Source organism: Triturus cristatus, chromosome 10 (assembly GCF_964204655.1).
Source record: "Triturus cristatus chromosome 10, aTriCri1.1, whole genome shotgun sequence".
NCBI classification, from domain to species: domain Eukaryota; kingdom Metazoa; phylum Chordata; class Amphibia; order Caudata; family Salamandridae; genus Triturus; species Triturus cristatus.
In genome coordinates, this window is record NC_140593.1 from 799313545 (window position 1) to 799890260 (window position 576716).

The 576716-nt window shown below is 44.6% G+C and overlaps 3 protein-coding genes across 5 annotated transcripts in view; 1 reads left to right on the forward strand and 2 right to left on the reverse strand.

Annotated features, from left to right (window-relative positions):
- Positions 1-36042: 36042 nt before the first annotated feature.
- Positions 36043-142281, reverse strand: JMJD8 (jumonji domain containing 8). Of its 2 annotated transcripts, XR_014969516.1 has the most exons (12): positions 142039-142177; positions 140881-141040; positions 122088-122180; positions 106839-106887; positions 95520-95616; positions 80898-80966; positions 79939-80058; positions 75555-75622; positions 48867-49001; positions 48593-48684; positions 37075-37209; positions 36043-36892 (listed from the first exon to the last, which is right to left on the reverse strand). XR_014969516.1 is itself a non-coding variant. In XM_085628342.1 (10 exons), the coding sequence occupies exons 2-10, from the start codon at positions 140988-140990 to the stop codon at positions 48604-48606; spliced, it is 822 nt and encodes a 273-aa protein (XP_085484468.1). In that variant the 5' UTR covers positions 140991-141040; positions 142039-142281; the 3' UTR covers positions 47839-48603. The 2 variants fall into 2 exon arrangements, 1 of the variants encoding a protein (XP_085484468.1); XM_085628342.1 differs by lacking the exons at positions 36043-36892; positions 37075-37209 and having other exon boundaries at positions 47839-48684; positions 142039-142281.
- Positions 142282-142490: 209 nt separating this feature from the next.
- On the forward strand, positions 142491-318151 carry WDR24 (WD repeat domain 24). Of its 2 annotated transcripts, none has more exons than XM_085628341.1 (10): positions 142491-142616; positions 197505-198279; positions 218806-218983; positions 222562-223231; positions 224390-224505; positions 266540-266661; positions 266821-266925; positions 293749-294086; positions 313982-314166; positions 317534-318151. In XM_085628341.1, the coding sequence occupies exons 2-10, from the start codon at positions 197799-197801 to the stop codon at positions 317700-317702; spliced, it is 2364 nt and encodes a 787-aa protein (XP_085484467.1). In that variant the 5' UTR covers positions 142491-142616; positions 197505-197798; the 3' UTR covers positions 317703-318151. The 2 variants fall into 2 exon arrangements, with proteins under 2 accessions (XP_085484467.1, XP_085484466.1); XM_085628340.1 differs by lacking the exon at positions 142491-142616 and adding an exon at positions 142699-142820.
- Positions 318152-325353: 7202 nt separating this feature from the next.
- Positions 325354-576716, reverse strand: part of FBXL16 (F-box and leucine rich repeat protein 16) — a 254560-nt gene continuing 3197 nt past the window's right edge. The window contains exons 2-6 of the mRNA XM_085628344.1: positions 402647-403360; positions 385102-385610; positions 353985-354069; positions 352043-352106; positions 325354-331104 (exon numbers count right to left, since the gene is read on the reverse strand). Coding sequence (XP_085484470.1) covers positions 330956-331104; positions 352043-352106; positions 353985-354069; positions 385102-385610; positions 402647-403348 — 1509 coding nt within the window. The 5' untranslated portion in view covers positions 403349-403360 and the 3' untranslated portion in view covers positions 325354-330955. The remainder of the gene's footprint in view (positions 331105-352042; positions 352107-353984; positions 354070-385101; positions 385611-402646; positions 403361-576716) is intronic.

Consider the following 576716-nt stretch of genomic DNA (forward strand, 5'->3'; position numbering starts at 1 on the left):
AAAGGGTTGAAAGTCAGTACTCCCTCACTTAAACCGGAAGAGTGGCCTGAGTTTCCATGGCAAAAAGTTGCATTTGACATATCTGGGCAATTTAATTTTCTTCCCAGGGGTACTTAGTTTGCGCTGATCCTGATTGACTACCACTCCAAGTGGCCAGAAATGAAGTTGGTGTCGCAAACTTCAACCAACACTGTCAGGTTGTCCATCTGTTCTAGTGACAGACAGTGTTGTGTAATTGAGATCTACTGAGATGACACTTTTCCTCAAACACTGTAAGATCAAGCATGTGACTACTGCTCTTTATGAACCTCATGAGAACGGCCAAGTTGAGAGATTTAACCATGTTTTTAAGGGTTATGGGGCAGAAGCACACAAAAGTGGTGGAGATTGGAGGAATTCCTGGAGAGAGAAGTTGTGGATGTACTGCATAACTACACATACCAACAGGGAGGTCACTCCTTTTGAGTTGTTTAAAAGCTGGGATCCGATTTTGGGCCTATGCCCATGGTGGTTCAAAATAAATTGTGGAAGGGAAGTGTGATGTAGGTGTGATTGTGGAAAGAGTGGAAAGGAAACAGAATAATGTTAAAGAATGGTATGATGCCGTTAAAGTGGGAGATTGGGTTAGGATTCTTAAACCAGGGTTAGTGTAAAAGCTCTCTCAGGGTTGGGCAAGGCAATGAAGGTAGTGAAAGTATTCGCTAATTGTGTGGTCACACAAGATGGTAAGGTGTGGGATACGAAGAGGGTGGACAAACATTCAGGGGCATTTGCTGCAAGTAGTGACATGGATGGTGAGGATGCTGATGGGGAGGCAGATGTATTTTTGTATGTAACAACAAACAGCACCATTCAGAGCTACATATGCATTATCAGAATAGGGAGAAAAACACATCTCAGTGACATCAAGGCTACAGAACAAAATCACTAAAAACATATCCACGTGTGCCTGAAGAGAGGACCACACCATCTCAATCATCGAGTACCCCGACCCATTTGCCCCACATACTGTGAAATTTCTCAGGACACCCCCTGGCTACATATAGAGGCCGCTCCTGCGCAGCGCACCAATCCACCCCCCGGCGCCAGCGCCATAGAGTGGGAGGAGCAGTGTGCAAGCAATGCGCAGCAATGTCCCTCTTGGCGACCACCAGTGCTGTATTAAGGAAGAGCTTCTCAGCCCTAGAGCCGTCCAATCCATCAGTGACTCCCAGCAGAACATGTATGGGATCGAGAGGCACCTCCCACCCCAGGACCCCCGTCATGTCTTGTGTTAACAATTCCCAATATCTCTGGTTCGCAGAGCACGACCAAACCATATGGTAGAAATCGGCGTGGGGGTGGGCACAACGGGGGCAGTGGGCGTCCGGGCCGAAGCCCAGCGCGGTGGAGATGCAGGGGTGTAAGGTAGGCGGCATGTAGAAAATAGACTTAGACCAGGCGAAGCCTTGCCGATACCGCGATCGTCCTGGGGCCATCAGGGCGTCCCTCCAGTCCTCATCCTCCAGAACCCCAAGCCAGCCCGCCCACTTCCCACGGAGTAGGGAAAGGGAATTAGAAGTGTTGTTGGTGAGTGAGTGGTAGATCCGAGAGACTCCACCCTTCCCCAAGTTCCCGGTCAGTACCTGTGCCTCGGGCGGGCTATATTCAGGCAGGGACGTGCCGTCTGGAATGTGGGAGTGAAGGGCATGGCGCAGCTGCAAGTACCGAAAGAATTGAGAGGGATGGAGGGAGTGCCTGGCCTGTAAGTCCTAAAATTAGCGGATGCGGGTACCGCTCCAGACGTCACCCAGCAAGGTTACCCCAATGAGATCCCACTGCCGGAACCCCGGCAGAGAAGCAACTTCACGAAGTCTCGTTCCACACCACAAGGGAGTGTAGCGGGTCAGCCTGCCTGTCCATTGAGTATGATGAAGTGAGGCATGCCAAGCCAGGAATACGCCACGCGTGACCTCAGGAAGAGCTCGGGGGATTGCGGTCCCATAAAGCATCCCCTGGATAGGGGAGAAGCCCAAGAGATGAAGTTCCAAGCGATACGCCGGGTCGGACCAGCCGCCATTGAACCAATCGTGAATCATGAGGAGACGAGTCGCTAGGTAGTAGAGGTAGAGGTTCGTCATTCCGAGACCTCCGTCAAATGCTGGGATTCGGCAATGGGCCAGGGCCAGCCTGGACCTCCGTCCTTTCCAAAGGAATTTGGTAGCCATGCCGTCCATATCCCGGAACCAAGATCTGGGGGATTTTTGGTAAAATTTAATAAAAGAATTCACCTTGGCACTCAGGGCAGGGTGAGTGATGAGAGCAATATGCTGCAAGACAACTTGGGAGGCCAAAAGTATGGTGAAAGGTCTGATGGATCCAACTTGGTGGATGAAATAAGGAGGGATTTTGTAGCCTCAAGAGTAAGAGGGGCGAGCAGGATCAGAAGGTTTTCTGCTAAATTGTCTGAATAGGGATTTCTTATTCTTCTGAGAATTTTTACATTCATATTGTTTCTTATGATAATTTTGTGTTCCTTCGTGTATATGGGGTGTTTCACGTTTTCTGCGTCCTACTTATATTATTCCTATGAGCACGTATATATCTAATAGGCTGAAAATAAAAAAATAGAGTTGTATGCAGAGGACATATATTATCAATTGATCTTAATACATGTCGATGGTAAACATTGTATCGTATTGTCAAATTTTTATAATAATATCCCTACAGATAAAGTAAGAGACATGATAATGAAACTGAGTAATAACCTGCAGTCACTATGTAGTATTACCCATAGAGTTACGATGTTAATCATGGGAGGAGATTTTAATTGTGTCCTGTGTCATAATGACGGGGGTAAAACCTGTGGTATTACAGATGAAGAAGGCATTAGTAATACCCACTTCCGACATGTACTACTTGGGGAAATGTATAATGAATTGGTTTTTCGTTTGGACTTGGGCTTCGCAAATGAGTTATGTACTAAAACTGTCTCAATGCCCCATACTTTTAATGGAAGGGGCTGTTACTCTACTATAGACTACATTTTAATATCAAACAGTCATGCTTATAGATTAGATTCTTTCTATGTAAACGATAACTCATTGAGTGACCATTTTCCTCTGTGCCTGTCAGTTTCAATACCCTCTAGTAAGTTGCGCAAATAAGACAAAATGGGCCATGTACTAACAGACATGTCTATCAATAAGACAAATGGCTACAGTGTGCGCTGGTCGATGGTGGATGCTGTAGAGGTCACCGAACAAGTTGTAGCTAAGTGCAGATCGGCTTTTGATACTTGTCTGAGCGAGGTAGCCACTTCATAAAACGTTCTTTTCTCTTTTCAGTTAATTTCAAAGGCTATCAAGGAGTCACTATTTGTACCGTCGCAGAAAAAAAGAAAATCTTGTGGATGGTTTGATACAAAGTGTATGCGGGCCTACTCTAATCTAAAAAGGGAACTACACAAAACTCCCAAAAATGTAGCAGAGATAAGAAAGGCAAGAGGGCATTACAGATTAGTACAAAGAGAAATAAAAAGGGCAATAAGAAACGAAGCCTGGGAATCTCTGAGTGAGGTCTCTAAACGGGGAGACAGTGCGGCCCTCTGGAAGGTGGTAAAAGCACCTTTTCTGAATTCTGGGGAAAGCCCGTCCATAGAAATCGCTATATCTGAGAAACAGTGGATTGACTATTTCGCTGGGGTATATAATACAGAGGGAAATTTTGATTTTGATACCCATGTAACAAACTCTAATTGGGTAGCTTCCATCAACCCTGAGGCTTATTTTTCTGACCTCCAGTTTACTCTGGAGGAAGTGAATCGTGCCCTTTCTGTAAGTATGGGTGGTAAAGCCCCGGGTCCTGATGGGGTCCCTGTTGATCTCTTTAAATCAAATATGGAGCTAAGGGGGCCAATTATTACCCACGTACTAAAGGCTAGTTGTTCTGCCCCCTTTTTTGACTACCTGGGTTGAATCGACAATCGTTCCAATTTTTAAAAAGGGTGACCGTCAAGAACCTAGGTGCTATAGGCCCATCTCATTATTAGACTCTTTGACTAAATTGGTCGGACGCATAGTTCTGGAACGATTACAAGAGTGGGCAGAGGAAAAGAAAGTCCTGTCTGACATCCAATATGGCTTTTGAGAGGGACTAGGGACAGTTGAGCAAGGTCTAAATCTAGCTATTTTAGTTGGGAAGTACACGCGGGTGAAGAAAGGCAGACTGTTTATAGCATTTGTGGACCTTACCGCCGCTTTCGACTCTGTGAGACACACCGAGTTATGGGCGATTCTAGAGTTGATAGGGGTGGACATGCAAATTATCCACTTTTTGAGACGTTTATACAGCGATGCTAAGGCCCGAGTTCGATTTGGTTTGAGTGGAGAATGTACAGCCTCATTCCCAATTGGGAGGGGAGTCAGGCAAGGCTGTGTCCTGGCTCCTTTTCTATTTTATTCTTTATATAAATGACTTAAGCAAGGCGCTGCTCAAGGATAACAAAGATTTCCCACAAATAGCTGATCGCTCAATACCTGCTCTCCTTTATGCGGATGACGCGGTTTTAATGTCCCGTACCCAATTAGGCCTACAAAGGGTATTAGATAGTTTTACTAATTTCATGGGCCATTTGGATCTTAAGGTGAACATCTCAAAAACATATATAATGAGGTGTGGCCGTGGGAGCGATAAGTGCAGGGGTATGTTTATCGAAGGACAGAAAATAGGGCACACAAAAAGATTTGCATACCTTGGAATACTTTTTGATCGAAGTGATTCATGGACACAAGCAAAAATGGCAAAACAACTGGCATTTTTAAGATCAGCAATGGCTCTTGCCAATTTTCTAGAAAACTAGGCAGAAGACCGCCAGTGGAGTTCAAAAAGATCTACAAAGCAAAATGGATCTCAACTGCGATGTATGGGTCAGGGGTGTGGGCCTTTGCTGACACGCACCCACTGCAAATCATGGAAAATACGTTTCTGGGATATATTTTAGCTGTCCAGAGTAGTCTATCTTTTTATGTGTGCCCTATGGAGCTGGGTTTACCATATATTTCCGATTTATTGAAGACGGAGCCTATTCTCCTTTGGCACAGGATTTGGACAAAACCCGAAACAAAGCTAAACCAGGATATCTTAGTAGACAGTCTGAAACATGAAGGAGCATTAAAGATTCCTTGATTGAGGTTTATTAGAAATTTCATGTCCGATTTGGGTCATTTAGAATATTTTAATGACCCAAAAACCATGCAGTCCATTACCAGAAAAGATCTAAAAAAAAGTATGTCTTTCGTTTTTGGACTCCATAAGATTGCCAACAGAGATTTTAAAGCCTACAGTACAGTATAATCAATTGATTTTAACGTCTTTTAGTATACAATACTATTTAACAGTTGTACCTGGTGACTATGAAAGGTTTTTATTAACCAGATTTAGGTGTGGTATTCTCCACCGGCTAGTGAGCTTTCACAGAATGAATGACTAGTCTCGAATACTGGGTCTGTGTCCGTGTGACAATTTGTCTGAACAATCCACTATCCATGTTCTACTCTTTTGTAAATTCTATAGGAATTTAAGAAAAGCTTGGATTGTACCAATTATAAAGGAGTTGAGACTAAGACAATGCCGTCCGGCACTTCTTTTATTACAGCTCCTGGGTGATGTACGCAGAATCTGGAAGATAGGAACATTTTATTATAAAGTACTTAGTCACAGGAAATCAATTGTGATATAAGTTTGGAGACTACTACGATTGCTTTAGTGCACAAGTTTTTTATTTTTAATCCTGTATTTTATAGAGTATTGTACATAATATTAATTGCATTTTTAACTATGTGTAATGAATGTATTGTTTTTATGCACTTTTATGACTGTCTGATAAAGCAGTCGAATAAAGTCTTTTGAATTGATATTCCTATGATGATTTTGTGGTGCTTTGTACAAAGGTTTTTGCAGTTTTCTTCGTTCTTTTTATTTTTGTTTATTGCTTTTAAAGGAGGAAGATGTGTTGCTCTGTCCTGTCATTTGTTGCACATGCCAGTGTTATGGTTTGTTAGGAATTCTGTGGAATTTGGCATTCATGGAATGCAGAGTAAAGGCCAGTTATTCTCTGACTGCCTTCCTTTGAAGGTGGACTTGCTGTGCTGCCAGAATAAATCTTTTAAACCATAAATTGGATCTTTTTGCTTTCAAGAAAGGCCTTACAGGCCACAAAAGTTCATGTATGATATATGTATGTCCAAAAACCAAATACAATTTGTTATATATCAAAATAAAAGACAAACAAGTGTGGAAACATGTCCAAATCCTCCACTGCATTCATATTAGATTGTGGTTAGCCCTACCTGCCTTACCCACGTCCCAGATCCTGGAGTACTTATTACGATAGGGTCAACTCAGAGGGGTGGTGTTCCAAATATTCAGACACATTCTCTACACCTACACTTGAGTTTCTGCATCTGAAATGGCAGAATTTCTTATATCATTATTATACAGATGAAAAATGGGCTTGAGCTGCTCAAATGTACTATCTCCAGTTTGAGGGAAGTTCGACTTAAATCCACCTGTTTTAAAGTACTTTAAAATACTTTGAAATACATTAAAGCTTTCTCAGATCCTTACTCTGCTGGAGATGCACACGGCCAGACTGCAATTTCATCCAACTACTATGATCCAGCCCTGCCATCAGCATACAGTTGGAATCAATCTTGGGTTCAATGACTCCTAATGTTGAATACCCTCTCATACTCTCAACTAGATTGGTCATGATGCACAATTTCTCAGATATCTCAGGCTTGTCTGATCACAAGAGGAGATGGATCTCTAAAGCGTTAACCATGGTCAAAATTAGTATTCTCGGGCACTAGAGATTTCTTTTAATAACAACCCATAATGAACAGCTGAGAGAGATGAACAGAAGAGCCTTTTGCCAGAAAGTGACCTATAAAGGACAAGATCAGCTCAATGTCTTACTTTAAACTTTGCTGCTTCATCATAGATGAAGACCTTGCACCGCTAACATAACTGGCATGAGTTCTGCCAGAATGACCCATTGCCTATCAGAGGGGCACCACATTGTATACTTACGGCCTCATGCACGACTGAGTATAACAGGAATAAATATTCACAACTTAAGGAATAGACATTTTCTCTGTCTCATCTCCCCTCCCTCTGGTGCAAGGAACAGCTATCTCATATTTTGCAAACTTCCTTGCCCCCATAGCAACACAGCTTTGTTTTTAAACATTAACAGCCTCATGCATCAACCCAAAATCCAGTCGGTAAAATACCGAATCGCTAATAGCTCCCGGTATTAAGTTAAAAATACCCAATCCCAATGCATCAACCCAAAAGCAGAAATCGCTATTTAAGGATTCCTTAAATACCGATTCCTTAAATAGGGATTCCTGAAATACCGATTCCTTAAATAGGGATTCCTTAAATAGCGATTGCATTTAAGGAATCCCAAAGTGAGATTCCTTAAATGCAATGCATCAAAGTTAAAAAATTAGCGATTTCGCTAATAGGGGGAGCAAATTACCATGAAGATGAACTGCATGGTAATTTGCAAAAACTTTGAAAAATGCACTTTTGTGCATTTTTCAAAGTTCATGTTGCGCACACACATGCCCTTAGAGCATGTGTGTGTGCAACATATGTGCACATATCATTTTCAGGGGTGCTATAGGGTGTCATTTTGACACCCTTGCACCCTTGAAATTGCATGAGCAATTAGCGAGAACCTACTGGTACTCGCTATTTGCTCATGCAATCTCCGAATCATTCCTATGTGCCTGGAGGCCCATAGGAATGATTGGGACGGCATTCCTTAATTGCTACTCGCTATTTGCTAGTAGCAATTAAGGAAAGTTAAGGAATCGCTATTTGAATAGCGATTCCTACATGCATAGCCTTTTGCTATTCCTTATTAGCGAATCCTTATTTTTCGCTAATAAGGAATCGCAAATGCTAATGTTGATGCATATGCCCCTTAATCGCTACAATTATTTGCTTACTGACCTTTCAAGGTTGTTGCGAGGTGTACATTTCATCAATGAATAAAGTCAATAAAGAATGAGAAAAAACTATGACAGAGAATCCGTCAATTATATGCTACCCTGTATTGATCTTATTAGCGCTTGCATGACAGCTAATGCTTCCTAACACTTAAAAGGAATGTAATATGAGTGTATGAAATTGCAAGATTGTAGACAGTTTGATGCTGTAAGAGAAACAGCTGCCTAAACACGTGCAATGCTAATGGCCTTGGTGGAACAGTCATAAGGATAAGGATAAATAAATTGGACACAGACATTACAGGTTTGTTTGCAGTGCTGACAGAGGGATTCAGATACTAAATAGTTCTGGTAGATTATTTCATAAAGCCAAAAATCAGAAATGCTGGAACAGTGTTCATAGAATTCTTAGTGCATGTTCAATTCAAATAACTTTATTTCGGCCACCAGGGCCATAAGAAGGCAAATATATATTTAAAAGAAACATGTAAATAAATAAAAAAATACCTAAAACAGATGCATGTCTCAGTAAAAGATGCACTCATTCCCCATAATTTAACAGCTAAAAATTCAGGATTAAAACAGTACTACAGCGTGCAACTCCATGCAAAATATAAAAGCAGTACAAAGGAAAGGACAAAAATGCACAGAATGGAACATAGAATAGGGGACCAGGGTATTATAAAACAAACATCTTGTCTAGTAAGAAAGGCGAACCTCCTCCCAAGTATCCACATGGTGCCCAAAAACTTGGCAACTGACATGGCATACAATAGATGGCAATCTGTTCTGAGGATGAGAAGGGCAATAGAGTGTCTATGGTCGCCTAGCTGCCTACAAATAGGTGCTAACTAGGTGCTGTGAGGGTGGGCATAAGCAGAACAAGCAGAGAAGACAGGAAAAAAAGTTTACTCAGAACAATTGCAAACAGGTCAATCAGCAACACCCCCAGCGACCATTTAGAAGTAAACACTCTCAGCCGTAAGGCACCCATATCCTAAATGGAAGTATAACTTCCGGTCCATATGCACAGTCTCCTGGTCCCAAAACAGCCCATAGCCACAAGAAGACTTAAAGTCAAGGAATTCACCTGACAGCTTGGAATAAGCAGCCTTTCAAGAATCCTCGGCCAATGTATTTTCCCAATACTGCTGTTTCAGTGAATCCTTCGACGGGAAACAAGTGACAGCTGGCTGGGAAGAAGTGATACATGGCTGGGAAGAAGTGACAGCTGACCACTCCCATAATTCGGACAAACCAAGGAATATCAACATCTCCTAAATATTCAAAAGCCAAGAACCTTGCCAAAGTGGTCAGCTTTCATTACATCCTGGAGAGCAGCAACCTAATGGGAAAGTTCTGGAGTAGTCCAGAGGCGCAGCCAGTACTAGAGTGGATGCATCCTAGCTTCACCCGCTAACCCTCTTATTCCCATGTCCAAAAAAGTGGATACCGAGGGGTACTAGAAGGGAGAAGAGCAAGATTTCTCAGGAATTTGTTTCTGCTCTAATCAATTCCTCAACATTGGAAAAGCTACACAGTTCCGCCCCATAAAGGTCGCAAGCGATACCGTGGCATCATAGATTCGGAGGGCGGGTGCGATGGGTTTGGTAAAAGAAGCACAGTGCTCTTTAAGAATTGCACCCAAGATCTGTTTGCGCTTTATTGCCGCTTTACTAACATGTGGTTTCAAGGTCATGCCTGCAGACAGCGTCACACCCAGGTAGGTAAAAGAGTCCACCTTCTGGAGGGGAGCCTTTTTATGCGATTCATAATAATGTGAGCAAAAACAGGCAGTCCCTTAGCGCATGTGTTTCCAAGACGAATTGCCAGCAAAACTCATCCCGGACAACAGTGCCCAATTCTGTTTTGCTGAAATATTTAGTTTTTTTTACCAAAAAAAGAATAAAACAGAAAGGTTTCTCTATTTTACCCAGACATGAATGGCAAAGTGGGAAGAAAGGACAGAATGACCAAGAAGTCCATACAGTTTACTGTTACTACTGGATTATCATTAAAAGAAACTGTTAACTTTAATGGTCTCCAGGATCACAACACACAGTTTCTGGCATTATATTTGTTTTATTTTATTGACTTAGTAACTGTAACATCTTTAACAGAAACCACAGTGGAACATAGAATAATGTGGTTGTTGGTCACATGGAATCAAAGTGAACAGTTATACTATGGATTTATTTGCAGCCTTGTATCATTGTTGAAGACAGACGCATCGAAGTAAATCTCTATATACATACAGTGGATGAGATTGAATGGGACAGTATTCACTCTTGTTCTTCTAGTAGCAAGTAATGGCTTTTTAATGATTATTTAAACTCTTGGAGATATGGGCTTGAACAAATATCTAGTGGGAGTTCCATTGTAAAGGACCTAGGCAGTTGAAGTCTGGGAACCTGGAAGGGGCACAGTATGGCTAGGATATAACTTTGTGATTATGACTAGCACATTGTAAGTTCATGGATGAAGTGTAACAGATTAGGGAGTCTGGTATGTGGGGACAATAACACAGGTTGTTTTCTATAATTGCATCAATGGCTTGTATGTGGCACCTTTTATGGTGGACAGAAAAGACAGGTTAGCTGCAGTAATACAGAATTATAACATACGACTAGGAATGGGCTACAAAATATGGGGGAGACCCACTGCTAGACTGCTGCAGTGGTCCACTCCGCTAAGTGATACAGTTGATGGTTGTGCTAGCTGAACTAAACAGGATATGTGGGTGAATGTGCATATGTTCAATATGTGGTGTTAGGTTGCAGCAACTGTAATAATCCATTTTCACTAGATGGCTGAACAGAACTACAAAGTTTCTGCCACTCAAACTGTTAACAGTATGGTGGCCATCTTCTCAGCTGCATTCAGCCGTAGCTGTTGGAGAGGTTGTATAAAAGATCTGAATAGACAGATTGGAAATCAGAAAGTTTTCCTTAAGAAATGCAAGGTGGACGTGGTAAGTAAGACAGATTTAGTTTCTTGTATAATTTAAATCAACAGTGGTAGGGGAATATAAATGTATTACAAAGCTGCATGTTGAGGGTAGGGGAACCCCAAGAAAAGTTCTTAAAACCACACAAGATGATAGTAGTGAAACAATGTGGAGTGAAGTTGAAAGTATGTTATGGTATGCGGCGTGGCGTAGGTTTAATGGTAAGGACTTTTTGGTAAGGCGGAATTTAGTGGGTGTTTTGTTTCGGTAGAAACTATGCCTGACAAATGGGGCATTGAGTTGGATTGTAGAACAGGTGGTGGTTAAGATTCTGTATTGAGCTGTGTGATCAGCAGTTTGGAAGCCAATGTAAATGCTATGGAGATGAGACAGTTGATAAACGAAGATGGAAATGAATTGCCGATTGTAAGGAGGTTGGCACCTTTGATTTAAGGATTTTGATAGAACGGTAGTAGGTGACCATGTCTGTTGGAGTGTTAATAGGATGTTTTGTTATTTTTGGGTTTATCTTTATCCTTTGTTTTAGTTATTATTGGAGTAAAGATGTACGGTATTCTGCTGTACTGCCAGATTCTGTGTGAGAGTAATGCTAGGCTATGGTGTTACTGTTGGAATAGAAAGTTTCTGATTATTTATGCAACTTTTAGATGATCTATTTTGCTGAAGTTATCGGATGAACTGGCTTTGTTAGTGTTTTTTCTGATACACATCATATGTCTTCTACCCGGGGCCCTGTGTTTATTTAATTACAAATGTTGCATTTACATGAATTAAGACCCCCAGGCTTTGGTCTGAGGCTGAGGGGGCGCCAACGTGCTTCCCAATTTGAGAGAGTGGCTGCAACCCACTCTACCCAGGCTTTGTGGGACCAGTGATGGTTGCAGAGCAATTTCTACTGAAATGACAGGCTTTTACATGCCTCCATCAGGAAGAATGCCTGCTGACCCCTATCAGTTTAAGTTCTAGCTGTCTCCCTCAACCAGTGTCTTTCACCCCACCAGTTCGCATTGAGTGAAAGTTGTATAAGCAAGGTGTTTTTTTTAAGGGATTGGTGTTCATTTCGTAAATGCTGCACTGGTCAAAGGTATTTTATTATTTTTTGTTCATAACCTTTTCCAGGTGATGTCACCTGTAGGATAAATAACGTTCTGACACTTAACAGTTTCTCCACTGTTTTAGGGACTGATTTTGAGTTTGGCGGATAGCGTACTCCCTCGCAAACACATACCCTAACGCCAAACCCTTTGTCTACCTGCCTCATTTAGGAACGGACAGACCTTAATTATTCAGTTGATGAAGCCCCTATTGGCTCTGTCGACTGAATACTTCTTCCAATGGCCCAAGGAAGTAGGGGCTGTTGGAGGAAGGATGTTACACTGCCTACCCCATAGAGGGTGGTTAAGGGCTTTCTTTACCTGTCTGTGAGTAAGAGGAAAAACCAGGTGGTGATGGACAGGAAAAAAACGTTATGACCCCCACACCCTAGGAAAAACTCCAAGCGTATGTGGAGGCTTTAATTTGTTGTTTTTCAAAAACAACCTTCCACTTTGGGAGTTTGTATTCTAAAAACAAAAAAAAAAACATTTGGTGAATGGCCATCAAAACCAACAGCAGCCATCCACAAAATGTTTAGATATGGAAAGGAACCACTGTGAAGGCGGTCCCTTCAATGTACAAAGACGACAGCTTGGTGAACAGTCATCTCTAAATTTGGCGGGTGGAAGTCTGTCAGCGTGGCGGAGGTAATGTCCTCCGCCACGCTGAGGGATTTTACTCTGATGCAAAACTCTAAATCAGGTCTGTCAGGCTACTTGTGTGGGTGACACAACCCCACTAGGCCTGACAAGGCCCACTAGTAGCACTTAGATTACAGACCCTGGGTATATGGTACATCACTGTACAAGGGATTTATAACTAAACTAAATATGCCTATAAGGTATATACCAATGTCACCATGATTTATGGAAGAAGCAAATGCACTTTAGCACTGGTCAGCAGTGGTAAAGTGCTCACAGTCCTAAGGCCAGCAAAAAGATCATCAGAAAAAGAGGAGGAAAGCAAAAAAGTTTGGGGTAACCCTGCAAAAAGGGCCATTTCCAACAGGTAGGTTGCAATTTGCGATCCATTAGGAATAACAGGCATCACAGTGATGGTGGCCAGCTGGGGTCAGGAGACCACCATGTCTATGATTGCTTTTAAATAAAGCATTTTGTTTGGTAATGCAACTCGTTTTGCTTAAAGGAAAACTGTATATGGTAAAAAAATTACCCATTTAACTTTAATTTTTAAGAGTAGGCAGTGTCAAAAACCTTTTAAGAATCTTAGGGTGAATTGATTACATTGCTTTGCACAGAATGTTTTAAGTTTGCTGTGCTATATCTTTTTATTATGTTGTGTTTTATAAATGATGTGATGATCTTTTTATGGCAATTGCCAAATAAAGGTTTTTGACTGACTGACTGAGCAGGCAGTGGTTCATGAGACCACAGCCTACTCTTAAATAAAAAAAATTCATTATCAATGAGGAAGGGGTCCCTTAAGGAATCCTTCCGGTTTGCGAATGGCTTACAATTTCCTTTGAGGAGGTGGTAAAGTATTATTGTTTTGCTACTGGAATTTTGTCGTAAAACATTAACACATACCATAAGGGACTGGCTAAACACGCCCCTTCCAAATTTTGATTACTTATGATATCCTAAATACATTTAGCAATTTGGTAGCATTTACTGAGTCACTAAATGCCTTCAGTACATTTGTACCGGCCATTTAGTGGTCGCAAATCCTGCGATTTAGTGAATCACAGACTTTACAACCTCTAAATAGCTTAGTACATCTGGCCCTTATTTATCTATTTATTTACTGGCAGCATTTAACATTTTGGTTGGAAATGTTGTACAATGGAAAAAATCAAAAGACTGCACAGAGTTCAGTAAGCAGAGTGGGTGATTTACATAAACAAGCACTGTTGAATGGTGCAGAAGTGCAAGGAATGTGGTTGCAGTTACAAGCTGGTTAAGCTGCTGGTTGCACAAGCATGTCTGGTATGGTTCACATTGTGATCATGGCAGTTGTTAGTTATAGATAGTTAATTATCAATTTCACAGGAACTTTTGCTGTTCTTTCTGGTAGTGTTTATTATGCAATTGTATCTGTTCACTAGTCCTTGAAATGGCTAGAGGGAAGGATGGTAGATAAAGTCACGATGGATGAAGTGAGTGAATTTTGTAGGGTGTTTTTAGTGGTGAGGGCTTACCAGTATAATTTGGGACACACAATGTGGAGCGCTTCACGCCAAAGAAGATGGCTATTTTCTTGAGTTAGGTTGAAACAAATCATATGAGGGTGGATTTTTGCCACCCAGAAGCTAAAAGACTGGTGAAAAAGGAGTCACAAATGTGCCAATTCAGTTCACTCTCAAAGCACATTTTAGTTCTAAGAAAGCTTTACATTGCATACTTTTGACATACAACTTCACCTCAAGATGAAAATGATGGGACACCTCTACTGAAGATTATATCTGACATGATTGTAAGAAAGACACAAATAAAAACGGAGGGGTAGAGTGATATGTGCAAAGACAGAACTAGCAGGAGGGAATGAAGTGATATATGAGCTAGAAAAGAGGAATCCAGAAAGGTAGGACTACAGGTGGAAGTATTATTTTTGATGTGTGTGTACGGGTGAAGAAACCACAATGTATTGGTAAAAGTCCACCAAGGGGTACTGGCCTGCAAAAAACTGTGGAGGTTTTGTGTAACGTCTAACAACTCTGGGATGGGCATGTGTAGGATTTGGGTCATTTATTGAAAAGTGGAGATAGACTAGGGGTCATTTATTGAAAAGTGGATAGAGACTAGATGCTTTGATGGAAATGATGCAGGTAATGTGGTGTTTGTTTTGAAGGGTTAGAGCTTCCAAGATTGCACATACCAGAGTATAAGGCATTTCAGATGGTGTGGCTGTCATTTGGACTGACTGGAAGCGGAAAGGAAAATAACTGTATTGGTAAACAAAGGTTTCAGAAGGGAAAGATTCCTTCTCATTGGGGTGATTATGTAACCAAATGAATCTGTTTTTCTAGGTTATTATTTATGATGCATGTTGACTTATCTTCTGGTTGAACGGTGTCAACATGCGCAAGTGAGTTTTGGTGGAATGTTTATGTATGTGGAATGTGTCTGCCTGTGGCAGTGTGATTATAAGCAGTCCGTTTTGTAAATGGTAAGGTGTGTTGATAGTTCTTAAATGGAATGTTTGTGTGTTTGGAGAGATTAGTACTCAAGAGTTCTAGAGTTCCAACCCAGGTGGAGGATTGTAGCTTGATGGAATATTTGAAACGCCACTGTTTCTGTTTTGAGTTGCTCTTAAGTTTATCAACATTATCTTGGACTGTTTTATTGGTGTCCTTTGTCCATACATCCAAACCCAACACTAACATATTTGGACTATGGGATAACAAGCACAAGTGATAAGATTGTCTGCCCCCCACAGAACACCTCAATTTCCAGATCCAGACCAGCCACAGAACGACCCTATGCTGCAGCTTCGCCTACAGACCTCCTGGACCTCGAACCATGTTCACTGCTACCATCACCGACCTCATCGCTCCCCACGCCATCGCCTCCATAGACTACCTACTGCTCGGGGACCTCAACTTCCACCTTGACAACCTCAGCGACCCCAACTCCATCACCTTCCTGGACAACCTCAATGTGATAGGGCGGACCCGCTACCCGAGTCCACTAGCGAATGGTGGTTGGCCATACCTCCATCTCTCCCTCTTGTTTCTTCTCAGCAGGGTGACTGGCGAACTTCCGACCCTTTATTACCTCCCGCAGAAACTGAAGAGGAACACGGCTCCTTTAACTGGGGATTCCACTGGGAGGACGGTCCGCCCCCATCCGACGTCACAGAGGTCCCACCACCAATAAGAACGGAGGAATTCTGGAACAGCATGTGTGTCACCACCAGAGAGGAGGGAGTCGAGTTAGGAGCCGGAGCGTTGGTGATCTACACGGAGAAGCCCGGAGAAGACGGAGGGAAGCGAGAGAGCAGTTCCACTGTAGCCGAGGAGAAGCCAGGAGGCCAACGTCCCCACGTGCCGCTGAGCCACGCTCCCGGAGGAGCGTGGCTGACACAGGTATGGGACAGGTTCTCAGGGTAGGTTGGAAGGAGAGGTTGCCCTACCGCCGAAACCTGATTCCTACTCCTCCTATTGGTTTTTAATAACAATCCTCACGTCACCTTCCCCTTCGCACTGAGCACCGCAACATCGTATTGTATATTTCACCAGAGTGCCTCACAACACAAGTGAGTGGTGCCTTCTTCACCCCCGGCCCGAAGTGAGTGTGGCTTAAAGACCGAGCGTCCTCCTGATACACTTTTGTTTTAGTTTTTTTGTTAGCCGCATCTCCCCATCTCCTTTGACTGGAATCGGAAGGACAACGGAGAGTGGACCCCAGAAGAGAAAGAGTAAAGCTGGAACCTACCGGGTTGAATCAAATCCCTCTAACCACGACGGATACCGTCCAAACTGTCTCAGGAAGAGCAACAACTCGACGCAAAAGTGTCTTAATAAAAATAAAACCTTATTCTAGCAGATCTGTTTCCCGAGTTGTTAATCCTACCCCGCCACACTCACCAACATCGGACTGAAACAGCTCATCGCCACCCCCACCCACAAGGCAGGACGGACACAACCTTGGTCCCATCGTCGCAGGAGGTAACAACATCCACTTCAACCAAACCACGCAACCCCCTGGACAGACCACCACTGCATACACTTCTCTTTTGACAAAGCCACAGCTCACAAACCTACTCCACGCCCTCCGCGAAGGAACTGGAGCAAGATCACCGAGGAGCACCTCAACTCCACCCTCAGCTACGATCCCCCTCCCACCTCGACCGACGCCAAAGAACTTCACAGATGGATCACCAACTGCGCAGACAAGTTTGCCTCCCTCCGCAACTCCGACAGACAGCGTCCCATGAAGACCACGTGGTTCACCACTGACCTCCAAGAATCCAGACGCACCTGCAGACGTCTCGAGAAGTTATGGAGAAACAGCAAAACCACCGAAGATCGAACCTCCTACAAAACGCCATAACAGAATACCACCAACTCAACAAATCCACCAGAAGGACCTTCATCCAGGACAAAATCCTTGTTAACTCCAGGAACTGGAAGGAACTCTTCAGTGTCATTCAGGAATTCACCAAGCCCCCCAGCGAAGCCACAGATATCACACCCTCCCAGGACCTCTGCAACAAACTCGCCTCCTACTTCCATCTGAAAATGAAGACCCTCTACGACAACTTCAACGAAAAGACCCCAGCCACCGAACCCACTTCTTCCCTCAGCAACGACAGCCAACCCACCATCTCCGCCTGGGGGAAACATCATTAACCCTGCATGCGTTTAGAATGCATGCCATTACAATGCAGTCATTACAACGACCGCGTTGTTACATCGCAAGCCGTTACAACGACTTGCTGTAGGGGGCAGAAGGTGTTGGATTTTAATCCAACACCTTCCCTACTGTTGCACAGACTGGAGTTGGAATAGTAAATTATACTATTCCAACATCCAGCGCCCCCCTACAGCAAGTCGTTATAATGAATTGTGTTGTAATGGTAAGCAATGTAACAACAAGGTCGTTGTAATGGCATGAGTTCTAAACGCATGCGTTATAACGTGGCCTATCACCGCATGGACCCCTGTCACCTCCGAAGACACCGCCACAACCATGAAAAGCATTCACTCATGAGCCCCCACGGACCCCTGCCCTCCGCACATCTTCCACAGAGCCACCGCCGCCATAGCACCCGAGCTACGACGCACCATCAGCGCCTCCTTTGAAGCCAGCACTTTTCCCGATGACTGGAAATGCGCAGAAGTCAAGCCCCTCCTCAAGAAGCCCTCTGCAGACCCGACGGACCTCTAAAACTACCGACCCATTTCTCTCCTCCCTTACGCGGCAAAAGTCACCGAGAAGATTGTCAACGTCCAGCCAACGAACTTCATTGAAGAGAACTCCATCCTCGACCCTCACCAATCCGGATTACGCAGCAACCACAGCACAGAGTCTGCCCTCCTCGCCGCCACAGACAACATTCGCACTCTCCGCGACCAAAGCCACACCACAGCCCTCATCCTACTGGATCTCTCTGCAGCCTTCAACACCATCTCCCACCGCACTCTCACCGCCAGACTCCACGACGCAAGCATACAGGGGAGAGGAGTTGGGCTAACGGCTAGGGCAGTCAAACTTGAATCTGGGGAACTGGGTTTGAGTCTTGGCAATGACGCTGAACATCCTGTGATTCTGGGCAAATCACTTAATCTTCCTGTGCCTAACAAAAATGAATGTGTCCACATGTAATGCAACTGGTGCTATGTAAAGCGCTCTGATACCCGATTCGCGTCAAGTTCGCGCTATATAAAACTCTGTAAAATAAAAAAAATACAGGGAACCGCCCTTGACTGGCTTCACTCCTTCCTCACTTGCAGACCCCAAAGAATCAGACTCCCGCCCTTCCTCTCTGAACCCACAGAAATCAACTGCAGAGTACCCCAAGGGTCATCACTCAGCCCCATGCTCTTCAAAATCTGCACGGCCCCCCCTCGCCGCCATCGTCAGACAGCATGGACTCAGCTTAGTATCCAATGCTGATGACACCCAACTCATATTCTTCCTCAGTAAGGACCCCCACACTACCAGACTCAGCTTCTAGGAAGGAATGAAAGATGTTGCATCCTGGATGAGCAGCAGCTGCCTGAGGCTTAACTCAGAGAAGATCGAAGTCCTCATCCTCGGACTCTCCCCCTCAGCGTAGGACAACACCTGATGGCCCACTCCCACGGACCACGCCCGAAACTTCGGCATCATACTTGACTCCTCCCTCACCATGACCCGACAGATAAACGCCGTCGCCTCCACCTGCTTTAACACCCTACGCATCCTTTGCAAGACCTTCAAATGGATCCCCTCCGAATCCAGAAAGATCATCACCCACGCACTCTTTACAAGCAGACTGGATTACGGAAAACCCTCTATGCCAGAATCAACAAATCCCTGCTCGGAAAGCTCCAGGCCTTACAGAACACCACTGGCAGACTCGCCCTCGGCATCCCACGACAGGAACACATCACCCATCACCTGCGAGACCTCCACTGGCACCATGTCGAGAAGAGAGTAACCTTCAAACTACTCAGCCATGCCTACAAATCCCTCCACAACACTGGACCCCAATACCTCAAAGAAAGAGTCTCCTTCCACGTACCCAAGAGAAACCTCCGAACTGCCGACCTTGCCCTGTCAAATTAGCCAATACACTCTTACCTTTAAGATGCTGCACTCTTACCTATAAGGTGCTTGGCTGGGTTTCGCAGAGACGCTATGAGCCAACCTCTCAGAACCCCTTTATAATAACCAGTGATTATGTGATACACTATGGTTACTTAATAGAAATTAGGGAGGAGGGCTGGATTCGGACGCTGACAAATTCCTGTTGTCGACCTGTGAGGCAACAAGAAGAATTGTAAGGGCGTGGTCCTATGAATTGCACTATTGACTCTACTATCCCCACTTTAAGACTGGGAACTTGAGTGATGTAAAATGTCCTACCTGCGATCTACAGGAATGAGTGTGGCGTCCTGGACGTCGTTGTATGATGGGGTGTTGTCCTCTAAGGGCGAAGTCGCAGTAGAGGTGTCTGTAGTGATGATGCTGATGCTGCCGTGTTTCTTCTCTGATAGTGAGAAAACAAAATATGAGCTTCTTCTATTCTATTACCCAAAAGGTGACCTGTTGGAACTGGGTTTGCCAATTCACAAGGGTAGCCTGGCGCGAGGCAGGAAGGCACCCAAAGGCATACTGTGTAAAGCAGCTGTGCAGCACACGCATCCACCTTGGCAGAGCAACGCACGCAATGATCTGACACCACACCACTTGTGCTTAAAAACAAGACTCTTTATGTAGCTTTTTGCAGGAGAAAGAGGGTTATTTCAGCATATAATAATTTCTCAGTTTAACATGAAACAACAAAGTCACTGTAACTCTCCTTTTTCATTTTAAAGTCACTCAACAGCACCCCGTAGGTACTAAATCCACCTCAGATCAGCTTTAGCATAAATTCATCGAGGCATCAGCATAACATTAGAAATAAATTAGCATAAATTCATCAATGTATCAGCATAACATTAGAAATAAATTAGCATAAATTCATCAATGTATCAGCATAACATTAGAAATAAATTAGCATGAATTCATCAATGTATCAGCATAACATTAGAAATAAATTAGCATGAATTCATCAATGTATCACCAGTACTTCAACCCACTTGGCAGTGTCACAGCATCTGGGGACTGTATCCCATTGTAAGGGGAGCAATCTGGTGTATGGCTTCCATGTACTACCACCAAGGGGGATTCCTTATGGGGCTATAGCACTTGCCTTATTGTTCTCCCCAGCCTCACAAGCTCGGTCCCAGTTATTGCAGAAATGACCCGAGTCGGGCCTCCCGGTGTCTCCCCAGGCACTCGAGGCCCAGTCCCAGTCTCTCCCGGGGAGGGGCGGATGCGGGGCTGCCTTCCGTGGGATGAACACTCCTTGGCAACCCCCCCGCGCGCTCCTCGAGTCTCCGCCTCCCTCCCCGGGGATGTTACCTGCGTTCTTCGGCCCTCCGGGGCCCTTGCGCCGGTCTCCTCAGGCCGATGCTTCCGGAGGGGGGGAGTCTGAAGAAGACACGGTCCCGCTACACTCCCGCTAGAAGCAACAGGTCGCGGGGAGTGATGACGAGGGGCGGTGGAGGCCGGACGTGGGCGGGGGCGAGGCCTATGACACGGCCGGCGCCCCCGTCACATGACGGTGGAGGGTCTCCTCAGGTCGAACGCGGCCGCCAGTGCCTCCGCGGGGATGTTCTGCTCAACAGGTGTGGGGGTCACGACAGGGACGGCCGGCCCCCCTTTTCAGTTGTGGCTACTCCGGGCAGCGGCGGTGAGTTGGGGATGACTGGCGCTTCACAGCTACAGCGCTGACAGGAACTCGGGCAGCGGCGGTGAATTGGGGGTTAATTAGCGCTTCACAGCTACAGCGCTGACAGGAACTCGGGCAGCGGCGGTGAATTGGGGTTAATTAGCGCTTCACAGCTACAGCGCTGACAGGAACTCGGGCAGCGGCGGTGAATTGGGGTTAATTAGCGCTTCACAGCTACAGCGCTGACAGGAACTCGGGCAGCGGCGGTGAATTGGGGGTTAATTAGCGCTTCACAGCTACAGCGCTGACAGGAACTCGGGCAGCGGCGGTGAATTGGGGTTAATTAGCGCTTCACAGCTACAGCGCTTCGGGGCTCAGCGCCTCAGGGGAATGACAGTGCTCCTCAAGTATAGTGCTTTTAGCGTGTAGCAAGGGATTCTGAAGGGATAACAGCGCTGGCAGAGTCAATGAGGGGGCCCTGGGGAGGATACTTGGTTGATTCCCCAGCAGTCCTTCGTTCAGGTGGTGGTTTCTTGTGGCACTGATGGTTCTTGGCCCTTTTTCCCAGTTGAGGGGTAGGTTAAGGCAGTAAGGGGGGGGGGTTTGAGTTGGAGGCTGCTGTCAGTCAGGCCTCTCTGGATGGTCCCCTGGGGATTCCCTCACACTGGGCCAGGTCAGTGGGTTTGGTCAGGATTCCTCACACAGCTTAGACCCAGTCACCCCTAGTGGTATAGGTGCCCCCTCCCCCTTCCGCCTAAAACTACAGTGCAGGGTCCCCCAGGTCAGCGATGCCCCAACTGACTAGAACGTTTCCCTCCCTTTCTTTATATACTCCCAGGTCAGGTGACCACTCTCTATTCCGGAAGGTTCCAGGAGCTTCCTCATTCTAGCTATGGTCAGGGAAGGCAGGCTAGTGATGTAACAATAATTAGAGGTTCCAGCCAGCTCCTGACAACTAGGGCGCTACTAGTAAGGAGCAGGGGTCTGTGGCAGCCATGTTAGTAGTAGAGAGCACCTGCACCTTAGCATTGATTAGCAATGGTAAGGTGCCCGGAGACCTAGGGCCAACCAAAAAGAGGGTGGAAAAAACGAGGCAGGGGCGAAAAAAACGGGAAAGACCACCCTAGGGCGGACAGGTCTAACAGGCGTCCCCCCCAGCCGAAAGCGGGGAGACCTACCCAACCTCTAGGGAGCTCTCATCGCTAAGGCGGAAAAACCGGGAGAGACCGTCCGCGTTGGCGTGGTCAACTCCGGGCCGATGTTCCACCCGAAAGTCCATCCCCTGTAGGGAAATGGACCACCTTAGCAACTTTGGGTTCTCGCCTCTCATTTGCATGAGCCAGCGAAGGGGGCGGTGGTCGGTCTGAATGAGGAAGTGAGAACCAAAAAGATATGGTCTCAACTTCTTCAGTGCCCAGACCACCGCAAAGGCTTCACGTTCGATGGTGCTCCACCGTTGTTCCCTGGGAAGGAGCCTTCTGGATATAAAGGCCACCGGTTGGTCTTGGCCATCCTGGTTCAGTTGCGAGAGTACAGCGCCTATGCCGTGCTCAGAGGCGTCTGTCTGCACGATGAATTCCTTGGTATAGTCAGGAGTCCTAAGCACCGGAGCGGTGCACATCGCATGCTTCAGGGTGTCAAATGCCTCCTGGCAAGCAGCTGTCCAGTTGACTCTCCTTGGTTGCTTTTTAGATGTCAATTCAGTCAGGGGGGCAACGATGGTTCCATACCCCCTGACAAACCGGCGGTAATATCCAGTGAGGCCGAGAAAAGCTCGGACCTCAGTCTGGGTCTTGGGGGGCTCCCAGGCCAATATGGCCTCAATCTTGGCCTGGAGGGGTTGCACCTTACCCCCGCCCACCAGGTGTCCCAGGTAAACGACAGATCCCTATCCAATCTGGCACTTGCTGGCCTTGATGGTTAGCCCAGCTCGTTGCAGAGCCCGCAGCACCTCCTGGAGATGCTGCAGATGGTCCTCCCAGCCGCTACTGAAGACAGCTATGTCATCCAGGTAGGCAGCAGAGAAGGACTCCAGGCCAGATAGCACCTGGTTCACCAACCGCTGGAACGTGGCCGGAGCATTTTTAAGCCCAAAGGGCATCACTTTAAATTGAAAGTGGCCCTCGGGGGTGGAGAATGCTGTTTTCGCCCGTGCTCCGTCCGCCATGGCAATCTGCCAGTACCCTGACGTCAAGTCAATGGTACTAAGGTACCGGGCTGCTCCCAGCCGGTCAATCAGCTCATCCGCCCGTGGGATCGGATGAGCGTCTGTCTTGGTGACGGAATTCAAACCCCGATAGTCCACACAGAACCGAAGTTCTGGTGTGGTGCCCCGTGGGGCCGCTTTTGGCACCAACACTACCGGACTTGCCCAAGGGCTGCTGGAGGGCTCAATGACTCCTAGCTCCAGCATCTTGGTCACCTCACCCTGGATACTACTCCTCACTTTGTCGCACAGCCGATAAGACTTGGCTTTAACCGGTGGACTGTCCCCTGTGTCCACATCATGGGTACACAGATGCGTGATTCCAGGCGTGAGGGAGAACAACGAGGCGTACTGCTCCAGCACCTGGCGGCAGTCCCTCCGTTGTTCCGGGGTCAAGGATGGGGAGAGGACCACTCCCTCTACCGAACCATCCTTCTCTTGGGCCGCCAGAAGGTCAGGAAGAGGCTCGCTCTCTTCCTCCTCGCTCCCATCCGTCACCATGAGGAGGGTCATCTCCGATCTCTCATGGTGCGGCTTCAGGCGGTTGGCGTGGAACACCCGATGGGGCTGCCGGGGGGTCTTCAAATCTACTACGTAGGTGGTCTGGCCTCGTCGCTCCACAATCTCGAACGGACCAGTCCACCGGTCCTGGAGGGCGCTAAGCTCCCCAGACTCCATAACCCACACCTTCTGTCCAGCATCCAACTCCACCGTCCGAGCGTTGCGGTCATACCACTCCTTCATGACGGCTTGACTGGCCTCCAGATTGGCTGAGGCCTCCTTCCACAGCTTGGCCATCTGGCTGCGGATTGCCAGCATATAGCTGACAACATCACGGGGAAGCTTCATCGAAGTCTTCTACCACCCTTCCTTGACAAGGCTGAGGGGCCCCCTAACGGGATGGCCATAGAGCAGCTCAAAGGGGCTGAACCCGACTCCCTTCTGCGGCACCTCGCGGTACGAAAATAGCAAGCAAGGGAGGAGGATGTCCCATTTCCGCCTCAAGTCCTCTGGCAGGCTCCGGATCATCCCCTTTAAGGTCTTGTTGAAGCACTCTACGAGCCCGTTAGTCTGGGGGTGGTAAGGAGTGGAGAACCGATAGGTCACCCCGCACTCCTTCCACATGGCCTGCATATAGGCTGACATAAAATTAGTGCCCCTATCTGACACCACGACCTTGGGGAATCCCACTCGGGTAAAAATCCCCATTAGGGCCCGCGCCACCACGGGTGCAGTGATGGTCCTCAGAGGAATGGCCTCGGGGTACCGGGTGGCGTGGTCCACTAACACCAAGATGAACCGGTGTCCCGAAGAGGTCGGTGGGTCCAATGGCCCAACAATGTCAATCCCGACCCGCTCAAAAGGGGTCCCGACCACCGGAAGCGGTTCCAAAGGGACCTTCACCTTAGTGCCTGTCTTGCCACTTGCCTGGCAAGTCTTGCAGGTCTTACAATAGGTGTCAGAGGCTACTCTCATCCTGGGCCAATAAAAATGCGGGACCAACCGCGCAAAAGTCTTGTCCTGGCCCAGGTGTCCAGCTAGAGGTATCTCATGTGCTAACTCCAGCAAAAAGGTCCGGTAGCATTGGGGGACTACTAAGGCCCTTGAAGATCCATGCACCGGAACCTTAATTTCACTGTAAAGGAGGCCATCCTCCCAGTACACGTGGTAACTGCCGGTCTCCTTATTGGTCGCTTGGGCTGTGGCCTGTCACCGCATGCCTTCAAGCATGGGGCACTCCTTCTGGCCCCGGCGAAATTCCTCCCGGGTAGGCCCTCCTTCCACGCACCACTCGGCCGGGATAGGCAGGTCCCCCATAGGAACAACATCCACCTCCGCGGACTCTGGGGCCGCTACCGCCGGCTCCCCATCCATCACACGGGGGGTGTCCACCTCCTCTTGACCAACCTTGGGCTGGGCCGTTGTTTCCGGCTCCAACCCGGTGTAAGTTCTTTGCCGGGCAGCCATGGACCTTGTGACCACACAGGCCCACCCTGGTAACCCCAGCATTTCTGTGTGGGCTCGCAGCTCCACTTCCTTCCAGATGTTGGTTTCCAAGTCGTTTCCGAGCAGACAGTCCACTGGCAAGGCGGGGCTCACGGCAACTTTCAAGGGGCCTTTGACTCCTTCCCACTCAAATGGAACTTGAGCCACCGGGTAGTGACTCAGGCTGCCGTCAGCCAACACGGCCGGATGGAACACGTCAGGGATCAACTGCTCAGGGGACACCAGCCGCCTTACTACGGTGGTCATGCTGGCACCTGTGTCCCTCAGAGCCTCCACCTCCTGCCCATTCTTACAAACAACCGCAATGGAGCGCACACCGCTAGCTCCTCCTCCGGGTCGCCACATGGGAAGCTGGTACATGAAGTTCTTAAGTGGTTCACCCCAGTGGGTGCTAGTAAGTACTTGTTAAACTGATGATCTCTAGACCCGATACATGTCCCGGGTTTTAAAATATCGCCCGAGACAAGGCTCGGGTTTCGGGATAACTTCCCTCCTCAGTAGAGAAAATAGTTAGGGGTGGAAGAGAGGGCCGCCATGCAACCGTCAGGGGCCTCAGTGCCCGCACAGGCACGCAGGTGCGTCGTCCAGGAGCTCGTCAGCTCAAAAGCCCAAGGGAGCCATTTTTATAAACAACCGCAATGGAGCGCACACCGCTAGCTCCTCCTCCGGGTCGCCCCATGGGAAGCTGGTACATGAAGTTCTTAAGTGGTTCACCCCAGTGGGTGCAAGTAAGTACTTGTTAAACTGATGATCTCTAGACCCGATACATGTCCCGGGTTTTAAAATATCGCCGAGACATGGCTCGGGTTTCGGGATAACTTCCCTCCTCAGTAGAGAAAATAGTTAGGGGTGGAAGAGAGGGCCGCCAAGCAACCGTCAGGGGCCTCAGTGCCCGCACAGGCACGCAGGTGCGTCGTCCAGGAGCTCGTCAGCTCAAAAGCCCAAGGGAGCCATTTTTATAAACAACCGCAATGGAGCGCACACCGCTAGCTCCTCCTCCGGGTCGCCCCATGGGAAGCTGGTACATGAAGTTCTTAAGTGGTTCACCCCAGTGGGTGCAAGTAAGTACTTGTTAAACTGATGATCTCTAGACCCGATACATGTCCCGGGTTTTAAAATATCGCCCGAGACATGGCTCGGGTTTCGGGATAACTTCCCTCCTCAGTAGAGAAAATAGTTAGGGGTGGAAGAGAGGGCCGCCAAGCAACCGTCAGGGGCCTCAGTGCCCGCACAGGCACGCAGGTGCGTCGTCCAGGAGCTCGTCAGCTCAAAAGCCCAAGGGAGCCATTTTTATAAACAACCACAATGGAGCGCACACCGCTAGCTCCTCCTCCGGGTCGCCCCATGGGAAGCTGGTACATGAAGTTCTTAAGTGGTTCACCCCAGTGGGTGCAAGTAAGTACTTGTTAAACTGATGATCTCTAGACCCGATACATTTCCCGGGTTTTAAAATATCGCCCGAGACATGGCTCGGGTTTCGGGATAACTTCCCTCCTCAGTAGAGAAAATAGTTAGGGGTGGAAGAGAGGGCCGCCAAGCAACCGTCAGGGGCCTCAGTGCCCGCACAGGCACGCAGGTGCGTCGTCCAGGAGCTCGTCAGCTCAAAAGCCCAAGGGAGCCATTTTTATAAACAACCGCAATGGAGCGCACACTGCTAGCTCCTCCTCTGGGTCGCACCATGGGAAGCTGGTACATGAAGTTCTTAAGTGGTTCACCTCAGTGGGTGCAAGTAAGTACTTGTTAAACTGATGATCTCTAGACCCGATACATGTCCCGGGTTTTAAAATATCGCCCGAGACATGGCTCGGGTTTCGGGATAACTTCCCTCCTCAGTAGAGAAAATAGTTAGGGGTGGAAGAGAGGGCCGCCAAGCAACCGTCAGGGGCCTCAGTGCCCGCACAGGCACGCAGGTGCGTCGTCCAGGAGCTCGTCAGCTCAAAAGCCCAAGGGAGCCATTTTTATAAACAACCGCAATGGAGCGCACACCGCTAGCTCCTCCTCCGGGTCGCCCCATGAGAAGCTGGTACATGAAGTTCTTAAGTGGTTCACCCCAGTGGGTGCAAGTAAGTACTTGTTAAACTGATGATCTCTAGACCCGTTACATGTCCCGGGTTTTAAAATATCGCCCGAGACATGGCTCGGGTTTCGGGATAACTTCCCTCCTCAGTAGAGAAAATAGTTAGGGGTGGAAGAGAGGGCCGCCAAGCAACCGTCAGGGGCCTCAGTGCCCGCACAGGCACGCAGGTGCGTCGTCCAGGAGCTCGTCAGCTCAAAAGCCCAAAGGAGCCATTTTTATAAACAACCGCAATGGAGCGCACACCGCTAGCTCCTCCTCCGGGTCACCCCATGGGAAGCTGGTACATGAAGTTCTTAAGTGGTTCACCCCACCCTCTGCCGGTACTTGGCAGTATTCGATGGTAAGGATATCACTGGGACCTCCTCTCTATCCCCCAGTGAAACCAGGGTCAGGCCTGTCCACTCCCCTTCCTTATCTAGGGGCAACTCCATCCCAAGCGCAACACTAGCCACCCCGGGGGTCTTACCTCCTGTGGGGGCGGGGGTTCTCTTGCGACACTGGGCATCCCCCTTATAGTGTCCCACCTCCCCACATTCATAACACCTGACTGTTCTTGGCTGTTGACCCTTGTCAGGGTGAGTGGGCTTTGGGAAACTGGACTGAGAGGGGGGTTCCTACTCCTTTCCCAAACTGTCTGTTTTGTGGGCCTCGGGAGAGCTCCTTCTTTTTATCTCCCCCCTCTTTCTTCTGGGGGGCGCTCTGTCCACCCTTCGGGCCATCTCCCCCGGGTCCCTTGAAGGTCACTCAGGTGCTAACCCAAGTGTCCGCCTCCTCCGCAAGTGCACGGGGGTCGGTCAACTTGCGGTCCACCAGATGTTGGCGCAGCTCCGGAAAACAATTATCCAAGAGGTGCTCTCTCAAAAATAGGTCGTACAGGCCCTTAAAATCATGCACCTCGCTGCCACGCACCCATCCATCTAAAGCCTTCCGGGCATAATCATAAAAATCCACCCAGTTCTGTGTGTTTAACTTGTGACTGCTACGGAATCTCTGACGGTATCTCTCAGGGGTGAGGCCAAACTTTTTAAGCAGGGCCTCCTTCATCACAGGATAGTTGGTTTGGTCTACCTTCTCTAAATACAGGAGGGTGTCAATCACTACGGGAGGTATATATCGGTACAGGCCACCCCCCAGTAGCTTGTGGGCACTCCATGGACCTTCAGGGATACTTCATACGCCTCCAACCACCTGTTGATGTCATCCCCTACACCGTAACTAGCGATCACATCCTTTGGGAGATAGAATTTAGGCTCACGTGGAACCTCTGGTACGCTGCCACCATTTACATTCCCTTGTGCACTGATCTGTAATGCCCTCAACTCCAATTCTTTTAGCTGGAGCTCATGCACAAGCTTCCTCTCCTCCATTGCTAGCCTCTTATCTTTCTTCTTTTTCTCCAACTTTGCAAGCTCCCATCTTAGTAGCCTCTCCTCCCTCCTGTCCTCATACTCCTCCGGCGATGCACTCCTTCTAGATACACTACTGCCTGCCCCAGAACGTCTCCCTGGCGACAGGTTTTCACTAACATCAATGTGCAGTAGGTCTAGCTCTCCTGACGTGCCCGCCTCCCCTAGTGCCCCCTGCCCCTCCTGTTCCTCGTCCCCTTTTCCCTCTGGGTGGGCTAATACACATGCTTGTAGGGCTTTACGGAGCTCCTCTCCTTTGGCTCTCTTCCCAACAGCCACCCCCATCCCCTGACAGAAATTCCTCAGCTGGACCACCGAGTACTCCTCTATTTTGGCCAGCTGGAACTCCATTTCGACAGGTGGGGACCCAGACAATGTAAGTGAAAAAAAAAATATTAGGACGTAGGCAACAGCTTAGGGCAATCCTCTGAGCACACAGTTAGACAGTGGGGGTCACTTGGCTATGCTTGCCGAACAATAGGTGTCCAATTGCGGCGTACTCTGACTCACTGGAGGGTGCTGCACAACCACAGGTTCCGATCCCACCGCTGAGCACCAAATAATGTTGGAACTGGGTTTGACAATTCACAAGGGTAGCCTGGCGCGAGGCAGGAAGGCACCCAAAGGCATCCTGTGTAAAGCAGCTGTGCAGCACACACATCCACCTTGGCAGAGCAACGCACGCAATGATCTGACACCACACCAATTGTGCTTAAAAACAAGACTCTTTATGTAGCTTTTTGCAGGAGAAAGAGGGTTATTTCAGCATATAATAATTTCTCAGTTTAACAAGAAACAACAAAGTCACTGTAAGTCTCCTTTTTCATTTTAAAGTCACTCAACAGCACCCCGTAGGTACTAAATCCACCTCAGATCAGCTTTAGCATAAATTCATCGAGGCATCAGCATAACATTAGAAATAAATTAGCATAAATTCATCAATGTATCAGCATAACATTAGAAATAAATTAGCATGAATTCATCAATGTATCACCAGTACTTCAACCCACTTGGCAGTGTCACGGCATCTGGGGACTGTATCCCATTGTAAGGGGAGCAATCTGGTGTATGGCTTCCATGTACTACCACCAAGGGGGATTCCTTATGGGGCTATAGCACTTGCCTTATTGTTCTCCCCAGCCTCAGAAGCTCGGTCCCAGTTATTGCAGAAATGACCCGAGTCGGGCCTCCCGGTGTCTCCCCAGGCACTCGAGGCCCAGTCCCAGTCTCTCCCGGGGAGGGGCGGATGCGGGGCTGCCTTCCGTGGGATGAACACTCCTTGGCAACGCCTCCGCGCGCTCCTCGAGTCTCCGCCTCCCTCCCCGGGGATGTTACCTGCGTTCTTCGGCCCTCCGGGGCCCTTGTGCCGGTCTCCTCAGGCCGATGCTTCCGGAGGGGGGATTCTGAAGAAGACGCGGTCCCGCTACACTCCCGCTAGAAGCAGCGCAGCTAGCGGGGAGTGATGACGAGGGGCGGTGGAGGCCGGACGTGGGCGGGGGCGAGGCCTATGATACGGCCAGCGCCCCCGTCACATAACGGTGGAGGGTCTCCTCATGTCGAACGCGGCCTCCAGTGCCTTCGCGGGGATGTTCTCCTCAACAGGTGTGGGGGTCACGACAGGGACGGTCGGCCCCCCTTTACAGTTGTGGCTACTCCGGGCAGCGGCGGTGAGTTGGGGATGACTGGCGCTTCACAGTTACAGCGCTGACAGGAACTCGGGCAGCGGCGGTGAATTGGGGTTAATTAGCGCTTCACAGCTATAGCGCTGACAGGAACTCGGGCAGCGGCGGTGAATTGGGGTTAAATAGCCCTTCACAGCTACAGCGCTGACAGGATCTCGGGCAGCGGCGGTGAATTGGGGTTAATTAGCGCTTCACAGCTACAGCGCTGACAGGAACTCGGGCAGCGGCGGTGAATTGGGGGTTAATTAGCGCTTCACAGCTACAGCGCTGACAGGAACTCGGGCAGCGGTGGTGAATTGGGGTTAATTAGCGCTTCACAGCTACAGCGCTTCGGGGCTCAGCGCCTCAGGGGAATGACAGCGCTCCTCAAGTATAGTGCTTTTAGCGTGTAGCAGGGGAGTCTGAAGGGATAACAGCGCTGGCAGAGTCAATGAGGGGGCTCTGGGGAGGATACTTGGTCGATTCCCCAGCAGTCCTTCGTTCAGGTGGTGGTTTCTTGTGGCACTGATGGTTCTTGGCCCTTTTCCCCAGTTGAGGGGTAGGTTAAGGCAGTAAGGGGGGGGGGTTGAGTTGGAGGCTGCTGTCAGTCAGGCCTCTCTGGATGGTCCCCTGGGTATTCCCTCACACTGGGCCAGGTCAGTGGGTTTGGTCAGGATTCCTCACACAGCTTAGAGGGCAAGGCCTAGACCCAGTCACCCCTAGTGGTATAGGTGCCCCCTCCCCCTTCCGCCTAAAACTCCAGTGCAGGGTCCCCCAGGTCAGCGATGCCCCAACTGACTAGAAAGTTTCCCTCCCTTTCTTTATATACTCCCAGGTCAGGTGACCACTCTCTATTCCGGAAGGTTCCAGGAGCTTCCTCATTCTAGCTATGGTCAGGGAAGGCAGGCTAGTGATGTAACAATAATTAGAGGTTCCAGCCAGCTCCTGACAACTAGGGCGCTACTAGCAAGACCGCTCCGCAGGAGCAGGGGTCTGTGGCAGCCATGTTAGTAGTAGAGAGCACCTGCACCTTAGCATTGATTAGCAATGGTAAGGTGTCTGGAGACCTAGGGCCAACCAAAAAGAGGGTGGAAAAAACGAGGCAAGGGCGAAGAAAAACGGGAAAGACCACCCTAGGGCGGACAGGTCTAACATGACCTTTGCATACGTTGATTTGGTTCTCTTATTATTATTCACTTACTTATGTATCATCTTTTGTATATGGTCCATCACAAGATTCTATGCTTCAAAATAAGGAATAAAATGGTACAACAAACATAATAGACATACTATTGCACCATTATAATTGTTCAGATTCTTTTTGATGAAAGTCTTTCATAACAACTGTTCGTTTTGTTCTATAGCTTTTCTTCACGTCAGAAAAGAGGTTCCAAAAATTGTTCTTAGTCTCTTTACTAAATGCGCGCTGTTTTGTGTTGCTGTCTTGCGATGGGCGCCTTTTGCATATAAGAATAAAAAGGATTAACTTAGCTTTCTTCTTCTTCCTTCAGGAGTCGTTGCTGCTGATGCTGCCGAAGAACCCAGAAGTTTTCAAGGAAACCGGAGATGCTCATCAGGTAAGTTGAAGAAGATGTTGATGCTGCAACGGTCGGAAGGCTGAGCGCCTTCTGGAACTTGGGTGTGGCATTTTATAGCCATGCCATACCGAAACCGCACCCTAGACGGCCGCTACGTTGTACGCGTTAAGATGCGCTGCAACGTGCAGCCGATCGGAGTCTAATTGTCAATGCGGGCCATGCGCGCGTCAAGCGCGAAGCTTTTAATGGTTTCCTTTTGAACACGGAGTCTTTCAAAGCGTTTTCTGTCAAAACATGAACTTCATGCATATCATGAGCATGACAACTTATAAGCAGTGGCCAAGTTGCTAAGTTACAAAATACCCACTAAACAAGCATTCATACATATCAAAGTAAACAAGCATTCATACATAACACCATGTGCATAATACATTTCTATAGCAAGCATATTATTGAGTGCTGGAAGCACGGGATAGGGGTGGGTTTTACTTGGGAAAAGCTACTCTTTATAGAGTGGTAAGGTATGGGATCATGACAGTACCCCCCCCCCCCCCTGCAGGATCCCCCCTAAGACTACTGGTATTGGTTTTGGTTTATCAGGGTACCGGGTGAGGAAAGCCCTTATCAGTCTTGGAGCATTTTGTAGATTAGCAAGTGGTTCCCATGAGCGTTCCTCAGGTCCGTATCCCTTCCAATCTATCATATAGTACAATTTGCCTCTAACTCTCTTTGAATCAAGTACTGATTTTACCTCAAATTCTGGGACTCCATCAATATCAATGGGAGGAGGAGGCTTGGTAATACGTGTCATTGGATTGAAGGGTTTTAGTAATAAGACATGGAATACTGATTAAAAACGGTATCTAGGTGGAAGTGTTAATCGTGGACAATTTTTTTTTTTTACTGTTCTTGATATGTAAATGTTTGGTGGATAACCACACCTTGTCTCCTATAGAATACAAAGGTTGCACAGTGCGATGTCTGTCCGCGGACCGTTTCTGAGTTACTTTTGCTTGTGCCTAATGATACTGGGCTTGTTGTTGAATAGAGACCAATTTATGTACATATTCATCTACAGATGGACTTGTCAAACGGGACTTGTCTTGTCCCAAGATAGCCTTAGAATGAAACCCATGAGTACAAAAGAGACATTCCTATAGAGGAGTGGTCCATATTGTTGTAAGTAAATTCCAGGATATTTCTCTTGCCATTCTTGTTTTTGTTTTGTCTTTATTTCTGCTTTGATGTCCATTATTACATCGGTATCAACAACATCCACCTGAAAACATTGTGGTGGCAGTTTCAGTTGTGGTGTTTCTCGTTGTACACACATATCATCACTTATCCCAATGCGTGATAGAGCATCTGCTTTGTTATTACCTTTTCCTGGTCTATAAGTGATGATAAAATTATAATCATTGAAAAACAGGGTTCATTGTAATTGAAGGGCAGAAAGTGCTTTGACAGATCGTAGCATTTGTAAATTACGGTGAGCCATATAGATGGTAATAGGGTGTCGAGCACCCAACAAGTAATGTCGCCACTCTTCAAAGACAGCTTTTATGGCCAATAATACCCTATCAGCTATTGCATAATTTTGTTCGACAGGGGACAATTTTCTAGAGTAATATGCTATGGGATGCATCTGACCCCTGTTTTTGTGCCTTTGAGACAAAATGCCTCCTATGGCAAATTGCGAGGCATCTGCTTCAATTATAAAGGGCTGAGAGGGGTCCGGATGCATCAGGATGGGGGCTGATGTGAATTGTGTCTTTAAATCTTGAAAGGCCTGCACAGCAACAACTTTGTAATGGGAGTGATAAGCTGTGTGAAATTGTGGGTAAAGCGTCTATAAAAGTTGGCAAATCCCAAGAAACTTTGGATTTGTTTCACAGACAAGGGACTTGGCCAGGTACATATAGCTTGGATTTTCTTTGGGTCCATTTCAATTCCGGACGGACTAATAATGTAACCTAAAAGGCGACTTTGTTGACATGAAACATACTTTTCTCTAATTTGACATATAATGAATTTTTTAAAAGCTGTTGAAGAATGTCTCTTACTTGTTTCACATGTACTTCCGTAGATTTTGAATATATTAGTTTATCATTAATATACACCACACAACATACGTCCAGAAAATCCCTTAACACCTCATTTATAAAAAACTGGAACGCTGCTGGAGCGTTGCAGAGTCCGAAGGGCATCACTTGGTATTCGTAAAGGCCGAATTTGGTACGGAAGGCTGTCTTCCATTCACCGCTCTCACGGACTCGTACAAGATGATAAGCTCCGCGCAAATGCAGTTTGGTATAAATGGTTGCATCCTTTATTTGATCTAATAATGTTGGTATGAACGGTAAGGGATACCGATTCTTTATGATTACGTTATTAATTGCACGGTAATCGATACACAAGCGTAATTCACCCACTTTTTTCCTATGAAAACGAGGGGAGATGAAACCGGGGACTTGGAATGTCTAATGAAACCGTTAGCAAGGTGTTCATCTAAATAGTTGCGTAAAAGATCATTCTCAGTCTCAGTCAGAGCGTAAATACGGCTACATGGTAGAGTTGCGCCAGGTGTCAAGTCAATACGACAGTCGTAGACCCTATGTGGTGGTAGGGTGTTTGCTTTCTTTTTGTCAAAAACGTCTATAAGATCGTCATATTCTTTAGGCACTCCCTCCAGTAATAATATATTTTTGGACTCCTGAGGAAAATCATACCCTTGAACTAGATGTTCTAGTATCTGATGGGGTAAACATTCAGAATGACAATAGTCTGATTTAAACAAAACAGTTTTTTGCCACCAGTCAATATGAGGGTTATGTAAAACCAACCTAGGGATTCCTAATATCAAGCAAAATTGAGGTGTGTCTATTATGTCACAGAATATGTCTTCAGTATGTTTTGTAGAGCACGTCATGGTAAGAATCTCCGTATGATATCTTATGGGCCCTGAAGTTAACTCCTTCCCATCTAAAGCTCTTACTATTTCTGGAGTCTTTTTTTAGTAAACTTTTTAATCCTAACTCATGCATTAATTGTGCATCTATGAAATTTCCTGTGGCTCCTGAATCTATTAGAGCGTCCACGGACCATAATCTGGTTTTATCTTCTTGGGACTGTAATAATACTCGAATGCTAAGATGATACAGTGAAGTCATAGGAGTGGTGGAGGCCAAACTAGACTGTTTACTTGAGAAACTGACCTCATTGTTTATCGAGCTTTTCATGGTTTCCTTTTGAACGCGGAGTATTTTAAAGCGTTTTCTGTCAAAACATGAACTTCATGCATATCATGATCATGACAACTTATAAGCAGTGGCCAAGTTGCTATGTTACAACATACCCACTAAACAAGCATTGATACATATCACAGTAAACAAGCATTGATACATAACACCATGCATATTATTGGAGTGCTGGAAGCACAGGATAGGGGTGGGTTTTACTTGGGAAAAGCTACTCTATATAGAGTGGTAAAGTACTGGATCATGACAGCCCTCGCTGAAACCCCACGCATCCGCAGAGCCAGAGCAGGTGGAAGATCCTTCTCCCACATCGCAGCAAAGACCTGGAACGAGCACCCGATCAACATCAGACGCACCCCCTCTCTGCACTTCTTCAGGAACAGCCTAAAGACCTGGCTCTTTGGCTGACTCAGAGCTGCACCCCACCCCCCAGCACCTTGAGACCCTCACAGGTGAGTAGCGAGCTTCATAATTCCCTGGTTTATTGATTGATAACATAATCAATGTGACTCCTTCAACCCACCCAGCGCTCTGTCTTTTTCATATTGTTTCTCTTAAGGGAGTCTTTCATTGTACACAAAGGAGCACAGGTCCCATACACCTGAATACTATCCTCAAGATATACACTAGTTCTAGTTTCCATGACAAATGCAGACTCGTCCAGCCAATTCACAAGTGTAAAAATGGAAGCTTGATGAATTTTTGGAGTTGTTGTCCATTTTAGGGTTGTTTGGGTTAGAACTGGATTTTCACTTTTAGCACTGCCAACAAATATCCCTGAGAATAACAAGTAACCAGTTACTTACTAAAATACATATACAACCTCTATTGTTCAATGTAGCTTCCTTTAAACAAATGTGAATAGTTACCAGGTCCTTAGCAGTTAACAATACTACTGGCTCACTCACTGTGCAAGTCAGTAATTGAAAGCTTGGAGGTAAGAGGATATTTTAACCACCTGTTTGTTTAATATCTCATCACAAAAGTATATTACATCACATAAGCATGGAATGCTGAGTTGAAAGGAAAGAATGCTTAATAGATGTTCATCATAAAAATTGTCACAGAATTTAAGTTTAATGAATAGTCTTGCTCAGATGTATCATCACAAAACTAGGAACCTGGATATTGTGGGAGGTATTCAGGGTTCATGAATAGCAGAGAAGAACTCATGATGGACACAGAAGAGTTACTCAAAGTGGAAACAGTTGACTAGATGCCAATGAACATGTGCAGTAGACTAGTAGGTTTTAAAATCTGATTTTAAAACCTTTAATATATATGGTGAGGATGCTGGAACCCAATCTAACTCCCTTACTGTCAACTCTACAACCATTTCATTTTTAAATGGACTCCCTGTAAAGTTTGGATTAAATAAAAACATCTCAAAATAAATAATGAACTAAGATTCCCAGCCGAAAAGAAATTTCAGGTAACAAAATAAAAGAGACCTTAAACTGGGGGAAAGTGCAGATTTGTGGGGAAAAAGTCCCAATGCCTCTCTGAACATCCCAATGTAATGTTAGACCATGAGCACAGGGAACTATTGTATTCGTATTGTCTCTGATATGAGATGTCAGTTAGAGTGCTATAGTCATTTGCTGCAGTTTAGGGCTTTCCCATCCTGCATGAAACTGCAGTAGGCACTAGTGGTGACAATGAAGATTTCTGGTGCTGGGACTAATGTAACAAAGAGCCTCACAGCCAACAAGGTCATCCAAGGAATGTGGAGATGAACACGCTTGTGTCCAGGTTTAATGTTGCATGCCACCAGCGATCAGGAAAGTACAAGACCTGTCAAATCAACAAAAAAAACAGGAGCATTAATGATGCAGATTTCTGAGAAGGTAATGATGCCCAGAAGGCAACAGCTATACAATTTGTCATCTCTACCTAATCTACAACAATGTTTTGAAATCCAAGAAGGGCATCTCTAACATTCTCCCATAATTCAGTACAATTCTCTACATCCTTACCTCTCCAGGGTGGATGGTGCACTCTACCGGACGTTCATATTCTGGAAGGAAAGGATACTTTTCTGTCAACCATGACAGTGTAGTCTTGTTAGGATTAAATTCAGGTGTCTTGTCTGGAGGATAAAGAAACCAGCGCTAGAAAGAAAGACAATTGTTTAGGGTACGAGTCTGGAATGAACCCTAAAACCAGTGATCCACTCTCTTCATCCCTAAAATACGCACACTTTCATTAACTGTAAACAATGTCCTCTGAAGGACATCACATTTAGTTGAAGATAAAACGGTAATGACAAATTAGCTATTTACTATAGGTAACATTTCTTTTTTGATAAAGAATGCTCTCAGATTCCTCATGTTCAACCACTGCAAAGCAGCACCACATTAGAAGGCCCAGCTTAAGAAATTCAATCCAGTATTAGAAACCTTACAAGGATGAGATGTCCAAACCAGCACTTGTTCTTCACTTCTGTGTCATAACAAAAATCGTTAGTAATGTCTGAATGGTAGACCAAGTAGATGTTTGGCTAATGCTTAATACAAGAGCACGTCTAGTGGGCCCAGAAGTAGATGTTTTCAACCCTGAGCCCAATACAAACGTAAACCATCTACGATTTGGTTTGCTTATAAAATTACACTGTATATGCACATAGACTCATGTTGAAATAGTTTTTCCTTTTTTGAGTTAACGAAGCAAATAGATAACTGGTCATCTATTTTAATTGTGTTTTTTTGGTAACTGCTCCTCTGCACTAAAGGAAAGTGGTAGAAGACAGAAAGCTAGGAGCGAAGTTTTGTAAAAAAAAAAAAGAAGGTTCCATCTAACGTGCGGAAAAGGCACAGTGGAAGATAAACAAACAAGTCAGAGACATTGTAGAATCTGGGCCACTTTGCTAGGCACTGATGGGGGTGGGGGATGTCCTCCAGAATAAGATTTGGTATCTGAGTGATGACACTGCTCTCATCACATTGCAATCCATCAAAACCTTGGTAGAGTGAAATATGTTAAAACCTAGATAACAGAAAGTGGTTGGCTCCCGTTTGATACAGTGATTATCTAAGACAATAACTTGTATGAGACAGTCAGCTTAGAGGCAAATTTTGGACCAGTTGACTCCGAGCACAGAGGCAATTTTAAATAAGCTGTTGTTGTGTCACGTTGTTACAGATGTCTCTGATATAAACCAAAACATTATCAGTGTAGAGGGACACAATATGTGTCTCTCTATCAAGTATAATGCTTTAGTCCTCTCCCAACTGATGTAGTCATAGTGCTAAAGGTGGCAAACACAAGGAGATGATGGACAGAGCACTGAAACTTTTCAGACACTCACCCCCAGTCACAGATCTGGGTTGAATCCATCATCGTTCTTTTGCTCACTTTGCCCCCTCAGTTCAGACCCAGCCATATGCAAATCAGTCTTGACCCTGTGCCTCATGGGAACAGTCCAGCCCGAACTGCCAAGCAAGGTCTTCCCTGAACCGAAAACAAGCATCCTGGGACCGGTTTGGGGCTAACAGCCCTCATCAGCCAGGCTAGCTTGAATCCAGTGGCAAAGTGAGCAAGGAACCCACGTCTGGGCATACCCTGCCAACTTAGGGCGAACAAAGCAAACACAAGAAGATGATGGACGGAGCGCTGAAACTTTTCAGACACTCGCCCTCAGTCACAGATATGGGTTGAATCCATCATCGTTCTTTAGCTCACTTTGCCACCTCAGTTCAGACCCAGCCATATGCAAATCAGTCTTGACCTTGTGCCTCATGGGAACAGTCCAGCCACAACTGCCAAGCAAGGTCTTCCCTGAACCGGAAACAAGCATCCTGGGACTGTTTTTGGGCTAACAGTCCTCATCAGCCAGGCTAGCTTGAATCCAGTGGCAAAGTGAGCAACCGGTCCCAGGATGCTTGTTTCCGGTTCAGGGAAGACATGGCTTGGCATTTCGGGCTGGACTGTTCCCATGAGGCACAAGGTCAAGACATATTTGTATATAGCTGTGTATCAACTGGGGTGACAAAGTGAGCTAAAGAATGATGGTGGATTCAACCCAGATCTGTGACCGGGGGTGAGCGTCTGAAAAGTTTCAGCGCTTCGTCCATCATCTCTTTGTGTTTGCTTTGTTCGCCCTAAGTTAACAGGGAATGCCCAGACGTGGGTCCCTTGCTCACTTTGCCACTGGATTCAAGCTAGCCTGGCTGATGAGGGCTGTTAGCCGGAAACCGGTCTCAGGAAGACATGGCTTGGCAGTTCAGGCTGGACTGTTCCCATGAGGCACAGGGTCAAGACTGATTTGCATATAGCTGTGTCTGAACTGGGGTGGCAAAGTGAGCTAAAAAATTATGGTGGATTCAACCCAGAATGCCTTTTCCAAGTCCAGGACCAAGCATGCAGCATAAGGGAAGTATGTTGGGGCTGCATCTAGCAAAGCGGGAGTGATCTATGCAATAGCACTGACATCTCCACCGCTTCTGTAGCTTAATCCTTTCTTGTTGTGTCAAGCGCATTTCTTGTAAGAAGGCGATATGGGTGTTTCTACGCTTAAGAAAGAAGCATTCCGTGTGAGGCATCCTAGATGAGCCATTTTCAAGTGCAGGGCAATGATTTGTAACTCTGGGAAAGCGCTTCTCAAACATTGGTATGAACAGATCAGCTCTGCAACCATAGACCCTCCAACACAGTTCAATAAGATAAGAGATAACCATATCTGATTGTAAACTATTCCCGACTCTCCGCCCCAGGGCTGCAGAGCAAGTTCTAGCCACCTAGACAAAAGTTGTAAACTGAACCATTGTGCTTGACTGCAAGATCTATAGGAACTATCAAGCCCTGTAGGAGAAAGCAGTAATTGTTGCGGTGCTCGCACCTGTCCCGATCAACCCGGGAGCAACAGCAGTTTTGAGGCGGCACCGGCAGATCAGCACTTTCCCCGTGCAGACTTACCTCACATCTGGTCTGTCAGTGTGCACCTTGTGGGAGACATTCTGGGCCATGGAGTTCCAGACAGCTTCTGTGGGGCTATTCTACCAGCAAAAGTCATTATCCCATAATCCCTCCGGAAGGCTTCTGGAGAAATATATATCTGTCCAATACAAGATGGCCGACACCATGTCTTTTCCTATCTGATTCCAAACAGTTATGGATACTTTTCTGTGATTCATTTTCCTCTTTCTGTTCAGGGCCAATTTAACGAGAGGGTTTTCTGGTTGTCAGTGCGTCACAATGCTTGGAGCTTCCACGGTGTGTTCTAACGCTTATCTTCCCGTCTATTGTCCTTCAGGTTCCTGTGTCTGTCTTCACTGTCTCTTCTGGTACTCTGTTCCTTGACTACAACACCTGGGAGCTCCATTATCTCATGGAAGTTTTTACCTATTGTTTTTTTCTACTTCTTGGGGCTCTTTCTGGAGGGCACTTCTCAGCTGGGAGCTCACAAGTGTCGGAGGCAACGTGCTACTGGAAGGTGTCGCCCTTACCTCTGGCACACTAAGACTTGCATGATCAGACATCGAAACCACGTGGGGATCCTACTAGACTTAATTAGTAGGTAAAGCATTTGATTGTGCAATAGCGCATCACCTTCTGATCCTAGGCGTAAGTCAATGAATGAGTTGCACTCCCCACATCCTGGGAAGTGTCCCCTAGGTGCACTACTCTTATCCCTAGGTTGGGATGTACTCCAGTTGTTCAAAAGGTATCTTTAAACAATTTAAACTTGTAAATCAAGTGCAAGTTCTTCATATTTTAATTAAATTGACTGACAACTGATTTAGTTCAGAGTATTTCAACAATATTCCAACAATAAATGCCTAATTCTCAGGCTTCAAAAATCCCAATGCATTTCGGGCTGGGCCCTTCTTCATGGGATATGTAACCCTGTAGGGTGACGAAAATAAGAATCAAAGCTTTAGGCACAGGTTACAGGTCAATCTAAAAATCCATAGGTGGGTGTACTGCATGCTTAGAGTCCCTCATGGTAACCCCAATGGTAAATGCCATTAAATGCTGGGTTTCAATACGTTGCAGTACGTACCCAGAACGTGATTAAGGTGAAAACGTGAAATCAATGAACGCTCGTTATTTAAACAGAAAACAACTGAAGGAAAAGTTGCCGCACAAAGAAATCGTGTGTACATTTGGGACGTGATGGCAAAGTGCTTGATGATAAAAAAACCAGTGTGCATGCGGCAATGGTTATCATTATCTTTCCAATGAGTTTACACTCCTCATTGGTAAATGGAATGCGGATGAATGAAAATACGGTTTGGTCTCATATGACTTTGATTACGGAAGTAAACAAGCGCGCGTTAAAAAATAGTACCAAATAAAAATGTGGTGCGGTCTCGTATACATTTGATTGAAGAAGTAAACATGCACGTGTGTCAAAAGTGGGTGATGGTTACAGACATTTTTTTTTTTAAATCATGCATGGTGTTCTTATTAATCGCTCACCATGTAAAAAGTTTTAAGACCATTTCGAACACTTCTCCGTCAGGCGTCAATGTCGGACGCCATATTGATGGTGTTAAATACGCATGAGTTAGTATAGTAAACATAAAAAGAAAGGACAAGGTTGGGCACCAAACTCGGCGTCATTGTTGAAAGGTTTAGGAAGAATGTGCAGTATATTCCATCAAGAAAGGAAATTTTGTCACATACTTATTGTGTGCATCACATCTGAAGTAACGGATCAGCATAATCAACATCATCTACATAGTTAATGACGAATATAACATGTTCCTCATGTAGACCGTGCTTATTGAGAGTGTGAACATAAAGAAGGGACAAGGTTGGGCCTGAAAATTTGGCTCCATTATTAAAAGGTTAAAGAAGAATACACAGTGTAAATCATCAAGAAATCAAATTCAGTCCCAAAAAACAAAGTGTGCATCACATCCAGAGTAACAGATCAACATAGTAAACATAAACTATACCAAATATAACATGTTCCTCATGCAAATTGTAGTTCCAAACAACGGCGGACACAGTGACCGCACTTCCCTGTGATGTTCCCTTGTTGTGTATGAAAAAAGTAGCCAATCTGGTTGAGTGTGCACAAAAACTACTCCAACACTCGCCGTCGTCGAGTGCCAACTGCTATGCAGATAAATGAGAAAGTCAGATTTGTGGAGTGGTGCACCGCTCGTTATTGAGACAAGTGGTAGTCAATTAGTCAATGAGTCTTGTGATGTTAAAAGTCTTGATTAATTCTTTATTTTCAAAAAATTGCCAGCCAACGCGTTTCGTTCATGAGAATGAACTTGTTTAGGGCATGCGTATACATGCCTGGTTGAGGAAAGCGTTAGTGTAGGGTGGTAGTCCGAGCTGCACGGGCCGCCTTGGTAAGGGCCGGTGTGCGCTAAAGCTGAGAGTAGGGCTGGGTGTTGAGCTGTCTGCTTCTGTGATAAGAGGGGTCCACTCTTATCACAGAAGCGGACAGCTCAACAGCTCAGATTTAGCGCACACCGGCCCTTACCAAGGCTGCCCGTGCAGCCCGGACTACCACCCTACACTATCGCTTTCCTCAACCAGGAACGTATACGCATGCCCTGAAGAAGTTCATTCTCATGAACGAAACGCGTTCGCTGGCAATTTTTTGAAAATAAAGAATTATTCAAGACTCTTAGCATCACAAGACTCATTGACTAATTTAACTACAACTTGTCTCAATAATGAGCGGTGCACCACTCCACGAATCGGACTATATCATGTTCCTCATGTAGTCTATCACAAGTAGACATGCACAGCGTCCTGCAACATTTGAAAGTCCCATCAATGATAGGATGGGTCCAACGCAGGTTCATGAATAAGTGAGCATGTAGATGTAAGATCAGGGTAAGATAAAGGATAAATAGACTTATGAATGATGTTGATTCGTATGTGGGTGGGTATATTGATATTAGATGAAAGAAATAAACATGAAATTTTTCGGTATGTAAATGTGCCGATGAAGTAAGGGGATGCGCACCTTAGGTGGTGTCAACAGGAATGTGTGTGTCGGCTTGGAGTGTGTTGGTGTGGGGTGCCTCACATGTATTCTATGTTAATGTCTATTATGCGATTATTTTGTGTGGAAAGTTGAGGCTAATTGAAGTGAGTGTCTACCAACGGAGTCCTAAGTACTCTGATGAACGTAAGTTGAATAACCTATAAATAACAGTGCACTTTACAGTAAGCAACTAAATTCCATGAGAACGTTGAGTCCCTTGGGGATTAAGGTGTCAAGTCAATTAATCCAGTGTATCTGTCAGGGACTGGATCAGTGACCCGAATGATATCACAGCCACTAACCTTTGTCGCGGGACTCAGCAGGAACGATTGTAGTTGCGTGAACCCCACCTCCCGTAAGCGCCCTCTCCCACAGAGAGAAAACACCCTACTGCGTGAGGAGGCCCCAGGGGAAACGGGGAAAAGGGACAAAACAACAAGGGTAGTTGCGGCAGGTGAGGTGTTCCCCCTGGTCTGTTCGAGAGGACTAGGACTTCTTGCGATTGGGCTGCTCAGGTTTCCCCTGCACCCAGGACGTTAATTCCTCAATACTCTAGTAGAGTGCCTGGGAGGAGGGTCTGATGTCACCTGCACAAGTCACGGTAATGAACAAAGGATTCCTGCAGTGACGCTGGGCGAATGACTAGATAAAGGGTCTGTTGTCGCCTGCAGAATGTCTCGTAATTAAACAAAAAAGGAAAGCTTCCTGAAAATGGGTAATGTTCCTTTAAGTATCTTAGCGTTAGGATTGACAACGCTCCGGTAATTACGAAGCGGTTTCACTCACCGCTTCTTCTTCCCCTGGAAAGCGGCCACGTAGCAGCAATGTCTACTGTAAGCCTTATCTCGGCAGAAAGCGGAACCGGCAATCAGCGCGTCGGAAGAACAGGTACTCCTTGACAAGAGCAGGGCTTGGCGATTGCACGCTGTGCGTTACTTTCGATTTCACGGTTTCTACCGTGACCCCTGGGATGCTCGAGAAGGCGGTCACGGTTCCTCCCGTAACCCCTGGGCTATATGGGAATGCGGATCACCCCCTTGGCGAAAGGAGACAGAGAAGGCGGCGCGCTTGCCCTTCCTACGAATACCTGCTTTTTCCGCTCCGTTCTTCTCTCGGAGGGTTGCTCCGCTGTTCACCCGACTCGGCTTGGCTTCGACGACTGGAGAGACGCTGCAAATGCTTCCCGCTGGTATCCGGCGGGGAGCACCATCCGCCATATCCTCTCGGTCTTTGATTGTCAAGCACTTTCCTCTTGAGGAGGTGGTGCTTATATACAAGGGTGGTCCTAGCCTAATTTTGAGGCGGCCCACGGCATGCTGGGACATGTAGTATTCCGGGCCTTTCTTCCACCAGCTTCCTGAATTAGGGGTCTGTTTGTGTCTACATAGTTCCTGCCTAGCGGTTGCCCCTCGGGTGATCGCTACAGTATCTCACTTTGGAGGAAATATTTTCTGTTGCCAATCCCCTCTCGTAAAGGTACAACTTCCAACACAGTAAACCTCAATTGGCTACTGTCATGACAATGCGTAAGGAAATGTGTGGCCACAGTCGATTTTTCATTTAATTTGCATTCGGTTTTGCCAAAGTAAGTAAGACCACAAGGCCATTTAAGTAGGTAAAGGACATTTTTGGAATCACAACTGGCTGGGATGTACAAATTGATATTTGCGTGTTTTGATGGACGGGTAATGATAGCCTTAGAATGAAACCCATGAGTACAAAAGAGACATTCCTATAGAGGAGTGGTCCATATTGTTGTAAGTAAATTCCAGGATATTTCTCTTGCCATTCTTGTTTTTGTTTTGTCTTTATTTCTGCTTTGATGTCCATTATTACATCGGTATCAACAACATCCACCTGAAAACATTGTGGTGGCAGTTTCAGTTGTGGTGTTTCTCGTTGTACACACATATCATCACTTATCCCAATGCGTGATAGAGCATCTGCTTTGTTATTACCTTTTCCTGGTCTATAAGTGATGATAAAATTATAATCATTGAAAAACAGGGTTCATTGTAATTGAAGGGCAGAAAGTGCTTTGACAGATCGTAGCATTTGTAAATTACGGTGAGCCATATAGATGGTAATAGGGTGTCAAGCACCCAACAAGTAATGTCGCCACTCTTCAAAGACAGCTTTTATGGCCAATAATACCCTATCAGCTATTGCATAATTTTGTTCGACAGGGGACAATTTTCTAGAGTAATATGCTATGGGATGCATCTGACCCCTGTTTTTGTGCCTTTGAGACAAAATGCCTCCTATGGCAAATTGCGAGGCATCTGCTTCAATTATAAAGGGCTGAGAGGGGTCCGGATGCATCAGGATGGGGGCTGATGTGAATTGTGTCTTTAAATCTTGAAAGACCTGCACAGCAACAACTTTGTAATGGGAGTGATAAGCTGTGTGAAATTGTGGGTAAAGCGTCTATAAAAGTTGGCAAATCCCAAGAAACTTTGGATTTGTTTCACAGACAAGGGACTTGGCCAGGTACATATAGCTTGGATTTTCTTTGGGTCCATTTCAATTCCGGACGGACTAATAATGTAACCTAAAAGGCGACTTTGTTGACATGAAACATACTTTTCTCTAATTTGACATATAATGAATTTTTTAAAAGCTGTTGAAGAATGTCTCTTACTTGTTTCACATGTACTTCCGTAGATTTTGAATATATTAGTTTATCATTAATATACACCACACAACATACGTCCAGAAAATCCCTTAACACCTCATTTATAAAAAACTGGAACGCTGCTGGAGCGTTGCAGAGTCCGAAGGGCATCACTTGGTATTCGTAAAGGCCGAATTTGGTACGGAAGGCTGTCTTCCATTCACCGCTCTCACGGACTCGTACAAGATGATAAGCTCCGCGCAAATGCAGTTTGGTATAAATGGTTGCATCCTTTATTTGATCTAATAATGTTGGTATGAACGGTAAGGGATACCGATTCTTTATGATTACGTTATTAATTGCACGGTAATCGATACACAAGCGTAATTCACCCACTTTTTTCCTATGAAAACGAGGGGAGATGAAACCGGGGACTTGGAATGTCTAATGAAACCGTTAGCAAGGTGTTCATCTAAATAGTTGCGTAAAAGATCATTCTCAGTCTCAGTCAGAGCGTAAATACGGCTACATGGTAGAGTTGCGCCAGGTGTCAAGTCAATACGACAGTCGTAGACCCTATGTGGTGGTAGGGTGTTTGCTTTCTTTTTGTCAAAAACGTCTATAAGATCGTCATATTCTTTAGGCACTCCCTCCAGTAATAATATATTTTTGGACTCCTGAGGAAAATCATACCCTTGAACTAGATGTTCTAGTATCTGATGGGGTAAACATTCAGAATGACAATAGTCTGATTTAAACAAAACAGTTTTTTGCCACCAGTCAATATGAGGGTTATGTAAAACCAACCTAGGGATTCCTAATATCAAGCAAAATTGAGGTGTGTCTATTATGTCACAGAATATGTCTTCAGTATGTTTTGTAGAGCACGTCATGGTAAGAATCTCCGTATGATATCTTATGGGCCCTGAAGTTAACTCCTTCCCATCTAAAGCTCTTACTATTTCTGGAGTCTTTTTTTAGTAAACTTTTTAATCCTAACTCATGCATTAATTGTGCATCTATGAAATTTCCTGTGGCTCCTGAATCTATTAGAGCGTCCACGGACCATAATCTGGTTTTATCTTCTTGGGACTGTAATAATACTCGAATGCTAAGATGATACAGTGAAGTCATAGGAGTGGTGGAGGCCAAACTAGACTGTTTACTTGAGAAACTGACCTCATTGTTTATCGAGCTTTTCATGGTTTCCTTTTGAACGCGGAGTATTTTAAAGCGTTTTCTGTCAAAACATGAACTTCATGCATATCATGATCATGACAACTTATAAGCAGTGGCCAAGTTGCTATGTTACAACATACCCACTAAACAAGCATTGATACATATCACAGTAAACAAGCATTGATACATAACACCATGCATATTATTGGAGTGCTGGAAGCACAGGATAGGGGTGGGTTTTACTTGGGAAAAGCTACTCTATATAGAGTGGTAAAGTACTGGATCATGACAGCCCTCGCTGAAACCCCACGCATCCGCAGAGCCAGAGCAGGTGGAAGATCCTTCTCCCACATCGCAGCAAAGACCTGGAACGAGCACCCGATCAACATCAGACGCACCCCCTCTCTGCACTTCTTCAGGAACAGCCTAAAGACCTGGCTCTTTGGCTGACTCAGAGCTGCACCCCACCCCCCAGCGCCTTGAGACCCTCACAGGTGAGTAGCGAGCTTCATAATTCCCTGGTTTATTGATTGATAACATAATCAATGTGACTCCTTCAACCCACCCAGCGCTCTGTCTTTTTCATATTGTTTCTCTTAAGGGAGTCTTTCATTGTACACAAAGGAGCACAGGTCCCATACACCTGAATACTATCCTCAAGATATACACTAGTTCTAGTTTCCATGACAAATGCAGACTCGTCCAGCCAATTCACAAGTGTAAAAATGGAAGCTTGATGAATTTTTGGAGTTGTTGTCCATTTTAGGGTTGTTTGGGTTAGAACTGGATTTTCACTTTTAGCACTGCCAACAAATATCCCTGAGAATAACAAGTAACCAGTTACTTACTAAAATACATATACAACCTCTATTGTTCAATGTAGCTTCCTTTAAACAAATGTGAATAGTTACCAGGTCCTTAGCAGTTAACAATACTACTGGCTCACTCACTGTGCAAGTCAGTAATTGAAAGCTTGGAGGTAAGAGGATATTTTAACCACCTGTTTGTTTAATATCTCATCACAAAAGTATATTACATCACATAAGCATGGAATGCTGAGTTGAAAGGAAAGAATGCTTAATAGATGTTCATCATAAAAATTGTCACAGAATTTAAGTTTAATGAATAGTCTTGCTCAGATGTATCATCACAAAACTAGGAACCTGGATATTGTGGGAGGTATTCAGGGTTCATGAATAGCAGAGAAGAACTCATGATGGACACAGAAGAGTTACTCAAAGTGGAAACAGTTGACTAGATGCCAATGAACATGTGCAGTAGACTAGTAGGTTTTAAAATCTGATTTTAAAACCTTTAATATATATGGTGAGGATGCTGGAACCCAATCTAACTCCCTTACTGTCAACTCTACAACCATTTCATTTTTAAATGGACTCCCTGTAAAGTTTGGATTAAATAAAAACATCTCAAAATAAATAATGAACTAAGATTCCCAGCCGAAAAGAAATTTCAGGTAACAAAATAAAAGAGACCTTAAACTGGGGGAAAGTGCAGATTTGTGGGGAAAAAGTCCCAATGCCTCTCTGAACATCCCAATGTAATGTTAGACCATGAGCACAGGGAACTATTGTATTCGTATTGTCTCTGATATGAGATGTCAGTTAGAGTGCTATAGTCATTTGCTGCAGTTTAGGGCTTTCCCATCCTGCATGAAACTGCAGTAGGCACTAGTGGTGACAATGAAGATTTCTGGTGCTGGGACTAATGTAACAAAGAGCCTCACAGCCAACAAGGTCATCCAAGGAATGTGGAGATGAACACGCTTGTGTCCAGGTTTAATGTTGCATGCCACCAGCGATCAGGAAAGTACAAGACCTGTCAAATCAACAAAAAAAACAGGAGCATTAATGATGCAGATTTCTGAGAAGGTAATGATGCCCAGAAGGCAACAGCTATACAATTTGTCATCTCTACCTAATCTACAACAATGTTTTGAAATCCAAGAAGGGCATCTCTAACATTCTCCCATAATTCAGTACAATTCTCTACATCCTTACCTCTCCAGGGTGGATGGTGCACTCTACCGGACGTTCATATTCTGGAAGGAAAGGATACTTTTCTGTCAACCATGACAGTGTAGTCTTGTTAGGATTAAATTCAGGTGTCTTGTCTGGAGGATAAAGAAACCAGCGCTAGAAAGAAAGACAATTGTTTAGGGTACGAGTCTGGAATGAACCCTCAAACCAGTGATCCACTCTCTTCATCCCTAAAATACGCACACTTTCATTAACTGTAAACAATGTCCTCTGAAGGACATCACATTTAGTTGAAGATAAAACGGTAATGACAAATTAGCTATTTACTATAGGTAACATTTCTTTTTTGATAAAGAATGCTCTCAGATTCCTCATGTTCAACCACTGCAAAGCAGCACCACATTAGAAAGCCCAGCTTAAGAAATTCAATCCAGTATTAGAAACCTTACAAGGATGAGATGTCCAAACCAGCACTTGTTCTTCACTTCTGTGTCATAACAAAAATCGTTAGTAATGTCTGAATGGTAGACCAAGTAGATGTTTGGCTAATGCTTAATACAAGAGCACGTCTAGTGGGCCCAGAAGTAGATGTTTTCAACCCTGAGCCCAATACAAACGTAAACCATCTACGATTTGGTTTGCTTATAAAATTACACTGTATATGCACATAGACTCATGTTGAAATAGTTTTTCCTTTTTTGAGTTAACGAAGCAAATAGATAACTGGTCATCTATTTTAATTGTGTTTTTTTGGTAACTGCTCCTCTGCACTAAAGGAAAGTGGTAGAAGACAGAAAGCTAGGAGCGAAGTTTTGTAAAAAAAAAAAAGAAGGTTCCATCTAACGTGCGGAAAAGGCACAGTGGAAGATAAACAAACAAGTCAGAGACATTGTAGAATCTGGGCCACTTTGCTAGGCACTGATGGGGGTGGGGGATGTCCTCCAGAATAAGATTTGGTATCTGAGTGATGACACTGCTCTCATCACATTGCAATCCATCAAAACCTTGGTAGAGTGAAATATGTTAAAACCTAGATAACAGAAAGTGGTTGGCTCCCGTTTGATACAGTGATTATCTAAGACAATAACTTGTATGAGACAGTCAGCTTAGAGGCAAATTTTGGACCAGTTGACTCCGAGCACAGAGGCAATTTTAAATAAGCTGTTGTTGTGTCACGTTGTTACAGATGTCTCTGATATAAACCAAAACATTATCAGTGTAGAGGGACACAATATGTGTCTCTCTATCAAGTATAATGCTTTAGTCCTCTCCCAACTGATGTAGTCATAGTGCTAAAGGTGGCAAACACAAGGAGATGATGGACAGAGCACTGAAACTTTTCAGACACTCACCCCCAGTCACAGATCTGGGTTGAATCCATCATCGTTCTTTTGCTCACTTTGCCCCCTCAGTTCAGACCCAGCCATATGCAAATCAGTCTTGACCCTGTGCCTCATGGGAACAGTCCAGCCCGAACTGCCAAGCAAGGTCTTCCCTGAACCGAAAACAAGCATCCTGGGACCGGTTTGGGGCTAACAGCCCTCATCAGCCAGGCTAGCTTGAATCCAGTGGCAAAGTGAGCAAGGAACCCACGTCTGGGCATACCCTGCCAACTTAGGGCGAACAAAGCAAACACAAGAAGATGATGGACGGAGCGCTGAAACTTTTCAGACACTCGCCCTCAGTCACAGATATGGGTTGAATCCATCATCGTTCTTTAGCTCACTTTGCCACCTCAGTTCAGACCCAGCCATATGCAAATCAGTCTTGACCTTGTGCCTCATGGGAACAGTCCAGCCACAACTGCCAAGCAAGGTCTTCCCTGAACCGGAAACAAGCATCCTGGGACTGTTTTTGGGCTAACAGTCCTCATCAGCCAGGCTAGCTTGAATCCAGTGGCAAAGTGAGCAACCGGTCCCAGGATGCTTGTTTCCGGTTCAGGGAAGACATGGCTTGGCATTTCGGGCTGGACTGTTCCCATGAGGCACAAGGTCAAGACATATTTGTATATAGCTGTGTATCAACTGGGGTGACAAAGTGAGCTAAAGAATGATGGTGGATTCAACCCAGATCTGTGACCGGGGGTGAGCGTCTGAAAAGTTTCAGCGCTTCGTCCATCATCTCTTTGTGTTTGCTTTGTTCGCCCTAAGTTAACAGGGAATGCCCAGACGTGGGTCCCTTGCTCACTTTGCCACTGGATTCAAGCTAGCCTGGCTGATGAGGGCTGTTAGCCGGAAACCGGTCTCAGGAAGACATGGCTTGGCAGTTCAGGCTGGACTGTTCCCATGAGGCACAGGGTCAAGACTGATTTGCATATAGCTGTGTCTGAACTGGGGTGGCAAAGTGAGCTAAAAAATTATGGTGGATTCAACCCAGAATGCCTTTTCCAAGTCCAGGACCAAGCATGCAGCATAAGGGAAGTATGTTGGGGCTGCATCTAGCAAAGCGGGAGTGATCTATGCAATAGCACTGACATCTCCACCGCTTCTGTAGCTTAATCCTTTCTTGTTGTGTCAAGCGCATTTCTTGTAAGAAGGCGATATGGGTGTTTCTACGCTTAAGAAAGAAGCATTCCGTGTGAGGCATCCTAGATGAGCCATTTTCAAGTGCAGGGCAATGATTTGTAACTCTGGGAAAGCGCTTCTCAAACATTGGTATGAACAGATCAGCTCTGCAACCATAGACCCTCCAACACAGTTCAATAAGATAAGAGATAACCATATCTGATTGTAAACTATTCCCGACTCTCCGCCCCAGGGCTGCAGAGCAAGTTCTAGCCACCTAGACAAAAGTTGTAAACTGAACCATTGTGCTTGACTGCAAGATCTATAGGAACTATCAAGCCCTGTAGGAGAAAGCAGTAATTGTTGCGGTGCTCGCACCTGTCCCGATCAACCCGGGAGCAACAGCAGTTTTGAGGCGGCACCGGCAGATCAGCACTTTCCCCGTGCAGACTTACCTCACATCTGGTCTGTCAGTGTGCACCTTGTGGGAGACATTCTGGGCCATGGAGTTCCAGACAGCTTCTGTGGGGCTATTCTACCAGCAAAAGTCATTATCCCATAATCCCTCCGGAAGGCTTCTGGAGAAATATATATCTGTCCAATACAAGATGGCCGACACCATGTCTTTTCCTATCTGATTCCAAACAGTTATGGATACTTTTCTGTGATTCATTTTCCTCTTTCTGTTCAGGGCCAATTTAACGAGAGGGTTTTCTGGTTGTCAGTGCGTCACAATGCTTGGAGCTTCCACGGTGTGTTCTAACGCTTATCTTCCCGTCTATTGTCCTTCAGGTTCCTGTGTCTGTCTTCACTGTCTCTTCTGGTACTCTGTTCCTTGACTACAACACCTGGGAGCTCCATTATCTCATGGAAGTTTTTACCTATTGTTTTTTTCTACTTCTTGGGGCTCTTTCTGGAGGGCACTTCTCAGCTGGGAGCTCACAAGTGTCGGAGGCAACGTGCTACTGGAAGGTGTCGCCCTTACCTCTGGCACACTAAGACTTGCATGATCAGACATCGAAACCACGTGGGGATCCTACTAGACTTAATTAGTAGGTAAAGCATTTGATTGTGCAATAGCGCATCACCTTCTGATCCTAGGCGTAAGTCAATGAATGAGTTGCACTCCCCACATCCTGGGAAGTGTCCCCTAGGTGCACTACTCTTATCCCTAGGTTGGGATGTACTCCAGTTGTTCAAAAGGTATCTTTAAACAATTTAAACTTGTAAATCAAGTGCAAGTTCTTCATATTTTAATTAAATTGACTGACAACTGATTTAGTTCAGAGTATTTCAACAATATTCCAACAATAAATGCCTAATTCTCAGGCTTCAAAAATCCCAATGCATTTCGGGCTGGGCCCTTCTTCATGGGATATGTAACCCTGTAGGGTGACGAAAATAAGAATCAAAGCTTTAGGCACAGGTTACAGGTCAATCTAAAAATCCATAGGTGGGTGTACTGCATGCTTAGAGTCCCTCATGGTAACCCCAATGGTAAATGCCATTAAATGCTGGGTTTCAATACGTTGCAGTACGTACCCAGAACGTGATTAAGGTGAAAACGTGAAATCAATGAACGCTCGTTATTTAAACAGAAAACAACTGAAGGAAAAGTTGCCGCACAAAGAAATCGTGTGTACATTTGGGACGTGATGGCAAAGTGCTTGATGATAAAAAAACCAGTGTGCATGCGGCAATGGTTATCATTATCTTTCCAATGAGTTTACACTCCTCATTGGTAAATGGAATGCGGATGAATGAAAATACGGTTTGGTCTCATATGACTTTGATTACGGAAGTAAACAAGCGCGCGTTAAAAAATAGTACCAAATAAAAATGTGGTGCGGTCTCGTATACATTTGATTGAAGAAGTAAACATGCACGTGTGTCAAAAGTGGGTGATGGTTACAGACATTTTTTTTTTTAAATCATGCATGGTGTTCTTATTAATCGCTCACCATGTAAAAAGTTTTAAGACCATTTCGAACACTTCTCCGTCAGGCGTCAATGTCGGACGCCATATTGATGGTGTTAAATACGCATGAGTTAGTATAGTAAACATAAAAAGAAAGGACAAGGTTGGGCACCAAACTCGGCGTCATTGTTGAAAGGTTTAGGAAGAATGTGCAGTATATTCCATCAAGAAAGGAAATTTTGTCACATACTTATTGTGTGCATCACATCTGAAGTAACGGATCAGCATAATCAACATCATCTACATAGTTAATGACGAATATAACATGTTCCTCATGTAGACCGTGCTTATTGAGAGTGTGAACATAAAGAAGGGACAAGGTTGGGCCTGAAAATTTGGCTCCATTATTAAAAGGTTAAAGAAGAATACACAGTGTAAATCATCAAGAAATCAAATTCAGTCCCAAAAAACAAAGTGTGCATCACATCCAGAGTAACAGATCAACATAGTAAACATAAACTATACCAAATATAACATGTTCCTCATGCAAATTGTAGTTCCAAACAACGGCGGACACAGTGACCGCACTTCCCTGTGATGTTCCCTTGTTGTGTATGAAAAAAGTAGCCAATCTGGTTGAGTGTGCACAAAAACTACTCCAACACTCGCCGTCGTCGAGTGCCAACTGCTATGCAGATAAATGAGAAAGTCAGATTTGTGGAGTGGTGCACCGCTCGTTATTGAGACAAGTGGTAGTCAATTAGTCAATGAGTCTTGTGATGTTAAAAGTCTTGATTAATTCTTTATTTTCAAAAAATTGCCAGCCAACGCGTTTCGTTCATGAGAATGAACTTGTTTAGGGCATGCGTATACATGCCTGGTTGAGGAAAGCGTTAGTGTAGGGTGGTAGTCCGAGCTGCACGGGCCGCCTTGGTAAGGGCCGGTGTGCGCTAAAGCTGAGAGTAGGGCTGGGTGTTGAGCTGTCTGCTTCTGTGATAAGAGGGGTCCACTCTTATCACAGAAGCGGACAGCTCAACAGCTCAGATTTAGCGCACACCGGCCCTTACCAAGGCTGCCCGTGCAGCCCGGACTACCACCCTACACTATCGCTTTCCTCAACCAGGAACGTATACGCATGCCCTGAAGAAGTTCATTCTCATGAACGAAACGCGTTCGCTGGCAATTTTTTGAAAATAAAGAATTATTCAAGACTCTTAGCATCACAAGACTCATTGACTAATTTAACTACAACTTGTCTCAATAATGAGCGGTGCACCACTCCACGAATCGGACTATATCATGTTCCTCATGTAGTCTATCACAAGTAGACATGCACAGCGTCCTGCAACATTTGAAAGTCCCATCAATGATAGGATGGGTCCAACGCAGGTTCATGAATAAGTGAGCATGTAGATGTAAGATCAGGGTAAGATAAAGGATAAATAGACTTATGAATAATGTTGATTCGTATGTGGGTGGGTATATTGATATTAGATGAAAGAAATAAACATGAAATTTTTCGGTATGTAAATGTGCCGATGAAGTAAGGGGATGCGCACCTTAGGTGGTGTCAACAGGAATGTGTGTGTCGGCTTGGAGTGTGTTGGTGTGGGGTGCCTCACATGTATTCTATGTTAATGTCTATTATGCGATTATTTTGTGTGGAAAGTTGAGGCTAATTGAAGTGAGTGTCTACCAACGGAGTCCTAAGTACTCTGATGAACGTAAGTTGAATAACCTATAAATAACAGTGCACTTTACAGTAAGCAACTAAATTCCATGAGAACGTTGAGTCCCTTGGGGATTAAGGTGTCAAGTCAATTAATCCAGTGTATCTGTCAGGGACTGGATCAGTGACCCGAATGATATCACAGCCACTAACCTTTGTCGCGGGACTCAGCAGGAACGATGGTAGTTGCGTGAACCCCACCTCCCGTAAGCGCCCTCTCCCACAGAGAGAAAACACCCTACTGCGTGAGGAGGCCCCAGGGGAAACGGGGAAAAGGGACAAAACAACAAGGGTAGTTGCGGCAGGTGAGGTGTTCCCCCTGGTCTGTTCGAGAGGACTAGGACTTCTTGCGATTGGGCTGCTCAGGTTTCCCCTGCACCCAGGACGTTAATTCCTCAATACTCTAGTAGAGTGCCTGGGAGGAGGGTCTGATGTCACCTGCACAAGTCACGGTAATGAACAAAGGATTCCTGCAGTGACGCTGGGCGAATGACTAGATAAAGGGTCTGTTGTCGCCTGCAGAATGTCTCGTAATTAAACAAAAAAGGAAAGCTTCCTGAAAATGGGTAATGTTCCTTTAAGTATCTTAGCGTTAGGATTGACAACGCTCCGGTAATTACGAAGCGGTTTCACTCACCGCTTCTTCTTCCCCTGGAAAGCGGCCACGTAGCAGCAATGTCTACTGTAAGCCTTATCTCGGCAGAAAGCGGAACCGGCAATCAGCGCGTCGGAAGAACAGGTACTCCTTGACAAGAGCAGGGCTTGGCGATTGCACGCTGTGCGTTACTTTCGATTTCACGGTTTCTACCGTGACCCCTGGGATGCTCGAGAAGGCGGTCACGGTTCCTCCCGTAACCCCTGGGCTATATGGGAATGCGGATCACCCCCTTGGCGAAAGGAGACAGAGAAGGCGGCGCGCTTGCCCTTCCTACGAATACCTGCTTTTTCCGCTCCGTTCTTCTCTCGGAGGGTTGCTCCGCTGTTCACCCGACTCGGCTTGGCTTCGACGACTGGAGAGACGCTGCAAATGCTTCCCGCTGGTATCCGGCGGGGAGCACCATCCGCCATATCCTCTCGGTCTTTGATTGTCAAGCACTTTCCTCTTGAGGAGGTGGTGCTTATATACAAGGGTGGTCCTAGCCTAATTTTGAGGCGGCCCACGGCATGCTGGGACATGTAGTATTCCGGGCCTTTCTTCCACCAGCTTCCTGAATTAGGGGTCTGTTTGTGTCTACATAGTTCCTGCCTAGCGGTTGCCCCTCGGGTGATCGCTACAGTATCTCACTTTGGAGGAAATATTTTCTGTTGCCAATCCCCTCTCGTAAAGGTACAACTTCCAACACAGTAAACCTCAATTGGCTACTGTCATGACAATGCGTAAGGAAATGTGTGGCCACAGTCGATTTTTCATTTAATTTGCATTCGGTTTTGCCAAAGTAAGTAAGACCACAAGGCCATTTAAGTAGGTAAAGGACATTTTTGGAATCACAACTGGCTGGGATGTACAAATTGATATTTGCGTGTTTTGATGGACGGGTAATGGTTTTTCCTTTCATTATGTTGTTTCGATTGCCACAGTTCAAACAAAGGGACTGGTCTTTTGTATTTAATCTTTCCTTTGGAGTCCTTCTTGGATTCTAGCAGTTACTTGAGATTCTTAGATCTTTCATATGCAAAGAGCGGAGGTTGACTAAAGAGCCTACTAGAGTCATTCTCCGTTTGAAGCATAGGCCTGTGTTTTAAGATAGCTTCTTGATTTTGGTACTCCTGGTAGAAAATTTTGAGACTTTTAACATCCTCTTAGTGTTTTTCTGGGTCTATCAAGAAGCCAAGAGTTGTGACCTTGTTTTTGTGTTGACTCTTGCGATAGTTTTACTGAAAATAGTGTCAGGGTAACCCTATTTGAATAAATCTGTTTACCATGTTGCTCTTGCTCATATTCAACTTGTTTGGGTTAGACATTATTTTTTGGACTCTCAATAATTGAGAGTATGGTTAATGAGTTTTTAACAAGTTCTGATTAAAGCTATTGAAATGTAAGAAGTTGTTGCGATCAGTGGTTTTCCTGTAGATGTTGATCTAAAGTGTGATGTAAATCATGGTGATTTGGACATCTAAAACGTGATGTTTTCCTTGCTTATATTGTAGGTAAACCAAATTCAATCATTGATGATGTTGAGTTTATCAAAGGCCATAGTTAGTTCTGCTGTGGTTCCTTTCCATATGATGAAAATATTATCAACGTACCTCAGAAACGTCAAAAGGTTGTGATGCCGTGTTTGATCTGTGAGGAAGTTGTTTACTTCGAAAATGTGCATGGAAAGATTAGTGTAGCATGGGGAGATGCAATTTCCCATGGAAATACCAGTTCTTTGTGAAAAGTATTCATTGTTCCAGGTAAAATAGCTATGATATCAAGTGAAATGTAGTAATTCAAGTAGATATACTTTTAGATCTTCATCCATGTTGGTGCCCAACAAATAATGTTCCACTGCTTCAGTTTAAAATCATGAGGGATCGAGGAATAGAGCAAACTCACATCAATGGTACACAAAATGGGAAGGCCATGGTCTTCAAATTCAATTCCTATGATTTTAAGAAATCAGTAGTGCCTTTAACATAGGTTGTCCTTTTTTGAAAATCAGTTGTAAATGACGATCAAGGTATGTGCTCACAGGCTCGTGTATTGATTTCCTTGTTGAGACTATTGGTCTGAACGGAGGGGATCTCAAGTTTTTATGTATTTTCAGTAGCATATGAATGCTGGGAGTTTTGGGATTGTCTTGTGTTAAATACATTTTGTTTTCATCCGTGATGCTCCTCAAAGTTACTGCTGAGTTAAAATTCTGGATTTTAGTAAATTCACTTGTGGGAATGTGATCCAATTTAATGTAGGTGATGGTGTCTAAAACATGATCATTTATGTTTTGCATGTAAAAAGAGGGGTACATAATTACTGGGGCACCCCCTTTGTCTGCTTTACTGCATGTAACCTCTGGGTTATTTGCAATTCGGTCAATGATTCCCTAGTTTTTTGTGCTCATGTTTGAGTGTTTGGGTCTTTCGATACTAAGGTTGTTTGTAATTTCGTTTTTTTTTTTTTTTTTTTGAAACCGTTTATTGCAATCTCAAGAATATACAAGTATGGGCCTACAACCTTCCGGCCGGCCGCTAGAATGACAGGAGCATATGACATTCATACAGGAACACTGGGTGGCGCAGAGAAGCAAAATCAGGAGGTATCGGCGTCGTGGGCCACATCACTCTGACCCCACAATACGGTTTCATTTTATACACACAACACAAAAACCACACCCGCAAGGCAACCCGCAATCGAAAGTAACAGCACGTGCTCCCCGAATGGGGGACCCCAGCCATCAACAGGAGTCTAAAGAGGGGAAAGGGAACAGATCGAGGACTGGGGGAACTCCGTGCTCGGGGCTATGGAAAGGAGTCAACTAAGGGGACGGGGCTGGTGAGGCCGCAGGCAGCAATGGTGGCGCGCAGATACCCCCGCGGTAGGCGTTCCAGGGGCCCCATACTTTCACCCATGCCCCAGGCTTACCCCTCGCCACATACACCACCTTTTCTCGGAACATGCACCAATCCATGTGTTCTTTCCAGGCCGACACCGCCGGGGGCCTCTGGGATCCCCACAGTTGAGCAATGTCACGCTTAGCTATCATATATCCCAGAGTCACCCATCGCGTCTGCGGAACCGAGTAGTCAGTTGGTTCCCACACATTCAGCAGGCATCTCCTCGCTTCAGGCAGCAGCGCGACATGCGTAACCACTCGCAGGACCTCATGCACACCACGCCAGAATCGCTCCACCTTCGGGCATTCCCACAAAATATGCAAAAAAGTCGCCAAAGCACCACACCCACGCTTACACAACCCATCCTCAGCATAGCCCATACGCAGAAGCCTTGGCCCCGTCATGTAAACCCGATGGAGTATCTTAAGCTGGACAAAGCGAAGGCGAGTCGGTATGGCCACCTCCTTCGGAGAGGCCACCGCGGAAATCCAGTCTTCGTCGTCCAACTCCAGCCCGTCGGCAACCCAAGCCTCGCGGAGGCCAGTCAGCAATCCCGAGCGATCATTAATCAATTTTTTGTAAATGAGGGAGATCGTGCTGTCCGGAACATGGCCATCCAGCACTCTATCCTCCAGGGGGGAAGACTCCGGGATGGAGGCGACGTCTGGGAAGACTGAGCCCAGCGCGTGACGGACCTGCAAGTACCGAAAGTATTCACTGCCCTGCAGCTGAAACTCCGTCTGCAGCGTCTCGAATGTTTTAAATCCCCCCCTCGTCCAGAGGTCCCCCACTTTACTGATGCCGATCGTGTCCCACTTCTCGAAGCCCTTCGAGGTCCACAGGGAGCCCAATCTCTCAGACGCGTACAACGGTGATGCCTGGGTCAAACGGTCCTTCCACCCCATAGCTGCGTTAGCCGCGTGCCATACCCGTACCATGACACGCGTAGGTCCCGTCAGGCGGGGTCCGGGCGCGCCAGAGTAGAGCGCTCGATTATAGTCGCCACCAGGCAGGAGCATCTTGTCCATTTCAAATGCCGGGTTTAAGGCGGGCCCGTAAAGGCCATGATTAATTGCAGCTAGCTGGGAGGCCCAGTAATACCGTTTAATATCCGGGAGGGCAATCCCCCCGTCGTACCATGGGAGCGTCAACTTCGCCAGGGCAATACGCGGCCTCCCGTCCCAGAACAGGAGGCGCTGTAGACTCTCCACCTCACGGAAGTAGCGCGCCGGGACTAAATCCATAGTATTCTGGAGAGCGTACAGGAAGCGTGGCAACGACATCATCTTAAACAATGCCGCCCGGCCGAGCGGCGAAAGCAGCAGGCGCCGCCAGCGCGCGACGTCCTCCTTCAAGCGCTGGAGGGGGGGAAGCAAATTCCGCTCGTAGCGGGCCTCCGGGTCCAGAGTAATGTAAACCCCTAGGTACCGAAACCCCTGCGAGGCAATCTGGATCGGACAGCCCCGCGGGAGGACGGGAGCCTCCCCGGAAAGCACATACACACATGATTTAGCCCAGTTGATGACAAGGCCTGAGTTGCGGCCGAATGAGCGCAAAACATCAACCAGGACAATCAGTGATTTACGCGGGGAGGCTAAGTACAATAGGATATCGTCAGCGTATAGGGACACGCGGTCCTCATACTCGGGGGTCCAACGGAGACCACGGATGGAAGGGTGCCACCGCAGCCACTCCGCCAGGGGTTCCAAGGCCAGCGCGAACAGGAGCGGCGACAAGGGACAGCCCTGTCGCGTGCCCCGTCCCAGCTCGAATGGGACCGATACTCTTCCATTCACCACCACCTGTGCCAATGGGCCCGAATACAACAATTTGACCCAGCTGATGAACCCCGGGCCAAATCCAAACTTCGCCAGCATAGCCCAGATGTATGGCCACTCGAGCGTGTCAAACGCCATGGTGGCGTCTAAGGACGCCAATATGGCCGGCTCCCGCACAAACGGGACACGCGCAAGCACCCCGTGCAAGCGCCGCAGATTAAGGGCCGTGTTGCGATGGGGAATAAAGCCGGACTGGTCTTGGTGGACCAAATCGCCCACCACGCCGACCAGCCGGTTGGCTAGCACCTTGGCGAGGATTTTGGGCTCCGCATTCAAGAGCGAGATAGGCCGGTAGGATGTAACCCGGTCTCGAGGTCTCCCTTCCTTGTGGATCACCACGATTGTAGCCAGACGTTGGTCCGGCGGGAGGGAGCCCAGCGAGTGGGCCGCCAGGAACATCGCACGGAGGTGGGGTGCCAGTACATCCGGTCGCAGCTTATACAACTCAATAGGGATGCCGTTCGGGCCCATGGCCTTGCCGGATGCGACCGAGCGTATGGCGAGGGCAATTTCGTCGGAGGTAGGAGCGGCATCTAACGACACCCTGTCCTCCACCGAAAGGGAAGGCAGCGCGATATCCCTAAGCAGGGCATGGGAGTCCTCATCCGAGCAGGGAGAAACCGGGGAATACACCTCGCGGAAATAATCCGCGAAACAAGAGACAATGTCTTCTGGCTCGGTGACACGCACACCATCCATCCTCTCAATCAGCGGGACCACACGACTCGCTCTCTCCTTTTTATCCAACCATGCAAGCAGTTTACCAGCCTTATCACCCACATCATACAGTCGCCCCTGTTGCTCTCTATAGAGGCCCCTGGCCGCCTCCGTGACGAGGGCCCTGTAGGCCGCCTGCTTAAGTTGTAGGACATGTAGTGCAGCGTCCGTCACCCCACCCTCTAGATCACCCTCCAATTCAGCGATTTCGGCCTCCACCCGGGTCACCTCCTCCTGCTCGCGCCTCCGGGCATGGGAAATAAAGGAGAGGGCCTCCCCTCTAAGAACTGTTTTGAAGGCTTCCCACAGGGAGATAGCCGAAGGGACAGACCCCACATTCTCATCGAAATACCGCTGCAAGGATTTAATCAAATCAGCGCGAATAGTGGGGTCGCGCAGATACCAGGCATTGATTGGAGCTACCCTGCCCTCCCCCCTCGGGAAGACATCAACGTGCAACAGGAGCGGGGAGTGATCTGAAATACCCCGCGCCAAATGGCGCACCTCTCCTATCCTCCCAACATAGGCCGCAGGGACAAGGACATAATCAAGCCGTGAGAGGCTACCATGGGCACCCGAGTGGAAAGTGTACTGCAGCTGCGTGGGATGTTTTAAGCGCCAGCAGTCCACCAATCCCAGTGTATCTAAGAAGCCGGACAGCCACGCCTGCGCCCGGGGGAGGTCCCTAGGGGGGTGACGATCCACGGTCCCAGAAACCACCGCATTGAAGTCCCCCCCAACCACCAGAAGCCCCCCCGGAAGGTCAAGGAGGAGGCGCCCTAAGTCTGCAAAAGTCGTAGACTGTAGCCCCGGTGGGACATACACTGATACAAAGACAACTACTTTACCCTCCATTCTCCCCACTAAGACAGTGTAGCGTCCCCTCTCATCATGGCGCACCTCGTCTATTTCCAACGGGAGCGAGTTCTTCACCATGATGCCCACCCCCCGTGAGCCCGACGTGAAGCCCGAGTGGGCCACCAAGCGATAGCCACGTCGATTCATGGCACAAAAGGAATTACCAATAAGGTGTGTCTCCTGCAGAAAGACCACATCTGGTGAAAGTCGTTTCAAATACTGCAGGACCACACCTCGCTTAATCCTATCCCCCAGTCCGTTAACGTTCCAGGACAATAAAGTCAGGTCCCTACCCCCCATCCCATACAGAAGCCATCATTCGTCCCCCGGAGAGCACCTTAAAAACACCAATACAATAAAGGGTTTGCCTTGCGGTAAAAACGAACAACACCCCACCCCAACCCACCCATCCCAACAGAACTCCCCCCTCCCTGCACCCCTGCATGAGCCCAAACAGCCCCCCCAAAGTGCAGTGTGCCTGTCGCCCCATGAATGATTAAACTAACTAGTCCCCCAGAGGAGGAGGGAGAGCCCCCAAGAGACCCCGTACCACCTCCACAGGAGGGAGACTTAACGAACAGACAAAAATGACGACAATGTTGTCCAGAGCGAGGCCTACTATTAATCCCTCAGTCCTGATCCGGCGAGCCCTCCCCTCCAACCGCGCCCCCCCCACCCCCCCGGCCCCGATCCCCGGGCAAGGAGTCCAACCAGTCCCCGGCCGCCTCGGGACGATCAAAAAAATGCGTGCGGCCATCCACCTCCACCCGCAACTTAGCTGGAAAAAGCATCGCATACTTGAGGTTCAAGTCCCGTAGACGACGTTTGACTCCGAGAAAGCTCAGTCTCTGCTTCTGGACCGCTGGGGTGAAATCAGGATAGAAGTTTACGTCCATATTGTCAAGTCTGACCGGTCCTTGTTGCCTAGAAGTCTGAAGGATAGCGTCTCTGTCCCGAAAGTTGAAAATCCGGGCAATGATAGGCCTCGGAGGGGCTCCGGCCTTAGGTCTTCCTCCGGGAACCCTGTGGGCACGTTCCACCGCAAAGAATTTACTCAGCCCCCGGGGCTGGAGATGGGTGAGAATCAGGTCCTCCACAAACAGGTCCGCCGCCGCCTCCTCCCGTCCCTCCGGCACCCCGACAATGCGGACATTGTTCCTCCGGGCCCGACCCTCGGAATCCTCCAGTCGACGATCCATCAGGGCGCTCGCCTGGCCAAGCCGGCGCACCTCCTTTTGGAGGGCCGCCACGTCCGCTGTAAGGCCCGAGGTGGTGTGGGCCAAAGAATCGACCCGGTCATTGGTCTTGGATAAATCAGCCCTCACCAGGCCAACATCCACGTGGACCGAGTCAATCTTTTGCGCCAGTGTGTCAAAGCGCTGGTCCACCGAGGCCTTCATCTCGCAGGGTCAGATCCGCGGGCAGCGCAGGAGCATCAGTCGGGTTCTCAGGAGACCTACGCGGCACCTCGGGAGATCCCTTCTGGAGGGTATAACGGTCCATGCTGTTGGACTGATGGGCTGCGCCACGGCGGGTCGATTTCACCTTTGCCCGGTCGCCATCTTGTTTTGAGGACATGGTTTCAGTCCCCAAATCGTGCCAATCACCTCGGAAAGGGCCGACAAACCAGTTCACGGGCTCCGGGGGGCGGCAGCCACAGGTCCGCAGGACGGATCACAGCCGGCGGGCCAGCAGGGCACCCCAACGAGGCCACACCACCACACACCGCCCCGCAACCCAACCTCGCCTACACAGCAAGGAGGGTGCAAAAGCGAAAGTGAAAGTGTGGGGTACGCGAGCCGCCCAGCCCTGCCCGCCGCTGTTGATCACTTTGTCTCCGGATCGCCCCGTAACTCCAATCCGGGGGGCCGGCGTGGAGAAGGCCGCAAACCTCAATCGGTGCTCCCGCCGGTGTCCGAGGTCCAATTTGGAAGCGGAAAACGGATGACACCTCAGCTCGGGCTCACCAACACAGTCCCCTCATCTAGGACAGGATATTTTCAGGATTTATGTAGGAGGTCACGGAGGTCCTCGGGAGCCTCGCACCTACGCGGCCATCTTGGTTGCGCGCTAGGCTCCTCCCCTGTAATTTCGTTTTTGATAATTACTTCAAAGGAATCAAGTATCTTAAGACTTACTGGCCGAAAGAATAAACTTTTGGATTTCAATCTTATTAATGTACCTTCTTTTTTGATGGGCTGTTCACCTACGAAGTTCTCAAAAAAGTTCCAGAGTCTAACTCATTCGATTGGTAAGTAGGGACTAATTATGTCCCTTTCTGTAAAGTCTCTGTGTGTATCCTTGTCATTTGGCATTTAGTTATGTTGATAACCAAGCTCTTGTCCTCCAGATTTTCTGACTCCTGGTCACCCTCTTCGAATCTGCTGCTGTCAACTCTGTTTCTATTGGTGCCACATCCCCTCTGGGTTCTTCGTTGGCTGCTGGGCTGATGTCTAAAAAACAAAAACACCAGGTGTTGCTGGTATACGTCTGTATTGTGTTGATGTACTTGGGTGGCTTGGAGGACAACTCAGTTCCTCAGTGTCAGTAGTGCATTGTTCTGACTCACTTTCAGATAAAGAAGTTTCAGTTTCAGATGGTTTGGTGGTTGATCTGTTTTGTCGGCTTTTAGAGTAGATTTCCGCCCAGTTGTATACTTCTCCCAATTTATAGTCTATAGTATCTTTCTTGAATTTACGTATTTAGCATTCATTAATCTCTGTTGTGTACTGTTGTAATTGAATGTTAATATCCATTATGGTTGTATTCCAATCTTCACTGTCCATTTTGTTGGATATTTCTTGTTTCAATTGGTTAATCTCGATGTTTAATTCTTCCAATAGTTTGGATAATTCTTCCACAATGAGTAAGATTAAGTCTAGAGAACATTTGTTCAAGATGGCATACCATCTCTCAGTGAATTTGGAATTGTTTTTGCACAATGTGGGTCTCAATAGGATTCTTAATCCCCTTGTAATCCGTTGAATCCTATGGTATTTAATGATTTACTTGCATGTAGCCTCTGGTTGATCTCCCTATTGGTCAGGTATAGTAGTTGCTTTATGTTGCTTTGGATGGATTCCATGCTTGAAGCGATGGTATCTACTTCGCCTATTAAAGAGTCAATTTGTTGCGCTTCATCAGGTGAGAATGCAAAAATGTTAACTCAATTGTCAGTCAAGGTCGAAATCCCTTCATAGGACATGGTTGTGAGTGGAAGCTATAGCCAAAGTATCGCCTATATTCTACAACGCAGATCTGGTTTCCACGATGATCTGTAGAATTAGATCCAGCTTCTCAGTTGGAGGAATAATATTGTTGTCTGAGGATACCTTAGGTTAGTTCTGTGAAAATGTTGCGAGCATTCTGCCCTTGGTTGCGAGTTATGGTGGAGGTCGTGGGTACAGGGAAAGGGGTAACCAAGCGGAGTTTTCCCATCAGGTGGAAGGTAAGGTGCTTGCAAGAACTAAACCCTATACTAAATTGCATCAGAGGCAATTTAATGGGGACCACAGGCTGGAGACTGGGAGGAACTGCTCCCTAATTAGGCCACACCAGACTGTGATCGGGATAGTTCTGCACAAGAACAGTGCCGCTGCAGGTGAGCACCTGTAAATCTCAGAGTCCATTCAGCAGACAGTGTTTCTAGGAGGGACCCACCTCACTTGCTGAACCCACTGGCAATGAGGGGCAGGGAGGGTGCGAGCAGTCCCCAGGACCAGTGTAGTTATCCCAAAAGCCAAGAAGCATCCAGCAAGCAAGTAAATTCAATACCATGCAGTCGGATCACTGAGAGACCAACAGCTGTTTACCCCCTTGGCAGCAGGGTCAGTAGTGAGGGGCCAACATCATGAAATGGGTAGGCGATGATTGGTTCTAGAACAGTGAGGCCGTGCTCCTCAAGAATCCGGGGATCTTCAATCAGTGCCATCAGTTGCCACTCACTGTTTTTCTCCACTGCCTCTAAGTGAGGTCCCCAAAGGCCGTGAGTGCAGCCGGATAGTGCTGTCTCCAGGCCTGTGCTACAAGTGGAGCTTGGAGAGGTCACCCCCCAAAGAGTAGCACGGCTCATGGTCGGTTGGGTGAGTGGGGGTAGCTCCAGCAATGACAACTTAGCAGCGCAAGGAAGCCAGGTGCCTCCATTGTAATTTAAAATCCTTTTCAATGGTGAAGTAGGGTAGCAAGTCATTACTTCTAGACAGTTGTCATTTTCTGTTCCTAACTATTTGGTGCCTGCAGGCTGTATTCAGGGGAACATGACTAGGTGTAGTGTAGGTGCAGATGGCCTTTGTGTATTCCCCCCCAGAGAGCGTAACAATGGGGGAATGGGTGTTGGCAGGATGGGCCACTCACAAGGAACTTCATGCTAGCATTTTGAGGACTAGACATTGTGGGGCCAGGGCAGGAGAAGGAAAGACATCCCAGAACCAGATGTGGGGGGAAAACAAGTTGTTTCTCCACTTCAAAGCTGGCACCAGGTAAAAGGTTTGAAGGACTGCCCTGCTGCCTGAGGACTGTCCTGCTGCCTGAAGCCTGCCTTGCTACTGGAATCCAGGATTACCAGAGTGTCTCCAAGAGTCAATGCTACTGTTCTGATCCATTACAGGATAATGAACGGCGGCTTCCTCAGAACCACACAGCGGAACGCATCTCAATGAAAGTTCTGGAAAACCAAGCTCCAGATGGTGGCTTCATTGGAACTGATGCAGTGCGATGCATCCTAGTACAAGTTCTTACATCACCAGCTCCAAACTAGTGGCGTCTTTCGAACCAAACCAGTGCACCGAGACCTTGATGCGAGACCTCACAAAGCAGCTCATGATTGACGGCTTTATCAGCAGCGAACCAGTGAGATGCATCTAAATCCAAGTCTCCCAAAGCTTCCCCACACCTGTGGCTTCACCAACCTGATGCAGTGCGATGCATCACGATGTCAGCATTGCAACTCCTGATCATCATCTTCGACATCAGAGACCCAGAGCGACACATCTTGATGCAGGATCACGCACTGGAGCTCCTGCTAGAAGGCTTGTCGAAACAGCACGGTGCAGGCCAACACAGACTTTGCATCTTGAATCCAAGGACACAACATTCTATCTCAGCGGGACAAACTTGGTTGTGTATCCGGCTTGCGAATCATCGTGATTGGCCTGAACTTGTCACTTTGACCTGGTCCAGGGTGACAAGATAACCATAATTGGCACAATTTGCTTCTAAGCACAATTTTCCCTAAAATCTTTGAGACTGCGTAACTCCGGTTCTACTGAGTGGATTTTTGTTGTTTTTTTTTATTTTTTATTTAGCAGAGCAAAAGGGTACATACATATTTTTCGAGAGCAACATTTGGAACACCACAATTAGACCAACCATTGATGTTGTTTTGTTGATAGACTACTTACTAAGCAAAGTGCGGCATGCAATGCATTTTCAAATTTTATAGGCAGTCACATATAATTTCATTGTCTGTTGACAAGTTGAAAGAAAGAAAGAAAAAAAAAAAAAGAAAAAAGTGCAAATGCAAGATATAACGACAAGTTGACTTATAACTCAGCTAAGACACAAGATTCATCTTAAATCACTCAAGACAAAAATTAAAATCCCGATTAAAGTGCCCAGTGCAATAGCAGCCAAAGTTAAAGTTAACCTTCTAAGAGTACTGTATTTGCCAAGGTTAACTTTGATTTTTGTTGTTTTGATGTCATTTTATTTTTCTGTTGCTTTAGTGTCATTTTATTTATTAAAGCTTACTCCTCTCTTTTTCTAGATTGGTGTGTGATTTTTCTTGCGTTGTGCTTTCACTTTATTAGTGTTTGAGTGTTGCATAAAATACTTTACACATTGCCTCTACGTTAAGCCTGACTGCTTGTGTGCTAAGCTATCAGAGGGTTAAGCACAGGTTAATATAGTGACTTTTTGATGTTCACCATGACAAGGATTATGGTTGTTGCTTGAGTTTGGTTTGACCCCTTCCCATAACCAATAAACCAATTTCTCACATTTACTAGAAATCTGACTACCATTTCACCACTATTTTAAAAACAGTTATTAATTATTTTTCTAGCTAGTCAGTCCCATTCGTCCCAGTATTAGGATTTTAAAATTTCAATTTATACTCTGTTTTTTCGACATAGGACAGCTAGGCCTGCTGCAGTGAAAAACACGTTTTGAGTGTTAGTCACTGTAAGAATGTTAATATTCATTTTCCACAAGTCCTACTTTTAAATACCATGCACCCTGGCTTGTGTCCTACGTGGTCTACATAGTGGTGACTTACTAATGTTTAAAAGAGAGTCTTTGCCTTGTCAGCAGGGTTTATTTTTTACAGGTCGAATTGCAATGTTTAAACTTCCTCAGTCCAGCTACAATGGCATGCCTGAAGCCATGGTTTACACTGTCATGTAGTGGATGGCACAATAGGTGATGAAATCCACTAATGAAATTCAACTTGCTAGCCCTGGATACATTTTGTACCATATACTAGAGACTTATCGGCAAATTAAAGATAGCAGTTAGGAATATGCCACTTTTAACAGGGAAGCATAAGACTTTACCACTGGTTGGTATGGTTTAAGTGCACATAGGTCTTACCTCAGCAAAAATATAGGGTCAAGCAAAAGGTGAAAATTATGGAGTGACCACGCACAAATGGGCAGACTTCCTACAGAAGGTTAGCAGAAATATGGTCCTAATGGTCCATACGCAAAGAAAAATGTCCATCTGTTAGTGTATGTGGCTTTAGCTGAAGGTCTTTTAGATTTCAATACCACTTTCATAACATCCTAATGTAAGGAGTACCTAAGTGCTGGGATTACAGGTTGTCGCCTATCTTTAGAGACTGAGCTCTAGAGGGTCTCCTCGCTTAAACTAGCCAATAGGGATAACAATGAATACCTCTTTTTCTTTTAAATCACCCTAAGAGTGGGGGGAAATTGTGGAAAACCATAATGTAGATGAAACATTCAGTATATCAAGAAAACAACCCTTTGTTCGGTAACCAAGGTGACTCAAACAACAACAAAAAAGATCATACTTCCTGTTGAGACTTGTGTCAAACAGGCCCCTGTTGCAAACCCCACTCAGCTGCAAAGACCTCAGGAATGTGATGCAGAGATTGCCACTCAGTTGTCTTTGTGTACTGAGGCATAAACAGCCTGCTTAATGGTTCAGAACACATACTGTTTGAGCTCATCATAGCCCAAATTAGTCTGTCTCTCGCCAAATGCCACAGATTCGGAGCCTTATCACAGAAACCTCTTAAATTGACACTGCCTGTTTATTTACATAGTGCATAGCAATTGGATTGGTAGTAAGAAATTCAATCTGAGGTGACTTCATCAGCAGAAAAAGTCTTTCAAAACTAGTTGCATGGCTTTGTGCTCCAAACAACTAATATGAAGTAGAAGCTCCTGCAAATTCAGAAAAGCAAAATGGTTCTCTAGTGAGAAGCATCTCCAAAGCGGACCACCATGGTAGTTAAAGTTGACAGTCACAATATCCTGTCCAAGAGGCGGCCATATAATTGATTTCAGTTGTCTCGTAGGATCCATTGCCATGAACTCTAAAGCAGACATGCATGTGGGACAACTAAGATGCGAGAAATCCCTAGTCCAACTGGAATGAACTGGAAGAAAAGTGGAAAGTGGACAATATTGTTCCCACTATCATAAATTCTCTTCAGGAGAGGAACGGCATGATGAAGTGAGATGTGTTACACTGCTCCAGTGAACTTCATCATGGATGCTGCAACAAGTGTCAATTTGTACAAATTTACTGCAAGCCTCAAGTCGTGCAAGAGGTCCATAGGGATCTCCAAGTGCTTTATGGTCGGATCATTAGAGATGGATTTAATCAGACATTAATCCCCTCTAACTGGAGGTGGCCCACCACCATCACCTTGGTAAAAACTCATATAGCTGTTGAAAGACCAAAGGAGGAATGGCAAGCATGAAATGATTGTCTACCATATTTTCTATGGCATTCTTGAATGAGAGTGTGAGAATACAAGTCTGAAGATTCAAAGAGACCATCCAATCCTGAATCTGAAGAATTTGATGAGTGATCATCACGCAAATCTTTGTATTTTTGTCAATTTGTTCATGAATTGAAGTTGGAAAACTGTCCTGAGAACTCAGCCTTTCTTGGGGACAATGAAATGGCATCCTTTTCCCTCTCTGCAGGAGCAACTCTCTCCACTGCTCCTCTTTTAAAAAGTTTGAAAATATCCATCATTAAGATGGCATGCAGGTATGAGGGGGTTTGGTGGAGGTGTTCTTCAGAATGAAAAGGAATACTCGAAGTTAGAAATATGAAGGAACCACTGGTCAGTGGGCACCTCTTAAAGTACAGAAAGTCCTTCTCTTGTCCCCCTACTGAGGCTTCATAGCACTTCTGAAAACATATGCCAGAGTGGCTGGGTTTGAAGAGAAGGAATAGATCACCCAACTGCTCTGCCCTGCTTGAGCCCATAACAACTGAGGAAGATGCAATAAAGAACTGTCCATCAAAGGGTGTGACTTGCCTGAATGTGCCCTGGAAAAGTGGTCAGCACATTAATCATGCCACCACCCGATCCCATTGATCTTGCTACTTCATTCACAGTATCCAATCATGTGATCATAGCATGCTTCAAAGTTTCAGTTCCGTCATTAGAACGTTGTGTATATGGCACCTAAAGACATTCTGGCAGGGATGAGGAGGCTAAATAGGTCATCCCAAGAGGGTAGTTCTTAAAGGAGCGACACATAGACCTTATTTGTTGTATAATCAATAATCCGGCCATACGGATCGTGTGGAATTGGCGCTGTCAGATCATAGTTGCCTCACACACCTGGTAGGGTATCATGCTTCATCCTTGGACGCTTGTCGTCATGCCGGCGCTGCAATGCTTCACAGGTCTATGGGCTCTAATATCTCTACTAAAGAGCCCACAGGCCCATCAAGCATTGCAGTGCCGGCCTAACGAGGAGCGTCTAATGATGAAGCATGACACCCTACCAGGTGTGTGAGGGCACTATGATCAGACCGCGCGGATCCCACACGATTCATATGACCGGATTATTGATTCCACTAAAAATAGGGTCTATTTGTCACTCCTTTGAGGAACTACCCCCTCGGTGTGTTTGATACATTGATTCTGGAGGAGTGTGGTGTAAATATCTCTACTCGTCCCTCTCTTGATTAATTCAATTTGTCATCCTCCATAAAGAATGAGAATAACATGCCATCCGGTAAGACGTATTACAACCCTCCATGGCGCAGCCGTCAAGTGCAAACAATTTATGTGCTAGGGTATCTAATCTTTGAATCACGATATGTGGGCACTTTGTGTGTTAAGTTTGGTAGAGGACCCCTAACAAGAAGTCTCTCTGCAGTGTAATGGAAATTTAAAAAAGATAGCTCATTCAGATCTCATTTTAATTTCTTGGCCTCAAGTCTGCTAAAAGAAGTAGCATATTGTGACTGGTCCCAAGTAGCTTATAATGTCTCAAGGAATGCCTAATTAAATGGCAATAAAGATTCTGATTCTTGCGGATGGGTCACCAGAATCTGTGTGAAAAAAGTCTGATCTGGCCTGAGCAGACTGCAGTGGTAACTGCAAAATGACAGTTTCTCTGTAGCTAGTTATGAGAGAAGAGGAGTGCTCTTCTGAAGACCTTCTGGACAGGAATCAAAACCACTTGCGTTTTGGAGGTCCACCAAGTGCCAAAACTCTGAATACTCCATTTGCACTCAATAGTCTGCTCTGGGTGAGAGGTGTTGGGGAGGGGATCTCGATCTAGATTACAGGAGGACACATTGTGCATCTAAGCCAGGTGCAACAGGAAGATGGTCTGTTCTAGGCACTTGTTTTCTGCAGTTGGACAAGTCTTAAAACATGGGGGGTATTGCAGGTTACATTGTCTTCAACACCATCTGCCACTGCACACTACGCGCACGCCTCCACGCCGTAGGGATCCGAGACAAAGCCCTGGAATGGACCACCTTCTTCCTCTCCGGCAGAACCCAGAGCGTCCACCTCCCCCCATTCCGATCCGAAGCCTCATAGATCATCTGCAGCGTACCCCAGGGATCCTCCCTCAGCCCGACACTGTTCAACATTTACATGGCCCCGCTCTAACACATCGCCCGACAGCACGACTTCAACATAATTTCCTACGCCGACGACACTCAACTGATCCTCTCCCTCACCAAGGACCCCATTACCGCCAAAGCCAACCTCCACAAAGGAATGAAGGCGGTCGCTGACTGGATGAAGATCAGCCGACTGAAGCTGAACACGGACAAAACAGAGGTCCTCATCCTCGGCTCCAACCCTTCAGCCTGGGACAACTCCTGGTGGCCGACGGCAGTGGGGGCAGCCCCGACACCCACCGACCACGCATGCAACCTGGGAATCATCCTCGACTCAACGCTCTCCATGACCAAGCAAGTCAACACCATCTCCTCCTCCTGCTTCAACACCCTCTGCATGCTCCGCAAGATCCACAGGTGGATCCCGACAGATACAAGAAGAACAGTCACCCAGGCCCTCGTCAGCAGCAGACTCGACTACGGAAATGCCCTCTACGCGGGAGCCCCGACAAAGCTCATCAAACGACTGCAACGCATCCAAAACGCCTCGGCACGACTGATCCTTGACCTATCACGCCACGGCCACATCACCCCCACCTGAGAAACCTGCACTGGCTGCCCGTCAACAAGAGGATATCCTTCAAGCTCCTCATCCACGCACACAAGGCACTCCACAAGACCGGCCGAGCCTACCTCAACAGACGACTTTCCTTCTACATCCCCAACCGCCAGCTCCGCTCTGCCGACCTCGCACTCACCACCGTCCCGCGCATCCGAAGAACAACCACCGGCGAGAGATCCTTCTCCCACCTCGACGCCAAGACCTGGAACACCCTCCCACTGAGCCTACGACAGACCCAAGACCTGCTGACCTTCAGGAGGCTACTCAAGACCTGGCTGTTCGATCAGTAGCGTCCCCCCACCCTCCCAGCGCCTTGAGACCCTCACGGGTATGTAGTACGCTCTACAAATGCTTGATTGATTGTCTGAAAAAAAGGAAACAATATTCAGCAAGGAACTCAGCAACCTCTGGATCCAAACACATGCAAGATAAGGAAAACAAAGATATGACATCATTGGCAGGGATTGCAACCTGTATGGATCCACTTCATTATTTTTGGAAAAAGCTTCATGTCGATCTGCAAATGGCTCCCGACACCACACCTGATGCTGGTGATGCAGAATTGCTAAAAACCAATCTTCGGGATACAACCACAAGGACTGTAAAAGATTACAGATGAGCCATCTGCAGAAAAGAGCATTTATTTGAAGCAGAATTTTTCATCTTCTGCTGTAAGTCAGGAGTGTGACAGTCATTTCACACTCAAGCCTAAATCTGCTAGAATAACACTGGTATACAAAGGTTTGGAAATTTTAGAACTTCTCACAAATGAAGTGTATATCACCTCAAATATGAAAAGTATTAGAATATTATTGGGCAACAGGGACCCTCACCTCTGGGACTGAAAAACATTGGAAAACAAAGGGCCTGATTTAGATCTTGGCGGACGGGTTACTATGTCATAAAGGTGACAGATATCCTGTCTGCCGCCAAAATAAAAATCCCATTATATCCTATGGGACTTCTATTTCGGTGGATGGAATATGTGTCATGATGGAGTAAACCGTCCACCAATATCTAAATCAGGCCCAAAGTCTTTCACTAGTGAATGGATCAAGTACTATATCGCATGTATTGTATTTTTTGCATTTTCTCTCCAAACGACTATTATGTTATGTGTGTTTGTAAAGCGCCAGGGCCAGTTGGGAGGAGTGGAGATGTCTGGTGGGAGTGTAGAATGAGAGGCAGTGGTTGAGGTATGCAGGTCCGGCGTTGTGGAGAGCTTTGTAGGCCAGCGTGAGAAGCTTGAAGGTGATTCTCTTGTTGATAGGTAGCCAGTAGAGGTCTCGCAGGTGGCCGGTGATGTGGTTGCAGTGTGGGATGTTCAGAATAAGTCTGGTGGAGGCAGATGCTTTAGGAGCGATGTAAGATACAGCCTGTCTTCCTCATCTGGTCTGTGTATGCGTCGCGTGTGCGTGAGTGGGAGTCCTGTGGGGTGGAGGTGTCTGGATGGTTCATGGGCGAAGATGAAACTGTTCAGGTAGGTGGGGGCTGAAATGTATAGTGCCATGAATGTGGGTGTGAGGAGTTTGAAATGAGCATGCTTATGTATGAGGAGCCAGTGTAAGTTCCCTGAGGTGTGGAATGATGCGAGTTCTGTATGGGAGGTTGATGACAAGACTAAGTGCCAAGTTGCGAAGGGTTTGTAGTCCTCTAGTGAGTTACTTGGTGATCCTGGCGTAAAGGGTGTTCCAAAAGTCCAACTTGCTAGGTACTAGGGCAAGCTTGCAGTTTTTCTAGTGTTTCTTTGGAGTCATTTGAAGGTCTTTGTCAGCATCTTAAGGGTGTGAAACGAGGATGCAGTGACGCCGTTGACTTGTGTGGTTATGTCCAGTGTGCTTGAGGGTCCTGGCGTGGGTCTGAGTTTTGCCGGCCACCAGTTGGAGTTCTATTCTGAGGTGTAGTTGCTGAAGATCACTACTTCTGTCTTGTCGGTGTTCACCTTTAGACAGTTGGCTTTTATCCAGTTAGGGACTTTGGTCATACAAGCAGTGAATTTGTTTCTTCTGTTGGTGGTCTTGCCCGAGAGGGAGAATATGAGTTGTGTGTTTTCTGCGTAGGATACGATGCCGATGTCCTGTACACGGATGACGTTGGCCAGAGAGATAATGTAATCAATAACATGCATTGCATCAATTGCCTTTTGTAATTTTGTTTCTTTTATTCAATTTGTTGGTTATAAACTTTCTGTACTCCGCTTTTTTTTATCTTATTTCGTTTCATTGTATTCTCTAGATATTGCCATGAATTTTCTTCGTGGTTTGGCTTTATTTTCCTTTATCCATATCCTTTTTTAAATTCTTTGTTTTCCTCCTGTTTTCCACCCTCTTTCTAATGTTCCCTTTTTCTGTTCTGCTCATTTTAAAATTATTTTTTCCTCCTGCTTGTTATCTGCTTTGGACAATTCCCTTTTTCTGTCCTGCCCCATCTAGTCCTTGGTCCTCCTTCTCCCCCGTTTCACCTTCCTGCTGCAACAGTCCTTTATTGTTGCTGATTTGTTTACCTATTTTTGTCACAAGTATTTCTAGTGTCTGTTTGGGTATGTTGCAGTCTGGAATATGTCCTTCCTAGCAAGTTGTCACATCCCTTTTCTTTTCTCAGTTGCTCAGTAGCCACTTGCACTTTTCTCCTCCATACTCTTTGCAGTTGCCAACCCCCTCATTCTGTCCCCTTTGAATTCATATCATGGGATTTAGTTTAGTATTCTCAAATAAACAGGAAGTTTTTTTCCTAATTGTTACTCGCAAATAGATTCTATTTGTGGTATTATCTGAGGAAGTAGTGAGGTAGTACCAACATATTTTCATCATTTCACCATACATGAATTATGCTTACATAATGTTAGAAATTCTTTGATATAAACATCAACCTTCTTACATAGAACTATTTCTCATAGCCAATTACATCGTCCTCACCTTCCTGCCAAAGATCACCTCAGAGAAACCAGGTCCGTGCCAATGAAATGGAACTCCAGTGCCAGAGCCTGTGGGTACAGAGAGCAAAATCATCAGCAAGACTAAGAACAAAAGTGAACATTAGCATTCATACTCTAATCCCAGGCATCTTTGCTTTACAGGTTTCCAGCATCTTGTGTGTGAGATATGAAATTGTGACAAGCCAGCAGTGGCAGTCCCTTCCTCCTATCCTGACCTGGCAAACTCCAATTACACCTCAACTCTAGCCAGCTAGCACCTTCAAAACATACACCCAGCGTTGTACTACCCAAAAGGAATTGGTTGTAATAATATCTATCTAAGTATAGGGTTTTTTTGTGGATCTCTCAAAACTAGCAGGGGTAGTCAATATATGAGTTATTTACCTTCAATCATAATTCACCAATGTGAGGCTCTTCATAGAAGCAAAACACATACAGATATTTTAATAACAGAACAAAGAGGGCATTTTTAATGTGGATACACACTGCAGCCTATCTAAGACAAAGATTGCTATATTACAATTCAATTTCTTTCACTGACACCCAATTAAAGATAAAGCACACTCTAACTAGCACTGATGTTTGAAAGTAAAGGAAGAACATGAAGAAAACTATGGAACTGGAGTCAGACTGACAGCAGTTGTGTGAAGCGGAGATTGAAAATTGCCCTTTTTAGGGCACCAGCAACTTTCATGGTCTATCCTGCCTTGCACTGATAGCTGCTTCAATGCTTTTTCATGGGGAGTAATAAAGCCCCACTTTGTACCTTTTGTCATCCCAAAGCCGTGACAGGGAGAATCGGGGGTTCTTTATGACTTCAATTAGGATTTCCACCATCAAGTACTGAAATTATAGCAAAGTAACTTTTTCTTATATACTACTGCACATTTCATAGACTCACAACATTCCTCAATCAACAATAGCCTCAAAATCAGTCCCAGTGGATAAAGGGAATGAGGAATGATACTCAAAGAACTGGAAGAGGCCTCAGACTGACCAAAAAATGTCCCACTCACAATCCTTCCTGGGTTGAATGTCCAGTCAATATTATTTGAGAGGTTGTGACATGCACTCCACATCGCTTCCTTCCAAGTGTTTAGAAGTGAAACTCATGTGAACTGTGCTATTTTTGCTGCACAGTTTCAATTAATAATCTGCCATTGTACAGAACATTAATGTTAACCATTTCCTCACTTGTGGCAGTTTGTGGGACAAGATGAAACCCATGTTGCTATGCCTCACTTGGCTAAAAGCTGACCTTTACTTGAGTGGCCAAATGCAATAAGTGGTTGGTATTGTTTTCTAAGCAAAACAATCTGGTCTTGTCCACTACAGCTTGATACATCACTTGATGTCTAAAAGTGTAGCCACAGAAGTTGATCTATTAAAATAAAAGTTAGTAGGACAACTAAATCATTTAAGGGGAATTCGTCAGGACCTTTTAAATGAACTCTACAAATGTGTAGTGACCCAGGTTGATAGAAAAGTCTCTAATATCTCCCACACCTTGCGAATTTGATGGCAAGGAAGGTGGTCATCTTCCGTAACAGGAATTTAATGTGTGCCTTGTGGACTAGCTCATACATTTGGAAGTCCAGGGTAAAGAAAATCACCTGCATGAACTCTTTCATCAGCTGTTGTACAAACATTGTAGGTACACCAACCATTCCTCTCTCTCTCAAAAGTAACTTTTATTGAAGAGTATCCAAGTTCGCTTGTAAAAGCAGTTAAAGTAGCTTCTAGTTGAGCTAGAGGTGAAAGGTGACAGTTCCCAGCCCTGGCACAAATGGAACAGTTGCCTTGACTTAAAAGAGGATGTCTTCATTAGTTGATGATCTCTTGCTGCTTTGAGTTTGTGCTTGCAGTCTTCATTAACGTTAACAGTACAGCTGTTAGGAACTAGACCGTCAAATGAAGAGACACTATTGTGTGATGCAACTCCAAGGCTTTACCTTTTATTAGGAGGGCCACTGACTGATTTACTGACTGGTGAAATTCTGAAAGTGAGGGTCATTACCACATAATTTTACACCACATGAAGCACATTTAAAACATTATATTCAGATGTTTCAGCCAAACTTTGTGAACTTGAAATGTTCCCCTAGTCCAGAAGGACAGCAGCAATCGGAAGGCAGGGTACACCCGCTGCAGCTGGGTATGCCGAACCCCCATGTGGAAAATGTTACATTCCAATAGGTGTGAATTAGACCATGGATGGTAACAATCAAGCACACTAGGTCAACAGAAGCATTGAAGCAGTACAAGCAGCCATATTTAGAGATCTCACCTCCCTGTTGGGGATCTCTGTGCTGTCACTACATTTGCAGATGCGGAGCATGTACTGATCAAGGCCTAGCAGCCCCTATTTTGTTTGGCCCACAGAGACTAAACTATTTGATATTCCCTGAAACAAACTCTCAAAGCAGGAGTTGGTTTCAGAAAGACAAAGAATACAATGGCAGTGCCACAGTTTTCTACCTTTTTACTTGCTTGCTTGGTTTTATATGCTTCTGACGGGCAGAGAACATTAGTGACAGTAGCCCCTACCTAAGCTTAAAACAGACCCCATGGAGTAGCAGGCTGAATGTGTAGTAGAATTTCCCTTGTCCGATGTAGGAGGGATGATATGAAAAGAGGAGTGCGCTGTTTGGTGATTCCAACGCACCCAATGTGCAGAAGAAAATCTGAAATATGTTGAGACTGAGCAGAAGTGGAGTTCACATCATTTCATCTCAGTAGCTGCCATGAATACCCAAACCTATGAAGTGGGTGGGCTACTAACTACGCCTTTTTAAGTAGCACGTGTAGAAGCTTTTATTCATTTTACTACTGCAGGTTTGCACTTTTACTGCTGATTCCCAGCCTGACAACAGGTGAATGATATATCTATGAAAGGCTGAATGCTATACAAGATAAGGTTACTACAACTAAACTTTCACTAGTGTTCACTAAAACATAATAACATAATGGTCCTTTCACTATATATATATATATATATACATTTTATTGTTGGATAGTTAAAAACCTTACAATTTAAAAAGTCTTGCAGCATGACATAAAATTAAGAGAAAACACTATATAAAATTGCAGATGAAAACAAAATTAACATTTTACTTAAAACTCTGCGGGGCGTCATGGCAAACCGTGTTTAGTTCGGAGAAGGGTTTAAAAGTCTGCAAATTATTGTTAGTCAATAGCAGTTGCTAAACCCGATGGTGGGGTTTCACGCTGCCATAGTGAAAGTTAGTTGGGGGCACCAGTGGTTAGCAACAGTTTATGTGCCTTTGTGACTAGTTTAATTAGGCCGATGTTCAAATTTGTGTTGGCTGGATTTAAGGCAGTTATTATGGCTTGGCGGCAGGATCGGATTCCGAGCCTGATCCATTCTTTGCGCAGTAGAATTTGTCTGGAGGTGAGCAGTTCGGGACATATGCAGACTATGTGTTCCATGTCTTCGGTATGGTAGCCACACAGCCTACATTGAGTTTGGCAGTTGGGGTGGTGCCATTGTGGTAGATTCTTTAAAAAAGGCTATTCAACCAACCTTAAAACCAGGAACTTTCTTTTCCAATAAAGTGCAGACGTGCTTAACAAGTAGGGTGATGCGACTCCTGGCTTGAAGTTTGTAATCACTGCCCAGGCGTGCTTCCTTTTTGACAATGTTGCCCTGTTCGAGTGAAAGGACCACAGCCTGACGCTCTTCTTGATGACTGTTTTTAGTGCCGACTGCGAGGGATTTGATGCCCAGAATTCCTTGATACCTAACAGTTGTAAACTGTGGTTCAGGTGGTGCCGATATTTGTTGGTGGCATGACTTTTCTGGATTTCTTGCCAGAGAATGGCCTCCAAGGAACCCTCCCGAGTTTGACGCAGCCTGTAGCAGAACTTAATAAATGCGCCTGCTTCTACGACGTGGTGGTCGAGTAGACCTAGTTCAAGGCGGACTTGTTCTGGTGATGCTGACTTTGGTAGGTAAAATGCACGTTTAAAATTTTTTATTGATAGTTTGTTTAAAAGAGTATTTGTGGTGTCCATCATGATCTCATGGCCGTATGTCAGTGCGTTCGTTATCTTTGCCTTCATCACTTTTAGCATTGGCAAAAAACTATCGCCTAGTAGCTTCTTGGACAATTTCGCAGCAGCGACCTCTATGGCCAGGGTTTTGGTCCTCAGTGCTTCTTTCTGTTTAACGAAAGAGCATCTGGAGTTGAGAGTTATCCCCAGATATTTGTATTGAGATGTTGAGTCAATTTTTAGTTTGTTGAAAAACCACCCTCCACGCATCTTCTTTTGTTTCCCAAAGGAAATTGTTTTTGTTTTTGGTCCTTTCACTATTAAATAGGCGTTTGCAATTTTCTACATACCTGCAATTCCAAAGCTGTATGCCCCCGTGGTCCCTGGTATTCGGAATGGAGGAGGAGCGTACTTTTGGAACAGGGATCCCCACTCCGTAAAGTTATTATCACCAAAGAAATATAGGGTATCTGTCAAACAAAAAAAGAAACATAGTCACACTTCTATATAGAAATCCTACCTCGAATAGAGCAATGGAAAAGCATGAGTGCAAGAGTCAGGAGTAGACAGTCCTGCAGAAAGAAAAGAATCAGAGAGTATAATGAAGGGAGTCCAGTGGGTATTAACAAGAGAAGGGCAGTAGGTGGATAATGCTAAGTACTGGGGGCTGCAACAGTGGCATACATCACGTGTAGTGAATGATAGCTAGAGCACTGATACCACAGAGAACTGAGAGGGAAAGGAAAAACCCCAGTGAGAGTGCCAATAATGACAAAACGCAGGGCAGGATCCCTCCGCAAGTGCACCAGAAAGGGTTCAGAAGAGAAGGCAGGCAGACAGAGCATGGAATTGATGATTGCTCCAAACACCTAAGAGAAGGACAGTAACAAGGGACAGTTTGCATGCACTGCAAATTTGTGTATGAGAAAGAAGGGATTGTAGGAGAATGTGACCATCAGTATGTATCCCAAAGATGGTCCGTGAAATGGGAGAGTTTAAAGGCATCAGAAGGCACATCATTTTAAAAAGGGCTGGTGACATACTCTGAATACAGTAGAGAGACACACTGATAGAGAAGTGATTCACAACATATGGGATGGAAGTCCTCTCCAAATACTGCAGTGACATTTGAAGTGAAGAACTCAGAATAAACTCTATACAGGCAGAGGAACAAATCAGAGAGAGAATGACCCACGAAAGACTGACTATGCCATTAACTGTGGTCCTCTGTATAGTATTTGGGAAGAGCCAAGTACTGACAGAAAAGTAGAGTGAGGGAAGCCAGCAAGAGATCTTACTCTGTACTCACCACAACCTAAAGAATCTTTGTCCTGTGGTTTCAGCAGGTACTCCACATATTCCCGGAACCGAACATCCACTGCATGAGAAATGAGAGAGGTTTCCAAAGGATACAATGCAAGTCATGATGAAGAAAGAGACATTGACACTCCAGGTACCCGGATAGAATTCCCATGATTTGTCATCTCTTTTTCAATGCCTGTCCTGGTATTAAGATATAAAAGAACACATCTATTTCGCACTCCTCTTCCAACCTGGCATGTAGATAACCTTTCTGGACAGCTTCATACGGAAGAAGGAAACTGCAGTATTGTGACAGTGGAAGAAGGGAAGGTGTCTAGGAAAAACACTAGGGCTGCACATGCGGGGTCTCGGGGAGCGTTGTATGTGCTTGAGCTGTTACTACAGAGTTTTGCCCTGTCAAATTGACATATATGGTGCAATTGGCCTTTGCTCATGACGCTGATTTGCGAAGCGAAGCTCTAGTTCAAACACGCTCAGACTTACCAGCACTGCCATGGAATATCTTTCTCAAAAAGATACATGAGTTCTGTCCTGGTTCTGCGAGAGAGTTGGAATGGTAAACTAACACAGAATAGAGCGTAAGGGGCTTCATAAAAACAATAATAACAGCAGGTAATGTGGATCCATTTAAACCAAGTACCTTCCTGCTGTAGCGGCATTAAAGAAATGTATATGACCCTCATGTTCTGCAAAAAAATCTTACGTTCTATGGCCTTCAAATTTCTGAAATTGTTGCAACATGTAGAGAGTCACTCAGTGCATCTATCCTTGTTAATGTTATTGGCTTCTGGATTTAGATTTATAAAATGGAACTACGTGTTCCAGAATGCATAGAAAAAGGTGGAATTCGCTATTTATATCTGACATCTCTTGTCCAGTCTGCATCGTTCCTCCTGCTACGCAATGACAAGAGGTCTGTTTAAAGCAGACATTCCTTACAGCTTCTGCCAGAGTACCAGTGTCCTGCTTGTCATGGTGAGGTCCCAAAAAACATATCATACCATTGCCCTCTGGGATTTGCTGAGATCTCTAGTGGAGCATCAGGTATGGGTAGCTTATACAGCCTTGTATGTTTCTGCACTTATCTTTGTGAGACAAAGAATGCATGGATGGTAAAATATATAATAATGTCTGGGTGGCCTAGTCATAGCAGACTTCTGTCAGGGAGTTCAGTGTTTCCAAAATGCAAGAGAAACACCAGAACTGTGTGTCTTTAAAGTATGTTTACCTTTTATTCTCTTATCGAATTGTCACATGTGAAGAGGATGCCAACAGGCATCAGTGGGCATGCTGGTACTTGCCATGCCACTCTCATTATGGAAAATTACATTAAATTGTAAATATCAGCGTGATTGTAGCAATCCATTGACAATCCTGGTCTTGCTTTTACCAATTGTAGAGTTTTTTTTATTGTAAAATACAATTGTATTACAACCTTGTGATACATCCCACAGTGTACATTGTGGTTATTCCTTTGTTTACACTCACTCTAGTCAATATAAAGGAATATCCATGTATCAGTAGTTGGGAGGGAAAGGTATCATTGCTGGCTCATGAACAAGAAATCTCCTAATAATGAATCCATAGGAATCATTGTTTTACTTACACATAAGGTTCAAATTATGCTACAGTTCTCTTCTATTTTAGTTTTCGATGAGCTGTCGTGTGGATTTCTCCTATAGCAGGAAGAGACCTATTCTAAAACATTCAACAGACTTTACAATATGTCACTGAAAAATGATTCAGAGTATATTTGGGAATCAAGGAGACTGGTCATCTTCTAACATGCTTTAATTGTCTACACTGTGTAATGTTGAACAAATCCATTCACCTTACTGTGCCTCGATTTCCTTGCTTGTCAATGTTGGGAATATGTCAAGCTCTCTATTAACTGAGATTTAACATTTTACAAGTAGCTGGCCCTACTAAGTCTTGTCAGTCAAAATATTCGAGACTTGAGTCTTTCAAATATTGGCAAGCATCAAAGTCATATTATATTCAATGTTTCGTTTAGAATATAAAATTGAAAATAAGCTGTCATTAAAAATGCACAACAGTTTACCAAAACTGTCAGCAAACATTGCTAGTAATTTTGAAGGTAGCAATATTTTTGATACATTTTATTTCAAAAGCACGCCTTCTGAAATCTTTCATACATGCAAACTAATCCTTGAGCTTTTCAGGGAACAAGGCTGGGTCTTGAGGAATCCAGCTATCAGCTTAGATAGGCCAAACCTTATTAGCATTAATCTTATGTATATTCAAAGCAACAAGTCACTTTTAGAACACAGTGCTCATTAAACATTATTCAGGTGGCATACCTCAGTTCTTGCGTTTCTATTGATGACAAAGGCAGCACTGGCGACCTTACTAGACAGAGGCAAACGTACTTTACTTTAGGACTTGAATTAAGTGGCAGGTGATTGCATGTGTTTGTACATAATGAAGGCGTGTTCAGGCAGCAATCACCACAAATTGGATCCTTCTACACATATGTTGGACATTTTTACTCTGGAACCACTGTGTGAGTAATGCAAGTTGGACCTGGAGCTCACTTTTATTTCCTTAACACACTAACCTTAACAATAAAGCCTTTGCAATAATGAATCACATATATGATTTCAACAGTTTCTGTAATTGGATAGAATATGCCTTGCCTCTGCAGCAGAGGGCTCCTCTGTGGCTTCACTAAACAGTGACACTTTAGACTGGTAGAAAAGGGTTTGTGGTACAAGAAGGTAAGGGAGAAAAATATCAAAGCCGCTACTGTTTTGTGCAGTAGGCAAAAGAGGCAAGAGGACTTGTAGAACTTTACCATAAATAAAGTGTATGGTGCTATGAGAGGACCAGAGTTTGCCTCTAATATCTGGCATACTCCAACTTCAGTTTAAAAAAAAAAAATTGCCTTTATATTGACTATTTTTTGGAAGGCTAAATAAAATGTTTTAAATGAGAAACACTACTGTCCTCAGGAGCTCAGCACTGAAATATCTAAGCTAATGGGAGATCCCCGTGGACCCACACAATCCACTGCTCAACCCTTTTCTAAGAAAGTTGTTTTCATAGTGATGGTAACTTCTACAAGAGCATTTAATGAGATTCAATTGATAAGTTCTTTTGAGCTTTACCAGGTTGCGGAGTTGTAAGAACCCACCACTGACGCATACATTCTTTTATCTAAACAAGATGGAGCAACAATTGCCGGGGCCATCACAAATAAAACATTGATTGTTGGTGGTCCTTTTTAATGTCCACCACCAAAATAACTATTCGGAAGCTGCAGACCTTGAAGAGTTCAGAATTACCAGCGGCAAATAATATTCCTATGAGGATGCTCATAATGCCTGCTAAGACTGCACTGGCCTCCAATGAATAGCAGGATACTGCCATCCGGCCACCAGGTAGTACTTACAAGAACACAGCAGGTTCTTACTTTCTGTCTTGTTAATACAGATCCCTCTGTGATGCATACAGTCCTTCCTCAACTTTTCACTGCAGTTCTGGATTTCACGCTCCATGCAGATACATTTTAGCCCATGTAGTCCTATCCTTGCAGAAACCTTGCCAACATCACATCCCTGAGGTTCATAACTGCTTTCTCATTCCTACAGATTCACTGAAGCATATACAGACACGTGTGCCTTTTCTCTGTCCCTACTCCAATCTTCACTTCTTTCATGGTTTCCTCTTTACCTTCTAAGACCTTATGTAGCGTTTCCCTTACCTAATACAGCCTTCATGTGGAGCTAGGATTCCCACTACCAGGCAAACTGCTCAGACCTGTCTCTGCTGTGCCTATGCCACCCCTGTGAGCTGTGCCTTCTATAATCACTGGGAACGCCTTGTTCTAGCCACTGTCTTTCCACCTCAACCCTGCCTTGGTTTCTGCTTAGCTTTAAGGCAGATTCCTTGTTCCTCTGTGTTTTGCATCTTTCTGACTCTTTGTTCCTATTCTATTGCTATGGCTCTTTTGAATCCTACTCTGGTGCTAGAGCGATGTAGGTTTCTGAAACCTGTTCTGATGGAATTTGTGCTTCTGTCTCAAACTCCTATTTTAGGGCTATTGCCAATTCTGCCATTAAAATTCTGTAAGATTCCTAGTTCACTACCCATTGCCCCAGTACTTGTAAGCAGATGCCTTTTTTTCTGGAATCCAGAAGTCTTAGATCTTTCTTTTTTTTTTTTTTTTTTTTGAAACCGTTTATTACAATCTCAAATATATACAGGTATGGGCCTACAACCTTCCGGCCGGCCGCTAAAGTGACAGCAATAAATGACATATATACAATAAGGCACTTGGCGTTACAGAGACGCTAAAGCAGGAGGTATCAACAACGTGGGCCACATGACTCTGAGCCCACAATACGGTTTCGTTTTATACAACACAACAACATAAAACCACACCCGCAAGGCAACCCGAGAGCGAGAGTGACAACATATGCTCCTCAAATGGGGGGACCCCAACCATACACTAAAATCGAAGGAGGGGAAGGGAAATAGGTCCGGGACTGGGAAAACACTGTGCCCGGGATTGAGGGAGGGGGTCATCTAGGGGGACGGAGTTGGTGAAGCGGGAGGCAACAATGGCGGCTCGCAAATACCCCCGCGGTAGGCGTTCCAGGGGCCCCACACCTTCAGCCACGCCCCAGGCTTACCCCTCGCCACATACACCACCTTCTCTCGGAACATGCACCAATCCATGTGTTCTTTCCAGGCCGACACTGCCGGGGGCCTCTGGGATCCCCACAGTTGAGCGATGTCACGTTTAGCAATCATATAACCCAGCGTCACCCATCGCGTCTGCGGAACCGAGTAGTCGGTTGGTTCCCACACATTCAGCAGGCATCTCCTTGCTTCAGGCACCAGCACGACATGCGTAACCGCTCGCAGGACCTCATGCACACCACGCCAGAATCGCTCCACCCTCGGACATTCCCACAGAATATGTAAAAAAGTCGCCAATGCACCGCACCCACGCCTACACAGTCCATCCTCGGCATAGCCCATACGCAGAAGCCCTGGCCCCGTCATGTACACCCGGTGAAGTATCTTAAGCTGAACGAAGCGAAGGCGAGCCGGGATGGCCACCTCCTTCGGGGAGGCCACCGCGGAAATCCAGTCCTCGTCGTCCAGCTCCAACCCATCGGCAACCCAAGCCTCGCGGAGCCCAGTCAGTAAGCCCGAGCGGTCATTAATCAACTTCTTGTAGATGAGGGAGATCGTGCTGTCCGGAACGTGGCCATCTAGCACTCTATCCTCCAATGGGGAGGACTCCGGGATGGCGGCCACGTCTGGGAAGACTGAACCCAGAGCGTGACGGACCTGCAGGTATCGAAAGTATTCACTGCCCTGCAGCTGAAACTCCGCCTGCAGTGTCTCGAATGTTTTGAATCCTCCCCTCGTCCAGAGGTCCCCCACTGTACTAATGCCGATCGTGTCCCACCTATCGAAGCCCTTCGAGGTCCATAGGGAGCCCAACCTCTCAGACGCATACAACGGTGAAGCCCGGGTCAAGCAGTCCTTCCATCCCATAGCCGCATTGGCCGCGTGCCATACTCGCACCATGACACGCGTGGGTCCCGTCAGGCGGGAATCGGGCACGCTAGTGTAGAGCGCTCGATTATAATCGCCACCGGGCAGGAGCATCTTGTCCATTTCAAATGCCGGGTTTAAGGCGGGCCCGTAAAGGCCGTGATTAATTGCAGCTAATTGGGAGGCCCAGTAATACCGCTTAATATCCGGGAGGGCAATCCCTCCGTCATACCACGGGAGCGTCAACTTTGCCAGGGCTATACGCGGCCTCCCGTCCCAGAACAGGCGGCGCTGCAAACTCTCCACCTCACGGAAGTAACGCGCCGGGACCAGGTCCATCGAGTTCTGGAGAGCGTACAAAAAGCGTGGCAATGACATCATCTTGAACAATGCCGCCCGGCCGAGCGGCGAAAGCGGCAAGCGCCGCCAGCGCGCGACGTCCTCCTTCAAGCGCTGGAGGGGGGGAAGCAAATTCCGCTCGTAGCGGGCCACAGGGTCCAGCGTAATATAGACGCCCAGGTAACGAAACCCCTGCGAGGCAATCTGGATCGAGCAGCCCCGCGGGAGAACAGGAGCCTCCCCGGAAAGCACATAGATACAGGATTTGGCCCAGTTGATGACAAGACCTGAGTTACGGCCGAAGGAGCGCAGGACATCGACCAGGACAATCAGTGATTTAAGCGGGGAGGCTAAGTACAACAGGATGTCGTCGGCGTAGAGGGACACGCGGTCCTCATACTCAGGGGTCCAACGGAGACCACGAATAGAAGGGTGCCACCGCAGCCACTCCGCTAGGGGTTCCAAGGCCAGTGCAAACAGGAGCGGCGACAGGGGGCAACCCTGTCGCGTGCCCCGTCCCAGCACAAATGGGGCCGAGATTCGACCATTCACAACCACCTGCGCCAATGGGTCAGAGTACAACAATTTGACCCAGCTGATGAATCCCGGGCCAAATCCAAATTTCGCCAACATCGCCCAGATGTACGGCCACTCGAGCGTGTCAAACGCCATGGTGGCGTCCAAGGACGCCAAGATGGCCGGCTCCCGCACGAACGGAACACGCGCGAGCACCCCGTGCAAGCGCCGCAGGTTAAGGGCCGTGTTGCGATGGGGAATGAAGCCGGACTGGTCTTGGTGGACCAGATCGCCCACCACGCCGACCAGCCGGTTGGCAAGCACCTTGGCGAGGATTTTAGGCTCCGCATTCAAGAGCGAGATCGGCCGATAGGATGTAACCCGGTCTCGCGGTCTCCCCTCCTTGTGGATAACCACGATGGTAGCTAGACGCTGGTCCGGCGGGAGGGAGCCCCGCGAGTGGGCCGCAAGGAACATCGCACGGAGGTGAGGTGCCAGTACATCCGGTCGCAGCTTATACAATTCGATAGGAAGGCCATTCGGGCCCATGGCCTTGCCCGAGGCGACCGAGCGTATGGCGAGGGCGATTTCATCCGAGGTGGGAGCGGCATCCAACGAATCCCTGTCCTCCACTGAAAGCGAGGGCAGCGCGATGTCCCGCAGCAGGGCATGGGAGTCTTCCTCCGAGCAGGGAGAGACCGGAGAATATACCTCGCGGAAATAATCCGCGAAGCAAGAAACAATGCCTTCCGGCTCAGTAATTCGTACACCATCCATCCTCTCAATCAGCGGGACCACACGACTAGATCTCTCCTTCTTATCCAACCACGCAATCAGTTTGCCAGCCTTATCACCCACATCATACAGTCGCCCCTGTTGCTCTCTGCTAAGGCCCCTGACCGCCTCCGTGACGAGGGCCCTATAGGCCGCCTGTTTAAGGTGTAGAACATGCAGCGCCGCGTCAGTCACCCCACTCCCCAGACCACCCTCCAATTCAGTAATTTCGGCCTCCACCCGGGTCACCTCCTCCTGTGCGCGTCTGCGGGCATGGGAGATAAAGGAGAGGGCCTCCCCTCTGAGAACTGTTTTAAAGGCTTCCCACAGGGAGATAGCCGACGGAACGGACCCCACATTCTCCTCAAAATACCGTTGCAATGATTTAATCAGGTCAGCACGAATAGTGGGGTCACGCAGGTACCAAGCATTGATTGGGGCTACCCTGCCCTCTCCCCTCGGGAAGACACCCAAGTGCAACAGGAGCGGGGAATGATCTGAAATACCCCGCGCCAGATGGCGCACCTCTCCCACCCTCCCAGCATAGGCCGCAGGGACAAGGACATAATCAAGCCGCGAGAGGCTACCATGGGCACCCGAATGGAAGGTGTACTGCAGCTGGGTGGGATGCTTTAAACGCCAGCAGTCCACCAATCCCAGTGTGTCCAAAAGGCCCGCTAACCACGCCTGTGCCCGGGGGAGGTCCCTAGGGAGATGACGATCCATAGTCCCAGAAGCCACCGCATTGAAATCCCCCCCAACCACCAGAAGCCCCCCCGGGAGGTCAAGGAGGAGGCGTCCCAGATCTGCAAAGGTGGTGGACTGTAGCCCCGGTGGGACGTACACAGAGACAAAGACAACTACCTTGCCCTCCATCCTCCCCACCAAGACAGTGTAGCGTCCCCTCTCATCATGGCGTACCTCGTCTATTTCTAGCGGGAGCGAGGTCTTAATCATGATGCCCACCCCCCGCGAGCCTGATGTGAAGCCCGAGTGGGCCACCAAGCGAAAGCCACGGCGATTCATGGCACAAAAGGAGTTACCAATAAGGTGTGTCTCCTGCAGAAAGACCACATCAGGCGACATCCGTTTCAAATACTGCAGGACCACACCCCGCTTGATCCTATCACCCAGTCCGTTAACATTCCAGGACAACAAAGTCAAATCCCTACCCCCCATCACATAACGATGCCATCATTTGTCCCCCCCAGAGCATCTCAAAAACAACAATACAATAACGGGTTTGCCTTGCGGTAGAAACGAACCACACCCCACCCCAACCCACCCAACCCAACAGAACTCCCCCCACCCTGCACCCCTGCATGAGCCCAAACAGCCCCCCCAAAGTGCAGTGTGCCTGTCGCCCCATAGATAAGAAAACTAACTAGTCCCCCAGAGGAGGAGGGAGATCCCCCAAGAGACCCCACACGACCTCCACAGGAGGGGAACTTACCCTAACAGTCAATAGTGACAACAACGCAGTCCAGAGCAAGGCCTACCATTAGTCCCTCAGTCCTGATCCGGCGGGCCCTCCCCACCAACCGCACCCCCCCCACCCCCCCGGCCCCGATCTCCGGGCAAAGTGTCTAGCCAGTCCCCGGCCACCTCGGGTCGATCAAAAAAGTGCGTGTGGCCATCCACCTCCACTCTCAGCTTAGCTGGAAAAAGCATCGCATATTTGAGATTCAGGTCCCTTAGGCGACGTTTAACACCGAGAAAGCTCAGTCTCTGCTTTTGGACTGCCGGAGTGAAGTCAGGATAGAAATTGATGTCCATATTGTCAAGTTTGACCGGCCCTTGTAGCCTGGAAGTCTGTAGGATAGCGTCTCTGTCCCGAAAATTGAAGATCCGGGCGATGAGAGGCCTCGGAGGGGCTCCAACCTTAGGCCTACCCCCGGGGACCCTGTGGGCACGCTCCACCGCAAAGAATTTACTCAGCCCCCGAGGCTGGAGATGGGTGAGAACCAGGTCCTCAACAAATAGATCCGCCGCCTCCGCCTCGCGTCCCTCCGGCACCCCGATAATGCGGACGTTGTTCCTCCGGGCCCGACCCTCGGAATCCTCCAGCCGACGATTCATCAGGGCGCTCGCCTGGCCAAGCCTGCGCACCTCCTGTTGGAGGGCCGCCACGTCCGTTGTGAGGCCCGTGGTAGAGTGGGCCAAAGAGTCGACCCGGTCGTTGGTTTTAGACAAATCAGCCCTCACGAGGCCCACGTCCACGAGGACCGAGTCAATCTTCTGCGCCAGAGTGTCGAAGCGCTGGTCCACCGAGGCTTTCATCTCGGCGATGGCACCCATGACGTCTCGGAGGGTCAGGTCCGTGGGCAGAGCGGAAGCATCAGTCGGGCCCGTAGGGGACCTACGCGGCGCCTCTGGGGATCCCTTCTGGAGGGTGTAGCGGTCCATACTGTTGGATTGCTGGGCCGCGCCACGGCGGGTCGATTTTATCTTAGCCCGATCGCCATCTTGTTTTGTGGACATGGTTTCAATCCCCAAGACGAGTCAATCTCCTCAAGAAAGGGGGGGCCGACAGTCCAGTTCAAGGGGTCCAGGGGGGAGCGACCACCGCTCCGCAGGGCGGACCGCAGCTGGCGGACCGGCAGGGCACCCCAGCGAGACCACACCACCGCACACCGCCCCGCAACCCAACCTCGCCTGGCAGCAAGGAGGGCGCAAAAGCGAAAGTGAAAGTGCGGGGTACGCGAGTCACCCAGCCTTGCCCGCCGCTGTTGTTCACTTTGTGTCCGGATCGCCCCACCACTCCAGTACGGGGGGCCGGTGTGGAGAAGGCCGCAAACCTCAATCGATGCTCCTGCCGGTGTCCGAGGTCCGATTTAAAAACGGAAAACGGGCGTCACCTCTGCTCGGGCTCGCAAATACAGTCCCCTCATATGGGACAGGATTCTGTCAGGATTTATGCAGGAGGTCGCGGAGGTCCTCGGGAGCCTCGCACCTACGCGGCCATCTTGGTTGCGCGCTAGGCTCCTCCCGTCTTAGATCTTTCTGAATACTTTAATCATTGCCTCAGTTGTATGTCTGCCTCTCTGAGTTTCCTATGTCTGCCTTTCTTTCCCATTTGGTTATATTTGGTTTACCTGTTTTTTCTTACTAACTTAATAAATGTTTATTTCGGAACAAGGCCATAAAGGAATAAATAGGCATAATACAATCAAAATAGAAGAATTAACCAGTCTTCAGAGATTTTCAACTCATAGATTAGTCCAGACAAACATTGACAAGGCGCCTTACATACATCATTCCATACTATCTAACAACCACATATACATAAAATGCGAGATACAAATTAAAATCACTTTAACCTTAAAAACACATTACTCATAAAAAGAACAGGAACTGGTCAGCATAAAACCTACACCCACTAACTTAGTGAATTTTTCTGTCTATTCCTCCACATTTGCATCAAAATTGAGATTCAGAGAACACAATACATTGGCTGGTGGTACTACTTAAAATTCTAGATGCAGTCCTATAATTTCTTATCCCCAGGTTGCGGCAGACAGACAAAATCCACTTCTTTGCTAACTACTTGATAACCTGGGCAAAAGAAAATAACACCTTTAACCGTCTCGTCTCAATCAAGGGGCAAAAAAACAGGAGCTATCCCCAACACTGGGGTGATGGTTCCTTGTGGCAGTAAAGACACGTATTGGAAAAATCCCTAGACAGAATGTAATATATAGGGTCTTTGCCAGTGGGGATTCGATCTATTCCAAATATGCTTTCATACAATAATCAACTTTAAATTCTAGAAAAGTGTCAGTAAGCGATCCTTCCCTTGAAGAGGACAAAACCTGGATATCTATAAATCGCCAGTAGGTGCATTTTTGCTCAGATTTGGAGATTGATCCTGCATCACCCCGGGAAGTCCACAAATTGGAGTATCAAATCTGCCCTTTGCAGTTCTGTAAGATTTCTAGTGCACTATCCTTTGCTCCAGTACTTGTGTGCAGATGCCTTTTTTCTGGAAGCCAGAAGTCCTTAATCTTTCTGAATACTCCAATCATTGCCCCACTTGTATATCTGCCTCTTTGAGTTTCATATGTCTGCTTTCCTTTCTCAGTTGGTTAAGTTTGGTATGCTTGACTTTTCTATATTAAGTTACCCTTGTTCAATATCCTGTTTCTTGGAATATAATCCTGCTTTCCTGGAGCCAGATGTTAGTACTGTTACTCTAGGTCTCTCTGCTGTTTCTTAGAATCCATCTTTCCTCTGAGTCCCATAACTGTATTATGTAGTTCTTGCTCGGTTTCTAAGAAGCTATCCTAGTTTCAGTGGGGCAATATGTCTTTATTTTGTTTCCCTTGAGATGGTCCCTTTTTCACCTTTGGTACTTGTGTTAAAACCCTCAATTACAGTTATAGAACGTGTAAAACATTAGGAGACACTTACTTTGACATCTGTGCCTAATGCCAATGACTTAGATAATTAAGTCATAAATTGTACTTAGTACGTCTTTTTATGATGTTTATATATACATACATCAATAGGGCAATTAGGTTTAAAGTACTTGGTGCCCAAAACATTGTGTGGTTTCACTCCAGGCAGTGTGAAAATTTAAATAGGTTATACAATCCAACAAGATTGCTTCACTCATGTGAAAAATTCCTATTATGGCTACCCAGAAAGTCCAGGTGATTGTTCATTCTATGTCAGGACCCTGAGGCGAGGATTAAGCTTTTCTTTCTTCTATTTATTCCATTGCAGCCTTAGAAAACCAACAGTGAAACAACAGTAGGACTTCATTTCCCATGAAGCCTATGGAGAAAACAACAATGCCATGCAACAGTCCATTGTCCAATCAGGCGCCTCCCGGGATCATAACAACCCCTGCTCTGTGCTGGACGTCCTCTTTCTTCGCTGCTAGCAGCCTCCCTCAGATAAGTGTACTTCCTTCAGTCACGTTTGGGCTGGTGGTTTGGGGGCACTTTTTATCGTTGTAGGTCATAGGAGCTTTTGCTCCACTTTGGGTCCTTCACTTGCTGTCCCTATTGTTTGGATATTCCAATGTTATTTTGAGATTGCTGTTGCTTGGGAGCTTCTGCTCCGTGTGTGTGCTGTTTGCTCTTGTCCCTGAGGTGTCGGAGAATTGATACGCTTCGAGCTCCAGGAGCTCTTGCGCAAAGGGGCGATTTGCCGCTCCCATCCCCAGCCCGGGGCTTCCTAAGCAAAATTTTTCTGGTTCAGAAGCAAGATGGCGGACAGCGCCAGGTGATAAACCTTCGGGAGTTCAACGAATGGCTCGTCTACCGGCATTTCAAAATGGAGGGGATTCACCTCCTTCGCGATCTGTTGCGTCCCAACTACTGGATGGTCTGTTTGGACATCAAGGATGCTTACCTGACGGTCTCTATCTTCCCGCCTCATCGTCGGTTACTGCAGTTCAGGTGGGACGGCAAGATTTTCGAGTTCACTTCGCTTCCCTTTGGCCTGTCGGGCGCCCCTTGGTGTTTTACCAAGGTGTTGCATCCGGTGGTGGAAGCGTTAAGGGCGCAGGGCATGAGGATGATTGTCTATCTGGACGACATGCTCTTCCTTCATCAGTGCCCTCAGACCCTCTTGCTCCAGCTCCGTTCGGCGGTGCTTCTGCTGCAATCTCTAGGGTTTGTCATAAACCAATTGAAGTCTTGCCTCCATCCCACTTACGAAAGCTAGGAAATGTTTCATTTCATGCATGTTTTACTTTTAACTGATTGCCAGCACAAATGCGGAATAACTGTGCTCATCTTTTGTTTGGAAATGTCAGGCAACCTCTCCTGCTTTAACTGATGTTTGCCATGTTGGCTCACAGAGGTCGGATGCACTTTCAGGATATTTTTAGGCTATCTATGATTCCTGATAATTATGCCATCTAGAATGGAGGGGGTGGGGGACAACTGGAAAAAAACGATGGACCAGAAATAATGTGCATTTGGAGAGCAGTGAGGCTGGATCCTGGCTAAAGTGCAAGTGAAAAAAAAAACCTCTTTACTATAGTTGTTAGATATTATGTTTCTCTGACGTCAGCTGAGCCAGGACATGAATGAGACAAACAAAGGAATATGAGAATAAAGAGTTTCAGTTACATGATGCAAAAGTAGAAATCCTTTTCTGCCAAATGTAATAATTGACCAGGAAAAATAACATTTCATTAGGAATCCAGCACCTATGAAAGTCCATCTGGAGTCAAAAAGAGGCTGTAATCCACATAGTGCAGACAAATGAACAGGAGTTACACAAGTTTATAGCAGGGGCAGAGAAATAAAGTCTAAAGATGGATATAGGTGACTCTTAACAGAGAAATAATGTGATATAGGGTAATGTGGAAACAGCAGTACAAGTTTCACAGGACTCAAGATGGACAATGAGTTGCAAAATAATGAACCTGAAGAGAGAGCATTTGGCAGTGATCAAATGGTATCCCTGAGTCAGGTGTAGCAGTCTTAGGCCTTGGGAGTGGAGGGGCTCACACTGGGGATGTGTAGTGTTTTCCATTGTAAAATCAATAAAGGTTAACTCTTAAAAAGGACTGCGACTGCTCTGACCTCCTCGACAGGAAGGTCAGCCTTGGACTGAAAGGCAATGTGCCATTTGTTCATTCTAATGCTGTACTGCCTACCAGGGAAACCCACAACAGTGTGGGAGACATTATCATTAAAAGTTGACAACAAGTCAGATGACAAAGCTCCATCAGCAAATTAGTTGATACTGTAATAATTGTTAATTTGGATATGTCAACTACTGAATGATCACCAAACAATATGCAAACACAGTATCTATAGCACAATGCAAACATGGTATCTATGGCACACAATCAAATACTGAAGCCGAAGATAGGTGCGATGACTGTTAACACACTATATTTCAAGATGGATACAAAGTAGTAATCCTACGCTCAGCGGAGTAATAGAAGTATGCATCATGTCTGTAATGGTATCATGTCAGTACTCCATATTAGTGGTCTTTAAGTGAGTACCTGGGCCTGAAGGAGTAGCTTGTACTTTCAGTATTATTATTGTTAAAATATAACAATGTAGGTACAAGAAGAGTTTATGCACTAGGCTGTAACACTACTACAGGTCCCAAAATTTCGGCTATTACATTTACAGATACCATCATGGCAAAATGTGTATGTGTATGGCACCCATCTTGTAGTAATTTGGTGACTGTCAGTAAAGGATAAAGCAAAAACCTTAAAACACACTGTACAAAAAAGGCTGTATTGTCCATCTTTATGCATTATTTTATTTCTTCAATTTAAATAAGAACATAGGTTTTTAGATACTGTTATGCACTAAAAAATATTTCTTTCTTGCTATGTCTTTTGAGATCTGGCACACAGGGTGTTCAGTGTCCAATAAATTATAAATATTTCCATATGGGGAATTAAACTTTATGGTAAGATTATGTGGCATCCTTTTAGCCCAAAGGATTGTGGTCATGAACTTACCTTTCTCATATGAATATGTGTTGGCCGTACTTAAACGCACCATACGGTCCCCGAACTCTTTGAGGAGCATTTGTTTCGTGCACAGTGCCTGGAACGCCTACAAAAGAGGTACACAGTGAGTAGGTGATGGGTACACAGGACCAGAAAGTTTGAGCACACTGTGAAGAAGTGGGAAATATACAACAGACCGTTACTGGGCGTGGGACATAGTAACTGGGTGAGGGATTTAGGGCGCAAGTGCCTAACTATGTACGTAAAACTGTTTCAGGACACATTAAGTTTGTTGAAACGGGTCTTCTTTGTGAAACCTTATATTGCACACAGCGAATCTGTCAACAATCTAAATTAGTATACTGTAGGAAAATTAATGTGTGTGCATGGAGTAGATGCTTACAGCCCAGACTTCTGTATCCAGTTTAGATCTTAAGAAGACATTTACATGTAGAATTTTATAATTCATAATTTAACAATATGTAAAACAATATCTTGTGTTCATTCTACGTAAGCAAAGAACCTTTATGCAACATGGCATGGTAACGGATCTTCAGCTTCCCTGTGAAGGTTTGTCTGAAGATACACTTCAGTGTTCAAGTCTTGTATCTTAGTTTCAAATCTGGGAAGAATAGGCACATGCTTGCATAACCCATGAGAATGTGGTCATGCACATAGCAAGAACTGTGATTGGTAAAATGGTTTAGTAAGTTACCTGAAATAGGGTAAATGTAGTCACATCATGCCAATGAGGTGACATGTGCCAGCTTGGATGGGGTATGTGAGATTGTGCTTCAGTTGTTTGTTTTGTGAGGTTAGACTGTTAGTAGGGAATATGGAACTTGGAATGTAGACAAAAGAATGTGAGTTGAAGGACTGGGAGAGGCTGCTGCTGGATTCTGGCTGTGTGAGGTGCCTTCAATAAAGAGGACTGATACTTACACAGAGGTGATGCCTGGAGTTATTGAAACTAGTGGCAGCTACTGAGAAGCCCAACTTGGGGGGAGGGGAGGGCAGCGGGGAGGAGAAAAATAGGAAAAATAAATATTACTTACCTGCTGGCTGCCGCCTTAGAGGTCTTCTGCTCCCGTTGACTCCCAGCAGCCAATGCACAAGCGTCCAGACACCCAATGGCCAACCCAGATGCTGCTCTCATGCAGGTAATTCTATTACCAGCATGACAGCAGCACCAGGATTGGTCTGAGTGGCCTGGTTTTGCGCTCAGACAGGGACTGGGAGCACAGCTGTGAAACAAAGCTTAGGTTGGAGAAAGGCTAAGTGCGCATGTCAGTTTGGCCGTCCTAAGACGGTCGGTCAAATCAGCATGCGCATTCAGTGCCCACCATTCCTCCTTCATGTTGCTGACTCTGTCAGGATGGCCCTTACCCCAAGACTCGACTCAGTGACAGCGCAGAAAAATAAAATGATAATAACATTATTTTATTATCATTTTATTTTTTCTGTGTCCACTGCTACAAGAGCAGTGGGGCGCCGGTCCTCCAACCTTAATGGAGGAGTGGCTGCTGATTGAATTATCAAATTCCGGCGATGAGGAGAAGATTGCACCTCAACAGTAGTGTGTGTACTGGATTATGAAGATATAATTGTGGGAAGAAACTGCAGGAAATACCTGGTAAAGAGTGTACTCATTGACATCATGCTGTGCATGTTGAGTGTTTCGGAGATGGTACTCCTGGAAAATTAATCCTGGTGGGAGGTGAAGAAGAATTGGACAGCCTTCGGAGGAGGAGTATCAGCTGGGAGAGTTTTGGTTGTGCAGCTTGCCCAATTTCAAATGTGGCGTTTCACTAACTTCACGCAACACCACTGTGTAAGTGTAAGTATTCAAGTCTGCACAAGGGAAAAGCTAAAGGACAGCCCGACCAAGACTTTGGCCAAGGAGATATGCGAGATGATGTCCAATACAAATAACTGCCTCCATTGCAGTCAACACAATGATATGTCAAGCGACCTATTGACATACACGCTATTTTCTGATCAAGTGTGGACTAGTTGGCCAAATGCCAAGAAGAAAACTGGGTAAGACCTCACCAGTTATAGAAGTATGTTTTATATACCTATTCATGTACTTTTGTGGGAGTACACCATACCAGTAGAAGTCAGTCATTCACTAATAAAATGTTTGTTCAAGAAAATGACAAACATATGTAAACACACAGATCACATTTGTTTCTATAAGCATACTGTTTGAATTATTACTCAAAATAAAGTTAATTATTTAAAAAGAAATTCATGAATTGAAAATCCTAAAAAATGGAATTTCATTTGACTCACAATCAAAGTATGATTTCTATAAGAAAGAATAGGTATTTTCATTGGGAAACATGCTGACAGTGCATAAGTGCAGATATAAATAAACAGTTCTACAGTAATAACTTAACCTAATATCCTGTACAAATTCTAGGCATAGGCAGGGCCATTGGAATTATGCAGCAGGAGAGGGCCAAATGATGCGGCCTTGTTGAGTAAATTATGTGGCAAGAAAAGGCAAATTATGTGGCATCATGGGGCACATTTTGCAATAGCATTACTTAATTATTTCATCATTTTAAACTTGATAACACTCTGTGGGCATTTGTTGCACCTCATTAGTACCAGTTTAACATCCAAATATAGCAATAAGCAACAGAAAGTTGACAGTTCCAGCGTTGCAAAGGGTCTTTAATTGCACGGCAACACTGCTGTCACATTTGTAGTAACTTTTGAACCGTTTGAGGTGGAAACTATTTTTTTTAATAAAAGCTGCAGAGTATGCAGCATATGATATATTGTGTGGCAAATGCAGCGAATCTATCATTATGCCAAAATCTCCGCAGCCGCACAATCACGTAATTCCTGGGGTCCTGTTCATAGGTAATAAACTTTAATTTAACGTAATAATTAACCATAATCCTACAGGTAGCAAACTTCAGAAGTGCACTGTGTAGCCTATTTTAGGTATACAGCACAATACAGCAGCATCAATGGAGCATTCGTCATAAGCATGCACACTGGTATTTGTTTGAAAAATGAGATGGTCCTTCGAGGGCAAAGTATTCAATCTTAATTTTACAATCTATAGAAAAACACTGTAATTGACAAATGAATATATATTTTTGGGCCCATTCAATAGACCTCATTATATGTATTGTACGCTGATGCCTTATTTTGCTTGGGTCCTACCATATTTCTGACAAACCTAGAAGTTCACACTTGTTCTTGATGTGTGAGACCCATAGAAGATTTAAATGCCTAGTCTAAAGTAGAATATCTTGAAGTGCAGTCCTATATATTTGTCAGTGGATGTCAAGATATAAAGGTATCCAGAAACGGGCAGGCCAATTGGCCAATTGATCCATGATTGACAAAACCTTTGGTTCTAACCTTAAAAACAGAATTGGGTTCGACCCAGACAAGTTTAAGAATTAAAGTCCAAAGTTACTTTCAATTTGGATTAAAGATTTAGTTTCAGTGTGACCCTAGTTCAGACCCATGTATGATAATGCTCCAAACTTCACTTTATGTACTTCGAGCAGAGCAGAGACTGAGTGTCAGAAGTCTGTCCGGGACACCGGCATGTATAGAGGCAGAGAAGACAAAATAGGCAGAATATTGGGTACAGAGCTGCCCAAGATCACACAGAGAATCAGAGGAGAAACGGGGATCCACAGGGGAAGCTCTGTACAAGGGAATAAGAGTTAAGACTCATAAAGAACAGGCATTCAAGAGGCAATGTGGCATTCAGATTAACCAACACCAAGTACGAACGTGTAAGACATATATATAACAACATTGACAATGAAGGGAATGTGGGGTAGAGCACTCAGTGGCTCCACACGATAAGACTGAACCTCACCACAATTGCTGTTACAGATACTGACCGCAAATACCCACATATAGGATATACATGCAAAGGCAGGGTCTGTGGAGCTGATACCTATGGTGATGTTATTAAAGTAACTCAAAGACAATACTCACAGTGGACAAGAAACACCACCTAGGTTGTCTGCTGAGCCCACGGATCCTGACGATCAAAGATCAAGGCAGTAATAGCAAGGGTGTATTTATAATACACAACCACGATGGACAAGGAGCTAGCAAAGAGGAGTGCTTAACAGGAAAGAAGGGAAAACAAAGGGCATACTTGGCAGAAAGAAAGTGACAAACATACAAGAAAACTTGAAGCAAGGCAGCAGGATTAGGAAGACAGCCAACTAGAAACTAAAACAAAGGTAATGGAAAGAAAAGCAGGGGCTGGAAAAGGGTAAATGCAGAAGGAGTGAGGCTACACGGGTACACTAGAATAGTGCTGGTTCAAAAATCAAGAAAACAAGGTGGTATTGCAGGCAATGCTAGTTCAAGGAACAAGTAAAATAGCTACAGGTCAGGAATTAAGGAATCAAGGTAGCACTGAAGGCAATGCTAATTCAGGAACAAGGAAATAGCTACAGGTCAGAAACTGTAGCAAGAAATATCTATAGCTCAAGAACAATAAGATTAGCAGAAGCTCAAGAAACGGTTGTCTGTCTCGCAGAGCACACCTACAGTCACCAACCCAGGACTGAAGGGAGCTGGGACTTAAAAGACCTCACAGTTATCACCTGCATCAGGTGTGAGCAGTCTAGCGGTTGCCAGTCATAGATGTGCCCATCTGTGGCTGGCAGCTTCCTTGGCCTGCAGGGGTGAAGATGAAGCAGTGAGCAGGGGATTATAGGTAATGGAGTTTCAAGCATGAGCAGCCTAGCTTCCATAAAACCCGGCATAGATTGGGAATGGATGACAATTTCCAAAAGGGGTTCAAATGGCTTGAAGTCAGTATATGCATGCAGAGGAGTGTCCGGAAGCTTATTAGTACACTGGAAAGTCCCACAATTCGCCCACTGGTGGTAAGCACGAGAGCACAGGGAGTGAATCGTGACACTGAGCTTCCTCCAAACTTTCTATTAAATAATCACACATTTTTGGGAGAGGATATGCTTAGCCCTCGCAAAATGAAGCAACAGGTACAGGTATTAAAAAAATATATCCAAATAATCCAAGATAGCTACCCTTTTCACATTTACATGAATAATCTTGTATTCAACTGTAGACAGTTTCCAGTTCCCAAATTCAAGCATTTAATACAATTACAATATTAACAGTTAGATTCTTAGCAGCACAATATATTTCCTATTGATGATATAGTTGGTTGAGATAATTTTCTTTATATAACATGAGAACCACATCATCGGCATGTAAAAGTTAAAAAAGCGTTATCCCCTCTTGATTTAGGCACACCCAGAAACGTTGTTACTTAAAACGAGACCAAATCAATAATAAGAAGGTTAAAAAGAAATGGAAAAACACAGCCTTCTTATTAAACTCTTCTAGCAATAGGAATTGTTTTGGTGAGTTCTCCATTCAGGCCAAAGGATCCACAAGCAAAGTTGTCAGTTTGCAATTCTATCAGAGTTCCCAGGGAAGGAGAATCCAGGCCATAGGCATCCAGTGACTTAAACCACAGAATTCAGTTGATGGTATCAACAGTCAGGTAGGTGTAGAAATAAATAGCAATTTCTGAGTCAGTCTTCTGATGTTCCCCATTGATGATTAGGGTACGGTTCTTAAAATTGCCAACTTTGTAGAAAACATAGCAGATTTGATTTGCAACCTGTGTTGGTGCTGTTTCTGGGTATCTTTTAAAAATCACCAAAACACAGATTCGATTTATTCAGATGGTCCTTAGCTTCGAGCCTCGCTATATCCCATCAGTTACATATTTTGTGTCAAAATCTCAACTTGACCTAAAGAATTACATAAGCTTAACCATGAAGCACTCTCAGCTTCTTGAACTGAGAGGCTGTAGTGCTATATGCACTCATATGTATTGAGATTATGTGATGACCTTTGACTACCAGTGTTTTAATTGACTATGTGTTTTAATTTACTTCATCTTGAATGTAAGACATCGTTTGTTGTGCTTTATTTAGAGTAGGATTGTTTACTTTCCTCTCAGCACAAAGTAAAACAGCCTTGCTGTCTATAGGCCGTGGTGCACAAATGGTGCACCATGTTGTACATTGGGAAATTAAGTTTTGACTATTGACTTTAACTAGCCTTAACTCCATCTTGAAATGTATTCTGTCGGGCCTGGGTTCTGCACACACAAACAGGCCCCCAGGTTACTCATGGTTTTTCAGATTATTTGCATTTAAGATTATTTTCCTCTTTGAGGGTGTTTTTCTGTACTTTTTGAAATGTTTTTTACATTCTTGAGCTTTACTAAGATAAGGGGCTGATACATGTAGCGTGGGACGCGCAAGGAGAATGCATGAGCAATCCTTTGTCGTGGAATGCTTGCAGGAGCCAGACCAGCTCTGCTGAGTTTCCTTGAGGTAGAGGGTGTCTTCTCAAAACGTCTCGTGCATTGAGAATATTATCAAAACTAGCGTTTATTGGCTCTTAGACAGAATCTCTCCTGAGAGGTGGACGTATCTACTCAGTGCTGCATTTCTCAGTTTGAGGAGTCTCTTGACTCTAGGTCTGTTATCTGGGACCCCCAGTCTTGAGAGGGTCAAGATGAACATATTGGAGCCTGTGAGGTATTTTCTCTGATCATTGGTATTTATATTTCCAACACGGAAACAGAGATGCTACAGAAAGGATTAACGTTCTGCCCTACTGGTAGTTGGAATTGTACTCAAACACGCATCAATATATATCGTTACATTAGGAAAATGAAAATGCGACAAATGTTTATGCAACAGCCGAGAAATAAAACCAAAGAAGAAAGTGCTAGGGGTTTATCCACAGATATTCTAACTGTAATGACTTAGAAATGTTGACAACATTGCATGAATTACAGGAATTACCTCCAATAAGAATTGAACAAGATGAAGATAAAACCCTCCAATTGTTGGATCAAGCGGAATACAACAAGAGGGCAGCAAGAGTACATATAAAGAAAAATGTAGGTATATACTGAAAATGCCGTTTGATTCAATTGACTGTTTTCAGGAAACTCTAGTTAGGGAACTAGATCAACTCAGAATGAAGACCAATTCTAAGAAATCAAAGAAGAAATTCAATCTCACTAAACAACAATTGTAAGCCATTATATCGTTCAAAAATGATGTCTCATTGGAGATCAAACACTCGGATAGGGGCAGTAATGTGGTGGTATTTGACAAATCTACATATCATGAGGAAGCTTTAAGACTTTTGAGTGACACTGAAAGTTATATGCCTATTACAAGGAGAGAATATAATGCGAGTGTGGAAGCTTTCTTTGTAACTATTAAGAGTTGGAGGGACAAAGGGCTCCTGGGGAAGAAGAATATAATTTCCTCAAGGTGGATCATCCAGTTTTACCAACTTTCTACTATATTCCAAAAATCCATAAAAATAGGGAAAAACCCCCATGAGGCCCAATAGTATCTTGAGAGGCAAGTCTTTTGGAACATATATCAATGTATGTGGACTCATTTTTGCTCCCACTGGTGAAAGATTTAAGCTCATACATACAGGATACAACTGATTTCATGAGAACCACACATAACATACAATGGGAGGATGATTTCACCTTGATTACAATTGGACAATCACTAGTTTATACACGTGTAATGGTAGGTAGGTAGGTAGGTAAAGCTTTATTCGATAAAAATATCATAAAAGCACAATATACAGTAGTATAAAAAGATCAAGTTAGACAATAAAAAGAATCAATCATCATAAATATATCTAAAAAGACTGTAAAAGTGGATAAGAGCAATATGTGCAAAGTACAAAAAGCTTGAGGACCCAAAATTCATTATAGTGGATAAGTGATGGGTAAAAAAAACTGATCACATAGGAGATTTAGTGCATTTAACGTGCCAGATTTTTCTTCCGCAATAACCAAGCAGCACCCAGATACTTAGCAATACCACAAACAATGGTAAGGGACGAAGTGTCTGTTTGCAGGATGCGTAACACAATACGGTAGTCACGGCTACCGAGCATTCTACAAATCGGTCTCAGCCACTTGGCTCTTGCTCTTCTGTAATGGAAACAGGCAAATAAAAAGTGGGGGATAGACTCTTTAGGTGCTGTGCAACTGGGGCAGCCAACAGAAATAAGGGGGAATCCCTTCCATCCAGCAGTAACACAGTTAAGAGAAAGGGACCCCAATCTGAAGCGTACGTACAGTGATCTATCTAGAGGAGTCTGAATAAAGTCAAGATAGGGTTCGAGTTTGCTAAGAGATTTATGTTCGAAGAAGGCTTCGCTCAGCTTCCCCATCTTCACATTGTTGAGCTCTCTTGTGTTTACCTAACTCCAGTAGGCCTTCTTGAGGTCCTGTTTCGAAGGGGGTATCTGTGATTCCCAACAGTCTTCGTGGCCAATGGACCTCAGCGTTTGTTTTACATAGGAGATCCATTTTAACCTCTTCCCAGTATCCACTAATATGAGTTCACTTAAGCCTGCAGCATACTTGGCAAGTTCTGGTGTCCGTCGCAGTCTTGCCCAAAAAAGTAGAGGTCGAAGGCGTGCAATGTCCTGGATAGAGTGTCTGCCTAAATCATAAAACAAGTGTATTGGTCATCAACAAGGTCTGGAAGCTGTAAAATCTTTTCTACAAGGTAGATCTCTTAAATTTCCAGAGCATAATATGATGTTGTTACAGCTAATTTCTTTCTGTTTGAACAATAATATCTTTCTGTTCGCAGGACAGCTTTAACTTCAAACTCGGGGGACCGTGATGGGCACGTGCTTTGCACCCAGTTACGCAAATCTTTTTGTGGGCTGGTGGGAGAAGCATGTGGCCTGCGCGGAACAAAACGAACAGTGGATTGATAAGATAGCCTGATGGGCCAGAAATATTGAGGATATTTTTATTATCTGGCGAGGCACTTTCTAGAAAGCTGAAAGATACATCACTATTTTAAACAATAATGAATTTAATCTCAGGTTTACTAGCCATTTGAGAAAAACAGAAGTATAATTTTTAGATCTCTTGGTTTTTGTCAAGGAGGGTAGATTATGTAACAAACTCTACAGGAAACCTACGGACGGTAATGCACTATTGCATGCACATAGTCAGCATCCACGGAGATTAATAAATAGCATCCCCTATGTAGAGCTATTAAGGTTGAAACACAACTGTTCTGTATCAGATGATTTCCAAGATGTATAAATGGATGCATGCATGAGATTCAGTGAAAGGTGCTATCCACAGAATGTCTTGAGAGAAGCCACAGTTGAAGTTCAACAGAATAGTAGAGAAGATCTGTTGGCCCCTAAACAGAAGCCCAGTGAGACGCCAACTGTAACTAGAATGATATTAAATTTTACAGAAGACTCTGGGCAAATTCGAAAGCTTATTCAGAAACACTGGGGCACCCTGAAATCAGATATGAGTTTAGGAAAAGTGCTACCGGAACGACTAGATATAACATATAAGAGAGGTGTTTCATTGAAAGATCTTTTGGTACACAGCTATTCTACAGAGAAGAACCCTAGCAAGATGGAAATAACAGGATGTTTCCCTTGTACATAATGCAAGGCATGTAGGAATAGTAAGAAAGTGAGAGATATTGAAATCCCGGGGAGAAGGATAAAAGAGAGATCAAGAAAATTTTGAACTGTAATACGAGCTTTGTTGTGTATTGCCTGAGAGATCAATAAATGTTTTAACTGTATTCGAGGTTTGTTGTGTATTGCCTAGTGTGTCCATGTGATAGGAAATATATTGGAAAATCTATTCATCCCGCCAACAGTATTGTTTTTTTACTGTGTCAAAATGGCCGCTATGCATATACTTGTAAAACACTTTTGTTGACAGTCCTCTTTTAATTTTCACTATTTGCACTTTTTAAATGCTTTGTAACTACTTGCTGAAAGCGTGACCAAGGCGAAAGATGAAACGCGTTGCTTTTGGAGCCATTAAAAGCCTTTATTTCACCATGCACGAGTGTCCGGACGTTTTTCTGTAACGAGCGGAAGAGATTCATGCACATTTTGGGACTACCGGTAAACCCGTGTTCGGACCGCCCTAAGAAGACGGCCTTCGCCATACCGGGCTTGTGGCAATACATATATATATATATATCTATATACACATACACATATACATTCACATGTTGTTTTACCTGATTCATTTGACATCTGGGAAAGTCTTGCTGTGAGAGAGTGTTGCATTAATAAAACCCCTCGCTTTATTTTGTAACTGTCTCTTGGTGTGCCTCATTTTATGAGTGATGAGTCACCTTTCCAGGTGCATTCTTCATGTTTTACCGAGTGTCTCTTCTTGGGAGTGCAGAATTTCTTTTAGTTGGGACTGTAAAGCAAGTCAGACGCAAGTGGCTTATTTGCCCCTTCCCCCCCCCCCCTCATTCAAAATGTCTAGGAAGGTCCATCTTGTGAATGCTTTCATAGTTTCCTCTGCTTATCTTTGAAATAAGCCCTCACTCTATTCTCCTAACAGATGTCGAAGTCATTAATGGTGACAGTCCAAAAGCCAGACTACAAACATACACATCTCTCTCTCTCTCTTTTGTGTGGTGGTAGTCCTTCATGGATATTTTCCCACCACATGAAGGACACATGTCACAGCAAACAGACAAGTGGCTTGGAGCACAGATGCAAGGACATACAACTCTTCAGAAATTGAGAAGAGCTTCCATCTTGACAGAAAGGTAGAAAACCCATCACCACATATCAAAACTAGTCACGGGATAGGGGGCCGTTGCTCATTAAGAAGAAAAACCTGACTTTTGCCTGAATTTCCGCGGTGCAGGAAGTAATAGGGTAGACTACATAATTCCTGCAGTGGCAGGGTTGGTTTATTTCACTCATGCACACATTTATAGAAACATGTGCTGCATTGTTTTTTGTTTAAAACTCATGGATAGGGAGGTGTCACAAGTAAAATATACTTTGTTATGAATACTTTGTCTAACTGTATTTTATGTTATTTTTAAAGAAGATAGATATGAACGTTTGCCTCCTCTAGATATTTATTCTTTTTTTAATTGATTAATTTTTTTTAAACCAATCTAATTATAAATGTGTCTCATGACCCCACATGAGAGAAGAGATCTACTGTGTATGAATATTAGAATAGGGAGAAGAGGATTATATTGCCAGATGTTCACAGACAGTTGGCTGTGAGGGTGATGACTATGTAGCAATCAGGTGTGGAGCTCTCACCAGTGGTTGTTATGCAGCACCATGCACTAACTGGATAAAGTGACAAACAGCAAGATTTTTAGAGGATAAGACAATCTAGATAAATCTGCATTCTGAAAAAAGTAGAAATATATTCAAAATCAAATTATCCAGTGCAAATACAGGTAGGAAACCACTTACCAAATTGTTTGTTATTCCCTGAAGAATCACAGGTCGGGAAAAGGCATACCTGTATAAAAAGAATAAGAGGAGGCTAAGTTCCTTTCTAGGAATCTAGGTTAAACGTCTGCTCAGCATGATCACCTCTCTTCCCACCGTTTTCATTATTCACATAGGATATGATCTGGTATTTCAAAGTGTTATGTTATGACAATTGTTTTTGGAGATGCCTATGTTCAAACTGTGGATGATTGTGAACGATACTGATTAGCTAGCAGACCCCCAAACAAAGCAGACATTGACCCCAGGAGTTGTAAGAAACCATCGGAGGCGTAGAGGAAAGGGGCTGTCTAAATATGGTGTCCCGAGAAGAACAAAAAGGATATGGACACCCCCTATTAACATGCATTCAACCTTAATTCCACTTCTACTCACAAAGCTCTCAGTCACCTGACTAAACCACTTGTAAAGTATAAGGCAGGCACTCAGTAAATCAGTTAACAATATCCTTTAAGGAGACCTACAAACTGAGCAGATGTTGTTGCATCCTTTACCATTAAGCTAAACATGTCCTTGTTAGGTGTCACTGATCAAGTGACACTGGAAAGGTTTTCTTAAATTCATGTGAAATGTAAGTGTAATTTGTTCTCCTTAAGAAATTATTTTGTCAGCAAATCCAAAAATGTTTATGATAATCAAATAAGTGTGTGCGGGAACGGTGGCATGATGAATGTTCTCACAGTTTTGGTTATACAATAGTACAATTAGTTAAGCAATGATGAGACCTACCTAAAATATGCAAATCACAAAAATGCAAACTTTAAACTGCACTTCACTACAACACAAAGCTTAGTGGGTAAAATTGAATTTCTACAATATATTGTGTTGACAGGCATTACCTAAATCAAAACACATAACCATGTAAATTGACTCCTCAAGCACAGTAAAACTATAGGTGGAGATCCGGCAGAGATTCTCTGTTCCAGGCTGACCTGTGATCAGAATCTAGAGGACAGCAAGACAATAAGCAATCTCAAAACTAAGCATGTAAAACACGTTACGGACTTCCTGGTCTGATTAGACTGAATCTTTTGAAGAATGATTAGGTTCCTCGCTGATTGAAAAATAAATAATCTAGTTTCTTCCAGGTATTGGAACTTTGGCTTGTTGCTTGAAGTAACTCATTAACTGCTCAAGTTAATTGGAACTATCATTTCCTGCATTTTGCAATATCAGATCAATAATCTTCAATATGCTGGGAAGGGTACTATGCAATTGGAAATGGGTGTTGGTGTATAAGGAAAAACATTCATACAGTTGAAAAGTAAGGGAAAGAAACTTACCATAAGTTCTCAATGTCATAAGGTATTCTATACTTTATAGACGCTGAATATCGTGCATTTTACAGGATCTTGGCAATTGTTTCACAGCAAGAAAGACTCTTTTTCCCAAAACTATATATATATGTGTATGTATGTATATATATATATATATATATATATATATATATATATATATATATATATATATATATGCAAATCCAAACCCCGGAAGCTCAGAGCTTTCTCCACGGCGGTCCTGGACGGGCTCCGGCTGCCCTGACAGTCACAACGCACGCTCTCCGTTTTACAAGGAAAGAAATCCAGGACTCCCAGGAGTGCTTCTTTAAAGTTTATTAAGGCAAGGTGACGCCTCACCAACGTGTTTCGCTTATAGCTTGTTCACGGTATGGCGAAAACTCTATTGCACCCTCTATACATATGTGTATTGCAAACAACACAAAAGTAGGACTGTATTAGACTAGTACATTCAAAGTCTAACAAGGGCGCCATTTTTTAGTGGTTATTCAAAAGCAGATATCAAATATCTTTATCAGCAAATAGAGTTACATGTGGATAAAATACATAAATTAAATGCTATTGACTTGAACTGCAATTTCAATAATATCAACGAATAATAATATTAAAGCAATGCTGTGTTACACCGCCGGTTCAATTTAGCCCCAGTGGGCAAATACCTTGTACCATAACAGTTATGTAAAAATATCAACTACTTAGGCAAAAGCATACCCATTCATACTGAATACATCGTAATTAGACATATGTTGAAGTCATTGAAACAGCCAAACATATTATCTGACAGAAATCTTGCCCAAGTGGGCTTAGCTATAAGCGAAACGCGTTGGTGAGGCGTCACCTTGCCGTAATAAACTTTAAAGAAGCGCTCCTGGGAATGCCTGTCTGGCTGGGGGCATTCTGTCAGCCAACCAGAAAGTGCTAGTTCCAACATCCTCCTCCGGGGGTCACTCCGCAGCACGTTGTGGAACTATGATTAGTTAATGGTTTCGGCACATAGATAGAACTTTGTACACTACAAGTCCATGAATGCAGTAACATTGGTTGGCTTTGTGCTTAAATGTTTCTTCACAAACACCTGGTCAATCTCTGCTTCACAGCACATGAATTTCAGTTTAATTTGTTCTGAACTATTGCTGTACGCTGCTTTTGTAACCAGGTTGGATTTGCCTTTAGTGTTCTTACTCCACATAGTGTGTGGCATTAATTTGCATAATGTCACAGTACCTTATATTTACAAATGTTTCATTCAAATTAGTCTATATTCGGTTTCATATGTTAAAACCATAAAAGCACACATACAGTTAAATTAAAATATTCCTCAATAAACCATATCAAATAAGGTAAGGACCTAGGCTAAATGTGAAGAACAAGGTACAAGTAACACAAAGGTCACACAAGCATAGCCAGGTAAGGAAGAATTGCTTAGATTAACAAATCACATCCAGTAAAAACAATTAATACACATGAAAAGTGTGCAAGGCATAACAAAGTGCACTGTGCCATAAACAATAAATTAAAAGCACACTCTTTAATCACAAATCACAGCTAGACCTAAGCCTAACTGCAGATTTTAAAACACTAAGCACATAAAAAGCAGAGCTGCCTGTAAGCATTTGTAAAAAAATATAGGCTGGACACACTTGCCTAAAATTAGCATTTTTCAAAATCGGGATGATAAAGCACTTTCTGGGTGGATCATAAAAACTACAAAACATCATAAAATGGAGCATGTCCTGTGGAGACTTTCCGTCCCAGCCTCAGGGCAACAAACTCTGTCCCTTGCGCTGTCCACTTGGATGGGCGAGGAGAAGGTAAAAAAGGTCAAACCGGAACCTAGTCAGTATAAAAAGATCGTATGAATTAACAAACCCTAATAGGTACGGTTCAACCGCCAGCGTGGTTCTTAACATAATAAAGCGACGTACACTAGGCTTAGATAGCTCCTTGTCTTCCCTGGCTATAGCTTGCTGTTTAAAGAAAGCCACCTTAATATCAACCAGGTACCTCTTATTGCTCGCTTCAGGGTTAGCAGAGAGGTCTCCTCTCCCCAGGTTCACCAGGCCCTCCTTGATGTATTTAAGCCACAGGACATGGGAGGCATGAGCAAGGGCCATACAGTTCTGTATGATCATTTTATTTAAAGATGTCCCCTTGCTAGTCCAGATTGTTTACTATAATGATATCGGGCAGTAGGCTAACAAGTCGGTGAGATAAGTCATACCGAACTCTTCATGTATAATAAAGGTGGGGGTACCCTGAGGGACGGCTAAAAGCTGTCTCAAAAAATTATTTTCTTGATACGGTACAGTGGCCTTTCATGAGACGGGTACTCGTAAAATTCGGCTACGGTCACAACTTCCAGACGTGGATCGATATTTTATACACAAATCCCAGGGCTAGAGTACGAGTAAATGGCGTTAAGTCAGCTGAGTTTCCCATCCAGCGGGGGACTAGACAGGGCTGCCGATTGTCCCCCTTGCTCTTTGTGCTTGTCCTGGAACCTCTAGCATGCCTGATTAGAACACACCCAGATCTAACAGGGTTCCAGGACTCCAAGGGACGGCTGTTGGATGAATGAATCTTGCTTTACGCAGACGATATCCTACAGTATATAACTAATCCGGATAAGACACTCCCTATCATTTTTCAGGTAGTCGATGACTATGGTAAACAGGTGGGGTACAAGATCAACTGGGGAAAGTCAACCGTATATCCAATAGGGGGGCACATTGACATGCGGTCCGTACCGGTGCATCTCCCCATCGCTGAAGAGGGCTTTAAATATCTAGGACTTTACATTTCGGAAAACGGGACAACCTGCCTCACCTACAACATTCAGCGAGTCCTCGCGGACTTTCGGGACGACGTGGCTAGGTGGCGGCATCTCCCTCTGACATTGCTTGGGAGAGCTGCCATGTTCAAAATGATCACACTACCCAAGTTACAATACATTTTTTAAAATACGTACTGTAATATACCAGAGGCAATCTTTAGGGCGATAATTGCTGAATTGCGTACTTTGCTATGGGATGGAGGCCACACTAGAGTGGTGCTCCAAACGTTGCAATGCAGCCAATATAATGGGGGAATTGCACTACCAGATGTCCGGGCATATAATAGAGCGACACACCTCGCAATCATCAACGAATGGGGGCCCGCCTCCCAGGATCATCCCACATACACCCTAGAGAGACTCCAATTTCCCAAACGCTCACACCTTCACTACATATATGGGGGCCACGAGGTGAGAAGCCTGCTGCCAGCAACGCAGAGGGTGGTTGAGGCATGGAGGGAAGCCGAACGTACAATGAAATGGGAACAAAGACTAAGTAAGTCTACACCCCTATGGAAGGGTAAACGGCTGCCTGAACTTGCAAAATTACAGTGCTTTAAAGGATGGGACGACATTGGAATCATCACTCTGTTGAACATAACACGACAGGGCGCCTTTATGACATTTGCAGATCTCCGAAGGGAATATAACTTGACAGATACGCAGCATTATAAATATATTCAACGACGACACGCTTGGCAAGCGCAAAGACCTAACATTGCAGATCTCCCAGAATATGCCCCACTAGAAGGCCGGCTGCTGCAGGAAGAGATACAGGAGAAAGCAGTCTCCTGAACATATAAAACTCTAATAAACAATATGCCTGATCATTTATTAACACTTTGAGGCAAGTGGGAGGACCTCGTAGGGACATTGGAAGACATAGACTGGGAAACGGCCCTAATGCATCCTAGGGAGGTGGTGATTAAGCTCAGGCTACGACTGGTTCAGTTTAAAATCTTACACAGGGTGTACTATGACAGGGCAAAACTACATGCGATGGGCAGGGTGGAGACGCCGGAGTGTCTGTGATGCAGAGTAGAATGCGGTTCCTCCGTCCACACTCTATGGGACTGCCGGCAAATACATAGCTATTGGACACGGATAATGCAAGAACTAAACTATATACTGCATGCACAAATCCCGATGGACCCTAAGTATATTCTGTTAGGCATCCACACAGATGTCAACTTTCTACGATATCAACTTCGACTCAGTAACTTAGGCCTCGTAGTGGCAAAGCGTAATATAGCTAAATACTGGGGGAGGCCAGAACTTCCAACTCTGAAAGAGTGGCGAATCTTCATGGACATGTACATGGGTGCCGAAAAGACAGTGTATAAAGTGAGGGGATGCCCGCAAAAGTTTAGGAAAATCTGGCAGCCATGGCTGAGTTAATACAATCTAGAGATGGAAGAGGACGATATAGAAGTACTGAGAACATATGAAATGGGGCGTGGGCATGGGGTTCGTTACTCTAGGCATATATCTGTCACGGGGGTGGAAGGTACTAAGGGGGCCACAAAGGAAAACCATAATACCGTCAACTCTGTATCATTACTAACTGTAAATCTTGTTACTTTTAATCGATGGACTCTGATTGAAATGTACCTGCTGAGTTGTTTGATGTTTTATTATAAGATAATACAACTATTTATATAAAAAAATATATATTTTCAGCAATTAGGAGCTCATCTAAGGTGGTGTAGCCCAAGATTGAACTGCCATACAACACTTTTGTCATAGAGCTGTCATGTGGCTCGACAGGTCTTTTCCCCAGTCTTGCGGCAAAGATAAAAATAGCTGCAGTCGCCCTGATGAGATCATTCTTCTTACAGGTTTTTAGGGGCCCCGAGTTCATCGTAGCATCCAGCAGAACCCCCAAGTATGAGAAAACACTTGTCCTTGGGACCGGAATGGACCAAACCTTAAAGGTGTGGAGCCTACTTGAGCGGGCACCTACTTGCATCACAGAGGACTTTGAGTTGTTGACCAGCAAGTCCTGATCTTCCAAGAATTGAGCAAAAGAGTTTAACAGCGTCAGCAAACCCCTCTCAGTCCTGGACATTAGATGGCATCATCAGTATACAGCAGGATAGGAAGGCCACGCCGTCCCACCTGTAGATAATCCACCTTGGTCTCCAATAACACTTTCTCAAGATTGTTTATATCTACTTTAAATAGAAAAGGAGCCAAAAAGAAGCCATGTCAGACCCTTCTCTGAATAGAAAACAAGTGCATAACCTTAAAATCACTAGAATATCTGACAACAGCCTTTATATTTCGAAGGAGATCTTGTAAAAAAAAAAAGAAAAAAGAACAATGTCCCTGTCACCCCCAAGGATAACAAGGTCTGCCACGACTTGCTTCTATTCACACAGTCAAACGTGGAGGACAGGTCCATAAAGGCCACGTAGATGGGCTACAGTATACTTGTTGAAGATTATAAATAGGTTCAAGCATTGATCTATGGTTGAACGGCCAGGGCGAAAGCCATATTGGACTTCTGACAAGATGTTGTTCTCATGAGCCCAATTTGAAAATCTGTCTAATAGAATGCGTCAAACCTTTTTGACCAGAGTCCAATAGGGAGATGGGCCTATAGCAATGCGTGCTGTCTCTGTTCCTTTTTTTAAAGAGACTGGAACAATAATTGAAATGCCCAGAGAGGCCAGGGGACCAACTCTGATGTCTGCATTGATAACTGAGGGGAGAACAGGGGCCCACAACTCCAGGTTGGCGATGTACAGATCGGGGGGATTCCACCTGGTCTCGGGGCCTTCTTACGGGTCAACTCAGCTATACCCAACCTGACTTCCCCCCTCAGAGAATATTAGGTGTGATTTACAACTCCTGCTCCACAGGGGACACTCAGAGCTGGGGGACACCGAAACATTTCCTCGAAATCACTAACCCATTCATTCTCGGTAATATGGGCTTCAAGGGCGTTCGCTGTGTCCGATGCCAGGGACTATTGACAATGCTCCATAACATGTTGCTGTTCTTAATGGTACTAACCTGCAAGAGCTTGCTTCAGGCATCCTCCTTCAGTGCCTCCCTTTGCCTACCCGGAGCTTCTTTATACTGCTTTCTACAGGTTCTTACTCGGAGGATGTCTCTTGGGGTGATAAGTAGTGCCTCCTTAAGCATCCCGGCTGCACACGAGCAGACAGAATCAAACCATCTTGGAGCCCTATCTGGGTGCTTTTTGGGAACGGGGGCCTTCAATAAATCAGCTATGGAGCGAGCTATAGCTACGAAGTCATTGACAATAAACTCTCCTGCTGCCGGCTGTGGAGCCAAACGGATCTATAACTTGTTTTGACATTTGACTAAGAGGGTCTCATGGAAGGATTCAGGACTAATCTGAGCCATTTTAAGCCATCAACCACCATCTGTGGCTTGCAATAAACCCCCTTCCTACTCCCCTTGTTCTGCCCTAGGAGGGGTCAGCATGCTTTAAGACACAAAAGATTATGGTCACTATGAATGCTCACTTTGATGGAAAAGTCCAAGATTAGGTAAAAAAGGGGGGTGGAGAAGAAGATAAAATCAATAAAAGAGTCACTACCATTCCCTTTGAAGGTGGGGGTAGTATCAGTCTGACCTGGATCCAGTTTGCCAATTGCTGGTAAAATATCGAATTTGCTAACTAAAGCATTCAAGTTATCGCCCTGACCGCTGCGTTCTAGGTGCATCCCTGAGAGACAGGGATAGGATAAACCCCCTGTACCCCGTGTTCTTGGATCCTCACATAAATGGATATTAAAATCACCCACAAATACAAGTTGAACCGTGTAGAAACATTAAGATTGGTCAGAAAAGCACCCAGCCGGGATATGTTACAGTCCTCTGGTAGAGACGATGTGGCATTATAAAAATTCAGAAGCAAAAGTTTACAAGACCCGCTTGTAAAAACGCCTGCAAACTTGGATTATCCGTGGTCAGTACATCAATACTGCATTTCAGCCTAAGAGAAACATAAACAACCAGACCACCCTTGGATCAGCCAACCCTCGAAGGGGAAGCGGGAACAAAAAAGGACTTATACCCCTCCAAGAAACAAGTGTTTTCAATGGCCTACGTCCACTGCAAACATATGACATCACACTGTGTAGCTGTTTTCTGTTTGCTTTGATAGTATCTTCCTCAAGCATGGCCATAGATTGCACGTAATCATCTATTCTACAGCCCTTCGAAAAACTAGTTTGGAAAAACGGTATTAGTTTTCTTTCAGGCGCCCATCTCACCAGTTCTTTAAGGAGCAGTTTTGTATAGATCTTTCCAGAGCAATTAGCTGAAGATTTTGTGAAATTTTCTTAGACCCTTTTCTTGTGAGTAGGGGGAGGGGACCAGCAATAATCCCCTCCAGCTTTTCGAAGTTTTATGCAATGCTAAAAAAGATAAATATATAGGCAGTATTATATTTACCCATGTTGATGCGGCTTGTTTAAGGTTGCCAGCCAAAATCCCATTGAGATCAGGAGCACCATGCCTGTGGATCGAGTTTATAGTTAGTTTGACCCCACTCAACAGGACTGAAAAATCGTGGGCACCAGTTAAGACGGATTGTGTCTCAGAACCTTCTAATCCCATCTTTCAGGAGGCATAGTGTTGGTCATGAGTAGACGTAATATAGGCAATCCAGGTGGTCAGCAGAATATTCACTGATGTACGGATTCACTATTGACCAACATTTCCTTGTGTCTTTGGCAGCTTCATAGAGCATGATTAGTTGTTTCTCTTCTCTTCCTTTTATATTTCCCAGAGTTTCTTCCTATAAGAAGATCTTCCTTTTATTCACACTTTTAACAGATGAATCATTGTTATATTTCCTCTGCCTCATAATTTTGTTGAATTTTGTCTTTAAATCAAGATAACAGAGGTGCTTCATGGACCAATATTTGATGCTTTTTGTAGAAAGCCTCCTGTAAATTGATGCCATCTGTCAGAGGGTGTAAGAAGCTGACTGTCCCATCTATGATGATTGCTATAGCATTTTTTAATTACCTCACTCAGGTTTGCTATCTCTGCAGCTCCTCAATTTATTTTCTGAATAGTTTTGATTGAGGCTTGGGCTCCTAGTTTTTTTGACAATTGTAGGGCTCTCAAGTGAAAAATAAAGTCATTTGTTGATATGAGTGGTCACTTTTGAGAACGGGGACAATTGTATAATCGAGGAATTCATGGACGTCTTTACTTGTGACCAAGGTATAATCAAGGATAACCATGCGTTGTGTTGCAAAATGAGTACATGCTGCAGGTTGGTCAGATGAAAAGCACCCGTTTAAGGCTTGAAGGCCCGAATTGTGTAGACTGTTTAGCAAAGCTGTCGCTTTCTTATCCCTTTTTCAGTGTTTTGCCATGGTGGGTGGTATGTTCCATTGTGAATCATCCCTATCGTGCCATGTAGGATTACAATTTGAGGAGAGAAGGTTTACATTCAAATACCCTGTGAGGATCCACATGGGATTTGGGTCAGTTTTCATTGTGACTTGACTCAGTGTCAAAAGGTTTCCCAAGGTTTTCTTTCCCTTGACTAAATTAGGATTTATGTACATGTTACATATAAAAGTTGCTTTTGATTTGTGTGCGTTATTCCAGCCAAAACCTATCTTTACAACTAAAACGTTGTTGGACGATGAAATGAGCTCAGATATTTCCGTAACTATTGAATTGGGTATAAGTTGTGAGTCCCCCATATGAGTGACCTTCGCATGGCAACGGTGTTACAGGACAGAAAAACTCAGTATAATCATCTATGGGAATTGAAACTAATGACCACATCTCCTGCAAGCATAAGATGTACATTTTCTTCAGGGTACTTAGCATTGCTGGCTTTTTTAATTAGACCGTCAATCGCAGTAATGTCCCAGGGGAACATAGCTAACTACTTATTCTGCACACTGCAGTAAGTGCAAGGGGCTTTTATGTAAAGCAGTCGAGGGCCAGGCCCAATTTTCTGTTTAAGGATCTTTTGTTAACCCGGATCCCCTTTTTCCCTCTATTGCACAAGTAGTGACTGTTAGGTCAAAGTCAAAGCACCTGTACTCCGCAACACCCTTAGCTCCATGTAATATAGAGGAACTGGAAACAATTCTATTAAAATGGGTCACTCCATGCTGGGTGACGAAAGCTTATTGTGAGATGGTTGTGCAAATACAATTCATATGTGATGACTGCACTATTTTAATACCCCATTCTGCAAGCTGTTCAATGTTATCTTCTAAACACAAGGCAATAGATTTGTTAGCAAATGTGATGACTTCACAATCATTAACTTCCCCTTCCTGCAGTGGTTTAAAAGCGAATGTCTCTATAACTTTATAGCAAATCATATTGAGGACCAGTAAAGCGTTACAGAGTTTTTGGATGCTACCTCTGTTAAGGACATCCTCCTTACCTCGTGAGTGATACTTGAGGTACAAAATTGCCTTTGGTTTGACCTTTTCATTCCGTGCATCAGAGACTGAGTTGGTGAGATGCAAGTTGGACATCAGAATATTGCTCTGACAGATCAGTACAAAGGGTGCCTTCAGTTACTTATGCTTCTTGCAATCTATTGGATTGAATAATTGGTGACATTAAACTTTGATTTACTTTTTAGACTGACTTTTGCTCATTAGTGTCTACTTTGAAAGGGTTCACTTCAGCGTTTAACATATCTTTTCCCTGAATATGTATCAATGTGGAGTATGTAGATGGTAAATCTACTCTGCTAATACAGTCTAATCTGCTTGGGCCATGAATAGAGAGTGCTTCACTAGTGGGAGCACTTTGAAGTAGTGTCAGCAGGCACTCGGTACGAAGTAGCCAAACATACTGTTGGGCTTTGTCACAGGGCTCTTGTTTATAGTACACGAGTTTGCCACAATTATATTGTAATTTTTGCTAAGAAGATATTTCTTGAGAATGTCTGGATTTGCTGAGGAGGTGTCTACCATGTCTAACCTAGGTTTAGATATAGATACATCTGTAGAAAATGACTTAACTTGCTATAATTTAGGTGGGTGTTGCGGGTCAACATTTTCTACATCGGTGCCCTTATTCTGTAGGGATTTTCGATGGGGGGGGGGGGGGAGGGGGTATTTCTTTGTTTCCTATGAAGCAACTGTATTAAGTAAGGCCAGTCAGTCAATCATCTTTATTTTGTCGCAAACAAACCATAAAAGTACACAAGATAAAAGTGCAAAACAAGATATATGCAGATCACAGTACAAAATGTATAGAATAAATTACAAGCGTTATAATACATCTGTTGATAATAAAGTGCCCTGTAGTTAAGAAAAGACCAAGGGAACAAAAAACTCTAAATTGTCCATAAAAGAGGGAACATAAGGGATCCTCCAAGTTGCCCAGGATGTCTTGTTGGCTATCAGGTACTTTATTGATCAAAGTTACTTGCATGAATCCATGATAATAAAAACCTGCCACATAAGCGAAAGTTTGTTAAGAATAAGAAAGAACAGCAAAAGCCCTTAAAAGTAAGAATCAATCATTAAAAGCATTATAAGGTTAAAATGGTTACTAATCAAAATGCAAGTGCTATATTCATACAAAATTAAAATGCTGCAATTAATAATGAAACTTTTTAACTCAGAGATTTCCTAGTTTTTAAGGCCCAACAAATAAAACTAATAAAAGCAAGACAGCATAATTCTGACTAGACATAAAAGGTGAGACAAACACATGTTATGAGATTTGACACCAAACTGTATTAGGCATATGCCAGAGACTCTTCATCAGACCATTATTAACTACTTCAAAAATCCTTAATACGGTTTGCCCTACAGGCACTCACCCTTGCAACCTATTTTGGTTTATCCTGCATGTGCATGATTTGTTTTAAGGCGCTTACTATTCTGCTTTAACAGACTATTTCCCTCTTTTTGTATCTTCTATTTCATTGGGTTTTGGTAACTCGGGATTTTGAAGCTCTGACAAATTCCCTTTTCCTCATTCAGCCTTGCAGTCGGCTGCCTGCGGACTAATCACGATATGAGGCAGCATTGTACAGTTTGAAGCTTTAACAGTAGATAGCTCTGTTTTTAAGAAGTGAATGACTTTTTTCATGATCTCTGGTGGCATGAACAATTGATCGATAACTGTGGGGCTTTGGCATGAATTCTCAATTTTCATATTTTCTTTTTGAACTTATTAAATTAAGTTATTGAGATTGTTAAATTGTGAGTCATTTGACATAGTATAGTCTGCCAAGATTTTTAGGACAGAAATCTGTGTCTCCAGCTTATGAGAGTTTAATTGTACAGTCTGAACTATGGAGTTAAGTGTTGAATCCAGTGCCGACGACCATATTGGATGTGAAGCCAATTCTGTGTCTGGGTCAGATTGATGTCAACAGCCTACAAGGCGAGAAGGTATTAAATGTATGTCTGCATTGCTCAATGAACTAGCTTGTTTACACTTCACAGCGTTCAGGTTGTCACCCTTTTACCGGTGAATTCAGTTGTTAGTTCTGGAAAGATTTGAGGGGGAGTCAGTCATCTCACAAAGAGATTCAGTACCTTGTTAAGCAAGGGGATGTCTAGAGTCATTCCATGAGTCATCCTTCTTGCTTAGTACCGCTGCATAAACTGACTATATGGTTCTGCGTTAAGCTCTGGCTTATTATTGTAATTCTCAGTTGTTGTTTCCGCAGAGGCGAGATGCAGGGTCCCAATTTCCTACACCCACCTGTGCAAGCCCAACAGCGTCAAAGCCAACACGGTAAAAATGGGGGAAGAGGGGAAACAAACCAAGGAAAGAAAAAGGGAGACACGTCACCAAAGTGCTTCAGGTTTGGATATTCTCGTTGAATGTTCTTTATGTGGTTCCTGTAGTGGAAATAAGGTTCTGGTGATAACACTTACAAATAGTGTGATACTACTAGCTATAACAACCTGTGAAAGGTCCATCTTCCACTTAGGTATATGTGATATCAGAGAGCAGAATCTATGTAGAAGATTAAATCATTAGGTGTTTTCTACTTATAACAATGGGACAGTATAGTTAAGGATGTATATGGGATAACTAACCTAAGAGATGATCAGCATGTAATCCAATTACAGCCCAACATATTCATATCCATTTTAAAACCAGAAAAAATATATATTCTGCCGAAATGGATAAGGTAAAAGAAAAATTAAAAAAATACACAATGAAAAATCAGCCCCTTAAATAATCAGAAGACTAATTTATATGTATTTTTTTCTCACAGCCATCAATCAGTCAGAAAGAAGCAGAATCTCCATACACCGTGGAGACTACATTAGATAAGTATATTACATATTGTTCAAATCAAATCAAAGATTACCGCCTTAAGGAGAGTGGATTCTTTGTGCACTGTTTTGTCTTTTTCCTTTTTATATTTCAGAAGCCATCGTGAAGGCCCCTGCCGCACCAGATGGAAAGCTGAGATGCAGAAATTGGAGCCCGACGAGCCTGCCAGGAGCAGCGTGCAGGTCCCCGTGGCACCGGACGAGCAATATAGGTCAGGAAGTGGAGCTCCCCGAAGGAACGCTGACGAGCGCCCGACCAACCCAGAAAGAAATCAGATAAGTGTGGAGAGGGGAAGGACGAAGACCCGCACATGTAGACTAGAACATAAAGCGCTCTTTTGCCCTGCTCGGCCTCTTTTATTCCTGCCTTGCGCCACTCCGCGCGCACACGCGATCAGGAACACAGCAGGCCCAACAATTATTATCCCTTGAATTGACTTTATCCTTTACATTGCATTTGTTACTTTCGTGTAACTCCAAATGATTTATTCCTAAATTGGAGATACAGAGACTATCGTTATTCTTACCTTTCTTTACTACTCTCAAAAGGCAGCAAATATTACATTAACTATGACTGTTTCCCTTGACATTGGTGTTCCAAAAAGGTATTGCATGAAAATGCAGAAGCCTATATTATGCTTTTCTTTCCCTACTACTTTCAAATAGCGCAAATATGACGTCATACAACTACCATGAAACCTAGAGTTGTACAAAGCAGGCACAACTGCTTTCACCTCCAAGCAATCGCTGCCCTCTCCAGTCCAAATCCTCATCCTCTTCCTGGCTCATTTTTCTTCACTAGTAAGTCTGAAAATAAGAGGTTTCACTCTTTCTGCTCAATCTTAATTGGTAATTTTAGGTCACTGCTGGTCTGCTGCTGCTTATCTTTCGGGTCAGTGGGTAAAAGACTGAGCGGATTCTGAAAGCCCTGATATGGAGGGCACAAGACTTGTTATGGATCTTCTGAATCAACATTGCTTCCCCAACACTGGATCCCCAGAGTCTTCAGAATGTTCTTCTTCCGATGGTGATAGAGGGTACCATGTCATTGTTAGTGTGGAAACTATTCAGAGAAACGGGTGTCTCAGAGGCCTTTTAGAACAGGCTGAATTATTTACCAAAAAGCTACAAGTTGCTATGATCCTTAAAAGCAATATGGCAGCTTAGATTGATAGAGTCATAGCTAGAAAAGAATCCCCATAAGGCTTCAGGAGCTCTGATACATGCACTGAACTTCCAGGGACAACAAATGTGAAGAAAAAAAACATACATGTGTCAGCAGTTCACTCCTGTCTTTTTCTTCTGTATTCCATCCAAGAAAATATACAAATTCTGTTTTTGCGTTTAAAAGGAAGTGGTTGAATTCAGGCTCACGGCAACTGGTATCCAGTTTGGACGCTCAGTCTCAGATTTGATTTAAAAAATGAATTTGCAGCTTTTGGGACTGTTTTTGGTTGTTCAAATCAAAAAAGGGGAAGTGTGAGAAACAGGATGTGAGGTTTTAAACAGGAGAAGACACTATCTTTGAAGTTGAAAGCAAGAACTCTAGGGGTTTTATGGGTGTTGCAGTAAGTTTTATTATTTCAGTAATGTTTGGTAATATTTGAGTGTAACACAGAAAGAGAAGGAAATACTCACCTCTGTTACTTTCACAGCATTTAGACTTTCTTTTGCAGTCCAGAAAACTGTTGTCTTCCAATGTGGGCAAATGTATACTGGACAATCAGACATCAAGAATGTCTTCAACCAGTCAGGTAACCCTTTCCCAAGCAAGCCCCACCCTGATACATATGTTACTTACTGGTGAATAAACTCTGCATAAGTCAGGGAGGCATCTCTCCGTTCGATGCTGCAGTGCTCCTCCTCACCTGGAGCTAGGTACTCGTTTGTCAACCTGAGAAGGAGTTGGGAGAGGACAGAATTAAAAATAAATTACTCTAGCCACGTTTAAGACACTTCAAGAATATATACATACGATTAAACACCTGCTGCCGAGATGTGTAAGCAAAGGAAAATGTACTTATAGATAGTTAATTTCGTTTTTCCATTATTTTAAGGGTTTTTGCTTGCTTCTGCTGGTTATAATAAAAAAACGTGATTCTGAACTAAACAGTCAAAGGTAACTGCTCATTTGATTTTAGCAGAGTAAAGCGGGCTGAGCTTGAAGTGGATATGTATCCTAAGATAGGGCACCGTTCTTTATTTTCATCTGCAAGGTGGTCAAATTCTACTACAACAAGCAGCGCCAAAAAGCCTTACCATTGCTTGATTATGGGTGCTACGGTATATGAAAACAGAGAACCCCTGTTTCCCTCCTGTCTACTCCAATCAGAAGAAAAAAGCTTCTGTAGCTATAAATGCTGACTCTGTGGCACAGTCGCTGGTGAACTGCTAGGTACGCCTGTGAAAATACTAACGAAGATCCAGTTAAAGAAAACCCCTGTTGGAAATTACCCTTTCTGCAGGGTTATCCAAAACTTTTTGTCTGTCTTCCTCCTCCTTTTTTTCTGACCTGGTTTTGTTAGCCTTAGGACTCTGAGCACTTTACCACTACTATCAAGTGTTAAAGAGCATGTGCTTCTCCCCTAAACATGTTTGTAATTGGTGTATACCTGATTGACATAATTTACTTGTAAGTCCCTTGTAAAGTGGGACACCATGTAGCCTGGGTCTGTAAGTTCAATGCTACTAGTGGGCTTGCAGCACAGATTGTGCCACCCCCAAAAGTAGCCTTTCAAACCTGTCTCACGCCTGCCATTGGAAGACCTGTGTGCGCAGACTTGGAGCTTGCTGACGGGGAAAAGACCTGAAAAGTACGGTCGGTCAGAAAATCAGTGAGCCATTTGAGTGCGGACCCGACTAGGCCCAGAGACTGTTAAGCTTTTAGTAGGGCGGTATGTGACACAGTGTTCATCTGCATATTGATGGATCAACCAGGGCAGGAGGGAAGAGAGGAGGTAACACTTTACTGGAATAGGTAGTGTCCTGTCTCCACACAAAGGGCTGATTTATCCCAGATAGCTAGGCTGGCAGACAGGACTGGGCAGAAAGGAGACCTGTGCACATCAGAGAGTTCTTTTGCAGTCACCCCAACTTCAAAGGCACTTTTGGGTACAAGTACTAGGTCTCTGTGGGAAAGCTTCTGTGCTCTTCCTTTCTCGTATTACCATAGGGATTCTAAGAAGAGCGGAGATAATTACAGCACTGATATTTGTAACACCTGCATAACTTGAAAAGTATACATGTGATTTTTATCATTTTGGTCTTGCTTTGTTCAGAATACAATAATCTATATTTCAAAACCTCTGTGGAGTCTTTTTGTGATGTATTCATTGTGTTACTGTGAGTGTGTGTGTGTTACCCATCGCCTCTTTTGATAAGACTGCCTACACAGCCCCAAGCTGCCAGAGGGTGATCACAGGTTATCTTTGTTGTGTATCTAGTTCACAATGACTAGAGTGGTGGGTTCTGCCTCACTTGTATGTACAGTTTATCCAACCAGAAACCTCATTTCTAACAACCCCCATGAAAAATGTAGTCTATAAGGGTTCTATTCTAGACACACTGGAAGAGGCAGCGGAAGATGGCCAAACAGCGCACCTGCCTTAAACATGCTTACCAGGTTCCCCTGTAAAATGACAGGAAGCGTTAAATAAGAGGCCTAAGTATTTTGGACTTTTAGTCCCAGGGATACTTCCAGATTTGTATCAGAATTGCCTGGAAATGAAAAGGCAGTGGTGACCTTTGAAGGAAGAAGATCTCTGGCTTTAATGAGAGTATAAACAATGGAGGAGTCTCAGGCAGAGGAAAGCAACATTAGAGGAGTGATATGGAGGCCAGTGATGGCACGCTAGACCTCAGGAAGAGAACTGTTGTACACTATGTCTGAAGAGAGGTGGGAGTAAAGAAGGGAGAGAATGGGGACAGATGATAGCATGTGAAAAGAAGGGTTTGTTGAATGTGAACAAAATTAACAGATGGATAGAGTTGGGCCATGTTGCGTTTGTGACAATGGAGCGCTTAGTAAATGTTATGAGGGTGTTTTAACAACACTATTGACATAGAGGCTGATTGTGAACAGAGATAGATAGGTTGAAACGTAAAATGGCATTGTAATGAATTTGTGATGTCTATTTAAGTGAGAAGCTATGTTATGATTTGAAGTAACAATTGGCTATTGTTTCATTGTGATTTGTAGTTACCCCTGACGAAGGGCTTCCCAGCCCGAAATGCATTGGGTGTATTGAATAAACACTGCCTTTTTAATGAACTTTGCATCAATCAAGTTCTTACGAGAGGTCCGGAGGGGCACAGTTTGAACAGAAGAAATCTGGAAAAATGGCACATTTAACCGCGTGTGAATCAAAACATTCGACATTCAAGTGAAGAGAGGAGTAAAAGAGTTTGATTAAATGAATTACATGGATTATTGTGGAGATATAATTACAGCCAACACAGCATAATTCAGCAGTGCGATTGGTTGGGACGAGATGACGCCCCACTTCGTAATGTTGTTGTTTATTTGGGTGTCGTTTGGGCATGACAGCGTTGAACATAATAGGTGTGCATCCTATTTTCATTATTTACATTGAAGATGACAAGATACACATAAAAATGATTGCAGGTGTCCAATACAATGGAGAACAACTGGGCAGTGGGCTTAATGAGACGCACAGAAGATGGGAGCAGATTTGCATTGACATAAAGTGAGGTTACACAAAAAAAATCTATGTTGGAATTAATTAGGAACCCCTCTCTTTCTTCTCAGGCCTCCAGAGAACCGCATCTGCTTCTAGGAGAAACAATGATCTGACAAGTTAAAAGATAAATCTTAGGAGAACTGCAGCCCATTAGGAAAGGAATTCGCCAACTCAGACGATGAAGAGGTTCCAGAGAGGGAAGTTCAGTACTATGGATTTCTCGAAGTTGGGAAGAATCACGACAAAAAGCTAGGTGAATATGGAAAGTACTTTGGTGCGACCACATCTTAAAGAAGACTGATCCAAACTATGTATTAACCTGACTCTTGGGATCACCATGATAAAAGATCAAGGACAATATTGGTTTGTTGTTGCTTCTTCAGGGGTAGTTGGCTGATTCTTCTTTAGAGGGTCAGAGTTATAAGTTGAAGCAACCCATGTTCTGTATTAACAAGTTGTCACCTTACCCTCCATTATCTCACAATACACCACCTATTTTGTTTCTGTTTTTGTTAAAACATATCAAGTTACTAGTCTACTTTATAAAACCACTTACACATCAATACGAACATGAACACAAACACACAAGCACTACTCTGAAGAATCAATCAAATCAAAATTGGTAGCTGCTCAGTTTAATGATTTTACAAAATGGAGAACCCCATAGTGACGGAACCAGGCTGGCGAAACTCCATTTTGGCGAGTATCTAAAATGAGTAATATCCATTTCCACAAAAACTTGAAGATTTTGGAGGAAATAAAATCAACTCTGGTTCCAATATACACAAAAAAATGTACAGTTCCTAAAATGATAATTGGAGGAATGATTGATATTTTTTTAAAGCATAGGAAGGGGAAAAACGTGACTAAAGGTGTTGTGGTTTTCCTTTTCCTGTGTCAATTGTGAGCCGGAAAAAAAAAGGGAGAAAGGAAACGAAGATGATGGCCATAAAAGACATGCAAAAAGAAGACAAGATAGATTCGCCAAAAATGGAGCATAAAGAAAAGGTGGTAGGAATCTCATAGGGAGGTTCAAACAAAAAGCAGAGAGAGAGACATAGAATGGCCTCACAGCTATCGTGTTGGTGGAGAGGGATGGGAGGACAGAATGAAAAATAAAAAAAGATGAAAAGGAGTATGGGATGGTAAAGCGGGATCCCCATGTTAAAGGAGGAAAAAAGGCTGTGGGGAGGTCAAGTAGGAATAAAGAAACACAAGGAAGCGGGAGAAGTTGAATGCAGCAGGTACAGGCAAGGATGACACCACTTCCCCATGAACATAGTAAAAGGAAAGTTTAGAATGGGCACAAAGAGGGGAAATAATTAAATGAGATAACTCAATTTCAGAATTTTCACCAACAGAGATATTCACAAGGTTGGTATTGTCAACCCGGTGAATGTCTCTCATGGTAAAAAATTAATGGTAGTGAAAATGATTTGTCAGACCCGTTTCTGCACGTTTGTTTTTCATAACGTATACATGCAACCATAACAACAGTAAAGGTAGATACAAATCACAGTTAAAGTCAAATAATTAGTATCACTTACTTAAATTACCAACTTGAAACACATCATCATACCAGTGATAGACATTGACAGTATTAAAACAAGAATATCACATAGTTTCAATTAGGGTGAAAACATAATGTAAACACAAGCACTTATTTAGATCTGGCTTGTCAGATTTCTCTGTCTGAGGGAGTGCATGTAATCACCATAAAAATAGTTACGATGAATAACGTAGAGAGGTGGGCTTTGAGCCCACCCTTTTGTGTACCTTCTATACCATTTGAATGAGCAGCAGTTAGGTTATTCCCCCTAAAAAGCAGCTTCCACGTTTATAACTGATAAAGACATTGTTAAAGGAGAAGCTTTGTTAAATACAGTACGAAGGATCTTTGCTTTGTGTAACAAACACTGTGACAAATACAGGAGGAAGGGATTTATGGACTGAACTCTCTAACAAATACTATAGGACGGGTTTTACATTGTGAAAGCCCCGACGTACAACAGGAAGGGGATTTACACTGAGACGTCTGACGAATAGAATAGGAATGGGTTTTACACTATGAGCCACGGAACCTATTCACAAAGGTAGATATACAGGGTTATATTTACTCATGTGTATATTTACTAATATATCTAGGTGTAACTCTACATTTTGTTGCTATACACCATTTCCAAATGTAGATATAAAACTAGGTGTAGACATACATTTATCCACCCACTCAAATCAGCGGCTGACACTCCAATAACAGGATTTACAAGTGTCAAGTTACTACTATTAACTTTGCACATGTAGGTGATCTCTGACACATATTTTGTAAAGTATAAATGTAAGTTAATTAAAAATATATGTTTTAACCATAAGCTAGTAAACTGTCACAGCACACATTTTTTAATCAAATTTAATGTTTATTAAATAAATATTATTTAAATATATAATTTTTACATTTTAAAATCCCTTCTTCACTAACATTTTTATTTTCAGTTAACATGCAGTAAATGTTGTTAACATTGTTTAATTCATTTAAATAATTCATTTAAACAATTTTAACTTGTTAATAAAGGTTTAAAAAGGTATTTTTTAATTAAGCCTATTATTAACTTTTAAAATAATAAAATATTTATACACAATTTTTTAACATATATATATTTAGTTTAAATAATTGAAAATATTTTAATGTTAGTTCCTTTGAAGGTTCTTTTTTTCCCTGCCTCTATTGTTTTCTATGGGAGTGTCTAAGTCGCCATGTGTGGTGCTTGACTTACTCTAAGGTTGAGCTACAGTACTTTACTCCTTTTTTGACACCTCTATGGCTACGGTATCTTGTAGAAGTATAGTTTGTTACAAGCAATGGCCTTACTCTTTTGTGGGTGTGTTTGTCTAACATGTCCCTCATTAAAGTTCCCTCAACCTTCCCATTTAGAAGTAAGTATTCTCCATTATCCAGCAACTCTCATATTTACTACGGAACTGTATGTACATGTGCAGCGATCTCTGCACAGAAAAGATAGAGGCCGCGGTTTCAGGTCCTGGGTTTGTCAATAGCATTTTGTAGTAAAGCTAATTTCTTGAGGTACCTAACAGCTCAGATTAAAATTTAAGACAAGATTAGCAGTTATCTTTAAGATCTGTAATTTCTTATTAAAATTCAATTAATTACAAAATCATTACCATTTACAAGTATAGTTTGTTAATTCCTAGTCAAATGCATTAGCCGCCATATTATGTGTTTGTTGATAATAATTTATTGATACAGCCAAATTGTAAGTTATTTTGACAAACGAATTAACAACCATACAATGTGCTGGGTTGTAGTACTATCCCACTACAGCTTATACATGTTTCATGAGGCTCTGTTGCTTTGTCAAGGCTCTTTTAAGAGGATGGATGATGATTTATTATAGAATGACCAATTGTAGATTGTCAGATACTTTCACTACCCGTCTTGAGTTGTATATGATTGCAGAATGTCCAATAAGAATGAGCAAAGTTTAATAAAGACAAAAATGTACAATGTACTGATCTCTCATCTTATTCTAAAAACCATCCACATATAGTAGTATTCCTATGATTTCGATTTTCTCTAGATTAATTCTGCAATACATATGCAAAGCGTCTTCGCATGTTCAGTTGAAACACTTGTCACCTGTCCCCTAAAAGCTTTTTCCTTTAATGAACGTTTACATGCTGCCACTACAAAAGTCTCAAATTCTAAAAGTGTGAAGGTGAATATGCACCATGTTTCTTGCAAACATACAATACTGCAATCTACATTAAAGGCACAGGACCTATTGTCATTTAGCAATCTTTCCCAATCCAAATGTTCCATGAAAGATTCTTGCTGACATTTTCACAGCCTTTTCCTAACTGGTTAACAGAAACATTGCTAGGGGTGTTTTACCGGATTAATTTATTCTACTGATTAACAGGCAGTAAGTAAATCTGCAATCATTTCACACTTCTTCTCTATTGGGGGATGATGAGGGAATTATTGCAATACATGTCCTTGCACACCCGTCATCTCAGGTTACCTTACACTGCTCCTCGCAACTGTTTCCAGGACATCTAGGCCCTTGCCAATTTTTAGCACTGTTGTATTAGTGGTCAGAGCGGCATAACAGTGATTAGAATGGTATGGGAAGAAAATATGTTGATAGAGTTAGGGAATTGCTCTACTTACTTGATTTCTTCAAAACAAAAAATGCCTTTGCTGTGAGCAAAGATGAGGTCTGCACAGGCAGAACTGGCCCATTGCTTCCACCCGGAAATGTAGGACTAATGCCAGTACACTACACTGCATCAGATGTTAAGACTTTTAAATGCAGGATCGGCTTTGAAAAGACATAGCAAATTGTCCCCGCTATCAATATCAACAAGCATTTGAAATGCAATAGGTCTCCATTGAGCGATAGTTTAAGCTATTGGCATTGAAAATGACAATGAATTTTATTTATCTGTTTTGATAATTAACACATAAATAAAAGGCATTGTCATTTACAGCGCCAATAGATCAAACTCTGGTAAATTTGAGACCTATTTAATTTCAAAGAGGCGGCCTCCATTGTACCGTGCTGCTTGGAAAGTGAAAGCCTGCATGGCGCGCTAAATGTTGCAGGAAAGCATGTCCTGCCTGCAGTATGAGGAACTCATTAAAGTAAATAGTGCTTACAGACTAAATAAGACATACCGTGTTACAACAAAAGTAAAGGGGCCAGTCCTCATGGGAGGTTACAAATGAAGACAAGGCGGTACTGAGGAGGGACTAACAAGCCTATTAATGAATCAAAAGCCAGCATTTACAAAGGCCAATGACACAAGCCAATGACAAATATGGGCGGAGCTTCAATTCCATATTCGAATACAGCATGCCTGGCAGAGTAGGTCATGCGCTGCCCAGGCTCGACCTAAAAATCACTTAAATCCATAGAGAGAAGGACATCTGTCCGGCATAAATAGAGGTAAACAGTCACCTTAACTCGTAAAGTGCAGTGCAATTTAGAACAAATACCAGAAAGTAGTTCCAATACTCATAAATGATAGAAACCTTGTTAATTAGGGTCTCATGTCAGTTGATACGGTAGGAAGGGGCTTTGCATGGAGTTCTCCAGTGAAAAATACGAATGAAGGGTTTTACATTGTGATTCCTCCGACAAATGCAAAATAAATATATAAAAACTGCCAAAAATACTTAAAATTCTCCCCCAAACTACTGGAAGTAACTTACAAAGAGAAGTAACATTCTAGTTAAGGTTAATCCTTAATGTGCCTACAAGTTTCACAAACCTTCTATAGGGTTCAAATATAACCTAGAAAATCTCTCATCTCCCCATTCCTGCACCCTCATACCACTCTCTGTCCAGGCAATGAAAAAAAAAGCTATCAGCAAACAAATTTGAGGACAAAAGAACAAAGAAAGAAACACAGCTTTTGACAAAATAATACATCATTTAAGAAAACAAGACATTGAATTTATGCACAATTGAACTTAACTGAATCGATGAATCGAAGGCGCCTCATGTTTCCAGATTCCTCATGACTTATTTTAATTGTCATGGTCGTCTTGGGACTGAGCATTATCTACGGGCCCTTACATGTCACTGTGATAGAGGGAAGGGAACACAGGGTCCTACTACCCTCTTCTGTCATGAGTTTCAAAGTATCAAAACGGTCCCCCATCTGCTATTCCCTAAGTCGATTTCAGGAAGTCTGTTTGAAACTGTACATTTTTTTTTCTAAGCTGATTTTCAACTTATTCAAATTTCCATATTTTTGTAGAACACTTAATTTTCTTTGTAGGAACAATCGGTGTTAGGTTAGTAATACCCAGAACCCCGGGAACACTGTAATTCTTCTCAGGGTCTGGATTGGTAGCAACCATCTCGCTAAGAAATTTACAATGGAAGCAAAATAGATGCTACAGAGTTTCTGTGACATTAGACTGTCTGAGAGTTTTACTTCTCCTGAGCAGACCTATCCTCTGAGCTCTTGCTCAGTAGTTAAACACCTAAACTCAAGAACCTATGCCTGCTTTTAAATCACAATCTGCTGCAGGAACATGATACAGGAACTGACACTATCGCAGTACTCTTTGATGCAATGCCACCAATCCTGAAAATCCTAGAAATTATTTCTGTTCCACGACTTGGGTTACCAGATTGTGGCGAGTCAGCAAAACACAATTTTACTATACTTTTATTTACAAATTAGTTTTATTCATGGGTTAGTATAACTGGTTTGATTAAAGCAAATGATGGTTACAGCTTCCTGACTTTTAAGATTTGTTAAATGTCTAGAACTGGAAATGTGGGTTTTTTGTAGATGGAGCGATCCCCCACTCTGTGGTTGGAACGGTTACAGCTTCAGAGAGGGAGGGAATCGGGACTGAGACGTGGAAGACAGGGACTGGGAGTATTGAAGATTACTAGAAATACTGCTAATTTCTATCTGTGCCTATCGCTGTAAGCAGAATTCTGAGATTTGCTTGGTCCATCAAAGTTGTTACATGCACGTGTGAGCATTTTCTAATTGAGCTTTCTTCTAACTGTGAGGGTGACATGAGAGCGATTCCTCACGCGCTCGTGCCAGCCTTATCGCTTTAGCAAGCGGTTGATATGCCACTTTGTGTGATGCATTTTTAAATAAGGCATCAACGAGTGGTAAACTGCTGGCTGGTGGGCAGGGGGCTATGCGGGGTTAGAAAAGAGACCGGGCGCTTATATTCACTGGTTGAGCAGTTTGTTGTTATTGTACTGCTTGACCTCTGCTGTATGCACATCTTGCCGATCCGCGAAAATAAACATTATTGTAATACGTCTTTGGATTACCAGTTTACTCAAGTTTTACTTCACATCGGATTTCCAACACTGGCGACTTCCCTTTCAACATGTGTTGAACTTGTGACAGTGTGGCACTTTCAGGGCTATTTTGCCAAAATGTGCGTTCGGCTCTGCTGCATGCCGTTCCGACGTGAAGAAAGCCAGCTAAGTAAATACTGACAACCATTTCACATAGCACATTTATATCGTGAGAAGTTTCCATGCAAATCCCCGTTTCTACATTGGATGTTTGTACAAGTGTGTATGGTTGCTACGGAGCTGCCCACACCAGATTAACTTTGTCTTTGATGTACGTCAATCGTAGGAATGATACAGGAGCCTCTTCTGTATTAAGTAGGATATTTATTACGGAGCATGGACAAAGCATACACCACAACCGCTGACCAGACACCAACTGCCCCAGCTAGAATTCCCTCTGCAGTAACACGCTAGTACATTGATGGTGCGCCTGGTTCACTAAGAAACTGAGGTGGTAGGGTCACATTGACTTGTTGGTTTGATTGCTGTGACATGCCGTCGTCAGTTGGAACAAATATAAGGAGATAATGTCTTTGAAACTCTTGTCAAGGACGTGTCCCACAACCTAAACTATCACACTTCAACTTACCATACACATATAATGATATGTATATGAGTGTAACTCTTCACCCTACACTCATATAATTCTGTTTGCAAAAACAGCTTGTAAATGTTAAGTTGATAGTTTGCTTCTTTTTTTTTTTTTTTTATATATTGTGGGACCCTCTTGTTGGCTTCTCCCTATATGCGCAAAGTTGCGCTCGTTTTCTTATTAGCTACGAGCTTCTACTTCCCTTTTTCCGCCGTTACTCTCAATATTGATCCTGTCCCATTCCAAGTTTATGGTCTGTTCGAATGATAAATTTAGTACCATGTGAGCTGTCTGTCATCTTGAAAGTTTTTTTTAAAAGTAGATCCTTTCTTATTAGAATCCTTGAAATTACGTCTGTCAAGTTTTTTACTATCATTTACATTGCTAGAGACTTTTCTAACAACATTATTCTCTTCCTTATTTTTAAGCGCGACTAGGGCACATCTTTTTGACATTTCCCCTGTTTTTACTATAGCTATTATTTCATTTAAAGGTGCATCTCCACATACCCATAGTTTTTCTTGTATGGCAAAATTATTGGAGTGCATGACAAGTTGGTCTCTAATGAAGCTGTCCTGAAGATCTCCAAATTCACAATTAATAGATAATTTCCTCAGAGAAGACACATAATCTTCAACAGGTTCTGATTTATGTTGTTTCCTCTGGAAAAACTCATATCTACTAATCCCTACACAAACAGGGGGTTGGTAATGTGCGTCGAGGTCTTCTAAGGTCTCAAGAAATACATTCCACCCCACCCTCGCTTTTTTCTCCATTTGATAGTAAATTCTGGACGCTTCAGGTCCTAGACTGTGCAAAAGCATTTTCTTTTTTCTAGATGCAGAAAATTCATCCTCACTTTTTTCTTATAAGGCAGATATATAATTAAGAAAATATTCTTTCCAATCTAACCACTTCAATACAGGTTCACCAGGACGTGTAAGGTATGGGACAGGGGCAACTAAGCCATAATCTTGATTAGCCATCTCTGATTATAATATCTATGTTGCCAATCTTGTGAGAATTATGCCCAAGGGAAAATATTTACAATTCCAGATAATACATTTACAATATTATCTCTATACAAGGTTATAGAATGTGAATAATATCAATAAATAAGATGAGATATTATCTGTTAATAAGTATATTACTATGTGCTATTAAAACAGAATTTACATAGTTATACCGATTGGAATTATGCACAATAATGATGAATATGCACAGTAATGAGTAGTGTGGATGGTGTGCATATCACCGTAGAGATAAAGTTTTGGTTACCGTGAGTTTTTTAAAGAAATTCCACTCGACGATGCCTTGAACGTGTGAGTGATATATAACTCGAATTTGCCTCCGACTGCTTAATTGCTTGATATCCGTGAGAAGTATCCCCTGCTTAGCTTGCCGCGGCAATACATTTTCTCGGTCCGATGTTGCCTAGTAACCGAGAAACAAAACTAAAATGGCCGCTACGTACAGATCACGTCAAGTGATCTCGCGTAATGACGTGTATGCTTACGGAGGCCTGGAAGGTTTCCTCAGGCTCTGTATACGTCACACATCCTCGAACTTGTCAGTCGCCGCAGGAATCGACACTCCGACTCCGTCTTATGTAGCGATGCTTCTGGAGCTGGCGAACTCATGGGCACAATGGTGGTGGAACGTCCTCGGGAGTCGCCACCTCTCGAAAAATGCAGTCGAGGTGGACTGCTGCAACAGTTACTTTTCAGTAAGTAACCGCAATCCAATGCCAACATTACCAAAGCACAAATGTTACCCCCTTTTTTTTTTTAGATGAATACCTTTACTGTGTAGCTTGAATTGATCCGCTAGTCAGCAACGGAAATTAAAATTCCAGCTTGTATAAAAATGAAGCGCTTTTTTGAAGTTTGTAAGTAGTAGTCACGAACAATCTTGGATTCCAGGAGAATTAGGAGGCTTCTTGAATGCACATCCGTTGGTAAATTTTAGGGTCTTTGATTCTTTTGAGCAGTTCCTTCCTCTGCTTGCTCTTCCAACTGCTCAAAATTGGTTAATTATTCTTCCGGATTGAAGAAGTGAGGGAATGTAGCTTGTGAATCCTTAATGATTCTGTAATCCCATCATCTGTCGCCAAATTGTAATGAAGCTTCAGTCAGGCATACGGATTTGTAGTAGGTTTATTCAGAGCAAGCAGGAACATCTGTATAGCTTGATGTCTTGGCTATAACTGTTCTAGCTTAGATCTAGAACCCACACTCAGATGTAACTAGCAACCGTAACAATGGTACTGGTTACTAAGATAGCTATGACGCAACAGATTATTATGAAGAAAATATTAACACTGTCCTTAACATTTGTGGGAATGAAAAGATGACAAAATTTCCTTTGTGTGATGTTAATATTGATGGTATAAACATACATGTACTAATACATTTTTGTGCTTGGTATACCATTATTTCTCTTGATATTGTTAAGAAATAGATCACAGATAAGTGTTCAATTGCTCCAGATATTGCCCGGGAGGTTACACTGGACACAAAATTGATTTAGTTGGATATTTTAGAATTCACAGGAAGTCACACATTTGGCAAAGTTTATGTAGCACGAAAAGGACAATCATTATTAGGATGGCCACACCAGGAGGAAATGGGAAAAAGGTTGGATCCCAGAGCCAATCCCAAGTGTTTGTCATTGGTTCTCATACTATCAACGGTGACAACTATGCTGAATTCATGCAAAGATTACAAACATCAGTCCCTAAGGTGTTTAGTAATCAAGTAGGAGAATATCAGGGATTCAGATTTTGCATTGAGCTTATAGAGGGTGCTATCCTTATTCGTCATAGAGTTAGAAATGTACCCTTAACATATAGAGGAAAATTTAAGGATATGTTACATGATATGTGCAACGGAAACATTATTGAACCTGTAGAATCATCACCATGGGTATCTCCTGTGGTGATTTCGGTCAAACATTCTGATGAATTGAGATTGTGTGTTGACTTGTGCAGTCTCAATAGTGTTATTTGGGTTGATGCCCATCTCCTTCCCAATGTACATGAAAATGTTTCCACCTTAGCAGGAGCGGCAAAGCTGTTTTCCTGTATTGCTCTTGCCAGTGCGTACCGCCAAATTGTCCTTGATGACGATTCCAAGAATCTGACTGCTTTTATTACACCTTGAGGTTTATTCAGATTCTGTCCTATGTCTTTTGCTTGGCCAGTGCAGCTTCAGTGTTTCAGAGGCTCATGAAAGAAACTCTTGAAGACGTAACAGGTGCGGTGGCGTTCCAGGATGACATCCTTGTTTTCCGAAAAGTTCATGAAGATCATGACTGTAATCTAAAAAAGGTCCTTTCAGCCTTATCATCAAAAGGTCTTACCTTACGACTTCACAAATGTAGGTTCAGGAAACTAGAAGTGGAATATTTAGGGCACAACATAAGTGGGAATGGTATTAATCCAAAGAAAAGTCACGTTGATAACATCATCAAGGCTCCAGTCCCAAGAGCTAACGAGCAATTAGTACTATTTCTAGGTCTAATTGAGTTTTATTCAAAATGTATTCCTAACTATGCATCTAAGATAGAGCTATTCAGATGCTTGCTAAAAAAGAATGCAAAATGTAACTGGTCTGAAGAGATTACAATTGCATTTACCTGCCTGAAAGAATATATTGTGAATGCTCCTTGTTTGAGATCTTTCATTGTTGGCAAACAACGTGCAGTAATGGTTGACGCCAGCAATAATGGACTGGGAGGGGTGTTAATGCAGAGAAACAATGTCTGAGCATGGATTGTTGCATATGCTTCCAGATCCTAAGAGATGCAAAAATAATTATTCTGTAATTGAAAGAGAATTGCTAGCATGTTTTTGGGGTGCTGAACATTTCAGAACGTTTTTGTGGGACAATAAATGTATTATTAAGACAGACCATAAACCCCTGATTAACATGATGGCCCTAGGAGGAGGCTGCACCATGTTCGCTACGTTAGCAAGGTTGGCCTCCAGACTACAAAATTTTCAATGTCAATTAGAATTTGTGAATGGGAAAGACAATGATTCTACTAACTGCATGTCTAGATTGCCTTTACCTTGTAGTGATCATGAAGAGGATTACAAGGAAGACTGTGAAGTTGCGTTTACATTAAAAGACAAACATGATTGGTGACTCATTTGCCATAGTACAAGAAGGAAAATGGATGGAGGAAATGGAAAGAAATAATGAACTCAAAGTAGCACTACATTGGATTTTACATGGATGGCCTGAAGAAAGGAAAATGAGTGGTGACATTATGAGGTATTTTAAAGTATGAGAAGAGTTGGGGATTGAAAATGGCATTGTCAGGGGTGACAAATTTGTGCCTCCGTTTAAACTGAAAGAGAGAAAATTATTGAGTTAGGTTATGAGGGCCACATGGGAATTTCAAGCACCAGGAGGCAGATTAAAGAACATTTCTGGTGGCCCGGCATTGATAGTTATGTTGAACACCTAGTAAAACTGTGTAGCAAATGCGCTGTTAGTGACAAGTTTGCCAAAGCCTTAGGTGCTGATCCAAAACCTATTGAGCTCCCTAAGGCACCTGGCTTAAGTTAAGGATTGACATCATTGGTCCGTTTGCAGTTTTACCCAAAGAAGAGGCGCATGGATTCGTATTAATGGCTACTATTCCAAGTGGCCAGAAGTCAAGATGGTGAGAGAAGTTACAGCTGAGAGGGTGATAGAATTTTGGGATGGAGTTTTCTGTAGAGAAGGTATTCCCCAAGGACTAGTTACCGACAATTGTCCACAAGTACTAGTAAAAGCATGGAAGATGTATTTGTAAGATGTGGTGTGACACATAAGAGGATTGCTGTTTTTCCATCCTGAAGCAAATGGTCAGGTAGATAGGTTTAACTGTGTGGTCAAAGAGGCTATACAACTATCTATAAGGGCTGGTCTTAATTGGAGAAACGCTTTGCAATCTATGCTTTTGGCTTATAGAACATCTCCCAATTCTATCACCTCAGTAAGTCCTTTTGAATTATTGAGGGGGCGTAAGCCGGGATCCAGGTTAGTACCTTGGTGGTTAAAGATAAAAAAAGAACAAGGTCAATGAGGTTGCCATAGATTTGGTGCAAAATGGAGGAGTATAAACTTAAGATGAAACAAGAATTGAGGGAAAGAACAGGTTGTGAGAGCACACAAAAGGTGGATTTGGTGACTTGGTTCGTGTTCGCAAAGCCAGTGCTGGAGGAAAGGGGCACAATTCTTGGTCTGATCCTATTCGGGTCATTCAAGTTTTCAAGAATGCTGTATGTGTAGATGGAGGAACAGTATGGAATGTTAATAGAGTGTCATTATTCAAGGGGTGCATGAACAACCTGAGTAGCTGTGGCAGTAATGCGTTTTTTGGATATGTAGGAGGGGGACTGCAGTAAAAGTATAGAACCAGTTATAACTAGGCATGCACACAGAGAGTTGAGGGTGAGACGTCTACCTGCAAAATTCCAAGACTATGTTTTCACATAAAGTAAAGAAAAACATTATTAAAAAAGGGGGGAAGGTGTGTTACATGCACGTGTGCGCATTTTCTAATTGTGTTTTCTTCTTGCTGTGAGGGTGACAACAGAGCGATTCCTCACGTGCTCCGGTCATCCTTATCACTTTGGTAAGCGGTTGCGATGCCACTTCGTGTGATGCCTTTTCATATGAGGCATCAACGTGTGGTAAACTGCTGGTTCGGGGGGAGGGGCTATGGAGGGTTTGAAAAGAGATTGGGGGCTTATATACACGGGGTGATCAGTTTATCGTTATTGTACTGCTTGATCTCTGCTGTATGCACATCTTGCCGATCCGCGAAAATAAACGTTATTGGAATACGTCTTTGGATTACCTGCAATCTTGATTTGATTTGATTGTGAAATTTATAGAGCATGAATTCCCAAGGGAGTCTAGGCGCTGTGCGGAGGTATCTGCCGGAATTTCAGTGTATGAAGGTGCAAGATAATTGGAGAATAGCCACGTTTTTAATGATTTCCTAAAGGAAAGTAACGTTGAGCTGTTTTTTAAATCGATCGGAAGCGTGTTCCATAATTTCACTGTGCCCAGGACAAAACTTCTGCCTCCCCAACGGGCTTTCTTAAATTTGGGTATCTGAAGGAGTTTGATCTGACATGAATGTAGGGTTCTGGGAGGATGATACCAGGTGAGGTGTTTTTTTAGGAACGCTGGTCTGGTTCCATGCATAGCTTTATATGCTAGGCATAGAGATTTTAAATCTATTCTTGTTTACATAGGAAGCCAGTGAAGTTTTTTTAAGCCTTGAGAAATGGACTGGAATTTGGGGATATCCAGCAGCCGTCTTGCGGCTGCGCCCTGCTGGAGTTTAAGCATGTACTGTTTTTGGAGGCCCATATATAGTGCATTCCCATAGTCCAATCTAGCCAAGGCTAACACCGTCACCAGTGTTTTTACTGCTTCATGGGGGATGAACGAGCGCACTTTCCTAATTGACTTTAGTGTTAAAAACACCAATGAAGAGACCTTATTGATCTGATGTTGGAAGGTCAGTCTGTCATCAAAGATGATGCCCAGATTCCTCACCTTACCGAATGGGACTGGAAGAGTTCCCATGCCGGGAGGCCACCAGTTCTGTGACCAAAAAGGAGTATCAGATCCCAGCAGGAGAACCTCTGTTTTGCTTCTGTTAAGCTTTAGGCAGTTTGCGCTCATCCATTGGTCTACCAGGGACATACATTGACTGAAGCGCTCAGCAGTTTCCTCAGAGTTGCTTGAGATGGACACTACAATTTGGGTGTCGTCCACGTAGGAGACCAACGAAAAGCCAAACTGCCTGATATCAGACAAGGAGGTCACATAAAGATTGAACAGTGTAGGGCTCAGTGAAGAGCCCTGTGGCACCCCACACAGAAGCGAAAACTGCTCTGAGCAAGAGTCCCCAATCTGAACATATTGAAGCTTATTGTTCAAATACGATTTGATCAAGTTAAGAGCAGAATTCTTGACTCCTGCCTTTAGAAGCCTTCTGATTAGGATGGCATGGTTCACGGTGTAAAAAGCCGCCAATAGATCCAAAAGGATCAGGGCGGCCTTGGCACAAGTGTCCAGTATTCCCCGTAGCTCCTCTGCTGCCTTAAACAAGGCAGTCTCTGTGCTATGCCCCTGTCGGAAACCATATTGTGAGGAATCCAACATATCTGCCGAGGAAATGAAGACAGTAAGTTGGAAGTTAAGGATTTTTTCCAGGACTTTGGCAGGGAAAGGAATCCTGGTAATAGGTCTATATTTACTGCTTTCACTGGGATCAAGATAAGGTTTTTTTTAAAGTGGAAGAATTGAGACCAGTTTCCATGCGTCAGGAAAGATGCCTGAACCAATAATTTATTTAAAGAGTAAACTAAGTTGCTCGCAAATAATTTCTGGTGCCATTTGAAATATTTCTGGTGGGCACGGGTCACAGGGTGCTCTGGATTTTGTTGATCTGAGTACCTGCAGAATCTGTTCTGTAATAGGTGGAAAGAAGGAATCCAGAACATTGTCGGTGCACTGGGGGCTTGCAGGGGAGTTGTCAGTTGTGCAATCAGTGCCATTAGTTATAAGAGATTCATAGATCGTTTGCACCTTGCCCTCGAAAAAACCGTGCAAGTTGGTTGCAGAATTCCACACTGCTGCCCTCTTTTTTTGGTTCAGGTAGTTTGACTAGACTTTTTAAGGTTGCAAAGAGTACTTTGCTGGAATTACCCGCCTGCTGGATTTTCTCTGAGAATAGCTACTTTTCTTCTCCAAGATCAGTTTTTTATAGCCAGTCAGAGATTGTGCATATAGAGTTTTATCAGCTTCGGCGTAATTCCTTCTCCAACGTCTTTCTAATTTTCTGCACAGTTGTTTCTGTGCACGCAGTGTGTCACAGAACCAGGGTTCTGATTTCTTTGTACGCTTGCTAGTGAAGCTTTTCTCCAGGGCTAAAGTGTTTACTGCAGTTTCAATCCAATTGTTAAAACTACCTGTAGCCATATTTACCTCGGGCCTTATGTTAGGTTTTAAGGAAGCTAGAGTGGTTTGCAACAGCTGGGGGTTAATATTCCTCCAGTTATGTCCTTTAATTGTCCTGAGGTGAACATGGGGATGAGGGATGTGGGTGGTAGTTACTACAAACAGGATGGCCTTACGGTCTGACCATAGGATTGTAGTTTCAGATGTGAAAATACCGTCTAATGTGTGACCTGCCTCGTGTGTGGACTGCTTGACCTGTTGCAATTTACTCAAGTTTTACTTCTCATCGGATTTCCAACAAAAGTGACTTTCTCCCACTGAATGACAAGCCCTGGAAACAGTTATAGCTCTTGTTCTTTGTTTTCCTCATTCAGACACAATGCAGGCATGTATAAGTGGCTTTCAGCAAATTGCCCACCCAGGGTGATGTTACTCCGTAAATACAAGAGTACAAGCTGGAGCTACTTACCAGCCCCCGTCAACTTCCTGGTAGTCTGCGTTGTCCAGGATTGCCTGGGGTATCCGTGCCAGAAGCAGCGTCCACGTGACCAACTGTGCCGAGAGTCTTTGCCGCATCATGTCTGGTCAGGAGCGATGCCACTTCCGATCTCTCCACCCTTGGCCGCCGTCTAGGGAAACCGACACTCAATGCGTAAATCATACTATCTGTGTGCATTGGTTTATTTAACAGTGAAGAACATAGCACATCTGAATTTTATTTTTCTAATATTAAATGCCAGATGCAACTGATGTGACTTTTTTTTTTAAGTCCTCGGGCGTGAAATGTATACAAATCATTTTAGATTAACGCTAAACTCCGGAAAGAGCAATACATGTCAGTGTGTGCCTTTTTATGCCGATTTTTTTTTAATGTACAACTTGGAGAACTAGGTTACCAAAAATGCATTCATTAAATTGTTTCTCTTCACTCGTTATCTTATTTTGTTTCACTTCCTCGATATATACCAGGACATGAACTGTACTTACTTTGCCACGTCAGCCTGTGTGACCTGTCCAGACCACATAGTCTGGGCCACTCTTTACCTGTAACTGTGTTTGTCTCTCTCTCACTACTCTACTATTTGGCAATGGATACCTCATGGCATGTGTCGCAGAATTTTTATCGCGCTTGATACTGCTGACAAGCCTGCCAAGCTCTCCGGTTTGCATGCTTCCATAGCGCCCTTTAGAGCGTGGTTGGTAAGAAGTTGGATGGAATTGGTGTTAATGGGCCAGGCGAGGAGTCTCAGTTTCAAAGACACCACAGGTGTCTACAGTTTCCTTACCTTCACTGGCCTATAATCCAGTATTTAGATCAGAGATGATTGATATTTTATTTTTTAATCCGGGTTAATTGCAATACTCGCAACACATTACCACAGTTGACTCAGTATGGGCTCAAGATATAATAATTTAGTAGGAAGTCACGGCTTGTCAAACCTTTGTGCGACCACACCAATGTGAGAACGCGCGCCACGGAAATCGACGTTGAATAAGAACGGTGGTCGGGGTAATAGATTGTATGGCAAATCAAGTCACTTCCTCACTTCATACTAATTTATTCTCCATTCAGATCAGTTTGGGTCTCCACTCCTTCCTTCGGGTGCTAACCAAGGTCAATACCAACCTTCGCTTGCAGCCTCTCTCCAAATCAGCTTGCCTCCTGAGGTAGCCGATGCATCTGCACATCCCAATCTGCCGCCCCCAGTACTTCGCTGTCCAATATGCTATTTAAGACAGGAATCTATTTTTCGTTAGGATTCTTTAATTTATTGCATTTTTAGGCTATAAATATAATTGAGAACACAATTGCAGAACAGAAACTAGCACTCCGAATAAAGCCGGTTTGAAAGCGATATATATCATTTCTGATAAAAAATGTGGTGATCTTGGATTGGTTTAGAGAACTTTTGTAAAGGGATTGGCTTTGGGATTTGTTTCTCAGTTGCTTATTGGCTGCGGAGTTGAGAAGAGCATACAGTAGTCTGTGATTGGTTTGGTACGTTTTGGCAGCTGTTCATTGGCTGTAATTAATAAGCATGTTGTACAATATTCAGCTGCTGCACGTCTCTGTTCTTCATCAGTGGCTTCTCGTGTTGTATACAATCTGAGGTTGTTTTTGGTGACTTTCCTGCGTAGTAAGCTCGATCTGGGCTTTAGCCCTTGAAAAGCTCATGTTTCCCAAACTGAACGGGATAGGGGCTGGTGAGTGGTAGCGTGTTTCTCCTAGAGCGCTCCCATTTCCCAAGCAGCGCCTGTAGCACGACCCACCGCCGAAAGCCACCCGGCCACTATCTGCATCTATAGCCTATCACCTCTGTCCCCTCCCTCACAGTTCACTGGGTGCGATTCATGGTCTTTCACTTACTTCAGGCCAGTGACCTCGCCCGTCGAGGCGCTACGAGTGTGGTGAGTGTAGTTCGACTCTCACCTACCGAGTTGTGCTGCCCTTTAATCCACGCGGGTGAGCGCCTCTGCACCCACCATAACCCTGGCACGCAGCCTGTTTGAATATTATTTAAAGATCTGTAGTGGAAATAGCCCATTGAGATGTACTTGGTTGAGTAGTTAATGACTTCTTTTTGTTGAAGTTACTACTTTAATATCCGTGTTCTGGCAAATAATCATATGGTGTAGTTTAAACTCGTGTATGTTGGTGCAGTTTGTGTTATTCATATTGCAAATTTTATTTGTCCTTAAGATAAAACTAAATTCGCACACCGTAGCACCCAAGCTATGACCGTATTTCCTCTAGTCAGCGTCACTATGCTTCCTCAAGTGACGGTGTCCGTAGACCTATGTTTTGGAATTTGATTCTAGGGGAAATCTTAAGGATTTTGGGGTCCATGGCCAAACTTATTGTGGGGGCCTCTGTTCGGAACAGCTTTGATTTTATGGTCCAGTTTTAACTCTTTTCATACCCTCTTTGGCCAGGTCACTGATAGTGCACAGACAGAATCGTCCAAATTCTAAATGTGTTTACATTTCATATTCAGGGACGGGTGTTTTCAATATTGTAACACAGAACAAGTTCACTAATATTATTCCAAATAATCTCAGGGACACCCTCTCATTTCTCATATGCGAGGTCCTGTTTTGATCTAAAATAAACTTTTTAGGTCGAGGGACCGTCCGGTCTGCCGAATGTAGGACCTGGAAGTACGGAGATTTAATGTTTCTTAGAGTGGCTATTTAGCCCGCCTCTCTTTTTGCTTCTCCTCCATTGGCTGGCTTCCTAAACGGAGGCCAGCCATTGGAGGAGAGAGCCGTCCCTCCAAATAGGCTCCATCTTTTTCAGATTCGGGGGCGTGTTCCGTGCTGTTCTTTCCACTTTTTAGCCACGCCCTTTCTCAGGCGTGCTTTTCTCTCCTCCAGCCAATGGCAAGAGGAGAGAAAAAGAAACACGCCCCCGAATCTGAAAACGCCGCTGCGTTTCTCCGAGGCATTTCTGCTTCGCCTCGGAGAAAGGCAGTGGTGTGCTTGTTACCTACTCAGGTCCATTCACTCTACCAAACCCTCACTTTTCTGCTCTTTCCCAAGGAACTTTCCAGTTTCAAATTCAGACTAATACCCCCATCGGCCCAATCCCTTAAATCACAGCGGCACTCAGTGATCCCTCATGTTTCTGTGGTCCAAAGATCGGATACCTACCCCGCTTCCCGAGGCCATTTTGAAGCTGTAGTAAACTGGCTCTAACACAAACAATCACCAGTAAAAGGAAAAACCAACGAGACTTCAGACAGCCGCAAGAGCGTCCTACTTCTTGCTCCCAGTAGGCATAAAAAAGGGACTGTCAGAGCCGAGCAACGCCTCCCACCTAGTAGATTGAACTGTATTGTCGATATTTGGCCGTTCCAGTTTAGGCTCTCCAGTTGTAGTTTATGAAAGTAAACTGTCGCTTTGCCCGAATGCTGCAATGCAAGTAAAAAAATATACGTCCAAATTTGAAAAATGGTGTTCTTTAGTGATATAGATCTTCATAATTCTGAAGTCATGGATTTTCCAAGTTTACGCTGTGCGATACTATAAGGAACTGTTATAATAATCATAGAATGTTGTCGTTTAATTTGATTCACAGGAAATTTCCAAAACAAAATACAGATACCTGAACACATTACAACACTCTTGCATATCGCATAGGAAGATGTACGTTTCTTTCCTGGAAAGTTGTTCTTTACAAAAATAAGTATATACTCTCTGTCAAGATGGCTACCGGCTTATCCGCCCGCTTTGTCTCGGTTATCCTTGAACTTCTTTGGCTCTAGATCAGGGTGAAAAGTCAGCAGACAGCCGCAGTCTGAACACGCAGCTGCACGATTTTACTATTAAGTAGCTCGGCCCTGTAACAAAATCGGCCGAAAACCGTCCCTGGCACAGAGCTCGACGGCTCCCGAGGGGGCCGGCCGAGCACTTTGCCAGGGCCGGTTGTGGTTCCCAGTCCGGCCCTGTTAAGTAGTGGCCACCCATCACGTACAGCAGGGCAGTCGGTTTCTTAGTTTGTTGGCCACCGTTTTATTTGCTTGGCTCCTGTTATTCTGCTTTGGATCTAATGTGTACCTGCTTCTCTTTTCTGGTTTTTTTGGCTGCGGAATTTCTTGTTTGTTCCCACACTCTGTACTTCTGGTTTCTCGTCTCCTGTATTTTCTCCATCGTAGTTTTGCACCGTGTGTTTGTGTTACCAGCCCTGCTTCTTTATTCCTCCTATAGTGGTTTTCTGCTACGTAGTTTCTTTTTTTTGGATTCCTTACAGTCACTTTTTTACGTGGCTACAACTTGGCAATGGCTCGCTTAGCACTCCCCTTGCATTGACATTTAAACTGTTAGGCTTTTATCACTGCTTTGTCTCTCAGTAAGCAGATCCGCTCTGCAGTTAGCAAAGCACGGATTATGTTATCTTTGAATGTCTTTTTTTCTGCGTAATTTGGATGTCAAATGTTCTACAAGTCAAGCGGTAAATACTCAGATCGTGAACTCTGTAAAGGCGCTTTCCGTGAAAGCTTTGGTTGCCTTTTCCAGTAAAAGTGTGTGTTTCATTTGTACGCCTATACGCTGCATGTCCTACCCTCCCAATAACCAGGTGAGCCGCTTTTTCTGGGATATTTTCTGATCCATTTTGACATTGCATATCAAAACTATGGTGATCTTACTGGTTGTTCCAATTGTAACCCATTAAAGTGAAGTAACCAGTCTAGGATGGCGCTGGTCTGTGTGTACAAAGAACACTTGTATGCGTTACGACATCGCACAATACTGCATGCCAGATGTTTAACTCAAATTTCACAAATAGAACCAGAATTTCAAATTCATTTATTTATAATACGCGGACTGATCATTTGTGTTGAAAGCGAAGTTTTCGAAATTATGATGGTCTATTTATCCTACAAGTGGTATCAGAAGTGGCTTGTAGTGTTTTATTCCAGTTGTACTATGGGGCTATTTATAATAACGAGCAGTCATATATGGAAAGGAATGGTAACGGCCATTCAGTGTTACTCATGGGCCCAAAAAATAGGAATGAAACACCTTGAGGTCGAAGGCTTCTTTAGTCGATCTAAAAAGAGATGATGAATGCTTTAGATCACAAGCAACACATTCTTATTGATTTCACTTTTGAGAAATTACCATTCTCATGTGTGTATGTATGGTTAGGTATCTGTATATCGTAAACCTGGTTAGGAAGCAGCTGTGTGTGGTATAGGATATATTGAGAAATGTAGATGTGTGTATAAATAATAAGAGATTATCTGGAGGGAGCAATCAAGAGTAAGGAAGCTTATGCCTCTTGGGTTTTATATCTAATGAGTACAGTACCTGCATACTTTAGCAGTAACATAAGGGGTACCCGTTGAAGACGTTGCTTTTAGTTATTGTCTGAAGTGCATGGGTGTTCTGTGAAGAGGCTGAAGGTGCTTTTGGATATAATTCCATGTTTAAAATATTTGTCTTCAAAAGGCTACATAACTCTCTATACATCACTACTCCCCTCTATCTATATCACTACCTCACTATCTCACTACTTCTCTCTCTAAAAAGATCACTACCTCACTCTCTCACTACCTCACTCTCTATATCACAACTTCACTCTCTCTCTACCTCACTCTTTCTATCTCACTAACTCACTTTCAATGTCTCTTTCACTACCTCTTTCTATCTCACTACATCACAACACCACTCTGCTTACATCTCACTACCTCACAACATCCCTCTCCCTCACTACATCCCTCTCCCTCACTACATCACTGTTTCACTACCTCACTCTCTCACTACATAACTCTCTCTACCTCACTACTCCACTCAATCTCACTACCTCACTATCTCACAACTTCTCTCTCTCAAAACATCACTACCTCACTCTCTAGCTCACAACCTCACAACTTCACTCTCTCTCACTCACTACCTCAATCACTCTCTATCTCACTACCTCACTCTTTCTATCTCACTAACTCACTTTCACTCTCTCTTTCACTACCTCTCTCTATCTCACTACATCACAACATCACTCTATGCTTATATATCACTACCTCACAACATCCCTCTCCCTCACTACCTCACTCTTTCACTACCTCACTCTCTCTATCTCACTACCTCACTCTCTACCTACCTCACTCTCTATCTCACTACCTCACTCTCTATCTCACTACCTCACTCTCTATCTCACTACCTCACTCTCTATCTCACTACCTCACTCTCTATCTCACTACCTCACTCTCTCTCACTACCCCACTCTCTATTTCAATACCTCACTCTCTCTCTCTATCTCACTACCTCACTCTCTCTCTGCTAATGCAATAGGTATCACATATGCAAAAAAAAGCTAATGCCAATAGAAATGACAATGCCATTTATTTTGGGATATAAAAATAATAAAAAAATAATGAGCAATACCAATAGCTCTACCTATAATATTGCCGAGACCATTGCATTGTAAATGCTTGTTTATGGATGTTGCATGGAACATTTTCTACAAGATCTCAGTAATTGACCCTCACAAATCATTTACATCATAATAGATTAAAGGAAAACAATATTTAAAACAATTATTCAAGATCATCAGGGCAAGACTAGCTGTATGAGGGCGCCCCTCGAAAGCCTGGGGGTACTGGACCAGACCCTACGTTGCCCATGCATTAAACATCTTAGTTTGATCCCTTGTTTAGCTTAAATTAATCCAACCCCTCAACAAGTTAACCGACTGCTTGGTATTTGGCAGAGGAGCACTCCGAACCAAACTTCCTTTTTGTGGGGTGGAGAGGGGATGATGGCAATGGTGCTAACATCGCTTTTCTCCCATTAGGCTCATATAGTTTTATTTATATAATGTTTCGGGATCTAAAGTTCTTGCTTACATTAGCAGCACACTACACATTGTAGTGTGTATGGTTGAAAGGATGTTTTTGTTTTGATCCTATGCTGGAAGTGTCTCACATCGTGCATAATGAGCACTAAGGTGCATTTATCATGGATAGGAATGCAGTGTGAGAAACAGATGCACAGTTTTATGTTTTCAGTATGCTGGTAGCTTTGAGAAGCTCTACAGGTCCCTTAACGGTATTTCATACGATATAGTCTTCTTAGCTGGTTACTGCACTGGGTTGTCAAATCTGAGATTTTGTGCATAGTTATGGTCCTGAGCTCGCATGGGTTGAGGGAGAGGAAAGTAGAGAGATCTGTTTGGATGGGCATTTTGATATTGAATCTTTATTATTCTCAGTAATAGTAGGCCCTAGCAATTTATCAGCACCGTTCAAAATACATTTACATTTAAAAAGTCACAATTGGCTCTAAGATCACAAATAAAAAAGTTATTTTTAGTTCAGTGGTTTAACAATTCTAGATAATTGTGTTGGCGAGAAATATTATAGTAGATTATCATATTAACTGCCTTCAGCTGAACACTAATCCAGACCGTTATAATACTCTGACTCAAACGATGCATGGCTAGGTGGTAAGGAAGATTTTTGAGTGCAGTTCGTTTTGTGAGCATAAAGTGCATGTACGCTGTGCTTTGCCTTAATATTAACCCATCAGACAAACAACATAGTATTGCACCGAATTAGCAGCAGAAGTGTGTTTCTCTATGTAATATCTCAACTGGGCACATTATATCTTTTTACAACCTAATTCTAAGAGGGCGTTAATGTATTTATGGGCCATTGCTTTCTTATAAGTAAAAACGTATGGATTTGAACATCCAGATACTTCAGGCCTAGACCTATCTTTAAAAATGTTGCCCCTCCGAGATAATCCTCCTACTAAACTGCATTTGTTGGTCTTTGTAGGTGCATTGAGATGTCTCTTAAGGGACCACATTATTAGATTTTATGACATGGATCTAGGAGCATAAAGTGCCAATGCCTTTGTTGTCCCTTTAGTGTTCGCCCTTCGGGAGTCGTCATGTTGTGCTTTAATGCTCCCCATGATATTGGCATCACTAACAATCATCACAGAGACATTCGTCACTGAAGCTTCTCAAAGGGGGACCACATGATAAATCTTTATAGCATCGATCTAGAAACATAAAGTGCCAGTGCATTTGTCGTCCCCTCAGTGTTAACCACTCAAGAACCATTTCGCTAGTGCATCAGATATTAGTGGGGAAGTAGATTTATACAAAAGTGGGCATGAAAGTTAATATTTCCCTCGACGAGAGCCCATCAGAGGGTTATCACATTTGCTCAATGCTAGCAGCAATGTATAGCAATAGGAGACAGCTAGAACGATTTTCTTATCATCTGATCTTATGCAGAATTCCACAGTTTCCTCGCACTTCCTTATGCTATGTTTAAGGAAAAGCAGGCGTGAATCTTTTTCCGGATGCTTAGTGTTTGATGGCATAGCAAAAAGAAGTGAATAATTGTATCCGGACCTCCCAGGGAATATTGACTCACACAGATCGACTCCCTCGTTGGACTTTGTTGACCATCTTTTAGTTACTGAAGCCACCGGCAGGGTACCCAGACGTATTTTCATGTAGAGAACTCTATTTTCACCTGGGGAAACTTTCTTCCAAAAAGATTCAAAGCCGTAATCTTGTTTGAATGCCATGTGGCGTTTTAGCAAAGGACCTGCCCCGCTTACCTTTAGTTGGTTCCCATGCGACCAATATGACTTTATGATCACATCAAGGCTAGCCGTAGTGATTATTTTTTTTCTGGATGAAGCCAGAGGTCTTCCAGTCAAATATTGCAGAGAACTCTTGCTATATAGGCAAACCATGGTAATAGGCAATAGTTTTGGTTTCTCATAATGTCCAGTAATGTGGATCTATATGAGACAAGCTCCTCATTGGACCAGTTGTAGATACAGTACTTGACCAGTTCTAGGGCAATATATTCCTCTATCTTTTTCTTTTTTCTTTTCTTTCCCTTTCTATTTTCAATACCTAGATCGTCTCTCAAAGCGTCCATCGGTGTTCCGCAGCCCAAGTGCCTTAGCCGCCGTAAAGAGTTGTTCTCAGTAATTTGGATGAATGGAGTTTTTCCTATATACCCAAATCTCTGAGCCGTATATTCTGGCGGCCTTGGCTTCCATTTTATATGGAAGCATAGCCAAGACTATTGAACGGTTTCTGCATGATTTTGGAAATCTCAGTACTGCGCCAGCTTGCTGAGCCAGTACGGTTTACTCTTGGCCAGCTGGGGGGGCTCACAGGAGTTTGCCATCTAGATAAATTCCCAGATAGTCGTAGGTGGTCACAAGAACCAGCGGCTTGTTGTAGACCCTAAATGTTGCTCTCAATTTGCTTTTTTGATTGAGAATCGTGCTTCGTTTTTCCAATGTTGATGGTAAGACTTCTAGCGGCACAAAAGGACTCAAAACCTGCCAAAAGACAGTGTATTGATAACTCTGTTCTAGTCATTAGCAATGCATCATCTGCAAAAAAGTAATATTGGGATCGGCTCTTTAGTTATTTTGGGCGTGTCTGAGTCAAGGGTCGCTAATGATTTTACAAATAATGATGGCGCTAATACACAGCCTTGTTTGACGCTCGCTCTATTGGGATCTCAGCTGTGTAATGGCCTCTGCTACTTTAATTCAACCAGGCAGTATTACTAGAATGCAGTGCAACTAGTAACTTTAATAGCTTGTCAAGAGCTCCCAAATCCGTTATGATCAGCCATAGTGTGAATTGATCAACACTATCAAAGGTGGTTTGGAGATCGATTAATACTATATATATATATATATATATATATATATATATATATATATATATATATATATATATATTATATATATTATATGTGTATATATATATATATATATATATAGCCACACTTTCAAATCCAAAAGTATTCACAGACACCAAGGAGATTTGCAGTTTTAAAGTTGGTTTATTGAACTGCAAACACAACGCGTTTCAGCTTTCGCCTTGTTCACGCTTACCGCAAAGTTTTTTTGTTAAAGTTAAATACAATTCAATATCCACAAAACAAACTACAGACTCATCAAAACACAATCGTGAATGAAAGAGAAAGCAAATTGGTAAAGTGGCGGCCATCTTAGCACTGTACTTGATTCAATACAATGACTAATAATACTTAACAGCACGTGATTTTAAACCTGAAAATAAAGGCAAAATAGCGTGATTTCAATTGTTCAATGGTGCTTAAGTATTCAATATAATATATATACACACACCCCCCAAGGTTATGCTTACGCGGTGTGTACCAGCGAAACTTCACTGCTCAGACTCGTAATAATAGTACAGAAATTCACAGAATTGCGTGAAACGTAACCTACACACAATAAATCACAATCATGCCCCAGTGGGCAAACATGATAAGGTCCAATCTTAATGACTCAAGGTGTGCGGATATGTAACGCAACATGCCCCTAATTCAGCCCCAGTGGGCATTATGTAAAACTGTACAAAACTGTAACAAAGTAGTGTGGTTGCACATAGCTCAACTGGTCAAGTTCATCAACGGCCATTTCAAAAAATCGTTTTCTCGATACCAATCCCTGAAAAATACAATAAAATCTCATTTTCGTGCAAAGTCTATCAGATTCACAACAGCAACAAGATGTACAACACTCAACAGCTTAACTCAATTATGTAAATGTACAGATAATTCTTCACTAGAATTTAGCCCTTTGGGGAACATTGTTTCGAAATCAACAATATATCTTGACTCCAATTGTCTAAGGTGGAGCAGTTTGTTACCTCCACGTGCATTCTCCATGACAGCATCAATTACAACCATCTTCAACAGTCTTTCATTCTGCGCATGCTGTTCAAAGAAGTGTCGTGCAACAGGATACTGTCTATTGTTATGGCATATTGCCCTAACGTGTTCCAGCACTCTTTTTTTGGCACGGTGAATTGTGCTGCCAATAAATGCCTTATTGCAAGGACAGGTCAGTGCATAGACGCAGTACATAGTATTGCATGTAAGAGCCTTTTTGATAATAAATTCTTTTTTCATGCTTAAAAAATGTACCGCAGTACAATCCACACTATTTCTGCAAGCTTTGCAGTGTTTGCAACATCGAAAACCGGCTCGGCCACCACTTTTGAGAGTTATCGAGTTGGTAACCACATTGGGACTTAACTCGTCTCTTAGCGAGTTACTCCTCTTAAAGGTAATTTGTGGATGATTGGTCAGATATTTATGCAAATTGCTATCGGTCAGCAGAACATGCCAATGTTTCTCCAGAACACGGCGCAAGTCATGCGCCTGTCCCGAGTACATGGTGATGAACCGCAGACCTTCTGCTTCTGATACTAGTTGCACAGGATGTAGTAGCTCAATGCGTGCAACCTCATCTACTTTTCTACACGCTTCTTTGATGGTACTCTGATGGTAACTCCTATCTCTGAAGCATTGCACCATGTTTTCCTTTTCTGTTACATAGCTACTCTCAGTGCTACAATTGCGTTTGGCGCGTAGTAATTCCCCATACGGGATACTACACACCAATTTGCGTGGGTGAGAACTAGAGGCACTCAAAATGCTGTTGCCGGCGGTCTTTTTCCAGAATAAATGTGTATGCATGGATTGATCTTTGATCTCCACGGTAACATCGAGAAACTCAACCGAGGTCCTACTAATATGTTCCGTGAAGACCAAATTGTATGAATTGTCATTCAACTTCTTGACAAATGCACCGGCAGACTCCATATCACCATTCCAAATTAGCAAGATGTTGTCAATATATCGTAGCCACAAGACACAGTTGGAAAATTCCTCCAGCTGAGAGGCCACCTGCTCCTCCCACCAGCCCATGACTAGATTGGCATAACTAGGGGCGAAGCAGGTGCCCATCGCTGTGCCTTGTGACTGCCGATAGAAAACATCATCAAATAAAAAAAAAATATTCATCAAACAAAATTCAATCATAGCAATGATCATTTCTGAATGATGCAGGAGAGAGATGGAACGGGTCTTGAGAAAGTGTTGTACAGCCCTTAAACCCAGCTGATGTTGTATGCTGGTATACAGACTGCCAACATCAAGGGTGACCAAAGTGTATACTGATTCCCAGTGAATCCCATCAATGCTAGTTAGAAAATGGGTAGTGTCCCGTAAGTATGCTGGCAAGCCAGCTACGAAAGGTCGTAAATAATGATCAATATAACGGGTCGTACTCTCCAACAAAGACCCAATAGATGAAACTATAGGTCTCCCAGGCGGGTTGACTGGGTCCTTGTGCAGTTTCGGGAGTAAGTATAACACAGGTATCCTGGGGTGAGGACATCTCAAATAATTGAATTCCTCCCACTCCAGTAACCCCTTCTCCCTCCACTCTACTAGAAGTTCCCCAAATTTCAAGTTTGATAGTGTTATGGCCCTTCTATCAGAAATAGAATAACAAGTCTGGTCACTCAATTGTCTGTATCCCTCACGTAAATAAGCTGATTTGTCTTGAACCACAACATTACCACCCTTATCCGATTGCCGGATAACAATGGTATTGTCTGCTTTTAAATGCTCCAATGCTTTGATCTGACCCCAACTCAAATTTTTATCAGATGTTGGAATTTTACCATATCTCATTTTCTTTAAGTCATTTAAAACACCCCTTTCGAATACTTCAATGGCATCACATTCAATATTCGGTAAGAAGACTGATTTGGGTTTAAAATGACTACCTGGGTTGATATTGGGATCAATGGAGAAGTCTTCCAAATTCAAACAGTGATCTTCATCACACAATTCCACATTGGACATAGCAGACATTGCATGTAGAACCTCAATATCATCAATATTAAGAGTGCTCAAAGATGTACTCACAGGTGTTGAATCTGTTTTGTTGTGTTTAGTTTCAAACCATTTTTTAAGTTTCAATTTACGTGAAAAATAAAATAAGTCAATCCTTGTCTGTACAAAATTAAAGTTAGAGGTAGGGCAGAAAGACAAACCTAGGCCAAGGAGATCTCTCTCATCATCCGATAAAATTAGTTTAGAGAGATTGACGACAGTCATTGTTGAACTTTTTTGCCCCTTGTCATCATTCCCATCGGGCTGCCTGCTTCTTTTCTTCCTCCTCTGTTTGACCTGTTTATTCCTCTGATTTTTTCTCTGCCGCCTCGTCCTCTGCTTCTCTGACCAGTTTGATCTTGATATTGTTCTGTCCGCCCCTGATTTAACATTTGGAATTGGGCTAAAAAACTATTCGGCTTTTTCTGAGGATCTTGACTAACCAAACTAGCAGCTACTGACGTGGGTAAATCCGATAAGATGCCGTCTGAGACGTCACTCTCAATGATGTCCACATTGGCTGATGCTGTTGCAGGTGGCAAGGATGCGATTCCATTTTTATCAAATAGATGATCATAGTTTCTATGGAAAGTTAGAGTCCGGCCAGACTGGTAGTCCTTAAAGTCTCTTAAGAAATTACGTTGTTTTTTGGCCGTAATCTCCTCCTCTAACTTATCCATCCGTTGTAGTAGAGATTTCATAAAAGCCTCCAAAACGTCTCTTGCCACCAATTTTTCAAGCTCGGCAGATACTTGATCAATCTCTGCCAGTAATTTGCTGCGATCTTTTAAAGCAAACTTAACCAAAATGCGCATCATAGTGATGGAACAGGCAGCAGAGTTGTTGGACCAATCCTCCAACATATCCGGATTGGGATCCTCATAGGTAGGAATGGTAAAAATACGTGGTACCCTGGCTACGTCTATATACCTCTGTAGGGACTCTGCTTCCCACCATTTGGAAAGTTCTTTCTTATATAGTTTCTCTAATTGCAAGTATAATTGTTGAATCTTTAATTCCTCCGTGATAGTAGCTGCTGGATTGATTAGATCCCCACTTGCATTGCTTTGTGCGAAAAAGAGTTTGTTGGCTGTTAATTTGCGCTTTGCTTCTAACGCTGCAGCCATATTGCCCAATTTCTTTACTTCAAATCTCCAACGCTGAAAAATTGAGACCCGTCGTTCTCCGAATGTAATCAGCTCCCTTCCCGTACACAGCTCTGTTAATAGGTACTGCGGTAACCACAAGACCCGAACCGGAACCGGGACTCACACCACGGAGCCGTGAAACTCAGCCCCTGTAGCGTAAAGAACCACCAACTCGAGTTGAGTGAAACCTCTTAGTCTTTCGAGGATATTCGAAGAATTCCTACAATGCCACAGTCACTCACCGCATGACGTTCTTGATTCGCGGTGTTTCAGTGATAATCCGGGTGCCCCTCGTTGTACTGGGATCAAACGCGGAAGTGGCAAGAGAGATAGACGGGGTCAGCCTTCGTTCGTTTTTCAATTACAGCACAGTTCCGATAAAGTGAAGGCTGTCTGCCAGGGCGGTCCGTTCCGGGGTAATCGGTAGCCCCAAATATGAAACACCAGACTTTCAAATCCAAAAGTATTCACGGACACCAAGGAGATTTGCAGTTTTAAAGTTGGTTTATTGAACTGCAAACACTATGCGTTTCAGCTTTCGCACACCCCCCAAGGTTATGCTTACGCGGTGTGTACCAGCGAAACTTCACTGCTCACACTCGTAATAATAGTACAGTTAGTAGTGTATAGTTAGTGCAGGCAACTATAACTCACGCGACCGCAATCCTCTGCTGATGCTAATACTGTATTTAGACACTTATTTGCCCATGTCTTCTTCCATAAATTTTTAGCTATACATATATTACAAATATTTTTTTTTCATAAAGACACATGTGTCATCAGCAGAAGATTGCGGTCGCGTGAGTTATAGTTGCCTGCACTAACTATAACGGGGGAATTTCATTGGTTTTTTATCAGTAAAATTTCCGCTAACTATAACATGTGTGAAACCTATGGTTTTTTCAGTGAATTTGCAAGGTTTTTTAAATGCTAATTCCTAACTATAACGTGTGTGAAACCTATGGTTTTTTCAGTGAATTTGTACGTTTTTTTAAATGCTAAGTTACTTTACGCCATTCGTGGCGTGCGCGCCCACTTAACGCAGTTCGTTCCGTGCGTGCACAGTAAGCACGCGGTGCGCTTCGCGCACCGCGCGCCCACTTTACGCAGTTAGTGCCGTGCACGCACGGTGGGCACGCGGTGCGCTACGCGCACCGCGTGCCCACGTTACGCTAGATGGGCCATGTACGCACGATGCGCTTCGCGCACCGTGCGCACATGGAGGACATATGATGCACTTCGTTTTGAAAGGTAATATTTTAATTTTTCATAATTTTTATAAGCCATGCACAAATGGTGCCCTTCGGCCACCAATTGCACTCGGGGTGGGGAGAGTGTAGATAATTTTTTTTTTTATATCATTTTTTACCGTACGCGTACGGTAAGCGTAATCGGCGAAATTAGCGAAAAAAAAAAAATTCCGTTTTTGGCCTTGGGGGATCTTTGGGGACTCCCTCAACATGGCTATGTGTGTGGGAGCTGTCTAAACAGCCCCTTTACATGTTTTTGTGCTTTGTATTTTCATCATCACTCTCAGTGCGAGAGAGAAAATGGCGGCCGCCGCTTCCTGGTTTCGGCCGATTCGAATGTTTACTAAGATCTAAGAGCCAATCAGAATCGCGCTCGCGCACGCCACCGTACGCGTACGGTAAGCGTACCGTAAGCGCACCGTAAGCTGGCTCAGATATATATATTGATTTAAAGGCTAATTTCTCAGAATCTACTGAACAGATTTACACCAAACCTACAAAAGGCACTTCCTTGACCTGAGGACTACCTCTCTGCCAAATTTCAAGTAATTCTGTTCAGCCGTTCGGGCTGTAGCCCTGTCTAAAGGTCCTATGGAAAAATGCATGGGAAAAACGCGTTTTGGGACCCCCCTTTTATCTCAGCCCCCGCTTGACGAATCCCCCCGAGACTTTCAGGGTAGGAGCGGAGCGTAGCGCCCCACCTATTTTGAAAAATTCGCGAGGATTCGTCGACCGGCGCCAAAGTTATTCAAAATAGAATGTTGCGGATTTCCTATGGAAACGTGGTCCTAACTATAACTACCTACTGGCGACCGCCAGTAGGTATATATATATATATATATATATATATATATATATATATCTATATATATATATATATATATATATATATATAGATATATATATATATATATATATATTACCTACTGGCGGTCGCCAGTAGGTAGTTATAGTTAGGACCACGTTTCCATAGGAAAACCTCAACATTCTATTTTGAATAACTTTGGCGCCGGTCGACGAATCCTCGCGAATTTCTCAAAATAGGTGGGGCGCTACGCTCCGCTCCTACCCTGAAAGTCTCGGGGGGATCCGTCAAGCGGGGGCTGAGATAAAAGGGGGGTCCCAAAACGCGTTTTTCCCATGCATTTTTCCATAGGACCTTTAGAACGAGCTACAGCCCGAACGGCTGAACAGAATTACTCAAAATTTGGCAGAGAGGTAGTCCCTAGGTCAAGGAAGTGCCTTTTGTAGGTTTGGTGTAAATCTGTTCAGTAGATTCTGAGAAAATAGCCTTTAAATCAATATATATATCTGAGCCCGCTTACGGTACGCTTACCGTACGCTTACGGTAAGCGTACGGCGGCGTGCGCGAGCGCGATTCTGATTGGCTGTTAGATCTTAGTAAACATTCGAATCGGCTGAAACCAGGAAGCGGCGGCCGCCATTTTGTGTATTTCACTCTGAAAAAAAAGAGTGAAAACAAGGAAAGGGGGCAATGAGGAGAGTTACAGACCCCCTAACATTTGTAAGGGGGTCAAAGAAGGACAGAAAAGTACAAAAAAAACATTTATTGATTTTAAAAAAAATCACGGGGTACGCGTACGGTAAGCTTACGGTAAGCGTACGGTAAAAAAAATAAAAATAAATAAATGAAAAGCAGATTTAAGAGTTTAGATATTAGGGAGCTCTAAAAAGAGCTGTTGTGTTTATGAAGTCATTTTTTTAGTGGTACCTACAAGTAAGTACCGATGCAGAGTCTAAGGTTCAAGAGGAAGACTCTGTTCCCTTCATCATTGAAGTGCACACCATCTCCTCTATAAATGTCTTGCATGTCATAACGCAAGTTGTTGTGGTAAATGGCACCCATACCATAGTCACGGAGGAAAGCAGAAACAGATTTGTTGACGTGCTTTCTTGCTTTGTCAATCTGTGGACAGAAATGATTGGACCAGTTCCATTTTTGCCTTTGGCATATGTTGGAAAACACAAAGGCAGTTTTAGGGAAAAGTGTAAACAGTTGTGCAAAGGTGTCCTTCATAAGCATTTCCAGACCTACCCCAGTCAAAGTGCCTAGGTCATTGCCACCACAGTGCACTATTATGAGGTCAGGGTGTTGGATTTGAATGAAGGATTTCACCAATGGCATCAATTGGTGCCACTTTAACCCTCTCTGACCAATCCATTTAATGTCTACATTTGGCAAAGCAAGGTCTCTCACCATATCTGTTTTCTCTGCAAACTTTTCACTCCAGAAGACAAAGCTGTGCCCTACAATCCACACTGTGAACATCTTCAAAGGAGAACTGGATGCACTCAGGAGGTGTCTTTCAGTAGAATGGCAATATGAAAAGAAAGACAGTTTGGAAATGGAGGCATACATATTTTTTAGAAAACAAAAAGAACTGATTGGCTGTTTCATACCATTCTAGAAAAAAAACTAGGCTGTATGTGAAAATTAATACAAGCATGTTTTGTATTGGTACAAAAAAATGTGTAACCAAAGAACAGTACTATGGATTTGCTGTTAGGTTTGAAAAGTCAAGCACTCTTGCTCTGTGGAATTGAAACATTGTGTGTCGAACTTCTGACCTAACTGAACACAGCAGTGTTCCATGAGCTGTTGCTATGGTAGCAGGCAGAAGTCAAGTTGGGGGAAGGGTACTAGGCAGAAGTCAAGTTGGGGGCAGGGTACTTTTGGAAAAGGGTTGGTTTTCAACCAATAGAAATGTGTGATTACATTTAAAAAAAAGGGGGAAGCACTGAGATTTGAAACTTACATGTATATGTGTGGAAAAATAGAGGGAAAGTTTGCCATTATCTGGTTCTGCTGAGAGGAGACAGGTGAACAGAACAGAGATCCTGGCTCTGATAATCTGCTGTTTGAGTGTCACATTTCTTTCAGAACTAACTAATTTTAAAGGTGAGTTTTCAGTTTGAGAGGGTATGTATGTGGTAACTTAAGAAATGAATAATAGAAATGGGAATTGTTTTTGTTGTAGTTACACATGGTGGTTTCATAATGTGTCAGTGTGTAAAAGTGATTTACATTTGCCCCTGAAAAAATAAAAGAGCAGTAAGTGTGCTTTGAAATTGGCAAAGAAATTTCGTTTTGGCACTAATGTGAAAACATGACTCTGTGTGCATAGAAGAATTATAGACAGAGATTTATTGCGTCTTGCTCTGGTGATTTCACAGTTGCATTAGATGGAAAGGGGGAGCGAATTTTTGGGGGAAGAAGCAGAGGCTTAGCACACACCCATGTCCTTGCCGTGTATAGTCATGCACAGTATGTACAAGCCAGTGGGGTTTTCAGGTTTAAGTCTGTAATGCAAATACATTCAGCATCACTAAGGCTGGTTGCCCTTGGTGGAGTGTAGGCAGTCACAGAGAATGCACATGGTGGTGGTCTGAAAAAAAAAGAGCTTGGACACGTGCAATTAAATAAAGCAAAAATAGTGGTTTCATAATGTGTCAGTCTGTAAAAGTGATTTCAAATTGTAAAAAGAGATTTTCACTTGCCCCTGAAAAAATAAAAGAGCAGTAAGTGTGCTTTGAAATTGGCAAAGAAATTTCGTTTTGGCACTAATGTGAAAACATGACTCTGTGTGCATAGAAGAATTATAGACAGAGATTTATTGCGTCTTGCTCTGGTGATTTCACAGTTGCATTAGATGGAAAGGGGGAGCGAATTTTTGGGGGAAGAAGCAGAGGCTTAGCACACACCCATGTCCTTGCCGTGTATAGTCATGCACAGTATGTACAAGCCAGTGGGGTTTTCAGGTTTAAGTCTGTAATGCAAATACATTCAGCATCACTAAGGCTGGTTGCCCTTGGTGGAGTGTAGGCAGTCACAGAGAATGCACATGGTGGTGGTCTGAAAAAAAAAGAGCTTGGACACGTGCAATTAAATAAAGCAAAAATAGTGGTTTCATAATGTGTCAGTCTGTAAAAGTGATTTCAAATTGTAAAAAGAGATTTTCACTTGCCCCTGAAAAAATAAAAGAGCAGTAAGTGTGCTTTGAAATTGGCAAAGAAATTTCGTTTTGGCACTAATGTGAAAACATGACTCTGTGTGCATAGAAGAATTATAGACAGAGATTTATTGCGTCTTGCTCTGGTGATTTCACAGTTGCATTAGATGGAAAGGGGGAGCGAATTTTTGGGGGAAGAAGCAGAGGCTTAGCACACACCCATGTCCTTGCCGTGTATAGTCATGCACAGTATGTACAAGCCAGTGGGGTTTTCAGGTTTAAGTCTGTAATGCAAATACATTCAGCATCACTAAGGCTGGTTGCCCTTGGTGGAGTGTAGGCAGTCACAGAGAATGCACATGGTGGTGGTCTGAAAAAAAAAGAGCTTGGACACGTGCAATTAAATAAAGCAAAAATAGTGGTTTCATAATGTGTCAGTCTGTAAAAGTGATTTCAAATTGTAAAAAGAGATTTTCACTTGCCCCTGAAAAAATAAAAGAGCAGTAAGTGTGCTTTGAAATTGGCAAAGAAATTTCGTTTTGGCACTAATGTGAAAACATGACTCTGTGTGCATAGAAGAATTATAGACAGAGATTTATTGCGTCTTGCTCTGGTGATTTCACAGTTGCATTAGATGGAAAGGGGGAGCGAATTTTTGGGGGAAGAAGCAGAGGCTTAGCACACACCCATGTCCTTGCCGTGTATAGTCATGCACAGTATGTACAAGCCAGTGGGGTTTTCAGGTTTAAGTCTGTAATGCAAATACATTCAGCATCACTAAGGCTGGTTGCCCTTGGTGGAGTGTAGGCAGTCACAGAGAATGCACATGGTGGTGGTCTGAAAAAAAAAGAGCTTGGACACGTGCAATTAAATAAAGCAAAAATAGTGGTTTCATAATGTGTCAGTCTGTAAAAGTGATTTCAAATTGTAAAAAGAGATTTTCACTTGCCCCTGAAAAAATAAAAGAGCAGTAAGTGTGCTTTGAAATTGGCAAAGAAATTTCGTTTTGGCACTAATGTGAAAACATGACTCTGTGTGCATAGAAGAATTATAGACAGAGATTTATTGCGTCTTGCTCTGGTGATTTCACAGTTGCATTAGATGGAAAGGGGGAGCGAATTTTTGGGGGAAGAAGCAGAGGCTTAGCACACACCCATGTCCTTGCCGTGTATAGTCATGCACAGTATGTACAAGCCAGTGGGGTTTTCAGGTTTAAGTCTGTAATGCAAATACATTCAGCATCACTAAGGCTGGTTGCCCTTGGTGGAGTGTAGGCAGTCACAGAGAATGCACATGGTGGTGGTCTGAAAAAAAAAGAGCTTGGACACGTGCAATTAAATAAAGCAAAAATAGTGGTTTCATAATGTGTCAGTCTGTAAAAGTGATTTCAAATTGTAAAAAGAGATTTTCACTTGCCCCTGAAAAAATAAAAGAGCAGTAAGTGTGCTTTGAAATTGGCAAAGAAATTTCGTTTTGGCACTAATGTGAAAACATGACTCTGTGTGCATAGAAGAATTATAGACAGAGATTTATTGCGTCTTGCTCTGGTGATTTCACAGTTGCATTAGATGGAAAGGGGGAGCGAATTTTTGGGGGAAGAAGCAGAGGCTTAGCACACACCCATGTCCTTGCCGTGTATAGTCATGCACAGTATGTACAAGCCAGTGGGGTTTTCAGGTTTAAGTCTGTAATGCAAATACATTCAGCATCACTAAGGCTGGTTGCCCTTGGTGGAGTGTAGGCAGTCACAGAGAATGCACATGGTGGTGGTCTGAAAAAAAAAGAGCTTGGACACGTGCAATTAAATAAAGCAAAAATAGTGGTTTCATAATGTGTCAGTCTGTAAAAGTGATTTCAAATTGTAAAAAGAGATTTTCACTTGCCCCTGAAAAAATAAAAGAGCAGTAAGTGTGCTTTGAAATTGGCAAAGAAATTTCGTTTTGGCACTAATGTGAAAACATGACTCTGTGTGCATAGAAGAATTATAGACAGAGATTTATTGCGTCTTGCTCTGGTGATTTCACAGTTGCATTAGATGGAAAGGGGGAGCGAATTTTTGGGGGAAGAAGCAGAGGCTTAGCACACACCCATGTCCTTGCCGTGTATAGTCATGCACAGTATGTACAAGCCAGTGGGGTTTTCAGGTTTAAGTCTGTAATGCAAATACATTCAGCATCACTAAGGCTGGTTGCCCTTGGTGGAGTGTAGGCAGTCACAGAGAATGCACATGGTGGTGGTCTGAAAAAAAAACAGCTTGTACACGTGCAATTAAATAAAGCAAAAATAGTGGTTTCATAATGTGTCAGTCTGTAAAAGTGATTTCAAATTGTAAAAAGAGATTTTCACTTGCCACAGAAAAAATAAAAGAGCAGTAAGTGTGCTTTGAAATTGGCAAAGAAATTTCGTTTTGGCACTAATGTGAAAACATGACTCTGTGTGCATAGAAGAATTATAGACAGAGATTTATTGCGTCTTGCTCTGGTGATTTCACAGTTGCATTAGATGGAAAGGGGGAGCGAATTTTTGGGGGAAGAAGCAGAGGCTTAGCACACACCCATGTCCTTGCCGTGTATAGTCATGCACAGTATGTACAAGCCAGTGGGGTTTTCAGGTTTAAGTCTGTAATGCAAATACATTCAGCATCACTAAGGCTGGTTGCCCTTGGTGGAGTGTAGGCAGTCACAGAGAATGCACATGGTGGTGGTCTGAAAAAAAAACAGCTTGTACACGTGCAATTAAATAAAGCAAAAATAGTGGTTTCATAATGTGTCAGTCTGTAAAAGTGATTTCAAATTGTAAAAAGAGATTTTCACTTGCCACAGAAAAAATAAAAGAGCAGTAAGTGTGCTTTGAAATTGGCAAAGAAATTTCGTTTTGGCACTAATGTGAAAACATGACTCTGTGTGCATAGAAGAATTATAGACAGAGATTTATTGCGTCTTGCTCTGGTGATTTCACAGTTGCATTAGATGGAAAGGGGGAGCGAATTTTTGGGGGAAGAAGCAGAGGCTTAGCACACACCCATGTCCTTGCCGTGTATAGTCATGCACAGTATGTACAAGCCAGTGGGGTTTTCAGGTTTAAGTCTGTAATGCAAATACATTCAGCATCACTAAGGCTGGTTGCCCTTGGTGGAGTGTAGGCAGTCACAGAGAATGCACATGGTGGTGGTCTGAAAAAAAAACAGCTTGGACATGTGCAATTAAATAAATTTTTAAAAAAGGTTTCATAATGTGTCAGTCTGTAAAAGTGATTTTCACTCGGCCCGAAAAAAAAAGAGCAGTAAGTGTGCTTTCAAATTGGCAAAGAAATTTCGTTTTAGGACTAATGTGAAAACATGACTCTGTGTGCATAGAGGAATTATAGGCAGAGATTTATTGCGTCTTGCTCTGGTGAAAATAAGGCAAAAATATTTTTTTGAAAAAAATGTAAATATGTATACTGTATTATAAATTGTTAAAAAAATATTAATTCTTTTTTCTTTTTTTTCAGATCGATATAGAAAATTTTCGAAAACTACAACCATTTTTAAAACTATTTTTTAAAATAACAAATGAATAAATATTTTTTTGAGTGAGTATGGTAAGTCAATAATAATAATTGTAGTCTCTCAAGGACCTTGTAATGTGATAATTGATTTTTAGTGTTTTTTTTAAAAAATAAAAAAAAGGTACGCGCACCGTACGCGTACGGTAAAAAAAAAAAAAAAAAGGTTTTAAAAAACATATGTAAAAAAAAGATGAAAGATAAGGTTGGCTCTTAAAAGAACCGTTGTGTTCATGCAGGGACAGAGGAAAGGAAGCATGGGAAAATCATTCAAAGCTACAAATGTGCTGATCTATTTTGTTGTTCACTAGGGAAACACTGGTCTCCCTATGACAAATTAGACCTTTACAAAATGTGCAATGAATATCAACCTTCCGAAATCGAGGGTTGATTTCCAGAGGGCCAGCAAAAGGAGATTCTCCCCCCACAGATGAAGGGCTCACCTGACCTGCAGAAGAAGGAGTCTGCCCTGCAGATGATGGTCCAGGCTGAGCTGCTGTGGATGTACTGGCTCGTCTTTCTGAAGAGTTACCTCCAAAAAGATGACCATGTGTCCTTCTGTGTACTTCCTGGAGGTGTCTCTTCATGGTGTGATTCCCAAAGGAATACTTCCTGTTAGGATTACCTCTAGAAAGTACACGCTTACACAGCTTGCAAGTAACTAAGGGTGCATTCACCTTTTGCTGGCCTTCTGGAAAAGTAAAATACTCCCAAACGTAAGAAGGCTTTACTTTCCTCGCTCTCTGCCTCAAGACAGTGCTGCTGGTGCTAGCCTCACTCTCAGAAGAGCTCTGCTGTTCTGCCATCGTATCCCAAAGACAAACCAGCTCCTTCTCCCAAGGGATCACAAGCAGAAATGAGGGGAATGGGTGTGGTGTAGGAGAGTTCTAGAACTGAAAGTAGTTTCAACCAATCAAAAGTTGTGTTTCAAGATCACATGACCTACCGTACGCTTACGGTACGCTTACGGTACGCTTACGGCAAAAAGTACGCGTGCGCGTAAAAAAGACACGCGCTTGCGCGCATGCGCATAACAGTCATTTCCCGGCACTTCCGCGTAACGTGCGCGTGTTGCGTAAGCGCGCACGCGTCCCACGCGCAGTACGCGCGGCTACGCAAAGTACGTAACTATGCGCAAGCAGCGTAGATAGATTACGGACGTTGCGTAAACCGTACGCTTACCGTGAGCTTACGGTACGCGTACTATAAAAAAAAAATAAAAATAAAAAAAAATAATCTGGAAATACATTTTACATGTTTATTTTAAAAAATATATATAATAAAAATATTTAAGGATTTTAAAAATTTAAGCATAGTCTTTATAAAAGATAAGAAAATTAAATTAAAAATATGTTTGAAAAAAATGAAGAATAAAAGAAAAAAATAGCATTTAAAAAACCTTGCAAATTCACTGAAAAAACCATGGGTTTCACACACGTTATAGTTAGGAATTAGCATTTAAAAAACCTTGAAAATTCACTGAAAAAACCATGGGTTTCACACACGTTATAGTTAGGAATTAGCATTTAAAAAACCTTAGAAATTCAGTGAAAAAACCATAGGTTTCACACATGTTATAGTTAGCTGGACATTTTACTCGTAAAAAACCAATGAAATTGCCCCGTTATAGTTAGTTCAGCTAACTATAACTCGCGCGCCCGCAATGCACTGCTGATGACGTCACATATTACATCACTCATGACATGGTCAGTGACATCACTCATGACATCACTGATGACATCTCAGATGACATCACTGATGACATCACTGATGACATCATCCTTGTGATAGAGTGGCAGACCTCCTCTCACCTTAATATAAGCTTTGATACACACATTCAAAAATAGAGACTAAAAATTTCAAAACAATGGACATACCAATACCAGTTACAACAACCTCTTCAGTAATTCTAAGATCCACATACACATCCACTCATTCACCAACAGTCCTATACAGTCACTCATACATGTACTCACTCATCATATGTACTCATACATCTATACATCCTGTTACACAATGCCACTCATCCATAGAGTTACTCACACACATAGTCACTCATGCTAATAAAGAATAAAACATACATTTACTTGCATATACAGTAATACACACACCACCATACTTACTTCTACGGAAACTTACACATACTTAGTCTTTTAAACAATCACTTATAGAAACACATACTTATTCATACAGGAACTCTTTCAATCTCTCCCTCTCACATATACTCACATATATACACCAATAGTCACATATACTAGTTAAAAACATATGTAGTTACTCCTGAAGACACTATTGAGACAGTCATTCACTCAATAACACACCCATACACACACTCATCCACACATACAGTCCTGCACACATGCTGTCTTCAACACATACAAACAGTGAGTCACTCATTCATGCATCTATGCACTACGTAATACCCCCCACCGTACCATACAGACACTCAGACTGATACTCAAAAAAACAACTAATAACCTATATAGACACCCATGTAGCTACTCACCAACCCATGCAGCCACTTATACACAAAGTGAGAGATACACTTAATCAGTCAGTAACACAATCAATTTTTCAAAAACAAATCATCCATTTAGACACTTATATACACATTTATTCTTCCATCGACCTTGAGATACACATATATAAAACATATTTAATTTTCAGAAAAACACACATTCACTGGATGATGTCATCAGTGATGTCATCAGTGATGTCATTTGAGATGTCATCAGTGATGTCATGAGTGATGTCACTGACCATGTCATGAGTGATGTAATATGTGACGTCATCAGCAGTGCATTGCGGGCGCGCGAGTTATAGTTAGCTGAACTAACTATAACGGGGCAATTTCATTGGTTTTTTACGAGTAAAATGTCCAGCTAACTATAACATGTGTGAAACCTATGGTTTTTTCACTGAATTTCTAAGGTTTTTTAAATGCTAATTCCTAACTATAACGTGTGTGAAACCCATGGTTTTTTCAGTGAATATATATATATATATATACATACACATATTTGGGGGGCAAATGCCCCAGTACCAACCAGTAGTACACAGTCTAACCACACAGGAAAGTGCTCTCAGTGCACCCTACCTAAGTAATATTATCCTCAACCATATGAAACAATAACACAAACATAAATATTAAATATATATTATAAATGAAAAGGAGATACAGAGAGAAAAATCAGTGGAATATACAGTTGACCCTAGGGAACCATTTACGACCATGAATATGGTTAAATCCCTATGTGTGTTGCCAATTCCCCTTGCTTATTTAATCCAAAGGCATTCTGGTGTTCAGGTCGATAATGTAGCGGGACTCTAGGATACGTAGTTGTTTCTCCAGGTCCCCCCTCTGATGTGTTTCAGAACTCTGTCAAGTCCCACATATTTGAGGGGTTTGCTATTGCTGTTACGGACATTATAAACATGCCTGGCCGCTGGATAATTAAAATCCAGATTGGTTATTGCCCTTAGATGATCCAGGATCACTTTTTTCACTGGCAGCTTAGTGCTGCCTATGTAGCGGAGACCACAGGGCATTCCAGGGAGTAAACGACAAAATCAGTTGTGCAGGTAATGAACTTAGATATGAGTATTTCCTTACTGTGTGCTGTTTTAAACGTCCTGCCACTTTGGCTATTGGTGCAAGCCTTACCGGCATTACATTTGTGGAACCCGTTGCTACTCTCCAGCCCAGTGGGTACTGATTCAGTTTGGTAGTAGCTCTTGACCAATTTGTCCCCAAGGGAAAGTGGTCTTTTATAGGTCACAGTTGGTGAGTTACCAATGATACGCCCAATAACAGGATCTGCTTGTATGAGACCCCAATGCTTTCTCATAATAGATTTATGTTTGTTAGATCTGACATTATATGTGGTAATAATTCTGGGAACATTCAGGGTAGCTTCTCCATCCACTGTGGTGTCAGATTTAAATAAGATCGATTTGTTTAATATTCTTCACTTTCGATGCTTTCTGCAATAAAACTTTGTCCGAGTAACCCCTCGCTCCAAATCTACGTACCATATTGTCCTGGTAATTTTTGTAGCTCTCATCAGTGCTACGATTTCTGTGCACCCGCAATAGTTCCCCATAGAGGATACTGTTCAAGAAGGATGTAGGATGATGGCTGTGTGCATGCAGGGTACTGTTGCCTGCCATTTCCTTTCTAAAAAGATTAGTAACTAGTTTGTTGCTCTGAACAGCTACATGCACATCAAGAAAATCACATTCTGTTTCACTGATCTTATATGAAAACTTCAAATTCAAAACATTGCGGGATTGTAGGAAACTGGCTCTATACATACTACACCAAAATGAGGTATAATGTGTATAGAGTCCAGTTGACCCCAGAGGTTAAAGTTAGATAGAATCTTACTCTCTATTTGTGGTAGAGTGATTGAGCATTAAGGCAATATCGAAGGACAGTGTTAAGCATTTGATGTACACACTCGGTCAGCAAATGAATTCACACACTCAAGAACTGAACTCTAGGCCAATTGTTTTTGTATAAAAATTTATACTGTTGTTTTATTTTTAGAACCAAGGAAGCCTGGCACAGGTAAGCCTTAAATACTTTACAGTAATAAGTTGCTGAATGTAGAACAGTTTGAAAATGCAATAGGAATTGTACTTTGTTTGATTTACAGGGGATGCAGTAGGTTGCAATACTTAGCAAATACAGTACATTGAAATGAATAGGCTTTTCAGTAAATTACAGGTAAGTTACTTTTTACTTTACTTTTCTAACTCAGTGCGGATACCTAGATTCAGCACTGGGACATTTCCTGCAAACAGGTAAGTAAATACGTTTTGGTTATTCGCGCAACTTTTAAATAATATTTTTAGATTTCAAAACCCCACACTTAAAAATGTTTTGGAAGAAAATTGTCAATGTTATCCCATGGAGGAAAAACAGGCTATCAGTCCACAGGTACGTTATCGACTGTGGGAGTTAAGGTTCTGGGGTTAGTCTTAGGGGTCCCTCAGGGTCAGTGATGCACTCTTGTTGCACCCTCAGCGGCACTAGGGCGGCCGTGTGCAGAGTGTTGAGGCCCAATGTTATCCAAAGGGGGATAGGGGTCCTCCGGTTGGTGGCTGCTGGCAAGCAGGCCACTGGCTTGTGGGAACAAAGCTCCTAGGGTTTAGGTCAGGGCAAATGGGGAAACAAAAGGTGCACCCTCAGTGGCACTGTGGCAGCTGGTTGCAGAGTGCTGTTTCGAGGTCGGGTGTCCTGTTGTTTTCAATGGAGAACCTCCGGTTTGCAAAAGCACTGCAGGCAGGGAGACAAAGGACTTCTGGGTGCGACTACCACTTTGAGAGGTAAGTTGGGAAGTTAGGGGTTGGTTAGGCACCATTGGTTTGGGCACACAAGGCCGTGGGGCGTCGGTGCAGGGGTGACTTTTGGGGTCTGATCTTACTAGCTCCGGGTCGCGGTTAGGGGGGGCCTTCTGGATTTAGACTGCAGGCGTCGGCTGGAGGCAGATCAGGGTTTGCCGGATTTTGTGTCAGGATCGCTGGGGTGACCTCCTCGTGGGGTTTTTCCACTCGAGCTCAGGCCGGGTTCGGCAGGTGCAGAGTGGGCTGAATTCGCGGTCTCCGGCTGCTGCCAGAGGTTGCAGTTGAACAAATCCGTTGTTCACTGGAAAAGCAGTCTTTGGAAGTAAAGGCAGGCAGGTCCTCCGGGGTTTTTGAGGTTGCCGGCTGCAGGACACACTGGGATCTTGCAGGAGCAGGTTCGAGGGGAGACAGGCCTGTTGGGCTGGGGCCAAGACAGTGGGTGTCTTCCTCTTGTTAGCTGGCTGCATGGCTGTTCGGTACTTCTTCTTTTCTTCTTGTCGTTTCTGGATCTGAGGAAGCAAGGTTCAGGGTGCCCCCTAAATACTAGATTAAGGGGCGTTACAGGTAGGTAAAGGGCAGGGACCAATGGGGTGGGTACACCCCCTATCGTGCCACCCTCCAGTGGGAGGGGTCAGGAGCCTGTCCCTGGTTGGTTGGGTCCCCCCCCATCCTCAAGATGGCGGGCACTCGGAGTTGTGCTTCACCTCGCCTCCCCCACCTGAGGGGTGAAGTTGGCAGAGGTGGGCACACCTCTTTCCCTCATATGTTTTTCCCACCGGTTCTCCTGCCCAAAGTGAGGGGTAGAACCAGTGGGGACCAGTTGCTGAAAGCAGCAAATGGTCTGGGGAGGCTCATAAAGGCGGCATGCCTTTGAAGGTTCCCCTTCGTGAACCCTGCCCATCCTGGGGGAGGAGGCTTGGCACCCCGTCCAAGGATGTGCATTGTTTCAGGCCCCCCGAGAGCAGCAGGCTGTCGACCCAGGGGTCCAGAAACATGTCTGTTGGTGGCAGCCTAAGCAGCCACTCAGTCGGGACACTAGAAGTTGGTCGAGTTTCAGGGGGCATCTCTAAGATGCCCTCTGTTGTGCATTTTACATTCAATTCCACACTGGCATCAGTGTGGGTTTAATGTGCTGAGAAGGTTGATACCAAACTTCCCAGTTTTCAGTGTAGCCATTATGGTGCTTGGAGTTCGTAATGACAAACTCCCAGCACCATATACTCTTAATGGCAGCACTGCACTTACAATGCCCAGGAATGGACTTGGCAACTGTAGGGGTACAGGGCTCATGCACCTGTACTCTTACCACTGGCATAGTGCACCTAGCTAGAGGGGTGACTGATCTCTGCCAGGGCAGTGGTTTGTAGGCATGGCACACAGGGGTGTGTGCCATGTCGACTCTTCACTTTTTTCTGCACAAAGACACGCAGCCTGAAAAGACAGTGTGTGAGAGAAAAGATGCAGGGCCTCTAAGGGTGGCACAATAAGTGCTGCAGCCCTTAGGGTCCTTCCCTGGTCACAAGGCCCTGGGTACCTGTCGTACCATTTACCAAGGGCCTACCTGTGGCCAGGGATGCCAATTGGGTTTAGGCTTCAATTCAATTTTAGGGAAGGAACATAGGCCCTGGGTACCTGATTAGCAGAAGCCCAGGGCACACTCAGTCAAATAACATCAGCAATTCAGCAAAACGTGGGGGCATACCATGCAGAAAGAGGGCACTTTCTCACAAGGATAGACAGTCAATGAATCCTAAGGCTGACTCCTTATCACCATCCCGGATGATAAAAAGATCATTGATATACTGCAGCCATATTAGCACTTGATTAGTAAAGTCCTCGTTGGGGTCAGTCCATACCGCCTGCTCCTCCCACCAACCCAGGAAGAAATTGGCCAGGCTGGGGGCAAAGCAGGTGCCCATGGCAGTACCAGACTTTTGACGGTATAGTTTCTTATCGAAAAGAAAAATGTTTTCTTGTAAACAGTATAACATCATAAGTTTTAACATCAGAGTGTGTTCATACAGATCAATTGTTCTCCGTTGAAGGTAATATAAGCAGGCTTCAACACCCTTCTCTTGGTTGATACAGGTGTAGAGTGAACTCACATCCAAAGAAATTAGCAGAAAGCCCTTGTCCCATTTTACATCATGGATTCTCCTCAGGAAATCAGAGCTATCCTGACAATAAGACATTAAATCTTTGACAAAAGGAGACAAAAAATAATTCAAAAAGATGGAGTTGTTTTCCAGGAGTCCCCCATAAAAAGAAACAATAGGCCTCCCTGGTGGTTTGGTGGCTACAGGTCTATAATTTTGATTTACAATATCACGGTATAATGTACTATGTTTGATATCACTTGTCGCAGCCGTAACAAGTGTTAGGGAGACATGTTTCCAACTTTGTTTAGCATTTCCCCACGAGGATGTCTTTTATTTCTATGACTACGTGATATGTATTTTTACGGAGCATAGAGCCATGAACTTTGAATTTGACGAAGGCCGTCAGGCCGAAACGTGTTGTTCTGTGCGGATTAAAACCCACTTGTGGATTCTATCGGTGTGCCGCCTCCCTTTTCAATTGATGATATATATATTTTCTTTTAGCAGACAAGGTTTAGTCTTATAACTTGGTGCACTTGGTTCTGGCCAGACCTGAAATCCGCTTGATACCGGGAAATTGTGTCTTTTTACCTCCTGCCATTGGTCTAGATGGGATAATAGCAGTTTCCCAAAGATTTTTCCCACTCTGTCAAACAATCAAGTTGGTCGATAATTCCCGGAGTGATCTCTAGGCCCTTTCTTGTGCAATGGAACAGTAATTGATTTACTCCAGCAGGATGGAATCTCCTCATAAGACCAAATATTGTTAAATGGTTTTGATGAACATCTTTTGGAATTTTGCCTGGTCTGGCAGCATTTGGGTTTGGATCGCTTGAACAACTTCCTTATTGGTAAATTTCTTCACAATGATATTGTTTCCTTGCTTGGCCTGGGTCTGTGGGACTAAGCTGTCTGTTCTAGGTGACCTAGTCTCTCCTGCGTTCAGAGTTGAATGTGATTAATCCATGATTGTGGGCTTATGCTCAGTTCCAGAGTCTTTGGTTGACCCTCGCATCCCCATCTTATGATCTCCCAGAATTTCTTGGAGTTATTGGTGGTTATTGCATGGAATAGATCTTGCCACAGATTTCGGGGATGATTTATCATTTTGTACTTAATTAGATGCTCATATTGCTTTCTGGCATCGAGGAGGTGCTGTTTGTGTTTGTTAAACAGACATCAATTTTTCAAGGCTGATAATAACCTTTTTATGTTTCAGCCACTCCGTATCAATCTGTGGAAAGGTTTCCAGGTATAGCATGGATTTTGTTTTTTACGACTACATCCAATAGCTCTGTGAACTTTTTCAATTGTGACTCCTCCTTTTCTAAATCTGCATTTGTAACTGAGGTTTGCAGAGTCACCCATTTAGAGTTTGCGGTATAGATCTTTGGGTTGAATTATTCATAGATGCCTTCTATATTCCTTCTATTTGGATTCAAGGCAACATTTTGACGTCCTGCGAATTGCTTGGGTTTAAAAGCAAATAAACTCATGTGTGAATGCCCTCTGTCAGGGAGTAGAGGGTCGTGATCACTTTTGATTCTTTCTTGCACTCTAATGTCAACAATAAGATGCCAGGCTTCAATTTTAAATACCATGTAATCAGTGGTACTTTGCCTTTTTTCAGAGCTATAACTGAATTATGGGGTATTATCTGACTGGATTAGTCCATTCAGCTGACGCAAGCCTCCCTCAACCAGAATTTTGAAGATGGAGTCGCCTTTCCTTTTACAAGTGCAATTCTCTTTACAAAGTGAGGGTATGTTCCATACACTGTCTTCATCTTTTATTGTAGGATCCAGCATTAGGTGGATTCTTAAATTAAGGTCATCACAAATTATTATACACATTTTATATCGGTATGAGGCCCCCCCATGTGTTGTTTTTGGTGGCATTTTCAGTGGTTCTTCAGGTCTTTTCGCCATGAGCTGGTCTTTAAATAGCAGTACATCAGGTTTAACCAAGGCCCAACCAACTGGTGGGAGAGAAGCGTTCAATAACTTTAGTGACCACACCTGGTTTCTTAAGTCAACAATTTGTATATTCCAGTTTATTATAATGTGCGTCACTTCAGTGTTGGCAGCCAGCCATGTTCTTACCCAGGTAGTCAAACCGCCTATGGGACTGCCCTTTTGTTGTTTATTTTGTGGGTGAATAGTATGTTAGGTATCTATCAATTTCAATGACATCGACGGCCCACTTTTCTTGCAGACATAAATGTCCTGTTTAATGATTGTCAGCCAATCCTTATCGTCCATTTTTGATTTCAGGCCTGCATTATTCCAGCTCAAAATTGCGATTATTTCCAAAGTTTTTCACATGACCTTTATGATACTCCATGTTGGTTAATCACCAAACTCATAACCTGTATGCAAGTGTTGTTTTTATCAAATAGATTAAAATCATCTAATGTTATACTTTCCAGTTGAGAGTTAATCCTAATGCGAACAAAGTTATACTGTGCCTGTGCCAAAACCTCCATGTTTGGTAAAAGAGATGAGTTCAGGCACTGGATATCAGGGCTGAAGGATTCGTTTTCAACTGGGAGAGTCTGACGGGAGTATTTCCACAGTGGAGAGGCTTTCGTGAGTGCCAAATATGTGCATTTGGGTGTTTTTTTCTAGATCACCCAGATCTGAATATAGGCATTCAAGACCAGGTAGATTGAGATGTGGTTCCTGGTGGTATTTCTGGTATACTTTGATCAGTAGTTGGTAGTGCTTTAAAACATTTTTTTTTTTTTTACACCTATTCTGGGGAAGGTGTGATTTGCAGTATTCCAGAAAAACTTCCTGCTCCTTGTACATTTAGTCTCTTTGGTAGGCAAAGTCCACCGCTCTGGTGTGTGGATGCTGGCAAATTGGCGTGACTATTAATATAATAGTTAGTTATGGTGTTTATTTGACCAGGACTCCTAGTACTCTATAGTGATTGGATTAATGGTGCTGATTTTGGTTGTAGTATATGAGGGCCTTTTTTAGTAGTAGGTTTTTTTAAAGTGTGTTGGTTCTGGTAGTACTGATTGGGAATATTTTTCCCCACCCGTTAGGGGATCCATAGGCTGGTTAGTGTCATTGTTGACGGTGTGCTTGGTCGTGTTCTGTAGATAGTCATGACCAGCTTTTGTAGCTGTTGTGGCTCCATGCTTGGGGCTGCATGTGTTGGAAGTCCTGGATTCTCGCGTGGTACGTTTTCTGCGATCGCAGTGAGTCATATTTCTAGTGGATTAGGATCCTCTGGGCTTTCTGCGTATTTATTTGTTAAACCAAGTTGGTCAGCATTTACTTTTTTTGCCTTTAGTTTTCCCCGTGTTTCACACATGTACACGAGGAGGAGCAATCCAAACGGTGCAGCTAGAAATAACCGACTAGTAGATTTAGTTGCTAGTTTGCAGTGATTTTCCTTCTGAAATTTTGATTTGCTGTTTTTGCTGATTTAGTAGGGGGAATAAAATAAGCAGTGTAACTGGCTGACTACAGTGATTTGTCATTGCTGGCTTGCCTTAGGTTTTCTTTATGGTTTCAGCAATGGTACAATAGCGCCAACTCTGACATTCACAGGCTTCGTCGGACTGAAATTTTCCCAAGGAAGCCAATGAAGCTCTGATGCAATCCCGGTTCTCTATGCAGCTCCAAACTACCCCTATGCAGCTCCAAACTACCCCACAGGATGAGCATTTTTATTATCATCCCATATCCAAGTGTCTATATGAGATGTAAAGAAGTGGTCAGGTTGAATAGATATTTGGGGCCAGTAGTGGAGAACTATATTATAGTCTTTGAATTGTCCAACAATGTGAGACAGATCTTCATTTATTACTTGCCTGTTCTTTTGGTTATGTCATGTTTTTTCCTGGTTATGGACAAAGCTTATATCGGATTTATCTCATCTGAATTTAAGAGGTATAAGTAATGATTTGCTGCTGACCTCTGGGTATTATGGTTTTAGTATTATTGTTGGCCATTATTGTTATATATGCAAATACACAACTATATAACGCCACAATGAACTATATGTCAACCTTTCTTAACTTACCTGGTTATTAAACATGTTTGTTGGTTGAGTTGTTTGCGATTCGTGGGTTGTAAAATGAGGCTTGTGCTTGAGGGTGCAACTGTATTCTGAGCTCTCTTCCCGGGATGTGGGTGGTGCAGTTATCTAGGAAATAGCCATGTTTTCAAATGTCTTCAGAAGTGTATATGCTCCAGGGTGCTTCTAATGTTGTCTGGTCGTGAGTTGCAGAGCTTGGCGGCTTGTACTGAGGTAGCAGTGCCTCCTACCGATTCCTTATGTTATGGTGTTATGATGGTAAGTGGTGCAAGCCTGAAGCAGTGTTGTTTGATTTGTATTGCTTGAATTGAACTTGTAGGTATAGCCGTCCTTTTCCTTGGAAAAGTCTGTGGGTAATGCAGAGTGCATTGAAAATTGCCCTTGTAGATATAGGTAGCTAGTGGAAGTATTGCAGGACTGGAGTCTTGGGTTCTGTTGGGTAAAGACTCAAAAGAAGCCTTGCAGCAGCATTTTGAAGTGAGTTGTATTTTGCGTATGATGAATGTGAGTGCACCAAGGTATAGGCTCTTGGCATAGTCAAGCTTAGAGATTACAAGTGTGAGCATGGCTTGCAGTTTATGTTGGTGTTCAAGGTATGGGAAGATGCGACGTAGTGTTTGTATTGTGTAGAAGTTGGATGCAGGAGTCCAAAAGATTGTTGGAGGAATCGCCTCACCCACAACTTATCATAGCCTGCTTTATCATGGGCTATCTATCCACACCACGGGAGGTGAATACCACCTTGGTGGACTCATCAACCACTACTAGGAGTTCTTGGATAAATTGATACTGGGGAATAGCAGGGATCCTAAAGTATCATAAAAGTATCTTAAGGTTATATCCTAGGGAGTGTCCTTTACTTGTCGGATACCTTAGATATGATTAAAATTCACAAAGTTCAGATATTTGATGAAGATGAATGATTCATCTAGCCAGAAAACTTTGCCAACATATTTCAGCTGCATTAATAGCCCATGTGCGTCGCCATCCTTCGCCAGGATTACTACAATCCTTACCTGTCTACACACCTGTGGTGTGCACTAACAGGAGACCTAATGCTTTCATACCTGTTTCTTCCTTCTTCAGAATACACCCTAACTTAGGGAGGGTTCAGGCTTGCTTGAAAGAATGGGGAGGCACTTCACTTAAGTCACACAGTCAACAAGGAGAATGTGCCGCTGTCAAACGTATGGCATACGCTGTCGGCTTGTTGCTGAATAGACCTTAATCCTACCAATTATCCAGACTTCAGCGATCATCCTTGGAAACGTATTTGTCAGTCCACTTCCCAAGCTTAAATTGATGCTTCTATCAAACTGGAGGATTACTCCCTATTGAGCCATCTTTCTTATCCAATAAGAATGGATGAATACTTCCAAGTTCTGATCATGCTTACTCCCCTTTTCCAATTGTGTTGTTGCTTAGATTCTACAGGCAACATTTGGAATCCTGCTTATCTGACTTCTTGCTTGTCTAGCACCGAAAACTGGATCATTATTTGCAAACTTTTTGCCAGTCAAGGCCCTTTCACTGTTTGATCTAATGTATAAATAAGGGCCCCCTGTAAATAATAGGTACTCCTAGAACAGGGAAATAGTTCAAAAACAAAATAACATATCTAGGCAGTAAACATGAGTTATAGAGTTATGAAACACTGTCAAAATTCTAGTTAATTGAAACAGTGTACTCTCACTACGGTCAAAGATTAGTTTAAATCATTTTATTTATATTCAATAAAACATCTGGCAATATGTACAAAAAAGCAATTGGAGGTAGCAACAATATAAATTAACCATTACTGACCCAAAACATTGTTTCCAACAAAATACATAATACAATGCAGAATTACATATATTGGCTTATGAAATAAAAAGGGGGCAAAAAAAGGATGGTAATTTCTGTAGAAAGATGTAGTTTTCTACGCGCGTTTCGGCATTAAGATGCCTTCTTCAGGAAAAAGCCAAAATAATTCCTAAATAAAAAGATATAAAAGAACACAAGAAAATAGAAATGTATGGACAAATATAGACACATAAACATATATACAATATCATCAGTGAATAAGAGTTTTGTTTCTTTAGAAAATATTCAGAGCCCTATATAGGGAATATGCTAGGTCATCTATATGTACATATATATAACATAGTGGAGTACACTGTATTCATATAGAAGATGTTCACAGGTTAGAGGCTGGCTCACACAGAAAAAGAGGGGAAAGGAAAACCGATACTCGTAGAGGATAACTAGTATAGAGTATTAAGAATAAAGTAAACGATGTAATTATATAATTGAGAGACTAGAAGTTGTCTCAAGATAAGAGACCACCGTGCTGCAGCGTGAAAAGAGTAAGACGCAAACATTGTGGGTGTTATTTAATAAGAAGTTCAAAGAATACCAATCACCAAGAAAGAAAGGAACATGATAAAATATAAGCATCTGTTACCTGCTATTTCCAAGATGGACATGCAGAGAAGAGAATATTCTCAGGATACAAGTGGTATTCTGCTAGTGTGGAGGAAAGATGCCAAATATTCCGGATATTAAGATTCACGGAAAAGCCTGCGACTGAGAGGTCCCACTGTAGAATCTATGTATGTACTTTGGCAAGCCGTCTCAGAATTTCTGTGAAGAGTAATGTGAAAAATGATCGGGCACTGGTCTTATTTTCATGGAAAGGTAAAAAGGTTATAAAGAGGTGTATTTACTTCGACAGACTCTAATTCCATGGTAATGATTAAATCGATCATGGATGACGTTAAATACTAAATCGCCAGAAGGACCACAGAGTACATCAAATGGCTTGGGCAGTAATATGCTGCTTGAGGCTAGAGAAAATAAATGTAGAGGGTGTTATAGAAATCACCAAAAATGGAAATGAAACTAATGGAGCGAAACTCAAATGAGGAAAAACAACATATGGATGAACTAGGTTAGAAGAACATCCGGTAAGTTTCAATTCATGATGTGTACAGCTACAGCGATTTGATAAGTAAGCAAGTATTAGTTATTACCTGTATGAATAGCAACAGAAATCTTTATGTAGAGATGCGAGGGATTGGAGGATAAAATCGTCACTGCATTAGTGGATACTTGTAAAGAATTACTGTAGGAAGATAAATAAGGATGTCAATTGTAGTGTGTGTCGAGAGATACAGATAATAATGGCCACAATTGAGAAATGGACTCGTCAATTACTAAACGAGGATAGGCCAAAGATTAAAGATTCAAGGTATGGGTTGATACATCAAAGAAAGAAGGGGGGTCAAAGAATCACTGACCCACCAAATAGGCAACAATACAGGGATGTACTTACTTAGATATGTGAGGACGCTCGCCTATCTGTAAACCCAAGCCAACACGGAAATGGCGGAAGAAAATTCAATGTTTATGAAGGGATATTCAGCCAATAGCGTGACATGTTAGTATCACGTGATGCGCACTCTGCGTGTACAGGAAGTGCTGAGCCCAGTCTATCTGTCAAAATGGATACTAGGAAAAACTAGAACGTTAACCTAGTAAATATGGATTGCGGTAACGAAAAAACGGAACTTCGAAAGGAAAATCTGTAAATATGGAGATGAAAAGGAGGCGTGGGCACTACCTTTCCTAGTTGCAAAAAGAACAATTCGCAGCATACTGGAAAGCAAATATATCAAACGTGATAAGAATGAAAAATGTGAAAGCATGGCTAAAATTTCCAAAGGGAAATAACAATAGCCAAAATACAACTACAACCAGATAAAGAAAAAGATATGTGATGGCATATCAAAGAGATAGACAGTATTAGTGGAACTTATAAGTATAAGTAAAGAGATATGAGAATATATACAAATATAGATCAAGAATGCCCACTAACTAATTGAAATTCTGAGATGTATTTTACATGCATGGAACGACTATAATGAAACCAAATAGAAGAAATCAAAGGATTCAACGGTAGTTATAACGGATGGCGTTTTCCCATGGGATTTCGCTATTTAATCCGTTTTTTTTTTTGATAAACAAGTTTTTTATTGTTTTTAGCATTACAACAACAGAAATCGTCTGGCCCTCCAAATCCCCACCACACATCACATTCCCACCCTCTCCCAAAACCTTCCCCCCCCCCCCCCCAACCCACCCCGCTAAGGTATATTGCCCAGCCATTTTCCCCACACCTTCCGGTATTTCTTGGTACAGCCACGTGCCTGATAGAGAGTCCGCTCCTGCGCCGCACTCCAGTCCACCCCGGCGCCCCATTTAGCTATGGTTGGCGGCTGTGGCTGCTTCCATGCCGCTGCAATGTCCCGGTTAGCCACCATCAAGGCCGTCATGAGGAACAGCTGTTCCGGGCGCGTGCCATCCAAACCATCCGTGAAGCCTAATAGGGAGTGTCTAGGTTCATGCGGCACCTCACACCCCAGGTCCTCCGTAAGCTCGGACTCAATGCCCCTCCAGAACCCCTCCAGCTCCGGGCAAGACCACACCATATGAAGGAAGTCAGCCGGCTCGGAACCACAGCGGGGGCAAGCTGCGTCCCCGGAGAGGCCCGCGCCGTGGAGGCCCACCGGCGTGAGATAAGCAGTGTGTAGGTAATAAATTTGGACAAGTCGTAGCCTAGCTGAGGCCGTCACCAAGCGGGGGGCCATAAGGGCGTCCCGCCAGTCGGCCTCGTCCAGGGAACCCACCCAGCCCTCCCAGCGTTCTTTAAGGCCCTCAAGGGACGTAGGAGTGCAGTTGACGAGGGAGCGGTAAATCCTGGAGATGCCCCCCCTCCCCAAGTTGCCCAGCATGACGTGAGCCTCCGGGGGGCTGTGGTCCGGCAGCCGGACGTCCAGCGGGGTGTGGGTGCGTATAGCGTAGCGCAGCTGGAGGTATCCAAAGATTTGGGAGGAGTGGAGGGAGAAGCGCGCCTGCAGCTCTGAAAAGGAACACATTCGCCCGCCCCGCCAGACGTCCCCCAGCTGGGAAATGCCAGTCCCACGATCTAAACCCTTCCAGCGCCGCGACCTCTCGCAGCCATGTCCCGTGCCACAGGGGCGTGACCCGGGTCAGCCTCCCCGTCCAGCGGGTGTGACGGAGCGCCGCTCGCCAGGACAGGAATACGGCCTTGGTGATATCCGGGCAAGAGGCGGGACGGACGCACCATACAGGCGATCCTGAATACCGGAGAAGCCCAAATCTCCGAGTTCCACCCTGTAGGCTGGGTCAGACCAACCCCCCCCCAAACCAGTCATGAACGACCAGCAGGCGAGTGGCCAGATAATAAAGGTAGAGGTCGGACATGCCCAGGCCCCCATCAAAGGTGGGTATGCGGCACGTCGGTAGAGCCAGCCGGTGCCTCCCACTGCCCCAGAGGAATCTCGTCACCATCGCGTCCAACTCGCGGAACCAAGGACGCGGAAAGGAGAGGGGGGTGTTTTGCAGCACATAGAGAAACCGGGGAAGAATCATCATTTTATAGAGGGCCACCCTCCCTAGCGGATTGAGGGGCAACTGGTGCCAACGTGCCAAGTCCGCCTTGGCTTTCTTCACCAGGGGGGTGACATTAAGTGCCCAGCTCAGCTCCGGGAGGAGGGAGACCCAGATGCCCAGGTACTGAAACGATAGCCGGCGGAGAGGGATGGTCTCCTGCCAGTCAAAACACTCCCTGGAGGGGTGCAACGGGACCAGCACCGATTTCCGCGAGTTGAGGGATAGACCAGACGCCCGGCCGAAACGGCTCAGGATGGAGAGGGCACGGGGCCTGGAGTGCGCCGGGTCACTCAGATACAGCAGGACGTCGTCCGCATAGAGTGCGATTTTGTCGGCCTCTAGGCCAGGCCACTCCCAGCCCCGAAGGACGGGATCAGATCTAATCAGGGCGGCCAGGGGTTCCATCACGAGGGCAAAGAGAAGGGGCGACAGTGGGCAACCCTGCCGCGTCCCTCGGCCGATCCGAAATGGCCTCGATAGCACTCCATTAACCAAGACCCTGGCGCGGGGATGGGCATAGAGGACTCGCACCATCCCCACGAACCGGGGGCCAAAACCCATGTGTGTCAGGACCTCAAATAGGTAAGCCCACCCCACCGAGTCGAATGCCTTCTCGAAATCAGCGAGGAGGAGAGCGAGGTACGGAGACAGCCGATGGCGGTGGGCCAGGGCCACATGGAGACGGCGAAGACAGTATCGGGTGCCCCGAGCGGGCATGAAGCCACACTGGTCCGGGTGGACCAAGGTCGACAACAAGGGCCGAAGCCGTTGGGCCAGGACCGCCGCGTAGAGCTTCACGTCCGTGTTAATAAGCGAAATGGGACGGTAGGCCGCCCTGTCGGTGGACGGTGGCGTGGATTTAGGCAAAACCACGATCGTGGCCAGGTCCGCCTCCGGGGGGAAGGAACCCTTCTCAATTGCCTCCGGATAGTGAGCGCGCAACCGCGGGACCAGGGTGTCTCTATAGGCGGCGTAGAATTCTTGGGGGAACCCGTCAGGTCCCGGAGTCTTCCCCGCGGATGTACGCCCGATGGCATCTCCAATCTCCTCAAGGGAGATGGGGACCTCCAGGCTCTCCTATTCGGCTGGCCGAAGCCGGGCGAGGTGTGCGCCCCCAGACGCGAGTAGAGCGGCCAAGGAAAGATCCAGTGCACGAGCTCGGTAGAGCTGAGAATAGAACTGGGCAAAAGCAGCCGCCATCTCCACAGAGGAGGACCGGAGCACACCAGTGGAATCCGTGACCGCCGGGATGATACACGACGCCCTGGGGTAGGCAGCCAGGCGGTGTAACAGCGCGCCGTTCTTGTCACCCCAACCATACACCCTTGCCACCGAGGACTGCCAGAGGAGTTTGGCCGCCTCAAGGGACCGCTGACTAATTTCCTGGTGAAGGAGCCGTAGCTCCCGGGTCGCCGCCGGGTCATCGTGTGCAGCGAGAGACTGTTCCAGTCTGAGCGCCCGGGCCTCGCAGGCAGTGAGCTGCTGCAGCCGCGACTGGCGGTGCCGCACCACATGCGCCTTAGCCGCCCCTCTAATGGTCGCCTTGCAGGCCTCCCACAGGGTACCCGCCGACGAGACCGAGCCCTCATTGGTGGAATAGTATTGAGTAAGTTCGGTGCCCACAGCCTTGCGCAGCGCCTTGTCCTGGAGGAACCAGGCGCTAAACCGCCACACCGGACGAGCCGTATGCGGCGGGGGACCTAGGCCCAGGAGGACCGGCGAGTGATCCGAAATCCCCCTGGGAAGAATGTGGACGTCCTGGACGCCCCCGCAGTCGGTGGGGGGGACGAAGATCATGTCAAGGCGGGCGTGAGAATGTTGAGCGGCCGACGTGTGAGTGTACTGACGAGCCTGAGGATGCCAGAGCCTCCAGGCGTCGCAGAGGCCCTGAGCCTCAGCCCAGCCCGCCAGAGAATCCGAAATCGGTCCCGATGAGTCCCGATGAGTCCAGCTGAGGGGCCATGACGGCATTAAAATCCCCCCAAAGCACTACAGTGCCCCCCGGGAGCATCGCCAGCAGAGAGGCCGCGTGGGACAAAGCCTGCGCCAGTCCCGATGGCGGCGCATAGAGCGAAAGGAAGCTAATCGGTCTACCATCGAGCGTGCCGTAAATAGCAATCCCGGTGCCCCGAGGGTCGTGGGTCACCTGTGTAAGGACAAAGGGGAAAGAGCGACGTAGCAGGATCGCCTCTCTGCGGGAGCCACGGGCAAACCGTGAATGCCACACCCGATCATATCCATAACGCGCCAGGAAGGGGCAGTTTTCCCCGATAAGGTGGGTCTCCTGAAGGAGGAGCACGTCGGCCCCCATGCGTTGAGCATACTTAAGGACTGCAGTGCGCTTGAGCCTATCCAACAGGCCGTTCACATTCCAGGACAGTATGCGCAGCCGAGCCCCGGGGGCTAGGTCAGCCATGGAAGCCACGGGCATGGTACGCCGCGGGATCGAGCACCCAGGGTGGCGTCGGGAGGACCCGAGGCCACGCCGACGCGCAGGGAGAGAAGGAGGATCACCCAGGCAGCGCGGGGAGAGCAGAGGACAATCGAAAGGGAGCCAGGGAGGCCAGGCGGGGAGCGGGCGTGAGTGGAGCGCATATGAATGTCAGTGCGAAGCTCTGCAGCAGCGCACGCAAGGAGCTGCTGTGTGACGCGACCAAGAGGAACCAGACCCAAACTAAAGGAAACACCCTCCTCGAGAGGAGCAGAGAGCAAAACAAAACCCCAACAAAACCAAAACCCCCACCCCCCACCCTACACTTCGAGAACTGAAGCATCTGTCGCCCTAACTGTAACAGCAACTACAAGGCCCCAAGCGAGGTGCTCGGGTGTCAAGAGCGTGGTGGACCCCTCCAGATGTACGGATGCGAGTGTCCGGTCCTAGATTGCTACACATGAGCGGGAAGCCGCTGAATCCAGGTCCGTAGTAGAGGTCCCAGCAGCGGGACCAGGCCGTCGAACCCCCTGCCGAAACAGAGGACAGAGAAGAGTCAGATAGCTGGGCTGCGGGAGAGATCAGAAAGGTCCACTGACACGGGAAGGGGGGTCAGGGACGGGTCCAACAGACGGGCCGACTGGCGCCCGGGGCCCCCAGCCGCCTGGGAGGACGTCCCGGAGGAGGCGGAGGAGTCCCGCAGTCTTCTCCCCGATGCACTTGCGGAGCGAGGCCCAGCCGCCAGCCCCCCCCGGGGCCGCCGGGACTGCGTGCGCCTCCTGCGGCCCTGGGCGCCGGGGCCCGGCCGCATCCCGGCCCGAAGGCCGCCGAGCCGGTGACGCCCGCTCGGCCTGGCGCAGCGGTCGTTCTTCGGTGAGCCAAGTCCAGGCCGCCCGGGGAGTGTCAAAAAACAGGGTCTTACTCTGGAAGACAACTCGGAGGCGTGCTGGGAATTGAAGCTGGTAGCTGAGACCCAGGGAGCGCATCTTGTGCTTTACCTCCATGTACGAGCAGCGTTGCTCCTGGACCTCCCGGGTGTAGTCTGGGAAAACCATGATGTTGTGGTTGTTGAAGGTCAAGGGAGCCTGCACCCGCGCCTCCCTCAGAATAGCGTCTCTGTCCCTAAAGTTGAGGATCCGCAAGATGAAGGGGCGCGGGGGGGCCCCCACAGGAGGCTTGGCGGCCAACGACCGATGCGCCCGCTCGATGACAAACCAGGCGGACAAACTGGCCGGCGGCATCCAGGACTTGAACCACTTCTCCAGGAAGTCGTCGGTGCGGCCAGATTCTACCCCCTCCGGAAATCCCACCAGGCGGAGGTTGTTGCGGCGGGCCCGATTTTCGGCATCCTCCGCCCGCCGATGCAGCTCTTTAGAATGGGTCGTGAGCTCCCGAACCTGGTCTTGGAGCTGCTGAATGTCGTCCTCCGCCGTCGAGATCCGGGACTCCGTCTCGGTGATGCGGGCCGTGTCATTGCGCAGGTCCTGTCGCAGTAGCGCGACGTCCACTTTCACCTCCCCGACCATCCCCTCGAGGGACGTACGGGAGGCGGTGATGGCCTGCAATATGGCGGCAAGGTCCGTGCCAGGAGTCGGTGCCGCCTCCCCGCCCGTGCCCGGGGGGTCGGAGGTCGTGAAGCGGTCGATTTTGGTCTGGTGGGGCGCGGCCGCTGATTTGGCGCCCCTGTCCTTGCCCATGGCTACCCCCGTGGAGTGCGCACCGGTGTCTAGGTGCTGTAGGGCGAATCCTCAACCAGCCTCTCCCAACGTCCAAGCGACCGGCCCGCACGAGGCCGGGGCCAAGAGGAAGGCGAAGAAGAAGTGCCGTCGTCCCCTCACAGGGGTCCACCGAGGACGCCGCCGACCCGCTGCAGAGCCATTCCGGCGTGGCCCCCTCACACAGGCGCCATCAGCACAAGCCCCGTGCCGGGTCCAGCACCCACAACGGGCCCACGGGCGTGCCCGACAGCGCTCCCGGCCCCGGGCCCCAGCAGGACCCCTCCAGGTGGGGAAGGGGAACAGGGCGCCCCAAGCCCAACAGCAGCAGGCTCCAACCAGCGGTAGCGGGGGAGGGAAGTCCAATGGCCGGCAGCCGGAGAGGGGCTCTCCCCCGGTGGAAGCCGGCACCTGCGGCGAGAGCACGCCCGCGTCCCCCAACGAGGCCTCCGTCCAGTCGCCTCCGGCGCCAGCCGTCAGATGGTGCGGGGGAAGGAGTCAGGAGTCAGGGCCGGCATGGCCCACCGGGGCCGCCCACACAGGTCCGTACCTCTCACCTCCAGCCAGCTCCAGCACAGGCCACAGCAGGTTCAGGGCCCTCCCGGCCACGTAGGATCCCCGCAGCGTCCCGTGGGTCGGGGGAGGCTCTACACCAAGCCAGCAACAGCGTCGGATGGTTTCGGGGGCGCCCCTGGATCCCGCGATGTGCGTCCTGCCGCCGTCAGCCTCGCGGCCCGTGTCTCTCGTTGGCGCCGCGGGCCTCGCGTAGGAGCCAGTGCCGGGGGCAGCACCAGCCAGCCGCGTCTCTCTCTCGGCCCCTCAGCAAGGGGCGGCAGAACTCTGGCCCGGGAGCAGGAAGGCAGCCCAAAGTGTCACCGAGCGTGGTTCCTCGGTCCCGCTGCAGGTAGGGACCCTCAGATCGCCGCTAGGACGGCGGGACGCGGATGAAAGCCGGATGCAAGGGGTCAGGCATCGGGAGCCTCACATCGATGCGGCCATCTTGATGTGCGCCACCTAGCGCTCCCCCTGTTTAATCCGTTTTTAAACGTGTCAAGAGTGAAAATCCAATATACTTCACGTTTTTTTTCGTATTTCTTCTGATCTGGACTTATCAGTACTTTCTATTTTTTCGATGCTAAACCACTTGAAGTCGTTAGATGTATGTTTGTATTCGATACAATGTTTAACTAGTGGGGCATTTGTTTTGGATGTGTGAATAGCTGAGCGATGTTCAGTGTAGCGAATATTGAAGGCTCGGGCTGTCTCACCTACATAGCCCAAATGACATGGGCGGATCATTAGGTAGATAACATTTTTACTTTTACAGTTAGAGAAATTGTGTGGGGTGATAAGGTATTCATGATATTTATAGGAGGCACCAACAATTGCGGTGTCACAGGCTTTACAATTGGAACATTTGTATGTGCCATTAATGGGTGCTGAACCGTCAATAGTTTTCTGAATGAACGGTGTCGTTTTAATAAACCTAGAGCGTGTCATGAGGTCTTTCAGATTTTTATTTCTGCGATGTGCTAACAGTGGTTTAGGGATTTTCTCTTTAATTTCAGGATCACCATTCAGGATGTGCCAGCTACCATTGACAATTTGTCTAACTTTGTTGTTCAAAGTAGAGTGTTTGATTATACGCACCAAAGGGTTTTTGGTCAAGGGCGTTTTCTCTTTCAAGAGGTGATCACGGTCATAAAACCGTGCGCGTTTGTAAGATTCTCGAATGAGTCTGTGGAGGTATCCCCTCGTTAAAAACTTTTCTTTCAGATTGGAAGCTTGTATATCGAAATCGCGAATGTTAGTGCAGTTTCGTCGTAAACGTAGAAACTGCCCGAAAGGGATGCTTTGTCTTTGAACACGCGGGTGGTAGCTTTCGAAGTGTAGTAATGTATTGCTTGCTGTGCGTTTCACAAATAGGTCGACTTCAAGTAAATTGTTATTGTTCTTAATGATGATATCCAGAAATTCTACATGGGTTTTACTGATATGTGATGTGTACCGAAGGATGGTATCACATAAATTAAGCCAGAGAAGGAATTCAGATACATTTTCCTCAGTCAATCCATACGGAGAATATGTCGTCGATGTACCGGGACCATCGAATGACAGACTCAGAAAAGGGCGCAATGTCATTGTGAATGTATTTCATTTCAAAGTAGGCCATGTATATATTGGCCACTGATGGAGCTACCGAAGCCCCCATACTTACACCTTTGATCTGTTTGTATAAGGTGTTACCAAACTCAAAGGTGTTTTCAGAAAGTACTATGTGTAAGCATTGTAGTACAAATGTTTTAGTACATCTAATATTGTATGTGTCAATGAACCATGAGACAGCGTCTAGAGCTTCACGTTGAGGTATGTTGCTATATAAGATTCGATATCAAGAGTAACCATAGTGTGTCTAGCTGGATTAAAAGGAAGATTTTCAACTTGATTAATCATAGCTCTAGTATCCATAATGTAGGATGGAATGTTGATCATGTACGGTCTCAAGATGTTATCACAGTATTTAGAAAGGGGTTCCGTGATGGAACCTATGGTGGAGACTATAGGTCTCAATGGAGGGTCTAAAGAATCTTTGTGTATTTTAGGAACACCATAAATGCAAGGCATTTTGGGTTCCTCTCGGTTTAAATAGTCATATTCCTTAGGGCAAAGGAGGCCGTTGTTTAGGGCATGTCTGGTGAGGTGTTGAATTTGCGACATAACTTTAGAAGTAGGATTTTGATGTACTTGAACATAAAAGTTGCGGTCACTAAGTAGGTTTTTCATTTTGGACTCATACTGAATAGTATCGAGTACTACTATGCCTCCTCCTTTATTACAGTTTTTGATTGTGAGAGATTTTTCATTGGCTAGTTTATGGAGGGAATCATGTTCAGCTTTTTTTAAATTGTAGGTTGGTTTAGGTACAAATTGGGTGGCTTTTTAAAGTTTATTTAGCACAGTGTGTTCGAACACAGCCACTTCAGGGCCAAGTTGTTCTAGCGTGGGAGTAAAAGTAGAGTGATTAGATACTATAGGTGTCATGTCGGTCTCATCAGATAACTAGAATTTTGACATTGTTTCATAATTCTATAACTCATGTTTACTGCCTAGATATGTTATTTTGTTTTTGAACCCTTTCACTGTTTGAAACATTCAGAGACTTCTGTTAGATTTTCAACAGATCTGTGGCATTAGCTGTGAAGTACCACTGCCTTCGTCTTTTACTCTCTGGGCCACCTGAGATGGCTACATTTGGTTTCAGCTCAGTAGGTCTACCAGTTGTTTTAGAGGGTTTTAAAAAAAAGAAATATAACATTATCCTGATTCAATTCCAGAGCCTCCCTCAAGTTTTGAAAGACTCCCTTGTGGCATACATTTATACCAGATACTGTATTAAGTAAGCCCGACTCGTATCCAGGCTGAATCTGACATTATTCTCTATGAATTATCTAAGAGTGGTAGATTGATTGAAATAACATAGCCGGTCTCAAGATTGTTCTGTTATTTAACTTGTGATGTTTGTCTACCAGTAAGTTCTAGCGAGTCAGATGTCATTGCTGCGGTTTGGGCTTTCAGAAAATTGTAATGAAAGCTTCAGCTTTATCTATACTTTATTGAATCATGGGAGGGATTTTTTTTCAGCTGGTCTTATACACTTCAATATGTGTGTCTTACGATTTTATAGTTCACCGGAAATAGGGAGCAAAAGTCCAGAAATACATGCAAAGGTGTTCTGTGCAACAATACAATTAGGAGACTAAACACCTGCAAGGAAATACTCCGCATTAAAAGAATTATTTTGCGATGTTACTTGTCTGTTATTTGTCTGTTATTTGAAGTAGTGCTTTGGCAAAAAAATATAACTTATCATGAATGAATTGACAAAATCTGAACTACAATACAAATTACCAAGATGACCAATTGCGGTTCAGCACTATGAAATCTTTTAATTACACCAAGCGATACCTCTTTTCTTATATCAAGAAACTGAAGAGAAACACTTAAACCTTTAAATATTTCTGCTTCTGTTCAGCACCTACAAAAAAAAATACCAGCACCACACTCCAACTGTAATGAACCCAAGAGCATAATATATATATATTTTAAAAAATCATAACATTTAAACATGGAAGGTCAATAAATTGAAAATACATAACATAATTTTATGAACTGATCCGTAAAGGTTTAATTTTTGCTACCAATTTTTGTGGTATAGGATAATTCTTGCCTCCGTGTCCCTACACGAATTGAAAACTTCAGACTTGAAAGATACAAAAAGATTTATACCTTGACAAGACCGGACCCGAAGATTATGCACATGCAAAGCTTATTTATAACCAATGATGCTGCTTCAGAAGTTGCTTACAAGACAGTCTTTCTATGTAAATTCTGTTGACCAATCTGCAGACTTCATAATGTCGTCTAATATTACTCTCTAGCAGAGAATAAAACAATTTCTAGTGATCATAAAGAAAATCTTCAATCCTATTAAAGACACATGATCATGTCCTTCTTCACTCTATTTCAGCAGCAGGTCAAACACTTAACATTAACAGGAACTCCAAAGTTGCCTACATTTCCCATGGACACCTGAGAAAAAGTAGGTTAATAAAACAGTCAAATTATCACAACCATGCCCAATTTAATGTCTCCCTGCTTTATGTAAGTCAGTTTGATTCTATCTAACCACTCTTTCTACGTGCAATATCCTTTCTCCTTTCTGATGGTTTTACTCCTGTTTTTGTCCTGCTTGTAGGCCAAAAAAACAGAGCATATTATAGCTTTTCATCTCCACAGAACACGCAAGCGTTGTGCTGATTAATGCAACACCTCTGTATTCTAGCTCACTGGTCAAACTATCCAACTAATAACATATCATCCCATATGCATAGAAATAATGGCAATACATTTACAACTTATAACTTACACTCAAAGACTAACTTCTTTTGGTGGGCCATCCAGAATAGAAGTCCTTTTTCTGCCAGTACATCATTGTTAGACTTGGCATGTTTCCCCCAAGTTTTTGCTTTCTGCCCTCCCTGTTTTGACCCGGTTTTGCTGGTATAACGTTTCTGCGCGCTTTTCACACTGCTGATCGGTGGTAAAGCGCTGGTGCTCCTGTGGTAAATTGTGTTCTGATTGGATGTGTGACTTACTTGTCAGTCCCCTGTAAAGGGCACTGCGGGTGCTGGGGCTTGTGAGTCAACCGCTACTCATGGGCTTGCAGCACGGATTGTGCCACCCACGTACGTAGCTCGAAAAAGGTATAAGTGAATGAAGTTTGGTATGCCTGAACTCAGCGTCTAAAGACACAGCCTTTAGCGAGGGTGCCCTTTTTATTCTGAGTTCATAGAGGCTACTTTTAGAAAGTGGGTATTATTTTGCTCAGTCATCCCATATGCCTCTGCTGGAATGTGGATTGCCTGTCTGGGTTTTGGAGGACAGAAGGCTGGGGGGCCGAAGGGGCTCCAGATGGTCTGGATAGGTCGGGAAAGGGCTGATTAGACCTGGGCTGCGATGGGGGAGGAATTTCCTTGCACCTCAAAGGGCCTGGTCTGCCTCTGACAAAGCCGTCTCCACCTCCTGCCAGGAATTCACGCCAGAGAAGGCCCAACTGGTTCTGGCCGGACACCGACACCCTCTGCCTGGCAGATCAAAGGATTTTTGTGTACAAATGCTTGGTCCCAGACCCCTGAATTTTAGAACTCCCCTGAATCAAGAAGACTGCACAGGAGAAGCGCCGGAGAAACTGCTAGGAGGAACGACCGCTTTGCTGGGCTGACCTGCAGTGGCTGCTTCTGTCGTGAGCAGTGAAAGGCCTGGACTGGACTTTCTGCAACCGAATTGGTGAGACTCTCCAAGGGCTTGAGGTAGAGCTTGCCCCCTGTTCACGAAGTCTCAGGAACAGCAAAGACTTCAGGTTCTTCGATCCGCAGCACTGATGACTGTGTGTTTTGTGCTGCAACCCGAGGAACGCCACTCGAAGTCTACGACGACCCTGCCGAACTCGTGCCCTGAAGGCACCGCAGAGAGCACCACCGCACCGCGACCCTGGTCTCACCAAGGACGCCTGGTGACACCATCACCGAGCCGCTGCTCGCACCGCGACCTGTGTGCACTGCACTCTGCACCGCCTTGCTTCACGCCGAAGCTTTGGCACCGCAGAGGGCACCACCGCCAAGTCGCACCGCGACCCTGGTCTCAGTGAGGACACCTGCTGACTCCATCACTGAGCCGCTGCTCGTACTGCGACCTGTGGGCCCGCACTCTGCACTGCCTCCCTACACCACAACGCCATGGCCTTCCTCACGCCGCCACCTCCCACTGAAAAATCTCCGCCGCTGCTTGCACCGTGGTTCGGGGGCACCACTTGTAAGTTACACGACGCACCGCCCTCATCTTGCACCACAGCCTTGGCCCACCGACGCCGTTGTCATCGACTCTAGCAACGACAACTCCGCTGCTTGCACTATGACCTGATAGCACCATGAAGAGCACCGCCTCTATCTCGCACCGTGACCCTGATCTCACCGACGACGCCATCTGACGCCGCCGTCGTCCTGGGGGCACCGCACCGCTGCACTTTGCACCGCAGCACCCGACACCTGTTGGTGCCAGCGCTCCTGATCCTATCAGAGAGGAGCTCGACCTGCAACGCCAGTGACTTCAAGGGCCCTATCGCCCTGCATCTCTGAAAAGTACTGTTTGCGGGTCTTCCCGACACCGTAGTTGGCCGCGACCCCGCAGTCAGCCAGAACTGTTTAAGGATTTGTGTGCTCACGACGCCGTGGAAGCCCGGACGGAGCTATCCACCCAAGGAACTCTTTTTAATCAATGTAGTTTTTGAACTGTGAACTTTTAAGTATAGTATTGTGGAGTTTTATCGTTTTTGGTCTTATTTTAATTATATAAAAATATTGGATATTTTTCTTAACTGGTGTGGTGTCCTTTTGTAGCGCGTACGCTGTATTACTGTGGGTTATGTGAAAATGCTTTACACACTGCCTCTAAGATAAGCCTGGCTGCTCGTGCCAAGCTACCAAAGGGGGTGAGCAGGGGTTATTTTAGACGTGTAACTCCCTTATCCTGACTAGAGTTTTGGTTTCTGCCTTGCTTTGGCGCAAGTCTCATCTAGCCAGAAATCCCATTTCTAACAATCATCCACTGAAATTTGTCCCACTGACATATTTGACCTATACATGCTTACTGACCTATAAGCCTGTCCTTTCATGACTACTTCCAATAGAATGTTCAACATATGGACAAGGTTGTACCTTACTGGACTAATTTCCCCTTCCAAACCAGACCTTCTTCCCTGTGCTGATCTGTACCTCTTAACTGTACTGTCTGCCAGTGCTTTCCTGAAAAAGTCTGAACTTGATTCAACGTCTGGTAGCACCAAGATTCCCTCTAATCCCGCAAGCCATGGAGTGTAGGGTTCCTGGCATCTCCATCTGACCATTCAGGTCCAGAACATCCAGCAGACGGAGTCTGATGGGAGAATCACATCCAACAAAAGTTCCATAAGAACTGGATACCACTCTTGAGATCTCTAGATTGGGCGATCAGCACAAGATTTGTCTCCTGTCTACAGACACCTATATTGGCAATTAAAGAAATCTATAAATGCCTTCCATCCCCATTCCTTCACTTATGCTTCGGTTGCCACTACTCCTGGTTCCAGCCTCCATATGTAATATCTCGTAAGTTGGTGGTCCACTTCGGACACAAACAGATCTGCCGCTCACAGGCCCCATCTTTTCACTAGTGCCCAGAAGACTTCTAGGTGCAGCTTCAAGATGCTGGAATCTTAGCGATGTTTGGAATGCAGTCCACCACTTCATTCTGGGGCCTTGAAGCTACTCCACCCTTATGACAGCTAATGTTCCATATATAAGCATCACACGTCCTTGGTCAACTCAATCATGTTAGCAGTATCTTCCTATCTAAGTAGTTTATGTGCATAGTAGGACACACTATTTCACCTTTCACTAGATCGTTGGTCGTACACTGGACTATAAAAATCGAGTGAGCAATTGCAGACAGTTAAAGTGCAACTTTAATTGTTCTTCTGACTGCTTTACTTCTGTAAAAATCTCCATGCATCAACTCCTCAATCCAGTCTGTTGGCGTCTTGGATCGACTTTAAGATTGCTCCTGCATGTGATCCAGCCGCCACTAGATGTTGACACTAGCTACCTCTGTATTGTCCACCAAATTTAAATAAGTCAGTCACTTCCTCGGATGGAATGCTTCCTGTCTCTAAATGGACGTGTAGTGCGAAGTTGTCCTGAGACTATAGCTTGGATAGAGGATGAAAGAAGACTCACCAGTCATGCCATTTGTCTTAAGAAGATCCTGTTCGTTGTCAGTGACCGCCTCAGTTCCTTGCAGATGTTGGCTATCTTCTTTCATGAAAATCTTAACCCCACCTTCAGAGTCAATCACAATTCCCAAAGAACATCATGTTTTGCTTGGGAATAAGATTGCTCTTTTCCTTGATTACAGATCCTAGATCTTGGGGAAGTGTGACGGACATCTGCATTTGCTGCTAAAGTCGATTTGAGCAATGACCCACCCTAGGATGGCATCCAGAAAGACAATATGTCTGTTATATCCACTCCGCAGCTAGTGAATGGAGCAGATATTGTGTGACACACAGTGGCACCTTGTAAGTTGGCAGGTCTGTAGCCAGTCTGAGGCATCCACATGTCCGAGGGGTTCGGTCTTATTCTTGCCGTAGGCAGGGCAGAAATGTGATCTCTTGCCCATTGAGATGCTGACGTCCGAGGATGGGGTCTTCCCTCCTAATTGGAGGGTTTCAAAGTTGCTTGCTGCCAGTAATAAAAGCTGTTTCCCAAAAGGCTGACTGAGGCATCCACTTCTCTGCAAGACCCTTTTCCTCCTACACTCCTGTATGCCTTACAGTTCATGTCACTTGAGATGGGCAGAAAAAGGACATAGCAAGGGGTCCGTGAGGCGCCAGGAAGGAGAGGAGTTTTCCACAATGTCCACTTGGACGTAGTTCGGTCACCTAGGATTCAACACCCCCTAGTGGTCGGAGAACCATCTTGCCGTAGGCTTGTGGCACATGGTGCAGCCTACCTCTTCGACCGCGGGTGGCAACTCCCATTGTAAGCATACGTCCGAAAGATACACGGGTGAGCAAAGCCACACACTCGCCTGTGTTTCTCTCCAACTGAGTGCTGGGTGGCAAGGAACCCAATAGAGCACCGTGAGGCCCTCTTATAAGCTTCAATTCAAGCCACAACACTCTACGTGAGGTAACGTATCTTCTCTTGGAGCAGCAAAGAAAGATTGTTTAGAGAAAGTTAGTTGAACTTGCAGACAGCAGAAAGACATTTGATTGGACATTGTTGTGAAAACTTGATTGGATGCTTTTGAATTTACATTTGACATGGTTATGCTAGAAACATTGTCAAGTTTGTTGTTAGTGCTAATACTAAGCTTATGTGGAGCGCGAAGCATTATCCTTACCTGTGGTCCTGATGTAGAATTAGTGGCCATGGCTCCTCTGACTGCATGCGCCTTAACTCTTCTGACATCTGACCCAACATCAGACGTCGTTGCAGAGAAGCAAATGTATTTTTTAAAGGAATTTGCCATCTGGGATGTGTTACTGGGTCTAAGTTCCCTCATTCTGTCTCGGATTGTCCTGTTTCGACACCTTGCATTACCCTCCTTTGGTTTGTTTAGTCTTGCACAAAGATTCATTGTCTACTGCATTGTAATGCACAATAAGCACATTGCTCTGATATGTTGTCTCTCAAATTAAAAGGTGGAGTGGTTGAAAAGGCATGAATTGCAAATGTTGAATCGGGACTAAGTTGTTTTAATTTAGCCATTGCTGCTGCATTCTTGTGTGTACATAGCCCTGATGATAATTTTTTTGTTTTACATGTTTACTATCTTGCAGTGAGCATTAAAACTACAGGATTTCAGTTGAAGCATCAGGTTATCAGCATCTGTAGTTTCCCTCCGTGCCATCACACATGTGCCACTCAGCAGAGTAATGAGAAACGTACCATTTTCATGCTAATACAAGTGGACTTTCTTTGTAAAGGATGCTTTCCAGTATGTGAAACTACTGTTAGACAAATTGTTCATCTTCGGCCTAACTGGGTATTAGCGGATGGTCGGGAGGGGCATGATGTTTGTGGGGCGTCTGTTCAGCGCTTAGAGACCAGTGGTGATAAGCGCTCTATAAGAGCCATATAACATAACATAACATAACATAATGCAGATGACACTCAGACATTCCAGGGTTGCAATTAATCGCATGGATAATCAGTCATATTTAATGCACTATCCTGAACACTGAGTCCAGCATCACCTTCCTCTTGAATCATGTCAAGTATTTCCCAAACTGCTCAGTGCCATATCCCAACTCTGTGGATCCAAAGTCCACCATCTAAAATTCTGGCCCTTTCGAATGTGCATTGGAGTGCAATCTCTTTCTTTGCCAACACAATACCCAGGGAACCAAACGTAATAATAGTTTGACTCTGTTGTTTAGGTCTCACCTAGGCAGCGTGCATGCGCTGCTCTAGGTGGGCCTTTAGCCATCGGTCTGATCCTTTTCAAGCACACTCGTGCTTGTGCTGGCATCCACCTTGCAAGAGTGAGCAGCGGTGCGCGTGGTAATTGAAAACATATGGCCTGCGCGCCGCTGCTCGCTCTTGTGGATGACAGAATAAGTGCTTCGCCGGGCTTTTTTAAAAATTCCTTTTAGCACGCACACGCACCACTCCCGGGCTTGTTCTTTTTGCCTCAATATTGTGTAAGTTTTTGAGCGGAAAATAGACATGAGAGCTCCGTGGGCCACTCTTAGCTGCGTCATATGACCGTGACAAGTCTTCTCATTTTCTAACCAGTTTACTTAATTAACCAAATGGTTCATGCCTTCTTCCTATCTCATTGCTAAATTATCCATAACGGGGCTGAAGACGAAATTGTTTTGGGGAAAAACATTCCCTTTTGTTTAGGTATCACCAAGATGATAAACAACAGCATCACACTCTGATTTATTAGAACATTTTGAGGGGAGATATATATATAGCAAGAATCCTGACTCCTTATTTGCAGCTCATATTTGCTTTTATCACTGCTCCGAACAATCACTCTCTTAAGGTCCGAATAAACGAAAGCTATCTTTTCGTTGCACCTCAAGGCCGTGCATCTATACTGTGTGCAGGAAACCAATGTGGGATCACACTGCTTCACCTCCCAGCGGGTCGCCCCTGAGCATTGTGGTCAATGCAGTTTCAACAAGCGTGTGTGCTTTCAGGATTGTCTCGAGTAATTACAAAGTTGTACTGGCCAGGGGCGACCCGCTGGGAGGTGAAGCAGTGTGATCCCACATTGGTTTCCTTTTCATCTATACTGTGTGCCTCTACTGTCACTCTGTATTTCAGCTATTGGCCTGCATTTGCTTTTTATTATTTTTGAATTTAAATAAAAATGTTAACAAAGGCTGTACACCAAAACGCCACAGCATTCAGACTGAAGTTAAGGCATCGGTTTTACGAATAATATTCGGGTCTCGCGTGAGCTGCAAGGGCTTCCCTGTCTCCCTGTTGCGATGTGCACCGAGTTGAGAGTGACGTGCCTAATGCACAAGGACTTTTGGAAGAAAACTCGTTTTACATCTATAAAACATCTCATCTAGATAACAAACAGTATGGAGATTATGATGAGACGGGGGATCATTTCATATGTGAAAGTTTGTTGAAACCATTGTGCACACCTTTAAATTCTGTGTAAAATCAGATTTAAATGGCTCTCAAGATCGACCTGTAATGTATTCCTGATAATGTGCTAAAGGGCACATTTACAAAAATGCAAGGGCTTCGAAATAAAAGAGACATCGGAGGTCACCTTCGATGTCTAGGACTCACAGCCCTTCACCCTCCCCGTCCATTCTCCTTTCACTTGTCACCAAGAGCCCCTCGCTCTCCATTGCCAGTTCACCCAGAGCCTACGGCTCTCCGCTTTTTACCTGGGCAACTCCGCTCTCCTTTAACTTTTCACACAAAAGCCAATCCCTCTCACCCGGTCCTCTTTCCTTTCACGCTCATTTCACTGCTCTGCGCATCCTGAAATGTCACTGACAACACACCGCTCTCATCCATTCACACTGAGCGCAGGGCCTTCCTCGTCTTAATATTTCCCCGCAAACACATCGCTCTCATCCATGCCATTTCTCGCAGGGACCATCGATCAGCTCACTTTGTCGATCCTCCCAGCCAGTGGGGGATAATGTACTGCATTGCTAAACACTTATAAGGTCCCAAAGGCGAGACCTATTGGCTATGCCAATGCTTGTTGACTGTAGAGCTCGGAGACAGAAGTCTGCAATGGAAAAGTGTCCACCCTAACATTTAAGACAGAGAGGCCACCAGAGTAATGCAGAAAGACTGCATCACCTCGTGTGACTATATTAATTTTGTTATAACTTACATTTGAGAGCGTTTTTCCTTAGTACAGGAATAATGTGCAGAAATCTTTGGAATCTGGTATGTTATGTGGACACATTTATAATGCTATATGCGTGAATCTGTGTGGTGTAAAACTATGATGTAGATAGGCATTTTGGAGGGTACATGAGGTGTTAGTGGGAAAACTTGGATGCTTTGAGCCAAACATGGTCAATGTACAAATATGCATGGTAGATAGTCCACCTGTTTAGGCTGAGCAAGGTTCTATAGCCAGTAAGTAGTGGGCTGTTTAATCCCTAACAAGATTCCCTCTTGAGGTGGTTCGAAGTGTTTTGGCAATATGATGTATGCATTGAACATCTGTACAGTTTTCTAATAAATACTTCAAATGTTTGCTCTTTACTATTATCCTAGGGTGAAAACATGACTTCTTATTGGCAAGCTATCACATGAAAAGACTCTTTATGTTTGAGGATTTCTGAAGGAGAGCGACATTGTGTGTTCATGGACACTGGCAACATTAGCACCTGAAGCCATGATGGAAAACCATTGCAATTGGAGTCTTTTTTTCCTATTATAAGGTCTAGATTTGATGAGAAAATGGGCTTATATAGAGGATGGCCACACACCATTGGCCTCTAATCATAAGTTGCCTCGCTGGAGGTCCTAAGTGGAGTTTGGAAAGGTGCCGGCAGCCTAGCCCCAACCATGGAAAAAATGGCCCGTGTGACCACTGCCCTTGGTGGTAATACCATCACTGGTCGGACCATGTTCTGCCACCTGGATGCTCCTGCAAATGCCATCAGTGTCTGCCGTGATGCTGCCCAAGTAGTGGTTGCCGGTCGAAACATTTTCAAGATCTACTCCATTGAGGAGGACCAGTTTTCCGAGAAATTAAATCTACGGGTGGGCCGCAAGCCATCACTTAACTTCAGCTGTGCCGATGTGGTGTGGCACCAGATGGACGAGAACCTGTTGGCTACGGCTGCTACCAATGGTGTTGTGGTGACCTGGAACCTTGGAAAGCCATCTCGAAACAAACAGGACCAGCTGTTCACGGAACACAAGCGAACAGTGAACAAGGTGTGTTTCCACCCCACAGAGGTTCATATGTTGCTTAGTGGCTCACAGGATGGGTATATGAAATGCTTCGACTTGCGAAAAAAAGATTCTATTACCACCTTCTCAGGTAAGCAAAGTTGAACCAATTTATTACCACACATACTGCCTTTGCAATAAAACAAACCGCTGAGAAGCATTGTGAAACTGTGTTTTTAAAATATTACATATGCATTAAACATCATGGGTAGCTAAAACTTAACCCCAATCAATTGATTTTTTCAGCTAAGCTTTTTAATCTAATTGGCAATTAGATTGTATGAAATAATGACAAGTTTTACAGAAACTTTTCAATTTTGGAAACATGGAACCCTGGTTATGACTGATTTTAGTATTACTTGTGTATTGTAATGCTGTAAGGCTGAACCTCTCTTTACAATCAATAATTCGATCCATTGGGTTAGATCTCTAGGTACCTGCTTAGTTGTGTAGAAGGACAACCCATTGGAGACCCCCAAAAATACTAAGCCAATTGGAATCTTAATAAAATAAATATACTTATCTATCCCTCGCCTCTTTCTAAATGCACTAAAGCACTGGGATGAGCTGTAAGAGTATTTGCAAATCCAGCTGAATCAAACCATAGTGAGCTCTAGACTCCTTGGGAACCTGTCTCCGCTTTACCTGTCTCCTGCCGTTTCTGCCTCAACCCTAAGTAGCTTTCACCCCTAAACACACAAATGGATGGGTGAGTACGGGTCTGTCTGTGGCTGAGTGTGTGTCTGTGTATGCGTAGCCAGTTTTCTGGGTCGATAAAGTCAGAACTCTGTGGTTGAGTAATTTCACAACCTCCTCTTTCTTCACTTGCTGTGCTTACTGATGCCACCGGATTGTCATTACGTTTGACATTCATTCATGTGCTCACTTATGTTTATTGGTAGTTACAGCAAAAAATTGCTTTTACAAAACACGTTTCTGTGAGGTATAAGGAAATGATTGGTCAATCCTGTATTAAGAGGTTTGCTCCGATTGGTTAAATAGTGCAGAAACAAGTCACACCTGTTTGAATAACTCTTTGGATTTTTCAAAGTATCATTGGATACCCCATCTCTTTTATTCCAGATTCCTCTTTGATAGGATCTTTACTGATGTATATGTGCTTGCATCAGGGCAATCTCTGACACATTACACAAGAGAAAAACTCTGCCTCATTTAACATGTGAATGCCTTCATAAAACCACTCTTTTCTGCTTTTTCTTTAAAAAAAAAAAGAAAAGACAAATCAAAATGTTAAAAAAATTAGACCTTTGACTCCAGTTTGCGTGCTCCATGTTGTGTGTATAGAATCCTGGGTATAATGGATATGGTCTGTAGCTACTGACCAAGGTATGGTCTTTCCCTGGTTTAGAAAGTAGAAGCAGATTAGGTTTTTTGGAGGAAAATGGGTGATCGCTTGGTCATAAGGCAAAGGGGTCAGTAAACAGATAATAGTAATATTTTGTATATTCTCAAGTTAATCTCCTTCAGTACACCTGAAGTTCTTCATTACTTTCTTAATGGAAGAAATTTGGGTTTTTAATCCTTCTGTCTCCAAAAACAGCATTGTTCGGTAAAAGGCTAATGTTGTCAGTATTTTTACGGCATCTAGTAGAATAAGTAGTACTGTGGCTTGTATGTATTGAATTTGTGATAACCTTGTTTTCTGAGAGTTGCCTAATTCACAGATCCCAACATCCATGTGCAAGAGATCTACCTCTAGCTCTGCAAGCTTTAGCCATCACGCCAATGCACTGCATTGGCGTGATGGCTAAAGCTTGCAGAGCTAGAGGTAGATCTCTTGCACATCTCTGTTTGGTTCTTGTGCCAGTGAAGAAATGCATGGTCTGAAAAGAGAAGTGGGTTCTCTGAAAGCTTTGGTCTTGAAGAGAAGGTGGGAATAGTATGGGCATTACATATTTGAATACTATTACCATCAGCACTGGTAGAGAGCCAAGAGGGTCATATAAATATTAAAAAGAGTATAGCTCAATGCTGAATCCTGTTTGAAGAATAAAGGACTAACCAAAATGCTTGGTCCTTGTTCTTCAGAAAAGAACAAATCCATGGCAAGGCGAGGCCCCTGATCCCAATGTCTTCCAGATGCTAGAGGAGGGTGGCATATGACACCGTGTCAAAGGCTGCCAAAAAATCAAGTAAGATCAAGGCAGCCTGTTTTCCTGGAGTAGAGGTGGTAGCATGGCTATTGCCTTTCAAAATTGCTTTAAATGTTTCTCTTTTGCGCTGACCGAGCTTGAAGGAGCAGAGGCACAGGGTTTCTGTATCTCCATCTTGGCACAATCCTCTTTAGCAGGGGACCTGATCTACCACCCCCCCTGGATATGCAAGGGTTTTCCTTAACACCCTAGATGATGCAATCGGCCAGTAAATAATACAGGTCTCAAATTTTACTCTTCTGGGGGACTTTTATTTACATATTGATAGTGCTACAGACACTCAGACCACTACTCTCAAAGAGAAATTAAACACTCTTAATTTGTGCCGCTATGCTTCTCTCCCCACGCATAAAGCGGGCCATACCATGTGCCTCATCTTTTCCGACCTCACTGTTAAGATGCGGAAAATCAAGACTATTCCGTGCTCATTCTATTATCCACTTTACCTGCGATGAGGAATATTTCTCATCCAGCAGGTATTCAGAGAACCTCACTCCTGTCGCAGCAGGTCGAGACCTGAGATACCGTGAATGGAGATAATCTGAGACAAATCTTAGATGATCTTATCTACCCCTTAGCGTGGATGTAGAGAATGATGCACTAGCAATTAATCTATGGCTACGGGAGTTTGCTGATAGAATAGCACCTGTGGGAATTCCTGAAAGTTATTAATATTTTTATTTTATATAAACTCAATTCACACAAAATACGTCTGGTCTATATAGAGACTAAATGAAGCTGAAATGGGAAGGAAAAAGAGAAAATGGAAGAAAAAGCTTGTTGTTTTAAGGACAAGAACCCTCACTTCCCCCCAAGTGACATGATTCATCATAGGGCTCCTTCCTCACAGCAGGACCTCAAGGTACCAGACGTGGGCTATGACTCCCCGGCCAGGGAGGAGCAGAGGTGTTTTCTTAAAGATGAATTTATCTGGAATCTAAGTGAGAGACGAGAGACAGAGTTCATAGGACTGAATAACAATTGAAACTATCTCCTGGTGGGCAAAAATTGCAATTTATTTTTATGCCTCCAGTGGATAGGATTACAAACAGGGAGAAAAGGACTAGGCATGTGTATCACAGTTCACTTATACTGAGGTCAACATGTCTCTGCCCATTTGTGACTCAACTAAGTTCTAGGGCATTCCTCAGGACTAGGTGGGATAGGGGACATATGGGCACATGGATCCCATCTATAGGATAGGATAGGATAGGATAACCATTTATAAAGCGCAACGAATGCCGAAGCGTCTAGGCGCTGGTGAGTAGAGAGAGAAAAACCCCGTCTTAGCACCGGATCTCATCAAGAAGCCGTGTTTTTAGCACTTTTCTGAAAACTTGATGACTATCTATTAGTTTCAGAGCACAAGGAAGCTTGTTCCAGAGACTAGCAGCATGAAAAGAGAAAGCTCTGCCGCCCCATCTGGCTTTCCTAACACGATTTAACTTAATAAGGCTTTGAGTGGAGGACCTAAGTGTCCGCCCCGGGGAGTAAGGAATGAAAAGCTTCTGAACATCCTTAGCTCCCCCCCCCAAACACCGCCTTGTGTACTAGGCATAAGGCCTTAAAATCAATGCGCTGCTGAACTGGGAGCCAGTGGAGTGCTTTGATTCCCTCAGCGATAGACTGATGTCTGGGAACGTCTAACAGGAGTCTGGCCGCTGCGTTCTGCAGAGTCTGCAATCTCCTCAACAAAGTCTTGTTTATTCCTAATAGCAAAGCATTACAGTAGTCCATTCTAGATAGCACCAAGGCCATTACCACATTCCTGCGAAGATTAGGTTAAATAAAAGGGAAGATCTTCCGCAATGTCCTTATTAAAAAGGAGCAGGAGGACGCAAGATTATTGACCTGCGCTGCGAAATTGAGCTGATTGTCGAACAACACTCCCAAGTTTCTGATCTTGAGCACGGGACAGGGGCATTCGCCAGCCTCTGCCGGCCACCAAGAACCATTCCACACGGGATTGTCCAGGCCAAACTCTATAATCTCCGTCTTCTCCGTATTGATTTTGAGGAAGTTCTCTCGCATGCAGCTCATGATTTCTGACAGGCAATTATGTAACTTAATAGCCGTGTCATTAGCTTGTTCACCAGCTGACACAATGAGCTGGGAGTCATCAGCATTGGAAATTATCGTAAAGCCATGTTCCCTAATGAGCTTGGCCAAGGGGGCTACATAGATGGTGAAAAGCGTAGGAGATAAAGCAGAGCCCTGTGGTACTCCACACGGTAGGTGAAAGGTTTTGGACTGCAAACCATCCCATAACAAGCTCTGCTCCCTACCCTCCAAAAAAGAGGCTAGTAGGGCCAATGCAGCTCCCTGAACACCAGACTCCTGGAGCCTCTGAATCAGAACTGTGTGGTTGACGGTATCGAAGGCAGCCGACAGATCTAACATCACCAGGACTGCCCGACCTCCCCTGTCAACAATACTGCAAACTTTTTCTGCAGCCATCAGAAGTGCTGACTCTGTAGAATGTTGAGCACGGAACCCGTGCTGAGAGGAGTCAAGCAGATCGTGGGCAGCCAGATATGCCGTCAAGGAGCGATTTAGCTCCTTCTCCAAAATCTTGGCAGCCATGGGCAATGCGGCGTTTGGACGATAGTTCTTTAAGACATGGGGGTCTAGCGTGGGCTTTTTTAGCAGTGGTCTAATTATTGCCCTCTTCCAACTTGAGGGATAACAGCCGGATTGCATTGCTTTATTAATTAACTGGGACAGCTCCTTAGCAATCAACTCGGCTGCCAGATGAAAAACTGATGGAGGACAGGGATCCAGGGGTGATCCTGATTTAATTAAAGTGATCAACCTACACGTTTCCTCCACAGTAACGGGGGCAAAATTACTGAGACCACTATTGCCCCTAGGGCCAAGTTCCTGCCTCTGATCGCTACACACCGAGCTAGGGGACAAACTCCTAAACTCATTATAAATTACCTGTACCTTATCGTGGAAATATACCGCCAACTTTTGACATGTTTCCAGGTCAGGTCGATAGGTGTTGTCCTGTGGAGGTTTAGCGAGGGTCGTTATGGTCCTAAAGAGCTCCTTGGCCGAGTTGCCAGCCTCCCTAATCTTAGTTGCAAAATAGGCGCTTTTAGCTGCAACTATTGCTTGCCTGTAAGCTGCAAGAGTGCGATTATAGTGTTCTTTGCCCTCAACGCTATAGTCCCTTCTCCACAACCGCTCTGCCCTCCTACATGTACCCTTCAAGATCTTAAGTTCGTGGTTGTACCAGGGCGCGGATGGTTTGGTTCTCCCAGAACCAAGCAACTTCTGAGGAGCTATCTTATCCACCGCGGCCGCCAGCCAACCCTTAAAGAGCATCGCCGCCTCAGAAATATCATTACTGTAGGAGGGACGCGAGCCTCCCAAGATAGGGAGGAGCTTATCCGCGGTCACCTGGGACCACGGTCTGATCATTTGTTTCTCTGACCTGTGACCTGAGGGAAAACCCAATACTCCTGTCTTAACATTAAAATGCACAGCCCTATGATCAGACCAGGGAAGAGGCATACTATCGACAAACTTCAGATCCATGCTATTGATAAAAATGCCATCTAAAGTGTGTCCCAAACTGTGAGTAGGGCCCTTAACAACTTGATTAAAATCAAAAGCTGCTAGGTTGTCAATTAGTGCCGCCACTTCTGACTGATCCGTGCATTCCAGATGATAATTAAAATCACCGAGGATCATAAAAGGATGGTGATCCATCCGGGATTCTAAAAAGTGCATAAGCATTACAGGAAACGAGGACTTGGGGCCAGGCGGACGATAGACTAATACTCCTTGGAGTTTGTACAGATTGCATACATAGATGGTGAAAAACATCGCTTCTGCGGGGAGATCAAGATGTGTATCCACACGAATTTTCAGTAGTGTTGAATGAACAACTGCTATTCCCCCCCCCCCCCCCCTTCTTGTCCAATCTATCCTGGGAGGAAACAGCATACCCACTAGGTAAGGCAATGTTCCAATCCGGGCCGGATGTATTGTCCGTCCAAGTTTCAGTAAGGAAGATTAGATCATACGCCCCACTCTCAATCAGATCCTGAACTAGATAGCTATGTTTATGAAGCGAGCGGACGTTCAGCAGAACGCAGCTTAGCATTTGGGGCAGTTTGGTCCTCGTCGTAGAGTGGGCCATTGATCCACCCTTGTTCGCTACATCCCCCACATGCTGCCTGTCCAGCAGGTTCCCCCCGCCAGCCTCCTTGCAGGACTTCCGAGGCTGGAAATCACAGTCAGCACCGGACCTAATCCCTAAATCCTCCCGACGATGATCCCAGTCATGGTGCCTGCATGGGGAGTTGTCCAAGGCCAACAACTCACCTCTACTGTACGAATATAGGTGTGGAGGGGCAGGGGTCCTGGCGCTGGGCTATACACTATAACCTCTAGGAATCTATCTGGTAGAATTGCAATTTCGCAGTTTGCATCCCCGCATCCTTCCTGGGCAGGTAAATATCGAGGAGCATGACGTCTAGGAAATTGCGAAAGAAACGTGAAAGCGCACTCTGCAACACCGCACTCCCCAAGGCAACAGCCATCACAATCACATTTTGGTAACTGCCACTGGCCAATAGGTGGAGGGCGCACAACACCTGGACATGGGTGGGGATTGCATTGCTGCGCTGCGTACTGCTTTCATAGTGCTGCTTTAGCTTGCTATTGGCTCAAGATAACATTGCTACTCAACCTTAATTGTTCATAGATCTCTTTCTCTGTCTTCACAAACATGGTACGCCTGCCTTGGAATACCCTCTCCTGTCTCCGCCTCCTCTGTGGAGCAGCCAGTATGTGCATGCTCCTCGCTAGGGCAGCCATTGAGGAAGCCCCTGATGCATTCTGGGGCTGCTTTTATACTTTGGGCCCTTTTACCACCTGATTTGCATTGGTGGGAAAATGCATGTGCAAACGGGTCATTTTGGTACTAGTCGCAATTTTCAACTCGGTTATACATGATGTTTGCATCTCGCAATTAGGGGTTCATTCAATGTGACTCGCAAATTCTGGTTGCAAAAAATACTGATTCGCAAATCGGTCGCATTGCTATTCTTGTTTTGCGAATGCTTGTCGTACATCGCGTAAAGCCATTTTTGCATTCGCAAAACTATTTGCGAGTCGCGAATCGTTCGTACATGTGGCCCAAGTTACTCAAAATCGTGGCCAATATGGAAGCCAAGTCTACAATCCTAAATACAGAGAGTAAGCCAGTGTGCATAGTCAGATCTATGACTGACAACCTGTGTGTGTTCTCTAGGATCTCATTAGGGGAGTCAGAACAGGCCATTCTTTCCTGCAAATCTGGCTCTCCCAACGACACAGCTCTATTCAATCACTACTGTGCCATCATATTGGATACAGGCTAGACTTGTCCCATTGTAAAAAAAAAATAATAATAATATTCTGTAGACGGGACCCAGTTGACCACTTTTAAGCCTATTTCTCCATTACCTGCTGCCTCTAACAGGTTGGAGAAAATCATCAATGCTTAAGTAACCGTATATCTGGAGCCAGGTAATTTACTGCATCCCTCACAATGCGGCTCTATGCCATGTCAAAGTGCCAAATTGGCGCTGGTAGAGGTGACACTTTTTATGAAAAGCCTCTCTGTAAATCAATAGGGATCTAAAGGTGGATATCTCCATGACTGTCCTTGATTGCAGTCTGTCATCAACAGACAATTATACCTCGTTTGTGCATTCACAGGGGTGGAACCATGGCCTGTGTCTGAGATGGGCAGGGGAAGGTTTTTTTTTTGGGGGGGGATAGGGTCATTAATCCAGAGGGGGGAAAAATCATCCTCTGGTCTTTGAAGGGACTTCTGCTCAGGGATCGCCTTCCTTCAAAAAATTCCCAAACAGAAACATATTTGTGAGTGACTCCTTTCCATCTTGAACTGTGACTGAGCTGTAATGGCTTCATGGTTCAGCTTCAGTGATGTCTGGGTTATGAACCTTCAGTGTCTACTTTTTAAAAAGTATTCCATACCAGTTAGGAGGACTGAAAGACGTTCCTCTTACGTTCTTGGTAGTCTACTAAAAAGGAAGCCTTCTAGTGTAAGCAGATAGTGTTTCTGAGTACGATTTCTGGCACATGCTTGACAAATTTAACAAAGAACAGGCAGATTTTGATGACGTGTCCAGCACATCATTAGCACTCTAGGGGATAAACTGTTTTATCATATTCTATATATTGGGATTGTCTAATTCAACAAAGAATCCCTAATCTGATACTCCAGCACAGTATATCCAGAAATAGCTGGAGATACCCCTATGGCTTAGTCTGGTTATGATGAATCCGTGATCCAGGGGTGTCATGTAGTCCCATTAGGCCCAAATAGGTACACCACCGTTTTGCTCACGTTTTAAAGTTGCCTTTTTTACTAAAACGCTGACATTTGTCACACATTTGCTTGCGTGCCAGTGCACAGGATATTATGCTCTGAAATGGCTTTGCTTACATTTATACTTCTTAATAGGCATATTGCCCTGAACGTTCTGATCTGAAAGAGACTGTAGAATTACCCCCAGGTGTCAGACTGGATCTGGAGAAATCTTTTCATAGCACTACCCTTGCTCGTCGGTAGGTGGCGTCGGTCGACTCCGCGTCCGTCGTCGCCGAGATGACATCACTGTGTCTACTTGGACCTGCCCCTGCACGCTGACGCCAGTTCTTTCTATTTCCGCGCCAGCCAGTGCAGATCTGGAGAGAGCGTGGCCCTTAGTCTTTTTGACTAACCCTTTTTCGATTTTTGTCGACGCCTTTTTGAGTCTTTGGCTCCTGATGTGCGAGGGAAGTCCCATTGTCGGACCGGTTTCAAGCCCTGTGACTCCTGTCACAAGTTCATGTCGGTCACTGATCTGCACCTGGAGCGCGATCATGATCCGAAATCGTGCTCCGACTGCCGGGCCTTGAACCCGAAGTCTTTGCTGGAGTGGTCACGAAAGCTTTTGGAGGCCCGGCAGTCTGCTCCGCGCCATTCGAGGTCTCCGTCGAGAGGAAGGTTGCAAGACTGGTTGCGGTGTCATCACCATTCCTCCTCGAAGTCTTCGCACTCCTCCAGTAAGTCGAAGCACAAGAAGAAGGCGAAGAAGCATTGTTGCTCTTCGCCTTCTGCCCGTCCGGCGGCCGACGCGTCTCGGGACCCGTTGCGTTGTCACTCTCCGGCTCCATCTTCGGAGCCCTCTGGGACAGCTCCGCGATTCCCTCCCTTTCCCGGAGCTGGAGCGTCCCCTGCCCAACTTCGTGCCTTTTACGAAGCGCTCCATAGCATTTTTGGGCAGCCTGACTATACTGGCGTGCCTTCGGACCCCTCAGACTCGGCTGGGGGGCCCTGGGCCTTCGAAAACCGTGCTTGAGCACCCCCATGGATCCATGCCTGAGTCTGGATCGGCATCGGTCGACCTCACGGTGCCTTCCCCAGTGCTGACTTCAGTGACGACACGCCCGATGCCGGTTGTGCCCCCAACCGGTGTCGACCCTAGCCTCACCCCCGACTTGGACCCGGTGCCGGACAGACGTCATCCGATACCGGAGGGTACTTTTGTACCTCTTTTCATCCCTGGCATTCCCTATCGCCCTGAGCGGCAGCCAGAGGAGGTTGAGGAGAACTGGGAGGGGTCCGTTGATCCTCCAGCAGACCAACTTAAGGAGCCGGACTGGGAAGAGGAGTTTGGTGATGCCAGTTGTCTGGATACCTCCCCAGACCTTAGTATGCTTTCTCCCCCTACCGTGGCTACGTAGGAGGGGCTTCCTACGCTGTAGTGTTGCATCGGGCGGCTGAGGCCTTGGGCCCTGAGCTTCCTATGGTGACTGTCAGGATTAACCTCCTGACTGAAGTGCTTCAGCCGGTAGCAACCTCTTCGGAACCCCTGCTGCCTTTTAATGAGGCGCTCACTGACATCCTTCTGGGCACTTGGTCCATGCCCAGCACAGGGGCTCCTATGGACAGGATGATTGCCCGACGCCACCGCCCGGCCCCGGGTGACCCACTTGTCCTCTCCCAACACCCTATCCCTGAGAGCTTCATGGTCCAAGCCTCATCTCCACAAGGCACATTCCCTACTGCTTACCCAGATAGGGAATTCAAGAAGCTGGACCATCTTGGGAAAATGTTTTCTTCCGCCAGCTTAGGCCTGCGGTCGGTGAACACCGCATGTGTCTTGGGCCATTATACACATACGGTGTGGGATGTGGTTGCTCACCCGCGCTGTTGCTGAGGGTCGAGACGCAGCTAAGTTCCCCATCCGGTGTGGGCTGGATACTACCAACTTGCTGGGTAGGACGGTTTCCACGTCGGTAGCCCTGAGGCGCTACGCCTGGCTGAGAACGTGTGGCTTCTCTGGGGATGTCCAAACCACACTTTTGGAAGTGCACTTTGATGACCGTTGCCTGTTTAGTGACTCGGCGGACAACACGCTCGAGCGCTTCAAGGACACCTAGGTCCACTGCCAGATCTTTGGGCCTCGCAGCAACTTCTTGCCCCCTGCAGTCTGTCTTCTGCCCTTTTCGGGCTACGCAGGGGGTGCCCCACAACGTTCCGCTCAGAGCCACAGGGCCGCGCAAGCTACCCAGCCTATGCGTGGCCGGGGACGTGGGACCCAGCGTCGTGGGTCTGGAGCGAGCGGGCTGGCCAGTCCACCAATGCCCCCCCTGAAGCAGCCTCCAAACCTTCTTAGTCCGACTTTACAGGGCCACCAGTTGCCAGTGGGCACCAGGATTTGCCATCACCTCCCCCACTGGCACAGCATCCCGTCAGACAGGTGGGTTTTGCAAATAGTCCGGAAGGGGCTACTCCCTCCTCTTCAAGACATCCCCCTCCCTCCATGCTACCAACACTCCATTGCATGTCGGAGGATCACTTGGCCCTTCTCTGTCAGGAAGTTACGGTTCTATTAGCCAAGGGAACTATCAAACAAGTCCCTGTGCCAGAAGTAGGTCGTGGCTGCTACTCCCACTACTTCCTGGTACCCAAGAAGGACAAAGGCCTGCATCCTATCTTAGACCGGAAGGAGAAGTTCAAAATGTTAACCTTTGCTCAGGTTCTGTCTGCCCTCGACCGTGGATGGTAGCGTTGGACTTGCAGGATGCTTATTTTCACATCCCAGTCTTGCCTGCCCACCGGCGTTACCTATGGTTTAGGGTAGACCACGACCATTTTCAGTTTCCTGTGCTCCCCTTTGGCCTTACCATCTCCCCTCGGGTGTTCACGAAAGTGATGGTCGCAGATCAGGGATTCCAGTCTTCCCCTTTCTCGACGACTGGCTGTTGAAGGCGGGCTCGCCACAGGCTGTCGTCTCCCAACTCCAAACTACGGCGGACCCCCTGCATTCGCTTGGGTTCACTATCAACGTGCCAAACTCGCAACCGATTCCCTTCTCAGAAGATCCTTTTCATCAGAACAGTTCTGGATACAGCGCAGTTTCGGGCCTATCCTCCCGAGTTGCGAGTCCGGGATATTAGGGCTATGATACCGATGTTTCAGCCTCTATCCCGGATTTCGGTGGGAATGACTCTGAGGCTGCTGGGCCTCATGTATCTTGCTGGTAGCTCATGCCAGATGGCATATGTGGGCTCTGCAGTGGGACCTGAAGTTCCAGTTGGCACAGCATCAGGGCAATCTTTCTGATGGCGGCCAGATTGCGGAGGGGACTGCAAGTCAGTTGCAGTGGTGGCTAGCGAACCAGGATTGGGTCGACGGCAGATCCCTCTCCCTTGCCCAACCAGAGTTTACAGTGGTGACGGATGTGTCACTCCTGGGATGTGGCGGCCACATGGGAGAGGTGGAGATCAGGGGTCTCTGGTCTCCGGCGGAGTCCGGGCTCCACATCAACCTTTTGGAGCTCCAGGGGATCCATCTCGCACTGAAGGCATTCCTTCCTTCTGTCAAAGCAAAGGGAGAGGAGTGCAAGTGTTCACGGACACCACCACCGCCATGTGGTACTGCAACAAACAGGGCGGGTGGGGTCATGGACCGTATGTCAAGAGGCTCTTTGCCTTTGGACATGGCTGGAACATCAGGGCATATCCTGGTGGTTCAACAAATGGCGGGTTCCCTGAACGACAGGGCGGACGAACTCAGCCACCGTTGCATGATGGATCACGAATGGGGTCTTCACTCGGAGGTGGTGCACGGTCTCTTTCAGCTGTGGGGAGAGCCATGGTTAGATTTATTCACCACCGAAGAGAACGCGCAATGTCAGCAGTTCTGCGCGTTGGAGTTTCCAAGGCGGTACTGACTCGGCGACGCCTTTCATCGCTAGTGGATTGCGGCCTCCTGTATGCTTTTCTGCCTGTACCACTTCTACCCAGTGTGCTGAAGAAGCACAAGCACGACCGGGCCCATGTAATTCTTGTGGCTCTGGACTGGGTGCAAAAAGTCTGGTACCCCGAGCTCTTGAGCATGGCCATTAATCCTCCAATCAGACTGCCTCTTCGGGAGGATCTTCTGTCGCAGCAGCTGGGGACGGTTCTCCACCGAACCTGTCCAGTCTCCACCTCCTTGCGTGGAGATTGAGCGGCGACAGTTGGCAGCTTTCGACCTACCTCCCTATGTCTGTAACGTCATCTTGCATCCAGGCGTCTCTCCACTAAGACGGTATATGCCTGTAGATGGAACCAATTTGTGGCATGGTGCACAGCAGAGGCTGTGGATCCCCTTTCTGCCCCCCTTTCAGAGGTTCTCCTTTTCATTCTTTCTTTGGCCCAGCAGGGCTCTGCTCAGGGCACTATTAAAGGGTATCTTTCGGCTATTCAACCTTTCTTCACCTTCCTGATCAGTCTTCTCTTTTCAAGTCCCCTATTCTAAACAGATTTCTGAAGGGCATTACTCCTCTCTTTCCTACTCCTTTCACAATGCCCCACTGGGACTTGAATCTTGTACTTACTTAACTAATATGTGCTCACTTTGAGTCACTACATAAATGTCCTCTTCGTCTTCTTTCTTTAAAGACTGCTTTCCTGCTTGCCATCTCTCTGCTCGCAGGGTGGGTGAGCTTCAGGCTCTGTCTTTGAAGCCTCCCTTTCTTACTCTTCATCCGGACAAAGTGGTCCTTCGCACTAGGCCCTCTTTTCTCCCCAAAGTGGTTACCTCTTTCCACATACGTCAGACCATTACATTGCCCACTTTCTTCCTGCCTCCGCACCCTTCCAAAGAGGACGAGAGACTCCACCGTCTGGACCCAAAATGTGCGCTGTCCTTCTACCTTGACCGCACTAAAGAATTCCGGGTGGACGATCAACTCTGAGTGACGATTTTAACCATAAGTTTGAATAAAGAAGATTGATGGACTACATTTGTTATCCTGACTTCCTTTCTGGTGCACATTCCATTCAAAAGTAACTCTTCGTGGGTTATGTGGGCGCCAAGAAAGGTTGGGCCATGCACAAACGTACCATCTCTCGCTGGGTTGTCCTATGCATCAAGATCTGTTATTCTTTGGCAAAAAAGGAACCTCATGTAGGACTGCGCGCCCACTCCACCAGGGCGACGGCAGCCACTACTGCTTTGGGATGTGGAGTTACGCTGGAACATTACTGCCTGGCCATCCAAGTCCGGAGAGACAGCTTCTTTGCCATTCTGTTCTCCAGGACTTTCTAGTGTGAACTTAGTTTGCAGACTCACCACCGGGGTTGGTATTGCTGGGGTATGTATTCAAAGGTAAGGAATCTATAACTACAGTCTCTTTCATATGAACAAGTTACTTACCTTCAGTAACGATGTATCTGTAAGAGACATGTGTAGTTATAGATTCCTCACCTCCCCACCCATCCTCCCTGTTTTTGCGAACTGACTTCTAGGGATATGGACTCCCTTCTAGGGCCCTAATTATGTGCCCCAGTGGTCAGTGTCTTGCATGGCTCTGCGATTCTGGTGTGGAAAGACGTGTCAGAACTGACGTCAGCACGCAGGGGGCGACGTCTAAGTAGACCCTTCGACGTCATCCCAGCGACCACGACGCCAACGACTCACGCAGAGTTGAACGATGCCACCTACTGATGTGCAGGGGTACTGCTACGAAAATATTTCTCCGGATCCAGTCTGATGCCTAGGGGTAGTTCTAGGGTAAGGAATCTATAACTACATATGTCTCTTACAGATATATTGTTAACAAAGGTAAGTAACTTTTTCTACAAAGCCGAAGTTCACTATGCAAAATGCTGTTTGTTATTGTCCTCTCTGTGACGGAACTATCGCAAAAGAATCGACAATAGCGGACTTACTGGGGCTTCGACATGATTACATGAGTGAAGTTTATTATATCAACATCACTCCTTTGTTAAGACAGAGGAGCATTTTGCTTACAGTACTGAGATCTCCCCATGCCGGATTACCAGCCCAGCTACTTCCTGTTTACCTCCTGTGAGGAATGATGCCCAGCACTCCACCAAGACACGCACCCTAATGACACTTACCCACAGGTAACGGGGACGTTAGATCACCCTACAGGGATTCTGTAAGATTCACTCACCATAGACACACTAGGATAAGTAGCGCTAGGTAGAAGCACAAAATATATCAGTACTCGTATCCAAGCATATAATTTATGTAACAGCATGATGGTTGAGTTGTTAATTTTCTTTACCATTTTCATGATGCGGATTGCTTTGTTTTCTTCTATTGATAATTGCAGCACACATATTTTACACAAGAAGCATATTGCTTCATTAAATACTGATATGCCATTTTGTGTAAATTTTCTGTGGAACTCTTTAGGTATGCATGAGTTACGGTTGGACTTGGCCCTTCTGGCAGGTTCACCCCTAAACTTTTTGCAATGATCCTAGCTTTTTCCCTATGTTGTGTAAGTGGTTTTAGGCCTCTAGGCGCTTTTACACTGTGTCCCAGTGGAAAGTGCGTGCGCGCTGTTACATTTAGTGAGACTGACCTGCCCTCCCATAGGAATGCATGGGGAATGTATGCGTCCATGGTAGTTCCTGATGCGTGGGGAGTGCATGGTCGAGCTTGGTATGTGCGAACTCGTGAGAGTGAATGCTGCGCGATGATGTGTGCGGCGTTATTGTGTCTAGTATAGAAGTGCCACTTCTAGACGCTGGCATAAATGTGAAGTGACTGTCTGGCTTGTGATTGGCTGGTGTGCCTGGCTCCAGGAGTCAGGATGGGTCTGCCCCAGTGGTGAGTGGAGAGATCTGCATGTTGATGAGTGGGAGGAGTACACCTGGGACCTGAATAGGGCTGTGCTTTCCCCACACAATGCTGGCTCCGCCCTCTGTGGTGCGACTGATGACCCTGGCCTGTTCTCTGAATAGGGAGAGGGGCTGAGCAAAACAAAGTGCTCAGGAACCAGTTGCATCTGGTTCGCCCCTTCCGTGCACCTTGAGACAAAGGAAACCTGTGTATAAAAAGGTGCTGTGACCCCATGTAAAGTGTTCTCTCTGGTTCCTAATTTGAGGGGGGCCTGCTGCTGGGCGCCAGGAGGAACCGCCACTGGGGATTGCCTCCCTGCTGGAGGGCCCTGTGAGCTGGCCCCTGGGCCCAGTCTTTGCCCCCCCCCTTCATCCTAAAAGAAGACTTTCCCTGGACCTTGCCTTTATTGGAAAGAGCGCTCTCCCTCTATTGCTGGGGAGAGCTTTTCATGTTTTCCTGGAACTGTGTACTGCAGCGCCTGGGGAGCGCTATATCTTTATTTGCGGAAGAGCGCTCTATTTTTTTGTGCCTGAGCCTTGCCTGGGAGGAGCGCTGTCTCTTCCCTGGCCGAGAAGCGCTTTATGTCGATTTTTTGAAGAGCGCCCTCGTTGGGAGCAGCAGCGCCGAGCTGCGAGAGTTTCCGTGGGAATCCCGACGTAGGGATTCCCCCGCTGTTGGCCTTGATCTCAAGCGGGTGCCCACCCCGCATTGTGGTGCTCGTTGGCGGGTGCCCACCCCGCTTATGGCATAATTCCAACGGGTGCCCACCCCGCAATACCCCTAGCGGGTACCCACCCCGCCAGGGACTTTATGTAAAGATAACAGGAGCCTACCCCGCATCAAGGAAATCACCGCCGCTGGCCCGGGGGCTTCGTTGCAAGTGCTGGGCCCACCTACGTCAGCATCAGCCGTGCTGGGATTGGTCCCAGGCCTCCGGGATTCCCGTCGCGTCACCGCTAGGCCGCGCCGGGATTGGTTCCCGCGGTACGAGCCTCCCAGTGACTCAGAGGCTTGGCCTGGTAGCGCTGGGATTGGTTCCCGCTCCCTAGCGTCACCGCCCAGGCCGCGCTGGGATTGGTTCCCACGGCGCGAGTCTCCAAGTGACCGGGAGACTTAGTGTTGCGGCTCAGAGCAAGGGAAAGGAACGGCCCCCAACAACCGAGGGGCCCGACGGAGAAGAACTGTGCAGAGGCGGTAGGGAGTGCGGGACTTCACCTAACCACGAGGATTCCCCGCTCCCTCAAAGTTGGAAGGTCGGCCTCGGGAGCCGGGAGGGCCCCGCAGGAAGGAAGCTGCCTCTGCAAGAGACTGCCAGGCCCTAAGGTAACTCACGCATTGATGACCCGGGGGTTATCTAACTAGCAGCACCAGAGCGCACTCGCGCCTAAGTGACACGGGCGTTTGTGGATCTCCTAATAATTTTAAGAGGGCCAGTTCTTCGGTAGTGGCGCATAGTTGTCTCAGGAGCCCGTGCACTCCAGGGGGACATTATTATTCTAGGGCCCCAGATGGCTCCGACGCTCGGGCCATATCTATTTACGGAGCCAGTGCGCTCCAGAGGGGCAGATGATTTTTAGAGCCCAGGTGGCTCCAACGTTGGGGGGCATTTTTCACTTGGAGTCCCAGAGAGGGGCTCAGGGGGCACGCTAGTGCCCAGGCTCATTTTCCCAGCTGCCCAGCACTTAGTGGGCAGCTGCAACGTTTAGGTTGTGCCCCTGTGCCCTGTTGCTTACGCTGCTTTGGCAGCCCAGCCCTGACATTTTGGACAAAGGGCGTTTGCACCCCTGAGAGGCCAAGTTGGCCTGGGGACAGTTTCCTGTGTTGTGCCCTCACCTAGGGTACATGGTTATTTTTGCATGTGTACTTTTGCGCAATGTGCATTGCCTTTATGCTTATTTTCATTCCTAACTGTGTCCAGGCGTAGGAGACTGTTTTCCTAGTATAGGTTATGTTAGTGTGTTCATGGTTCCCTGCGTGATATATGCCTAAGGTGTTTAGGATTGCGTAGGGTGTACTTACCTTTTACCAGTGGTTACTGGTTGTGCGCTTCATTTATTATTTGTTCTACATTTCTACATTTACAATTTGGTGATTTGTGATGATTCTGACAGTGGTCCATGTGGCCCTGTCTTGTGTAAATAGTCCCCTGTCAATTCCGTCCAGTGCCAGTTGGCACAGTGTAAATTGTGTGAATATTATCTAATGTGTTTTGGTATAATACAAAGGCTATTTTTATATATAACCTTGTGTGGAGTTTCTTTTGTGGTGGGCCTTGGGTGTTGTTGCTGGGTGCGCGCGCAAACGCTTTACACATTGCCTCCGGGATAAGCCTGACTGCTCGTGCCAAGCTACCAAGGGGGTGAGCAGGGGTTATCTTTGGCGTGTAACTCCCCAGCCCTGACTTAGAGTGGTGGTTTGTGCCCCTGGGCCCAGTCTTTGCCCCCCCCCCCTTCATCCTAAAAGAAGACTTTCCCTGGACCTTGCCTTTATTGGAAAGAGCGCTCTCCCTCTATTGCTGGGGAGAGCTTTTCATGTTTTCCTGGAACTGTGTACTGCAGAGCCTGGGGAGCGCTATATCTTTATTTGCGGAAGAGCGCTCTATTTTTTTGTGCCTGAGCCTTGCCTGGGAGGAGCGCTGTCTCTTCCCTGGCCGAGAAGCGCTTTATGTCGATTTTCTGAAGAGCGCCCTCGTTGGGAGCAGCAGCGCCGAGCTGCGAGAGTTTCCGTGGGAATCCCGACGTAGGGATTCCCCCGCTGTTGGCCTTGATCTCAAGCGGGTGCCCACCCCGCATTGTAGTGCTCGTTGGCGGGTGCCCACCCCGCTTATGGCGTAATTCCAACGGGTGCCCACCCCGCAACCATCTGAATACCCCTAGCGGGTGCCCACCCCGCCAGACACTTTATGTAAAGATAACGGGAGCCTACCCCGCATCGAGGAAATCACCGCCGCTGGCCCGGGGGCTTCGTTGCAAGTGCTGGGCCCACCTACGTCCGCATCAGCTGCGCTGGGATTGGTCCCAGGCCTCAGGGATTCCCGTCGCGTCACCGCTAGGCCGCGCCGGGATTGGTTCCCGCGGTACGAGCCTCCCAGTGACTCCGAGGCTTGGCCTGGCAGCGCCGCGCTGGGATTGGTTCCTGCTCCCTAGCGTCACTGCCCAGGCCGCACTGGGATTGGTTCCCACGGCGCGAGTCTCCAAGTGACCGGGAGACTTGGTGCTGCGGCTCAGAGCAAGGGGAAGGAACGGCCCCCAACAACCGAGGGGCCCGACGGAGAAGAACTGTGCAGAGGCGGTAGGGAGTGCGGGACTTCACCTAACCACGAGGATTCCCCGCTCCCTCAAAGTTGGAAGGTCGGCCTCGGGAGCCGGGAGGGCCCCGCAGGAAGGAAGCTGCCTCTGCAAGAGACTACGAGGCCCTAAGGTAACTCACGCATTGATGACCCGGGGGTTATCTAACTAGCAGCACCAGAGCGCACTCGCGCCTAAGTGACACGGGCGTTTGTGGATCTCCTAATAATTTTAAGAGGGCCAGTTCTTCGGTAGTGGCGCATAGTTGTCTCAGGAGCCCGTGCACTCCAGGGGGACATTATTATTCTAGGGCCCCAGAAGGCTCCGACGCTCGGGCCATATCTATTTACGGAGCCAGTGCGCTCCAGAGGGGCAGATGATTTTTAGAGCCCAGGTGGCTCCAACGTTGGGGGGCATTTTTCACTTGGAGTCCCAGAGAGGGGCTCAGGGGGCACGCTAGTGCCCAGGCTCATTTTCCCAGCTGCCCAGCACTTAGTGGGCAGCTGCAACGTTTAGTTTGTGCCCCTGTGCCCTGTTGCTTACTCTGCTTTGGCAGCCCAGCCCTGACATTTTGGACAAAGGGCGTTTGCGCCCCTGAGAGGCCAAGTTGGTCTGGGGACAGTTTCCTGTGTTGTGCCCTCACCTAGGGTACATGGTTATTTTTGCATGTGTACTTTTGCGCAATGTGCATTGCCTTTATGCTTATTTTCATTCCTAACTGTGTCCAGGCGTAGGAGACTGTTTTCCTAGTATAGGTTATGCTAGTGTGTTCATGGTTCCCTGCGTGATATATGCCTAAGGTGTTTAGGATTGCGTAGGGTGTACTTACCTTTTATCAGTGGTTACTGGTTGTGCGCTCCATTTATTATTTGTTCTACATTTCTACATTTACAATTTGGTGATTTGTGATGATTCTGACAGTGGTCCATGTGGCCCTGTCTTGTGTAAATAGTCCCCTGTAAATTCCGCACAGTGCCAGTTGGCACAGTGTAAATTGTGTGAATATCATCTATTGTGTTTTGGTATAAAAATAGCCTTTGTATTATATATAACCTTGTGTGGAGTTTCTTTTGTGGTGGGCCTTGGGTGTTGTTGCTGGGTGCGCGCGCAAACGCTTTACACATTGCCTCCGGGATAAGCCTGACTGCTCGTGCCAAGCTAGCAAGGGGGTGAACAGGGGTTATCTTTGGCGTGTAACTCCCCAGCCCTGACTTAGAGTGGTGGTTTCTGCCTGACTTTAGTGCAAGCCCTAGCCAACCAGAAATCCCATTTCTAACAGTTACCAAATGAAAGAGTTCTAGATCTATTTGCACGATTTCCTTGGAGTCAGGTTTGTCATGTTCTGAGGTTGCACATTCCACCCGTTGCTGTGCCAGGTTAGGGGTACAGATGGTGAACTGTGAGCTAGCAGGACTACGGTCAACATATCCTGATGGTGTGCATGGAATTTGTCTTGCACAGTTTTGATGTTTATGTTGTCCACATATGCACAGTTATACTGAGAAAGTATGAATCATACGACGGGGAGTAATGAGCATTATGCATTGTTGTGCTAAAAACATTTTTGCACAACTATACAAATTTGTTGGGCAATGATTTGGCATTTGTTTTATATTTGAAGAATGGCTCCCCTAAAACAATTTCTGCCCTACCTTGCACAGTGGTTTAAATGCATTTTCTGGTATGTGATCTGCAGTTGCTTTATAGCCATGCCCAAGACTGAGAAATTGTGGGGAACCTGACATGTTTTCATGTAGCAATATTTTATTTCATCCCCTTTACCAGCTGTCTTGTTTAAATTAACTAGTAAACTAAAAATAATATCCAGATTTTTAATTTATGCTTTAAAATTGACAAAATACCTGTAAATGAATCAGCCTATTGATCTGGATTATGTTAGACAAATGATTGAGTGTGGTCCAAGACAAACTCTTCATGCAACATTGTAGACATTGCTTCATATAAATTGTGACTCTGATGTCTCCTGTTTCTCTTGTCAGGTCAGTCAGAGAGTGTACGAGATGTCCAGTTCAGTATCCGCGATTACTTCACCTTTGCTGCAACCTTTGAGAATGGAAATGTGCAGCTGTGGGACATCCGGCGACCGGATCGCTATGAGCGAATGTTCACTGCCCATAACGGGCCGGTCTTCTGCTGTGACTGGCATCCAGAGGACAGGTGGGGGTGGAGGTGGTGGGGGGTGGGAGAGGTGTATAGAGGACTGCTTTGTATGTGTGCACTCTTGCTTCTTTAAATTTAGTTTTTACATTGAATGGAGCCTAGTTTTGGGCAGATGCCTGCCCCCATTTCAAAAGTTCACTTTAGTTCTAATTTATTTCCCTGACCAGAGTCAGAAAAAAACAGAACTGTTGTCATGAACCTTCAGTAGGCATCTTTTCTTCACCTTCCGGTTTCTTTCCCTCATCTTATCTCACGCTTATAAAGAAATACTTGTTTGACCTACCATTATTTCCGTGGAAGCATGGGTTTCTTCAAATACTTTCCCAATGCGATGGTGATATCATATTTAAAGATGGCAGTCTAGGTGCCTGAACTGCCTTTCCCTGACAATGCATTTGCACCATGCAGGACCCACTTGAAAATGAGGGATATAGGTATCGGAGAAACTGTTTCAAGCCAACATTTTGAGGCTTCTTTCTCTTAATCCCAACACATACCCTCAAGGGCTCAGATAATGATAAAGTGGGACCTACCTCTGAAAACCATTTCTTCAAGGGACTCAGAGACCGCTTCTTCTTCCGCAGATGCTTACACCACACACATTAGCAAGCTGCAGTGTCATCACCCATCCTCATTTGACACTGACAAGTCGAAACTCTGGCATATCTTCTGGAAGATGTGAATTGAGGAAAGGTTTGTGACCATGCTCTAAAGGTTGCATCAGCTACGGTCAACGTGCTGCTGTATGCAGTCTTGATATTGTGCACAAGTGGTCTTTAGCGTTTTGTAAATAAGTATGTAGTACACATGGGAATTTTTGGACTCAAGACCACTGTAGAAAAATCACAGAATCATGTCCCTGGGATCCAAAAAAATACAAAAACAAACTGTGTAGACTTAATGGTACATCTCTTGAAAGGTGAATTATTTTGCCTATCTGGGAACCATGATTGATGCTAATCTTAATTGGGACTTTTTGTTATGCTCCATTTGTATTAATTTAGTTTGGGTTAATGGTGCTTTTTAAAAAGTTTTGCAAGAGCAAAGAAGGGTACATAAACTGCCCTTACTTACAATCTATCTGGCCAAACGTGTGGCTATGTATGGAGCTGTTGGGTTCGAATATATTTAAACCTCTCAAAATAGAACAAATATATTTCTGATATGGGTTTTTGGGTTGCTATAGTCAGCCGCCACCTTTACAGTGCACCAAGAGCCACGGTCTATCTAGAATATAAATTAAAATGTGCATCATTATTGCTATGGTTTCCAGTGTAGTCCAGTCAATTTGCTGACTGAACAAGATCAATTCTGAGAGAGATAGTACCACAGACACCCCTAACATGAACGCTTGTTTGTACTGTATCAGGGTGATGTTGCAGAAAATAGGCTGTGACTAGATCCTTAAGCATCCTTATATTTTGCCATCACTCAAAGGGAAAATAGCCACGTCGCTCCACTCTAATCTCTTGCAACAGGATAAGACCGCAGAAACAGGCATTCCAACTGTGAACGACTAGGTTCGCATAAGAGCTTATCACATGGGGTCATACTTATAATGGGTCCCTAATTCATGAGAAACGAAATTTGTTTGTATCTTTCAGGTGCTGACTTCCAGGTATGTTGAATGGGTTGGAAACAATTGTTGAACATTCCTACACTTTACCCGTGTAAAGAAAGCGTTCGTGCAATCATGTAGGCTTTTTTTTTTATTCTGTAAGTTTTTTTTATAAAGTGCCTAGGGGCAAGTTTTAATAACCTGTATTAGTGGTTACGGAATACTGCAACTGTAGGCCTGCCTTTTTATACTTACTAATGATGAATTACACTTTGATTACTTTTGCAGTTTCCACCACTGTAAATGAATCCCAAGGTGAGCATTTCTCCAGATCAGCTTTTTAGGAAGAGGTCATACTTCAGTTGACAAATTATGTGGACTAACAGATCCCTTCGAAGGATATGGTTGGGAAGTGCGTAAATATTTTCAGGAGTCTCGGAGCAATAATAGGTTACTGGGCTGGAATTCTAACAATGAGAGACATTTACCAGTGATATCCTGGGCCTTTACCTTACTATTGAACACAGAACTGGGTATCACATATACCTCTTCACCACTTAATCCTCAGGGTAGAGACATCAAGAAGTCCAAGACTTACTTGGGGAGATGATGTGGCTAGAAACATTCAATGAGCCATAGACTATCAGTCAATAAATCATTGTCCAGACAGTGATTTTGCTTGAACTTGAAACCCAACTGGCTGGTGCTGGCGTATGCATCGGGTATATACAGGTACAGTTATTGCAAGTTAGGACACATTGTCCTCTTGAGGAAAAAGTGGTGCAGTCACACTAAATAAAGGAGGGTGCTCATGGTGTGCCCCTCTAGACCACAAAGCCCAGCTCTGGGTCCTTTCTGTGGCACAGTAGATATTCATTGTACACGCATGCTTTTCATGTGTGCTCACAGCAAATATCAAACAAACATCAGATACCTGCTGTGGGAAACATAAGGTGGATTCAGGAGGGGGAGTGGTGGGTGTCCAAACAGTAGTCTGACATGCTTTCTATAGCCATGCAAGAGACTTATTTCATCCCAGCAGGGAGTATACACTGGAATTTTACTTTTCGGCCACAATGGCTTGAAAGGAAATTGGGGATCCTTCTTGAATTTGAGGAATCTTGATAAACACATTCAAAGAGACACCTGTCAATGTGTTGCCATATAACGAATAGCACTATTTTTAAATCGAGAGGACTTCATGGTTACAGTAACCCTCCAAGATGTTCCCTTCCATGTTCTGTTCTTAAAACTGTGCTTCTTGGAAGAGATCTCTTACTTCCAGTTTCCTAATTTTTACTGCTCGCCTTTGCATGAGACCATTACAGGAATGCCTGAAGCGTTATCTGTGGATGCAGCTATGTGGAAACTGGGATGACAAGATGCTAATGTAATGCTGTTTTAAGCTTAATATACGTTAAATAGGATGGCCCTAAAGCCACTGTGAGAGTAGTCTGAATAGTACCTGGTTGCTTGATCCAACTTGAGACCTTGTTACTCTGCCAGAAGCAGCCAGAGTCTGTCTTAAATATAGGGACTTAGGGGTGTCTACTTGCAGACAAGAGATACAAACTCCCAAAGTGCCACACGCCCTCTCCCCCCCCCCCCCCCCCCCAAATCTACCCTATGTGCCTACAAAGCTTGCGGGCCTGGAAGATGTTGAGGGGAAGGGCAGGAAGTAGCAGATGTTTGTAGACCAGTAGTAGCCGTGGTTCATGTGTGTTTTAATCACTTATCAGTCGTAGGCTTCGAGCTTCAATCAGATCGCCACCTGAGATACTTGAGCAATTCTGTATTCCTGAAGACACGCATTCTTGAGAGCACCAAGAGTTAGGTTATAGCCTATTCACTCTACGTTGAAAGGAGCTGGGGTGTTTTCAAGAGGGTGCTGAAGAAAACTGAATTAAAGAAGGAAGTAAAGATTTCAAGGGATGCGATGAGTAGAGACTTCATAACAAAGAAAGATGAACCAGGTCTTCCAATTTTGTGAACTAATGACATTTCTCTCCTCTTACAGGGGCTGGCTGGCCACAGGGGGTCGTGATAAGATGGTAAAAGTTTGGGACATGAACACCAACCGAGCCAAGGAAATATATTGTGTTCAGACAATTGCTTCTGTGGCACGTGTTAAGTGGCGGCCTGAGCGCAAGTACCACATTGGCACCTGCTCAATGATGGTGGACCATAACATCTATGTGTGGGATGTTCGCCGGCCCTTTATCCCTTTTGCCATGTTCGAGGAGCACAAAGATGTGACAACTGGCATTGTCTGGCGCCACCTTCACGACCCCTACTTCCTCCTGTCTGGCTCCAAGGACAGCACTTTGTATCAGCATATCTTTAAGGATGCCTGCCAGCCAATTGAACGGGCCAATCCTGAGGGCCTGTGCTATGGGCTCTTCGGAGACCTTGCTTTTGCCGCAAAGGAGAGCTTGATATCCTCAGACTCCAACCGTAAGCCATATCCTGGTGATCGGCGCCATCCAATTTTTTTCTTACGTAAGCCTGATCCTATGGAGCAGTTCGAGAACATCTCCAGTGCCCTGAGCGTCTTTGAAACAGACCTGGAAAGTAACTCGATGAGCTGGTTTGTGACGACTGCTAAAGAGTATGCACTAGCTGGCAGACCTCTTGGGGAGCTGTGTGACCACAATGCAAAGATTGCAAAAGAGCTTAATCGTTTCCAGGTACTGTGCCAGGTGTTGAGTGGACCATGACCTGTCTGGTACTGGGTGGGAGGCAAACTGCCTAGTCCAATGGGGCTATGCACGTGTCTGGTAGCGAATGAATGACTCTGTCATCTGGTGCTGGATGATCCGGGTGCTCATTCAGCGGCAGGACTGCTGTGTGTTTGTCTGGTGTTTGGTGAGCTGTCCTCCCTTCTACATCATTCGCTTTGTAATGCACGCTGGCACTGAGCGTGCCATTTGGTTGTGCCAGGAACATGTCTAATGCCTGAAGAGCTGGATGCCCTTATTTGTGAGGTGTTGGACTGATGTTGGGTGGCCTGAGAACCACGCACTATGTTACTGTGTGGTTTTGAGGATAATTCATTTATTGTTCTTTTGAAGTTGTCTAAGGATGGAGTCTAGTTTTCTTGTGATAAATGGCACGGTCATTGGAATACTGAGTAGAGGCTTGGGAGTGTGACTGACATTTAAAGTGCTGAAGCTCTAGCAGGCTAACTGATGCCAATATTTGAGGAATCCAGCATTACTGGGGCTAGGGGGAGCAGGGTGAATTCTCTGCAAGAGATTTTGGGCACTCCGTGATTAAAGAATTTGGCTTATAGTAACAGAACCTTCCACCTGCTAGATTCTCCATTCATAAATGATTGATCAGCTGGTTACTTTTTGGTGCCTTTGTGACTGGTTTGAGATCAGTCCTGTTCCCTATAGGAGAAGCACCAACTTGACACAAATTGCCACCCTTTTTTTGTCCATGGAGAAGAAAAGGATTGAATGGTCATGGAGTCTAAATCTGTGCAGTGTGAATGGATTTGCACAAAATAGCTGTGGTTCACATGATCGGTGATATATTAACTCCACACAAGCATATAGTCATGGAAGTGTTTGTGATGTAGTACCCTAAAATCAGTAATGGCCCGACTTGGAAAAAGAAAGACTCTTTGCATCCTATGGTACTAGCTGGACTGCTGTTAGCAAACTTGAACGGCTGCAGTGTTTGGGTGCTCCTATTCCAAGGCGTACTTGGTTAAATCCTTTGGCCGTGGCACTGACCTGCCTGGATGCCTTTAATGAAAGCTTCTGAGGATTATCAGTCAGCTCATGCTTAACCTGTCCTGCATTTATTCTTCTCATTCTTGAAATCATTTTCTTTCACAGGTGGCTCAGACATGGACCATGCTAAGAATGATTTATTCAAGCCCTGGAACCATGCAGTCAGCCAACATGAACCACAGCATCGGCAAGAGTGGCTCCGCTCTTCCGCTTCTTAATAGGTAAATCAGAGAGCGAGAATTTTAAACCAAATCAGAGCATATTAAGCTCTGAATATGTGGACTTTTTGTTCCCTTATTTGTTATGCATGCATTTGGAGAATATCCTTAATCCTTTTGAGGCCACTGTTTAGAGTCCCCGCTTCATCCATAGCATGCAATTAATTTGTAATTTTATCTCTGCAAAAATAATAAATCAACTAGGGGTTGCAAAAACGCAGACACGCAACCTGATTGGAGCGTAACCCCGAACATACATAAGCGTCTCTAACTGCCATTTCCCAGCGTTCTCCAAGGCTAATCCTGGCCATTGAACATGCCGCTCTGAATAATTGCCTCCTGCAATTTACCACTTACTTACAACTTTTAAGTTAATTTTGATTTTCTCCTTTTTCCCAGCTTGTATATCATGTGAGTCCACAAATGGCACTATTCCACCTAAGCACATCCACCCCTCGTTTACATTTTACCAAATGTACACTTACATATGTCCGCATTTGTTCACAAAAAGCCACAAAGCCGAATGTGATTATACAATTTGAATGTAAAAAAACGTAGTTTTGGACTGATAAGCCTTTTGTTAAAAGACCCACGTCCATAATTGCAGGGGCTGCTGCAGAGATTTAGGAGCTTACAGTTGCTCAACAGAAAATTGATACACATCTCAGGACATTAGAAAGAAGTCTGCACACAGCTTTGTTTTATTAATTTAAAATCTGTTCAGCTGAATTTTGAAGACTTGAGGCCTGATTTAGATCTTGGCGGACAGGTTACTCCGTCACAACAGTGATGGATAGCCCGTCCGCTGAAATATAAATCCCATAATATCCTATGGGATTTATAGTTTGGCAGACGGGATATCCATCACCGTTGTGATGGAGTAACCCATCCACCAAGATCTAAATCAGGCCCTAAGTCACTGACTAAAATTTCCACACTTGCTTAAAAGGCCGCTTTATACTTGAAATACCCCTGCTGAACCCATTTGTACTTGCCAGCTCTTTCTTTCTCTCCCTTCCATCACAACCCCTTGTGCTTACAACAACTGGGAACTTGGCACTCCTCTCCTTACTGCCCACACCGATTCTGAATAATAAAATCACATGAAGATCATGTGCTACCGTGTCCCACTAACGAAACAAATATGAGCCATATAGCACTAATAACTTGTACAAGTTGGAACTTGGTGTGCATTTCTCATGTTTATCTACCTATTCAGCTCAAACTGCTTAGTAAACTGTTATTCTTCTAACAGAAAATGTGTTTCTTTTCTTTCCTTTGTATCTGGCGCACTAACAGCCATAATCTATCTGGACAGTAAATTCACAGCAACAGGACTAGCTTGGCCTGTTGAGCAACCTAGAATTGCACTACAAGCCACATGTCTAGTTTTGCCTGTGATGGGACAGACTGATCCTGGAGACGCCCATGCTTTTCTGGCTGCTACGGCAAGATTACATTCTTTAAATTATATTCATGATTTCTTGTTTGAGGCAAGTGAGATCAGCTGTTTCCACCTTTTGCTATTCATTTAAATATTTATTCAGAGCAGCGTAATATTATATGCTCAGATATAACATGATTTGCCAGTTACACAAGGGAGACAACATGGTAATAAGTACAGGACTTTCTTTGTTATTTTTTTTCTTTTTCAAAACCCATTTTTACGTCAGCAGATTAAGTAGCCATATTTCTGACAGGATAAGTACAAAAAAAACTGATCGGTATTGTAGCATCCAAGCTGGTGACTTCTATGACAATAGAGCGCCATTTACAATATAATAAGAAGAACATTTTGGGCCTGTAAATATCAGCCCATAACATTATAACCAATTGTGCTATGTACCTTGTCATAGTCCATGTATCGTACCCATTAAGCCAGTTCACTCTGTGACGTAGTCCTTTGTATCGTTACCCTCCCTGCGATTTGTTCGCATAAGGCCTCCAGATCAGTAGTTCGCAGTGGAGGGGGTTCCAAAAGGAGACCTCTAAAGTCTGCCCATCGTTTCCAAATTTTGGGGTGCTTCTGTGGGCAGCCCCGCGCTTTAAATATAGGTTGCTCCTGACCCATGCACCAATCAAGACCTGCCTTTCACGCTCCCAGTTTGGTTGGAGCCTGGTCCTTCCATGCCTTAGCTATGTCTCTTTTAGCCAAGGTGAGGCCCAAGAACAGCAAATGCCTTTTATAGCTATTTCCCACTATTTCTTCTGTGATATGTAGCAGGCCAAGCTTTGGAGACTAGGGTATTTCCCACCCCAATACTTCTGATAAACAGGTTGTGACCCCCCCTCCAAAATCTATTGAGCGCAGTGCTTTCCCAAATGGTGTGTATCAATGTGCCCTCTGCGCCACCACATCGTAGACCAGTAGGGGAAGGCATCAGTCCCACTCTCCACAGCCTATGTCTGGTAAATTAAACGCGGTGTAAGTACTTGAACTGGATAAGTCTTAAGCTTGAAGCTATTGCGGCGCCCCGTGGGCATTTCAGCGCCTCTGTCCAGCCATCACTATCAAGGGGACCTTTGTCTACCTTCCATTTCTCTCGGAGTGAGTCTAGTGTAGTAGAGAGATTCTCTTCCAGGGGATACTCCTCAGTAGTCATAAGCACTGAATAATCCCCGCCCATGTGCGGGACCCCGGAGCATATACAAAAATACATATATATGTGTATGTTTAGAACCACAAGTACATAGTACTTCCAAAACATACTTATATACATGTATATACATATAAATATGCAGCCTATAATAGGTCCAATAGACTGAATTGCCAAAATTACATGGATTTCTACTATAAGAAAATAATAGCACATGTAAATAATGTAACATAGAACATATACTGCAGTAGTGTTCAACAACAACCCTTTATATTCATAAAGAAAAACAGGTAATTGCAGGCAATTTGTTCTTAGGCTGCATAGATGAATAATCATCACCGTAAAACAAAGAACTGGCACCTTGCCTTTAAGGCTTCAGAGAACCTGGACACCGTGCCTTTAAGACCTCCAGGAGCCCCCTGCTCCCATCATGCACCACAGGTGACAGTTAGGTCAGTTCTTTTTTCTGGCCCCTTCTGTGAGGATCCTGGAGCTTGAGCTCGGTCTTTTTTTACTTTTTCCAGTCAGAAATTGATTTTCTACTACTTCATTCGACATTTTTCTTTGCTGGTATTAGTTTCTAACTATTTTCTGACATTTTCACTCCTTTTTTTATGTCAGAAATGCCAGCTTTGTTTAACAAATGTCCTTCCTGTGGGAAGAAAATGATGAAATCCAACCCTCACTCTGTGTGTATTGTGTGTTTGCCATCCTCGCACAACTCACAGAAGTGTTACTGCTGTCTACAATTTTCTAAAAGGACTCTGCGTGACAGAGAAAGATCAGACTTCATGCGTCGATGGAGAGAGGAAAAACCAAAAGTGGCCTTGAAGTGCATTCCAAGAAGCCCTCCTTTCATGGATTACATAAGAAGTGTCGATCTGCTTCCCCAGCTTCCAGAAGAAAGCAGATTCCAGAGTGCTCGCCGTCAGCATCGAAATCAGCGTCAGGAAAACATGTAAGTCATTCTACGACGTCGAGGGATAGATCGCCGTCGAAGAGACGAGAACCGACGTCGACAAAAAGTAAGTCGACGTCGAGGCATACTTCGGGCTCGAAGTATGTGGGTGAAGACAAAGCCAAGTCGACATCAAAACACCCGTCGACGTCGAGGCACGGTCGACATCGAGATCTCCACCGCCTCCTCGAAGGTTGGCATAGAGAGGTTCGACAACGAGAAACCCCTCTCAGACCCACAGATGGTAGACGTCGAGGGCACGATCGACTACGAGAAAGTCGACGTCAAGAGCACCACATCCCAGCCGACGTTCAACGTCGAGAAGACGGTCACGGTCGCCGTTGAGGAGACCGATGTCGAGAGCATCATCGCAGAGACACGAGTCTTCAAGTGTGTCTCCACAGCGGTCGACGTCGGTGGTGGCTTTATCTGGATTGACGTCGAGGCGTTCGACGTCGAGGGAACGGATTGTTGCCACTTCAAAAGACGCACCAGAAAAAACAAGCTTGGCGTCAAGAACACAGCGGTCGATGTCGAGAGAAGTGTCATCTTCTCCTGGAATAAACATTTTAAAGGTCACACCGGAGGGATCTCCGGCTCCAAGAGAGACAGCTCCTACTAACTTATTTCCACGATGGCTGGAGAGTATACGACAATGGAAAATGCAACCTGGACTTCCGGGCGCGGAATTCTCCAAGCCTCTATCGCCACCCAGAGTCTCTGGGGACTCCCTCCACGCAGGTCTCCAAGAAGGTTTAGATCACCTGTGGAAAGGCGTTCCAGATCAAGAGCGCGTTCAAGATCTCACCGCTCTCCTACTCCTAAGAGAAGACGTAGATCTCCAACAACAACAACGTCAACAAGGTCTTCCATTAGAGATTACTCTCCTACTCTATCCACTACACCCCCGTCCAGGGTGTCCCCGATAGACGATCTCAGAACTTTTAATGAAGTCCTCTGCAGAGGTGCTAACAAGCTTAATATCACTATGTTTACACCTCCAGTTTCAACGTCATTCATCTATGAACCTTTACATCACAAGTCTTCTGCAAAGCCTCCGCTGCCTTTGGTGCCGGGTCTGCTGAATCCAGCAATGCAGACCTTCCGTACTCTGGCTACGTTGGGATCAGTTCCCACGCGGATATCCAAGAAATATATGGCTCCAAAGCAGGACCTGTTTTTTCTTCGCACAGTCCCACCTCCAGACTCGGTGATAGTGGCTGCAGCCAGGAAAGCACATTCGGCTACATGTTCTTCGCCACCAGAGAAGGACAGCATAAATATGGACTTGCTGGGCAAACGAATATGCTGTACATCGGCTTCGGTGATGAAGGTGGCTAGTGCTTCTGCCCTGCTGGGCCGGTACGATAGATCTCTCTTGGACTCTTTGACAAGATTTACAGAGAAGCTGCTGAAGGAAGATCAACAGGACTTCCAGGAGATATTATAAGAAGGCGGGCTGGTAGATAATCAAATTATCAGTGCAGCCGCAGATGCATCTGACTTGGCGGCCCATGGATACTTACATGGCATCTGCTCAAGGAGATCGGCATGGCTTCGTCTTACGGGGCTAAAACCTGATGCACAAAGAAGGATCATGAACCTTCCATTCAATGGATCCTCTCTTTTCGGTTCCCATGCGGACAACAAAATGTCCAAGATGAAGAATGACTTGGACACTCTGAAAGCGGTTGGCTTAGAAAAACAGAAAGAGTTTAGGCGTAGATTCCGTCCCTATGATCGATGTGCCTCTCAACAGAGGGTTCAAACCCCTCACTGGAACACACAAAATCAGGGTCAACAATCCAGGTCCCAGTACCAACAAAGAAGACCTGGACAAGGGAGAGGATCTACAAAACAGCAACTTAACGCTCCTAAACAATCATCAAAGTAATGAGGGATGGCTTCCTCCATGCCAGTTGACCACTTCGGTGAGAGGAAGTGTTATGTTACATCTGGAGGAGTGGGAGAAGTTAACCAAGGACAAGTGAGTTTTGAATATTGTGCAGAATGGCTATCTGCTCAGGTTCAAATCCCCACCACCAACAGTTCCTCCACAGCAAAGGGCTCTTCAAAAACACCACTTGCTACAAGCAGAAGTAAACGTTCTCCTCCAAAAATATGCCATAGAAAAGGTCCCTATTCCACAAAGAGAGCAGGGGATTTATTCTCGCTATTTTCTGGTTCAGAAAAGAGGTCCTACCAAAGAATACAGACCAATACCCGACTTAAGGCTGCTGGACAAGTACATTCGAAAAAATAAATTTCGCATGTTGGCGTTACATCAAATATTCCCTCAACTTCATCAGGGAGATTGGCTGTACGTAATAGACTTGCAGGACTCGTACATTCATATTCCAGTGTCCATAAAACATCGAAAATGTTTGCGATTTCAAGTGTCTGCCCAACACTTTCAGTTCAAAGTTCTCCTGTTCGGGCTCAAATCAGCCCCCCGGACGTTTTCCAAGTGCATGGCAGTGGTGGCAGCTTTTCTTCGCAAGCAACGGATATTCATATACCCCTATATGGACGACTGGCTTCTGAAGAGCTTGTCACCTGCTCTGCTTCAGAATCATCTCTCGTACTGCCTGCAGCTACTAAACAGGTTGGGCTGTCATGTGAATTACAAGAAATCAATCTTCATCCCATCACAGAAGATCCACTATCTGGGTGCCTTACTAGACACCGCAGAAGCAAGCGTGTGTCCTTTCTTAAAGAGGCTAAGAGGCCTTCCACTAGACAATCCTATGTTTTTAAGTGGAAGAGGTTTTATTTATGGTGCACGAACAGTGGACATGATCCTGTCCAGGGTCAGAAATAGGTGCTTTTACCATATTTACTTCATTTGGCCAAATCTGGTTTGAAATTTTCCTCTATTAAGGTGCATCTTGCAGCTATTACAGCGTATAGAAAATCACCTAATCAGATTTCCTTCTTCAAAATCCCTGTGGTCAAAGATTTTCTCGAGGGATTAAGAAAGGTTTACCCTCCAGTTAGAGCTCTGTCGCCACCTTGGGAGCTCAACATTGTATTAACGAAATTGATGGGTGCTCCTTTCGAGCCCATTCATAGAGCTTCTTTACAACATTTGACATGGAAAGCTGCGTTTCTCGTGGCTATCACCTCTGCTCGCAGAGTAATTGAGATCCAAGCACTATGTTGTAAAGAGCCCTATACTGTTTTTCATGCAAACAGAGTGGTTTTTAGAACGCACCCGAGTTTTTTACCCAAAGTAGTCTCGGATTTCCATATTAACCAAACAATCACTCTCCCCACTTTCTTTCCGAATCCTTCAAATCCTCCGGAAAGGTCCCTCCACTCTTTGTATCTTAAGAGGGTTCTGAAGTTTTACTTAAACAAAAAGCTTGAGGAAAACGGACCTACACTTTATAAACTATGGGTCCATAAATTCTGGTTCTGCTGCTTCGAAAAGGTCTATCTCTAGGTGGATTGTATCTTGTATATCCTTGCCCTATCAATTAGCCAACAGAGTCCTTCCTGGCAAGCCTAAGGCCCATTCCACTAGGGGAAAGGCTTCTACCACAGCTAAGAAGCATTCCTATGGCAGAGATTTGTAAAGCGGCCACATGGCGCTCAGTGCATACTTTCACACACCATTACTGTTTGGACTCTGATACACAGGCGGATGCCCAATTCGGGCAAGCCTCACTCAAAAATCTGTTTGGATAATTACTTGTTAGATGCTGTGTTAAAAATTATTGTGTCTGTTTCCTCATCCGCGAGGAAGTGGGTATGGGCTTGCTACTCTATTCAGTGCTTATGACTATTGATGAGTATCCCCTGGAAGAGAAGGATAAGTTACTTACCTGTAATCCTAGTTCTCTTCCAGGGGTATACTCATCAAAGTCATAAGCAACCCTCCCGCCTCCCCGGATGAGCATTAACAGAATGGTAATGTGTTATTTGCATCTGATATCCTGGTTACTACATGTTAGTACGCCGTACAAAAAGAACTGACCTAACTGTCACCTGTGGTGCATGATGGGAGCAGGGCACTCCTGGAGGTCTTAAAGGCACAGTGTCCAGTTTCTCTGAAGCCTTAAAGACAAGGTGCCAGTTTTTAGGTCGAGGACCGCCGGTCTGCCGAAGGCAGAACCGGAAGTCGGAGATTTAATGACTTGGAGAAGAGGGGCTTGAACCCGCCCCTCTTCTCCCCTGTTCTCCATTGGCTGGCCTCTTGAATGCTGGCCAGCCATTGGAGAAGAGGTCCGTCACTCCGAACAGGCCCCGTCCTTTTCAGATTCGGGGGCGTGTTTTTTTAAAGAAGTCTAATTATCTCCTCCAGCCAATGGCAGGAGGAGAACACGCCCCCGAATCCGAAAGCTCCGCTGCCTTTCTCCGAGGAATTTCTGCTTCGCCTCGGAGAAAGGCGGTGGTGTCTTCCGGTGCCCTCGTTTTTTTTTGCTCTTTATCTTTCTGTGACTTAATTATTTATTTTTTGTTTTACTCGGGCCCTCCCCCTGTATTGCAAGCCGCGACAGAAATTGTGCAAGACTGTTTTGTGACCTTAACTTTATGCGCTTTGGTTCGTCCCCGTGAGCCTCGGGGACTTACAAAAGGAAACGCTGAAAACAACACCGAAGATTGTTCTCCAAGTAAACGCAGCCACAGAGTGAGCAGGCCCGTCACCGGGCAGTTGAAAGGCAGTGGAAACAGCCTGAGTAAAAACATACCTGTTGCATTATGAATGGAGGAGTGCGTTGTAAATAAAAGACACCTACCTCCGCCGTTGTAAACCTGCACAGACAACCTTTCCGTATTCGTGTCAAAAACCTGCTTTTCAGCAAAGAAAAAGATGTTAAGGCTCTGTATGTCAGCCGTCCACGCTTTAGGAAGGCGATTCCAACCCTCGTTCAAAACAGCCCTGGTGCAGCTGTGGGGCCCCGTCTCTCTCCCAGTCCCCCGCTGGGCTGCTGTCACTTCACGTGGCACAGCGAATCACCTTTCCTGCCGGTTGAATTAGCCTGTGCTCTCCCTCCAAATGTCGGAACCACTCGTTCCGACATTTGAGGGTGAGCACTGACTCGTAGCGTGAGCAGTATAGCCTCTGGCTGCCGTCTTCCGTCAACCAAACTGGTGTCTTTGGGGCCCGATTCACCCTCCGGCCTCTGTTGCATTTCCGTCACCACACGAGGCCACCGAGGGGCCTCTGCTGCTGTTTGAGACAGACCGGGCCGCACTTGTCAGGGCCGACCAGACTGTCACGCCGCGGAACCCTTCAAGCACACTGAAATCCTATTATTTATTTTATTGTGCATTTTTAACTCGAGGTAAACCCACACTTTAATGTTTATGTAATGGTTTCCGTAAAGCGCTCGTTGCAACCCTTCGGTATCGAAGCGTTACTCTGTAATGAAGTGCGTGTGACTCATGCGCGAGGCACAGGTGATTTGAACAGGATCGTAGTTCATTAATATCAGCTTTAATGTCATTTAATGTGGGCTTGAGCAGTCATTATATTTACCGTGGGGTAAGCCATCAAAGAGGGCCGCAGCTGCAAGCCAGTCCCTGGGCCCCGCTCTTTTGGTTGTCGGGTATGTTAGTGCATCACTGCTGTAATCCGGCCATATGCCAACAGCAATAAGCATTCAGGGACTCCAACCTAAAATGCCACGAGTGACCATAAAGGTCTCGGCATGCTCACTGTAGCTGGCTGAAAGCAGGGCTGGCGGAAAAGCTCTCAGATGGTATGTGTTGTGCACCAGCTGCTCAGCCTCGGACAGAGACAAGCAGCTGGGCATCCAGAGAAGGTTCTTATCCCCGGTGCCTGTATTTGGAAAACTCTCTTGCACGAGCTGCGATGTCCAGCTGCATATACAGAGCATGCACTACGCGGGGATTAAAAAACGACACGCGTACTCTTAAAATGTAACGAGGCGCTACATATGGAACTTTACGCATACCTATACTGGAATTTTAAAATGCTATCCACGTGCATTTGTTTGCTTAGATGTTCTGCGCGCGCACACAAACTCACTTGAAATATATGGTGATGCTAAACCTGTAGCTGAAAAGGTATTCGGTCCACGCGATAGTTTTAAAATAGTGTTCATTATGCAGAACCTGTTATGTGCACACCACCCACACTTAACATGTAACGCTCTTCTTGAGGTGCACACGCATTCTTTAAGAATGTTAAAATGCCACCCGCAGTCGAGGCATGACTATGGTACAGTTCATATTGATCTTATGTGGAAGCAGTCGAGTAGGGCAGGCTGACGGGAGCCTGTTGGCATTGGCCGTTTGCGGTGACGCCTGTTTTTCAAGCGGAGGAGGAATGTTGCAGGTTCAGACGCCGAAAACGTGAAGTTCATTTCAGCATACATTCCCAAGAAACCATTCAGTGGCATCAAGTCACACTTGCCCCATTTGATGTGTAAGTAGTCTACTGTCACTCAGCATTATGTTAATTCTTGTATCTTTCTTCTGTTGCCAACTTTACCAATTATTGATGAAGGAGAAAGCCCAACCCCCCATCTTAAATGGATCTTCCGGAAATTTATAAGAAATCACAAGCCAGCCCCCCTACATTAAACGCAGGCCAGTGAGTGCACTATTTTATTTGGACAACCCTACATAACTTGATAGAACTGCAGATGTACAAGTAAGCCAGCTAATTTCCCCTGAAATGTCTTGCAAGGCAAATAAACGTATTAATATTAAAAACCCGAGGTCAAGCACATTAATAGGAATAGTTCGTTTAGCCGGACACTAAATAATGCACAGAAAGCTCAACACTGTGGACCCTTATAAGGTGAGTGAAAAAAGACTGTCTGCTGAAGACCTGTTTCTCTCAAGGATGTTCGGCAATCAAAGACACATTTTGTCCTGTTTGCGGCTCACCGAGTGAGGCAACTGACGGTGCAGGTATGATTTTATGATCTGCATTTGCATTTACACCCTCGTTGTTTCTGTGTTTTGTACTGCACACAGTGTGCTTGCACATGGCTCTCTGCGCTCTGCCTTCGCCAGCGTAAACCGCTCTGGCCACGTGGCCCGCGCTATATAAAATCCAAAATAAGCCACGGAGAGCAGTGCTTGGGTGTGGGGGAGGGGGTGTTTCCTATAGGACAGGTTCTGAGAACACACTAACAAAATCTCTTAGGCACACGAACAAGACCTACACCATATGCTAATAACATTTGCACCCCCTTTCACACTTGCTCCTACGAGGGCAAGGTGTAACAAGCATTTACAATGCAATGGTCTCGGCATTGGTAAAGTTAGAGCTATTGGCATTGCTCATGACATTATTTTTGTTTATGTTTTTGTTTTTAAAACATTAACCCCTTCGCTGCTAGGCCTTTTCCCCTCCTGTGCTAAGCCTTTTTTGGGCTATTTGGGGTAGTGCGCGCTTAGGCCCCTGTAACTTTTTGACCACATTAGGTATCCACGCCAAATTTGCGTCCTTTTCTTCCAACATCTTGGGGATTCTAAAGATACCCAGGGTTTGTGGATTCTCCTAGAGGGTTCCCAGAAATTAGTCAAAATACAGCAAAATTTTGTTTTTTTTGTGAAAAATGGGAAAAACGGGCTGCAAATGGAAGCGTCTGGGTTTTTCTCTGCAAATGGTATCAAAAAAGGGTTTGTGGGGCTGAAATCACCATTTCTCCAGCTTTTAGGGAATGACAGAATTTTGTCAGAAAACCAACATTTTTTACACAGTTTTGGCATTTTTCTGGGACATACCCTATTTTTGCTATTTTTTGTGCTTTCAACCTCCTTCCAGTTAATGGTAGAAATGGGTACAAAAACAATAATGGATCCTGGAAAGCTATACATGTTTGAAAAGTAGACAATTCTGAATTCAGCAAGGGGTCATTTGTGTAGATCCATCAAGGTTTCTTTATAGAAACTACCAGTTAAATATAGGAAAAATTAAAAATTAGTTGAAAAAAGCAGCCTTTTGAGTCAGCGTTTTCACCTGTAACTTCTTCTAATTATCACATCTCTTAGAAAGCAATGTACCGTTACATCCACTGGACCTTCCTGGTTGTGGGGATATATAGGACTTGTAGGTTAACCAAGAGCCCAAGGAACCCAGAGTAAAAAACTGAGCAGCATTTTGTAATGGTTTTTTTTTTGTTCCGGGTATATAGCAATTATTGTGGGAAAATGTATACATGGAAAAATCGGTATGAAAGACACCTATGTATTTCTGAAATGGGAACAAATTACAGAGTTTAGAAACAGTGCATATTTGCACATTTTCGAAATTGGGAATACTCATACTTGCATGACAATTATTGGTCATTTTTCAAAATGACTTTTTTTTTACGCAATGTCTTTCATTTGGAAGGGAGAAATGCATCCGAAATCAATAGGTAATAACAGTTGCTTTACAAATCTGAACTACCCTACGTCTCCCGATAAAAATGGTACCTCACTTGTGTGGGTAGGCATAGTGCCCACGACAGGAAGTGGCTCAAAACCTAAGCTGAACACACCACATTTTCACACTGAAAATTTACACTTTTTTTGCGAAGAGTCTAGCTGTAGTTTTTGAACCCTAGCCCTGCCGGCACCTAGGGAAACCTAGCAAACCTATACATTTTTTAAAACTAGACACCCAGGGGAATCCAGGATGGGGTGACTTGACTGCCTCCCACCATGGTCTGTTACCCAGAATCCCTTGCAAACGTAAAACAATGACAAAAAAAACACATTTTCCCCACATTTCTGGGATGGAAAGTTCTGGAATCTGCGTGGATCCACAAATTTCCACCCACCCCACGTTCCCCAAAGTCCTACGAGAAAAATGGTACCTCACTTGTGTGGGTCGGCCTAGTGCCCGCGACAGGAAACGGCGCAAAACGCAAGGTGGTCACACCTCAATTTTGCAGTGAAAAATGACCCCTTTTTGGCAAAGTGACTAGCTGTAGTTTTTGAACCCTAGCCCTGCCGGCACCTAGGGAAACCTAGCAAACCTATACATTTTTGAAAACTAGACACCCAGGGGAATCCAGGATGGGGTGACTTGACTGCCTCCCACCATGGTCTGTTACCCAGAATCGCCTTGCAAACGTAAAAAAATGACAAAACACATTTTCCCCACATTTCTGGGATGGAAAGTTCTGGAATCTGCGTGGATCCACAAATTTCCACCCATCCCACGTTCCCCAAAGTCCTACGAGAAAAATGGTACCTCACTTGTGTGGGTCGGCCTAGTGCCCGCGACAGGAAACGGCGCAAAACGCAACGTGGTCACACCTCAATTTTGCAGTGAAAAATGACCCTTTTTTGGCAAAGTGACTAGCTGTAGTTTTTGATCCCTAGCCATGCCGGCACCTAGGGAAACCTAGCAAACATATAATTTTTTGAAAACTAGACACCCGGCGGCTTCCAGGGAGGTGTGGCTTGCGTGGATCCCCCAACGTTTCCTTACCCAGAATCCCCTGCAAACCTCAATTTTAGCTGAAAAAATCACTTTTTTCACACATTTTGGGGTAGGAAAGTAGTGGCATCACCGGGCTCACACAAATTTACCACCACCCAGCGTTCCCCCAGGTCTCCCGGTAAAAATGGTGCCTCACTTGTGTGGGAGGCCCAAGTACCCGCGGCAGGCAAGGGCCCAAAACGCAGTGAGGCGACATCAAAATGGCCTATCGCAAAACCACCTGGTTTTGCAAGGGGGGTCACTTAGGTTTTTGGCCCGGTGCTCGGCGGCCATCTAGGGAAACCTACCAAACCCACGCATTTCTGAAAACTAGACACCCGGCGGCTTCCAGGGAGGTATGGCTTGCGTGGATCCCCCAATGTTTCCTTACCCAGAATCTCCTGCAAACCTCAATTTTTGCTGAAAAAATCACTTTTTTCACACATTTTGGGGTGGGAAAGTTGTGGCATCACCGGGCTCACACAAATTTACCACCACCCAACGTTCCCCCAGGTCTCCCGGTAAAAATGGTGCCTCACTTGTGTGGGAGGCCCAAGTACCCGCTGCTGGCAAGGGCCCAAAACGTAGTGAGGTGACATCAAAATGGCCTATCGCAAAACCACCTGGTTTTGCAAGGGGGGTCACTTAGGTTTTTGGCCCGGTGCTCGGCGGCCATCTAGGGAAACCTACCAAACCCACGCATTTCTGAAAACTAGACACCCGGCAGCTTCCAGGGAGGTATGGCTTGCGTGGATCCCCCAACGTTTCCTTACCCAGAATCCCCTGCAAACCTCAATTTTTGCTGAAAAAAATCACTTTTTTCACACATTTTGGGGTGGGAAAGTAGTGGCATCACTGGGCTCACACAAATTTACCACCACCCAGCGTTCCCCCAGGTCTCCCGGTAAAAATGGTGCCTCACTTGTGTGGGAGGCCCAAGTACCCGCGGCAGGCAAGGGCCCAAAGCGTAGTGAGGCGACATCAACATTGCCTATCCCAAATGTCGCATCACTACGTTTTGGGCCCTTGCCTGCCGCGGGTACTTGGGCCTCCCACACAAGTGAGGCACCATTTTTACCGGGAGACCTGGGGGAACGCTGGGTGGTGGTAAATTTGTGTGAGCCCGGTGATGCCACAACTTTCCCACCCCAAAATGTGTGAAAAAAGTTATTTATTTCAGCTAAAATTGAGGTTTGCAGGGGATTCTGGGTAAGGAAACGTTGGGGGATCCACGCAAGCCATACCTCCCTGGAAGCCGCCGGGTGTCTAGTTTTCAGAAATGCGTAGGTTTGGTAGGTTTCCCTAGATGGCCGCCGAGCACCCGGCCAAAAACCAAAGTGACCCCCCTTGCAAAACCAGGAGGTTTTGCGATGGGCCATTTTGATGTCGCCTCACTGCGTTTTGGGCCCTTGCCTGCCGCGGGTACTTGGGCCTCCCACACAAGTGAGGCACCATTTTTACCGGAAGACCTGGGGGAACGCTGGGTGGTGGTAAATTTGTGTGAGCCCGGTGATGCCACAACTTTCCCACCCCAAAATGTGTGAAAAAAGTGATTTTTTTCAGCTAAAATTGAGGTTTGCAGGGGATTCTGGGTAAGGAAACGTTGGGGGATCCACGCAAGCCATGCTTCCTTGGAAGCCGCTGGGTGTCTAGTTTTCAGAAATGTGTGGGTTTGGTAGGTTTCCCTAGATGGCCGCCGAGCACCGGGCCAAAAACTAAAGTGACCCCCCTTGCAAAACCAGATTAACTATTGTTCCTACAGCGTGAGAATTTTGGAATAATATTGCAAAGAAAATGTGGCAGACATTTTGAGGTTTGCAGGACATTGGGGATAAAAAATTTTTTTGAATTCACAAGAGAGACATCAACATGAACTCCCATGGGTTTTCGACAATATCTACAGTTGGTGGGTTATTCTTGCATGGAAAGTGTACCTTGGCAGAGAAACTAAAGACAAAGATTCCTGCACAACCATCTATTCCTCAAACACACACACATACTGGTTGGATTTGGCACGAGGGCGAGTCATGGTTCAGTGTATTAAATTTTATTAACAAGAGATTTCACAAAAATGAAATGCACTGTCAATAATTAAATTCACAAAAAACCAAACCAATGACTCGCAGCTCGTGAGCTGTAAAGCCACGTCAAGGCACCAACCACTTTACAGGCCATTCACTCACCTTTCATACGTGATACAAACAAGACCATTCGCACCACCAGGCACAAAAGCAACACATTACAAAATTCACCAAAAAGGGACAAGGTACACCCTGCTTCAGAAAGACAAATATTACTGCACAGCCATCTAATCCGCAAGCACACGCACATACTGGTTGGATTTGGCACGAGGGTGAGTGATGGTTCAGTAGATACAATTGTATTAGCAAGTGATTTCACATAAATGAAATGCACTGGTAATAATTGAAAGGGCGAGAAACTGAACCATTGACTCACAGCTCGTGAGCTGTAAAGCCACGACAAGGCACCAACCTCTTTACAGGCCATTTATACACCTTTCATACGTGTGAGACATACAAAACCATTCACACCGCCAGCCGCGGGCCCATCACATAACAAAACTCACACCAGCACACAGTGCCATTCAAGGGCCCATCACTTTCACACGCCCACAATCCAGACACCCCAACCACACAGGCTGATGGATTGCGTTGAGTGGCACTCAGCTAGCAGTGTGTGTAGTGACCAGCAGAAAGTCACTACTCACACACAGCCAGCCGAGCACCAGTCCACACACACCGCTAGCCAAGCGCCAGTCCAGGCACACCACCAGCCAATCGCCAGTCCAGGCACACCACCAGCCAATCGCGAGTCCAGGCACACCGGCAGCCAATCGCCAATCCACGCACACCGCCAGCCAAGCTCCACTCCACGGACACCACCAGCCAAGCTCCACTCCACGGACACCACCAGCCAAGCACCAGTCCGCACACACCACCAGTCCACGCACACCGCCAGCCAAGTACCAGTCCACGCACACCGCCAGCCAAGCACCATTCCACGCACACTGCCAGCCAAGCTCCAGTCCACGCACACCACCAGCCAAGCTCCAGTCCACGGACACCACCAGCCAAGCACCAGTCCACACACACCACCAGTCCACGCACACCGCCAGCCAAGTACCAGTCCACGCACACCGCCAGCCAAGCACCATTCCACGCACACCGCCAGCCAAGCTCCAGTCCACGCACACCACCAGCCACGCACCAGTCCACGCAGACCGCCAGTCCATGCACACCGCCAGACCACGCACACCGCCAGACCACGCACACCGCCAGCCAAGCACCATTCCACGCACACCACCAACCAAGTGCCAGTCCACACACACCAACAGCCAAGCGCAAGCCTACACACACCGCCATCACATGTAGGATTTTTTTTGAAAAAAATAAAAACAAAAACAAATCGCAAATAGATACAAATCTTCTAACAGAAAATCATCAACTAAATACATTGCACTAACACCAACCTTGAAACAGAATCAAATTATCCAAAGAATACAGACCAGGCAGTTCACTTTACCACTCACGAATGCTCCCAAAAATTATTTCGCGTGTGGTACGCTCTAAAACAAGCAGGGAGACACAGTGCAGGATGAGAAGGACAGTCGGGGCAGTACATACGACTCTCCTTCCGCGAACCTCTTCGCCGACAGACTCTACATCTCCTAATGGGAAAATCTTTTGCGGGTGTGGGAGGAATGTGATCTGGAAAGTGGCGTTCTTTCAATCTAGCAACATCCTCCACCACTCCAACTCTAGGAACACTTGCCTGTTCCACTACAACAAGGCTGCCTATTACAGACTCCTGAAACTTAGCAAAAGTCATCTTTGACTCAGGGCAAGAATCCTGGAACACAACAAAAGCATTAAACATTGCCAAGTGGAAAAGATGGATAGCCAACTTCTTGTACCAAATGTAAGCCTTACGAAGAGCAGTGTAAGGTTCCAACCTCTGATCTACTCTGTCAGCACCACCCATGTGCCTATTATAGTCTAAAATGCACACAGGTTTGCGCGCTTCAGCGACCTGACCCCAAACAGTCACAGGTGCAGTGCTTTCATCATGGATGGTAGTCAGCATGTAGACATCTCTCCTGTCTGTAAACTTCACAGCAAGAAGCTCCTGGCAACGCAACGCACTGCACTGTCCCCGCACAAGCTTTTGACAAACAAGTTCTTTCGGGAAACCTTTACGGTTAGAGCGGATTGTGCCACAAGCAAGAGTGTCCACTTTGGCCAATTCCCTGAACAACCGCACACCAGTGTAGAAGTTATCTACATATAAATGGTGGCCTTTGTTAAAAAATCCTCTACCAAGTTCCCAAACAATTTTCTCAGTCACTCCAAAAGTGGACGGACAACCAGGGAGGTTAATCCTAGATTCCTTACCGGTGTACACCCTGAAATTAGAGACATATCCAGTCCTACTTTCACACAGCATATACAGCTTTATTCCATAGCGTGCCCTCTTACTAGGAATGTATTGCCTAAAAACCAACCGGCCCTTGAACAACACCAAAGACTCATCCACTGCAATTTCTTTCCCAGGGGCATAAATCTCAGAAAATCGATCAACAAAGTGATCAAGGACAGGCCTAATCTTAAAAAGACGGTCACAGTCAGGGTGATCTCGTGGCAACGCTAAACCATTATCAACAAAATGCATCATCCGAAGCAGAAGCAAATACCTGTCACGAGTCATGACTGCCGGAAAAATAGACGTTGCCATCAAGGGACTGCTAGACCAATATGAAGACATTGATGGCTTCCTTAGCAAGCCCATCAAAAAAGTTAAACCCAAGAACTTCTTCATCTCTTCAACATTTGTGGGAGTCCACCGGGTAGCTCTAGAGTAGGGCCTAAGTCTGGCACTGTTGTCCCTCAAAAACTGTTCGGCATACAAATTAGTCTGCTCAACAATCTCTGCCAAAAACACATCGTCCATAAACAACTGAAAAATATTTACCGGCAAAAAGTTTTCAGTATTCACTCTAGACCCTGGAAAACCAGTAAACTCTGGCAATGCCGGCTGCACCATGCCAGGGGCAACCCAGAGGTCATCACTTTCAAAGGGAAGCCTTGCAGCCCCAGCCTGCAGCCCAGATGCCTCTTGCCGCACTACACCAGCGGGAAGCCTTGCAGCCCCAGGCTGCAGCCCAGATGCCTCTTGCCGCACTATCGGCACATCAGTCTCCTCCTCTAACACAGGCACTTCATCCGCACTAAGAGTATCTTCATCATCCGATGACTCCATACGGAGAGACAACTCACTGCCAGAATCGTCCCCTGCCTCCTCTCCCTCAGATGCAGAGTCAGTCTCTGAACCATGGTCAGAGGAAGACTAAAACAGCAAACCAACAACCTGCTGAGCAGTAATCCTGCGGCTAGCCATTATACTTACTAAGATAGAAGACTGCACAAACAAGTCAACAACAACCAACACTGTGCAAACCAAGTAAGTAAAGAAATGTGTACCTTTATCACAAGGATCAATGTACTCAAAAACTATACAATCCAATTACAAGAGACAGCTGCACTCACCAGAAACCAACTCTGCAGTGGCACAGCAAAAACCAACGATATCAAACTAGAAAGAAGAAAAAAAAAAATTACTCACAAGACAACAAAATACACATCGAGCACCAATGCAAAAAGTTTTTGACACTCAAAAACCAAACATACTGCTATTATTACACCATTTGCAAAAAAAAACAGGCAGAGAAATCAAACACATTTACATTGTACAAAAAACAGTCTCTTACCAAACTAATCAAACAGCAGAACAAAACGGCAAACTGAAAAGAGGAAAAGCCTTCACCTAGAACAAAAAAGTTAAAAAAAAAAACCATTACAATTGGAATTCACAAAAAATATAACAATAAACATTATAACATGCTATGTCACTACCCAAATGGTCAATCGGGTTGTGTGCCAGGTGGGGCAGAAAACAGCAGGAAAAAAAAGGCTACTCAGTCCTGGGGCGGGTGAGACAAATACATATTATAACAAATTTCACCCTGGAAGCGAGGGGTCACTTCTATTTTTATTTCAACTAATTCCCTGGTGTCTAGTGGGCTTTTCTGCCCCCCCTGGGAGCAGAAACGGCAAAAAAATAAAACCGATATGCCCCCAGAGGGGGCAGAAAAGTCTACAAATAAATTAGGGGCCCAAGGAAGCAACCCTTGCCCAAGGGGTTGCTTCCTACAATAATATTTATATCCCTGGTGTCTAGTGGGCTTTTCTGTCCCCCCCTGGGAGCAGAAACGGCGAAAAAATAACACCGATCTGCTCCCAGAGGGGGCAGAAAAGTCTTCAAATAATTTAGGGGCCAAAGGAAGCGACCCTTGCCCAAAGAGTCGCTTCCTACAATAATATTTATATCCCTGGTGTCTAGTGGGCTTTTCTGCCCCCCCCTGGGAGCAGAAACGGCGAAAAAATAACACCGATCTGCCCCCAGAGGGGGCAGAAAAGTCTTCAATGCATTATAGGGGCCCAGGAAGCGACCCTTGCCCAAGGGGTCGCTTCCTAAATACAAAAACACACATCCCTGGTGTCTAGTGGGGCATCCCTGCTCCACGATCGCGACGCTGTGCGCGATCGTGGAGCAGGAATGCCCTGTATTGAGACATCAGGGGAGAAGAAATACTCTTTCCTCTCCCCCGATGCCTCAATACACTCCAAAAGGCCCCCGCCGCCCCACCGGAGCACACAGCACTCACCCTCCCTCTGTGGACGCCAGGAAGCAAATGGCTTCCAGGCGTCCCAGCGCTTCCTGATGACGCCGGCGCGCGCTGTGCGCGCTGACGTCATGGGGAAGCGTGGGGGGGCTCGGGGGTGGCAGCGGAAACTCTTCCGCTGCCATCCCCCTCTGTGGGGGCACGATCGATGTCCCAGGGGGGGAGCGCCAGCGCTTCCCCCGGGGGCTCTGCTCATCACGGAGCGGTTCCGTCATGAGCACAGCCCAACCGATGCTCATGACGGAACCGCTCCGTCATGAGCATCGAAGGGGTTAAAGAAACGGCATTGTCATGAGCAATGTTAATAGCTCTAACTTTAACAATGCCGAGACCGTTGCATTGTAAATGCTTGTTTGTTATACGGTGAGGAGTATTCATCTATGCAGCCTAAGAACAAATTTCCTGCAATTACCTGTTTTTCTTTATGAAAATAAAGGGTTGTTGTTGAACACTACTGCAGTATATGTTCTATGTTACATTATTTACATGTGATATTATTTTTTTTATAGTAAAAATCCATCTAATTTTGGCATTTGTCTATTGGACCTATTATAGGCTGCATATTTATATGTATATACATGTGTATATATACCCTTTCCACCTCCTTGGAAGTTGCCGGGACATTCAGCAGCGGTGCAATACAGGGTCCATGGCTCCCTGTTTTTCAATAAAGTTTCACCGTACAACGAAGTACATATGCACTCCTTCCGAACAAAACAGCACAATCTCGGGGCTTTAGAGCAGTTTATTGCAGAAATCCAAGCCGCAAATACCCAACGCGTTTCGGCGAAATCGTCTTGATCACGGGTAAATACATTACTTTTGTTTAACAAATTATATACACTTTACTCTACGTAACGTGAAAAAAATATAATAACATAGACAAAAGACAGTAATTACGTCTCCCAAAGTAGAAATACCTATGACATCCCAGTCCCAAAACCCCGATAGGGTGGACACCTGTGGCAGGAGGCCGCTCTGCCAGACGAGCGTCTCTCCCGTCAGTCGTCCACACCATCCCATTCTGATACCCATCCATACCCAGAAAACCGCACACGTGGCAGGTGGGAATCGTCAATGTTCTTTTGCGGCATGTAGGAGTAAGTGAGGTAATGTGCCGCCCATAAGCCACTGTTTCACCGGATATGCCGGGTCATTTCTATTCCCGTACCACCAATCGTTCAAAACCAAGAGATGAGATGCTACGTGATATGATTGGATGTCAGGGGTCGCTGTCCCCTCACAGTACGTAGATTGAAAGCACGTTATTAGCTCAACCCTAGCAGCTTGATCATTCCAAAGGAAACAGCTTAGCCTTGAATTAGGCTGATGGAACCATGTGGGCGGTATTTGAAAGTGATGATTCTGCAGCTGATAGAGGGCGAGGGAGCGACACCATCTTAAAAATTGCCGACCTTCCTAGAATAAATAAAGGCATACGTGCCCACGACCTCATCTGACCCAGAGTGCGTGTCCAGATGGGGGTAATATTTTTTGGGAAAGCAAACACAAAGATATGATGGACAGAGCGCTGAAACTTTGAAGGCACTCACCCCCAGTCTCAGATCTGGGTTGAATCCATCATCGTTCTTTAGCTCACTTCACCACCTCAGTTCAGACCCAGCTATATGCAAATCAGTCTTAACCCTGTGCCTCATGGGAACAGTCCAGCCCGAACTTCCAAGCCAAGTCTTTTTTGAACCGTAGACAAGCATCCTGGGACTGGTTTTGGGGTAACACCCCTCATCAGCCAGGCTAGCTTGAATCCAGTGGCAAAGTGAGCAAGGGACCCACGTCTGGGCATACCCTGCCAACTTAGGGTACATTCTCTGACTTTATTATTGTATCAATCTGTGGATACTAAGATGTTCTTCTAATATCTACGTGCCCCTAGGGCCCTCAGACTTGGGTTGATTTGACCAAACCTTCTTTTACCTTAAGTTTTGTTTCCCTGGGTAAACCGCTGCAAGACGTCTGTTGAGTTCATAGATTTTGGTCCACCTTGCACAAGCAGTGTTCATGCACATACTGCTGTAGCTGATTTTCTTTTGCAGACCCTTCACGTTGTAGTGGATACCATCTGCAAAGTAAACCTGTATGATACCATGTGCCATACTTTTTTTAAAGCACTTGCTTTCGACTTCTACTGGCTAAGAGTTTGGTCAGGCCATGCTTTGGAATATCTGTAGCTATACATTTAGACTTTTTGACTGATGGCATTAGGGTGCATGTTTTCAATTTGTTCGGGCTAAGTTGTGAAGATGAAAGAGAAGTGAAACCTGGAATGAAGTATAGGCTTGCGGTCTGCAGTATCAAGTGTGTGCAGGTGATAGACCCCAATAGCGGTCCATCCTTAATTGGTTTCTGAACTCTAATTGGGTGGTGTCTTCAACGACTTGACTTATGAAGGCAAATTGTTTGTGCCAGAGGGTTCAAGATCAGTGTTCTCTGTCACTCAGCTAGTGCATCCATTCCTTTTCAGGGGGCTGTTATTACATGGCAACCCCCCCAGGCAATTCAATAGTGAACAAAGCATTAGCTTTGTTTAATGGAAGTAATACTTCAGCTGCTAGCCAATTCTGTAGTCGTCCCATAGTCACTTGTACGGTATTGCAAATTTTGTGTCCCTGATCCTACAAAAAACTGATTTCTACTGATGTTTGCTCTGCACTAGCCTTGCCGTTCCAGCCACTGCGATGGGTATGTTTTATTTATTTTTTCCTCTCTTTACTGTCCACAAAAAAAGTTTGGACTAAGGTTCCAATGTCCCAAAATCATTTAGTGTAGCAGGGTATAAAGCGTTTTTCCCTTTTCCGTCCACCACTTAAAAACTGTGATTGATAGCCATTTAATGTGTATCTAAATTTAAAAGTCTCCGCATTGTTTTAAGGCCTCAGATGGCATGTCTCCCAGGTTTATCTCAAAGTCGAGTACAGCAAGTAAACAAGATTTTTTAGGTCAAGTGGCTGCTTAACTTTTAAGCTGTCAAAATCATTCTCTAGCCTCCACCGTAGATTTGTAGTATTGCAAACAATAAAACACATATAGTTGGAATTAACATGCACATCTGTTGGCCTTCTTCTCCGTTCTTGATGATTTATATATTTTTTGTGTGATTTCCCTCCATAGCCCCCTTTTTTCCCCAGTCAGCATGTATGGACGCCCTCTACATCAATGAGCACTCCCATCAACAACAATCTTCCAGCGGTTAGTAGGTGCTGGGACATGCTGGAGACACCACAGTGCTCACTTTGTCCTTTGGTATTAATAGAATATCTTTTTTGATCCCCCAGCGACTGGTGCACTGAAATGTATTTGCAGCTTATTGTTTGTTCCATGATCTGACTACTATTGTTTAGGACTCTTTAATTAGGTTAATTTAAATCTATAGTACTGAAATCTGCATTTCTAAAAACTACATTTAAAAGTTACTCATGCTTGACTCAAATGCATTCTTCACTGAGGTTAATGCACTTATCAAATAAAGTGAGTCTTTTTCAGATCTATCAAAATCAAAACATTCTTCCACTGGGATACATAATCAAATATTGGGCTCTTTCATCACTCATAATCACATTTTGGACCTTTCACAGTATGGTTTCCGGAGTGGTCATAGCACTGAGCTTGCTCTGATCACGGCATCAGAAGAAATCAGGTGCTCTGTGGATAACGGGGGTATGGCGGCCTTGTTATTACTGGATCTATTGGCGGCGTTTGGTACGGTAGATCATAACCTTCTACTACATCGCCTCCAAGAAATAGGTATAGCAGGTCCTGATGTATCTCTTTTTAAATCCTTCCTTACGGACCCGGAACAATTCGTGGAATTGGATGGTCTTCGGTCCCAGTGTTTTAAACTTCCATGTGGGGATCCCCTGGGCTCATGCCTGAGCCCAACTCTCTTTAATGTATATGTGGTTCCCCTGGCTAGACTGATCAAATCCCATGGCTTTGCTACGGTGTCCTATGCAGATGACACCCAGATCATAGTTTCCATCTCAAACAAAACTAGGGACACTGCTCACAACTTTCATGCCTGCATGCGACAGGTGAGCAGCTTGATGTCGGAGAACTGCCTTAAGTTGAACTCCAATAAGACCGAGGTTCTCCTTTTTGGCAGAGATCCTTCCATTTGGTCCTCGGATTGGTGGCCCTTGGAGCTGGGCCCCCGCCCTACCCCTGCCACTAAGACAAAGAATCTGGGAGTCATTTTTGACACCACCCTGTCCTTCTCCCATGATGTGAAAGCGATCACTTCATCCAACTGCTATACATTGAAGATTCTTAGGAATATTTGTCTATACATACCGCCAGACCTTCAGAAAACTGTGGTTTCTGCATTAGTCTTTTCAAGGCTTGACTACTGTAACGGCCTTCTGATCAGTATAAATAAAGCACTTCTTGTGAAATTGCAGGTTTTACAGAATTCTGCCACCCGTTTGCTCTTTGGTATCCCAAAATATTCCTCGGCCAAGATAGCCCACAAGGCTCTACATTGGCTTCCAGTGGAAAAGCGAATTCATTTTAAGGCCCTCTGCATTGCCTTTAAGGCACTACATAATCAGGGGCCCGCTTACCTGATTGACCATTTCCGCTGGTATACCCCGACCAGAAATTTGAAATCCTCCTCACACATGTTAATGGAGCTTCCCAAACCTTGTTTATTAAGCATGGGGTGATGATAACTTCCAAAACATTTCACCCAGACTTTGGAATAGTCTGCCTTACAAACTTAAAAACTCGTCGGACTTGTTGTCCTTTAGGAAGGGCTGAAGACCTGGTTAGTTACTGCTTAATTTCTGAATTGTGAAGCTCTAGCCTTTAAATTAATCGCAGTGATGACCTGATGTTGGTTGACAAGCGCCTAGATGCCCCAGTGTATTAGCTGCGCTATATAAATAAATAAACAAATATTAGTGAGTCTGCTGTATGAAAGTTGTCGGCAAAATGTTTTACACTGTCAGGTTTTTTTAGTTGTAAAGAGCTTTTGCATAATGTGTCAACATGTTGTAAGAACAAATGTTCAATTTTAGAAGGATCTACCCCTGAATCTAATTATGGTAAGACTGCGTCGACCTTGGTGTACAATTTCAATCCATGTTCATAGTCCCATAAGCTGTGGACAAACTTGTGCTATTACTTCAATGTTCTGTTCTCTCCTAATCAATCCAAGAAACTTTTCGGTCCAAAACTAAGCAAGTTCAACACTTGGGTGGTGGAATGTGCAGCCTCCAGTACATGTTTAGTTAACAAAGTACTGTGCTTTAGATCTGAAGGTTTCATAAGTAAGTGTGACATTATCTCTATCAATAACTTATCAATTCCCGTCAGACATCTATGAACTGCCTTTTCCTGGTACATGTCTTTACCCTATGTGTAAGGAAAGGCCTCTTCTAGTATGCCAGCCACAGGTTTTTCTAATGATGCTGCTTGTTTTTTGACTGAGTGCACCTAAGCCTGCTAACCAGACCTCAGTGCCAGTGTCCTGACCCTAAAGTGTAGGTTGAATTGGCTATACCCAATTGGAAATGACTAACTTACCAGTGAGTTCCTAGTATCTGGTACCCTGGCAACCAGTGTATGCAGCACTGATTTTGCCACACTGAAGGACCACCACCCCCTGTAAAAAAGATCCCCAGTCCGTCACTGAATACTGGTAGGGCAGTGTGCACTGCTAGCCTGACTTTGCCATTGAAAGCAATGGCAAAGCCACCACTTTCCCTGCACATGTGTGTAAGTCATCTCTCTGGGAGGCCTACTGAGCCCTAAAGGCAGGATACAACAGATGACACAGGCAGGACATGTACTTTACATGTCCTGATGTAAAACACGCAAAACTTCTGTTTTTACTGTGGAAACACTTGGTCGACCAATTGGCGAGTACAGGGTTACACGCCGACCCCACAGCTGTGCTAACTCCTGAAGGGTGCGACCAAAGGGGGCACTTCAAGATATCAAAACACTAATTACATTAAGCCCGACTTGTATCCGAAGTTCAAATTAACGTAACTTGTCACAATGTGCAAATTTAGCAAAGATGACACTCCTTTGCCTTCCCGGGCACAGATGGAGCCTGCTCCACAAGACAGCTTTCTGCCCTCATGGAGAGAAGGGAGCTTATGACTCTCAGGAAGGTGAACTATGGAGTTTGCAGGCCAGGGAGGTGGCGCCTCCCTCCTGTAGGAAGCTACTTTGGTTTTAGCCCAAAAGCAGGTTTAAAAAGCGAATCCGCCTTTTAAGGGTGATGTGTAGCCCCATTGTTAAGGTACACAAACTGGTACGGGAGGCAGAGTGGGGATGCTGCACTGCACAGAAAGTTGTCACCATGTGGAAGGGAACCTAGTAGCCTATTAGCTACCAACCGCATGCTGCCCTGAGGGTACTTTCTGAGCATAAAGAGTGCACCCCTGGCACCCAGACCTCCGCTCTCGCCATACTTCGAAGAAGAACCGAAGGACAACTACCACCAAGACACCAGCAAAGAGAGGCTGCACACCAACGAGGGGTCCACCTGGTGGCTAGTGAAGAGAGGGACTGTGCCTGACATATCCTGCTCAAGAAGAAGCTGTCTTCAGAGACCAATCAAGGGCCAGCGGACTCTCCTCCTGTTTGCAGCACAAGGACACAACAGCTGAAGAAGCCTGCTGGGGCAAGTTGGTAGCCCAGAGTCTTCAAGACGCTACCACAACCGCCATGCACCCCTGAGGACCAAGACCCGGCACACAGAGCTGATCCTGAGAATGCTTTTGGAGAGTTGCTGGGACACTCAGAAGGAAAGTTATCGGCTCTGGTAGGATTGGTCTATGACCGGGACAACGGGCGACCAGTAGTCCAGTAACAACTGGACATCAGCCAGACCAGAGAGGACTTCGTGGGATGTCGATCTTGCAAGCAGGAATACCCCCCCCCCCCTCCCCACCATCTTTGTTTACAAAGGAATCCTTGCAGGAAAACCCCGTCAACCGTGTCACTTACTTGGAGGATCATATATATGTATGTATATATATATATATATATATATATATATATATATATATATATATATATATATATATATATATATATATATATATATATATCACTTAAAAAACCATAGGTTTCACACATGTTATTGTTAGGTGGATATTTCACTCGTAAAAAAACAATGAAATTCCCCCGTTATAGTTAGTTCAGATAACTATAACTCGCGCGCCCGCAATCCACTGCACATGACGTCACATATTACATCACTCATGACATGGTCAGTGGCATCACTCATGACATCACTGATGACACCATCCTTGTGATAGAGTGGCGGTCGCGCGAGTTATAGTTATCTGAACTAACTATAACGGGGGAATTTCATTGTTTTTTTACGAGTGAAATATCCACCTAACTATAACATGTGTGAAACCTATGTTTTTTTCAGTGAATTTGTACGGTTTTTTAAATGCTAATTTATTTATGTATTATTATTTTTTTCATATATTTATTTTACAATAAACTACGTATTAAAAATTATTTATTTTTTGGGGGGGGTTTTCACCCTGCGATTTTTTTTTTTTTTTTTTTTTTTTTAAAGAATTTTTTTTGAGGGGGTTTCTGGGTGCGCGCACCACCGCGATTTTAAAAAATAAATACATTTTTTTGCCTTCGGGGTCCTTCAGGGACCCCCTGACAAAGGCTAGGGGGTCAGGAACTCTCTACCCTGCCCCCTTTTCACGTTCGCCACCTTCCTTTTTCACTCTCGCACTGAAAACAAACAAAATGGCGGCCGACACTTCCTGATTTCGACCGATTCGAACGTTGACTAACATGTAACCACCAATCAGAATTACGCTCGCGCACGTTAGGGTGCTCGCACGGTGCGCGCACCCTGCGCGCGTATAGATATATATATGCTTTTAAATGCTATTTTCTCAGGAAATACTGAACAGATTTACACCAGACCTGCAAAAGGCACTTCCTTGAACTTATGGCTACCTCTCTGCCAAATTTCAATTAATTCTGTTCAGCCGTTCGGGCTGTAGCTGCGACTAAAGGTCCTATGGAAAAATGCATAGGGAAAACACGTTTTGGGACCACCCTTTTTTCTCAGCCCCCGCTTGACGAATCACCCCGAGACTTTCAGGGTAGGAGCTGAACGGAGCGCCCCATTAGTTTTGAAAATTTCGCGAGGATTTGTCAACCGGCGCCAAAGTTATTCAAACTAGAATTTTGAGATTTCCTATGGAAACACGGTCCTAACTATAACTATCTACTGGCGACCGCCAGTAGATAATATATATATATATATACATACATATATATATATATATATATGTGTATATATATATTCACTGAAAAAACCATAGGTTTCACACATGTTATAGTTAGCGGAAATTTTACTGATAAAAAACCAGTGAAATTCCCCCGTTATAGTTAGTGCAGGCAACTATAACTCACGCGACCGCAATCCTCTGCTGATGCTAATACTGTATTTAGACACTTATTTGCCCACGTCTTCTTCCATACATTTTTAGCTATACATATATTACAAATATTTTTTTTTCATAAAGACACATATGTCATCAGCAGAAGATTGCGGTCGCGTGAGTTATAGTTGCCTGCACTAACTATAACGGGGGAATTTCACTGGTTTTTTATCAGTAAAATTTCCGCTAACTATAACATGTGTGAAACCTATGGTTTTTTCAGTGAATTTGCAAGGTTTTTTAAATGCTAATTCCTAACTATAACGTGTGTGAAACCTATGGTTTTTTCAGTGAATTTGTACGGTTTTTTAAATGCTAAGTTACTTTACGCCATTCGTGGCGTGCGCGCCCACTTAACGCAGTTCGTTCCGTGCGCGCACGGTGCGCTTCGCGCACCGTGCGCGCACAGTAAGCACGCGGTGCTTACTGTGCTTACGGTGCTTAGAAGCCATGCACAAATGGTGCCCTTCGGGCACCGTTTGCACACGGGGTGGAGAGAGTGTGGATAATTTTTTCTTTTATTATTTTTGTTAAAAATATTGTGGTTTTTCATATTACAGATAAGCCCTGTACATTTGGTGGCCTAAAACCACCAAAAGCACAGGGGGAGGGGAGAGTGTGGATAGTGGTTTTTATTTTTTTATTTTTTTTACCGTACGCGTACGGTAAGCGTAATCGGCGAAATTAGCGAAAAAATAAAAATGTCATTTTTGGCCTTGGGGGGTCTTGGGGGACTCCCTCAACATGGCTATGTGTGTGTGAGCTGTCAAAACAGCTCCTTTACATGTGTATTGGTTTTATTTAACAACCTAACTCTCAGTGCGAGAGAGAAAATGGCGGCCGCCGCTTCCTGGTTTCGGCCGATTCGAATGTTTACTAAGATCTAAGAGCCAATCAGAATCGCGCTCGCGCACGCCACCGTACGCGTACGGTAAGCTTACGGTAAGCGTACCGTAAGCTGGCTCAGATATATATATTGATTTAAAGGCTATTTTCTCAGAATCTACTGAACAGATTTACACCAAACCTACAAAAGGCACTTCCTTGACCTGAGGACTACCTCTCTGCCAAATTTCAAGTAATTCTGTTCAGCCGTTCGGGCTGTAGCCCTGTCTAAAGGTCCTATGGAAAAATGCATGGGAAAAACGCGTTTTGGGACCCCCCTTTTATCTCAGCCCCCGCTTGACGAATCCTCCCGAGACTTTCAGGGTAGGAGCGGAGCGTAGCGCCCCACCTATTTTGAGAAATTCGCGAGGATTCGTCGACCGGCGCCAAAGTTATTCAAAATAGAATGTTGCGGATTTCCTATGGAAAAGGGGTCCTAACTATAACTACCTACTGGCGACCGCCAGTAGGTAATATATATATATATATATCACAATGGTTTCTTCCCTGATATCCCGGTTGGTCATCTCAATGTATATAATATATAGACACATGGCGAATGTCATCGTGAACAAGGCCGCTAAAGCCAACCGAAATGCTTGGACGAACTAAATCGAAAATAAAATACATTTTAATTCTTAGTTGGAGTGCCGTTTACGTCGTTATTGAGGAGTTTTGATTTGGAATATATATATATATATATATATCACCGAAAAAAAATCAAACGTTACAGAGACGTTATAGTTTTGGTTCACGTTTTACCCGCACAAAATCATAGAAATTCATCAGTTATAATTCTACTTATATTTATCTGAAGAAACTATAACTCGTGGCCTAAAGTTACTTAACAGTACGAGTTATAGTTTCTTCTTAAGTATAACTATAACGGCTACATTTCTATGGTTTTGTGTGGGTAAAACGTGAACCTAATTATAATGTCCCTGTAACCTTTGTTTTTTCCAGTGAATTTCTATGGGTTTTTTTAAATGTAAAGTAAGATATAATTTCTACACGTTAATACAACCACTGCTACACATGACCTTCAGCCGTGGGTCGGGGGGGATAGCCGCAGAGATTGGCTTTGGATTTGCGGGTACCAGCGACTCTGCGGATTATCCGCGTCCTTAGATATTTATATATTTCTTTCTTTATTAAACTACTGAAAAGATTTACCCCAGATCACAAAAGGCACAATCTGTGGACCAAGATCTAGCTTTCTGCTAAATTTGGTGTAATTCTGTTCAGCAGTTCCGGCTATAGCCGTGTTTGAAACTTGCAAAATCCCCATAGACCTTGCATGGGAAAAAATCGTTTTGGGACCCCCTTTTATTCTCGGCCCCCGCCTGACTTTTTACCCTGAGTCTTTCCACACAGCAGCTAAAGTGAGTGTCACACTAGTTTGGAAAAGATAGTGAAGATTCGTCGAACGGTAGGCGCTAGGTGGCGCACAGCGGAATGGCTGCCTGTGGGTGAAGCTCCCGCAGCCCAGCGGCAAAATCCTACTTAAATCCTTCCTGAGCGTGGCGACTCACTGCCAGAACGGACCCTGGTGAATTCCCGTACTTCGCTGCTGCTGCCAGAGCTTTGCCCTGCCCTGAGTACCTCGGTGGGACCGGACTGAGGGGCTGCTGCCGACCGCGCCGGCTGGCGTGTGCAATCGTCTGGAACCGTGACCAGGGTGCTGCCGCTACGCGAGGGCGGCGCTGCACACGTGGTCAGAGGGCCTCCCTGCGTTACGGCTGCGGCGGACCTCGAGCGCCCCGACTGATGCCCTCACCCTGGGCTGACTCTTCTGCCGCCGCCGCGGCTGTGTCGAGAACTTGCGGAGGGCACGCACATTGACTGGGTGAGCTGCAGACGACCGCGGCGACCGCAGCGGTCACCTCCCCCGGCCATCCCTGGACGCTGCGGCGGCGCGGCGCTGCCTCACCTGCCTTTGCGCTGTGGGGACCCATCCACCCCCGCTGTGGCCTGTCTCATCCTCCGCTGGGTGTGATGTGACGAGCGGCGGAGTCAGCAGGAGTTTGAGACCCGGGGAGACCTGTTAGCTGGAGGCGGGAGCCTATGGCCAGATCGGCGTAGCAATCTGCTTGGAGAGGCCTGCGTCTGAGATCGCGCTGAGGCTGCGGCGGACCTGCGGAGCTCGCTATCGGCCTGGAGGCGCTGGGGCCTGCTTCTCTCATCGGACTGGATCCCTCTGGAGAGCTACGGCTGCTGCGAGTGAGTACTTGAGGGTCCCGGTTCGGGCCCTTCTGCCCCCCCCCTGACTGGCTCATGGCGATTGGTGGCCCGGAGTGAAGGCGCTCCTGCTGCCCTGATAGCGGGGGACCTGCTGTCGAGGGGTGTGGCGGCCCCAGGTGATCGAGGGCGGCTCCGGGCACTGGACCCGTCCCTGGCGCGCTGGTTCGCCTCCGGTGGAGGGGGTTGATTGGCGCTCTCGTGGAGGTTGAGGTGTGCCTGCGCCCGGATTGCTGGGTCGCTTCTGCCCCTGCGGAGCTGCGTTCCCCCTTGGTTCCTTTTCCACCTCGTGGCCTACTGTGCGATCCGGTCTTTCCGACCATATCCTTGCCCTTACTGTGGTCTGCCTGTCGGTGTCGGCATGGGGAAACCGGACAGCCGCCGGCCTCGCCTCACCTTCGAGTCGAAAAAGACCACCCGATCCCAGCCGGAGGCCGGCGCGGGGGGTCCGGCACCGGTGGATGCCCAGGCGGGCGACGACGTCAAATCCATACTGTTGGATATGCGGCAGAGTCTGGCGACCATAGTGGACAAAATGGACTCCATGCAGTCACGTATGGACTCGATTGTGCACAAGGTAGACAGTCATGGAGAGCGTATCTCAGAAACGGAGCGGCGTGTTTCTGATTCCGAAGATCGCACAGCACAATTATCGGACACTGTAGCGCGCATGGACAAAGTCCTTCTCGTGATAGCGGCCAAGAATGAGGAATTAGAGGCGCGCAGTAGGAGGAATAATGTTCGCCTACTTGGCATACCAGAGTCTACCCACACAGGCAAGATGGAGGACTATGTGGAGGGCCTACTGCGCGCGGTGGTGGGGGCTGACTCCCTCTCCCCGCAGTTCATTGTTGAGAGGGCGCACAGATCACTGGCTCCGAGGCCGCCGCCGGGGGCCCCCCCCCGCCCTATCATCGCCCGTTTGCTAAACTTCCGGGACCGGGATGCGGCGCTCCGAGTGGCGAGGGAGAAGAAGACCCTCTCGTACGACGGCATTGCCTTTACCATATTTCCAGACTTCACTCCAGTGGTCCAGGAGGAGCGGAAGAAATTCATCCAGGTCAAACAAAAATTGCGGGCTGCTCAAATTTATTATGCGTTGCTCTACCCTGCTCGACTACGCATCACCCACCAGGGGAAACAATTTTTCTGCACTAAACCCCAACAAGCAGAGGAATTTCTGAAGCGGGTCAAGAGGCGAGATATGGACAGCCCATCCTCGCCGGCCTCGGTGTGACAGCGCGGGGTCGTCGACCTGGTGCTTCTGTGGCAGATGATTGACAGTTGGTAAGCTGATGCAGATGTATGCTGCCACGGACCATGTTATGGGGACTCGAAGGCCTGGCTGCGCTGTGGGTGGGGGGATGTAACCAGGGCCCTACCTCCTTTTACCGCGCACCTGACTCTCAGGACATTTCACTTCGCTGGGCGCTCCCTGTGGAGTGGGCTCGGTCTCTGGCCGGGCGCACTCCCGTGGATCGAGGAGACCCGGTGTATCCACCTAGACTGACCTCCGAAGGGTATTACCCCATTGTATCTCTGTTTAAATGTTAATCCCTTGTGGCGTTGGCCATAGAAGGGTTTGGTTTTGGGGTGGGGAGGAAGGGAACTGTCCAGATGGCATGATTGGGATGCTGCTGTGGGGGGGGGGGGGGGTGGGGAATTTTCTTTGCTGTTTGTTAGTGTTAATTGGTGTGTTGTAGTACTTGCATCATTTCTTTTGCATCCTTTTAGGGGCGGCGGTGGCATTGGGTTACTATTTCTGAGAACTGTTGCTCCTCATGGGTGATCCACAGACACGCAGGGACTTTACTGGGCAACTTAATTTTCTGACCTGGAATGTGAGGGGTTTGGGAGACCCTAGAAAGCGTAGACAGACCCTGGCGTACCTGGATAGACATCACATCAGCGTGGCCTTCCTACAAGAGACTCACCTGGACCCGTCCAGGCCATCACTGTTTGCATCAAGGTGGGCCATGCACCGTTCCTTTTCCTCCTACTCCACTTACTCACGGGGGGTCGCAATCCTTATTAAGAAACACACCCCCTTTGTGTGCCTGGGTGAACTGACTGATAGGGAGGGCAGGTATTGCATTATCTGGGGTCGCATTGGTGCGGACACGCTCACACTGGCGTGTTATTATGGCCCCAACTCTGATGATCCGCAATGCCTTCGGGTGCTCTCGGGGGAGATCTTGGGCATAGGCTCCACTTACTTGGTATGGGGAGGCGACTTTAATGTAGCTATTGATCCCATGAAAGATAGGGCAAACCCCAGCCCTCAACACTACTCTCGCTCGCAGGCATATGTTCACGACCTTCTTACTGAGCGCCATCTGTTGGACGCATGGCGCTCTAGGCACCCGGCGACCTTGGAGGGCACGCACTGGTCGGCCGCACACGCCACATGGGCAAGATTGGATTATTTCTTGGTCTCCCCAGGCCTTGCTCCCACGATATGCCGGGTAAAACACCTAGCGCGCACGTATTCCGATCATGCCCCGGTCCTGATGGGTATGGAGCTGGTCGACCTTGCTGGCTCTCCAATGTCCTGGAGATTGCAACCTTCTGCCCTTTTGGATGAGGTCTTTCGCTCGGAAATTGCACAGGAGACCGAGAGCTTCTTTCAGCGCAATGGTGGGACGGTGGACAGTGTCGCTGTAGTCTGGGAGGCCTTTAAGGCTACCATCAGGGGGCTGTGCATTTCAAAAGGGGTGGGAGTCCTCAGGGACCTACGTAATAGCCTTAGTAAACTGGAGATCGCCCTCAGGGCCTTGGAGACCGCCCCTGAGTTTCTCACTGATGCGGAGGCGCAGGCCAGGTTCCGAGACCTCCTGTCTGACTATAAAGCCACCGCGGATAGAGAGGTTCGGTTTAGGGGGAAACACTTCCAAGCGCGTAGGTACGGTGAGGGAGAACGGCCGGGTAAATTCCTGGCATGGGCGATACGACCGCCCCGTTTCAACAACCATGTTCTAGAGATCCATGGATCTTCGGGAACACTTCACAGGGATACCCAGTCTATACTGCAAACGTTTGTTGCCCACTACACTGCACTGTACTCCTCTACTCATGCACACACGCCGGAGCTGGACAGATATTTGGAGGAAATCACATTAGGATGGCTTTCTGATAGACAGCGCCGGTTCCTCATGGCTCCTCTGGGGGTTGACGAAATTCGGGAAGCCATAATGCAGATGGCCTCGGGGAAGGCCCCGGGCCTTGATGGCCTCCCGATAGAGTTCTATAAATCCTACATTGATATCCTTGCCCCGATTTTAAAAGAGGTATTTGACGAGGCCCACACGCTGGGGAAACTTCCCCCTTCCATGAGAGAGGCACTGATTACCTCCCTCTTGAAGCCAGGCAAGCCGGCAACGTCCCCGGACTCATATCGGCCCTTGTCCCTTCTTAACTGTGATGCAAAGATCCTTGCTAAGACCCTGGCTAATCGCTTGACGCTCCTCATGGAGGGACTGGTACTCCCGGATCAATCGGGTTTTATACCCGGAAGGGCGACGTCGCACAACTTGCGCACGCTATTTGCGACCTTGCAGAATGTGGATCCCAGCCTACAGATGGTGGCGGTCTTTTTGGATGCTACGAAAGCGTTCGACTCCTTGGAGTGGGATTATCTGGTGGCTGTACTGACTCATATGGGTTTCCCTCTGGTGTTCCTGGGCTGGATAGCTATTCTTTATGGCGGTCCGTGTGCCAGGGTCTTAATCAATGGCAGGACGTCCGCACCCTTCGGAATTGCCCGAGGGACCAGGCAGGGGTGTCCACTTTCCCCACTCTTATTTGCACTGGCGCTTGAGCCTCTCGCCTCGCGGCTCCGACAGCGCCACCAAGATCGAGCGCTGTTCTGTGAGCAGAGACAGATATTGCTGTCGATGTATGCAGACGATATTACTCTGTACGTGCGAGACCCACAAAATAACCTGAACCCTCTCCTCCGGGAATTCTTGACATATGGGGAAATGTCGGGAGTACAAATCAATTGGTCGAAGTCCCAGATCTTCCATCTAACTGATGGCTCCCAGACCTTCCCGCTCGACTATCCCATAGAATGGAGTGAGTCTGAAGTCAAGTACCTAGGCATTAAGATCTCTCGAGACAGGGAGGAGCTTATGCGGATGAACTACGGCACGACATTGCTGCACGTCTCCTCTTGTGTCGACCGCTGGATTGCGCTCCCCCTGTCGATGGCTGGGCGCGCAGCCCTGATTAAGATGGTGGTGCTTCCCCGGCTCCTATACTTGTTTATGAATATTCCCTTCCCCCCAAGCAGGCACTTCTTCACTCGTCTGAGATCTGAATTGATACGATTGGTATGGGGTGGGAAGAGACCTCGCTTGAAGTGGGCTGTGATGACTTCTTCATATTCGCGCGGCGGATTCGATATACCGGACCTGGAACTGTACTATCATTGCGCCCAAGCGCACTATGCATACTACTGGTTCCACCCGATCGCTTTCATGCTCCAGCTCGCAGCGGAGGACTGGGTAGCGGCGCCCCTGCCTGGCCTACTGCACAGTGTGCTCCCGCATACCACTGCCAGCTATAACGCCTTGCAGGGCACGGTGAGGGCTTGGCTGGAGCTGTCGAAGCGAGTGGGAAGTCCGTTCCTGTACTCCCCTCTTCTCCCACTTGCTTATCATTCACAGCTTCCTCTTCTCCAAGAGAAACTGTTTCAAGATTTGCTTCGCAAGCTGGGATTCCATAGATGGGGAGATCTGTTCTCTGGCGGGATCTTTCGTGACCGGGAAAGCTTCTTTGATGGATACACGCCTACCCCCCTGGAGCTTTTCACCTACCTTAGACTGAGGCATGGCATGAAGGCCATCTTGCCGGCTTTCCCGTCTGAGCCTGACACCATGGCTCCCCTACACGGGGTCCTCCAGGCCACCTCACCCTCCCATTTGGTTTCGATACTGTATCATGCAGTCCGCTCTGATGCTGCACCTGACGTCTCCCGGGCACGCGGGGAGTGGGAACGGGAGCTGGGGCTAGAACTCGGTGATGACAGGTGGACATACTGCTGTTTGCAGATGGCACAGATTTCAGCGAGCAGTAGACACCGTATCATACACTTTAAATTCTTGAACCGTCTCTACTGCACCCCGGCCACCAAATACAGATTTCAGCTACAGGACTCGGACAACTGCGAGAGATGCCATGCCCCCCAGGCGGGCTTCTTACATTTGTCCTGGACATGCCCCACTATTCAGAGCTACTGGACACAGGTGTGCTCTGCCATTTCACAGATGATAGAGCTGCCCTTCGCACCGGATCCCATACAAGCGCTACTGGGATACACAAAACCTATCCCGCGGGCGAGTCGCAAATTCGTTACGACGGCGCTTCTGCTGGCGAAACGGCGCGTAGCTTGCCGGTGGGGACGGGGACGGGCTCCGAAATTTAAGGAATGGCTCAAGGACCTGGTATACTGCCAGGAGCAAGTACTGACATACTCCGAACTGCTCCCTGCCCAGTCCCGCCCTGCCGATATCTGGGGACCATTACAAAGTTACTTATTGCAGTATCCGGAGGCTCTGACAACAGACGCCCTTCCCCTGACCGATGCTGGTTCGGACCCTGCCCTCAATGATGGGAATCCTGCATAGGGGAGACTGTGTGCGGCTGTGGACATGTGGGGGTGGGTTGCGGCTTTTTCTTTTCTTTTTTTCTCCATCCTCCTCTTTGGACGGTCCCTCTGGGCCTTTCCGCCACGATGCTCCAGGGCGCGAGGACTGTTTGTAAGCGTTCGTTATACGAGCTTCTTTGACTGAGATTACGCTATGGGAGATGTGCAGCGCATGGATAAACTTTGTCTGAGGGGTCCCTCACGCCCCTGCCAGGTGTTTATAATGTGTATTGGCCTTTTGCCTGATGTTTCTACCCTGTATACAAGTGATCAAAACTCATTCTATTGTACACGACTGCTCACTTGCTCCCTGCGACCACACTGGATCTGATGCTAATGCGTTTTGAGACTTGCACTGCCACTTGCCTCTGCTTATGGTTTTCTTTTTGCTTTTGTATGTATGTATTGCCATGACATAAAACTTTCAATAAACAAAGTTTAAAAAAAAGATTCGTCGAACGGTGCCAAAAGTTATTGGCAAAACCAAAGATGCTTCATTTATGGAAAAAGTTGGCCCTAAGTATAACTGGCTAACAGCTTCAATCCTACTTTTATGTCTGGCCTATCCTGGTATTTGCTTCTCAAAATCTGGTCACCCTGAATAGAAGGCATAGTTTGAAGTACAATGACCTGTACTTTTATGAAGACATGTTTGTTCGCACAGTAGTGGTATTATTTTGTAGTATTCTCCACCGCCGTTTTGGTGTGGGGATGGGCTTGCCATTCTATTCACTAGATTATGACTATACACAGAGATCCCCTACTATAGAAGGAGTAGTTTATTTTCTGTAACTCCAGTTCTGTAGTAGGGGTATCTCTGTTATAGTCATAAGCGCCCGCCCTCCTCCCCGGTGGAGAGATAAATATTATTGTAAGGAATGCTACAGATCTGGCGTGTTACGCCTTCAAAAAGAACTGAAAGTAGAAGGGACCTGCTGTGCATTCTGGGATACTGGAAAAGTTCTGGAAAGTTTTCTTAAAGGCACAGTATCCTGTTCTGAGCCACATAATGGCAGCCTATGGGGCTTATCTGTCCATTCCTTCCTCTCTATCATTCCAGAGGCTTTTGCTGTTGGAGGCAGGTTTTTCTCTGTGGAAAAAGCTGGGCAGGCAGTGCTGTTTGTGGATGTTGGTGGAATTTTCTAGTTGAAGTACTGGACAGTGTAGCCTGTGGATATAGGCTGCATTATCTGTCTTTGAATTCTCTCTTAAGTGTAGCTGCAGGTCTGCATGGCTTGACAACTTTAGAGATTATTTGTATTGCTCCGGGGTCCACGCACATGGGCGGGACTATTCACTAGATTATGACTATAACAGAGATACCCCTACTACAGAACTGGAGTTACAGAAAAGAAACTACTCCTTATATATATATCACTGAAAAAAATCAAACGTTACAGAGACATTATAGTTTGGTTCACGTTTTACCAGCACAAAACCATAGAAATTCATCAGTTATAATTCTACTTATACTTATCTGAAGAAACTATAACTCGTGGCCTAAAGTTACTTAACAGTACGAGTTATAGTTTCTTCTTCTTAAGTATAACTATAACGGCTACATTTTTATGGTTTTGTGTGGGTAAAACGTGAACCTAATTATAACGTCCCTGTAACCTTTGTTTTTTCCAGTGAATTTCTATGTTTTTTTTTAATGTAAAGTAAGATATAATTTCTACACATTAATACAACCTCTGCTACGCATGACCTTCAGCCGTGGGTCGGGAGGGATGGCCGCAGGGATTGGCTTTGGATTTGCGGGTACCAGCGACTCCGCGGATTATCCGTGTCCTTAGATATTTATATATTTCTTTCTTTAATAACTACTGAAAAGATTTACCCCAAATCACAAAAAGCACAATCTGTGGACCAAGATCTAGCTTTCTGCCAAATTTGGTGTAATTCTGTTCAGCAGTTCCGGCTATAGCCGTGTTTGAAACTTGCAAAATCCCCATAGACCTTGCATGGGAAAAAATCGTTTTGGGACCCTCTTTTATTCTCGGCCCCCGCCTGACTTTTTACCCTGAGTCGTTCCACACAGCAGCTAAAGTGAGTGTCACACTAGTTTGGAAAAGATAGTGAAGATTCGTCGAACGGTGCCAAAAGTTATTGGCAAAACCAAAGATGCTTCATTTATGGAAAAAGTTGGCCCTAAGTATAACTGGCTAACAGCTTCAATCCTACTTTTATGTCTGGCCTATCCTGGTATTTGCTTCTCAAAATCTGGTCACCCTGAATAGAAGGCATAGTTTGAAGTACAATGACCTGTACTTTTATGAAGACATGTTTAAAGACACTGAATGGTATATGGCTCCTTGCGGAAACCCCTGTGCTTGCTGACTGCAGCTTCACATTTGTACTCCTGTCTCTTAATCCTCATGGATTTACCTTGACCTCCACACTGGCCTCAACTTTCCAATGATAGTCATAGGGTCCTCCGCTCTGGCTGGCACTAGAATGTTCGACACAGGAGGGAGATACATAAACACATACTTTCACTTAAAACTAAAGTAAACCTTGTTAAGCACACTTGGAATAAGCAAACACTTTATTGTTACCTTAAACCCCATTCATACCAAGAACAATGGGAACCATTCTGGATCCAATGCACTCACTTCACAACTGCCAGTTACCTCCTCCAAACATGTACACTGTGAACCTCATAATAGTTTCACATAAGTATCATTGGCTTCCACTGCCTGAGTGGGTCCTATACTGCGCCTTTCCTGGGCAGTTCACAACCATCACACAGATGCTTAGTGGGTAGCTGCCAAGTAGGTTGGGGCTTTGTGTAGTCTTCTTGACATTTAGGTAGTCGGTTTCCCATACAATCTCTCTTCTCCCCTTGGCTGATGTCTTGGTCTGGATAGTCTACGATGCTTCTCATGATATGTCTCTTATGTGTGCACATGGAACAGTTCCTCATGCAAAACAAAACCTGACCAGCTCAACTTTAGTTTTTCTTTATCAGTAAAGTTTTTTTCTTCCAGGCCTAGCCCATGTCGCCTCACAACTCTTATCGTCTGAGATCTACGTAATCATGGGAGCTCCAACACATTTTGCACCTACACATTCTGGGTTTGTGACTGGCTCTTCGTCTTACCATGTGGCACATAACCGTGCTGCTTCATCCCAGAATTTGAACAATTACTTATGGTTATAACAATAAGGCTATCTGTGAAACTGAAAATCTATTCCAGGCAATGTTGCTTTCTTACTTCAGAAGAATATCTTCAGGCTTTCAGATGCTGTCTTGAGAATTATGAAGTCTGGATCAGGCCTAAGCAAGCAAAGGAACATCTTTTCAACCTCTGTCATTGTGTGCAAGGCCTGTCCTATTGCACAGCAAACAGTCCATATTGAAGGGTGCCTAGCAGTGTGGTACCCAAGAATTTTTATAAAGAAGCAGTTCACTTCATGATGAATTGGTGAACTAATGACTTTCTTATTCCATGCCTAATGTTTTGCTACTAAAAAAGCAAAGAACACTCTTCTTAGCAAGAAGCCGGTGCTAAAAGACAGTATTGAAAATGTTTCTTGACATACACCTTCGAAAGAGTGTGTAATACATTCTGTACCCCAGATCCCAACAGTAGGCTGGAAGTCGAGAACGTGCATAGACCGGCCATGTGGATCTCTGCCCTCAGCTAGGCCACATAGATTTATTGTACAGACATCATTTATTTCTCTCAAGCCTTAATAAATTACTGAGTAAAGTGGATAAAGTTCAGATGGGAGTGTTTCCTGTGTCACAATCCAGCCCCCTTTAACTGTGATTCTGGCTTCTAATGTCTTAGAATTTGAGCTTCTCGGTTTCCCTTTCCTGTGCATTGGAATACTAAAAGTAGTTATGAGACTGTCTACATTTGCGGTCTTTATCCTAGGGCCCTGAAGTCTGCATCCATGTCAGATTTTGAAGGTAATGGTAGACTTCCGTTTTCATTCAGTGAAAGTAAATTTACCTTTTGTGGATATCTCGAAAATCTGGAATGGATCTGGATATTGTTGGGCCGATCTTGGAGTCTCTGGTCAACAAGGACATGCTTTACATAAAATGGGTAAATTGTGTCCCTTGGCTTATCTCGAGGGCCGCCATCCATGGCATATATTATTAAGTGGCTCTCATTCACCTTCACTTTGACTAATAGACAAAAGTCGTATCAGAAAAGTTCACAGTTTCTTTTGGTGGTCAATGAAACTCCTTCTTCAAATGCCAGTTTGTGGTTGGGTCTGTCTTTTGAAAACCAGCATTAATGTTTCTAGCTTTTAACATGAAAAAACATTCATTGTTGTTTTTATGTATCTGAAAACAGTTAGATCAGTTCTTGTTCTGCCTGTTGACAAATCATTTTTTTTCATAGAGAAGGTGGTTGTTGTTGCTGGGTTTGTATTAGCGTTTATTTGGTCTGGAGTTTTCCTTTGCCATCACTACCAGGGTTGTTCTCTTTGACCACGGCTAAATGGAAGAACATTTTTGCATATGACCTAGAGCAGAGTAAGGTATTCTGGACACCTTTGCTTGCCTATGGTGCGGGTTGTTTCCGAACAGGTAATCTCTGCAGCGAGTATTGTGCACCAGATACTCCAATTAGCTGATCATCCAACTTCTCTCCGTGTATACCAGGTCTCTCTTGTTAACAAAAAAGGTATAAATTTGGTGCTTGTCAGCATCAGAGCATGTTCTAAAATTTGACAGACTGACAGATGTTTTTTACTGTGGGTAAGCCCACAATAGAAAATCAAATGAAGAGTTATTTTTCAGTACCTGTGTATGAAATGCACTGCTTTCTAGTGTGTGATTCTAAACTGGATCATAGGGTGACAAAGGGAGAGTTCTTTTAATTACACGAGTAGTTTCCGATCAAGTGATTGACTTACATTTTTATTTGCTTTCATTGGGACTTGTATTCTAAAGGTATAATACCTATGGCTGTTTTGGGGAATAATTAGTGGGAAATGCAATGGTTGCCTAGTTTCATAAATTAATCCACACAAGGTGAGATATTGTCCTACTGGTTAAGTGATGAAAATGAGATGCATTCTTTTTTTTGTTTAACTTGATCTGTGCAGAAAGTGCAATGCTCACTGTTTTACCTTTGCAGCTACAATCTGAAGGACATCCCACCAGGTATGGGTAACGAATCCCGACTTGAGCGCAACAAAGGAGAGAGTCGTTCGGAGAGCATTCTCATGGACTCCGCCACCACACTGAATAATAATGATGGTAAACATTTGCAATTTATTTACTCCTGTGTGCAGCATTGAATGTTTGTGGCTGGAATGAGAGAGACATTTGGCTGCTGAAAAGAGACGGGTGCTTTGACTTTCTTATAAGCTGACCAAACTCATCTCTTACCATTGTTTAAATCCCTTACACCAACAGAGAATGAAGAGACAGAAGGCAGTGACGTCCCTGCTGATTATATCCTGGGAGATGTAGAAGGGGACGAGGATGAATTGTACTTGATGGACCACGAGAATCCTCACAGTAAGCTAGGTCTCTTATGTATCTACGAAGATGTCTTTCGAAAATGCGCTTGATGAACACAGTTCTTACGATCGTCTGACTCATGGGGCATTTAGTATGAGTGAGTTCATAGTAAATGTTCTTCTCTCAGCCCAAAGCAGTTATAAGCCTATTTAACCCATAGACCTGATTTCAGGTGCTTGCACATAAAATAGGCTCCTGCAGGGTGAATATTTAAAACTGCAGTTGGCTAAATGGGCACATAATCAGAGCTATCAGGAGAACTTGCCTTGTGTAGCTTCCATTAGAAGGGAAGTGTTCTTTTAAGCACATTCCCCTAAACTAAAGTCTATTCTCCTCACAAGTTAATCTTTATACCTATTTTTTGTATTGTAGTCTAATGTGACAAACGTTTTGCCCTGACCGCACTTCAGAGCAACTTTTTATACATAATAATACATAACAGGGTTTGAACTTAATGAATGAATATACTATGTTCTATTGGGTGGAATTATAACTTTGACCAGTCAGGTTCTTAGGATCATGCTATGATTCTAGGGACGAAAAATAATTGGCAGTGAGCATATTTGTGTGTGGGAAGGTACTTTGTAGTGGGCATGGTAGGAAATGTGTTGTGTAACTCGTGCAGTAAGGCTGTCCTGAACTTGTTACTTTGTTGTTTCATTTAGCACTCTTTGTACCTAACTGCTCAACTGTAGACTTGGTGGCTTAGTTCTGACATCGTCTTTCCCACTTTAATTTCTTGTTCCTAGGCTTATAAAAACATAATTTTTGAGGAGTTTCTTGAAGAGTAGACAATTGGCTCAGATCTCATGGCTGACATGAGTGTTCATAGCTTCTGTCTCAATACTGTGGGTTTAGTTACCACGGTTGAGTTGTTTTCAATTTCTGCAAATGAACTGATTTTCAAGATCAAAGTTTTGTTTATCTTTTGTTGACCAATTCCTGCTTCTACAGTTAATACATGCCTTGTTCCAGGATGCTTTGTACACTGTGCATAAAACTTTGAATTTAACACTTGATTCCTGAAGAATCAAGTGCACTGCTTTCTGCCCACTGGCTGAGGCAAATGTCTAGCATTCTTGCTGGGGCAGGACCATAGTTGCAGGATATTTAGGCATGCCAGGCCTGATGCCCAATTGCAACAGGGACAAGAGGAACACGTTTGGGGTATGGTATTGGGCAGCATGAGTGGGCTTTGGCCAAACTGTGTGCCCAGAACTAAAGTTCACAGTTGACAGCTGTACCCCATGGGCCCTTCCCTCTTGGACCCAGAGGGCTAACTGGTGTGCTGAGGAGGCATTGGCATCAGAGATACTGGGCAACGGGTATGGAATAGTAGAGCTGTTGGTTCTTCAGTTTTTTATGATGTCCAGTTGCTTCTAGAAGGTGATATTTACTTTGGATGTTGTAAAATAAATGGCAGCCTTGTCCTTGAGTTAGCAGAAACTACTTAAATTATATTTTATCATGCTTTCCCAGTCTGAAGATGACACTCCTAGACCATTAGATTGTTTTTATTGACCAATGGTAGAGGTCACAAATTTGGAATGTGGTAAAGTTGCTTCAATTTGGCAAATGTAGTGTTCTAATCCAAAATTAGTTGAGCTGTATTAACAAGGACATTTCTGCAACAGTATGCAGGGGTTCTCACAGTAAATTCAAAGTTGGCAATGCCGGACACATTCACATGCAATGGAATCTGTTTCGAGTGATGACCACATTCTGTATGCTGAGATAAAGTTAAATACCACTTTATACTGTGTAACACATGTACCTGTGTACTAAAAAATTATTCAACATTGCATACTTATTTAGTTGGGAATCTACACTGTTAATGAACAAGTTATTTACCTTTGGTAATGATATATTAGTAAGAAACATTAGTAGTGATAGATTCCTTACCTTAGAATTACCCCCAGGCATCATACTGGATTCGGAAAGTTTTCATCAGCAGTACCCCTGCGCGTCTGTCGTTGGCGTCGGGCCGCTCCGCGTCTGTCGTTGGCGTCGTGGTCGCAGAGATGACGTTGCGGCAGCTACTTAGACGCCGCCCTCGCGCGCTGACTTATGTTCTGTACACGATTTTCCATGCCAGGAACGCAGAGCCATGCAAGATACTGACCACTGGTGCCTTGAAACTAGGGCCCAGAAAGGGATGACCTTAACCCTAGAAATCTGTTCGCAGAACGGGGAGGATGGGTGGGGCAGTAAGGAATCTATCACTACTAATGTTTCTTACAGATATATTGTTACCGAAGGTAAGTAACTTGTTCATCTGAAAGAAACACTTAGTGATAGCCTCCTTACCTTAGAATAGATACCCCAGCAATGCCAACCCCAGTGGTGGGTCTGCGAACCAAGATCACACCAGGAAGTCTCAGAGAACAGAACGGCCAAAGAAGCCGTCTCTCCGGACTTGGCAGTCCAGGCAATAATGCTTGGTGAAAGTGTGCAGCGAGGCCCGCGTAGCTGCCTGACAGATGTCATGCAAGGGGACACCACGTTCCAAAGCCGTTGTGGCAGCCGTCGCCCTGGTAGAATGGGCACGCAGCCCCAGCGGAGGCTCCTGTTTAGCCAAAGAGTAACCGGCTTTAATACACAAGACGACCCACCACGAGATAGTTCGCTTGTGTACGACCCAACCTTTCTTGGTGCCAATGTAGCCAACAAAGAGCTGGTCATTCACCCGGAACTGTTGTGTGCGATTGAGGTAAAAGGGGAGTGCACGTTTTGGGTCCAGACGGTGGAGCCTCTCTTCCTCTCTAGAAGGATGCGGAGGCAGAAAGAAGGTGGGCAAAGTGATGGTCTGCCCGATTTGAAAAGCAGTGACAACTTTTGGCAGAAAAGATGGACGTGTTCTGAGCACAACCTTGTCTGCACGGACAGACCGAAAAGGAGGTTTACAAGAAAGAGCCTGGAGCTCACTCACTCACCTAGCGGAGGTGTGATGGCAACCAGGAAAGCAGTCTTTAGAGTCAAGAGACGTAGAGGACAGTTGTGAAGAGGCTCAAAGGGAACGCACATAAAGTAAGTAAGAACCAGGTTCAAGTCCCACTGTGGCATCACAAAAGGAATAGGAGGGAAAAGGTGAGTAATGCCTTTGAGGAATCTAGTTACGTACAGTGGACTTGAAGAGAGAGGGCTGATCAGGGAGCCTGAGAAAGGCCCAAATAGCAGAAAGGTAGCCCTTGATAGTGCCCAGAGCAGAGCCCTGCTGGGTCAAAGAAAGAAGGAACAAAAGAACTTCTGAAAGAGGGGCAGAAAGGGGATCCACAGCCTTAGCTGTGCACCATGCCACAAATTTGTCCCATCTGCAGGCGTATGCCAACTTAGTGGAGGGCTGCCTGGCCGCCACAATAACATCACAAACTTCAGTAGACAAGTCAAAAGGAATCAACAGCCGCCGCTCAATCTCCACGCAAGGAGGTGGAGACTGGACAGGTTCGGGTGGAGGACCGCTGCGACAGAAGATCCTTCAGAAGAGGCAGCCGGATCTGGGGACAGAGGGTCATACTGAGTAGCTCGGGATACCATACTCGCCCAGTCCAGAGCCACAAGAATGACTTGGGCCCGGTCGTGCCTGATCTTCTTCAGCACTCTGGGCAGAAGTGGTATAGGCGGAAAGGCATACACCAGACCGCAACTCCACTCGCGACGAAAAGCGTCGCCAAGCGAGTGCTGCCATGGAAATTCCAACGCGCAGAACTGCTGACATTGCACATTGTCTTCAGTGGCGAATAGATCTAACCAAGGCTCTCCCCACTACTGAAAGAGACTTTGCGCCACGTCCGAGCGAAGACGCCATTCATGATCCATCATGCACCTGCGGCTGAGTTTGTCCGCCCTGGCGTTCAGTGAACCTGCCAGGTGTTGACCCACCAGGGAAATGCCCTGATGTTCCAGCCATGTCCGGAAGCGCAGAGCCTCCTGACATAGGGTCCACGACCCCACCCTGTTTGTTGCAGTACAACATGGCGGTGGTGTTGTCTGTGAACACCTGCACTACTCTCCCTTTGACAGAGGGAAGTAATGCCTTCAGTGCAAGCCGGATCGCCTGAAGCTCCAGAAGGTTGATATGGAGCCGGGACTCCGCCGGAGACCAGAGGCTTCTGATCTCTGCCTCTCCCATTTGACCGCCCTATCCCAGGAGGGATGCATACGTCACCACTGTGTGCTTTGGTTGGGGAAGGGAGAGGCATCTGCCATTGACCCTATGCCGGTTTGTGAGCCACCACTACAACTGTCTTGCAGTGCCCTCTGAGATCTGGACGGACTCGGACAGGTTCCCCTGATGCTGCGCCCACTGGAACTTCAGGTCCCACTCCAGAGCCTGCATATGCCATCTGGCATGATCGACCAGCAGGATGCAGTAGGCCATGAGGCCCAGCAGCCTCAAGGTCAGCCTGACCGAAACCCAGGATAGAGGCTGGAAGATCGGAATCAGAGCCTGAATATCCTGGACTCGTCGTTCGGGAGGATAGACCCGAAAGAGCGTCGTATCCAGAACCGCTCCGATGAAGAGGAGCTTCTGAGAGGGAATCAGGTGTGACTTCGGCACATTGTTGGAGAACCCCAGCAAATGCAGGAGGTCAGCCGTAGTCCGGAGGTGGGAGACCACTGCCTGGGGCCATACCGCCTTCAACAGCCAGTCGTCGAGATAGGGGAAGACTGGAACCCCTGATCGGCGCAGATGAGCTGCGACCACCGCCATCACTTTTGTGAACACCTGAGGGGCGTTGGTAAGGTCAAAGGGGAGCACGGTAAACTGAAAGTGCTTGTGGCCTACCGTAAACTGCAGGTAACGCCGGTGGGCCGGCAGGACGGGAATATGAAAATGTGCATCCTGTAGATCGAATGCTACCATCCAGCCTCCAGCCTCCAGGGTCGAGGGCAGACAAGACCTGAGCCAGAGTTAACATCTTGAACTTCTCCTTTCGTAGGAAGCGATTGACGTTCTGGAGGTCTAAGATAGGACGCAGGCTCTTGTCTTTCTTGGGCACCAGAAAGTAGTGGGAATAACAACCACGACTTACTTCTGGTGCAGGAACGTGCTCGATGGCCCCCTTGGCCAAGAGGGCCATAACTTCCTGTTGAAGAAGTGCCAAGTGATCCCCCGACATGCAGTGGTACACGGGGTGGCATGGCTGGAGGGGTAGTCTCGAAGGGGAGGGAGTAGCCCCTTCGGACTATTTGTAAAACCCACCTGTCCGTAGTGATGGTGCGCCAGTGGGGGAGGTGGTGGCGAATCCTGCCGCCCACTGACGATGATTGGCCTGAAAAACCGGACTAGGAAGGTTTGGAGGCAGTGGTGGCCAGGGTGGAGGTGGACTGACCCGCCCGCTGGCCCCCTGACCCACCTCTGCGGGTCCCACGTCCGCGGCTGCGCTGAGACAGTTGCTGCTGCGGCCTGTGGCTCTGAAGCGAACGTGTTGGGGCGCCCCTTCCGTGGCCACGAAAGGAGCGAAAAGCAGAAGGCGGAGGAGGGCGAGTGGCCGAAAGGCCCAAGGACTTGGCCGTAGCCTGCGAGTCCTTAAAATACTCCAACGCACTATCTGCCTTGTTGCCAAAAAGGCAAATGCCATCAAAGGGCATGTCCATCAGGGTGTTCTGGACATCCCACAGGAATCCAGTAGTCCTCAGCCTGGCGTGGCGGCGGAGCACCACTGTTGTGGAAATTGCCCTGCCCAGCGAGTCAGCGGTGTCAAGGCCACATCGTATTGTGAACTTTGCCGCATCTCTCCCTTCAGCAGTAGCTTTGGAGAGCACTGTCCGGGCCTCCTCCGGACACTGAGGCAGCACCTGCACCACCGTATCCCACACAGAGTGGGAATAATGGCCCAAGAGGCATGTGGTGTTCACAGACCGCAGCCCTGAACTGGCGGAAGAGAAAATATTCATCCCAAATTGTTCCGGTCTCTTGGATTCCCTATCCAGAGGTGCGGTAGGGAAGGCGCTTTGGGACTTTGAGGCTTGGACAACCAAGCTCTCAGGGGTGGGGTGTTGGGAGAGAAAGAGGGGGTCGCCCAGGGCTGGTCTATGGCGTCGGGCCATGTTCCTATCCACAGGAGCCCCTGTGTTGGGCCTGGACCAGGTGCCTAAAAGAACGTCGGAAAGTGCATAATTAAAGGGCAGCAGTGGCTCCGCAGAGGTAGCCGCCGGCTGAAGCACTTCTGTCAGGAGGTTAGTCCTGACGGCCACTGTAGGGAATTCGAGGTGGAGAGCCTCGGCCACCCTACGCAACACCACTGCATAACTCGCACCCTCCTCTGTAGCCACGGTAGGAGGAGTTAGCATGCCAGGGTCAGGAGAGGTGTCAAGACCGCTGGCATCCCCCAAATCCTCAACCCAGTCTGGGTCAAACTAACACTGAGCTGTGAGAGGGTCCTCAGACCCCTCCCAGTCCTTCCCTTCCTCCGAAGGCTGTGGAACAGGCCGCAAATATAGAGGCTGATGGACATAGGGGTAGAAAGGCCACATCTGTGTCTGAATCGGAGTCGAGCAACGCCGTTCCGGCGCTGTGTCCACTTCAGGGCTGAAACTGGGGACAACGTCGTCCGGCGGCACGGGCGACGTCGGTGGTGGGTTCGGTGGAGGTGTCACAAGGTCAACCGGCGTCGACTGGGATCCAGGCTTGGGGGCCCTGTGGTGCCGGGGCCAAAGCAGACAGCAATACCGGAGCCGCCGACATAACAGGGTGAGGACCCCCAGTCGGTCCCGAAGGTGCGCCTGCGGGGCCTGATGGCCCAAAGAGGCGGGCCATGGCTGCCAGAAAGTCCTGCAGCTGGGACAGAGTCGCCGATGGACCCGGGAAGGGCAGGTAGGCAGACGGCGACACCGTAGGCTCTGCCGGAGCTGCAGAGGAGGCACCCCCCACATCTGCGGCGGGCGAGGGGAAGTCAGTGAGCGATGACGTTTCTTCGACTTCTTGTGATGCTTCACCTTACCTGACCCAGAGTGCGAAGACTTCGATCCCGAAGAACAATGGTGATGGCTCCGCGACTGGTCCCTCGACCTCCCACGGGACCGGGACCTTGTGTGACGTGGAGCTGACTTCCGGACTTCATGCAACTTTTGGGACCGCTCCCGCAAAGTCTTCGGCGCCATGGCCCGGCAGTCGGGGCAGGACTTGGGGTCGTGGTCACGCCCCAGGCAGAAGAGACACACGTGGTGCGGGTCCGTCACCGACATCATTCGATGACAATCCCCGCAACACTTGAAAGCAGGCATCCCTACGGCACCAGGTGTTGATCGACTCGAAAAGAAGAGACAAAAAGGCCTTGAAAAACTCAGTCAAAAAGTGCCTGGATGTACATCTCTCTCCGGATCTGCACTTGCTGGCGCGGAAAAAGAAAGAACTGACGTCAGCACGTGAGGGCGGCATCTAAGTAGCTGCCGTGACGTCATCTCGGCGACCACGACGGCACCGGACGCGGAGCCGCACGACGCCACCTTCCAACGCGCAGGGGTACTACTGATGAAAACTTTCCGGATCCAGTCTGACGCCTGGGCGTAATTCTAAGGTAAGGAATCTATCACTTTGTGTTTCTTTCAGATATGAATTAATACAAGAACGACTTAGGAAAGTGTATTGTGATCTTGAGAACATGCTTGATTGTAATTAACCTTAGAATATCTTTACCCATATGCAGGATCCCAAAACACATTTCACTAGATGAAATTTTCCTTTTTGACCATGATCTTGAAAAGAAAACACACCTATAAAAGGCAGCATTTTCAATCTCTTTATGTCTTGCTTCTAGCTGTGTGGTGTTAATATCTGTCGCCCAAAATAACGGACACCACACATGTAACTCAATAGCAGAAAAGGCCACTTTATTGGACGAGGTAACTCATATTACTTCAGGCAACTTAATTTTCTAGAACAATTTTGCAATTTGGGCCAAAACCATTTTATTATCACTATGCCTAACAAACTGTACATTTTCCAAGCAAAACCAATGTTTACTTTTGCATTTCCATATTTTGTTTTCAATCCTTTTTCTTCCCTTTTCTTTAACAACTTACCAATAACGAGGGTTGGGTAAAATCCGCTCCAAATTTACCCTCCCCCATCTTGCCTACACAACTATACGTGCCTGAGCAAGTACCTGTCCAACTGTGGCGAGACACACCTCCCCCAAACCCAACCTGCATGGTCCCCTCATGTATGTGTATATATATGTATATATATATATATATATATATATATATATATATATATATATATATATATATATATATATATATATATATTCACTGAAAAAACCATAGGTTTCACACAAGTTATAGTTAGCTGGACATTTTACTGATAAAAAACCAATGAAATTCCCCCGTTATAGTTACTGTAGGCAACTATAACTCACGCGACCGCAATCCTCTGCTGATGCTAATACTGTATTTAGACACTTATTTGCCCATATCTTCTTCCATTAAATTTTAGCTATACATATATTACAAATATTTTTTTTTCATAAAGACACATATGTCATCAGCAGAGGATTACGGTCGCGTGAGTTATAGTTGCCTACAGTAACTATAACGGGGGAATTTCATTGGTTTTTTATCAGTAAAATGTCCAGCTAACTATAACTTGTGTGAAACCTATGGTTTTTTCAGTGAATTAGCAAGGTTTTTTAAATGCTATTTCCTAACTATAACGTGTGTGAAACCTATGGTTTTTTCAGTGAATTTGTACGGTTTTTTAAATGCTAAGTTACTTTACGCCATTTGTGGCGTGCGCGCCCACTTAACGCAGTTCGTTCCGTGCACGGTTTTTATCAACTTTAATAAGCCCTGTACATTTGGTGGCCTTCGGCCACCAAAAGCACAGGGGGTGAGGTCAATGTGGATAGTGTTTTTTTTATTTCGATTTTATAATTTCATGTTGCCAAAATTACGTTTTTTTTCTCTATTAATAAGCCCTGCACATTTGGTGGCCTGCGGCCACCAAAAGCACAGGGGGTGGGGTAAGTGTGGATAGTGTTTTTTTTATTTTTATTTTTTTACCGTAAGCGTACGGTAAGCTTACGGTAAGCGTACGGTAAGCGTACGGTAAGCGTACCCCGCGAAATTGCCGAAAAAAAAATAAAACCGTTTTTGCTCTTGGGGGATGTTTGGGGACTCCCTCAACATGACTATGTGGGAGGGAGTTGTCAAAACAGCCCCGTAACATGTTTTTGGCCATCATGTTTGATAAACAACACTCAGTGCGAGAGACAAAATGGTGGACGCCGCTTCCTGGTTTCGGCCGATTCGAATGTTTACTAAGATCTAAGAGCCAATCAGAATCGCGCTCGCGCACGCCACCGTAAGCTTACGGTAAGCGTACGGTAAGCGTACGGTAAGCGTACCGTAAGCGGGCTCAGATATATATATTGATTTAAAGGCTATTTTCTCAGAATCTACTGAACAGATTTACACCAAACCTACAAAAGGCACTTCCTTGACCTAGGGACTACCTCTCTGCCAAATTTCTAGTAATTCTGTTCAGCCGTTCGGGCTGTAGCTCGTTCTAAAGGTCCTATGGAAAAATGCATGGGAAAAACGCGTTTTGGGACCCCCCTTTTATCTCAGCCCCCGCTTGACGAATCCCCCCGAGACTTTCAGGGCAGGAGCGGAGCGTAGCGCCCCACCTATTTTGAGAAATTCGCGAGGATTCGTCGACCGGCGCCAAAGTTATTCAAAATAGAATGTTGAGGTTTTCCTATGGAAACGTGGTCCTAACTATAACTACCTACTGGCGACCGCCAGTAGGTAATATATATATATATATATATATATATATATATATATATATATATTCACTTAAAAAACCATAGGTTTCACACAGGTTATAGTTAGGTGGACATTTCACTCGTAAAAAACCAATGAAATTCCCCCGTTATAGTTAGTGCAGGCAACTATAACTCACGCGACCGCAATCCTCTGCTGATGACGTCAGATATTACATCACTGTATTTAGACACTTATTTACCCATGTCTTCTTCCATTAATCTTTAGCTATACATATATTACAAATATTTATTTTTCAGAAAGACACATATGTCATCAGTGATGTAATATCTGACGTCATCAGCAGAGGATTGCGGTCGCGTGAGTTATAGTTGCCTGCACTAACTATAACGGGGGAATTTCATTGTTTTTTTACGAGTGAAATGTCCACCTAACTATAACCTGTGTGAAACCTATGGTTTTTTAAGTGAATTTGCAAGGTTTTTTAAATGCTAATTCCTAACTATAACGTGTGTGAAACCTATGGTTGTTTAAATGAATTTGTACGTTTTTTTAAATGCTAAGTTATGTTTTGTTTTTTTTTTTCTTCTTTCAGGTTTTACACCGTCCCCCAAGGGAAAAAAAAGCAAATTATTTTTTTTTTTAAATCGCGAGGTGCGCGCACTGCGAACCGTGCGCGCTCTGTGGCCACTGTGGGGATATTTTAAAAATAAAAGTCCTAGCTTTTTTTTTTTTTATTAAAAAAGTTTGCAGACTAAACTACGGCAATTTTCTGCTGGTGGCTCAGATTTTAAAGTACGATCTCAAACATTGAATTTTTTATTTTTATTTGCCGCTCCAAGATTGGGGTCTACCATCTTTGAATGGAAAATAAAAAAATGAAATGGTTGCTGCGTCATGCTGGATGCGCATGCGTGGTGGTGCAAGAGTGTGGTGATGCTTCACAGCATTGCCAAAAAGCATATCTTCTGCATCAAAGGATCTTCATTTATAGTCATAAACACTAGAATAATTCCGCACTGCCTGCTTCGGACCCCAGAGCACTTCTCATAGATGTATTGTGCTTTTAAAATGTATGCAGGTTGGCAATGTCATCTGTCTTCATGATGAGCCACGCCCCATCAGGCCTGTCGAAGACTCAATTCCTTTTTCCTGAGAGAATATGATGAACCTGAAATATGTTTCAAGCCTTCTTTGCACCATCTAATGTACACAAACATGAAAATGTATGAAGAGAAGGAAAAGAAAATGCAGCCTGATAGGCTTTCTTTGTAAGATGAGTAGTGTGTCTTCTGATATAGACTTCTAGCAGCGGATTCCTTACCTTAGAATTATCCCCAGGCATCGGACTGGATCTGAAAGTTTGGCAGCGTTGTTCGACTCTGCGTCGTCTGTGCCGGAAGTCACGTGCGTGGTGTCGATATAAAAGCACTACCCCATTGTGCTAATCTCAATTCTTTTCTTACCAATCCACCCAAGCCACCCACATAGAACAGGCTGACAAAAGATCATCGCTCCTTGCTCGGTCAGGAAGTGTTGGCTTTCTTGGCCAAGGAAGCCATCGAGAGGCTGCCAGCATCCAAAATAGGTTGCAGTTGTTATTCCCTCTATTTTCTGCTGGCCAAGGATGGAAACCTTCATCCTATCCTAGATCTGTGCCTTCTCAACTTCTTCCTGAAAAAAGAGAAGTTCAGAATGCTCACATTACCTCAAGTCCTGTCTGCCCTGGACTGGATCGTAGCATTGGACTTGCAGGATGCATACTTCCACATCCCCATCCTGCCTGCCCACTTGCGTTACTTGTTGTTCACGGTGGGCCAACAGTATTTTCAGTTTGTCATGCTCCCCTTTGGCCTCACCAGCACTCCTCGGGTGTTTAACAAGGTGATGGCATTGGATGAAGCATATCTGCGGAGGTCAGGGTTTCCAGTCTTCCCCGACCTCAACACATGTCTTTTGAAAGAGGGCTCGTCACAGGCAGTCGTGTCCCACCTCCAGACTACGGCAGACCTCCTGCTTTCGCTGGGGTTCACTATCAATGTGCCAAAGTCACACCTGACTCCCTCTCAGACACTCCCTTTCATCATGGCCGTTCTTGAATTTATTCTATTTTGGGCCTATTCTGCAGAGCGGCAAATCCAGGATATTTAGGCTAGGATTCTAATGTTTCAGCCTCTATCCTCGATTTTGGTAAATCTGACTCTTAGGCTGTTGGCCCTCATGGCCTCCTGCATCCTTTGTGTGACACATGCCCCATTGGCATATGGGGGCTCTGGATTGGGACGGCATCAGGGGAATCTCTCTGACATGGTTAAGATTTCGGAGGGAACTGCAAAAGACCTGCCGTGATGGATGACCATCGCAACTAAGTCGGCGCTACACCCCTCTCCCTTCTTCAGCCAGAGTAGACTGTGGTGTCAGATGCCTCACTCCTGGGCTGTGGCAAGTACCTGGGAGAAATGGATATCAGGGGACTGTGGAGTATACGGGCTGCACATAAACCTGCTGATGCCCCAGGCAATACGGTTGTCATTGAAAGCCTTTCTTCCATCAGTAAGGGGAAGGCTGGTGCAGATATTTACAGACCTCACCGCCATGTGGTACTGCAACTAACAGGGCGGGGCGGTTGTGGACCCCTTGTCAATAGGCCCTGCGTCTCTGAACATGGTTGGAATGTCAGAGCATTTCCCTGGTAGTTCAACACCTGGCGGGCTTACTGAAGGCCGGGTGGATTACGAATGGCGTCTCCATGTGGAGGTGGCGCAAGAGTGGGGATGACCTCGGTTAGATAAGCTCGCCACTGCTGAGAACACACTATGTCAGCAGTTTTGCACGCTGGAGTTTCCAACTCAGTTATCACAAGGAGATACTTCCTCGAGTGGAGCTCCGGCCTCCTGTACGCCTTTCTGCTAATACCACTCCTGCCCTGAATTTTCAAGAAGATCGGGAGCGACTGTGCCTAATCCAGAGCTACAAGAATGACTTGGGCCCTGAGAGTCTGGTTTCCTAAACTATTAAGCATGGGCTTCAGTCCTGTGGTTAGGCTGCCTTTTTGAGAAGATCTTCTGTCGCAGCCACGGGGGAGGGCCCTCCACTCGAACCTGCACACCCTCCACCTTCTTGTGTGGAGATTGAGAAACTACAGTTGACAGCTTTCGACTTTGTCTTGAAGTCTGCAATGTTATTCTGGCAGCCAGATGTCCCTCACTCAGATTTGTCTACGCCTGCAGCTGGGACACATTTGTGGCATGGTTTCTATCCAGTAACATCAACCCTCTCTTTGCACCCCTTTCCCAAGTTTGACTATTTGTTCTATCTTTAGCCCAGCAGTGCTCTGCTCTGGGCAATGTTAGGGGCTAACATGTGTTTCCTCCCAGAATATTCATCATGCCCCAATGGGACTTAAATCTGGTCCTGAATTTTCTCATGTGAGCGCCCTTTGAGCCGCTGCACAATTGCACATTATGCTTGTTACCCCTCAAGATGCCTTTCTTGGTGGCCATTACATCGGCTAGGAGGGTCATAGAAATGCAAGCACTCTGTGCAGACAGGCTAGTTCTCGGTACTCGTTCCTCTGTCTGGAACGAAAAAGAGCGCTGTCGTTCTACATTGATCAATCTCAAGAGTGCTGGGTGGATGATCAGCTCTTCATAGTCGCTATGTTAAAGCAAAGAACGTGAAGACAGTGCAGAAACAGACCATCTCACTATGGATAGTGCTCCTCATAAAGATTTGATACACACTGGCCAAAAAGCAACCCCCTGAGGGTTTCCATGCCCTCTCCACCAGAGCTAAAGCTGCGACTACTGCAGTAGCTTGCAGTGTCTCTGTCCTGGATGTCTGTCTGGCAGCGACATGGGCGTCTGGAGAGTGAGGTCCGTTGTGACTGGCATTTTGGCCATTCGGTCCTAGTTTAATCAGTTTCACAGACCATCCTTCGGGGAGGTATTGCTTGGGTTTATATTCTAAGGTAAGGAGTCTGTGGCTAAAAATCTGACCAAGTTACTTACCTTTGGTAAAACCTTATCTGCTAGAGACTCTATCTAGCTCCAGATTCCTTACCAACACTCCCACCCTCCCTGACCTGAGAAATGATTACAGTACGAGGGTCACCCTTTCAAAGACCTTAAAAAGTCACACCAGTTGTCAATATTTCTTGTGGCTCCATGCATCTGGTGTGGAAAGTCCAGAAAAGAAACTGATGTCAGCACACTGGGGTGGCGCCGACACACGTCACTTCTGGCATGAACGACGCAGAGCTGAACGATGCCCACCAACCGGCACGCAGGGTTATTGCTCGAAACTTTCCAGATACAGTCTGTCACCTGGGGAATATTCTAAAGTAAGGAATCTGCAGCTAGGGAGTCTTGGTACGGTACCGAGACTACCTAGCTGCAGTCGGTAGTCTAGGTAAGTAACTTGTTCTATAAGGGAACTGGAGGTTCCTCTTCCCATAGTGGACTCTTCTGACAGTTGCCTCGAAGAATGAGTTCTTACATTTGAAATAAAAACAGGTTTTTTTCAGCTTTACTCGATGTGAACTCATTTCTGTCAAGTGAAACCCTCTTTTGTTGATTCCTTCTAGAATTTCTCAACAAGCATATCTTCTCCCTTGGAGAAATGCCCAACATTTGTGAGAAAAATATCTGTGCCTGACCCCACAAGGTCTGTGTGTTGTGTTTACCAAGCATTCGCTTTGTAAAGTACTGCGACATCTGTAAAACGTTTTCCAAAAAAAGCTTAAGGGATTCATATGGTATTAGGCTGAGGGGGGCTCATGCAAGTCATGAAGAATCATCTTCTCATGCCCCCTCCAAAAAGCAGCCTACTTCTGACATTGCCTCCTTTTTTCTAGATCTCCATTTGCTGGAGTCTGTCTTTGAAATTTCGATGTCCTCCTCTTTAAAACCCCTCCACGTCATTCTGGATCGAAGTCTAAGCTGTCAGCATTGATGTCAAGAGCTTTGGCTCCTACTTGCTTCCTGTTGCATGAAGACTTGATGCCTAATAAACGACGTCTTGAACAAAGATTTTATTTGAAGAGTACTCATCAGTCCAAATCAAAACATATTCACCGCTCAACATCGACAAAGATGCCAATACGGTCATCAACTGCTTCTGTAAAACTATTGACGTCATTGACTCCTCCTACCACTTCAAAAACTAATCACCACTCAGCGTCCATTCATTCACTGTTAAGGAAAAGACATCTTCAAAGTCATATAATCTCTCCATCGATATCAAAGAGGTTACGTTTAACTCCAGCACCTTCAAAATCAGTAGCCAAGACGGACACCTCATCCCCCTCAAATACATCTGGGCCGTCATCCCCATTATGTTCTCTGCAACTAATGTTGCTAGAACAACAAGCTGTAGATGCACCAAGATTCTCCACTTTTTCTTTAACCACAACTCCACTTTCTTGGACCTTATCCAAGACTCCTCCATATGCATTTCAACCACTTGCCAGATAATCGTCCACTATTGTTCAGGCCAAAGATCCATGCCAAAGACCTTTACAACTATCTCCTAGAATGGTGTTGAACCCTACTTCTTTGTCTCCACCAAGTAAAAAGGAATCCTTCACAGGCATCTTCTCGAGGATCACCAGTTTCCTCTCACCAAACTCCTGAAAAAAGAAGGTTCAGATCTCCATCAAGATTACCTTCCTCAGTCTCACACAACACTACTTCCTACACACCAGCATCATCAGCTGGGTCTCCATCTTCCATCCCTCTAGTTGATGACCTTTCTACATTTCACAAAGTGTTAGCCAGGGGTGCTACCAAGTTGAATATTCCTGTATGGGCTCCACAACCAACGGTATCCGTGATTCTGAAAATGTTAAAATCGAGAATGGCTCCAAAGCGCCTTTTGCTGTTAGATCCTGGGCTTCTTGTTATAGCAGAAGATCAAGTTCTTACCCCTGAAAAAGTCAAAACAACAGCATCAAGGTTGCTTACAAAATACAAGGTCCACGACACGATCCTGACTTCTTAAAGTCAAAACCTAAACAGGACTCTGGTATAGTGACTTCTGTAAGGACGAAAGGTGTGCGACTCAGCTGCTGTGCATCTAAAGAAATGCTAACATGACTTGTCTCCTAGGTTGCTATCAACGAAAAACATGTGAAAGTATTGTTCCTTCATAGTGTAAAACCAGAGGCATAACTAGAAATAATTAATCTTCCTTTTCAGTGTCATTTCTGTCTGGTCAACAAACGGAGTAGGAAATGCTGAAAATGAAAAACAAAGCAGAGACCCAGAAGGTAGTCGGCCTTGAGGAAAGAAGAAAGTACTTCAGGCAACCCTCCGCCGCCGCATTTTACATCATATAGGCAAGAATGTTTTGTTGAGTAGAGTGAGGTTAATCTATCTGTCCTAAATGCTGCACCTTTAGATCAACCTACAATCCGATGTGGAGGCAAATAGCCTCATTGATAGGCTGAACAGTCACTGACATGGTGGTGCAGAGCCAATGTGCTAATAGGAGTACTTTTTCAGAAAGAAATTCCATCTCGGCACAGTAATGGATGCCTCTCTAGCGGCAAAACCTGACAGTTCAGGGCAATGGACACAAAGGGAAGCCTTGTAAAATATAAACTATATAGATTCAGGACTATCAATCCAAATCTCAAAGCCTTTATCTCATCTTTAAAAGCAACGTGGACTATACAGATACAAAACACCACCTTCATGCGTTATCTAACCAGACCAGGACGCACCAGATTGGTTGAACTTGCATTGAAACAGATCTCAATCTGCCATTGGGCTTTAGCCAAGAGACTGAACCTAACAGCAGTACACATTCCGGGTAGAACAAACATCTAAGCGGATTTCCTCAGTCAGTAACGAAGAGTCTCACAAGTTCGTTCTTGTTGGACTTGGCCCCTTTTGGCAGGTTCACCCCTGAACTTTTTGCCTTTCCTGTGACCTGGTATTGGTGGTCCAGTGTAAAGTGCGTGCGCGCTGAGTGCATGTGGTGAGATTGGCCTGCCCTCCCATAGGAATGCATGGGGGAAATGTGTGTCCATGGTAATTCCTGGTATGAGAGGAGTGCAGGGTCGAGTTTAGTATGTGCGAACTCGTGAGAATAAATGCTGCGCAGTGGTGTGCGCGGATTTATGGTGACTGGTGGAGAAGTGCCACTTTTAGAAGTTGGCATTTCTGTATGCAGTGTGTCTGCCTGCCTGATGTGGAGTGCATGTCTGGCTTGTGATTGACAGGTGCTGGATGGTGTGGGGCATTCCAGGAGCCAGGGTGAGTCAGCCCAGTGGTGAATAGAGAGATCTGCATGCAGATGGGAGGGAGGAGTTGCGCCTGGGACCTGAATAGGGATGTGCCTTCCCTCCACAATGCTGGTTCCGCCCCCTGTGGTGCGTCTGAGCACCTAGCCCCCACCTGACAAAGGAGAGAGGAGCTGAGCAAAACAAAGTGCTCAAAAGCTCCCCCAAACCAGTTCTAACTGGTATCCCTAAACCCTGTGCTATGACACAAAGGGAGTTGCTAATATAAATATAGGGGCTGTGTCCCCAAAAAGTTGTTCAGTTCAGTGTCCCTGTTCACTTGACTGGAGGGGGGGGGCTTGCTGCTGCTGGAGCCCAGGAGGGACCGCCATGGGAGCTGTCTCACTGCTGGAGGGCCCTGTGTGCTGGCCCCTGGGCCCAGCTCTGCCCCTGAACCCCTCCCTTGGACTTTGCCTGCTCTCTGTTCCTGATGGAGGGGGGGGGGCTAGCTACTGCTGGGGTCCAGGAGGGTCCGCCATGGGGGCTGCCTCCCTGCTGGAGGGCCCTGTGTGCTGGCCCCTGGGCCCAGTTCTGCCCCATACCCTCTTCCTTGGACTTTGGGCTGCTCCAGCGCCCTGTGAGCGCTTCGCTTTATTTTTAAGAGCACCTGGCTCTTCTCTGCTGCAGGGGAGCATGGGCTTCGCAGCGCGGCGCTGCAGCCCTCTAAGGGGGAATCCCCAGCGTAGGGATTCCCCCGTGATGCCGGCCGAAGCGGGTCCCCACCCCGCTTTATACTTTTAATTGGGAGGGAGCCTACCCCTCATTGCCATTTTCGTTGTTATCTCTAATGCGGGTGCCCACTCGCTTATTTGACTTTCAACGCGGGTGCCCACCCCGCTACTATGTCTATTTAAACTAAGAGGGAACCTACCCATCAATTCCGCCGAGAAAAGACCGCCGCCCGCCTGGTTGTGGGCGGGGTCTGACGGATGGAAGCAGCCGGAAGCTGGGCTGCGCGAGAGGAGGACGGGAGCCTACCCTCCCCGGAGGGGGCCCGGGTGAAGAGTAAAGGCGGCCGCGGATGCCAGCAAGGCTCTCAGGAGTGAGAGAGCCCCGCCCGCTGCCGGGTGAAGAGCAGCCAGGTGGATCCAGCACGACGGAGCAGGGAGAGAGGATCCCAGAGTCGTATGGAGAGCCTGGTGAGTAGGGGCTTCTCCGTTGGGTGATCCTCAGATTCCGAGCGCCCCGCCTGGCAGCGGGCCGCTCTAACGAGGCAGGCATGTTTGGTTTAAAGCGCCAGTCCGCTCCAACGAGGAGGTCAGTTTTTCCAGTGGCGCCGCCGTAGCGGGCCACTGCCACATTTTGGGGGCCATTTCTTTCTCCTGAGAGTCCCTGATAAGAGGGGCACGTAGGGGCATATTGGCGATGCCCGCCCTCCGTGGCCACATTTCTTTCCACAGCTGCCCTGTTTTGCTAGAAGGCAGCTGCAACGTCGATGGGGTAACTTCATCCCAGAGAGCCCAGTGGGGCCTCCGAGATCGTAGCACATTGTCGGTGCTCGTGCTCCTACGCCAGCTGCCCCGCTTGACAGAGGGCAGCTGCAACGGTTGGCTCCACTTGTTTATAGGGCCAGTGAGTGCCCAGGGCCCACATGTGGGCCTCACAGCTGCGCAGCATTTAGTGCCAGCTGCAACGTTTAGGCAAGGTTTTCTTGGGGGGCATGTTGTGCGAGACAGGAGTGAGGTTTACTCCTTTTGCCCTAGCGCACTGGCGCGCATTTTGTTCTGCTGCAGGTGCAGCAGCCCTGACATTCTGGACATAGGGCATTTGAGCCCCCTTATTGAGAAGGCCAGTTGGCCAGGGGGACTGGGAGGTTTGTAGGGCGCCAGGCCCTAATGTGATTATGTGGTGCTAGGAAATGTGATTCATGTAGTATGATTTACGTACCCTGTTCTATACCTCTAAATGTGGTTCCTATGATTATGAGGTTGTTTTGCATCTTATGGTTTATGCTAGTGAGATTATGTTCCACTGTGTGATTTATGCCCCTATTGTAGTTATACTTAGGAGGTTAGGGTCTAATGCGTTTAGACTTCTGAGATGATTGCATAAGGTGTTTATTCTGGTGAGGCTGGCGCAGAATGTAATTCGCTCCTAATGTGATACTGTGCATAATGTGGTTTATGTTACAGGCTGCTGAGTACAGTGGTTACCAGTAGTTACTGGTTGTGTTCTATGTTTATGATAAGTTCTACATTTACTAAGTTCACTTTGTGATGGTTCGGACAGTGGTCCAATTGGCCCTGTCAGGTGTAAATAATCCCTTGTAAATATGACTCGGTGCCAGGTGGCACCATGTATATTATGTGTTTAGTATTCTAATGTGTTATGAGAATACAAAGGCCATTTTTGATATAACCTTGTGTGGAGTTCCTTTTGCAGTGTGCCTGGGATGTTGTTGCTGTGTGCGTGCGCAAATGCTTTACACATGGCCTCTGGGATAAGCCTGACTGCTCGTGCCAAGCTTCCAAGGGGGTGAGCAGGGGTTATCTTTGGCGTGTAACTCCCTTGCCCTGACTAGAGTGGTGGTCTCTTCCTGGCTTTGGCGCAAGTCTTAGCCAACCAGAGATCCCATTTCTAACAGTTCTGGACAGCAAAGTTCTAGACTTCTGTTTACAAAAGTGAGGAACACCTTTGGTAGACCTCTTTACAACAGCAGAAAACAAAAAATGTAGAAACCTGGTGTCCACACTACCAGAACAGGGGTATCTAAGGAATATCCTTTTGAATAATTGATTGAGGTCATTTCATTATGCTTTTCCACTGAGTCCTCAAAATCAGAACTGAAGCTTTGAAGGTATCCATTGAAAATGAAACTGATAGCACCAGATTGGCAGAAGCAATGGTGATACTAGTACTGGCTCCAAATGTCCATAGAACCACACAGGAGGCTGCTGCACAGCCCGAGCTAATTAGCCAGACTTCAGGGGCAAATCCAACACCTGACATTTGGATCATTGAATTTGACTGCCTGACTCCTGAAGTCGGGCAGTATGGTCCTCTAAATCTCCCACCAACCTGTATGGACATTTTGAAAGAAACAAAAAGCCCCTTTAAGTGGAAAAGATTTTATATTTGGTATCAGGATAAAGGACGCAATCCAATTACTTGTTGGGAATGTGTGATTTTACCTTATTTGTGTCAGTTAGCCAAAGCAGAGCTTCAGTGTTAATCAGTGAAGACTCATCTGGATGACATTACAGCATACAGAAAGTTTTCAAACCAACAATTTTTTTTTTTAAGTGCCAGTTTGCGAGGACTTAGCAGTGGCGGCAGGTACGTTTTGGAGGTAGGGGGCGGGTGGGACACGCACACATACACAACACTCACAGCCCGGCATTCACACACACACGCGCACACACAAACACATCCATTCACAACACTATTTACCAAACATTCATACATGCAAGCACGCACCAAACAATAATTTAACCCCTTCCCTGCTCATGACGGAACCGTTCCGTCATGAGCCACGGTTGGCGTGTGCTCATGACGGAACGGTTCCGTCATGACAATCCTGTCGGCGGCCGCTCCGCCTGCGCGGCGCTGTTTCCCCGCCTGTGCGGGGCGACAACGCAAATGGGCGGAGTCATGACGGAACCGTTCCGTCATGAGCACAGCTCAACTGTGGCTCATGACGGAGCGGCTCCGTCATGAGCACAGGCCCACCGCGCTGCCCCCCTGCCCCCCCCAGCGCTGCAGCGGAATGTCCGCAGCAACGAAGGGGTTAAAAGAAAAGAAAACAAAACACACTTACCTGCAGCCAGCTCTGCCTCAGAGGTGCCAGGAGACTTAGGACTGCTTCCTTCCGTCCGGTCAGCCAATGAGGGGAGGCAGCAGTCCCAACGTCATCACAGAGTGGGATGGGGTCAGTCAGACTGCTGACCCCACCCCACTCTGTGACGAAGTCTCACTGATTGACACTCGACCCTGGGTGCTTCAGGGCTTAAAACTGAAGCACTCAGGTGCGAGGCAATCAGTGACGCTACCCCTTGTCACTGAGGAGAGGGCCTCTGGTACCTTTGCTAAGCTGAGGAGGTCACGTCCACAGGAACTGTGACTTCCTCAGACCAGCAAAGTTCAGCTCAGGTAGCCAGGAGCCTCTTCATTTTGCGCATGTGTGGCTCCTGGCTGCTTGAACTGAGAGTGAACCGTGTCTGTCAAGCTGACATTTGTGCAGCCTGACAGACACTGTTCGTGAGGGGCAAAAGGTGGAGGGCAGTAGCCCCTCAGCCCCAATGGACCGGCCGCGCCTGCTTCTTAGACGGTCTTAGTGTTTCCTCCAATTAGACCTCCTTCTCCACCATGGGAGTTAAATGCTGTTCTATCAAAATAAATGGACTCGCCTTTTAGCCGATACATGAGGCTATATTGCAGTATTTGTCATGGAAAACAACCACCTTCATAGCCTGTCTGCGGTACAAACCTTTACTGCCTTCCATTCTAACAGAGTGGTAATTAACCCATACTTCGTTACTCTGAAGGTAGTTTAGGGCATTAATATTAACCAGAGTAATACTCTGCCTACTTTCTTTGTCCAAGTCTTGAACACTTGCAGAACATGCCTAACATTCTCTAGATATTTAGAAGTGTTCTCTGTTTCTCTCTATGCAAGACAAAGAATAAGAGGAAGACTGATGAACTTTTAACTGCAGTCAGGTAGACAGGGCATGGCGGCATCCAAACAAGCCATAGCTGGGTGGATAGTATGTTGTATCACAGTATGCTATCAATTAACAAACAATCCTACTTGGTAAACCAAAGGCTCATTCTTCCATGGCTGAAAGCAGCTACTACAGTTTGGATCAGACATACACAAGTAGCTGACATATCTAAAGCAGCTACATAGAAATAAGTGCACCCATTTACAAGACATTAATGCTCCGATTCCAACACTCGGGTAGCTGTGGAATTGGTCAGAAAACCTTGAGAAATCTTTTTAACTAGAGAATCTCTTTCCTTGTGTCATTTCATTTACATTTGGTGTTTTTGTATGCTCTTCCTGCTGACCAAGAGCTGCTTTCTCTTGAAAGATTTTAGCTTGGAATCCTATTCTAATATTTATGACTGTCAATGAGAATCATGTGATGCAGAAGAAAATGTTACTTGCAGTCCTTTTTCTGCATCTTTGGGATTTTCATTAAAGTCCTGAATAACCCACCTACCTCCCGACTGGATAAAGTTGGGCATTGGAAAGTGAATAAGGAATGTAAAACTCTGTTACCGAAGTTACTGTAAAAAAAGAAAAAATAACTGGTTCTCTGATGTAACTGCCAATAGAGTGCACTATGTGTAGGGGAATCGCCTAGACTTTAATTGATAAAGAACTTTTTTTCTCACATTACAAAGAAAGCCCACATACCGGGCTGCATTTCTTTTCCTTCCTTTTATACACTTTCATTTTGTTGCACAATCAATGCTGCAATGCAACCAGCTAATCTTACTCCACTCTAAGACATGGGTCCAAATTAAGCTGGGGACCGGCGACATTCTGTCAAGGAGGATCCCAACCACTAAAGGTTTAAAACTGCTGTGTTCTTGCTCCAACCTTGTTTATCCTTTTTGTGTCAGTCCTCTCAACTGAGTTGGATAATTGCCATCACAACACACCCAATTTGGGTGGTCTGACACTTTCAAACTTACTATATGCAGACGACCTGATACTGATCAGCCGAACCCCAGTTGGATTAAGTATAAACCTTGAGAAGTCCAAAATGATGGTATTCAATCAGCTGAGCACCAAGAACCAATTCAGATGGCTGCTGGGGGGTAGGCAGCTGGAGACGGTTAAAAAGTACAAATATTTGGGAATAATTTTTGACAGTATGGGTACGTAGCACAAACAAAAAGTGGCCATCCAAGGCAGAGGGACTCTATTGCTGTTACGCTAAAAAACATCAAGCACAAAATAAATGGCCCCTCTATTGGAAGTACTTCGAGCAAAGCTTCTACCAACTATTACGTATGGTAGTGAATCAATGAGAGGGAAAGATGAAATAATTTTGGATAAGATGGTTTCCAAAGCCGCTGGAATAATAATCAATCTCCCACAATACACCTCTCCAGCACAAATAAGGCTGGAGCTCGGCCTACAAAAGCAGCAAATAACACGGAAGGTCGTCTATACCAACTGCTGGTATAAAATAAAGAGTGCTAAGTCTGGTTAATTAAACTCATACTTGTGGAAGGAGATGACAAGGAAAAACGACTGTCCGACTATGGTTTACCTTCAGTCAGGAATAAGGTTGCTCGCTTTACAAGATTTGTGGAAATCCGGTCTTCCTTATAACATCTTTAAGGCCTTGGTAAACAAATCGGTAAAGATTGTTTCCTTCGAAGAAGATAAAACAGACCTAAACAAGAGGGCTCACAGCTGGTTTGTGATTCAGAGTCATTCAAGATGTACTCCACAGCCATATCTCGGTACAAGCTTCTCGAAGGATGAAGGAAAGCCTTTTGGTGATGAGGCTGGGAATTGTACCTGGAAAACCACACTTACTGTCGTGGAAACGCACACATCCAATTAACCACTGCAGATTATGCGGCAACCCCAAAGAGGACGTTTTACACCTACTGTGCGTTTGTAAGAGTTTAGATCTGGATCGAAGACTGCTCCTAAAGCCGTGCCTGAATGAAAATCTAATACGAACATGCAGACAGGCGGTGAAGGCTTGCTTCGAGGGGGGCAATGTCCAGCTAGCTTGCAGCTTTGTTCGCTTCATGAACGTAGTAAAAACAAATTTAATCTTGGCAGCCTCTCAACAAACTGGCAAGCAATCCAGGCTGCTGGTTATTTACTTGTTCTTATTCACTGGGAATGATCAATTTTAGACTCACCTGGTAAGGATTTTATACCTAATTTTATATACCTCTGAACTGAGGCGAATTCCCAGGAGGATGGTCTTCCAGCTGACATTGTGCCCCTAACATAATAAACAGAATAACAATGTTATCTTTTGTACTATATGTAAGTTTTATATTTCTGTTTTTTAAGAAATCACTGCAACGTTTATGGGAAACATAAGTGTTCTTTACTTTATATAAGTGTTTATTATGCAGCTGTTTGCTAAGATTTGTATTAATCAAGCAATTAAGATTTACTTACTTATTTCAGATTCATCATATCACAGGAAAAATATATTGAGCCTATAAATAGGCTGTTACAGGGTGTGGCTCATCAAGAAGACAGATGGACACTTACACCCTATGTGAATTTTAAATGAACAATGCATCTATGAGAAATGTCTGGGGTCCAAGCAAGCAGCACAAACCATTCTAGTGTTTACTACTTCATTGAAGATTCCTTCAGTGTAGAACCAGAATGAATAGTATATAACCTTCTCATCTGTCGCTCTCTCTCTCTCTGTGATCTATGCTTTTGAGTGCAAATTAGAGAAGGGTTCAATTGCACATGCAACTGGAGCTGTCCTTTTCTGTTTTTCAATTGTAGAAGGAAGCACTACTCTCTTCAGAGATGTTTGTTCTAGAAAATGGGTGTTCAAGTACTGACTAGTTCTGTGGAATGAGAGTTTCAAATCCATTCTCGTAACAAAACATTGGCTGGCAGTGAATTTCAGAGCACTGTGGTGAGGCACACAGTAGTTAGTATGTATTTTCAGAAGCATTTTGTAAAAAAATTAAGCCATAAGACCATTAGAGGAATGTGCAGTGAGCAGGTTGGATCGGGTTTGACAAAACATTAGGGTTGGCTACCACCTTCTTTATTATAGTTGTGTTCTGATGCATTTTTGTTGGACCTTTTTCCTTCTTACTGTGGTATGATACCCCCCTGTGTACATCCTGCCTCTGTATTTCGCTTATGAGTGATCCCCTACAAAAGCCCTCCAGAATCAACTCATCTCATTAGATTTTAGGAGGTCAGCCTTCCTGGCTATTTAAATAGAATCCTTTGTAACTTTAGGAGCGGAGGTAGTGGTACTTGACTGGAAATTAGATTGGCATTATAATTTATCTTTAGGATGTCTGTAAGTAATTTTTCTTTTAAGATGATATAAAGTTATTATGTCACAGTTCAATCTAGTTGAAATACTTGGTTTCATAGGAATGTGTAGTTAGGTTCACTAAGACTCATCTGTCTCATTGAGTATCTCTTGTTTTGTGCTTCTGATGGATCAATGAAATAAAAAACATATTTTATTTAAAAATCGGGTGGCTGCCTTGGAGTGTGTGTGGCAGCCATTTAATTGACTTCTAGACTTTCAAAATATTGCTTTTAAATCAGTATGCTGCAGGCAGTCTTCACCCATACACTAAAACATCAGAACATCCATGTAGGAACTGAAAGATTCTGTAAATGAAGGGGAAAATCAGGGACTATCCTTGCCAGAAAGGATTAGTACCAACAAGTGAACAAATGGTTGGTTGTAGTACAACTGGATTTATCAGAACAAATTCACAAGTTAGTCTGTTTATTGTCGTGACAACATAAAATACCTAGACGGGTGCTATATTTGGCTTAATACAGGTATTATGAATAGCACTTATTAAAACATTATGTTTAATGCTGAACATTAGCTAAATACACCCTTATTCCGCAACAAGGTTTATTCACACCATTGCATATGTATAAGCAGTAACCAATTGGAGAAACTAAACTGCTCCCTTTCTGCTGACAACAAGAATACAATTGAGATGGTGAGGGAGAAAGAGACTGAATGTTAAAAATGGCAAATCCTGGACTTCTAGTGAGACCCATGAGTAAGTGAACTCGGGTGTTACGAGCGTAGGCACAAAAGGAGGACCCTCTAACTTCTCCTTCATATTGAGCCTACTAATGATGTTGATGGGCTGCTCCAGGTATTGCGCTTACTGGAGCGATTAGATTTTCAGCTTCTCAATTAGCTTTGAGAAACCTCCTGCCCAGAAGAGAGAAAAACAGTGAAATATAGGTATTTCCTGGAAGATCGTGCAGTACGTCAAACCAAGACGTCCAACTAATAAACCGAGGAGCCAAAGTTAACCAGTTGGGAGGAGGGAAGTTGGTATGGATTCTAGGTTCTTCTAGTATGAAAGGACAAACAGGTTCTAGTGTTTTGGCAGGGGCCTACGGGCAAGCAACAAGAAGCAATTGCAAGTTGTGAAAACAGCATGAATTAACGCAGACAGTGAAAGTGTCCAGAACTATAGCTTGGACCCACTCATAAACAATAGTTGTTCAGTAAGGAGTCTAAAATATTGCCTTGTTAAGTCATTTGCATTCAGTAAAGGTGTTGTAAAGAATAGATTTCTGTTGTTGATTGGAGATACTTTCTATTGTGTAGTGAGGTCTGCTGTGAAATGGACAAGTTGGCAACAGTTCAATTTTCGTAAGGTGAATTTAGTTCATGCCTTCTCACATTGGGGTGACAGAGGCATATACATTTCTGTTGTGAAAAACAAAATGGGATTCTGTTCCACAGATTTTTAATTAGTCTCCTCAGACGGACTAGTTCCCAGTACTACTAGTTTGTAGACATTTGAGCTCTCTGACAATTGAACAAAAGGCAGTTTAACGTATGATGTGCGTAGGGTTATCCGATTGGAAATTTGCATGCCTTTTGATTCTGGCTTCTGTGTTTGGTGAAGCATGTTTCATAGAGCAGTTATTATAGGTGAGTTGACACAGAATTCAAAATGAGTAGGAAAGGGCTTTGTTGGACTAAACAGTAAACATCTAGGGGAGAGGAAAGCTATTAACAGAGACAATCCAGCCCTTTAATAGTGCACAGTACAGCTATGTGGTTGTAGGGGCATGTGATTGCTGCTGATATGTTTCTAGAATACCTTTTTCTTGTGTCTTGCAGCTGAAGAACACGAGTATATACTACCTCAAGAGGCCTTTCCATTGCGTCATGAGATTGTGGATAACCCCTCGGCCCTGGATCACCTACAGGATAAGGCAGATTCACCTCACGTGAGCGGAAATGAGGCTGAGACAGTGTCCCTAACTCCAGTGGAGTCCTTCTCCCTCATCTCCATTTCCCATGCCCTATACGAAAACCGCTTGCCCTCTGACTTCTTCAGCCCCATTGTGCGAGACATGCTGCACTTCTATGCAGAGCAGGGAGATGTGCAGATGGCAGCATCTGTGCTGATTGTGCTGGGTGATCGTATTCGTAAAGAGATTGATGAACAGACCCAGGTAAGCGATATAACTGAAGATTGAAGGCATTACTTTTTCCCAACTTGTGCACTTGTATGATGCTGGCAGTAGGTGTCTTACTGAAAGTACTGGTAACTGCAGACCTTTGTCAACGGTATCTTGTGCAGAGACTCTTCATGCATGGATTTGAAAATTATTCTGTTCTTTATTTAATTAAATAATTTCAAAATCTGTTTAACTTTCATGCAGTAACTGTTTATTTGAAATGCTATCCCTTTGATTTAGTTATTTTGCCATTTTGTTGTATGTCCCATCCACAGTCTTCTAGACTTGTGGAATGTTGAGGCTGTACAACAAAGATTTTATTTGCCCACAACAGAATAGTTAAAAGAAATAGAAGTCCAGGAATATGCTTATCTCTTTGATCACCAGCTCTGCCTTCCACTGACTTCCAGATCCTGGGTCCCTCCTACCATTTGTTCTCATCGTGGGATAGTTTTGTTTCGTTCTCATACCCTCTAGTACTTCAACCCTTTTTAGAAATTATTTCTGCTTTTGGGTTTTATCCTGTTTTCAATCATTTTCTTTCACGTAGCAGGACAGTGATGACCTTACTTGCTAGACCTCCTTGCATGGTGAATAACAGTTCTTAGGCCTCACATCAATTTCCCATGAGGACCTTTGTGTGATTTGAACTGGCCTTTAGTCCCAGCATGTCCTTCAGGGTTTCACCAGAGGCCTACAAGTCTTCCTGGTGGGTATCCAAAGTGTCTCTGAGCACTTCAGCCCGCTACATCTTTCAGGGCTGCATATCAATCATAGAATAGGTGCCTTGGGAGAGCCTATCATAAGGCTTTAATAGACTTGTTCTTGGGATCAGTATGTTTCATCTTTGAACTATTCTCCTCCTTTGTTGTTACACTTTTATGATCATGTAATGTCTCCCTTTTCCCACAGCACTCTGGGGCAGCAGCTAGTTGTTGCTCAAGTGCTTTACACCTGTGTGGCTGCCCCGGAGTCCCAGATTGGGCTGCGTGCTGAGCCTCTTTCTGTATGCTCTTTGGGGTTTGATAAAATGTGTTTACTTGCAAGGTATTTTCTCCGTAATAGTGGGCCTTCCTTGGGTGCTTCTCTGATCTGTTTCTACTGTGAGGTAATAAAGCTAATACTTGGTCTTACTGAGGTAGCCATCTGAGCCTGTCCTCTGCACAGCCATTCTGATGGCTGTTTCTAATCACAGATTCATCACCTTCTGAATAACCCCAGGCATTAGACTGTGTCCAGAGATTATTCTCAGGAATTCCTTCTTGTGCTGGTAGGTCTCTCGATTTCTCATCTGCTCTGTCCCACCTCGGGAGTGACATTGGAGCCACAATATCATTGCCACCTCCGTGTGTCAACATCTGTTTGTTTCTGTCCATGACTTCCAGTAACGATTGTGAGCTTGTTAATTATAATGGAAAGGAGCGGAGTAATATTACATAATATAAACAAATAAATGTTGTAGTACAACAAATGAATTTGTATTATTTGTTTTTATTTCTCATTCTTTATATTTCTTAATATTGTTCCTTCCTGATTTTTTCAATTATTCAATCATTAAATAGTATTCCAATCAACTAATACATTGGTTTTCATCTAAACCTATACATGTACAACTGTTACATTAATTCCAACTAACAATATTCAAAATTTCAAACAATATAATAAATCCGTTGAGTGAATATTGCTCAATGTACATAGCCATACAGCCGACGCGTTTCGTCCTGTCTAGGACATCATCAGGGCTGTAATGAAGGAGAAAAGAAAAAAGAATATCGTATCACTCTCCATTATTCCATGTATGATTCTTACTAAGTACCTATACAAGGAAGAAATGTATCCCTAGTATACAGAATATGCCTATTGAACAATACAATCATTAAAATAAAAATCAAAAATCTCCATTTATGATCGAACAGTGTTAACAATTATTTTCCATTCTAGTGATGAGCTAATCGCTACTTTGACCCCTGATTTTCCAGTTGTGCCCTTGGTCCCACCCATGGCCGTATTATTCCTTTCACTTGTTCCATTACAGAGAGGATAACCCACAACATCCTGCCTATAATATAACTGTTTAGAAAATCAAAATTAATTTAAGAACTCACAATTTATTATCAAACTTAAAGATATAAGCTCCAATTCAATTTTATATTTTCCAAAAATTGACCCTTTTGTCATAATACCACTCTACCTCTCCCCTCCTGCTAATAATATCCAAAAGCTTGCATTTCTCTAATAATTATTTCTCACCTTCATATTACATGGAACAATCCTTGCACAACTATGCTTTCCTTTACTTTAATTCACCTCTTAGTTTTCCGTTGCTTTGTTTATTGTCACCCCCCAAAAAAATTTTTTATCCTAATTAATCCTTCTGTATACGATTGATTAATCTAAAATATATAACAAAAGATTGTGAGCTTGTTCCCTGGATTTCTGTCGCTTGACAAAAAATATTTTACCAAAAAAGTTTGCCAGTGGGCAAGTTAAATGTCTGCTCCTCCTAAATTTAAGGGTTTAAATCCCTTAAGGATTACCACAAATAGATGTCAGTGACGACCCATACAAGGTCGGTCTTTTAGTGCCTTGGTTCGAATGTGGACGAGCTCTCTTCTCTACTCTTCCCCCCCCCCTCCCCCTTCCATTTCCCCTCCCCTTCACCCTCTCCCTCACCCTCTCCTCACCCTCTTCCTCTCTCTCTCCTCTCTCTCTCCCTAAAGTTCTCTCTCAGGGGATCTCCATTGATAATCCTAAGCACTGAAAAGTCCTGCCTGTGTGCGGGGACCATTGGAGCAGCTCTTTCAAGTCCCATCTAACTCGTCTTACTTCGGAAAGGACTGGAAATATATGCGGCAGACATGTTACATTTTGAAGCCTTAAAAATTTAGAAGGGACAAAAAGGGCGTACCCTCAAAAGTCACTTTGATAAAATGAAAAGTTACCTTTTAAAAGGTTTTTCACAAACACGTTGTTCTTGTTTTTAAAGTAAGATAAGGCGTAATATATAGGCTGCAGCGTTGAAACAGGGCTGTCTTAAGGGCTTCTTGACCCCCAGTGTCCTATCATGCCCTATATATAACAGTTTACTCAGTTCTTTTTTCCAGCTCCTCTCGACAGGTTCCTGGAGCACTGCTGTGCCTTTTTTAAGGTTTTTTTCATCAACAATTTTTATCGCTTGCTTTTTAACCCCTTCCCCGCTCATGACGGAACCACTCCGTCATGAGCCACGGTTGCGCTGTGCTCATGACGGAGTGGTTCCGTCATGCTGCGGCCGTTGGCCGCCGCTCCGCCCACGCGGCGCTAATTCTCCGCCTGTGCGGGCGATTAGCGCAGTGGGCGGAGACGTGACGGAACCACTCCTTCATGAGCACAGCTCAACCGTGGCTCGTGACGGAGCGGTTCCGTCACGAGCACAGCGCCACCGCGCTGCCCCCAAACCCCCCCCCAGCGCCGTGGCGGAATTCCTGCCGCGGCGAAGGGGTTAAAGCTGATTCACTTGATGTCCTACAGGGCGTAGAGTATTTTTAGATCAATTCCTGACAGAAAATAGATCTAATTTTTTGCAAAATACCATCTGTAGTTGCGAACTGCCCAAAATGTGGCAGAAATTTTGTAAAAACAGACTTGCTCAGGATCTGTATTTTATCTTTGCCAGACACTCATGACCCCAAGACGTATCAGCACTACAAGGGGACACACACACCCACCACAACCACCACCACCACCATCACCTCCTCCTCCCTCCTCCCTCCTCTCCCTCCTCTCCCTCCCTCCCTCCCTCCTCCCTCCCTCCTCCCTCTCCCTCCCTCTCCCTCCCTCTCCCTCTCCCTCCCTCCCTACCTCTCCCTCCCTCTCCCTCCCTCTCCCTCCCTCTCCCTCCCTCTCCCTCCCTCTCCCTCTCCCTCTCCCTCTCCCTCTCCCTCTCCCTCTCCCTCTCCCTCTCCCTCTCCCTCCCTCCCTCCTCCCTCCCTCCTCCCTCTCCCCCTCCTCCCTCCCTCCTCCTTTCCCCCCCCCATACAAGGAGATCCAAAGAGAGAAGATCTGCTGAAAAACAGCATTTGTTTGACGTCAAGGACATAGACATTGAGAAGAGGTACAGCATCAACATTTTTCCCCGTCAAGGGCTGGTTCGATGTCAAGAGAACACTTCCAATGTTGAGGAGGAGAGTGACATCGAAACACCTTGCGATGTGATGAACTTCTATGTCGACATATGGCTTGACGTCAACACATCATTCAACCTCACTTACCAAGACTCTCCTCCTCCTACTTAAACACCACAACTAGCAATTTCAGCGGTATATCCACTGCTAATACCGCCAGTCACCCCCAGTTGTCCTGTACCAGTGGATCATACACCAAGGCAACCTAGATCTCGCTCCAATCACAGAAGACCTCGCATCTATAGGTCTTGTTTAAGGTCAAGATCGAGATCCCCACATTGTCATAGTTCAAGGTCTCACAGAGGCTCGCACTACAGACGAAGATACTCTACATGTAGGTCAAGATCCTTACAATCTCGTCATACAACATCTTCAGGATTGTATTCGCATGCCTTAATGGATTCTCCTCCACTGAGAATATCCCCTATAGAAGATACTAACATGTTCCAGGAGGTAATTAACAGGGGAGCATACAAATTGAATATTGATTTACCGAAAACAACTACATCCACGTTGGTAATTTTTGAGACTCTTCATGAAAGGCTGGCAGCTACACCACTACTTCCTTCGGTTCCGGTCTCTTGGAACCAGCGATGACATTTTTTCTGACTCCGGCTGCTCTGAAGGCTGCTCCTTCACGCCTGCAAAAGAAATACAGACCACCGGAGCAAGATCGTCTTTTATAAGCACAGATCCAATACATTGTTTCAGCAGCTCAAAAACTTCATGCCACTGTCCCATCTTCTACAGTACTTCCTGATAAAGAGAGCAAGAAATGTAATTCAGTGAGCAGAAACGTCTGCGGAACCTCTTAAGTTGACATACAAGCTGCTACTGCAACTGCTCTTCTAGGACTGTCATAGGTGTCTTTGGGGCTTCATTTAACAGTTCATAGAAGATCTTCCTAGAGACAGGCGTCCAGATTTTCAGGAGATTGTTAACTTGGTCTGACAACATCATTCCCTCATTATCTAAAACAACCTGTGTGACGCTGTATGAAGTTGTTTAGCATATACCCGGCGTCACCCTACCCTGACATATTTTGAGGTCATCAGTGAACATTAAATATTAGAGGCACTCCAGCTGTCTATACTTTTTGTAGATAGACCCCCCTACAGCAAGTACTTGAGGCTGGCATACTCCGGGACATACACAACGTGTGAGACAGTTTGAGTCCTTATCCCTGCGAGTCGTCTTAGATCCAGAGCTGGTCTTTGCTTATTTCCTTTAGAGTTGTGCCTATGAGGGTCCACAGTCCCTTCCCGTCATCCTCACCATGGAGGCCATGTCTCTCCTGAGGCTGAACCAGGACTTGGCGTTGTGCGCTAGGACATGCTTAGTAGAGTCACCTCTTGGTAGCCCGGCTATAGCCTAATGTGTTGATGTCCCTATTTCTTTTTCAGGTGTAGTAAGTGTGTTATTCTACATTGGAAGCTCTGCCTTGCATATCTTGGGCCCTATGTTAAGTTGGAGTGAGTGCCCCCCCAAGTACCCGCTGCATCATTAGAATCTTCAGGTTGTTAGCCTTGGCCCTATCCTTTAGGATTCTTATTTTATCCTTTCCCGGCTTGGGGATATCATCCCAGTTGGTAAGCTGTTGGTCCTTCCGTTTGGCACTCTTCTTACGTCCTGATATCTCCCTCTGAGACCCACTGACCGTGTGTCTGTGTATATTACTATTTTTTCAGGTCTGGGTTCAGAGTTCATTTAATACTTGCGTGTTACCCAACATCTTGTTATCATCTTTGCGGTCGTCTGTTCCAGGTATTGTTGGTGTTGTTCAGTTTACTCACTTATCTTTATTTTCTTTTTCTCATCACAGTATGGGGATCAATACTGTGACAGTATGACTATTACACTATCCACCTGTATTCTTCTTCTTAGGCACGGGTGGTTTACACAGTGGAGCTTAGGCTGGTGTCTACTATTTAGTGGGTATTGGCTGTTTCTCCCCTTTGACACTGCTCGAGTGTGCACGTCTCCTTCTATCCATTATGATATTTAAAGTGCTATGAACCTGTGCCTTCCGTCTCCATAAGCAGAGTCTGTTCCAGATGTATAAACTCTTGGCACACTGTGTTGTCATATGTATTATACCAAGTTTGTCGTACTCTTTTATCCTTCCTGGCACGTCCTTCCCTGTTCTTGTTTATGATCAGTGCGCCCTGAAGAAGGTGAGACCCACCTTGGGGTCAAACACCGAAACGCTCGTCGGCGCTGGAGCTCTCTTTGGCAATTCAGTGTTTGCTGTTGTTTTCTCCCCCTTGAGAAATAATTGTGATCTCCAAAACATGAATTGTATCACCAACTGATTAATCTTTTCTTGTGTTCAACCTGTTAATTGATCTACAAACAGTATAGACAGCTGGAGTCCCTCTAATATTTAATGCTCGCTGATGACCTTAAAATATGTCAGAGTAGGGTGACGCCGGGTATTTTGCCAATTGTTATGGAAAAATTAGTCGGGACTCATGTTAGAGGCTAGATCTGGGAGATTGCATATCAAGGGGGTGGGGTGTGGGTTCCCAAATGGCTGCAGCAGAACATGCTGAACAGAAGGTGCGCAAAGAGTGTGGCGGCTCACCTTCACGTAGAACGAGGCGGTCACTCTGTAACTGTCCATCAATAGCAGCTGGAAAACAAACATCGGGCGGGGTATCGGCAGGTTGCCAAATAGCTGTAAGTGCAAATCGCGCAGACTAGCAGTTTAAATGCAGAGTCAGAAGGTGCACGTTCTCCGACGTGTGCCAGAACGCAAACTGCGTGCTCCTCCTACTGAGTGCGCTCCGTGACGTATGTAGGTGGCGTACCTAATGGAAACAAAAAGCTACAGTGGGCGCCATGTTGAAATTAATGCCCATCATGCAGATGAGTATGAATACCCACCAGTACTAATAGGGGACGGAGAGAGCATATTTAATATGGGTACACAAGAGACTTTCACTGTGGCTACAACTGTGAAAGGACTTAGCCAAACAGTGATCCAATGATAAAGACAAGCACAAGCCAAATAACCAATGATAAACAGACAAACCTAAATATAAGCAATCAGATATACCCAGCAGCATGATCAGAGGGACAGCCAAGTGCTGGTGGGTCTAAAAATAGCACAGAAACGATAAGAGGACAAGAGAGATAAATATATATGTGCAAATAGTAGGTACGTGCACCAAGAGCTCAGAAGCACAACGGACTAGAGATGGATACTCATGTGGAGGGATACCAAACAACAGGACCTGTAATGACTGTCGCAAACAAATGTCTGTGACCGATGCTCATCATATTTACCTGTGGTGTCCTGGGTCAAGTCAAGAATCTAAGACCTATAGTGACTGTGCATCAATTAACTTGAAGGCCATACAAGACCGCGAGGTGAAACAATACATTGCCAAACACCGCAATACTCCGTGACATGACCCGTCCAGGTCGAAAGTTCGATCCCGTTTGGAGTCCAGAAGTCTGTCTTCATCTCGATGAAAGTCATCAGGTAAGTCGAAGAAAAGCACAAGAAATGTAAGCGGGACTCTGCCCGTTCCTGTCATTCACACTGTCCTGAGAAGGCACGAGGCGGCACCATATTTCTCGATTTTGCTCCTGAAGTCGTTTGACCTCGGAGACAATCCTGCAACTTCTTCTGAGACGGCCTGAGTATCCGTGCAGTTCCCCACTCCTAAACAGATTGAAGAGTTACGCGTGGCCATTCTCAGACTCTTAGGGTCTTTTCTTACTCCCTCTGGCATACCTGTGAGCCCATGGAGAGGAGAGCTTATCCACCTGGATTACCACCGGGAGGTTTGAACGCAGTCCCTCTAGCCCCCAAAAGGGCCATCTTTGGCTCCAGTACCCACTGCCGCCACGGTCCATGCCTGTCCCTGGTAGTTCTTTGCTGATGCCAACTCGATTGACGCCAGAAGACAATGCTCCGGTTGTTCGTTCCGATGTCGAGTTGGCGCCAGTCTGCACTCGTCTGAGGCCGTCCTCATTTGCCTTAGAGGCCCCTTCCCTCCACTAGATTTGCCTCCACATAGGCAAACGCATACTCTTCATTCCCTGTTCGGCACATATTCGTACAATGACTATGATGCGGGTGAGGAGACTGGTCAACAATAACATGAGGAGAATTGGTATGACCACGTCCAAGAGGTTAGTTCACTTGGCCACTGCATCGAATACCTCTTAAGTTATGGTGATGTGTGGGGTGGCCATAGTCGTTGACTTCCAGCTCCCTACTTGGAAGTCAAGACCAGTGTCCCTACAGAAGTCCTTCAGCCAGGGAAACATCCACTTAGCCCCTCTTACCTTCTACCTTAAGATTCTTTACAGATACTTTGTTAAGGGCAGGTGCTAGACCTTGCTCTGGCCCCCCAGATCAACTATCCGATTGCACAATAAAATCGCAGTGCTCTGGGTAACCCGGCATTTCTATCTCCGCACCACTCCCCTGAAAGCTTTGTGGTGCAGGCAAGTTTAATCCCTAAAATGTTCACAAATACTCCACCCGATATGGAGTCAACAGGGGCGAAGATGTTCAGGAAATTAGTCTTTTTGTCCACCAGCCTAGTGCTACGATCAGTAGATGTCAGCTGCCTGTCTGGGCACTATTCCCGCACTTTGAAATTCAGCGGCTCAGCAAGTCCAAGGTGTTCTTGAAGATCTCAGATCTGTACTCGCCCAGGCCATCCAGGACAGTCGTGACGCGACCATGTTCACAATTTGTTGTGTCTTGGACATCACAGACTCCATGGGGGTGGGGGGATGGATTTTTCCCCCCCAGTTTTATACAGCGCAAACTTGAGCCAATTGTATCAGAGCGCTTTACATGAGCACCCATTGCTTTACACAAGGACACATTCATTTAATTTTTTTTGGTAGGCACGGGGAAATTAAGTGAGGTGCACTAGGTTTTCAGGCAATGCCATTCAACAGGATTCACCAGCTTGGGGACAAGGTAAATTCCCCTCTCGAGTGGTTCAAGGCGAGCAGGGCCATTACACTCTTCCCTGGGCTTATCTGCTCTACCTCGCCAGCTGCATAAGCTCTACCCATCCTTTAGCAGCTTTGGCAGAGAGCCTCCATGCCCCCACAAGTCACTCAACAGTTTCACAGTCAAGGCCGTGGTGTCCACAGGCCCCATGGTCAGGGTCAGCGGTCTGTCCAGTCCACGGCCCCTCCTGCAGCCCCACCTGCCACACTACTTTAGCATGCCCTTAGTGGAGCACATGATCAAGGAAAAGATGGTCCCTGAAAGGGAAAGTGTGAACCTCAACTTCACTGAAACCCTAGTAAATAACCATCAGAACATTGGTTTAACTAAAAGACGTACAATTTTATTCAAATACAAATTAGTAATAATCATAGGAAGGCGAACTCTGATAACCTGTACAGTTTGTGATTAAAGCGGTGTTTTCCAGACAACACAATGGCGCAGCGAGTGTGCTATAAGTGAGTGAGGGGTGCGCTAGTGCTATACAATATATACATCAATAATGACTGCGGATGATGCACAGTTGTTTAATCTGTACTCTAATATAGAGTTGCAGGCTTCTGTATATACAGTGCACTATTTTTGTGTCCGTGTTTCAACCCTCTAGGATTGTTTGTGCAGGGTTATCATCGGAATGGAGAAATGGAAACGCCTCTGGGAGGCAAACCACATATCAGTTGGTTTTAGTGAACAAAAATAAACCAATGTGTAGATTTTCTCATTGAACTGGGATGGAACCTATACATTGGATAGTTTTCATGCAGTGAATGCCCAACATTAAATTCAGGAATAGATTTGCTTGTCGTAGGTCATGGAATCTAGATTAAAACATATAAAATCACCGATTAGTTTGGGGTTACAGTGCAAAATAATTAAGGCTCACTGTTTTCCGTTTTTACTGATTTTTATAGATAAATACAGACAGAAAACATCCATTTTATTGTATTTATATTTAAATGTGGATAAATACGGAAATTGGGTTGCTTTTTGAGTAATTCTAAATACCGTCTGCTATGACTGCCTGGCCAATAGATGCGTGGGTTGATAGATAACGGGGTTAAAAAAATAAAGGAATTTTAGTAAAGAGGCTTTAACAGCAGTAGATATGCACAAGGTTAATACTGAAATTTGCATAATTTCATATAAGTGCACTGATTTATCTTCTGCGGGTGTTCACAGCACTGAAACCTGGCAGACATTCAAGCATGAGCGCATATTTATTGTTTAAATAAATGTGGAAATATACTCATTTCAGCTTACTTTTTCCACAGAACCGCAAAAATATATGGATACATACAGATAAAATTAGCAAAAAACAAATATGGATAAATACAGACGGAAATGCCAAAAAAAAAATACCATATAACCGAGAGCCCTAAAAATAATCCACAACACTGCTGTGTCTACATACTATTGTTAGCCGAAAAGGTCTCCCCTAAAACAGACAAGGGTGCCCTGTAATTAGGGGAAGGATCCATAAATGGTCCATGGCTGTGGAATCGGTACCAGTGTGTAGGTTGACTTGTAAATGGTACTAAAAGGAGGAATTTGGAGTCCCTATTCCATGGAGATATCAACAGGATGGTCTGGAAATGCAGATTCACTGCGCAGTGAATAGCAAACATCCGGTGGTTGATATGGTTGCAGATTACAGTATATGGTTTTTGAGAAGGTACCCTTCGACAAGGAAAAGAGAATTATATAGGTTCAGAGATCCTAAACAACGTGGCTGAAATATGGTCCCATCGTGAAGGCGAATCTCACCGGTTCGAGATAGCATCACCTCGAAGTACTTGGTGCACTGCAACTTCAGTCAAGAGATCCCATATGTAGGGGAGACCATCAAGCGATATGCGAGTGTCTCCAGGGCGCTGTCAAGTGGCCTGATTCACTTGGGGTTTGAAACCTACTTAATAACCTAGTTAAAGGCGCGGCGCTAATAGAAACGAGATTAATAAAGCTCGCCCAGACTCAAGCAGATCTACTTCAAATATCAGCCCATCTCCCTAAGTGGGTGGTCTAAATGTGGCCAGGGCCGGCTCTAGGGTGGTGCGACCGGTGCCACCGCACCGGGTGCTGACTTCGCATGGGGGCGCTTGTTTGCTAGTTTATATTGTGCATAAAAGCACCTGCTGACGCGTTCCTGGTCTCCAGAAATGTTCAGGCAACAATTCAAATGCCAAGTAAACTCCAGTGATTCATGTTTTTCCTGGCGAGATCAGAGTTTCGGCTAGTAGAAGTTTTGACTCGTGGAAGTTTTGATTCATGGTAAGGTAGCGCAGGGGGGTTAATATGCCTGCTGCAAAGAACATGTACCATGCACATCACAAAGTGAATATAATGTAAGCAGGTCACGGGGTTACTGCTTTTTTCAGAGACTTGCTTTTGTTAGTTGCAGTTTACAGTGAGCTCTTAACTGTCATCAAAGAACTGCGTGCAGACTTCAAAGTTACAGATTAGAGCCTATGGATTTTTCCCCCCAGACTTTCGTTATTCTGATGTTACAAAAAGGGTTCACTTGGGTACAAATCAGTTCTTGTTATTAAAGAGAGCCTCAATCCATTGTTACATTTTAAATTCAGAATGTGTGCTTCTCCAGACTAAGTATTCTTCAACTATACTGCCTACCTGTATGGATGACATGTGAATACACCCCTTGTCGTCCTCTGTTTTATGTAACATTTCCTATACACTGATTTACACACCTATGATTGCCTCTATGTAATGTGTGTGCTATGTAAAGTGCTCTGACACCCCTCGCTTTTATGAGTGACGCTTTAAAATGCATCTGAGAGAGAGGGGTTATAGAGACTGATAAAGGGTGGTAGAGAGGCCCGCTGCTAAGGGGGAACAGCCAAAATGGCACTAGCCCGATTTCAAGTGATTAGAAACACATTACAATGCCTCGTATAGTTCAATGTGTATTAGAAAAAAATTAAAAAAGAATCAAATACAACAGTGCCCAAATGAACGTATTAGAGCTTGTGGATAAGCTCACAAAAGCGCCAAACAATTCGACACTTACCTAGTCTCGTTATTAAGACAAATTCCACATTCGGGTGAGTAGTCACGCCTAACAAACAACTGATTCGTGATTGCTGAAAATTCAGGGAAAATGTGTCTAAGCAGGGTGAGAACTAAGTCCATACTGCCACCTAGTGGCCTCTATGGGGCCTAACAAGCTTACCGATATTAAAGTGCAGAGCGCCATCAAAAACGTCCGATCTGTTGCATGGCGGGTAGAGGTTTGATTCAACCTCCCTATTGAAAGGAAAATGGGGCCCGGAGCACGCACGTGGGGCGGCTCATAGAAGGCTCCCGGGAGTAGATTGAAAATCCAATCAATCCGCTCAAAATGTCAATCTATCAAAAAAGAATTCCAAAAATATATGGTGGAAGACATAAACACTGGTAGTTCCATGCTTCAGGGGACCACAATGTTAATGGAAAAAAACATTCCGAAATGGAAGGGTCAGAATGTGCCCTGGAATAAAGGGCTTTAATGACCTGCTTCCAGGAGGACATAAAGCGACTGCATTGGTGTGAGGGTGCCATATTTATGAATGGGTAGTGACAAAATGAGGCTCTAAGAAGGTGGAGAAAGTGAGTTTAGAAATTAACCAACTGGGAACTTGTATGGGTTGGTCCCTCATTTCCATGAGACCAGAGATTACTTTGAGTGCATCATTTTGGGGTATATTCGTGTACAATGACTGTATGTCCATGGTGATCAGTAGGTCTGTGGTTTGATTGAATTCCATTCCCGCCTTGATTTTTATCAAATGCAAACTATCACATATGTATGATCATGTTTGGAGGCGAACAACCGTTACACCGCGATACATTTACATCACGTTCATCACAACGCAAGTCGTTACAACTACTTGCGCTGGATGGCGCTATACACTAAAGAATAGTATGATTTACTATTCCAACACCTTCCCTACTGTTACGTAGGCTTGAGTTGGAATAGTAAATCATTCCTAGGTCCAGCGCAAGTCGTTGTAACAACTTGCGTTGTAATAACTGCGATGTAACATACCGAGATGTAACTGATCGCGTTGTAACGTCACATAGTCTGTTTGGGGTACCGGGGGTTTGTGAAAAAAAGTCGATGTGCTGGAACAATGGCTCAGGAATAGACCCACACCTTGACACTATGGGTCAGTGAGGGCGGCCTTTCCAGTCTCCTACGGATCTTTGGTATTGTATATATTAATGGCATGCAAGTATATTGTTTGTGCTCGTTTTTACTGAGAAACCCTTGTCCAAGGCCTATCTCGGTAATGCCTGTTATAAGAATTCTTATGTCATTGGTTGGGTCTTTGTTGACCTTGAGATAGCATGTCTCATCTCCTAGTTTTGTGATAGGATTTTATTACGGTAATCTACTGTGTCCTAGATGACTACTCTGCCACCCTTGTCCGCCAATTTGATTACTATATCGGGGTTCTTTCTGAGTGACAAAATTGCCTGGTTCTCAGCTTTTATGTTGTATTTGGCATAGCATCTCTCTTTACTTAAGGCGTCTATGTCCTTCATTACCATCTTTTCAAACACCAAGATCTCACTAGGCGTTTTATGTGAGGGTGGCATGAATGTAGAGGGTGGTCTAAACTCTATGCTGTCCAGTTTAGATAGAGATGGGCAACCAACAAAGAAGTGACTCAGTCTGATCTTTGTGAACAGCCGCTGCATTGCGAAGAAGTTGGGTCTGGTGGTAGGTACAAAGGACAACCTTCGCTCAGGTGGTAACTTGGTTGGGGGTGAAGTTGTGTTTGAACAGATTGATGATGGGGGCATTGGTATCTACCAGTGATACTGTTGGCGTTGCGTCCATCTCTCCTTGTTTGGCTCTTGGTACTAGGATCCCCTGCCCCTCCCTCCTCTCGGGGACTGCCTCTCCCCTGGCCTCTGACTAAAAACGTTTGTGAATCTTAATTTCTTGAGGCCTCCTTAATTCGTTGCAGTGCTGGGGCCTGGTATTGCCTCGTTATTTGAGCTTTCAGAAACTGAGGCTTCAGAGAATGCGGTCTAACGCCAGTACCCACCTTGCCCTCTATTAATGTATCTCCCCGATTCATCAGGGTTATAGCAGTTGTCTCTAGTAGGTCTGTTTGTCTTATTTAGCTATATCTTTTGCTAGCTTGTCTAGTTTGCGCTGTTGCGTACCAAACTTTGTAAATGGTAAAATATGTGGTTTCCCTCCCATAGGTGCTTCCTTTTCTCTGTCCTGAAGATGACCCTGTGCGAACGACAATAGAGGGTTTGAAACATTGACACTATAATAGTGCACTGTATATATGTAATTCAGGAGCCTGCAACTCTACATTAGAGTATAGATTAAACAACGGTGCATCCTCCATAGTCATTATTGATGTATATATTGTATAGCACTAGCGCACTCCTCACCCACTTATATCACACTCACTGCGCTGTTGCATCGTTTGGAAAACACAGCTTTAATCACTAACTGTACATGTTATCAGAAACCAAAGAGTTTGCCTTCCTATGATTATAAGTAATTTGTAATTGAATAAAATTGTATGTGTTCTAGTAAAACCAATCCTCTGACGCTTATTTATTAGGGTTTCCTTGAAAGTTGAGTTTCACATCCCGCCCCCCCCCTCCCCCCCCCCCCCCCCCCCTCCATTTCAGGGACCAATGTTTCCTTTATTGTGGTAGTACCCAGGTCACAGGGTTACTGGATTGTCCCTTGGTTTACAAATAAATACTTAGTAGAGCTCAGCCACCTGGTGGGAGGCAGGATCTGATGCTTCGAATTCAGTTTGTCAGGCCACATCATCAGACAGGTGTGCCCTACAAATTGTACCTTTCATTTTCTTTCTGCTGCACCTTCCACTGCCCCCTCAGCGGCCGACAGAGTATCATCACTCAGTTTTGTGGCAGCAAGTGTAATATTTTTGGTCAAAGGAGCTATTGAGTGGGTGCCCGCGCCAGAAGTTGAACGTGGCTGTTATTCCGGCTACTTTCTGATGCCCAAGAAGGACTTCCTATTTTAGACTGCCACACTCTCAACTCTTTTCTATCGGCGGAGAAATTAAAAATGCTCACCCTGCTCTCTGCCCTTGTCTGCCCTCAAACCTGACGTTGGACCTGCAGGGCTCCTGTTTTGATGTACCGGTCCAGCAGGCTCATCGGTGCTACCTGTGGTTCGTGGTGTGATAGGAGTATTTTCAATTTGCTGTACTCTTCTTTGGTCTCGCTAGTGTGTCTCGGGTGTTCACGAAAATGATCAGAGGCCTCTGTTCTCTAGCCTATTCCTAGCTCCATATCAGCCTCCTGGATATGAGAACCATCCGCTTGGCATTGAAAGCCTTCCTTCCATGCATCAAGGTTAGGCTGGCACCGGTGCTCACGGACAACACCACTGTCGCCATAGGATACTCAGGGGTGTGGAATTTAATAAAACATCTACTTGTCCATGGGGCAGGTTGCTTCATAAATGTACTTGCCCTGTTACAAAATCCACTTGCCACTTTTGTGCCATGTAATTTGGTGACAAATTATGGCAGCGATCTCAGTATATAGGATCTCTGATATAGCCTCTCTGATTATGCCAGGGCTTATACAATGGTAGGGTTTGACTACTAGCAATTCCCTAATGGTGCCACGTTTCCGCAGATCGACCTATTGGGGCTGAAGGTAGTGGTAAGCAATAGTTGCAGCATTGGAATACCCCTTGGAGTCTGTGCAAACCTACTAACTTGAATGTTTTAAGGGTTTTCCGTTTCTGAGAAAGTTTGGAAATTTACTTCTGACTATCACAGGCGTAAACCATCTTCCAGGGTTGGAAAAAAGTGGTTGAAGGGAAAGTGAACTTGCAAACACTCCGATATTTGCATGAGCAAATCTACACATTCACATTTGCCCATGCTAAAATTCAGTTCACAAATATTTTCTAGGAGTACTATTTCTTGGCCAACTTCTGTAAATTCTTGTGAATTCACGAAAGCCATATATCTGCACTTAATGCAAGGGCTTATATTATGGTTGTACTTTTGAGGCTGTCTTTATTAATTGGGCCCCTTAGTAGGTCTGGTGTAAACCATGACAGTTTGCGTTTATTAAAACTCTCTCTCTCTCTCTCTCTCTCTCTCTCTCTCTCTCTCTCTCTCTCTCTCTCTCTCTCTCTCTCTCTCTCTCCCCCTCTCTCTCTCCCCCTCTCTCCCCCTCCCTCTCTCCCTTTCTCTCTCTCTCCCCCTCTTCTATCTCTCTCTCTCCCCCTCTTCTATCTCTCTCTCTCTCTCCCCCTCTTCTATCTCTATCTCTCCCCTCCTATCTCTATCTCTCCCCTTCACTGTGAGTGACCGTATGCTGCTCTTTTACAAGGAGCATATCAGCATACAAAGTAGCTTTGTTCAGTGCCAGGAACTACTGTGGCAGTGTGTGCTTGAGACCAAAACATAGTTTTGTTTTTGCCAATGTTTGTTATAATGGTTAGGGCCTGGCAGCTCCCACACCAATAAGGTTTTACAAAAACCATGCCAAAACAAGTCTCACATTGACAAAACCAAAAGGCTGACCACCAATTTCAGACCTATTGACTTTGCCAATGCTTGCTTATCTTTGTTTACCATAATCTTATTGAAACTGGTTACACTGATATTCCATTATGAATATTTTTGAGAAATACTAGCATACACCAACACATTTTACTAAATGATGCTGTAAATAAATGCTACCTAAAATCTTACAGTAGGTTAGTGAAATGTTTTTTTTTTCCTACTTATATTTTTTTGTGAACATTTTATTATGAAAGCAAAGTTGCTTTCAAGCTTCTGCAAATATTTGCATCTAATCAGAGAGCAATCTGGGAGCATTAAACATAGCCTCATATTACTAAACTTTGAAAATGTGTGTACACATTTATACTGGAACCACCGTCCGTGGTGCAGGCCGAGCTTACAACATTTACTTAGAGAGCTCACCCTAAAAATATAGGCTTTGCAATAGTGAACCATAAATACAAGTTTAACAGCATAAACGCATGGACACAAATATTACCTTAACTGCAGACATTGACCTTCCCTGATCCATAATGTGGTACTGTAAACTGGAAGCCAAAGGGTTTGCGCTGTAGGGGGTTGGGCCTACATGTCCCAAGGACAAAATACACATGAAAACATGTTGCCTTTGACCCCAAACAATATGTCCTGGGCGTCTGGCTATAGGAATTCCACATCCCTGGATACTGCTACAATCAGGGTGGGTTGGGCTCACAAACCCTGTGTCAGGAGGCCCTGCCCCTCTGGAAGTGGCTGGACTACTGAGGCTTTTCCTAGTGGTGAAATATCTGGCAGGATCATTGAATACCAGGTTGGACGAGCACAGCTGTTGGTACCTTGTGGATCATAAGTGATGGCTACACCCAGAGGTGGCACAATGTATCTTCCACAAATGAGGATAGCCATGGCTCAATATATTCCCAATGCTAAGAACGCATAATGTTAGTACTTCTGCGCTTTGCAGTTTCCAAGGAGTCTCTCGCAGTGAGACTGTTTCTGCCTCAAGTGGATTTCAGGCCTTTCTGCTCATACCTCTACAGCCATTAATTCTCAAGAAGATCAGTGCTGACTGGTACCAAATTATCCTAGTAGACCCAGATTGGGCTTGGAAAATATGGTATCCAGTACTTCTGGGCTTAAGCATTTTCCTCCAATCTGGCTGCCCCTTGGAAGGATCTGTTGTTGCAGCAGCAGGGCAGGGTTGTGCCCCCAGGCCTTCGCAATCTCAACCTTCATGCTTTGAAATTGAGTGGAGCTAGCTGAACACCTTCAACCTTCCTCCGGAGGTGGTTGATGTCGTCTTAGTAGCTAGGTGTCCCTCCACAAAAACTCTGTATTATATATTGTTGTTGTGTCACTGTATGACCTTAACTTGCTCCATTCCTTTCAGATGTGTATTCCCTTTTAGCCACTTCACAGCTGTTTATTATGGCTTTCCACCATCAAGACTCCGTTCCTTGTTGCAATAACATCAGCACGGGGTGTGAGTGAGCTTCAAGCTCTGTGTCAACCTGCCGTATAGCATCTTCTTGTCAGACAAGTTGCTTTTGCAGACACTGGCATATTTCTTGCCTGAAGTTGTGACGCTGTTCCACGTTGACCAGAACATCACCTTGCCAGTGTTCAATGAGAAATTCCATCCCTTGGACTCCAAGAGAGCGCAGAGCTTTTATATAGATCATACCAAGGATCACTGAGTGGATGATCAGATCTTCGTGAGGTTCTCTGGAGCAAAAGAAAGCAAGGCTGTGCAGAAGAGAACCTTCTTATATTGGCTCATGCTCTTCTTTAAGATCTAGTACGCACTGGCAAAAAAAGCAGCCTACAGAAGGACTGCATGCTCACTTTACCAGGGCCAAAGATGCTACCACTGAATTGGCACACAGAGTCCCTGTCCTGGACATTTGCCAGGCAGCCACACATGCATCCCTCCATACGTTTACGAACCACTGTTTTTGGACAGTCCTGTTCGCCAAGAGGAGCATTTTTCCCCACTCGATCCTGCTGGACTTACTTGTTTGAGTCCATCCACAAACATGCTTCCAAATAGGTACTACTTTTGTGTCTATGCAGAACATGAGGAATCTGTGGCTAGAAGTCTCTGTCAGAAGAAAAAGTTAGTCAACTCTGTCTAGCTTCAGATTCCTCACCGACCCTCCTGTCCTCCCCGTTCTATGTTTGGTCTCTATCCATTAATAAGATCCCATGTCTAAAAATCTGCAAACTAGTCACACCAATCTGCTTTTGGAGCTCTGCGTCTAGGGGAGCCTACAGTCTCGAAAGCAAAGTGACATCAGGTCCAGGAGCAGCACCTATATAGGCTATGCACGCGGTTTTCTTGAGCAGAATGGCATCTGTGTGAGCCTTATAGTGCTACCCAACAGCATCCAGAGGTATTGCTTAAAAAATGTCTGGATTCTGTCTAATGCCTGGGGAATATGCTAAAGTTGAGGAATCTGCTGCTAGAGTCTGTACCAGAAAGTGTGTTACCTATGGTAAATATCTTGTTTGTGTCACTGTTCAAAGTGGCCCTTGCCCTTAAAATGGATATTACAATAGCAATTCTACTAGCGGGTGGTCAAAATGAGCCTGCACTCGCCAAGACTGTTATAAAATATTTATACATCACATAGCCTGCCGACATGGATGTTCTATGATTCTGAAGGGGGTGAGAGGGAACTTAAAACTATCAGTGCAAAAATCACCAAAGTACTTAATTTGTTCTTTACAAATCAGCACCCTGGAACTGTCAAACCTTGACTGTGTTCAGTGTTTGACAAGAAACAACTCTACATTTTTTTTCTTTACCATAAATGGTGGGTTCACTTATACAGGTAAGGGAAAATGTAGCATCATTGCCCCTTTGGTATGTAGTCTCACGGCAGCGACTGACAACTTGTTCTTACTTTTGGAATATTTTTTTCAATAAAGTAAAGAACATTCCACCAAGACATTGGTTGCCGACCTTGCTGTGCTATGGATGCTTTCGATTGCACTCGACTTGTAGATGCGGATACTTGTAACACATGGCTAGCCGCCTTCAGTAAGGTTGATTACTCTCTTGCCTATGTTTAACTCTGCTGTAGTTTCCAACAGTTGTTTTGCAGGATTAAGCTTTAAATATGCGCTCTTTATCTCCGAGTACCATTGATAGAGCTGTTCTACTCAACTCTACTCCACGCTTAACGTCTTCCCATTGCTTTTCCCTCCTAGGAACATTGGTACACATCATATATTGATTTGCTTCAGCGTTTCAGACTCTGGAATGTTTCCAACGAAGTGATCAAACTGAGCACGTGCAGCTCCATTAATTGCATGAACCAGGCGTCCACCAGTCTGCACATCAACTGCAGCAACTGCAAGCGACCAATGAGTAACAAAGGTTGGATCTGTGACAGGTGAGAAGAGAGCAGATGCAAGAGTGACTACTGAGGGGCTCACTGACAGGTTTGGGGTGGTTGTTGTGGATCAGGAACTCTTGAATAGTGTTGAGGGTCCAGTTGACTAACATGCTCTGGAAGAGTGCAGAGTAGCGGGCTGCTTTGTGTTTCTCCCCAATGGAGATTTTGTGAGACAGCAGTACGTTTTTGTGTAGGCTTTAGTGTGCTAGCATAGACCCGAGGATGTTTTTGTGTTATAAATGCTTTGTGTTTCAGCCTTGTCCTGAAATTAAATTTGGCAACAGAAAGGTTACAGATGAAATGGTAGAATAGCCGAGAAATGACAAGTGGCTTTGTAGAGTGTGATCTTAGCTAGATCGACAGTTAAAAGGATATATAGATATAGTGTATATGAGTGAATATGTGAATGGGGGGGAGGTCATGTGTCAGTTGACAGGTGCATGGGAATGTGTTCTCCATTATTCATATACTGGAGTCATTTCCTGTCTTCAGACTGGGAATCCACAATAGCTTTTAATAGCAGTAAATGGTGATGAGCCTCAACCACAGTGTTTGGTTAGTCGCACATCCACCTCCTGAAAAACGACCTAACTTCAGCCAATGAGGTGGAAGTGCTGAGGCCTCTTACTCTACCTATAGGCTGCCTTATATTGGGCACTTTTGTTTGCCCTGGATTTCTGCAACTCCTGTCTTCAGATTTTATCAAACTGTGATTTGATTAGAGGTGATTCCGGAGATGTTCACCTCAGGCTCAATGGGGCCACTGTCACCAACAGCCATTAGTACAGAGAAAGAAGAAAGATCTCTTTAAGTCCTCCTCAGCCTGTGGGCAAAGATCTACGCTGATGATCCTCATGATAAATGCATTTATTTACGTTATCCTGCTCATGAAGCGTTTCTCTGCGACAAATGTAAAACCTTTTCCTAGATGATAGACAAATGAAAAGTGGGGGTGCACAAATGAGATAGTCCAATGAGCCAAAACGTTGTAATTAAATGTCCTCTTTAATTCAAGTTAAATTTTGGTAGAAAAAGAGTGGTCAGCCAACGCGTTTCATTCCCTCAAGGGGAACTTCATCAGGGCTGTAACATGATAAAACAACATAAATATTACACATAAATCATAAAGCACAGGACTAACAACACAAGAAATGAAGATATAATATAAAATTTATAAGGACAAGACAAATTTCTTTGACAACATTAAAAAATCCATTAAAATCACATGGATGGCCATGTAAGACATTTTAATCTCAATATATACATATATACAAACAAATGTTTGACTGTTGGCAGTTTAATTGTAGAAAACTGTCGACCTGATAGAAATTTGTAAACTGATGTGAGACTAACCGTGACCCACCTAAGGTGAGGGAATGAAACGCGTTGGCTGACCACTCTTTTTCTACCAAAATGTAACTTGAATTAAAGAGGACATTTAATTACAACGTTTTGGCTCATTGGACTATCTCATTTGTGCACCCCCACTTTTCATTTGTCTATGTTGTATTGATCTGGAGCACAGTAACGCCACTCAGCGGCTGGCGTATGGGGTTGATTGCACGATAATTATTTCATTCAGAACTGATGTGGGGTGCGGCAAGAAGGGCCGCCGTTGTTTCAGTTGGAATATTGCCTTTTCCTAGATGATTAAAGGTGAAGAAAAGAGGTTGACTCTTTATTTACTTCAAAGGAGATGCTTCCTCTTTTGTGGATATTCCTTTCAAATGTCCCCATCAAGCACTTCCATGAAGGCGGCACAGAAAAGGAGGCATGTGAAGCTTCCTCAGCTGGAATTTACTTCAGGAGTGTCTGCAGCCACCACATCAATCCTAAGATGAAGCCTTTCTCAGACAAGGTGTTTAAAGGGGAAAGAAAATTATACACAAAAAAAATTATGCGAAAATCCTGCTACTCTGACATCCTGTCATACTTACCGCTCAAGTAATCACTGACTGCAGCTCCAACATCGAGGAAGGCACCGTCGATGCCCAACATCATGTCGAGGGCTACATCACTGTCATCGATGAGCAAGAAACCACATCGACGACAAGAACCTTGTCAATGATGACCCCATTGACTACAAGGGATGTCCCGTTGATGGAAGTGGGCCTGCCATCAACAGCAGCAACAACCTAGTCAACTATGACCCCCAGTGTTGGCAACAGCAATTACTTTGCAGCTTTTAATTTTACTGCAGTTGCTGCTGTGGATGTCTCTACATCAGTGCAGAGACTGGAGTTGGAGGCTGAATGCAGTAGCAAGCAACTGTCACAGCCAACATAGGTGTATGCCTTTAACCTGAATTTGAAAAGGAACCTTCTAGGGGGAAAAGGAGGAGGAGTAGGAATATCCAGGTCAGGCCTTTGCAGGGAAAACCCACTCTAGTAGCTATAACAAGCATTAACCACGGTGTCCCTACAGGGCCCCACTGATGATGCAGGTATTGATGGCATTCGTGAACACGTTTGTATGCATGGTGGGCAGAATTCACACTGCAGCCAGAACCTCCAATGATGCTACATCCTTCTTGGGTGCCAACATCCGCACAGGAGACACCTGCCCATCCATCACCACGTGTCCCACCAGCACCTAGGGACTTGGGAGAAAAGCACCCTTCTCCAGCATTGGTATCTTTCGTATGTTGACATGCAACCCACCCTCCTCCAGTAGAGGGCAATTTCTTCTGTAAGTACCCAAAACCATTGTCCTACTAAATATCCGCTGTGGCGATTGTTTAGACGGAGCTGGAGAGCTCAGCACTTCCACCTTGTTGGCTTAAGTTTGGGTTGTTTCTAATGATGTGGTAGTGCTACTAAACAAACGTTGTTGAGATCTATGGCTATTTTCACACGGTTTACTGCTATTTAAAGTTACCAAGGATTCCCAGCCTGATGGCTGGGGAATGATTCAAGCAGCAGAGTATATCAAAGCTCCCAAAACATGAGCTATATGTGACTAATACATTTCTTGTGGTTGATGTAGATGACTTAAACGTGGTAAACGCTTTCCTGGTTTAAAGATACAGCAAGCGTATTCAGTTTGTATTGCCACACCCTGCTTCAGCTCACTTACCAGCTTGTTTTGTTTCGATAATCTTTATTTGGTCATTAAAATGACAATAAAAGCACAGAATAAAATACATACAATCAAAAGGTTTAAGAAAATGTCCCAAGTTCATTTACCAACTAACTCACTACATCTCAGCGCCCACCCTTGGGATGCTCTAAATGTGAGCATTATTGGAAAGTAAGGACCTATTTGGGCGACTACTGTACTAAATTCTAGAAAGTAACTAAGTGTATATTTCCTTCCCTTTCAATCTGCTACAGTTTCAGTGGTTTCTCTTTTTTCCCCAAAACAGGTGTCGGCAGTGCGCCAGCATGTGCGCCGTCTGCCATCATGTGGTGAAAGGCCTGTTCGTGTGGTGTCAGGGCTGTAGCCACGGGGGCCATCTTCAGCACATTATGAAATGGTTGGAGACAAGTTCTCACTGCCCAGCGGGCTGCGGCCATCTCTGCGAGTATACTTGAAACCAAGAGACATCCTGGAAAGGAATCCAATAACATTCCCTGCTGTACAGTGTTATGGAGCTGGGAATGGCGATTTCCAATCTGTATTGAGAAGATGGCGTCTTCTCTGTTAATGGCTGCCTGACCAATACCGTGCCACAGCTGGGCTGATGTGACGCACTTAAGGAGAGGCAAACCTGTACCTCAAAAGAAGGGAATTCAGTCAGTCTGTGGCATACTGTATCAAGTTGCACTGATACATGGAGACATTTGGATGAAGTTGGACGCCAGGTCATACCTTGACCTCGTATTTGCGATCTTTATAAAACTGGTTGCTGTGGTTGTTCCAATCTTTATTATTTTTAACGGTAGATTGTGTCCTTTCAAGACCGATTTCATGTACAGAGACATTGGCATGCCTCTCCACATATTTATGAAGATTAAATAAAATGAGTTGGCTTTTTTGAAAATTGTGTTATTATTTATCATCTTTAATGAGAATTGAGTTTTCAAGTCTTGAAAATGATTTTACTTTTCTAATAAAGTTTTTATCTAAGAAACTAACAGCCATAAATAACATTTGTTTGAAGAAAAAAAAAGCAAGAAACTGGGTGTGCGCTCTGATGAATTCTTATCAATAATCAGACCCAACTTGTTTTGCCCTAACTTTTGCTTCTTCTTTTGCATTTTAAAGCAGTATTGGTTTCATTGTTGGAGAACACAGGAGTAAACAGATCACCTAAAGATTGTTCCATGCGATATTCTGTTCAAAATAATCTAAGTAACTTGGACTGGATATATTCCCTCAGTGCAAAAGATAGTTTACCATAATCTACACTGAGCACTCAAGGTAGACCGTGTGAGCCTGAGGAGAGACGACGAATAGACCACAAGACAGGAATACGTGATTCAGCTGGAGGTTTTTATTTTATTTTTTAATATATATTTTTATAAACAGGTCACATGATAAAATTACACAAGAAACACTTACCAAATATAAGGTTATATCTTCAGAATATACAGTAGAATGAGATCATCCATACAGTAAGAAAAGAAGGGAGAGGGTGAGAGGGGGTTCTTCAGCCCTGTCATTCTAACCCATTCGTCTAATCTAAGCTCTGAATTTCCACAGCACCACCCATCGCCTGCTCATAACCAACAGAGGTGGACTTACTCATGCCCTCATTGACTAGGATGCTGAAGAGATTGGATCGGAGGAACTTAACGAGTCTTATGCATTTTAATTCGCTCCAGATACCTGATGACTGAAGCCGAAACAACATGAACCAGCAGTCCGTTTGCAAGTAGCCAAATTATGGAAAACTGGAGATGGGAGATTGTGTAGTGGGCAGAATGGATAATAGTGACAGTAAGAGGAGGTTAAGGTACTACATAATAACAATTGTAGAAGTGTGATCCCCAGTGTAGGTCCAGGAGGGCAGGATCCTATGCTAAATTATTAGGATAATCGATTGTTAAATCGAGCTCCATCTAGATTCATTGTATATGGGTTTATCCAAGTCCCAGCACTGACCAGCTTCACTGGACATATGTTGAACACCCCTGCTTTTGAAGATGCTGTTTAGGTATGGAATGAGAATATAATAGTCACAATATCATCAACCTAAATATTGGCTGCTATATTTGATTTACAAAAATATTGCCGCATGGACGTAAATAACCGAGAATCTACACTGAAGGGGACAATACTTTTGTAGACGATATTTATGTCAGACTACGTTTCTGCGCAAGATATTGTGTAATACAACTGTTGCTCAACAGCAAAAGATGGGGGAGCACCATTGAGTAGGGTAACAATACACATCTGTTGTTCAGCGCCAAGATGCCCTTGGGTGAACGTGTGCTTTCCAAATACACAGGCTGTGTTCTGTCTCTGATCCTTCAGAAGGTCTACTCAATGAGGAGTGGTAACAGGGAAGCTCTAAGGCGCCTGCTCTTAAGGAGTCAACAGGGCTGACGTTTTTATGCTGGAGCTGGCGAGGTCCCACAACCTCTCCAGTGAAAAATCAGAGCACATGGCAAAGGCTTTTGTCAGGGTCCAAGTCCAGCAAGAATCTGTGGACTGGGCCTGGCGCAAAGAGAAAGGATCCAGAAATAAAAAGGAAACTGCTACTAAAAAGAAAAACCTCAGCAGTGACTGCTCTGATGATGACTTGCCACATGATCACCTTATTTTTTCTTATCAAGCTCCCTCGTGAAGGGTCTTTTGGAAATTCTATCATTTAGTAGCGGGTTGCCAGGTGGGAAAGCCATGTAGATAACCTTGGCGCCCTCAGATAAGTAAAGACTGTGAGGGGCATTAAGAGGATAGCTGTGAAGACTCCATAAACCATGGCAGAACATGCCACTGAGAAGGAACTACACTTTATTCCCTATGTAGGGAAGAAGAAAAGAAAGCACTATTCTCGTTAAAAGAGCCACATGGACTTTATCATACTCATTTATATGGGTTCCTCCATGAAGCTGTAGCAGTCGTGCAGATCAGCCTTTTGAAGCCCAGTCCACCGCTTAGCGGCACCTTGACCAAGATCTCTACCTCTTAAGGCCAGACCCTTCATGCCAGAAGGTACAATCGGGGAATGATCTACCGCAGAGAGCTGATATTTATGACAGAAGGAGGCATGCATACACACCTGAGCTGCAGTCCAAAATATGATTTGCACTTGAGTAATTTTGTATTGATTACCTGCACTTGCAATTGTAGAATCAAAGGGTGCATACTATTCCATGCCCTTGCCAAGTTGGAAAAATAACCCAAAAGGCTTGGTGAGAAAGAGGACATGGAGAAGACCAAACGATATGTGGTGTAATGAACAATGTGTGTGCAGGGCAACTAAACATCAGTACCACGTGACATGGACGATCGTTGAAGCTTAGCAGCAATATTCTAGTCCATTCCTCATTAGCGCGTGCCTGCCACCAGCAACTAACAGCAAGATAAAGAGGCTTATGGAACAGGGCCTCATTAATACACAAAGGGAAATATGAATTCCTGGTTTGAGCTTTTCAAATTCTTTTTTACAGCTGCTAGGGAGAAGTTTGATCTGAAGGAGGAAAAGGACAGGAGGTCAGCCATGGCACCCCAAAGTGTTTTCGGCATAGTAACATGTTGTGAGAAAATCCTCCTGAATCTGTTGACCTGCTCACAATTGGAGAAATAAAAAATGAAGTGGATTGGTCAACCCAAAAAACTACTTCACGCCACCAAATGGGCCCTCCTGGTGACATCGCCATGGCATAATTTGATTGCAGCACATTACGTAGAAGGGTGTAATTTTCAGTCGGGATGGTCTAAGAACTGCATTTCTGCAAGCAGACAGACCAGGTCAGCTCCTGCCTCTCACTTTCACCAGAAGGGCACTGACCCCCTTAATAGGGAAATGCTTTCTTACAGAAAAGGCGGATACTCTGATTCTTTAAGTGATGTTCTGATGTGAATATATCTACTGAGATACAAATAAATATTCCCATCCACAGTTGTCACAGATCACAAGGTACAGGTACCACCATTCCCAGTTTCAGGAATATCCTCTCCCCTCGGACTGAGAACTTCATCCTACATCTCTAAGAATTCCAATTTACAGGGGATCACAACAGAGGACCATCCAGTTAGAGAATTGTCCATCAAGCATCCCAAACAGGCTTACTCCAGGAAGCACAAGGAAGATGAACAGATGGGAAAGCATGTACGTCTGCTAATGACCGGTTTTCCTCAGAAATCACCAAGCTGCAAGACCTAATGTTAACCAAAGAGAAAGAGGACTTGTTTTCAGATAATAATTATGGCACAGCATGTTAGAAGTTACCCTACTTTGCACCGTAGGATTAAGAAAGGAGATGGCTGCTATTATTAATCAACATAATGAACTTCCTGTGTCTGGCGAGTGGCGCCAAGGTAGTATCAATAAAAAAGGAGCTATGTAGATGTCTTGTGGCAGGCCCTTTGAAAAGAAAGGCTGTCACCCACTCTCTGAAGAGGTTGATACCTGGAGTGAAACATCCGCCCCAGCATTTGCAGTTTGCCATCTGGCTTGTGCTTGCTGGTTGTAATGGATGAATAGTCCAACATCTTTTTGGTTGAAGCTTTGATAGTGAAGGTAGAGGTAAAACTGATCACCCATAGATTGCCTTTTATTTCTTGTGCTCCCTGATATAGCATGTGATCTCTAAAACCTGCTAAAAAGTCACTCATGAGCATTCTCGTGAGCTAAATACTGGCAATGACTCTTTTTCAGGGAAGGTGCTTTGCGAGCATCAGATGCCATTCCCAGTTGGCGGCAAGCTCAATGTGAATCTAAAAGGTTTGCTGAAACACACAGCTCTAGAAGAGGTTACTTTTCCGGGTCCTCTAGTAACATTGTTCAACTCCTCACATGATGACCTATTTCACCATGGGGGCTTGGATGCACTGTGGTGGCACAGGGTGCCGTTCCCACCTTTGATGTCGGAAGTTAGGATAAGAACAAGATGATGGCAGTGCGCATCATCCTCCTAGTCATATGAGTGCGTGCACACAGTTGAGACTGCTCTTTGAGATCCTATCACTTATACAAAAATAAAAGGTCCTTGTCGATGGTCACATAATGTGTTGACTGTCAGTCTTTTCCCAACATCTCTGCATCGAAAGAGATGGGAAGGTGGACGAACAGTAAAAAGCAGACTCTTAACAAGGCATTTGTCACAATGACCAGGGTGAAACTGGCAGATCAGCATGATCCACAGAACGACACGAAAGAAAATATCCAGTTTAGGGGTACACAATATACTATGATTCCTATTAATTCCCTAGGAGGAACCTTATCCTCCTGGATTGCTGAAGAAGTTAAAGTTCTCTGCATGGTCTCTGACCCACATTCACATCTTTTTTCTAGACAGACTTTGTGTGTGATGCTTTTTTGAGATCCTTTTTCTTTTGCATTTGGGAGCCATTTTCTGTATATTTGACTCTGAGGAATTTTCCTGAGAACATGTCTCATGTCTGTCTGGTCCAAGGCCCTTTTAAGAGAGTCCAAACCCACTGCACATTGCATGCCGCTCACAGTTGGCACTGCAGTCCCATTAAAAAGATGCTCACATGCTTGAGCTGGCATTCCACACTGGGGGTGTGCGTGTTTCTTTCTGTTTCAGAGCTGGGAAATTTTATCGATGGCTGCTAATGATTTAGAAGACTTTGTGATGAATTTAACAGTCGGGTCTGCACTGCTTCAGGCTAGTCCTTAGCAGCAATACCGGTTGTCTTAAAAGCCAGTCTCTGATCACTACACAGTGCACCAAAACCACTACAGCCCTACTTTGGGAGAGACTTGACCTAGACCCCTTCATGAGTAACCTCTGTAGTGAAGTGTGAGCATCACAGTAAAGACAACCCTTGTCTCAGGAAAAGACTGGAACCACTGTGGTCGCCACAGTCCAGTCCTAAAAGACTTGGTAGAGTAGCATTCTAAGAGCTTTACCAATTATGCCCTACCCTCAGCCCCCTTCCATCAAAGCAGGAGGCTTATAATTCACCTAACATGGGTGCATGATATCATAAGAATAGTATTGAGAAGTAGTAGTGGAATTCATGCAGCAGTGAACTCCCCTATATATATATTTTGCAGGTTCTAATTTAATAGGGCTTAATCTTCACAGTCTTGTTGGCAGACATTTTACAGACTCTAAAGAATGAAAGACTGAGCAGACCTACAAGATCTGTCTCTTGTTGGAGAAGAAGCACTCTCATGCATGCAGAGATGGTGAGATAAGATAACGCCTGAAGAACGAATGATAGCACGTCAACTGAGTGCCAGAAAATTATATTTAGGTCTTGGTGTCAATAAAATTATTATATGTATAAAATACTTGTAAGGGCTCCCAACCAGCCCTCTTCAACTGATGTCTCTTCACATTTTTCTTCCGACCACTACAGCATATAGCATGTGGCAATGGATCAGCCCTCCGCAGCCCCTGGCTACCTTCACTGTTTGCGATGGCGTTCTGCCCTTTCACGAGGAGCACATCCACACACAAAGCTTCTCTCTTCACTGATAGGGACTACTATGGCAAGGATTGCTTTTTGAGAGCGAACATATTTTTACTTTTTACTATTTTTTTGTTTATATTTGTAAAGAGCCATTCCCTCAAAAATAATATTTTGTGAAAAACCATGATAAGAGAAAACCAGCATTGACCAAGCCAGATGGCTGACAGTCAAAGCCAGACCTGTTGGCTTTGCTGTTGCTTTTTTTTAAAATTAGTTTTCTGTTGTGTGGAAAACACCGATCAACACAATACAGTTTTGTTATTACTTAGTGCATATTTTGACAAGACAACCTACCCTGCTCCACTATCGTACGATATGAGACTGTAACGAGTGCAACCATTCCAGGTAATACCGTGGAGGCTTGAACAACGAGGGGTGCAAAGACCGAGTGTATTTAGCAGGGGCCTCTTATCACGATATTGCTGTCGCAATATTCATCTAAAGATATATTGTGATCATAATATCTAATCAGAAAATATTGTCAGGGTAGAGTTAATAATAGTACATCTATACTCAACTTGAAAATATTTTAGGAGTTGCTGTCATGGATATGACGTACATGTGTAAGTAAGTATTTCTGAAATCAATAATATGACATGCAACCATGCAGAGGTTGAGAATGTGGAGAAGCCTCAGTTTGAAATGAGTGTGGAAGTAACAAAGACATAAGAGGTTAAGCTTCTGGATTGCCAAAATACCTCTGAAGAAGGGACATCTAGAATGTTGTGTGAACGTTCCATTCCCCCATAAACTGCCAGTACTAAGGCAGACAGATTACCCACCATAGGGGAACGATCTTTCCTCCAGGCAAAGCACTCTGCAACAAGAAGCTAGATGCCAAAAATGTAACTTTTTTTTTTAGCAAGACACTGTACTTCTATTTGTAAGGTTTAACTTTTATTGGAATGCTGTACTGTCGCCACTATTAGGTATCAGTAGAGGCTTTGTTGTTCAGGAGCACGGCCCACGCATATGGCAGCCATACTAACAATGGTCAGGCCCTCTGTGAGAGACGGACAGTTCCAAAAAGCAGTTCAGCCCTGGTCCAATTGCATCAGCAGCCCTTGAGTCAGTAGGTGCATTGTAAGGCGACTTAAGCCCCAGTCTAGCATTCCATGCACACTGCGCTTAGCAGACCCTCTAGGTAGGCTCCTAAGTGTCTAAGCCAATTCACAGGTCTCTCATAGCCTGCTAAGCCTGACTGACCTTGTCCGCACTGGACTTGCTCCCACAGACATTCTTATGAATCAACCATGGAATCAGGTCCACTAAATTCTCCAACAGTTCACTTCTGTTCACTACACACACTAGGAAAAGTGGGTTTTAAGAAGTCCAGATCCTAGGTACATATCTGCTCGACCCTGAGTATCAGCAGCAAATCATGCACATTCCCCTCCCGCCTGGTCTCCACCCGCATTCTTACTGAAGGCTGCATTTCTATTGACATCTGATTTCGTGTTTGACAGTTTCGAAGAGAAATGGGTACAAGATTCGCTTACTTTTTGTTTTTTTGTAAGGATGGACTTGAAAAATATATCCAAGCATTCTTTAGCTACAGAACCCCACTATGGCTATCAATGAAAAGACACCAGACCCTCCCACCCACCAGCTTCCCATTATTTACCTCTCTCACAGTGAACCATGGTGGCCCAGTGTTTACCTGGCTCCACAATACCTGATTTTTCTTACTCATAAGTAAAAAAATAACCATTTTACAAGGGCATGCAAGGTGTCTCGGGGAATTCACAAATACTCTAATTCACATATCTGACCATCTTCGTAACACTCCAAGGACCTGATCATCCTCCACGGTTTCTCCAAGGACCCAGAGACTTCAGTGTCTTCTCTCACCCAGGGAACATCCCTCCCACCCGTGTAAGTCAACCCAAAGGTGTTCTCTCAGTACACACATGTTCAGTGAGAGTGTATCAACCCTGAATCATACTTCTTTCCTCACTAGCGCCAATGTGCAACTGGCTCGTGCATAACAATTCTCAAATACTGAAATTGCATTTCACACCCACGCTGTTGCATCTCTGCCCACGACCCAATGCTCCCAAAAGGCTGCCTTCATCCCTATTGGCAATGTTCATTCACTGACTTTGTATTTCTCTTTCAAACTAAATTCTTAAATTCAACTATCTCTTTCCACCCAAGTAATGACTCCTCCTACTCTGTGTCCGACTCCTCAACAGTGGTCCACCACTTAGCTTGCTGTTCCTGTAATTGCTCCAATCAGAACTCTCAAATCACGTCCACGACCCTGCTCCAAACCGGTTCAGTGGTGATATTATTCAATCTTCAGTTTCTTTCCCTAGCATCTATGCCATTTTCCACTCTGTCATCTCTTATCGTATAAAGTCCAGTCTCAGAATGGTCTAGAACGTTCGTCCACACAACCGCTTTTAGAAAAGCAGGCTCGCACAACCTCATTGTTTCCAACGGACTCCAAGCCTGGTCACTCGTAGCCAATGGCGACAGACAGAAATTACAGGCACCATTACATATCTGCTTGTAAGTAGGCTTTTATATACTACAAATAATATAAGACATGAAGAAGTCCAGTGCATCTGCTGAGGCTTGCACTGGAACTTGTTCTGACTCTGCCTGCCTCACAAAATAATGAAATAAGCAGGTTGGCGGTGAGCAGCGTAATTTCCTACTGGATCTACTCTCCCCATATTGCTGCAAGCACATTAGACCTCTCTCTACAGGCAAAAGTACAACTGTTGTGGCGAGGCGGAAAAAGTAAATACCGCAGTCAGGTCGCGGCCTTTGAAGGACCATCCGTGTTGGGGTCAGATTCAGGCAGATCCTGATCCAGTGATATACTGATCTCTTGAGTGGGATTGGCAGAGGACTGAAGATGGTGGGACTGACAGCAGCAACATGCATATAATGAAGACTAGAGATGGATTAGCTTCAGGACAGCATTGTTGATTTCAGTGGGTTCTAGGAGAATCAGTCCCAGTTTCATTCACTTTCTGTTGGCTAGAATTTAGGTCCAAGGTCAAGCATTCTGCTATGGGTTTTATACCTCGCTATCATGGTTTTAGTATATACTTTCAAAGATCTTGTATCCACGATATTGACAACAATCAAATTGTCAAGGCAAGTAGATGTGGTACGCTTATTCCCCCCGTATATATTTGCCTTTTTGATACGTTGGTAGTCGATATTGCAGGTACAATATCTTTTCAAGTCAGTAATAAAAAGACTGGTGTGGCATACATTTCTGTCAAATAGTGTGCTTTGTGCGATAGGATTGCAGGAAATGGCCGACTCTGGGAGAATGTATTGTCAAGGAGTTGTCATTGATGTAGGCTAGGTGACTAGGGCCAAATGGTATCATCTATGGGCCCAAATATTGATTAGTTGTTTCTGAAGGACTGGATGGTTCTAGGACGTTCGGAGTTGTGATTGAGTGTTCGGCAATTTTGATAGTGGCAATATACAAGCTATGGGGTGAAATAAATATTCCCCTAAAACTACAGAGATATTAGATCTTATTCTGTGATGGGCCTGAATGAAATTTAGTATATTGAGATGTTGAGCTATGGTTGTTCTAGAGGAGTTTGTACCAAGTGGCATTTATGAGATGCCCTTTTTAATGCTATATTTTTTTATATTAAGGAATTGCGAGCATACCATTTGGAAGGAATCAAAATGTGCATGCAGGTGCATCTCAGGAAGCTCTGGATACATTGGAAGAGCATGAGGGTCTTAAGGTACCTTTGATTCTTGTGCCATTTAAGGCTTGATCTGCTCAGGACAGTGCTTTGTGTTTAAAGATTTGGACCTACTGGATAATCGAGAGATCGCTTCAGTTTTTCTAAGGTGCCTTACAGATTTGTGGTTGAAACAATGCTGTTTGTTACTGGTGAAGGTTGAGGACTAGATCAGTGAGGTACAATAGGTTTATGGCTTGTCTGTTCCTTTAGCGAGAAGGTTGTTTGGAAGTGCCGTGGTGGGTTTACAGATTAGAAGTCTTTGAGGTGGAATTCTGCAAGAGATTTGCGGCCATTAGGAAAGTTTTTGAGTAAGTTTGAATAGGTTTGAAGTTATTGTGGTCCAGTGTGGCTTATGGAAAAGCTGGATACGAACTGGTTAAGCCAGAGCAGGGAGTGGTTGGTCCAGGTCGTGGGAGAAAAGTCAAAGTTTCAGTTTGTGCCTTTGAAGGGTTAGGTTCAGTTAGTATTGTATGAGGGGAGCTGATAAACAGAGTTGTCTAGTGTTTAGTTAGCAAGCAAAACAGTGGACTAATGAATGCATGACTGACTGAAAAGAAAGTGATATGGTGATCACCTGAAAGAGTGAGTTGATCATGTGAGAGAGTGAAGCAGCAAATGGGTGAGTGTGATTGATTTGTTGAGCAAGTGATTGAGTGAATTATTAATTAAGCAAGTTGTTGAGAAAGATATTGTGTAAACCAATTAATAGGAAAATGGGTGATTGAATAAATAGAGGAGTGTAACTTTATTCACTCTCTTAGTCCATTGATGAATAAGTTGAGCCAAGCAAGACAAACTCATCTAGCGTAGAGTAAGCATGGGAAAGTATGGGCTATTGACTGCGTAACTGAATGAAAAAGTGAGTAGGGCGTTGATGACAGAGAGATCACCTGATAGAATAAGTCAATGATTGAGTTCCTGATCAAGGCAGAGTGAATGAGTGAGGGTGTGTGATTTACTGAGCTAGTGAATGAATGAGTTCATTAAGCAAAGTGAGGAGATATTGATTGGCAAAGCAATGAATAGGATAGTGAGTAAATGAATAGTTATGTATACAAATAAACATCTGAGTACATTGATTAGTAATTGAATGAGTGTAAAACAAGTAAGCAGGTAGTAGACTGAATGAGCAAGTGGGAGATTTGTCAGATGACAAAGCGAGTCAGTGATTGGGTCAGAAATTAGTGTATTTGTGTGTGAGGAAGAGAGCAACAATACAGCATATTAAATGTATGTGTTATTAACTGATAAAATATTGTAGATGTTTATTGAGGAAGTTAGATCTTTGTTGGATAGGAGCATATCACCAAGGTAGCTTCAAGATACTAGTTACACTAGGATGCAGTACACCTGGCTGGAAGCCAGGACAAGAGTTGAGTGTGGTTTAACAGGTTGAATCCTGTGAACTAATAGCAGTGCCCAGGTCTTGATTAGTACCTGAATCTAAGTTGATCCTCTTTCCAAATTGAAGCATTGGTGGACTCCTTTCAGAGGTAGAAGTGGATGATATATCTGCCTTGGCCCTTCTCTGAAAGAGAGGCTCTTCTAATGTGCTTTCATTAGCTGAGCTTTGAAGAACCACTAAGCTCACATGTCATTTGTTCCTCTGACTTGCCAAGGGTTTAGCTAATATAACGACTTTGTAATTGGAGGTTTTTAATCAGCTCTTCATGAGCTGTTCTGCAGAGCACCACATTTAGTTGAAGTTCCAAAACAGGAACAAATAGGGAACTGATGGGCTTGGAGTCTGTTGGAATCTGTACGTTGTCCTCTTAATTGATACATATTGATGAAGTAAACCTTACTCCTCGTCATGGTAGTACTGGGAGGGACAGGCGTATCAGTAACATTGCATGTATCGAAGAATGAGGTAACGGATATTAAATTAGTAGTGCGGTGTTTACCATTCTTAGTCTTAATCCAACGCATGCACAAAGTGTAATATCTGGCACAAATGGAAGGTGAAGGTTGAGGCAGGGAGTATTACCCACAAGCTACATCCATCCTCTCTTTACATTGCCTTTGGGACTTTCTGTTCACATGGTCTTGTGTCAGGTTTACCACTGTAGAATGGGAGGTGGAGAACTCGCAGTGCATTCTTCATGCCATACTTCATCTATTTGTGCCAAACAAATTAATTCTGGCTGACCACTCAAACAGGTTTATGTGTTTGGCCCAAAAGCTGAAAGTTGCTCGAAGATCTTCTGAAATATATCTCTCCATCTCCCTACTCTAATCCAAGCCTGACCCAAATAGACGTGTGGAATCCCAAAATATCTCCTTGTAGACACTATGTCTCTCAGATGCTGACTTCCTGTGGTCCTGAAGCAACTGGAGTTCAGGAGGTCCTTGTGGGAAACAAGGATGCACCATTAGCTCTACATATTGTAGAGGTTTGTGCCACTTCTTTCCAAACTGCTGCACTGGGAAAGATGATGTGGTTACATGAGAAGGAATTAAAAGCTCACCTAGAACTGCAGGTGATCTGAAACCTTTTGCAGTCCACCCTCTTAACTCACTTCTGCTCCCCAAGATCAAAGCAAGGTAGGGAATCATGCTGAATGTGTAGGTTCTGCCACCAGATATAATCTCGAAATAAGAAAATAAAAACAGGTATTTGACCAGTTTTCCACTCATCCTAGCGACTACCTCTCCTGAGTCGCACAAACCTCTGACTTCTCTAACAAAGTTGGTGGAATCCTACACCAAAATACTTTTAAAGCTTTGTGTGTGTTTGTGATGGAGTAAGTGGTAAAACGTAGAGGCATTTTGCAATGTAAACAAGTGGCACAGTTGTGATTCCCTCAAAAAGTCTGCCGCCATGTTTCTCTGCCCTTCCTCGGTCAATCATGGTAACCCTCTAACATGCATTTTTTCCACTAGCCATTCTTCTAACCTTTCACTAAATTATAGAAAGGCGGGTCATGTGCTCCTTCACATTCATCCCACCCTTGAGTTCCTACTGGAAACGGAATGATGAATTCCCAAGCGTGGCCAGCACCCACCTGCTTACCACAAAAAGGCAGTGGTGAGCCACTCAAAAGGGCATCTGATGGCACAACTCAGTGATAGGCAGGCCTACAAGTGAAACAAATACAGTTAGTGTGGAGGAAGGGTTGATTACAGACCCCAAGTATCTGATAACCTCACACAGCCAGAACCCCTTTCCAGAAAACAGCAGCCTGGGTTGTCTTCCATGTTCAAAATTTCAGCACAGAGACCACAACACAGAAGACGAGAGAGATGAGGTGGGGAAATTTACAGCCCCTCGCTGGAACATGGGATGAGGCGGAGCCCGACAAGGTGCGTGCTGTACACGTGGAGCTTTTCCCTGGGAGTGCAGGACATGTGCACCCCTGTTTTTGCCATGTGGTGGCATTTGGCAGGTCGGGGACCCTGGCGTCTCTCCCTCCTGGGATGAGTCTCTCATTTGGATGGTCAGTGCTGGGTGAAGATTAAAGGCGACATCTTCCACACGTTGGTCAGTGCCCCAAGGCCGCTTACTCAATCACCATGCAGTGCGGCAGGTGCTGGGAGAAATACTTGAAGAGCTCTGGACTAGCTCCTGGGCAGTTGGTCAGTTCAAGCTCCTCAAGGTCTTGGAGCTGGACCAGCCCTGACATGCCGGTGGTAGTGAGCAGGGGGCAACCTGAAAGCAGAAAAGAGGAAAGTAGATTCAACAATTAATACCTAAAACGTACAATCCCTCAGATCCTGGTCCCATACTTAACAGAACACAGATACATTATAATTGCATCTTTTCACAGCCAAATTCTTGCTTTATTCAATGTCTTGCACAGAATGGATCACGTTTCTAGGTAGCCAACAAATCCCAATTGCAAGGTAATGGAGAGATTATGGGATTTAAACAAAAATACAGCTCTCACATACTTCACTGAAATATACTAGGGAATGCTCCTCCCTTACATGGAGTGGAAGACTTTTTAAAGCTTTGGCCCAGGCACAAAATGTACAAGAAATTATTGGGAATAAGAAGTCTCCAAAATAGAGTGACCGAAAAGGACGGCACCAAGAATTCTTGTCAGCTTAATTTTTTAGGTGCTGAGCCAGTAAGGCACTTATGACGCAGTGAAGATGCTGAATTCTGCTCACTGACAACCAGTTTAGTCTTTGTGAGATGTGAGACTGGTGCATCTCCTCAGGCGCAATATTAGCCAAACTGCAGCATTCTGGGCTCTCTGGAGGCATAATATTTCTGTTTCTAGAAGGCCCTTTTTACATTTTGTTTCCATAGTGAAGTTTAAAATTGCTAAGTACTGCACCAGTAACCTTCTTTAGGAATATGACAGAGGGATATTTGTAGATGCCGCAATCTTGGCAACAGTGAAGCCCAGATTTGGGTCGGCATGGCAGAGGACACCAGCATTTCTGAATGTGTCATAAAAAAATGAAAAGGCACACCTCACAATGTGGGATGATGGGAACAATATTTCAGGAAGGACTATAGATGTGTGAGTCCTAATAGCATCACTAGAACCCAGGTTGTCCAAATGTCCAACTGACGTAAAGCCCCTAAGGTCAGACTCCATTTTGAGTAGGCCTGTCTCTCTTGGATAATGGGAGTTGCTATTTTCTCAATTATAGGCAATGAGAGTCACCATTCTCTTCAATTTATGTAGAATCGATGTCATGTCTGCCATTGATGCAATGTTGCCTGACCTTATCGTTCCAAGTACTGTGAAAGTGTCAAGCCATTTAGACTGTGACATAGATATCACACCTGATACATCATCTGGGACAAGTGTCTAGTTATCGTAATATCGAAGTCAAATAAGAGTAAACACATATATGCAGCCAAAGTAGTGTGGTCCAAATTGACTTCCATTTACCTCATATGTTCGTAAGGATACTTCTGGGATGCACTTAATCTATGTCAGACATTCCAACATTTATGTCAGAAATCCCAATATCTGATAAAATACAAGGACTGCTTGCAGTCTTTAATAAGATTTGATACATAAAAGAACTCCCCTTGAACATTTGTCAGGAGAGGTCCTTGGCCCAGACAAGATACTGCCAGAGAAGGTCTTGACTGCTGCCAGCAGTCAAGAAGATGCTACATCGCATTGATGCAGGTAACGAGCTGAGCCAAGGAGAAACTTTGCTGCTGAGGCGTGTTTTTTCCTTTCACAGGGAACACTGCCTTCACGCCTCTAATAATCACAGCTTCTGCTGTCAGCAAGTTATGCAGTGCGTTGTTTCACTTTCAAAGTCTAGAGTGCAAGTTCTATTTTCCATGCTCACCTAGTGTAGCGCATTGAAGTAGGTTTTAGGGTGATAGACTTTTAGATGACATTAACCATGTTAGAAATGTTTATTTTATTCTTGTTATTCTCACAGTGCATTCTCACTGTTTTTATGATATTCTGTGTGGTGGTTTTAGATGTAATGAGAAACAAGTTCACCCTGTTGCAATAAATGCTTTTAGTTAAAAGTGCCTATTCTTCTTAGCATCATTTGTGTATGGGATATTGTGATGGGCGAAACAGGTTTGTTTGTTTATTTGGTGTCCCAGACTTCGGTCTAGGGAATGTTAGAACTCCAAAGCAATTATATTACTTCAACACTGTATTGGGTTGGGTTCCGCAGGGCTACAATAACTTGTCTTTCACATTCAGTGCTGGTGCATTGAACCTAGTTCACACCTTTGACTCGTGGGTGGGAAAGAAAACCTTGTAGAGCTACACCTGATTCATAGTATAAGCAACAGTTGGTGGCCAACTTGAGGCCCGTGTCTTTCGGTTCAGTCTTGATACTTTCAATATTCACACACACATGAACCATTATTACGTTATTATGGAGACGCCCGTAGTCATTTTGGTTAGCTCCTACTGAGAATAAGGGAGAGTCTATGTCTGTAGGTTTGTCAAGCTTGACTCATAAAAGGTTATTCCATACTCTGTGGATTTTCTAATTCTTTGATTCTATTTTCAATTGAATCCATTCTTCATGGTGGCACCTATTGTGATAGGAGCGAATTACAAAGAAGTCGTCAATCAACATCTCAAGTCACGAGGTGTCCCTGATGGGGTGGTGTCAGTTACGTTTGTAATAGCTGCACATGTGGCATATGTCTTTGAGACGTTTTACTCGTGGGTGGAGTTTGAGCCTCTTGATGCAGGAGCAGAGCAGTTTCAAGCTTAAAAAGCAGTGCCACCACCAACATACAGGGCTTAACAAGATTTGAAAATCCCTTTGATTTACCAGCAACTCCAGAACCGATTTGCTGGTCAATTGCCACATACGCACAGAAATGTCCATTTGGGGTCCCCTGAGCAATGAAGGGGCTGCATAGCCAGTCTTGGCTGGTAACAAACCCATTCCGCGCCTTGACAACTTTGCACTCGCTGTGGTAATAGGAATTTCAAATTACGCAGTAGCCTTATAAAGGAGCCTTCTACAATTTGTTCAACATACACTGAGCTCCAGACCTGCTCTCGCAGCGGGACCAGCTGCTCAAAGATAAGTACAATCTATTAGACCACAGACTATTAACGCTATCATGGGGAAAAGTGCCCATGAAGCATAACGAAATAGCTTTCTGCTTGCTCTTTAAACCAACCAATTAGAAGCAGTGTATCCATAGACTTCACCCCAAGATAAACATAGAATACTGACCATGCGTCTTCCTGCCATCCGTAGAGAAGATTAACACCTGCATGCATTTGCACCAGCACACATGGCACGCTGTCATTGGCAGTTCTCCCTGATGTACTTAAACAAATGCAGAACGAACACCGAGCTGCACCAGTTCTGTACTTAGGAATGAAGTTAATTGGGAATTTCTCCAGCCTCCTCTATCATCCTGAGCAACATTAAAGGAGAAGCTTTGGTTCTGGCCATTCGCCAGAGACTGGAAGCAGTTCCAGATCAAGAATTGGAACTACCAAAAATAATTGCGGAAGTGTATACGTCTGTGGGACGTGGTACATTAGGTACACAACCTGTTAAGTCACATTTAAAACCTAAAAATTACAATGAGTGTTCCATTCAAGAAAAATTTGCAAAGGTGGGTAGGAAGAAACAGAGGAAGAAAGAGAAAAAACTGATTGGATCACCCATTTCTCTGGAATCTAGTAGGGGTGGTTACAATATAAGGGACTGCATAAAATGTAAAAAAACTGAACGGTATAAGTATTCTGATAGCGGCTCTTCACATTCTTTTCAGGATACTGGCGGGAAACCAGCAGAGTGAGGGGTTATTGATCTGAGTGCCAAAAAAGGAGGAGTATAACAGGAAAAGTGAATCAGGATGCAAGACTAACATCTGAGGGAGGAGAAAGGATTGGACTCTAAAACTCCGTTAAAGAAGAAGAAAGCAGAAGGACTTTCTAAGAAACATGCTGATACAAAACAGGACTTGGGTGAGAGCGCTTCTAGATAACACAGCAGAAGTCCCAATAGTGTTCCAGAGGTTTCTGGATGTGAATCCAACTGATGACTTTATACAAATTGAGACTCCAGATAAACATTTAAATCCTTCTGATGGGGTTTATAATTTATGTTTAGTATAAACAAGGGAACCCGCAAGGTAGGAAGGACCCTGGGTATCAACTAGTTATGAAAAACAATTGGTCCTTCAAACATTTCAATTCAATTAACAATAAATATAGACCAGAATCAGTACTATATTGTATATAAAGATGTCCAGCCGGACACTTAATTTAATGGATCAAAGTAATTAGTAGTGATCAAACACAAAGTAATCGAGTGGGACACAGTCCTGTATCCTACAAGAACAAACAAAAGACATTCACAAAGGAACATACATTTTTTCAGGCAAAACAGGGAAAAGCTTTTCGCCAATACAAATAATCTGGGCAAGCTTTTTGAGTAAACAGCTGTTGCACTGGTTTTAACAAATCAGTTTAACGTGCAAGCTGTTTAGAAAGTCGACGACGTTTCGATCCATAACTAGATACTTGGATCATCATCAGGACAGGGAAATGAGCAAGCTTGAAATTATACGCTGCCTAGGTGAAATGTCAAGAACGTTTTTTAAGAAAACCTGAATGACAATGCGGCGTCGCCATGTATGGTTTGGCCGAGTGGCGTCCGATTTGGCAGGGCCCTGGCTAGGTGCCGATCACACATACAGCCGGTAGCGTTAAGTGGTTTAGACTTGATCACGATCAGGATCGCTTGGATGATGATTGTTTGTTCTTGTAGGATACAGGACTGTGTCCCACTCGATTACTTTGTGTTTGATCATTACTAATTACTTTGATCTATTAAATTAAGTGTCCGGCTGGACATCTTTATATACAATATAGTACTGATTCTGGTCTATATTTATTGTTAATTGAATTGAAATGTTTGAAGGACCAATTGTTTTTCATAAACAGGGTTTATAATTTAAACATACAAATTAAAGGGGATATACCAGGTCCTATTAAAGCAATCTTCTGGTAGCAGTTGTCCGGTAATTATCAACCTTGCTGAAGAGGACTGGCTTCCAGTCTTTATTAGGGAAGCGTCCCAAGGGGAGGAAGTTATAATGGGAGCTTTTTTCTCCAATAGTACCTGAATACGTCAGGGAAATCGATACCAGTCAATGGGCCGTAAGATAGTGTCAGGCAATATACAGAAACTAAGCAGGATGGGATAAGCACTCTATTCCACATGGCATTTCCTTTTGCATTGAACCTCGAGTACAACCTCTATATCCTCTTAAACCAAATGCGAAGCGTAGTATTAAAGCAATATTAGATACGTTGCAATACCAAGGCATAATAGGGCCTTGTCTGTCACCAATTAACAAGCCTGGTTTCCAGTCTCTAAACCAGACGGATCCTGTAGGATAGTTTTAGACTATAGTATTCTAAATTTGCATTTACGGACCTATGTGGGGCAAAATGCTCATAGCACAGGTTCGATGACCAACCTGGTGTGGAAAAAATACAAAATGACCTTGGACATTTCCAATGAAAACATGGCGCCTAAAAGTATTTACCTACCTTTAGTTTCTACGAAGTGCAAGTCTCATTTTGATGTGAACCTATTATGGAGATCTTGCAACTAGATCCTGAGATATTGTCATACATTGATATCAATTTTACAGATGATGATTTGGATATACACCTGACTAGGGTGGACAGAATTGTGACCATATTAATATCACATAGATACAGGATTAACTTTAAAAAGTCAAATATTGCCTACCAGACAGTGAGTTTTTTAGGGTAAGCCTTACATTGGCTTCCTATCCAGCGTCGAGTTGAATTTAAGGCCTTATGTTTGGTCCACAAGGCTTTTTATGGTGGAGGAGCTAAGGCTATTCAAAGAATGTTTAGACCCTATACCCCCGCTCGCTCATTAAGCTCCAGTACACTGGGTCTTCTCCATACTGATAGGATTAGGAAGGTGAGATGGGGTGGGAGAGCTTTCTCCCACTGCGCAGCGAAGCTATGGAACTCATTGCCAACAGCCATGCGTATCCAATCAAACAGACTAGCATTTAGGAAAGAATTGAAGACCTGGCTGTTTGCTATAACATAGGCGATTGATGCAGGCCGTAATACTTGTACTCACCCTAGCGCCAAGACACCACGGCATTCGAGCGCTCTAGAAGCACATATCCTATCCTATCCAGTGAGGGCAAGAGTTTAGCTCCTGATTTTCTTAAGAAGTGTGCTACCTTACAGTCTACAGGTATTTAGAAGTTGCAATCCCTTCTGGGATTTCTCAACTTTGGGCATACTTACTTGCCGCACTCCACTGAGTGAGTGAAGCCCTTGTATGAATTTATTTCTCCCTGTTTTCATCAAAACAGTGGACAAACAAACACACTGATATCTTGGGTGCACTACAAGCAGACATGCTAGAGAGTAAATATTGTAAATAAGACCAACCTAGTTATCAAAGTCATACCAAGTCACCCGGGTTAAGTACTCCGCAGTCTGCGTGGCAGTACAAGTGTGTTGAAAGATGGTGAATTCCATCCACAGCGCACCCACACTAAAATCTTAGGTGATAGCACTGTGCAATTTTCAGAACTTCATGCCCCGTTACCTGCATTACAAAGGTCTGACTCGCCAGTTCCCACACTCATTGTGCCCGACTTATCCTTCTGTGTGCAAGTTTACAAAGCTGACTTGCAACATTGGCGTTTGAAAGGATTCAAAGGGAAAATCTATAAAGAGTAAACAGCTTTTGGTAAAGGTAGCAGTCCTACAAGATAAGCTTCCATTGAGCCATGCGAGGCCCACTGTGGCCATCAGCGTGATGACATTCTCGCAAAAGGGAACTGCACGGCTGATTTTAGCTGTGAAGGCTGCAAAATTAGACTGTTAGAGTAGCAGTCCTAGCCCAAATTCAAACAAAGATAGATATCGATATCCTAACAGAAATACACTCAAGTAAGCAAGGTAGAAAGTCTCCCACAGGATTTCCTCCTAAATACTCTTACATCCTTAATTCAGATTATACTCCTGGAGTCTAACTACCCAGAGTGGGAGACAGAATAATACCTAATAAAATGTCCAGATTACATTTAATCAAAAGTTCATGTGAGATTGTTATCTGCTCACACAGGGGTCAGTGCAGCCGTAGCTATATTGCAGCAACACTACTGGTGGCCTGGTTTATATAAACCGGCTAGAGAATATGTTAGACGATGCGACATTTGTCAAAAGAGTAAGCCTTCGACTGTCAAGAGACCCTCACCAACTCCTCTCATAGTCTCTAAGAACCGTTTCAGGTGATTTATTTATGCACAATGGTCCAATAAATTCTGTTAACCAATAAAAGTATACATTGGTGTCAATCAATTCATGTTCTCAATTTCTATGAGTGTGGCCAAAAAACAATGCAAGTGCTCCAGCAGACATAATGGATTTTTCAGTGTCTGGTAGCGATAGGGGCAGTTCATTCATTAGCAGTCCTGAGTTTGCCTCCAAGGCTTACAAGGATTCAATGTCTGCTCTGGGATTTTGTCAGCAATTGAATAACTTGTTTAGGGCAGAGTCCAGTGGTCTAGTCGAATGTGATAACGGCATTATTAAACAAGCCTTGACTACTAGTGTACTAAGTTCAGGTCTTAGTTGGTACCATAATGTGTATGGAGTCCTTAAATACATTGCCTAGACTAGTATTGGGAGGCCGTACTCCATACAAGGAACTATTTGGTGTTCCTATATATGTGCTTGGCTTAGATAACCCTGGAAAGGAGGTGGATGAAGATAACCTTGACTTGGAGACATTTTTGAATGTTTTGTAGAGTATCCAAGAAATCAGAGACAAGCTGTCTAGTACGAACCACTCCGATGATGCCACCTGTGAAGAAAAGGTTCCCAAGGTTAGGGATCTGGTTTGGAAAAAGCCGACAAGCACACTTTTGAACCATCATTCAGATCACACGTATCAGTTATTGGGGTAAATGACAACAGAACTGTCATCCTGCGTCCTTTCTCTGGTTCAAGGAGAAACAGGTGTCCATCAACCACGTGAAAAAGCATTTTGTGGCTGATCCTCTACAGCAGACCATTGCAGACACCAAGAAAGATTCAGAATAGAACCTCAGCTTCTTTCTACTCTAAATCATCACTTGAACAAAACATAACATTACTAGCTCGAGTTCCCAGCTGGGGGTATTAAAGAACACTGTGCCTGCAATTCTACTTAGAGCATTAAGTTACACAGATTAATCTGAGGCTGCCATCACTACAATTGCTACTGTTCAATGCAATTCCATGGCGTTCTATGACCTTACTCAACAATTTGATTCTGTATATTGTACAGAGGACTTTTCAACATGCTCTACAGTCACTCCACACCAGAGATTGTGCTCATCAATGGTTTTGTAACAGGTACTTGGTTCCACTTTGGTCCTACGCCTGGATCACTTTGGGAACTTTTCATTTTTATCATGTGATTCTCTATAATGATCTTCGGTCTACTACTGAATAGACATTTTTGTTCCTGCAAGAACAATTACACCACCTGTGGTTCATGAACTATACCCACACTCCTTATCCTACACATCATGGAGATATCTCTACGCTGCAAACATCACAGCTTAGCCTGTGCCCTGGGCATAGTATGGGAAAAAGTTCCATACCAAATAATGGGACCTACTGAGACATTGCAATTACCTATACGAAAGTCAATTTGTCTCTGTTCGATAACTGGCACTTTCAAATGAATAAGTCAGACTCCGACTTAAATGATATGATCCAAAATGATATTTTACTCATTTCCCTACTGAAAGTTGAGCCTTTTGGACATGTGATTCCGACACCTGCATACTTTGTTTTCTTTCCAACAGTCTTGGACCTGGACCTAAAGCTAATAGTCCCGATCCACGTTATAACGCAGAAACACTTGCAATAGTCACTACATATAGTGTAGGTAAATTATGCCAACGATGATTAGAATGTTTGAGTTTTTCAGCTGTGAAAGAGCATTTTTCTCTAATTAAAAGAAATCATGGAGGTTTCTGATTTTCTACTAGGCCCACGTCCTACTAGAATGAAAATATTGCTGTCAACATGAGTATATGCCATTTCCAATGTGCTGAACAAATACTCCGAAAAATAAGCTGCTGAAAGAATTTGGCGCACAGATCATAAAAAAATTGCAAACAATTTTTAATGTTGTCGACAATGGGATGCACATGCTTTCCTAAAGAGTGTACTTATTAAACCGTATTCTGACCTCAGACTTAGAGCAAATAAAAGGGGATTTGGGGTTATTACAACATTGACAATCTCAGTTGAGAGTTATAATACAAAGAAGCTGGGCATTAAAAACAACTCTGTCAGGTTTTATGCCTTGGCAACTTGTAAATGAAACAGTTATTTTTGAACCGTATAATTTAACATTAACATAGAAAATAATGGCAAAGAAAAAATCCACATATACTCTTGAGTTTTGAGCAAATGGAAGAAGCACCGTTTTTAGTTAGTGATACACTACCAGTGACATGTTTAATACAAAGTATAATTTCTTTAACGATTACAATGTTCCATTTCCACAACTGCCAAAAATATAAATCTGTAGGTTTGTATGACACCATGCACAATTCACTCATGCTCAATTGTACCATTTATGAAAATGTATTTTTTTTTACATGTGTTTAAATGAAAATTAAGATGACCCTGTGTATATCAGTACCGCAAACTGTAGAAAGCCCCTGGGACACTCCCTTCTGTGTGATACTATATTGTTGCATGAAATGTGCAGCCCTTTGAATGCCAGGGGTAGGTTGTGTTTTATCGGTAACTCCCATTTCATCTATCCCCCCACACACCATGAACTATTGAATAATGCTTCTCATTTATTTGTAACAAATCTAACTTGTTGTGGGTTGGGACCTGGCCAGCCATGTGTGATTACAGTTTCAAAAACAATACAGTGTTGTTGCAGGACCTTGTACCCGCCACCTCAAAAATATCATTAGAAATATTCCTGGGCCTAGTATTGATATGAAGGACATACATTTTGAAGACTTGAACAAATTATTGTCTGTTCGGTTAAAAAAATAAGTCACTTTGGCTTCTGCAACTGAACTATAATATCTGCAAACAGCCAGAACTGCTTCAGAGAGTCAAAGGCTGTTACACACACCATATGTCACTGACACAATTTGCTTATTTATTACAAACGATATTCAACTCATCTTTCACAACTGGTGTTGTGCATCTTTTTAAGAGCACTGGATCTGGACTGGAGACCGGATTTAAAGCAATATTTGGACTGATACCATAGTTTTGTATTATTTGTTCTCCTGCCAGTTTGGAGGTTTTCCAACCATCTTAGTGCTGATCAGCTGCAGTATTGTCATCTTTCTTCTGCCTCGACAAGGAAGCCAGCAATACGGAGTACATGTATCCAGCTGAACAAAGATGCAGAGCAACTCTAGCACATTATTTGAGACATGATTGGCTTTCCGAACTTAGCAAAAACTGGATGCTATCATTTCACAAAATGGACACCACCGCAGTGAATCCTTTGTTCTGGTGCATAAACAGTCCAACTGAAATGATTTTAGATGTACATCTGGAACAGCCACCAGTATCTTATCTTGATATGAATGCTATGCTGAAACCACTAAAAGAGCACCAGAGACCATGCCAAGCAATGCATCTCTCCCTTCTACAGGATGCTGATTATGACCGCTTCACCAGTGACACTTTTCAATGCAACACTCGATGATCGGCTTGATTCTTTGTTGATGTTCGAGCTTCCAAAGGAAGAATTTCCAACATTTCTGAGTGTCTCAGACGAGCAACTAATTGCTGGTCCATCAAATTTGAGCACGACAAGACCTGTGCGTTATTTGGTTTCTCTAAGAACCATACATGTGCAATGGCGATGACATCGCCATATCCTCTGATGAGGATTGAAATCAACATCTAAGTCAGAGAAACGCATCCAACTTTTGTACCACAGAGACTGTACTAGAAAAGGAGGAAGGACACCGCATGCGAGTTCTCGCCAGCAGGCTAGCATCTGGAGAGGCTGCAAGCAGGCATGCAACATTGTTTAAATGGGTTGGGCAAGGTCCTGGTGTGGTTTGCAAGTTGTTGCCTGACTGGCCTGACCACATAGTTAGTGTTCTCCCTTTTATTTGATCAAATTTGTAGCTCCTGATACGGAAACCCGCTTCTATGGCTGTTGGATTTTTAAGGAACATTTGTGATTTATAAGCCGGCATTATTCTTTACGCTCTTTCTAGTGTTTGGCAGTCACACGGGTGGGGGACGGGCTGCTTAGCATTTGGAGTTATCTCCTATTACCCTTAAGTTTGTATTTCCAGCGAGGCGGGCTTATTGTGTTTTGTTTTCTGCAATTGTGACTGCTCACTGTCCCCAGAGCCTGCAGCACCCCCTTGGCCTTCTCCCTTTCTCTGCCTCTTAACACGGGGAAAAAGTAAATCACTAGACGCCAGTTTGTTTCTAGTCCCCCTGTAAAGTGCACTTCAATTGACGGAATGTTGGACTGAGTCACGGGGGTCATTAGCACCAAGATTCCTTTGACTGAGAGGCGGATTTCCATGAACTTGGGCTCGGCTGTGGCCGTCTCTAATAATGAGATATTAATTGGCTCTCATTCTGAGCCTGCACATAGGTTGACTGGGTAAACTCCTCCTGCGGCTGCTGCTACATTACTATAGTACAATATGCACAACTGGCAAAACTCCTTGCATCACCAACTCTCCTATTATGGTAGAGAGTAGTGCTAATATCAACAGCCCTCACCTTCAACTACTAACTACCAAGAGGGAATAAAGGGGGGCTCTTAACAGGCATGGGTTGACCCTCTCCTTCACCAACCAGGCCAGCTAGATTGTGGACAGTATTCAAGCTCCTGCGGCTCAATCCCCTGCTTCTTCACATTGCCTCCCCACGTCCTGTGTGGCAGGGATTGCGGGGGGTTCAAGCTCTAGCCAGCCTTACATCAAGCACATTATGAAGGACTACTGCACAAAATTCAGAATGTTCTTATTGGCTGAACTCTCGCCTTTGTTAGCAGACTTAAATCTATTGAATCTCAAAAAGCTACTCTCAGTTGGCCGTCAGTCCAATTAGCTGCTGTCCCTTCCCCTCCCCCTGCCTCGCCGCCCCAACAAAACTAACAATATCGGGGGTGGCGGATAAGGCTGTCGGAGGGAAGACTAGCTGTCAACTGTTTTTTTAACTGCATACCTTTGGGCTCACTGGTGCAACAGGGCTGGTAACAAGGGGGGCAAGAGGGACAAGGCTGTGTTCTGAATCCAGCAAAAAGCAGTGAAGATGGGAGAGCGTCATTGTTGCCTCCTGCTCCTTCTGTTCACGTTCTCCCCATCATCTTACTTCCTCCTGAGGCGTGTCCCTATGTGATTGTTTTATCTGGTGTTCCTCCTTTGGTAGAGAATAAGGTTGAATCATTAGAGGATTACCCATTGGTTAAATGACAATGTGGACCTGTGTGTTTGCTTTTATGATGAATGGTCCGGAGAGTGAGTTGGGTTGACCCCTCCAAGAAAAGCGTAGATGGTGATTGTGTAATTGTCAATTTTAGATTTCCTGTCCTTGTTCCTAGAGCCTTTAATGTAATGGGAACCATTTAGTTAACCATGGGTAAGGTGATATTGCTTTCATTGGGTTTCTTTTATCTGCCACATGGTAGACCTTCAGTTTCACATACGGCCCCTTAGATGCAGTTAGCACGATTTCCTGCCTCTCCAACTAGTGATCACTATGCCTCCCTGTCAGACATTCAGTAAACTGACTGACTCTCCAAGACAGCAGTGGACACACTAGAGGCTGTAGCTATGCCCGTATTTGGGGTGGAGTTGATATTAAGCCCTCGGCTGTATTTTGCAGACATAGCTGAGCAGTCTCCTCTCTCCTCCATTGCCTCAGCCCTAGGTGGTCTCGAACAGGAGCCATCTGTGGCTTCTTCCCCTAGCCTTGTTATAGATCCCCCTGTTGTGATGACTGACCGGTCTGCTAGTAAGGAGTGCAGTGGAAGGTTTTCTCTAGTATCATGGAACACAGCAGATCTTTCTGCTAAATTATTTGACCCAGATTGGGGCTATTTATTGGAAATATGACGTTACAACACATGCAATTACAACGCATGCGTTTACAACGCAGTCTTTACATCGCAACTACCATTCCATGATTTTACAACGCATGCCATTACAATGCAGTTTTAAATACTGCTTTTACAACGCATTCCATTACAATGCTTAATACATTTATGGCAACAGTAGGGTAAGTGTTGGATAGTGTACGGGGTAAAAATTAGTAAGTGTTTGGGGTAAAAATTACGATTCCCACTCCAGTGAGTGCAACAGTAGGGAAAGTGTTGGGTAATGTAGGGGTAAAAATTACTATTCGCATGTACCCCAGAACCCATACCCACCCTGATACAAACAAATCTCCATTACTTACCTTATAATGCGTTTCAATGGGATTTGTTGTAATGGTATGCGTTGTAATGGCATGCGTTGTAGTGACATGCTTTGTAATGGCATGCATTGTAATGGCTTGCATTGTAATGGCATGTGATGTAAAGGCAGTTGTGTTTTAACAGTTGCGTTGTAAAGGAGGTCGTTGTAATGACTGCGTTGTAATGGATGTTTCCCCTATTTATTGATAGGTTTGACCTGTGTGTGTTTCAGAAGACCTGAGCCACAGAAAGGGAAAATAGAGAATGTTTTCGAAGCTGCAACAAAGTTGCAATTTGCTCAACATCTGGGCATCCTTGTGGTGGCCTGTTATTATGGATTAAAACCACCCTCAGGGGGTATACTAGAGAAATTCCAGTGCAACCAGCGGATATATTGGGGCTAGAGGTTGTTGAGCCCAAGCAGGAAATCTTGGCTACTCATTAATTTTTATTATAGTATGCCCACATCTTTCAGAGTGTTTTCCCCAACTTTAGAGGATTTGGATGGCTTTAATAATTATTATCTTAAGACACATAGCTAAAATAATGTAGTCTGAATGATTTCGATTGACCTTATAGGTTCATAAGGATACGTCTGCGAAGCATACCTTGATGCACATAATCTATCTCAGACATTCCTAAATTTGTGTCAGAAATTCCAAACTCTAAGACTGAATATAGAATGACTACCCCTGGACCACTTGTCAGGAGAGGTCCTTCACCCACATTATAAAATATCTAAAATATATAAACAAATGGTATAGAGGGATCGATCTTTCTTTTGTTATCCATCAGTGAGCATTAAGACGCATAAAACACAAAACTAAACACATACATTACAAAAATAAATGGCCAATAGGACTACCTTCGAATGTATCACTAGGATTGAGAAGTGTACATTTTTAGGAAATAGTTTTAGGGGGAAATATTTTGGATGTACAATTTATTTTTGTAATGTATGTGTTTAGTTTTGTGTTTTATTCGTCTTGATGCTCACTGATGGATATTTGTGCCATAAAAAAGATTTATCTAATTTTTTATAAGAAATAGCGTGCCGCCCAAGGTAATTAACCCCTTCGATGCTGCGCAGATTCCGCCGCTGTGCTGACGGAATCTTGCGCGGGCGTGGTCATGACGGAATGGTTCCGTCATGAGCACAGCTCAACCGTGGGTCATGACGGAACCATTCCGTCATGAGCACCGAAGGGGTTAATAAACTCTTGTGCGTAAACAAAAGAAAGATCGATCCCTCTATACCATTTGTTTATATATTTTAGATGTTTCTATGCCCAGGTATGGGAGGGTCATTTGAGCATTCCCCGTAGTGTTCTTTTGGCTTCACCCACATTATTGCACAAGATACTGCTGGAGATAGTCTTGACTGCTGCCAGTGCACCAAGAAGATGCTACAACGCACTCGATGCAGATAATGAGCTGAGTACAGGAGAAAGAGAGCTGCTGCAGCCTGTGTTTTTTTCTTTCGCAGTGAACACTGCCATCACGTCACTGATAATCACAGCTTTTGCTGTCAGCAGGGTAAGTAGTGCATTTCTTCTCCCTAAGAAAGTCTAGATTGCAAGTTTTACTTACCAAGCTCTCCTAGTGCAGTATATAGAAGTAGGTTTTAGTGTGTTAGACTTTTAGATTACATTTTAACTATGTTAGAAAAGTTCATTTTATTCTCGTTATTCGCAAGGTGCATTTTGGCTGTTTTTATGATATTCTCTGTAGTTGTTTAAATGCATTGATAAACAGGTCTATTCTTCCTAGTACAATTAATGTATATGATATTGTGAAAAGCCAAACAGGTTTGTTTCTGGTACCATAGTTCCTCAGACCCGATGTAGGGATTATTAGTAACCTAAAAGCAATGATTCCACATCAACAATGTATTAGGCGACATTCCGCGGGGCTACAATAACCTGCATTCCACATTCAGCGCTGGTGCGTTGAACCTAGTTCACACGTGTCACCCATGGGTGGAAAACCAAAGCTTGTAGAACTGTGCCAGAGTTGCAGTTTACGCAACATAACCTTGATCAGGCTAGAGTTAGCTTTCCAAAAGAGGTTGACGGATTTGACACGACTAGATATGACTGAGTGTTGTCTGTGCAGGCTAGAAAACCTAAGACCCTCAACATGAATACAATTGGTCTGAGATATTATTAACCAGTAGTGGAGACAGTGCTGACACTGTGATGGTCAGGTAACTTTCTGAGTAGAAGAGAGATTGGAGCCTAGTTTCACACACTGAATATGTGTATATTTAAGAAAGAGGTCTACCACTGCAAAATCAGGATATGAAGTGCCTAGCAACATTTGTAACCTCTCCAATACCCCTACATAGATGCGCATAGGATCATGCTTCTTTGTTATTCCTGAAGTGATTATCCATGTTCCTAATTCCTAATAACACACTAACACAGTCAGTATCTCAAGTGTTCTTGAACTCACCCGCATGCAAATGTAACTGATCATGGAGATCACTCTTCCAGCTGCATGGTTTATTTTACAGCAATCCCTGCAAGGGAGTCCTCATTATCCTTGTTCTACCAGTCTATATTTTATTCTAAGTTGTCACATATACCTGTGCTAATATTACTTAAGTTAACGCGCTTTCACAGACTCATGCTCTGTGCATTTACATTACTCTTAGATATGCAAGCCTTGGTTCTCCTTCTCACTCTTGTCTTTATGATTTGTATTTTGCAAGATGTTCAGTAAATTAGCTTACTCTTATTTCTGTGACCTTACAACTTTTGTTTTGTAAGCTTTGTGTACTGCATTTATCGCTCACGAACCATGTCTTTGAAATTTTGGTAGAGTCAGTCAGTAAGCACCAATACCTGAGATGTGCTCACTGTACCTATAGCAACATGGGGACTCAGATAAGAATGATCAAGAAGTAGATGTTATAAAGGGATCAATAGGGATTTACCTACTTGTTACCAATTGGGTATCACCAATAATACTTTCCCCTTAGGAACAGGAGCATGTCCTATTCACATGTGTAGAAATGTGTATTACAACTAGCCAAATACAGGAAAATCACTAATAAAAAACAGAAAAGGATAAGACCCCTGGTCAGTGGCTGAACATTGTGCTCATAACTAAATCTCAGTAAACAATATCACATGCTTCCGGACTCACAGCAGATCACAATGTTTCCCACTTTTCGATTCCAGGTGAGCTACAAATACGAGTGTCGCACTCAACTGCAGTCATTTTTTAAAAAGATTAGAGTCTGGCTTCAGTGAAAAACGGAGCCACAGTTTCAACCTGTAGCCTTTTCTTTCCCTAATATTGTGTTCTCAGCAAAAGGACAAACTGTTAGAGTTTATGCCTGCACTGAGCACAACATGTTCATTTTTAGGTTTCGGCTGCACAGCGCTTGCGCTGTGGTTGAGAAATCTACTGTTTGTAATATAAACTTAAAAGGGACTTACATCCAGCCTCCTCTCTTTCCTGCCTTCTCATTGGTTCCTGGGCGTGCAACTTACTTTCCCTCCATTTCTTTTGGTTGTAGCATGGTTTCCTGTATTTACCAATGCTTGTTCCTCGTCTGCTTCTCTTTTTAGTTTCCTGTAGCCAAAATACTGTTAACATCTGCTGTGGTGGAACTATTTTTCCAAAAAGTTTTGCCTCTTTTTGCTTTTTACTCTTGTGGCATATTTATATAACAATTTCTCACCCGAGAGATAGTGATTGGGATAGAATCACAGGACGTTGCCCCACCAAGACTGAAACCGGGATCTCCAGCTATCGAATCAGCAGCTCTGGCCGCTGCGCCACATCCTCTCCACTCCTGTGTTATTTGTCAGGGAGCTCTTTCCTTCTTTCAAACGATGAATGATAAAAATAGCTCTTTATTCATCAGACAGTTGAAACCAATGCATTACGAATGCTTGTTGTAACTGAGTGCACTATCCTGGTGTCCACTGCGTGCACCTAATTAAGAGTGCACCACCCCACAAAAAGAGACAGGTGTTCAATGTGCAATTCGAGCCCTAGATTTCTTTTTTTAAATGGAGTGCGAGCAGGCCAGTTGTGCTATTGAGCTACATCCGCAACTCTTGGAGACCTAACAGTTGGCTAAAATCCGATTGGCCGCACTCTGCTCGTCCTACCAACGTGTTACCCCAAAGCATTGTGGTCCATGAAGTAGCGTCGGCGGGTACGCCTATGCCAAACGTTTAAAATGAATGTCGCGTTAGCCATCCCCGGACACGTGTTTCGAGGTAGTTGCCTCTAGTCAGTGTGCGCTCCATTGCGGTTGTACCTAACAGTTGGCTCCCTGGGGTCTTTAGTCTGAATACTCCTGCCATACCCATTGCAAGCAACAGGGAATTTGGAAACCTTTAGGCATGGATCTGACATACATTTATTACAATCTGCAGTAGTGGAACAAACACCTGCACATGCCCTCCATTAAAAGTGATCAATCTAAGTAAAAGAAAGGTGCTATACCAGACAACATTTCTAGAACAAAAAAAGTGTATAAATACTAGACTTCCTCAGGGTTTAAATATAGATGCCAGCCAATTACAACATATGCTCATAATAGAGTTGTATCCTCAATCAGTACCATTACCATAGGGCATAACTAAACTTGTCCATCAGGACTGGCATCAGAAAAGTCACAGTTGTAGAAGCACTACTTGTTAACTCTATATTTAAGGTGTACGAATGTGGATTCTGACACTTGCGATACATTTGATTTTTCTGGCATCTATAATTGAACCCTGAGGAAATCCAGTTTCAACCAAACATGGTTTGGCTGTGCTGCTTGACCAGACGGGTAATGTGAAGACATAGACTGTTTTTTTACTGTGTATCACGTACAGTCTGACATTTTATCATCTATGTTAATGTAAATATATTGTATTTACTAGACTGGCTTGGTTATTCATGCTGTATGTTGATACATCGGATCATGTACTTTTTGAAAATTGTATTTATACTACGTATTCTGTAATAAATGGAAAACACCTTTTTTGATATACTGTTCTGAATTGTACTAGGTTGAGTGCTCTGAACACTATATAATAGCTCCGGCACCCATGCCATCATAGAGCGATGAAATCCACTATTCAAGCATCCATGGGTGACTGAATGACTATATAGTTCTTGGAGTTCGGACCCGATACATCACACCATTTTTTTCTTTTAACTTTACACCAGTCCTTGGTGTCAAGTGGATGTTTGCCCCCTAGGGTAGGAAGATAGGAGGGGAAACCTCTAGTGCTCACCCTATTGGGGCCACGGATAGTCTGGTGCCTGGAACTGGGGGCTGCAGTCCAGTGGCAAGCCTAGAACCCATTCTTCTGTCACTTTTTTTACTGATGTCCTGGGTTATTTCTGAGCCCACCTTCCCCCTAGATGGGCAGATAATAATCTCCCACCAGGGGGAGTGAAAGTCCATTAGGCTAACAGAGTAAACAGTGAGAAAAGGAATGGGGGGGGGTGAACCATTTTGGCATTGAGACCCATCCCTGGGACCAAACCGTATTTCTGCCCCAAGAAGGGGTCAAAATAGGGGTTTGCCCCCTGCGTTGCTAGCCCATATGTCTAAACTACACCCAAAGAAATCCTAATTTCCTCTCACTTTGGGAATGGCTGCAGTAATGGCGTTCTGAGTTAGGGTCAACCAGGTAGCCTTGCCAATAGTGAGCACTTCTGAAATGTAGAGACCCGGGGGGAATCCAGGTTGGTGTGGCTTGCCTTTATTTCTGCATGTTTTCTTAATCAGATTCCCCTGTGAATGTTAAATTATGGGTTCAAAAACAAAAAACAAAATGTTTCCATAGGTGCGTGAAAAGTTGGCCAAAGTCTTACCACCCATTGTTCTAACACTTTTCCCTATTGAAACACTGCCCCCAATTGCGGGTGGATCCAATGTGTATCATAAGAATGGACTAAATCTGTGACCATTTGAGTAGGGGCCACACAACCATTCAGCACCCTGAACTGCAATAGCGTCGGATATGTGCTTCCAAAAACACTTTGGGCCCCGGCACCTATTATTTTACAAATTAAACACTGTTATGATCTCTGAGACAGCATCAATCAAGGTGTCACTAAACGCTCATTTTTTTAGAGTGCCATTTACATAAATAAGAATAAGCAGAAGAATGTAGGAAAAATGGAGCAGAGTTTTAAAGTAGAGTCATGTTTGGTCATGGGAAAGTATTCAAAGTTTAAGGTTCTCTGGAAAAGAAAGGCAATGCCACCTCCAATCTTCTTGGGGTGGTTTTCAATCAGGATCCCATCTCCCGATTCAATGGTATCATGGCAGACGGGTAAAACCTTATACCTAGACAGGTTTCTGAAATGGACAGGCGGTAGGGAGAGGAGTATGAGTGCTACTTGTAAATATCCAGATGGTTCTTGTTCATCTGTGTAATTGAGAAATGGCTGTCTTACCTGGAGATGTGTCAGAAGTCTAGATTCCATCACTTATCAGCAGCTCCGCCCTCCCCGCCCTCAGCAGAGCTCTGTATGCATGTCGCATAAATGCCCCCTCAAGTTGGGGGAAAGTAAAGCAAAACGAAATGAAAATCCTCCATGTGCCTGCATCTTCCTTACCAGGGAGCACTTATAGGCGAAGATTACTTTTATTGTAGACCAAACATAGGCTGCCCAAAAGAACCAGAAAAGGTGGTATGAACAGCATGGCCATGTCATTTCCTACAGAGAGGAGCTGGAGGGGTTACTGATTGATACAGAGAGGATGGACAAAATGCAGGTCATCTGCTTCACTCATAAAAGAGAAGCTTATAGGTTAAAACAGAGAAACAGTCAATTGAAGACAGAGATATGGATATTGGGGCATGGGTAACATGGAAACTGGAACTGACAAACATGCACACAGACACAAGCACAATGAATCAGAGTTGTAGACAGTGCATCAACACACATAGACACTGACACTGGGAAATGTAGATGCAATCACCAAGACAAGGTGGCAAAGGGGACAGGGAGACTTGGGAAGTAGGAACGTAAAAAGCCCTGGCATTGGGCAGGGAGAACAGGCACTAAGACAAGGAAATACAGATATTGGCACAGGAAAACATGAACACTGAAACCCGGAGAAACAAGTACTGGAAAAGCGAGAAACTGAGAATGAGGCAAGGAAACATGGACACCGCAACAGGTTGCGCAAACGTGGGAGCAGGGACACACAAATGCTTATTTAGGGGAACATGCCAACAGAATAAAAGTGCTGGACACTAGGTTAGGGAGACACAAATATTAGGAACGATAAAACATTAATGGTGTAACAGGGAAACCCATACACTCTCATGCAAGACATGGTCAAAGTCAAGCATAAAGTCAACCAGTGATAGGAAGGGTAGCTTGTTATTGGACTGTTCCTGCATTGTGTGTAATGTCCTGTAAAGATAGATACAGGTGTCTAGGACTTAGAGTGCTTTGCAGGTAAGCTATTTGAGGAGCCCTATTTTCCGATGTCATGCGGTCTGTGCACTGGTGTGTCTGTATGCTCCGGCATGTGTTATTTACCAATGAGTCAGAAGTGGTACGTATGTGTACATGTGTACAGGCTTGTGCGCTAAGAAGTGTATGTTCAGAGCTGTAGGTTCAGCTCGGTTGTGCTTGGGTGTGAGTGCATGAGTGTTTGATTGGGAGCTAGGGAGTTTAGTGTATTTCTGTTTCTGAGGGGAACTCACCAGCGAGTGACAGCAATCGTAAACTCCTCATGCTTAGAAGATGCTTCAATCCAAAATCTTGTACCTGAAAGAGACCAATAAGTCCAACATTACTCCATCTATTCAACACTTCCTTCACAGAGCTCACCCGCTGGCTCACCAATCCATTCATCATTTAACTCCTGCTCAAAACCCATCCATCCATCCATCCTAACCCATCCACCCATCTGTCCACTTACCCATCTATCCACCCGTCCATCCACCCATCTATCTACCCTTACATCCATCCATCCATCCGTCCACCTACCCATCCATCCACCCATCCATCCATGTCCATCTCCTCGTTACGTCCATTTCTCTCCTTCTCGCCCTTGCTTCCCCATGCTCCTCTTGTTTCCCTCGTTCCAAACACCCCTACACCACTCCCAGTGATCCTGGTTGTGGTACCTTTTATTTCAGGAACGTAAAATAAAATGCTACAATGGCACAAAGAATGACCGTTTTGAGTTCCACCGCTCCACACATAGGATGGCAGCGATACAATATGTAGGATACTCAGCCACCTTGAACATTATTTTCTTGGACACAGAAAATGTATACATTTTTGCACACTTGGGCTTGAAGATAAAAAGCAAATGTGCACAGTGAACTATGAATGGCATTTGGACTAAGAGTGAATATCTCATCCGATCAGTACGTTTAAGAACAAAATATTGCTTATTACGTGATGGTTAAGAAAAAGCAGTATTTAAATTAAGTAATTCATGATTGTAAATACAAAACGGGAATGTGGATTATCAGGCATAGAGCTGACACAGCAGTTAGCGTGTTATCATCTCAAAACCCTTCAAATATGGCATATATCTAATCACACAACATCCACAAGTATTCGGAGTATGTTCTCAAGCTTGACGTGTGATTTATAATTATTTGGAATGCAGTATTGAATGAACAGAACAGGCTCTAGCTTGTCTAGGAGAAACTAAACATGGCCAAGCACGAATCTCCTCAGCTGGGGGCGTTTCGAGCTTACTTCCGGTGTTAGTTTTTTAATTAGAGTTTAGTATTTCCTCAGTTAAAGACTGCTTTTTCTTCTTATACGAATAGCGACCAGCAATGTTATGATCTAGAAGTTAAAATTGTGAGAAAGACCTTTAACTCCAGGGCCAAATACCATTCATAGTTCATCTTTTCTTTTGATATTTGCAAGCACTTGTAAGAACATATCGTTTAAGACAGCATGGTATTGTGCCCCATGCATTACTGACGTCAAAAAGACGACGTGGTATTTTTTTACTGTGAGTTTTATTTTCAGATAATCCAGAAAATGTACTAAATATGAAATGACTGTTTTTACTATGGACCAACAGGGCATTTTAGCTTTCTTTCCGGTCTCACACACAATGTTATTGCTCTTTCTGCCACACTTTCTTGGAATCCCTTAGCCTTTTCCTCTAATTTGTATTTCTTATTGCTTAACATACCTGCTTATCTCTTTCATGACACTTTCAATGCTTCCCCTGGGTCTTTTCTTTCTTTCATCTTTCCTCGTTTCTCTTTTTTCCTTCTTTGCTTGCTTGAGTGTTTGCTTGTTTACTGCCTTCCTTTCGTCTGTCTTGCTTTTTTCCTACCTCCCCTTCAATGTCGCACAAGGTGTCACTTTCTCTCTGTCTTTCCTTTTCTGCTTACTTGCGCCCCTCTGCCTTCATACTCTTTCTACTTTGTTCTTCCTGATCCTCTCAACCTTGTTCCTACAGGTTCCTTGCCCCAGTGTCGCCCTTTCTATGTCTCGTGGCCTCCATCTTACTCTCTTTTATCCCATCTACCTACTCTCTTACATCTGCCCCTCAGGAGCCCCCTCCCTCGACCAGGCACTCAACCATCCCCATACGACCAGCGGCCCAGAGGTGCTCAGTGGTCCACAAACGTGCAGTGTTTCCCAGACCCAGAGCAGTCCTGTTACCTGGCAGCACCAGCGAAGATAGAGGCTGCGGAGAGACGACATGGTGGACAGGTAGCTGAGGCCTGTATCTGTGATGCGAACACACCTGCCAAGAAAAACGCAATGGTGAAAAGCAGTGTAAAAAGATGGAAGCTTCCCCCATATCTAAAGGATTGAACGTGGTCAGTGAAGGAGGAATGGTACAGAAGCGCTCAGCGCGAGACTCCTTAAGATTAGTAGGGGCTCTTGACTTGCGAGATGGGGTAGGAGTGTTGAGCCTTTGAGGTGGTTTTTCCATGTGAGATATATCGGGATCTGGCCCTGTGATGTGGTGCGGGGTCACTGACTCTGCGAGAGGGTGAAGGGGCATCTGCCTTCTGAAATGGAGAAGGGCCACTGCCTATTGCAGTTGATGTAGGGCCAGTGACTCTGAGATGTGGTAAGGGAACTTCCTGTGTGAGTTGGTGTAGGGCCACTTGTTCTGTGAGAGGGTGTAGGTCCATTGCGCGTCTGTATAGAGGCACCAACCACGCTCAGTTGTGTAGGGCACTGACTGTGTGAATTGGTGTAGGGCCACTGGTTGTGCGCTTTTGTGAGAGGAGCTGGTGTAGGGGTACTGGATGTTTGGGTTGGTGTTGGGGTACTGGCTCTGTGAGTTGGTGTAGAGACATTGATTCTAAGAACCGGTGTTGGGGTAAAGGCTCTTGAAGATGGTGAAGTGGCACTGGCTGTGTGGGTTGGTGTTGCGGCATTGACTTTGAGAGCTGGTGTTGGGGTACTGGCTCTGTGAGTTGGTGTAGAGGCATCTGGAGGCTCTTGGAGATGGTGAAGGGGCGCTGGCTGTGTGCACTTGTGTAGGGACAATGACCCTTCAAGATGATGTCCATGACCTAGCCCCATGTGTTTGTGTAGGAGCACTGGCACTCTGAGGCAGTGCAGGGTCACCGCACTCTGTGGCAGTGCAGTGTCACCGCACTCTATGGCAGTGCAGGGTCACCGCACTCTGAGGCAGTGCAGGGTCACCGCACTCTGAGGCAATGCAGAGGTCCACACTCTGAGGCAGTGCAGGGTCACCGCACTCTGAGGCAGTGCAGAGTCACCGCACTCTGAGGCAGTACAGGGTCACCGCACTCTGAGGCAGTCCAGAGTCACCTCTGCACCGCACTCTGAGGCAGTGCAGAGTCACCGCACTCTGAGGCAGTGCAGGGTCACTTCACTCTGAGGCAGTGCAGGGTCACCGCACTCTGAGGCAATGCAGGGTCACCGCACTCTGAGGCAGTACAGGGTCACCGCACTCTGAGGCAGTGCAGAGTCACCGCACTCTGAGGCAGTGCAGAGTCACCTCTGCACCGCACTTTGAGGCAGTGGAGAGTCAACGCACTCTGAGGCAGTGCAGAGTCACCGCACTCTGAGGCAGTCCAGAGTCACCTCTGCACCGCACTCTGAGGCAGTGCAGAGTCACCGCACTCTGAGGCAGTGCAGGGTCACTTCACTCTGAGGCAGTGCAGGGTCACCGCACTCTGAGGCAATGCAGGGTCACCGCACTCTGAGGCGGTGCAGGGTCACCTCACTCTGAGGCAGTGCAGAGTTACCGCACCCTGAGGCAGTGCAGGGAACGCTGGTTCTGTGTTTGTGAACGGTCATTGGCTCTGCAAAATGGTGAAGGGCACTGGATGTTGGGTTGCTGTAGTAGCACCAGCTACATGCATTGAGTAGGGGCACTGGATGAACCAGATGATGCAATGGTGCTGGACCTGTGAGATGGTTGTGAGAGATGGTGCAGAGGTTTGAGCGGTGTGAAATAGTGCAGGACGTACTGGCTGTTAAGGTGGTGTATGCCAGCTCTCCATGGCGAATGGTTCAGTACTACTCCATGGAAGGAGTCGTAAGAAGACCGTGCCTTAGGGGTGGAGTAGGAGGGGAAACAGCCATTACAACGCGGCTGTTTCCCTGCATATTATAATGAGACATATGCGTGTAGGAGACATGGACATGAAGTTGGACTGTTGGTAGAAGCTCAACTAATGGTGTAGAAGTGTTTCTACTGGGAGAGTACAGGGCACAGTCCAAAGGGACACTGTGAAATGCAGCCTTTCCTTTATAGTGCAGTAGAGCCGGTTGTGTTACATTTTTATCTTTAAAAATGAAGAATGATAATAATCGAAACCCTCTCTACATCTAGGCACCGTGCAAAAAACTGTACAACGAGCAAAAACTCAACTAAAATAAAACATGAGGATTAATATCAAAGCAAACTTAAGAAAATAGCATAGAAGCAAATACAAAAGCAAGGAATTTGTGAGCTTTCAATTTCACTTTTGAAAATCAACATTAAAGTTAAGGCAACCTTTGCAAGCAGTTTGCAGTTCTATAGGCCCTATTAGGCATCAAAGGAACAGTAAACATCAAAGCTGAAAAGAAACATTACTGACAAACTATAAAGGCTTGTTTAAAAAGCAGAGTGGGCACAATGTAGCTCCCTCTAATGGAGTGAATCTTCGAAAGGCCTGATTGACGTCCGGAGACCTAAAAGTCGTGTGCTTTGAAAGACAGCCCTGTGATCTGTTTGTTGTGATGTGGTTCCCTTACAGGAGTCAGGCAGGTTAAAGACACTACAGGGCATATGTACAGGCCCCTATCGCCACCGGAGCGTCACTTTTTTTGATGCTCCGGTAGCATAGCGCCATTTCCCATATCTTGTACATTTAAGCGCCACCTTGTAAATATATGCCCCTTTCCGCTGCAGTCTTCTGTAGCAAAAGGGCTTGCAATGGGTGTTGCTGTGGGTGTTCCACCCAACACCCATTGCTTTTTGACGCTGCCCCAGATTTACCAGGCTGAGGCAGCGCCAAAAACAGCATCATTCTAATGCCATGGATTACCAGGTGTAGGAAGCTGTCTCAGTATATACCATACCAAAGCAAGGTGTAGTGTGCACAGAGTCCAGTGGAACCCCAAATATAGACAGAGGTAAAAGTAGATAGCACCTCACTCTCTATTTGTGGTAGTGTGGGCGAGCAGTAAGGCTATATCAGAGGGTAGTGTTAAGCATTTGTTGTACACACTCAGGCAAAAAATTATGTCACACACTCAAAGACTTAACTCAGACCAATTTGTTTGTATAAAAATATTATTAAGTTATTTTATTTCCAGAACTAAGCCAAGCCTGGTGCAGCAGGTAAGTGAAACAATACTCTGCACGTTTTTATGCAGTGAATTACAGTGGAATGCAGGTGCAAATGCAGTTGGTTGAATTACAGGTAAGTCAACAGATCAAAATCATTTTCAGTTACTTTACAGATTACTGTGCATGCTACTTCTTGCATTACTTTTTAAGTTACTTTTGCTAACCAGGGTGATATGCCTAGATATCACACTCTGACATTTTCTAGAAAAAAGATAAGTAATACAGTTTTTGTATATTTGCAGTTTTTTGGGTTTTCATACAAACCAACTCCACACACATGAATTTTCAAAGAAAAGCAGTCAATGCAATCCTTTGGGAGGAAACAGTGTCATCGGTTTATCGGTGTGTACTTAGGTTTTGGAGTTGGTATTCTGGGGTTAGAACCAGGGTTCCCCCAGGGTCAAGGATGCACTCTCAGCGGCACTAAGGCGACCGGGTGCAGAGTGCTGAAGCCCAATGTTAGCCAATGGGGGATAGCGGGCCTCTGGTCGGTGGCTGCTCACGAGCAGGCCACAAGGTTGTGGGAGCAAATCTCCTGGTGTTAGGCTCAGGGCAAAGGGTGATCCGAGTTAGCACCCAATGTGCACCCACATCGGCACAGGGGCGGCTGGGTGCAGGGTACTGTTTTGGCGTTGGGTGCCCTGTTGGTTTCAATTGAGATTCTCCAGTTGCAACAAACACTGCAGGCTCAAGGACGAAGACCTTCTGAAGGCGATCACCGGTTGGAGAGGTAAGTTGGGATGCCTGGGAATGCTGGGACACCGTTGGTTAAGCCACCCAAGACCGTGGGATGTCGGGTGCAGGGGTGTTTTTAGCTGTTGGGTTTTCTTACCAGCTCCGGTCACAGTTGGGGGGATCCTCCAGAAAGGGACTACATGCGTTGATTGGAGATTCGAGGCAGGTCAGAGATCACCAGATCTCAGGTCAGGATCGCTGGTGAGACCTCTTCGTGGTGTTGGGCCACTTGAACTCGGGCCGTGGATGTTGGGTGCAGAGTAGTGCAGACTCATGGGTTTGGCCAGAGCCAGAGTCTGCGGGTGAGCACATCTGGTGCTCACAGGAGACAAAGTCTTGGTTTGGGAAGGCAGCCAGGGAAGGTCCTCTGGGTTCTTGGTGGCTGCTGGTTGCAGAACATGCCAGAATTTCACTGGAGTAGGTTCGAGGTTGGGACAGGCTGGTAGGGCTGGGGCCAAGTCAGTGGGCGCCCTCCTCTCCTTAGTTCAGCACGGCTTCTTTAGTCCTCCTTCCTCTCTCTTCCTGTCGGTTCTTCTCTCCAGAGGCAAGGTTCGGGGTTGCTCCTAAATACTAGATTTAGGGGCGTTACAGATAGGTAAAGGTCAGGACCATTGGGTCCCGTCCTTGGGGAGGGTACACCCCCTATTATGCCACCCTCCAGTGGGAGGGGGAGGCATATGCCTCACTCTGGTTGGCTGGGTCCCTCTATCTGCAAGATGGCGGGGACTGAGAGTTGTGCTTCACCTCGCCTCCCCCACCTGAGGGGTGGGGTTGGCAAAGGTGGGCACACCTCCCTTTCTTACTTGGTTTTCCCACCGATTCTCCCGCCTAAAGTGGGGGACAGAACTGGTGGGGGCCAGTTGCTGGAAGGAGCAAATGGCTGGTGTAGCTCGCAAAGGCGGCAAGCCTTTGAAGCTTCCCCTTCGTGGACCCTGCACATCATGGAGGAGGACGCCTGGCACCTCGTCCCAGGATGTGCATTGTATCAGGACCCTGAGAGTGGTAGGCTCTCGACCCAGGGGTCCAGAAACATGTCTGGTGGTGGTAGCTGGAGAGCAGCCACCCAGCAAGGACACTAGACTTACATCGTTTTTCAGGGGGCATCTCTAAGATGCACTCCGAGTGCATTTTTCATTAAATCCCACACTGGCATCAGTGTGAGTTTAATGGGCTGAGAAGTTTGATACAACATTTTCAATTTTTCAGTAAAGCCATTATGGTGCTGTGGAGTTCATAATGACAAACTCCCAGGAGCATATAGTCTTAATGGCATTACTGCACTTCAAATGTCTAAGAATTGGTTTAGACACTGTAGGAGTACAGGGCTCATGCACCTGTACCCTCACTATTGGTATAGTGCACCCGGCTAGAGGAGTGGCTTACCTATGCAAGGGCAGTGGGTTGTAGGCATGGCACACAGGGATGTGTGCTATGTCGACTCTTCACTTTGTTCTGCACCAAAACACGCAGCCTGCAATGGCAGTGTGTGGGTGTGAAGGCACAGGGCCTCTAAGAGAGGCACAATAAGTGCTGCAGCCCTTAGAGGCCTTCCCTGGCCACAGTGCCCTTGATACCTATGGTACCACTTACAACGGACTTACATGTGGCCAAAGAGTGTCAATTGGGTTTTTGTATCATTGCAGTTTAGAGAAAGAACAAAGGCCCAGGGTACCTGGTTGGCAGGAACCCAGGGCACACTCAGTCAAAGCACATCAAAAGTTTGGCAAAAAGTGCGGGCAATCATGCAAAAAGAGGACACTTTCTTACACCAGGCGTTAGAATGGTGGCACAAGAAGAAATTATTCATTTCTCCTCTATTTTTGCTCTTTCCATGTTTGCTGCATTCTACAGCACACATAGAAAAAGCAAATCACCATGAATGACAGTTTATGTGCAGGAAAGTGTCCCTTCCTGCACATAAACAATGGCCCCTGCCATGCAGCCACCCTGGCAACATGGCAGCAGGGTGCCTGCGTGGGAACTAAGCAGCTTTTTTGTGACAACGCTAGGGGAAACAGAGGGGTGCGCCGTATTCTTGTAAATATAGCACATCCCTGCGTTTTAAATGTTGGAGAAAGGTGCTGCAGAATTTGGCCCAGCTCCACGCTCCGACATTTTTCTGTAAATATGCCTCTACATTCCTTCTTGTTAGCATCTCACAACGTAAAAAAGGTGTTTTTAAAGCTGCAGCGAACCCTCTTAGTTACCCTGTAAACAAACAGAGGTTTCCCATGGGCACTTCTGCCCAGCTCGAGGCTTCCCAGTCAATGTGAAGGTGCATAGATGGGCCTTCCATGCCATTTCTGGGGAGCTGAGGTACCGTCCACAGGAGAGTAAATGCAATCAGTTTCTGCACTCATCCTCATGGGGGGGACTCCCAGGTCCCTAACAAAGGATGGATACGAAGCTGACATCCACAGAGTCCTTATCACAGCCTTGTGCCCATTACCTTGCTCTGCGGCAAAGAACTCTCGACTTAAGTTTGCAAATGCACCAGAACGCCTCGTGAGGGTACAATATCTCCCAGCAGCACTAAGAGTTGTCTTTCTTCATCCAAGATTTCCTTAGAAAGCGGGGCTGTACTACCTGAATGGTCTACATTTTCTATGACCTAAGATGGTGGCTTGGTTTAGCACACTGTCCATACAGAGAGTGTGTGCAGGACTTTTACTGCTAAATATGGGTATTGCCTCAGGTTATCCCACATTTAGAATATCGAACATAAGCCTGCTGACACAGCGAGCGTGCACATCCTGTTACAAAAGGACCAAAACTCAATAGCCTCCTCTTCTGCCTCAAGTGTCACCCTGAAGATGAGCTGGCCACCCATTTGGTCACCCTCTCTTATCACAGCTTGAATTTAACCTACAGCACCAGCAACATATTAAAGTCTCCGTGACCCTTCAGACTCAGCATTTCAAAGATCCTGGTGGATCTAAATTTGTGAGAGTCTTCCTCTTTTAGTCAAACTTTGAGTTCTCCAAGCATTTGATTCTCATTTCCAGACTCCTGTTCTCTTTCACTAGTTCCATTTTCTGTTTTTCACTTTAATTATAATGGCAGTACTCATTCATTCCATTGATGTAACCCATACATGGACGTTTCATTCTGCTCAGGATTTCCAAGACAGGATCCTTGTCTGGTGAGGATGCTCTTGAGGTGTTCCTGCCTCTGGGATGAAGTCTTCACTTGGCGCAATGACGGATATCTTGTACTCACTGCTCTTCATTGGATCTAAGGGTTGGAGGATCCTTATGTCCTTGGCTGGAAGAGTGAAGTTGAATAACATTAAAAAGTGGTTCCTAGCGTAGAGTAATGATCATCTGCTCCAACCCATAAAACTACAACATAGTGTGAGAGAGACTTTCTGTTTAGTGGAATAAGATCTTCTGAGGTCTCTGAAGATGTGGGGACTAGACAAGCATTGAAGTCTAGTTCTTAATGTAATGCAACATTGTTAAGTAGTGTGTGGTCATAGAGAAGGATGGCCGAGTGTGGGATATTTAGTGAAAGAAACAGGTAATGTGTGCAGTTTCTGTTCTCAGGAGCTTGAAGACACCATGCTATGTGAATTTTATATATATAAGCAATCTGTTGATTACTGCTATGTTGGATCAGTTCCACCTCCCTATTTGTTTAAAATGAAACTGCATGCACTCAGACTCCAGTACAGGCTGCTCGCCCGAGTAATCTTTCGGAACTAAAATCACTTCTTTGACTCACCTGAGGCACCCTGAACTTGGCTGAATGAAGAAGGACCCTGGGAGGGCGGCCATCAACCTAGTGTCAATATACGTGCTCCCGGCAACCCAGACAGCCACCCTGAACGTCATCAGCAACAGTATATCCTCCCTGCCCCTAGGCCAGACAGTGATCGGGGCGACTTTAACGCGGTCATGTGCCCCGACATATACACCACAGGCACACCATCCTCATGCAGGACACTACAGGCCAAGAGGTTGACAGAGTGGGCAGAAAAGCTGGGCGTATGTGACGTCTGGAGGACATGGAACCCCAGAACACTGCACTATACCCACACTTCTGTGGCACATCACACTCATGCGCATATTGACATGGTCTTCATGTCGGCCCCAGATTTCCGTGATGTCTTGGACATTAGCATCCTCCCCCGAGGCATAACGGACCACTCTCCCCTTCTACTCCAAATGGGAGACCTCTCAGGATCGCTGTGACCCATTTGGAGGCTGAACGCCTGGTTTCTTCAATACGACAAATTTCAAAAAGGCAATCAGGGAAGAACTCAAACAATACTTTCTCGCTAACCAAAACACAGTCCCTTTCCCGGGCACACTCTGGGAGGCTGGCAAAGCCACAATTCGAGGCTTCACCAAGAGACAACTTAAGGCCCAGCGCGTGGCGCAAGAAATCCACCTCAGCCTCCTAGAAGCCCAGGCGATTCGCTTGGAGCAGGCCTTACCTGAATCTGAGGGAGAGAGGGAGAGTCGACAACTTGTGCTCTTGAGAAACGAAATAAAACAATTCTCTCTCGAATCGGCGAAAGTAATGTGGAGGTCCTCAGTAGCCCGCGAATACAGCTGAGGAGATAAAAACAGGAAGATACTCCATAGACTAGCATCGCAATCCCTGTCAAACTGTATAGTTCCAGAGATCCAAGATCAACAGTGTGTTACCCGCCGTACGCCATCCTCCATTGCACAAGCCTTCGCAGACTACTACTCCCGGCTCTATTCAGCTGACCAAACCAAAACCTCAGCCCCTATGCTGTCTAGATTGGGGGTGACCCAACTCCCCCAGTTAACAGAACCAGAAGCGACCCACCTAGACCAACTTATCAGAAGGGAGGAAATAGGAAAAGCCCTGGTCGCTTCCGGAAAGACACCTGGCCCAGACGGACTCCCACAAGAATACTATGCTTCGTACCGGGATATATTGATACTCCACCTCCATGACCTATATACCGAGGTAGCGGAAAAAGGAGCCTTTCCTCCCGAAACCGACATAGCAACCATGGTCGTCATCCCAAAATCACAACCCCGTTCGGCCACCTGCTCAGACTACCGTCTGATCTCCTTAATAGACATGGATTTATTTTTCTCATAAAGTTTTATTGGCATTTATAGGGAACCGCATTACAGTTGTATACAAGAACATCATTTGCTTCATTTACCATTTACAGACCACGTAATTCCCCACATATTCTTTGGCAATTTAACTTGTAGAACATATCTCAATACTTAACATCCCCACCCCCCCTCCCCTATCCGCCCCTCCTGGTCAGTTCTAATCTGGTCTCATGATCACCTGCACATTTCCAATTCATATCTATTGTTTGAAATCCGGACACTTCCTAGGCAGTGTCTCATTTCTTAATAAACATGGATGTTAAAATCTATGCGACAATCTTGGCCCAGCGCCAGAGACCAGTTCTCAGTAAGCTTGTCCACCCGGACCAGTGCGCCTTCATGCCACTCTGAAGTACAAGACACTGTTGTCATCACCTCCACTTGGCCATGGGCCACCAGCTCACCCCATACTTAGCACTTCTGCTGATCAAATTCAAAAAAGCCTTCGACATAGTCGATTGGCGATATTTGGAGGAAGTGCTGGACGTGGCAGGCATGGGACAATATTTCCGTCGCCTGGTGCAGGTTTTCTATTCCAACCCCATGGCAAGGGGCTCATTAATGGAGCCCTTTCGGAGGTCTTGACTATCAGGAGGGGGACTAGACAGAGATGTCCCCTATCACCCCTCCTCTTCTCCCTAGCGATAGAGCCATTAGCCTGCCTCATTCGAGCAGATGCACAGTTCCAAGGGTGGAGATGGAGGGGGGTGCACGAGTATCAGATTGCTCTTTATGAGGACGATGTCCTGCTCTTCCTAGCCGAGCAAGCGCAATCAGGACCTAGGTGCCTCCAAATTCTCCACACTTTCAAGCAGGTATTGGGCCTATGCCTGAATCCTGTTCAATCAACCTTAGTGCCCCACCACTCGTCAAATAAACTCATAGACTGGAAGTCAACCATCCCCATACGACACCTGTCGTTCAGCACCTGGATATTTGGATTGCGTTGCTTCCAGATCTAGCATGGTCACTTAACATTAACCCACTAGTCAATAAAACCAAGGAGGACCTCCGTAGATGGCAAACTCTCCCACTTAACCCCATGGGGAGAAACGCTCTATTTAAAATGATGGTGCTTCCCCGATTCTTGTATATCATCCAGAACACCCCATTCCATCTCCCACAAGGATGGTTTAGGTAACTGGACAGCCTGGCCACGGTGTCCCTCTGGGGCAATTCGAGACTGCGCATGGCCCTCACCCACTGTCAAATACCCCACATTGCAATGACCAACCTCTACCTATACTACCTGGCTACTCACCTATTAGTCCTGCACAACTGGTTTAACAGAGGCTGGTCTGACCCGGCTTACAGAGTTGAACTGGAAGGACTGGGATTTTCCCATATTCAAGCAATGTTATATGAGGGCCCAATACCTAATGCACTTCTCACGGTGACTCGAGCGGTATTGCTTGCCTGGCATTCTAAATTGCCCTATACACACTGGGATACTAAACTTGCGCAGCAGACTCCCCTGTGGCACGGTACCTGGCTTTTGGAAGTGGGAGCGTTGGAAGGATTCCAGAAATGGGACCTGATTGGTATAACACAATTAGGGGATGTTTGGAGGGGGGGCCACCTAAGCTCCTTTCAGGACCTATAGACCATATACTCCCTGCACCCTTCACAATTTTATAAGTACCTACAATTCCGCCATGCTCTTAGTTCACACGTGCCAGCAGGCACTACACTTACATAATTCAATCTCAATTATAATAATTCAATAATGGGTAATCTCGGGAAGGGGGGTATGGAAGATTTACTGATCGCTAATCAACTACTTCCTGACCACACTCGACCCCCTTAGACTCCGATGGGAAACATTGTTGGGCCCGCTGGAAGATGAGGATTGCGGGGATGCCCTGGTGGCCCCCAAAATTATCACTATTTTGGCCAGGCTCCGAATGGTGCAACTGTACTACCTCCACTGTGCTTATCTCACTCCAAGTCGCCTTCACTGTGCGGGGCTCTCAGCCACTCCGGCCTCCACGCACTGCGGGTTAGAACCTGCAGACTTCTATCACATGGTATGGACTTGCACCCATCTTACTCCATACTGGGAAACGCTTGTGTCTGAACAGACCGTTGTATTGGGCTGGGAGGTTCCACTTAACCCATTGACTCTGCTTCTGGGAGTCATGGATGGACTAGACGGGTCCCGAATGGATAAGCTCTTCTTGGGTACAGCCATTATGGTGGCTAAAAGAGATATTGCAGCTGTTTGGAATGACCACACTCCCCCAGCGTAATCAAGTGGTACTAGGGCGTAGACTGGTGTGCCCCACAAGAAAAACCTACATATGAAGCTAGGGGTTTTCCTGCTAAACGTGGTTGGGTGTGGGGTGAATGGTTGGGCCTGCTAATATAAAGAGAACAAAACGTAATGCAAGATGGATTGATTTGCAGGCATTGTACTATGTACCATATATAATGAAGTAGGAAGGCAATGTCAAGACATTAAGTCCTGAAAAGAGAAATGACCAGTCCTGTGGTTTTTTTCATGTCACAAAAATTCAATAAAATTGGTTATCAAAAACAAGAACAGGGCTTACAATTCTGACACTTTTCCAAACCAGCCATGGAGATCTCTTGTTCACAGCAAGCTTCTATTCTTGCATTTGCTGTAGGTGCATGAAGCATCTAGTCGAAGGCTGCCCCATGCACATGAATGAGTAAGGCTGTCATGTTCACCTTTTAGTATATAATCCCTTTTCCATACATCTGAATATATCTTCCAGCAAAATGCTGACCTTCCCCCTTCCGTCAGACCATCTCTCTGCGCAGAATTACAGCGATCGCCAGTTCCTACATCTAGCTCAATTTATGTTTGAGCCAGATCTGAATGGGAGATCACGGGACAAATATGGACTTCAAGGTTTTTCAGTGTATCCACAAGAAATGCTCCTCTGTAGGAGAAAATACATATATTTACCAATCAGAAACAAAGTGTGTTCAGTTTGAGCAACAGATGCACCACAAAATGTCACTGGAGGAATGCCTGCTGCCTGAAATACATTCCATATTGGTCGTGAGTGCTCACATGCTGGAAGAAATAGCATCCATCGTGTATAGTATGCATCAAGATATAATGGACATAGAAATTATTATCTTGAGCAACATGTCCATTTCAATTTTGGGCTTGTAATATATGTCTCTTTGAATCCGTGCGTAATACAATTTTTGATACGCTACTGCCATCAGTTTTAGGGTGCACCTTGCAGTAGATAGATTGCTGGTGCTGGGATAGTGAGCTTTTAATATTGACCTGCAAATATATTGACTTAGCAATATTGAATTTCACTATATTGTACTGTAAATGCATTTATATAGTACTTGCTACTCCTGATGAGGCATTAAAATGCTTGATGGTGAGTATCACGCCACTACGGAACCCAGGGTTAGTGGTTAATTTAGTGGTTTTTGATTCGCGAGTTTAATCCTGTTTTCTCTGAGGAAACCCTTATATGCATTACCCCAGTTTGTGGTGGAGTCAGAAGCTGTTAGATGTCAGGATGATATGTTAGTTCATGTAAATGATTGGTTGGGTAAATAGATAGTGTAAAGAGAGCTCCCACTAGGGAGTTATTTTCAATACTACGTGGGGGGTTCAGGGGTATGTTAGTTCATTTGATTGGTAGGGTGAATAGATAATGTAAAGACAGCTCCTACTAGGGAGTTATTATCAATGCTACCGGGGGGTTCAGGGGTATGTTAGTTCATTTGATTGATAGGGTGAATAGATATGTAAAGAGAGCTCCCACTAGCTCCCACTAGGGAGTTATTATCAATGCTACCGGGGGGTTCAGGGTATGTTAGTTCATTTGATTGGTAGGGTGAATAGATATGTAAAGAGAGCTCCCACTAGCTCCCACTCCGGAGTTATTGTCAATGCTACCCGGGGGTTCAGGGGTATGTTAGTTCATTCGATTGGTAGGGTGAATAGATAGTGTAAAGAGAGCTCCCACTTGGGAGTTATTTTCAATGCTACTGGGGGGTTCAGGGGTATGTTAGTTCATTCGAATGGTAGGGTGAATAGATAGTGTAAAGGGAACTCCCACTAGGGTGTTATTGTCAATGCTATCAGGGGTTCAGGGTATGCTAGTTCATCTGATTGGTAGGGTGAATAGATAGTGTAAAGAGAGCTCCCACTAGAGAGTTATTGTCAATGCTAGCGGGGGTTCAGGGGTATGCTAGTTCATTCGAATGGTAGGATGAATAGATAGTGTAAAGAGAGCTCCCACTAGGGAGTTATTGTTAGCGGGGGGCTTCAGGGGTATGTTGTTCATTCGATTGGTAGGGTGAATAGATAGTTCAAAGAGAGCTCACACTTGGGAGTTATTGTCAATGCTAGCGGGGTTTGAGTTCCCACTAGGGAGTTATTGTCAATGCCTGCAGGGGTTTCAGTGGAATGTAGTTCATTCAATTGGTAGGGTGAATAGATAGTGTAAAGAGAGCTCCCACTAGGGAGTTATTATCAATGCTAGCGGGGGTTCAAGCTCCCACTAGAGAGTAATTGTCAATGCTGGCGGGGGTTTAAGGAGTATGCTAGTTCATTCGATTGGTAGGCTGAATAGATAGAGCAAAGAGAGCTCCCACTAGTGAGTTATTGTCAATGCTAGCGGGGGGTTCAGGGGTATGTTAGTTCAGTCGAATGGCAGGGTAAATACATAGTGTAAAGAGAACTCCCACTAGGGCGTTATTGTCAATGCTAGCAGGGGTTCAGGAGTATGTTAGTTCATTTGAATGGTAGGGAGACTAGATAATGTAAAGAGAGCTCCCACTAGGGCATTCTTGTCAATGCTAGCGGGGTTCAGGGGTATGTTAGTTCATTCGAATGATAGGGTGAAAGATAGTGTAAAGAGCTCCCACTACGGAGTTATTATCAATGCTAGTGGGGGTTCGAGCTCCCACTAGGGAGTTATTGTCAATGCTAGTGGGGGGTTGAGGGGTATGTTAGTTCATTCAAATGGTAGGGTGAATACATAGTATTAAGGGAGCTCCCACTGGGGCGTTATTGTCAGTGCTAGCGGGGGTTCAGGAGTATGTTTGTTCATTCGATCAGTAGGGTGAAAGTTAGTGTAAAGAGAGCTCCCACTAGGGCGTTATTGTCAAAGCTAGCAGGAGGTTCAGGGGTATGTTAGTTCATTTGAATGGTAGGGTGACTAGATAATGTAAAGGGAGCTCCCACTAGGGCATTCTTGTCAATGCTAGCGGGGTTCAGGGGTATGTTAGTTCATTCGAATGGTAGGGTGAAAGACAGTGTAAAGAGCTCCCACTACGGAGTTATTATCAATGCTAGTGGGGGTTCGAGCTCCGACTGGGGCGTTATTGTCAATGCTAGTGGGGGGTTCAGGGGTATGTTCGTTCATTCAAATGGTAGGGAGAATACATAGTATAAAGGGAGGTCCCACTAGGGTGTTGTTGTCAGTGCTAGCGGGGGTTCAGGAGAATGTTTGTTCATTCGATCAGTAGGGTGAAAGTTAGTGTAAAGAGAGCGCCCACTGGGGCATTATTGTCAATGCTAGCGGGGGTTCAGGAGTATGTTAGTTCATTCGATCAGTAGGGGGAAAGTTAGTGTAAAGAGAGCGCCCACTGGGGCGTTATTGTCAATGCTAGCGGGAGTTCAGGGGTATGTTAGTTCATTCGATTGGTAGGGTGAATACATAGTATAAAGGGAGCTCCCACTAGGGTGTTATTGTCAGTGCTAGCGGGGGTTCAGGAGTATGTTAGTTCATTCGATCAGTAGGGTGAAAGTTAGTGTAAAGAGAGCGCCCACTGGGGCGTTATTGTCAATACTAGCGGGAGTTCAGGGGTATGTTAGTTCATTCGATTGGTAGGGTGAATAGATAGGTTATAAGTTTGAAATATTGCAGGCAAGCCTTTGGGGACAAAGCTATGGGTGAGGGCTAGGGCACTTCTGGAGCATGCCTGCCGCCGGCGGAAAGGTGTGAATGCCTCCAGTCACCTTTCTCATTCAGCTCTGCTCATTTCATAGCTTCTCTGACCACCAATGTAATCCTATCTGCCTGTGTATTCCAAGAAGATGCTGGAATGATTTTGTTTTGCAAAGGGTATGGCTTGGTATCTAGTGGGACAGCCTGAAGTTCTGGAGGACAAATCTGTCTTGTAAAGAGAGACTTCTCTGTCTTTGATTTTTTCTAAAAGGGAGTCTGTGAGATTTCTTCAGCCGGAAAGCGACTCTCCTGTAGCAGGAAACGGAAACATAGCACACTGCTGAAAACACTATAGGGGTAGCTACAGATCGGTGTAAAGTTGCAACCCAATGATAAAGTAGCCTGGACCCTATAAGGATCCTTGCAACGCCACTGTTCCTAAACGCATGACTGAAAAATGAGAGCACAGCTTCCAACCATTGCTGCGGAAAGAAAGGGATAGCTGTTTTGCATGCTGGAAGAGACCTAGGAAAGTTGCCTTTGCCTCTAGGTCATGCTCTCCTTCCAAGGACTTCTACCAGATTGTGACCCCCCTCCAGGGCTGGACTGGGAACTCAAACCAGCCCTGGGAATTTTGTTGGACGACCTCCCGGGTGAAGTGCGGGGGTGCAAGTGTGTAGCACTGCTGCTTTTGTTACCAGGTGCCGATATTGCAGCACCTATGCAAAATGGCCCCCCAGTAAGAAAACAAGCCCCCACCGCTGCAAAACCGGTACCACCCTTCCAGCCTCCCAGGGAAATGCCTGATGCCCAGTACGGCATGTTTGGCCTTCCACCCCCCTGCTCAGACACACGTGAACATTGATAACTGGGTCTCCTGTGACAAGCCTGCTTGAAAGCTACAGGGCCCTGCCTCCAGGAGGTCATGGGGTTCCTAAGCAGGAAGTTACAGGACCCTGAGGGAGCCACCGGACTAACTGCAGAATTCCCATTTGACTGGATTAGTACTGAGAACGCATAGAGGACCTGATGTCAGTTGCTGCATTCTTTTCTAAAGGGAACCCTGTCCTTTGGACTGCGACCTGAAGAGACATGAACAAAGATCTACTAGATAAAACTTTTTAGAAGTCCTGCAACATAACCTCTAAGAAGCAGAATACACTTGGCAAGGGAAATTACTTTGCCACACTTTACCATTGAGAGGCCTGATGCTCACTAATGAATATTCTTGGTACGCTGCCGCCATCTAATGTAGTGCACCCCATTGAGACACTTTGGCCTGTTGAGATAGGACACTCCAATGGGATTTTTTTAGCAATTTCCATTGGTCCATTTAAATGCTCTTCTTAATTTTTACTACATTTTATTTATATTTATATTTTCAACTGAACTTTGCTTGAACATTGAAATGATGCCTTTGACTGTGTGGAGGCTTGCTGTTTTTTTACATTAAATACTTTTACAGAACTTCTGCCTTTTCCCAGACAGCTGTGAATATCTATTGGTACATGTACATTTTGGACTTGAAAGATGACTTCTGAGATGGGTGAGACTGGTCAAGGACAGGGTGTTAAATGCTGTTCTGTGTCTTACACATACTTCCACTTACATGGCATTGCCACTGTTGGGTCAGAAGTGGAAAGGATCCTATTCAGACAGAGTTTGTCAACATACAGTATTTACAAAAAAGTTGTACAGGAAAGGAGCAGATCTTCCAAGTCAAAGAACCATTGGTAAAGCCTAAGGGTTGGCTGCCGGCCTTTTCCCTTTGTCAATACTTTTTTTATTTTGTCATGATTTTTGTAAAACCTTATTGCTGGGAGGAAGCTACCAGGACTTGCCAATCTAAAAAACCCATTGGCTAAAAGCAAAAATATGTGTGGGCTCTAAAGGCACACATTGACTGGCATTGATAGGAAATACTTTGTGCGTGGATGTTCTCCTTGTGAAAGGGGATAATGCTATCACTCAAAGTAAAGTAAGCTAGTGGCTAATGTGGGCTAACCCACTGCCTCATGCTGTAGTGGGCGCAAAACAATTATGAATGACAAAATAACAAACCAACAGATGAAAAGGGCTGGCTCCAACACCTTATAATTAAGTACAGTATGCAAATAGTTTTAGTAAAACCAAAAGGCCTTGGACAAAACCAGGCCTAGTAAGGGCTGGGTGAGTGCCACTTTTCTGTATGCGATAAACACTAAAAACTACCATTTTGATTACAAAAATGTAAGTATTAAAGTGAATATTTACATAATTTAAAGAAGAAAAATCTAATCTTAAAAAAATCATTTAACAAGTTGTGTTTATCCACTATCCCAAAAAATTTAAGTCTTTAAATGTCATGTTGAATCATTAAATAGTAGAATGAGCCCTAATGATTAGTGTTTAAAGAAAGCACATCAAACAGTTTTCGTAATTCTTTTTTGCAATAGCTTTCTGTCTCTTGCCAATAAAACAGGCAGTGCATCTGATGCTGGCTCATGGGCTATTTTTCCCTTATTAGTCCTTATGCTGATTTCCTCTGTGGGTGTGCCATGCATTTCAATAAAAACCTTTCCCCTTTTCATTGTTTGCATTCACCATTTATTGCCTCTGTGACCCAGGTTCAGTAAGGATTAAGATAGCTATGTGGACTTCTTTATTTCATTTTTAAGTCTTGCCTGAGACCGCATCAGTGCTTAATTTGTAAAATATTAAGTGCAGGTGCTCACATTTTTTTGGAGGCCACACCCACTTCCCCAGGCTCCACCCGCTTTCTCCAGTGGCTCCACCCACTTCATTTAATAGCTCCATCCACACCCCTAAACCTCAACACTTCTCACTTCTTGAGTTCAGCAAGAAGCTGAAGCCCTCGCTCTTCACATAAGCACTTAGGGGCCTCACACCTACACACCTGTCCAAGCGCCTCAATACCCTCTTGAGTGATTAGTGCACTATACAAATCAATATACATAATATTATATATGGGAACGAGGCTCTGGTGCGCCTGGTTCTCTGTATAATCGAAGGTCAAGTTGTGTGGGAAGATTGCTTGATGGATAAGTGTCCACGGCGCCGTAGGAAGAGCGAGCACAAGTCGCTCCAACTCAATGCAAGCAGCAGGTCCAATGTGCCCGCCGGCCCCCTGTTGAAGCCTGTAATAACGGACTTAGAGACTAATATGTTCTCTGCACATACAAATGAACTAATATGATCATATAGGTTGCTGTGAAAATTCATAAGCTACCATCACTATCTTTTTGAGGTCCTGAAGAAAACCCCAATGACCTACATAGGCGTATATACAGGGCTGAAACATGTTGACCTATTTTTTGGACACCGATAGTGCGTTAGACCAGTGACTCGTCTACATACGCACCACATTGTTTTTACTCCTTCTTGATTCCGGACTAATTAAAATATTGTCTAGGATATACAAGCTTTTTAAACTCACTGCACTTGAGCACTTTCACTTACTCTTTGATCACTACTGTAATAACCAGTGGTTTTCCTCCGGGTGGAGGCAAGCATACTACTAAAAAGAAGCCCAATGATGATGCTGTCACGTTTTTAAACTTGGCGGAGAACCAAGATATACCGCCCCACGACCTTTCTAATGTGAATGAGGGCTTTTTAATTACAAAGTTGCTAGCCGTGGTTACTCAGGTCAAGTGATTAATTCCTTATTGATATTTGATTGATGGATAAGTGACCACCAACCTACCGCTGAGGAGTCTTCAGCGGTGATGTAGGCTGGCGCGGCTGCCAGGATGTACACACAAATCCTGGTGTGTTTCTTTCTTGAAACACTCTAACCCTTAGCAAATATTAATGCCCAAATATGGTGACAACGCTTTCATTGATGAAATATTAACTTCTATGTTCAATTTTTTAAATATATTGTTTAAAGTGCTGAGTTGCGGTCTCAGTGATTACAAAAAGCTTGTGATTATGATTTTCTATGTCAAGCCCGGTATGAAGTCACGCCTGAGGGTTTATTTATTGACGTGGCTAGAATGTCAACTAAGTTTTTGCCTAATACGCGTAAACTGTACTCTGTACTTTTCACTTTCTTTTGCCAATGCATTGTGTATTTTTTAAAGGAACATAGCTGGTAAGGTTTCAAAATAATCAACGTCTGTGAGTTTAACTTTCTTTCTCTTGCCATGATTGCTCATTCTTCTGTTTTTGCTTGTTTTGTAAAAGAACGTTGTTTATATAGTGCTAAAATGAGAATGTAAGCTGTTTTGAAGACCTACTGGGTCCACATTATGCAGTTTGGTACTGATGCAGTAGAGTTTTCCGCTCACATTTCTATAGATTGCCCACCGTGTAATCAATACCTTTGAACCTGTTAACCATTGCCATTTTCAGGTATCATTCAGTAATTAGCTGTTTTTGTATATCAGGCAGAAGTGCAAATGTTGGAGCAAAATGGTACAGCAGGAGAGCAAAGTATATGAATCCTGACCATGGCAAACAGAAGTGGGACACAGAGGTTGAGTAGCTTGATTCGGGTAACAGCTTCAACACCCAGACCCCCCCCCCCCCGACAGCCGCCGACACCTCAGACTCACCGCCCCCTAGCCACACCAGCCTCCTGCTCTCCTGGACCCATGTCAACTACAACGACACCATCAAAATCACGAACCCCATCCACTCCGGCTCACCATCGACCCCTGCCCTCACCACAGCTTCAACAAAGCGAGCTCCATCATCGCACCCCAACTCCGGAAGATCCTCAACAGCTCCTTTGAGACTGCCACCTTCCCGGAGAGCTGGAAGCACTCTGAGATCAACACACTACTCAAGAAACCCAAGGCGGACCCAAAGGACCTCAAGAACTTCCGGCCCATCTCCCTGCTCCCGTTCCCAGTGAAAGTCATCGACAAGATTGCCAACAGGCAACTGACCCGCTTCCTTGAGGAGAACAACACCCTGGACTTGTCCTAATCCGGATTCCGCAGCAACCACAGCACCGAAACCGCCCTCATTGCCACCACCAACGACATCAGGACCCTGCTGGACAACGGCGAAACCGCGGCCCTCATCCTCCTGGACCTCTCGGCTGCCTTCGACACCATCTGCCACCACAAACTACACACGTGCCTCCATGACGCAGAGATCCGCGACAAAGCCCTGGACTGGATCGCCTCCTTCCTCACCAGCAGAACTCAGAGAGTCCGCCTCCCTCCATTCCGATCCGAAGCCACCAAAATCACCTGCGGCGTACCCCAATGATCATCCCTCAGCCCGACCATTTTCAACGTCTACATGGCAACGCTTGCCAACATCGTCCGATGGCACGACCTCAACATTGTCTCATACGCCAACAACACCCAGCTGATCCTCTCCCTCTTCCAAGCACCCCGCCACCGCCAAAACCACCCTCCACGAAGGAATGAAGGCCGTCGCCGAATTGATGATGAACAGTCGCCTGAAACTGAACTTCTACAAGACGGAGGTCCTCATCCTCGACTCCACCCCCTCCGCCTGGGATGACTCCTGGTGGCCAGCCACGCTGGGAGCTGCACCGACACCCACCGACCACGCACGTAATCTGGGGTTCATCCCAGACTCATCACTATCAATGACCCAGCAAGTCAACGCCATCTCCTCCTCCTGCTTCAACACCCTCCGCATGCTTCGCAAGATCTTCAGATGGATCCCCACCGGAACCAGAAGGACGGTCACCCAGGCCCTCGTCAGCAGCAGACTGGACTAGGGCAACACCCTCTATGCGGGAACCACGACTAAACTCCAGAAAAGACTACAACGCATACAGAACGCCTTTGCACGCCTCAACCTCAACATTCCCCACCACAGCCACATCACAGCCCACCTGAGAGACCTGCACTGGCTCCCCGTCAACAAGAGGATCACCTTCAAGCACCTCACCCATGCTCACAAAGCACTCCACAACGCCGGACCAGTATACCTCAACAAACGACTCACCTTCTACACCCCGAACCGCCAGCTTCGCTCCTCGCCACCATTCCACGCGCCCACAAAACGACCACCGGCGGTAGATCATTCTCCCATCTCGCCGCCAAGACATGGAACACCCTCCCCATCCACCTGCGACAGACCCAAGATCTGCTGACCTTCAGGAGACTTCTCAAAACCTGGCTGTTCGAGCAGTAGCAGCACCCCCCCTACCCCAGTGCCTTGAGACCCTCTATAAATGCTCTGATTGATTGATTGATTAGTACTATTGCTTTTTATCCTTTTGCTTGGCTGGGGTTTGCCCGTACTTAGTCATTCCCAATCTTTTCTTTTCTTATTTAATTTACTTTAATTTAATTATATTCATTTTATTTGAAGGCTGACTAACAAAGTATTTTGCACACTCAAGTGTATCTTAAGGAACAGAAAGTGGTGCCTCTACTTGGAAATGTCCGCATCCTGATTTCTAACATCAGAATCTGCTAATATTCACACACATCAGTGTGAGCAAGTGGTGGAGGAATGGGGTTTACCATGAGGAGCTTAATGGAAATGGCAATACATGTGCATTGAACGCCCATAAAGCCAAAACTTCATTGATATTCACAAACATTTATAGTGGCTTCCCCATTCTTACTTCACTTCTAAGTTTAGACCTCGAAAATGCAGTCACAAGTAGTGCAGGAGGTGTGGAAAGCACCCCAGATTCTCCATTTTATGGGGCCAAGTGAAGGGATTGTTTTACATGCAATAAAAACGCCATTTCAGAGATGCTTACGGCATGGGGAAAGTGGGCAATTGCTCAGGTGGCCCCACATTTCAAGAGCCGCCCTGAGAAACTGAACTTTGTCTCTGTTTAACGTCTGTCTATTCCGACTCTCTTTCTAAACCCCTCTCCATCACTGCCTACCATTATCTCTAACTCTGTCCCTCAAAACCTGTGTTATGTTAAGGATTTTTGGGATCCCAGGGAAGACATATTTCAACTGTTTTTATATGTATGACCTTTTTCGAATTTAACATATCACTTAGTAGTGTTTAGCATCATGTGGGATCGAAATGGCAAATAAAATTCAAATTTATTCTGTACAGGGGCCCACCAAAAATATGTTTGGCTGGTGCCCCCAAAATCCTTAAAATGGCGATGCTCCAGTTGAAAAAAAAAATCCGCGAGGTAAGGTGAAGCAAAACAGTTGCACGTATTGTAACCTACATCATTGTAAATATAACTGACCTACACCTGGGTCTTATACGAATTGGGAAAAAGTTGGAATTCTGTGCAAAATGTAACTGTTAATGTATGGATCAGGCAATTATGGTCTGGTTTGTGAAAGAAAGGAGTCTACTTACTAACCTATTTTGTTCACTGCAAAGACATGTTTCTTTAGTTCTGTCCAGTAGGTGGCACCATGCACAAAATATTTCTCCATTGGTACAAGAACATCCATTTTATTTCTCTAATATGCCCCTTTACGTAATTTACCTAGGTACTTTAATTTCAGGATTATGTATTTTTTTTAATAATAAACAAGATTTTTGATATTTCATTTCAATATGTATTTATTGTATTTAACATAAATGTGTTCAGGTATGAACGTTAGGTATTAAAGTCTTCATCAGTGATAGCCAAAGGTGACAATGGATAAAGCCGGAAGTTCAGTTCCTCACCCCAACTAGTGCGGAATTGTTGTGCGGTGAAATGAACCAGGGGTAAATCCCTTACGGCACCTTGCGTTTTTTTTCACAGGGCAGTTTTACTGCTCTCTTCTGAGCATGACTGGTTGGAACGGAGAACAACGGGGCATATTATCAAGAAACGGCGTTAAAATTATCGCTGCTAAAGCGGCGATAATGGGCTTGATAATATGCCGCAGAGATTCCAATAGAAGCCCATGTTCTGGTGTCAACATGGCCTTCTATTGGAATTCTCTGCATATTATCAAGCCCATTATCGCCGCTTTAGCAGCAGTTTTCTGCTGCTAAAGCGGTGATAATTTTAACGCCGTGCTTGATAATATGCCCCCACGTTCGCTATAGCCACACCTGAAATTCACACATTTCCCCGTTACTGGCCTGTTGTCGCCGTGTAATTTACACCAGGATATACCTGAATGAATTTGTTCAGGGGAAGACACTCGGAGTGTGTGGTCATTTGACACAACTCGGTGACAGGATTTTAAAGGACTTTTGGAATGAGGCCGTAAGTAATGCCTTCAGGCGCTACAATCGGGATACACAAACTGGGTGAACTCATTGACTTTTCTGCTCACGTGTATCGTGTATAGCAGGGATCTCCAACCTTTTCTGTAACAAGAGTTACTTATGCTCAATGAAAATCACCCCAAGCTACTAATACTAGTGATGCAAAAGGGAACACCCCATCCAAGTGAGCCAGCAGTGATCACATTAGTGCATTAGGCAGGGTTTTGAACTATAATGTAAAAAAGGCTTTGACAATTTGAACTGAAATATTACATGGGTAGTGCATACAAACCATAGCTGCATTCCCCCTGGCACCATGGTATAAGTATGGTAATATATCTCTTCAACTCAAATAATAGCTTAGAGCACATTTTGAAAATGCAACTCATTTTCTACAGACATCAGCTTATGAGATGTGAAAACACATATTGTTATCTTGAATACATGCTTTTAAATGTTGGTATACATATAATAATTCAGCCAAGCAAAAGCTTTGGTAGTCGTAGGCTGGGCTGCACACCGGAGAGCTACTCACAGGTGTCTGGAGAGCTTCTGATAGATCATGAGCTACTCGTTGGAGACACCTGATGTATAGGGTATGAAACCAATTGATTGTGACCCTGCAGCTGAGGGCAGGGACAGTGACAGCAGTGGTGGCTGGTAGAAGTGTCGGAGCATAAATTCAAGACTAGGTCTACCAGTGGTACCCTAAGACCAAGGTATGTTTGATTGAACACCAATCACCCTTATAGCAACAATAATCAATCTTTACTCTTAGCAGTAGTGTAGCTAAGCCTTATGCCGCCTGCGTCCGAATGTAAGAGCAGGCGGTGATGGCCATTCCTGTGCCCGCCACCCCACAACGGCCACAGGTAAGAGCGGTGGGGGGCGGAGACCGCTTCCCCCAAAACTCATGACAGGGCAGACACCCCCCCACCCCTCTCTTGCTACACCACTGACTCTTAGACATGTTTTGTGTTGTTACGTGTGCTGACACTGACACAAGAGGAGCGCAACATGGGGAAATTAAATGAAGAAAGGCGGCCTGATTAAGGGCTGGGTGGTTGCTGTAAACCGCTGACTTCCTCATTGAGTGCTAATTCTATCGCCAGTGTATTTTGTAGAAAGGCCTGTGGCTAGCATTATGCCTTTATCTGATGCCATTCCTCACTTTATGGAACCTATAATATGGGGTTAAAATCTTTTCTCTTCTTGCCCACTGCACAAATTTCCTCTTTCGCTTCTGAACGCTGATCCCCAGACACATAAGTATGGTTGAATGATTTATTTTGCATTCAGTACTCAAAGTGGGCAGAGCAAGGGGTGTGCGCCTGAAGTAGGAATTTCGGGGTTTTTCTGGAATATAGCAGTACCTTAAAGTGAGTATTAGGACGGTAGGTACTTGGAAGTTTCCACTGCTAAGAGGCTAAGCATATTTTAAAGTGGGAGTGTTGGCCGTTGAAGTTCCAACATGAAGCATGCTGATTTAGAATATAATAATGATAGTTTTTTCTAAACATTATATTGAGTGAACATGGTCAGTGGATGTTTTGATGCATGGTTAATTTCGAGCTTGCTCAGTTGTTTTGAGAGGAGCTGTGTCTGTTCAGGAGATAGAGCGCTGATCGGAACCTTTTTTGGACTCTTCTGCCTGGATTTGCTACTCTGCCTGTTTTCTGGGACAAAGCAGCCATCTTGGAGTAGACAATTATTAGAGTATTTGCGCTTCTGTCCGTGTTCTGGTGGGACAGGTTTACACATGGGCGCCATTTTGAAAAGGTGCATTACGTTAAGCAGCTAATGAGAAGGTGAGTGGGCAACCAGTTTACCTGTATGCAAAATTTGCCTGGCGATTTGTGTCTTTGTTGCCATGCTCTCACGGCTGACTGGGAACACTATCAACAATTTGCATCGACATAGTTATTATCTAATGTTTTTTGTAAGAAACATTAGAATAAAAGAAGCATTCATTTGTTAAGGAAGTACATTTGGGTTCAAGTTCTTTATAGAGGGAAATACAATTTCTGATGAATCTTTAAAATACTATTTCACCATAGAGCCAGCAGGTCTTACCAGAACTGTAAATGAAGATCATTTTAGGCAATTTTCCCTGAAGCAGACACATACTTTAGTTAAAGGTACAGTAAAGACCGGATTTGCTAAAGTATAATTGGCAGTGTGATGCAATGTCAGATGAGTAGTGGGTCTATGTGACTCAGATAACCCCCCCAACGGGCAAAAGGTTTATATACCTTAATACAGTTTTGTCCCAGTATTTACCCACTGCAGTAACCGATACCAGGGTATCAATATCTAGGATCATCTTGCCCTTAATGAGGTCCTACAGCTGTGTAGTATATAAAAAAGAGAGATTTTTGTAATGGGGAAAGGAGGATACTGCCTCAGTTACTGTATCATAAGCACACATGGCATCCCTTAACCCAACTGTGGGATCCCTGTAGTGGGGAAATGACAGCCATAGAAAAATGGTCCTTTTTAACTAGGAGACCTTCACCCACTGTATTAGTGGTATGCACCGTCATTGGGGCTCATCCTGGTCCCCATAAACCAGAATGAATAAATAAATAAATAAGCCAGAGTTTCTGGATGAAACTTGAGAACTTGAAATTCCGATCTGGCCAGTTACTTGCCTCACCGGAAAGTAGTAATGGGCGACCTAAATCTTATAGATACAAGGGGAATTAAAGGGGGACATTTAACGTTGGATGCTTTTGACAGCTGTGCAACCAAGGTCTTCTACAAACATTATGTGACTAAATCCACTTACAAACGATCTGCTAATACGATTGCTTATGTGCACCCTGCAGTCGGGGCACCTACAAAAAGCGTTAAACAAAAGCCACCTACAGCCAATCTGCAAACAAGACCAACGAAAAATGCAACTAGGACAAAAGTGAATGGAATCTGCTTTGAAATAATGTTGACTATACTATGAAGCGAATAATTGCTTGTTCGGAACTAGCCATTTTAGGCCTTTTCTTGCACCAGACACTTCAAATGCAAGATAATTTGATTCACTCAAGTGATAGAAATGTTCCTCAGTCCATGCAGGGCGATTGCAAGGCTGTTCAGTTAACAAGTAATATCAACTTACAAACTAATTTGCAAAAAACATTACTTAGCAGACTTTGCATTAGAACACGTTATTTCAATGGTGATGGGTTCTCTGCTTCACAGTGTTGAAGTCCAGCGTGGCAGCGAATAGGGTATCAGTCAGGGGACTGACTAAAGTTCAGAGGATGAATCATTCTCCAGATAGGTACTGAGGTGCTATTGGAAAGGGTCTCGGGTGTGCAGGTACACCATTCTGATGTAGTTGTGCAAGGAGTTCAATGATGAGGAACACATAAATATCTTTGATCACAAAATCTGCCTGAATCTCGCCAAATAATTAGTGAGATGCCAAAGAAAGTTGAGCTCAGGTGAAGTCATTTTTCTCTGTTCCAACATCCCTTGTTACAAAATATAACGTCTGAACTCCGTTCATCAATATGGCCCTGGGTGTCCCAAGGGATTATCAACTATTAACGTCTTTGTCGCGCACCATCAAGATGTCCGCATGCTCTTTCAGCCATGTGCTGGTAATGCACAGCTGATGCATGAACTATCAAGAAACTGTAACATGGACTTCACCACATTCAACTCATGCAGAGATCTGTCCAAGAAATAAGTTGAACCTAAACACCACCAAAACTGAAGTTATGCTTGACATCTCAAGCACAATCTCCATGCACTTCCACCCGAACATACATCCTCCTTAACAGGACACACAGGCATGATCCACTCTTCCACCCTTAGGCTTGCCCTACTCTGGACGCCCTCACGGTTGATTAGCCGCGTTCTTTACAAATTCATACAACATAACAATTATCAAGACACAAATACGTAACATCTCCTGGATGCTACACCGACAATATTGTGTCACTGAAAGAGGAGGTAAACGAAAGCATTGACAGTTACTTTCTAAAAAATGTCTGAAAGAACCATCACTGTACAATCACATGAGCCAAACTGGGCAATAGAAACTTCCTGTATTTTGGTGCTCCAAAGACACAACTAACTTGAGTTACAGAAAACCAGAGCACAGCTGCAAGATTATTCTATGATATACTACTGTAAACAAGAACATGTAACACACATGCCCATCACTGCCATAATTCAACTTAAACTTCTTGCCAAAAACTACAGCTCCATTCACCGTGGAGTTCTATTCTACCTTTAGTAGAAAATCTCAAAACCTATTGAGGGTGAGTCTCGGTGTCGTATCAAGATGGGCACTGAGTACACCAACTATTATAATTCACTCCCCCCACACACCTCACTCATCGGCGTTGGAAATAAAGATCTCCGATAGGAAGGCCCCTTTGGGTGCCTGATCGGGCATTGCACCGCCGGCCCGATAAGGAGCAAAGACCCGGTGATGAAGCAAGACACCTGCTTGTTGGGTGTGTGAGGGTCTTCTTTTCCAGAAGGAGTGACCTTCACTCCTGCTTATTTCATTATTTTCACAGTGTCACCCTGGTATCTTTTAGTGATTCTAACACACCTTGCGTCAATTTTAGGAACTGCATACCTCTTTGTTTTCACTCAGTGTTCAGAGCCAAATGAGAGACGGATGTCATCAAATGCACTGCATGCTTTTAGCAAGAAACAGAACTCTCAACCACAATACTTCCAGAGATGAGCAAACTGAAGAAACTTCATAAAATACTTATATATGTGTTTTTCGGTATCTTATTTTCTTATTTCGAGCTCTTGTTTTGGCCTTTTTACACATTATGCTTTGTGTAACTTATAAAGAAGCAAATAAAAACCCTACTGGCTTTGGGAAGGGGGTTGAGTGATCTAGGACATGGGAGTAAAGGGATCCTTAAGGTGCGTAGAAGAAGCTGGTTTGCGTAAGGAGCCAAGTAGAAGGTTCTGTTTTGCACTGATCATCAGCCTGCCTTGGAGAGAGCAAATAGTTAAAGGGAAGGTAACCAAGATGCAGTTGTCAAAATGAATTATTTTGACAAGGGATTTGAGGGAGTTGCAGGAAGGCTGCAGATAGAATTAGGGGCTGATTTAAATGTTGGCGGTAAGGATACTCCAAGGCAACAGCGAAGGAGTATCCTCACCATTAACATAATGGTCCTCCCGCCAGATTTCTATGCGAACAGACCTTTGGTGTAACCAGGGCAGTGACTACTCCATCCCCACCAAGGTAACACCCATCTAATGGCCCAATGGCGTAATGGCCATCAGAGGTTGACTTCTATGTTCACCAACCTAATTTAGATGGTCGGATATACAAGACAGATTTCCATGCCCATCACTTCCAGGAAAACACTGACAGTGAGAGGGAGTGAAAAGTGCTTAATGCCCCCCTCGTTATTGGGGATAACTTTCATTGCAAAGGAGGCATTTTATTTTATTTAAAAAAAGGCTTTTCTTTTTTAAAAGAAATACGTTTGATGGACGGCTCCGTCATGTTTACGGATTTGCATGTCAAAAATTAAAAAAGCATTGACATGAATCCTTGTGACAGAGGTTCCTGCCAGGACTTCACAAATGACCACCTGCTTGGTGGTCATTTGTAAATTTGGCGGGTGGGACCCCTGTCAGGTCAACTGAGTAATTTACTCTGTCGCCCCAACAAACTTACCTCCATCTGCCAAGATATAAATTGGGCTGTAGGTATTAAAGTCTTTTGATGTCCAATGTAGCATTCAGGATTATGGTGAAGTTGAGTGACGGGTGAGGTGAGGATGATTTTTGCAGATATTCAAGTAGTTGTGCTTGGTGAAACCAACTGGACTGCACATGGAATTACCTGAATTTTGAGGCAAATTGAGTTTTGATAAATGCTTGAACCTTTAGGCTGCTTAGCCCTATTCCTCTTCCTCTGTGTGCACTCATGCCCCTGCCGACAGAGACCATCGATCAGGGTTAGGCAGCATGTTAAAGCTGCCGCTAGAGAGAATAATGCCTGAAATCACATCAGAGGTGGACATTCCCGTGTGGAAGAGCCACAAGTGACCAACAACGGACAATGCTCCATGCATGCCAGAGTGAAAAGAGCTGAACATCAGGAAGGCAAAGGAGAATGCTCCACACAGAGGAAGGCAAGAGCAACCTTCACAGCAGAGGAGAATTGCCTCTGGTGGAGGTGAGCGGAGAGAGTCGGAGAGCAGCAGACTGAAAGGTAAGCCTTGGAGAAGAGTAGAGGGCCCTTCAGAAGGGTTTTCCCTGGTGCTCCTTCATCAAAGGAGGTACAGAAGTCCCTACTCAGCAGATGCATGGGGTCTGACTTTAATTTCCTCTTTCTGACACAGCCGAAAACTTGAATCCAACAGTGAATGCCAGAAAAGTGGGAAAACATTAGAAAAACTAGAAAAGTGAGAAAAACAAGAACATTGATTGCTTTTTCTTTCCTGGGTAAATAAATCCTACTTCTTCATTCTATAAAGAAGGTGGTGGTGAAGAGACACCAAAAAAGTAAAGGAGTCTTCATCTACACCAGAAATTGCACACTGGCCAGGAAGTAGCAGGTAGAAATGTCTACAGCAAGTCATAGAACAGGGATCTGGTGGTGGACGATTGAATATGCCTTCAAACATTTGGCAAACTCCAGATCTGCAAACCTTTATGCTGAGTGGAAGTTAAAACTGCAGCTCTGGTCCTTCTCATCCTTGCTTCTGCCTTTCAGCCCTAACCAGGATGACACTTGGGGCTGTGTACTTGACTCTGATTGGATGCAGCCTCTCCCTAGCCTCTATCTCTTCTCGATGCTCACGTGACACATACTCAGGTGGGCAAGGACCCCAGTAATAAAAAAAGCATAAAAGGAGTTCTTTCTCAGAATGTGTTTGGATAAATAGTGCAAAGAGTCAAAGATAAAAGTTAAAAATTAAAGAGCATAGAATTGTTTGTTATTTCTAAAATTGTAGATATTAAACTACTCTAAAAACTAACTGAGGATATATTAGGACATTGTGTGTTTAAAGCACAATATGCTAAACATATTGGTAAAACCTGGAGAGAATTTGAAAGAGCAGTGGGTGATTTATCACCAATGAAACCAATAAGACTGGTGAGACTCAGTAGAATTTAAGTAGACTTTTCAAATAATTCTCCAGTAGTGAATTTTGGAAAAATAAGTAGCAAATCCTTCAAGCGGAGTGCCCGCCTCACTCCCGGTGATTAAGGGCACTGTCTCCCGTTCTGAACTTTCATTGATTTCAAGTGAGTTATTCCAATCAGCTTAATGGAAGCAAAACAAGACTACACTACCCACAAAGCATTAGGTTATCACACAAAAGTCCAGGATAGAAAACAGTGCCTGTAGTGACAAGGAGGGTGGTGGTCACCCTAGCAGCAAGCGAAATCCTGTTGCTAATATAAGGGTTCATCAAGTTAAGTGTTTGTGCTCAGATCTCTGTGCTACTTACAAGCAGCATGTTTGAGATTCTCCACCAAGGAAGGTTTGAGAAAATACGCCTTCAAAGTCGCCGGCCGGCTGCGCTGCAGGTTAAGCCCTTGTGGAAAAGCGGACAGGAAGACAGCTAGACAGGTAGGAGTAGAGCATAGGACGTGCATGGGCAGGACTCAGAGGAGGCCTGGGAGGTGCAGGTTCAGTCTCAGTCAAGTCACAGAGGCAGGAGCTGGCCCGGAGGCAGCCCAAGCCTTGCTCCAGGGGCCATCTGAAAGCTGCTTTTCTATTGGCTAATCATACACTGTTGTTGGCTGCAGGGTCTGGTTTGTCAGTTTTACCTTTTAGTTGATTTCAAGGTGATAGTGGCCAGGTGTTGATGGTATACAGGTGTTTATTGCCAGTTAATGGTTTATGAGCCTTGATGTTAAAATGATGGTGCACAAGAGAAGGTCTAGGTCTATAATGTAGCACAGTGTGAATTAGGGCATGTTGTACAATTGATGCTTCCAGCTTGGATAAGTGAGAATGTTGATTGCCATTTAATGTGTATGTCTGTTTAATGAATGTTGATGAGTACACATTTTGGATGTTAATGTTAGAGTATAGCGCCTGAAAAATTGCTTGGGGGTGATGATAAACTTCTTTCACTCACCTGTCTAGCACCAGCTCCTCGAGTTTGTGCAGGTCACAGGCAATGTATTCCAGTGCCATGTCTGTGATCCTGGGGCACCAAGAGAGGTCCAGGCTCCGCAGCTTGCGAAGATTTTCTGCTACCAGTTCAACGCCATCATCAGTGACCTTGGAACATCCAGACAGGCTGAGCATGGTTAGGTTGGGCAAGCTGTGAACCATGTTCACCACTCCATGGTTGGTGATCTCCCAGCAGGAGCTCAGGCGCAACGTGTGGGTGGTGTATCCCTGCTTGGCAGTGAAGTAGGCCAGAGCTGTGTCCGTCACATGGTAGGCCTGCAGGTTCAGCTCCGTCAGGTTGGGCAAGAGCTGGGAGATGGCAGCTATAGCATCGTCAGCCACATTGATGCAGTCGCTGACACTGAGGGAGGTAATGCGAGCATTAAGGCTGGACCAGAGCCCTGCCTCCGTAAAGTCATTGCATCCTGAAAGCTCCAACCGCACGACGCCCTGCATCTGCTCCAACATCACCTGCAAGAAAAAAGACCAGTTAAGGTAACAGATTGTATACTTTACCAGTCCTCCTGTAGACAGTTACTCCACCCATATGGTGTTCTAGCCCACTTTTATATCCTTCCAGGTCTCTTATTTTTTTGATTTCTTACCCAACTATGTTTAGGTCTCTATCTTTTCTCATATCTTCTTGACTTTTTGCATTGCTTCCTTCATTCCCATTTTCTTTCTTCCTCCTTGTTTGCTTTTATCTTTATTTGTTTCTTACTTTGTTTCATGTTTGTTTTTAGTTCTTAGACACTGATGTAGGTTTTAATGCTATCTGAAATTCCATGGAATTTTGGACGAAATGCAAAATGTGGTGGCGAGTCGACAGTCTGAATTTACTCTATCATATGGGATTGTATGTAAATTTTGGTGGCAGATAGTACTCTGTATTTAGAATTTCCTCCAGAAATGAAAGGTTTTACATTACTACCAATCTTTAGATCAAGTCTTTCCTATCTTCCTCCATGTCTCTCTTTGTTTCTACTATTATTTTTTCCTGTGCAGATCTCTCTGCCTTTATTAATTCCTACCCATCTGTTTCCTTCCCTATGTTTTCTTCATTTCTGACACATTTCCTTTCTTTTGTCTTCTGTGCACAGGGAGATTGCCATCTTCTTCCAGCTCTTACATGCCTAACTCCAACTCCATTCTTTGGTAACTGTCTATACTCCTCCCTCCCTCACTTCCTACTGCCCTCCCTGCTTCTTCTTTCCTTCCTCCTGTTCTTCTCACTGTCGTAATGAAACTTGAGGGGGTCCCCCTGCAAGGTACGTGGAGGGCCCCCCCAGACCAAATCAGGACCTCTCCAGCCAGAGTATTGTGCTGAGGGGGCCGTCTGGAGCTTGGGGGCCCCTCGCACTGTGGGGGCTGCGGGGGCCTGTGTTACACCACTGGTTCTCCTCTCTACCAGCCTTCTTCCAATATTGCTTTCTTCCTTCCCAGCAGGGCACTGGCCCTGTGATAGCAGCAAATCGCAGTGGCTTTCAATTTGTAAGCTCCTCATGAATATTGATGAGGTAGGTTGCACTGCGACCCACTACAACTTCGAATTTTGTAAACTTACCTGATAATGCCTATCACAGTTTTCAAAATTCAAGATTGGTGCTAAAATACTGGTTGCAAATTGAGACCAGTATTTTGAAATCAGCATTTAGTATATCTGGACTTACGGATCCTGTCTCTATTGCCTGGCCTCTCCCCTCCCCCTTTTTCCCCTCTCCCCTCCCGCCCCCCCCCCCCCCATTCCTCCCGCTATTCCCCTTGTTCTGCCCTGATCGCCCACATGGGCAGGGTATTATGACAGACGCCTAGGCTGCAACGGCCTTATTTTTTGGATGTTTATTCTCTTCTGTTGGAATAGTTTTATTGTTTTGGTGGTTGGTGGTTAAGGGAAAGTTAAAATAGTACAACTTTATTCATAAGAAATAGCATATCCTGATTGTCTACACATCGTCTAATTCACACATGAATGCGAAAAACTATGTACCACAATTCGAGACAAATCTTGTAAAGGTAATGATACAAATAAATGCGATCTAGATACACACTCAATAACAACTGTGGAGCAAGAAGATGTAATGCATGTATAAAACTGAAAACTGAATAAAGTTTGTCTTAAAAAACAAAAAAAAAAAGTATATCTGGACCTTAAACTGGACTCAGGCTCAATTCTGTATTTTGGGAGGCTGAGAGTGCACCAGGACACATCCAGGCACGTCAGCACAAGTTCAAACAAGCGAAGAGACAGGATTTTGGGCCAGATGTACGACTGTTTTTTGCGGTCACAAAGGGGCATTTGGCCCGTTTACGACTGCAAAAAACTGATGCACAATGTACTAACCCGAGTTTTGCAAGTCGCTAATCTATTAACGACTTGCAAAATAGGGTTAGCGACTCACTATTAGGAAGGGGCATGCCAAGGGCGTCCCTTCCTGATAGCGAGTGCAAATGCCATGTATGAGTGTTTTGCGACTGCATTCACAGCTCCTAGGGACCACTGCCTGCCCTTAAAAATTAAACTGAAAAGTTTCATTTTTCTTTTTTGAATGCATCTCGTTTTCCTTTAAGGAAAACGGGCTGCATTTAAATAACAAACACTGCCTCTATTGACAAAGAAGCCCCAACATGGTGGTCTGCTGACCCCAGCAGGCCACCATTCCTGGGAGTGCTAGCCATTCCCAATAGGGTCACAAATTGCAACGGCCTCATTAATATTCATGAGGCATGCAATTTGCGACCCCATTGGGAGACACTGTTGTACACTGTTGTACATTGAACTTTGTGATTCGCAAATTGCGGCTCGCAATTTGCAAATCGCAAAATTCAATGGTCGTACATCTGGCCCTTTATGTCATGACGGGACGCTAGCATTTTGCATAACCTTTCATTGCTACTCCAAACTGCAGCACTTTAAAGCAAACTTTAACCACACTTAAAGTTCTAGAAATAGAACCCCCTTAGAGTCTATATAAACTAAAGCTCAGCAGCCATCTTCCTCTTTTATTTGTTGCTCCTGGCCAGTTAAGTATCTGTCAGCACTATTTTATGTTTTGATTATTAATGGTAAAGTTGAGATTTTATGTTGGTTTTAACTATGATTTGTTTATTAGTTTGTAAATGAGACGTTTGTAGCTTAAAATTGGTTGTTTTCAATGGTTTCCCAATTTACGGGATATGTATTTTTAAAATGTTACCATAAAAGAAAAGGGAAAATGGATAATAGTGATTACGGTATTTATGTATGTTTCTCAGAATAAGTTTAAGAAACGTAGAATAAAATTGATCTTGTCTGTTTCACCCTTGCGCTACGCTCGTCTAGGGGTGTGTTGAGGGTGGGAGAAATTGTCTCAGCGCAAGGTTTTCCTAGTTGGACCAAATGCAAACGTGGTCCATACATTCAGCTCTTTCAGGCACCAGGGGGACGAGTGTTCTCTGCAGCTTGCCGTCTTTCTGTGGTTTCTGTTGTGATGGCATCATGAGTAATGCACATGTCATGGTGTCTTCGGAACAGGCGACCATTTTGTTGAAATCGTTTGCCATGGAGATTGGAGTCTCTGCGAGGAGCGTAACGCTCTTCGGTTACAGCTTGCTATGTTTGGAAATGTTGTGGCGCTTTTGCTGTCAAGGGAAGAACGTTGATAACAGCTAAGTTTAAAAACAAAAACAAAAAAAACTGTTCAGATTTGGGATTTAAAGTGGGATAATTTTGAAAGATCTGAAAAGATGAGCAAGGAAGGAGGACCATCTGTAGCTGGGAATAATGATGGGATCATTAGGAAAATGGTCCAGGATGAGGTAAGGGCCTCTGTGAAGGATGTGTTAGGTTATGAAGAGGAAAAGGAAGGCATCAGATAATTCAGATGAGGAATGTTGGTCCTTGGAGAAGGAGGAGCACAATACATTTAATAAGTACAGGAAAGTAAAGGATGAAAAAGAAGAATATTGAGAATGAGTCAAAGACTAATTTAATAGCATAGCAGAGAGTTGTTCTAGACACCACGGTTAAGGAGGGTGTTACACATCTCCCCACCCCTCGAGTGACAGACGAGACACTTCCTGGGCCAGTCTCACCTCGAGGCGGAGGGGGCGCTTCCGAGCGCGTCAGGACGGCGGAGCTCTGGCGGTGGATGGTCGGGTGGTGGAGCCAGGACAAAGAGGTTGCGGCGGCAAGAAGCCTGGGGGCGAATGGGCGCAGCGCGCCAAACAAACTACATCTCCCATGACGCCTTGCGGTACCTCCGCAAGCCTTCCGGTCACGTGAAACTGCAGCCGGAAGCGGAAGACGGCATAAAGAAGCCGTCCAGTCGTGCAAGCGCTGCTGGTTATTCCTTCGAAGCAGCCCTGGAAACAGAGCGTTATCCTGCGGCAATCCGTGTAGGGTAAGGGTGCACCTGCACCACTTGAGAGACTAGAAACGGTGTTCCGCTCCTTGATTCAGAAAGCAGAATCCCCGCATGTTTAGTTGTGATACTTTCCACCGTTCCGGTGGGGAACCCTGCATTCGTTTTTCCTTATGTCATTAAAGTACTATGTTCTGGAAACGCTGTGCATTGCTCAAGCCTTGAGGGGCTATTAGGTGTTTAGGTGCGCAGAACTACGTACAGTGCCACTAAGTCATATCTGGAGTATTGGATACCTTGTCATGTAAACCGGAGTTAAAAGACATATTTTGATTCCTCTCCTTATGTTTTAACAGGGGGCTTAAGAGGCGGTCTTCTGCTCTTCCCCTGTGAGGTGAAGCACTACAAAGCTTATGGTGTGTATGTTTGTAGGTGCGAAGGGCGTGGATGACTCATTGAGCAACAGCGTGGTATGTTGTGTGTTTCATTGTGCCTTTCTTCTCACCATTAGAGCCTCAACTAGTGCCCCGAACTGTGTTGCTTCCAGAATGATTACACCTGGAGAAAATTGTTCTTAGTTTCTTTTACAGGTATGAGTTATTCACAGGTTTAGATTAAACAAACCGTGACCCAACAGTGACTAAAGTGTTAAGTGTCTTTTCCTTTTCAGATCTCCCTCCCCGCTGTTCCCATCCTTTCCTTTCCCCGCTTGACCATCCCACTCTCCTGTGCTTTTATAGCATTCAGGGTTGGGGCTGTCGAGAGGTGGACCCCTTTTGGCATCGATCCGCTCCCGAGGAATCACCGAGTCAACAGAATAACCAGCCCACTTATCGAATTCCTCCTGGGCGGGTCGATACAAAACATGGCCACGTTAGAGGATGTCCTAGGTGCCTTATCATTAGTACAGCAGGAGTTAGCCACCTCTCGTGCAGAGACAGCAGCATTAAAAGCAGAGAATAGAAGGGATGCAACGAAATCCCTTTGATGCAGGAACCGGGAGATTTCCCTCAGGGAGTTTTTCCTCATCTGCAGCACTGTTTAGCGTAGAAATGCCAATCCCTATACCACTGGCTGCACCAGAAAGGTTCTCAGGGGAAGCCTGCTTCACTTCTCTTGTAAGCCGAAGGCCTTCCCTTCCAATCAATCCAGAGTGGCCTTCACCATTTCTTACTTAAATGGCGACGCGGCTCAGTGGGCCGTTCCCTTGGTGCGGCGCAACGATCCGCTGCTGTATGATTGGGACGCGTTTCGAGAGGAATTTGAGCGTGTGTTTGATTGTAGAGCAGCAACCTTTACAGCTGACCGTGAGCTTCTTGAACTAAAACAAGGGAACAAAGACCTAGTAGCGTATGTGAATACCTTTCAGCGCTTGATCACAGAAACAGACTGGCCAGAGGGTAAACAAAGCGCATTGTTCTATCAAGGCCTTAGGGACGAACTCAAGGATGTGTTAGCAACTATTGACCCTCAGCCCACCTCGTGCAAGGCTCTCATTAGTTTAACTCAGAGATTGGATCATCAATTGTCTGAACGTCGATTTGACAAGAAACGGGGGGAAAAAACCACTCCAAGATTTGAACGATTCAGGGCAGCCCCGGGAGGGTATAACAATACATATGAGCCCATGGAAATAGGCTCAGTTCGAGCATCTCTTACAGCAGATGAAAAAGAGCAGAGACGCAAAAGTGGCTTATATCTGTATTGCGGAAAGAAGGGTCACTATGTGAAAGATTGCTTTGCAAAACCTAGGGGACGAGTTAGAGAAGTTCTGTCTCACACGGTTGGGGAAGCACAGAAGACGGAAAACCCCACAGCCCAAGATGACAAGAAGGGAGGTCCTTGGGCATAAAGGTGATCCCTTCGGTTCAGGAAGCTGGTGAACGCCCGGCGTCTCACTTTCATGTAAGGTTACAGTTATATGTTATGGATCAACGGCACTCTCTGAGGGCAATGGTGGATTCAGGAGCAACAGGACTCTTCATGGATGAAGAGCTGGCTCACACACTACACATAGAACTCCTTACTAAAACCGAACCAGAAATAGTGATGACAGTAGATGGGCGACAACTGGTTTCCGGCCCTATTCGTTACTGTACTCAAGACCTGGAGATCTCATGTGAAGAGCAGCATTGGGAAACACTCACCTTCAATGTTATACAAGCATCCCAATATGGTATTATATTGGGTTTTCCTTGGCTTCGCAAACACAATCCGGTTATTGATTGGTAAAAAGAACTGTTAGAATTTACCTCGCCATATTGCCGAGAACATTGCAGTGGTAACCGACGTAGTACTGCAAAGGAACTATCTCAAAAGCATGTAATTGCCACTGCCGAGGAGAAGGCGGTAGAATTACCGACACCAAACCATGATCTTCGAGACGTGTTCGATGAAGAACAAGCCAATGTATTACCACCGCATCGTAGCTATGATTGTCAAATTGACCTTGTACCAGGGGCAGTGGTACCGTGTGGAAGAATCTATGCCCTCACGGAGCCGGAAAACGAGCATGAACGACACTATCTCGACACATATCTAAAGAACGGGTTCATAAGACCATCCAAATCACCGGCAGCATTGCCTTTATTTTTTATACCAAAGGCAAATCGTGAACTCAGAGCTTGTGTGGATTTTAGAGCCTTGAACAATATCACGATTAAGAACCGCTACCCCTTGCCACTCATTCCAGTCTTGTTAGACCAAGTGCGACAAGCTGTAATCTACACCCGTTTGGATCTCAAGGGGGCTTACCATTTGGTAAGAATGCGCAAGGGAGATGAGTGGAAGACGGCTTTCCGTACTCGATATGGACTATTTGAATATCGCGTGATGCCTTATGGGCTGTGCAACGCTCCAGCAGCGTTCCAGTTCTTTTTGAACGATGTGCTACGTGAATTCCTGGATATCACAGCCATCATTTACATCGATGACATCTTAGTGTATTCTAATAAGGAAGAAGATCATATAGCGCACATACGTGCTGTTCTGCTCACTCTCCGCAAGCATCATTTATATCGTAAAATAAGCAAATGCGAATTCCATGTGAGGAAAGTGGAATTCCTGGGGATAATGCTATCAGCTGATGGACAAGAGATGGCCGTGCGCAAGGTGCAAGCAGTTATGGACTGGTCACCTCCCAAGAACGTAAAAGAAATGCAATGCTTCTTGGGGTTTGCAAATTTCTACAGGCGTTTTATACATCAGTTCTCACAGATTGCAGCTCCTCTCACCAAATTGCTTAGGAAAAACGTTCCCTATAGGTGGACTGAAGACGCCCAAACGGCGTTCTCTGTATTGAAAACAGCCTTCACCACTGCACCTGTTCTAGCTCACCCCGATAGTGAAATACCCTACATAGTGGAGGCGGATGCTTCGGATGTAGCCATAGGAGCGATATTATCACAAAGAAATAGAGAGAGTGGGCAACTACATCCGGTGGCCTACATGTCACGGAAGTTGAATACGGCTGAGACACATTACACCATAGCAGAGAAAGAACTCCTAGCCATCAAGGACGCCTTTATGGAATGGAGGCGTTATCTGATGGGGGCTAAACATACTGTTACAGTGTATTCTGACCATAGGAATCTGCAGTTTATGAAGTCAGCTCGGTTACTCACCCCACGACAACTGCGGTGGATGCTGTTTTTTGCTGAGTTTGATTTAATTGTTACCTATAGACCTGGAGTGGAGAATAAGAAGGCGGACGCTCTCTCTCACCGTGATAATTCCTCTGACTTGGCTAAACAGGAACTGAAGGCCATCATTCCCTCCAGTAAGATCATTTGTTTCGTGCAAACAAACCTGTTCTTGGACCAGGTGAAACAAGCCATAAAGAGCTCATTTTGGAGGGCCTGGATGGAAAGGAACACTGAATGGCGTATAAAGGATGGACTTCCAATACGAAGAAAACAATTGTTAGTACCTACGGCTGCTCTAAGAAAAAACGTCTTCCGCTGGTGCCATGAAGATCCTTGTGCGGGACATACAGGAACAGACAAAACTATAGAAAGGGTATTGCAACAGTTCTGGTGGCCCACAGTCAGACAAGACATCACAAAACAAGTCCAGCAGTGTGTAGCGTGCAACCGAGCCAAGGCAGACGATAGAAAACCCCAAGGTTTGCTTCAACCCTTACCCACTCCTGAGAATACGTATCCATGGACTTCATAGTGTGTTTACCCAAAGACCAAGGGTACACAACAATACTGGTAGTAGTGGATAGGCTCACGAAATTGGGTCACTTAATCGCGTGTTCGGGTCTTCCGTCTTCATCTCAGTTGGCAACCTTGTTGCTCACTCATGTCATTCGTTTTCATGGATTACCCAAGGTCATTATTTCAGACAGAGGCCCTCAATTCACCAGCCGATTTTGGAAGACATTGTGTTCAGCCCTTGGTATCTCCAACAACACCTCTACGGCCTTCCACCCCCAAACAGATGGTCAAACAGAGCGTTTGAACCAAACACTGAAGAAATACTTGCGTTGCTATGTAGACCAAACAATGGAAAAATGGGTGGACCTTCTATGGTTGGCTGAAGTAGCATATAATAGTGCCCAGCACAGCTCAAGCAAGATGACACCTTTTTTTTGTACCTATGGGTTTCATCCTCGTTTCCTCCCCATAGTCCAGCCTAATTACGATGAAAAAGTTCCTGATATACAAGAACGTGTTGGATTAATACAAGAGGCCTTGAAAACAGCCTGAACTAATCTAATGAAAACCAAGGAACGATACAAAGAACAGGCCGACAAACACCGTCGTACTGGCCCGGAATACCAGAAAGGTGACTTTGTATGGCTATCTACAAAAAACCTGAGGTTCCGGAAATACAGTGTTTTTAATCCGAGATACATAGGCCCGTACCGCATACTGAAAAGAATCAACCCAGTGGCCGTCAAACTAGCCCTGCCCGCCAACATGAGGATTCATCCGGTTTTCCACGTCTCTCTGTTGAAACCATCTGCTACACCAGCCCGGAGACAACAAACACCTATCTTGATTGACGGAGAGCCCGAGTACGAAGTAAAGAAAATATTAGATTCCAAATGGAAGCGAAAGGCCTTATGGTATCTTCTGGCTTGGAAAAACTATGGACCTGAAGAGAATTCGTGGGAACCCGCAACGAACATGCACGCCCCTCGTCTTGTGTCACTCTTTCACAGAAACAATCCGGGTAAACCCGTTCCGCGGAGAAAAGCCCGAGAGGAGGGATGTGCTGTTACACATCTCCCATTCCCTCGAGTGACAGACGAGACACTTCCTGAGCCAGTTTTACCTCGAGGCGGAGGGGGCGCTTCCGAGCGCGTCAGGACGGCGGAGCTCTGGCGGTGGATGGTCGGGTGGTGGAGCCAGGACGAAGAGGTTGCGGCGGCAAGAAGCCTGGGGGCGCACGGGCGCGGCGCGCCAAACAAACTACATCTCCCATGACGCCATGCGGTACCTCCGCAAGCCTTCCGGTCACATGAAACACCAGCCGGAAGCGGAAGACGGCATAAAGAAGCCGTCCAGTCGTGCAAGCGCTGCTGGTTATTCCTTCGAAGCAGCCTTGGAAACAGAGCATTATCCTGCGACAACCCGTGTAGGGTAAGGGTGCACCTGCACCACTTGAGAGACTAGAAACGGTGTTCCGCTCCTTGATTCAGAAAGCGGAATCCCCGCATGTTTAGTTGTGATACTTTCCACCGTTCCGGTGGGGAACCCTGCATTCGTTTTTCCTTATGTCATTAAAGTACTATGTTCTGGGACTTGAAAACTCTGTGCATTGCTCAAGCCTTGAGGGGCTATTAGGTGTTTAAGTGCGCAGAACTACGTACAGTGCCACTAAGTCATATTTGGAGTAATGGATACCTTGTCATGTAAACCGGAGTTAAAAGACGTATTTTGATTCCTCTCCTTATGTTTTAACAGGGGGCTTAAGAGGCGGTCTTCTGCTCTTCCCCTGTGAGGTGAAGCACTACAAAGCTTATGGTGTGTATGTTTGCAGGTGCGAAGGGCGTGGATGACTCATTGAGCAACAGCGTGGTATGATGTGTGTTTCATGGAGCCTTTCTTCTCACCATTGGAGCCTCAACTAGCGCCCCGAACTGTGTACAAAATGGTGTTGCTTCCAGGATGATTACACCTGGAGAAAATTGTTCTTAGTTTCTTTTACAGGTATGAGTTATTCACAGGTTGATATTAAACAAACCGTGACCCAACAGTAACTAAAGTGTTATGTGTCTTTTCCTTTTCAGATCTCCCTCCCCGCTGTTCCCATCCTTTCCTTCCCCCGCTTGACCATCCCACTCTCCTGTGCTCTTATAGCATTCAGGGTAGGGGCTGTCGAGAGGTGGACCCCTTTTGGCATTGATCTACTCCCGAGGAATCACCGAGTCAACAGAGGGTGTCCTGCGCAGCACAAAGGAAGGTGTCTTTGATGACGCTCACGAGATTAAGGCAACACCTGATGAGGAAAATTCCAACAATTCCAAAGGGTAACGTTGTGATGAGTTTGTACTTGACAATTATGAGGATGATGGTTGGGATCTAGATTTTGACAGGAAAGAGAAGATTAGAAAGGCGAAAGGTATTGTGAAGGATTCACAGCGGGTAGATATGTTTAGACCTGATATGATAAGACACCCTTGAAGTGCAGACTGGCGGTCTTTGGCACATGTTTCAGATTTTGTGAAGTTGTGAATAAAGAGGCCTTTGAAGAAGGAGGCCTGGGCTGTAATGAGAGGAGAGTGCTCTTGTCCCATGATTGAGGATAAGACGTGGATGACCCTAGACTTAGATCTGATAAGTTTTCTTTTGAAGATGGATCGTGACCCCAAGAATGGTCTAGAAACGGCCTTCAAAGAAGTCCCAATTAGGCTACTAGATGTTATTGGCCCTCTTGTGAGAATATTAGATATGGCTGAGGAAGGTAAGTCAAAGTCAGTTTTTGTGGATACAGATTTGTTTAGGGGTTGGTCACAAAGAGCAGCTTGCATTTTATGGAACGGGAATGCAACATTGATTGGTGGAAATGCAAAAAGCTATCCTCATGCGCATTAGTCCTAATTTAGGGGATTTTGTTAAAAAAGGAGCCTAGTGAGGACCCTAAAAGGTATTTATTAGGAAAAGGCATATTGAAAGGTGTGGAAAGTAAATTTCTACCTTCACAAGCCTTGATAAGGCTTAGAGTTCTCTCAGAAGGGTTTTTGGGGATGTGTTTTTCACAGGGCTGGAGCAAGAAGACGTTTCTCTGGCCGATTATACTCAAGGTCCCATTACCAATCAGAAGGATGACCTTCCTTTAGTGGATTCCAGTCTGCCACTGGTTTCTATCCTCAAAGAGGAAGAAGTATAAGAGGACATCAGGTCAGAGGAAGAGCTTCTTTTACACAAGGAAATCAAGGTAGGTACGAGGACGATTTCTTGTTCTTTCCAGAGAAAGCGAGAGGGTCGTTTGAAAAAATTCATAGGCAATTGGAAGTGTGTAACTAGGGATCAATGGGTCTACAAGTGGTAAATGGCTACACAATAGAGTACATGGAACTGCCTCTTTAGGAGGTGGAACAACGGGAGATGGTATTTCAGGAAGACCAGCAGAGGTTGGTAGATTTGAAGGTTCAAGAGATGTTGAAAAAATAAGCAATAGAAGGATGATCTGGAAAGGAAAAATAACAGTTGATGGGCAGGATGCAGAACAATGTCATACATTCACCCCAGTACAGAGATCTGGGCCTAAATCCATCATTTTTTTGCTCACCATGCCATTCCAGTTTGAACCCAGCCATATGCAAATCAGTCTTGACCCTGTGCCTCATGGGAACAGTCCAGCCCGAACTGCCAAGCCAGGTCCTCCCTGGACTGGAAACAAGCATCCTAAGACCGGTTTCGGGGTTTCACCCCTCTTCAGCCAGGATAGCTTGATTCCAGTGGCATGGAGAGCACGGGACTCACATCTGAGCATACCCGTCCCACTCGGGGTGACAAATGCAAAAACAACAGTTGATGGACAGAATGCAGAACAATGTCATACATTCACCCCAGTACAGAGATCTGGGCCTAAATCCATCGTTTTTTTGCTCACCATGCCATTCCAGTTTGAACCCAGCCATATGCAAATCAGTCTTGACCCTGTGCCTCATGGGAACAGTCCAGCCCGAACTGCCAAGCCAGGTCCTCCCTGGACTGGAAACAAGCATCCTAGGACCGGTTTCGGGGTTTCATCCCTCTTCAGCCAGGATAGCTTGATTCCAGTGGCATGGAGAGCACGGGACTCACGTCTGAGCATACCCATCCCACTCGGGGTGACAAATGCAAAAACAACAGTTGATGGACAGAATGCAGAACAATGTCATACATTCACCCCAGTACAGAGATCTGGGCCTAAATCCATTGTTTTTTTGCTCACCATGCCATTCCAGCTGGAACCCAGCCATATGCAAATCAGTCTTGACCCTGTGCCTCATGGGAACAGTCCAGCCCGAACTGCCAAGCCAGGTCCTCCCTGGACTGGAAACAAGCATCCTAGGACCGGTTTCGGGGTTTCACCCCTCTTCAGCCAGGATAGCTTGAGTCCAGTGGCATGGAGAGCACGGGACTCACGTCTGAGCAGACCTGTCCCACACGGAGTGACAAATGCAAAAACAACAGTTGATGGACAGAATGCAGAACAATGTCATACATTCACCCCAGTACAGAGATCTGGGCCTAAATCCATCGTTTTTTTGCTCACCATGCCACTCCAGTTTGAACCCAGCCATGTGCCTCATGGGAACAGTCCAGCCCGAAATGCCAAGCCAGGTCCTCCCTGGACTGGAAACAAGCATCTTAGGACCGGTTTCGGGGTTTCACCCCTCTTCAGCCAGGATAGCTTGATTCCAGTGGCATGGAGAGCACGGGACTCACGTCTGAGCATACCCGTCCCACTCGGGGTGACAAATGCAAAAACAACAGACCTGGCTTTATGCAAATCAGTCAAGACTGATTTGCATAAAGCCAGGTCTAAACTGGGGTGGCATGGTGAGCAAAGGAATGATGGATTTAACCCAGATCTCTTGACTGGGGGTGAATGGTTTGATTTGTTCTGCATTCCGTCCATCAATTGTGTGTCTTTTATTATCTGGAAAGGATGCATGTTTTATGAGCACAATATTTTTGATCCCTGTAATAAATTTAAAGAATCTGAATTGGTTTTTGAATTACAGGCATTTCAAGATGGAGAGTGTCCATCCTTTTAGAGCTATTCTGGAAAAGAATGATTGGTTGGTAAAACTGAATTTGAAAGATGCTTTTTTCGCTATTCCAATAGTGGAGGAGATTCGCAGGTTTCTGCAATTCAATTGGTTAGGAGTCCTTTATCAGTTCACTTGCCTGGTTTTGGACTAGTATCAGCTTCTTGGTGTTTTACAAAGGTTTTGAGGCCAGTGGCATTTTTTTTCAAAGAGAGAGGAATTCGAATGATTATGTACCTGGAGAATTTCCTTTTTATGTCCCAGAATCAGGAGGAGTTGAGGACACAGCTACCTGTAGCTCTGCATCTTTTAGATTCCCTGGGGTTTTTGGTCAATTTGGAGAAATCAGTGCTGGTTCCGTGTCAGGAGATAGAGTTCCTTGGGTTTCAGGTGAACACTACTCTTGCAACTTTGAATTTACCGGAAAGAAAGGTTGTCAAAATAAAATCAGAAGTGAAACAGATTCTGAAGAAACCTTGCTTTACTCTGAGATCTTTAGAAAGGGTTATAGGTTTATTTTCTTCTTCTATTCAGGTGGTCTTTCCAGGCCCTCTTCATTACAGGAGTTAATAGAGACTGAAAGCGGAAGGCCTAAGGAAAGGTTTGTGGTATGGGGACAAAGCACAAGTAACAGCAGCAGCACAAGAGCAACTGAATTGGTCGCTAGACAATTTAGAAGCATGGAATGGCCAAGCGATTTTTGGGATATGTCCAGATTTTAAATTGGAAACAGATGCAAGCCTTTCTGGCTGGGGTGATTGCTTGGATCAGCAGGAGACAGGTGGCAGATGGTAATGGGAGGAGAGGAAGGGCCATATAAATGGATTAGAGATGAAAGCGTGACTTTTTGCACTAAAAAGCTTTGTGAAAACGTTAAAGAATTACAATGTTTTATTGAAGATGGACAATGTGCCAGCAGTTCGTTATATAAATCGATTGGGTGGCAGCAAGTCAAAGAATTTAACCCAGGTAGCGAAGGAGATTTTGACTTTTTGTCTGGAACAAAAGATAGGTTTGCAAGCAGAATATTTGCCAGGTATGTATAATATGACAGCAGATTGGAACTCAAGTTATCTCAAAGATTACAGCGATTGGAAGTTGAGTGCACATCTATAAAGGAGAATTCAGAATGTTTGGGGCCTTCTGGAGGTGGATCAATTTGCGTCAAGGTTGGCGTACCAGTTTTTTGTATTTCAGTTAGAGACCAGATCCCCAGGCAGAGGCAGTGGATGCTTTTCAGGAGGTTTGGAAGGGGCTTCACGGTTAAGCGTTCTCTCGTTTTACAATGATTCAGAGGGTGTTGTTGCTGGAGAGGAGACAAAAAGGTCAGTTATTTCTGATCACTCCTTTCTGCGCAGCTCAGCCTTGGGTGCCAGGCTTTTGGAGTTAGTAATAAACTGGCCTTTTTTGATTCCAGTTTCGGAAGACATGTTGACAGGTCCAGAAGGAGTGGTTCATCCTTTAGTTTTGGAAGGGGCGTTGAGCCTTCTTGCTTGGAAGATTTCGGTGTGGGGGACATTTTGAAGCACTTTCAGTACAGGCTCAAGAGCCTCTTAAAGTATCCTGGGCACCTCGGACAAGAAAACGTTATGTTGGAGCATGGAAAAAAATGATTTTTTGGGCGCTTGGAGAGAGACTTGGATCCCGTGGAGGCATCTACAATAGATTTCTCATTTTTTATCATCATTATTTGAGAAGGATCTAGGTTACATAACTATAAATTGTTATAGGCATCTGTAGCTACAGGTCATTTTCCAGTAGGGTTTTTCCCATTGGAAGAGACACTTTGATTTGTAGGGTGATTAAGGGAATAAAGTTGTGGAGGCCTCCTAGGCCTAGGCATAGTGATTTATAGGATGTGAATTTGAAATTCCTGAAATTAGAGCGTTGGCCATCTAATACGTTTTTGACCTCAAGGCATTTATCTAGCAAGATCAAAACTCTACTATGTTTGATAACTTTTAGAAGAATTTCAGACGTTTGTGTCTTGGAGGTAAGTAACTGTTTTTACAACCCAGATGGAATGATATTCAATATTACAAAAAGAACTAAAACAATGTCAGCTGCTGTATTTTACCCAGGATTTGATGACCCTCTGAAGCTGTATATTGTGCCTTGTTTAAAGGAAGATGAGAGTAGGGTGGCTGAATTCAGGAGGAACGGAGTAACACAATTGTTAGTATCTTATGTGAGACTATTTAACCCTATGAGTTCAGCGACTATTGCGCATTGGGTAAGATAATTTTTGCTAGAAGCAGGAGTGGATATGCAGAAGTTTGGTGCACATTCAGTAAGAGGTGCAATGGCGAGCAAGGTTTTTACATCTGGAGGATGCCTTGAGGAGATTCTGAAGGTAGCAGGTTAGCCAAATGCTGGTGTATTTGCAGGATTTTATTTAAAACCTATGGAACATGAATCATTGGTTGTGTTATCACAGCTTTGAACATGCCTAATTCTAGTTCCCGGACTTGACATGAAATATAGATTTTCCTAGTATAATGATCAGAGAATATAGATTTCATTAAATACACAGATGCTAGGATTATCCTGCCCTCCCTTCCCAGGTAAGGTTGCATTGAAACGAGAGTGAGAATTTTGTTTATTAAGGTTTTGTAAAATGTATGGTGAAATTTATCAATTGAATCCAATGGTATGTTGTTTTGTAGAAATTTCAATTTACATAAAGTGTTGTGTTGTTTTTTCTAGAAAATCGAGAAACTTGGAGAACTGGAGTATGAAAGAAAAAAGAGTCAAAAAGTATAATGCATTATTTTACAACTTTCAAGTTCAAGAAAGTTTAGACTCGGGGCAGCTATAAAGAGGAACATGACTGCTGGACTTTGGTTTATGTAGACTGTAAGTGGGTTCTAATTCTAGAACTTTAAGTGTGGTTGAAGTTTGCTTTAAAGTGCTGCAGTTTGGAGTATCAATAAAAGGTTATGCATAATGCTAGCCTCCGTGTCTTTAATGAAATCCAGATTCTCTGATCATTATACTAGGAAAATTTACATTCTGCACACCCATCTGGATCCTTGGCCTCTGGCCTGCCTTCCGCTACTGGGTGACACCTTACCCCCTGAAAGGGCCAGGGAAGGTGCCAGTCCATAATAGTAGGGGAGGAGGAGGGAGCAAAAAAGGTGCCTTAAATATTAACAGGAGAGGAAACACGTGACTTGGAGATGGTTGCAGAATAGTAGCAGACCAAAACCACCGCCTTCTCTCTGACTAAAGAATCAAACTTTCCAGCTCCCTTCCTTTAATCATACTGTTTGTAGATGGCAGCTAGATGGATGTGAAATCCACCTGGGCTCTGGAGACAGGCCTTTGTATGAGCATCATATGGTTTACTGCGTAAGCACTGGTCATGAGAGCAAGGGCACCACAGTAAACACCCTTGAGTACCTCAAAAGAGGCAGCTCTAGAGCCCATCCTAGCAGTGCACTGAAGCAACCAGCAGATGAAGCTGCATGAGGTGATGTTAAGTCTCAAACCCCTCGGCATCTCTCTGCCACAATTAAATCACCAGTAAATATATGGATTAGTCATCACTACAAGGGGCAGAAACTGGGACACTGTGCAAGGAATCTGAGGCTGTGGAATGGTAAATGTAGGATTCTTGCATTACAACTTTTACCAACCTCTTAAAAGGGAAGTTCCTCAAAACAAATCATTCTCCCCCCGGGTCATCCCACATGCTTCCCAAAAAAGAACTCTTGACAGATGAACATGATCACTGTGTTTGGAGGTTATTTCTAAGGTTATTTTCTCATGATAAGGACTGCAAGAAATTTAAAAAAATGTTTTTTAGGTAACTTTTAATGTTTTGGGATATAGTGTTTATTTTTGGGTCTATCAGTCCATAATAATTTACTATCTTTACTACTAGCCTTAATTAGATGCACTACCTTTATTTCTAACCAAAGTGCTCTGTCTTTCATGCAGGTGACACTCACCTCCAGTCCTGCATCCGTGATGGTCGATCGCTTCAGGCTCATGGACTTTACCCCCTTCTTGGACAGCGGGTAGTTGTCTATGAATTCACAAATGTCCAGATCAGACACCCCTACTAGGCAGAAACCATCAAACCCTCGGACCACAAAGCCTTGCAGGTTCACAAACTCTTTCTCTCCACCCGGCTGCACGTTGTAGAGTTCCTTGGCATGAAGCACCGGTGTCATCCCAACCCAGAACCTGGGCTGGTAGAGTACACGTCGCCACACCTTACACACCTGGGCCAGGACACACTTCTCACAGGTGGAGAAGTACCAGAAGAGACGGTTGAGGATTTTCTCATCCAGAGCCAACTGCTTGTCCGAAGAGGAACCCGAATTCCTCTCCATGGAGGAGGGGTCGATCACCCGTGTGGTGTCGCTCACCGGACTAAGTCCCAGTGGAATGATGGTGGATGGGGAAGGTAAGCCAGCAATGGTTACTAGAGGCAGTGGGGATGTCAGGCCCGGTAGATCACTGTGGTTCGGTAAGGCTTGGCCAATGATGGCCGGCACACAGGAGGGCTGGCACAAGCGATTCTTCACTGCCGGCGTTCCTTTGGTGATGCTGGCTGAGCCTAGTCCATTGGAAGGCGTGGGGATTTTCACCAGTCCATTCCTGGGTAAACATGGGGGTTTGTTGTCACCGTTGCCCTGCTTCGACATCTTCCAAGCTCACTGTGGACCAGAAAGAAAAGAGGCACTTTTAGAAAGTGGCAAGGTCTCATGTCCAATCACTCTCATCCTTTTGTTATTTAGTAAAAAATATGTAATCAAGTAAATATTATCAAGGGGTAAACACTATTGACAAATTCAAACATATGCTGCCAAAGCCACATGGATACATTATTGCTAAAATCAGACAGCAGTTGCAAAAGGTAGAAATGTAGTGACTATCAATAGATAGGACTGCAGACATCAAATATATATTGCTACGGTTGGAAACACATTGCTAAGGTATAACAGACATTACTAAGGTCAGGTATCAGGTAGGAAGCGTCAAAGTCAGGCCCATATTGCCAATACATGTATTACAAAGTTTGAAAGAAAGTACTTCAAAGATCAGATAGGTAGTGCAGACGTCAGAGAATACTGCCACATTCAGATAAGTAGAGTCCAAGTCAGACATGCACTGCAAAGTGGGTCGTATATTTCTGAACTGATTGCAGAACTGGGCAGAAGTGCAAGGTAAAATGTCAGATCTACAATACGACTTCCGTTCTGGGATTGGGACAATAGAACAGAGTCTCAATTTGAATATGCTAATTGGGAAATATGTTAACATTAAAAAGAGGAATATTTATTTAGCTTTCGTCGATCTTTCATCATCATTTGAATGCATGAGACACGTTGAATTATGGACGAAAATGAAAGAAATGGGGGTGGAGATATCAATTATTAGCTTTCTAAGGGATCTATATTCGGGTTGTAGAGCTAGGGTCAAATACAGGGCTAGAGGAGAATGCACTGAAGCATTCGGTGTGGAGAGAAGGGTGAGACAGGGGTGCATTCTAGCACCTTTCCTGTTCTCATTATACATGAACAGTGTGGGTGAGGAACTCGTGACATCCTCAAAAGATCTCCCACAAATAGGAATGCGCCCTGTCCCGGCCCTCCTCTACGCCGATGATGCCGTTCTCATGGCAACCCTCTGTTGTGTCAGAAGGTAAGGATGTGATCCTGCAAACGATATTTGTCAGACCTTGTAGGTTTCTTCAACGCCCTGCGTGATATCGAGACTATGTCTAACTTCTTTTCTCCTTTGTTTGCTTCTGTAAGTTTTCTCTATTTTATTTTGATGTTATTGAGGGGGAGGGGATGTAGTGTTCCTTTTTAGAATGGGTCCCTGTTGCTATGACACTTTGTCACAGGTGCATCATTGATTAATACAACATCGATTGGAGCTTCACTTCCAGACCCTTTCACCTGACAGATGTTGACTTCTTCTATAACCTCCGCAAATAAATGTACTTCTCTGACTTTCTTTCTATCTCTACCAGACCTACAACATCTGTTAAAATGTCCTTTATGACCACACGTGCTGCAAGAAGCTTTCCATCCAGGGCGTGCTTTGCACGCGTGGGTTCGCATCCCATCCTCGTCGCCAAATGTAAGAGATGACTTGTAGGAGCGTAGCGTAAAGTGAGATATAACTTTATTAGTACAAGTAGTTAGAGGATAAACGACCTCATCCAGACCTGCAACTGTCAACTGACAAGTTGCTTACATTCTTTCCAGAGATCAATTCCACATTCTAGACAAAGTGACATAGCAACAGGGGTACATTCTAAGAAGGAACACTACACACACGGTTCTGTGTGACAATGTAAAAGTGTGTGATGACATTCCACAGGACATACAGTGCCTCATTTTTGACAAGTGTTGCATCGCTGGACAAAAAGAGCATTTCAGTGCACCCTCCTAGCGACACCATGGATGTGTCGTATTTAAACTACATCACTCCATGTCACAAGGATTGAACAGATACGTGAGGAATCCTAAAATATATGTTGGCGCAATAATGACACATTGCTGGAGTGTGTCACAGAACAGACGCAACTCAAGCAATTTGTCATTACACATCGGCGAGTCCCATGTAAAAAGTCCTGCGCCACTCCTTACGCCTGTTGTGTAGCAGGCATAAGGGTTTGAAGAAGTGAAGTCATGGAAGTGGCGCAGTAAAATTTCATAGATTTCACTGCGCCACTTCTGCTAGCCTTTTTTGCTTGGGAACATCCACCCTCCATACATTATACCTGACACAGATATAATGTAGCGCAGGGCTTTACAAAGTGATGCATCTGCATAGATACGTCACTTTGTAAATAGGGTGCAGCGTGGCACATTTTCTCGAAACCACAGTGTTCCAAAAAAGTGACGCAACTCCGGTGTAAGGCCTCATAAATAAGGCCCACAATATTTAGTGAGGGGGTCGAAAACCTCAAAACATGCAGCCTAGAGGAAGATAATGCAGCTATAGAGATATATACTATGTGTTTCTCGGCTGGAGATTTTTTAGTTCTTTCCGGTTTTGCAGAGCGTTGCTAGAGAAGGCAGAGTTGCAAGGGCCAAGGGAGCAGCCAGAAAAATAAAGTGCCTTTCGCTTTGACCCATCCCCCATATAGCTCTGAGTGAGTGGGGTGAGGCAAACAAGCCCGCAGTGTTCATCAGATTACTCCCCCAGGGAATTCTGAAAAGGCCTAAATATCCTTTGTTCCATCCTCTTCTCTATCCTTCTTTCTCTCTTTTGTCCTTCCTTCTCCATCCTCTTTACTTTATCACTTGATCGACCCATCCATTCATCCATCTATCCATCCAGCTGTTTTCCACCTTCACTTTTCATCCATCCTTTCTTCTTGCCATCTATCCATCCAGCCACCCATCCATCCCTGATTCCTTCTCTCTAACAATCGGCACAGCCTTACATCTATCTTACCTTCCTTCTTTCCTTACATCTATCTCTCGAATCTCTCCATCCATTCATCCTTTCTTTATTCACACTTCTCTCCATCTATCATCCATCCTTCTCTTCACCCTCTCTTTATGCTTCCCTCCATCCAACCATCTCTGCATCCATCCACCTCTCTATCCATCCTTTCTTCATTCGTGTCTACATCCATCCTACTCGTTATCCATCCCTCCACCTCTGCATTCATCCACCCTCTTTCCATCTGTCTCACGATCACTCCTTATCTCAGCCCTCTCACGACTACTTCTTTCCTTCCACTGCAAGAAACCTAAACATATCTTGCAGAGATTCTAATAAAAGTCTAGGAAGCCATAAAAACATCTTGAATGTTTCATATTACACAGAACTGTCAAGTGACACCCACCCCGTCGCCCCAACTCAGCCTGTTGAGGCAGGGGGGGGGGGGGGTTAATGCCGCCCCTGGCAAGGCCTATGAACCGAAAGCATAACCAAACACACACTGTTTAATGTTCTCACCTCACTAACACTCCCATCAAGCGCACGCCTCTCCACATCATTTCACTGGATTTCCAGATTAAGTGCACGCAGAAACCAAAAAGGCCATCACTTCCTTTAACATTTACCACCAACAGAGCAAGTGACAGCACTTTTAATGAACGCAAGGCCAGCAGTTCAGGATACTTCCAACAACTACTGCTTGCTTTGGCCACTTATTGCGATTCCTACTTTATTACTGAAGCGTGAATCCCAAAGGCACCGCTAGGCCCAGAGTGAACAACGGTTTGCGCTGGCGCGTGGCGGTGCGTGGCAGCGCGAGGAAACGCACTGCGTCAATTTACATATCATAAATGGCTGCGGCCGTAGCGCCCACACAGCTCTGGGTAAATCTAGGTCTTCTTACGCAACAATCAATGTGTTAGGCCTAGAAAAATGAATAATTGTGAAGCCGTGCTGGGTAGGGGGAAATGACTAAGTGGACTGACAGACAGCAGGCACCTTTGAGAAGCTTTCTGAATCACTGTTGCAATCCAAGATAACTCCTTGGTAGGCAGGCCATGTAGGTTATAAGATGTAGATTTATTGATAAGATAAGTCTTAGTTACGGGTTATAAGATGAATATATATCCTACTGCTCAGCCCTCGCTCTCCAAATGAGGCGGGCACTCATCAACATTCCATGACATTACACTCACCGGCTGAGCAGCAGGGATCAGGGAAACTAGGGAGAGAATGCATTACCACTAAATCAGCAGATAGCAATCACAAACATCCCAGAAGGCCTGGCGAGAATGAGAGGAGGAGCCAGTTGAACTTAGGGGTCGTTGCTGCCTTGCAATACAAGACAGTCTTGTGGGTCAGCACCATCCACAAACACGTGTACTGAATGCATCTACCTAAGCGGCCTTCAAGTCGCAATGTGTAGCAAGTATCTTTATCATGACCCTGTCTGACAAATATTGTGTTCTATTCTTAATGTTAAAAAATTATAGAAAATCTACACCCAATAGGCCAATATTATTGTGAACAATATCTTGGACACTCTGTGTAGGCAGACAATAATTCTGCATTGATATCCTGCATGCAGACTTCTGGAGCTTATATGTGCAGGAGACATTTTAATAAAGTTCCTCATGTTTGCCTACGTACAGCAGGTTTGTATCTCCCAGGAGCTGACAACATTGGATACCATGTGCCCTGAATGTGGGCAGACCAATCTGTATCACTTTAATAAGTGCTGCCCTGTTTAGTTTATGTGGGTATCCTGGACCAAATCAGAAATCTGGATTTGCATCCTTCATACTGGAGAATGTACATCTGGAAGTAGAACGAGAAGATGCATGGACCAATTATCAAAGCCATCCTGCTCAAATGAATGTCAATCACTATATGCCAGATGGTGAGGGCAGCAGCATCCGTGATGTAGCTCATGTGTAAGTGGGACAGTTTGATGGCGACTCAAGGGAAGCCACATTGGTGAAAAGGTTTCTAGTTACTACGGGCAAGGACCACAGTCCAACACCCTTGTGCCTGTAGCCAATACACAAAATCTCACTGCCCATCAGAATATGGTTTGATGCCTCTGCTAATACTCTGGAAGTGATGAAGACCTAATCAATTGAACTTTGGTGGCTGTAGAATTACTGAAAGAATCTTATATACGCCAGGTGCTTAATTTGAGCCTGTGGTTGCCACTGACACTCATTTTTAGAAGCCAGCACTTAGTTTTCAGAATCAGACATTTCCAGAGAGCAAGAGAGGGAAAACCACACAAAACAGAAAGATGGAGGAAGGGAAAGACGGCAAAACTGTCTCAAAGAGAGGAGGAAGGAATCTGCAAGAGTGAATTTAATGGTCTGGGAGTGTCTGGTAGTGGATTAAAGAGGCCTAAGGTAGATTCAAGGCTACTCAGCCTTGGTATTTAACGTGTTGAAATTTAATAGCACCTGACTCAGGTTCTAAACTGAGCACTGGGCCCTGACACTTATTATCTTACAAATTAACCACTGTATACTTCCCACCTCAAGAATGATAAAGCTTTAAGATAACAGTCAAGAGTCCTGGTCCCATCAGAGACAGGGGTTAAAGATAGCATGGACCATCCAAGAGACTCAGAGCCATTATGCTTCACCACACCAATCTACAGAGTAAACCACCAACCTGCACATCTCTTCCTATTCAGTCTCCTTCACACACCCCCACAGACAGATGCCAACCCTAGACCTAGCCTATATCAAACCACACAGCCCCACTTATACCACAGCAGCACTATTAAGCAACACAACCTCTCTAGTTCTCATTTTGACCCATCAAACAAACTAATACTCATCCTAACTCACCCTTACCAAACCACCTTTGACCCACCAGCACATCCAGCTTTCCCGCCGTGCCACCTCTGAGTCACTGAATTCCTCCTGTGTGCCTACCTTCCAATTCACCACAGTACACACCCTGCACATTCTCCCCATCTTACGGTGAAGGTGCACTCAAATTCTTCACTTCAAGTGCTAGCACAACAGGCTATCTCCCCTCCTCCACTGTGTAGACATTCCTGTTCCATACTACTCGCACCCCATATTCCCACACCTCAGCCAGTCACTCCGCTCCCAATACACACTATTAATTCCCCATTCCACACTCATCCAGTTCACATCCATGACACTGATCTAATTTTCTGCTCTACCGTCACACAAAGAACTCAGCTAAACTATACAACTCCAGTGGTCGATACACATGGCAAGGGTTGGGAGGGATACGTCAGCCACCTTTTCTCCCGAGCACACTGGAGAACTTTCCCACACTGGAAACTCATGAGGCCCGATTTACTGCATCTTTTAACTCATGATGGTGAACAACGACAGGACGCCACAATATGGAATTCTTTAACTGTACTTATTAATTTTATTTTTCCTATTCCGTCGTCTGTTGACTCCCCCAACTGCCCACGCCCGCCCTGCCCACCGCTCTTGCCTAACTTCAAATTCGAACACAATGAAACTATAGAACTCCCAAGACTGAAGTTGTGGGAGAAATGAAAAACTAGGACAATGAAAACAAAAAAAGACCAGGGCCAAAGGGGCTATGACCCATGGAGACTGGGTCAGCAGTTTTGGGACAGCAAGGGTCCCAATAAATCTCCAGGCAACCTACTGCTGGAGTGCTAGAAGAGCCATTCACAGGCTTAGACCATACTTCTGGGACCAGAACATCTAGTTAAACATCTCTACTGGGACTAGAACACCTAGTTAAACTTCAGTCGCATGTCTCTCACCGTACCCTCACATAGTCTCTAACAGTACACCACCACATGTCTTCCACAAGCGGTCCACCGGGATTCAGTTTTCTACAGTTCGGCAATGAAAGCTGATATGGGGAAGGTCGGAGGCCTTAAGCCAATCATAATATAACATAACATAACATAACAAAACTTAACATAACATATTGCAGTGACTTTGTCCAGACGTGTGAAGAAGATCTTTAGATGTTTATTTGTAGATAGTTACAAGTCATGCAGTTCAATCTAATACAAGACCCCACCAGGAGCAGCCAGCATGCTGCTCAACCCTTCTCAACTGACATCTCTGGCTCCCAACATTCTGCAGCACATCATCTAATGAACATTCCACTGGCAGAGCAAGAGATTGCATGAATTCATAAAAGTCAGGATATAACATAACATTTGTAGTGGCTCACAAGAGAACTAATGACAGTAGAATTTGCAATAGCTCCCACATACTGAACAAATGAAACACACCAAAGCATAACGAAAGCCCCCGGGTTGACAACTTGCTGCACATCTGTGTGGTACATCACGCTGGGTATGGGCGTTATCAGGGAAATCTGGTTTTCAGGTGCCAGATGGGATTAAAACAAGAAATGAATGCCCTGCGCCTTTGGATAGGCTATTTCTGTATTAAAGTGTAACTGCAATGGACAGGTAATACTCATCTTTGGCTCCCTAGGGCAAGTGGTGTGGGTTGCATTACACTGATAGTTCAGCGGTAGGCACTTCTCAGCTTGCACTGAGACATCTACTTCTGCACCCTCCTGCAGCTTCCTCATCCAGCCCACATGACCAGTGCCTGGTGGCTGATAGATCACTCATCGTGGCAGAAAGTGCTGCTTAGCGAAACTGGAAGCTTAATCAGCCCTAGGTATGTGAACCAGTGGTCTGGGGACGATTGGCACAGGGATTGGCTATCTACCCAATCCAGATAAGGCTTCAAGATTCAGTTAGAATTTTATCTGGATGTTGCTATGGACTATTTTTGATGATGTTTTCACCAGTATGCCAAGGGCACTGAGCCATAGTCTCGGTATTTCAATCTGAAGGTATTTCTTTGCGCCATCCCTTCATTATTACGCCCATCTCACTTACTATGAAAAAGGAAGCTCTATGGTCTCCTGTTACCGTTCATCTAATACCACTATTTTATAAGGTTTACCTTAACCTTTGAAGAGGTGCTTACAGCCCCTTGAAAATCCTTTATTATTCATTCGATTGTATATAAAATGTATAATTCATCACCTTATTTATATACGCTCTGTATATATATTCTTTTTGACATGATGATTCTAAATGACTATTTTTTTAGAACATACAATAGTTTTTACAGAATTATCAGAATTTTAAGTATATCATTCTCTATGTATGCCTCACTTCTCATTTAATTCTCAAAAATGTCTAACTTTTAATTAATATCCCACTGTCCAGTCCCTTTTCTCTCTTTCTTTTTCTTCTTTTCTGTTTTCTTTCGACTTTCTTTTTCTAATTTCCTCCTGAATCATATATAGATTATTGTTTATAAACCTAACGTTAATGTTTTGAATCCTTGCTAATTCTAAATGTATTAATCGAGACATTATTACTATACACTATTTTCTATGCTAAAGCATGATTCCGTTTTCATTACATAATGTTTGTTATCTCATATTTTAAACTATGATCAATGAAGTCTTTCTAAAGCTTAAAAAGCCAACCTTTCAGGCCAGAGACTGCTCAAAATAGCTTAATCTTTGTGTCACACCACTAATCCGGCACCAAGGCATCTCACCATCACTGAGTCGCTGAGTCTGTTGCTCTGAACAATTCCTCTGACAAAGTTGACCTGATGTATTCGTACGGAAGGATGACTAAATGTAATTTCAACTGGTGACTGTCATCCTGCTGCATAGTCACGTGTTGTGTAGAAAGACTCTGCCTCCTTTCTCTTTGCTGCACTTTAACCCCTTCAGGGTCGCCTATCATCAGCTGTGGGCAGTGTGAATTACACCAGTACACCAACAACAAGCATATCTATAGGACTCACTCTTTTTGATATGTTTCACAGTGCACTCAATGAGTTTTGTAGTCTATTTCCCTGATTGAGATTATTGGCTTTCCGGCTACCATACAAGGCTAAGGTTAATTAAATATGTGCACATTCTATCTAATCGAGAGTTTCTCCTAGTATGTAACATATTAAGAGGATGCTATTTATATTGTATTGCTGGTAGTGCTTATTTGCATAGGTTGTGTTCATTGCATCACTCCTCAGAATTGTTCATGTTTTTTTCTGCATTATGTACCAGGATCAAGTGATGATTTTTCTCCTGCAGGTCTGTGCTTGAGCTCTTCCCACCCGTCCTTTCCTTTCACTTGTACTATCTGCCAGGTCGGACACGTACCCACTTAAGAACACCACAGAGCTGGAGTCTCTTCTCAGAATGCTTACATTTGATCTACCCCTTCATTTCCTTGAAGTGAACACCTGACATTTATGGAATTATTTACAGTTCGGTGCCTCCGCCATACCAGTGGCAGCCAGACACCCAAATGCAAAGATGTCCGCCATTGCTGCCAGCTTTGTTACCCTGAAACAACTTCTCTACTGGGGGAAAAGAAACATGGTGGCTCATCTTCTGTGGCATGGTGGAACAGACATCATATATGTCCTTTAGATGGAACCTTAACTTGAAAGTTAATTTCCAATACTTACAATACAAATGTCCTTACTGTGTTTTCTCCACACACTTGCTGGAACTCCCAGACCAAATAAACACTGGCGGAAATGGTTTACGGTCATTTGACACTATGGCCCAAAGGTAGACAGCAACCAATTACTTAAGAAATGTCAAACAATATAACCACTAGTTCCAGAACCAATAGACATAAAGAGATGTTAATGTAACCCTAAGGTTTGGAAAACAAAGTTTCCATACAAGTAAAAGGTTTTGAGATTATCCAGTGTGTAGCTAAATGAAACAAATCCCTAAATCCGGGATAAAAACTTTATCCCCAATAGACTCCCTGCCATTAAACACTGAGATAAAGTAAATACATTCTTCTTCTTCCAAGATGTATCTTATGTTGAACAATGCCAATTCCATGTGTCAGTTGCCTTAAATTGTGGATCCTGTACAATTGTCCAAACAAGCAGATACAGCACCGGTGCATTCAGCATTCATGATACACTACTTTGCATCTTATTGTTCTTCCCCAATTTTGTTAACTACATTTCAGGAACCACATTTAACCCCTTTTACTCCAAAATTGTAGAGTGATGGAAAGTTATGCCTCATATGGAGGTCTACAGCTCATTTCACCATAAGTGCACTTTAACTTTGGGTCTACTTAAATAGTCCATGGAATAGAGTAATACTTTTACTAGATTCATCAAACAACTAGATACCAATGATAAACAACACAACTCCACGCAGAATAATGTCCCCAATAAATTATTGCGGCATACAATTGAAAATCACTAAGATAGAATCACTCAAAAAATTATTTGAATTGTAAAATGATACAATAATAAAGCTACAATGTAAGTTGCAAACTAGTTAGTCTTAAAGGTTAAGACCAGTAAAAGAAATTGTAAGAATGAAATCTTAGACCAGGACATATCTTAGTACATCAATGATCTGACGATACCTTCTCGAACATGCAAAAAATTTTGTAAAGAATTATGGGGGATATTTATCATGAAGCTGCATCGCCCTTGCGCTTTGCAATGGGGCGCAAGAGCGACGTAACTACTAAATTTGATTTATCAATCCACGCAAGTTCACATTGCATTGTCCTGCCTGGATTGATAAATCTAGAGTGACGCAACACACCGCAAATCGCTGCGTTGCGTTACTCTGCCCCAGGGAGGTGTTCCATAGATGGAGCGTGGGCGTTCCCATGCCTCCACCCATGGATTTTGATACATTCCCAGATTTACCATTACTGGCAAACCTTGGAATGTGTCGAAATGAGACACCACCCCCGGTGAGGCGTAACGAGAAGAAATATCTTTATTTCTCCTTGTTGTTACCTCTTTCTATGTGTGCTCTATTCTGCAGCACACATAAAAAAGAGGAAAATGCCTAGGAGGATTGTTTTTGTGAAGGAAGGTGTCCCTTCCTGCACAAAAACAATCCTGCTTACAACACAGTCACCAGTGCACCATTGCACCATGGTGCAAGGGGGCCTGCGTTGGTGCTAGGCAGCACCTTGTGCTCCAGTGCAGGGAAAAGACAGGAATGTGCCATATAATGTTAAATACGGAGCATTCCTGCCCTTTCCCTATCACGCAGCACAGCAAGATGGCTTGTTGCATGGCGTAATTTTTGGATAAATGTGTCCCAAAGAACTTGATGCCTCAAAGGGTTTTTCCCATTCTGCGTCTATGACAAAATGTGTTAGTACATTTGGACCTAAATGCCAGAGAGAAACAAATCCCTAAAGAGAGCTATTTAAATTAGTACAGAATAAGTATTGGTAGACATATTTTTTTAGAAAGCATATCAATTTATACAGAAAGTGGACTTTAACTACATAGCTGTCAATGGTGTAATTAGAGTAGTGCAGCGACAAATCAGTGTAATGTCAGAGGATTATTTCACTACTAGGTTGTTCAAATGACAGTATACTGATATTACATACCTTTAGCATGAAGACAATTAATCAATAGAGCGACATTCAGATTCTATTCAATGTAATGGGCAGCACAGAGTCATTAGCACTAATCCACCCTACTCAGGACTTGTGTCCTCATTTATGTTGTGGTCATCAGAAGCATGTAATTTCAACTGCAGAATGTAAGGTCATGTCACCACTCCTCAATAGTGGGAAGCGACCCTCTGCTCCCTCTCATTGTGAATCATCAGAGGGTTTAACCTCAATTTGTTCTTGAACTGAAAAGACCATTTCGGATTTGAAAAATGATAGATACTGGCCCAGATTTCTTGTCAGCTACGTTTGAAAACACTTATGTCTTCAAGAGGGAACAAAGAATGAATGTAGGGTGATTTAGCAACAATCTACCGTGGCACTCTTTCTGAAAAAGTACAGGTGCCTAAGCAACTACGATTAACATTCACCAGTTTCACTCTTACTTGGAGTTTTAAAATTATTTACAAAGATCTTAGCAGGTCAGTTAACTAAGCAATTGAAGAAGCCCCTGAGATAGTGTGATAACATTTACTCCGACTAGAGATGGAACACAACAGTAAATGGCATTCTAATGTATACCAACAACGTCCTGTGAGTGGTAGTTTCCATGCCGAACAATGGCCAAAGTTATGATTAAGGCTCCCAGGTTTTAGTTTTTACTGATTTTTACAGATAAATACAGACATAAATCAATGTGTTTCCCGTCTGTATTTATTTTCAAAAACTGAAAAATACAGAAAATTGGGCTTCTTTCGAGTGCCTTTCCATACTGCAGTTCGTTAATTCCAGGTGAACAGCAGAGCAGATAGATGTCATGGGGAGTTAAAAAATAGGATGAGGTTTCACTAAATAACAACATATGTTAACATCCATTTGTATTATAATGCCAATATTTACCTCTGGGTGTATTGATATGTTATATTAGGCTGCTTAATTTATTAAAGCATGACAGGTGTCAAAGTATGAGTGTATATTTATTATTTAAATACATGTGGAAATATACCATATTACACCTTAATTTATTCCCACAACACAAAATAAATATGGATAAATACTGATAAGATGGCCAAAAAATAAATATGGATAAATACAGACGGAAATTATAAATAAATACCATAAAACCGGGAGCCCTAGTTATGATCTACAATGAAGCATATGTTTGTAAATGTACCCATACTCTCCAGAACTGGTACCCCAATAGCTCTTACCCTTTAAATGCCACCGTTTGAGGAACTGCTTTCTTGAGTCTTCCTTCCCTTAAGGGAGGCATATTCTGCCCTCATAAGCTGCCAGGATGGGAGGCAATTCTCTTTTCAAGTGGGCTGGCTCTTACTTAACCCTATAATAGACGCAAAGTTGTTAGAAGCAGCTGCATCTGTAGTTTGGGTAGGTGTATGCAGAAGGTATGTAGAATAATTGGGTTTACTGGGGTGCATCACTCTTCCTGCTGCTGGGTTAGGACCGATGTTAAGTGGAATGGATGGAGCAATGGGTAGATTTGGAAGTTTGTGTGGAAAGTATAGCTTCTGGGTTTGGCAATTTTGTCAAGGTTCGGGAAGAGTGTATTTCTTTTTTTGGCATTTTCTGGGAACTACTCCCCCTATGCTGTGAATTTTTGCCCTGCTGGATATCCGTCAGTAGAGAAATAAATTCTCCAAATTTCAAAGGGATAGGAAAGCATAATACTGCTCAGATATAATTATCTTCTTAGTCACTGCCTAGTAAACTATAAATAGCATGCTGTGGTGTTCTGTATCTAATCTGTGATACAGTGTGTCCAGGTGATGATGTACGGAACTTATAATGTGGGCTGTTGTCAAGTGGTGATGCATTCTTTGATGTGATGGCAGTTGGATTATACATTAGATGTGGATGGGGTCTCTGCCGTTGGATGACCTAATAAACCTACATTTTAACAGATAAGGAGCCTTGTCTTCTTCTTTTACGACGGATCCTTGTTACAATTGGCGACAAGGGTGGAACAGGATGTACTACCTGTCACATCTGTGTCTGGAAGGATGGAAATTTAGATCAGAGATTTTCCTGAGGTGTTTGTCAGCAAATTAAGCTTAAGATCTATATTCACCTCATAAATATTAAACCTGGTGTTGCACCCAAAATAGCCAAGGTTAACAATGTACCACAATTGGTGAAGGAAAGCATGAGAGTTGAGTTGGATAAACTCATTGAGAATGGAATTATACAGGAAGATGAGGCCACAGAATGGCTATCTCTAGTCATTATGGCATGGAAAGCCAATAGGAAGGCAAGGCTCTGTGTTGATTTATGAGAAATCAACAAGGCTGTGGTGGTAGACCACTATTCGCTTCCCAACATTAGCGAGATGTTATGCTCATTTGAAGGGGAAAAGCCTTTCTCGTCCTTGGATTTAACTTCGGCCTACTGTCAAGTCAAGTTACATTCCTTGTTTCAGGATCTCACAGCCTTCATCACTCCCTTTGACACCTTCAAGTTCCTAAGAATGCCCTTTGGTCTTATCTCAGCAGCATCAGTGTTCCAAGGGGCGATGTAAGGCATTCTGAAGGGGGTTGAGGGTGTCAAGGTCTACCAGGATGATGTGCTGGTTTTTGGTGTTGATTTTAAGGAACATGATGGTAGGCTGGAGAAAGTTTAGGGAAAATAGTGAGAAGAGGGTCTCACTCTCAGAGCGGATAAATGCAAGTTTGATGTTCAAGAGATTGAGAATTTAGATCACTTGGTCCCTGCGTCTGGAATTAAACCTAAAGCTTCGCTAGTTGATACTATTTGTAATCTTCACGCCCGTCAAAACAAAGAAGAACTGGTGACATTTCTGGGGATGGCAAAGTTCTACAATAAATTTGTCCCAAATTTTGCAGGGAAAACCTGTTGCATAAGAAATCTACTCAAAAAGGGGGCAGAATTTGTGTGGTCTCAGGAGTGTGATAAGGAGTTTGTGTGTGTTAAGAAGCTTCTAAGTGAGGCACCGAATTTAGGAAGTTTTGATCCAACAAAAAATTCATACATAATGACGGACGGCAGCACGAAAGAGTTAGGGGCTGTACTGATACAAAAAGTTGATGGGAAAGAGAAGACTATCTTATTTATTTCCAAGCCCTTAAGAGGTGTAGAGTGTAACTATTCAGTGGTGGAAAAGGAAGGTCTGGACATTTTTTGGTCTGTGTGCAGGTTGAGAAAGTTTTGTTGAGGGAAGAGGTTTGAAGTGTTGACAGATCATAAACCCTTGAAGGAAGTGTTTACCAAGGACGATATAGACTTTGTTTCACACCGGATACAGAAAAGGGTGGTTTCATTGCAGGAACTTGATTTTGTAGTGTCCTATTTGCCTAGGGCCAGGAACATTTTGGCTGACTGTCTATCCAGATTGGGAGATGTTGAAAGTGAAGTTTTTTGAGGAAGGAGAGTGGTTTGGTGGGGATGAATTTGATGAAGAGATCAATATGTGTTTAATTACCGAAGCCTTGATTTATGAGGAAGATAGAAAGAAAGTTTGGTGAATTATGGAGTATCTCAAAAGGTGGTGGTAATGATTTTAGGTAGTTGGTGTGAGAAGAAAGATTGTGAGGATGAACTGAAAGGGCACTGGCAAGTTAAAGAGGAGTTGGGTGCAGTGGATGGTCTTCTGATGAGGTGCGGAAAATTGATTCCAACATAAAACCTAAGAGACAGGCTGTTAAATAATGCTCATGCCATTCATAAAGGATTGCTAAAACAAAAGAGAGAATTGGAGAAGCCAATTGGTGGCCTGCCATGGATATACATATAGAAAGAGAAGTTCGGAATTGTGCAGAATGCTTGTGCAGTGACAAAGTTTCAAAGAGTAGGACAAAGCCAATTGTAGTGAGAGAACAAGCCAGTGGTCCACGGTCAGACATTGATGTTGACATTCTGGGACCAGTGAGATTGAAGTCTCAGGACCGTTACTTGTTGGCATGACTCGATATGTTCTCACGGTGACCAAATCAAGGTGGTAAATTCAATTGAGTCAGGTGTAATCATTGATTTTTTGGCAGATCTCCTTGAGAGAGAGGCTTTTCCATTGTCTCTACTCTCAGACATGGGGGTACAGTTTACCTCTAGGGTTGTTGAGGAGTTTTTGAGAAGTAGAGGAAACAAACATAAGAAAGTGGCATTATACCATCCGGAGCCAGAGAGCAATGGAGTAGTTGAGAGATTTATTAAAGAGACTATACAACAGGCTGTTGTGTCTGGGAATTGGCTATGAGGAAGAAGGTAAGTGAGTACAGATTAACACCACACTCCTCAACGTGGGTGGCTCCTTTCCGATTATTTAAAGGAAGGGTTGCAAATACAAAGATAAAGCTTTCTTGGGAAACAACTAAAAGGTCAGTGGTGGATGGAAGGGTTGGGAGCACATAGGGTTGAAAAAAAGAGAGAGAGAGAAAATGGAGAAAAGGTGGTTTGATGAGAGAAAAGCTGTGAAAAACACTTGTGAATGTAGGAGTAAAAATCAAGTCGCCCAGGAAACATGGTAAGAACTCCAAGTTACGTGAACCATTCAGAGTTATCAAGGTTTTTAAAAATGTGGTAAAAACCAATGACCACAGAGTTCGGAATCTGAATTGGGTTGCCAAAAGTCAGCCCAATAGAGAGGATGTGACTAGTAAACGTGTTACATAAGACAGTGTTGCTAGACCACAGAGTTCAACAAAAATTCCACTCCGGTTACAAGATTGTATTTGTTGAGAACTGTAATTCTGTTTGTTTTTGTTTTTATTAGTTATATTTTCTCTATCTTAATTTATGTATCTTTCTTTATTTGTGAAATATTGGGAGGGAGGTTACGTGGTGTTCTGTATCTAACCTGTGATGCCGTGTGTTAGTATCCAGGTGATGATGCAGGGAACATAGAATGTAGTGGTTGTCAAGAGGTAATGTATTCTTTGATATGACGACAGTTGGATTATACATTAGATGTGGATGGGGTCTCTGCCGTTGGATGACTTAATAAACCTAAATCTTAACGGATGAGGAGGCTTGTCTTCTTGTTTTACGAAGGATCCGTGTTACAAATGCCTATTTCAGGTGCCTCACACACCGCTCCACAGCTCTTACCAGCTCCTACCAGGGCCCACAGCAATCTTATTGTGGTACAGTGTACAATAATATGTTAGCATTGCTGTACTATTCACCTCTTACCAAGGCTCACACTCTGAGTGGCTAGCCATAAATCAAGAGATTGTGCTTGCTGGTCTATGTTTATACTTTGCTCTTCGATTACAGTGGAATCCACTTTTAAAACTGCCTGTTAAACTACCAGGTCTTTTTCTTCTGATTTCCTACTTATGCTGCCAGTGACTTTGCACTTCCTGTGGGGATCTCTGCACCAGAAACGATGATTCTCCAGAACCAACTGGCATGATTATGACTTCACTGGTCCCTCCGGATTAATTTCTTCTTGGCTTACCTCACCTATCTCCCCCAGCTCCCAAAACCTAGTGAAGTGTCTGACCTTTCCTAGGGTGTGACAGGCAGAGGTATTCACAGTAAAAGTATTTTAAACATGTTCTTGTTTAAGTTGCAACCCAAGAACCTCCCTTAGTTTACTGCAGCCGTGTTCTTCAAGGAGAGGAAAGTCACAGGTTTCCAATAATCCACAACGGCTTTGTAGGACGCGAGATCGGTATACTGGCTTGAGTGGTGCTTGACACCTGATGAAGCAGCAGATGGCATGGGCATGCAGGTTAAGACCAACGACTTCACTCCGAAAATGCCCTCTGATTATGGATAAATCCCAGTGATAAAGTAATTGAACTAAGTCTTACCATTGCAAGGATTATCGATCTTCCTACTTGTATTAGGAATACTTGAAATGTGGGAAGAGTGAGTCAATGTCCCAAGAACCCCTTTCACAACTATGTCCATGGGTCTAGGAATAATTGTAGTTGCACTGTGTGAACAACTGTGCAATCAATTCTGCTCTATTGTTCGAATGCCTGCCTGGACATGTATTTTTTGTAATTGACCCTACATCTGTGAGCCCAGAGGAGGTGCATCATATTGCTCATCAACAAAGCATAAAGCTGTGCTTAACAGTGAGCGCTCTTGATGTGCAAGCCCACTCGTGGTGTATTGTGGATCCTGCTCCGTTACCTGGCTTTGCGGAAACTGATGTTTTATGTCAGCTTACGAATCTAAGGAGGAGCACAGGCCTTCTAACCTGTGTACATGAGAGAGGATTCCAATCTCTGGGTCAAATATGTCCACTCTCCTTTTAATTGGGGTCCTTCTCTTTCTCGTGACTGTTTGTTGGATTATGGGGGTGGCGGGGTATGTAAGGGAAGGTAGCTGTAGATTCCATATCCATAAAGCACCTTCTATGGCTCCATATCAGAGAACTTATGGCTTCTTCAGCCATGTTTAGTCTCAGCCCTTCCTGAAGACTACATTCTGGATAAAACCTTCTGAGATAACAGGGCTGATACATAAAGTTTAGTAACCTGAGGGAACTTCCTGTGGCTGCTTAAAATGTTTCCAGTACCAGTACTCCTCCTGTTTGTGACTTTGATTTTGGACTAGTAACTGCTCTGTTAGTGAACTGTAATCAGTGCTCCCTTGATAGTGACCACAGGAGCCTGCAGCCGCAGTGACTGGATGCTGCAAATCGAACAACTACCTTGACATCCTAAGACCATACATTTTCAAGGGTGTCAATTTCACGTCAGCTTTGGGTGGTTGGCTATTGATTGTCTAAGCCATTTTGGGCTCAGTGACGTTTTGGGAAGATTCTCGATTGCCTAGTTTCACAACCACTGAGTTGCCTCCACTTGTATCGTAAACTGCTGAAAGAAGGAGACAAAAGGTAAACATATGATGACATCCTGTAACATTTTACCAGCCACCTGTAGTTCCTTTGACTGGAGACTATAGATGATTAAGACTCAAGTGTTTCCAAAGACAACATGGTTTTCCCACAGGTTTCCCACATGATAAAATCCTTATTCAGACTAAAGGACTAATTACGAATTTGGCAGTCTGTCGTCAAGCCAAACCCACGGTGGAGGTATTGTGGCGGTCGGGGACTGCGCACCAGCGGTCAGACCACTATATTACGACTATGGCGGTTGGACTGCCATAGGACTGCTGCACCTGCCAAGGATCCGTGATCCCTGGTGGTGGCATGGTGGTCTGAGGCCACAATATTCGTGGCGGTGCCGCTGCGGCACCGCCAAGCATATTACAAGTTTCCTTACTGCCAGCTGTCTCATGGCGGTACCCAAGCCATGAAAATGCTGGTGCTGAGAAGATTAAGGGGGCCCTGTTGCCCCAGGGTCAGGCTATACATGCAGGGAGGAACATGATGTGCCCTCCTGTGTGCATGTGAGGCAGCGCCGAAACCCTGGTAACGGGGAAATCAAACCCGCACCGATATCCTCCCTTCAGCAGACCAGTCATCACACGCATTCATTGGTGGGGCCCATAACACCAAATCTCACACACTAACCATTGACCCGGTCTGCACACACACAGTTGGAAGGATGAGCGGTTTCAAACGCTCGACATGTGGGGGGAACACCTTATGACCTATAGGGAAAGAAAGAGTTAATTTACAAAATATACATCATTACCCTTCTGCCTACAGATCCTCAATCCTGAACATCAAGGCACTCCCTCCACGTGGTCAATGGACCAAATTAGTTGGATTGGTTGATGGTAATTTAGAACCAGCTAAAATACATTCAAGATTTAGACCTTTGCTTTCCTCAATAAACCACAAACTCATTTCATGTTAATCAATATCTGTTTATCTAAAATTCTGGAAAAGTTATTTATATCAATTTTCAAATATAGCGCAGAACATCATATTTACCTAATCTGGCTAATCGGAGTCCTCTAAGTCATTGACTCATATCGCAGTTAGTTATCGAAGTTCCGATTTCTCTGCTCAGCACGCTACAGTCTCAATTAATTGGCATAGACCAAAGTCATGCAAGCATCTGTCAGTGCCCATAGAATTAGGAAAGTTCGCAGTCATCAGCAATTGAGCATCATCGAGATCGTCTAGGATTTAGATGAAAAACGCAGCAGTCACCCTAAGTCACATAAAGTCACCGCCGTCGTCGTTGTCCTCAACAGCGTAGCGTAGTATCGGGAAAAAGCATTAAGCTACAGCATCTCCTGCATCTCTAAAAAGCCTCTCGAAAAAGCGTCACCCCCTCTCTATTCTACCGCGCATTTTTATAATAAAGTCAAAGCAAAAAGATACATTTTGTAATTCAAATATGGTTGTGATTGGCTGGTTAGGATCGCTCGATAGAGTCATTTTAGAATATTGGTACAGTTCAAGGGGTGATGTGACAGGTTCAGTCCCTACTGGTTTTATGAATGTTCATTGTCTTGTCACTTGGCTGTCGTCCCACCGTGGCCTTGCCTTAGTACAGTAGGTTAGGGGTCATGCAGAGGCTGCAGTCATCTTTGTTGCGCATGCTCTGTTCGCTCTGCGCCTCGTGGGACAGTGGCCATTTCATCGTGTCACGTCGGCGGCCATTTTGAGATTTAGGCCCAAACGTTAACTTAAGCGAAACAAACACAAAAGAGTAATTAATGCATAGAAATAATAAATCTAATGTTAACCCCTTACTAATCCCTCTATGTGCTTGTATTTATCTAGCGTATAGCAACATTTTAAAGCGTTTATATTCACCCTTTTACGTTGTCTTTTTGGGCAACATTACAAAGACATCACAAAGCAACATATATCATGCAATATTCTATTCAATTTATATACTACTGTTAGTATGCGTACGGATTTTAGTCATAAGGTTATTTAGCCATGCAATATGCAATCCCATGTGTAATTTTGGATATTTAGTAATGTTGGTTTAATATTCATGCAAAACTCATTTAATAATATTATAATTAATAGATTATTTAATTACTATTTTTATACTAAAATGGGGGAGGTATACAAAATTTTGTACTACCCGCTCCATCACATGCACCCCAGTTAATCCATGGCATGGACTGCAAAGTCCATGCCGTGCAGGAACTTGGTTAGGCACTACTTCGGCACAGCAGTTCGAAGGCACACTTATGAGCTTTTGAATTGCAGCACAGCATGACCGCTGCGCCGGCCGCCCACCAGATCACGAAATGACTTGTAATCTGTTGAACGGGTAGGCTGCGTTCACCTGTGGCGGTGTGGGAGTGGGGCGCTGGTGTGGTGGCCCGCTCCTATACCGCCAAATTCGTAATCAGGTCCTTAGTATTGTTTTGAGTATAGTGCCCTACTTTGGTAGTATGAGTTTCCTTGTAATTGCATGCCGGCCCCAGAAAGTGCTATAACATTCTGGTTTATTTAACTGATTGTCTGGCAGTCACTATATTATATATCCTGGCTGAAGAGGGGTGAATCCCCGAAAGCGTTCCTAGGATGCTTGATTCTGGTCCAGGGAAGACATGGCTTGGTAGTTCGGGCTGGACTGTTCCCATGAGGCACAGGGTCAAGACTGATTTGCATATGGCCATATCTGAATTGGGGTGGCGTGGTGAGCAAAATAACTATGGATAAACCCAGATCTGTGACTGGGGGTGAATGTTTTGCCAATGTGCAACATTCCGTCCATCATCTTGTGTGTTTCACTATATTAAAAATATCTGTTGTTTTTACAACCTGTATCTGAATGCACAATGAGTTTTTGGTGTGTGATTTCTGTGCCATTCTGTATATGAATTACAAACATGCTTCCACTTGCTCGAGTACGCCTTCTAGCTACTCTTGGGTTGTCAGCTTTAGTGAGGGAGTCACTTTGTTGCTCTATTGGGGTGCGGCAGCACAGAGGCACCGCCGGGACACTAGGGGTAAACAGCGGTGTGGCCAACCTAACACCCCAGATACTGAGATAAAGGGCCTGACAGTGAGTCACCACCATGGCAGCCTGTGTGCGGAAGCTGTTTCTAAAAGCTAGAGGTGGCCGGGGCTCAGTGACAGGAAGACTAGGTGACTCAAGGGCTCAGTGACAGGAAGATGAGGTGATTCAGCAGTGCATCGATTTTTGCAAGTAGGGAGGACAAAGCATGTGCGACAGGAACACGAGGGATGCACAGAAGGAGGAGTGAAGACGTCATGTTAAAGTCAAGAGGGATTGTTGTCCTCCCACAATAAATCCTGTGGGCAGCTTCAAGGTGCAGTGCACGTCATCCAGCGCATCCTGCAGCACAAATTGAAGAGTCTAGAGAGTAGGTATATGTGGCAAACTATAACAGTAGAGAGTGAGGGGAAGAGACCTGTGAGATGGAGGAGCTTGCAGAGAATATTGGGAATGGGGTAAGTGGTGTTCTATTCCTTCCCCTTAACAACCTCAACACCCATGAGCCCTTGTCGGCTTGGTCCTTAGGCGAAAATCCAGCCTCCTCTACTGTTTTTGTAGAGAACAGCAACGATATCTGGTGCATAATAACAAGTGGAAGTATTTCAATTAAAAATATAACAAAAAATGAGCAGGACAAGAGCCCTGCTGAAAGGGGAAAATAAACCTTTTATTTCAGAAGGCTTTTTGTAAAGCTAAGAAACACACCTCTTCCGAAATTGATATTGGCAAGAATATGCGTATAAATAGTGAAATCAAGGGGAGAGGAACAAAGGTGCAAGTAGCACAGTGATCTGTGCTTGAAGTGTTGCGATATAAATTATAACAAAAAAAAAAAAATCGTTTTTACAATAAGGCCCCTATATATCATAGCTTTACGTCGCCCTTGCGACACGCAAGTGGGCGCAAGGACGATGCAACACTAAGGTTAGGTTTATCAAGCCAAGCAAGGCCACGTTGCATAGAACTGCATGACTTGATTTATCTGGAGCAACTGAAGGCAGAGAAAATAGCTGCCTTGCTTTACTCTGCCCCAGGGAGGCATCACATGGGTGGAGCGTAGGTATTCCCACGCATCCACCCATAGATTTTAACGCATTCCCAAATTTACCATGAGTGGCAGACCTGGGAATGCATCAGAATGCTACTCTTCCCCAGGAGAGGTGTAATGAAAAGAAATATCTTTATTTCTCCTTGTTTTTCCCTCTTTGTATATGGGCTGCATTCTGCAGCACACATGAAAGAAAATGTCTTTCAGGATTGTTTTTGTGCAGGAAGGTGCCCATGCTTACAATGCAGACACCCTTGCACCATGGTGCAAGGACAGGATTGCACCATATGATGTTAAGTACAGTGCATTCCTGCCCTTTCCCTTTCTTGCAGCTTGTTGCTTAAATGACCAATGGTATAATCACATATTATTTTTCACTTAAATTTCGAGTATCCGTAGCGCTAAATATATCAGTGTTTTTAGGCCTAATCAGGAGAAGTACACATGGCTAAAGGAAACCCACCACATTTTTATCCATGTAGTAGAGTGGTTGTTATGTGATGTACGAATATAAATTATTCACAGGGATGCCTAATACTCTGATGAATAATATCTGGAAAATGTTGTGGTAATAGCGCAAATGCTGCTTTGCCTCTGAACTCATAGGTCACCTGCTCTTTTCATGTTTTTCCATTAAATGATGCATTACATATGTTTGAAACAAGTTATAGAACTGCACACTTTTAAGTAAAATGTTTCCTCTTGGGAACGCTGTTGTTATCTTATTTATCCCTAGTTCAGCAGCGGCCGCCATAAACAAAGGGTGGTGGGCCAGGTGGGTCGCGTAAGGGGGCAGGGAGCAGGGGATTACAATATGAAAAAAATAAAACGTACCTTTTGACGCCGGCCGCTCCAGCTTCGCGTCTTGTCGCACCGCCTCTCCTCTTCCTGCCTGCTGGTCCCAGCAGCCAAAGGGACAGACTCACTGTCAATCCCTGCACTGCAGCACGGGGATTGGTCTGAGCAGGCAGGAAAGATGCCCTGCTCAGACTAGGGAGTCTGTGGGTTTTCTCTAGCCTGGCTGCTCAATGCAGCTGGGCTGTTTTTCTCTGTCTTAGACGGCTGGCCAAAACACATATTCGCACTTAGGGAGTGGAGTGCACGTAGCACTCCTCCCCCCTCCGTAGTCTCGACCCGCCCCTCCCAACACCGCTGGCTAAGAGCCGGCAAATGTAAATTAATACGATGCAAGAACATTGCTTTAATTTGCATGTTCTGGCTCCGAGCCAGGTAGTGGGGCGACGCTCCTCCGCCATTGTGGAGAAGCCACCACTGCCCTAGTTATCACTTGGAATACCGGGCTGCCATGTCATAATTTATAATAAAAATAGGTGCATCTACATCTCTCTAACTAAATATGTACCCCTGTGGGTTAGTGTACCTAGTATGTCCACCTCACACCCACAGAGACTTACTGTGTCATTTTAGAGTCAATACCCACTGACTCCTTCAATGGGTGACTGCTGTATACGCAGGATCTATCCGGCAAAAATGTCACAAAACAGAGTATCTGCATTATTTGATGGGAAAATGAGACTGAGCAATGGGGCATGGGACAGTTCAATTATCTTGTGGGGGGAATGTTAAATCCTTTTAACTGCCTGTGGGTGGGGCTAAACTCACCCAAAAGACTCTGGTAAGTATGGTCAGGCCAGGACTCAAAATAATAGAAGCCCCCCCCACTAGCGACACAGAAATCTTACAAAGTGGACCACATTTGTAAATTGTGGTATTTTAAAACTTGTAATGGGACACTGTTAAGGTCTTTTACAATATAGAGGGGACTGCATTCATTTATGCTTGCTGCAGGCAACGTTTGTGGTAATATTGACAAAATCAACAGTCAAAACCGGCCCACCAGACCATAAAACAGTTCAAACATTGGCCCTCTCACTGACCCATCAGACCAGCCCTTCTGGCACTTCCAACTTGCCCTATAGGCCAGTCTGACCCTTGCTGTATGGGAAAGCCCCAGACTAAAGGTGATGGTAATGGTTTAAAGCCAATAGGTACTATATACCTCAATGCATGTAGTTCCAAATAACTGACTGCTTTTAGTGACTTCTCTGGAAGTGGCCCATGTCTCAAGTCAATTTATTCTGCCCCACTTGGGTCCCAGCACAACAGCATTTACATTTTCTTGAAAGCGATACAGAAAAACTAACAGACAACACGCAATTTGCTAACTATCTTTCACATCAAAGTAGTGATTGTTTGATACAATATATGGGCCCACATTTGCTGAAAACGTGTACACTTTGAACAGTATTTAATGACAAACAGACTTTGTGGCAGAAGCAAAGGCAATTTCAGCCTATAGGCCAGTTCTCTGACCTGCAAACATGCCACTGAAAAAGGTTGAAAACTTAGACTCTATAGACTTTATGCAACTGATACCCACTCATTTGACAGGCATTGGACTTGGTTTGTATTAGATCTGACAGCCTTTGGTGAGGTCTTACCCTAAACGTTTTGCCTTCTCCCCTCTTGAATGCTGAGATTTGTTTTGTTGCCTTTAGAACTCTGTGCACTTTACCACTGCTAACCAGTGCTAGGGTGCTTGTGCTCACTCCTTTAAACATGATAAAATTGTTTTTCACCCAATTGGCACATTTAATGTAATTATACATTCCTAGTAAAGTAGGACTACATGTACCCAGAGCCAGTAAATTAAATGCTACTAGTGGGCATGCAGCCCTCATTGTGGCTCCCATTAAAGTAGCCCTTTGAAACATATCTCAAGCTGGTCATTACAAACTATAGTTCAGTTTTCAACTACCATTTCGACCTGGCAAAATAAGCATGTAGGTCTCCCTTATGGTAGGGTGCTTAGTATTTACAAAGTGGAACCTGTGTTTTGAAGTTTTACATGTTCTAGTAGTGAACTAATCCTAAATTTGTTTTTCACTACTGCACAACCCATCTGTCCCATTAGATAACATTGGTTGATCTTATTACTTTAATAAGTGATAACTTTTGATTGGGAGCAGGTAGGATTTTCTTGTTCACTCTCAAATGAATTGTACTCTAAAACCCTATTTAACAGTAAAGTTTGATTTTAAATCACAATTCTGAAAATGCCACTTTTAGAAAGTTGGCATTTTTCTTGTGCTAACCAATTGGTGCCTGTAGCCTGTTTCGTGGATCACAGGGCTAAGTGTAGTTGGCCTTTGTGTATTCCTCCCCGACAGTGAGACAAAGGGAGACTGAGGATTGGCAGGATTGGAGGGGCGGAGCTTTTCCCTTACCTAAATACACGTGAAAGGGGCTTCCCCAGCACACTCACAAAGAACTTGACACCAGCCTATTGTCACCCCAGGCCCCTTGGAGTCAGGGCAGGGAGAGGAAAGAAATTCTATAACCAGATGTGAGGGAAGTCTAGAAGTTTCTCCCACTTCAAAGCTGGAACCAAGTATAAATATTGGAACCTCAGACCAACACTTAAGTGCTCTTGTAGACCTGTGGACACTACAGAAGAAGGACTGCCCTAGTGCCCAAGGATTACCCAGGTCCTGCACCCTTGGCTGGCATCAGGGAGAGCTCCTCCTGGTCTAATTGAAGGATCCATCAAATCTGGTGTGAAGTGATGCAAAGCCTGAATTGTAAAACCCTTCTGGTCCTTAAAGGAGGCAAAGAAAGATCATTATGTATATACTGGTTGGATGAGAGACTCTGCCTTGACTTGCAGACGTCAGGACGCATCCCGGACACAGCCGTTTGCTTTACGCACAACCGACGATACAATCTGCACGACATCTCTAATACAAACCAAGCGCACCTGAAATAAAACTACAAACAAAAAGACTCTCTGTTGATGAACCCGTTTTTCTGTGTTAAATCTATTAACTTGCCATTCGATCGCATTGCCTCTCATCCAACCTGTATATATGTTTATATTTATGATTAAGGGGCAGATGATCATTTGAGGTGGGCAATAACATTACACCACGTGACTAAACCAGGTACTGCAGTCTTTTATGACCTGGCTGCTCTTCTCCTTTCTGAAGATCATTATGTAATTTAAATTAATCAAGTAACAGACCAAATGAGGGGGGGACTGTTTAGAACAATCAGGGAAATAACAGTTCCAGACGTATTTGAAAAGGTTCTAATCATCTTGGTCCAACAAAACAAGAACTCAATGTCTTTCTTCGTAAACAAAGTTCTCAAAATACTAGTTGTCATCCTAAAAAAACAACAGACATCCTATACAATCCAGAATGAACTTCTCAAGCATTGCTCTAATCCTGTACAACAGTAAGCCTGAGCAAATGGCAAAATCTGCTGGAAAGCCGTAAGCCTCAAATATCTGTTGACTTTTGCTCAGCTGCCATGATAGAAGAATGCGTGCTCTTTTCTTCGGTGATAAATTATATTTTTAAAGCTTTCTTCTTCCAAAGAGAGGTTAAGAATAAATTACAACCTTAAGACACACAATTAGCGCCCTTTCTCAGCAAAAGCATTAAACAGTAGTTATGCATAATAATACTTTCTATGACAGGCAGTCAGGTTTTGGACCTCGGAGAGAAATTGAGACTGCAATAGCCAATATCAGAGAACGCTAGATGTATGATAAACACAATTTTTGATCCTTCTCCACCTCCTAGCAGATCATACAGTAGAACATAAAATGCTGCAGGAGTGCCTAGAAAAAATAGTCTGATATCACTAGTATGTCCCTTCAATACCTCAAATCATTTTACCAAACAAGAGCTACTGAAATTAAAGTTCATCATCTTTGACAGTTAAAAAGATCTTGTGCTGGGCTCCTTAAGGATATCCTCTTTCACTTTACTCTTTGAAATGTAGATGCAAGTACTCATGGTTATAACACCCAAACGGTTAGTTCTAAATCTATACAGACTTTATCCATCTGTACTGTAGCTGGGGTTTTTCTGAAGAACAGAAAAAAGCATCCCTACATGCCCAACACACATACATGCCTGGATTAATAAAAGCTTCATTTGCTGGAATAACTTCTGGAAAATAAACCCTTGAAGCAGGACACCCATCAGATATCAGATTGTCGGTCATCTAGCTGAATGCTCAAGCAGTCAAGGAAATTAAATCTGTATCTAGCATTAACACTATCTAAAGGCATAGGTCACATATTTCTCAAATTATGATGTTTATTGCTAAACATTGTGATCATTCAACACCCCATTCTCTAAGATATCTCCCCACTTCATATCTACAAAAAATAGGAGACATGTTCTTTTTCAAAGGTATAGCCCTGAATGGACATTGTGTTCAATTTATCTAATTACTTGTGTCACAAATTAACTGATTGAAAAATCATCTAACACCTCCAGCCAGGAATGTCACTTACGAAGACAGATCTTTCTCTCCGGCAGCAGCCATTTTTCCTGTCATTTGTCCAGAATTGGGGCCAATCAATTAATGAAATGCATTATAACTTGTTTTTTAAAAACTATTCCTCTTGTCTTCTTTCTAACCCCGTTATGTTACCGCCTTAACACCAGGATGCCTAGTGATAGTGTATCCTATATATAAATTTAACATAACATCATCTCCTGGAGTATGTCTCAATTTCTCAGCATGGATACTTTTGGAGATGATAATGTACACAAGGATTCACTTGGTTATTTAATGGAAGTACAGTACTAACTACCCAATGCCCTTGTACTCTAGTGAGAAACAGCAGTGCCCACCACAGATAATGCCCATTAAAAACTGACTGCCTTGGGACCTGAGAAATGCCTCCTCAAAGACCAATACATTTATCTACGAATCCTTCTCAAAGACCAACACATGTATCTACCATTCCTGAGGCAAAAACTTCTAAGGTCATCTGTTGCAGGTCTGGGAAGTCTTATATCTTGTGGTATTAAGGTGCCTATTAAGGTGGCTGCCACTGGGAAACCGCCATGGGCAAGCCAAATACTAAATAGGGTTTTAAAGTGGGGAACAGGCAGGCTAGATTGGTCTGTAGAGTTTCAGAGCTGTCACCTTGTATGAATGTAGTATTCACCCTTAAGCAGAATGGTCACTTGTTTTGTTCTACCCAGTGATATTTTCTGCACTCCACTGTTATGTTCTGTGTGCTTACATTACGTTAGGGTAATCAGCTCCATAGAAGTGGCTAGAATGTTGGTTCTATGCAAGCACCTAAAAATATACACAAATTAATAGAATATGATTTACACAGGGGACACTGGGTGAAAAGTAGTGCTGAAACTCTTGTTTTATTTGGTAAGTTTAGCATGGAGGATTGGAGCTTCAAATCGAGTAATATGTATATAAACTTAGATAAAGAGATTTGCCGAGGAGACGCATATTCCCATCTTTGATGTCTCCATGGGTTTCCATGGTTTGCATAGATATAATTGGGGTATTGGAATTAACTCCCCGTGGTTTTCTTTCTTTGTGAGGGCATGATCATAAAACTGTAGTTAAATAAGGTGCAAATTGCACACCCGCAAATTTGCTTTCACGCGGTTTGCATATTATCAGACGTGCAATTTTCTCACTACTGTAAATAAATGGGGAATAATACACTCCAGGTTCAAGTTATTCTCCATTCTAGAGCCTATAACCAGGAAATGTGAACCATTGCCTCCAACAATTTGTGCCAGGTTTCACCAACTGTACTTATAAGTATTGTCGCTCAGAAAAGGATTTGCAGCCTGTTATTGATCAGATTCCTGGTCTCTGTTGATTGCTATTACATTACATCGATTTACGTACTTGATCTCACAGAATTTACTGGATCTTTTTTTCGATTTCCATATTCGGGCTTTATGGATTTGCATGTTTGGTCTCTGGAGATTATCATTTAACTGTAACATTTGATCTCCAATGATCTAAGGTTTAGGGTACAATTGCATCTTCAGAGGGGTTGTGACTAAATCAACCACAGCCAATACCTTACCAACCAATGTCCTGGGTGAAGAAGAAAACCCTTTGTGTCCCTCTCAGGCTTCACGGTGGTGGGCTCATGCTCCCCCAAGGCAAGGATGGTGCATGCAGGGTGAGGACAATTCTTGCTTACCACAATCACAGATCTTGGATGCTGTTTTTAGATCCTGATCTTCTGGGTGACACAGCCATTATAGGGTCTCTCTTGGCCACCTGGGCTGCATGGTCTTCTCTATCATCAGTGGCTCTTTCTACAAGCCAATTTCCATGCCTGGTTCAATTTAGTGGGCCTCTGTTCTCCATGTCATGAGTTTGCTGTTTTCAACACATTACATATAACAGTTTCCCCTTCTTCCAAGATGGGTCACAAAATAAGGGGCCAGATTTATCAATATTTTTTAATGGGGCAAAATCACTAAACTGATTCACATGCCATAAAGTGTTGCTTTAGGATTTACTTTCCAGCACAATAATTGTTTTGTGCTGGAAAGCAGCCTTAAAGTAATGCAAGCACTGCTTTGCACTTCTTGGCATCAAGGGGGCATACCACGGGTGGTACATAGGTGTTTTCAAGCAAGCAATCATGGATTTTGGTGCAAAGCCCTATCTACTAACATTTGTGGGCTGGGCATTGTGGCTAAAATGTATACCTGATCGAGGGAGGCTTGATGCTCTCATTTCTCTACACTTTTCAAACTTTGCATGTGTGATGTACACATACATATTTGGAAAACTTTTAAACTATGTACAAGCATAGATGTTGTACTGGAAGGGTAAAAATCTATGCTGGATATCATGCAAACACCCTTGCATTATGGTGGTGCAAAGGTGTGTGTGTGGCACACGACAGTCTACAGTACAATAGCCCTGGGTGAGAGAGCAACAGTGCCATATCTTAGTAGATATGAAGCTATCCTTTTATCCCTTTTATACAATGCAACACAACAACTCTGGCCTCAGCGCTGCATTGCATAACTTCTAAGTAAATTTGCCCTGTGGTCTTTTCCTTTACGTAGGCCCTGTCATGTCCCTGGCAAACAGCTCTCTGGACTAGTGCACAGATTTTCTTGTGAAGTTCAGTCAAGCTGTAAGTAATAGCTACACAGAGTCACTATTTATCTCACTTTGTGGTACAGGCAAGAATCTGGATATGAATATGCATTTTTCTTCATAATTTAATCACTCTAGGGATAAAGAGAGAGTGCATCTTACTGGGCTAGTGCAGAGTGAAAGAAAGGTGCTGAGACTTTTGGTCTTCGGAATGGGATCAAACCATATCATTCAGCTACGCCTTCTGGGTGCTTGGTAATGCCCATCAGAGGTTATCGGGGAAAGGGAATTAATGTATATTCCCCTAGTGCATCAGACATCTGCAGGGCATATGAGGTAGAGCACAAGAGATGCAGCATGCAGTTTGTTAGGTACACAATGAAGGAAAACACAGCAAGGGAACCATCTTGCATGTCGATACCATAGAGCCCTCCATTGGACTCAATGCACACAGACCTCTAGTCACTTCAAATGTATTACATGCAGCATCGTGGGTAAAAATAAGGACCCTAGTTAGAGGGTCTAACACTTTTTGCATGGCAGATGATGTAGGTCCATGTCCTTCTGAGGTACATTAAAAAGGGTTGTGTCCCTGAAATCAAATCAGCGTCCACCACCTGCCCAGTATCTTCACGGTGTGCCATGAGATGGCAGTAACCAACCTCATCAAGGAATGAGAGTGCACTTTGGATGCCACAATATGCCAGTATTATGCCTTTGTTGGCTCATACCACAGATGCCCACAATATTAGAAGAGTCATCATAATTATGGCAATTATGTTAAGGATAGGGGCCATCATGTCAAGGGTACCTAAACAATTCCAATAAATATTACCACTGTTATTCCATGGCCACCATTAGGGAAATGATGGGCACCATTGTGTCAATAATGACAACAATATGAATCAGAAAACAATCTACATCCAAGGGCATCCACAGACCCATGGGCTGCTGGTTTCACCTCAGTGGAGTAGCGACTTGCGTATCTGACTACATTCTCAAAAATTTAATTACTTTATAACCCTGATGGGACTCCAAGAGCCATACCTTTGCCAGACCCAAAGCCTAGTAATGAAGACAGGAACACCCAGAAGACAAACCTTCTAATTCTATATGCCCAGGTTTCGGAAGAATCTCTCTTTCCATATCGGTCTCACCGCGTTACTCCTGAAACCCAGGTCCACAGGCCCCTCAGCCTATCAGAGGCTCCTCCTCTATCTTCCCTCGTACACAATGGTGAATCATGTGTTTTACTTCCTTGCACAGCACTTTCTTGCTATGGCGTGGGGTTCGTCTATATAAATACCCTTACTACAGAGGGAAGAGGTGTGACGCCGCGGCCAGGGTGACTGACGCTGGAATCTGGGGTTCACGGTTTGATCCCTGGCACCGGCGGCAGGTCAGCCCAGCACCATGTGACTCTAGGCATTAGCTTGCTTAACCTTCCCGATGGCCGCCAGCGCCGGGATGCCTTCGGGTAACTGTTCGTACTTTACAAATACTGGATTTACATTTACATGCGTGGATGCATACATAGCATCGAGTCAAAGCCGCTGAGCACTTCTGTGTACCTGAAGGGTGTACCCTTTTTTACAATGATGGTCCGAAAACTGATTGAGGCCTGATGGGGATAAACTAGGCACTAATCACCAACCACAACTCACCTCAACATAGTAATCCAGACTAACTCGTTAGGCTCTTACCCATAGTCTTTGCCTGTGTATCCATCACTTTGCTAAAGTTCACAGCAGTCACTACTTCCTGTTGGTTCTGCCGGGAATGACGATAGCAAACACGAGGTTCTGAAGTGTTTACGAGAAGGTACATCCTTGTATCATCCGACCACGGCATATCCGGGCACTTAAATTCACTGCACAATCCAGAAGAATTAATGTTCAAAATCCTTTGACGCCTGCAGGAACCTTTAAGAATCTTCAGCAAGCAAGGTGCATGGAGACTCATGGCTACATTGTGTACCAAACTGGCACCCTGACTTCTGGCTGTAAGCTTACTGACTGCCCATTCTGCAAGTGGTGGTCATTATTGCAAGGACTGCCCTCTTACAGGTGACCACAGAGCCCCTATCACAGGAACCCTGTAGCTTTAGAAAGCCCCAACAATATTCAAGATGCCTGCTGAAAGAAGACCTCATACAGTACAACAAATGGTTTAATCTAAAATAACTGACTAGTACTGAGCTCCTTTTAAAACAAAAGTGAACATTTACAGCCTGTTTAAAATCCTAAAAGGAGGAACCCCGCCCATTTAAATCCGCTGTCCAAAAGTGGCTCCACTTAGCATTAGCAATTATGATTTCTAAGTTAGAGACATTTAAATCAGTTCTAAAAATAAGTCCAGGAAGCAATCAGGAATCTGCGGCTGTTTGATGTCTTCCCTGATTGTATAGTCTGTGTCCTAGACCTACAGATTTATTGTCGCTTTAAAAAATCCACTCTCGTGTCCACACTGCAGCCGGCCTCGATTATTTCTCAGCAGCCCGGTAGTTATTTACTTTTTTAATGTGCGGTGCTTCTTCCCCTTGGTGCGACTTAATTGCATTTTTATGTACTTTGTGTTGTATCCTTATTACGTGCAACTGCTGTGTGTTGGTCTGTATTCTTAACGATGTTTTTATTGTTGTACTTGTCCGTTTTTTTATCACCCCTCTTCAGTCTACGCAGTGTATTCTGCTGCCAGTACTAATGTTAATTGGCGAACAGACCTTCTAGGCAAACGGGGGTGGTTCCTTATTGGCCAGCGCTCAGAGCTATCGGGTAGTTAGTCACGTGCCAAACTGGGAGAATGTTCGCAGTTAGTCAGAGAGCGGGAGAGGGCGGACTACGGTGGCCGTTTGGTCTGGACTTCATTCTCAATGTAAACATCAAATTTAAATACTTGTCATTAGTTTCTAGGTCTTGTAGTGTTGCGGTCTAGAATCCCGGCGTTCACGTGACCCGCCGCCAGGCATCGTGGGAGTGACGTGAACGCCGGCGGCCATTTGTGGACTGCAGTGAAGTAACGAGCAGTCGGCTCTCCCCTGTAAGAAGGAATAAAGTACTTGCATAACCTACCTCACTGTCTCCGACCATCCTCCCAAGGGGGGGGGGCCTTCCCCCTACATCACAGTGGCGATGAGGCGGAGAAACCCGCGAACCAGTACCACCTCGTGCGCGCACTGCTCATCGTGCTCCGCCGGGCCTACTCGCGTGAGGCAGCGGTGTCTGCCTTGCACCATTGGCGCACTTTCCAGCGTGGTGGGAGGTCCAAGCCCCACTCTAATTTCAGCGTGCACGTCGGAGCGCGGCGTGCGGCCCACACACCACTCACCACTGCAGGACCGGTGCAAAAAGAAAGAGGCTACATACAGGCCTTGAACACGGGGAGCTACCCCTGCACCGTGGCAACATAGGCGCACGTCGGCGCGCACATCTCACGACCTCAGTGCTTCAGGAGAGCCGTGGGACCCACCATCCACTCCCTCAAAGGGCCTAGAGCTGGGTACTGCCGCCCACGCCACCTGGCAGCCTGCCTACCAGTGCAACGAGAGGTCTCGTTGCAGCACCCTGCATTCCGCACCGCAGCACGCGGCGTCCTGACAGCCCAAGGACAAGTGCACTCTCCGCCAAGCCAGTGTTAGCCCGTCCTGCCTTATGTGCTCCTTGCGGATCCTCTGCATTCCACACCGCACGCACCATGTGCGCCCAGACTTTTTCCTTAACCAATCCGGTGCCCTTCCTACCGAAGCCCGGAGAACCAGCCATGAAGTGGGCAGACTGGAAGGGGTATTTCCTGAACTACCTCTCAGCGTTGGAGGACGAAGGTGAGGAGGAATTCTCCAGCAAACGACGGAAGAAAATTCTTTTACATAATCTGGGTCTGGAGGGTCTACGCGTGTACGACCAAATGGTGAAGAAGACCAGGGCGTCATCGGACGACGACGTTTTCCAACATGCCCTTGAGGACTTAGACAACCATTATTAGCCGATGATATGCACAGCCATCGACCGCTACAACTTCTTCCAACGGAAACAGGCTGAATCTGAATCGGTGGAGGACTATGTGGCAACCCTCAAGAAACTGGCAAGTTTGGCGTCCTACATGACGACCTCATTAGGGACCAAATCATCATGCACTCCACCCATACGAGCGTCCAGGAGAAGCTCTGGGTTAGTGGCGAAGCACCCCTTCCGGAGATCATTGCGATTGTCAAACGTGCGGAGCTCTCCAAACATTGTGCCCTCGTGGCAAAGAAAGACACGTCACCACCAGCCACAGTGTGCGAAATCACTGACCAGAAGGTTCCACCCTCAAAATCTGCAACGGACACCGCCTCCATCCGGCAACCTATGCCCAAAGGCAGAGGCCCTGGTCACGGCCCTCAAGGCAAACAAGGCGCCTGTTACTGCTGCGGCAGTCACGCCCACAAAAGAAAGGACAAGAAATGCCCAGCGTTCCACGTCAAGTGCTCTTTCTGTGACATCACGGGACACTTTGGCAAGGTCTGCCGACGGAGGCCCAGAAACACCGCTGTGAAGTACGTCTAGGATACCTCCGAGGATCAAGAGGGAGCAGATCTCTCCAACCAAGACAGCATTCTTTGCATCGGAGACCACATCCTGGGCATTGGAGGGGTCGCAACCAAAAAAACGTCCTGTCAGTTGGTAATCAGGGGTGTCCACGTCGCCATGGTTGCCAACTCCGGGTCGCCATACACCATCATCCAGAAGCAGATATGGGACCGAGACTCCGTGCACACAGTGGGGTACCATCTCCACCCCACAGACGTCCACCCAGTCACATACACGGGGAAACAAATCCCCATGGTGGGGTTCCGGCAGCTCCTGTTCGATTTCAAGGGCAGACACACGACTGCGAAGTTGTACGTGGCGCAGAAAGGCCCATCGGTCCTGGGATTGGCGGACCAGGGGGCACTCGGCATCCAGCTCAACCCGGGTGGCGACACACAAGTGCTCCTGATGGAAGACACATCCACGCCTGCCTCGCTCAGAGCAGAGTTCCCGACAGTGTTCAGCGACCAAATCGGGTAGATGTCCCAAATTCTCCCACAAGATTATGCTCAAAGACCTAGCAGTACCAGTCTCCCACAAAGTCAGAAACATACCGTTCAACTGCCGAGAGGCGGTGCAGCTAGAACTGAAACGATTGAAAGACAGCGACATCATCGAACCAATCGAATGTGCCGATTGGCTCGCACCTCTGGTGGTGGCACGCAAACAGAGCGGCAAGATACGCCTGTGCATTGATCTTCGCGAACTCAACAAAAACATCATCGTGGACAAGCTTCCATTGCCCAAAATAAACGAACTGCTTGCACAGACCAAAGGTATCAAGTGGTTCTCTACCATCGACCTCAAAGCCGCCTACCATCAAGTTTCACTCCACCCGTAATGCCGCAAACTCACATCCTTCATCACGCCCTTCGGATGCTACCGTTTCAGACGTTTGCCCTTCGGGCTCGCATCCGCGGCTGCCGTCTTTCAAAAACTCATGCACAAACTGTTCCAAGGAGTCCACGGAGTCCTCTATTTTCAAGATGACATCCTCGTCATGGGGAGATCCAAAGCTGAACATGACAACATTTTACACACCGTCCTACACACGCTAGCAGCCAACGGCCTCATGGCGGCGTTAGAGAAATGCAAATTTGGTCTCCGGAAAGTCACCTACCTGGGGCTTGAAATCAGCAACATGGAAATTACCCCCAAATCAGCAAACGTGGAGGGCACCATGCCCGCACCCTCCCCCAAAACCAAGGATGATGTTCGCTCTTTCATGGGGCTGGTGGAGTTCTACAGTAAGTTCATCAGGAACTTTGCAACAAAAACGCATAGCCTACGCCAACTACTCAAGGAGAAGAACGCCTTTTCCTGGTCGGAGGAGACGAAAGCGGAATTCTCAGATATCAAACAAGATATTTGCGAGGCGGTTCCCCTACAGGGATTCGACGGAGATACATCCAGTATCCTGACCACGGACGCCAGCGACAAAGGACTGGGAACAGTCCTTTCCTAGAGAGCTTCGGATGGCACTGAGATGACGATGGGGTTTGCCTCGCGATCCCTCACCCCCAGTGAAGAGAAGTACAGCGTAATCGAGAAACAGATGCTAGTGTCCATCTGGGCGATGGAGAAGTTCCGACAATATATGTGGGGGTCACGATTCACGCTCTGTACCGACCACAAGCCCCTGATCAAAGTTCTCACGTCCAGCGGCAGTGTGACAGCCACCCCACGCATCCCCAAAATGACATTGCGTCTCTTGGACTTTGTCTACGATGTGGAGTACATCCCTGGCCTGCAGAACAGAGTGCCGGACTTCCTCAGCAAGGCAGCAGCCATGGAAGAACCAGTCACTCCATCGGCTTGGGACGATTACAGCGTCGCCTTAATGACAGACCACGAAAACACCATCAGTGCCCAGGACTGGGCAGAAGCCTACACACAGGACATGGAACTCTCCCAAGTCAAGTTGTACGTCACGCAGGGCTGGCCAGAAAAGAAGCACATCGGAAGCGACCTCAGAAAATACTGGGAGGTCCGCGATGAACTCTCCATCGGAGAGGACTCCATATTTCTGCTGCGGGGCGACAAAGTGGTGCCCCCGAAGGCTCTCCACGACCGCATTCTTCACATCAACCACGAAGGCCATCTGGGCATAGTCAAAACCAAAATAAGTGTGAAACTGCTGTACTGGTGACCCTCCATGGACATCCAAGTGGAGAGGTTCATACGAGCATGCGACCATTGCGTCAGGGCCGACAAAACACTTGTCACCCTGAGAGCCCCCATGGGCGAGTTCTCCACTCCTAACAGACCTTGGGAGGATTTATCCATCGACATAGTAGGCCCTGTCCTAGACACCTGGGGTACACCCAAACACCTCATCGTAGTCGTGGACCGCTACTCAAATTGGCCAGAAGTTGAAATCAGCGAATCAGTAGATTCCAACATCATCATCGCCTTCCTCACCAACATCTGTCTGAGGGAAGGCATCCCCAAGTCCATCACCAGTGACAATGGTCCCCAGTTCACGTCAGCCAAGTGGACGGCCTCCACCAACCGCAACGGAATCTGGACAAAGCACACTCCGGTCTACCACCCAGCGGGCAACGGCTTAGTGGAACGCTTTAACCGGGTGATCATGAGCTCGATCCAGGCTGCCATCAGCGCCGGAAAAAATTGGGAGTCCGAAGTCAGAAACACGGTATGGGCCTACTGCATCACACCCACCTTGACAGGCTACACCCCGTTCAAGATCCTCAGAGGCAGAGAACCCTTCACCAGAGACAACACAGCCTGGATGACCATGCGACTCCAAAGCAAATGGTCCCCGGCCATCGTCCGCAGCAACATAGAGAAGGCACAAAGCATCTACAAGACACATTACGACAAGCGGAATAACGTGCGTGAAGACTCTCTGGCAGAAGGCGACTAGGTCCGAGTCAAGAAGGGCCAACTAGGACTAAATGGAGACAGCAAATTAAGTGAACCCCTGCGAGTCGTGGACATATATACCCGCTCTGCCTTGTTGAGCGATGGCAAGGTCTGGTCACAATCCAGGATGGCCAAGTGCAACAAGATCTTGCAGTGGGGCATGAACAACAGCGATATAGAAGAGAGCCCCAGCGTCGCGGCAGCACCAGCTACGAACCAAAGGAGCGAGGGGACGGAAAGGTCCAATAGGAGTGAGGCGGGAACCTCAGCCAATACGGAAGGTCAGTCAGCCAGACGCTCGACTCCGTGTCTGCCCAGCCAGGATGCAGACGAAGGGGGTATTCTGGGTGAGACACCCAACGCCCTCTGTAGAGACCAGGAGGAGGGCACGAAGTCAAATGGACCCCGTGGAGGAAAGGAGCAAGGGATTGGAACGCACACCCGCAAGGGCTGTGCGGTGAAGCTACCGAAACACTTCAGTGACTTTCAGTTGTGAACACAGTGAAGCTACCGAAACACTTCAGAGACAGTCTGCTGTTATCTCTCTCTCTCTCTCTTTCTCTCTCCCTCCCCTCCCTCATCTGTGGTCTTCTGTTGCAATTGTTGCGCCATTGTTAAGGGGAAAGATGTGTAGTGTTGCGGTCTAGCCACCCGGTGTTCACGTGACCCGCCACGAGGCATCGCAGGAGTGACGTGAACGCCGGCGGCCATTTGGGGACTGCAGTGAAGTAACGAGCAGTCGGCTCTCCCCTGTAAGAAGAAATAAAGTACTTGCGTAACCTACCCCACTGTCTCCGACCATCCTTCCAGGGGGGGGCCTTCCCCCTACACCACAGGTCTGGCTTGACAGTGCAGCTGTCTGTGGACCTATTGAAACAAAAAACTGAAACTACTGTACATAGAGTGGGCTTTGGTTCTGGCGAGAGGAGTACTTCTCTCTCACCTCATGCTTCTGTCAGGTGTATTATTACACCTCCAGTGGAGTGTTTGCATTGTAATGCATGAGGGAAAGCTTTGTATCTCAAAAGTACACCAAATCAGAACAAGTCAAATTCTTCATCTCTTAGAATCAGATATGAAAGGTGTTTTGGTAACAGAGTTGCACAGGCCTGTGCTCAGCCTTTCACACCAGCTACCATTACTGGAGTAGTTCTACAGTCAGTTAACATCTTAATGTAGAGGTGCATCAATCAGCGACAGGTTCATATACGAGCCGAGGACTTCCAGATTCTTCTTCTTCTCAAAATTTTTTAATGGTCTTCCATGAAAATCATATTCATATGCCAATAGTCATCATCATTCTTATTGCATAATAGAGCCAACACGTGTTTTGCTGTCTCTGCTGTTTCATCAAGGATTCTATGTTATTCGGATTATTTGCAGCCTGCTATGTATCATTCTTTGGGACTGTATTTTCCCTTATTAGAGAATGTTTTTTTATTACATTATTCTTAAATTTATGGCTCTTTATATATGTACTGGAATATTTTTCTATGTTCTTGGATTGAACTTTAGTAGCTATTTTAATTTTTCAAATATGTTTATAAATATTTACGTTTATTTAATTAGGAGGTTCATATTTTTAAAGTTATTACATGTTAGTTTTATTTAAGTTGTATTTTGATTTTTAAATTCTTTTTATTTCATTTTCAGATGTAGACATTTTTAGTAAGTTATATTTAAAAGACATATTTTTAATGATTCAATAATTATATAGTTTGTTTTTAACGATTCACAATGGTTGTACATGTTTATATTTGCATTATCTAGTATTAATTATTAATATTTTATATAGTATAATGTTGTTTTGATATATTATATGTATTTAAATGTCTAATTTACTTTTACATGTATTTATATAATTTTAATGTAACTTGTATTTTTATTAATCTTTTTCAAAAGTTGTTAAATTAATGCTTATTTTTTATAGTATATTATTTTTATAAATGTATTACATTGAAAAAAATAAATGTAACTATTTCTGAAAGTTACTATAATCTCAAATACATTTTAGTATTTCTATATAATGTTAATAATTTGGTCCACAATATTTTGTTAACTGATATTTTTGCACTTTAATTTACCAGTATATAAAGTTTCTATTTTGGACCTTGATATTTTTGTGCTATATTTTTCTGCCATATTATTTTGCGACAATATTTTCTGTGCAATATTCATTCATGAAAGCAACACAAGCTTATATTTGTCATATGTTTCATTTTACAATTTATCAATTTGCCATTTTCATCAAAAAGGAATGTGTTCTACTGCCACACATGGGCAGATTCTGCTCTGCATGTTTTTGTGCCCCTATCGAAAGCGGGAATGCCTGCCATACCCTGTATTATGCCAGGGACAGATGCATTTATGTAATTAGCACCCACAAGTGTTAAAGGTGTGCACCATTATGCCAGTGCCACTATTGTCAGGGATAGGCTCTATGATGCCCAGGCTGCCAACAATATTCCAAGGAAGACCAACATTAGGCCAGGGCTGGCCCATCATTTCATAGCTGTCCACAATATTGCTGAAATCGACACCATTATGCCATTGCCGGCATTATGGTAAGTGTGGATAGATACCAATATGTCAATGCTGCTCAAACCATGGAAATAATCACCAGAATTATACCAGGACTACCATAAGGGCAGAATTGGCCACCACCATGTCAATAATAACAATATGAAAAGAATGGCCATCATTGGTTACAAAACCAAACGGTGAGACTCGCACCCTGTGAGCGAGGATTCAAGAGAAAAGTAAGTTTGGGGTGTGCTGGTTTTGAAGGGAGAATACATTGATAGAGTAGAGTCATCCCACGTTTGCATGACTGACTGCTCTGGCGCTTGTCAGAACATCAGTCACTTTCAAGAGAATATCTGTGCTGCGAAAAATATCTATAAATGACTAAATTCACTCTAACTTTAGAGGCATGTGGGCGACTGAAGGCCATTTATTAATTCATGAGCTTATATATTTATTGGTTAATTGTAAGGCCGTTGGATGAAATGTATCTACATAAGGCTTCAGAGAGCCAGAAAAGGTGGGAGAAACTGGGGGGCATTAAAAAAGGGATGCCTGGGACATTCTTAGCTCACAGATGTAGCATTCCAGGTCATGAGGAAAAGAGACCCCTTAAGGTAAGGGGTTTGAAAGATAGGTAATGTCCAGGGTCAGCTGGAATGGGGGTCTATCCAGTTCAAAATAAGTGAATTGACAGCTGGGGTCTTTCCACCTGTCCATGTCCTTACGGGTGAGGACCTAGACAGCCAGATAGAACAAGACCATTTTCTGGTTTCTTCTGTACATGAGGAGATTCTGTTGTCAAGTGTAGGGCAAAGACTCTTCGAGGACTTTGGACCATCAGAATGTAGGGTTTTACTGTTGGCTCACATCTTGGCATTTGATTTGTCTATTCTTGTTTCCTGAGCCACAAAAGTAGTGGTTGAGACACACAGCTGGTCTGCCGCACAGAAAATAATGTGATATTGTACACAAAGATGCCGGGTCAGGGTATTCCTGTTTACCACAACAATAGGGCCTGACTAATATAGAAGTCTGCCCTGCACTCTGATCACTTCTGCCTCTACGCAGGAATAACAGGCGAATAATTCAGACAATGTGAGCAAGCCGGCTTGGCAGACACATCTACCTCCAAGGGCTGTGTTAAACCTAAGCACATCGTTATCTCTTCTGTCAGTTAATAGGGATGGGGTGTGGTCCACTGAAAGAAGAGGTTTTCTTTTGTTGTAGGTTGGTGAGCAGGGCGCCATGCCTCTGCCTAGGCTGCATAATCGACAATCTCCATAATTGCTCAAGGAGAGGTGATATCAGAGAGTGGTATGCCGCATAGGAGAATACTGCATCATAGTGTGTGAATGGTGGCCAGTATTTGTTTCTGTTCATCATAGTTCCTTCAAAGGATCGATAGGGGCTGGAGATAAATGCTGCAAAATGTATTTAGAGCAAATAAATTGAGAAGCTTGAGATATTCACAAAAGCAGACACTAAAATAATGATTTTTGCCTTTTATAGAGAGCACATCATAAAGTGAATTGTTTGCATTGATATTTATATAGTGTTAGAAATGGGGGTCTCTAGTTGGCAGTAGTAGGTACCTTTGTCCAAATAGGGATCCTTGATTCTAGTCATGGTAAGGGGGATACACAATTTAGATAACCCCTGGGTAGCTTGGCACGAGCAGACAGACTTATCCCAAAGGCAATGTGTAAAGTATTTTTACTAACAACACAGTAATACAGTGATAACACCACAAATGGACACCACAACGGTTTAGAAAAATAAAGTATCTTTATCTAAACTTAACAAGACCAAAGCAACAAAAATCCAACATGCATGTAATAAGAATATGACTTTTAAAGGTTTCAAACAACTCAGTCCATAGAAAACTATGGATGCGTGATTTCTCTCAAAGCACCTGTAGTTGCAACAAAATTCACAAGGCCAAACAGCTGCAGAGATGGGAAGCGTCAAAAAACAATGTGATGCATCAGTTCCTGAGACCCGGGGGCGGCAATGTGACAGTTCTGCTGCACGTAGGAGAAGTGATGCGTCGAATCCGGTTTGTAGGGGGAAGTGATGCATTGATTCTGAGACGGCTCTGGTCTGCAGGTGATGCATCTGGAAAACTTGCCACACAGGTACGATGCGTGGAAATCCAGGATGCGTCGGCGATCGATGCGGCGGCGTCGAGCAGTGCTGCATCGGTTTCTTCAGCTGCGATCTCTTGATGCGTCAGTCCTTGCAGTGGTAACAGGTGCTGCATCAGTTTCGGCAGAGGCGCGGCGATGCGTGGAGATTCTTATAGCACTGCATTGCTGCATTGGGAAAACTGACACAAGAAGAGCGATGCACTGATTTTCTTGTAGTTGTGTTGCTTTTCCAGCTCCCAACAGCAGGAACAACCTCCAGAGGCCCAACACAGTCACAGGAACCTCTTGGCAGGTCGGAACTCCCAGCAAGGACGTTCAGGGGAGCTGGGGCTGAAGTTTTGTGTCCCTGACACTACAGAACAGGAGGCAAGCTCTACTCAAGCCCTTGGAGATCTTCCTCACGCAGGGAGACACAGCACGCAGCAAAGTCCTTGTCCTTTCCTTGTCCTTGGCAGAAACAGCTACTGAAGACCAACCCTAGACAGCACACAGCAAAGGGGCAGTACTCCTCCTCCAGTTTCTCCAACTCTTCTCCTTGGCAAGGGTTCCTCTTGATTCCAGAAGTAGTCTAAAGATCTGGGGTTTTTAGTGAAAAACGAAATTTGCTGTATTCCACTATCAGGACGTCACACACACCAGTACATGTCCTACCTTGCATATACTCTGCACCCTGCCCAGGGGGTTACCTTGGGCCTACCATAGGGTGCCTTACATGTAGAAAAAGGGTGCACTTGCCAAGTCGACATGGCAGTTAACAACTGTGCACAGACACTCAGTGGCAGGCCTGAGTTAACTTTTCAGAGCTACTCATTTGGGTGGCACAATCAGTGCTGCAGGCCCACTAGTCAAAAGCAAAGGGGATGATGGACGGAGTGTTGAACATTGTAAGCACTCACCCCAAGTCAACTGATCTGGGTTTAATCCATCATCATTCTTTAGCTCACTCCACCACCCCAGTTCAGACATGGCCATATGCAAAAAAGTCTGACCCAGTGCCTCATGGGAACAGACCAGCCCAAACTGCCAAGCCATGTCTTCCCTGGACCAGAAACAAGCATCCTGGGACCGGTTTCGGGTTCATAACCCTCATCAGCCAGGTTATCTTGAATCCAGTGGCAAGGGGAGCAAGGGACCCACGTCTGGGCATACCCTGCCATCTTAGGGCGAACAAAGCAAAACCAAAGGGGATGATGGACGGAGTGTTGAACATTGCAAGCACTCACCCCCAGTCAACTGATCTGGGTTTAATCCTTCATCATTCTTTAGCTCACTCCGCCACCCGAGTTCAGACATGGCCATATGCAAATCAGTCTGACCCTGTGCCTCATGGGAACAGTCCAGCCTGAACTGCCTAGCCATGTCTTCCCTGGCCTGGAAACAAGCATCCTGGGACCGGTTTCAGGTTCATAACCCTCATCAGCCAGGCTATCTTGAATCCAGTGACAAAGTGAGAAAGGGACCCACGTCTGGGCATACCCTGCCATCTAAGGGCGAACAAAGCAAAACCAAAGGGGATGATGGATGGAGTGTTGAATATTGCAAGCACTCACCCCCAGTCAACTGATCTGGGTTTAATCCATGATCATTCTTTAGCTGGCCATATGCAAATCAGTCTGACCCTGTGCCTCATGGGAACAGTCCAGCCCGAACTGCCAAGCCATGTCTTCCCTGGACCAGAAACAAGCATCCTGAGACTAGCAGCATTTGATTTACAGGCCCTGGCACACTTAGTGCACTTTACTAGGGGCTTACCAGTAAATCAAATTTGCCAATTAGGGAGAACAAATTGTAAACACAATTTACACAGGGAGCACTTCCACGTTGACACTGAGCAGCAGTGGCAAAGTGCCCAAAGCATCTAAGCCAGCAAAAAAGAAATCCAGCACAGCATCAAAAATATAGTAGGTAGAGGCAGAAAGTCAGGATAAACCACCCCAAAGATGCCATGGGTAACATATAGTCCAAACCTAGCTAGGAAGCAATGGTGCGCTGTACATTACAGAGTGTGTTGGTAGACAATCAGCAAGATTATGTACCTTAATTAAAGGAATACACAAATATATTTCCAATTGTTAGGCACAGAAAGAGTACATGATTTGCCCAGTAGCACACAACGTTGAGCCAAGTGCAGTAGCTAGGATTCGAACTTAGGTTCCCACGATCCAAAGTCAGAAGCTCTGACCACTTATCGATATTTTCTCCCACATTAATTCCCTTGTGATTTCAACAGTTTCTTGGCAAGATTCAACCTAGTAGTCTACAGGTCAATGTAGTGGTGCCAAAGCCACAAAGCTCTTTTACTCACCACCGGAGTAGTGATATACCCATGACATAGTAGTTCTAGGCTCCCCAAAACATGTCTCAGGTTTTGTTACCTCACAATAAGAATGTACAGAGGATTATGTTAAATGATGGGTTAGGGCCCAAACCGACAAAGACAAGTGAACGCTGCATGCTCTTTCTTACAGAAATCTGGGTGACCTTGTTGTATTGGGGTAGTTATTGCACCACAGTTGTTGCAATGAGACTTGGTAGAGAAATAGCTTATAGGAAAGTCTTGTCCTTACAAGCACACCCCTTTGATCAGCTGCTTGGACGGAGGGAGTCAGGCAGATGCCAAGTACGCTTGCCACCATCTCTGCCTTTCTGAAGCAGTGTCCTTTCCATTTTCCTGGAAAATGTAAATCCTAATGCTACATTAAGCAAAGGAAGAGTTATCCATGCTACTTTCCAAAAGAACCTCCTCACGATTCACTGGACAGCATCAATGAGCTGTATGAGAGAGTGGAGGGAAGAAGTGGTGGAAGGTCTAAGTTGATACAGTTGGACCTGAGACCAGGAATCTAATGCCTGCCTCGAACTCTTAATCAATCTTCATGTGGTCCTGTGCAAATCAATTAGTCTTTGCGTTCCTAATATAGCAAATAATGTGTGATGTAAAAAAAATAGCCTGTACTGTATCCAGGTTTTTTGTTGTTCAGTGTCAGTCGTCCCTCAGGCATGATGTTATTCTCTATCCAGTACCTCATTTTCGAGATGTTGCTCATACAATGAAGTTGTCTGTAGATGATTCCCTTTCTCCTTAGAACTAGGTCTGCATCACATCAAATGCCAACAGCATTGGCAAGGCCAATATGTCTAGGTTAGCCACCCACCTTTTAGCTTTGTCAATGCTTGTTTTATTTTGTCATGGTTTTTGCAAAACATTTTTGGGGGAATCTGCTGGGCCTTCATTAATCCAAACAATGGCTAAGAGCAAAAATATATTTTTGGTGTCAAAAACACTCAAGGGATTTACTTAGTGTGTGAATCTTTGTGAAGGGATAGAATGCTGTCAATCACAGAAAAGTTAGTCAAAGGCTGAAGTCGCTGACCCATTTCCTCATGCTTTCCGAAAGCTGCTATAACTAAATATATTACAGATAGAATTTTAACAAAATCAAAAGGTCTTGGCTAATGCCAGGCTTAAAAAGTAATCCTTACAGGATTCGGAGAGTGAAATCTGCTATAAAACAGCAAACAAAACTCAAAAGGTAACTTTCTGTGCTAATAAGACATAGAGGAGGAGAATGGTCGATGTCAAGATTGTTCAAGTGCCATTTTGCACTTATGGCATATATATTTGATGTGCTCTTCTAGAAGAAGTTTGTTTACCAGATTTGAGACAGCAGAGGCAATGGAAACACCAGACCAAGTATTGTGCTACTACCACACTGTGCCGTAAACTCCTGGGCATAGAAGTCTCTATTGAATTTCTGTGGCAGTCCCAGGGTTTGAGTTTTAGGTGTGACATCAGCATATCGATGGGACACATTATTGAGGACAGAATGTATAAAAAAACGACTGACAGGTAAGTGATGTTAGAATTTGAACACCTAGCTCCACATATATGGACCTACACGGTACAGACATCTTTAAGGATCATAGATGTGGAGTTAGGCATTGTAAATATACATTTCAGTATATGCACTTACCTTTCAATATTTGGTCCCTCAATATTCTGTCCTTGATATTCTCGTACCAGAATCAGTGGCTGCCAACACTGAAAAATACTGGCAGGGTGGGTGGAGGAGGTGGACTCTCATCCAATCCCCGCACTGCTCTCAAGTGTGGGAGCAGCGCAGAGATTGGCCTGAGCAGGCTGCTTTGAAGCTCCGCTCAGGACAGTGAGTCTGTGCTGTTTCTCCTGCCTGGCTGTTCAATACAGCCAGGTTGGCGAAACCGAAGTGCGCATGTGTGTTTGGCCAGCTTGAAAACGCCGGCCAAACACACATGCGCACTTAGAAATGAAAAACCAGTCCTACTCCCCCTCCCATGCCCCAGCCCCACCCCTCCCTGCACAAGCTGGCTCAGAGCCAGCAGCTTAAAAATAAAACCAATAAGACCACAATATTCTGGGGGTTGATATTCAGTAGTACAATTCAATTTCATCCCTGCCTTCTTCTCATGAATTCTAAAGCTACAGAACCTGATGACATCCAGTGAAATTTTGGGAAGCTCCTCTGATTACAAGAACCTCTGTATCTCATCAGAGCATGCAAAGTACTTAGGAAAATGAGAAATTTAGTTCAACGAGATGAGTAAAGTGTAGAAAACAAGTGTGCTACTCTTGCAAAAGCCTGCTAGGGGAGTATGCAATGCTTTGCTTTAAAGTTAGAATTGTTTTATTTGGTCTGACTTTCGCTAAGACCTTTTGATTTTACTAAAATTTCATGTAAAATAATTATAATATACTTACTTAGAAGTTCTTTCAGCCAGCCCTCTTCATCAGTTGGTCTGTTATTGTGTTATTCACATTTTTCTTTTGCCCACTACAGCATACAGTATGGCAACAGGTCTGCTCAATTCAGCCATTGGCTAACTTCACTGTGAGAGATGGCGTCCTTCCCTTTCACAAGGAGCACATCCACACAAAACGTACATCCCCCAATGGTAATGTGTGCTTTGTGAGACCAAAAATAGTTTTCCCTTTAGCCATTCTATTTTCTAAGGTTGATTAGGGCCCATGGCAGGGCCCAAAAACCGGGACAAAAAACAAACATTGGCAATGCCAAAAGACTGGCAGTGAATGCCAGGTCTATTGGCTTTGCCAGTGCTTGTTTTGTCATCTCGTAGTTTTATGCAGCACAGCTTAGCAGCTGCGAGAAGAAGAACCACAGAAAGTACGAATACATGCATCCAAAGCTGAAAAACAACACACAATTTATGCAATGTGTCTGAATAGGGTGTGTCTTTTGCGGATTGCTGATATTGCTTTCTTGTTGTCACCCACAAGTGTGTGTTTATTTTTAATACTGCAATTAAAAATGTCGGCATAAGCCCTGAGTATGAGCTTTTCAGCGTTTTCTGACCTCTGCGCGAACCCCTGTCTGTAATCGGCAGTTTGTGGCATCATTGTCATTTAAAGGAACACCCAGGGCTTTAAGTGGGCTTGGTCTCACCGGTGCTGAGCACCGGCAGTTTTTTAAAGGGGGCCTCGAAACGGGTCTCTATCGGGCTCTGTTAATGTGCCCTGGTACAGACGGTCCATGTTTTTCCAAACTGCAGTGACAGCAGGCACATCATGTGCGCGTGCTCACACTGCTCACTTCATACTAGTGGAGAAGTCACGGCATGACGTCATGCCAGGTTAGCGTTGTAGGGGAAGGGAAATCCTTTTAAAAAGAGTCATTTTCTCTCTGAATTTCCCTTCTCTTTTTGAAACTCAGGAGCAGCAACATTGTCATTGGGTCACCAGAGCTTTAAGTGGAAGCTTTTTCAGTATTATTAACAAGCCATTGTTGCTGCTTATCTTATGCAACTAACACCCATTGACAAAGTCAATAGTCCTGAGTTGTTGTAGGTATGATGTTACTTGTTGTATTGTATATCTGGATGCAATGACAGAAACAGCAAAATACAAGTCGCGTGGCACACTATGCTAAGCACAGATTTTTAGCTTATGTGTTTTTAAGCCAAGCCCTTAGCCACGCCCCGTTGAGAGACCCCCCCCAGTTTTTTCATCCCACTTAAAGCCCTGGGAACACCTCTTGTTTCCACTTGAAATAACATGTAAACATAAGATGCTCTCAGGCTGATCATATTTTGGAAAAAAAGACCGACCCTCAACAAGAAGCAAGATAGAAGGTGGCACCTGATTCTTTACTGCATTTGCTTGATACTTTGTAAAAGTTGCCCAAATATTCGTAGTAAATGGAAAGATGAAATGAATGCCGTTGCAGGTTTGCAAAATGCGGTCCTCCTACGAATAAGGCTAACTATAAATTGCTGTTTATACCACACAACGATCTGTCCATTGGTACACCTCATGGTGCTTTCTATGGCAAATACTTCGAATGTTTGAAATAGTTGTGAAGACTCTTATTCAATTTACTGCTCAAAATCAACGCTGTTGTGGTGGAAGCATTATACAAAACAATAGACAACACAAACATAAAAATAACTCCATCTGGAAAGCACAAATACTTTTACACAGATGTTCTTAAACGTTGGCCTTGGCACAGCGTGTCCAAGAGGTCACTAGTTCCTCACCAGTGAGCTAGTGAAATTTCACTCTTCCCCACTTGCCCATCTGCCCTCATCGAGATCTCAATCATCCCTCATTGACTGTGAGTCCCACAGCCTGGAGCACAGTGTTCCTTAATGGATGCGAATTCCACACCTTGTGCCACAGTGTACCTCATTAAGTGTGAATGTACTCTTATGACCACTGCTCCTCATTGGGTGTGGGTCTCACATCTTAGGCCACATAGTTGTGAATTTACACCTTGAGCCACATCCCTCACTGTCTGTGATTCTCACACCTTGGACCACAGTGCCCCTCATTGGCTGTGCCTGCCACACCCTGGTCCACAGTGTCTCTCCTTGGATATGGGTACCCACACCTAGGAATAGTGTCCTTCATTGGAAAGTGGTCCCACACCTTGGAACAGAGTGTCTGTTGGACATGGCCCTTCTTAGGGGCATTTACCGCAAAGCCTTTCTCTTTTTCCTCCTAGTCTTTACCGACTCTCGCCACATGACCTTAGGAATCTGGCCATCTTCCCTCTGTACTGCATAGGGAAGGAGCGCATGCCCACCTCTCAAGCATTGGGAAGGGGGTGCGGACGCGATGGGTTTAGGTGCCTTAACTCAGTGCACCCTGTAAACAGGTACATCACATATGGTGGGTACGCACTGACTAGTAGTGGGACATGGCACTGAGTATGCCACCCACCGGATAGTGTGGAGGGAGACTGGGGCCACGGAGTCTGCAGGATGTTATTCATTGACCTGCTGGGTACCAGTAGCAAAGTATTAGGGTGCTGAGTGCGTATGTGTGTAAGAGCATTTGTACGGACTAGGATGATGCATCATGTAGCAGTGCGGAGTGAGTGTGTGTGTGAGTGGTAGGGATAGTCTGCGGACCACCTGAAATTCATGACACTGGCCCGCAGTGCAGCTTTATACGTTGATTTCATACTAAAAGCACAATACATTTGACATTGGGTTTACCCGTGTAACTCTGGCTCGCGGTGCTGCTAAAAAGTGTTCTTGTTTCATGTATGTACATATCTATGATATCGTTGTGGCCTGGAATGTACCCTATAACAGCGCAGGACTATATTATCAGATTTGCTAGGGTGGGCCTGGGGTGGACAGGTTTCGCACTGCAATAGGGTGCTCTCTAGTGTTGGGGGTTTAGATTAGGAATTGTCCACAGTTTGCATACTATTGATATCATATTTATACGAGTTGGCCTAGTACTGGTAGTAATATTTCCAAATGTGTTTTATTCCCAAAAGTATATGATGTTCATGTTATAATGAATGAATATGTGTGTTGAATATAAACATTATTTACATACATCCTGTGTGAAGGTTCTTTTGTGATTGTCAGTGTATTTATCGTGATTGATTGCTGGGCCTTTGCTTTACACATTGCCTCTGAGGAAAGCCTGACTGCTCAGTGCCAAGCTACCCAAGGGTGAGCAAGGTTATACAGAGAGAGTAATCACCCATCTTTGATGGGAGCAATAGGTTCTCCCTGGCTGGGGACATCCCTTCAGCCAACCAGAAAGAGCCAGTTCCAACTGTGTCCCTCATGAGTGAGAGCCACACCTTGCAGCCTAGTGTTCTTCACTGGGTTGGGTCCCACACTTTGAAGCACATTTGAAAGAAATGGAACAAATTAAATTTGTTCAAACATACTTCTCCCTGGGAGTGTGCTAGCACAGCAGTAGAAGCAACTGAGAATGGAAGGAGAACAGAGAATGGTGAGAGGCAAATGAGAAGGCTAAACTACAGTGATAACTAACCAAATGTGTGGCTGCTTATGGGTGAGAAGGTTCCAGACTTTTGCTGTAACACAGGAATTTGTTTTGCCACAATGCATGTTTAGAAAGATGTATGTAGCTACAGAATAGAAAGAGGAGAAGAGTAGAGAGTTTGAGGAGGAGTATTTAAAGAAAAACTAGGGGCTTGGTGCTTAAAGGCATTTTGAGATCGAAAAGCCTTTGAATCATAAAATCACAGGGTTTGTGATTGAAAAATACCTTTTTCCTATTTGTGCTGTAAGAAACCATGGATCAGATACTGACACCTCAAATAGTTGAATCTGATTTGTTAAGGAGAAGCAGTCTCCATGCAGCATTTTACCCTTTGCTCGGATGAAGCAGGCAGAGTCCAGAAGATCAACAGATGGCTGCTGTTCCCAATGCCTTTTAAAATGGGAAATATTTTTGTTTTTTCACAGCAGCACTGGTCCTTTTAACCCCTTCAGCGCGGCGCGGATTTCCGCGCCACGCTGAAGGTTCCGTGCGCGGGCGGGGCCATGACGGAACGGTTCCGTCATGCGCACAGCGCAACCGACGTGCATGACGGAACCGCTCTGTCATGCGCATCGAAGGGGTTAATGGACATGAGCTGCTTTTAAAAAAAATGCTGGTTCAGAATGTAGGGGTAGATGTCCATGGTCGCTTGCAGACCTCCATTCCTGTATTTACAGCCAATAACTGGGGGCAGCAACCTGCCTAATTAATATTAGTAGGCAGGTCATGTTGTGCCCCGACGAATGTACAATGTGCAATGCAAGTATTAGTACATTGGTCACATTGCACTTGAGTTCCCATTCACAACCGAGTCGGTGTGCAAATTGCACTTCCCTGTTTATGAATGGAAATAGCATATTGGGATGCTAATTTGTAGACATGTGAGGCCACTATAGTACACCTTAAAGCACAGTTTAATTCAGGAGGTGTTAGACCCCACTGTGGATCCCACAAATTGGCGCACAGAGTCCCTCATTATGTGTGACTTCCACTACTTGGAGCACAGTTTCTCTCACTGGGTGCGTCCCCGATCCTGGACTGTAGTCTCTTTTTTGGCTGGGAATTTCAATTTTGTTAGCACATTCTTTGGATCTGAGACACTGACATTAGAAAGCACTATTAGTCATTGGGTATAAGGCTCACATCTTGGAAATTAATAACACTCTTACAGTTTCAGTCACCCACTTGACTTTAACTGAGTTAGGCACATGTTAAACATGTTTACTATTAAAACCTTAGTTTTCTGCTCAAACAATAACACTTCCCTGGTCATCACAGATGTTTCAGCTTTTGCTGGAACCTAAGTTTTTGCTGGCTGTAGAACTCTGTACCCTTTACCCCTGATAACTAGTAATTTACCTGGGCTTCCCCATTTAAAATGGCTGAATTGACACTTGTGGCCTGCAACACCTATTCACTACAGTGGCAGTGCAATCATGGCTTCAGACATACCACTGTAGTATGACTTTAGCAGTGAAAAGCTGCTGTTTATTTTTCAAAATAAACATTTTTGACAGGTGAAAACATCCTATTTAAATATTAGTAAGTCACACCTATGTAGGCCTTCAAGGTGAATGGTATTTAAAAGTAGGACATGCAGAAATGTAAGGTTAAAATGCCATTACATTGTCTAGCATCCAAAAGGTATTTTCAGTGTTGCAGACCTAGCTGTCCTATGTATAAAACCAAAGACCAGATCAAAATACTAGTACTGTATCTCAGGAATAGGGCCAGAGAGAAAAATAATTCAAGAACTATTTTCAATAGTGATTAGGAATCCAACTCAATGGTGAAGTCAGATTTTAAATAAATATTAAGGAAAAGTATCTTTTATAAGGTTACTTTTTCCATGCCTGATGTTCCTGGTGGTTAATTTGCATTGGCTCTCCTACTTCTTCTAGCCAGCAATTAGCCTTGGATATGTGTGAAATGCCTCCCAGAAAGTAAACAATAGGGTGACCTGAATGGGCAGAAATTACTTCTCTCAACTCCACAAAATATGTAGGGTGGGGGCTGTGGGTATCCTTTTTTACACGACAGTGTCAAATCTGGCTTGAGTGTCAAATCCTGCTTGACTGGTCTGCTAGGTTCACATATAACACTCGGGCACACTTGAAAGAGGAGAGAGCTGAAGGGCAAGACAATGCTTGTGGATCCACTGTCTGGTTGTTGAAGGAATGTGCTTTTGTCCTCCCAGACACCCATCTCTGGATTTACTCACTACCCTTAAGGCACACTTGAAAGGGGAGAGAACAGGATCCAAGACAATTCATGTGGAGCCACTGTCTGGGTGCTGAAGGACTCGGCGTTTGTTCTGCCAGGTTTCTGTCTCTTGGTTCATTTTGGGAACAGTGGCTACCACAAATTGGATTTTAGTATTAGATTGAGAGGAGACTCGGATTACCCTTGTATACTCTCTACACACACTCCTAGCCCTCAGAGCCAATGGTTAGTGTTAGAGTTTTTCCATTTTCAAAATTCCTAAAGTGAGTAAGGTTGGCCCCAGTAACTTTTACCCCATTGGTTAGTGTCAGGACCCCACTGTCTGGACCTTGTCATGTTTACAAAGGCACTGTACACACCTCAGGCCCCCTGTGCCTGGTCGCCAACTGCATTCTTCATGTGCTGCAGCATCGATTGGCAAGCTACTTCCATCTGGAAAGGAAAACGTTTACAAAAGAAAGCTCAGTGGCCTCAAATATTTCCATACCCCATATTCTGGTGTTAAATGTTGCCCTGCTGTGCTGCCCATCCAGAAGAGCCTTCTTGGGTGGGGCCTGTCTATAAAGGGAAGCCATGCCATTTCCAAGTGCTAAAAGGAGGCCTGAACATTCTTAAAATGAGGCAGCAGCTGCCTTGGGCAGGGCCTGTCTATTAAGAGAGGCCCCATCTATTCACATCTGCCAGTCAGTAGTAGGAACTCTGATTTGATGCTCCAACTTTCTCTGGATCTCCAGGTATCTTCTTCTACAGAGTGAGTCTTCAGAGAAGAGACCATGCAAAGCTTTTTTTCACATGATCTATGAGAGCGGTAAGTTCATCTTTTAGTTTGGCAAACTTAAACTCAAATGGAGGGTCGGACACACCCTATAATCGGACAATCTTGTACAGTTTTAATACGTCTTTTTGGAATATCAATAAGATTTTGGCTCAAGCAACTCTTGTCAGAAGTTGGGGTTAGAGACAATCTTGCACTGTCTGAAGTTAAAACCTCATTTGATATATTCTCTGGAGTTTATTATAAACACATCTTGTCAGCAATAGGTGTTTATGCTATCTTCAGTAGTTGAGCCAGGATACACAATAACTTTATCGCCAGCTTTGCTCTTGTGAAGGAACTGGTTCATCTTGAGTTGTGGTTGCAACTTCATGATTACATCCTGTTTGATAGGACTTGCCAGAGATAAATACAGAGTCTTGCCACAAAAGACTCTCAGGTGGAACAAACATTTGTTTATATTATTGAAAATTAATTAACTGCATATTTGATAATTGATGTGCTCTGTCCTTTCTTTACTGGGCCTCGGCTCAGAGTCCTTTTTTTCTCTCCCACCTCATTTCCCTCAACCTTGCTCCACAAGAAATGACATTCAGCTCATCGGTAGGAATACAAATCTCAGGATCTGAAGTAGGAGGTTTACTTACCCTTATGTCAAGTACTATTTGCATCTTATTTGCCAAGTCAGGTTCAAATCGTGTGTCAACATTTGCAGATTCTGCTCTGTGGAGTTCCAGTCCTAACCCCTAGCCCCTTTATCTTGTCGTGGTCTGCCACTGTTCTCGTTCATGGCTACCACAGCAAGTTAAGTGTGGCGTCTGCTACCATTCTGCTTCTCCATAAGTATCTGATTCATTGACAGTTATGTTGTGCCCATTCCCACCTGCTAGCTCATGACAAGCGTAAATGTGGCATCTAATTCATCTCACTGCTAGAACTGAGGTAGAACAGAAGAGCACTGAACCTGCTATCAGTGACCTGAGAGGAGCACTGAAGGATTGGATCTGTTCCCTCTTGTGCCCAGAACAAAGATGTGGACTCAAAGGTTCAGTTGGCTGACCTCCTGTTCAACTGGCAGACAGAGATACAGAAAGCTCCAAGAGGCCTTTTCCTGGAAGTGCACAGCTGATCAGTGGCAACTTGCCCTAAACTGGAGCCTACTATTGCCCTCTGTCTGACACCCTGTGTGTCTGTATGAGTTCCCCATAACATACTGGGGTGCTTTCACTGTGTAGTTTTGTGGTTTCTTGGGACTAAAAGGAGCACATCAGAAGGTAAAGCCTTTGACCAGAATGAACCTGATTGGTGTATCCCACAGTGTCTCAATTGCATTCGCCACAAATTACACCTAGGTCCTGGTATGATGTGTCCATTGACTATCATTGGTGCTTTGTGCTTTTGGCAGTATTTCAACTTAAAATGTTAAAAAATAAGATCTCCCATTTTCCTTATTAGATTTTTCTCATTTTGGTGTCCTTTTGTTCATTAGATTTCGATAACCTTTTCTAATTCGATTTGGGATTTTTATTGTTTTGCAGTTTGTTTTATTACAGTTTTGGTACTGCATAAATGCTTAACACATTGCCCTAGGTTAAGTGTGCCTGTTTTGTGCCATAGCTACTAGGCAGTTAGGCTCAAGTTAATTTAGTGACTCTGAGTATTTATCCTGATAAGGTTTGTGATTGTTCATTGAAGTGGGTAGTCACCAATCCCAAATAACAGTTCTGTTTTGTACAACTCCTCTAATCTTTGGACCTTTATATTGTTTTGTTTTTAAACTGCTCACTGCAAATCTATGAATATTCAATGCTTAGGACAATATGACTGCATGTCTAAGATCCATATATTAAGGACGCTTTTCTGGTTCATATAAAGGGTACTGGAAAAATTATTTTCCAGCTACTTCAATATTAATTGAAAGCACTCTCTAGGTAAAGGGGATTTGTTACCACACCTCCTAACGTGTAACAGATGACATTGACTCTAGATAGTGCCTTTGGTGAGGATCAGCAAGTTTTTAAATGAGAAAACATAACCCTTTCATGGATAGCAGTATGCTCATCCGTTCTTCAAGGTGCACAGGTTTACATGTGTGCTTATATTTTCATTCAAATGCTTCCCACTTTGGTATACTTGCAAAGGATGCACTAATCTGTCCTAGCCTTCTTGAGAGGTAGCCTCCAGAACTAAACACAATGCTACAGATAGGACATTTACAACAACTAAACTCAATGCTACCAAAGTGTCGACAAATGTGGCCACTTCCTCCCCACGTAGAGGGATCTGCAACACTTGTGATGTATCTACTTGCCTCGTAAACGTTCATGTGCCTTTGGTTATGCTAATGATACCAGATGCATTATTGTACCTATCATCAAACACTGTTTATTAACTGTTGCAGCATTCAGTGTTCAATATAGTTGGTTAGAAATCAGGTTAGTACATGGCTTATCAGCAGAGTATCATCTCATAATGTATCTTCCTGTGATGAAATCCAGGGATTGTGTTTAAACTTCTTTCACTGCTATGATTTTGATAACATAACATTACTAACATTGTGGTCTCCAGTATCACCCACAATACTCCAGATTAGCAGTCACAAATGCTACAGATGAGAATACAAAATTTCTGATGAACTCTCACTAGTTTTGCATTCCATATGAATACTCCCTTTTCAGACCAGTCTAATTTTTTTGTATTTTTCTTTTAGTTTTATATAGCGCGAACTAGACCCAAGACATCAGGTATCAGACAGCTTTACATGAGCACCAGTTTCGTTACATGAGGACACATTCATTGTTTGTTAGGCACGGGGAGATTAAGTGATTTGCCCAGAATCACAGGATGTAGAGCGTCGTTGCCGAGACTCAAACCCAATTCCCCAGCTTTGAGGTCGACAGCTCTAGCCGTAAGGCTACATCCTGTATTGAATATCCAAAGTCAACACTTGAAAAAAGTTGCAGATGACACAAAATGCAGCAACTGGAGTCTTGTTAGGTTTGCCCAAATTTTAGTCCGTTTCTAAAGAAATTCGAACATTGCATTGGCCTCCAGCGGGGAGCCATATTAAGTTCAAGGCATTATGCCTGGCTTATAAAGCCTTAAATAATGCAGGTTCTGTTTTTCTTAGAAATCTATTTAACTGGCACCAACCCAGTAGACTTCTACGCTCCACTGGAGATAAACATATGATTATCCCCAGATTTGAAAAAAACTAACTGGGGTGGATGAAGTCTGAGTTATGGAACAGCTAAGCTGTGGAACACTCTTCCCCTGCATATTAGATCCTCGCCTTCATGGATCTCCTTTAGGAAGGAGCTCAAAACGTGACTTTTCCTGAACTAGTTTCCCTCTTCCAGTTATGTTCTTGTTGAGCTTCAGCGCCAAAACACCTCAGGGTAGTCGTGCGCTTGAAAAGTTGGAATAACATAACATGGCATGATTTTCAGGTCAAGTCCATGTCATAAACAGTTAACGCGGCTCGCTCATGTGTTATTGTCAAGCAATTAAAAAGTGAAGAAGTGAGCACTTCTAATTGAATACCATGAATTACGTTCATCACATGTCAATCTTTATTCATTCCTGGATGATGTATGTGGGTACCTATCAAGACAAGAAGTAACAGAGTCTTAGAGTGAAAAATCATCCCAGTTTTAGACAAGCATTGGCAAAGTCTATGGGTCTGGAATTGGCTCCCTACCTTTTAGCTTTGACAATGCCGAGTGATCAGAAAGCAGTGTCAGGGGAGTAACTGTACCCTGCGTAAGTAAAACAAGAATTGTCTAAAAGCCAAAACAGATACATATTTTTGTAAAGTAAAAGCATGCATTGCACCGGTAGTCCCTGGCTCTGAAGGGGACTAATTACTTGTGGATGTGCACAATGTGCAAGAGCAGAGTACCATCGCTCACAGTCAGGTAAGCCAATGACTGAAGTGGGCTAAACCTGTGCCCCATGCTGTATGCAGTGGTGAGTGGGATAACCCTGTGCCCCATGCTGTATGCAGTGGTGAGTGGGATAACCCTGTGCCCTATGCTGTATGCAGTGGTGAGTGGGATACCCCAGTGCCCCATCCTGCATGAATGATACTACAGCTGACTAACAGGTCAAGAGGGAGTGAGCGTCGTCAGCTACGCCGACGACACTCAACTAGTGGTGTCTTTGTCCCATCCCAAGCAACAGAAAGCTGATCTCTTCAACTGCCTTACGCAGGTCCATCATTGGATGAACAGATCAGCCCTAAAACTCAATGGGACAAAAACCGAGGTCCTTATACTTGGCCCTAAAGGAGCCTCACTTCCCCTGGACAGCTGGCCAGCTTGTTTGGGTCCGCCCCCTGACCCTAAAAAAGAGGTGAAAAGTCTGGGTGTGTGGATCGATTCCGATCTCTCTTTCACCTCACAAGCTAAGAAAGTGGCAGGGACCTGCTTCGGTCTCTTAAAATCTCTGAGGAAAGTCCTGCCCCTTCTTCCCCCTAAATCCCAAAAACTATTAGTCCAAGGTCTCATAGTATCGAGGCTGGACTATAGTAATGTGATTTACCTGGGTGCCCCCGAAGCGACCCTTACGAAACTGCAGACAATTCAGAACACGGCCGCCCGGATCATCACCAACACCCCGGCCAGATCATCTGCTAAGCCCGCTCTTAAACTCCTTCACTGGCTCCCCATAAGGGAGAGAGTCAAATTTAAAGCCCTATGTCTCGTTCACAAAACACTGCAGAACCAAGGTCCTCCTGTTCTCAGCAATTTTGTCATCCCCTACAGAAACTCTAGGTCCCTCCGCTCCAATGCAGAAAACCTTATCAACATCCCTAGATTCAGGAAAACCCGAGCAGGAGGAAGACGTTTCTCGGTACAAGTCTCCCGCCTTTGGAACTCACTTCCCCGTAACCTACGCCTTGAATCTCAATACCTGCGTTTCAGGAAACTGTTAAAAACCCATCTCTTTCCCTAACCTGTACATCCCCTCCCCCCCCCTTTTTGCCTTGACCTTCCATCCTTCCATCCTCGTATCTCAGTCTCTTGCTCCGCTGACTTGGTGAATTCAGGGCTCCTCAGCGCTGGGATACCTCCGGGTGACTATCGCGCTTTACAAAAATAAATTAAATTAAATTAAATTAAATTAAACTGAAAGCCCCTGTCAATAACAATGCATACCATATAAACGTTTAATAAAAACACTAAGGGGCATATTTACAAGGACTTTATATCCGCTTTTTTGGCTTACAAAGCCAAAAAAGTGGAGATAAAACCAGCGCCCTATTTACAAGAGGGTGCTAACATGCATAATCGCATTTTAGCACCCTTTTTCCCAACGCCTCCCTTTGCATCTCTAATGAGATGCAAAGTGGGCTTCACTGGGCGTACCCCAGATGGACTACCTCGTAAATATCACTGATGTTTACATCGTGATATTTACAAGGCAGACCACATGATTTTAGCACACTTTTGATTTTGGCGAAAACTGCCGTTTTCGCCAAAATCTAACATCTGCTAAAATCCTGACCTAGCCATCCCTAACATAGGGGGTGGATTATGCTGATACGACCCTGTGGGTCGTATCAGCAAGGTTATCGCCCTTTTGCAGGGAACATCGCTGGAAAACCAGCAATGTTCCCTGCAAAACGGCGATAACCCCGCTATCTCTGCAATTTTTCTCGCCCTGGAGTAACGCATTGTTAATAACGCGCTACCAGGGTGATACATGCCAAAGATAGCCTGCGATAATATAATTATCGCTAAGCACGGCCAGCGATGATTATCTCGTGCCGTTGTTAATATGCCCCTACCTTTTGGTTTACCCAGACCTAAAAGAATATAAGAAGGCTACTGATCCTGCCAATTAGAGAATGAAAGCATTGATGGATATGTGTGGAAAAATCTTCTGAAAACTTAATTTGTAAAATATTTGAGGAAAGGATCAATAATTTAGTGGTCCAGGGCAAATAACGGCTGGAATAGCCCTTTAGTGCCAACATTCCAATGTTTGTCTTTCTGTTTCTGCCTTTTTAATTTAGAACATTTTACCCTCAGTGGATGGAATATTTTAATAGCCTTATAGTCCTTCTGCCTCGCACTATACTTGTTGTTAAAGGCCCTCTCCCTTTTTAAAGCCCTCCCCTGTGGCTACAACTCCAGGGTCTTTAGTGTAATAACCAAAATGAGCGCAGAGCTTCACTGAAGTAGTAGGATTTTAAAAATATGCGTGGATAAACGAATAGTTGAAATAAATGTTGTCAGAGGGACCACAGTTCTTGCATAAAGTTGTGATCAAATTGTGACCTAATTATCACTGATTGGCTGACATAATTTGTCAAATCAGGGACTTGCCGACTACAAACAAGGAATTATATGAAAATGATTAATTTAAGCATGAACACTAAAACACAATCATGTATTTGGTAATTTATGAGACTGGAGGGTGAGAGGTTTTACAAATTCGAGGGGTGCTGTGTTTAAATTCTATTAACATTTTCTAGGGATTAAAGCCAGCCTTACTACTTAATTGCGTAAAATATGCTTTAAAGTTCAGAATTATGACTTTAAAAGTGCTATGTCCTTCAAAGTGTTTTATTTGAATTTTATGGGACTTGCTTTGATTAACTCGATCTTCGATTTCTTCATTTGTTGGGGTTAATCAATAAGAAATTAATATTATATCTTTTTCAATGAAAAATATATCATTGTAAATGGTTTTAATGAACCAACATAATACACCTTTTAAATGTACCAACTGGCTGTCAACGAGTTCATATGACAGAGTGCGGAGTGGACTGCGGTCACCACCGTGGTCCGGCTCTCCGGTCGAGTGATGTCTCGCCTTGTAATGGGCCATGTGTGCTCACTGATAGCAGATGATTCATTCAATGCACTACAATGGAACGTTTATGAGTTCTGACCCCTCTTCATCATTCTGGCAGCTTATGCCTTGCAGCATAAAAATAAGTGTCCTTGTGATATGCGGGCTAAATTACTGCTCCATCCTCCCTGGCAATCTGTGCGTATGATTGGAGTCTGGTCTTCCAGCAGTTATCCAGAATGGGTTTATTCTGTGATTCTGTCCTGCTACTACCCCTGTTACATCCTTTCTCACTTTTCATTCGTGTTCTCTTCCCTGGTTTTGTCTCCTCTCCATCCTTCTTCATTCCTCACTTGCCTCTCATCGTCCCTATGCCATTTCATCCTAACTTCCTCAGTCTTCCATCTTTCCTCTACATTCTCTTCCCCTTCTCTCTCTTCTTTTCCCCTTGTCCTCCGTCTTCCTCCCTCCGCTAGTCCCCCAGGCGTGGCTGGTACAGGTAAGAGCGGTGAGGCGGGGACATCGACATACTATGAGATAGGGGAAATAAATAAATAAATAAAACCACTTACCTTGTGCTTGCTGCATCATTGAGTCAGCAATGCGGCAAGCTCAAGGTAAGTGGTTTTATTTACTTATTTATTTTATTTTCCCTATCCCGTAGTCTCTCGATGTCCACCCTGCCCCACCACACCGCTCTTTTCTGTTTCAGCCGCGCCTGTACTTTCCCTACCTCTTATGTACAGACTTCATTCTCCTCTCCTTTTCTGTTTTCATCACATTTCCTCTTCACTTCCCTACTTTCTTTCCTCTTACCTTCCCCTTCATTTACTATCTTTCTTCTGATGTCTCCTTGTGTGTTCCTCCGTACTCTTCTATTTTTCAACTTCTCTCTCTTTGTTCTTTCCCCACACCTAGGTTCAGATACTCAGAGCTTTAGCATTGGGTTAGCATTACTTTTTCAACCCACAAACCCAACACTAAACATGTTTTGGGATTTACAAACCAACGCTAATAGGTATTAGCTTTGGTTTGTATGTAAAAGTAACGCAAAACAGTGCAGAACGTTGCTACGCATTACTTTGCATCAAGGGGGTGTTAGATGGGTGATACATGGGCGTTCCCATGCAACCACCAATGCTTTTTGATGCTAAACTCTATTCACTAACATTGGCAGAAAGGTTTTAGTGCCAAAAATTAACGCAGCTGAAAAGCAGGCTTTAAACAGGAAAATGTTTTCATTTCTCCATGCTTTCCCAACTTTTCGCTCTGAACAGCACACATACAAAGTAGGAACAGCTTAAAAAACTTGTGACGGGTACCTTTCCTGAACAAACCCCATGTTAAACTCTGGCACACACCATAGCACTATGGCGCTAAGGTGTGTGCCTGGTGCACGGCAGCTGAAATCAGCGCCAGCGCCAGGGAGAGGGGAGGAGAGTGCCATATCTCTGTGAAAATGGTGCTCTCCTGCTCTCTCCCTGTCATGCACCACAGCGCAATACATTTCAAAATATAATTCTTGCACCACCGACCATTCTTACCAGAGGCGGCTGCCGCAAAATTAAGGCAGGGATGGGGGGATGGGGGGACGGGGGGTGGTGAATAATAATAATAAAAACACGTACCTGTCACTGATGCTGACTAACGCCTCTGTGGTTCTCTGCTCACAGAGGTCACAGCGATAGCACAAGCACCCCGTCCAATCAAGATGCTGCTGTCATGCTATGCCTAGATTGACAGCAGGACCAAGATTGGTCTGAGCGGCCTGGTCTGCAACTCAGACAGTGCATTGGAGTCTGTGCTCTTTCTCACACCCAGCTGTGCAACACAGCTCAGTTGGAGAAATAGAGGTGTGCATGTCGGTTTGTCCGGCCTAAGACGGCTGGAAAAACTGACATGCACACTTTACAGTGCCCATTACTCCTCCCCCTGCCATGGCTCGTCCTGTCAGTCAGTCACAGAAAAATAAAATGATATTATTTTGTTATCATTTTATTTCTCTGCTTATGACTTTAAGCAGTGGGGCAAAGGCTCCTCCGCCATTATGGAGGAGCCGCCCCTGATTTCTTACAGCTTTGGGTGGCCTGGAATTGTTAACATTGTCACATCGGTGTGAGAGTGACACTTGGTAGGGAGCATTTATATTGGCATTTGGCAACAATAGCAGGTCTAGTTGGTAGTGGAAGCTACATTGGCCGCTTGAGCAATACCAGTGCCGTAAATGGGCAGGTAATGTCCACGTCCCCTGCGTCACTTTAGTTTTCACTTCCTCTTTCTCCCGCTGTGATCTAGGGAGAAGCTTCTCTTTTTCTGATTAGAGTGTTTGGCATTAATATTGAAAGACAGCAAAGCCTGTCTTCTTGAAATTCCAGCTCTGTCTGTTTCCGGGCTTTCCTCTGATAAAGTGCAATGGAAACACCCATGGGAGACAGTCCCTGACTGGTTCTCCAGCAGTAAGGCTTCAAGAACTTAAAATGGAGGCGCTGAAACGATAACACCTGCACCAGCTTCGAAGAAAACTTTAACTGCTGACAGTAGCTACCTGGTGCATGCACATCTATAAGAATATTGCCAGGTAGTTTACTTGTAGGGTAAAATTGCTTAATGCTCATGTTCTGAAAAGGGGCATGTGGTTTCCACGACCATATGGATTAAAACTGGACCCAAAGGTACCGGTATTAGCTCTCCCTAGGCAGAAGTATAGCTCCTAAAAAACAATTCTTTATTTTTTCCTCTGACCTCTCGACAGGGTAACAGTGGCATTAGCTCCTGCATCATACCATACCTTTAGTTATGTGTCAGTTCCATCTGGTGCTTCGCTTGTAAAAAAAATGTTTTGCCAGAACCAAGGTATTTCAAGGGAGGCCACTACACCCTTGTCAGTGCTACCTTTACCTACTAACCAACACACTCCAAGACATGACAATTTGAATTATTTCAAGTCACCAAAGCTGTAAAATGTCCTGAATGATGTATTGTTCTTTTAATTTAAGTGGATATTGAATTTTTAAATGCCCTGCTGATGTGCTTTTGTCAAAAATATACACAAATATACACACATTGCCACCATGTGGTAGCCTGTCAGAAATAAGGGCCAGTGTTGAGAAATAAGCACTGGTTCTATCTGATGCCCTGGGAAACATGCCTGCTGCCAGTGATCCACGTTGGGTTTAGGTCTGGCTGGCACAAACATTAAGCCAATCAGTAGCCCTCGTCAAAAAAATGTGAACATGAAAATGAGGGAACCAATCAGAGGCCATATGATTGCGTGCACTGGCTCAGCACAGAGCAGACAGCCTTTTCTTTTTTCGTCTGAGGCATTTGAAATTGACACATTTAATTCAGAATATCTCCATGCTATTGCAGGAGTCGGAAATGGCGATCGAAGATTACCTCTCTCTGTTTCTGACTTGTTCTGTCTCAAATTCAAGCATTAACTCGCAGAAATTCCAAGTTTTATGCACGGGTTTCTATTTGGCAGAATGCCAAGAGTAGCGGAAGGATATCATACACCCTCTGACCTTAATGAGATCACAGGAAGTGCCATCATTTTGCCTCTATAAAGCAATAAGCATGCCAGGTCCAACAGCACACATGCAAGCACAACAACACATTCTCACCCATGCTCACTTACACTCACTCTCACTCACTCATTTGCACTCATTTGCCCTCATTCATTTTCACTCACTCTTACTTTGATTCAGTCATGCACACTCACTCAGCCTTACTCTGACTCACTTATACTTTCTCATTCACTCACTTACACATGATTCCACATACAAACATACATGCTCACACACACACTCACCCAAACTACTTCTCACCCACATGCACGCACACAACATACATTTAAAAAGTTTTGATTTTACTTACCTAGGATGCCACTGAAGGTCCCGTTCCTGATCCCAATGCTCAACTTTTCATTCCATTAACAGCGAATGATAGAGTATTATTCAGTATTAATGTAATTTAAAAAGAGAGCAGAAAACAAGGCGTCGGGGCCTGATGCTGTGCTCCGGGCACTGATTTTGCCACCTTTGAGGCCAGGACTCGCAAATACAGTGCCAGGGGTCACCGCTACGATCACTGGCAACGCCAACATGACGTCCATGGTTCCATTTATGAACTTAGACACCTCAGCTGCAAAAAGGCAGGCACTCGGCTCTGCGCAGAGGTGGCACCGCCCATCATGATGTGTCCCCTAAATGTTCAAACCTCTATTGCAGCCTGCCCCTATTGTCCTGGAATACACCAGGCCAGCACTAATTGTTTGAGAATTGTGAACATTTATAGTATCTTGGGATATATGCAAGAAAGCTGGTTGATGGCAGCACACACTTTTCCTAGTTTTCTGTAATTCCATATTATGGCATTTGGAAAGTTATCTCGAGCCTTATTTGTTTCGAGGTCCTTCAAGGATAAGATTGAGAGTATGAAGTGAACCTCTATTTTTTCATTCAAAAATAATTTTTAGAAGCAAGGAACAATATTCGGTACCCTCGGTTTTGCCTAATTATGTACATTTAAGCACCCATAAAATATCAAAAAAGGGACGCATTGCCTCTTTTGATCTGCACAGTATGGCATTACAAGTAGTCAAAGTGGTGGGACTTTAAGTTTTAAGTATATTGATTCTGAGTCAGAAGCTAGTGACACCTTTTTATGGTATCTTAAATGTGGTTCAAAAACAGGCAGCGCATATACATTAATTTAGCGCATATCTAGAAACATTACATAGCCGTCTAAGATTACATTCCTGTGGCTTTTGTGCTTTTTCGCTAAATCTTAGGTTTGAAAGCAATTAAAAGAGAAGATAGCGTTCACTTCCCCTTAGCAGAATAAATGACCTGCGAACTTGGAAGATGATCAGGCCAGGAGAAGCATTTTAGAAGTGTGACAATATAAAAGAGCTAAGCAGAGCCTGCAGGTCTGCTAACCATTATTTCTGTGGATTTAAAAGTAGACCAGTGGTAGTTTATGTGAGGATTTCTATAATCAAAACTCCACAGGGTTGGAGGATAGCATATGTTCATAAATGTTCCATCAATTGACGCATGCTCCATTACATCTTGCAAATAGAATTCAAGTGGGTTGGTGGCTCACCATAAGAGGAGGTTCACTAGTTCTCAGAAACAGAATAGATTGTTGGTGCATAAGGAATTAAAGCAGTTGACAACATCCACACATTCTCACTTAACATCTTGCTCCTATCCGCTACAGCCTTCCTATAAAATGGCTGCCTGGGAAAGCAAACAAGTCTTTATTGAGAGTCAATGGAATAAGATCTTGAGTATTTCACAGAAGAAGGTTAGCCCTGGGGTGGCTCTTCATAAACAGAGCGAAAAATTCATACAACGATAATGGTGCTGACAGTAGTAATCAACACAAATAGGCAATCAAAAAAACGTTGTATATCGATCCCACTTTGTCCGTTTAGGGGAGAGAGTTTAAGGAGCTGAAGTGGTGCTCGTGCTGCAAATTTAAGAGAGCATCAGATTCCATCAACTGATGGAATTACAGCTAACGTCATATGAGCTCACAACTTAAGCATCCTCACTTACGCCATGACACGCAACTGATACTGTCCCCATCACCAGTAACAAGTTCATCACATGCATGACAGAAGTAGCCACCTGGATGAAATCCAATTGCCTCAAATTGGACTCAGACAAGATTGAGGCAGTAGTGTTCGGGAAGAAAGCCTTGACATTGCTCCACACCTGGTGGCCCACAGACCTTTGACCACACTATGCCCTACTCACAAGCACGGAATCTTAGAATTATCATAGACAACAAACTAGGCATGACCGCCTAAGTCAACGTAGTGGTCTCGGCCTGCTTCAATACATTAAGGATGCTGAAGTGGGCTCCTAGACAATACCAGGAAAACTATCACCTGAGACCTCATCACCAGCAGACTAGACTATGGAAACACCCTGTATGCAGGGATTACCAACTGAAACACTGCAGACCATTCAAAATGCAGCAGCCAGACTAGTCCTCAACCACCCATGCTGAGCCCACATCACAACGTACCTTGAAGGGACTCCTCTGGTTCCCTATACACAAGTGTGCACACTTTAAACTCCTCAACCACACCTGCAAAGCTCTCCACAACACTGGCCTTTGCTACAAGAACAGATGCATTTGCCCTCACCAACCTTCCAGACCAGAGTTTTATTTGTAAAAAACATAAGTGCCAGGGCCCTCGTCAGGATGCCACTGCAACTTGCACCACATATTGCCCCTGCCAGCACTGCCAATGACAGTGCCAACACAGCTACTAATCAGCTCTCTTCCACAAGTGTGACAATTCAGACTATTGCAGGACCCCAACGCTATAAGAAGGGCTTGGGTGGCAGTTATTGGTCATTGTCATTATATATATATATATATATATATATATATATATATATATATATATATATATATATATTACCTACTGGCGGTCGCCAGTAGGTAGTTATAGTTAGGACCACGTTTCCATAGGAAATCCGCAACATTCTATTTTGAATAACTTTGGTGCCGGTCGATGAATCCTCGCGAATTTCTCAAAATAGGTGGGGCGCTACGCTCCGCTCCTACCCTGAAAGTCTCGGGAGGATTCGTCAAGCGGGGGCTGAGATAAAAGGGGGGTCCCAAAACGCGTTTTTCCCATGCATTTTTCCATAGGACCTTTAGAACGAGCTACAGCCCGAACGGCTGAACAGAATTACTCAAAATTTGGCAGAGAGGTAGTCCCTAGGTCAAGGAAGTGCCTTTTGTAGGTTTGGTGTAAATCTGTTCAGTAGATTCTGAGAAAATAGCGTTTAAATCAATATATATATCTGAGCCCGCTTACGGTACGCTTACCGTACGCTTACCGTAAGCGTACGGTGGCGTGCGCGAGCGCGATTCTGATTGGCTCTTAGATCTTAGTAAACATTCGAATCGGCCGAAACCAGGAAGCGGCGGCCGCCATTTTCTGTGTTTCACTCTGAAAAAAAAAGAGTGAAAACAAGAAAAGGGGGCAAGGAGGAGAGTAACAGACCCCCTAACATTTGTAAGGGGGTCAAAGAAGGACAGAAAAGTACAAAAAAAACATTTATTGATTTTTTAAAAAATCACGGGGTACGCGTACGGTAAGCTTACGGTAAGCGTACGGTTAAAAAAAATAAAAATGAATAAATGAAATGACGAATTAAGAGTTTAGAAATTAGGGAGCTCTAAAAAGAGCTGTTGTGTTTATGAAGTCATTTTTTTAGTGGTACCTACAAGTAAGTACCGATGCAGAGTCTAAGGTTCAAGAGGAAGACTCTGTTCCCTTCATCATTGAAGTGCACACCATCTCCTCTATAAATGTCTTGCATGTCATAACGCAAGTTGTTGTGGTAAATGGCACCCATACCATAGTCACGGAGGAAAGCAGAAACAGATTTGTTGACGTGCTTTCTTGCTTTGTCAATCTGCGGACAGAAATGATTGGACCAGTTCCATTTTTGCCTTTGGCATATGTTGGAAAACACAAAGGCAGTTTTAGGGAAAAGTGTAAACAGTTGTGCAAAGGTGTCCTTCATAAGCATTTCCAGACCTACCCCAGTCAAAGTGCCTAGGTCATTGCCACCACAGTGCACTATTATGAGGTCAGGGTGTTGGATTTGAATGAAGGATTTCACCAATGGCATCAATTGGTGCCACTTTAACCCTCTCTGACCAATCCATTTAATGTCTACATTTGGCAAAGCAAGGTCTCTCACCATACCTGTTTTCTCTGCAAACTTTTCACTCCAGAAGACATAGCTGTGCCCTACAATCCACACTGTGAACATCTTCAAAGGAGAACTGGATGCACTCAGGAGGTGTCTTTCAGTAGAATGGCAATATGAAAAGAAAGACAGTTTGGAAATGGAGGCATACATATTTTTAACAAAACAAAAAGAACTGATTGGCTGTTTCATACCATTCTAGAAAAAAAACTAGGCTGTATGTGTAAATTAATAGAAGCATGTTTTGTATTGGTACAAAAAAATGTGTAACCAAAGAACAGTACTATGGATTTGCTGTAAGGTTTGAAAAGTCAAGCACTCTTGCTCTGTGGAATTGAAACATTGTGTGGCGAACTTCTGACCTAACTCCACACAGCAGTGTTCCATGAGCTGTTGCTATGGTAGCAGGCAGAAGTGAAGTTGGGGGAAGGGTACTAGGCAGAAGTCAAGTTGGGGGAAGGGTACTTTTGGAAAAGGGTTGGTTTTCAACCAATAGAAATGTGTGATTACATTTGAAAAAAAGGGGGAAGCACTGAGATTTGAAACTTACATGTATATGTGTGGAAAAATAGAGGGAAAGTTTGCCATTATCTGGTTCTGCTGAGAGGAGAGAGGTGAACACAACAGAGATCCTGGCTCTGATAATCTGCTGTTTGAGTGTCACATTTCTTTCACAACTAACTAATTTTAAAGATGAGTTTACAGTTTGAGAGGGGATGTATGTGGTAACTTAAGAAATGAATAATAGAAATGGGAATTGTTTTTGTTGTAGTTACACATGGTGGTTTCATAATGTGTCAGTCTGTAAAAGTGATTTACACTTGCCCCGAAAAAAAAAAGAGCAGTAAGTGTGCTTTCAAATTGGCAAAGAAATTTCGTTTTGGGACTAATGTGAAAACATGACTCTGTGTGCATAGAGGAATTATAGGCAGAGATTTATTGCGTCTTGCTCTGGTGATTTCACAGTTGCATTAGATGGAAAGGGGGAGCGAATTTTTGGGGGAAGAAGCAGAGTCTTAGCACACACCCATGTGCTTGCCATGTATAGTCATGCACAGTATTTACAAGCGAGTGGGGTTTTCAGGTTTCAGTCTGTAATGCAAATACATTCAGCATCACTAAGGCTGGTTGCCCTTGCTGGAGTGTAGGCAGTCACCGAGAATACACATGGTGGTGGTCTGAAAAAACAGCTTGGACATGTGCATTTAAATAAATAAAAAAAAAAGGTTTCATAATGTGTCAGTCTGTAAAAGTGATTTCCAATTGTAAAAAGTGATTTTCACTTGCCCCGAAAAAAAAAAGAGCAGTAAGTGTGCTTTCAAATTGGCAAAGAAATTTCGTTTTGGGACTAATGTGAAAACATGACTCTGTGTGCAGAGAGGAATTATAGGCAGAGATTTATTGCGTCTTGCTCTGGTGATTTCACAGTTGCATTAGATGGAAAGGGGGAGCGAATTTTTGGGGGAAGAAGCAGAGTCTTAGCACACACCCATGTGCTTGCCATGTATAGTCATGCACAGTATTTACAAGCGAGTGGGGTTTTCAGGTTTCAGTCTGTAATGCAAATACATTCAGCATCACTAAGGCTGGTTGCCCTTGCTGGAGTGTAGGCAGTCACCGAGAATACACATGGTGGTGGTCTGAAAAAACAGCTTGGACATGTGCATTTAAATAAATTTAAAAAAAAGGTTTCATAATGTGTCAGTCTGTAAAAGTGTTTTTCACTTGGCCCGGAAAAAAAAAGAGCAGTAAGTGTGCTTTCAAATTGGCAAAGAAATTTCGTTTTGGGACTAATGTGAAAACATGACTCTGTGTGCAGAGAGGAATTATAGGCAGAGATTTATTGCGTCTTGCTCTGGTGATTTCACAGTTGCATTAGATGGAAAGGGGGAGCGAATTTTTGGGGGAAGAAGCAGAGTCTTAGCACACACCCATGTGCTTGCCATGTATAGTCATGCACAGTATTTACAAGCGAGTGGGGTTTTCAGGTTTCAGTCTGTAATGCAAATACATTCAGCATCACTAAGGCTGGTTGCCCTTGCTGGAGTGTAGGCAGTCACCGAGAATACACATGGTGGTGGTCTGAAAAAACAGCTTGGACATGTGCATTTAAATAAATCAAAAAAAGTGGTTTCATAATGTGTCAGTCTGTAAAAGTGATTTCCAATTGTAAAAAGTGATTTTCACTTGCGCCGAAAAAAAAAAGAGCAGTAAGTGTGCTTTCAAATTGGCAAAGAAATTTCGTTTTGGGACTAATGTGAAAACATGACTCTGTGTGCATAGAGGAATTATAGGCAGAGATTTATTGCGTCTTGCTCTGGTGATTTCACAGTTGCATTAGATGGAAAGGGGGAGCGAATTTTTGGGGGAAGAAGCAGAGTCTTAGCACACACCCATGTGCTTGCCATGTATAGTCATGCACAGTATTTACAAGCGAGTGGGGTTTTCAGGTTTCAGTCTGTAATGCAAATACATTCAGCATCACTAAGGCTGGTTGCATTAGATGGAAAGGGGGAGCGAATTTTTGGGGGAAGAAGCAGAGTCTTAGCACACACCCATGTGCTTGCCATGTATAGTCATGCACAGTATTTACAAGCGAGTGGGGTTTTCAGGTTTCAGTCTGTAATGCAAATACATTCAGCATCACTAAGGCTGGTTGCCCTTGCTGGAGTGTAGGCAGTCACCGAGAATACACATGGTTCTGGTCTGAAAAAACAGTTTGGACATGTGCATTTAAATAAATAAAAAAAAAAGGTTTCATAATGTGTCAGTCTGTAAAAGTGATTTTCACTTGGCCCGGAAAAAAAAAGAGCAGTAAGTGTGCTTTCAAATTGGCAAAGAAATTTCGTTTTGGGACTAATGTGAAAACATGACTCTGTGTGCAGAGAGGAATTATAGGCAGAGATTTATTGCGTCTTGCTCTGGTGATTTCACAGTTGCATTAGATGGAAAGGGGGAGCGAATTTTTGGGGGAAGAAGCAGAGTCTTAGCACACACCCATGTGCTTGCCATGTATAGTCATGCACAGTATTTACAAGCGAGTGGGGTTTTCAGGTTTCAGTCTGTAATGCAAATACATTCAGCTTCACTAAGGCTGGTTGCCCTTGCTGGAGTGTAGCACTCTGGACATGGGCTTTTTAAAAAATCTGAAAAGTGGTTTCATAATGTGACAGTTTGTAAAAGTGATTTTCACTTGCCCAAAAAAAAGAGCAGTTTGTGTGCATTCAAATTGGCAAAGAAATTTCGTTTTGTGACTATTGTGAAAAGAAATGTAGTAATATATTTAAATACAATAAAGGATTTTTTTTTAGTTTTTTTCAGGTATTGCTGAAGAACAGTGAACAAAATTTAAGATGCCTACAAAATCTAGAGTTCAAAAAACGCTAAAAAAAAAACTATATTTGAAGACAACTGGAGGACCAAAGTTAGTAGAAGATGCTCATGTTGGGAAAAAGAAAAAATCTTCTGGTAAGCAGAAAAAACAATTTCTTAAAAAAATATTCAAAACAAAGAAAAATGTACAAAATGTCTGTCCTGGAAAGAATGTAACAAAACGAAGAGAACAGCAAAAAATTGAGAATTTAGTTAATGCAAATATACCTTCTGCAACTGAAAAGTTTTACATAAACAGAAAAACAGCGTTTAAAGAGATACGTAGAAAAATGTTTCAGAGAAGAGTTATGTCCAATTTGATAAAGGATGTGAAGAAATATAAGCAAAAGGCTAAATTTTATAAGAGAAAAAAAGAAATTGAAGCCATTGCAGCAAAAGCATTAGAATTAAAAAGGAAACTATTCATTTTAATTTTGAATAGGATGCGTACATTAGATAAAATGGTTAATGTACTGAAATCACAAAGCAAAAGCAAAAGAGTAGTGAACAGAACAAACTTTTGTAAAGTGTTTTTAGGAAAGTGGATGCATAGTTCAAGTAGTGAACCTTTTTTAATGAAGAGAGCTATTTTCAAAGTAATAGTTTGCTGCATGCAGTTGACACCAGAGGTCGTTCATACGAAGTAAAAAATGGTTGCATAATGGAGAAGGAGATAATGGTTCCAAGAGATGAGGTACAAGTGATGGCAGATGAGGCAATGGGGAGACGTCCTAAAGCCCCAGTGTACACTTGGAATTGTAGTAGTATTTGCACTGTGCGTCAGGAATCTATTGACAGATTTCGAGAGTTTCTAAGAGAATATAGCAAAAAAAGTGTAAAACAGAAGATTAAGGTGCTTCAAAGTCTGGATCCATGCAGAGTGAGAGAGAATACTGGTTTGCAGGGTCATTCTCTGGCTTGTCTATCTAGAAAAGTGTGCAATAGTGTTTTCCATCATTTTAGGATGCTGGCTGTTCATCATACTGAAATGAGAAAGTTTGTGAGACGGTTGTATTTTGCCAAAAGTCCAGCAATAAAGTTAAATGAATTGAATAGGGCTCTGTTCCGAGGAACGGTATCAGATGTAGAGAAGGTTGTTGATGAAATTCAGTTTTGTTACTTTGGTCCTGAACAAAACAGTGCAGAGAAGGACACAGTAAATGAGGAAGAAGTGGAAGAGAATGTAGAACCTTCTGTAAGTAAGACATTTAATGATCACATAACAAAATTTGCAATAGTCTCTAATGAAAGACCAAATGTTACTTGTATTTGTTGCCGCAGAACTCATTATAGAAAACAAACTAGGAATGTTGATCTCTACAGAAAGAGTGAAAATGAAGATAATTATAAGTGGAAGGATTTTGCCACATATATATTTCTTGAAAATTGTTTTGAATTGGGTGAAGATCAGCGTATTTGTAAATACTGTTACAACAAGTTAGAGGAAAATAGAATGCCGACCAGAGCTGTACATAATAATTTAGAATTGGATGCTATTCCTGCTGAACTTTCTGAATTAAATACATATGAGTCTATACTCATTCAATGTGTTCATCCGTTCCAGACCATAGTACGTATGGAGCCCAAAACTGGTAAATTACCTCCTTCAGATTTACTGAGAGGTTTAAAAGGTAGAGTGGTGTATTTGCCCTTGGATTTGAAAAAAAATATGGAAACTATTGATGCGGATACTTTGGAAACTGAACCATTAATTATTCTGGTTAATGGTGTACCTACAAAGAATAAGAAGATTTGGCAGGAGCTGGTAGATGTGCGGAAAGTACAAAGAGCAAATTTGTATTTGAAAAAAAATAACAAATGGTATGAATCAATTTATATAGAAGAAGAAGAAGAAGACGAAGATTTTCAAGAAGACACAGAAACACCAACTGGACAAATTGAAAAAGTGGACAAGACAAAGGAAGAAGAAATTTATGAACATTTTAGCATACATCCTCTTCATTCGAAAGAAGTTATGGGAGACAATATTGATCTCTTTCAGATGAAGAAAGCAAAAGGAACTCCCGTGAGTGTATGGGAGGAGAGCTTGGAAGCTCGATGTTTTCCCCAGCTGTTTCCTACGGGAAAAGGAGGACGATACGATGAACGTCCAGAACAGATTCCAGCTTCAGAGTATCGGACTACAAGACTAGGGGCCTCATGTAGGTAAATAAATTTTACCGGTTCTTAAATACCGAGCCGTACCGAATCGGTAAATTAGAATCGGTAAGTTATATGTAGGTAAAAATTCGGTAACAGTTACCGATTCGGTAACATTCGGTAAATACGAATCGGAATTCACCGATTCGGTAAATACCGAGGTGATAATTACCGATTCGGAAAATACCGAGGTGGTATCTACCGAATCCGAAAATACCGAGGTGGTATCTACCGAATCGGAAAATACCGAATCGGTATGTACGGATTCGGTAAATAACATCACATGACTTGACGAAACAGCTAATCCTGTGCAACGACAGCCAACCCAACCAGGAACTGCCCACACCCAGGCAGGTGTACACAATTAGCCGAAGTGGCCACACCCAGGCAGGTGTACATAATTAGCCGACCCTGGAGAGGCTTGGAGTGCAGAGGAGAGGCAGGGAGCAGTTGCATGTGCGAGCGGGAAACGAACAGCATGTCCAGCCAGAGAACACAGAAAGACGGGGGGGAAAGGAGGAGGAAGCTCAAATTCAGCCCCAAGGAACTCCAGGTGCTGGTGGAGGAGGTGGTGAAGCAGCACCAGAAGCTGTTTGGGAGGCAATCCCTGCAAGTGCCTGAGGCCGAAAAGCGCAACATATGGCTGGCCATCCAGGCGCAGGTCAATGCTGTGGGAGTGACCCACAGGGACATAGAGGTCATCAAAAAGCGCTGGTATGACCTGAGGATTGTGACCAAGAGGAAGATGGGCGACATCCAGAAGGAGGCCAGCCAGACCGGAGGTGGAACCAACAGGGCACCTGCCCTCACCGAACTGGAGGAGCTGGTGGCGGCCACAATCGAGCAAGAGAGCGTCGTGGGTCTTGGGGACGCCGACAGCTCTGCCAGAGCCGCAACACACCAAGGTAAGACGAAAGCACAGCAATGTAGCCTCCCCTACCCCTATCCCACATTCCCCATTGTGAAACGAGAATCACACTGCAGTCCACACGTGTCAGTGCAGACAGGCATTGCATTCCGGGAGATGTAGTCAGGGCAACACTAACCATGACGTAAATGTAACAGGGCAACAAGGCATGTCACGCACTCGAGGCACAAGGAGACAGAGGACAGATTGGAATGTGAAATGATTTATTGTGACGCTTGCAATGCAGCCCTTCGGGGACACTGAGCCAATGTTGTTTTTCTGTCCACAGATGTGACATCATGCAGTACAGGGCATGCTGCAGGGGAGACGGCACACCGGCCACAAAAATCACCTCTAGCCAGCACGAGTTCAGACCAGGGAGCAGGCCCACTTGCAGCCGCACCACCAACACAGCCAGCCTCGCCGCACACAGAGCCAGCATCACCTCACCGAGAGCCAGCATCACCTCACCGAGAGCCAGCATCACCACAACCACAGCCAGCATCGCCACTCATGTTCGAATCACCGGCCACATCTCCGCTTGCAGGTGTGAGAATGAGGAGGCGTCCAGCAGCCAGGCTACGAGCCTTCGACACCTCGTCAGACGACAGCATGGGCCCAGAAGACCGCACCGGGCCCCAGGAAGGGAGCCATCCCACTGTGCCCCACACCTCACAGGCAGCACAGACGGGAGCAAGAGGGCGCCGCAGGTCGCGTGTCCAGAGTCCACCAGCACCCACTGACGGCCATGGTGTCTTCTTGGGGCTCGAGGGCCAAATGTTGAAGCAACAGCGCCTGCAATCAAAGGCAGTTATGTCAGTCCAGAGGCACATGCGGGTGATGAAGACAAGCTTAGTCAACATGGACACAAACATTGGCGGCATGGCTGCGGGCATTCGGGACATGTCCCAGTCAATCCAGCAGTTGTGCAGCAAATTAGATGCTGACATCGAAGCACGGCGCCGGGAACGCCAGAGAAGGGACACTACCAGCAGGGCACTCAACCGTCTGGCAACTGCGACTTCCCTACTTTGCCGGCGCTCTGTGACGATGCAGGAGGGCCTAACACAGTGCTGCAGCGACCTGTCTCGGGGGATGGTGCAGGTGACAAGTGCACTAGGGGTGCTATTGACTAGTCAGGCGTCGACAACTGCTGCAGGGGATGCTGCGGAGAGCATCGACACCAGCAGCAGCATCACACCCCCCGTCCCCGAAGCACGCAGGAGCAGCAGGCGGCTTGGGGTTGGCTCTAGTGAGGATGCACAGGCCGTGCAATCCACCACTGCAGCGTGTATGCGCAAACATTGATGTGGCCCTGCTTAGCCACTTCCCATTGGGTGACGTAACCCTGGACATACTCCTTGTATAGATGGTATATTGCCAGATTGGCCTGTTCATGTGTTCATGGCGTGGTGCCACATTAAACTACGTCATGACTTCTCACAACTCGCTGTGTCCCCTCACTTACTCAGAAATAGTTGCATGTGATCTCTGCCCGTCTCTCTCTCCCATCGATTGCAGTTGGCACTCTAGCTGCGCTGCCCTCTGGCTGGCCTGACTCATCCTCGTTGTCCTCAAAATATGTTAGTTCCACATCTGTCCCTTTTTTCGTGGCAAGGTTGTGCAGCATTGCACAAGTGGCAATAATCTTGCAGCAGGTGATGGGTTTGTACTGGCGTGCGCCTCCGCTCTTGTGGAGGCAGCGGAACCTGCTCTTCAGTAGTCCAAACGTGCGCTCCACCACATTGCGTGTTGTTTTGTGTGCCACGTTGTATCGTCTCTCACTCTGGGTTGCTGGGTGTAGGTAGGGAGTGAGGATGAATGAACGGCATGCATATGCACTGTCGCCTGGATGAGTAAAAGGGAACCATCAGTTACATGCCTCTATACACTCTGATTTGCAGGTTTCAAGGGGCGTCACTGTTACTTACCCAGCAGGTATCCCTCTCCGAATTCTCCGGCACTCAGTCGTGTGTAGATCCCACTATTCTGGAAGATGTAAGAGTCGTGGGTGCTCCCAGGAAACTTTGCAACAATATCTGTGATGATGTTCCCTGCATCACAGATCACCTGCACATTGATGGAGTGGGTGGACTTCCTGTTCCTGTAGATGTGCTCTGTATCAGCTGGTGGACAGATTGGGATGTGTGTACCATCAATACAGCCGATGACATGGGGGAACTGTGCCATGTGATAAAAGTCTGTTTTTGTTTTCTGCAGTGCAGCCTGTGTGTTTGGGAAGCTTATGTAGTGGTGCATTCTCTGCATCATGGCATCCAGGAACTTCCTGAAGAAACGGGACAGGCAACTCTGGGATACACCACCCACCGCAGCTATCACCACCTGATAACTGCCGGATGCCAGTAGATGTAGGCTGCAGAGCACCTGCACATGTGGTGGTATGGCGTGCGCCCTTCTTGTTGGCTGGTCCAGGAGTGGGTGCAGGTCCCTTATCAGGTCCATGATGGTTTCGGGGTGTAGCCTGTACCTCTCATGTATCTCTGCATCAGTCAGCTGGAGTAGTGTGATGCGCTGTCTGTAGATTTGTTCCTCCCGTCGCCACACCCTCAGTCCTGCTGCCTGTAGACGTAGGCGCCTTGCAATGACGTACATGGCGGCCATGTTGTCCACGCTGTTGCATTTTGGGATTGCTTATGTGCATTGTTGATGGTTACCACCTGCTTTCAATCCGTGTTAATTACCGACTCTTATTTACCGATTTTCCTGGATTTCTTAATTACCGACTGCTCCTACATGTCATTTTAAATTTTTACCACTTCATATTTACCACTTCATATTTACCGATTCGTTAATTATGTATTCGGTAAATATGAATCGGTATTTTAGAATTCGGTAACTATGAATCGGTATTTACCGCCTCATATTTACCGAAAAGTGGTTTTTGGACTCCTACATCTCACTTGTCTGGATACCGGTCGGTAACGGCATATTTACCGAAAATCGGCCGTTACCGACCGGTATTTCGCTACCTACATGAGGCCCTATATGCTGAAGATCCCAGATTTCGACAAAGTATTCCTTATTTGTTCCATCTTTTATTTGAAAGCGACTTGTCTGCACTGTCTTATGCAGTAAATCACATTTTAAAAAGTGGAGTACATTTACAAAATGTGTCTGCTAAGGATTTTATGGAGAAAGTGCAGCACCGAGATGATCATTTGGAAACACAACTGATCAATCTGATGGCTTGTCAGCGTGGGACAAATGAATATTGGTACCGACGCCATGGTGAACTAAAATGCATGTTACGCAATTTAGGAACACCAACATGGTTCCTTACCCTAAGCTGTGCCGAGTACGCTTGGGATGATTTACTGGATTTTCTACGAGAGGCCAATTCAAACATTAAAAACATCGAATACAAGACAGCAGGAGAACTGTGCTCATTGGATCCGGTTAATGTTTGCAGATATTTCAATCATAGATTTGAGGCTATGATGTCCTTCATCTGCAATAAAAAAAATCCACCCCTTGGAGAAGTAGTGGATTTCTTTTGGAGAAAAGAGTACCAGGCAAGAGGTGCTCCTCATATTCATATGCTGTTGTGGATCAAGGATGCCCCAAAGTTTGGAACAGATACTGATGAAGCAGTGTTATCTTACATTGAAGAATATGCAACATGTGCTATACCAAAAAGCACAGAAGAGAAAAAGTTAAAGGAGCAAGTTTTACGTTTCCAAAGTCATCGGTGTGGAAAATACTGTCGACGGAAATACAAGAGCAAAGAAAAATACTACTCTAAATGTCGATTTGGATTTCCTAGACCTGTTCTTTCAAATGGAAGAGTAAACAGTTTTATGTCAGCTGTGAGACATACTATCACAAGAAAATCACCTAAGAATACCTACAACCTTAAAAGAAAAGAAGAATCAAAAAATATAAATGACTACAACCCAGTCATTTTATCCATGTGGAACGCTAACATGGATATACAGTATGTAGCTGACAATTCCATTGCTGTTGCACGATATGTAACGTCTTACATTACGAAATCAGAAAAAACAGAATTGAAGGAAATGTGGGAAGAGATTTCTCACGAGAAGACTGTCAGTAAGAAGCTGTACAGTTTCAGTTTGAAGATGTTATCGCATCGAGAAATTGGATCCTACGAATGTTCAGATAGGTTATCTTCTGCAAGTCTCTACTCGAAGTCAAGAAGAATAATTTGGGCAAGTTTAGGCCTTGCAGCAATGAGAAATCGGGTACTGAAATCTGTTGGAGAAATTGAATATTTGGCCGAGAATGACCCAGAAAGTACAGATATATTGAAAACAAACATGTTGGACACATATTATCCCAAGAGAAGTCATCATCTGGAGAACATGTGTCTCTATGAAGTGTTGCAGAACTACATTTATTCACGGAAAGCTGCAGAAGACATTAATAATGGAAAATATAAAGTTGTTGGTGAAGAAGGATGTTTGGTGAAGCAAACCAAAGGAAGTTTGATAAATCACCGGAAGCTGAGTTGCGACACTACCGACAAGAAAGAATTTTACTACTTGGCTCTTTTACAGTTGTTTAAACCATGGCGTACAGAGGATGAACTACTGGGAGAATTTCAAAGCTATGAGGATTCATTTAATGCTTGCAAAGACAGCATACAATGCAATACATTCACAACTTATCTGCAAATGTTAAATGAAGAAATTGAACAGGAAACTACAATTGCAGCAGAAATAGCTAGAGACAGTTCTCAGGACAGCCAAAGTTCAGGAACACACAGTCAAGATCCCCTAGGACAACCAATCGTTGAAAATGAAGCATCAATAGCCATGAATGAAGTGGAAACGGCTATGAATCAAGCTCAAGAAGAATTTATAGACTTAGAAAATTTGGAAAGACAACTGAATCAAGAGCAGCAACAAATTTATGAAGAGATCAAAAACAAAATTGATCACGGATTTCTACATGTAAAAAAAGAGTGCTCATGCACATCATTTCATCCAATCAGGATGTATGTAAGCGGACAAGCTGGCACTGGAAAAAGTTTCCTAATTAAAGTTATCAGAAGCTACCTAAAGCAAAAAACGGATTCTACTTTGTCTTGTGTGGTTACTGCTCCAACTGGGTTAGCAGCATATAACATAAAAGGAATCACCTTACATCGTTTGCTAATGTTACCAGTGGAGCATGAGAACAAAATACAATTCAACAAGCTAACTGGAGAAGCATCCTTGGAAGTTTCACGAGTATTGAAGAAGATGCAAGTTCTCATTATTGATGAGGTGAGCATGGTATCAAACTTAATGCTTGCCTTTGTGCATTTAAGAATGCAGCAAATTTTGAAGACAGACTATGACGTGTTATTTGGTGGAAAACACGTCATAGTTTTTGGAGATCTTTTGCAACTTACTCCAGTTAAAGGACAACCAGTGTTTAATACTGTGACACATGAAGACACGAAGAAGTCATTGGGAAGCATCGGAAATACAAATATTTGGTCCTTCTTTGAGTACAAGGAACTTACAACTAATATGAGGCAAGCAAACGATGAAGAATATGGAAGTATTCTGAAAGATATCAGAATTGGACTACTCACAGAAGTTGGCAAAAAAGCATTACAGAGTCGGCTGCTACATAATTTATTTCCAAAGGAAGAAATAGTTGCAGAGAAAATATACAAGAATATTGCAGAAAACAAAAGTGTCATCTGCTTAATGCCAACTCTACGTGAATGCTCAATATTTAATGAGGAGCTTTTGAAATTGGAAAAGGAAGAGATCAGGAAATTGGAAGCAGTGGACAAAATTGAGGATGGAAGAATTACTGTCACAGTAACAGGCAAACTGAAAAATAAATTGGACTCACTAGAGAAGAACATCTCCAAAACAGCTGGATTAGAAAAAAATCTATATGTTTGCATGAACTGTAGAGTGTTTTTAAGGAGAAATTTGGATGTTGAGAAAGGTTTAGTTAATGGAGCGATGGGAAGAGTTGTGGGTTTTATTAATTATCAGAAAAAAGAAGGAATTGAATGTTTAAAAATAAAATTTGATCAGATAGATGAAGTTAAAGATATTTGTCGTTGTACAGTTCGTTTTATGCTTGTGAAAGACTTATATGTACGTAGGAAGCAGTTTCCGTTTTCTCTAGCATATGCTGTAACTATTCACAAGTCTCAAGGATTGACTGTAGATTGTGCATTTGTGAACATTGGTTCAACTGTGTTCAAAGAAGGTATGGCATATGTTGCTTTGTCACGAGTCAAAACATTATCAGGTTTATTCATGATAGACTTTGAAGAATCAAAAGTTAGTGCTGATACAAATTGTGTAAAGGAGTATAATAGATTAAGAAGAAGCTATGCTCCTCATTTAGGTCAGTATCCTGTGTTGGAGAAACGTGTAGTTTCTCGTAAAAGGAAAAATGAGAATATCTGTAGTGAAGATGTTGAGAAGAGGAAAAAAAAGAGGAGTGATGTAATTGCAAGCAAAAAGAAAAAGGAAAATGAAGAACAGGTTGTAGGATGTCATTTTGAAAATAGCTCTGGTGTCAACTGCTACGCAAATGTAGTGCTGAATGTTGCATTTTATCTGGAAAGTTTGCAAGAGCAGATAATAGTAAATCAGGGAAAAAGATTCTGTTCAGAGCTGAGTCTCCTTTTTCAAAAGCTGAGTAAAGATAAAACTCAAATAGAAAGTGCTACTGACATTAGAAAACTTTTAGATGTATGTTCAGGACGAACACAGTTTTCTCAAAATGAACAGCAAGATGCACATGAATTTTTGATGTATTTTCTTCAGGTAGTGGAAGAAGAAGGAGTTCCCATTGACATTTTTTTTGGTCTCTCTTATAAATGGGAACATAGTTGTGATAATTGTTATAATATAAGTGGCTCTATTGTTGATAATGAAAGGTTTATTTATTTGACATTGCCAGAGAGTAAAACAGTCACTTTTGCAAAATTAGTTAAAGATGCTAATCATAGCATGAAATGTGGTGAGTGTAATTCTGACATGTTTTCAACATTAATTTTAAAGGAATACGGACAGTATGTAATTTTAATGATGCAACGATGTAGAGCTGATGGTTCAAAATTGGATACTTTAATAAAGAAGTTTACAGGACAGCAATTATCAATTTCAGGAAAAACTTTTGTAACTGTTGCAATAATTTTCCATGATGGACCTACTGTTACTTCTGGACATTACACAGTTTATCTTAAATGTGAAAAAGGCTGGACACTGTGTAATGATTCTCAATTGATTTTCAAACAACGTTTGCCTTTTGATTTAGCAAATTCATATCTAATCTTCCTGAAACCTAAATTTTAGAGAGACTTGGCAAGATCTGGACAAAACAATTTTACCATTTTACTGGATTACCATTGCAATTTTGTAAAAAAAAAATTTTTTAAATTATCATTTGGCCTAATGGAAAGATAACCAATTGTAATGTGGACTTTTTTAATTTTTAATGAAATTTTGAAAAACCAATAATTTTGAGATTATCGGTAACTTCTGCACATTTTATATTTTGGAATGTTATTGGACTGCCATTGGAAATTTTTTCAAAAATGATTTAAAAAATTACTATTTGGCCATGTGGAAAAGTAACCAATTCTATTGTGGACTAAATAAATTAATCAAAAAATTTTCATGAACCAAAATGTTACAGAGAATCTGTGAGATCTGGACAAATTAAACTTTAGAATTTTATTGGATTACCGTTGGTAATTTAATCCAAACAAAAATTTAAAATTACTATTTGGCCTAAAGGAAATGAAATCAGATGTTTTTTGGAGTTATTTGAGATATAATATCGTGATTATACTTCTGAAACAAACATATCAGACGGTATTTTAAAGGAATAAGTATTGGTATTAGATGATATTTTTTTACAATATTATGCATTTCTATAATGTTAAGTTTAAGTAAAAAAAGAATCAGGGCTTTTTTAATACAATCTTTGTGATTGGTATTTTTTTTTGCCCGCTGTAAAATGATGAATGCAATTGCTTTCACAATTTATAGTGAAATGCAATATATTCTGAAAACAGCAAAAATAAGGCAAAAATATTTTTGGGGAAAAAATGTAAATATGTGTACTGTATTATAAAAAGTTTTTAAAATATTAATACTTTTTCCTTTTTTTCCAGATAGATATAGAAAATTTATGAAAACTACAAACATTTTTAAAACTATTTTTAAAAAAAAGAAATGAATAAATATTTTTTCAGTGAGTATGGTAAGTCAATAATAATAATTGTAGTCTCTCAAGGTCAATGTAATGTCATAAATGATTTTTAGTGTTTTTAAAAAAAAAAAAAAAAAAAAAGTACGCGCACCGTACGCGTACGGTAAAAAAAAATAAAAAAAAGTTTTTAAAAACATATGTAAAAAAAAGATGAAAGATAAGGTTGGCTCTTAAAAGAACCGTTGTGTTCATGCAGGGACAGAGGAAAGAAAGATTGGGAATATTAGACGGTACGACAACTGTGCTGATCTATTTTACTGTTCGCCAGGGAAACACTGGTCTCCCTATAAGTAATTAGATCGTGACAAGTGGCGCACCGTACTTCAACCCTCGCAAACCGAGGGTTAATTTCCAGAGGGCCAGCAAAAGGAGATTCTCCCCCCACAGATGAAGGGCTCACCTGACCTGCAGAAGAAGGAGTCAGCCCTGCAGATGATGGTCCAGGCTGAGCTGCTGTGGATGTACTGGCTCGTCTTTCTGAAGAGTTACCTCCAAAAAGATGACCATGTGTCCTTCTGTGTACATCCTGGAGGTGTCTCTTCATGGTGTGATTCCCAAAGGAATACTTCCTGTCAGGATTACCTCTAGAAAGTACACGCTGACACAGCCTGCAAGTAACTAAGGGTGCATTCACCTTTTGCTGGCCTTCAGGAAAAGTAAAATAATCCCAAACATAAGAAGGCTTTTGTTTCCTCGCTCTCTGCCTCAAGACAGTGCTGCTGGTGCTAGCCTCACTCTCAGAAGGGCTCTGCTGTTCTGCCATCGTATCCCAAAGACAAACCAGCTCCTTCTCCCAAGGGATCACAAGCAGAAATGAGGGGAATGGGTGTGGTGTAGGAGAGTTCTAGAACTGAAAGTAGTTTCAACCAATCAAAAGTTGTGTTTCATGATCACATGACCTACCGTACGCTTACGGTACGCTTACGGTACGCTTACGGCAAAAAGTACGCATGCGCGTAAAAAAGACACGCGCTTGCGCGCATGCGCATAACAGTCACTCCCCGACACTTCCGCGTAACGTGCGCGCGTGGCGTAAGCGCGCATGCGTCCCACGCGCAGTACGCGCGGCTACGCAAAGTGCGTAACTATACGCAAGCAGCGTAGAAAGATTACGGACGTTGCGTAAACCGTACGCTTACCGTGAGCTTACGGTACGCGTACTAAAAAAAAATAAAAAAAAAAAAAAAAACTGGAAATAAATTTTACATGTTTATTTTTAAAAATATATAAAAAAAACATATTAAAGAATTTTAAAAATTTAAGCATAGTCTTTATAAAAGGTAAGAAAATTAAATTAAAAATATGTTAGAAAAAATTGAAGAATAAAAAAAAAATTAGCATTTTAAAAACCTTGCAAATTCACTGAAAAAACCATGGGTTTCAAACACGTTATAGTTAGGAATTAGCATTTAAAAAACCGTACAAATTCACTGAAAAAACCATGGGTTTCACACACGTTATAGTTAGGAATTAGCATTTAAAAAACCTTAGAAATTCAGTGAAAAAACCATAGGTTTCACACATGTTATAGTTAGCTGGACATTTTACTCGTAAAAAACCAATGAAATTGCCCCGTTATAGTTAGTTCAGCTAACTATAACTCGCGCGCCCGCAATGCACTGCTGATGACGTCACATATTACATCACTCATGACATGGTCAGTGACATCACTCATGACATCACTGATGACATCTCAAATGACATCACTGATGACCTCACTGATGACATCATCCTTGTGATAGAGTGGCAGACCTCCTCTCACCCTAATATAACCTTTGATACACACATTCAAAAATAGAGACTAAAATTTTCAAAACAATGGACATACAAATACCAGTTACAACAACCTATTCAGTAATTCTAAGATCCACATAAACATCCACTCATTCACCAACAGTCCAATACAGTCACTCATACATGTACTCACTCATCATATGTACTCATACACCTATACATCCTGTTACACAATGCCACTCATCCACAGAGTTACTCACACACATAGTCACTCATGCTAATAAAGAATCAAACATACATTTACTAGCATATACAGTTATACACACACCACCACACTTACTTCTACAGAAACTTACACATACTTAGTCTTTTAAACAATCACTTATAGAAACACATATTTATTCATACAGGAACTCTTTCAATCTCTCACATATACTCACATATATACACCAATAGTCACATATACTAGTTTTAAACATATGTAGTTACTCATAAAGACACTATTGAGACAGTCATTCACTCACTAACACACCCATACACACACTCATCCACCCATACAGTCCTGCACACATGCTGTGTTCAACACACACAAAGAGTGAATCATTCATTCATGCACCTATGCACTACATAATACCCCCCACCGAACCATACAGACACTCAGACTGATACTCAAAAAACAACTAATAACCTATATAGACACCCATGTAGCTACTCACCAACCCATGCAACCACTTATACACAAAGTGAGAGACTGATACAGATATTTTCATATTTAAACATTACACAGTAAGCCATGTATTCACTATGATACACTTAATCAGTCAGTTACACAATAAATTTTTCAAAAACAAAGCATCCATTTAGACACTTATATACCCATTTATTCTTCCATTGACCTTGAGATATACATATATAAAACATATTTAATTTTCAGAAAAACACACATTCACTGGATGATGTCATCAGTGAGGTCATCAGTGATGTCATTTGAGATGTCATCAGTGATGTCATGAGTGATGTCACTGACCATGTCATGAGTGATGTAATATGTGACGTCATCAGCAGTGCATTGCGGGCGCGCGAGTTATAGTTAGCTGAACTAACTATAACGGGGCAATTTCATTGGTTTTTTACGAGTAAAATGTCCAGCTAACTATAACATGTGTGAAACCTATGGTTTTTTCACTGAATTTCTAAGGTTTTTTAAATGCTAATTCCTAACTATAACGTGTGTGAAACCCATGGTTTTTTCAGTGAATATATATATATATATATATATATATATATATATATATTGAAATAACTGTTGTTGTGCGCATCTCTATATAAGACACAAAGCGCAAACATGTTGTATACTGTCATATGTGCTGATGCTGACAACTAAGTGCCGGTCCCTAGCATCAGAAATCACTGGCTCAAATTAAACACTGTTCCAGAAACCACTGTTCCAGAAACCTCTGCACTGCCGGTCTCTCAAAGCACACAACCCACGCATACACAAAAGCAGAGCAGGGGGCTATGCCTTCTCATGGCCCCTAAAGCCTAGAATGATGTCCACAACATATCAGAGCTTCCTCCGTTCTTCCAAGCTTAAGATATGGCTTTTCAAGTAAGGGGTGGTACACCTGCTACAGAGCACCTTAATTTCCTCACGGGTGGTTAGCATGCTATAAAAACACCGATAACATAACATAGCAAAACATAACATATATAGCACAACATAACATTTTCTGACACAAAATATTGTCTGGAATGCCTTTGCTCTCACAATTATATGGTGGTAAGTTTGCTCACTGTGAAGTCAAAAACATATGCAAGTTTGCTGCTAGAAGAGCTAGAAGCCTGTGTGGATTCCAGTGGACTACTCCGTTTCATTAAAGTGGGTTCCATGCCAAGTCCAGCCCTCTTGAAAATCTGATCACAATATCTCCTCTTGCTCATCATATATGACCACGCCCTTGGTGCCAAGCTGTACGTATGTTATAGTTACTACTGTGCAGCTTCCAATTGAGTGGCCAAGGCCTTGGAGTGGCATAAACTGCAGAGATGGGGAATATAGCCTGGTATACTTAGAGCCATCCAAACCCTCTATGCTAATACTTGAGTGGAGATAAAATGATAAAATCTGGTGATGACTCATACTTATCGGACCGCATTTATTTGAATAGATGCTTAAAGCATGGGGTACATTTTGCATATACCCCTCCGCTTTTTAATGCAAAGGCAGTCCTCTGAAATGAATGGGCCATACATCCTCAGGTGATGCAATATGCCAACAAACCTGTATCCATAATTTCACAAGAATTAGCCTTCAAAGGGCACTCAGTGTGTTAGATATTTACAACAGGGTTAACAAGCTACGGCCAATATAAGAGTAATAGTCTGATAGTAATAGACTACTAGTAGGAAAACAAAGTGGCTAAACAATGGTATTTTTTCTTTTTAAGAATTTAGGGGCCTATTCACAATCTGCCTTCTGTAATATGCTTAGTAATACTACAGTAGTGTCGCTAAGGTACTACACAATTTTACTCACTAACCTACAAGGCCTTTTCACAAATTGCATTTTGTAATATGTATAGTAGTACAATAGCATTACTAAAGTTCTACAAGATGCAATTCACAAACCTACTAGTGTAACTCCCCACCTCCAACTCGTCTATCTTTTTTATGGAGAGATCTTCACACATATTTAGTGCCTGATTATGAGTTGGGAAGTTAATTTCAACCTATGTATAAACCCCTGTTCATGCACGAGAGGAATTACCAATGCTTTAAATAACTCAACCTTTGCTAAATTTCGGCAGGTCCAACATACCAAAATTTAACGGGGAGAACCATATGGTATTTACCGTACCATGTGGATTTTGGTGCACTAAACACCAAAATCCACATGATACTCCCCAACAACTCGCATTAGATGGTAGTTATTGCACTCGATATTAACATACCCCATGGTAACGTTATTTATCATCTGTGATAAATACCTCCTATCCTTGCAATCAGGCCATTAGTAGTAAGTGTGGAAGGGACGAGGAGGAGTGGCTGGAAAAAGATGCATACTTACTACTAATTTGGAGGGGTTTGCGGAGAAGTTAGAAGGGGTTTATAGAGGCTTAAGGAGGAGTTTATGGAGGGAATGCATTCACCCACAAAAGAGTAAGCCTGTTGCTATTAGCTAACTGTGCAAAAGGCACGCACATAGTAGTAACTTACTCCAGCTCAGACCTGCAGTAAGTTCAGCACCACACAGAGCCAACCACTGGCACTGCAACACTCTCCCATTTAAAATATTGGAGGTAGGAACTTAAAATAAAGTACCCGAAGGAAATAATATTAAATTAAAATACATTATTGAATTAGTCAAACATATAAATATAATGTAATTTTAAATAATATAAAAGGTAAAACATATTTATTAGTTAATCCAAAGTTTAGCAACTTTTTAGAATTTATAAATTCATGTAACATTTGTTCATAAAATATAATTAATTTACTTTTAATTTATTTAATAATTGTTATTTAATGGTATATATTTCCATTAATTAAAGATTTGATTACAATTTAAGTTAATAGTGCTGTAGCATTTTTTAATTGGTTCTACATTCAAAATAAATATATATAATTATATTTTTGTAGATTTTTTGGAAGGCTAAATTATATTTTTGACTTTTCCATTTAGTTTACCATACAGGGACTCAACAGTCCAGGTGGAGCTCTTCCTATGGTAGAGTATAGCAATTTTTTGTAAAGAATATTAAACTTCATAATAAATTATTAAAAAATATATCTCCATAAACTGGTATGAGGGTCTTGGCAATCAGTGTAACATTGATGAAAAAAATTATTTAAAAAATAGTTTTTCATCAAATTGTTGAAGAACACACCAGAAGTGGTTTTGGGCATGTCAAGCATATTTGGAATACATTAACAGTAGTGCCCTTATTGTGGGGACTCAGGGAGTTCAGTGTAGTGCAATTAAATCTCAACAGGCAAAAACTCAAATATGAAACAACAATTATATTATATGTTTACCTATTTTGAATTTTCCAAATCTAGTTAAACACATTCAAGCTTCATGTTTATTTTCGTAAGTGAAATTAAAGTGTGGTGGGGCTGCCCTGCACGGACTTCCATTAAAGCGGGCTTGTAAGTATAAGCAGTGTAGATGGACTGCTTCAGTGATGACAATGACTAATTCCATCTATGCAGCAAAGGAATGTTGGGTAGTGTCATACAGCTTCTACCTCCCGGTAGGAACTGTGCATTTGTTGGACAACATTAATGTTGGAATGGTGTCCGACTGATTCTATGCACCCCCTCAATATATGTTGGACTATAGTCCTTCTAGCTCACAGTGCCACCATAAGTGCCCCTGAACCTAGGATGGTAACAAATGGATTGGGCAACCTCAGAACATGACAATCCTGACTCCCCAAGGAATCGTGGTAACATATCTAGAATCTTTTCACTCAGTCACTCGTGCTTCCCCAGAGAGATACACAAGAAATACACAAAGAGGCGAGAGGATTAATAGACAGAAGCTGATGAAAGTGATTAGCAATTTGAGAACAGTGAGAAGGCTAAACAATTCCACCATAGTGCGAAAGTGGTGTATATATGCTGGCATTTAACTACTGTCTATAGTGTACTCCTAGTATGCGCTCCCTAACCTAGATGCCTAGGGTGGGTGATCTGCCAAAATCCCCTACTGGATGATCTAATTTTCCATTACCTGAAAGTAAGTATATGCAGGTTCCCGTCCAGGTCACAAGTTGGACATCCCTCCTCGCAGAGGAAAAACAGGAATCAGCTGGGCTGAGACTCCGACAACAGCGACCCCGCAGTGACAGCAAAGTGCTCTTCTGATTTAGACACGGAAATACATTTGTATTTGTAATAACAGTATCCATGCCTCCATGCCGAGGCCTCAGCTAGGGTGTCATTGCTTATCCTCTTGTGATAGCTATGTCACCTTAGGGACGAATCACAAATACCAACATTTGCAAAATGTATGTTTAGGCCTTGTACTAAATGCTCATGGTGTCATGATAGCATACTTATGAAGTGGAAATGTAAGCAATATGGTTTCAGAGAAACTAATCCTGCACTTTCACACAGTGCAAATTGGTGTCAAAAGTCAGTGTGTACAAAAGAAGAACTTGAGAAATCTGTGCACGTAAAATGGCAGTGTTTCTTCCTGGGCCTAATACAGCCATGTGACAATAGACTGGCCTAAACAGAGATGGGAGCTGGGGGAAAGAGGAACAGTTGGCGTTAACTCATGTTTGTCAGGAGAAATAGAGAACTTATTTTATGTAGGCCTGAGATGTGGGAGAACTAAAAGAGGTGCCAATCTTGGACCTTGAGAGTGAAGTTCTCATCCCAACCTCGGCTCAACACCCTGTGATTATGGACCAATCACTTAACCTCCCCATGCCTAAAAAGTCATGTGTAACATATGGTTCTCATATAGCAATCACTTAGGGCATGTGCAAGTAATTGGGTTGTTGGTTGACCAGGGTGTAAGCCCTAATCAGGCAGCAACCACAATGCTCGTCAGTATAAGGCACAAGCAAACCCCAAATTAACCTGTGTTTACCCCCTTGGTAGCTTGACAATGAGCAGTCAGACTTAACTTAGAGGCAATTCGTAAAGTATTTGTGCAACACTTCAAACAGTAAAACTGTGAAAACACACCGCAAAAGGAGCCCACAACAGGTTTGGAAAAATAGAGTAAGTTTAAAAAAATAAAACAAGACCAAAACGACAAAAATCCAATTAGTAGAACTGTAGATATGGAATTGTAAAGTTTATAGTGAAATTATGCCAAGAAGCACAAAAAGCTATTGGGGATATCTGGTTGCGCCGGACCAGGACAAAGTCACAAGTTCAAGCCAACCACGATAGCGCATGGGCTAGCTACAAAGACACAGTTAAGCCTGCCGAACAAAGTAGCTTAAATCCTGGTAGTGAAGCATTGCATGGATCCATGTTGAAGATGGGCTTTGCGGCCAAAGCCATGCGTTGGTTCCGAGATCCCGCAAGAAAGCGGTCGGAGGCCCTGTTGCGTCGTCGTCGAGGGTCCTGCCAACGGGGCTTGCGAAATGAAGTCCAGCAAAGGGGAATACGACACGCAGCTAGTGATGCGTCTGTTCCAAGGTGCTGCAAGGCTGCGATGTGGAGTCTGTCATCGTTGAGGCTGCCGTCAACAATGGATGCGAGGATCTGGGCTGTGGATGTGCTGCGTCAATGGGCCGATTCGTCGGTTTCGAGGACTTGTGGGTCTAGATGTGGGTCTTTTGCAGTGGACCCAATCCACACAGCAGTGGCAATGCTTCGGTTCTGCTCAGGGATGCGCCACTCAGCTGAGGAGATGCATTAGTTCTACTCAGGGAGGCATCACACAGCAGAAAAGATGCATCGGTTTCACTGATAAGTACCTTAGGCTCACTTCCAAGAGTCCAGGACTGGGACAGTACCGCTTGGCAGGGTGGGCTCACAGATAGCAGAGTTCAGATGCAGGAGGTTGTCAGCCTGTTATGTCTCTAAGGCTTCAGATCAGGAGGTCAGCCAACTAGCCCTTGGATTCACTCTGAGTTCAAGAGGTGCAGGTCCAGTCCTTCTCACCCAGGCAAAAGGGCCGCAGGCAGCAGAACAGCACAGCAAATCAGGTGTCCAGCAGATCAGCAGTCCTTAAACAGAACAGCAGACCTTCTCCATGGCAGAGTATCCACAGATCCAGAAGTGCACTGAAGTGGTTTTGTATGAGGTACTTCTTTTATACACAATTCAACCTTTGAAATGGGGAGATGCTTCTAGAAGCATGCCTTTGAAGTGCACAGATGCCCTGCTTCTACTGTTTTGGCTCCAGACTAACTAGAGGGGGGATAAAGCCCTTTGTGTGGAGACGGGGCACAGCCTATTCAGGTGTAAGTGAGGATGTGCCCAGCTTCTCCCTCCCATCCTGTCTGGGATGGCCCATTCAGTCACACCTAATCTCCCATTGTGTGTGGCTGTTTAGGAGGAATACACAAATCCCAACTGCCAACTATACCCAGTCATGTGACCAGAGACAGGCTGCAGGCACCAAATGGCTAAGGCAAGAAACGTTCAACTTTCAAATAGTGGCATTTTCAGAATTATAATTTAAATTCCGATTTTCATCATCATCATAATCTTTATTTCGGTCACTTGGGACCATAAAAGAGTGCAGCAATATACAATTATAAATTATACAATAAAAAGATTACATTTAGATGGATAAAAGCGTAAAACGGTCGGTTAAAAATCATTCAAAATATTCATATAATCATACTAGACTTAATATAAAGATTACGGATAAACCACATTGCTGTTAGGAATTTAGCGACTGCAAATACAGTTGGGGCGGATAGATTTGTCTTTAGAATTCTATATGCTGGATAGTAATTCCTAAAACCTAGATTTTTGAGGAGTGGGGTAAGCCAATAATTCCGAGGTATATTATAAGCTGGGCAGAAAAATATAATATGCAGGTCATTCTCTCGCAAATGTGCACATGCTGGACAATGAGCCATGAAGTGAATTTTAGTCCAATGTTCAGTGTGTGCCCTTAGGGGGAGAGTACCATATCGCCACATCATATATAGCTTCCTTGTTATTGGGGGACCTACATCATCAAAGACAGGCTCTAAACAATAAGAATCTTTAATTGCAAGGAAGTGGTTAGATAAGGATCCCTCACGTATAGTCTCAATTGTGACCCGTAGCTTGTGCTCAAAGTAAACCTTTGCTAAAGATTTGCGCGAGATCCTACAACATACATTTTCCGGATTAAGCCACAAATCCGGTCTTCCTAGAGTTTCAAAAGTATATTTGATGTATTTTAACCATGGTATTTGTGTCACTTTGGGTAGGCGCAAAATCTCTACAAGTTCAGCCCTATAACTACATAACTCCGGCGAGCTCCAGATTTTGCGCCAAAAAGTCAAGGGTTTAAGTCCCAACTCCTCCGTAATAGGTCTTAGGCCCAGGTCAAATCTTAGAGGGAGAAGTGGGGTGCTGGGCGGTAGTGCTGCCAGTTGCCTTATGAAATTGTTCTCCGTTATCTGTAATTTCTGGTCAGCTGTATGCCCCCATATCTCACCCCCATAGGTTACTGCCCCTCTAGCCTGTGTTTTATAAATTTGGAGGGGTGGACCGAATGGTTTATAAGTCGACCTGCTTATCATCCTACATATACCACCCGTTAGCTGCGCCAATTTCATGTTTGCCTTGATTCTGTGCGACTCCCAGGTCATAGTTTGATTGAGTGTTACCCCCAAATAATCGAACGTGGTGACCCGCTCTAATCTAACAGACCCTATCATGGGGTTTGGGCGAGTTGAGGGAGGCGGGTTGAAAATCATATACTTAGTTTTGGACGCGTTGATTTCCAAACCACGCTTCTCACAGAAGTTCGTAAACCCATCCAACACCCGTTGTATGCCCATGGGGGATTTAGAAAGCAGCAGGGTGTCATCTGCAAACATAATTTCAGGCACCCTGCTGCCATTTAGCTTGGGGGCATCAGTGTTCTTTAAACCAGTAAGATGGTTAATGACCCCATCCACAAAGAGGCAGAACAGGGTTGGTGCAAGCACACAACCCTGTCCGACCCCCGTGTCTACGGGGAAGCCATCCGAAAGGACTCCCCCTCTGCCGCACCTCACCTTGGCAAAATTGTCCTGATGTAATCTCATCAGGATTGATAGGATATCTACGGGGACTACTAGGTCCTTTAAAACAGTCCATAGTTTATCCCTTGATACTAAGTCAAACGCCGCTCGTAAATCCACGAAGACCGTGTACAGGGTGCCACCCTCAATTAACGCGGTCTTCCAGTATAGAAGATTAAGACGAAAGATCTGATCTGTAGTTGAGACACCCTCTCTGAACCCAGCTTGGTACGGACTCAATATATCCCGTTCATCAATCCAATTTTGAAGGCGGTTAAGTATCAGTCTACCGAATAGCTTTTGGGGAACGTCGATAAGACTGATAGGTCTATAGTTGGATGGGAGCAGAGGTGAACCCTTTTTGAATATTGGGACAATCTCCGCGCCCAACCAAGTATTTGGCACCTCCAAACCTCCGAGGATAGAGTTGAATAAAGTCAATAAATAGGGAGCCCAGACATCAGGTTCGTGTTTAAATAGGTCACCCAGCAGGCCATCTAAACCGGGTGCCTTACCTGATGCCAACCGTCCTATGGCCTCTCGGACCTCAATTAATATAAATGGGACCCCTTTCAATTCGTCACTATCAAGATGGATGGAATTGGATCGTGCACCATCAGGTGCACTGTATAGAGACTGGAAGTGATTTTGCCATATCTTGGCTGAGATATTTGGCTCAATTGCAGTGGTCAGGTCTTCAGTTCCAGTGTTCACAAAGCGCCAAAACGCGCGGGAATCTCCGCGTGCCAGGGAGATTGTGAGTTTCTCCCATTTGTCATGCTCCCATTCATTTTTTGCATGGCTGATCAAGCGCTTATAGGCCGATCTCCTGACCCTGATCTCATCACTCCCCTTCCCCTCCTTTATCGAGGCCAGGAGATCAGTTTTTGCCTTACGGCATGTAGTGTTATACCAGGACGGACAAGAAAAGCATCCGTTACTCCCTTTTGGGGTGGAGAAGAGGATTTCAGACACTGCTTGAATAAGGTCCTCGTGTAGCAGACCCCACAGTTTGTATATGTCCTGGGTGCTATCTTGTTTTAATAATGCGAGGGCTTTTACGAGTGTGGGGATAACCCCGGCATAGAGCCTGGATAACTTCTCTGGATTGGAAGCTAATCTCTCCCACTTCACTCTTCGTCTGTGGTTCGTAAGACCTAATCCTACCTCAGGTGTCGGCCTCTGATCCCTCCTAGCCTCATAACCAGGGAGGTTATATTCCATTTCCAGTGCGTCGTGGTCACTATCCACCCTTGGGAATACCCGGAAGTCTCTGATAAGTGACCACGAGGCCAGAGGAACAAGGATATAATCCAGCTTTGATTCCCGACCCCCTCTATTGTATGTATGTTTTGATGGAATGTCAGATTTTATCCGGCCGTTACTGGCCTGGACACCATATTTTAGGGTTAAAGATGTAATTTGAACAGCCAAGGGTGTCCATGCTCTTGGGCCCGGTGCCTCCAGTGGGGGTATGGACCAAAGGGCGTCCTCCTCTTGGGCTAAACCATCCAATGAGCCGAGAAGCGGCTCATAGTGGCAATTTAAATCACCTCCGATTAAGAAAGGGGTACCGTCGGGAATTTCCCTTAGGACGTCCGCGAGCTCCTCGATGATACGGGACTCTTGTGTGATATTTACTGGTCTAGAATAGACATTTACCAGCAAAAGCCTGGTTGAGTTTGGCCATTCCAGCAGTACAGAGAGAATATCCTCATTGCTGAGTGGGAGTAGAGCGGCCCTGCATCCCAAAGTTGCAAGTCCTCCCGAGGGACGCCCCTTGCCCCCCCATTTCGCATTTATAGAGAATGTAGCGTAACCGGTGTGAATTACCTCTTCGCGCGCCCAGGTTTCCTGAAACAGGCATATGTCTTTGCCCTCAATGTATGAATTCCATTCCGGGCAATGCAATTTGTTGGGCAGGCCCGCCACGTTCCAGGAAAGTAACTTCAATGAAGGGGTGGTGACACTTTTGGTTGATGCATTTGAGAGCGGACCCCTACTCGGTTGCGGCCCCAATGGTGTATTGATGTGTATATTACTATCTTGGGGCACCTCCACCTCCCTTATACTGGTTGGGGGGGGAACAAGCCGAATGGCTATCTCACCAGTGATATAATTCTCCTCGGGGTTGGCTTTCTCTTTGGGAATAAGTGAGCAAGTTTTGGTGACCTTGGGGCCATTGTGTCCACTATCCTCCCCTCTCCCCACCTTACTCAGTCAGTCTACCATATCTAGATTACTGTATCTATTTTGGATAGGGAAGTAGTCATGGTGCTCTATTCTAGTTGGGTAGGGGATCCTTCTTTCTCTATTACCCCATCTACCCCTTCTTCTCTGTGCTAATTCCCAACCTTCCTCATCCTGGTCTTGTCTTGTAGGTCGATAGAAGAATGATAGTGGTAACACTTGGATAGAAGTCCCCTTATCACAATATGGCCAACTACATATGTAAGAAACAGTCAAGGGGTCCCTGAAGTTGACCAAGACACAGTCTCCGGGAATAGATTTCCTAGTACCACCAAGCCACGGGACTCTTCTTACCATGAGGACCTCACTCCTTATTCCTTCAGGGAGGGGTCTATTTATGGAGAGCCAATTGATAACCTTGTTTTTAAAAGCTTCCACTGGTTCCCGAGAGGATTGTTTTAATTCGGGAATACCTGCCAAAATGATTGTATATGGGCTTGCCTCCGGTGGTAAATTAACTATCCTATGTTTGATGTTATTACCATTACCCTGAACCCCATTTCCAGACACAGTCAACTTCTCCTGAGGACTTTTATTTACAGTATGATCAGAGGCTGGTGGATTGAGCTGTGGTAGAGGAAGTTGGATTTGTGTGGGGTTAGTTACAAAGCCCATTTCCTTGGCTGGGGGGGCTGTTTAACCATCTCGCCACTATAGCTCAACCCTGTTCCTGGTAATTGGCTGTCTTTAGTGCGGGCTGCTGATAGGTGTGCCATTTCCTTTTCAATTTTCAGTAGACAAATTTCCATCTTTGTTAGTCGCACTTCCAGAGGTTTGAGCATTATCGTCATCAAAGTGCGAATATCAGAGAGGGTGATATCCTCCTCCCCAGAGTTTATATTAGTACTGGGGGATGTCTGCCTTGATGTATGGGAGGGTAGTGGCCTTTTTTTTTGTGGCGAAGTTTGCCTTTTGTTAGATGTGCCATTTTTCTTGCCCTCATTCGGGTTAGAATTCTTAGCAATTTTCGGCTTTCTCCCTCGACAATTCTGTGCCCTCCTTTTGCTTTTTGGGATGGCTCCCTCCCTCTCTCCCTGCCTTAGCAGTGTAGACTGGTGAGCCCCAGTAATAATTCCCTCCATAGTAGACAGGGTGGTATTAGGTACAATTAGGGGTAGGGGGGCTTTGGTAATGGTAAAGATATTATACTAAGATCTACCGGAGCCGGGATATCACAGTCAATATCAGGAACAAAAGAACCACTTAAATCAACTATATCGGGCATATCATCTGTTCCCCTAACCCCAGCGGCTGGTGATGTACGTTCTAATCTTTGTTCAGGGGTAGTTGCGTGTGCGAGAGGGCCCAGAGACGATCTCCTTACCCACTCAATTTCTTGGGAAATACGTCGTTCTAAAATAGTAATTTCATCAATAAGGAGTGAGCCAGCCTTTGCAAAATAAGTATCCAAAGTACCTTATGGCTTCCCAGCAGCCTGCATAGTCTTACTTCTTGTCTCTCTTGAGGCCATTCTCCAGGTATCGTAGTGGGGTGTATACAACGGGGCACGGGAGATCGTGGAACAGGAGGGATGGCCCAATCCCGATCTCGTCCGTTCTCGAACGGCCTCAAACGGCCCACTCTTTGCCCAGTCTTCGCCCCACGCTTCGTCCCGCGCGCGTCCCGCTGGCACGGTGACACTTGGGATTGAAGTAGGAGGGTGAATCAGGCGGAAGTAGGTGGGAAGAGGCCCCAGCTGCACCTGTGGTGATGGCGCTGTGCAGGCTGGTCCTCGCAGTCCCACCTACGGTGTTCAGCAACAGGCAAAGCTTCCCAGGGTCCGGTGAACTCCCGATAGTCCGTGCTCAGAGGGCACGAATCCCTGCAGCGTCCAGAAATAATCAGGTCTGCGAGCGGCGCCCGCGAAGCGGGGGCCGCGAGAAGTTATAGCAATGCTAGGCGAGGGTGATGGGCGGAGGTAGGCGGGAAGAGGCCCCAGCTGCACCTGTGGTGATGGCGCTGTGCAGGCTGGTCCTCGCAGTCCCAGCTACGGTGTTCAGCAACAGGCAAAGCTTCCCAGGGTCCGGTGCACTCCCGATAGTCCGTGCTCAGACAATTCCGATTTTACCATAAATTAGGATTTTAAATTAGGATTCCAGAGACACCAAATCTGAATCAGTCATAGCTTCCCATTTGGAATTTACACATGTAAAATATAATAAGGTAATCCCAATGTTGTCCTATGGGAAATTTAGGCCTTGTAGTAGTGAAAAACGAATTTTAGATTTGTTCATATCCAGGACATGTAAAACTTACAAGTGCAAGCCCTGCTTTTTAAATACATTGCACGGTACCCTATGGACTGTCTAGGGCTTACCTAAGGGGTGACTTATATGTATTAAAAAGGAAGGTATCGGTCTGACAAAAAGTGTATTTTTCCTGATTGAAATGGCAATTTAAGGCTGCACACACAATGTTATATCCTCGTGAAGGCTGTCAACTGAAATAAAGACTGATGTACCTGCAACATGAAACTCATCAAGAAAACTACAAAACTCAACCTGGCTACCTGTCATAGGGTACAACACACAAGCGCTGCAGTGGCAGGCCTGAGTAGTGTTTAAAGGACTACCTAAGTGAGTAGCACAATCAGTGCTGCAGGCCCACTGGTAGCATTTAATTTACAGGACCTGGGAACATGTAGTTCACTTTATTAGGGATTTATGAGTAAATTAAATATGATAATTGGGTATGAGATAATATTACCATGTTTGAAGGAGAGAGCATATGCTGTTTAGCACTGGTTAGCAGTAGTAAAGTGTTCAGAGACCTAAGGCCAGCAACAACGAAGTCAGAAAAAATTGAGGCAGAAGGAAAAGAGTTGTGGGGGAGACCACCCTAAGGCTGACAGGTCTAACAGCATACATATCCTAGACAGTTCCATTCCTATTTACATTGAGGAGAGTTCAACAAATGTCCGGTGCCGACTATGGCCAATCCGGCCCTTCAAGAGAACCTCCAGCAAAGTGCAGGGGCTGCGGGAGCTGTTGTTACAGAGCTGCAGGAATGAGAGAAATCCCAAGAGTGTGAATAGATTGGTAATATTTAAACAAGGTGTAATGTAATATTGCCCTGCCATGGTCAGAACTTAAAGGGCACTGTTATAACTGGCATTCCACCTCATGCCCCTTTCTTCCACCACCCATCCTGTCTCTCTATCTTGTATGTTCTTTTTCATCCATGCTTTTTGCCTTTGTCAGCTTTCCTATGTTCCTCCTTCATTCTCCCTTTTCTGCCTTTCTTTCAACTTCATTAACTCAAAGTCTAATGATGAAATGAAAAGTCCCCAATTAGAGCACTGGTTACAACCACCTGCACAAATTAAGCAGTGTAAGGAGTCCCCTTGTAGGGACCTCTATTCAGCAGTGTTGCTTAAGAATGAACTCAGGAGAGGATTTGGCTTTACAGCTAGAGTTGCCAAATTTGAGACTGTGTAACCACGTTTGAGTCTCAGGCTCTAAAAAATTGCTAACCAAAACGCACTGGCAAAGCCAAAAGGTCTTGCGTATTCAAGAGCTATTGGCTTTGCCAATGTGTTTTAGCTATGTTGTACACCAGTGCGGCTGCTTTTCAGCATGGCTACAAGTTAGAGGCATAAAGCAGAGTGGCATGGAGCAGAATGTCATAGAGTGGCATGGAGTTTTGTGGAGTACAGTGAAGTGGAGTAGAGTGAAGTGGAGTGGCATGGATTAAAGTGGAGTAGAGAGGTGTAGCGTGGAGTGTAGTAGTGTGGCATAGAGTGGAGAGGCATAGAGAAGAGGGGTGTAGAGTGGAGTAGAGTGTTGTAAAGTAGAGTGGCCTAAAATGGAGTAGAGTGGAGTGACATACAGTGGAGTGGCATAGAGTGGCGTACATTGGAGTGGTGTAGAGTGGAGTAGAGTGCAGTGGAGTAGAGTGGAGTGTCGCAGAGTGGAGTAAAGTGGCATGGAGAGAGTTGTGTAGAGTGGAGTAGAGTGTCATGGAGTGGAGTGGCATCAACATGTATATGTAAATGTATTTGTACTTATATAGCGCACTTCTACCCAGGGGTCTCGTAGCGCTGTATTCATACCGCTGTGGAACCCTTCCTGGTTTTTCCTGTGAGATGTCCACTCCTGGGCACCCCCAAGGTGAAGCCAGGCATCCTAGCGCTGTGGGGGCCGTTGTGGAGATTAAGCAAGCTATTGCCCAGAGTTGCACAGTGGGACCCATGATTAGAATAGGCACCGAGGCGAGCATGATCAGATCCGGGGAAATTGAATCCAAGAGCCGCCGAGGCGGAAATTGAACCCTGGTCCCGGGCCAGACCTCTGCATCAGGGTCTGCCACTCTAACCATTGAGCCACACTTCTCCACAAGGGCATCAAGGGCAGTAGAGTGTCGTAGAGTTGCATAGAGTGGATAGAATGTCGTAGAGCGGAGTGGCTTAGGATGGAGTGTCATAGTGTGGACACAGTGCAGTGGCATAGAGTGAAGTGGTGTAGCATAGAGTGAAATAAAGTATTGTAGAGTAGAGTGGATTGGGGTAAAGTGGAGTGGCATGGCATAGAGTGGAGTGGCGGGGAGTAATGTACAGTGGCGCAAAGTGTTGTAAAGTGGAGTGTTGTAGAGTGGAGGGGCGAAGAGTGGAGGAGCATAGAGTGGAGGAAGTAGAGTGGAGGAGTATAGAGTGGATTCTCATCATCATCATCGTAGTCATTTGTAGAGTATGGTTTCACCAAACGGTGTGTCACCGCGCTGAAACCAGACAAACAGGAGGCGAGCGGAACTTGGCAAGAGTGGACGGATTAAGAGAGGGACCTGAAAAGCCATGTTTTCAAATCTTTGCGAAAGACTCATTCAGTAGAGCAAGCCTTCAGGGAGAGTGGAAGAGAATTCCATGTTTTTGAAGCTAGGTAGCTGAATGAGTGAGCGCTCATTCTAGCCCTGCATACTCTGGGGAATCTTGATCACAGAGTATCACATGATCGCAGATTAAGAGAAGGGCAGTAAGTTGTAATGAGAGCTCTCAGGTAGCTGGGTCCCTTGTTCCACCAAATTTTGTGGCAGTAACACATTGCCTTAAAAATAACTCACTTTTCCACTGGAAGCCAACGTAATTTGGCCAGAGCTTTTGAGGCAGATCATCCCTTGGGAAGCCCTAAGAGCAGACGAGCTACAGTGTTCTGAATACCCTGGAGTCTTGTCTGGCTTCCTTTGTTGGTGCCTAAATAAAGGACATTCCCATAGTCCAAATGTGCTGTAACCAGAGCATGAACAATGGTCTTTCTGGCAGGTATCGGCAGGAGATCAATACATTTCCTTAGCATTTTAAGAATGCCGAAGCACTTACCAGCAACTACTCTGATCTGATGATCGAAGGAGAGATTTGAATCAAACCAAATCCCAAGATTTTTTGTTGTATTTTTGGATGTGGGGACTTGGCCTAATGCATTGGGTGACCATGCTGATGACCATATAGATGGGGCCTTTCCTACAACCAGTACCTCGGTCTTATTGCTATTTAGCTTTAGGTAATGATTGGTTGTCCATGTTGCTAGCTCTTCCAAGCAGGTAGAGAAGTGGGCGGCCTTAGGCTTCCAAGTCTTGAGAGAGTGTGACTATAAGTTGTGTGTCGTCCGCATATGACACTATAGTCACCTTGTGACATTCCACGATCTCTGCCAGTGGGCCCGTATAGAGATTGAATAAGGTTGGGCTTAAAATGGAGCTTTGAGGCACGCCTTGTGCTAGAGGCATGCTTTGCGAATGGAAAGGTTTTTGGGAAACCTGGAAACTCTGTTTGTGTAGGTATGATTAGAGTGTCATAGAGTCATAGAGTGGAGGGGCATAGAGTGTCATACAGTGGAGTGACATAGACTGGCGTAACATGGAGGTGTGTACAGTGGAGTAGAGTGGAGTAGCATAGAGTGCTGTAAAGTGGAGTGCAGTAGAGGAGTGTTCTAGAGTGGAGTATTATAAAGTAGAGGGGCATAAAGAGAAGTGGTGCAGAGTGGAGGGTGGAGTAGAGTGTCGTAGAGTGGAGTGGCAAAGAGTGCTGTAGAGTTAAGAGGCATAGAGTGGCATGGAGTAGTGGTGTCGAGTTTTGTATAGTGGAGTGGAATAGAGTGGAGTAGAATGTTATAGAGAGGAGTGAAATGGCTTAGAGTGAAGTGCCGTAGCGAGTTGAGTGGTATAGCATAGAGTGGAGTAAAGATTCATAGAATAGAGTGGGGTAGCGTCGAGTGGCATACAGTGGAGTAGAGTGTCATGGAGGGGCATAGAGTGTCATGGAGTGGAGTGGCTTAGATTGCATTGGCACAGAGTGAAATGGTGTAGAGTGAAGTGGCATAGAATGTAGTGAAATTTCGGAGAGTGGTGTCATAGAGTGGAGTGGGGTAGAGTGGCCTAGAATGAAGTGGCATAGAGTAGGCAGAGCAGAGTAGAGTGGAGTGGCATTGTGTTGTGTTGAAGAGTGGAGTGTCGTGGAGTGGAGTGTCATAGAGTGGAGAGTCTTAGAGAAGCATAGAGTGAAACAGAGTGTTGTACAGTGCAGTGGTGTAAAGTGGAGTATGCATGGCATGGCAGCACACTGCCATTACAGACAACACATTTTCAATTGAAATGACCATCTGCACATACAGCTTTACTGATAAAACTATACAGCGCACAAATTAGATTGTGTAGAAATGGCATCACCTATTGATTTGTGTTGACCTTATTAAAATATTTTTTTTCACCACACCTCAGAATTACAAACAATTATGTTTAATTTGAGCTTACCTAATTCTGATAGATTTGCAGAGTTCATTTGCAGACATTTAAATGGTATTGTGTGCTGTGCTGACTGATAGGCTTCGACCTGAACAAGTGTAACTCCACATCCGTTCTAACCTTTATACATATATGTGGGCATGGCTTGCTCCTGATAACCATCAAGGGGGTGCCACACCTAGTGTTCCAAGACGCACTTCTGCCTTTATGCGTGTTAGGACGGAGATAGATATACATTGAGCATGGGCTGCACCTGTTTTGCTCGGTGTGTGTGCTTTTCTGTGGGAAATAGAAAGGAAGGAACCATGGTAAAGAGGAAGGAAGAGAGAATAATTGATGGTTTGTCCATGGATTGGCTAATTATATTTACTCCCCTCATATTCTGACGCATCCCATGTACTGCATTCACACTGGCACACGTCATGAAACCTTGAGATGGTTTCTTAGAAGAGCATAGCAGAAATATTGCATCCTGATTGACCAGTGGCACAGACATAGAAACACATTGTCTGCTGTTCCTTGCAACAACTGAAGCTGAATCTGCTGATGAACGTGTGGAAGCTCTGGTATTTTTGGCACACAGCATTAGTGAATATCCAATAGTTATATATGCTTCTCCTTTTGCCTTGTCCTGAGCCCATATCTCAATGGTGCTCCCTCTGTTTATCGCTCCTCTTGCCGTTCCGGTGCACCCTCTCACCTGCTCCTTTTGGCCCTTTCCTTGCCTACTGACTCTTACTGGCTCCCTGTGTCTGCCTTTCCTTTAGTTAATTCTCATCCGGTCATTTGTCACCTTCCTTGCATGCCTGATGGATGCCTCGAGCATGCTGTGGTCACATAAAGTTGCTCCTCAACCAACCCTATAACGCCTTTCGCTCCCTCTGCAAGGAGTCGCATTTCCCCCCACCACCACTCTATTTCTTTAAAGTGTCATATATCTTATTCTCCATTTGCTGTCCTTTGCTCCCTTCTGGCAGTCTCGTTCTACCTATTTTTTTCATCCCTATACCTTGATCCCTTCTCCCTTGGTACGTCTTTGTGCTTTTCTGCTCTCTTTACTCCATCCTTGTGTTGTGTCCTTTGAGTGCTCCCTGTTTCCCCTATCCCTTGAAGGACCTTTTTGAATTCCCTCCACCCTCATTTTGCCCAGTCTTTGGCCTCTGCATCAAGAGAGCTCCCTGTGTTCCAGTCACCAGCATCAGACTGCATCTTTCCCACTACTCCTGCTAGTCTACTGAATGCACCTGGTCCCAAAACCAGATTTGCCTGAGGGAGAGCATGACGGACACAGGCCCATCTTGCCACAATGATTGCCAATGAAAAACCCAGAACCATGCAAAAGGGCAGCCACAGATAGCCTAAAGTACTGTGAGACTGCACACACGGCATGCGTGTGCTTTGCAAGTGCTCAAAAGATAAAGCTCAGAAACCAACTTGGCCACCACCTATGAAAACAAAGTGCTAGTCTCAGCCTTCATCAAATTCCCTTCTGAAGAAGCTTTCTCGTCTCTACTCACCATCAACAACTCCCTCGTTGAGGAAAATTTTCCCTAAAGCTCTTAAAACATACCTGTTTCTCTCACTCCTGAAGAAACCCATACTAGATCCCGACAAACCTGTCAACTACTGACCCATCACTCACCTGCTCTTCATCAGCAAGACCATTAAAAGGGCAGTCTATGCTCAACTTCAAGATCATGTCAACTCCAGCCACCTCATGCATGACTGCCTATCAACTTGAAACCATGATGCAGAATGGAGATAGATACAAAATCAAGGACACAGATTAAGATGAGTCCTAGTATTGCTGACCTGTTCAGCTGCCGTTGACACCATCGACGTCCATCCTCATCTACCCCTGAAGTCTCCAAAGGGAATCACCAGCAACAACCTCCACTGGTTCTCCTCATAGATATCCACCTGACACCAGTTTATTCTCTTCTAGGTCTCAGAAGATTCTTATCACCTGCAAAGTCTACTAGGGTTCCATTTTGACCTCCGTCATCTTCAGTCTCTATATGGAGACACTTTGGGCTGTACTCATCGACAAAAGCATCAACATTCACCAATAGGCTAATTACACACATCTATATTTGAAAGTCTCCTCTAATCCAGACATCAAACACCTCAAATAACTGCCAGCTACTCATCCAGACCTGGATGCTGTACCTCATGCGTAACTCCACTAAACAAATGTTCTGCTATTCATCAAGAACAACAAGCACCAGCTAGTCAAAGCCTGGCTCGCCAACATGAAACTAGATGGGAAACAACCTTTACAACGCAGTCATTACATTGCACTATATTTACAAAGCAGTCATTACATCGTAATATCCTTTACAACGCATGTCAGTACAATGCAGCCATTACATTGCATGTCACTACAACGCATGACACTACAACGTATGTCACTACAACGCAGGCATTACATAGCATGTCATTACAACACATACCATTACAACGCATAGTACCCCTACACTATCCAACACTTACCCTACTGTTGCAACGCCTGGAGATAGAATAGTAATTTTTACCCCTACACTGTCCAACACTTACCCTACTGTTGCACCCCCTGGAGTTAGAATAGTAATTGTTACCCCTACAGTATCCCACACTTACCTTAAATGCAATGTAATAGTATGTGTTGTAATGGTATGCGTTGTAAAGGTATAATGCGATGGAATGGAATGCGCTGTAAATGTAGTTTAAAAAAATGTGTTGTAATGGTATGCGATGTAAATGTATGCGTTGTAAAGGATTTTGCGATGTAAAAACTGCGTTGTAAAGGCAAGCGTTGTAAATGTATGCATTGTAACCTCATACATTCAACTAGATAGATTTTAAATCGCAAGTTTCACCCAAGTTACTCACGGAACGCATTTCCAGGAAGGCCAAGATGTTCTGATAACCGAAACCTCTACTAAAGAAAATTAAACCATTCCTCCTAGGGAGCGACTACAGAACTACAGCAAAACCTCATACTCTTCCACCTCATCTGATTGGACGCAATGCCCTGCTCCTTGGCCTCACAGATTAATCGCTGGCACCCCATATGAACACTCGACAAGCAGCAGCACATCTCAAGGGCCTGAAGACATATGTCACCACTCTGACCTTGATGGAACTCCTTCCTGGCCTGCGCCATCTTGAGCACCAGAGGCATTTTCTACAAAGCCATCACAGCCTTTACTCTGACTGAGAGGATCACGTTGTCCGGTGACTTACTTGTAGTCAGGACACTATTAGATTGGAGATGAAAAGGCTCAAAAAAAGAAAAAACAAGGCAGTGACCCTTCTCTGTCTATGCACCCTGGATCGGAATAACATACCCATATTCACAAGTGCCCCAACTCTGCTCAAATTAGGAAAGAGTTGAAGACAAACCTTCTAAATGACTATTACATCACGATAAAGTAACAGTCCACTTTCGTTCTTAGAAACCAGCTATCGCACCCGTTATAATTTCATTGTATTTTTTAATGAGACCCCATACAGTGCTCCACTGCTTTCCAGCAAGGTTTACGCTATACAAATACCGCCTACATGCATTACGTCACAATGATCTATCGCCGCATAATTATTTACAAAAATGTATCTCATCATACTGACCCCCAATAATTTAACACCACCCGTTGCAACATCCTATCCATGTTACACAAGACCACTCCACACTGCAGCATACTTAACAAAAAGTATATTACATCCCACAGCACACACTGCATGCAACTCCACACCACACCAAAAAAACACAACACTGCATCACATCACTTTTTAATCACATAACACCTTCCCCATCATGAATCCCATCCCGTTCCCACAGAGCACTCAACACTACACTGCATTTTACAACATCACACTCACATACTAGACAGCATACCAGTCATAAGGCAGCATACCCTGACACAACTCGCTAGCACCCATCCTCCCATCCCAAATGCACACACCACACAACACAGGACCTTGTCTGCCCATCAACTAACTTGTCATCCAGGAGAGAAGGGAATTTATTGGGATAGGGAGTCTAGGATATATAAGGCTAGAAATTGGATTTGGGGGCATTAGAGACAATGTGGAATGGAATATGGCAAAGACCAGTAAAGTTAAACAAGTCTAGAACAGAAAACAAGAACCCATAATTCTTTTCAGAATCACGTGGGTCAGAAATTCACAAAAGCAATAGACCCCTCGACCACAGCTCACTAAAGACAGGACAAAGCAGACCAGGCACATAGAAACAAGAAGAAGCAACCCAGATGTCAAGAGTTGATCCTCTGTTACTACACTTCCACTTCCAATGACTCTTCTGGGGCCTGAAAAAACAATAGCAAATACTTAGGGATCTAACTTGAGAAATGTTAACACTGAACCCTAATGAAGTTGCCCTGTAGAGGCAACTTATAATGCTATAGTCTTGGTAACCCTGTTGTCAGCACACCATCAGACTAAAGGCGAATAAAAAAGAAAGAAAAAACAAGGCAATGTCCATCTTTGCACCGAGGATCTGAACAGACATTCTTGTATTCATCAGGACTGCCCCAACCCAGCTCTAGTGTAGGAAAGAGCTGATGGCAAACATCTTTAAAGAGCAGGACATTGCAACACACGAAGGCACCAAGAGGCCAGGTAACTGGGGAACGCTGCACTACACAAAAACTATTAGTCAAAACATAAAAGTATTTATTGCTGGAGAGTGGATTACCTGAGAAACAATTCCCTGGTTGGGCTCGGGTCTTCAAATCTCCTTTGAGATTTATTTCATGTGAACTTGCTTGGACAGCCACAATGGAGACATATGGTGGGGAAATTACAGTTGTGGTAATGCAACACCTGGTATTACCGAAACCAGGAGGTATTACAGTATTTTTACTGTATAATTCAATGTTTCCTCATCTGGAATTGGGAGAGTAACTTAGAGCAAAGCAGTGTAACTGCAGCTGCTTTTAATTTTTTTCTGATTGGCAGCTTTTTGTCCCTTCATTCCTACCGGCTTTCTGCAAGTAGATGTGATCGGAAACACCAGGACACTTGCAAACCGGCAGGCTTTTGACAAAAATGGGATTACTGTGAAACTCGGAATCAGTCCCCAAGACCACTGCCTCTGCATTGTTCCGTGCACACTGTTGAAGTTCACATTTTGTAGGTCTGTCGATGGCTGATATCTTTGGATTTTTACTAAAGTTAAATGTGTAATATACACACAGTGGTTACAGCCAGGGCACTTCGCCCATTGCTGTGCTATTCTCTCATTCCCACACTAAAGGAAAGGAAGTTGGAGGATAGGAAGGTAGGTTCTCTCATTCGCCTGTTTCTTCCTCCCACCTAAGCATACAGCCTGGGGACAGCGGGTCAGCCCACGTCAGCCATTGGCTGCCTTCACTGTGAGTGACGTCATTCTACCCTTCCATAAGAAAGAACCACATCCACCCAGAAAGAAGTTCCCTTTAGTGCCAGGGACTACATGGCAATGTGTGCTCTTTTGCCATTTTTATTTTAAATTAATGAGAGCCTTGAAGCTTCCCCGGCATTACATGTTTTCAAAAACCATGACAAAACACAACAAGCACTGGCAGCAAAGCCAGACCAATTGACGTTATTTAAACATTCGTATGGATTTGAACGAGCCTCTCGAGGAACTGATTTAAAAAGTAGTAGCTGCAAAAACAACAATTGATGGACTTAACCCAGATCTCTTGACTGGGGGAGAATGTCTGCATTGTCAGCATTCCGTCCATCATTTGTTTGTTGTAACGCTTTTCGCCCTAAGTGGGATGGGTATTCCCAGACGTGGGACCCGTGCTCACTACGCCACTGGAGTCAAGCTATCCTGGCTGATGAAGGCTGATAGCCAGAAACCGGTCCTAGGATGCTTGATTCCGGTCCAGGGAAGACATGGCTTGGCAGTTCGGGCTGGACTGTTCCCATGAGGCACAGGGTCAAGACTGATTTGCATATGGCCATGTCTAAACTGGGGTGGTGTAGTGGGCAAAAGAACGATGGATTTAACCCAGATCTCTTGACTGGGGGAGAATGTTTGCATTGTCAGCATTCCGTCCATCATTTGTTTGTTGTAACGCTTAAAAAGTAGTAGGGCACAATTTACAAACCGTATATTGGCCACCAGTAGGGGAACCGCGTACATTAGGAAATATAATATTTTCTAACATGTAGAAGCACGGTATTGAAATCTCTTCTGCATTCCTTAGCAAATGTACATAAGTCCCATATTTCGTTAAGAGCAGTGTGGGGGCGGGGCCTTCTGCCATATATTGTGAAACCGGGGCAGACGAGTGTGCTGCGCCGTTGATTCCCACTCTGTTTGATTTCCGACGTGAATAATCGGAAATAAAGCGGTTATTCGGACGTCCCGCTCTCAAACGGTGAAGGCGGCTTCATACCGCGCCCAACATCACCTGACGAACAGCACCGCTGCACCCCCGCTCCACCCACACGGACACGGAGCAGAGGCCGCGCTTAAGGAGGAAGACGTCTAAAAATAACTGCGGCGCTCCTTTCACAATGGGAAGCGGCTTGGAGACCGCGAATAAACTGGAGGGCGCAACATGCCTCCTTTGTTCTCACCGAGGCGGAATTACTGAAAAGATTTATGTGCCCCTGCTGCGGTGCAGGGGAGTAGGGGCGGGGGGTGTAGCACATCACAGAGGGCAGCTGTGTGTACGACAGCCAGCAGCAGGGCGGTCACACGCAGCATCCAGCGGAGGAGCGGTGTGTTGTAAACCAGCCGGCAGCAGGGCTGCGAGAAGAGGCGGCGGCCTCCTGCAGGGGAGCTGTGTACGCACCGCAAGGGCCTGCTGAGAGAAACTGCTAGGATCAGCACCTCGGAGAGCGCCAGGGCCCAGGCGGCGGAAGAGGAAGGGACGGGCGGAGAATGAGGGGGCGGTGGGACGTGCTAAAAGGAAGGGAGGAGAGGAAACAAGCCGCGGAGCCAGAGAAGAGACATCTGAGAGAAGACGGCCACGAGGGACGATGAGAAGAGAGGCCAGTTAGAGAGGGAAGGGGAGAGAAGATAGGGGAGAAAATGGCGGAGAGAGAGTCGAAAGGGAGAGACTGGAAGGAGACGAGATGATGAGAGGAGAAGAGGAGGTGGGGGAGTTCGGAACCGCGGGTGGGGCCTAAGGGGAGATGGTAGATATAGGAAACAAGCATTGGCAATGCGAGTAAGTCTGGCTCTAAAGGATTGCTGTAAGGTATGTGGAACATTACAGTTCTATAGCGTGGGGATATATATTTATTAATATGGAAGCATAGAATTGTATAATAATATTTGTGTAAATTAAAAGGTCAGGTGACAGTTGCACCACAAAGCCAGACCTAAACATCCATGTGGGCTAACGAATGCCCTCCTCCCATCTGTGCTGCTGCCAGAGTAAAACAACATAAATTATCTACTTAGCTAAGACACTTTTTAAAAAACATTTTTTTTAGAGTTTTATATAGCACGAACTAGACCCGAGACATCGGGTATCAGATAGCTTTACATGAGCACTAGTTTCGATATAGAAGGACACATTCAGGGAAATTAAGTGATTTGCCCAGAATCACAGGATGTTGAGCGTCCTTGCCTAGACTCAAACCTGGTTCCCCAGCTTCGACGTAAGGCTACATCCTCTCCCAACTTTTATAGCTTTCCAGTATCATGTGTGTGCCACTGAACGTTTGCGCATAAATAAACAAAATGGTCACAGCTATGGGGAAAGCAAACACTTTTTTTCCGAGGCACATAACTTCTGCTCAATCAAAATATGTGCTTCTGGCTCCTAGCATGTAGGCGGAGCCAAAGCTCTTCTCTAATAATGTCCATATAATTGTCCTGCCTCACACCAACAAAAAAAGAGAAGAGGGTTCGGGGGGGGGGGGGGGAGGTTTGAGAGGAAAAAAGGAGAGAAAAGTATGAGAGGAAATGGTAAAAAGCCTAGAACATTGGGGAGTAAATGGAGAAATTGAAGAGAAAGGTGAAAGAAGTGAGACGAGGGAGAGACGTGGGGAACAAAGAGGGAGATGTGGACAAGGGTGCAGATGTTAGAAAATAAACTTGGATAAGGGAAGGATAAGAAAGGAATGGAGTAGGAAAAAGGAAGAAACTGGGAAAGGTGAAGGGCCAAAGGAGGAGAAGGTAGGAGTCAACAGAGGTATAAAGGGCTGGGCAGAGGGGTGGAAAGAGGATAGAGAGTGGGAAGAAAATATGTGCTGAAGAGAAAGAGATGGTTGGATGAGGAAAAGAGAGAATAAAGAAAATGAAGAGAGGAAAAAAGTCGTCAAGAGAAGGGGAAGCAGAGAGAACACAGAACAGTGTAGGAAGAGAGGAGGAAGGAAAACAAGGGCAGAACGTTGTGGAACAAATAAGAAAAGTTAGGGTAGAAATGAGACGAGGGAAAATGAAAGGTGACAACAGCAACGAGCAAGCAAATTAAGTAGTGTGAGGGCGAATGGTTCTGAGTGACAAAATGTTGAGGCTGGCTGGCATAAAAAGGTAATTTTGGTTGTAAATTATGTTTACAGCTGAAATTATCTTTCTATAGAGGATGCGTGGTGTCCACGTGACAGATAGGAAGCAGCAACACAAACTACCATGCACTAGCTTCCCTTGCATCCTGTCTGTTATCAGCTCTACAATGCTGCTCTGCGACCACCTATGGAGAAACTAGAGCTGGAGTTTTTGAAGCAAAAGCCCTTTGCCCCCTCTTTGGTACTCTTTAATTGTTCACTTCTTGCCAAAGGTAGGCTGGCTTGGGTAGGATCCTTCTAAAGGGAGATCCAGCCCCTTCCCCCTTAACATGTCATTTTCGTTCAAAGGATGTCTTAGATTCTCAGCGAAGCCTGTAGAGGACATCACAAGCTTGGCTGTCCCTTCTAGATCTAAGTGCTGGAGAGCATGCTTGCTTAGAGCCAAGGGGTGCTGACTGGGTAGGAAGAAGTAGTGATGGCCTCTGTGAGGTACACTCAGCAATGCAGAGAGGAAACATGCTTTCATCACAGGTTAAAGGAAAGGGAGCACAGAATGAGTTGCAAGTGGAGGCTGCCTCAATTGATGGCAAACAAAAGTGACACAAAGGCAGTCCTTAGACTGAACTGTTAGGAGCAAATTTAGTAGTGAAGCAGGGATGCCATGGGCCCTTGTATGAGTAAGGAAAATGACCCCTTTGACTGCTGTTGAGGAATTGAAATGTAGCAATTATCAGAGTTCAATGGGTCTTGGTACTACTACTCCTGCAGCACCAATGGTAGCTATGCCCGAGGGAATCCCAGGTACAATCACACTGGAGAAGTATTGCGATTAACAGTAGCAATGGACTTGGCACGTACAGACTGCGACAGTGCTCTTTTTAAACAATGGACTTTTCTTGTGAGGGGCTAGAATTCACTCTCCAAAGAGGCCCACAATTTGTAAGAAGTAACAGGACTCAAAATCATTTGCTGACACCCATAAAGCAAGTTGTATACTGGTGGGAGAAAAAGCATGTTGATGAAGCTACACATCCGACTACTGGTTCTTGAAGGGGACAGCAGAATTCAGTGTTAAAAGTGCTGTAAATTTATTGTACAGTGTACACCTTGAATAACGACCCTAGAATATCGAAGTAAGCAAACACAACAAGATGATGAACGGAGTGCTGAGAGTTTTCAACCACTCACCACTCACCCCCAGTCACAGATACAGGTTTAATCCCTTGTTCTTTTGCTCACTATGCCACCTCAGTTTGAACCCAGCCACACGCAAATCAGTCTTGACCCTGGTCCACATGGGAACAGTCCAACTAGAACTGCCAGGCCAGGTCCTCCCAGGACCGGAAACAAGCATCCTTGGACCAGTTTTGGGGTTTCACCCCTCATCAGCCAGACTTGCTTGAATCCAGTGGCACAGCGAGCAAGGGACCCACGTCTGGGCATACCCTTGGCCACTTAGTGCTAACATCGCAGACACAACAAGATGATGGACGGAGTGCTGAAACTTTTCGACCACTCACCCCCAGTTATAGATCTGGGTTTAATCCATCGTTCTTTTCCTCACTATGCCACCTCAGTTTGGACCCAGCCATATGCGAATCAGCCTTGACTCTGTTCCTCATGGGAACTGTCCAGACCAAACTGCCAGGCCAGGTCATCCCTGCAACGAAAACAAGCATCCTAGGACCAGGTTCGGGGTTTCACCCCTCATCAGTCAGGTTAGGTTGAATCTGATTTTGATCTGACTGAGAGTGAGTGGTTGAAAAGTTTCTGCACTCCATCCATCATCTTGTGGCGTGTGCTATTTTTGCCCTAAGTGGCCAGGGGGAAGCCCAGACATTGGTCCCTTGCTTGCTGTGCCACTGGATTCAAGCTAAGCGGTACAAAAGGGGGTGGTGATGGACGGAGCATCAGAACCAATCAAACACTCACACCCCGTCAACGGATCTGGGTTTGATCCATCACCGTTCTTTAGCCCACTCTGCCACCCCAGTTCAGACATGGCCATATGCAAATCAGTCTGACCCTGTGCCTCATGGGAACAGTCTAGCCCGAACTGCCAAGCCATGCCTTCCCTGGACCGGAAACAAGCTTCCTAGGACCGGTTTCTGGCATTTCAGCCGTCTTCAGCCAGGCTTGCTTGAATCCAGTGGCAAAGTGAGCAAGGGACTCACGTCTGAGCATACCCTGCCAACTTATGGCGAACAAAGCGGTACAAAAGGGGGTGGTGATGGACGGAGCATCAGAACCAATCAAACACTCACACCTCGCCATAAGTTGGCAGGGTATGCTCTGAACTGGGGTGGCAGAGTGGGCTAAAAAACGGTGATGGATCAAACCCAGATCTGTTGACTGGGTGTGAGTGTTTGATTGTTTCTGATGCTCCGTCCATCACCACCCCCTTTTGTACCGCTTTGTTTGCCATAAGTTGGCAGGGTATGCTCAGACGTGAGTCCCTTGCTCACTTTGCCACTGGATTCAAGCAAGCCTGGCTGAAGACGGCTGAAATGCCAGAAACCGGTCCTAGGAAGCTTGTTTCCGGTCCAGGGAAGGCATGGCTTGGCAGTTCGGGCTGGACTGTTCCCATGAGGCACAGGGTCAGACTGATTTGCATATGGCCATGTCTGAACTGGGGTGGCAGAGTGGGCTAAAAAACGGTGATGGATCAAACCCAGATCTGTTGACTGGGTGTGAGTGTTTGATTGTTTCTGATGCTCCGTCCATCACCACCCCCTTTTGTACCGCTTTGTTCGCCATAAGTTGGCAGGGTATGCTCAGACGTGAGTCCCTTGCTCACTTTGCCACTGGATTCAAGCAAGCCTGGCTGAAGACGGCTGAAATGCCAGAAACTGGTCCTAGGAAGCTTGTTTCCGGTCCAGGGAAGGCATGGCTTGGCAGTTCGGGCTGGACTGTTCCCATGAGGCACAGGGTCAGACTGATTTGCATATGGCCATGTCTGAACTGGGGTGGCAGAGTGGGCTAAAACACGGTGATGGATCAAACCCAGATCTGTTGACTGGGTGTGAGTGTTTGATTGTTTCTGATGCTCCGTCCATCACCACCCCCTTTTGTACCGCTTTGTTCGCCATAAGTTGGCAGGGTATGCTCAGACGTGAGTCCCTTGCTCACTTTGCCACTGGATTCAAGCAAGCCTGGCTGAAGACGGCTGAAATGCCAGAAACTGGTCCTAGGAAGCTTGTTTCCGGTCCAGGGAAGGCATGGCTTGGCAGTTCGGGCTGGACTGTTCTCATGAGGCACAGGGTCAGACTGATTTGCATATGGCCATGTCTGAACTGGGGTGGCAGAGTGGGCTAAAACACGGTGATGGATCAAACCCAGATCTGTTGACTGGGTGTGAGTGTTTGATTGTTTCTGATGCTCCGTCCATCACCACCCCCTTTTGTACCGCTTTGTTCGCCATAAGTTGGCAGGGTATGCTCAGACGTGAGTCCCTTGCTCACTTTGCCACTGGATTCAAGCAAGCCTGGCTGAAGACGGCTGAAATGCCAGAAACCGGTCCTAGGAAGCTTGTTTCCGGTCCAGGGAAGGCATGGCTTGGCAGTTCGGGCTGGACTGTTCCCATGAGGCACAGGGTCAGACTGATTTGCATATGGCCATGTCTGAACTGGGGTGGCAGAGTGGGCTAAAAAACGGTGATGGATCAAACCCAGATCTGTTGACTGGGTGTGAGTGTTTGATTGTTTCTGATGCTCCGTCCATCACCACCCCCTTTTGTACTGGATTCAAGCTAGCCTAGTCTTCAAGTTTAAAAATGACAGGAATGTGGTGTAAAGTTTGCACAGGCAGCATTAATGTGTGACAAAATAGGAAAGCAACCCTGCCATGGAATCTGCTGCACTATGCCACATAATTTTTCTTTTCTTGCCATATATTATAGTCAACCCTAGCAAAATTCTGTCCTTGGTTATCACATAATTTGAGTGACTGTGCCTCTGTTCACTTTGTTGGCAAAGAACCGTCCAACCCAACAGAGCACTGCTATGAACCTGCACTCGCTCTTCCTTTCAGGTACTGCCCCCAACTTTATTTACTCTAGGAAGCACAAAAAAAGAGTTGTGCAACAGCTTCTCTCAGATAGGCAGCACACTTCAGTGTGCCCCTGCCCATTAAAAATCCAGAACTGTCTGCACTTCATTTCGTCCCTGGTGCTCCCAAAAAATATATCCTGGTTGAGCACCTGCAAACATTAAACAGTGATGCAAAGTCTCAATTGCATACACTGCTCGATCTTATGAAGTAGCCTCTAGGAATACCAAGCCTTGGTTGAAGCACTTTCTTGACCAAAACACCTTTCTTATGCGACTCACTATGGTTCTGGAGTTCAGTATCTGAATTTCAGGCTCACATATCTTTTTGATAATAAGTTTTGGGGTCTAAACTTAGGTCTTGTATCATCAGCAAAGCAAACTCTTCGTTTCCATGATGATGCTTAGGGAGAAGTGGATGGAATGCTATATAAAGTCTTGATGAGATTGCAAGGTGGGTTTGGGGGTGATTAATTGGAGCTTATGTAATCACCAACAGTGTCCATAAGGGGAGTCTCGTAGAGGTTTTAGCCTGCAGAAGGCTGGGAGAATTTGTCAGGAGTGTTGGGTCTGGTCATGGATCGTCTTCGGCCATGAGTTGTGTTGTGAGAGCTTGCTTGAAGGTCTGGAGGGAGACGAGTGCACTAAAATAATGGGGGGTGAGTGTACCAGTGCAGGAGAGTGGTAAGGTAGAAGGCTCTAAATCCACAAACAATGTATGACACATCATGGGCAACTATATTGACCTACAAAAACATCACATCCTCTATTTCACACACCACTATAACCACAAGTTAAGTATATTAGCAAGTATAGAGTTACTATTCTTAACTCATATATACTTAACTGACCATATAACGATAATGTATATAATTGATGCAATATTTTTGTCATGCGATATATCACCTGTGAAATAGTGAACCCACCACTGATGATAAGCAGTGTTTGGTTGCTTAGAGGGTAGAATAGAAGTCTTGAGACTTAGGCCTATAGGGAAAAAGTGATGTTTATGCTGGTAGAAAGATGGGGAGAAGCTTAGCCTTGAGAACTACAGTTAGGAATGGGAACATTGCTCGGTTATGGGGCAGAAAGACTTTCAACATCTTTCTGTATGGGTGGTGCAGGTGACATTGGGTTAGTTGAACAGCATGAGTGTGGAAGTTGAATTTTTAAAATTTAAATTTAACCTCATAATAATATAGAAATGAGCTTTAACAGTAACATTGAAAATGTTTATCAAAATAGTCGTTGGAAAATGTGCTTTTATTAAACGTGCAAAAAGTGAAAGTGCTGCTTATTTCTGTAGAAAGCTTCCATTTCTGTTGTTCTTGCACTGCTGGACCTCAATAGTCTCTTGATTCTTTCCTGTCCCTTTAAGAAAAATAATGCCTTTCTGTAAAATGAGGATTTAATGTTATAACTAAACTGTATAACTTGACCTCTTCATGAAAAGTGCTGTTTGCTGCACAATGTATTTCTTCCCTTCCTCACACCATATGACTGCATTATATTTTAGATTGTTTCCTCTGCCATATGCTTATAATGAACAAGTATAGTCATGAAAGAAATGCTCATTGTAGGTTTAAATTCCATGATCTAACCAGGACATGCTAGATATTAAAGTTTCATTTCATAGAGCAGACCATTGTTACACATTGGGACACTGTACAACTAACAGAGTAGACTTGCAAAAGATCTCATGAGAACCTTCCTAGGTGAATCTTTTTGTAATAAGCTGTAGCCGCATTCAAATAACTACAAGTCGACAAGGACGTTTACTATGGGAATCAAGGGAGAAGGCGACAGACCATCAGAAGATGCTTCGTCATTGGCTTTAGATGACATAACCACCTGTTTTTGCAACATGTTTTGTGCTTTCTACATAGTAGATGTTCCTAGCTAGAGTTTTAAGGCATTCAATGCACCCCTACCCTGCCATGTCCCTTAGCACCTCATTGTGCTTACCTGAATTACATAAGGTACTGCTAATGGCGATTTCTTTGCTTTCTTTATGATTTGTGAGGGACTTTCTATCTTTTTGCTGATCATAGCTGCTGTTGTGATTAATTCTCTTGACATGTTTTAATGTTTGCTACTGCGGCTGTTAGGGAACTTGGCTGAGTTTCCAGAGCTACTCTTTATGTAGAGTTTAACCTTTCATAGCGATTAGTCTTCTGTTCCAAATTTTACCTGCTCTGTTCCAAAAGAACTCTTTATCATTTCTCACTAGGATAGGTTAGGTCCTTTAGATTAAGATAGGGATTCATTCTTTAAGGGACACGCAGTTAATTTGTATGTTTATTCTAACCAAACTCTCTCAGTATTTCTATAAATTGGTTTATTTGACTATTCTGAACAAAAAGATAAAGAATACAGACTAATCTCCTAAATAGGAAATACACTTTTAAAATGTCACCAAACCTCTAATTATTGATGCTCAATTCTTATACAGTGGCAAAGATCCATCAACTCAAAGAGAAGTGGAAATTGGAAGTTCACTTAGTGAGTTTGAAGTAGAACTACATATACATTGTTTATGAGCTTTCTGTGCTTGCAAGAGCATGGTCAAGCTCAAACCATTTTCAAGGATTGAGGCTGGTGTGATAGTGTACAGACATCGTCTGCTTTAGGGTGCTCAGTTTAAGATGTATGGAGCTTAAAACGTTTTCAGGCGGGCACCAAAGATTCACCTTCCGCATGATCACGCTTTACAAAGACGGATAGAGAAATTAAGTTTGTAAAACTAATGTTCATAGAAGAGAGAAGAAATTCAAAGTGGACCAAGTTTTAAGTTAGCTTGTTTCTATTAAAAGGCAGTTTTCAGAAACCAGTGGTGAGCTTATTATGAGGGCTGTTGTACTGGTGTTGGGGCATGAGGAGATATTTTCAGTGGATGAGTTTCTTTGAAACAAATTAGTTAATTAGGGTATTTATAGCCAATTGCAAAGAGGGATGTTGGTGTTTTAACTTTATTTTAATGGAGGCAGCATGTCAGAAAATCATATAAAAAAATGTATGCTTCAAATATATCTTACCCAAAATATTAACTATGTGAATTTAAGTAGATATAGTAAGTATTGGTTTACTATTCTAAACTTCACATATATTCACCTTGCGATAAATATATTGGTAATTTTCATAAATGTTGAGTTAAGAATTGTAAATCTATGCAGAGTTATGAATAGTAAGTCTATACTTATCTATTTATAAACAAGTTACATAAATGAAGTTAAAAATAATAAAAATACTTACCTTCATGATATTGTGGTAGTCTATGTTTTTGGCACTGAGTGTTTTGTAGGTCAATATTTAATATAAAATATTATGATAGAAACTGTTAAAAATCTGAAAGGGGGCAGATGGAGTGAAGAAAGAACATTTTATGTATGGTTGGGATGAAAGTGAACGCCAAGGTTCCTGTCAAGTTGTGAGGAAGTCAGGATGCTGGGGTGTGATAGGGAGGGGGAAGTAGGTCCAGGTGTTGTGATGAGGAGTAGCAGATACAGTCTGTTTTGTTAGAGTCTCAACATAAAGGACATTAGAGCCATCTCAGTGTGAATGCCTGTGAGGCTTTCAGTGACTTTCCTTGAAAGTATAGCCTGAAGGCAAGGGAAGGAAATAATATTTTGTAGTCTCAGTGAAATGTTTTAAGAGAAACTACATGATTAGTTCATTTTGCCAAGAAAGATTATATAAAGCAAGACAAACTCCCTATTGCAATTATGTTGGATTGCTAGCCCACTCTAATTGTTGCTTGTACAGTTTGATTTACTACAAATAGGTTTTAGGTTCTTCCTGACAGTCAGCTCTGAGAAATAGACACACAGACATGCACTTCTTTTGAGTATTAGAGTGCAATACTAAAAGTATGTTGCATAATTTGTGGGATTAATTGGAGTCCTGTACTGTACTGTACTGTAGTATGACGTGTTGTTAAATCCATCATGCTTGGGGGGGGGGGGTCATGCAGTAGTTCTTGTTTCATCAATTCTCAATGGCTCAAGTGTTTCTTTGACTTATTTACTTTCACATTCTTTAAGTGGACAAATGAGAAACATAAAAAAAAATCAAAAATATGAATAATTGTGGCAGTGGAACAGGGGTAGGGGAGATAAAATAAGTGGGACAGTATGAAGATAGACTTGGAAGAGGTAAAGAGACTTGATAGGGATAGGGACAGAGAAGGAACATAAGAAGAATAGGAGGCACAGACGGTAGTAAAAAATTGACTGTTGAGTGTGGCTTGGGAAAATAAAAGTAAATGGATCTATAAACAGTCATGGAGCTGGTGGAGATTAGTGGGGTTGACAAAGGTAAAATGATTATTGGAGAATCGATAATAAACCAAAGCAAAATTTTGTTTAGGTTGTTGTTATGGCAATACAAATGTCAGCACAGAAAATGTGAAATTGCAACCTGAATATTTAAACATAGAAGCACATGGCATATGATGGTCAATAGACATTCTGACATCTCCATTTTGTTTTTTGGTAACACTATTAATGAAGCAAGGATTTGTTTATAGTTCTGCATTATGCCACATACCATAAACCTTCCATGTGCATTCTTATGACTTCAGTGGCAGATGTGTTTTACCATTTGAGGAAAATAGACACATTCTACCAACAGATCTTTTGAACTCATTGGCGCTGCTGTGTACCATTAACAAGTTGATGTGGTAAGTAAATGTAGTCCAATAAATTATATTGAACACATTTAAGTCATTAAAAGTTTACAGAATCATTAAACTATGTCTTCCAAGGCCATATACCATAGACTCCAATTATGCAATAATTACATGAACCAAAGGCCAAATATATTTCACTCTTGTAATGTTCAACATCCCTTTAATACAGTATCACAATAGTTCTCCATTACTTAAGGTACTTGATTAGAGGTAAAAATAAAACATGTTTCTGAATAAACATAATAAATCTTGTGATTACTATATCAATATCAAATATTTAATTGAAGATAAACTGAGTAGTGTTTTGCTACAAGTTGTCACAACATATTTCTGAAAGAGTGGAAAAAGAATTTGTTTCATTTCAGAAAAAAAATGTGAACAATCTTAATGGTGATCAGTTATGTGGATTTAGTTTAGTTCTAAGTTTGCATATACAAAAGTTGTTATTCAAACAAATTCTACTTTGGAGGCCAGGAATTCTCCAAACTCTATCAACTCCTATGTGGGTAGATAGAATTCAGTTATGCATACATTTATATGGAATTAGGGCTAGATAAGGAAAAACAAAACCTAATCTCCTATACTAATAAAAGAATGCATCACAGACATTTTAGTATGTTGTTTCTGTATTTACATTGGCTAATTACTTGGACCCTTTTATTAAGAAGTCACTTTTATCTTTGAAACAAAAAATACACTATCTGTGTTAAGAAGTTCAACTGCTAAGACACGGCTGGATGCTAAATTTGAAATGTTACGAGCTAATTCATCAGAATGATCAAGTACATCCCACATTATTTTTACCCACAGTTTATCTTCATCCTCACTCTTCAGCGAGAAGAAGAACCATAAAGCACGGGATAGAGCTAACGAGTCCCATGACAGCACATCTAGCTCTAACCTTAATGCCTGAATCATTGATTTTTCTGGGAAATTAAAGATTTACTTTAAACACCTGCTCTCAGGGTACTTCCAGTTAGCTCTTCAATCTAAAACCAGCAACTCAGCAACAAACAGAGCCTGGGGAATCAACTTGCCCTTTTGTAGCGGATTGAATTATAGGCCACCAAACCCGAAGCCAAACCATTTAAGTTCATTAACAGTCAAGATTACTTCCTGGAGTAACATTAGATTGACCTCCACCATGTAATCTGTTTTTTACCGTTTAGTAGCTTCATGGGACAAATGTTTATATAGTTCAGTATAAATTCCACCCGGTGAGCTATACGAACTTGTGCTTCCAAGTTGCTTGGTGATGTTGTTAAATCAGCATCGACTTGCTGCCTACATTTAATGATACCCTGTGATATGGCATCTTGCATTTGGCTCCAATTACATTTTAAAAATCTAGTTTCTTTTGCATCAGTAATAAATAGTATTTGTTTTTCACAATATCGAGCCATTGTGTTATTGTGTCACTCTAGTCATTAACTAACTTTCGATGCATCCTATTTACCACCTTTCTTTGAAAAGTGCATTTTAGATCAGACCAACTAGAAGAGGACCTACGTGTCTTTACACTGTCTACAGGGCAAGAGTTGAACAGCCTTTACTAGCTCATCACATCGCTGTCAATCCCAAGAACCATCTGGATCAATAGATAGCTCATCTGTTCTAATGCTGAGCGGATCTTGTAAATTGTCTATTGCGATAGTAACTCTAATTCTGTGATGATAAATCAAATCCAACTCTAGGGTAGACTTAATCTTGTTTAGATTTTGACCCTTGGGGTTATGTCCATTGCAAGATGATCCTTAAAATTCAGATTAACTACCTTAAAATGTTCAATTTTCTTAAATTTGCTATAAAGGGATAAAAGAATAGTCTATGGGGACCAATCACTTGCCGTACAGAAATGTTGCCAGAGCTCGAATCTCATGTAGATTGGTTCATTATGCAGCACTAAAATGGGAACACATGGGTAGACCTACCAACGCTATTTCCTTCAGCGGTGACCACATGAGGTATTTCTTATATGTACTCATTAGGTCGTGCTGAAGGCCATCTAAATTAAGTGACATTTTTACATTAAAGTTGCCTGCCAAGATAACACTCGAGGTTGGAAAACTGCGACATAGGTTACCCAAGTCACTGTCTAATTTCTTCAGATCTTCCTCAATGTCACATTAGGTGGAATATATACATTGAAACAAACCAAGGAACAACAATCACCAAGGGGATTAGTTAAGGCAATAAGGCAAACCTGCAGCCAATTACAATTAGTTTCCAAGACCAGGACATTCTCCGCACACATGACTGATACCAGAATGAACCGGTCACACGAAGCGTGACCTTGATTATGTTGGTTGGCATTTTTTGCACAAACTATGTCACCATCACATGAAAGCCTCTCCTGCAACCAGGTTTCCTGAAATATCAATATGGACTATTTCTCTACAATTGACTGACAAAAATTGATCTTTAAAAAAAAAGTATTATTACCATGAATATTCAGGATTCCTTAAGAGTGCGGGATGCCCGTTGACCTATGAACAGCCAATCATACATCCCAAGCCCCTAAAACGTGTATGTGGCTGATTTTTCAACCAAGGTGAGGAGGGAGGCTGGTATAATCCATTGTCAAACATTGTTCTGAAGTGAAAGTGTGATAATTCTTCCAGAATAGTCTGGTCCTCCAATTCTTTCTTTCCTCTTTCTCTAGAGAGCTTTACGAGAAAACCTCTTTCTCCAGAGAGTGTTATGAGAAAGCCCTTTTCTCCAGAGGGCATTAAGAGAGAGTTGAGAAAACTTAAGATGGGCTCATGGGTGGCATTTCATTAAACACTTCCCTTATTGTTCAGATTGTTGCACACTTTTTTTCTCAGCTCACCCTCCACACTCATTGTGCATCTCATTGCACCTATTTCACACACAGGAGCATATTCTTAGTCTTTTGGCCCAGTAGCCACAACTTTAGGGACTTAAGGGGTATTTGGAGTATGGTGGACTGTCCCAAGCCGGCCGGTTGGCTGCCTGCCATACCATAGGTGCTCTTAGGCAGGAATTTGTTGCTGAAAATGCTTGTTCCAGTGTCGCAAAAACCCTTTTGGCAAAAGTGAAATCCTATCCCTATGGCATGCATGGCAAACAGTTGGCATTTAAAAAAAAAATGGAAACAACCCTCAAAGAGTCCGATTATTTATGCAAAATAAAAAATCAGTGGCTACTATATTCTAGGAATTTCCCCCCGCATCTGAGGGTCTTTTCTGCTGCTTCTTTTCAGAATTACCATTCTTCCTAGATGGCCCCAAACAGGAAAATGTAATGTGGAAGGACTCACCCTAATAGGCCAGGTTTTCTGCTGACATTGGTCAACAGACCTGTGTTGGACTAGCTGTTGGTCTAAGGTTCCCGCCAGCAGAGCCACATTCAAATGGCATCTGCCATTTTTTGACGCATGCCCCACATCCACCAAACTATAAATGACCCCCTTGAACTTCATAAATATAAAAAAATAGAACAAGCTGCTACAAAGTTGATGAAAGTAGAACAGGTTGAAGAACTCACACTACCACTAACAGGGGTATGTGTGACCATCACTCCATGAAATCTTGTCTAGTAAGAACTGCCATGAGGAAGAAAAGAGATATTAAAAAATGAATACATTAAATAAAAACAGGCCAAATAAGGCTGAACGATGACATAGCATAATGACTGTGCAGAGTAGAGAGGTGGAGTGTTAAAGGATTTAGGACAAAACAGAGAGGACAGAGACCGAAACAGAAACAGTGGGGTATATTCACAAGAACCTGTGCTAAACATCACCAAAAAATGCTAATGCAACTTTACACATGGCAGCCCATTGCGGGAAAATAACCCCATGTTAACGTGGAATTCACAACACGGCGGTACCATGCAATAGTCCGCCGAAAACACATACAATGTCCGAGATACAACCACCCCGACGGAGATAAAAACACAAACCACAACACCAGAAAACCTGCGATGAGCCCATCCGCGATGAGGGAATCAGTGATAAGCAGCGCCAGGCCTGCAACACACACCTGGCCGGTGGGAAAAATCACCATAAAAGTAGAAAAAATACCCAAACACAAACTGGCCAACACCCAAGCACCATGGAGGCAGCCGGAGCAGGCGCAGAGGATGAGCGCAACCCAACAAGCACCCCGGACGACCAGCCCGGGACCTCGGGGACAAGGAAGGGCAAAGACAAGAGGAAGAGGAAGACGAAGTTCAGTCTGCAGGAGAACAGGATCGTAGTCACGGAGGTGATGGAACACCATCAACAACTGTTTGTCACCTCCAATGTGTCATTGGGCACTAAAACTGGAATATGGCGGGACATCGTGGACAAGGTGAATGCCGTCGGAGAGCACAGGAGGACAATGGACGAGGTCAAGAGGTGATGGAATGACATCAAGCGGAAGACCAAGGAGAAACTCGCAGCCAACCAGAAGGCAGCAATGCAGACTGGAGGTGGGGGCACAGGGCCATAGCTCGAGCTGGATGACATGGAGGAGCTGGTGTCGACAGTCATCTGTGTGGACAGTGTGGCCGGACTCGGGGGACCGGACACTGTTCGACAGGGCACAACACAACCGCAACAGGGTTTGTTACCACCAGGTACAGGGGGGACGGGTGGAGATGGCCACGATGGCACACATGCACAATCAAGCAGAGCACAGTGCACACCCTCAATGACTCTGGGTCATCGCCCAGATCCATAGACTGTCACAATGTACAATGCCATGCTGTCTGAATGTCAACATCTCCCATGCGGCTACATACATGTGGACACATTGTAATACACCATCTCCCCTTCACATTGCAGGGCCATCGCCAACACCCCCTGCAGAGCGTCCCAGTCACTCTTCTCTGATGATGAGGACAACCCCAGCATCGACACCCAAGCCCTCCTAGACATCATTGACATCATCTGCGACTCACTTCCAGGATCAGGGCTGACCAGCTGCATCAAGGACATCCCACCCACCACCCAAATCACCCAGCAGGAGGCACCCACGGCCCTGCCAGTCTCCCAAGACCCCCAGGATCAACACATGGCCTTCCAACTTCGTGTGCTGGAGGGCCAGAGGGAGACGGCTGAGCAGGTGCGGTGGGATTCGACCTCATGGCTACCAAACTGGACGCCATCCTTGGATGTCTAGGCCCGCTCCATGGTCTCCAACGAGCCCTGACTGACATCGCTGGTGTCGTGACGTGGAGAGAAAAATACCTGTCCGCTCAGAGTGGCTCCAGCGATACCAGCCGTGAGATGGCACACATGCGGAGGCTCATGGAGGACATGGTGTGAATGGAGGCGGAAAGGATGGCAGCCACTGCTGCACATCAGTGAAATGTAGCTGGGATCTACCATGCCCTGCAGATCTTCATCAAGGCATTGCTGCCATAAGGCGTGGCGCTGATGAATGCTGCTGCCCCCACACCATCCACATCTCCGCCCCCTGGTGTGTCAGTGCCTCACAGTGCGGCAGGCGTATCCACTCCAACACCTGATGTGTCACTGCCACACAGTGCGATCGACAATCCTCCAACGGCCCCTGATGTGTCAGTGGCACACAGTGCCACAGCCGGTACTGCAACAGCCACAGGTGGGGCAGAACACACATCCGAGGGCGTGGATGGGACTGTGGTCAGAAGGATTAGGCACTAGCATTCATGTCCGCCACCTGGCCTGTTTCTGCTTGGTGGTGCACATGGCCCCATGACCTTCCACTGACCCCCGATACAATCCGCTGCACTCACCTTGGACCGCGACATGGACTGCCATGACCTGTTTGATGACCAATGACACGGCGACCAGACTGCGGACTGTACCCTTCCTCTCCTGCAGTACTTCTCATCCCCGGATGGACTCTGGCTGGCCCTCCACGGGCCCATGTTGTGTAGCGTGCTTGGCATTGCCCTGTACCGCTCCAACTGCAGAACTGAACTGTATGTGCAACAAACATCCAGTAACGCACTGCTGTGTTGTCTTTCACCATTCATGTATGAATGTGTTGGTGAATGTAGGAACAGTGATGTCCCGTGCGTCAATGATGCTCATCCTGTCGGATGCCAGTCAGAGGGTGCTACATTGCATATTGTGTACCGGGTCCCGTGAACACTACAACAGGGATACACACATCAGTCACTTCCATGTCCGGACATGGACTGAACCCCGCCCAGATCCCATGAGTAATTGTTGTAAGCCTTGCGCTGGTCTGGCGTACGGCAGGCCAGACCGCTCCGCTTATGCTCTGAAGGGGGTTTCTCATTGCTGCCCCTCGCAGGCGTACTCGCTGGTGGTGTGCAGGTCACTGGTCTAGTTGTCAGCATGTCACAGCCACTCCCTGAGGGCAGGTTTGCACGCACACCACACCCATCCGGAACAGGCGTCACAGGCCTTGTGACTCCGCCAACATAAGGTGCCGACGACGTCACATTCCCCTCTGCCGGTGGTGACTGGATGCTCCATTGTTCTCAATCATAAAGGACCCATGAGTTGTTGCGCACAGGGTTAGTGGCACCCGAGGCCTTGCGGCCGTCACGGGCCAACCACCACGTGGCGCTGACTGGGGTTGCACAGGGTTAGTGGCACCTAGAGGAATGCGGCCGGCACAGGCACCCCGCCACTGGACGGTGACTTTGGGTGCACTGAGTTAGGGGCACCTTGAGCTGCTGAGCGGGTGTGCAGCCTTCGATGATGCCCTGTCCCTGAGGTCCAGACAGCTCAATTTTTGTGTACCCTGCTGGGCCGCAGTTTAGGCCAGAGCCAGCGGCAGCGTGGGCCCACCGCCACGTGGCGTGGCCTCGTGGGTCACAGAGTTAGTGGCACCTCAAGGGCTGAGTGGGTGTGCTGCGTGCGATGATGCCCTGTGCACTGGTATGTCCTCTACCATGGAGTAATCAAGACCCAGCACCAAACGTGAGACCTGGTGGCCTGCGGAGTGGGGCAGCATGGTGTGGAGTGTGCCATGTCCGCGGGGCCCGGGCTTGTGGCTTGCAGCAGCACATGGTGGGACCTCCTGTCTGCACGCCAGTGGCGGAAGGTGAGCAGTGCGGCCTGGGTGTGCATGGGCAGCATGCTCCGATGGGTGGCAGGAGGGGCTGGGGTGCCTCTGGGTGTGCATGAGCGGGCAGGCAATGTTGTCTTGCGCAATTGTGTGTACTGCGCCAATCATGTATCTGGACTCTGTATCAGATGAAGGGTCTGTCTCAGATGTGTGACCTAATGAACTGCACTGCATATCGGCAAGTGGTTGGAGACACACCGGTGGCAGCAGTGTGGCCTGGGTGCACAGTGGCAGCACACGCTATCTCTCTCTCTCTCCCCCCCTCTCTTCTTCACTCTCTCTCTCTTTCCCCCTCTTCTTCTCTCTCTCCCTCCCCCTCTCTTCTTCTCTTTCTCCCTCTCTCCCCCTCTCTTCTTCTCTCTCTCTCTCTCTCTCTTTCTCTCCCCATCTCTTCTGCTCTCTCTTTCCCCCTCTCTTCTTCTCTCTCCCCTTCACTCTCTCTCTGTCCTTTGACGTGCGCAGGACACACCTTCTCATCATGATTTTTATCTTGCAGGCTGTGACCTACGGATTGTCCCGAGGGGAGCCGCCATGTGTCTTCAGTTCATTTCAGTGTTCATTTTAATAAAGTTTGAATTGTTGCTTCGGAAATGAATGTGTGATGCTCATTTTTGTGACAACACATGCATGTCACCAGTTGTGATTGTGCGACATCAGGCGGAACATTTTGTATGTGTTTGGGTGGAGCCGATGTGGCATGTCTTTGGTCGGCGGGGGTGCCGGGGTGGGGGGTTCCTGGGGGTGGTTGCGGCGCATGTGGTTTCCCTTTCGGCCCTCCGGGCTGCATGTTCAATTGCCTGGGTGCATCTGCTGCCCTTCCGATGTGGCTGTGGGCTGGTCTCCCTTTTGTGGTGCAGGCTGTGGTCCTACTTAGCACCAGGTCAGAGCAGGTGTTATTTTCCTGCTGCTAATGTGCCTTATCGCCTGTTTTGTGTTCTTATCACAGTTCTGGCTGTTTGTTGTGAATGTTGAGGAGTGGTGTTGTCGCGGCATTTGGCACGGGTACGCCTACTCTGCATCTCATTAGCGATAGTTGCGGGGGTCATCTGTGGTGATGTTTTTTGTGGCTGCTATCGCAGGTAATCTGGTGATGTGGGCTGTTTACACCAGCTTGTGAATAGGGCGATAGGTTTATCGCAACTTTAGCTGCGCTAAAGTGACGCTAAGTAAGCGATAGGTCCTTGAGATTATGTCCCAGTATCTTCAGGGTGAAGAGTAGACTGGAGGCTAAAGAAGTGAGACTGGGAGGGAGATGAAAGTCTCAGAGACTGAGCAAAAGAGAGTGTGTGAGGGCAGGCACCAGGAGTTCAGAGAGAAAGGAAAGAAGACCATGAGAGGGTTTAGACTAGGAAGGGGGCATAATGGACAAGATGGCGTTTGTGGTAAGGGCAGTGCTTAATTTGTGTTGGTGGCTGTAGCATCGGTGCTCAATTTTCGGGCCAGGGCTTATTTTTCGTTATGGGACTTTCATCAAGAACAAGAGAGAGAAAAGCAGTATAGAGAGATTGAAGGAGGAAGAGAAAGGAAAATAGTCACCAAGAGAGAAAGTAGGGATGAAAAAGAGACAGGAAGTGTAGTGTGGTGGAAGACAAAGATGAGAAAAACTCTGCATTCAGCAGCACCGTCCACAGGCTTCTTAAAAAAAAACTAAACTCATTTCTCACCCTCAAAGGTAAATACTTACCCATGGTTAACTCTAACCCTGGGCCAGGTTTACTTTAAGCTGATGACGCGGTTTTGCTCTCTTGAACATTTAATGGATTACGGGCCCTAGTCGAGACTTTTGTACTATTTATGGACAGTCTGGATTTAGATACTAACACCACTAAGACTCACTACATGGTGTGCGGCCTGCAGAGTAGTACAGTTTGGCCAATCCCTATAAAGGGCAATAACAGCACCTAGGTAAAGGAATTTTCTTATTTAGGAGTAGTTTGACTCCTGCAATAGCTTGTGACCCTGTCTCTCTAGCAGCTGTGTCAGCTTTAACCATGCCATTGGGGCCCTGTTTGATGTAACCACAAACCTAGGCAGCAAACCAATATTGCCCCTGTTGGAAATTTATAAGCTGAAATGCTTACCCGTGCTTACATATGGGCCTGGAATATGGGGCGTTCGAGAGTGTTCTTGTCTCCAGATGGAAGAGATCAGTTTTTGCAGATCTTTATAAGTTTAGGCCCAGGCAGTCCCCAGTATTTTTTGTCCGAAGAATTGAGCTTGGCCTATGCAACTGACCTGGTGAGGCTTCTCTATATGGAGCAACCAGAAAGCAACGTTCAGCCAAGACGTTATAGCGAGTGCTTGGCATGTGATCATGGGCTCAGGATCCCATGACTTAACTATATAAAGAAAACATTGGCAGCACTAGGAAGAGCAGATTTGTTTACCATGCCTCGTGCCATTTTCAGAGGGGTAGTCGGCAAGATTAAGGAGCTTCACCTCAGGAGGGCAGCTGCCAGCAGAGAGGTTTGGGAGACTTTGAAGCCCAAACCGAGAGAGCTGGTTTGCATCCGGGAAACAGCCTTTACAATGAAGCCAGAACTTTACATTACCACGCAAGCTTTACCACGTATGCGACACTACCACGCATGCCATTACCATGCAAGTCTTTACAATTAATATACCTTTACCACGCATGCCCTTAGAACGAATTTCCTTGTAAAGGCTTGACTGGTAAAGGCATATTCGTTGTCAAAGTTTTAAAGGTAAGTACATGTAAGTATTAAGTGTCTTTTATATATATATAAGGTTTTTTTTAGGATTTAGGGGGTATGGGTTTTTTGGGTGGTAAGCATTTTTAGGGTTTAGGGTGGGTATGGGTTTTGGGTTGGCAAGGGTGTATGCATGTGTAAAAAACACAAAGGTTACAGAATGTTAAAGTTACCAATTAGCATTTAAAACCCTTAGAAATTCACGGAAAAGACCACAGGTTACAGGAAAATTATAGTTAGGCTGACATTTCATTTGTACAAAACCTGTGAAATTCAGCCATTATAGGTAGCCGAGCTAACTATAACTGACGCCCCTGCAATGCGCTGCTGATGACATCACATATTATATCACTCACGACATGGTCAGTGACATCACTGATGACCTCACTGATGCCGACATTGCTTTTGGGCAGAGGGAGCTGCCCAAAAGCAATTCTGCTTCGCTTCATGGAAGCAAGAGCATTTTTCCTGCTCTCGCTTCCATGAAGCGAAGCAGAGTTTGCTATGGGATGGTGGGAGCAGTGCATATATATACACATAAATACATTGGGGTAATACTTACCTATAACATTTTTATCACACATATGCCTTTACTATACATGTGTTTACAACAAAATTTCATTGCAAAGGCATGCGTTATAAAGATTTGTGTGGTAAAGACTTGTGTGGTAGTGTCACGGTCATTGTAATGACTGCGTTGTAAAGCCATGTGTGGTAATGGCTTGATTGGTTCCATCATACGTCCGTTAGAGGTGCTGAGCCATATCTTTCAAATGTAAACAATGTATGGCAAAGGGCACTTCTGACAAAAAATTCGCATGTGGACTGTCAGATGTCATCTTTGTTTTCCCATAGGCCAATTCGACTCTAAGTTCATTTTACTTTGTCCCTGTGATTAATCTTCCCCTCAAACTTTGAATCATTTTTTATTCTTCTGTAAATTTTATCAAACTTTAAGACTCAAATACTTAGAACCAATTCTTAAAACCTGTGGTTTGTATCAGTATAAGCCTGCACTTTGTTTTCTTCGTATCCAGTTTGACTACTCCGTATGTTATTCTGTGGGAGTTTTTCTTAACAATGCCCTACATTGGCGAAAGTCCATTGATTTTTAGATCTCCCCCAAGTTTTAATTTTTTTTTATTTTTGGTACATGTATTGTACAGGAGCTCCTTATCTGTTATTGGTTGTACCTTTGTTCATACTGCATAGCTCTTTATGCACAAGCCAGACAAACCACAAAGTGTTCAGTCATATGGAATGGTCGTGTCTTTAATTACAGCTTTTTAGAAGTAATTCTATTGTATCTTAATGTATTTTTATGCTTGCGTTTTTTATGATTATATATTTATAATCGAATAAAGAAAACAATCAATCAACCCTTGAACTAATGTTTTTTGCAATTGACGCACTGGCAGTAATTACCAAGTAGATTAGTGGAGCTCACAGACTCCCAATACCAGTGCATATGTGTCCAGAGTCTGGATCTCCAGGGCTGAGAATGTAAACATACCCTGTAGGGGAAATTGACTTGTCTTATGAAAGTAGAGCAAAGGAATCGAGCTCAACGCCTTGCCTGCCGGAAGTAGAGCAGCTTTGTATGTGGGTGGGCTCAGGTGGGTCTCCGTGCACATGGGACAGCGCAGTCTCCTCTCTGTCACTCCCCGGAAAGGACTCCATTAAAAAGGGCTGATTTATATTCACTGGATTTAATTAGCGGCGGCTCTTGGCATTCAGTCGGCTGTGGGTGCTGAACCTGGTTTCTTGGCATATGGTACTAACTGAGACTTCTGCCATGAATAATGGAGCAGCGCTGCCACCGGAAGGGCTCTAAGGGGCCAGCGCTGGCAGCACACCCTGAGCCTGTGCCAGGGGAGCCACACCCGTGCTGCATACGAGGACCACAGACGCACTGCAGCGCGTCCTTAGCCCAGCCACCCAGCATTATAGTGGGAAAAAGGTACAACCTATTTTGCTTTCTTATTTGTTTTTTTGCCTTAAAACAAATAGGAAAACAAAATTATCTGGCAATAATTAGATGTCTTGCCAGGATATTGTTTTCCAAAAATTCATGCATAATATACATGCAGCGAGGCGCTTGTGGTCAGCGGGCTTCATCGATTGGTCTGTTAAATTGTCATTCACATTTTGCTTCCACCCACCACACCAAAAAACGTGGGGCAATTTGGCCAGCCCACTTTACCAACTGGCTCCCTTCACTTTGAGTGACTGCACAAAGCTTGTGTACATTATTCACATATGCTAAAAAGTAGTTCTTTTCTTCAGTAACAAAGCTCTTTTAAGGTGTGCTTTTCGAATTTTACGTTTATATATATCTTTAAAGCCAGCTCTTTATTTTGACTGTACTTCAGATGCCCTATTTTATGGTGGTTTATTCCCCGCCTTCTTTTTTAAGTTGTTGTTATAAAGTGTTTAACTGATATTATGACATTGTAGATGCCTGAAATTTGAGTGCTTAGTTTGGTGGCAACTGAAAGGCTTGTTTTTTATTTGTATCCATCGCTAGTGACATGAGTGAATGTTTTTTGTTTATTTACCATCTAGCATATGGTGAAAGTATTTACGTGGCTGCTTGTTTGTTTCTTTTTTGTGGCATATTTTTGGAATAAAAAGCTGAAAAAATACAAAATAACCATTGCACCAGCATGCCACAGATGTCCCTATGCTGTCAGCTATATAGTATAGACCATCATACTACAAGCTTTCCTCATACCTTGAATAGGCAAGAACCAGTAGCAGATACAGCACCGGAAATGACTTCACTTAATACTCACTTACAGTTACACCAATGGCACCAGGTGTACAAGCCTGTCTCATGCAATGATCAGGTATTACACTGACAACAAAACACTCACACAACAGCTACAGAATGGGCAACAGTGGTAAGAGTACACCTCACCAACAGGCTTCCCTCTCGCACATTTAAAAAGTATGCAGCTTCCCTCCTACCCACAGTAAAGGTGCAGCATAAGCACCAGCAGGGGTAAGCATTTCTAAAACACAGAGCAGTTGCATTGTGGGCCTAATAATGAACATCAGCAGCCACATACCACTAGGCCATGTAATGAGCATCAGTGGCTTCACACAGTCCGTACATTGATGGGTCCAGTAGCTTGAATGAATGGGCCCGGTACCGAGTGTGAGTGTGAGTGGGCGCACTCAGTAAATGTAAACGCATCAATAGCCTTGGTAATGACTGTCAGTGGTTACACATAGCACACACATTCATTGGTTTTAATAGAAGAATCAGTGGTCCACACAGCACATGTACCACTGGGCCTGGTAGCGGGGACCAGGTGTCACACACAGTATGTGCATTAGGAGGCTTGATAATGAGCATCAGGGGTACCACTCAGTGCTTTCACACATGGGCCAAGTAAGGAATGTAGTCGCCCACACATTAGTGGGCCCAGTAACCAGCATCGCTGACCCCACAGAGTGCATGTATTTATGACGGTGGTAGCGGGGACCAGGTGTCACACACAGTATGTGCATTAGGAGGCTTGATAATGAGCATCAGGGGTACCACTCAGTGCTTTCACAAATGGGCCAAGTACGGAATGTAGTCGCCCACACAGTAGTGGGCCCTATATTGAGCATCGGTGGCCCCACAGAGTGCATGTATTTATGATGCTGTTAGCGGGGACCCTGTATCACACACGGTACGTGCATTAGTAGGCTTGATAATGAGCATCAGAGGTACCACTCAGTACATTCACAAATGGGCCAAGTACGGAATGTAGTCGCCCACACAGTAGTGGGCCCTATATTGAGCATCGGTGGCCCCACAGAGTGCATGTATTTATGATGCTGTTAGCGGGGACCCTGTGTCACACACGGTACGTGCATTAGGAGGCTTGATAATGAGCATCAGAGGTACCACTCAGTGCATTCACAAATGGGCCAAGTAAGGAATGTAGTCGCCCACACATTAGTGGGCCCAGTAACCAGCATTGGTGACCCCACAGAGTGCATGTATTTATGACATAGGTAGCGGGGGTCAGGGATCCCACATAGCACATGCATCTATTGATGTAGTAATGATCATCAGGTGCCCCACACATTGCGCGCCCTAATAGGCCTTGTTAGGAATGTGTATGATGCCACACAGTAGATGTATTATGGGTATAGTTATGAGCATCAGTGCTTCCAATACCTGCCTCACTGGACATAGTAACAGCTGAGTGGTCATACGGGGCATGTATCTATGGGCCTATCAGCGAGGGACAGTGGCCACACATGCATGCCACAATGGGCCTAATAACAAGTCCCAGTCCCCACACAGTGCACGCATTAAATGACATATTAATCAGTGTTAGTGGTCACGCAGAATACATGACGTTCCTGCATTAGTGGACTTTGTAATACGTTTCCTTAGCCCCATACAGTGAGTGCATCTTTGAGGGTAGTAATGCGTGTCAGTCACCCACATACTATATACATCACAGGGCCTTGTAATAAATGTTAGTGAGCCACACACACTGCATGCATCAATGGGCGTTGTGCCAATTCTCAGTAGCCACGCATAGGCCTGGGTGGTAAACTCTGCTCTGCTCGGAGAGTTTGTTGAGTTTTTTCCATTTTGAGCTCCACGTAAAGCGGGGAGTTCTGAAAAACTCTGCTTAGTGTAGTTTTTCTTCTCTCATGGCTTGCCAACGTTAAGTTGGTGAGTGCCAGTGAGGAAAATCCAACTCTAGACCGCCTCCCTGCGAGATTTCTCAACGTTGGCGGTCATGGCAGGCCGCTACCACTTGTGCTGAGAAACCTGCCACTCGCTTTCAGGAAGCTGACGCTCCAGTGGCAGAAAGGAGCTGCACCCTCTTGCTCTGCACGTGGTGCTGTTCGCGCTGATTTTGCAATGCGGGACAAACACCCAGTGCTAAAAATCAGCGAGGGGAGCGTGACTAACCGCACTCCATTGCTTGCGGAACTCTGTGAAGCGCGGCAGAGATTTTTTGTCACTTCTCAAAGTTCCTGCAAACTCTGCCCAGGCCTAGCCATGCACTGCATGCATCAGAGCGCTTGCTAAGGAAGGATAGTGACCACTGACCGTTCAGCATTAATGGGCATTTTAAGGAGCACCAGAGAGGGCTCTCCCTTCAGATTTCTTACAAACTTAAAGAGCATAGCCTGGCTTTTCTTCCCCAAATCCAGACATATGACACGTCCAAATTCGGGATTTTGAGCTTTCTCCTCTGGTATATAACCAGAGGACGGGTAGTCACTATGAAATCCTTCTCGCCAATTACTCAAAGGACCTACTTCTATAAGTTGATATGCATAGGTATGGTCATTAAACCATTGTGTAATATGAGAGCAAAGCCAGACATAGGGACTAAGTGTGGTCTAGAGAGTTACTGCAGGTAAGGAATCACAAGTAAGAAAACCACGGATAGTTAACATGTATCTGAATTTTGGTAAAATATTCAAGTCAGTGTTTTTACACAAAGCTCTGAAACTGAACATTTCAATTATAATCCATAGTAGGCAGCTTCATCTACCCTTCCATTGGTAAACAATAGACTAGAATGAGACCAAATGCATTTATGGCCAAGCTCCACCAAGCACGTTCTTTAGGCAGATGTGCACATGCAAAATGCTGTCATTCACAATGGTGCCACTTACATAGGCACACATATATTAAAGAGAGTCAATGAGTCGGTGGGTGAAGTGGAATGACCAATTGCTCCAAGCTGCTGTGGGCATAAGCTAAATTTAGATGTACTTGAACAATCTAATGGGTTAAGATGGCTGAACAAAAGCCACAAAGTATATACATATGCATAGTAAAGTACCTTTATAGTTAGGTGAGTTTCTCAAAGACAATAGTAACGTTTTGAACAAAAAAAACTCATCAATTTGCAGCACTAACTATAACTTGCGCCCCTGCTGTACACCGCTTATGACATAATTTATGACATCACTGATGAAATCTCGAATGACATCATTGATGACATCTCTGACGACATCATCCAGGCTTTGTTTCCCCGCATATTGCTCTAAAATTACTCTGGCATAAGATACATGATAGTAAGTACAAAATAGCTCAGGAGAATATCAGCGATGATTACTGCCATCACAGAAACACCTCCCCCTTCCGTGGGCAGATTTCATCTCAAGGGACCTCATCCCCATGGCCTGGAGTAATTTTTAGGGGGAAGAGGGCACGTGGCCCCCCTCCCTGAGGTGATTTCAGCCAATGGGACACCATTCTCTGGGGCTCGGCAACATTTTGCAGGTGGGGACACATGGCCCCAGTCTCTGGGCCGATTTTGGCCTGAGGGATCCTATCCCCGCTGGCCCTTAAACTTAAAGCTGGGTGCCCTGGTGCCCACCCAGGGCACCCCCATAGTCTTTTTGGGGGCTGGGGCATTGCTCCCGCCCTCAGGGGGTAGCTCCTAATGCTGCTCCTTGCAGTGGGAGCAATATTTTGATCCGTTTACCTGTCTGCATCACTGCGGGCAGGGAAAGAGATCTAAAGTCCGCTCCCAGCTGGCAGAAGCATTTTTGAAGCTCCTGTTCACTGGTAGCGGACTTGGTATTTGCTTTTGCTTAGTGGCGTTTTAAAAATGCTCCTGCCAAGTGAAAGCAAATGCAACTCTGGGCAGGGGAACCGCTATGTCCCAGAGGTGGGCTCCCCAGGACATAGCTTGTGAGCCGGTCCCCATGGGATGGGATCCCCGTGCCAGTAATGGCTCAGGGAGGTGGGCTACATGGGGGTGGGGCTCCCTGGGGCCTTTTGAAGCTGAGGGATGGGGGTCCGTGGGCCCCCCTCCCCAAATGAAGACTTTTTGGCACTGGGGTGTGGGACATCCGTGGCCTCTGGAGGCTTAGGGAGTGCAGTCCCTCTCCCCATATTCCCCTTATAAACAATTTTTGTCCCCAGGCGTGGGCTCATAGGAAGCCTCTGCAAGGCCCAGGGAGGAAGGGGTCAAACTGCCACCTTCCCCCTTATGAACAGAGCCCCGAGAGTGGGCTTCCCGGGGCTTATAGTTATTAAATGCGGCCCGGCTGCCATTTTGGTTTTTTTAGATCATGTGAGAGTCTTGCGGGTTTGCACCGTTTTTTGCCGGTTTATTTTTTGCCGGTTTATCTTTTGGGTCCGGGGGGGGGGGGGGGGTCCCTCTGGATCTCCCGCATGTGGCCTAGGGGGTTGGGGTATCTCTACCCTGCCCCCTTAAATTACTTCTCTTTTACTTCAGGAAATAGCACTAAGTCCCTGAGGCCTGTAATGGCTGCCAGCAACATTTTTCCCATGCTGCTGGTAGCCAATCGGAGCACTCAAGTCAAACTCCAGTGAGAGCGAGATAACCCAAGGGAGGAAAAAGCTCCCTGGGCCAATCAGAATGCTTAATTTTCAAAGCTGGCGCTCCTCTTGAGGATCCAACCGCCTAAATATACAATTATATTTTGCACCTAATTTTTCAAAAACTACTGAGCAGATTTACACCAAATCACAAAAACACAATCTGCGGACTAAGATCAAGATTCCTGCCACATTTGATATAATTCATTTCATCAGTTTTGGCTGTAGCCTGTTTAGAAGAAATTTATGGAAAATGCATTTGGTAGTAAGCTAGATCTTGTTCCGCATTGTGCTTTTTGTGATTTGATGTAAATCCATTCAGTAGTTTCTGGGAGATTCAGGTTCAAATATATTTGTGTATCTGGATAGTTGGGTGCTAGGGACTCTCGTGAGAGTCCTTCAAATCCAATTTTACAACATAGAGCGTTCTGATTGGCCCAGGGATTTTTTTTCCATGGGCGCTCTGATTGACTGCCAGCAACAAGAGAAAAATGTTGCTGGCAGCATTACAGGTTTCAAGGACTTAGTCTTCCCTCTGTAACTTTAAAAAAGAAAAGATCATATAAGGGGGCATGGTAGGGCTACCCTGCCCACATAAGCCACATGAGGGGTACACAGAGGGACCCCACTGGGGCCATAATTGTAAAAAAACACTATAATTTTTGTCCCGATTCAGCGGGACTCCCATTGGTTTACCGCAAAAAAAGCACAAAATGGCCACCCGGCCATGCAGTCTTCCATACTTCTATACTTTGCAAAACAATTGCCTTCATTTCAAAACATGGCCACTATTTTACCTATCTGGTTAACTAACGAAGGCCACTTTTATTTTGGTGCCTGGGCCTATTTTCGTTCCCAGTCTGACTCCGCCCTCCAACCTAGAAGGAGGACACTCACTGGTGATGGATCACAATTCCTTCCACACTCCTCTTGTATCGGACACAAACAAAGATGACATGGTCTTTGTAGGCCTGCAAGGACACAGCTTCAGTTAGGGTGTTTGGGGTGCAACACCCGACAAAAACATGTCAGTTGTCATGCTATTGTTTGTATAGCGATTTATGTCAGCTGTTGGGGGTGTCCTTAAGTGATGCAGGGAAAGAAGAAAAGGAAGGACATGAAAGGAAAGAGGGCATGAGGTCAGTGGGAAACAAGAAGCAGAGACCATTACATTTTTTCAGGTTAGTTTTGTATAGTGCTTTATGCTGCCCGGTACCCACTTGAGAGAACTGAATGGATGCAAGAGAAAGGGAAGGCAGATGTAGAGAAAGAGGTCATAGGAGTAAGCAAGAAGTCATGATGCTATGTTCTGAACTGCCTGCCTACGTAAAATGACGTCTGCATATTCCACAATGCTCCTATCCTGCGCATGCGGCAACGGCACGTGGCGGGTTTTTACATGAGCAGAAAATGTAGAGTTAGTAAAATAGGAAGGAAACAACTCCCAACGATTCAAGATTATTCAGCCGACATTGCGTAATTTACTAAAATTATGTGGATTTGTTTTACTGAATAGTTTTGAAGGAAAGAAAAGTACACCAAGGGTCTTATTTACAAGAAAGTAATGCAGTGCTGTGCCGCAAGCCGTTTGGCTGTGCCGCGCTGCGTTACTTTCAAAGCAAAGGGATGTATCATACTTACAACAGTATGACATATCCCTGAGCTCTCCCCTGCACTGGTGTACAATTGGCTGCCATGTGCCAACGCAGGCACCTTGCACCAGATTGCAAGGGTGCCTGCGTTTTGGGGATGATAGTTGATGATAGAACACCTTCCTGCACAAAAACAATCCCAAGTGGTGTTTCCCTCTTTCTATGTGTGCTGCAGAATGCAGCACGCATAGAAAGAGATAAAAATGAGGAGAAATAAAATTATTTCTCCTCATTGCGACCTTCTTACGCCTCCCAGGTTTACAAAACTTTGTAAATCTGAGAAAGCTGCAGAATCCATGGGTTTGCGTGAGAACATCCACAGCAACACCCGTGGCACTCCTCTTTCACGCAAAGTGCTGCGTGAAAAAGGGACGTATTTATAAGGATACGAATAGCCACGCAGGGTGGCTTTACATGGCCTTGTAAATATGAAGCACCCCACTGCGCTGCTGGTGCGTCAAAAAAAGTGATGCACCGGAGGCGCAAGGGGCTTGTAGATATGTCTCTAAGTGTTTACCCCATTAATACTGGACCTCCATCTCTAGGCAGTGTCCTTCTGTCCTTAGCATCAAGGGTGGTAAAGAGGATTTGAAGACAAATCCTAGGGCAAAGGCAGTACTCAAGTGTTTCTTACAGAACTGAGACAGTGAATGAACGGCGCGTTCTTTTTCACTCTCCATCCCATGACCACGTACAATCTTTCCCAGTATTCCTCTAATTGCAGCAATAGGATGCATGACACCAGCAGGGCTCCTAACAACCGAGGGGATATGTGTCTTTAATAGGAGAGCTTGTGGGAAATCAGCCTGGCAGAAGCCTTGATGGACACGTGACGTGTCACAGGAATCATTAGAGTGGCACTGAGTGAGCAGTCCATCATCTCAAGTTATTCTAAGTTTGAAACAATGGGTTCCGTTGTGTATTAATAAACACATAATATATGCCCAAAAGCAAATTATATTTAGCACTGTGTAAATGGCTAGGGTTGGTAGTGTATACACATACACTCACTCATACAAAGCGTTCCCGCATAACACATACAGACCTATTTACCGTATATAGATGCAGGGCTTGAGAAAGTCAAGAACACTTTCTCACCACAGAGTATGACTTGGCAACTTGCACTATGTTAAGTGCTTCTTTATACCTCTGATGGAGAGCTGAAGCAGGTGCAAGTTGTAAGTGCCCAACTGTGCGCCACCTGACACGAGTATCTATCTATCTATCTATCTATCTATCTATCTATCTATCTATCTATCTATCTATCTATCTATCTATCTATCTATCTATCTATCTATCTATCTATCTATCTATCTATCTATCTATCTATCTATCTATCTATCTATCTGTCTGTCTGTCTGTCTATCTGTCTGTCTGTCTGTCTGTCTGTCTGTCTGTCTGTCTGTCTGTCTGTCTGTCTGTCTGTCTGTCTGTCTGTCTGTCTGTCTGTCCGTCCGTCCGTCCGTCCGTCCGTCCGTCCGTCCGTCCGTCTGTCTGACTGTCTGTCTGTCTGTCTGTCTGTCTGTCTGACTGTCTGTCTGTCTGACTGTCTGTCTATCAGGGCATAGTGGATAAATATATGCCACAGATAAGACATTTCTTGATGCTCTTAGGTCAGATCTCCCGCATATAGAAAGTAAAAAAGACTAAATAGCGCTGGAAATGGAAAACGGAGTTAAATATTCTACTCTGTCATCAGTTCGCGCCTCACACTATCAATGCTTAAGTTGCAAAAACATAAGTGCCAGGACCCTCGCCAGGAGGCCCCTGCAGCTTGCACCACCCATTTCCCCTGCCAGCGCGGCCAATGACAGTACCAACACAACTACAAACCATCACACTCCTACAAGTGAAACAATTCAGACAATTGCAGAGGCCCCAACACTATATAGATGGCTTGTGCAGCAGGCATTAGTCCTTTGTAATGTATATTGAATTAATAAAGGGCTGTTGTTGTGCTCATTTCTGAATTAGACAGACATCGCCGCCATGTGGCAGACTGTCATAAGTGCCAGTGGTGACAATTAAGTGCTGATGCCAAGCACCGGAAACCACAGGCTCAAATTAAGCACTGTACATTATATATGCTATGACTATCTTTGAAAACCATTATATGCTCAGAAGTATACAATCAACTATTGACAAGGCTCAGAAATCTATTACGCTTTGTTTACACAATCAAATCTAATAATACTGTTCTTTTAACAATACTGATTATTTCACAAAATGTACTCACACAATCAAAAGCTCACAAAAACATATTTCTGTGATCAATATACAGAACCTTTTAAGCGTAAACAAATCCTGGCCACATGACTTTCTTGTCAGTATCCATCATTTTGCACAGTGATGAGACAGTTTTCATGAATAAGCCCCTCCAAATTTAGCATTGTATTACTGAGAAGAGATAAAGATTGCAACTCTTTTGAAATATATTTGTTAAAAATGACTCCTTCAGTATCAGTTAAAGAGATAAAATATTTATCGAAGTTTACCACGTTTCATCTGGTCACCCCCAGCTAGCACAGGCATAAACCGACATAAGGAAAATATTCTCTAACAATCTATCATAAACATTTGCTAGAATAGAAAGCTCCAACAACACCATATGGGGCCATATTTATGCAGCGCAGCAAGCCACCTTGCTGCGCTGTGTGACAGAGAAAAGGGAGAAATGCACTGTATTTAACACAATACCGCACATTGTTGCCTTCTGCCAATGCTGACGCACAAGATGCTACCTAGGAGCAATGCAGGCACTCTTCCACCATGGTTCAAGGGTGCCTGCATTGTAAGCAGGATTGTTTTTGTGCAGGAAGGGGGGCCTTCCGGCACAAAAACAATCCCCTGAGCCATATTCCTTATTCTATGTGTGCTATAGAATGCAGTACACATAGAAACAGGAAACAAACAAAGAGAAATTAAGATATTTCTCCTTGTTACCCCTCCCCTGGGAAGGGGTAGCATTTTGGCACACTCCCAGGTTTACCAGTAATGGTAAATCTGGGAATGTGTCAAAATCCATGGGTTTTGTGTGGGAACACCCATGCACCACCCATGGAATGCCTCCCTCGGGCAGAGTAATGCAACACAGTGATCTGCTCTTCGCTGCATTACTCTGGATTTATCAAGTCACTCAGGGCCCCGCAAGGTGACCTTGCGTGGCTTGATAAATATCATCTTGAGGGTTGCGTCAATTTGCCCCATGTTGTGTGGTTCAAAAGCGATGCAACCCCTTGATAGATATGCCCCATTGTGTCTAAGCACAACATGTGATGGAGGAGTGTAAAAAGGCTGCTTTTTAAAATAATTCTGTACTTAGTTGAGAGAAAATATTGGGCCTGGCTTAAAGTATGGAGGTGAACGACATTACATCTGCCACCCTGACTGACAGAAGACAGACATATATAGAGATCACTGCCAGCCCAGCGGTGATCTATCTCCCTTTAGAGTGACCGTCGTGAGTGGCAGTTAACCAAACTTTTTTGTTTTTCAAAAATAGGAGTTTGATTCTCAAAATCAAAATGACTACTGACACTCTAGGACTTTCTCCCTGGCCACAGGAGGTCATTAGTATTTTTCTGTCTGTGGCCTCCAGGCTTTTCCTGGCAGTGACCTACCATCTGTTCTAAAAAGGGCCGCCAGTCTGATGTTCTCACTCTGACAGCCCCTACACCATCAGGCCATCAGAGTGTGATGAGAAACCAGCGGGGGCACCACCGTCAGAAAATTGATGGTCTGCTCGACTCAAAATCGACATAGCTGACCAAGGGTCCCACAATCACTAAGTCAGGCCCATAGCCTATACATACATAAGAAGGGTGAACTTAACAATAAACACATATCTATATTTTTCAATGAGCATAAGAAGAATGAAAGAACTGTCATGTTTTAGATATAGTATAAAGCATATCTAGTCAGAAATGTTTTCTATGTATGGGTCCTTATCTAAATCAACAATAACATTTATAAGAAGAAAACGTGTTATATTCCATATATTAAAACATCGTAGGACAACATAAACAATAGTGGAAGACGAGAGATAGAGAGAAAATAACAAAAAGAGAATTTCCTTACTATCAACTGTATGATTAAATTATTGAATTAGTTTTATAATTATGTATTTAACATGATACCATTTCCCTACATATTTGTGTTCTAAGTCCATATTTTTTCCAAAAACAGACCTTCTCTCATTTGGAAAAAAAGGGACATTTCTAAAATCCAGCATTCAGCTATTGGAACCAAATTAGATATCCAGATTCTCAATATTTGATTTTTAGTAACAATTACATCCCAAATGACCCAGAAATGTTCAACAGGCCAAGGTGGGCTTTTATTAGTAAAATAACTTAACGAGATCAACAGAGGAGGTTCATCTAACTTCCTACCTTGGACCATCTCCATGCATTCCAACTCGTCATTCTAAAATGTATAAATAATAGGGCATAATATACAAATTATAGAAATGAACAGAGATCTACTAAAGCAGCTTATCACAGTGCTGAGTTTTTAAAACACTGTTATGGAAGATTGAAAGGAAACAGTGAAAGTTGGACTATATTTCTCAAAAAAACAAAAAAACAAAAAAAACAAAAAAAGTCATCATTCCGCAACTGGTTTTTTAAATTATTTATTTAAATGGAATAAGCTCTTTTGAATTTTACTCTTTTGTAAAGGTTTTAATTAACCATACACAATAAAATTTTACTTACTTACTTTACTTACTTTATGTGAGCAAAAGTGTTTCTCCCATGACAAGCCTGCTGAACATACAACACTGCTCGGAATTTCCAAACACTATCAAATGGCACCAATGAGAAGGCTAGCTTTTGAGGAGAGCTGTCAGAATAAAGGAAGTAACTCTTTACTTCTAAAACAATGCATACATTTAAAACAAGAATTGGCAAAGCTAATGCTTTTGGCGTTGGCTGCCAGCCTCTTGATTTTGCCAATGCCTGTCTTGATTTTTAATTTTGTTTAAATATTATTATTGAGGGGGCTGCTGAACACTCGCCAATATAAATAAAAAATGGCTAAACGCAAAAATAGTAGTCCCTGGCACTGAAGGGGACTATTTTGTATGGATATGTGCTCTTGTGAAAGAGCAGAATGACGTCACCCTTGAAGAAGTCAGCCATTGGCTGAAGTGGGCTGACCTACTGCTCCATTCTGTAGTGAGTGAAACAGGAATGTGAATGATGCAAAAGCCACATAATGAATGAAGAGGGCTGGCCGAAAGCTCCCAAAATTAAGTATACCATTTGTATAATTTTAGTAAAATCTCAAGGTCTTGCTAGCGTCAGATCTAAAAAAAAAAGGGTAAGATTTCTTAAATATACATTGTCAACCAAGCTAATACCAAACATGTGTTGAGCAGGGCGAAAAAATTAACAGGTCCCCACTTTGAAGGAAGTTGGCCTCGTTCACGCAATTTATATGATTATGAAAAAGCAACGGGGGAGATGAAATGCTCTGTTCAGCCTCGCAAGGAGAATTGCTTGGCAGATCAGGGATTTTGAAACAAAGATCTCTTAATTAATCACAGTCACCTCCCACAAGGGGGAAGCATTTGAAACTGATATCATGTAATCCTGCATAATGTGCTCGATGGCAGTACTCCCACAGCGGGGCCATCACTTCGGGGTTAATCTGGCACACAGGCAGAAATAATGCTGTTGGCAAGAAAGACATTCCTGCAGTGGTAAGAGGAAGTGTGAGTATGCCAAGAATGTAGTTCAGTAAATTCAATTCAGGATTTAGTTTAAATCTATCTATCTATCTATCTATCTATCTATCTATCTATCTATCTATCTATCTATCTATCTATCTATCTATCTATCTATCTATCTATCTATCTATCTATCTATCTATCTATCTATCTATCTATCTATCTATCTATCTGTCTATCTGTCTATCTGTCTGTCTGTCTGTCTGTCTGTCTGTCTGTCTGTCTGTCTGTCTGTCTATCTGTCTATCTATCTATCTATCTATTATGCAGCGCCCCTCCCCAGGCCAATATTGGTCCCAGGGACCCCATCCCTCGGGCCTGACCAGTATGTAAATGGGGAGGGCGGTACTTAACCCCACTCTCCAGACCAATATGAACCCTGGGGACCCCATCTCCCAGGGCCTGGTCTTATTATTAAGGGATGAGGGGCATGGAGTCTCACACTCCGGGCCAACATTGGCTCCGGGGACCCCATCCCCTGAGGCCTGTCGAGACACTAAAGGGGAAGATGGGTATGCAGCCGCCCCTCACCGGACCAATATTGGCCCTAGGAATCCCATCCCCTGCCCCCCCAGCCCCAGACAGCTCCATATCTCCTGTGGGAACCGGCATTGCTTCCGCCTGCAAGGAGCAGCTTAAAATACTGCTCATTGCGGGCAGGAGCAAGTTTTTGATCTGTTTCCCTGCCCACTTCACATCAGGCCAGGGAACAGATGAAAAGTCCGCTGCCAGTGGGCGGAAAAATGTTATATGCTACCGCCTGCTGTGAGCTGACTTAGTGTTTGCTCTCACTTGGCAGGAGCTTTTAAATAGCTCCCACCAAGTGAGAGCAAACAGAGGTTTCCCTGCTATGTCCCAAGACTGGGCGCCATGGGACATAGCAGGAGCCTGCCCTAGGGAGTGGTAGTCCTCAGTGCCAATAATGGCTTCAGGTCCCCCTCCTTTCGAAAGTGCACTGGTGGACCCCCAGGCCTGGAAACAGCCTGGGAAGGGGGCAGTGCACCCCCTCCCCATTCTTGAAATCAGACTGGCCCTAGGGAGGTGAAGGTCCCACGGATGAATACGGCCTGGCAGGATGGTCGCGACGGCCCCCTACCCCTTGTGCAAATTGGACTGGCCCTGGGAACGTGGTGGTCCACAAGGTCAAAATATGCCGTGGATTTACAGATCCTTTGTGAATTCATGGCCCAGGGGTGGCCTCGCAGACACCCCTGTGCCACAACCTCCCAAGGAAGGGGGCAATGCATGACTGAAAGGGTGGATGGGTAAGTGAATGGGTGGCTGGAAAGATAGGTGAGTAGAAGGGTAGATGGACATATAGATAGGTAGGTTTGATAGATAGGTCTGTAGACGGATAGATAGGTTTGTATAAGGATAAGCGGCTAGACGGAATGGTGAAAGACTGAATGGATGAAAGGATGAATGGAAGACAGAATGTAAAGATGAGATTTTGGATATTAGGTGGATGGATAGATGCTTGGATGGAAAAGACAAGAGAGTTCTTGTGGGGTTGTGGTGGGGTTGTACTGACTCATTTCATTTACTTGGTATCATAAAAGTATTGATTCAAAGTGGAGGGTATTTTAGTATTCTGGCTACTCCCTTGCTCACACATCCAGCAATGCAGATATACAGACACTAACTCACCCACTCATACACCCATACAGCTATCACACACTGAGTCTGTCACCCATACAGCCACTCTCACATTCACTCACTCACCCATACAGTCACTCACACACATGCACTCATTCATACACCACTTATGCACCCACTCACTCACCCATACAACCACTCACACACCCAATCACTCACCTATACAGCCTCTCACATACCCACTTACTCACTCATAGCTCGCTGACACACCCACATAGTCACCCACACAGTCACTCAATCACCCATACAGCGACTCACTCACTCATACAACCACTCATACACCCATATAGCCACTCAGAGACCCACTCACACACAGATACACACAGATACACACAGTCAAACAGCCACACATAATATGTGTTACAAATAGTATTACTCTTTAGTGGTACACAAGCTATACTTATTTAAGTTTTATAATATCTTAGTATATTTCTGTAACACTCAGAAACATTTAGAAAACACTCGCACTCACTAAACAGACGGGCCCTATCACGATTTATCTGTACACCGAGATACCGGAACGTTTCAGCCTCCCATATCACAGGAGTGTCATTTGTTGTCAGCCCGTCACTCTGGGCTTAGATAGCAAAGGTAGAGACAAGACTTGCTCCAGTTAAGAGCTTACAACCTTTAGGAACTATTTTTAACAATTTACTACATTTATTCAGACCTATGTGTTTCCAAATTTTTGTGCCTGGGCAGGAGTGAAGTGGTGAAAAATAGCATTACTATGATTTATGCATCCCTTTTGACTGAATTGGTACCCATTTAGCATTGGTACTTATTTTTATGTGAAACTCGGTAGAACCATTTGCACTCAAATCTTACAAGATAGTAGAGGTAGAAATGGTGCAAACTACATTTGTGTCCATTTCATTGTGGAGCCCCAAGTATTTTCAGTGAAGTCCAATTGTGTTTATTTATTTCTGTAGTCCCTACCATCTCAGCCCTCTCCTCCCTAACCAGCATGTCTGGCAGAGTGCAACCTTTGAGTTGGGCTCTTTTATAAGTGATTTAAGAGTTTAGACAGAGATTGCTGCAATGCTTATTTTTTAAGTAAGGGTAGGGACCCTACGTTTTTATTGGGTGCTGAATTCAGGGGTTGCACACCAAGGCTGACTTGCCTCGATTCCTCAAGGCTCTTTCTTCCACCACCTTACACTTCCACTATCCATTATCTCTTTCTTGCAAGTTCTTTTTCATCTCTGCTTCCTCCCTGGGACTTTCTTCTTCCTTAATTTTCTTTATCCTTCTGTCTCCAGTTTGGTCTCTGAAATTAGTGCCGGTAGCAACTACCTGCAACTACTGGCACAAATTAAGCATTGCATGGCTCTGTTGAAAACTCTCTAGATTCGGTAGATATTTCTTGTTTGGACAGAGTGGGAAATAGAACTAAAGAGAGGGAGAGTGGGTGGGAGAATGCAGGGAAGCGTTACCTGTAAAGATAGCGGAGAGGGGTGAAGAATAACCAGAGGCATTGGATGTGGCATTCCCAAATTTCCTGGGTAATTTCCCATTTCTGAAGAGACCTGCATTGTCCAACTTTTAATCTGAATAATGGCCTCCACTGTAACTCTGGAGCTACCAAAGCTCCTGGTAATAGCAACCTCAAAGGTGGAGGGGGGGATACTAGACATCCAACACAGAATGGGTCCCTTAGTGAGAGGGAGGAGCCAGAAAAGATTGGAAGAAATGATGATGAAAAGAGCTGGACCAAGGACTAAGAGAAAGATCTGAGTAAGAGGTTAGGATAGCATAGGGTAGGAGGAGAGGGCAAGGAGAGAACTGCAATTCTCCTCAACCTGATTGCCCCCACAACGAGACAAGTCGTAACATGTTCCCTTCTCAATACCAACTACGCAGTCAGAAATAAACACACAACTGACTTTATCTCCAACCAAGAAGGCTGATTTTTTTCATCACAGAAACACAGCAAGCATGTGCTGCTACCGGTGTTTGCCCACCTAATGCTAAAGAGCTTCTCAGTCCTGATGAAGCACAGATTTGGTAGAAGTGAGGTGGATGCAGGGCCCGGCTCCTCCGTTTGAGCGGAGGAACATCGCCCCACTAAGAAAAGCCCCAGGCCAGAGCTGAAAAATAAAACGGTAATAAAGTTTATTTATTACCATTTTATTTTTCAGCAACCCATCCCGAACTAAGTGTCGGGATGGGCAAGGCCAGTGCTGCCAAGTGGCAGCAGCAGAGAGCTGTGCGATTTAAAATGCGCATGTCCTTTTGACTGGCTGTCTTCCGACGGCCTGTCAGACATGTACATTTTAAAGTTGTCTAACCTAGCTGTATTAGAGGGCTTGGTGAGAGAAAGCTCAGGCCTCCAGTGCTCTTAGGAGCGGTGAGTAAGGCCGCTACCTCCAATCCTGGTGCTGCTCTCATGCTGGTGAGAGGAGCACCAGGACTGGTTAGGGGAGTTCGCTGGGTCCCGGGTTGGAGTCTGCCAGAAGACGAAAGTGGAGGTTAAGTATTTTTTATTTTATCATTTTTTTTTTTTTACATTCGCATTCCAACCCACCGTACATGGTAGCCGCTACTGGCTGGATGATGCGGATCAGTCATTCTCAAGTCATATCTCAAGCTCTCCCAACTCTCCCAGAGAGCCAAACTACTATCCGTGATATCTCTCACCCTACCACCGCCATGCCACCCCACACTTAGAATATGCCTCCACCACCTGACACCTTTCAGTGGCATCCCCTTCATGCCCAGAATCTTAGCCTGTGGGGTGGAGTGGAGGTGAGATAGGGTCTGATGTGTGAAACAAAGACTTACAGCCATGAAAAATGAGTTGGGATGCACTTGAACGTAGTAATTAGAATGATGCAGGTCCTCTTGCAAGCGTAGGTGATAAAATTGTCTAATAATAGCAAAAGGCCATTAAAACTGGTATATGCGGTATCTCTCAGCCAGCCTGTATACTGTGGTCCCGGGATAACGTCTGTTCAATGGTGCCTGAACAGGCACTGTCAGGTGATAACCAGATTGCACAAGTTCAAGCGACTCTGCCCCCTGGGGCATCTAAACCCATTTTTCGGGGCTTTTCCTGATGAAGACACTGCTCTGCCGAAACGTGCGTAGACACCATCTGGTTTGTAGCCACTGACTGATGTTGGAAAGATCCATAAATTATTTATCAGTTTGATTCAGTTATCAGAATCAGGCTTTCTGCCACTTATGACGACATCACATGTCATAGAGATTTCACAGATCGAACATCATCAAAAATGAGAATTGGCTCTACATATGTGCATACAACCTGTTTGTCTTGATTGTTCTTTGGGATGCCAGAGTGAACGTAGATACGGCTGTGGTGTGTCTATGGACTATTTTATATAGTGCGAACTTGACCCGGGTATCAGAGCGCTTTACATAGCACCAGTTGCAATACATGAGGGCACATTCATTTTTGTTAGGCATGGGGAGATTAAGTGATTTGCCCAGATTCACAGGATGTTCAGAGTCATTGCCGAGACTCGAACCCAGTTCCCAGATTCGAGGTCGGACGCCCTAGCCGTTAGGCCAACTCCTCTCCCCTCTGTGTCCCTTTGTGTGATAGTATTGTATCGCTGTTACGTTTTTAATTATGTTTGAGTTGCCCTAGGAATTTGCATTTTCATTTTTTTCCAGCCTAGAGGAACTTCCTATTAGTAGCAGGGGGGCTTTTTCTATTTACATTCAAATTAAGCACTGGCCCTGGCTAAGATATTTCTCCTTCTGGTCTGTCTTGGCATCGTTGATTTGTTGGGTGGAATATGAGGGGTTCATTTCTGTAAGATGACGAGTGTGTCGTCTTACAGACTTGATGTTGTCTCATGTTCATATTTGCCTTTCCTGTTCCAGACTGTTCTGTATAAATACTTGTGATCTTTTATCTTGACGGCAGAGGGAAAGGGATGCAGCTATTGTTCTGTGTTATGTGTTAGAAGTAAGATGTAGCTTGCATGATGTCACGGCTTTTGATTTAAAGACATGGAAATAGTCTATTGTGTTGAGATGGCATTGGTTTTTATGGTATTCTACCCGAATATCGACTACAAAATATTGTGGGGCCAAAATATCTAGGCATAAATACTAAGAACTAAAATATTGTGAAGGTAAATTGATATATAAGTGAGTGGAGGCTTACTATAGTTAACGTAAACATACACTTACTAATGTCCAATCGCATTATAAATATATTTGAGGTACGTATATTTGGAATTAAGAACAGCAAATCGATACTTCCATAAAGGCACTTACCTTCATGCAATTTTTGTCCTCAATATTTAGCTCAATATTTAGGTCTTGAGATGATGGCCTCATGAAATGTTTGTCCTCACTATTCTGGTATACAACCAGCTTTTTTATGCCGACTGGGTATAACCTTGCTATTGCATGCACGATCATTGACTGCTGAACCAAGGGTATTGGCATTTGTGTATCTTACTCGTTCATAAAGATAGAAGAAAAAAGATTCTGCCCTATCTTCAGAATTTCATAAGGTATAAGGAAACTTAAAGTTGGCAGTATGGAGACCTACTTTCTCACATTCTTGCTGAACCAAAAGGTACAGTAAGCTTTCCAGCTTTCTCGCTAATCTGTGCAGAGAGTGCCTTCGGGTGGTCTACATCCTTCAACGTTCAGAGTTGATCCTCTACACAGCATGAGCAATCGAAAAACACAACTGCTGTTTCAGCAATTCCCACAGATCCCTCAAGCACTGATTTATCCTCCGACAGCATTACATTAACAATTTAACCCCTTGAGTGCCCATGACGAGATGGTCTCGTCATGGGCCGCGGTTGCGCTGTGCCCATGACGAGACTATCTCGTCATGAGCCCCGCCCGCTAATGAAACACCCGGCACAGGGCGTGGAAAGGGCGGGGCACTCAAGGGGTTAAAGAATAGTCCAAGTAACCCGTAAACAAGCCATGATGAAACCGCTGCTCAAGAGAGCTGAGTTCAAGCCAACTTTCAACTCCAACATGCGCATTGGTTGACTCCCCCAGCATCTTGGATCTTCAAGTAAACCCCTATTTCAAAACACAATGCTTTGCTTCACCACCACAGCCTTTCTGACCCACTCCAGGTTGGTTTTCACAAAGACATGCAATTAAATCAATCCTCCTTTAAGTGTAGGATGACGCTGTGAAAGGAACTGAGGAAGACACTATATGCCTGCTTGTATGCGTGGACCCGAACAGAGTGTTAAAAGAGGTGGAGCACGGAATAGTACTTCAAGCTCTGGGGAGCGGAAGCTGCCTTGGATTTCTATATCCCTGGCTTATGTTATTTATCTTTGCCTCGTCACAGTGATTCAAATGATCTTCTTTATTCCCAACTTCCATCAAATTTTGGTGTAGTGCTTCAGGATTACCCCAGGCACCAGTTCTCTTCGATATCTACCTTTACTCTTAATGACCAAAGCCTACCATGCCCTCCTTACCACAGGGACAACACTACTACATTTTAGCAGGACTCAAATCAACGGGTGCACTGTGCCCAAGTTGAACGTGGCCGCCTGAAGAGGGGAATCAGGTATGGCGGTGAACGTTACCTTGAGATTTGAAAGAAGGTGTTGAACACAAGTCACTTAATCATAAGGTGGCCTCAAGTGATGTTCAAAATGAATTGTACAGATCTGCGAACGTTGGCAGGAGGCTGTTTTGCAGCGAAGACAAAGCTCCAGGCAGGAGAAGACAGCACCAAAGGCTGAAGCTGGATACACCACAGCATTCTCAAATAGATGTCTGCTGGAATAGTCGCTTGAGCAGACTCACATCACAGACAAAGTTCGGCAAAGGTTCAATGGCCTAGGGTAATCTCAAAAAGGGATTGAGGTGATGGGTTCTGAGTTACTGAAAACTCTCAAGGTGGCAGAGGGCGCTGCCACAATCCACAGTAGGATCGGTGTTCTCAGACCGCTGCAGTACTATGTTGTTTGATTTTTATAACGACGTGAGAATACAGCAGTATAATTGGAGAGGTTGTCTTCGAAGCTGCATTGCTTAAGAAAGGGTTCTGATTTTTGTGATAAATTTCAGACTCGATTTATTCTTGGACACTTCCTTCTGATGACAGACTCCTTGTACAACATTTGTCCGGAGCCGACATTTCTGTCAATGTTGGTTAAGCCTTTGTCCTGAGTACAGTACTTTGAGGAGTCTGTGGCTTGCAGCGTATGCATCATTAGTGTATAGAGTATTAGCGTCCATGGTAATGGTTCCATGCCACGTGTGCTCCTACACATTTACTATGCTATGGCTGTCTGTACATCTTGTGTGGACGCCTTTATGGGGCCTGTAATCTCCTGTTCTGTTCTCTGTCTTTTCGTATGGCTACTGAGAGGTTTTCTAGGAACGCCCCCCCACCTTCTCTGGCTCAGTACTCTTTGACAGATCAAAGTAACCTGGCAGTAGCATGGTAGGGTGCCCCCGACCAATGGTTCTGGCAGAAGCTATGATGCAGACATCTGAAGTTTCTACCATTGTTAGTGGAGCATTTACCTTCTATATGGATAACAAAGAGACCCATTATCTGGTTTCAGACACAGCTTGGGTGCGCCATATCGTTGAGCTGTACGTGGAACAGGTTGATAATTTAATAGAGGCTGGAGGGCCCTTCACCCCAACTTTATCATTTAAAGAAACGTTGGTGGTAGCTGAATCAAGTCAGCAACATCAAGAGGATTTGAAAGCAGGATTGGGCCAGCCCAATGAAGAGATCCAGGTAGCTCAGCGTATCTAGCAAATAGTGGGAAGGTGGCAAAGGTATTAATAAAGCTGAAAGCAAATGGAGCCCTGGGCCCGAATGGGCTGCCAGCCAGCCTTTTTAAGGAGGCGTATAAAAGTTGGGCAGTAGTGTTGTCAGCTCTTTATCATTACTGTTTTCTAAGTGCTGACATACCAGATGGTTGGAGAGGATCAATTTTATGCTCTGTATTTAAGAGCAGAGATCAGACCGCAGCCGCAAATTATAGATTGGTTGCCTTACTAGATATTGAAGCAAAAGTCTATGCCCGAATTTTACTAGAACACTTAGAATCCTGGGTGGCCGAGGAGGGCATATTGCCATTTTTGTCAAACAGGTTTCAGGGCAAGAGCATCTACGGTAGACAATATTGAAGTTCTCACTGTCCTCGGGCATTATGCTTTTCAGAAGAACAGACCACCTCTCCCGTGCTGTTTCATAGAATTCAGCGCAGCATTTGATAGAGTGGATAGGGCCATTCTCTGGAGGAAGCTTGCGGGGTGGGGTATACCACCGAACATGCTAAGAGCCATCATATCACTATATACAGAGACATGAGTTCTGGTGAAAATCAGTGCAACAACAGTAACACAGAAAGTAACAACTAATCGAGGGCTAAAACAGGGTTGTGTTTTGGCACCCATGTTGTTTAATTTGTACACAGCAGATTTAGGGAAAGCACTGGATGGTTGTACTTTGGTTCCCTCGTAATCTAAGCTCAGTACGATTCCAAATAATCCAATACACCGATGATATTGTGGTCATGGATCATGCCAAGTCAGGTTTGCAAAGGGCTTTAAACGCTTTGGGTAGATATAACAAGACAAACCATTTATTGGTAAATCAGTCCAAAACTAAAGTCCTGATATTCAGGAGTTACAGAAGGAAGAAGCTGGCAACCTGGCAATTGGGAGGCCAGACCATTACTACAGCAAGGCACTATAAATATCTGGGCATGTGGTTTAGGGAAAATGGTTCTGCAGTGGCCAAAGTTAAAGATCTTAATAAGAAAGGGGCTGCTATTACTTATGGAATTGTTCAACTGAATCACTCATTAAGTAGCGCTTCTGCTTTACCCATTTTAAGAGTAATGAAAGGCTACCTTAATCCCAGCATTGTAGTATGGCATCTTGCCTATCCTGGTGTGATGGATGATGCATTAGAGTTATGTCACATTAGAGCATACAAATAAAATTCCATCAGCCGCGACACGTCCGATGCTCAAGGGTTAATAATTCAATCAATTGACTGTAAGGCATCCTTGATCAAATATGTTATTAGGTGTAAGGGGGTCCCCAAGAATACGTTAAAAAATTATTTGAAATTGATTTACGAAAAACAGGGCAACCCATGGTCTAGTCATCTTAATGAGGCAATTCTGTTATTCAAGATTGAGGAGTCGGCTCAGGGGGACGTAGCCATCCCATACCGGGCATGGAAGACAGCTATTAACAAGCAAATGAAAGAGTCTTCCTGGGAACAGGATTTACGGTCCATCGAGTGTCGAGGATGGGCTCAGCCCCTAATGGATTCCTATCATGTTTGGAAGCCACAAAAATATTTCTCGGATCTTATTAACGCAAATACTCGGGACCAAATCCTTTACATGAGAGTGCTTGCATTACCAATAAGAGAATTTAACCTGCGTTGGGCTGGAGGAAGGGGTGACTTCAAGTGGAGGCTACGCAACAATTATCGGGAATCATGGTTTCATCTGCTATGCTGTTGCCGTGGTCCCAGTACAACAAAGGAGACTACTGCTAAAACAAATTATTTTGGCAGAGGGAGTTTGTTCTTGTGCACAGTCATAAGCCTTCTGCTTCACCAGTAGCTCACCCGTGGGGCTGGGGAGAAGTGCTTAATTTGTGAACATTTTAAATAAATTACTGTTGAACACCCGGGCAATAGCTTTTCCTCCAAAATAATGTCAGCAATAAATGTACCCGTTATGTAGGAGTGTAAATAAGAGCCGATTTAGAGTACAGTGGACATCTAGGACGGATGACGCCTGGTGGTGCGGTTTAATCCTTTTTAGAAGGTACACTTTGGATTTTAAGGCTCCCAAAAGAAGATTTGGTAGGGCATCGTGGTGGGTACCTTTGTATTTGGGCATTACCCGCTGGTGGGGGAGCCACCATAAGAGTGAGGCAGAGGTAAAAGGCGGGATATTTTCTGTAGCTTTTAAGCTCGAATCGGTACTCCGGAGGCTCTACGTTAGGCAAGACTAGAATGCAATAAAAACTTTGTCCTTCCAGATTGAACTGCTCCACCGGTCCCCAAGTAAAAGACTTGGGCATTATTTTAATTTGGCTCATGTTATTATAAATTAGATCTGCGTATATACTCCTGAGTTTGAAGTAGGAATATTTAATATTGAATATGAATTTTAGTGGCAATGAGATGATGTAATACTTTTATGATGGAAACTACCCATTTGGATTGGGTTAGAACGAGGCACTTGGTATTTTAATATGGACATTGCATAGGTTACTTAAAGAATGGACTATAGTTCATTATATTGTTAACAAGTCTCTGAAGATGAAGTGTTTCATGTTGACTGGTTTTAATGACTTTATGCTTATTTATTATGGTTTTAATTAACCATTCAATAAAATGCCAACTAACTAAAAAAAGAGACCTATGATCCACGGCTTTTTTGTCTAGAAGGTTAAAAATAATACCTTTCGGGTGGGAAAGAGGAAGTATTTCTTATTTTAATCAAAGCCACTTTTGGTAAAGTAAGCATGAATAATGCAGCCCATGCTGTTCCCACTTTTCCCTGGTGTTTTTGACATGACTTTTCTGGGATTTAATACAATAATTATAGCTTTGCAGCTGAACAGAGCTACGGAAACTGCATTCGTTAGTTAGATATTGACCTGTTCGTTTATGAAGCTCTATTGTGTATGGGGAGGGAACCATGACACTGATCAAAAGCACATCCGCATTCCTCCTTACTCATTCCTACCTCGAATGCAAAGCTAAAGTCGTGTAAATTCAGGGTACATGTTTAGGGGTGGGCGGAATTTGCGAAATCCACTTTCGCAAATTATCGCGAAAATGTTAAAAATTATCGCAAACACGCGGAAATATCGCGAAGATGCGGAAGTTTTTTTCCCGCATGTTCGCAAGATTTTCTGCATGGTTGCGGCTCGCCAACTTACCCATGTGGTTGCTGGCGGGCGCGGCCATCTTGTTTTCAGTTGTCTCGCGGTGCATGATCGCGAGAAGAAAGACGTGATCGCGCGACGCATGACGTCACTGTGGGCGCGAACTGTCGCGAGACAGCGCAAATGGCTAAAAACAATACAACATCTCATGGAGAACGCGACCGGATCAAGAAAACTAGTCGGCGAACGCAGGGATTCAGGTAAGGCGATCGCGCGCGCGCGAGAATGTATTATTTTACAGTGCGAGCAAGAAACAAATTATCGCCAAGCTGCGGAATGCGGAAATTTTGACATTTTCGCGCTTTCCGCGGAACGCGAAAATGTCAAATTATCGCAATTTCCGCGAACGGAACGAAATTTTAGCCCAGGCCTATACATGTTACCCCTGAGCTGGTGGCTTTCGTAATGGACTGAATATACAAGGGTTTGGGCAGAAACACAGTGTCCAAGACATCACAGACAACCCAAGAAGTGTTTGGGGTACTTACTGCCACTGGCTGTGGGTGCCTCGGAAGAAACCATTTCTAAATCATGCTTTCCTAGAAGCAGCCCATTTCAAATCTCCTAACATAAAACATCATCTTGAATGCGTGTGTTTTTGCAGCTGGGGCGAAGTTTTGGCAAAACAGCCCATTGCACTGCTGTGACTGCTGGGAGAATTCGAATCTTTGGCAAAAACACAGAGACTAAGCCACCAGGGAAGGTATAAATAGGATATAAAAAGGATGCAAGCAAGAGAAAAAGCCCTCGGGGTACTTAGTGCCTGGGGGAATGGGTCCCTTAAACATACCTTTTCTAAACCAAGCTGTGTTAGAGACTGCCTTTCTCAGATCTCCGAAAATGAAAACATCATCTTAATTGTGTCTTTTTTTGCTAGTGTGAGAACTCGAGTCGTTGGCATTCTGTGGCTCGTCGACACGTATTTCACCTGTGCGCCTCCGTTCTAGACCTCCTGAAAACACAAGAGCGGCTGACACTAAGATGATAAGTATGGTCTGTTCTGCAGGGGGGGTACACTTCCTTTAAACTCCCCACACTACCTTCACTTCGGCAAGGCTTCCATCTCTTGGGGCTAATGCTGCTTAATAAGAGGCTGCTCAGTACACATTCCTGAATAACCTGCTCCTTCTCTCTCAGCATGTCTCTGTGTCAAGAGGGATGACTCTAGTGAGCATGTCATTGGAAAAGACCCAATCACCACCCCCCAGCTTACGCCTATCCCAATCCAGAACCACTGGCGAATGCCAGGACGAATCTGCCTGCTCCTTGAGGTCTGCTGCCACCTGTGCCAGCCTCAATGTCTACTGCGTACAAATTGTGGGCAATTTATTTTTATTTTATTTCTACATTTATAGAGCGCCTGGTTACGCCGACTGGTGTTTCCCCGCGCTATTTAGCTCTAGCTAGATGGCACAAACATCCAACATGGCGTCACTGACTGGGCTGGGTGCACAGTCCGATATCCCTGACTCTCCCAGCCATTTGTGGTGGAAAGCAGCTTGCAGGTCATAGAATGGGGTGGTCCAGCTGGGAACAATGCGATTGTGGGTATCAGATGGTAACATCATTGGGTACTAGAAGTGATCCACTGCACCATACTCCTTGGCACATTAGAAGAAGAATCAATCAATCAGCATTTGTAAAGCGCAACACTGTCACCCCTAGGGGTATCTGGGCGCTGAGTCTCTGTCAAAGAGCCAGGTCTTGAGTCTCTTTCTGAAGGCTGCCAGCGAGGGGGCCGTGAGGAGATGGAGTGGAAGGTCGTATGGAGAGGGACGAGTGCCTTGGACGGTTGGCATCTCCAGCAGCAGCCCACCCTAATACTGCATTACTCTTCCGTCACTATCATCTGGATGACAATGTCATACTGAGCACAGAGAACATAGAGCAGTGGGCGACTGTTCTGCTCTCTATGTCCAGCCGGAGGTCCAACCCCTGAATATCAAAAACAGAACATCGTAGTAAGGAAATATTGAGGACAAAATATTGAAGCCGAAATACCAAAATGTAAGTATAGATTTTCTGCACCTAACTCCACATGTATGTACCACGATTATATCTACAAGGTGAAGAATATTAAATCTATACTTCCTCTATATGCACTTACCTTTCGATATTTTGGTCCTCAATATTTTGTCCCAGATATCCTTGTATCACGTTACTTCTATGTTTGATATGCAGCGGTACAATCAAGCAGGGCAGTGTCAAAAGGTCTCCAGACATACTTTGAAATACGAAGTTCCTCACAGCAGCACATGGAGCAACTGGGCCTGGACTCAGTCACTTGTCTTGCCTCTGGTCTTGACCAATCCACACTTTTGTGCACAGATTCTTCAACTGAATGGCCAACTTCTGATTGGTTTCACAGGACAAGCTTATAATCAGATTGTGGCTTGCTTAGCAGAGTGCACAAGCAAACTTGCCACTCAAATTCAAAGTTGTCTCCTAACATTTGGGGGAAACCGATCAAGGGAGAAGCCAGCAAATGTAAATATCCCACACTTTGAACCAAAGTGCTGATGGCACCATGCAAGCCAAGCAAGCCCATCCCTTCCTATAAGAGATCCCTTGAATCTTTTATCCAAACATCTATCCGTTCATCTATTTACCTTTTCATCCACCCCCTGTTAGCCAGCATTTTACCTTTCTGTCTAGTCATCCATTCATTCTTTCATCCATCATTCAATCCTTCACCATTCCATCACTCCATGGTCTATTCCATCGAAAAATCCGTTCGCACATCCATCATCCATCCAAACATTAATCCATCCATCCTTTGACTCAGCCATCCATCAATACACCCATCTAACCATCAAAAGATTATTTTACCCATTCATCAATTCACACACTTACATTTCCTTTTACTCTATCATCCATTCATTCTTTCAACCACCCATTCAACTATGCATCTGTCCTTTCACCTTCCATCCATCTACTCATCCTTCCTCCTTATCACCATTCCTACCTTTTTTCACCCTTCCTTCCAACTTCCTTCCTTCACTTTTCTGTCTACCCATCTTTCTTTCTACCTTGCTCTCCTATTTTATCATATCTGTGCTAATTCCCAGTTTTCTTAAATGTGTCTTTCTCATCTTCTTCACTGAAGCTGATCTTGCCTTATAGCATTAATTATGGCTTTTGTCTGCAGCGCTGACCACAGAAGAGCCCCGTAGAGAGCCCCACTGCCCACTGTAGCTGCTAAAGCAAGGTGTTCACAACACCCCTAGAACATATAATGTCCATGTATATCTATACTGTGGGTGTTGATCAGTTTCATAAAAAGTAGCACCCAAAGTGCATGGAAGTGCTGTGGTTCCGTGAGGGTAAGGGTGACTCACCTGGAATATTAAGCGCTACTATGTGTGTTAGGGCCACTCATCAGGGGCTATTCCTGGATCATGATGCGGATGATGGTCAGGCGCCCCTTATCCTATTGGGAAGGTGGGACGCAGCGGCCATGCTCTAAGCCACAGACTTTTACTCAGGTGGCTCATCTCTCAGGCCACAGCCTGACCTGCCAGAACACGCTTGATCCAGGTAAGGCGGACACAGTACACACTACTGCTTAAAATGAGACGGATGATTCCAAAAATCCATATACGGTCTGCAACATACATAGTACATACAATGAAATGCAGGGACAGGGCAGCAGCATGAATCTGACTAACACTAAACCCATGAAGCACATACATTCAGAGGGACTTACCGGGGGCCTTATTACACATAGGGGGCACTTTCCTTGTTTGTGCCACGGTGCACTTTAAAAAAGGTGCACCGTGCAAAAACAGAGAAAGTGCGCCCTATTACATTGAATGCGCTGCCCCAAGGCAGACACGAAGTTGCGCTGCCATGGGGGCTGCACATTCAAATGAAAAATGCACGCTGATATAAAGGGTCTCTGGTGACACTGATGCAGTGAAGTCTGGTCACAATGATATATAAGGTCTCTGGTGGCACTGATGCAGGTGGTCTGTGGCCCAATGATATTTAAGGTCTCTGGTGGCACTGATAGAGGGGGTCTCTGGACAATATGATATATAAGGTCTCTGATTGCACTGATGCAGGGGGTTCTTGGCACAATAAAATATAAGGTCTTGGCTAGCACTGATGGAGGGGCCTTTGGTCACAATGATATATAAGGTCTCTGGTGGCACTGATGCAGGTGGTCTTTTGCCCAATGATATGTAAGGTCTCTGGTGGCACTGATGCAGGTGGTCTTTTGCCCAATGATATATATACGGTCTCTGGTGGCACTGATGCAGGTGGTCTGTGGCCCAATGATATTTAAGGTCTCTGGTGGCACCGATAGAGGGGGTCTCAGGACAATATGATATATAAGGTCTCGGATTGCACTGATGCAGGGGGTTCTTGGCACAATAATATATAAGGTCTTGGACAGCACTGATGGAGGGGCCTTTGGTCACAATGATATATAAGGTCTCTGGTGGCACTGATGCATGTGGTCTTTTGCCCAATGATATATATACGGTCTCTGGTGGCACTGATGCAGGTGGTCTGTGGCCCAATGATATTTAAGGTCTCTGGTGGCACTGATGCAGGTGGTCTGTGGCCCAATGATATTTAAGGTCTCTGGTGGCAGTGATAGAGGGGGTCTCAGGACAATATGATATATTAGGTCTCTGGTACACAGATGCAGGGGGTCACTGGACACTGTGATATATAAGGTCTCTGGTGGCACTGGTACAAAGGATCTTTGGTGCTTATGATACCACATCTCTCTGGAAGCACTAATGATGTCACCTCCAGTGAAACTGTTGCTTTGCATCTGAGATGGTGGTGATGCTGTGGCCTCAGCAGGCATGATTTGTGGTCTCTGACATGCCTGGGTGGCACTGATGAAAGATGTGTCTGATGGAAGGTAAATAGTTACCGTCAGCCTGATACTAGTGAATTTCGTGGCCTCTGCTGTCACTGTGACTGGGTATCCTAGGAAAGGAATTTACTTGGGTCTAAAGAAGATACTGACACAGCAATTTCTGGTGGAACTGATATTTGGGACTTTGATAACTCTGACATAGGGGGTTTCTGTTGTCTCAGACACTATGCCGAGTGGTGGTACCTATAAGGGTCTCTTCTGGTACTGTTATTGGGTCTCTAGTGTCCCTGATGTGGAGCTCTCTAGTGGTACTGATACTTCTATCTGAAAGTACTCACTACTATCTGAAAGTACTCACTCTAGTGGGACTGATACTTCTATCTGAAAGTACTCACTCTAGCCTCTCTAGTGGTACTGATACTTCTATCTGAAAGTACTCACTACTATCTGAAAGTACTCACTCTAGTGGGACTGATACTTCTATCTGAAAGTACTCACTCTAGCCTCTCTAGTGGTACTGATACTTCTATATGAAAGTACTCACTAGTATCTGAAAGTACTCACTCCAGTGGGACTGATACTTCTATCTGAAAGTACTCACTAGTATCTGAAAGTACTCACTCCAGTGGGACTGATACTTCTATCTGAAAGTACTCACTAGTATCTGAAAGTATTCACTCCAGTGAGACTGATACTTCTATCTAAAAGTACTCACTCTAGCCTCTCTAGTGGTACTGATACATCTATCTGAAAGTAATCACTACTATCTGAAAGTACTCACTCCAGTGGGACTGATACTTCTATCTAAAAGTACTCACTCTAGCCTCTCTAGTGGTACTGATACGTCTATCTGAAAGTACTCACTACTATCTGAAAGTACTCACTCTAGTGGGACTGATACTTCTATCTGAAAGTACTCACTCCAGTGGGACTGATATTTCTATCTGAAAGTACTCACTCTAGCCTCTCTAGTGGTACTGATACTTCTATCTGAAAGTACTCACTACTATCTGAAAGTACTCACTCTAGTGGGACTGATACTTCTATCTGAAAGTACTCACTCTAGCCTCTCTAGTGGTACTGATACTTTTATCTGAAAGTACTCACTACTATCTGAAAGTACTCACACCAGTGGGACTGATACTTCTATCTGAAAGTACTTACTCTAGCCTCCCTAGTGGTACTGATATTGGCATTTTGTGTACTGATGCTGGGCTCCCTGCCGGTCCCGAAGTTAGGCCTTCTGGTGTTACTGATTCTGGTCCTTTGTAGTACTGATGCTGAGCTCGCTTGTGGTACAGATACTAATTATGTGATAGTGATGTTGGGGTCTCTGAGGGGACTCATCCTGGTATCTATGGTTTTGATGCTGGGTTCTCTGAAGTTACTGATAACGCTCTTGTGGTACGGATGCTGGGAACTCTGGAGGTATGATACTGGGCTCAGGTAGTACTGATAATGGGATCGATGGTGGTACTAATACAGAGCTCTCTGGTAATATGATATTGCGCTCTTGTGGTACTGATACCTGGATTTCTGGTGGTACTGCCTGGTCCCTCTTAGTACTGATATGGGTCTTATGTTACTAATGTTGGGTTCTATGGTGGTATATTACTGGGCTCTCTTGATACTAGTACTGGGCTCTCTGGTGGTACTGATGTTGGACCCACACAGTACTTATGTAAGACTCTATTGTGGTACTGATAATGGTCTCTTGGTGCTGGAGCTAGGGAGCTGGGGCACTGTTACTGAGCTCTCTCCTGGTACTGATGCGGGTATCTCTGGAGGTATGACCCTGGGACCTCGTGGTATTACTGACACTGGTCTTGTGGTACTGACGCTTGGATCACTGGTGGTACTGTTACTGAGCTCTCTGGCTGTACTGATACTGGGATTTCTGGTGGAGTGAAACTGGGATGTCTTGGCACTGATATTGGGTTCTCTCGTGGTACTGGCTTTACTTGTTATCGACACTGCATTCTTTGGTGGTACTGATACTGGTCTAGTGGTACTGACACTCGGACCTCTGGTGATATGATACTGGACCATCTGTTGGTACTGATAATGGGGTTCTGGTACTGATGCTGGGATTTATGATAGTGTGATACTGGGTTCGCGTAATATAGACACTTGACTCTCTGGCTGTACTAAGACTGGTCTAGTGGTACTGATACTGGGCTCTCTGGTTGTACTGACACTGGTCTTGTGGTAATGGTACTGGGCTCTCTGGTTGTACTGACACTGGTCTTGTGGTACTGACTCTGGGATCTCTGACATCATGACACTGGGCTCTCGTGGTATTGGCACTGGTATCTCTGGTGGTATGAACCTGGACTCTGTGTTGGTACTGATGCTGGTCTTGCAGTACTGAAGCTGGGATCTCTGATAGTATGGTACTGGAATCTATGGTTGTACTGATACCAGTTTTGAAGTACTGATGCTGGGACCGCTAGTTTGATACAGTGTGACACTGCTCTTGTGGTACTGACGCTGGGCTCTCTGGTGATATGATACTTGAATCTCAGGTTGTACTGACACTGGTCTTGTGGTACTGAAGCTGGTATCTCTGATGGTATGATACTGGGCTCTCGTAGTACGGATACTGGACTCTCTGGTTGTACTGATGCTGGTCTAGTGTTGCTGACGCCGTGATCTCTGTTTTTTTTAATATATTGTTTTAATACATCTGTTAATTGATTTTTCAGTTTTGTTATAATTACAGGGAGTTATGCATGCAACATTCTCATATCATTACAGAACATTGGCAGCACCAGGACATTTTGGAAGTTGGTTGTATACATGCCTGACAGTTGCCACAACTGTTCCTATAATATTACACTCCTGCAAGCTCACCAAGTCTATAATTGAGTCCAAACTGTTTCTTGCACTGCTTGATGGTCTGTAACAGATGGCTGTTATGACAAAGTTTAACAGTAACAACAACAACTTCTGCGCATTTGCCAGGAATGACTTCTCAGGACCAATTAGATAGTATCTATGGCGAGCGATTCTCCCCTTGGGATGCAGGACGCTATGTCAGCTGGCTAGGCAGTGTATGCGGCATAGTGTATATGAATATATGACATTACAACGCAAACAATTACAACACATGCTTTTACAACGCATTTATTACATAGCAACTACCATTACATCGCATGATTTTACAACGCATGCTATTACAACACATTTTTACAAACTACCATTACAAGGCATTCCATTACAACTCATACCATTACAACGCATAATACTTTTATGGCAACAGTAGGGTAAGTGTTGGATAGTGTAGGGGTAAAAATTACTATTCCCACTCCAGTGAGTGCAACAGTAGGGTAAGTGTTGGATAGAGTAGGGCTAAAAATTACTGTTCCCACGCCAGTGAATGCAAAAGTAGGGTAAGTGTTGGATAGAGTAGGGGTAAAAATTACTGTTCCCACTCCAGTGAATGCAAGAGTAGGGTAAGTGTTGGATAGTGTAGGGGTAAAAATTACTATTCCTACTCCAGTGAGTGCAACAGTAGGGAAAAACCCAATACCCACCCTAAAACTAAAAAATCTCTATTAATGACCTTATAATGCCTTGTAATGGCATGTTTTGTAATGGTATGCGTTGTAATGGCATACGTTGTAGTGACATGCGTTGTAATGGCATGCATTGTAATGGCATGCGATGTAAAGGCAGTTGCGTTGTAACAGTTGTGTTGTAAAAGCAGTGTGATGCACTGACTGCTTTGTAATGGATGTTTCCCAGTGTATAAGGACATCTGCTGGCAAGGTGCACCTTGGGGGGCGCATGTCACATAATTTTTTTGTTTTTGTTCTTTTTTTGTATTTAGTGTTGTGCGATCAGTCCAGCGCATTGCCCGTTCACTTTAAATGCATGCTGGGTGCGTTTGCTGTTGCGCACTGCCATCAAAAGTCGAGCCCCAGCACAGCCCCCACTACTCATTGCAAAGATTGCGTCTAGCGCACTCACAGCGAATAACGGGGGGGGGGGTGCAGACAACACAACCCCCCCACTAAAAGAGATGACTTTTCAACCCATGGTTCCCCCCTCTCGACCACCAGGCGCTGGGATCTCTGATAGTCTGATACTGGGCTGGGCTCTCTGGTTGTTGTAAGACTGCTCTTGTGGTACTGACGCTGGGATCTCTGATAGTCTGATACTGGACTCTCTGGTACAGATATACGGACTCTCTGGTCTCTGCTCTTGTGGTACTGACGCTGGGATCTCTGATAGTCTGATACTGGACTCTCTGGTACAGATATACGGACTCTCTGGTCTCTGCTCTTGTGGTACTGACGCTGGGATCTCTGATAGTCTGATACTGGACTCTCTGGTACAGATATACGGACTCTCTGGTCTCTGCTCTTGTGGTGCTGACGCTGGGATCTCTGATAGTCTGATACTGGACTCTCTGGTAGAGATATACGGACTCTCTGGTCTCTGCTCTTGTGGTACTGACGCTGGGATCTCTGATAGTCTGATACTGGACTCTCTGGTACAGATATACGGACTCTCTGGTCTCTGCTCTTGTGGTACTGACGCTGGGATCTCTGATAGTCCGATACTGGGCTCTCAGGTTGTACTGATATCGGTCCTGCGGTACTGGTGCTAGGATGGCTAGTATTATGATACAGGATGGTACTGACGCTGGGCTCTCCGGTAGCCCCGCAGATGGCTTACACGGAAGGGATCTGGGCGACTTCCTTGACTGTGGCTGTGCATAATGTGGGAGCGAGGTGTGAGTGCGAATAAGAAGATGAGACAGTGCACGTGACCCTCATCTTGGGCTGACCCGCGCACTACTCCAAACTGCTGAATGCGCAGTAATGCATCAGCAGCATAGGAAGTGTGTGGGAACTCCCACTCCTTGTCGAATTGTCACTGAAACGGACAGTTTATCAAAAATGCCCTCAAACGAAAGCATTAACCAAACAGTTAAAAAAGTTACTTTGGCAACTTTCACCGAAATAGGCCAAACTGGTCAGTAATATTTACCACAATACATTACCCCCCACCCTCCGTCTTTCCTCCCACACGCAAATAGTGTGGTATTGAAATGTCCTTCAAAATATAGGACATATATTTTTAGAATATTGTTTGTAGGCCTCCCGCCATACAAGCCTTGTAAATAAGGATCTATTATTTTCGCACACACTGGGGGGCGGTGCAAGAGGCCTTAGGGTTCGAAATACGTTATATGTGATTTATATATTTTGCAAGATAAGCTAGGCGGGGATGAGGCCTGCGCCTGAGCGTCTGAATTTGGACCTGACGAACCTAGTTCGATTCCCGTTGGTGGTTCACCGTCCTGTGATTTTGGGCACATCACTTATTCTCCCATGCCTAAAAAACAACTAAAAAAAACGGCCTTGTGTATGCCATGTAATATGGTGTTCATTAAAAACAGCGGGGCATGCGGGTTCTGACGGAAGAGGTTCGGTGCTGGAGAGCGGCTCTCGGCTGCGAAGGGAGGAAGTGTTCGACTTAAGGCCAGTCGGTTCAGGACCATGGAGAGCAGCCCGGGCTCTGACTGCTGCAATCCACTACAGCGCCAGGCACACGATCCTTCAACCCCAGGGGAATCCGCGGTACAGATCCGCCTACTGGGAGGGCTGCATATGACGATAATATATAGCTCGGCGGGCTAAAGCTTCTGCCTGAGATGTCTCTGTGCAAGATACAGACAGCGTATGGAATCACATCAGGTTCATCCCAGCTTTTCATGCTTTTAATGGTTGTAAATTGAGTGCATCTTGAGTTTTGTAATAAGGACAACTATTGTTTACAGCACTCAAAGGTTGGAAACCTGTAGAGAAGTGCAATATAAAAAAGAAACGGTTCTTATTCTATTATATTTATAATACATGGAATCCTAAAATCCCTGTATAAAAGCCTACCTCTAATTTCCGTATTGCAGGCATTGTGACACACCTAGTTGTCTGTAATAAAACATTGACACAGACACTCAAATATAATAACTCATTACAGTTGAGTTCTGTCATCACAATGTCTGCTGCCAGAGTTAGCAGCCCAGGGCAGGGCACAGAGCACAATTAACTGCAAAAACGAAACATGGCTTTTCCTTCTTCTGCCCTGTTTTTTCAACTGATCAGTGATAAACAGAAACTAGATATTAATGGCAACATGTTTATTTTTTTCATGCTTTAGGTAATTATTGGAAAGATAGAATCTATCTGCATGTTTCTACACATTCCAAGCTACTGCATTTTTTAACCTGACATGTATTAAACTGATTTTATTATCTTTTTGCAACAAATATCGAACTGATTTTGGTGTGTTTATTTTTGCACTACAGATTTTAATTGAATTCATGTTTACAAACATCTTCTTTCACAAGAAAGAGCACCACACCGAGGATATAAACGCTTTGTGGAAAGGGTGCTGGCATGGCGTGTATGGCATGGTACGGTATATATTATAAGGGATAAAGTACCCCAGTCATAAATTAAAGGATAGTGCAAGTCACCTTGGCGTTCCAAGACCTCAAATAGGAACTCAGCTGTTGGCATTGTTCCTATATAGGGACATAGAACTCCTTTAATGACTTGCAATATCCTTATAATGTATGGCAGAGTTTATTTGATCCCATTTATAATGATGTAAACACTGAGGTTGGACGCTACAAAGTGGCCGAAAAGCAACAAGATATAAGGCAGAGTGATGGCTCTGCTAGTTAAGCACTGACTGCTAAGATGCTTGAAAGATCTACTTTTTGCAGGTTTGGATCCTGACAGGGCCCATGAAACTGTAAATCCTACTGAATGCAATACATTGACCACTATTACATCCGGAAGTAGCGCCTGCTATTTAAAGAGATGAGCACAAAACAAACTGTAATAGCAAACGCTCTATAAAAATAAAATATTAATGAAAGCAACTCAATACATGAAAAATGCACACATCCGAGATGCAATGCTGTGCTTGGGCAAATGACATGAAATGTGACTCTTCCACTCAAGGGAAGGGCAGGAAAACATAGTGTTTGTTGTCTGAGCCCCGCTCGCCTTACTATATACAGAATCAACTAACTATGACTCTGGTCGAGTCATAAGCCCCAGAACTACTTTAGATGAAACAAACACAAGCTTCCTCCTCCTAGCTGATGGTTTAGTACTCCTGCCACCTGTGAAAGAAGAGTTCTTCCAACACACCCTAGGCATGTTCAAAAAGTACTGCAGAGTGTGATCCCCACAGGTAAGCAAAGCAATCACAAAAGGAAAGAAAGAACAGAAAGCGTCATACGTGTCAAAGGGTGCAATTCAAATGATTGGTTGGCCACCATCCCGACCTCAAATACAAATCTGTCCAAAAGCTAGTAATGGACGCACATGGTTATGGGTACAGTTGGTAGAAGAAAGTGCCCATCATTAACGGCCCACTCAGGCCTAGGCTGGAAGCAGATGGGGGGATGTAGCCCACTCCCTTTGAGACCCACACCCCGTCTCATAGCGTAGACATCTGAAGACCATTAGTAGAATGATAGAAAGACACCACGAAGAATGCCAAGGTGAGGCCAATTTACAGTGAACTAAAGCACGGTTGACCACTGCCCAGAGGTAACCACCTTCTAAAGCTGGTAAAGGATCTCCGACATTATTTATTTTGTTACGGTTTTAGTTTTATATAGAAAAAAAGCAAACCCACTAGGACAGAAGAATGCATATTCGAATATACTATTATTTGAATTCTCAGGGTTACTTTGGGCTTGATTTAGAGAGAATCCTATTGGATATAATGCACTTGTAATATGGGGGACGGGATATCTGCCACATTTGTGATGGAGTAACCCACCCGCTGAACTTTAAACCAATTCCCTAGCTCGCCAAACATGCCCTTCTTACACAGAACACGCCTCAGGTAAAACAATGCCACCATTGCTATCTGAGGTGAGCAGCTGGAGGCTGGCTTGAGAGTTGCTGCACTTGTACCGCTCTGGTCAATGGTTAAAAGGACTTCAGTAAGATTCCTGCTTGAGAAGTGGGAGTTGCTCGCAGTCAGACTGGTCTATTGAGGATTTAGAATATTTTGCAACATGACAATGCCTTCAAAAGGAAGGTAGCGCTGGGACGCTTACGGGCAGCCATGCACTCTAGAAATCTTCTTCTAATCTTCTAACAGCAGGGTCAGGGACCTGCCACTGACTTTGCCTCAGCACTACAGGCCTTTGAAAGGCACTGGCCCCTTGCAAAATCTTTTGCTGTCCCCACCGGCCAGTCTGGATCTGTGCTGCTGAAGATGAGGTGGGGGCCAGGAGTTTCTTCCATGGTGTGTTCCACAAGAATGTCATCCGTGACACCCGGTAGCAAGACTTGGGTGCACTGCATCGGAGCAAGCATCCCCATCACAACAGCCCCACTCCTTCTCGTTTATACAAACTCACAAGTGTAACAGAATCTGTGCAACAACCCTACAGATGATTTCTCACATTTCCAAACTATTCTCAGCCCAAAACCTTGCACACCCCCTTCGATATGTCTGCATATAGGCTACATTAGTTGCAAGTCAAAGTAGTGAGTATAAACATTTTGAACTGCAACAGTGTAGTCTGCAAGATATTGAATTGCATAGCAGTGTCAAGGTAAACACTCCTAGGGAAGTTTTGTTTTTCTAATTCAACATCCAATTACATCGGTGCTATTGTGGAAGGAGATATCTTGCAGGCGATATTGTCGCAGATCACTGTTTAAAAGTCCATTTTGTGGTACAAGAACCAACATTCTCCTGCATAGACACTTCCAAAACAGATACAATTGTTGCATAAGTTTGCAGAGAGCAACGTTCTCCTTACGTAAACCTGCAGGAAGTCTAAACCTCCCTTGCATAGAGTCAACAGTTAAACTGCGTCAACTCACTAGATGTCTCCACTTTTTAAGACATCACCACCTCTCCTGCATAAACACACAGTAAGTAATACTGTGCACACATGCACATGTCAACCGGAAGTCAACACCTCTACTGCAGACACTCCCAGGAAGTAAAACTGTGCTCCCGTATCAGCCCACGTGACGTTAAATCCTCCCTGGCACAACTCTTGCCGGGCCTCGACTTTGACAAGAAGTCAACATCTTCGCACAGCAATCTTGCCGAAAGGCGGGTCCCTTTCCTGCAAACATCTGCAAGAGATCCAGAGCTTCCCTTGTAAACACACGGGCATGTTGTCCTTATTCACATAAACATACAGAAGAACTGCTCGCGTTTCTTCCTCACCCCAGTCACACATTCAAACGTGCAGGTAACAACCTCATCTATCCTCACAAAAAAGGCGTTTTAATACCCACACTAACATCATTTCACCCCATAAGTCCTCTCTTGTGGCTTAGGACCACTCCCGTCCAACCATACAATGCACTGTAGGAAGCCATTGAGACTTCTAAGTCGCCCTAGATCCATCCAATCATGTGATACAATGTAGCTTCTCAGTTCTAAAACACAATCAGATTGGTCATCATTTTAAATGGTCCTCTCACCTGACGGAAGAGCAGTATATTACATTGTACATTTAAAAAATATTCAAAATATGTTTGCTTTAAGAATTGCTTTGGAGAAGCAACCATTCTCGTTGCCGTGTACTGCCGGGTTCTACGAACGGTGATGGCCTACGTAACCCATCATCCGAAATCCAAAAACATGCATTTGCTGCCTGATGACTGAATCTTCGGTACCCACTAAGTCCACAGCACATCTCAGGACCTGCCAAGCTACCACCACGCATGATGTCACCTGAAGCATGCAGCCTTGCCTTATAGAGTCAACAGATTCCTGCCCCTGATTGACCGGCCGAACCATAGTTGGGACTCAAGGGGTGTATATTCTAGCCTTGGAATCCGGAAACGTGTTCTATTTATAAGTTTTGCAGACAGCCCGGCGCACAGCGACTTAAAAGAGCCGGCCTCCTCCCCAACCCAACTTTATTACCTGGATAAAGATGCTGACCACATCTAGGACCAAAGCCAGTAACCCATGGTACACTGCGTGAGTGTAAGCCTCCGCATCACAAAACAAGTCCTGGTCAATGATGTCACCTGATCCTCAAGTGCGTCATGCTTCCTCACCATTACCAGGGTTTATTGAGCAAACGGCTCTGTGGAGCATCAAAAACGTACACTTACTACAATGAGCTGCAAACGAAGAATCAAACCCAGCCCTGTGCCCCAAAATCTAGGCGTCCAATCATATCTGATGGAAACACAGGCTCTCATCCAATCCAAAAGCACAAAACCTAAGGCCCTAATTACTTGTGACACAAACACATGCTCACAATAAACAGAATAATGCCCCAAAATCTGAGTTTCTAGCAATGTGTCGTGCACAGGTAGGCTCACACCCAGTAGGGCACTGCAAACACTGAGGGGCAGATTTACAAGCGCCTTGCATGATTTTTCCGCCGCTGTTGCGTCACTTTTTATGACGCAGCAGCAGTGTAAAAATGCGGCACATTTACAACGTGACGCATCTAGGGAGATGCGTCACGTTGTAAAGCCCTTCGTCACATTATACCTGCGTCAGGTATAATGTGTGCAGGGTGGGCGTTCCCACGCAAAAAAGTCTCGTAGATGTGACGCCGTGAAATCTACAAGAATTCACTGCGCCACTTCTAGGACACCACTGGGTCACATTCTTACACCTGCTTGAAGCAGGCGCAAGGAGAGACGCAGTACAATGAGGATAGACCTCCCACTGCATTGCTGGAGTTGCGTTTTGCTTGGGACACGACTCCAGCAATGCGTGACTTTTGTGTCAACAGATGCATCAGAATTTCTGATGCATCTGTCAATTCTTGCGCCATGGTGCGCCATATTGTAAATATGGAGCATCCATAGTGGCGCAAGGGTGTCTCAGGGTGGCGCAGGGAAAGTGACGCATCTTCACAGATGCACCACTTTCTTGTAAATCTGCCCCTGAGTTTCTAACTATGTGTCGTGCACAGGTAGGCTCACACCCAGCAGGGCACTGCAAACACTGAGGGGCAGATTTACAAGCGCCTTGCATGATTTTTCCGCCGCTGTTGCGTCACTTTTTATGACGCAGCAGCAGTGTAAAAATGCGGCACATTTACAACGTGACGCATCTAGGGAGATGCGTCACGTTGTAAAGCCCTTCGTCACATTATACCTGCGTCAGGTATAATGTGTGCAGGGTGGGCGTTCCCACGCAAAAAAGTCTCGTAGATGTGACGCCGTGAAATCTACAAGAATTCACTGCGCCACTTCTAGGACACCACTGGGTCACATTCTTACACCTGCTTGAAGCAGGCGCAAGGAGAGACGCAGTACAATGAGGATAGACCTCCCACTGCATTGCTGGAGTTGCGTTTTGCTTGGGACACGACTCCAGCAATGCGTGACTTTTGTGTCAACAGATGCATCAGAATTTCTGATGCATCTGTCAATTCTTGCGCCATGGTGCGCCATATTGTAAATATGGAGCATCCATAGTGGCGCAAGGGTGTCTCAGGGTGGCGCAGGGAAAGTGACGCATCTTCACAGATGCGCCACTTTCTTGTAAATCTGCCCCTGAGTTTCTAACTATGTGTCGTGCACAGGTAGGCTCACACCCAGCAGGGCACTGCAAAAACTGAGGGGCAGATATACAAGCGCCTTGCATCATTTTTGCGCCACCGTTGCGTCACTTTTTGTGATGCAGCAGCAGCGTAAAAATGCGGCACATTTACAATGTGGCGCATCTAGGGAGATGCATCACGTTGTAAAGCCCTGTATCACATTATACCTGCGTCAGGTATAATGTATGCAGGGTGGGCGTTCCAACGCAAAAAAGCCTCGTAGATGTGACGCAGTGAAATCTACAAGATTTCACTGCGCCACTTCTAGGACGCCACTGCTTCAAATTCTTACTCCTGCTTGAAGCAGGCGCAAGGAGAGACGCAGTACAATGAGGATAGACCTCCCCCTGCATTGCTGGAGTTGCATCGTGCTTGTGACACGACTCCAGCAATGCGTGACTTTTGCGTCAACAGATGCATCAGAATTTCTGACGCATCTGTCAATCCTAGCACCATGGTGCGCCATATTGTAAATACGGCTCAACCATAGTGGCACAAGGGTTTCTCAGGGTGGCGCAGGGAAAGTGACGCATCTTTACAGATGCATCATTTTCTTGGAAATCTGCCCCTGAGTCTGTATTCATGTGTGATCCAAAGACAGGCTCTCACCCAACATGGCAGCCATAAACGGACCTTGTTAACAAGCACGATAACTAAATACAAATTTGGGGGCAGTGGTATAGATATTCTGCACTTAGCCAAGCAAAGAATACATAGGTCCAACAAATTAACGTCAATGGTGTTCAATAGGCAAATGACCCCATGCCACCAGAGTGGTGTACAACATATATGGGAAGAATTTCTCATTTAACACATTTACAATAACATGTGTATGGGTGTTATTGTACAAGCACAATAACTGCCAGAAGTGGGGCATACAAGGTCCTGGAAACTACCAACAAAAGTGATTTCTTATGTTAAAGCAGGTCCTTGTGACATTTATTGATTTTGGCTTGTCGAAACCAGTTACCCCTACATATAAAACCCCAAGAAAACCTAACCTTACAATGGACAACACTCCACCTAAAATCTGAAACCTCACCTTGCGACCACAGACCAGGCCAAAACCTGAACCATCACACCTCAACACATACACAGAACCGCCAAACTGCACTATGCTTTCAGAGGCCGAGCCAAATTCTGAAACACCAAGCCACACCTTACTTACTAAGACCCCTGTATATTCTGAAACACCAATCCAAACCCTACTTACAGAGGCCAAAGTTAAATCTGGAACTACAAACCCTACTTTACTTACAGAGAACCAAGCTACATCTGAAACACCAATCCAGATATTACTTACATGCTCACATTTTAAATCTGAAAATCTAAGACTCACCTTAGATTCCCACCCATAGTATAACACCCTGAAGCATTGCTCTGCATAAACAGAGACAAAGCATAATTATACCAAAGAAAGAGACTTCAACAAAATATGCCAATGAGCCACATGCCACATAAAGCGATGCATGTTAAGTATGTGAACAAAACCTCACTGTTCATGCAAAGGCAGATTTTAGTTTTAATTCCTCACAACCTCATCCTACACACAAGCTCTTCTCTTAAATGCCACAACAATGCTGCCCCTACATACAGAGGGTGATCCTAAATAGGCTAACGCAAGCATCATCCTACCTTCAGAGGCCCATCAACAGCCTAACCCTCCAAAGCCCCACCCT

Coding starts and splice junctions, on each gene's coding strand:
- JMJD8 (XM_085628342.1), bottom strand. CDS start 140,990: ATGATGCGGCAAAGACTCTCGGCACAGTTGGTCACGTGGACGCTGCTT. Junction 122,181..140,880: donor CAGGAAGTTGACGGGGGCTG/GTAAGTAGCTCC, acceptor ACTCCTTCTCAG/GTTGACAAACGAGTACCTAG. Junction 106,888..122,087: donor TATGCAGAGTTTATTCACCA/GTAAGTAACATA, acceptor CTTTTTATACAG/GTATGCCTTTTCCCGACCTG.
- WDR24 (XM_085628341.1), top strand. CDS start 197,799: ATGGAAAAAATGGCCCGTGTGACCACTGCCCTTGGTGGTAATACCATC. Junction 223,232..224,389: donor AAGAGCTTAATCGTTTCCAG/GTACTGTGCCAG, acceptor TTTCTTTCACAG/GTGGCTCAGACATGGACCAT. Junction 266,926..293,748: donor GGACCACGAGAATCCTCACA/GTAAGCTAGGTC, acceptor TGTGTCTTGCAG/CTGAAGAACACGAGTATATA.